The sequence below is a fragment of the Aulostomus chinensis genome, chromosome 11, assembly GCF_037954235.1.
Source record: "Aulostomus chinensis isolate RoL2024-O1b breed Wild chromosome 11, RoL_Achi_v1.0, whole genome shotgun sequence".
Lineage (NCBI taxonomy): Eukaryota > Metazoa > Chordata > Actinopteri > Syngnathiformes > Aulostomidae > Aulostomus > Aulostomus chinensis.
The window spans coordinates 21,399,364-21,976,079 of record NC_141330.1 but is presented as its reverse complement, the minus strand read 5'-3'; the positions used below and the strand labels follow the sequence as shown (position 1 = coordinate 21,976,079).

The 576,716-nt window shown below is 42.2% G+C and overlaps 6 protein-coding genes and 2 long non-coding RNA genes across 23 annotated transcripts; 4 read left to right on the top strand and 4 right to left on the bottom strand.

Annotated features, from left to right (window-relative positions):
• Positions 1 to 7,161: 7,161 nt before the first annotated feature.
• Positions 7,162 to 10,832, bottom strand: LOC147253779 (C-C chemokine receptor type 4-like). Of its 3 annotated transcripts, XM_086219073.1 has the most exons (3): positions 10,614 to 10,832; positions 8,460 to 8,624; positions 7,162 to 8,388 (listed from the first exon to the last, which is right to left on the bottom strand). In XM_086219073.1, the coding sequence occupies exons 1-3, from the start codon at positions 10,630 to 10,632 to the stop codon at positions 7,490 to 7,492; spliced, it is 1,083 nt and encodes a 360-aa protein (XP_086075199.1). In that variant the 5' UTR covers positions 10,633 to 10,832; the 3' UTR covers positions 7,162 to 7,489. The 3 variants fall into 3 exon arrangements, with proteins under 3 accessions (XP_086075199.1, XP_086075200.1, XP_086075198.1); XM_086219074.1 differs by lacking the exon at positions 8,460 to 8,624; XM_086219072.1 differs by lacking the exon at positions 10,614 to 10,832 and having other exon boundaries at positions 8,460 to 9,914.
• An 11,074-nt stretch (positions 10,833 to 21,906) lies between these two features.
• Positions 21,907 to 24,147, bottom strand: LOC147253778 (uncharacterized). Its single transcript, XR_015118435.1, has 3 exons — positions 23,839 to 24,147; positions 23,491 to 23,575; positions 21,907 to 23,056 (listed from the first exon to the last, which is right to left on the bottom strand). It is a non-coding gene; the product is annotated as an uncharacterized LOC147253778 (long non-coding RNA).
• A 3,124-nt stretch (positions 24,148 to 27,271) lies between these two features.
• Positions 27,272 to 114,354, top strand: cobl (cordon-bleu WH2 repeat protein). Of its 4 annotated transcripts, XM_086219068.1 has the most exons (20): positions 27,272 to 27,375; positions 27,814 to 27,933; positions 28,218 to 28,323; positions 53,975 to 54,169; positions 62,102 to 62,312; positions 62,719 to 62,757; positions 64,766 to 64,994; positions 67,756 to 67,844; positions 68,004 to 68,075; positions 78,805 to 78,978; positions 92,131 to 92,211; positions 92,349 to 92,922; positions 100,881 to 101,217; positions 102,294 to 102,409; positions 103,458 to 103,610; positions 103,798 to 105,353; positions 105,426 to 105,653; positions 110,958 to 111,074; positions 112,025 to 112,324; positions 113,027 to 114,354. In XM_086219068.1, exons 3-20 carry the CDS (start codon positions 28,283 to 28,285, stop codon positions 113,108 to 113,110), a joined length of 4,596 nt encoding a protein of 1,531 aa, XP_086075194.1. In that variant the 5' UTR covers positions 27,272 to 27,375; positions 27,814 to 27,933; positions 28,218 to 28,282; the 3' UTR covers positions 113,111 to 114,354. The 4 variants fall into 4 exon arrangements, with proteins under 4 accessions (XP_086075194.1, XP_086075195.1, XP_086075197.1 ...); XM_086219069.1 differs by lacking the exon at positions 62,719 to 62,757 and having other exon boundaries at positions 27,273 to 27,375; XM_086219071.1 differs by lacking the exons at positions 62,719 to 62,757; positions 92,131 to 92,211 and having other exon boundaries at positions 27,331 to 27,375.
• Positions 83,066 to 84,173, bottom strand: LOC147253777 (uncharacterized). The gene is made up of 3 exons (XR_015118596.1): positions 84,007 to 84,173; positions 83,615 to 83,770; positions 83,066 to 83,279 (listed from the first exon to the last, which is right to left on the bottom strand). It is a non-coding gene; the product is annotated as an uncharacterized LOC147253777 (long non-coding RNA).
• A 2,299-nt stretch (positions 114,355 to 116,653) lies between the features above and the next one.
• Positions 116,654 to 216,469, top strand: grb10b (growth factor receptor-bound protein 10b). Of its 6 annotated transcripts, none has more exons than XM_086219067.1 (17): positions 116,654 to 116,890; positions 133,633 to 133,761; positions 148,594 to 148,687; positions 167,449 to 167,734; positions 172,668 to 172,812; positions 192,820 to 192,976; positions 197,339 to 197,454; positions 199,858 to 199,932; positions 201,239 to 201,376; positions 201,589 to 201,699; positions 201,852 to 201,950; positions 209,599 to 209,676; positions 209,800 to 209,916; positions 210,321 to 210,387; positions 210,510 to 210,597; positions 210,706 to 210,799; positions 212,180 to 216,469. In XM_086219067.1, the coding sequence occupies exons 2-17, from the start codon at positions 133,711 to 133,713 to the stop codon at positions 212,324 to 212,326; spliced, it is 1,863 nt and encodes a 620-aa protein (XP_086075193.1). In that variant the 5' UTR covers positions 116,654 to 116,890; positions 133,633 to 133,710; the 3' UTR covers positions 212,327 to 216,469. The 6 variants fall into 6 exon arrangements, with proteins under 6 accessions (XP_086075193.1, XP_086075189.1, XP_086075191.1 ...); XM_086219063.1 differs by having other exon boundaries at positions 199,831 to 199,932; XM_086219065.1 differs by having other exon boundaries at positions 148,591 to 148,687.
• A 2,614-nt stretch (positions 216,470 to 219,083) lies between these two features.
• Positions 219,084 to 252,302, top strand: ddc (dopa decarboxylase). 2 transcript variants are annotated; one of them, XM_086219060.1, is made up of 14 exons: positions 219,084 to 219,205; positions 228,316 to 228,520; positions 235,241 to 235,354; positions 235,474 to 235,593; positions 241,518 to 241,652; positions 242,492 to 242,635; positions 243,099 to 243,165; positions 243,401 to 243,495; positions 244,871 to 244,938; positions 245,590 to 245,666; positions 246,724 to 246,743; positions 246,830 to 246,928; positions 250,730 to 250,831; positions 250,923 to 252,302. In XM_086219060.1, the coding sequence occupies exons 2-14, from the start codon at positions 228,320 to 228,322 to the stop codon at positions 251,109 to 251,111; spliced, it is 1,431 nt and encodes a 476-aa protein (XP_086075186.1). In that variant the 5' UTR covers positions 219,084 to 219,205; positions 228,316 to 228,319; the 3' UTR covers positions 251,112 to 252,302. The 2 variants fall into 2 exon arrangements, with proteins under 2 accessions (XP_086075186.1, XP_086075185.1); XM_086219059.1 differs by having other exon boundaries at positions 228,313 to 228,520; positions 250,923 to 252,301.
• A 14,523-nt stretch (positions 252,303 to 266,825) lies between these two features.
• Positions 266,826 to 277,824, top strand: entpd3 (ectonucleoside triphosphate diphosphohydrolase 3). 2 transcript variants are annotated; one of them, XM_086217387.1, is made up of 10 exons: positions 266,826 to 266,942; positions 270,675 to 270,811; positions 271,165 to 271,282; positions 271,501 to 271,660; positions 271,784 to 271,943; positions 273,260 to 273,487; positions 273,993 to 274,256; positions 274,343 to 274,453; positions 275,243 to 275,380; positions 276,333 to 277,824. In XM_086217387.1, exons 2-10 carry the CDS (start codon positions 270,677 to 270,679, stop codon positions 276,519 to 276,521), a joined length of 1,503 nt encoding a protein of 500 aa, XP_086073513.1. In that variant the 5' UTR covers positions 266,826 to 266,942; positions 270,675 to 270,676; the 3' UTR covers positions 276,522 to 277,824. The 2 variants fall into 2 exon arrangements, with proteins under 2 accessions (XP_086073513.1, XP_086073514.1); XM_086217388.1 differs by lacking the exons at positions 266,826 to 266,942; positions 270,675 to 270,811 and adding an exon at positions 270,940 to 271,059.
• A 4,281-nt stretch (positions 277,825 to 282,105) lies between these two features.
• On the bottom strand, positions 282,106 to 510,709 carry LOC147253772 (RNA-binding motif, single-stranded-interacting protein 3-like). Of its 4 annotated transcripts, XM_086219055.1 has the most exons (17): positions 510,462 to 510,709; positions 509,428 to 509,627; positions 453,813 to 453,973; positions 425,674 to 425,732; positions 398,883 to 398,974; positions 365,424 to 365,549; positions 363,386 to 363,543; positions 345,637 to 345,716; positions 320,847 to 320,953; positions 304,325 to 304,368; positions 299,185 to 299,281; positions 297,087 to 297,137; positions 288,568 to 288,684; positions 288,106 to 288,192; positions 287,332 to 287,450; positions 286,544 to 286,626; positions 282,106 to 284,370 (listed from the first exon to the last, which is right to left on the bottom strand). In XM_086219055.1, the coding sequence occupies exons 2-16, from the start codon at positions 509,500 to 509,502 to the stop codon at positions 286,551 to 286,553; spliced, it is 1,449 nt and encodes a 482-aa protein (XP_086075181.1). In that variant the 5' UTR covers positions 509,503 to 509,627; positions 510,462 to 510,709; the 3' UTR covers positions 282,106 to 284,370; positions 286,544 to 286,550. The 4 variants fall into 4 exon arrangements, with proteins under 4 accessions (XP_086075181.1, XP_086075182.1, XP_086075183.1 ...); XM_086219056.1 differs by lacking the exon at positions 286,544 to 286,626 and having other exon boundaries at positions 509,428 to 510,709; XM_086219057.1 differs by lacking the exon at positions 365,424 to 365,549 and having other exon boundaries at positions 509,428 to 510,709.
• Between the last annotated feature and the right edge of the window lie 66,007 nt (positions 510,710 to 576,716).

Genomic DNA, 576,716 nt, shown 5'->3' with positions numbered 1-576,716 from the left:
CAGTCAGCAGAGTCTCCCAGTACATCCTCATGCACTCCCCGAAGCCCTAAATGTCTACGATGTCATTAAAATTGGGGGGTCCAGCCCCTCAAGGCCTAGTGACTCATGAGATGTGATGTGTTGGGACAGAGAGGTGATGAGAGGGGCTGAGGAATGGGCCGGACCTGCAGGGGGCCACCTTCCAGACTGGCCCCACTGACCACCAAGTCACCACTGCAACCAGCTGACAGGGAGTCTAGCCCACCTGGTCCAGGGGTCAAATTGGAGCACCAAGGGGCACTGTCTGGAGATCCGGGCAGAGGGTCTACCACCGCGCAGTGCGAGGGCAGGGAGGGCCCAGGCCCCCGGTGCACAGCGGAACGCCCAGCCAGCAGCCCATGGTCAGGGCCCCCAGTTCGATCAGCATCAAGGAGGTCAGCCCCCATCCGTCAGATGTCCCCCAGCATCCTCCCATTGTCCGGGAGTGGCGGCAGTCCAGGACATCGCGCCAGGGCCCAGCCCCGGGGCCAGGGCCCGCCAAGGACGGGCCGAGTTTAGCAAACCCCTCCCAAATGTGGATGCGACCCCCCGGGGGAGCGGCAGGGTCCCAGGCCAGCAAGTCCCAGGTACCAAAAAATCCACCTCTACCTCCCTCACCACCCCCTTACCTCCCTCCCCCTCCCTCTCCAACCCCCACCTTTCCTTCCCAACCCTCCTCCCAGCGCCCGGGGGCAAACATGCCCCAGCCCAGACCCCACCAGTGCCCGGGCGAGCACAGCCCCCCCACCGCGGGACCCCGTCGGGGGACTGGCGCGGATCCCCGGCACCAGGGCCCAGGGCTCTGTTTATGTCTTTGATTGTAATGCTCCCATTACATTGATCTGGCTGTGTTTAGACCGTGAAGTCTGCACTCCTTGTCACATTCACCATCCCATGGGGCTAGGTGCACTGAGTTACTGTGTGTGTGTGTGTGTGTGTGTGTGTGTGTGTGTGTGTGTGTGTGTGTGTGTGCGCGCGCGCGCGTGTTTGTGTCTCTCTATCTGCCTGTCTGTCAAACATCTCTAATAAGATTTTGTTTTGTTTTTTTTCTCTCTTTTCTCCATATCTAGAGCCTGTATGCTGACTGTGGAGATTCTATTGCCAGAGGTCCTTCTTCCCCACTCTTGTTTGAGGATGAAAGTTCCACAGAGAGTGAACCTCACTTCAATGATGAACCTAATGACAGTGAAACATCACCAAATACCGGTAACATTATTCCTGATAACTTGCATGACAGTCTTGGATCCATTATTGGAAGTAAAGAAGAATATTTCCTTTTATTTGAAGATAGCCCTGATGAGTCAGTAAATGCTGAAACACAATTTGGAGAAGTTAGTCATGATCAATTTCCTCTGGAAAATGAAGGCATCCTTTACACTGGTTCACGACTAACCCAAGCTCAGAGTTTTTTACTTATACTTTCATTTGTTTTGAGACACGGACTAACAGGCATGGCTCTGTCTGATCTCCTAGATTTGATCAATATTCACTGTCCAGAAAACACAAAGTTAACCTCAAAGCATTTGTTCTTAAAAGAGCTTAAGCCGGTAGAAGGTCACATACAATGTCAGATATATTGTCCAAACTGTGAGTACTACATCGGTGACCAGGATAGTGAAGGACAATGGGTTGTATGCAACACAACATGGAATAAAAACGCCTCGCTAAAGAACGGAAACTTCTTTATATATTTACCAATCCAAAAAAAGTTGGAACATCTTCTTCAAAAGGAAGATATTGCACATTGTCTTAAGTCAAGAGATGGCACATGCAATTCTGAAATTTATGAAGATATTGGAAGTGGTAAAATGTACCATAATCTGAACAAAATTGGAGGCCTGCTTGACTGTACTCATGGGTACTCCTTAACGCTTAACTGTGATGGGGTGCCTGTATTGAAATCATCACTCTATGGTATTTGGCCATTATATGGTATTGTAAACGAGCTTTCTTATGCTGTGCGCAAAGAAAATGTTCTACTTTTTGGCTTGTGGTTTGGTGATAAAAAGCCAAATGTTAATTCATTTTTAAAGCCATTCACTTTAGAGTGTCAGACGTTGTCAACTGTGGGTTTTAACATAAAAAGAAACAGCATTTTGGAGCCATGTAGAGTTGTGGCAGCTCTTATGATGTGTGATTTGGTAGCTAGGCCCATACTTCAAACATGACCCAGTTTAATGGTCAGTATGGATGCAGCCTCTGTTTACATCCCGGTGAACAAATTGAAAAGGTCACGGCACTGTCAGGGTATATCCAAACAAAGACGTTCCAAAGAGGGACCACGCTTCAACCATAAGTGATGCAAGAGAGGCTTTACTTACAAAAAAATCTGTGAGGGGTGTTAAAGGGCCTACATGTCTGATGAAGATTCCACACTTTGACATCATATCTGGCATGCCTCCTGACCATATGCATAATATACATCTTGGTGTGGTTCGCCAAATGGCAAGCGTGTGGCTGGACAGGGATAACCATGAGAAGCCATACTACATTGGGAATAGAGTGAATGAACTTGTTGAACAGCTCTTGCTTATTAAACCTCCTTGCAATATCACGAGTGCCCCGATCTCTTCAGCAAAGGAAGTTTTGGAAGGCTAGTGAATGGCAGAACTGGTTACTGTTTTATAGTATATTTGTACTTAAAGGAATTCTGCCCCAGGTGTTCTACCAGCACTGACTAGTCCTTGTCACATTTATGTTCTTACTTTGCAAGGACACTACAACAACAGAGAATGGGAAAAAATGTGAAGAACTTGTTGAATGTTTTGTCAAACAATTTGAAACACTGTATGGAAAGACACATGTATCATTTAATGTCCATTTATGTCTTCATTTGCCAGAGTCTGTCAGAATTGGGGACCATTATGGACTCATTCGGGGTATATTTTTAAATTGTTTAACGGTGAAATACTGAAAATGTTTCATGGCACTCAATGTGTTCCTTTACAAATATTGAAACAATTCACATATAGACAAGTATTGCCTCTTCTGAGTAATGATGCAATGAGAAAAGCTGTTCCTGAATGCATCCAGCTATTTAATAACTTGACTGGCCGTAAAAGACTAAAGCAGTTTGAAAGTGTAGGTGATCAACTCGTTACCCTTGGTTTGCATTATTAACTTTCTGGTGAAGAGTCACTGGTCACGAGGGAGCAACTTTCAGTCACCACAGATACAGTTGTGACAATATTCAGCCGACTTCGAGTCAAAGGGGAGCTGTATTACTCACAGGAGCTCACAAGAGTTGTGAAAAGGAACAGCTTCACTGTGCTGTTGCAGAATGGACACATTGTCACTGTATACTATTACATTGTAGTAGGGCAACATGGTGACAGAAAATGTAGTTGGTCTGAAAAGGGAATTCCGGGGCAGGAAACAGATATTTGATGTGACACTGTTCAAAAGAAAATGTATGCTAATTGATCTGCCACAGCATGCAAGCCTCTATGCATGTATACCTCCAAGATCCAGTGTGGAGGATTGAAAATGTAAAGGGCAAATAACATTTCAATTGTCAAGGAAACAGGATAATAATCTCTGAATAGTTATTTTAATCTTTTTATATAGTAAATGTAAAAGGATGAATGTGGTCTTTAAATAAATAAAAATATAAAACTGTTATTTGTGTAATACAGATTCTTTGGTCTTCACTGTATTTTATTTACAAGGTAGTAGCAATGCCTATGTATGGTCCTTGTATATACTATGGTTGTTTATTGGGAAAGTAGAAAAGGTAAGAAAATTAAATCATAATTCATATATATGGTAGAATATATATATGAATATATGGCACTTTATATGTATCCATAAATGGCACTTTATACATATCCATATATTTTGCCATGTATATATGACACAATATATATGCATATATGGTATTATATATTTATCTATATAAGGCACTATATAGATATCCATATATTGTACCATATATGTCCATATATGGCACAATATAAATATAAATATATGGTACTATATATATTGATATATGGCACAATATATATATATATATATCCATATATGGTACATGCATATATTGCTGTATATTGGAGCATATAAGACAAACTATATATGTTAACATATACCGTAAATTCTGGACTATAAGCCGCGACTTTTTTTGACGCTTCATGCCCTGCGGCTTATACTCCGGTGCGTCTTATACAAGGATTTTACCTCCACCCTGGGGTGTGGCGGGCAGCGGCAGCGGGAAGTAATTCCCTATTGTTCCTGATGGTAGCTCCAAGTACCGTACTTAGGGAAATTCCTGGCCAAATGTTATGGTAATTTCTCTAAGTACCGTCCATTCCATGCCGCGGTGCAGTGTAAAAAGAGCATCACACGATATTTTCAGTCATTTGTACTCACCCTCAAGATGGAGAGCAGAACAAGGAATGCTTATGATGCAGCTTTCAAGTTGAAGGCAATCAATCTGGCGGTTAAAGATGGAAATAGAGCTGCAGCACGTAAGTTTGGCATAAACAAATCGATGGTGAGACGCTGGAGGTGGCAACATGACGAACTGACCCAATGCAAAAAGACTACAAAAGCTTTCAGAGGTCATAATAGCAGATGGCCCGAACTTGAAAACGCTCTGACAATACATGAAAACACGCATATATAAAATATATATATGAATATATGAAACACATGAACCATGAATATGTTTTAAGTCCCTGTCCATCTTTCCTGATGGAGGCGAAAAAACCTGGCGGCTGTTGGATCCAGGAAAAACTCCTCCATTGGCCCCCTCCTGCTGGACGGCTCACCACAACAGATGGGTCAGACACAGAATATATTGATAAACATGGTAATATGACTACTTACTGCAAAAGTCACTCTGGATATTATGAGAATACTTTTCAAAACATCAAAATATAATCATAATGTATGCATACACAGAAAACTGTAAGGATTATAAAATTAAAATCAAAAAATAAATGACAAAAAATTACGCTACCACACTGTTCGTTCCCCCCAATGCCCATTCCCAAGTGCCCCAGTAGGGGCACTCATTCAAGCTCACATATCAACCCAGGGCCAACAGAACCCTCCACTTCCTCCAATACCATTTTTGGTGGCCAAACATCTCCAAGGTTACCAGGGAGTTTGTGGCGACCTGCTCTGTCTGTGCACGAGAAAAGGCCTCCCATCAGCCTCTTGCTGGTCTGCTGTGCCCCTCCCCATTCCCAGGTTCCCCTGGTCTCACATCGCCTTAGAATTTGTCACTGATTTACCCCCTTGAAGGTAACACTGTCATTCTTACCATCATTGATTGTTTCTCCAGGTCAGTTCATTATGTGCTTTTCCCCAAGTTAGCCTCTGCCCTTGAAACCACCAGCCTCCTCACTAACCATGTTTTTAAGCTTCACGGAATCCTGGTAGACATTGTTTCAGATCTTGGTCCTCAGATCTCGTCTCAAGTATGGAAGGAATTCTGCAAGGTGGTGGGTGCAGCAACCAGTCTCTCCTCAGGCTACCATCCCCAGACCAACAGCCAGGGAGAATGGGCCAATCAGGATCTGGAGGCTGCCTTTTGCTGTGTTGCCACTCACCACACTGTCTCTTGGAGCTTATTCCTCCCCTAGGTGGAATACACCCATAATTTCCTCACCTGCTCCTGTTGTTGTTTTTCAACCCTCCTTTTCCCTGATCAGGAGGTGGAGGTGGCAATGCTGGTAGTGGAGGATCATCTCCAGAGGGACCGGTAGGTCTGGAGGACCGTCAAGGGGCTCTCACCCGCTCCACGGAGAAGAATAAGTGTTTGGCCGATATGCACTACTCCCCAAGCCCCTGAATACTGGGTTGGACAGAAGGTCTGGCTCTCCTCCTGTGATCGTCCCCTGCAGACAGAGTCACGTAAACTCGCCCACTGGTTTGTGGGGCTTTTTACCATTTCCAAGATCATAAATTCTTCCTCTGTCCTTCTAACCCTCCTGACCTTCATGAATGTCCACCCAATCTCCCATGTTTACCTTCTCAGCCTGTCTCCTCCAGCGATCTCAGCCTTCCGTCCATTCCCCCCTCTGCCACCCTGCCTTCACAGTGACTAGGGTGTTGGATGTCAGGCCCCAGGGCCGGGGCTACCAATACCTTATAGAGTGGGAAGGATACACCCTTGAGTAGTGGTTGTGGATCTCCTGGGTACTAATTCTGGACCCGGTGCTCCTCAGGGACTTCTACAGGTCCAATCCTGATAAACCCAGGTGGCCGCCAGGAGGCATCCATTGAGGAGGGGGTACTGTGACAGGACGGCACACTCACTCACTGGTACATCTGAAGCGTGCATGCAATCTACTCTCTCTGAGTGAATGAATATTTACAAAATAGAGACAGTATGATATACAAACATTTCTCCCGTGCCTCAATGCCTCATCAGTGCAACAACTTGCATTTGCAACAAAAGCTTGATAAACGTACTCTGTTGTGTCTGTTCAGTTCTTGATTTTTGGTACAAACTTCAGCACAGAGCCACAGTATGCTCGGCTTGAATGTCCACGTTTGTCTTTCGCACTGCAGTGGCGTTTTCTGCTGGTTCAAACTTGGCATGCACTAACCAGGAAATGCATGTCTCTTTGTTCTGGTCCAAATGAATAGGGGTTGCTTATTCTCTATTATGTAAAATGGAAACAATTCCTTTGTTAAATATCTTGCAGCAGCTGTTGGGAACTCGACTCATCTGTGCTGCCATGCTTGTAATTTACACCTTTTGCAAAAGCTGCAACAACAACTTGCAAGGTGCATTTGCTGTGCTGGTTTGACACAATTTAGCAGTGTCGGAGGGATGATTAGTCCGCAGCATTAATGTTGTTATGTTACTGTAAACATTATTGGTTTCATGTCAAACATGACTCTAAATGGCAGACTAAATTACATAATATTCTCTAATAGGTGGCAGTATAATCAACGTCAGTGTGTTTCAGTTCTTGTAACTCTCAGTTACAGTATTACAAAATGTAAAACTTGAAAGAACCCAAACTGTTTTTGTATCCACTGAATTGGTGTCCTAAGAGATGAAAAAATATAAATTTAACAAGGTAAAATTTTAATAATTCTTTTATTAGAAATTATAGGTTACTAGAAAAAAACAAATCATAATATTAAGAAAAAATGCAGAGCAAATGTGAATTATGACGAACATCAGCAACAGAAAATGTTTGCATTTCAAAACAAGAATATATGACAGTTTTCTGTATTAACATCTATGAGCAATACATAGAGAAACTTCCAATAGCAGTGCTATAACCTTGTTTAGCCTACAACATGGAGAATTATAGGTTATTCAAATTCATTTTGCCTCTTTTGTTTATAAAGGTATATTTTCCATGAAACATGTCTATTCACCAATTTGTATGCATATTTAGACAAACAGAAGCAGTTAATACACATGTCATCTGTGGAATAGGAAAGTCAAAAATGAAGCACATCTTTAAATGTGAAACAGTTCGCCTCCCAGAGAAACAACATTTGAAACCTACATTACAAAAGTGGCTTCAGAGGACCTGGAATTAAAAGAAGTTTTCCTGCCTGAGCTATCCAATATCTCCCGAGAGACCAGGTTAATTCCAGGTACACATTTCTTCAGCAAACATAAGGCGCGCTTCTTAAACTTTTCTCCCACAAAGGCATATATGATTGGGTTCAGGCAGCAGTGGGTGTGTGCAAGAGTCTCAGTCACAGCTAATGTCAACTTCAGATGTTTGAGGAAGTTGCAATCACCCTCTAGTTTACCTTGAGAGTAGAGAAACTCCAACAGAAGGGAAATGTTATACGGGGCCCATAATAACAAAAAAACAACCACTATGGAGATGATGAGCTTGACAGTACGGTGCTTCTTTGCACTCCTCAGCCTCACCAAGATGGGGATGACCCGGGAGTAGCAAAATACCATTACCATTAGGGGAATTGCAAGACCCAAAATATTAATTGCAAAGAGGTTGTATACCTTCCAGGCATCACTCCAAGGGGTGTAAACACAACCCAGCCCCTGAGGCTCATTTGTCACCGTAGAGAAGACAAAAGTCGGGAGGGAGACACACAAGCTCAGCATCCAGACTAGCACAGTGAAAACAACACCTGTTCTTGCTGTGTAATATTGTGCCACCTTGTGATTGTGCATGATGACCACATAACGGTCAATTGTCATAACAACCATGAAGAAGATGCTGCTGAAGAAGCCAGTGCTGCTGGCGCCTCCACTGAGATGGCACAGAAAGACTCCCAGGGTCCATTCTCTGGCCACTGTGTAGTGGGTGAAGAATGGCAACATGAGGATGAAGAGCAAGTCAGAGAGAGCCAGATTGAACAGGCAAATATCAGTCAAGTTGGTTTGGTTGCGATGTTTCACCAGGACACACACCACCAAGCCATTCCCTTTGAGGATGTGAAAAAAATGTATCCATGATTTGTCACTGAGATTTGTGGGTGAATAATCAGACACTTACCGATGAAGCCAAAAATGAAAACCAAAGAGTAGAAAACAGTGATGAACACCCTCCCAAATTCAATAATTTCACCACTGTAACAAGGATGAACACTTCCATTTTCACTGTAGTAAAATGAAAAATCCAAATAATCCACGGTGGTCATCGTGTTCTTTGCTTCGTAATCTGCACACAGAGATTTTGATTTCATGTTTTCAATTCTTTTGATTTCCTTTTCCTTCATTTCCTTTTCATTTCCACCGTTCTTTTTCATTTCCATTGCACTGAATACAGAAACCTCATGGGCAGATCACGCCTAAGTTTAGACATACATAACCACATCTTCCTGCATAGTTCCCTCAAGATGAGAACACTATATAATGTTTATTATTTCTGTCAGAGTGTTGTAGGAAGAAATAATAAGTGTAGAAAAAGTAAGTTAAAAGATATGGAAAGCCTTTACAAAAATTTAAAAAGTATAATAAAAACAGAAACAGTTGACACTTTAGCTCATTATAGTAATAGTAGTATAATAGTTAACCGATGAATATTTTGAACATCACTTAAGAGACATTAACTAGTTAAGTTTGCATTTTTCCATGACGTACTTATCTATTTAATCATTTAGTCATTAATTTGTTCATTTGATACTGCTACTACTCATACTTATACAAAGAGGCAGCAGACCTATATCACTTTGTCCTCCTTCCTGTCCTTGTCTATCTGCTTCTCTCTTTCTCTGACCATGCTAATCTGTCAATTTCTGTCCATTTCTGTCTCTGTCCCTCTCAGAACAGTGTCTCCCTGTTTTTGTCCCTCTCTTTCTTGCGCTCTTTCATCCCAACTGGTCAAACCAGATGGCTGTGCATATAGAGCCTGGGATGTCAGTAAAGAGCCTCAGTCTGTTTAACATTTCACCCTGTTAAAAGGTAATTTTGCATTACCAATGTTGCACAATTGATATATCATGTGTAATAATGGGTATCTTTAAACACTGACTGATTTAAAGAGTGTGATTCTAGGTCGATATTTGTAACATGTGACAACACTGTGATTTGGTGCAATTTAAATAACATGGAATTTGTTTGTTTGTTTTCATTTATCTGTTTTATTTGTGGGACTAGTTATTTGTGCACATGTATCATCATATCAGCATTATGCATAAATTTGAATATGTCGAAATCTGCACAGCTTCAAAATTTACTCTAATAAAATGTAAACTGTAAAAAACAGCCACTAGTTAATTCCTTGGGACTAATTACCCCACAGCATGCAAATGAAGCAGTTATTGTATAACAGCAGAGTGGATCCTGATTGGTTGTCAGTTTTTATTTTGAAATTGAGATCAAATAGGAAGACTTAAATGTTTCCTCCCCACCTCCATATGGTGACTGGTTAAGTGTTCTGTCTTGAAACTTTAAATAGTGGACCTCAGACGTTGAACTTTAGAAAATAACTCTCACTAATTAACTGATATTTAAGATTTCATCAGTTTAAATAGTGAATGAAAATATCTAAGAGACCAAACAAGTGAAAGAAAGTAAGTCTGTTATCATTAAAGCCCATTGGTGTCCCCTGCTGGTTTCCACCGCTAATATACAACTTGGTTGAATTTAATTATTGTGTGCTCATGAACATACATATATATATATATATATATATATATATATATATATATATATATATATATATATATATATATATATATATATATATATATACAGTATATAAATAAAAATTAAAGAGATGGCCTTTTGAAAAGAACAACTAGTTGACAACGCTGTTGTCAAGATAAGTCATATTAATTGTCCATAAATGTATGCCAATTATACAATCAAGAGATTGTCCATATTATATATAAAGCTATAGTGAGTCTTTGAGTTGGTAACTAAAGTCTTCTAGATATGAATTTCTCTGTCATTACCAATTGAATTATTGTTTACTTATGATTTATGCAAAATATGGATATTTTTCAAAATTGTAATGACCATGCAATATTTTGGATGTTTAAAAAATATGTTATTTGACAAAGATACACCTACAAAGGAATGGTAAGGTATGTCTGGATTTGAATATTAAACTGGTATGAATTAAGAGCGCCTTCATGAGCATCTCTTACAAATATTTTTTCAACTAGCTAATGAACATATCTAAATGGGTTAAAGATGTATTCACCTGCCATAGTGATAGTCATCGCTGTCTTTTTCTGTCAGATGTCTCCTTTGCTTTCTGTCCAGCGCTCTAAAGATGAGATATCTGTCTTGAAAGTTTCTTGGGTGAGCAGTTCTGTCTTAAGTTTAGATCAGCAGGAGAAGTGCACGTGTTTCCTGTACACCCCAAGTGTGACTTTAAGATTCTTATCAAGGGCCCACAGCTGAAAATGCTTGCTTGATATGTAGAGGAGTTCAACAAAAAATAACGGAAGTACCAACATATCAAAGCAAACCATCTTCTATGCAAATAACTGTTTTTGGAATAGATTCACATACAAAGAAAATGTTTAAATTTTGTGGTATGGGTCTTGAAGTTGTTTTTCCCCTAAATTCATATGCACCAAATGCAAATAGAGCAGTAGAAGTGCTGTAGATGTACAAACTATCAGGAAGTGGAAAAAAGTCAGCTGTTATGATAATGGGTCCATTCTTTTCTTCTTTATGTGGCAAGGCGAGCGGTGGGGAACAGTTGCTGACAACGCCACCCAGGGGCTTTCACCCCAGGATATAAACAAAAACTTCAAAATGACAAGGCTTTCATTTGAACAAAGGCACACAGTTTGAAATACCACAGGACGGGACCGTGATTTCCAATTATAAAAATACTTTTATTAGAAAAATAGTTTAAAATGAGCAACAGACTAAATGAATACCAATGGATATAATAAGGAGTGCAAGAGGAATTATCGAAAGGAAAAGGGGACAGGGCTGGGGCTTACCACAACAGCGGTAATGAAAAGGGGAGGGATCCAAAAAAACTACACTGCACCCGTGACACAGCAAACCAAAAAAACCTGAATAAGGAACCACCACCAGGGGGACCGCTGCCACTCTGGGCCCTCAACACCTGTCAAAGAAAAGAAAAGAACACCATTAAAAACATGAAATCAAGGCAACCCTCACACACGCTACCCCAATGTAGATCATCTGGCTAAATGATTGTTCTGTTTGTCCCTTACTAGCTGCTGTATTTGTAGTTCTGTTCACAGCCAGCCAATCAGAATGCTTGTGTTCAGTCTGTCGGGAAGTGAACTCGCAAGATGTTGATCTTATTCACCTGGTCTGCTCTGCATTGTCAAAACTTAATAAATACTGCAGTTCCGCCCAAAGCTGGTGTGATCCTTGACTCACACACATCAGAGCAAGCTTCTACATGGTGTCAGAATACACTACGAACTCCTCGCCCATGAGTACTTTGTTCCGCTGGTCAACTATTTTTCTGTGCTGGCGCTAGCAGGAGATACGCTAGCCGAACGTAATTGCGGATGGATTTCGCAGACCCGACCCCTTTGTTTTTTACGAGAATGTCGCAGGGAATTGGTGAATTTATGAGCGGGAATACGATATTTTTATCGCCGCGGCGCACTCCGACAAGCCTGCTAAGACAAGGGCCTACATTCTCCTCAACCCTGCCGGGCCAGAAGCTATTGAACGAGAGCGTTCATTTGTCTACGCAGCTGAGGTGCGCGGACCCGGGGATGACGGAACTGTTGTCACCCCAGCGGAGTCGAGGGAGGATCCGGACTGCCTGAAAAGGAAGTTTAGTGAAGTTTGCAATCCACAAAACAATAAAACAATGGAAAGACACAAGTTTCATTCAAGAAACCAGAAACAAGGTGAGAGCATCGAGTCATTCATCACTGATTTGAGAATCAGAGCTAAAAGTTGCCACTTTGGAGACTTGACTGAGGAGCTTATCTGTGACCGCATGGTGTGTGGCATTATCAGTGACTCTTTAAGAAAATCTCTGTTGAGAGATAGTGAGCTAACACTCGTCAAAGCCATCTCAATTTGTCGCATTCATGAGATGACGGAGGAAAATAGCAAAACGCTAGCCACACAAGCTACCAATGTTAATGCAGTAAAGCCAGTTCCAAGCAGAAACACCAGTCAAAATCACAATCATTCTCCCAAGCCATCACAAAATGCAAGAACTGTGGAAACAGCCACGCAGCTAAGCGGGAGAAGTGTCCAGCATACGGACAACAATGCCATAATTGCAAAAAGCTAAACCACTACAAAAAGTGCTGCAGGTCTAAATCACAAAGCCAAAGCAACTCACAGTGGAAAAGTCACAGACAGTCTGTGCATGAAGTGACAGTGGATCAGGCCATAACATCTGGAGATGACACATTTTATGTGGATGGTGTCGAGGCTGACAGTTGTGTTGACAGTGTCGAGTCCCAAACCAATGAGCAGGATGAAGCCTTTGTAAAAATCCACATAAATGGCAAACCCACTGAAATGAAAGTCGACACAGGAGCCAAATGCAATGTGATGTCACAAGAGACTTTTAAACAAGTGACTAATGGTGAGCAACTCATAAAGCCAAAGAAAGCCACAAACCTTGTTGCTTATGGTGGCACCAGGATTGAAACCGAGGGCACTGTTACACTGTCATGTTTTTTAAAGGAGCAATGCCACCAATTATCCTTTTTCATAGTGGACAGAGAGGTGCAACCACTGCTAGGATTTCGGGCTTGTGTGAACATGGGAATCATCAAAATGAGTCCCGACGTCCATCAGGTCACCATGGAGAATAACACAAACTTCAGCACACAAATCCTCACACAGTACAGCGACCTGTTTGATGATGAACTTGGCGAACTCCCTGTTACGTACTCTATGAAGGTGGATCCCAGCATAGAGCCTGTGGTGCGGCCAGCGCACCGCGTCCCAGTTGCAATGCAAGGTAAAGTCAAAACCGAACATGAACGCATGCAAAGAATAGGTGTCATAACACCAGTCACAGAGCCTACAGACTGGGTATCTTCCATGGTGGCTGCACACAAGAAAGACAAGTCAGAAATAAGACTCTGTATAAACCCGAAAGACCTCAACACAGCATTGAAGAGGCCCCACCATCCGATGCGCAGTGTTGAAGAGGTGGCAGCAAAGATGTCAGGGGCAACACTGTTCTCTGTGCTGGATGCGAAAAACTCATTCTGGCAGATACGTCTTGATGAAAAATCCTCCATGTTGACGACATTCAGCACCCCGTTTGAGCGTTACAGATTCCTACGAATGCCTTTCGGCATCAACTCTGCAAGTGAGGTGTTTCAACGCTTGATGGGACAGCTGTTTGCTGGCTACCCATGCTCAGTCATTGTTGATGATATCATTGTTGGAGGCCGTGGAGCAGCCGAACATGATGCCAACTTAAAGAGAGTGCTTGAGCGGGTGAGAGAAGTCAACCTCAAATTAAATCCAGCCAAGTGCAAATTTCGCCTGGACCAAGTAGGCTATGTCGGCCACATCTTCACAAGCCAAGGCCTGAAAGCTGACCCTACCAAAACCGCAGCAATCACTGAAATGCCGGTCCCCACAGATGTCGCTTCACTACAACACTTTCTTGGTATGGTAAACTACCTTGGCAAGTACATTCCAAACTTTAGTGACATCGCAGCACCACTGAGGAACCTGACTCGTAAAGAGACTGCATGGTGCTGGTTTCAACAACATCAGGATGCATTCGACCGCCTGAAATCATGCTTGTCAAACCCACCTGTACTGGCATACTACGATGTCAAGGAGCCAGTCACGCTGACTTGTGATGCATCATGCTATGGACTCGGAGCTGCTTGTATGCAAAACGGTAGACCAGTAGCATTCGCATCACGCACCCTCACAGACACAGAGACGCGATACGCTCAAATAGAGAAGGAGCTTCTGGCTGTCGTGTTTGCTTGCACAAAGTTTAAAGACTACGTATATGGAAAGCCCACAATCGTGGAAACCGACCACCAACCTCTGGTAACCATCCTGAAAAAACCCATTCACACTGCCCCTGCCCGTCTCTAGAGAATGTTGCTTCGACTGCAAAGCTACGACATCAGTCTGGTGTACAAGAGAGGCAAACACATGTACCTGGCAGATACTCTGTCAAGAGCGCCAAACACACGAGCCTCGCAATGCCCTGCTGAAAACGACGCTTTTGAAGTTATGTCGGTGAGTTACATCTCCACTGCCCGCCTGGAAGAGCTGAGAAAGCACACAGCAGAGGATGAGGTGCTACAAACCCTCAGTGCAGTTATTCAAAAAGGTTGGCCCACGAGAGAAAACCAGCTTCAGCCTGCTGTCAAGCCCTTCTTTCCTTACAGGGATGAGCTAACAGTAGAGGAAGGGATTGTTATGAAAGGCCATAAGACAGTCATCCCCCACTCTTTGCAGCGAGAGTACATTAACATTGTTCACAAAGGCCGCCCAGATATTGAAGCAACCAAGCGCAGAGCTAGAAACATAATTTTCTGGTCAACAATGTCACATGACATCACAGAGGTGTTGCTCTCATGTGCAGCATGCAACAGCACCAAGTCTCATCAGCAAAAAGAACCTCTTCATCTCCACCCAGTCCCAGACCTTCCATGGTCCACAGTAGCCACAGACATTTTTGAGTGGCGTGGCAAACACTACCAAGTGCTAGTGGATTCATACTCTGGATGGTTTGAAATTGACCTTCTCCATGGCATAACTTCATCAGCTGTGATCTCCAAATTAAAGAGACACTTCTCGGTTCATGGCACCCCACACACCCTCATCTCTGATAATGCCAGGCAGTACACCAGCCAGCATTTCAAAAATTTTGCTAAACAATGGGACTTTGTCCACACCACCAGCAGCCCTGAGTTCCCCCAGTCAAATGGGCTCGCAGAGAGAGCGGTCCGCAGCGCCAAGCAGTTGATGGAGAAATCACACAGGGATGGGACAGATGTCTTCCTAAATCTCCTGAACCTCAGAAACATTCCCCGTGATCCAACATTGGGCTCCCCTGCTGAACGCCTGATGTCACGACAAACGCGCGCAGCCATCCCAGTGAGCACCAAACTACTGGAACCTGCCCCATGGGTTGCTCAACAAATCAGTGCCCAGCTCCTCAACAAAAGACTCACGTTAAAGCGCCACTACGATAAGTCCAGTCGCTCACTACAACCTCTGACAAAGGGACAAGTGGTACGCCTGCAGACCCCCAAAGGCTACGACCAGCTTGGATCTGTGAAAGAGACAAGCAAAGAGCCACGTTCCTACATCGTCCTGTCAAATGGGAGGACATTCCTAAGGAATCGCCGCCACATCCTTCCTGTTTCAGAGCCACCACCGCCACAGCTCCACGCACAGGACCTGGATTCCCACGACACTGGCCCCTCCACAATGAACAGTGCTTCCCCCTCTCCACAAACACCCCGGCCTAATGCCACACAGTCACCACACCAGTCCCCCCTCCAGCCAGTGCCCGCAGCTCACCCTCCCCTTGAGAAGAGCAACACACAATATCACATGCTCAGGTCGCATCTGCCGGCCAAATCCAAAATATATATGAAAAAAGAATGAGAGAGAATGTGGACTGTAATAAACTAACAGAGTAGTTTATAACGAGGTTTAAGTTCAGAAAAAGTGATGTTCACTTGATATTTGCACAATGTTCTAAGTTTATGCACTTACACATCAGAGTAACATATTCACCTACCTTGATTCAGTGTTAGGTTTAAGTCTTACCAGGGAAATTATTACATGGTTGTTTTATGACTGTTTAGAAACAATATGCTTAGTAGAAATGTTTTGAATTGATATTCACTCAATGCGGTGTTTTGTATGGGAAGTGCAAGCTAGAGGGAAAGGATGTAGATCATCTGGCTAAATGATTGTTCTGTTTGTCCCTTACTAGCTGCCGTATTTGTAGTTCTGTTCACAGCCAGCCAATCAGAATGCTTGTGTTCAGTCTGTCGGGAAGTGAACTCGCAAGATGTCGATCGTATTCACCTGGTCTGCTCTGCATTGTCAAAACTTAATAAATACTGCAGTTCCGCCCGCAGCTGGTGTGATCCTTGACTCACACACATCAGAGCAAGCTTCTACACCCAAATAACCCAACAGAAACTATTTTAAATCCAAATGATCAAAATGGGGAGCAAAAGACAATAATAATAATAATAATAATAATAATAAAAAAGGTTCTAAACAATAAATCAGATGTAACCCACAAAAACTTAACAGTAATAATTCAAAGAAAGAAATAACAAAAAGAAAAGGAATAAACTCAAATAATTAAGAAAATGTCTGCCCCTCTAATTAAAACCAGTCTCCAAGAGGGATGGCTCAGCGCCGATGAGGGTCGGGATGCCCTCTCATGTTGAGGCTCTTATAAAGGCCTTAGTGCACGGCTTTAACCGCCGTTACTGGGAGCAGAGCCTGTTATGAGCCGAATCAGCAAGAATCCAGAATGAAGAAGAGGAGAAGAGAAGAAGAACCAAAACAGCAGCGAGGCTCACAGCGGCAATTGATGGCCGTGCACTGCAAAATAAACAAGTTAACCTAATTAAAATGTGGATGAAGGGCATTACAGAATAACAAAAGCTAAGAATAAACATTTCCTACCAGAGAGCAGAATCCTGGCGTCAGACGAGGCAGGAGGAGGAAGCCCGCAGCCCAGACTACACAAACGATGGCCGGGAGAGGATAATCAGAACACCACAGATCATCGGCAGCTTGATATGAAAGGCAGACAACTACGCGTCTTACCCACAGAAAGCGTACCACGCACACACCGGCCTAAGGGAGACAGCCCAGCTCCCGGTAACACCACACCGCTGGACGGAGCAAAACCGGAGTAAACACGGGGCCCATGACACTGAATAATCGAGCAGAGCAAGCATGCATACCTTTGTTTATAACCTGATCTGCTGACCAGCAAGACGCCACCACGCACGGCTGTCGGCTCCGTAAAGGAGGGAGAGTAAGCGGAAAGGACAGAGAAGGGTCGGACCAGGTCTATTTTTAGGTGACCACTCACTAATTGTCTGCCACGCTGCCCCTCATGGTGGGGAGTGTAGCGCTATCCTGCCACATTTATACATTTAATTAATATGTTGCTGCTTTGATGAAGTCAAATATTACTTCAGTGCCCAAGAAAATGACAGCTGATTTACAGAAATTATATAAAAAGCTACTGATGTCATGTATTTAGTCTTTAACTGTTTTTTTTTTTGTCCTTGATTTTTGTCTGAATACTTAAACACAAAGTCATTATTGACACACTGGGCCATTTTTATGCAAACTAAAGCATGGTGCAAACTGGCGCTTGGTCAAGTGTAAGCGTCATCCCAAGTTATCAGCCAGTACATGTCAAGTTTTCAAGCCTTTTAACTGTCAGATGAACTTGCACCCATCTGTACCAACAGGGGCTGAATGATGTTAATGAGGTGGCCTCATGGCGCAATGTTTCATTGCTACTTTGGAACTCCAGAAAACGTTTGTGTCATACACCAAGAAGAGGCTGGTCTTGTGTGAAGTGTTATTTCAGTTCATTGTGACCTTTGACCTTCAAGATGTTTTAAGCTGATCTGTCACTCCCATTGGGAAATTTTGACAGACTAGCACAGTGAAAACAACACCTGTTCTTGCTGTGTAATATTGTGCCACCTTGTGATTGTGCATGATGACCACATAACGGTCAATTGTCATAACAACCATGAAGAAGATGCTGCTGAAGAAGCCAGTGCTGCTGGCGCCTCCACTGAGATGGCACAGAAAGACTTCCAGGGTCCATTCTCTGGCCACTGTGTAGTGGGTGAAGAATGGCAACATGAGGATGAAGGGCAAGTCAGAGAGAGCTAGATTGAACAGGCAAATATCAGTCAAGTTGGTTTGGTTGCGATGTTTCACCAGGACACACACCACCAAGCCATTCCCTTTGAGGATGTGAAAAAAATGTATCCATGATTTGTCACTTTGAGATTTGTGGGTGAATAATCAGACACTTACCGATGAAGCCAAAAATGAAAACCAAAGAGCAGAAAACAGTGATGAACACCCTCCCAAATTCAATAATTTCACCACTGTAACAAGGATGAACACTTCCATTTTCACTGTAGTAAAATGAAAAATCCAAATAATCTACGGTGGTCATCGGGTTCTTTGCTTCGTAATCTGCACACAGAGATTTTGATTTCATGTTTTCATTTCTTTTGATTTCCTTTTCCTTCATTTTCCTTTTCATTTCCACCGTTCTCTTTCACTCCCATTGGGAAATTTTGACAAAATGTCTGAAGATATTCCTGAGATATCAAAAATCACACCCTTTTACATGTAGCTTGACCTTAAAATGTGTGATATGTGTGTGTGTGTGTTCATGTGTGTGTGCATGCGTGTGTGTGTGTGTGTGTGTGCTTGAAACCTCTGTTGGGACATGCACACGTTGGTCATTAACAGCAGTTAGCTTGCTTATTGCTATCATTAATATATTTTAGCATGTTAATGTAGCCCCTTACTCCCCAAAACTATAAGGGCAGGGCCCTAGGTTCTTTTGAACTGTCCTTTAATTTTATATTAATTTGGGTTTCTAATTTTCTCCCTTAACAGTACCACAAACCTTATGTATGCAAATCTCTACCTATTAATAATAGGCCCAACACAAATGTCTGGGTGTGCGTAAATGTTTACTTAAAAAAAAAAAGAAATGAAAATAAACACCTTGCTTATAACAAGTATTTCACTTACAATAATACCTCAAAATATAACCGTTCTTTCAAATATTAATGCACACAACCTTTGTTAATTGAAAATAAATGCACATTTATGTCCTTTTGCACAATAAACATTCAACACAAAATGCCGGCAATAATAAAACAAATAAACTATAGTCCAAAAAAAAACCTTGTTGCAGGCCTGATATCCACAGAAAAAAAAGGGGTCCTTTTACTCCATTATTCAAAGGGAAAGAAAGTACTCACAATCCGGGGATGAGTGCCTCACGTGTCGGTGGTCGGTGGAAAAGAAGGAAAAACCGATCCCGCGTGGTCGTCTGAAGGTTAGCTGTGCCTCGTGGCTCAACCTGCTCCCTCTTTAGCAGATTCGCCCTTACTCTTCGATCGGTGGTGGGCTAGGCTAGGATGCTAGTTGTGCTAGCTAGCGGCTCGCCTTACTGCAGTGAGCTGGCTCGGCTCCCAAAAGTCCGTGCTGACTTTTGCCTACGTTCACCAGACCTTTTGATACACATCCGCACGATTTTTATATACCAATAAATAAAATTATATTATAATCCATCCATTTTCTATACTGCTACCGTTAAAGGTTGCGAGGGAGGCTGCAGCCAATCCCAGCTGACACTGGACGAGAGCAGGGGTACACCCTGGACGGGTTGCCAGTCCATCACAATGCCACCAGGAGCAATTAGGGGCTCAGTATCTTGCTCAACGATACCTCGATGTGGCCACTGGGTGAGTGAGGATTGAACCAGTGACCCTTCGGTTGCGAGACGGCCACACTTTCTCTGAGCCATGCCACCCCCTCTGATATTATAATGAAATAGGATGATAAATTATAATCATCAATGATTACATTAACCTGTAAAATGAATTTGTTCAATAGAAATTAAATAGGTGGATACAATTAATTTAAAAGCCAGCCTTTGAGTTTGCTTTTAGAAATATCTAAACTTTCTGCTGCCCTAAATTTCATGGAGGTGTGAAAAAGCAGTGCAGTACTTTTAATCCATCATTTGGCAAAATTAATAATTTTATTAGATCAAAGCTCACTGTAAATCCCCAAATTTTCAAAATCTTTTGTAACTTTTCAGATTAAGTAAACTTTTCCCATTCACAAAATCTTGTGTTATGTTTTAACTATCAGCACAAGCCATTTTCAAATCTTAACACGCTTTCTAAGAGAATTCTACCTCTGAGCCCTACTACAAAAATACAAACACGGAATGTAGCATTGTAATCTGGCCTCAGCTTTTTTAACCAAACCTTCATTTGTTCCTAATTATTCATCAAATTCAACTTTTCAAGCCAGCATTTCAGTCTCACCTCAGCTTTTCCAGCTTTCAAACTTGAATCAATCACACTGTAATTTCTTCAGACTTTCAGATACTTATTCTTACATACCCTATTTGGACCACATCTTTTTGGACAGTTTTATTGCTGATAGCTGTGGTTTGCAATTAGCCTCAGGCTAAAAACTTACTATCTCTGCATTCTGGAGTAATAATAAATCTAATTCTTAGCTGCTCTTTTGTCTGGGATTCACAGGAAGAAATGACTTGTCTTGTATACATACACTACTAAATGTTGTTTTTAGACTTTGTCGTCATCTTCCGCTTATTCCTTACTAGTAAGGTTCGCGGGGGGGCTGGACTCTATCCCAGCATCTACGGGCGAGAGGCGGGGTTCACCCTGGACAGGTTGCCAGTCCATCGCAGGGCCAACATATAGAGACGAACAACCATTCACACTCACAATCATACCTACGGTCAATTTAGAGAATCCAATCAGCCTAGTCCCCAAATTGCATGTCTTTGGACGGTGGGAGGAAGCCAGAGTACCCGGAGAGAACCCACGCAGGCACGGGGAGAACATGCAAACTCCACACAGAAAGATCCCACACCCGAGCCGGGACTCGAACCCGGAACCTTCTTGCTGTGAGGCCACAGTGCTAAGCACTGCACCACCGTGCGTTTTTAGACTTAATTTTTAAAATTTTATTTATTCATAATGTGAAATATTCTGTTTCCCTTTAGCTTTGTGCTATGAACATTGACAAGCAACAAGTGATTCCATGGGGCAAAGTGAGGGCAGCTGGTGCAAAGGCATGGAGAGAGAAGGAAGAAATGGGCAGTATTGCTCAGAAGTAGAGTGGCTGTTTAGCAAGTACAACATCGCTGGTTCAAACCTCACTTCCCCCTTCTGACAATATCAAAGTGTCCTTGAGCAGGATAATGAACCCATAATTGCTCCTGATGAGTAGTGTGGCATCTTGCATGCAGCTTCCACCATCAGTGTGTGTGAATGGGTGAGGGACACGACACTGTAAAGCGCTTACAGTGCCATTAAGGTAGAAAGGTGCTATACAAAAATGAGTCCATTTACCATGAGTATACCATTTACCATTTATGAGATGGTGCAAACAATTGGAGGCAAAATTGACAAAAAAGCTATAGCAGGGCCTGTAATGAGCCTTTGTCCCATTGAGCCATTATGACCTTTGTCCAGATGGATTGACTGGCCTGTATGCATGTGAGTACACATGTATTCCTAGACTTTAACTAAATTTTATGTATCTGCATGCAAAAACATAAAGCTAAGGTCTCATGATTTTTTCTTTTACTAGCAGAGAATAGTGGGTACCTCGTGCTAATTCAAATGATGGTTTGTTTGTTGTTTTACATTGTTTGAGTTTTTCAAGAATGTATATTTTCATTTTGTATCGATGTATCATCCTTTGCTGGTTAGATTTCAGGTTATATGGTGATGTGAAGTTTAGCCTAAAAAGCCAATGGTTTAAAAATGTGTGCCAAAGTGTTACACACAGGGTCAAGAGGGAAACACAGATGCAACTTATACGAACGAAGGGACTCCCCACTCTTCCCAGTTCCAGATAATACAGCATAATTTTTTGAAAGTTCAAAAATAGGACTTTATGTGGAATTCTCAAATCAAGCAACATAAAACATGTATGCCCTGAGCTTCCCTGGTATGACATAAAGGACAAACAAAAGACATTCAGCTGAAGTCAGTTATTGGCTCCTGTAAGTAAGAGACAACGGGTAAAAAAAAAAAAAAAGGATTCTCACTCCTGTTAACAGAACCATACACACTATCTACACTGATTATCAAACTAATTTAACACTTCTTACACTGATTGAGACACTGATTACTCAGAAAACACAAATATATCCCTATAAATATTCTCAGCTAAACCATAAATCTACACACAGTTAAACTGGCAGTGCTGTCAAAGATGTGATTCAGCTGTTGCCTTTAAAATCTGCAGGCCCCTCAGGTGACAAATGATGTGGAACTAGGCAGAACTGGACCAGAACACACAGACACAGACAAACACACCACACATTCCCAGGTACACACACAGAGAAGAAAAACAGAAACCCATAACACCGTAATAATCCCCTATCAATATATAGACCAATCTGAAAAAATTGTATTAGTAATTCTTCGACTTGCTTATGAGGCAACTGGCCACTTGACAGGTGAGTGAGGCACCCAACAGATGGGTCCATAGTGCCCTCTTGTGGTCATCATTTGACCTACTTTTTCACAATTGCCTCTAAACCCCATTCTCTGAAACAAATTCTCAGTGGTTTATACTTCTTTTAATCAAACACTCATTTGGCCAAATACTGTTCAAGAACTTAGACACATTTTGCAAAACTCAGTCACTCTTTTTTGCAAACCTTAAACATATTCTCAGTCACTTCAACACATCTCATGCTGTGATACACTTGTGTTGCTAAATGGTAAACACTGGCAGCAAAGTGTGAACATAACTCCAATTTAGCTGCCATCATTTACATACAATGACTCAAAATTGAGCACACGTTTCTGGTGCGGGATCAGACCAATTGGGCAAGATAAAAGGCTGCTCAGAGTGGACAGGTGGCACATGTGCATCCATCTACAATAAACAGAAACATACATAGGTAAAGGAGGAAGAGTTCGTGTGAGAGGTGGAGGATCGGGAGGAAGGGTACAAGGAAGAGGCAGAGGAAGACAAAGAATAATCATTGATGATGACATCTGGGCAACTTTTCAGAGAAAAGAATTAGGAATTTTTTTCTTGCTGTACAACATTTGACAAACTATACTGTAATGTTCATTATAATACTGTTTACTGGTGATATTTTGTTCAAAGTAGTTTTTCAATTGCATAAATACAAAAATCTAAAGTAGTACACAATGATCAAAACATTACACCCAAGGAGCAAAACGTCGGCCAAGATTTGCACCATTATAAGCATGATGCCATATCCTTAGAGGAGAAGGAAGTAGAAGAAGAGGAAGACCCCAAACTGGAGAACCAGCTCAAAGGAGATGAGGAGCAAACCTAACTCATGAAATACCAGCAACACTTGTTGACCATGTCCAGAACCATGGGTTGACACTGAGGGAAACTGGATTTCGTGTTCAGCCAAATCTGAGCAGATTCACAGTGGCATCTCATTAGGACATTCAGACAACAGCTTATGGTATTGTATGCACCATATCAGCAGTCTTGATACTACTTTCTGTGACATTTCAATTCTTTCTTTCTCTATCTTTCTGTCACTGTGCGGGGAAGGAGGCCGCACAGAGACAGGAGCAAAGTTTAACTTAGACTTTATTAAACAAAGAATAACTATGGGGTGTGAATCTAAACAAGTGCAATGACTACGTGAAGATAATTATGTGGAAATGTACCAGCGGGATGTTTGATGCAAGCGAGGCCTGTGGAGGAGCTTGGGGAGGGTCGAGGGCGAACGGGAGGACCAGGCCTGAGGGACACGAGAGGCGAGGGAATCCTTGAGAGAGTGGTGGGGGGGCTGGAGAGCGGGTCGGGTCCGTGGGAACGAGAAGGCAGAGTGCAGGGCTTGGGGAGGCAGCAGGTCCGTGAAGCGGAGTGGTAGCAGAGCGTGGGGCTCGGGGAATGTAGTCGGATCCAGAAAGAGAGAGCGCCGGGAGGGTTACTCACCGAAGGCTTACGTTCTGGCGCCGGCACGTAGGACGGCATTCTCATCAGCGTCAGGTGGGCTGATTATAGACTGACAGCAGCCGCGCTGGAGTGCGGCCGTGGCTGACGGAGAACGCGCCGGAGAGCACACGCGGGGGCGCGCCCGAGCCGTGACACTTTCTCTACATAGGATTGAGGGTCAACAACAAGAAGGAGGAATGGCGCCCATATTTACTCAAGAACAGGAGAGGGGAATCATAAACATGGTTCTGGCCACCAGTGCCATCAGGCTCCAAGAGATCCAAGCTAATATCATTGGTGACAATGCCATTTTTAACAATGTACAATAAGTATCTCTGTCAGCACTGGCACATATCCTGAAAAAGCATCAAGTTGCAATGAAGCAACTTTAGCAAGTGCCTTTTGAGCAGAATATTGTGAGGATCAAAGGGCTGTAGGATCAATGCTGAACTACAAAATTTTTGTCTTTCACTGTAATTCAGAGAGTTTTGGAGATGGATGTTGGTGAAATCCATCTCAAATTTATATTCATAGATCAGGTAGGGTTCAACCTAACCAAGGCAAGGAGAAGAGGAAGAGACATCATTGACCACAGGGCCATCATCGATGTCCTGGAGCAGCATGGTACATCATGCTTTGCACTGCCATTGCACAGAATGGGGTCTTCCTCCGTTATTTCCAGCTGGGTCTTTACAACACAGCTCACATCCTAATATTTCTGGACCGTTTGCACAACATCGTTGGAGCACTAGACTAAGCTCACAGATACATCATCTAGGACAATGTATCATTTCACTGTGCAGTTTTGGTCCGAAACTGGTTTCAAGATCAGCCACAGTTCACAGTGCTATTCCTTCCCCCATCGACTCCATTTCTCAACCAGATCAAAGAGTTCTTCTTGGCATGGCAGTGGAAGGTGTACAACCTCCAGTCCCAGGGTTGGGTAGAAATCAAAAATAAAGAAATAAACATTTGACATATATCAGTCAGTGAGTAATGAATGAACATAATGTAAGTTTCACTTTTTTGAAGGGAATTACTGAAATAAATCAACTTTTTCATGTTATTCTAATTATATGACCAGCACCTGTATATAGAGTACCCTTGAGCAGCAAGACGGTTCCGGGTTCGAGCCCTGGCTCAGGCACAGGATCTTTCTGTGTGGAGTTTGCATGTTCTCCCTGTGCCTGTGTGGGTTCTCTCCAGGTACTCCGGCTTCCTCCCAAAATCCAAAGACATGCAAGAGGGGACAAGGCTATTTGGATACTCTAACCTGACCTTTGGAATGGCTGTGAGTGTGAATGGTTGTCTGTCTATATGCATTGGCCCTGCAATGGACATGCAACCCATCCAGTGTGTACCCTGCCTCATCCCCAAAAGCTGCTGGGATTGTTATTGATTGTTTTCAAATGACAAACACAAACCACCATATGAAAAGACATTCATAAATGTCGTTGTCATCCTCCTCCTCCCCCCACCTGACTGTCCTCAGCCACTTCCACCAGCTCTTCTGGGGGAATCCCAAGGCATCCAGGAGGCATCCTTACCAACCTTACCTCAACTGATTCCTCTCGCCATGGAGGAGCAGCTGCTCTACTCTGAGTCCCTCCGGAACAACCGAGCTTCACACCCTATCTCTGTGGGAGAGCCCAGCCACCCTTTGGAGGAAACTCATTTTAGGAGCTTGTATCCGCGCTGTTATTCTTTCGGTCATTGCCCAGAGCTCGTGACCATAGGTGTGGACTGGAACGTAGATTGATCCGTAAATCAAGAGCTTTGCCTTAACACTGATGTGTTCAGTGTAAAACACGATGAATGGAATACACTTCTTTTCCATTCATCATAATGACTTAGGCCTTTTTTCTCTTCAATGTTAAACTTACTATAGACAGTACATATGTAAGTGTGTTGTAAAATATTTTAGAATATTGTTTTTATACTCAGAACACACAAATACACACTAACAAATACATTTTATTTTCCCACAAAATAATGTACACAGTGTACATCCCAACTAACATATAGTTGGACAAACAGTGATGTACATACAAAACAATAGAAGAATTTATTGTATATAGTTACAGTAAAAAAAAAATTTAAAAAATCCAACCCCCCCCCCTCCACTGCATCCTCTCTCCTGTTTCGGTCTGGCCAAAGCACCTCATCCACATCACAAGCAATTTTTTCCCCTGGCCAAGCAGTGGGAGAATATATTGCCTAGCTTGGCGAATCAAGCCATGAAAAGCATAAAATTTTATCTCCACATGAATCTTCCATAGCTTGGAGAGGGGGCAAATGCATTTGTGGATTTTGGTCATACACTTTCTTTTTCCTGGCAGAAAAACATCCTCAATAGGATTGAGGTTGTCAACCAAAGAGGCTCAGATCTCATCAGAGATTCAAAGTCGATAGTCTTCCTCATCCTCCCCATCCTCCTCCCCTTACTCTCACTCCTCTGGCTCTGACTCTGCCTCGGTTTCCAATGTTGGCATCCATTGCTCCAAAACATGAGATCAGCTGTTGCCCCTTTATGGTAAAGCTCTGCTTGCTAATTGTAAAACTGTGTGATGGGTGTTTGCCCATGTGATGAGTCGTGTGCATAGTAGAGCAATTAACTGTAGAATTTTAAATGACAGTGTGTTCCTTGTGAAAGCAAGATATTTTCTTCATGATAACTGTGCCAAATGCAGAGAAGTTTGTGTAGTGTTTTAAAAAATAGGTGTGTTTAAGACTGCAATTTGAGTGTAAAACAGGAATTGTGCTTGTAGTTTAGCAGAATTAGTTCAGGGGGTTAGTCCATGATTAACATGTAGTGGTCATTGTGTCTCAAGTACCAGGATTTGTGTGTTACTGTAACTGTAAAACCATGAGGCATGGTGGTGCAGTGGTTAGCGCTGTCGCCTCATAGCAAGAAGATTCCGGGTTCAAGCCCTGACTCAGGCACAGGATCTATCTGTAGGATCTTCCTCCTACAGTCCACAGACAAGTAAAAGGGGACTAGACTAATTGGATACCCTAAATTGACCATAGGCGTGGCTGTGAGTGTGAATGGTTGTCTGTCTATATGTGTTGGCTCTAGGATGGACTGGCAACCCGAAAGCTACTGCTGGGACAGGCTCCAGCCTCGACTCTTAACAGGATAAGCGGAAGAAAATGTCTGGATGGATGGATGGATGGATCCGCAACCCTAATCAGGATAATAAGAAAGAAGTAGAAAATGGATGGATGGGTGGATGTAAAACCGTGCCATCGTTCTCCACCAAGCGGTCAGTAAACCCTCTCTGAGTATGATTGACGTGTGATCTGCTAATTCGGGCGTGATGTCAAATTTCATAGACATAGCTGTCAGTACAGGAAATTGCGTTGCCGCAGTCCAAATAAAATAATCGAGTTCCTTAGTTTTTAAAAAAAAATCTTTTTCGAAGTCATACAAAGTGCTTAAAAGTACGTTGTGCACGTCAGCTACATACAACGTATCAAAAATGAGAAGTACGCTAAAAACTAAGACTTCCTGACTGAGAGTGATCCGACACAATGAAATAGCTGTCATCACCTCTCAACTGATCATTGTAGATTTCCTTTTAGTTGGAAATATTAACGCAAGCCATGTATTAATCCAAAAATAATCCAAAAGGCCGAGATGAAAAGAAAACATTTGCTGTTCGATGTTTTCTAATACCAGCTTTTATTTTGAAAAATCACAGGAAGTGGTGTTCAACTGATTAATTCGGCTTGTTGCTGACGAGAGTGTAACAATCGGGTACACGAGTGTTAAATCAAGTGGATTTGTCAAGTACATAAATTCACGAATAAACTACGACCAGGTAAGTCTACCTTAAACTAAATCATCTAGACGGTAAACCATCGAATATAGCGAGTTATGTGTCCTAGTTACATCCAAGGACATTTTGCGGTCTTTGTGTTATAGGTTAACGTTACTGGACCTTTGCGCCCTCACTTGTTCCACTTGTTATTGAAAAAAACAAAGCAGTCATTTTCCTCGTAGAAACAAAGAGTTTTATTCATGTAGGTTTGTTCTAAAATATGATGGTAGCCACAGTACTTTAGTAATTCATAGTTTATAATGCTAACCCCCATGTGATTGCAGTAGTTAATGGAGACCCAACGCAGTGGATTTTGAGAGCCCAGCCCGTGAAAACCGCTATCTGTTATATGTTGGATAAAATGACCGAGTCTTCCAAAACGACTTCAGGGTAAGTCAGTCTGAACTTCGTGGCTTTCATGCTGATAACAGAACGAATACGTGTTTTTTCGGGTTTTTTTTTTTTTTGTCCTCTACGGTTCAGGTAGACGACTTTATTAGGTAAGTTTTTAATTACTTTGGAATTGCGCAAAGTTAACACTGCACTTCCCTGCTTCTATTCTGTTGTTTTGGCTTTTATGTTCAACCATTTAAAGTTTTATATCCGATTTAGATGATAACAGAGCTTCGTTTCATTTCTGGGTACTAAATATGAAATTTCTCCTGTCTTTTTGTGGTTCAATTGTAAAATTTATTGGAAACTACAGGGTATCACGTTCTTTTCATTGTGTGTAAGGTTCCCATTAATACGTAATAATGTAGAATGCTGCTATTTTTTGTCAATGTAGCAACTGGGCATTATTACCGTTGCAAACTCCTGACTGACTATTCAGTGTGGTCTGAGTTCAACCTTGCACCCAAACTGTATTTAGTTTTAATATGAGCTCTTCAGAAGACAGAGAGTTCCAGCAGCCTGCCAGCGTTCACTGCCAAGTCTTTTCTTCCTCACAAACAATAAACAGGAGCACCCAGAAAGCCATAGTTCAGTGTAATAGAAGGGAGAAAGGGATAAGGCCTTTTGCTGAATGGGGGGGATAATAACAGCAAATTCGGTGTCATTTACATTGTTTTGTTTGGGTCATTACGGCATCGGCAGAATCTTACTGTTGCCACTGTAATAGACATTTGGACACAGTGGGAAAAGCATAGTTTCCCTCTTGAAAGTGTTGGAGACAACACATGTTTCTCATCCTCAGTAGCCATATTAATAATTGCTTGTTTTCCTTTCATTTTGAACTGTAAATTCATGTTGGGGTTAATATCTTTGTGCGTGGCCAGATAAGTCACTGTAATTATCTGGATAAAGTGTAATTAAGGGTTTAGATGTGCGTCCTGTGTAATATTGGACGCTCGCACCTTATATCCACATCTTATATATCTTATATGAAGTCCTCAGGGTCCTTAACCAACTCAGCCTGTTACACAGATGCACTTGAGATGTAAAATCAAATGCTTTGTCAGCAGTATGATGAGGTGACTTTAGGTGTGGTCTTTCTCTCCACTGCTTCTTTCAATGAAAGTCTTTGACTGTAATACCCCTTTCACACTGAAACAAACCTGTCTGTGTGGGTTTTTGTGCCCGTGTTTGCTCACCATTAGGGCGCATTCAGACTTCCAGCAGACGCGGGTCTGAGCTCCCACTGCTGTATGCCTGTGTTTTTCCTCTCTTGTATGTCATTGCGCTGACATCATCATTACACATAAAAGTGAACACTGCAAGGTAAAAAAACAACAGCATGGACTTCGTCGAGTGGAATATTAGCATTGTCACAGATGGTGAGCAGCTCGCGGACTTCACGATCTTGCCAATGCGCTGCCATGATTGATAAAAAAGATGTGCAAGTTCGCTATAGTTATATATAAGTTGTTTATAAACACAGCCATGTTTGCGCAGTTCACGTTAGGGTTCCCAGATTGGTGGGAGTTCCCAAGCATGATGTTGATTAATTCATGAAAGATCATACATATGTAAATTGTAAGAAAAAAAGGAGTGAAATCGCTGCCTTTCAGAGCGTTTCGAAGACTGATCTTATAGCAGAGTGCCCAAACTTTAGTGAGCAGCTCTCAGGGCAGCCCAGCCCAGCCCAGCCCAGTCCAACCCAATTTTTTTTTTTTTCTGGAGCTTCCACGACAACAGCCTGACAAGTGGAACAGTGACAAAATCAGAATGCGACAGGAAGGTAGATCTACGTCAACAGGTCATATCACGGGAAACTTGAGACAACGCTGGGTGCCTTTTTCACTCTGCAGGTGAGCCGAGCAAAGTCGAGGCAAGACGCTGAACACCTGGGTCACTTGGAGGGTTGGTGGACGCAAGTCACACTTTCAGATTCCCCAGATGCTCGAGGTGCAGTGTGAAAGGGGCTGTAATGAAAGAGGTTTCACTCAAGAACCTTTTTAACTAAACTACAAAGTCAACTGCTTACTGTTTCAGCACTTCTTTGTCTGGTCATCATGTGATATTTACATTTGTTAAAAGCACCATGACAACTGCTCTTGTGTTGTGATCTGCTATTTGTCATCCCACTAGATAACTCAGTGTTTATGAAAGAACTCATTGAAATGATAATGAGGGAGATGGCTTTTCTTTTTTGAGAGAATTGGTTGTACTGTCATTGGACTCTGAGTAGTATGGGAGTGTGCATGTGAATGCTGGTGAAAAACGTTTCCCTGAATTGTGCTATAATTTGGAGTTTTTTAAGCCTGTAATTAGGCATAGACATAAAAAGTTGCTTTCTCCGTTCCCTGACAGAATGAATGCTTTTATTCAGTTGTGCAAAGATCACCTCAAATCTGGCGAAAAATTGTAGTTGTGTGCTTCCTTCCTTCCTTTCTATTTCATCCTCTTATCCATCTTCATGTATTTTTGGCTCATGATTACGAGCCAAAAATACATGGACATGATTTTGCTTGGCGGCACGGTGGTGCAGTGGTTAGCACTGTCGCCTCACAGCAAGAAGGTTCCGGATTCAAGCCCTGGCTCAGGCACGGAATTTTTCTGTGTGGAGTTTGCATGTTGTCCCTGTGCCTGCGTGGGTTCTCTCTGGGTACTCCGGCTTCCTCTCACAGTCCAAAGACATGCAAATGGGGACTAGGCTAATTGGATACTGTAAATTGACCGTAGGTATGACTGAGTGTGAATGGTTGTCTGTCTATATGTGTTGGCCCTGCGATGGACTGGTGACCTGTCCAGGGTGAACCCTGCCTGTCGCCTGAAAGCTGCTGGGATAGGCTCCAGTCCCCCCGTGACCCTTAACAGGATAAGCGGAAGAAAATGAATGGATGGATGGCTGGATAATGTTGCTTTTCATTTAAATTTTGTTCTTTTTGAATTGGAATATCTTTTATGTTTGTTGCATTCAACAAAATAGTTTCAGCCCTCACCTAAAGTCTGCACATGGTCATCTTAGTTGGCATACAGGTATGTGTTCCATGATATAGATGTTATTTACTTTGTTTATTTAATCTATCTCTGTTTATTTAATATCACTTAATTTTTAATCTTTCAGAGATAGATTTGGGAGGTAGAAGCTTAAATGAATTCTGAGTTTATGGCATGCTTCAGCAGCCACTTTTACTTGTGTATTTGATCTTCAACACTTCTTACGAGACTGTAAAGCATTTAATAGACCTTTTCTGTGTGACAGTTGTGTATGACAACAAAACCTTGTGAGTTAACTTTGATAACATCCCTGAGCACTCAGTGATGAACACGACCCACATTGTTGCCTTGACAAACCAATTTGTTGTCACTCTATGGCCACTCAAGCTCTTTGGATTTTTCACCTGTAGATTTGGGCTAAAAGTCTTGGAAGTTAAAAGAATAACACCGCTAATAACCTTCATTGCCAGGGTTTGATCTGCCTCACTTTTGATAGGGACAGATTTTATTTTTAAATGCATCAGTGGTAGCTTTGTTTTTCAAGTCTATTCAATTTAAAACAACCACTTCAAGAGTGGGTGGGCAGATATGATGGATGAATACGTATGGCATTACACATAACTGTATCTATTCTCAGGAAAAAAGCCCAGAGATAATTACTGGCGACAAAATGTCTTGCCTCAATGCACATGCTAGACACTTGTGAGCGTTGTATATGGAGAGTGATCCCTATCAAACTCCGCTTGAAGTGTGAATGCTCATCATTCCAATGAATAGGGTTTGAATGTCATCCGCTAGGCCACTGAATGTCTCTCTGCCAGTTGATACAGTTTCCTAAAATACTCTCTGTGATACACAAATTATTTTAAGAGGATGTCATCCCCTCTGAGCTATTTCTGCTCCTGCTGGGAGACTTTGAGGCAGATGCAGACACAAGCTTTCCCCCCATCACATTCATCACAAAACCAACTGTGTAGAACTGTAAGAATCCATGTATCATTCGTTTAGTTGTTTTTCAAAATAAAACAAACAAAAAAAGACTTATTTACCCAATATTTGTTCCCAAAATCAATATAAAAAATAATTTCCTCCTTAACTAAGGCCTGCCCCCCTTGGTTACTGTTGCTAAGTCTGTCAAGCTTTAAGAGCTGGCATGATGCTCTTATTGTTGCTAACTGCACTCCTTGTATAATTTTTGGGAAAACAAAAAAGCAATTTCAGACAGAAGGGCCAGCAATATGTATTTTAATGGATATGTCTTAAAGTTGATGAAAGTAAATACTTCTTTGCAGCAGACAAATATGTGCCGTTTAATCATTTAGGGATTCAGTTGCATTTGATGATGTCCACATAGCTTTATCTACAGCCTCCAATTTCAAGAGTTTGATTTGGTTTTGGAAAAGGAAAAAACATACATCTCCTTGCAGTCGCTCTGAGGAAAAAGTTTCACCATTAGAAGAGCCCCAGGCACAAGTTGGACTTAAGGCAAGGCAAGTCAAGGCAATTTTATTTGTAGAGCCCGTTTTCACAAACAGTTTGTCTCAAAGGGCTTCACATGGCATCATAACAACATCCTCTGCCCTTAGACCCTCACATCGACTGAGGAAAAACTCCATAGAAAATCCTTTTAACAGGGAAAAATCTGAGAAGCCTCAGGGTGAGCAACAGAGGAGGGATCCCTCACCCAGGACGGACAGACGTGCAATAGATGTTGTTACAGACAAGAAAACAGTTTACAATACAAAATGTGGGAAACATGGAAATGTTAATAACAGTTGAAGAAGGAAGCTTCTGGAAGGGGAGGCAGGGAGAGCAAGCCAGCTTGATGGGGGACTGGATGGGAGACTGGTTCATGGAAGGGGAGCGCAGGCCGGTGTAATAGTAGGGAATAAAAGGGGTGGGTGGGGGGGCAATGCAGGCGGCGGTTGGAGCTCTGGTGGATCTGTGGAAACACAGAGAGACTGTGAGACACCAAGGCCAAACTACAAAGTGCAACAAGTAATGGTAATGACAGTTCCAAAAATGTGCGGGAAGGAGTGGAGGAGAGAGGGGGAGAGAGGAGAGGAGAGGAGAGGAGGGAAGGGCTCCATGTAACCTGATGTGTCCCCAGCAGTCTAAACCTATAGCAGCATAGCTATCAATGGTTCAGAGCTACCTGAACCAGTCCTAACTGAAGGCTCTGTCATAAAGGAAGGTCTTAAGCCGTGACTTAAACGTAGTTAAAGTGTCTGCCTCTCTGACCCATGGAGAGAGCTGGTTCCACAGTAAAGGAGCCGGTACCTGAAGGCTCTACCTCCCAGTCTGTTTTTAGAGATACTGGGAATCACTAAAAGACCTGCATTGTGGGAGCGGAGTGCTCTGGTGGGACAGTAGGGACTAATGAGTTCTTTTAAATAGGATGGAGCTTTATCATTGAGAGCCTTATAAGTCAGCAGAAGGATTTTGAAGTCGATTCTAGATCCGACAGGAAGCCAATGGAGAGAAGCTAAAGTGGGAGAGATGTGTTCTCTCTTCTTAACTCCCGTCAAAACCCTCGCTGCAGCGTTCTGGACCAGCTGGAGACTCTTTAGATAAAGAGTTTTTAGGACATCCTGACAAGAGAGAGTTGCAGTGGTCCAGCCAAGAAGTGACAAATGCATGAACCAGTTTCTCAGCATCACTCTGGGAAAGGATATTCCTAATCTTAGCGATACTTCGCAGATGGAAGAAGGCGGTCCTAGGCGGTACTTAACCAGCTAAAAGTCAACAAAACCAGTTAGAGAATGAAGAAATCTGACACTTTTGCAACGGAGGTAACATAGCACGCCCATGAAAGTGTTGAATCGCTGTCCAAGCCTGTCTTGTCTGTGAATGGTCTTTACTAGCAAAGGGTACATTGGGCCTTTGTTTTGTGGTATCTGCATTTTCGTCCTCACTTGTATACTCTTTCATGGAGTTTGCACCTTCTTATTTATGAATTATTGTGTGTTTTATTGTTTCTGTCTTTGTGGTTGTTGAAAAATAACACTGAAATAATTGTACAGTTTTGAATGACTCTACTTTAGTTGATGTTTAAGTACACTGAAAAAATTCCCGAACAACACATGATTAAGCAGTCATTTTCTAACATCTCCTGTCAACTTTTAGCATGACTTAATGTGATCAATCAATCAATCGACCAATCAATCAATCAATCAATCAATCAATCAGACAACCTTTATTAGTCCCTTGTGGGAAATTCCAATTACACACCCAATTGCCTGATACAACTAACACAATGACCACAATTATTGAATGAATGTAATAATGGCACACATCAGAATTATACAAGCACATACACATTTGATTGAGTATGTATGCTAAACATGAGCAGTCCGTTGTCACAATTGAGGCAGAGTCACCCTTCTAAATTCTCAATTTCTACCACTCCCTCCATTAATCATTTATCCAGAGGGCCTCACCATCAGTTAGTTGCTGGCCCTGTCTCTGCTTGGGCTCTATCAGAAAAAGGCAGCACTTGGCTGCCAGTGGGCCGCAATTGAGCTGTAATTGAGCTGCCTTTGGCGCAGTTTGTATTATAAAACAACCATGGAAAGTGTCACCGACATCATCGTACACAAACATGCATGTGTACAGTTGAGGCAATTTGTCAATATATAAATGCCATCACTCCTAAGCTCCTCCAATAACTATGTGGATGAAATGCTACATGAATGTATATGTTAAATTCACCAGATTTAACTATGGTTCAAACAATCAAAAATTAGACAAGTTACAAAAACATTTGAGGATATACAAGATAAACAGGCATAATCATCTGAACTGTTTCTGTTTTGTACTGTTTGAACTGTACGATAAGGTGGCTTCCTACTTTGATTGTAAAAAGTTGCTACATGCCTCTGTCATTCATCAACAGTTGAAAGGAGAGGGTGGGATGTTGCTTTGAGTTGAGTCCATTCTTTCCAGATGAAACAACTGGAGTGTGGGCAATGATTACTGAGCATATCACTATACATCCTGGACATAAAACTTTCAAATAACTATGAGAAGTCCAAGCAACCCAATTATTCCTAATGAATAATTAATTAACTATAATTAATTATAATTAATTAATTATAATTAATTATTGCACTTTTTTGGCTTTCTGCTGCGGAAAGTACATAGTTACAAGCTCTCCTTCCTGCCTATGTCCATCACGCTTCTAAACGAAGCTGCTGCTTAAATTTGTTTTTTTTCCAAAATAATCCAAAACAAAGAGCAGGAAGTGATGCCTTGCTATGCTATACAAGTAGTGCTACAGCATTAAAGGTAGTAACTTGTTATATGTTTAATTTAAACTAGTTAGTCCAAGATCCTGATTGGCACTTTTAGATTGTAATATTAGAGTTTATACAGCCCCAAGTGGGCCCCAAGGTGTGCCATACTGTCACACAGTCTCTTATCAAAACCATTTCTTGTATGGGGTACTGGACCTGGAGGAATTTGGGGATGCCTCTGATATCCCTTTGTTATTGAAAATGATGACAGGATGTTACAAAACAAGAAGGGCTTTGTTGTGCCAACTCAACCAGATCAAGAGATTAATTCAGAGATGTGACAATTAGTCCAGCTGAAGAAAGGCTTTCAGCCTGTGAGGCCTAACACCCCTTTTCAAAGCCTGAATTCGAGTGACCACATGTTCTTGAACAAAGGGTCATAAAGGATAATAAAAAGGGTGATTACTCTTGCCTCTGACCCCCCCCCCCCCAAAGAACCTGTGAGTCAGCTTGACCCGAAGTTGCCTGTCAAAATGCTATTGGCTGAGAGCTAGTACCATCCCACGGGAAGTGACATCATCTGTCTCACACATAAAAACTTCAGCACGGAGAAGATTCATTCTCTTCGGTGGTTTTCTACTCTTTGGAAGTTTCATTCTCTTCGGTGAGGTCCAGTCTTTGGTTCTCTTCAAGCCCTTTGGTTTGCTTCAACCTCCCTTGTTCTCTTCGGACCTCGAGCTGGCAGTGCAGCGACGGCAGAGACTCCGCAAAGGACACCTCTCGCCTGTTCACTCGTCCAGAGAAGCCACCGTTGAGCCACACAATCCCCGTGAACAGGTCCCTGGTGAAAGAAAGCTCATCCCAGCTTCTTCACCCTTTCCACCAGTAACTCCAGCAGACCCTGCAAGCTGCCCCGCCGCTGCTCTGCTGCCCTCCGAATCGAGCCGAACCTCGTTCTGGAACATGGAGATCAAATCCCTTACCGCTCCACCGGACCAAGTAAGGATTCCTTTAACTAGGCATTTTCTGGGCAGAGAAATAGCTTAGTTTGTGTTTGTATAATGTCTATGAATGTTCTGTTTATGTGACGGAAGTCCTGTAATTAGTAGATATTGCATAGCAGTATACGTTATTTATTGACGTTAGTTATTAATAACCGTGGCATCTCAAGAAGGTGTTACCAGTTATTAATACTGCACAAGTGTGTTAACACACATACTTGGGTTTACCTTTGTCCTTTTCTCGCTCTCTCTCTCTCTCTCTCTCTCTCTCTTCTGCTAAGCGCTCCGCTTAGTTATTAACATTCCACAAGTTCTTCCTCCACGGTGCTAACTCGCGGCTAGCTAGCCTCAGCTAACTAGCCTAGCTGCTAGCCCTGCTGCGACGCTAACTGGTTGCTAGGCCAACAGACTCCCCCCTCCCCTTCCTTACTCTCTCTTCCATATACACACACACACACACACACACACACACACATATTGTCACTTGTGTCTTTTGGTTAGATAACCGTTACACAACGTGTTGCTGATTGATTGATGCACTGTGTTAATAAATATATTTTTATTATAAGAGAGAAGTCGTAGTGTCTTTTGTGTACACAACTTGTGGTCACGTGTCTAAGCAATAGCCAGTGCTTGGATCTCATCCGTCAACATCAGAGCTGTCCCTAGGTAGTTAATGTCACAGAATATTGACTGTTTAGTAGATAAACTCTGTTCAAGACTGATAACTTTCACAAGTTTGGTCGTATTTTAGTTTCCCTGAAGTCATCAGGGTGGTGCCCCGAATAATTAATATTTAATATTAATTAGTAATTTATTTAATAATCGATAATTATATCCATAATTATCTATTATCATTATTTTTGACCAATTCGCTCTTCAGCGCACAACAGCTTTTATATTCTGTAACAACATCTACTGCACGTCTGTCCGTCCTGGCTGAGGGATCCCTCCTCTATTGCTCACCCTGAGGTTTCTCAGATTTTTCCCTGTTAAAAGGGTTTTCTATGGAGTTTTTCCTCAGTTGATGTGAGGGTCGAAGGGCAGAGGATGTTGTTATGATGCCATGTGAAGCCCTTGGAGACAAACTGTTTGTGAAAACGGGCTATACAAATAAAATTGCCTTGCCTTGCCTATTCTTCTGAAACTGATGCAGAAAACTAACATTGGAGTCAGATGAGAGTGGCAGTTTTGACCTGGTTTCTCCTGTTAAAAAAAAGATGTGTGAAAATTGTACATTGTGGTTCTCAGGACGATAGAGGAGAAAAGGTTTTTGGAGAATTTCAGTCCCTCTGTTCAAGAAGCAATATTCACCACCACTAGGCTAAAATTAATCCCTAACAAATTATGCCTTTCAAGAGTCACTTTCATCTTTACGATAGGGTGTTTTTGAACCCCAAGACTGTTAATAAAAGCATCAGGCATATGGTGAATTAGGAGGCTCTATATGTTTCTTGAGAGTATTCTCAGGTATTTGTGACTGATTCCAGAAATGTTTGCTTGTGCTTTTTCTTTATTTCTTGCTTTTTGTTTCTGGTTATTGCTGTTTCTCAATCTATATGTTACATACCCTTTGTGTGCATGCATTCAAAACCCACAGCTGCTATTAAGGTGAGGTCTGTACTCTTGTGTTGTGAATTGGTGTAAATATAGGTTTCCATGGAGACACCATGATACCCAAGGGTTGTTCAGACAACAGGTGTGAGTGTGTTTATTACTAAGGGAGGGGCTGAGTACTATGTGTGTCATTTATCCTGAGGCCAATGCAAAGGAGTAAAATTCAAGTCTGTTCACAGACAAGTGTGCCCTTGGCTCTCCAGAATAGACACATACTTGTCGATATATGCTCATACTGCTGTGTCGGTTTGTTCTTGAGGTGGGAAAAACATGTTTTAAACTTATGCTCAAGTTTTGATTTTGAAATATCTTTTTAGACTCCTTCAGGAATTTGACAGAATAAACCATGATACATTTTGTTTTTAAGAATTTATTTAGTTTATATACATTGAATCAATCTAATTTTCAGGATGCTCCTATCCTGGTATTGTGCATTGGATATGATCCTGTGTGCACATACTTGCACTCACACAATGATAACATTATAGCAGCAGGAGATAACCTGCAGAGGAGATTCATTTGGACATTTTTTTAAGAAAAGGTGAAGATATAAAAAATACAGCAGTTTGAAAACTGCTCTGCTAGTTAAGAGTGGCTAAAACTATCTGCTTTAACACAAGCAATTTGATAAAACATTTAAAGAAGCACTCAAATTTGTTTCTATTGCTAATGATAGCAGTTTGAGACAGCAACTTCTCAGCAAATGCTGGGGAAATGAGAAAGAATGTCCATAGACGATTGGTGGGCAGCAAAAGTAGCAGAGATTCTTACCCAGTAAAAATGCTCTTGATGACCAGCCACGGTCAATTGTTGATAATAAAGCATTCCAACGTCTTCTCAGTGTGCTGAAGCCGAGGTATGAGCTTCCCATCCATCACAACATCACAAACCACCCAACCCCAGCTGCACAACTTTGTGAAAAAGACTATTGGAAGTCTATGTTAAGATATTACGCTTATCAGCTCCACCATTGCTACTACTATCAGCTCAGTGTCTTGCATTAATTTAACTGCATAGTGGGTAAAGAGTGGAGTGGAGAGTTGTCCTCTAGGGTACGGTTTCAGGGTTCACACTCTAGCCAAATCATCACAGGTACATTTAATGATATGTGTCAAACATAGGGTATCTTTCATTTAATTTCCAAGATGGCAGCATGAGGGCATTGCGAGGCCCAAAGTCTGTCAGTTTTGCAATTTTGCAGTAATTTTTCTGTTCATCTCAGGTCTGTCCATACAGAACAGCTTCACACAAACATCATACACCCAACAGGAACTTTTGGACCTCGGATTACACCTTCTTGACAATGTTATCACCAATCTCCTATTCATTCCTGAGACCGCCAGAACCCCCAAGGCTATGCACTCTAACTGGCCAGGCAGAAGTGCACACAGGTGGTGCGAGACCATAAACAAAGGCAGGGGAAGCGCTGAGGGATAAGATCTAAGCTAAGGCTAACATCTGACTCCTTTTACCCAGCATTTTCCTCGCTAATGTGCGGTCTTTGGTGAACAAAATGGATGAGTTATGGCTTTGCATCACCCATCACAAGAGATTTATGGACTTTAATGTCATGATTTTCATGGAAACAGTAGAATATCGGAAAATACTATCGAGCTAGCCAGACGTCACACACTCTGGGCAGACAGAACAGCAGAGGACTCTGGTAAGACCAGGGGAGGAGGGCTGTGCATTAATATTAACAAAGCCTGGTGTACAGACTGTCATTTTTAGAAGACAATGCTCAGCTAACCTCAAGTTTCTCATGGTTAGGTGTAGACCTTTCTATCTGCCAAGGGAGCTCAGCTCTAACATTGTAACTGCAGGCTACATCCCCTGGGGTGTTGATGCCAAAGCTGCTATGAACAAACTTAAAACAGCCATCAGCAAACAGACTGCTCACCCAGAGGCTGCATTTATAGTTGCAGGTGATTTTAATCACTCAAACTTGAAGTCAGTGCTCCCTAAATTCCTAAATTTCACTAGCAACACAAGAGGAAATAGAACTTTGGATCACGTCTACACAACATTGCAGGAGCATACACCTCGACCCCCCCTCCCCTACCTGGGTCAGACCACTTCTTTTTGTTCGTCATCCCCAAATACTCCCCACTCATCCAGTGTGTCCAGACTCTGTACTTAACGATAAGTTCCATCATGCAGACTGGAGTGAGTATGCTTCTCGGTCATCAGTGGCTCTCAAACAGATATTAACACCTTCACTTCTTCTGTGCTGGACCTCATCAACGCTACCATCGACAACGTTAGAACATGGGATAAGATCACCATGTACCCAAATTAGAATCAATGGATGAACAAGGAGATTGGGCTCCTGTTGGAGTCCCGCAACACCACCTTCAGATCAGGTGATTCACAGGCACATTCAGGGCAAACATGGGGAGGGGCTTCACCAACAGCAAGCACTGCTACAGGCTGAAGACAGAGGAACACTTCTTCAACTCTGACCCCAGACGCATGTGGCAGGGCATCCAGGCCATCAGCGATTATAAACCCAGCAACTCCACCCTAATAACCACAGATGTCTCCTTCCTGAACGAGCTCAATCACCTCTGTGCTCGTTTCACAACAACTGGGTGACACAGACCACGACCAGACTTCCTACAGTCGACTAGTCTCTCTTACTCACCTCCACAGACAGACTGAGCCAGATCAACGCACAAAAGGCTGCTGGTCCAGACAGCATCCTTGGGCGGGTGCTTAGAGCATGTGCAGAGCAGATCACTGGGGTTTTTACACTTGCAACCTGTCCCTCACCTAAGCAGCTGTGCCAGCATGCTTAAAGTCACCTCCATTGTTCCTGTGCTGAAACACTCCAGCCCGACGTGCCTGAATGACGATCGCCCTGTGGCACTCACACTCATCATTATGATGAGCTTTGAACGACTAGTCCTGGCTCATCTTAAGAACTGCCTCCCACCCATCCTGGACCCACACCAGTTTACCTACCGCAGCAATAGGAGTACAGAAGATGCAGTCTCCACTGCGCTGCACTCTATGCTTACACATCTGGACAATAATGACACATACGCACAAATGCTGTTCATTGATTTCAGCTCAGCACTCAACACTGTCATCCCCTCCAAGTTGAACACTAAACTTGGAGTCCTGAGCTTCAACATCTCCATACATCACTGAATAATGGACTTTCACAGTCCATAAGGCCTTCAGCAGTTGGAAAAAACTGCCCAATGCGTCACTAGCTCCACACTTCTAGCCGTTAAGGACATCCAGAGGAAATACTGTCTATGTCATGCTCTCGGCATTCTGAAAGACTCCTCCCACCTTGCCCACAGACTGTTTGTCCTCCTGCCCTCCAGTGGGCGCTTCAGGATCCTCCGGACCAAAACCAGCAGACTGAAGAACACCTTTTTCCCCAGAGCCGTCTCGCTCCTGAACTCTACCCCCCGAACTCTGATACTATTCTGAACTGTACCTCCCGCTGACCTGGAACATCAACTCATACCTGGAATTCCACCCACTTCTTCTGATAATACACTTCTATTATCCACTGTATATTTGTTCACTGCACAAATCTATATACATTGTTCATATCACTTCAATAAGTTATCTACTTTAAACTCCTGGGACCCTGGGGTCACATATGGGGACATACTTCTTTGGCTTCCCTAAACCAAACAAAATAATTTAGCTCTACTCCAAGACCTCCTGTCCTCAGGGGAGGACTGGTGCATCCATCTTGTGGTGAATATTTTACCCAAACAACTCATGCTGCACTCACAAAATGGCGGAGATGTCATCCAAATGCTTTTATGGAAGCTCCCTGACTAAACGTCACCAAGGTACGGGTAATGGTAGAATTGGATGGTTGAAACCTGTTTATTTATGTTGATAAGCATCTAAACTTCAAAATGAAACCATGTTTTGAGAAATATTTGCAATAGGTAAAAGCTGAGAGGTTTGTAAACTTGCAGTACTCGTATGAGGACGCAAGGTCTCAACTTGTAGTTAGCTTGTATTGTTAGCTACGACAATGCTAAACAGGAAGTACTCGCATGAGGACTGGGGGACTTAATTCTTGCAAAACAAAGAATTATCAAATTACTAGCAGTAGATGTCTAATTACAGTTTCAGGGTTCTCAAAATGTGAGCGAATGCTCAATGCCATTGCTGACGGCAACTCTGATCTGGGGGACCTATCAGATGGTGAGGATTCTCAAAACACAGGAGATCCTGTCCCACCAGAGAGGGAGAATTCCGAGAAAGAAGATGCTGCTCAGCAGAGCAGTGACGGTGAATCTTCTCCCGGTGAAAGTAGTGGTCAGAAGAGCAGTGACGAAGATTTTGAGCTGCCAAGATCTGTGTCCAGAGGATGGGGACGTAGAGCCAGAGCACGTGGGAGAGGACAGAGGAGGCCAGGAACAAGTGGATGAGGGCGTGGTGGACGTGGACGGAAACGTCCACGGCGTGAAAGTGATGAGGATGGGCCAGGACCAAGAAATGATGGCACTCAGCCAGGAGTGGAACAAGGAGATGGAGAAACTGAAAGTGATGAAGATTATGCTCCCTCTGAGACACCAGAAGAGGATGAGATGGAGTCTGCTGAAAGTGAGCCACAAGACAGTCCACCACCCAGCACCCCTGGACGTCAAGACGTCTGGACAAATGCGGGATTTACTCCCAACTTAGTCAAGTTTGCAGCTCAAGATGATGATGATGGAATTGGGGAAGAGGAGCGAGAAGACTGGCAACCGCTGGACTATATGGAGCAATACATCGATACAGAGTTGATGAAAGTCTTGGCTGACAAGTCAAACGCTGAGTACCTAAAAAGAACCGGAAAAAATCTCAACACCTCCCCTGATGAGCTCTATCATTTCTTTTGTGCCTCAATTTTTATGTCTTGTGTGCCTTACCCACATGTGCGAATGTACTGGTCCAATGCTTTCAAAGTCACCATCATTAATGACAAAATGACATGTGACAGATTCTTCAAACTCAGGCAAAATTTGAAGGCGGTCTTTGATAATGACATTTCCGAAGAGGAGAGAAAAGCCAATGCATTCTGGAAGGTGAGGCCTTTCATGGTTCGCATTCTCAATGGCTGCTTACGTCAGAATCGACATGAGAGTGTGTCCATCGATGAGCAGATGATCCCATTCACAGGTGCTTGTCCATATCGACAGTATGTGCCACTAAAGCCCAATCCAGTTGGCCTGAAGAACTTTGTGGTGGCTTCACCGAATGGAATCATACTTGACTTTGATGTCTATCAAGGGGCACCTGCACTGGCTGCTCAGGTCCAGGACTCTAAAGGCCTGGGTTTGGGAAGCTTGGTTGTTGAACGTCTTGCTAAAACTCTGCCTGCTGGTACAAAAGTCTACTGTGATCGGTTCTTCACAAGTGTGAAAACCCTGGATCGTATGCTGGAGAAGAAGATGTACGTCACTGGTACAGTAATGAAGAACCGGATCAGAGCAGCTGCAAAGAAGCTACCAAGTGACAAAACCATGAAACGACAGGGAAGAGGCACCACTGCATATGTTACCAGGAAAGACGGGAAGGCATGTCTCCTGAAGTGGTATGACAACAAACAAGTCATGATGCTTTCCACTGTCCATGCTAAAGAGGCACAAGACACCTGCCGGCGATGGTGCAAAAAGGAGGGGCGGTATATACCTGTCATACGACGAGCATAGTGCGAGAGTACAATGCCAAGATGGGTGGAGTAGACCTGAATGACAGGATAATAAGCTACCACCGAATGAAGACCCGAACCAGGAAGTGGCCACTTCGAATGACCATGCACTTCACTGATCTCGCCTTAGCCAATAGCTGGCTTTTGTATCGCAAAGACCAACGTCAACGCCGAGTACCAGAAAAGCGAATCATGCAGTTCCTTGAGTTCCGCATGGAAGTGGCTAGAGCATACTTAGCCAAGCAGGGCTGCGATGAAGTCCAACAGGAGCAGGAAGGTGATGAACCACACACGGACCGTCGCTTCACTCCACTTACCCCCGTTTCAGTCCACATTGCCTCTGCTGGACATCTTCCGGAGTTGGTCGACCTGAAGAATCCAATGCCTTGCAGAATAAAGGAGTACACTGGGAAGTCCCGTGTCCGGTGTGTCACTTGCAACGTGTACCTTTGCTTGCAAACTAGCCGCAACTGTTATGCAGCATTCCACTCCAAGCAAAAAACTGTGGCTGAGTCAAAAGAATCAACATGAGGAATCAATACCATGTTCAGAAGTACAAATGGCTAAGAAGTAGAATACACACTTGAGTGTGGGGACTGTGAAAGTGTTCAGAAGAGTAACAAAGTGTTCAAATGAAAGACTGATCAGTTCAAATGAATACACACTGGAGTGTGGGGATTGTTGTAGTGTTCAAAATTAAAATAACATTGTCAAAATAAGTTGCAGAGAACAAAATCTATTCAAAATTTATACCAGATTTGTCCAAAAAAATATGCACTGAAAGATCTCTGAGCACGTGCAATGTTTTTTCTTTGTTTTTTGTGTGATACCGTCTGAATAACAAACGTTTATTTGCACTTTTTTGATTGCACTTTTTGCTCTTATGTTTTGTTAGTTTGACAAATAAATTGTTCTTTGTTGCCACACCATGGTTTTATCATTGTGTATATTTTGTCCACTTTCGTAAAATGAATTCCTAACGTCCTCATATGAGTACATCACTTTTTAAGAAAACTACAACAGGTATATTAATAATACTTATTTTTTACACTTCTTCGGTTCTAATAATCCCAAACAACTAGAAGGAATCAAAAATGCATCACTCAATTTTGTTGGGGTCTCAGGAGGTTAAATTCATGTTAGATGTGGTTTGTTTAACAAGAGTTTTGTTCGACTAAGGGGTGGCGCAGTGGTTATCACTGTCGCCTCACAACACAAAGCTTCCGGGTTTGAGCCCGGCTGGGGTACTGGGTCTTACTGTGTGGATTTTGCCTGCGTGGGTTCTCTCTGGGTACTCGGGCTTCCTCCCACATTCCAAAGACAAGCAAGTGGGGACTAGGCTAAATTAATACTCTAAATTGACCGTGAGTGTGATTGTCTGTCTTTATATGTTGTGTGATGTCTTGAGAGGTGGGGAGCTTTTCACCTTGAGTTTCAGGAGGTGTGAGTGCAGGGGAAGAAGACAGAGACGTTGTTTCCTTTCTTCAATTTAAATTATATTCTTCCTTTAGAAAAATGAGTTAACACAAACTGTTCGTACAGAAGAGGCAAAAGCAGCAAAAACCCAGGTGTCCAAATCCAAACACTTCTAATCGGCTGACTGCTCCTCTCTCTAACACAAAGCACTGTCTTCCTTGTCTCTTTGCAGTCTCTCTCAGGGCCACCAGCTCATTACTTTCAGCTGGGCAGCAGCTGCCCTGCTGCAGGTAATGAGCTCTGGGGTTTGTACTTTTTAATGGCAGCCATGATGGGTTGTAGTCCTTGTTGCAGCCACCGAGAGGGAATATATCTCCCCTCTATGATGCTACCTCTCATGACATCACAGTTGGCTTTGCGATGGATTGGCAACCTGTCCAGGGTGTACACTGCATCTCGCCCGAAGGCTGCTAGGATAGGCTCTAGCCCCCCAACCTATAACAGTATAAGTGGTTGAAAAAAAATGGCTGGATGGATGAACTGAAAGAGCCAAGTATTTCTGCAGGGAACATGCTTTCTCTAGGGCTGTAATCAACCAAAGAAATTCTTGGTCGACTGAAGCCCTCAAATTTTGACTAAAAATTTACTAATTTTATAAATGGAAAATATACTGTGTCAACTATTAGCAACCTGTTGAGGAATATTTAGACAATTGTCTGTCATGTTATAATAATTGACTGACACGATCATTTCTCTCTGTACGTGTCCTGCACACAGAGAGAGACTGAACAGAGGAGCTCAGCATCGTGGCTGAGACACAAATAAAGACTCAACTTAAAACTTCACTCTTAAACACAAAAGGCGAGTCCACTGTAAGAATTTTTACAATTAAAACTGTTAAGGAGTGTAGGAAAGGACCCACTTGCAGGCTACAGTTCACAATCCAAGAAGTTTAATGAACAGCCAAAAAGGTACAAGAACGGCAGGCAAAGGGACAGGCAAGATTCAGGCATCACAGGCAGTCAGGGGAAAGGTGTCCAAGGCAATTTCCAGAGGGCAGGTCAAAAAACAGGCAGAAGTCAGAACACGGAGATATTTTAACTGTCTCAAAAACTAACAATGCTGAATCAGTCAGGGAAAATACTGGCACGATCTGGCAAGGATTAAACAGAGCCCTGGGCTTAAATACCCACAAGAAATAATTAAAGCAAAACAGGTGTGCTTTCAAAAATGGCAGGAAACTGAACAAAGGACTGGGCGGGGCACAGCCACAACACAGCAGCACATGTGGGCTGGTCAAAACAAAGAACACATGATGCAGAATCAAAATAAAAGCACATCTTGCGGGGAACTTAGAACAAAGCACAACAGAACACTAACACCCCCTCCCCCTTCAAAGGGACGCCTCCTGGCGTCTAAATGGGGTGAGCCTTAAGAAAGTTCCGAACAAGGCTATGATCCATAATGTTCCGGGAAGGAATCCAGCATCTCTCTTATGGACCATAGCCCTCCCAGTCAACTAGGAACTGGAGGCCACGGCCACGGCGACGAACATCCAGGATCTGGCGAACCGTGAAAGTCTCAGAGCCGTCAATGACACGTGGTGGGGGTGGGGGTGGGGGTTTAGGGGCAGGGCAGAGCTGGTTGCAGACGACAGGCTTGATCCTGGAAACATGAAATGTTGGGTGATGCGGCGGAGGGTGGGGGGGAGCTTGAGACGAACAGCAGAGGGACCAATGATCCTCTGAATGGGGAGAGGACCAATGAACCTGGGGGCAAGTCTCCAAGACTCTACCTGGAGCGGAATGTCCTGGGCAGAAAGCCAGACCCGCTGACCCTCACGATAAACAGGAGCCCTTGAGCGGTGACGGTCAGCTTGCTGCCTCACCCTAGAGGATGACCGCCTCAGAGCCAATCGGGTCCTCCTCCATGTCTGGTGGCAACGGCGGATGAAGGCCCTGGCAGAGGGTACTTCGACCTCTGCCTCCTGATCCGGAAACAAGGGGGGCTGGTAACCGAGACAACACTCAATGGGAGCGAAGCCTGTGGAGGCAGATGGGAGAGAGTTAATGGAATACTCCACCCAGGGACAGTCACGGCTCCATGAGGACTGTCTCTCAGATGTCATGCACCACAGGGTTGCCTCCAGGTGTTGGTTGGCCCTCTCCGTTTGACCTTTACTCTGGGTATGGAAGCCTGAAAGAGGCACCAATGAGTGAGCAGAAAGCCTTCCAGAGGCTAGAGGTGAATTGTTGGTCACGGTCAGAAACAATATCCAGGGGCAAACCATGGTACTTCAAGACATGTACAAAGGTAAGGGTGGCAGTCTCCTTGGCAGATGGGAGCTTAGGTAGTGGGATGAGGTGGACAGATTTAGAGAAGCGGTCCACCACTGTGAGGATAGTGTTGTTACTGTCTGAGATGGGAAGGCCAGTGACAAAGTCCAGTGCAATGTGGGACTAGGGCCTCCTGGGGGATGGGGAAAGGTTGCAGAAGTCCGGCTGGAGGTTGAGTAGAAGTCTTACTCTGAGCGCAAATGGAGCAGGCAGAGACGAAAGCGTAGGCATCCTTCAACATCGTAGGCCACCAGAACCTCCTCCTGATGAAGGCGAGGGTCCGCCGAGCTCCAGGATGGCAAGAGAGACGGGAGGAATGCCCCCACTGCAGGACCTGGGAACGGAGGCATTGAGGGACAAACAAATGTTTAGCAGGACATTGCCTGGGAATGACACTGTTGGCTTGGGCGGCGCGAACCTTGGCCTCAATATCCCACTACAATGCCCCGACAAAACAGTGGTCTGGGAGGCTATTACTGGGTTCCTTGGAGACATCAGATGAAGGAAAATTGTGTGACAGAGCATCTGGTTTCCCATTCTTGGAGCCAGGGCGGAAGGACAGAGTGAAGTTGAACCGAGAGAAGAAGAGAGACCAGCGGGCTTGGCAAGAGTTGAGGCGTTTGGCAGAACGAATGTACTCAAGATTCTTGTGGTCGGTCCACACCAAGAACGGCACAGCAGATCCCTCAAGCCAGTGTCGCCATTCCTCCAGAGCCAGTTTGACTGCCAGCAATTCACGATCGCCAATGTCGTAATTGCGCTCTAATGGGGAGAGATGGCGAGAAAAAAAGCACAAGGGTGTACCTTTCCATCCTTAGCTGACTCCTGGGACAGGACGGCGCCAACACCCACATCGGATGCGTCCACCTCCACAATGAACTGCCAGCCGGGGTCAGGTTGTTCGAGAATGGGGGCTGAGGTGAACCTTCTTTCAAGGTTGTGGAAGGCCTTGGAAGCTGCAGGAGACCAGGAAAACTTAACAAGGGTAGAGGTAAGGGCAGTGAGTGGGGCGGCCAGTGTACTATAGTTCCTTATGAACCGTCAATAAAAATTAGCAAACCCCAGGAACCGCTGCAGCTCTCGACGGGTAGTGGGTTGAGGCCACTCCAAAATGGCCTTGACCTTAGCCTGATCCATCTCCATCTTTCTAGCAGACACAACACATCCTAGGAATGAGACTGTTGGGCAGTGGAACTCACTTTTCAGCTTTAACATCGAGATGGTTCTCTAGGAGTTGCTGGAGAACCTGGTGGACGTGACAGACATGATCTGAAGGGTTACAGGAGAAAAGTAAAATGTCATCTAAATAAACAAGAACAAACTTGTTTATCATATCCCTCAGGACATCATTCACCAGGGCTTGAAAAACTGCTGGAGCATTGGTCAGACCGAACGGCATAACGAGATACTCATAGTGGCCAGTTGGGGTGTTAAATGCTGTCTTCCATTCGTCTCCCTCCCTTATCCTGACCAGGTGATAGGCATTGCGCAAGTCTAGTTTGGAGAAAATGGTTGAACCATGCAGAAGTTTGAAGGCAGAAGACATGAGGGGCAAGGGATATCGATCCTTGACTGTAATTTCATTGAGGCCCCGGTAATTGATGCATGGGCGTAGAGAACCATCCTTCTTGGCAACAAAGAAGAAGCCTGCACCTGCTGGTGAAGATGAGGGGCGGATGATGCCTGCTGCCATTGACTCCTGGATGTATTTCTCCATAGCCTCCATCTCAGGTTTGGAAAGGGAGTACAGCCTGCCTCTAGGTGGCACCCTCCCAGGTAGGAGATTGACGGAGCAATCGTATGGTCGGTGAGGAGGCAAGGCAACTGCCCAGGACTTACTGAAAACATCCTTGAGGTCCATATAGCAAGCAGGAACTGCTGTCAGATCAGGGAACTCCTCTGGGGAGTCTCCAGACAACAAGGCAGGAACAAAGGCTTGATGAAGGCAACAAGACAGGCAGGAAGGACTCCAACCCATGATCCTGTTATTGACCTAGTCGATCTGTGGGTCATGCTTGATTAGCCAGGGATGACCCAGGACTACAGGGGCATGGGGAGAGTCAATTAAAAGAAACTGGATCAACTCACGGTGATTACCAGAAACCAGTAAGGACACAGGGGCTGAGACATGGGTGACTCTTCCCAGCTTCTTGCCGTTCAGGGCATTGGCCACTAGGGGGAATTTGAGGGATAGTGCTGATATGCGCCACTGTGCAGCCAGGGACACATCAATGAAGCTGTTATCTGCCCCTGAATCAATGAGGGCGCCAGTCCGGTGTTGTTGACCATGGCACTCCAGGGTCACAGGAAAAAGGGTTGAGGAGGAATTCAAAAGTAGTTGCGCTCACAAATACTCCTCACCTTATTGATGAGCTTCGCCTTTTGCTGGGCATGAGGCGTAGTGGCCTGCCCCCCACAGTAAAGGCAACTGTCAGAGCTGAACCTCCGCTGTTTCTCTGTAGCTGAGATGTGGTAGCGGTTTATCTGCATGGGTTCGGGGCCCACAGTTGTATGTGCAGATGGGAACCGTGGGGAGGGCGAGGGTTGTTGAGTGGAGGTGGAGTCTTGGGTCAGGCAGAGAGGCCACCTGGAGTTCCTCCACTTGCGGCGCTGCTACAGCCGAAAGTCGATACGAATGGCTAGATCCACGAGTGTGTCCAGACCAGTAGGTGGCTCCTGCGTGATTAGTTCATCTTTAGTTTGATCAGAGAGACCATTAAAAAATACATCAAAAAGGGCTTTGGTATTCCAACCACTAGAGGCCGCAAGAGTGCGGAATTCAATGGCGTAGTCGGAAACTGACCGGTGACCTTGCCTGGCATGTAGCATCTCCCGTGCTGCCTCTCTGCCTTGCTTAGATCAATCAAAAACCTTTTTCATCTCGGCTGAGAAGGCTGCAAAGGTGTTGCAGAAGACTTCCCTGGCATCCAAGACTGCGGTCTCCCACTCTCGTGCTCGGCCTGAAAGCTGGGTGATCACATAAGCCACCTTAGCTTGCTCTGTAGGGAAAGCAGATGGTTGCAGCTGAAATATCAGATCACATTGGGACAGGAAGGAACAGCAAGTTCCTGGCTTGCCAGAGAAGTGCTCCAGGGGAGGCAGACGGGGGCTCTGAGACTGGGTTAGCTGGGGCCGGTGGCTGAGAAGATGGAGGAGGTGGTGTAAGAGACAGTTGGAGCTGTTTTACCTGTGCAGTGAGGTCAGTAAAAGCAGTAGACAAGGTTCTAATGGACTTTCCAAGTTCATCAAGGTGGCTTTGTTGTCTGCTCAGTAACACTCCATGGTCACACACACACCGTGGTCAGCCATGTCTCTATGAAGATCATTATGCTGCACTCCAAGTACTACCGCTGGAGCTCGACTGTCTTGTTGGGAAGAGCTCCTACATTCCCCATGATGATGGACAGGAGAACGGGCCTGTAGTGTCTCCTCCTGGCCTGACGATTCACTCCAGCATGCAGCGACGTCTCCTTCTCCTAAGTTCTCGAGGGACATTGTGCAGTTGTGCCGGCCTCACTACGGCGAGTCAAAGCACTAGCAGCTGATCCCAGGTGTAAAGAATGGGACCCATGGCTGCACGCAGGGCCCATGATCACAATCGTTCACAGTGTGAGAAAAGGGTAAAAGACCACTGAAAAATGCAGTGACCTTAGCCCTCATGACACACACTGGATAACTCAGTAAATAAATAAATAAATAAATAAGGTAATTAAAGAAGTGTTGGAAGTTTTGAGAAAAGGTCATAAAGACCGAAAAAGCAGGAGCTACTGCTACAGACAGCCAGTCCCAGGTTGCCATCTTGGTTGTATCAAACAAACCTTACACATATGCTTTTTAGTGTGTATGGTCTGTATCACACACTTTTCCAACCTCTTTCCTCTATAAGACCAGTGTGCTGTTACTGTGGACAATGCATTATAGACAACTATATTAGACAATATGGCTTGCTTGAGTCAATGCACACTGATCAAGGCCAAAAGATTAATTCAGACCTGCATTTTTGCAGCTTGTGTAGAATCATCAAAACATGCACATTGCTGCATCATACTCAGTCAGATGGCATGGTAGAAAGACTGAGCAAGACACTTGAGAGATTGACTGGCCAAATACAAAGTGATGGTGACTTGGACCAGTTTTTGCCATAAATGGAACTTGCCCACAGGTTGTGTGTATTCAACTGCCAGATTTTCCCTTCCTTGTTTATAGGAGAGATACAAACTTGCCACTGGACATCATGTGACAGTGCAGACCAGTAGGGACCACTTCCATGCCAGGTACACCTGAAGTGTATGCCTAGGAAACGTGCAAACTTGTCACTTGCTTTCATTAATGCAGACTATAACTTTGTTGTGTTTGCTGCCCAACAAAATGAATGTACAAGCTTGCTCCCAGAGGGAAGGTCCTGTTGTTGGTCCAGAAATAGATAATCAGAGATGGACATCCCAGCATCACCTATGAGATCACAGATCTTTGGAGTGTCTGTTCTTGGACAGGAAATTTTCCCCACAATAGAAGAAAGCCTACAAAGGCACTTTGCCAAACTGCCTGTGTTTGCTGTAAAACTAATCAGGCCTGTTTACTCCTCTGGAGCTGGGCACAGCCTTTGCTTCAGCCCCCTCCCTTACTGCATTGTCAGGAATGTATGTGTATCTTAATGTCATTTACACATTTGTAGGGTCACAGGCTTCCCCCTCTTGATTTTAGATATTTTTAATAATAATAATAACTAATAATAATAATACAACATTTTATTTAAGGTCTGATCTGATTAAGGGCACTCATGGTCACCTTACATCAGATATAGTGAATTTTTGGACAGAAAATAGACCCTATTTTGATTATGTACCAATTATGTGCCAAAAGGATTATGTTTACCATGATCATAAAATCTAATAATCCCAAACTGTACTGCACATAGTGTATAGGGATACATTTGTATGCACAATATTATAACCTAACCGGAAGGGTTGTTTGAATTGAGGAAATTTTACTTAAAGCAATGGACTGCTGTCATCCTTAATTAGTTACCATATTATTATTATGTTTTGATTATAAGAAGCCATCTATGTCAAACTGGAGCTACCATCCCTGACCAGAGGAGGTGGCCTTCATCATTACTTGTCACCCACCTACAATACAGTCCTGAGCACTGACTAGAGGGAAATTGACACCCATTCACACTTGGATTCCCCTGGTCCTACAACCCACATGAATACTTACTGGGTCCACAACTCATATGTAACATCAACAATTCTGAAACCAAAAGCTCACATGCTCTTTAGAAGGTTACATTCACACAGGGTCTAAAACCCTGCAACTCCCCACAAGTGATTTAGAACTGAAGAAGCCTTTTGGACTAGTAGTGGAACATCTTCAAGGAAACTGAAACAATCTATTTGATTACGACACAGCTCTTAAGAGAGACCATGACTCGGATTACTGGGAATCTTCACTGATGTTATGTCACTTTAATCAAAGCTAACAGATGTAATTGATGATAGTGAAAGAAATACATCCTTTTTAATGCTGTTTAAATATTCAAAAGGTCCATTCATAACCCTCAATGATGTGTATGTGTGTGTGTGTGTGATAGAGAGAGAGAGAGAGAGAGAGAGAGAAACTGCCCCATTTGCCAGAGCTTTGTTTCCTGATTTTTGAAACACTTTTTCTCATAAAGTTGTTTGCTGAAAGAAAGTTATGTGATCAAAGAGCTGAAGATTATAAGAGTAGAATATATTAATTTTATATGCTCATTCTATTGTAAAACATGAAAAAAAAACTTTGAAAATTAAAAAGTATTAAAAAGGTAGAAGTCTGACAAATGCACCTGTTTAATGTCCTCAGCTGAAAGAATAAAGGAGTTGCGAGAGCCAAGGAAAGACCTATAAGAATAAAAGTAAAGTTTGACATTAATAACAAATGATGTTTATAATTGTTGTTTTAACATTTATTCATTTGTTCAGCAATAATGTAACTGCTTTCTCTCTTTTTGCTTAAGTCCATTTTTCCGATTGTGATCTTACTTTATATTAAAAAAACGTTTAAACCAAAACTTCAACATTGTAAAACACTATGAGTGAAAATCTAAAGTTAAAATAAAAGTTTTTTCATGAATTGATTTTACACAACATACTGCACAAAATATAAATGAGTGATGCCTATGCAAAGTGTCTTCAATTTTTTCTTAATGGGAGGAAAATTATCTGCTGCTAAAATCTTGAATTGGTCCTTATTAAATTAAACACAAATGAAACACATTATACACAATGCACAATGACAGATTGGCCTTTTCAAATATAATTATAGTATTGTGTATTTTTTTGTCAACATACTGCATTATACTCATGTCCTGAAAATGTATTTCTATGCAACTTTTTGCAGGAGGAGAATGAAGGCACGTGCCCCACCTCCACCGCAGGTGCCTCAACCAGCTCCACGTCGCATCTTTAGAAACATGGGACCTGATCAGGGAAGGACTTTAGGCATGGACACCAAAGAGAACATGCTGAGGGCAACTGTAGATTTACAGCTAACGTTACCAGAAGGATACCAGACATATATCACTGAGGATGGACGGTGAGAGGACTTTTACCCCAAGGGTATCACACTCTTTCCACATGATGTGTCACATGATTACATTGCAACGGGCTAGTAATTTCTACTTATCAAATTGTCTGCTATGTTTTCTTTGGCTGCAGAATGTTGCAATTACTTGACGTTACAGGGTTACCCTCAGAAAAGTTATTAGGCAAGTACAGTGGCAAGTATCATTTGAGGAGAGCTGCCCAACTGTGGCCAAGTGTCTTTCTGAAGGGTGCCCATCACAGGCCAGCGTCAAACTGATGGCGGGGCCCCATAGAAAACTGATTCAGGGATGGAATTTTTGAATTGAGAATTTAGAAGAGGCATTGTACCATAGGGCCCTACATTTACCTAGTGCTATGAAATCATGTGTTGTTGAAAGACATTTATTCAACACAATTACACATCAACTAAAGAAGAGTTACAAAACTGCCTTGTTGAGGATTTTTTTTTGTTTTCAATAATCATAAAATAAATACAATAATATCAAGTTTTTGCACTAAAAACTTGATTTAAGTCCTTATGGCTACTGAATCTTAAATAATGCCTTGTAATGCCTGTCACATTTAACAGTAATAATACATTAAAATAAATGATAACGTGTTGACTAGCTTGAAAATCAAACAAGAGATCCAAACTGATGAATTTAAGCAGTCCCTCCAGAAAACATATTCATGCAATTGCATAATTCAATGCATAATGATGCCAATGCCAAAGATTGCACATTTATGCGGGGGCTATTTTTATTTTTATTTTTTTTCACACGGTGCACTTTTATTGCATCAATTGTCGATTTCCATGCAAAATGCGCAAAATATGTGGTGCTTGCATGATTTCATAATTCCTGCATTTCCTTTGCAAAAAAAATCACACATATATCCACAGAAAGTTAAAAAAATGTTCTGTTTACTTCACACAAGAGTAACCTCCTGTTGCCTTTGGAATGTTGTGAAGTGACGCCGTCTGAAAGCTGCAAACCCCATGAAGAAGACATGTTGAAGTCTACAAATCAGTGTCATTAAAAACAAATCAGTGTCATTAAAAAATAAAATAAGCTTGGAACTTTTTTGACTCATGAACGTTTTGTAAGTTTTAGCCATGTGTTTATTTAGGTCTGAAATAAAAAAAAGATTAGAACTTAATTATTCCCAGCACTTTCTGTGACTTTGTGAGTATGTTTGCTTATCATAGGAAGTCATTAGAAATGACTGTTTACATTAAGGTAGTAGCCGAGAACAGAGTGTCGAGGGAATCACTTTTTTTCCCTTCCCGATTCATGCAAGTTCCCGCAACTTTTGTAAATTCACACAACTTTTGCAAATTCATGGTATTTCGTCGTCGTCCTCCGCTTCATCCGGTGGGTCGCGGGGGCTGCAGCCTCAGCAAGGAAGCCCAGACTGCCCTCTCCCCAGCCACTTCAACCAGCTCTTCCAGGGGAATCCCGAGGCGTTCCCAGCAGACAGATATAATCCCTCCAGCGTGTCCTGGGTAGGCCCCAGGGCCTCCTCCCAGTTGGGCACACCTGGAAAAACCTCCCGAGGGAAGCATCCTGGAGGCATCCTCACCAGTTGCCCGAACCACCTCAACTGACTCCTCTCGACATGGAGGAGCAGCGGCACTGCTCTGAGCCCCTGCCGAATGGCTGAGCTTCTCACCCTATCTCTAAGGGAGTACCCAGCCACCCTGCAGGGGAAACTCATTTCGGCCGCTTGTATTCACGATCTCGTTCTTTCAGTCATTACCCAAAGCTCATGACCATAGGTGAGGGTTGGAACGTAGATTGACCGGTAAATGGAGAGCCTCGCCTTCTGGCTAAGCTCCCTCTTCACCACAACAGACTGGTTTAGCACCTGCATCACTGCGGATGCCGCCCCAATCCACCTGTCAATCTCCCGCTCCATCCTACCCTCACTCGTGAACAAGACCCCGAGATACTTAAACTCGTCCACCTGAGGTAAGACCTCCCCGTCGACCTGGAGTGGGCAAACCACCCTTTTCCGGCTGAGGACCATGGCCTCAGATTTGGAGGTGCTGATTCTCATCCCAGCTGCTAGGTGTCCCCAACAAACCCTCACTACTCGTTTGGGCCTGTCGGGTCTGCGCGGCGTCTTCCCCTGCCAACTGATCCAACTCACCACCAGATGGTGATCAGCTGACAGCTCAGCTCCTCTCTTCACCCAAGTGTCCAGAACATGCGGTCGCTGGTCAAATGATACGACTATAAAATCGATCATAGACCTGCAACCTAGGATGTCCTGGTGCCAAGTGCACCAGTGGGCATCATTATGTTCAAACATGGTGTTCGTTATGGACAAACTGCGACTTGCACAGAAGTCCAATAACTGAACACCACTCGGGTTCAGGTCGGGCCTGCCGTTCCTCCCAATCACGCCCTTCCAGGTAACGCTGTCATTGCCAACATGAGTGTTGAAGTACCCCAGTAGGACAATGGAGTCCCCAGCCAGGGCACCATCCAGTACCCTTCCTAAGGACTCCAAAAAGGTTGGGTACTCCGAACTGGTGTTCGGCACATACGGGCAGACTTACGTCAGGACCCGTTCCCCGACCCAAAGGCGCAGGGAAGCAACCCTTTCGTCCACCGGAGTAAACCCCAACGTACAGGCAGAGAGTCTCGGGGCAACCAAAAAGCCCACCCCCGCCCTCCGCCTCTCACCTGGAGCAACTGCAGCAAAAGAGAAAGTACAACCCCTCTATGTGTCGAGGTGAGGCCGACTATATCTAGCCAGTTTCGCTCAACCGCTCGGGCTAGGCCCGGCCGGGCCCCACGAGCCAAGGCCCGGCCACCAGGCACTCGCCTTCGAGCCCCTAACCCAGGACTGGCTCCAGGGCGGGGCCCCGGTGCCCCTCTGGGCAGGGTACACATAGCACTTGTTCATTTTTCCATGAGGGGTCTGTTGAACTGTTCTTTGTCTGGCCCTTCGCCGAGGACCAGTCTGCCTTGGGTGACCCTACCAGGGGCAAAATGCCCCCGGCAGCATAGCTCCTAGGGTCACTAGGGCACTCAAACTCCTCCACCATGATAAGGTGACGGTTCCTACAATTCTACAATTTCATTTAGCAGACGCTTTTGACCAAAGCGACGTACAACACAAGCAAGAATTCAGACTTAAGGAAAAACCCACAGTAAGGGCAAAAGTGCTTCAGTTGTGATTTGGTCACAGGTATTGCCATCTAGTGGCAGAAGAAGTGTCGCCCCCCCCCCCCCCCCGCACCTTCCTCCTTTTTTTTTTTTTGGACAAACATACAACATCACACAACACAGTTAGTGCTACATAATCACTAAGTGCTGGGTCTTGGACCCTCTGACTTATTCTACCCCACAGGACAAAGAGGAGAAGAAACAGGTTAAGTGCCTAGGTGTTTCTGAACAATTGAGTCTTCAATTGTCTTTTAAAAGTAGAAAGGGACTCAGCAGAACGCACAGAGTTCGGTAGTTCGTTCCACCATTTGGGAACAACAGAAGGGAAGAGTCTGGCTAGAGATTTAGAGCAGCGCTGGGCTGGAAGCACCAGGCGTCTTTTGCATGCAGAGCGTAGTGGGCAAGAAGGAGAGTAGACCTGGATCAAGGATTCCAGGTAGGCTGGAGCCGTTCTTGTGATTGTTTTGTGAGCCAAGACAAGTGCCTTGAATTTGATTCTAGCTGCCACTGGAAGCCAGTGAAGAGAAACCAGCAGCGGAATGACATGTGCCCTTTTGGGCTGGTTGAAGACCAGATGTGCTGCTGCATTCTGGATCATCTGCAGAGGCTTGAATGAGCATGCAGGGAGGCCTGCCAGAAGAGAGTTGCAGTAGTCAATGCATTGAGATGACAAGAGCCTGAACCAGAAGCTGTGTGGTCTGTTGGGTCAGGAAGGGTCTGATCTTCCTGATGTTGTAGAGGGCACAACGGCAAGACCGAGAAACTGAGGTCACATTAACCTTAAAGGTCAGCCGGTCATCAATCATGACACCCAGGTTTCTGGCTGAGTTTGTGGGCGCTAGTAGGCTCGAGTCAAGTTGGACACTGATCTGAGGCTGAACAGATGGACAAGCTGGAAAGACCATAAGTTCAGTCTTAGACGGATTCAGTTGAAGGTGGCGTTCCTTCATTCATGTGGAGATATCAGCCAGACACGCTGATATACGATCTGAGACCGTTCTGTCATCAGGTGGAAAAGAGAGGAAAAGCTGAGTGTCATCAGCATAACAGTGGTAGGAGAAGCCATGGGAGCGGATCACTGCACCAAGTGAGGTGGTGTACAGAGAGAGAGAGAAGGGGACCGAGCACTGACCCCTGAGGAACCCCAGCCGATAGGCCATGTGACCTAGACACCTTTCCTCGCCATGACACTCTGAAGGATCTGCCTGTGAGGTAGGACTTGAACCACAACAAGGCAGAACCAGATATGCCGAGCTCAGAGAGTGTGGAGAGGAGAATCTGATGGTTCACCGTGTCGAAGGCAGTAGACAGGTCCAGCAGAAGTAGGACAGAGCATTGACCAGCAGCTCGAGCTCGTCTCGGTGACTCAGTGACTGACAGGAGTGCAGTCTCAGTGGAGTGGTCACACCTGAAGCCAGACTGAAAAGAGTCAAGTAGGTTGTTGTTCCGCAGATGTTCAGAGACCTGGTTAAATACTGAGCGCTCCAGTATTTTTGACAGGAATGGCAGAAGTGATACTGGCCTGTAGTTTTCAACCTTGGCGGGGTTGAGATTAGGCTTTTTGAGCAGTGGGGTGACACGGGCCTGCTTAAAAGTAGCAGGAAAAATGCCAGTTTCCAGGGAGGAATTGACAATGTGTGTGACTGCAGGTTTGATAGTGGGCAAAATGGTCTGCAGGATGCTGGTGGGTATTGGATCGAGAGGACAAGTTTTAGGTTTTGAGCTCGGGAGAAGTCTGGAGACCTCATCCTCACTCAGAGAAGCAAAGGAGAAGAGTGAAGCAGCAGTGGCAGGTTGGTGCTGACTGGACTGGTCAGGCCCAGAGAACTGATTGCTGATTGCAGCAACCTTTTCAGTAAAAAAAGGAGGCAAACATGTCTGAAGTCAGTGCAGTGGAAGGCTGAGCAACTGGAGGAGAAAGCAAGGAGTTAAACGCCATAAACAGTTTTCTGGAATCAGAAGTGGCACAGATCTTTTTCTGATAGAAGGCTTTCTTAGTGGACTGTAAGCATGAGGTGAAGGAAGCAAGTTTCTGTTTGTATAAGGACAAGTCAGTGGGTTTTGGGAATTTACGCCACTTTCTTTCTGCTGCCCTGAGTCCAGCTCTTTGTTCTCTTACAACTTCAGAGAGCCGTGGACTTGGTTGTTTTTCCTTGGCTGGTTTGGACACCAAGGTGCAGAGTTTGTCCAGAGAGGATGCCAGAGAGGAACAGAGTGTTTCTGTAGCCTCATTCACAGAAAGTTAGGAGAAGTGCGAGTGGTCGGGCATGACGGAGTTCACCTCATCAGACAGCTGTGCTGCTGTGAGGGACTTCAGGTTTCTGCGGAAGGAAACCGTCTGTGTGGGTGTCTGCAATTGCGGAAAGGCAGCCGCAACTTTGACCAAGAAATGGTCTGACAGGTGGAGTGGGGTAACTGTCACATCTGTTATGGAGCAGTTACGAGTCAGCACCAAGTCAAGGACTTTACCAGCTTTGTGGGTGGGAGGAGAAGGAGCTAGTATGAGTGCAAAGGAGGAGATGAGTGCCGGAAAGTCATTTGCCAGAATTCTGTCAAGGTGAATGTTCATGTCTCCCATGACAATCAGTGGTGTGCCATCATCAGGGATGTCAGAGAGTAAAATGTCCATCTCAGAGACAAAGCCATCCAGATTACCCCCTGGTGGGCGGTACACAACCAGAACATATGCTTTGATGGGAGCAGTGACACTTAAAGCATGATATTCAAATGTTGTCTCGCTGCTCGACGGGCGTAGTGCAGAAAAAGACCAGTTCTCAGGAATGAGCATGCCAGCACCGCCTCCTCGTCCAGTAGAGCGAGGGGTGTGACTTAGTGTGGCGGACTCAGAGAGTGCTGAATGTCTGAGAGTTTCATCAGTGAACTGATGAATTCTGTCTTATTGACTGCGGACTGACAGTTCCAAAGACCAAACGTGACCAAGTGTGGGCTGGGACCACTTTCTGGGAGTGCGGACAGGTTTTGCGGATTGCACTTGCGGTAGACTGTGCGTTTTTTTCCGATTGCCAACAATGACCGGGATGTGTGTAAGACACATTGTGCGTTAGACTTAAGTCAGACAGGTGGCAGCAATAGTCGGTGTCCTAGCTCGGTGGACTCGCGCAGGTACAGTCGCAGGTCTTTACCTTTTGTGGTAAGTCTGTGCCGTTAGATACCTGACCACAGTCACAGCTGTTTCCAGCTTGACTAATTGCGCCCGGCTGAACCGCCCCTGTTTGATTTCACTTGGGAAGCAAGCAATAGAGGGTGTGACCCGCGTCAGCTCACCTCACCTATTGTTGCAGAGTTCCTGCCATTTCATCACATAAAATTGAAACATCCTGCATATTCCACCACATTTTTTAAAGAAAATGTGCCGCATAAGCAAGGATTTTTGCCCACAGCAATCACAAAATATCTCCTATTTTTTCTGGAAGGACTGTTGAAGGTCAAAGGGAAAAAGAAATTGTCCTCTCCTTCATGAGCACTCTGGCTGAAAAAATACACTCTGGGTAGGTGTAAGCAAGCAGAGGAATATTGCTCCCATGTTGCATTAAAGTTAAACTATCAAGTCTCTGGTCAGATCAGTGCTCACAGTGTTTACCTCTGCTCCAAGAAATACTCAGCTGCTATAACACTAGAGACGATGTGTAAGATGACAGTATAATCATTATTATAGCTGTGGCTCAGCTGACGTGGTTAACTTGTTGGATTCCGAGTGTTCATTACCTGCAGGCTTGCAGTCCTCTCTGGTATTTTTCCATCTGAAAAACTGTCTGAAGTTTGGGTTTTTTTTGCTTTTCCCCCATTAAATATCCTGTTTTGTTACATGAGGTTGTAAATGTAATGTTAGCGTGGTAGTTGGGAGGGGTTTGAGTTGTAGATTCCAGGTATCGAAAAAGAAAACTGATTGCAGACCTGCTGTGCTTCTGTGTTGACCAAATGATGACGCTATTAAGCTTTCTAAATATATATTTTTCCTGACACGAACTGCCCCACTGTTACTGGAGTCTAAAAACTTCTTGAAAATATGAATAAAAAACTATGCTTGGCCCAGTGGGGGACAAGTCAAGCCTGGTGGCTTGCCATGCCTGTAATACACTGGGGGAAACCATGCCTTATTTATTTATATTCTTATTTTAGCTGTTGCTTGTCTCATTCTATTTGGTGGGCTTCAATGTCAATATGAACATAAACAGTAGGAAATCTGTTTGTTTCTACTTGGTTCTGTTTGGGTTACTGTGCCAGGGGGGCCTTATCGAAGGGTCTCACTCCAAGTCTCAGCGTAAGCATTCTCGAGAGTGCGCAGTGGAAGACTGAGCTGTTAATGCTCCCTGCCACTTATGAGCTTTTCTCCTTTGGGGCAGAAAATCAGACATGCCTCCCTGGTACTAAACATCAAGGCATGTTTTAAAGAACCACAGACCAACTTGGAGCCAGCGAATGTCTCTGAACTACTTCTCTAGAGAGAATAGCTAGATAAAGGTTTTAATGTTTAGACTCATCAAAAATATGTTTTAAAATCATACTCTTACGGCTTGATGCTCCAATCTAATAAGAGGATCAGTCCAAAGTGTGCCTGTTTATTTGTATGAAATAAGCAAGACTGACTTTGTAACCTCATCCTCTCTCCATCTTCTCTCCCCATGTGGTTTTCTATTCTTAACCCCCCCCCACACACACACACACATCTTTTCCCTCTCTTTCACTTTCTCTCTCCCTCCTTCTGTCTTTTCCCTTCTCTCCCTCTCTCTTTGTCCCTGTCTTAGTAAGGCACTGATGGACCTGCTTGTTGAGCTGTGTAGCCGCTATCATCTAAGTCCAGCCCTGCACACCCTGGAACTTTTGTCACCTGAGGGCCATCCTTTGAGGTTCAAGCCCAATGGGCTGCTGGGCTCCCTTAATGTGGCCTGTGTTCTTATCAAGGAGAAAGTCTGTGAGGAGAAAGTTGTGCGCAGACCAGCACCGAAAGTGCCAGAGGTAAAATATTTGAGGCTGTCATGGGAGTAATCTGGATGTTTTTTTTTGTCTCGTGCCTTTATGTTTTTGGATTTTAAGCATGTGATATTATATTTAAAATGTGATGGAATTAGGTTTGTTTTACTCAACATGATTTCTTTTCTGTTTTGATAATAGAATTTTAACCAAATAGATGAATTGTAACAATACTCATAATTACAATTCAAAAACTGAAACTTTGCGGTTACCCCAGTTTTGTTGTGTTCTGTTTGAAGAGTTGCAGATGACTGCTCGCCATTGAAAGAGTTTTTTTCTTCATATGATACATTTGTGCTGGTGTTTGTGCTTTAAGCCTAGCCCCTTACCATAAAGTCCTGTTAAATATATAGTCCTCATCTCTCTACCTTTTACCTCTGACCACTGGCAGCAGCCAAGGCCAGTGAAACCTGTAAGGGCCTGTGTTAAGGTAAGAAATTAATTTAGCATGATTAGAGGGTCATTTCTAAGACTTTTTCCAGTCTACATGTCCCTTTTTGTCCCTTGTTATTCCTCTCAATCATGTTGTCATTAGTTTTTACAGCTCACTAACCTATTTGAACTCATTAGTCTCCTTCTCTTTCCCCTTTTCTCTGCTTCTCCTCTACACTCCTCCTACAGTTTGAATATTTGATGATTGCCGTACCTTTAGTTACCATGCATTATTTCTCTGAGTCTCAGGGCTCACTGGCCGCTCCCTCTCCATGTGACCCCCCTTTCCAGCCTTAGGCCAAAGGCTGACACTATTCCACTCGGCTCCTGTCAGTCACTCCTCTCTGTTCTTTCAGACTGTCATTAAACCACATAATATAACGTTACAGTACGATAGGCTGTACACATAATTATGGTTGATTAGGTAAGCCTTGCAATGTAACTGGACAAGAGACATTTTGCCTCAATTTAGCAATACTTTTGGAAGCTTTTCTTTGTGAGATGTTGAATTATGCAGATGATAAAGATGATAAAATTAATTTTACTTCTAGAATGGAGTACAATTTATCATCCTTTGTGTGGACTCAAGAGTAGCTGTTACCTAGAGTAAGGATAATTTGGATCATAATAAACCATAAACTACACTGTAAAGATAATAGTTAAGCCATTCAGGCAGCAGTAATCTAATGTATAGACCTCCAATGACAATAGCTCAGAATTTTTTATTTGAGCAATAAAAGGTGACTTTGATGTAAAGAAACTTTCGATTGATCCAATCACTTTGCAGCCTAACTTTGATGCATAGTATGTACATTAACCACCATGTCCAAATATAGCAGCTCTTTCTGTTTTCTATTTGCTAATGTATGAAAAATTCAAACTAATAGCTGGACTGGCAGCATATTTTTACATATACTTGTCTTACCCCAAAAAACACATTGCATTTTGAAACCTACAAACACCATCTAATACAATCAACTTAGACATACAAAGACCAAATCTCCTAACCAGAATTTAGTGAAAAATTCACGGTTTTAGAATTTATGCCTCCAAAAGATGAAAACAAAACTTATGCAACTTAGTAGTTTCCTATCTTCATCTTTCCTTTTAATTATAATAGAGAATACTAGTTAATTCAGGCTTTAGATTCCAAGTGTTTCTATTTCCATAGAGGCTTATTCCAACCACAGTAATATAGACTGCTGATCAGAGCGCAAAGTGTGTCTGTTTTTCATAAAAGAACTCTATGAAGGAATCCATCCATTCATCCATTTTCTATACCGCTTACCTGTTAATGTTCACGGGGGCCTGGAGCCTATCCCAGCTGGCATTGGGAGAGAGAAGGGGTACACCCTGGATGGATCACCAGTCCATCACAGGGCCATCAGGAGCAATTGGGGGTTCAGTATCTTGCTCAAGGATACTTTGACATGGTCACCGGTGGAAGTGAGGATTGAACCAGCAACCCTTGGTTGCTAGACAGCCACCCTACCTGCAACCATGCAGACAATGAAGGAATGTGGGATATAAAAAAAAACTATAATCATGTCTCGTGTCCTGTATGCATGCAGAAATCATTTCTAGATAACTAAATGTAAGGAGCATTTCTGTCAGAACATAAAGTCTCGCTGCAAGTTACTCATTACTTAAGTGTCTGTATGTATGTATGTAGTATCTGTTTCTTCTCTTGGTGTTCCACTCCTCACAATATATTCTGCTGTATATCTCGTCTCTTTTGGTCTGTAAAGAAGTCAAACACAAAATTTAAAAAAAAAAAAAATTCAGTGAACCTGTACTGTGCTATACTGAGGTGTTGGCATGCTGTCATGTGTGTTAGTTCAGTCAGTAAGCTTCCGCTATGGACAAACTCTTTTTCTTTGCCTCTCAAAGGGAGCAATGGAGGACACTTGCTGTCTGTAGTGTTGTACTGTGCCCACAGAAATTAATCCTTTAATGCCTGTGGATTTAACATTGATATCTTCAATATTCTAACCTCTGTGTATTAGAAAACAATCCGTTTGATGGTGAACTACCATGGCAGCCAGAAGGCAGTTGTACGGGTCGACCCATTGGTACCACTTGAGGCTCAGATACCAGTAATCTGTGAAAAGTGTGAGTTTGACTCTACTCGTGTCGTGCTTCTGAACGACAACGTCAGTCGCCACAAGCTACCGCTGGACAAAAACTTAGTACAGCTGGGGATCAAGGAGCTGTACGTATTCGATCAGAGTTTGGGTAAGGCTTTGGAATACTGTTTCATTCACATTTAAATAATGTTAGGCTAATTAATGGAATTTTGACATAACAGCGCTCAAGGGCAACACAAAAAAATACACGAATGGTGTCTGCAATCGTATGTATTTATGTGTTTCATCAATTCATTTAAAATCCATCCGAAACTTGGTACTGGCTAAGATAACCAATTATATTAGATTGTCATGTACAAAAACTACCAAATTATACGTGATTTTTTTTGGTCTGTTTTTTCAGTTCAGCAAGAAGTTCTGCAGTTTTGTTTCTCAATATTATTATAAAATTGTTGTATTATTTTTTCACTAAACCCTTCATTAATTTACAAAAAAATAAAAGGCAGTCATCTGTTTCCATTTGTAAATAGCAGTAGCTACAAAACACTCAAAAAGACACAAATATACATAGTTTAAAAAGAAAGGATAAACCATTTTTATATTTTTTATGCATTTTATCAAAAGGAAGATGCTATTTGGTTATGCCACCGTTTATCACTTTGGATGTTGACTTAAGCTCCAAAAACTGTGGCTTCTTGAATAGTTCACATTTACAGATAAGCTCCTGATCAAAATCTTAAGACCAGTTAAAAAAATTGCGTGAATTTGCATTGTGCACTGTTGCATCTTAGGAAGGTTCTAAGTAGAGCTTCAAAATGCACAAAGAAGAAATGGGAACAAGAGACCAAAAGTTGTGAGCAGGCAATTTATTGAAAACAACAATTTAACTGAAATAGGCTGTTCATCAGCTGATCAAAATTTGAAAACCACAGCCTTTAAAAGCCAACATCTGTGCAAAAATTTGGATTCATGTCATTGTCAGATGTCATTTCCTGTCAAGTAATCACACTGTAAAGATCTCTTGATGGCAAAGGCAAAAAAGCTCACTGTCTTTGAACTTGGTAGGATTGTTGAGCCGCATAAAGAAGGCCTCTCACAACGTGCCATCACTGCTGAGGTTGGATGCAGTAAGAACATTATGGAACAAAAAAATCTCACCAGCGCTGAGCCGGATGATCCAAATGGCTGTCCTTCCGGACACGGGACGATCCTCATCCCAAATTAAGGCCGTTACTGGTGCTGATCGCAGCCCAATAACCATCAGATGGCATCTGTGAAGGAAGGGCTTTAAAAACAAAAAACTTCTTCAAAGGCCTCATCTCCTTCAACGCCACAAAATTGACCATTTGGACATTGCAAGGGAGCACCTACATGGGACATTCAAAGATGGAAGAACTTTTTATATTCTGACGAGAAAAAATTTAACCTTGATGGCCCTGATGGCTTCCAACGTTACTGGCTTGACAAGGAGATGCAACCTGAGATGTTTTCTACGTTGCACAGTGGAGGAGGCCCCATCATGATCTGGGCTGATTTTTATTTCAATGGAATAATGGAGCTCCAGGTTGTGCAGGGGCATCTAACAGCAGCTGGCTATGTGGAGATGCTGCAGTGGGCATCCCACATGACTGAAGGCCCTCGTCTGTGTGGTAATAACTGAGTTTTTCAGCAGGACAACGCTGCAATTCACAATGATAGTCTGACCAATAATTTTTTTCTGTAGAATAATATCACTGTTTTGGATCATCCTGCTTGTTCCCCTGATCTAAATCCAATTGAGAACATTTGGGGATGGATGGCAAGGGAAGTTTACAAAAATGAACATCAGTTCCAAACAGTACATGCCCTTCATGAAGCCATCTTCACCACTTGGAGCAACATTCCTACTAGCCTTTTTCAAACATTTGCATCAAGCATGCCAAAAAGAATTTTTGAAGTGATCAACAATAATGGTGGAGTTACTCATTACTGAGTCAGTTTTTGACACTTTAATTTCTGTTTTAGGAGGTTTTCAGGTCTTTTTTAGCTGTAGTCTTAAATTTCTGATCATCTGATGAACAGCCTATTTCAGTTAAATTGTTGTTTTCAATAAATTGCCTGCTCAAAACTTTTGGTCTCTTGTCCCATTTCTTCTTTTCTACTTAGAACCTTCTTAAGATCCAACAGTGCAAAATGTAAATTCTTGCAATTTTTTTTACTGGTCTCCAGTCCTCCAGTCTAAAATGGCTTCCATCCCTACTTCAAACTGCTCAAGTATTAGCCTTGAAAAGACTCATCCGTCAAAATGTTGCTGGTTTCAGCTAAATCTATATAGCTGTTAAACCTAGATGCTTGCTCATAAACTTCATAAAATTTTTTTTACTGTGTTGACCTCGCGTGTTTGCTAATTAGTTATCTGAAATCCTATGTGGATTTAATGTCAATGTGATGTTGGTACTCACTTGTATCCCCTATGTGCTACTTTTTAACAGTATCTGACAAACATTTTAAAGGATTTATATTAACCTGCCTCTGCCTTTTGACAAAACTAAATAACTTGATAGTATCGTTCAGTTATTTTTTGTTGGCTATTTTTTCCCTCCCTTTCTATGGTAAGCCACAGGAAAATAAAACCTCTAGTGCATTCTGCGGAGCAATCTTTGTAGAAAGTAGTATTAGGACTAATTTTGTTGAATCAAACTGATTTGGCTTACTTATGAAGGTGCACTATAAATTCACAGTATTTTTCAGTTAAACCATTCATTTCTAACTTGTTTAATTAAACACGGTATCAATTGCCAGCGACGTTTACTTAATTCTTTATCGACATTTTATTAATGTAGTACTCGTTTCTTTGCACTTGATTAAATATACTGACATGATCATGTCCAACTTATCTTGTTCTCCATCCTTTTTTTTTATTGTTCTAGACCTCATCTCCTCCAGCACAACTCGTCTGGCCAGTGTGGAGAGCAAAGGTGTGCTGAGACATTTCCAGTTCAGCAAGAGGAAATCCAAGGTGACATTTCTGATCCAAGCAAATTTCACTGTAACATTGTTGTGTTTGCAGATGTAAGTTCATTTATAAATGAACTTAAAGAGATTCATGCAATTCAAACTTAGTCACATCGACAGTCTAGATCAATTGCTGCATTTTAGCTATGCTTTCTGTTTGCAGAGAGAGCCAACATCTTTGGACATGGATAATTCCACTGAAACAGTAAACCAAAATACAGACGCACACTCCAACGTAAGTCTTGCTAACATATGTGATAGCGTTTTGATGAGCTTAGTCTGCAATAAATGTTTTGTTTTGGAAATATATGAAATTTTGGTCAATTTGAAGCTGATCTCTGAGACTGTGTAGCGTTTGTTAAACAGTGTAAATAACAAGTAACAATTGCTTAAAAACTGCTTTCCAAACCAGTCCTTGTGATTGAACACGATTATTTTACTGTAGATTAATACAACCATGCCATCATTTTGTATTTTGAATTTATCTGACATTTTAGACATTTGATTTGAAATAACTGATCATTTCATCTTCATCAAATAATCTTTTCATGAGTCAGTAGTTTGAATAAACAGCAAGTTAAATGTGTAAGAGACACGGTTCCATCAGCAAAGTCAAGGAAAGTTGTTTAATGGGCGTTGTCATGCTCCCTGGTGTCCTGAGGTGGGCAGCAACTATCTGCAAAAAGTTACTCAGCACATTGTGGGGATTTTGATCAGTTGGAATTCATGGTGGAGTGTCTCTTTTCTTTCCTCGCTCATAACAACTGAATATATAGACTACAGAGCTCATGCACTCCAAATACTCAGCAGCTTTTTTATTTAGTGATGGATTTAGAAATGTCCATTTCAAAATAGAAAATTCTCCCTAAAACCACATTAGTGCTTGTGTGTGTAGCACTAGTGTGGTTTTAGGGAGATTTTTTTTTCCATGTTAAACCTCACATACACTTCGATGATGCATTAACCACGTCTCTACATGTTATGCCCATAACTCAATCCCAATAATTTGATTTTGAACCCATGAATTTGTGTTCAGCAGCAGCCATCTGTGTCTCATCTCAGATCAGATTGCTCCTCAATGCTAAAGTAAGGCTTGCTTGAGTTTTAGTGACAAGGCTACAGAGATTTGCTATATAAACCAGCATAGTGAATATTTGTAGTTTTAGGTTTTTGTCGTCTTTGCAAGTGTTTTTCAGGTAATGCTGAATTCCAATTAGTGTGTATTTCTCTTTTTTTGCCGTTTTGACAGATTTCAGATTGTTTACTTACAAGAAAAAGTACCAGAGAACAAGTGATCAAGATAGACAATTTCTGTGAATCTTTCACAATAAAATACTTTTGGTGAGGTGAACATGATGTTTTTGTAGGGGCCCAAATGGAGCTTGGTGTATAGCCCACCTCCCTCTTTCCTTGCCCTTACCTCCTGTCGTGAACATAACACAGGATGAGTAGGACTCAAATGCAGGACACAGATCGGTGAGATCAGACAAGTAGGGTTTATTACAGGCAGAGGTCAGTACATGAAAGATCAATAAACACAGGCAGAGGTATCCAAAAAAGCGAGAGGTAAAAGACGTGGTTAAAAAACCAAGCAAAGATCAAACACGACAAGGTTGTGACTGTGTGGCAACGACGATGGCTATGAGAAACAGTGTTGGAACATGAGTGTGATACATCAATGAACTGGCAACTAGACAAGAAACAAAGGGGGAATATATGCAGGACTAATAGGGAGTGATGAGCCACAGGTGCGGGAAACACAATCAAGGATCAGGTGCACACAGAAAGGTAGGGTGCAGGGCAGGCAGGAAACTGAAACAGAGACAGACGTGAGATCACAAAATAAAACAGGAAGACAAGACATGAAACATGAGGGAAACAATGAAACACTTCACAGACAGAGGGACATGACACCTCCGCCATATCACCGTTGAAGGTGGTGTACCTTCAACGACTGTCAAGTTGGCAGTTGAGATTGATATTTTAAATCTTCTATCATTTTTTTTTTACTTTAAGTTATGCTTCTTTCTTGTATTAATTGACTCAGGTTTTTTTTGTTTTGCTAATTTGCTTCTGAAAAATCTGTTTGTTTTTGAATTTCAGATGCAATAGCCATACTAATACAGTGTGATAAAGCAAACATAAAATCTTATGGTGGACAGCAGGGAGGAATTGGGCAGGAATTTTCACTGTACAGTATATACAGTATTTATTATGGCCTTGTACATGCTTTGATATATCCTCAGCACTTATATTTTTGCAGTTGTCATAAGGTGAAAAATCACAGCCATCAACATATTTTACCATCGCTTCCCTCTGCAAGATGTTGCAAACCTTGGATCCAATTAATCCTGATGTCCTGAACTTAATGTTCTTTTTTGCTTTACTTTTATGCTGTATCCAGCCATTGTCTGAACACATCAATTAATCTGCGTTTGAATAGTTTTCTTTTCTTGGTTCATGGGAGCATGAGGCCTGGTGTGGTTCCCCCAGTGTGCCACAACTAGTTTGTACCAAGCTTAGCCATGGGGAGGTTCTGGTTTTCACAAGCACATTGGGCTTCCTTTGATCTGATATCGAAAATCTTTTTTTTCCCCAATGCTTCAGCCATTCTTTGAAAGCATTGTTTCTCTTTCAACTTGGTGAACTAAGCACTGCAGTAGCTTACAAACGCTGTTAGGACTCTGGTCCATAGAAACACGCATTTGATTGCATGTGTCCAGACAACTGATGTTTTCAGATGAAGAGGGAAATGTAGTTCCTTCTCTCAGATAAATTCCAATTACTGTTCCGTCTTAGAATAAACATGTAGGTTGTCAGTTAGCAACAACAACAACAACAACAATAATGACAACAACAACATTGAATTATCATGAGCCTTGACAGAACTTTGTTGGCAAAATAAGATTTTTAGGCAGTTTTAACTTTTTGCCAACAATTCTTCTTCACTCCCATGCAATATTTGAATGAGCTTGAAAAAAAACAATGATTTTTTGACTTTGATTTTTTTCATTTTGATGATGACATGACATGACTGAACAATCCACACAATTGACTCTGTGTAGTTATGACTTTACGTAAATCTCATTGGTTATTTGCACCTGACAATTTGCTCAGCTCTTCTTATACAAAGAATGCTGCAAGTTTTCAAATACTTTTTGTGTTTAATGATGATGATCATGTAGATCCTGAGGCAAACAGAATTGGGTCAATCATTTTTAGAGTGTTGTGTAACCTTTTAAGCAAATTTGTCTGCCTCTTTATGTCTCTGTTTTCTGAGTTATTGTCAGTAGACAATATTACCTCAAATATACAGTGCATAAAAATGTTATTAGACCATCGACCAGTGTAAGCTTTATGCCACAGCTGCCCTTAATTAACAGCTCTTGTAATTATTTAAATCATTTTTTTAATGTTTCTGTAATGGTTAATACACCAGTATTTCGAAGCTCTTTAACTATAATGATATTTTAAAGATAAAACATAATTATTATAGTTACCCATGAATTTTAAAATTTTTACTGTTTTACAAAAGAAACCAAAAAATAAAGTAAAGCACATTATCATTTCTTTAATATGATGCCAAATCATAGTTTTTTGGTTGCATTCCTGAACAAAAAAGTACTTTTAGTGGTTTAATATCATGTTTAATTAAATTCTGACCTGTCAGAGAAGCTAACCAACACAGCAGGAAAAAAACAAATCAACCGACCGGACAATTAATAAAGAAGAAAGACCAAAGGGATACATACCTCCGACAATGAAAACAGCACCATGCTATCTAGCAAAGAAGCTAGGGGACCCAGAGATGAACTGCTGTGTGAATTCTATTCCATCTCCAAAGACCTTGGTGATTTCAAAAGCGACATACACACAACTATCTCCGAGCTTAACCATAAGCTAGCAGAAATGGGAATGACACTTCAAGCTCAAGGCTGGGCTATAGCAGAGGCAGAGGAGCGCATTTCCAAAGCTGAAACTAGCAGCTCCGTAACCAAAAAGACCCTGCCCTGTCAGCTAAAAGAACAACACAAACTGAGGCAAAAGGTGACCGATCTGGAAAGCAGGTCCAGAAGAAACAATATTCGGATCTTTGGTGTACCTGAGGATGCCAAGGGCGACTTGCTGATAAAGTTTGTGGAAACTTTACTGATCACAGAGCTTGCCTTACCTGAAGGTATTTCTCAAAATCCAGCATGCTCACAGAGCTTTGGCTCAGAAGCCAGGAGGTGATGCTACCCCATGGATCATTGTCATAAATTTCCTTCAGTCTGATGTCAAAGAAACTGTCCTCAAGCTTGCTTGGAAAGTTAAAGTCCTCATTAACAACAAGCAGGTTTTTCTCGACCACGACTACGCTTACAAGATAGAGACGCAAAGCTCACGGAGGAATTAAAAAAGCACTGAAAGAGCAGGGTTCAGATTCATGAGAATCTGCATCCATAGGAGCACAGGCCCATGGACCTATGAGGATGCACAGGCAGCTGCACTGGAGCTGAAGGCGTGGAGGATTCCCATAACCATTGCCAGAGAGGAGCCTGGTTCCAGCATGGAGGAGCGCGTACAGAAGCGTTCCAATGGCAACAGTCAGACACAGGAAGCACAGCAAGACGAATGGAGACAGGACGAATGGAGTGAGAGATAAGCTTCAGGAGTTCAGGAGGGCATTCAAACGCAATGTAAAAGCAAGTAAACGGTTGGTGTCCATATTGTTAAAATGACTGAATACATCTGACAACAAGGTAACTGCCTGTGTTACTTCACCCTCTCATTTATGATATAAGGTGCTGACTGAGCAGGCAAGCACTATGACTTTAGGTTGGAGTCATCAAGAGTTTGAGAGATGTACATGCTGCACAGTCCACCATTAAGGAGGGCTCCAACTTGGGGGGCTTTCTGACAGGGACTTCAAAGGGAGAACAGTCTCTCTTCTCTGGGAAGTCTACACTTCTGTTCTAATGTCCTTCAGTTTGTATTATTGCTCTATGTTACAAGCAACAAGAAACAAACATTCCAAACACCCAAAATAACTAAGAAAATTAACTTGATGATGTTACACATAGAACTAATTGATGTCTGGAGACAGCTGAATCCATTAACCAGGGACTATACCTTCTTCTCATTTCCATACAACATATTAAAAAATTGATTTATTTCTACTGTTTGGTACAGATCTCAGTAAATTGCAACACTGCAATATTGGAACAATAGATATTTCTGATCACTGCCCATTATATTTATCCCTAACAACTACATACAGACAGAAACCTACTCATGGGAGGTTTAACTCCAGCATAGTCAAGTCAAGTCAATTTCATGTGTATAGCACCAAATCACAACAAAATTTATCTCATGACACAAGTAGAGCAGGTCTAGTACCACACTCCTTCAGTGAACTTACACCCAGCAATTCTCCATGAGCAAGCACATCCTGCAACAGCAGCGATGAAAACCGTCCTTTTAAACATGCAGAAACATCAAGCAGATCCAGGATTAATGGGTATGGCCATCTGCTTTGACCAGTCGGGGGGGAAAGAGAGCAGGAGTACGGGGCAGAGACAAAGACAGATAATGGATAAAGACAGATATACAGAAAGAAAGAGATCAAGAAGGAGAGAAAGGGAAGACACTGATGGACAGACAGGGATGTGAGCAGGTGATGCTCAGGGTGGCAGCTTGAGCCTCTTCAGGCCTGTAGCCTCATCCAGTAGCACCCAGGATCTGGCATGTGGGGAGCCCAAAGGCTCCAGAGAAGAACACAAGTTAGTAATATGTATGAGTATGATTTATGCATAACACATACAGGAGGACAGAGAGGAAGGAGGAGGAGGTAAAGCTCAGTGCACCATGGGACATTCCCCAGCAGTCAAAGCCAAGAGCAGCATTTCTAAGGGCTAGCCTAAGAGAGACCTAACCATGAGCTTTATCAAAAAGGAAGGTCTTAAGTCTGCTGTCTGCATGCCAGACCGAAACTGGGAGACTGTCCCAAAAGAGTGGAGCCTGATAACTGAAGGCTCCCATTCTACTTGTAGAAATTCTAGGGACCACGTTACCCTGCATTCTAGGGTTCTACTTGGATAATAGGGGACTATGAGCTCTGTCAAATAAGAAGGTGCCTGATTGTTGAGGACTTTGTATGTTAGAAGAAGAATTTTTAATTCTATTCTGAATTTGACAGGGAGCCAATGCAGAGAAGCCAGTACAGGAGAGACATGGTCTCTCCTACTAGTTCTAATCAACATATAGGCAGCAATGTTTTGGACCAGCTTGAGAGTCTTTAGTGACTTATTAGTACAGTCTGATAGGAGGGACTTGTTACATAGATGAAAGAATGCAGTCCTGGGGATTTGTTTGATGTGGGAGTTAAAGGACAGATCCTGATCAAAGATAACCCTTACTTTACTTACAATAGTGCTGGGGGCCAGGGTGATGCCATCCAGGGTACCTATCTCATTAGATAGTGTGTTTCTAAGGTGTTTTGGTCCCAACACAATAACTTCAGTTTTGTCAGAGTTTAATAAAAGAAAATTAAGGGTCATCCATGTTTTTGTCCTTCAGACAGTCAACAGTCAGTTTAGTCAACTGATTTGTTTCATGTGGATGCGTTGATAAGTACAGCTGCACATTGCCTGTATAACAGTGAAAATTAAATTACGAAAACAACAGGCAGATAACACAATATATAAGATAAGAGACCCTGAGTCTAAGGAAATCCACCATCAAATGAAGGACATTACACTGTAAAAAGAAAAATGTAAAAAAAAAAACAGTAAATGACAAAAACTGTAAAATGAAGGTAAAATGTCGTAATTCAATTGAAGTGCAAACATTAAATTTACAGAAGATTTCATTCAGAGTTCTGCAGAAAAATACCATTAGAAATACCTGATTTTTCCTGAATTATTAAGATCAAACATCCTCAATGAACCAATTTTTTAAAAATGTATAATCTATACAGTTTATTATAGGCCATTTCCAGTCCTAATCCCTTTTTTCCCTGAAATCACATCACTTATGATCATTTCATCTCACATCATCCATATAACCAACTGCAGCATGTGGACGTTTATATTCAGTTTGTTCAAGAATCTATCATTTTTTTCAATGTTACTGATGAACACCGAACATAATTAAACATTGTTCAGTGGTTGTAAGTTACATTAATTTTCCTCTCCATCATTGATTTCAAAATTGTTTTAAAAAGATAATTTTAACCAAATTCAGACTTACCACAGCGTAGTTCATTTCCTGGTCAGCAAGCACCGTACCAAAGTCTATCTGACCGTATGGTTACTCTCATCCAGATGCATCATGTGACTTACTGACCTGGAAATGAACTACACTGATGTCAGGGTAAGTCTGATTTTGGTTAAAATTATCTTTCGAAATCAATTTTTTTTTAACAATGGAGAGAATAATGAAACTTGCAACCACAGAACAATTTTTTAATATGTCCAGTTTACATATGTTAACACTGACAAATTGAAGATTCTTGAACCAAACATAGACTGTATAAAATGTGGACAAAGCACCCGTGATGTCACCTATTGGTTTGGGGAGTCTGACTTTGAGGGCGACGCGGTGGTGCAGTGGTTAGCACCATTGCCTCACAGCTAGAAGTTTCCAGGTTTGAGTCCCGGCTCGGGCACGGGCTCTTTCTGTGTGGAGTTTGCATGTTCTCCCTGTTCCGGCATTGGTTCGCTCTGGGTATTCCAGCTTCCTCCCACAGTCCAAAGACATGTAAATGGGGACTAGGCTAATTGGATACTCTAAATTGACCGTAGGTATGACTGTGAGTGTGAATGGTTGTCTGTCTATATATGTTGGCCCTGTAATGGACTGGTGACCTGTCCTGTCCCCGCCTCTCCCTCAAAAGCCTCTGGGATAGGCTCCAGCCCCCCCGCAACCCTCAACAGGTAGCAGAAGAAAATGGATGGAGTCTGACTTTGAAGATCATGGGTGTGTACTGTCCATATTTGGAGAAGAGGCCAAGAACCCGCCCAGTAGCAAAGACCTAGCTGCCACTGAAATCTCTGAGTCCTGTCAATCAACATAACCATGCACCAATTTTAAGCCTTAACATTGTGGAGAATTGCTCACTTCTGGTCCCAGCCCCTAGTCGTAGCCGAGAAACTTCAGTTTTTGAACACGGAAGTGAGCTTCGCTGATAAAACCCACAACACCCTGCCTGGAACCAAACTGAATCTAAATGTCCACATGCTGCAATTGGGTGAATGGATGGTATGAGATGAACTGATCATAGGTGATGTACTTTCAGAGACAAACAGGGAGTAGGACTGGAAATTGCCTTTAAGTAAAATCAAAACATACCATAAAAAGTCAAAGAAGACAGATGTGACATTGCATCATAGTAGATAAAGGAGAGTCTTCCTCTGCATTGCCAGATATCAGCTGGACCATAAGTGCATCGAGAGGGAAAATGGAAAAAAGGCACAATAAGATTCACTGAACCTTACTGTAGGATTTCATTTTTTTAACCATTTCTTTAAAACAACCATAAAGGAATATTTCACTTTAAATGAAAATCCACTGTAATAGTAAATGCAGATTCAGACAGTTTGCATAAAATCAAACTAGTTTAAAAGGAGAATTTCGTTTTTTTGCAACCTAGACCTTATTTCTATCATTAAATACGCTCATATACTCACTCAGAAAAGTTTAGTGTAATGGATTTCAAATATGATGTGAAATTAAATGATACATTTTCATGTTTAAAGTTTGACAATTTATTGTAAGATTGTTCAGTTGAAGGGTGGGGGAAAAGCATCATGGAGAGATTTCATTTTGTGTTGCTTATTTGATATCAGGTCAGCATGCTGCCGCTTTTCCTCCACTTCTAAACTCTATGTGCTGCTGCGGCCAAAATTGAGATCACAAAGGGAAAGTGAGCTGACATTACATTACATAGATGACATTAAATGTACATTCTCTATTATATTTTTCCATTTCCTTTCTCTTAACTCTTAACATGAAAAAAATATTGTTTCACTCCACAAACATCATATGTGTTATCCAACACATATAATGATGAGGACCAGAAAATAATTGTTTCTGTCCCATAGAAAGCCATTCAGATTTTCCAAGCCCAGAGGTCCCATGGAGTCTGCAGGAAGGGGGTGACATACCAGCTCTATACGCATATGATGTTGTCAATTACATCTCCAAGCTGTTACCTTGAAATATTGAATATGCTTCTGATAAATTGACTTTTATCTTGTATATGTGTGAAGTTCACTTCATGTTAAGTGACGGAGTGCCAGCCTGACTCCATTGTGTGATATTCCAGTTTTTTGTTAGTTCTTTTGTTCTCTGATTAGCTAAAAATAAGAATTTGGCAAGTAGATGTAACTTAAATTACTCCAGGTAGATTAGTGTACCACCGAGTTGTGCTGATGCAGCTCAAGCACAAACCACTTCAAGCAGATGTCATTCTAAACAGACGTCATTTCAAAAGAAGGCGCGCACAATTGTGATTGGTCTGTTACGTTTACTGATATCTACATCAACCAATTATTCTAAAAGAACCATTGAATGAAAGCCAATAGCAGAGGTATTGAAAATATATCAATGAATGTAAAAGTAATGTAAAATGTAAAAGTTCACAAAATATCAAACTAATGAGATTAACCTTAAAATTACTGATAAAAATGTTATATTGTTAGTATGTAGTGTGTAAACCTTTGTATCATAAAACCATCCACATTAAATCAATTCATGGTCTCAGACAAATAAGGACAGATATAAAGTGTTCTCACAGTGCCAAATAAGACGTAGGAAACAAACGTTAACTGAAGCAGATGTTAGACTCCTCAAGTTTTAAACTACTAGAGACAGAAGGAAGACTTCTTCTGATCTTCAGGTAGAGATGAATGCTTCTAGATCTTAGTCTGAGTAAGTCTTCAGAATGACACCTGACAGACAAGGTTTAAAGGGACTTATAGCTGCTAAGAAGCATTTATTGAGGCTTGTAAACATTCAGAAATGCCTCCAATTTGCCAGAGAGCACAAACACTGGACTGTTGATGACTAAAAGATACTCTGGATGGGCAAGTCCAAGTTTGAACCCTTCAGTCAACATTGCCAAGTTTATGTCCCCAGTAAAGGTGGAGCACGTTTTGATGCCAGGTGTATTGCACCCACGGTGAAACACGGTGGAGATTCCATTATGGTATTTGGTTCCATTTGTGGAAATGCCACATGGGGTAAATTAGTGAACATTGACGGTATCATGAATAAGGACGTCTACCACAGCATTTTGGCCCCAAGTAGAATCCCTTCTGGACTGAATCTGATTGGTCTTGGGTTCATATACCAATAAAATAATGACTCTAAGCATACCTTAAAGCTGTGCATAGACTATTTGACCAAGAAAAACAAATCTGGAGTATGGGAACAGGATGGACTGGCCAAGTCAAAATCCAGGTTTGAATCCTGTTGATCAAGTTTGGTAGTTTTTTAGTAGTTTCAAAGATTGAGCGCAAAAAAGTTGAATCTAAAACAAATCTGTGGGAACAGCTAGAAACCATTTGGAATTTGATAACAATAGAGACTGTCAAAAAGTACATACAAATAATTCCAGTAAGAATGCAAGCTGTTATAAAGGCCAAAGGAGGCCGTATAAAATATTAAGTTTTTTGGTTATGTGTAAAAAGGACTATTTAGTTGTTTCAGTTTATTATTTGCCAAATAAATAAATAAATAACAATAGCATTTTTTGTGTTAAATAAGATATGGAAAGTTTTTTCAGATGTTTATTTTTTTCTTGTTTTTATGAAAGGTGAGCGAATAAATTTGTTAAGCACTGTATGTGTTCATGCAGCTTGTGATTTCATATTCAGAAATGATAACAATCCTGTATGTTGGAAGCACACATTGCTTCAATAATATGTTCACGTTTGCCGAGATACCCATTTGATGTTACCCCCTTTTTATTCTGCTCCCAGGGTCTATCCACAGTCCCCAGCATAGAAGATCAACCCAGTACCTTGGGCCAGTCTCAGTCAGTCATGAATGTCTCCAGGGTCTCTGACAGGTTGGATGCCAAGAAGAGGAGAGCTCCAGCACCCCCGGGGGCTGTGTCATCCATTGTGGAGCACAATAGCTTAGCGAGCTATCAGGTGAGGAGAGAAAATTGATAATATGATAAATGCTCGGGCAAAAATACTTTTATAAATCAAGAGCTTGTCACATAGAAGACTTTCACATATTTGTAATGATATTGTAGAATTTCAAGAATGACACTGCCTGTGTATTTTCATCTTAATAGTTGTTTGACCCCTTGAGGTCATTGGATTGAGGAACTTCTTTACAATTTCAACAGTTGATACAAATTTAAATAATGGATTGGCCTGAGATTCTGATGCTTAGGGTCAGAGTGACCCATATCATTTATATTAGAGTGACAGCACATTGCAGGGCAAATACTTTATGGTGTTCCATCATAGAAATGCGCCATGGTTGGGCCACGCCACACCTCATTAACATACTTAAGCACCTCTTTTTGCAGGTGGAACACAAGTTCATTTGCTAGTTAAACTGCGAGGGCCCTTGCCGTGAAAATGTCATATACACCGCCTTGAAACCAGTAATGATGCTTGAGCTTGACCCAGGGCCAGCTTGTGCCATGCTCATAGATAACTTAAATAGGGCCTTAAGATTCTGAAGGTGCTGCAAATACAATAATAAGCTCTTTGTGAGTGAAAATGTTATGTAGTTTAGCTAAGCAGCAGTGACCTCAACTGATAAAGTGGCAAAATGCAGGACATTGGTGCATTCAAATCAGTTTATTTTAGAATTACCAGGGGACCACACTATTTTAACATGATTTGAAAAGACATAATGGATTTTGGCAACAATACATGGATAAAGAGGAATAGAAAGATGTTTTGACTTGAAGTGAAAGGCTATGGTTTTAATTGTGACATCCTTCATGCTTATTGATGTCATTACTGTGGCTGCTGTTATGCACCCACAGCAGTTTCAAGGGGTTATACTGACTGAGTGATAAGCAGTTGAAAATTGTCTTGGTTTTTCCCTGCTGTCTTTTCAATTCTGCCATTATTTATGTTTGGAGAACCTTCTAGAACCTTAAAGTAGAACCACAAGATAGTAAATAGGCCTGAGCAGTTCTAATTAGGACTATTCAGAGCATGAAGAAGAATTGAACGAGGCGCTGTTCCTCTTATGTGGGTGTTCTCTGAATAGTGCCTTTTAGGTCATACCATTGTTGAAAAAATGCCACAAATAATTATTTATCTGATTATTGGATTAGTTAAACTTTTAACAAAGTATGTTTTCCCCTCACAGACATGAAATCCAAAACATTATTGGGCATTTATTTGTAATTTATTGACACAATTTATCGGTGTTTCTTTGTCCAGTACAGACAATTTAAAAGTTAGAGCTTTATTTATTTTAAATCCTCACAATTTGACTATCATAGAAGGTGGCGACAACGTTTTCTGACATTGGCCCTCATACTTTATAAACAAATATGCATTACATTCAGATTTAAATTGGCTTACATATTTTTCTGATTCTTTACTCTATTTTCACATAATTTAAATTTATATAGAATGTATTCTGGAATAATGATCCTTGCACCAGCTCATGATGCCAGAGGCCAGATACCTGTCGTGACTGACAGTTTCACAGGATACTCAGTCAACACTCACCCTTACTCAAAACTATTTTTCCTCCATATGGATTCAGTAAATCCCTCTTTTCTATCTTAGATGATTGTTATATGAAGGATATTTAGAAATGTATTCCTCACTCAAATTGAGATGATTTTGCACAGCATGAAGATTGTAAAACCCCGAAAGGCACATTTCAATTTCTGCTTTTGGGCTTTATTGAAAAAAATATTTATTGGTATTATTATGTGTTGTGCCACAACTTTGCAATAATGTGTACATCAATTATTTATAATTGTAACAATGGACTCTGTAAATTTAGACATCACATTTACCGTATCTTCTTTATTTCTGTGGAATTCCATTCATGAAGCCCAATTTAAGTGATATATGGCGTCAGGCAGTTGGCAGATGGTACGTGTGTTTGGGGCGTATTCAGCTCTATCATGGTATTTAAAGGGTTTGTAATCAGAGTACAAGCTGGAGCAAAAAGGTAGAAATTAGACAGCTAATTATTCAAAGGTGTGTTTCAAGCGTGTCATCCCTCAAACGAGTCAGAGTGCCTTGTACCATTACCTATATAAAGCTCATGTTGGACCAAGACTTGGTGTGTTGCTATTTCCATGGTGCAGGCTTTTCAGCTTAGGAGAAGGGAGTACTTATGGAGGTATTATTATACTTTTACTATTTGCAAATACGTATCTCAATCCGTGTGTGTGTACTCAGATTAGTGTGTGTATATTTTGTCATTTGTGTGTGCATATCTCAATTTGTACGTACAGATTCTTTTTACACACACACACAAATCAGTCAGGGGCTCTCAGTTGGCTGTCTGTGCACATGTGACTTTTGGTACGCTTCTGCCACGGCAGATGTGTTAATGCATGCAGTGGAAGAGTTGTCTGTGCAACGAGTTGTTTGAGGTTTCCTTTGCCCAGAGCTCAGGCTCACAGGCTCAGGCTGCCAAATAGGCGCGTAGCTCATTTTGCGGTTCAATAAATCAAAGGCAAAAACTTTTTCATTACACAATAGGCAGCTCTATCAAACTTTAGTAAGGTAGACAATAACGTAAAACACAGTTTTCGTCCAAAACAACACGTCATTTATTTACATGGACAAATAAAATTTGTCCCTGTGAGCATTCTGCTGTCGGTCAAGTGTCCAAGGACATCTACAAAGTGCAAAACTGAAACTGGATACAAAGATAAATGTTAATGTCTTCACTGGCTTAGCCTATTTGCCATTATGTTTAATAATGCTTAATAGCTTCACTCTTATTGCACCTGGCAGTACATCTAAGACCTCGCTATCAACATACTACACCTGGTAATTATTGAAAAGCTCTGTTGGCCCATTTTTGATAAATTTTTTGGGGGGAAAAAATTCAATAGCTTCATTTTCATTGAGCCTACTGCTTCCAAATCCACTCCCTGTCAACTCACTACACCTGATAATAATAGAGAGAAAATCACCAGAGGTGGGCACATTTCGTAAACACAAAACAAAAAGGTACAAATGAGGACATCTGGTACTTTTTATGTACATTACTGTGGTTAGATAAAGCTGCCTATTGTGTAATGAAAATCTTTTGCCTATGATTTATTGAACCAAAAAAACGAGCTACGCACTGATTAAGGCAGCCTGAGCCTGTGAGCCTGAGCTCAGGGAAAAGGACAAGCACAGACAACTCGCGGCACAGACAACTCTCTTGCAACATGCATTTACAGATTTGGCGCGGCAGAAGCGTACCAAAAGTGACATGTGCACAAACAGCTAACTGAGAGCTCCCGACTGATTAGTGTGTTTAAAATAAGCGTGTTTTTGTATTCAGATTTGTGTAAAAATAATCTGTACATGTAAATCTGATAACACGCACACACAAACCCTAACCCAAATAATAAAAGGTACAATAATACATCCATAAGTACTTCTAATCTGAAGAAACAGACGTCCCAGTGCATAGGGTGAAGTCATGCACACACATCTTATATTTATGTACAGGAGCAGCAGGCATCCACTGAAGCCATCGGAGGTGTAGCAGGCCAAGGAGGATGTGTTGTGTTTCCACACATTGCAATGTTGCACATCTGCTCATGATAGATGCGACCTTTACATAGCACTTCATTAATAATGCCTTGGATCAAAGACCAGCCTCCTCAAGGTCTATTGTGCAAATGTTTTCTGGTGTTATGAAATAGCAATGCACCATGGTTGCACCTGATCATGCCTCCTTAACATATGTAAGCATTTGTCGTTTTTTAAAATAGGGCCCCTGGTGTGTGCAACCATTGTAATGTTATAACCCATGCCCATGGTGCACCTCTGCATGTCTCTCTGGAAGTCATTTCCTTCGATGTCCTGCATATTTTAAGTAAAGAGGAGAAACAGGAAACATTTTAATTTTTCATTCATTCATTTCATTTTTGTCCACTCAAGCTACATTTGTGCATCAAGTTGTTTTATGGGTATTATGCGATCCAAGGTGTGCTTTGACTCCATACTGGGATCTATCAGACACCCTAAGCGACAGGAACAAAACATTTCACCACATTGACTTTAACAGGTAAGGCAGCACTAGAGGCATCACCACATTACACTGTAACAGAACTGGAAATGATTTTTACACACAAACACTAGACACTTCTATCAGATGTAAAACACCCACTATGGCAAATACACTAACTTACCATATACTCATGGATAAGATGTCCATCATCCACAACAAGGTAGAGGCAAAGTGCCCTGAGGACTGCTGCTCTTCTTGAGTGAATATCACTTGTAGCCTGTGTGAAGAGATCCCACTGATTATAAACATTAGCAGACACTTTAATAATGACAAAAATATTTGGAATTGTAAACTTTTGGTTCTATTGTAAATCACCTTTTTCATTTGATTACAAAGTAATAGTGATGTGTGGTTATGCAATATGTGAGATGTACAGTAGTTTATGTTCACTCTCCCACATGAGAAAACAGGGCTGATTTTGCTACCATAACATTTCACCATCATTTCTTTGGAAATGTGTCTAACAGTAATAATCCAAGCTGAAACCAAAATGGGTTTCACAAACTGTACACATATGACAAATTTTAAACAATATAAAATGAATATAGTTACCTCTTGTAAGATCTGCAGATGTTTGGCTAGTTTCTGTCCAGTGACACCTCCCTTCTTCTGGAAAATGGCTATCATCTGCTGCTGATGACTGTCCAGCTGTTCCATGAAGGTTGTCTGAAGTGGATGTGTTGTAATTCGCTGAAATTCAGCATTTATCTGTTACACATAAAAGACAGTGGAAGAAGACAAAGAGCACTGTGTTTAGTGATCTATGTAATGGTGACCCAAGACCTCACCATCAACTGAGGTTGTTTTCATGGCATAACCAAGTGTTTACCATGTTTTAGTCAACTACCTGAAAACCATTAAGAAAAATACTATTCTTTACATATATACGCACACAAATATGTACAATAAAAAAATGGCACACATGGAAGCAAACTTGAATTTACCTCATCAATATGGAAAAGTGCAGGCCACCTCAAACTCTCCAGCACCTGGACTTCCATGCACCACCTCTTTTCTTTGGTAGGAGAACATTTTTGACATCTTCTCTCTTACATTTGATGCCGTTTCTTTGTCTGACATCATTCAAAAATCCAATTCTCAAGTGTTCCAGACTTTCATCTGTTTCACCAGTGGGATAAGAAGGACAGTAGTTGACCTCCGCCTTTTTAGCTTTCTTTTCATTTTTGGCAGGAAAGCATTTGTCTCTTGATTTGTTTTTCAACGCATTAACAGTCACTTCAGGACATCCAATGTTACGCATCTTTGTCCGGTAATTAGCCATTTTGTATTTCAGACTAATCATCCAGCCGTAGTATCTGGTGGCAGATGGCTCTCGCAGACAGGGACATTTTTTTTGATGAGTGCCTCTGCAACATCATCTATCTGGTGATTTTGTGTATACGCTGTGTACTGGAAAATTTCTTCAGCTAGCTTGTTTAAGATGTCAGACTTCCGCCCTGGTGTAGTCTTCAGAACTGCGTCAGTTTCTCTGTATGTCTCATTTCCCTGCTGAAGCTGCATCTCCAAATCATATGGAAAGAGAGGAATGATGAAGTCACGGGGCCATGCAGACGCTCTCAGCTCACTGTCAGAATGGGACTGAATGATGGTGGAATCACAGTCAGATGAGGACAATGAGGACGCACTGTGAGATGTGTGAAAGCTTGATGGACTTCCAGATAGTCCAGAAGTGCTTGGAGAGTTCAGCCTCGAAGTGGGACTCGTATCCAGATCATTTTGCACGTACACAAGCTTAACTGTTCCTCTGTCTTGAATGTCTTGCGTCGATGTAATATTCATGAACTCATTATTGAAGTCAGGATCCATGAACTGAATGCGAAAGTCTCTTTCAATTCCAAATGCATCCCGAATTGTATTGTGGAAGTCCACTAAAGTCTTTGGCTTTCCTGAGTGGAGATCAAGTCTTCTGAAGTCATCCTCCTCAACGATGACTCTCAGCTTCACAGGCTCTGCCATTCTTTAATCTAAATGTGAAACAGAAAAATACACTAATATTAAAAAAAATGAAACAAATAAACAGAAAACACATAAGCACAACATGATTTAGTGTGATCTAACCTTGTATATGTATGAATCTTTTAAGTGTCACAATTCAACGGCCTCCAATCCTGTAATCTGCCAAGGGGTACTGGTCCACGAGGGCACCAAGTTGAATGAGGGAGACTTGTGAGGTTGGACATAGCTCAAATGCCCTGAAATGCTCCCTATACCAAGCACTAAACTCTTTAACAATGAAACTCCAGTTTCCCTCCAAAACAACCATCTGGACAATTTATTGTCTGGGAGGCCCCCAGTCGAGCCACAAACAACGATAATGCCCTCTCTGTATGTCACTCCATTGACAGAGGCAGTCTTAGTGAGCTGAATGTGCACAATATCAGGGTATTTCAGTTTCAAAACTTTCTGTACATCCTGATGCAAAATGTCAACAGACACAGTTGAGACATCAGTTCATGGTAGCATATTACTTGGAGTCCAATGCAACCAAAAAGTGTAGCTTGACCATATCAGCTGTTTCACCGCTAGGGATAAGAGTATGTTTCTGAAGCAGCGTGTGTGACGGACAACCTAGCCTGCATCTGTGATCACAGATTCTTTCCTCAAGGAAAGCAAGTGATTGCGCAGTAGGGCCTGGCGCAACAACTAAATCCACAATATACTTCAGGTCCAAAATGACCTGCCAGGCTGGCTCATTTGGGGGCACTAACTGTCCAACCAAAAATGGAAGGAAACATAAGAGACCCCAGTTTTCATGAGCTTTTCCTCCAATGGTTTTGTTCAGCATGAAAGTCTTGGGAATCGTATGTGGACGATTACTCTTATCTGCCCATTTGTAAGGAAATTTCAGAATGGACTCATTGAGAGTGGCCAGTGTGAAATATTTTTCGGACATTAAATGATTCAGACAATGTGCCAATTCAACTTGTACTATGCCTTCGAAGATATCATGTGCAACATCTGGGGGGTAGCCAGTGCAAACATTGAAATGAGAAAGATGTGCCGAGAGAACACACTGACTTTGAACACCATAACATGGTTTCACATTGCCCTGTGCTGAATTAACATGCACTTCATGTGTGTCTTTGCTTCTGAGAGTAAACACACCTGAACTCACTTCTTTCTGCTGAATTTCAACCTTCTGGGCCAGACAGAAACAGCAAATATATTCACCTACAAAATTCTCTGTAAATCCAGCAATTCCATGTGCTCCCAAGTTATCGGCTATGACACACTGTACAGTGCCTTTTACAAAATCTCCAAGCTGTGCAATAAAAATACCTTGATTTTCTAAAGTCACAAGATTCCTCAACAAGGGCTCTAGCACTTTTTCATAATCATAACTCCTCACATCTTCAGACCTGCACAGTAAAGCCAAATGAATAGAAGACAATGAGGAATGGAACCAGGCAATAAGTTGCTGAGAGTCCAATAAACATCACAGATTTTATGTTCTTACGAGATGTGCCGATCGGATTACAAATTTTAAAATCATCCACATACAAATTTAGTAAGACTCTCAAATGGCCTTCTGATAAAAAAGGTTTTTCTTTAAAGAACAAACCATCTCAGTAAGACCTGTATATCAGTTCTGTTCCTTTTTCCTCTGATGTAAGACTACTGTCCAAGACTTTATTAAGATTGTGACAGTCTGTGAAAAGCTGGTGTAGAAGTTTTAATACTGGAACATATTGCAGAGTTCTTTTGTATTTTTCATCCAATATATATTCTACGGGATCTACAACTTTGAAATTGTTCCTATAGTATTTTTTGCGCTTAAATGATGTTGCCAAAGGACATCCTTTACCAATTGACTTGTATACAGGATTAGATATACAGAGAGTGGATGCAAGTTCTTTAATGACAGACTGATCAACTTGCAGGCTGTAACTGTTAGTGTGTCCTGTGTGACATTTATTGTACTACACAGAGATGCTGTACTCAACAAATACTGAAGTTCTTCGAGCAATTCATCAATTGCAGCACTTGGCACATGAAAAATATTTTCAAGTTTTAACAATAATGCACCAAGTTTTGTTCAGTTATATCTGTCTGATCTGATGTATTCAAATCAACATCATCAGATTGACTGTTGTCACAGCATTCCTCATTGTCTGAACCACCAGGCTCTGCAGTTTCAATTTCAGAGAGTCCATGGACTACGCCATCCTTAAAATCTACAAAGCTGTGCTTCTGACTTTGGTGAGACTTGAATGTGCTATATATATTGGATTTGTATTCACAGCCTTTAAAGATACAATTGACTGTCTCATTGTTTCTTAGATGACGGGTTATATGTGCAAAATAATCACACTCAGTTCCAAGTTCACTAAAACCACACAAACTTGTGCTTTATGGCATTGCTATGGTTCCTTGACAAGTGTGTTGAAAATGAATTCCAAGTCTTCAAAATACATGGACAATCAGGATGTATGCACTTAATATGATGGCCACTGCCAAAATGACTGTCTTTGTCTATAATGTTGAAGAAGTTCTGAGTGTCTTTACACTGCCACATAAATTAGACTAACAAATATAGAAAAGTAGACAAAAGGACAAAATCAAAAATTAAACACTTTGATTATACAGACAAAAAAAAAAAAATCACATAGCACATGCAATTCAAGCTACCCTGTATGTGTATATGCAATAATGACTACATCTTATGGTAACTTGATATAATTAACCCTTAAATTCACAACATTCTTAGCTTGTTCCATCCTTTTCTGATGACCACAGAGTGACCTTGTAAAATACACCACACACTTATACTTTATGTATCCTAGGCACAACTGGTAGATTTATTATGAAATTAATGTTAAATTTAAACTGATGTTATATCACTTCTGTCCGGACACGACAGAAAGGAGGACCCAGATACAGGATAGCGGTAAAGGAACAAGCTTTATTGGTGGATCACCAGAGTCAGAGGAGCAGGCTATGTAAATTAAGGTCAAATTAAAGGTCATCCTTTTTGTCGCATTTGTCTGTGTGTCTGTCGGCAAGATTATGCAAAATATGTGAGGTATTGCAAACTTGGGGTATGGTGTGGGCCAAACAAGTATGCAGTATATTTTGGAGCGGAGTTGTCAGGGTGCCATCTGGTGCCAACACTCATGTTGCATTTTTTTACGTCCTACAATTCTATAGTTTCATTTGGCTGAAGCTTTTGTAAAAAGCGACATACAACACAAGCAAGAATTTAGACTGGAAGAAAGCCTTGGTTAGTGGGACGAAGTGCTTCAGGTTTGATTGGGTGCAGGTGCTTCTATCTAGTGGCAGTTTTTTTTTTTTTCTTAATATGATTTAACCACAACTGATCACAACCAATAATTCAACATCAACATTATCTTTCAACATTCAACACAATCAATATTCAACATCCTGATGGACTTTTCCTGGTGGGTTGACCAGATCCATATCCTATTTGGCCAGAAATACCTAAAGAACTTGGTTTTGAGTTACTCTTAAGACAGTGAGCGACCAGGGTGTACCCCGCCTCTTGCCTGAAGACATCTGATGTACAGTATGCTGCCTTTGCATGATGTATAGCACCATAATATACAGTATGTGTTCTTTAGTGCCCTCTAATGGATACAGGAAGTCATATTTTCACTGCAGTGCAGCATTAACCAGGAGATTTCAAATATATCAGGTTTTGCCTCACTCTTGCTATACATTCCCACACTGCAACATGTACTGTATGGATGAACAAGGGCTCTGAGCATAAAAGTGTCACGGGTTGAACTCTTGATGTGTAAAAAAAAGGAAGCAAATTTATTGTATGTTTGCATCAGTCTCAAACTCCTTGTGTGTATTGACCTAGACATTGGTGGATATAGTATATGAAAAACAAGTTCAATAGTGATTATAGTTTAAAATAGTTGTTCCTCAATTTATCAACAAAGGCAACATTAAGATAACTAAATACACCACCCCACTCCAACATTTTGAGTTTGCATTTATTGCAGACAAACTACTTTTTTTCCGCAACTACTACCCCTGTTATTTTTAGTTCTCCAAACTCTGACCTGTGCTTATAAGACAATGACTGTAAATGTAGGAATAATATTTAACTCTTCAATAGTGGGTTAGCAGGACAATGTAGATGACAATGGAACTGGGTCAACCATGTGTCTTCTTATCCTTAGCTAGCCTCTTCTTACCTACCCCTTACCACACACGCATTTTTAACAATACAAAAACAACAAGAAAATCAACATGCATGCACACCCACACTTAACAGACACACACAGCCACTCGAACACACACTGGCTGACTCCCAGCCTACTGTTAAGATGTTTTTGACCTTAGTGCCCTTTCAGTGTTGAAACTTCATCCTCTATTATTATCTCTAAAATGCACATGCATACGCATAGATGTGCGCATACACATGCAGATATGAATGTTCTCATGCATGCTGGCATGCACAAGCATACACATTTAAACTGTACACCCCTCTTTGACACACTCACACATACATACTTCATTTCACATTCCACATTAGTGCTGTAATGTTGCCCTGTTAGAAAGCCCCTCACCCATCAAGAGTGCTTCAAAACAAGTGATGAATGGTCACGCCACCAGGTTGAAACCTCCATGGGTGGTCCTATCTGATCAACATGCTTCAACTTGGGGCCCTTCGCCTCTCAAGCCATGGAGTGGAAAATTTGATGGACACACCAGACTGTCCTGGCATGGCCTTCTGTGCACTTTTGCATAAAGATGCATTCCCTTTCACAGATATCCAGGCTCTTAGGTTGGGCTGTTTCTTCATAGCTCTTAAATATATATGAAGAGGAGACAATGAAGAAGCATACTATTATATCATAACTGCTTGTTCAGAAAGTGATGTGAGAGAATATTATAAAATACTTTTCTTTACTGAACTCATCACTCAGTTCCACAACTTAGCATTGAATTCATGTAATACCATTGTTGTTTGCAACATGAATTCATATGACTGCATTTAAATTGACAGGAGTTGATCCACTTTGATTGTCCTTTGATTTGTGGTAACTTTAACCAAATAGATTACATTTCTATACTGTGGCTAGAAATTTCTGCAGAGACCAGAGTTGTCAAAACAACTCACATTCTTTAACCATGTCGAAGTAGATCTATGGACTCAACTTATTTAATTAAGTAAAAGTGGAGACAGTACAGACTGAATTAAAATGTGCTCTAGTTTAATAGTAAAAGTAGATATATGAAAATATTTCTACCAGTCATTCGTGCTCAAACGTATTTGAACCTCATATTATTTCATATATTATACCATTTCAAGGCTATTAAAACCTTGAAAAAATAAAACAAAACAAGGTACCTAATGTAATGAACATAAAATTCTTAACAATGTGCAAATCAGTTCTTCAATGCCAGCAACAGAATTCCAAATATATACAAGAATACAAGAATACATTCAGTCTAATGAAGCCTTAAATTGCGGGGATTTAGGTTCATGATTGTTCTGCTAGATACAGCAGGCAGTTGTCTTCTATATGCAGTACTGTCCATTTTTGTTTCAATCTGTCTTGATGTTTATACACACAGTTCTTATTCTGCGAACTTTTCTTTTAAGTTCAGGTATGGAAAAACGTAACTGCAAAGTCTGCAAAGAACACATAAACACAGTGTCTCCCTTGGCATGTTACACAGAGAATGTAACTTTGTGTGACCTTTGATGTGATATGTTATATTGTCTTGACTTGTAGAATTGTTTGCCTCAGTCTTGAACAATCTTAAATACACGCCAAGTTCCCAGCCATGGTTCCAGTAAGCCCATGAGAGCAGCATTTACTTAACTCTGTATCCTTTAACAATCCTCTAATCCACACACCTATGTAGCTCAGCCTGAGATATTAGATGTATTGGTCCTTCTCCTGTGAGTGTCTTTGCATTTGTGTGCAAGTTTGTATATGCTAACATTGCCACCTAGAAAAGACTGTAGGCTATATGTTGAGGCCACTGCTCTCTCCCTTAGCTGCAGGCTTATGTTTCACTTTGCAGGGAACACATGCACAAACATGCTTGCACACATGCATGCACACCTTCCACACACCCACACATCCATCTTCATAGGAAAGTCAGTCATCCATTTCAGTTTCAACTTTGACCCACATTCACTGGTATGTCTGTATTTATGTATGTATGAAATCCAGGGAGACAGAGAGAGACAGAGAGAAAGCAGGTGACTGAGCAGTTTCATTTCCACAGAATGCCATGCAGCAAGTTCATTGAGTTCAAATCTGTGAATACTGTTTGCCTGCAACAACTCAAGATGGCCTGAGTCTCTGTCTTGTCCTGATGCATGATGCAACACTACAAGCAGCTCCAAGCATGTTTCAGTAGAGTTTTAGATTGAGGAGTGAATGCAGCTGTTTTCAGTGGACATAGGCATGATTTCAGGAGTGAATGCAGCATGGGAAATGGAGTTTCGTGGGAGGAAATCAATGCTGTTGAAACCTGCCTAGCACTTTAAATTGATTCGTAGAAAACTGACTTCACAGAAACAACAAGCAATTTGGACAAGGGAGTGAAGGGTCTCGTCTCTCTATGGAATGAAGTTTCCCACTTGTTACATTGATGAATCATAGTTCTACACTACTTTTCCTTGCTATTCTTTCCTCTGTCCTTGTTTCTGTAAAGATCTTGTTTCTGTCTAAGAGAAATCTCCTGAAAACCAGTATGAACTTATAGCTTTTTATGAAACAACTGAATGAACATCAATATTATGAAAACCCACTGACAGTTTACTGTTGTGCCAGTTGTTGTCATGGAGCCAAATGTCAGGGGATACCAGAATACTTGACATGGAAGCTTTGAATGTTTTTCTGAAGAAAAACATAATTTTACATGTAACTCTTAGTTCACCCCAGAGGTTAATAATGATTCACCATTAAAATTAATTCAGCAAGTCAGTATAAATGTAGCCATTTCCTTGAATAATGAGGATAAAAAGCACGGTAAATAATAGTACAAAGTAATAATGCATAATATAACTGCTTAAAATTAATTGTATCACTTACAGTCATCACATGTCTTGTTAGATAATTCAAAAGGAATGTTGGCACTTTGATGGATTGGAAGACACAGATGCCTGCCAGAACTCCACTCGATTTAATTACTCGGTAAAACTCTACTGCAGTTCTTACAGATTGAATTTGCAGGCTGATTTATATTTAGACCACACACATACACTCACAAGGTGTCATATTAAATTACTTACTTCTGTCTATCTCCTTTTCTTTCACTTGTTTTCTATCAGATTTGCCGTGGTTCAGACAGCCAGGAAAGGAAAAGAAAGGCTCCAGCCCCTCCCCCCACCCCAGCCTCAATCACACCAGGCCCTGATGATACCACCACATCTGCTGCTCCCAACCCTGATAGTCATGTAACTCAATCAGCCAGAGTCTCTGCTAATACTGCTATAACTCAAATATTGAAACCAACCCCCCTGAAAATAGCAGTACAACCTCCAAATGTCCCCACTTCTGCCCAAACTCCTAGCTCCCCGACTCCAAGCAGCAGCACCACTGACAGCCTTGCTGTTCAGGATTCCTGCTCTGAACTTAGCCACAACCTTGACTACTCAGATCTTGATTCAGATGAGACCATGTCCCGATGTAATACTCTCACCAGTAGCACAGGGAGTGAGTCTGCACAGGTCAAGCCCACAACCAAAAGCTCTCGCAGCAGAATGGAGGAATCAGAAAAGGTCGTCCATGTGGCTGCTGAATTAAAACCAGAGACAACGTCAGCTACCGTGTTGAGGTCGGAGACTGAGTTGGCCCTCAACCTGAAACGGGACGAAGTTGAGAACAACAGAAACAGTGCAATGGGTAAATATCTTTCAAATATCTTGATTAAAATCTCAATGGAACAGTATACCAAAAATTAAAAAAAAAAAAACTTTATTAAGCACAAATGCAACAATGAATGAAAATAAAATTCTTGACAGTGGTGAAGTGTGAAAAACTGTTTTACTTTGGGGGGAGGTCAGAAAAACAGATTTAAAGCCACAGCAAATTAAAAAGATATTTTCTTTCATTCCTTTTCCTCCTCTTTCTTTAGGTCATGGTTCCGTTGAAATATTTCCTTTTAGTTCTCTTTGTTCTTTTTCATTTTAGGGGTGAATGGAGAATGTTTAGGTTTTGATTTGCAACCAGATGCTTAGCAGTAGGTATGCTCAACCTGGTCAACTTTGTCTTTTCTATTTTCCTTTTTTTAATGGCATGTTTTATTTTTCTCTCAGTTGGTAGGCTTCCTATCTTGGACCAAACCGCCCTTTTTCAAATTACATACAAAGACACCACAGAGGGGGACTTGTTTCATTTTCAGACAGCTGAGACTGCTAAGAATATTTATAGTTTGAAATCACCATAGGCAATAACACTATAATGAGAACCTATCATTTGTTTTTTATATTATTATACCATATTTCATTCCATGTTTACTGTACTATTATTGAAGCTGTTTCAGCCAGCTGGGATATCATATAGAGCCCACAAAAGATGTATGTTCAGAAATTTTGTGTGTGTGTTGACTAATGATCAACTGTGATGACGAATGACAATGACTAATGATATGATCATCATAATGGCAGTCTTAAAAAGGGAGACTGTCAGGAGTTGCCCATAGAGCTTTTCTACCAGGTAGAAAAGGACTACATGTCTGCCCCATCAAGCTGAGCTATCACACCATTGATCACATATCAACATTTGACACATTAACTTTTAAGACTGATAACCTGGTGAAAGACTGGGTTTGTGCGTGTGCGTGTACGTGTGCGTGTGCCCGTGTGTGTGTCCATGCAGGCGTGTGCCCATGTGTGTGGGCATGGAAGCGCATCATGCCTCAAGTGCAGCAACTAGTGGAGCTTGATTTCATCGTAGTTCGTGAGACAATACAGTCCTTGTCTCTCGCCTACTTATCAGTCCCTTTGTCTTTTCATTTTTCTTCCCCCCGTCACCACTCTCTCTCTCATATGCACATACAACAACTCCTCAATTCTGACAAACAGATCCATCACAGGAACAGGATCTACTTGAACTCGAGCTGGCCTTGTATTGATCTTTACATAATAGGTTTTTCTTTGTTGCAAAGTGAGATTGCAACAGAGCACTGTTGCTGTCTGGCCGAGGTAGAGATGATACAAATGTAGATCTCAGAAAAGCAGTGAGACTACCATGGAGTTCAGCGAAAGGAGCATTGGAAGGTTTTGGTAGTGGTATGATTGGGTAGTGTGGCAGACACAAAGGAACATGAGGGGTTTAAGATGAAAAGGATGATAAGCAGAAGAGGAAAGAAAGACAGGATTAAGAATGAGGAGGTTGACAAATTAGATTTGATTGAACAGACAGGATGATGATTATTATTAAGTATGTAGACACACTTTTCTCTTTCTCGCTGTCTTCCCTGGTGCTGCTCCTGATACTGCAACTCTCTTGCTTTTCGCTTAGACACTTTAGTCCCTGGGAGTAACCCCAGCATATAGTCGAGATGTGTATTTTTAGTTTAATTGTTTAACTTTATTTTTATTCATTATTGCAACCTTAAAAGCACATTTTTTTATACATGAACAGAGGATATGTTGCAGCGTATGAATAGCTGGTGTCAGGGCAACTCCACCTTGCACATACAGTACAAGGTGATGCCCTCATTCTTGTATAGACAAACACAGAATGTACATAGTATATTGATCAGGTTTCACTGTGCTGACATCAGTAATTCTGAAATTTACTGTGACCTGTAAGACATATGTTAGGTTTTACTTTGCTTGTGTATGTGCATAGCTTATGATTGTGGAGTTTATCATCTTGGGTCTGTGCTGTTTCCCTACCTTCCCAATGCTGACAATAAACATAAGATAGCACACTGACAGCTCCTGCTGACTAAAACATTACACACCAATGCGTTATAGGCCTTATAAGAAGGACTAGCTAAGTAGCCATATTTCTAGAGAGCTTCGGTACAGAAATTGTGCTGTCCGGCTCTAAACTCCCTGTATGTTATCTGGATGGATATTGTCCCATGAATCAATACACATTTCACCTGGGTCCTGTTCTTTGTGTGGCACTTAACACATCTGAATGTTCCTTTCTCATAGCCTTTTTGTGCATTTGCAGAACAATTTCTTTTTCATAAAGTAAAGGTGATATTCTACCTAAAAAGGGAAATTCAACAGGCGGTGCAGTGGTTAGCACTGTTCCCTCACACCAAGAAGGTTTGGGTTCAAGCCCTGGCTTGGGCACAGGATTTTTCTGTGTGGAGTTTACAAAGCTGAACAAACACCTTTTCAAATATAATAGCACATAAAATCTGCTTGCTTTAGAAGTATACCTTGAAATAGAGAAGTTAGAACATATTATACTTTGATCCCTAATATTAACATTAAGGTGAAGGTTGACAATGAAATTTGAAGCATGTGACATGACATTACAATATTACCTGCAGCTATTCCAGCTACCTGTAACTGACATAGCAGATGTGAACCATAACACTAGCAGATAACAACCATATTGTTGCTACAGTGATCGTCTCACAGACCTTTATGATTTGACAAGTGATAGGATGTATAGAAACAAAAAAGTAACCAATTTCTTGTTGCTGTCACTTTTCTTCTCAAATATGTTCTCTGCATACCTTTGTTATTAAGATGTAAACTGTAATTATAAACAAACATTTCCTAAGTGTTGCAAGAAAATACAGCAGCCAAGACATTGCTTGAACAGATTAAAATAAAAATAGCGAGGATGCCTTCATGCAGGTTTTCTTTAATCCCTTCAGTATTAGTAGTCTCATGCCTACATAAGATACTTGTAGCCATGATGTTTGTGTCACTTACCCATTTTTACAACACCTCACTATCACTCCCTGACTGGTATGCATGCTGTATCTTCTCCAGGTGCCACTGATCAACCAGTGCCACCCAAACCCCACCTTGCCCCCCACCAGTCCTGGAGTCACAGCAGCTTTCTCAACCCTATACTCTGTCCATTCCTCCCCTGTTGTCCCCTTCCATTGAGCCACGAGATAGAAGCACCTTACAGAAAACTTTAGAGAAAGAGAGGGGGAGCACCCCATTGTAGGTGCCAAATAGACTGCCTCTCTTTGAGCTTCACTCTTCATCTTTCTTATGTTTCACATGATCTCCTGAATTTTAAATTCCATCTCCTTCTCTCCCTCTCAAAAATTTGAAGTTACCCAACTATAGTTTAGTGTCAAACTAGTTTGCGCGCATGCATACATATGTGAATATTACCCTCTGTCTTTACATGCTTTCTGTTTCTCTGTCAGCACCCAGTGCTGCCATGTTGAAAAGGATATAGGGTTCCTGTTAAGTCAAGGAGCTTCATATCTCTAAGTGTCAACTTGTAATCCCTGTAATTTCCTCTGGGTCTAAAGGATCAGGGCTAAGGTCAACACCAATCAACTGGAGCACCTTTTATATTGCATTTGTATAATACGTAAAGGTATATCACATTTATAATAGAAAGGAATACTGACTCAAACATAGGCCACCTGTTGTCAGATCCAAAGATAAGGTCCCTCTTCTGATCTGATATTGACATGGTTTCTGAGTGATCCGATCACAAGAGGACAGTTCTACCGACAGATGCAAACACACTCAGGAAGCGATGACCACATTCATGGTTAGTCTGAGCCACATGGCAGTGAAACACAATGTCTCCTGTGATACACTGGTCGGGTTTCCACCAATGTATTTTGATGCATATTTTGAGGTATTGTATCAGAGAATGTAAATGACAGAATTTGGAAACTTTTTTGCAAAGACATTTTTTGCTTGTCTTTTTTCAAAAAAGATAAATGCCCAGAATGTGAGATGGATTGTTGTAAATCCCTATTTCAAATAAATTCTAACGTAACAAATCTGTACGAAACATGACTGACCAGTTGTTTCTGTTATGACCATCATCTTCATGGATACTCCCAGTCTTTGCCTTCATCTCCAGACTGCATGCATAGCTTGACAATTCAATCAATACACATTGATAGAAAAACTTCACAATCAAATACTTTCCTCAATTTAAACACAAACATCTACTCAATCACATGCCAACACAAACTTATTATTATACAACTGCTGATAATTTATACAAGCTCCTTGACTTACATTGGGATTTTGCCCAACATTGATTTGTTTGGCACATACTGAGGGTTAGACCCAGTCTGTATTATTTTTTTCCCCCTTTTCCTCTTTAATTTCAAACCATTGCTGGTCCCACTGTTCTCTTTCATCATCCAAGGAAATGGTCCAAAAGAGGATTATATAGTACTTCCTCAAATAGAATGAAACCTCAGTGATCTGAATGAATAGATGTTGGTCGTCTCATTCCAAAGCAAATACACACATTGATAGTGTGTTTGTGGGATACTATACCAGCTTTTAATTGTTACAGTCTACTGTAGGTATATATGCTAAATATCTGCTAAATATGCCTGCAGCAATGTATTTGATCTTTGCTAATAGAACTAATTAAGATAAATATAGAGCTAGAAGTGGTTTCTCAGGAAGCATGCAGAGAGACATCCTCAACAATCAGGTACCTTGATATATGACAGAGCTCATAGTCCCCTATTATCCAGCTCAAACCCTTTGCTCCCAGGATGCAGGGTTACTTGTGGTTCCTAGAGTCTCTAAAAGTAGAATGGGAGTCAGAGCCTTCAGCTATCAGGCTCCCCCTCCTGTGGAACCGTCTCCCAGTTTCGGTCCAGGATGCAGGCACCCTCTCTACGTTTAAGAGCAGACTTAAGACCTTCCATTTTGATCAGGCTTATAGTTAGGTCTGGCTTAAGCTAGCCCTTAGATATGCTGCTATAGGCTTAGACTGCTTGGGGATCTCCCATGGTGCACTGGGCTTCTCTCTCCTCCTCTCTTTCCTCTCTGTCCTCCTGTTGGTGTTTGTTGTCCTCAATTTCTCTCTTTAATTCAGAGTTGTCCACTGGATTGTCCAAGTCTAGATTTCATGACTTTATGAATTATCTAAAATTGTATCTGTTCTTTTCTTTATTCCCTGCCCCACACCCTTTTTGTAGTGTACTGCTGTGGTCCTGTGCATCTGGGCTCCAAACATAGCTGACATCTCTCTGGCTTGACCTTCTCTTCATCACCAATCAATTTTCTTCAGTCCCCTTTGCTTTTTCCTCACTCTTCTGCCTGCTGCTGGACACTCCTCACCTCCTCCTATAGTCCCATAGTTTTTAGAAAATTTCCTCTGTTGTGTTTGTGGTCATGGTTTCATTTCTAGTTTCATTTATACTTTCTTATTTCTGGTTCTGGCTTCCACTTAGGCCCAATTCTATCCTGCTTCTAGTAATTCATGGATCACAAGTGGATAGTTTCCAAGTACAGATTTGAACACACCCATGACACATTGAGATCAGTTCGCTCCTCCTACATCCGGAGGTGGTCTTGTCCACATGTGGTCATACTCTTTAAGTACCAGTCATTAATGGGTTTACATGTACAATCACAGGTGAAGATGTAATTAAATTGAATTGTTTTTTGTGGCCACACTGATGATAACTCCCTTGACTATTCCTTGTCTTAGACAGTGCGCAGTGGTATGGCATATGGCATATGTGTGGAACACCAGCCCAATTTGGGTCTTTCGAAGTGTACACATGCTCAAGTAATTCAATTCCAACTGTATTATCTAGGTATATTAGTCTGACTTTTTAAAGTACAACTTCCCGTCAGACTAACATGTTCATGTTTTTAAAAAAATCCAGATTCAATGGGGTAACTCAACAATTTGATTTTTTTCTCACATCATGTAAACATACAGATGTGAACAACAATGTTTCCACATTTAAGGACACAGCAAAAGAAAAACATTACATTATTTTGCGCTATCAATCAGCCAATAGTTGGTAACAGAATATCAGCAGATCAGTATTTAGTCAGCATATGTTGTTTTCTGTGCTGTGTGTTCAGAATTGGTTTGGAAACCATGAGATGTGAATGATGCTGCCTTTGGCTGTAATATGGAAAGGCTGGGGGCTCTGTCAATGTTAGGCTGCTTTTAAGAGTGGTTGCTCATATGTTACAGTATGAAGACAGGTGTTTCAAATATAAGAAGACAGGCTACTTGGAAACCACAATTTAATTGATATTTTTTGTTATTATTAAGGCATAAAATATCATGAATTTCTTAAAGATTGTTTTTAATCCTCTTTTTATGGTGACATCGTAAGTGCCGAGATATGTATTTTCTAGGTTATAAGCATGTAAATAGTCTTGATTGAGTGTAAAAAAAAAGAGAAAACTGGCCTTAACAGGAACAAAACAAAATTCTGTAATTTGTTTATGATTGCAACCACTATTTTAAGGACTTTTATGAAATAAATGGACTGTGTGCTGTTTTTATTGTTGTTGTGTTTGGTTTGCTAAACCTGCTACCGCTGTCAGTACAAAACATAATTTTCTATAGTACATAAATGAATTGTAGTGTGTAATCATTTTTCATTTAAGTCAATTTTTGTGATTTGGCTTCTAAATAGTGTTGAGTCATACTTAAAACTATAGCCGAGTCATCCTTGGGGGAAAATAACCATCCAATTACCTTAAAAAGCAATTTGAAAAAAATGTTTTAAAACAATTTTGTCCAATAAACAGCTGAGAACTCTGTCAGAAGGTTTTTTTTGGTTTTGAATTATGTGTGGACTACCACTCATTTAATTGTCACAGTATTGACTTGCTTAGAAATGGAAACACTGTTTTGGTTGCAAAAAGAAAATGCACCTAAGTAATATTGTGTTGGAAGCTGTGGAGGTTTACTTCTGTGTTTGTGTTTGCAAGTATATAAATTTATAACGTCATGACAGTGAATATGTGGATTGTGTGTGCGTGTGTGTGTGTGTGTGTGTGTGTGTGTGTGTGTGTGTGTGTGTGTGTGTGTGTGTGTGGCATGGCTAAACTATTGCTGGGAAAGAGTTGGGAGGACAGCCCTGTGAGTCATTGCCACATCTTCTGGAACTGACTGTTCCCTCCATGTCATTAAGCCTGGGACCAAAATGACACACATACAGACTCACATAAAATGAGACGAATAGAAGCCCAATGCATGCTTACACTCACTGAAACTTGGTATTAAAAAACAAGGTTTCTCAGTGTTCAACTCATTTTACTGAATTCTTGTTGAGTGTGCCGTGAATGCTGGCCAGGCTGCTTAAAAGCTAACAAGAGTTCAATGAGATCAGTGACAGACTAAATAAGTTCTCCAAAACCCACTGGACTGACCAGAGCATGACTGTATTAAAGAAATGAGAGGGTATGAAGCAATACTATATTTCACTGGACCCTAAAACAGTACTGTCAAAATCTAATTAAAAGGGTTTGTTTACAGTAAGTCTACCCACACATCATTAAAGCTGTTTTATCGAGCCACATGTGGCTTTGCTCAAGGCTTATGTTTGTATATTTGGCTTGTGTTTTCTGGTTTTTGGTTTCAAAATGAATGTTGAAACTAACGTCAATACTTCCTCTGTTTTCTCTCTCTACCTGCATCTTTTGCTCTTCATCCTTAATCTGCATCCTGTGTTTCTTTTCAAACATGGTTGCTTGTGTTGTTTGTTTTATTGGTGTCACAGGCCTTTTTTAAGGTTTGAAGCGTTGAGAAAGTGTATGGTTTTCAAGTGTTTGTATTCATGACTGCTTCACTATCGAGGCATTTACACATTGACTGTTTTGATCATGAGTCCTTCGGTTCCTCCAATAAAACCTTAGATCATTACCTTTTGAAGGGCAGTAAGATCTTTTTCTGTCCTCCTCCAGCCTGGCTCCACTCAGTGCAGTGGTCTAACAACCATAGCCAGACCCCAGAAGCAGAACAGGGTATAACGCCTGAGGAGGAGACTCTGTCTTTGAGCAGCAGCAGCAATAGCAGTGGCAGCAGCCTGCCTGACCAAGGTTGCGCTGCTTCCGAAGGCACAGCAGAGGAAGACGACTCAGGCATAGTCAACTCCCCTTCTGACAACCAACCCAAAGCCCCAGATGGGAATTTGTTTCTTAATAGAAGTAATGGAATGGATGGAGTGAGAATGCCAGGACCAGCACAGAACAGTACCACTGACAGTGACGACGGATGTGCCACCTGGGGGTCAAAAGACAGGTAGAGGATGTCACGGAAAGCAGTTTGATGATGTGTGGAAGGTCTCTCCAGACTACCATTTCTTTGTATAGCCCCTTAACAAGCATATATATATATATATAGAGAGAGAGAGAGAGAGAGAGAGAGAGAGAGAGATACATATCTATAGATATATATATATAGATACTACTAACTGTTTAACTGACACATGCATGAAAATTATTAATGGGCTTTTGGTGATAAGTTTTACACCCATGTTTTTACCCATTCCTGTACCTGCGCAGTTTTTATTGGTGCCAGCAGCAATAAGTCACCAACACCAACACCCACCAAGTATGCTACCTGAGTTGTAGCTAAAGCTGGCTCACTTAACCTGTAATGCCGCATTTTAATAGTTATGGTTCTGGGTGCTTATTCAAAGTCCTTTGTAGCAAATGAATGCTGCCCTGAATCACTTTCTGTCTTTGAAGTGTCTGTGCTAAGTGCTTGGTAATATTTTCATTCAAGGGATGCTGGATCAGTAATCTCACTCAGACATGTTATGCATTCAAGGCCTGGCCTGATGTTGCTGTCTTTTCATTGTTCCAGGAAAGCACTATAAACATGGTTTCTCAGAACTGTTGAGGAAAAAAAGGGACAATCTAAATCTCATAGAAGACAGATTTTATTTGGTTTGGCCTTCTTATTTTCATTTGTTAAGGCTGATATTCCAGTAACTCACAAGAATTTATAGTTAATCCCTTGAGGAGAGAAAAAGGAAGTTTGAATTATGGTTATAATATCCTTACAGTTGTGTTTAAAGAAAGAAAAGAACATGTTCCAATCAAAAGAGAATAAACTACTAAATGATATTTAGAACAAACACATATATTGTCTTTCCTATACTGTCAAAATGCAGTCACTCTTTAGTTAAGGCTAATTAATAACGGAAATGGTGCTAGATGACTTTGTAAATGTTAACTGAAATAAATAAAATACAAATCATGGAGTCATGGGATGTGCTGTGTTATGGCTGACACCATACCCTCATTTCACTTTGCATGTACTGTTATGGAGTGTATGCAGATGTCTTTTGACACTTTATGTTCCATTTTCAGGCATGCTGACATCAAGCCACACAAGTCAGACAAGTTCAAGGACTGCTACAAGGAGAACCCAAATTTCACAGCAGGGTTCCATCCCACTCCGGCAAATTTTGAAGCTACCATTGCAAGTGAGGGGGAGGGCCGTAGGCCATGGTCTAGTTATATTCCTGAAATTGGTATTTTATTTAATTCATTTAGAGCACAAAAATTAAGGCCTTTAGACAGAGGGAATCAATTTGCAGATTGTAACAAAGATCTAACCTGTTGATCACCATAACACCAGAGCAGCTCTAAACATCTGTTGCACACCTAAAATGGTTCTGTAAATCAACTCAACACTGATATAAAATGGGATTGGAACTTGCTGCATTACTGCATGCAATATTTCATGATCATATCAAGCTGACAGAGCTTTTAGTTGGTAACCATGGATAATAGTGCCAGGGCAGGGATGATGTATTTTGGGGATCAACCAAGAAGCTGTCATCACCATGGGTTCCCTTGACTGAAAGCCTATGGATTATTTTTAGACTGGGTTTTGGATTATCGCAGAAGAGAAGCTTTGTGGCAAACAAACATTTATGAAACTAACCTACACCTAGATCTTATTACCTATTTCTTATTATCTATCTTTTTTAGCAAGTTTATTTTTCTCTTCTCATCACACAAAGACATGATCCTCCAGGCATTTAAAATGACAGAATTCAGTTCAAGTTGAGCATTCCAGCAGTTTTATTTATTATTGCGATCAGATACTGACTGCATCATTAGTTTGGGTCAACCTTTCCTACAATTGGGTGATTACCCCCAAGAATTACATGATGCTTTCATTTCTGAACATGCACCTTCCCTACAGTTCACCCATGCCCCCCAGGCGGGCACTTCCAAGTATGAGAGCTTCTAGTTTCTAAAGATAATTTTCACAATTGAACATCACTTTTATGGTTTCTGACATTTAAAAAAAAACACTAAAATGTTCAAATATTTTGATCTTGTGTTAAACAATGAACCTATTTCATTTAATTCAATACCCATTAACGTTGAGACAACAGGGTGACCTTCAACAATGCTTATTTAAAACTGAGTTCTGAGTTTTAACACTTATCCCTGCATTACTCTATGCCCTCTAAATATGGTGTAAATGTTTCAAAATTATAAATTTCCTAATTCATATAGATGCAGCCTCACCAAAGGGGACATCCCTCATGTCCAAGGATGTTAATGTGGTGCCAATGTCTGTCATGTATGTGCCAGTCACAGCCATCGATGAAGTGCTGGAGGAGTATGAGACAAAGTTATTCACCAGAATGGAGTCATCATACAGCAAAGGTAGGGAGAACAGTTTGGCATATCACAAAAAACTGAGAATTGAGTGCTTTTAGTGGTTTGTTGCAAATGTTTTCCTTTATTTTACATTTATCAGATTCAATATAGCTCAATATCATCAATGATAAATATGATACAAAATATAAATACAAATATTAAATTGACATTTTCTTAACCCATTTTATCACAGGTCCAAACAATGATGCAGAGCCACAGAACGAAAACAACAATGCCTGTGTGGTAGCAAATAGTAATTCAAGTGGGAGCAAAAATACCAAGAATCTGTCTCAACCTGAGCAGCAAAGGATGTCACTGGAAAACAAATGCATTCATGATGAAAAGGAAGGAAAAACACTCGAGATAGAAATTAAAAAGATGACTGTCTCTGACACTAAAAAAGAGGACAAACAGATAATGTCACTTGTGAAATCTAACATTAAGGCACAGAGACACAGCAAAATCAAACCTGATCCTGCAAAGAGTGATGAGAGTAAGCATGTTGTCCCACCAATGAGTGAGAGATTGGTATCTTCAGAGAGAGATGAGACACAAAAGGTTTTCCAAAACAGTTTCAGCAGCACTAACCCATCACATTGTAAAATGTCTCACAATGTCACGTTTCGCTGTGGTATGAAAACATTCACCGTGGTTCCTTGCAAACCCTCCATTATGCAAGCTGCTTCAGGAAAGTCAGCTGTTGCATTAACTGCAGGTGTCATTAAGATAGATGAGCAAGGAAATATACTGAAATCAGGTATCAACCTCAACAAAGCTGGTAGTTCATCAGAGTCAGGGATTCATTGCAGTGAAGAATTTCTACTGATGGAAAAAGCCAAAGATTTTGGGAGGTCAAATGAAAGACAAGAAAGCGCTGTTCCTCACAGTAAAGGTTGGATAGACATTGAAGGTACAAAGGAGCTGAAAACAACCCACACAGCCAGCTCAGAGAACACATTGAACTTGAAGGCCCTGAAAACTTTTAGTACACTGAATAATCCTGCAGAAAAAGGCAAGCCTGAAGAGACAGTTCAAAAATATGTTCAAAAACCAGGGAAATATGTCAAAGTAGCAAGAGAGGAACAGGTAGAAGTAGAGAGTAAGATATCTGTGTCTAAAAATGTTCAACAGCCAAGTACTAGATCTGCCATCTCCCCTCCACCCTTTCAAGACCTAAAGAAAGATCTGCCCTTCCTTAAACCACCCAGACGAACCTCAAGCCAGTATGTTGCCTCTGCTATCAATAAATACACCCCGAAGACCTCAGCTAAACCTAGCTCCATGCCTTCTATCCCCAAGGCCTCTGCCTCTTTACAAACATTGAATAACAGTTTCCACAGGATATGTCAGACGATAGAAGTGAATCCCCGCCAATCCTCCCAGACTTCTTTGTTAGGTAATAAGGAGAACAGATCAGAGTCCAACCCCCCTGATCATAAGAAGTCTATGAGCTACCCTGACAACAGGTCAGAGATTCAAAGAGATTCTGAAGAAGCAAAAGAGGGCAAGGGGCAATTTGGAAATTGTGTTGGATTCACCAAAGGAAATTCTAACACACCAGAAAGGGCTACAACCCAGAATAAACACATTCTGTATGGTAACCCCGCCCAAATAAACATGACTAATGGTGTCAGAGATATGAAATCTATTCAGGGCAGTAGCACCAACCTGTCACAGAGCAGTCCTCCTTTCCAATCATCTGACAAATCTTGCGCAGATATCAAGACTGAATTGCAAGGTCAAAAAAGTGTAAGTATAGCATATATTTATACATACTAATATATATTACAGTATACTAATTTATTTGCATCTTGTCTTCAGAATGTAAGTGACATGCCCAAGACAGTCACACATCTAACACCTGAAGAAAAACCTTCACTTAGTGTGACAGATCGTGGTGTGCTCCCTGGGCCTCTGTCAGTGACAGTATTTGGACCAGTGAAGAAGTTCCGGCCTGTGTCCTGCAGATCTGTGGAGAAAGAGACGTCCCTTCATGGCAACCTGATGGAGGCAATCCAGACAGGCAAAGGCAGGAACCAGCTCAAGAAGGTGAGATCACAATAAATCCTGAGGCCTGATGGATGCAAGGATGACAGGGGCAGAGTTGAGTCAAGTCAAGTCAGGTCACTTTTATTTGTATAGCACCAAATCACAATAAAGTTATCTCATGACATTTTACGAGTAGAGCAGGTCTAGTACCAGACTCCTTCAATGAATTTACACCCAACAATTCTCCAGGAGTAAGCATAGCGCCTGCAACGGCGGTGACAAAAACCGTCCTTTGAACAGGCAGGAACTTTTAGCAGATCTTGGGGGGGAAGAGAGAAGGAGGGCGGGGCTGAGACAAAGACATATAATGGAGAAAGACAAATATACAGAAGGAAAAAGAGGGACAGAGAAAGGGATGTGAACAGGTGGTGCTTACGGGTGGCCGTTTGAGCCTCTTCAGGTCTGTAGACTCCTCCAGCAGCACCTGGGATCTGGGAAGTGGGGTAGCCGGAAGGCTCAGAATCAGAATCAGAAAAAGCTTTATTGGCACGATTTTACACATATGAGGAATTTATTGTGGTGCTGTTGGTGCATGCAATCCAATCCTCCGGAGAAGAAGACGAGTTAGTAACACATATGAGTATGATTTATGTATAACACATATAGGGGGACAGAGAGGAAAGAGAGGAGGAGAGAGAAGCCCAGTGCACCATGGGAGATCCCCCAGCAGTCTAAGTAGCATATCTATCAACTATAAGCCTGATCAAAAAAGGAAGGTCTTAAGTCTGCTGTTAAAGGTAGAGAGGGTGTTTGCATTCCGGACCGAAACTAGGAGACGGTTCCACAGGAGGGGAGCTTGACAGCTCTGGCTCCCATTCCACTTTTAGAAATTCTTGGAACCACCAGTAACCCTACATCCTGGGAGCGAAGGGTTCTAGCTGGATAATAGGGGACTATGAGCTCTGTCAAATACGAAGGTACCTGATTGTTGAGGACTTGGTATGTTAGAAGAAGAATTTTGAATTCTATTCTGAATTTGACAGGAAGCCAATGCAGAGAAGCCAGTACAGGAGAGACATGGTCTCCTCTACCAGTTCTCGTCAACAAGCGGGCAGCTTGTTTTGGACCAGCTGGAGAGTCTTTAGTGACTTATTGGTGCAGCCTGATAGAAGGGAATTGCAGCAATCCAGCCTTGGAGTGACAAAACCATGGACTAGTTTTTCTGCATCTTTTTGAGACAGGATGTGTGTGATCTTAGCAATGTTATGTAAATGAAAGAAAGCAGTCCTAGAGATTTGCTTAATGTGAGTGTTAAAGGACAGATCCTGATCAAAGAGAACTTCTAGGTTCCTTACGGTTATCCAGGGTACCTATGTTATTATATAGTGTGTTTCTAAGATGTTTTGGGCCCAGCACAATAACCTCAGAGTTAGAAAAAGGAAATTATGGGTCATCCAAGTTTTTATTTCCTTTAGACAGGCCTCCAGTTTAGTCAGCTGATTTGTTTCCTGTTGATGCATTGATAAGTACAGCTGTGTGTCGTCTGCACAGCAATGAAAATTAATCGAGAGTTCCCTTATAATGTGACCTAGAGGTAGCAGGTATAGGGTGAAGAGGACTGGTCCAAGCACAGAGCCTTGTGGAACACCATACCTTACTGTAGTGGTTTCAGAGGGATTATCATTAGTTAGTATCCATTGTCGTCTTCCGCTTATTCCTTACTAGTAAGGGTCGCGGGGGGCTGGAGCCTATCCCAGCATCTCCAGGCGAGAGGCGGGGTTCACCCTGGACAGGTCGCCAGTCCATCGCAGGGCCAACATACAGAGACAAACAACCATTCACACTCACATTCATACCTACGGTCAATTTAGAGAATCCAATCATCCTCGTCCCCAAATTGCATGTCTTTGGACGGTGGGAGGATGCCGCAGTACCCGGAGAGAGCCCACGCAGGCACGGGGAGAACATGCAAACTCCACACAGAAAGATCCCGCGCGGAACCTTCTTGCGGTGAGGCCACAGTGCTAACCACTGCACCACCGTGCAGTCCCATTCGTTAGTGTCGACCTCGTAAATATGACCTAAACCAGTTTAGTGTGGTTCCTTCAATGCTAATGACATGTTCAATTCTCTGTAATAGGATGTGATGGTCAATGGTATAAAAAGCTGCCCTGAGATCTAATAAGACCAGCACAGAGACCAGTCTCTCATCTGATGCCAGTAAGAGGTCATTGGTAACTTTGACGAGTGCTATTTCAGTACTATGATGAACCCTGAAACCTGACTGGAAATCCTCTAATAAGCTGTTGCTGTGTAGAAAGTCACAGGGCTGTTTAGCAACTGCTTTCTCCAGAATTTTGGAGAGAAAAGGAAGGTTTGATATTGGTCTGTAGTTGGCCAAAACTTCTGGATCCAGGGTTGTTGTTGTTTTGTTTTTTTTGGAAGGGGTTTAATTACTGCTCCTTTAAAGGACTGTGGGACATAACAAGATAACAGTGACACATTGATCATATCTAAGAGAGAGGAGATACCAAGGGGTAGAGAGTCTTTAAGCAGCTTAGTTGGGATGGGGTCTCGAAGACAGATGGATGATTTAGAGGAGGCCTTTTTTGTACTAAGCTCATGAAGGCTAATGGGAGAAAAAGTATCAGAGTGTATGCCTGGTCCTGAAGCTGCATCTGAGGTTTCTGGGGTTATGAGTGCTGTGTTGTCAGCTGATGGTGGAGGAGATGAATTTTCTCTTTAATAAGTAGAATTTTGTCATGAAGGAAGTCCATGAAATCTTTGCTGCCCAGGGACACAGGAACACTTGGTTCAATAGAGCTGTGGCTCTCTGTCAGTCTGGCTACAGTACTGAAGAGGAACCTGGGGTTGTTCTTGTGTTCCTCGATTATTGCTGAGTTTTAGCCTGCTCTAGTTTAATGAAGGGCTTTCTTATAGCATATAAGGCTATCTGCCAGACTATATGGTACTCCTCCAGTTGGAGGAGTGCCATATTCTCTCCAATTTCTGAGTTTTTTTGTTTAAGCTGTCTGGTGTCGCAATTGTACCAAGGTGCTTGTTTCCTTGGATTTATAGTTCTCTTTTTTAGTGGGGCAATAGAGTCCAAAGTTGTTTGAAAGGTGCCTGCTGCACTATCGATAAAATGATCAATTTGGAAGGGACTAAGGTTGACAACAGTGTCCTCTGTTATAATGGGACTTGACTTTGAATTTAGTGCTGATGGAATCGCTTCCCTAAATCTAGCTATGGCTTGATCAGACAAACATCTGGAAACTCCAGTTTTCCTGAGTGGAGTGTAGGGGATTATTACAAATTTGAAAGTAATTAATTGATGGTCAGATAAAAGTGCGTTCTGTGGAAATACAACTAGATGTTCAGCTTCAATTCCATGTGTTAGGACAAGGTCAAGGGTGTGGTTGTGACAGTGAGTGGGTTCATGTCCAGACTGATGGAAACCAATTAAGTCTAGAAGAGACATAAATGCAGTACCCAGACTGTCGTTATCAACATCCACATGAATGTTGAAGTCACCTACAATAATGACTTTATCTGTTTTGAGAACTAAACTGGATATAAACTGAGAATTCAGTTACGAATTCAGAGTAAGGACCAGGAGGGCGGTACACAATAATAAATAAAAGCGGCAGTAGATTTTTCCAGGCTGGATGAGACAAACTGAGAATCAGGTTTTCAAATGATTTAAAACTTATTTGGGGCTTGGGATTTATTACTAAACCTTTGTCAAAAATGGCAGCAACTCCGCCTCCTCACCCAGAGCCTTGAGGAATATGAGTGTTAATGTGACTGGGAGGAGTGGATTCTTTTGGATTAACATACTCATCAACACGCTGCCAGGTTTCAGTGAGACAGTGCAGGTCAATACAATTGTCAGATATTAATTCATTCACTAATTCAGTTTTTGGCATCAGAGATTTATTATTTAATTGTACACATCTAATTTTGATATTCTCTTTGAGATAATTCAGTGGTTGTGTTAATTTTGATTAGGTTATTCTGATCGAGTCCTCTTCAAGTAGAATTGGAGGACAGACACAGTTTTGGGTGGGTAACTGCCCTAATGGACGCGCAGAGAAGCGTGTGAGATGTCAGCTCTGCTTCCTGGTCTGAACTCTGGGTTGTCAGGGTTTTGGTTCTATAATAAACTGGGCCACATTTCCAGAAATGAGAGCAGCTCCGTCCAACGTGGGAATGCCATCTCTCCTAATCGGACCAGGTCTCCTCCAGAAAGTTTTCCAATTATTTATGAAGCCCACTTGGTTTGCTGGACACCACCTGGACAGCTAAACATGTCAACGCTGGTCCGATTAGGCAGGGGTCCAGAGAACACTACGGAGTCCGACATCGTCTTTGCAAATGTACACACTGACTCAGTATTAATTTATGTGACCTCCAACTGGCGTAATCGGATGTCATAACCACCGACATCAATCATGATTTTATCATATTTACCTGTACTTTCAGCCAACAGTTTTAAATTTGACTCAGTGTCGCCCGCTCTGGCCCCTGGAATGCACTTGATGATTGCTGGTGTAGCAAATTTCATGTTTCTCAGAATGGAACTTCCAGTTACCAGTGTTGTTTACTTGGCGGATGTGTCGCTGAGTGCGGAAACGTATTGGAAACCTGAAGTGGCGGTTGGTCACTCACATTCGGCTTCTGCTTTGGACGATGGTTCGGAGAGTCACCCAGCTGCCCTCGTTTCCTGGCTGTTTGGGAGTTGGGAGCGCTAGTGGGGACTAAGCTAGGAGCTAAGCTAAGGCGACTGGCTAGCTCTTGCGGCTGATTGTTTGGATCCATTGATGTGGAGTCGCCACAGGTCCAATTCAACCTCACTAAGCCTCACCTCCAACGCTACAAAAAAAAAAAATCTAATCTAAAAACTAATCAGTATCACTAAAGGAGGCTGAGGAGTAACTAAACATGCAGCACACTGAGGAGGAGAGCGAGAGGGAGAAGCCATCGTTAGCTCAGAGTCGAGAGTTTACAAGACAGATGGTCTTTTAAACTTTGGCCAAATAAAGCAATTAGGTATGTCATTTTGGCAGGTAATTAGTCAATAAAATAAAGAATTAGCAGGGATGATCACACTTTAGCTTGCGCAACAAAGCAAGGCACTACGTTCAGTAACACACAAACAGGAAGTGAGGCCATACTCTTACCGCAACGCAGGTAGATGGAGGGCTCAGAGTATGAAGGATGACAGTCAGACAAGAACTGCCTGTTTGTATTTACTTATTGATGAGTGTACACTTTATTTTGAGCTCAAACACTTTTCCGTTATGCATTGGCAAAAATTTGAGGAAGGGATTTGGTTTTTACTTGTTCTGATATCCTTATCAGATATCCACATCTGGGCCCAGCAGCATGAAGAAAGCGTCTCACTTTGAGGAGGAGAATGAGAGATCTGCTCTACTTGCTGCCATCAGAGCCCAGAGCAATTGTGGAAGGCTGCGCAAGGTATAATAACTTCCAGGGTGGTAACCAATTTGAACTATTCTCCTGCTATTTGATCAGTTAGTTGAAGATTATTCATGTTTTATCAAAGCTCTATGTCACATCTGCCAGTTCAAACGTCCTCCATTTCTTATGCACGAGGATGCAGCAGGCCCCTGCCCCATGAAAACCACTATAGTCAAAGTTCAGCAGCAAAGCAGGTGTGAAATAAATAATATAATATTTTTGTAAATGTGGCTCATAAGTTGAACGCTTGTTACTACTGACAGTAGACCATGCTGCAAGAACATCTTTGGTTGGTGTGGGTTTACAGCCAGGATGGAGAGCCCCATGAGCAGCCATATAGAATGAGGCTGGGGGCTCTGTTTAACCATTTAAGTCGCAGGAATGCTGATTTGCATGGATGATTACTAACACGAGTTATGCCCACAATCGGCCCAATAGCAATGACTGCTCCTTTAAAAGTGGAAAATAATTGATTAGTCTCAGAAAGCTATTAGATCAAACTCAGCTGACTGCTAAACCAACCAAACAGCCAGTCAGGCAAATGCGAATAAACCACCCAATCAGCCTGCTCTATGTCTGTTAGGTGGTTGGTTGGTGGGGAGATTAAACTGAGTCCCAAAAATTCACAGTATATTTGTTTCTGATTGTGTTTCTGCATTTATTGAAAGCTTGGAAATCGACTTTCATTGTCATTTTTTTTTTTTACTTATTACTACCAAACTGGTATTTATTTTATTTTGATATTATGCTGCACACATTGCTATCATTTTTAACACAAAAATTGTGCTGTAGAAGCCAAAGGCCCACTTGGCATGAGAGCTGCAGTGATTACTGGCTACTCCTCAGAACAACCTTTGATTTTCAGTGTAAATAAAAGAAACATGCATTCATATATCTATAGTTACCATTGTCATTCTCTTTTCATTCTCATTCTCTTCTTTTCTAAGACCAAATGTGAGGCTGCTGATGAGCTGCAAAAGTTCAGAATGGCAACATTTGAGGAGGAAAGAAGCACAGACCTTCCTGCCCCAGCCTCTCATTCCTCTCTGACATGCATTTCACCTGTGTGTAATGCCTCACCACAACCTACAGTTGCACCTCCCCTTCCTCCTTCCCCTGTATTACCCCAAACTAAGCCTGGTCCAGTGGCACATCCAAGCGCTAACACCCTGACAAGCCCTGCCTTGACCAGGGAGGCAATGCTGGAGGCTATCCGTTCTGGGTCAGCTGCTCAAAAGCTAAAAAAGGTACGACTACTGCATTTGTTTACGATATGTTGTGCAAGTTGTTGCAAAATTTCTCAACCGAACGCTACTTTAATGAAAATACCATGATGAGAGTAATGCTTTACCAGTGTGCGCTTGCGCACACACAGGCACACTTGTAAGCACACTCACAAGCACGCACACAAACACACACATCCCACTGGATCAAATTACATCTGAGGGCATCTGTTCTGTCTGCAGAACAAGAAAAACACATAAAGTTCTGAAGAAATGGAAAATAAAACAAAGAAAGCACAAGTAAATTAAAATTATCCTTGGAACAGCAGGGGAAAGACTGTTGAAGGACAAAGCTACATAATTTCACCCAGAGAGATTTCTTTATCAAAGACGAAAGGAAGTAAAAAGAGATGGAACAGACAAGAAAGTTTGAGACATCAAAAGAACAAAACATAGGATTTGAACCAGTGTCCTTGTTCTCCCCCTCACATTTTTGGTCTGGTTTGCTGTTAGACAGAAAACAGCTCTGCTGTGGAGCAGCTGCTGGAAAGCTGACTTGCAAATGTAACACATGCAAAGATTTGTTGGGCGTCCATATTGCACTGATGTAGCAGCATCCTTTGTTACATTACTCAGTTACATAATCATCTGCATGTAAACCACAAGGTGCAATAATGAATATTAATGAGTACTACAAACATGGTATGATGTGTCTCTGTTAATTAGGGTGCAGTGCCCATGAGGACGATCCAAGTGAACGGCAGAATGGGAACAGTCCAAGCAGCATCCTCAACACTCCCTCAATTGTAGAAGGGGAGACCACTGCAGCGAGAGACCAAATTATATTCCCTTTTAAATTTTTTGGTCTGTTTTTTTCATTCCTTGCTTTATGAGACACATTTTAAAAACTGGATTGGGGGAATTTTCCAAATTTTGACATGAATAATGAAGCAAGCAATATGTAAAAAGAAAGGTCTCCACTTGCTATCTAGATAAACCCATAATCCAGATTAGTTTTACAACTGTGGTTACCAGTCCAGGACTTGATGCTTATACTGATTCAAATTTTTTTAAAGGGACATAATTATGCTTATTCTCCACTTTTAAGAATGTCCTCATACATTTGGAATGTAACCGTGTTTCAGAAGCCTTACCTGATAAAGATGACGGGTTTGGAATTGTAATATCCCATCTCTTAGCTAGTCTCAATACAACTATTCCTCTGTCTGTACATACCTTGCCATCTGTACATGAGTTGTTTTTACTGGAAGGGTGTAGAGAATGTGTGCCAATGAATGCTTAATGTAGGGTTATGCTATGTTTTTATATCATATTCCTTTGTTCAGATAATTTTCTTATGGGCTTGTAATATACTGTTATACAAATTATAGACATGGTGCAATAAAGTTGAGTTTTATTCCAAATTTTAACTACTTAATAATATAATATAATAAATGTGATAATAATAATAATGAGACTAACAAAGAGATTCAGCTATATAATGGCTTTGTAACACAAGCCAGTATTTGTAGTAGGACTGTAGTTGCTTTTAATGATATCCTACATTATATATTAAATTTACTGTATGAAGTACGTCTGATGACAAATTTAGAGAGCATAGACCGCTACCATCAAATGGTTAATTACTACTGATGCTTGGTCTGTGTTTAATCATTTTTAGAGGGAAATGCTGAATGATAAATCTTCCATATTTGGTTGAAAATGTCTGCTGTCAAATGAGATTCAAGAGTTGAATTCCTTTTATTTTTATGTCTAACATTTAAAGCCTTTTTTTTTTTTTTTTACTGTTGCATATTTTATGAAGAGTATGGAAGTCTATGTTCCATTTTTCTTTGACTAAATTTGGCTCTTTCTTTCTATCATAGCCCTTACCATATTGTAGTATTGTGAATTCTTTAAAGGAAGGGAAGATCATTAATATGACAGACTTGATTCAAATCTTAATTACTGAGCTAAGTTTTGTAATTTCTATCTTGTTCATTTTGGGAAGGTTGCACAGTTATATTGTCTGCTTGATCTTGAAGTCAATAAATAATTTTGCAATCAAGATTTTGTAGCATTGTTTGTATACTATGTATGTATTACGTATGTATGTATGTATGTATTATGTACTACTTTTCCCGGCAGCAGTTCATGCCCCGACTCATCGCTATATGGCTTCACTAAATGACTCACAGAGAACCTGAAAATAACCTGCATTTGCTGATTTATGAAACTCAAGTCATTGTGCTGCTCTTCCCTCCCCAAGATGAGTGACTTTAGAAGCAAAGTGGTTGTATTTGGTAAAGAAAGCATTATATGGCAAAGGATATATTTTCAATATAAGGTTTAACAGTTACATTGAGCCTCTGAGTGGCAAAGATATAAATTGGTCTATGCTTCGATTAGTTAGTGGCCATAAAATATAACCTCTTCCCACAATTTAATCTACTAGAATACATTATATTTTGTGGCCAATAATTAATCAAACAATGTAAGCGTGTTATTTCATGGCCAGGAAATGATTCAAATTGTGTGAACAACTCCCATTTCTAAGCCACAAATTATTCCAATTGTTAGAACAAGTTACATCTTGTTAATCAAATTGTGGGTAAGGGTTACATTTCTAGGCCACAAATGTATAAAATTGCGAGTAAGGGTTACATCTCTTAGTGGTAAATGTGTCAAATAGTGGGTAATTGTTATATTTCTTGGCCACAAATGTATCAAATTGTGGGAACAGGTTATATCTTGTGGCCACGAATTAATGAAAGTCTCGTAATAAATGACATTTTGCAGTGACAAATCAGATTGTAAGAACAAGTCACATGTCAGTGTAATAAATGCATCAGATTGTGGGAACAAGGTTTGTCTTGTGGCCACAACTGAAGGTAAACCAGGGAACAAGTTAAATTTTATGGTGTCAAATTACTCTAAATATAGGAACATAAGTTATATCTTGTATAAACAAATTCCAAGGTGGGAAGGACTTACTGTATATTTTTGGCCCACAAATTAATTAAATAGTGGGAAAACCATATCTTTTGGCCACAATACTTATGTTCTCTCTCTTTCTCTCTGTAGCCACTCTGGGTCTCTGTAGTTTCCATCCTGTTAGAATAGTGTGTTGACTAACATGTAACAGAGTGAAGTTCTCATTATTCACTATCTTCTCAGGTGTGGTAAACAAATCCAAAGGTTCATGTTGGCTGCGTTGACCAGAGGCAGTAAGGTCAAAGAGCAGGTTCATAAGAAGGGTCAAAATTCAGGATCAATCTATAACCATTTACACATCCCTAAAGGGTGCATAGGGGTGAGTTCGAGTGACATTTTGGTTGGGAGCATGTTTGAGCTTTAGCTTTATCTGAATCTGAGTCATTTTACCCAACATAAACAATTTCTGAATCAGGAACAAACAATATTTCACCACATAAGACAACAGAACTAAAATAATTTTGTCTTGGCTTTGGTATTGCTTTCACAAACATTGTTGGTTTCGTTGTATTTGTTGCCACAACAGATGAATGACAGCCTAAGGCAGGAATTAAAGGGTCCTTTCATGTCCCTGTGTTAGCTTTCAAAGTTTAGGTGAAGTCTGGTGTTTTGTGCTGTCTTTTCATAGCTGGTACTGAATATTAACTGTTTTCATAACTGGAAGGTGAGTAATTAGTAAATGAACCATTTTGAATTCACTCTTACTAAAAGCATGTCTGTCTGCCTGTGAGATACATTCTTGAAAGGGATTCACCAGGTGCCTCCGCTCACATAACAGCTCTCTTAGTCTTGACTGCCATAGCTATGTGCAATTAACACATTGACACTGACGTTCAGCAGCAAGCATTTAGATTTACTTCTTTTTGTATCTGATCAATCAATAGGATCAAGAGGCCTGTTTGATGACTGAATATCCGATGTGGAGTGATCTCAGTGTGAGCCTCAGAGGAGAAGGAGGCTTTTCCCCACTGTGGCACCCTAAATATTACTGGCATCATTTATAAGTTAGGCTGTGATGTGCAAACGCTCTGCTTGTGTGTATGTGTGTGTTTGTGTTTGTGTTTGTGTGTGCGTACGTGTATATCAAAACACAATGTTATGTTAGATCTGAACTTGCACGTGAGAGAGATTTTGTTTTCCTTTATTTTATGCTGAAATAAATGATTTGCCACTTGTTTCAACAGCTCCAGATCTTAGAGTCAGGTTTACCTCTCTCTTGACTCGACCTGATAAGGACATCGCCTCAAAAGAAGAAAAACTGAATCTGTGGATCCGCCCTTGGATTCCTACAAGGCTTTGAACGCCGCATTAATCGCCCCTCGTTTGTGGGCGTGGTCAATACTAAATGGGAGGGGTTATTTGCATGCGCGTGTGTATGTGTGTGTGACCGTATGTCCACTCTGGCCGCATGAGATAAACTACATGCGATGTTCACGGCTCTCTACTCTACTGTTTTCGCCAACTGAGTCTCTATCCAGTCCGGGAATGTTGACCGGTAGTACGACCTGAAGCGACGCTCGCCCCATCACCTCCACACCGCCACCCGCCGTGTGTGCGCTTCTTGTCCCAGACGGTTACAGCCTGCCTGGTTGTGAGGTGAGTACATATTACTTGAGGAGGCGATTCTTCTTCCGATTGAGGTGGGATATACTTTCAACAGAGAGTTGTCATTATATAATAAAAGCTAAAAGTGCTGTTGTGGTAATGCGGGGGGCCATTCATTCAACTTTCAAAACAAGTATGTGTCGGCGTGGGCTGTTGTCGCTTCTGTGCCCACGCTAGTGTTCATGCACAAAAAAACGGGGAATTAGTGGGCACTTTCTTCACCCTTGTCAGCGTTTAATGTGGTTCCCGTCCCTCTTCGGGAGCAGCATTTTGACCCCTTCCTGCCTTCCTTCACTCCTTCCTTCCGTGTTTACAGTTGCGTAACAGTAGTAACTTGGAGCCGACTCATTCTTCTTCTGCCTGGAAGCTCCCAAGCTCTCCGCACTGCGCCCCCTTTACTTAGGGACTTTCTTCTCCTGGCTGCATTTGCTTTTGAGGTGCATACACAAGCTTTTTCCAAGGGTAGTCCCGCGGCAATTTTGCCCGATGGGAGTTCCTGGGACTCACAGGAGTCTTTCGGTAGATGCCTGGTGGGTTCCCAGTACAGGAGGAACGGTTGAATTGAATTAAGTTCTACAATATAGAGGGGTAGGAAATTGTACAGTAGTACTAGAATTGTTGTAATTTGAAAAAAAATAACATATAGCTGATAGATAATTTACTCATAGGCTCATTTGAGGACAATCTCTTTTGTGAGAAGAGTGAACTTTTGAGAAAACTTACAAACCAAGTCAAATTATTACCAGATAAACCATCAAGGTTCACATGGCCATGAAGAACACAGTTCAGTACTTTGAGTATAGCAATTTCCAGTCCTTGAAAAGTAATGGAAATTTGCTTCAGAGATACCTAAATGTTACAGACTAGATGTATGTCAGTGTAGAGAAAAAAAAATTTTTTGGTAATATTTATGTTTTATCAAACCATGTAGCTCGTCATTATTTAAATCAGATATACAGTTGTTTCATTGAATGTAGGTCTTGAAAAATGCCCAAAGATCATGAAAATTTACTTTTATAATCCCGATCATGTCAGCATATTAATGAAAATGAGATGGTTTAGGCGACTATTCAGGGGTATTGTGGCTCAGAGGTAGAGTGGCCGTCTAGCAACTGAAGGGTCACTGGTTTGATCCTCACTTCCCTTGATGTCCACGTAGAAGTATTCTTGAGCAAGATACTGAGCCCATAATTGCTCCTGCTGGCCCTGCGACAGAATGGCGACCCGTCCAATGTCAGTCGAGACAGGCTCCAGCCCCTGAGACCCTTAATAGATAAGCAATATAAAAAATGGATGGATAGATAGATGGATGGATGGAGACAGCTACTAATACAAAGTATCACCACATTATTTGAAATAAAAGCAGTAGGACCACTTTTATCAGTGTTTTATGCCAAATTATGCTCTGTTGTGCTGTTTCTGGTCTCCTCACCAAATATATTATTCTATATTGTGCTGTTTCTTTGGGATATTTGTTGTCATATACTTTAAAATGAAAAGGTCACAATCAGGTAAATTGGAAAGTAAATGGTGCTCACTAATAGACCTAAAAGTGGGGCAAGAGTGTGTGTGATCATTAACTAATCTCTCTTTGTGCAAATGTATCAACAAAGCAGCTCTTTTTTGCTTCATAAAGGTTGTGCAAAAAAATTGCCTAACCATCAAAAATGTATGATTCTTGGAAATAGAATAATGTTCGGTGTGGGTTTCAAAGGCAGATCATTGCTGATCAGAGTCACACTGGGACTGTGGACTGGTTGGTAGTGTAACTCCGATTGCAAGGTTTACCTAAGAATAATACAACCCAAAACAGTCCCTTTACTTAGGGGTCAGGAATGAAAGTGAGTTCTTAAATATACAGTGGGACAAGTGGAACAGTAGGTTGTCATTCAGGTTGGGGGAGTTGTATGTAGCTAACCAGGCTTTATGAAAGATTGAGTAGGGTTTTAGTACATATAGTAGTCTGACATCCAACACCTATTGGATTATTATTGTGTGGCTCATAATTCTTCACAACCCAGCAATTTACACTCCGGTACTACACATGTAGTCCACTTGAACAGTACAATTATTGGTGACTTCTTAAACAAACCATTATTTTGTCTTTTCAAACATCTGATCCTTTGGACTCTACTATTCATGACCGATGAGGATGTCTCCATTTTTAGCCAGCCTTTCTTTCATTTAATTATGTTGTGGTTACATCCCTGTGCACATGGCAACTGCTCGAGCTGCAGTCCTCCCCCCCAGCGTCAGTCCTGCTACTTTAAGTCTGTGCTCACTAAGCACAGGCATGACAGGGCATGAACTTTGAGAGGCTACAGGCTGCCAAAAGGCTGCTGACAGCACACATTGCACATAATTTTACTGAGAGGGTATACTCAACTTGGTGGATGACTTGAAATTCCTGAACGTTGTCTTTTGATGAGGAGCTTTCAAGACTCAAGTTGGTTCTGCTGCCAATATGATTATTTTATTAAAATACTGTGCTTGGCAGTACTTACCCCAACAATTAATTGTGCAGCCTGCCATTTAAACATTTTTTGGCCAAGAGATGAGAAGCAGTGTTCCCCTTGTTTATACACATTCCCTTTAAGTTGCCAACCAAGGAAGAAGTGGCAAAGATATCCTATTAGCTGGTGTTGGTGGTATAAGAGCTTGCGGCCGTGCTCTAGGCAGCATTCCATTGGGTCTTGCGTCAGCCAGCAGTCATTCAGCACTGGTTAGTCTGGGCTTATACACTGTTAATACCCCCTCCCTGATGTCATGACACCATTAACCCAAGCCTGCTGGGGGACCACAGCACAGTTTATGTCAGTCAACTGACTGGATCTAAAAGCAGAGCCACTTCACTCTGTACTCAACTGCTCAGCTTGGCTGAATGTGACCACAAGATAATCCAGTGATGTCAGGGCTGTTTGTTTTTGGGCTAAAGGATTCTTTTTCGACCCTGTGCATAACTGGGTATCATTTCCACATTGCAATTCTTCTATTTACTATGTTTAAATAGTCAGAGTTAGTTCCAGTGATTTTGACTGTGGTCCTCTTGAAATGAACAGTTACTTAGTAGTACCCATACTGATAATACAATAGATAGTGATCAGTGTTTAGGCTGATGTTAGTGTACTCTGATTTTTTTTTTTAACTACAAATGCAATGCATTAGTTATGAAAGTTAAGTAATCAGTTATTTATTTAATTTTTCAAATTAGTAATCCCTGTTCTCATATACGCTCCCTGTTTTGGTTTTACTAGGTGGTACCTGCGCTAAGGTCAGTGGCAGTGGGCATTTATTAGTTTTAGAGATATTATAGATATTGATATATAGAAAAATACATATTTTATTCAGAGATTTTGTTGTATTTGACATACTATCCTTTTACCACTCAAATTCAATGTTTTATTTTCATAAAAGTCCTTCTAGGGAGTGGCAGTGAAAATCTGCAGTCTGGAAACACTATAATACTTGCATTAGATGCTGTTTTCAGCATGTCTTTGTATACTGTATCTGCCCCTGTTGAATAAACCATCAATGAATGATAAATGTGCAGCTCCGATATTCATATAGACAGAGAAAATGTTGTATAAGTATTTAAATTATTCAAATCTGACTCTCAAGCTCTGACCTTATTTTGATCATGCATTCATGTATTTGGTCATAAATACTTGCATTTTTTTACCCAATGGTTTTATAGTATTATTCCCTGACTCAGAAGTGATTAGGGCTTAGAGTAGTGTACTTTGTTACTTAGGAATTGGACTTGTGCTTAGTCTTTGTTAATATGATTTTTTTCCTAAACCAGCAAACTTTATTGGCATTCCTAAGTAAGTCAAATAAATCCTTTTCCCCTTTCCCTTCCAGTGGTCCCATAGAAGACTTTTGTCAGTACAAGGTAACATTTTGACTTACAAGGTGGCTCTATATTTGTTTTTTATTGTGTTGTGATGGTTTTAAAGAAGGTCTGTGCTGCCAGGAGTTGAAAGGTAGGGCCCTGGGACCATCATTGACGTCGACTTGTGCAAAACTGCTCCGAAACCTCGTCCTTTCATTTTAGCCCATTGCATAAGACCAGCTCTCTCAAGCAGTCCTGAAATCTTCAACCAATTAGGCACTATCCACATTCCCAAAAGGTCTTTCTCTCATAGATTGGTGCTATTCAGTCTCCCTCGGCTTGACATCAGGGCCCTCTCTTATGGCCTCGCTTTACGCTGCTGCTCTCAAATAATGAAAGCTGCCAATTAATGACTAATCAGCATGTGCAACAAGCACATCCAGTGAAGAGTGACGACCATCTAATCTGCTGATTAAAACAGAAGACAGAGATGCTCTGTTCAACACTTTCTCTCCCCATCATTCAGTGTAGAATTGCTGAAGATGCAAGCCCACACACACACCGACCCTAACAACTTCATTCCATGAAAGATGATCAAATGATTTAGAAACAAAACTTCAATCAGAAATAGTTTGTGACCAATAAGCCATTTACTAGTTGAATGAAGACATGATTCTGCGTGGGATTTGTTTGATGATTCAACTTGACTATTTTTATTATGATGTTTACATTTTTTCACTACAGACATCAAGGCAGGTGGCAATGAGAACCTTCAGCCCGCAAATACAATATAGCAGAGTGAGTGTTGAAGCTATTAATTCATGTGTCTGTGCAGTACTCTAGGAGGTCTCACAGTATATTAAAGGGATGGTTCACTTATTTTGATAGGGGGCTGTATGAGACACTTAGGCCTAGTCAGTGTCTAGTCTAACCTGCTGTAGATAATGGTCAGCTCGTCATCTGTCTTGAGAATCAATGTGATGCTGGTGTGAGTAGCAGCACAAATGCATCTTGTAGCCACTAACAAGTCAATACATCTTAAAAAAAGTGTGTCCCTTTAAGTGCCTGCTACACTTTAAATTAATTTTTGGCTTTTGGCAAAATTTTGGCTTGTGAAATCTTGTTTTTGAGTCCAGTGCTGTCCATGACACAAATTTGCAGATCTGTGACAAAAATAACAATGAATTCATACATGATCTGAGAGTTGCATATAATTTAAACAATTTTCCTCATATTCTTGTGTATAACATTCATTGCTGGTTGTTATTTTGATAAGTTTTGTCCTCATTTTCAAGTGCATGTGAAGAGCCTGTGGAGGAAAAGACATCAGCGTCTTCGGTTGAAAAGTTGTTTTAAATCTGAACACAACACTGACATTTAATGTGACCCTTCATTGGTATTAGCAGTAATTTGAAAAGTACAACTACCTCAAAACACCAGTGCTGTGGAGTTTCTGTGTTACTCCACTGTTGTGTAATTCTGGAATGCTATGAAAAGCCGTTTTCTGGTGTGGCATTATGAGATTTTTTTTTTCTAAAAAGAGCCAATAAGATCAATGAGAAGTGGACCAAAATACTGAAGTTGCAATTTGTCAGATGAAACATGCTCTGTATAGTTAAGAGAAGCACTTATCAATTTACAAATTTACGTTGTTCCACTGTTAATACCACTACATGAGTTCTCAGTACTCATGGGTCGAACAGCACTCATTTTCAAACATAGCTTTTATTTTATTCTGAACTACACATTTGTTGCGGCTCATGACTTAATTCAAATATGAGGCAGAGTCATAACTTCTGCCAAACTGATTTTGGTGGTTTTGGTAGGACCTCATTTTTAAATTCAGACTTAATTCGAGCTCACTTGTCAAATTTTGTAACTCTTCTCTTGCACCCTTGTAACGCTACCACAGAATCGATCCCCTGACTGACACGTTGTATTTAAAAAGGACTGCAGTATGCAAAAAAGCCTGTGTTGTCGTTCCCACTACAGAAGTGCCTCAGTACCAGGACCCCTTTTGCCATGACGACACACATGGCTAGATGTGTCTTCCTTGCTGTATGCAGGGTTACTGTAGGGTTTTAAGAAGCTTGAATTTTAGCTAAAATGTGTATTTTGTAATGTCTGAAAAATCTAGAGGATTAGAGGGTGACATATTTTGCAGTAACTTGACTGTGTCATGTCAAATATGTTTCAGGACATTTTCTGGACTATGTGATAAATAGCCTATATCGGTTCCCCCCCAAGAAATACTTATGGAAATGGAAAAAAACATGGGACCAACAGTCTCCAATTTTGTTGATTTTTATCAGAGAACTCCCTGGTAGGCAATTGCACGCCTAGCAACTTAGTCTTTGGTGGGGATGAAGGTAGGCCTTACACTTTATTGGAAGTGGTCTTCAAATGTTCTTAAAAAGACAAATTTAACCTCATGAAACCATTTAAGAACCCTGAATATGGTGAGGCAGATTTTTTAAAACACGTCATCTGAATGAGCAAGGCAGTTGGATGGTGCAATCATAAGACAGTAATTCTTTATACCTCAGGGGAGCATAGCAGATAAAACACCTTGTCCTCTGACACTTTGTAACTCTTAGAGGCATAAAAAGCAACCTTTAGTCCTTGTGACACATAAGTAGCTTAGAATAACTACAAACTCCTATGTGTGCCTCACTTTTTTTTCATCCCCACCGGCTCAGGCTGCCCCACAAATCTGTGCTTGCCACTTCACAAGGTTGGGGTGTGCTGTATTGCACATGTTATTCTCTTAGTACCCTATATGGAAAGAATGTGTTCGCTCACATTCCAAAGATGACTGAGCAGAGCTGGACTACCAAGTGTTCAGCTGGCAGTTAAGTTGAATAAGATTAACACATTTTACAACTCTATACACAAGGAGAGGAGTTGACACAGCTGCACAGCTGAGCCCAAGCTGTATAGTTTCTATTATTGAAGCATAATGAAGCAGAACCTCCAATGTGGGAAAGGTTTTCAAATCAGTTAGAAAGTGACCAGAAAGGCTGTTTTCATGGTTGATTTATTAAAGTAATTGCTTTCATACTGTTGGAACATATTTCTGTCCAGACTAGTCTGATTTGACATCATATTTTTAAGCCAATAGTGCTGGAACATAGGGCTGAGCAAGTAATCGTTTTAAATCAAAATCATGATTTGAGACATTGTATTAAGCCAATCGCAAGGCTGGGATTATTCTCGGTAGTAATTACACAGTGCAGTTTGTCTGCCCGAGAGTTTTTCTTTGTGTGACAGACAGGCATGCAAACCAATTCAAGTGTGTCCTCCTTGTGTGTCAGCCATTGCTGTTGAATCAAAAGTGACTCAAGGCCACGGCTTATATGCCCACCATCAACAATGTGCTAAGCTCTGCTGAATCTGGCAGAAACAGAAGAAGATACGACACCATGGATACCCAAATGGTGGCTCACCATTTCCTTGCTTCCTTAATGAAGCTCCAGGGCTCTGCCACCTGGCTGCAGCATGCAGGAAGAGAGAAGAGATGAGGGGGACACAAACCCAAGAAAACTGCTCAAAATTAGACAATTACACAGTGAAAAAAACAGCACTGTCAGCCTATCAGCCACAGGGACTACTTAGGAGGTCTTCTGGTACATAGTTACATGTGGGTTACCCAGATTTAGGAAGCTAGAGGAGCCCAATGTGCATACAGATATGTATGGTTAATCAGGTAGATACCTGTATGCACTGAGATTGTGCCTATTTTAAAGTGCAAATCTAAATTCTACATTCTACAAAGCTACACTTTGCCTGTTAGCATTTTCAACATTTTTTTCTTATGTTTACTGTCTTTATCCAAGAAAATTATCATCTTTTTCTGAAGACTTAATTATAAATTCTCATCCTTGCATTAGAATATATAGAAAAGAGTTTGCTGGTATATGATAATGTATTACATTTAAAAAAAAATATTGCAATTGCCACTTTTTTCTAAAATCTGGAATTTTATTTTTTTCCCCCAAATCATTTACCCCTACTAGAACAGGATCTATCATTCATGATAGTGAATGTGTGAAAAGAACTTCTGCAAACATCTGTGCTATGATATGGTTGTGGATGCCGTGTTAGAAATTATGTCCCAATTACATAAGGTATAGGTTATATGTAAGACATTGAATGCAGCGCAGACATGTACAAGTGACAAGCAGGTAGACTGAGATTAGACAGACAGGTAGACAAAGAATCAAGCAGGAAACTAAAAAATGCACACTGAACACACAGACAGGTTGTAAATAAAAAAAACAGACCAGTAGAAATGAGCCCTAAATTGAAAAGGTATGTTTGGCAGTCTGGATCATAAGACACTTGTAGACTGCCTGGACCAGTATGGCCAGCACTAGTGTTTGTCAGTGATTAGCTGAGGTTGAGGAACCACAGGTCGAAGCAGCAGATTGAACGTGACATTGAAGCCAGATTTTAATGCACTTGTTTGGCTGCCAGTGTAAAGTTCTGCATGCCTGAAGTCTGAGGACTACATGCAACTCAGAGGAGTACACAAAACTAAATTGATCGATATATTGAAAGGATTTTAATCTTTGTTCATTCTTAGGTTCATTAGGAATGAACAGTCTAAAGTCTCTGTTTTAGTAAGTTTTCCAGTCAGTGTTTGATTCGACTCAGTAGTAGGTATAATTGGTTTAATTGGTCTGAAGATGGGGAAAATTTAATGGCTTGTGTTTAAAAAAGAAGAAGATAAAGTTGCAACTTTAATAAGCTAACAATAACAATAATAGACAATATAAAAAAAATTATCATTTGCATAGATATTTATCCATACAAAGTTTGCCTAAAAGTTTCACTTTGGCACATTCTTTCACACTGGCACTTTGCACTGTCAGGGCATTTTCATTATATGATATATTTTTATGCATTGTGTTGGTTGCAAACTTAACCCTACAGCCTTTAAAGTCTTAACATTCATCTTTGGTTGAGTGATCTGGTTAGCCCTGACCATGGATCTGATCCATCACCCTGCAAAAGAGGAGCTCTGTTCAAGGAAATGTTTCTATGGTTTCAATTAGGCTGTACTTAAAATAGCTCAGGTTTGTGGCGATCCCAGACCTCTCCCTTGGCCTCCCTTCAGGGCTTAGCACCCTGAGATGTTAAAGCTGGACCTTTTGTGATGTAAGCACATATCAGCACATTAACCCCCCAGGTTGACTAAGCATGTAAGTCACCAGTATGTGTTCCACTACAGATTCAGATTTGTTTTTTAAGAAACATGGGAGGGTCAAGGTCTCTGAAGGTTATTTTCCTAATTTCATCTTTTTTTTCCATCCCCAATTTATGTACCATTGAGAGGTTAAATTAAAAGTGAAAAGTGAAAAGACTAGGAAAACAAATACCAAGTGAATAGTTTTTCTGGCTTATTGAATCAAGTGTGGTGTTGTGTGTAATCATGTTAGTGATATGTGTTTCACAAGATGATTTCCACCAATCAACTAAAAATTTAAACAAGACTCTGTGAAACATAGTGTATAGTAAGGCTTGATGCAGCGTTAGAAAGACAAAATGTGAAATTATTGCACAGATACACTTATAAAAGGGTTCATTAGGTGTATGTTCATCTGTTTTCTTAAGTGGTTCAGTAATATTGGTCTCTGAAGAAAACTGAAGCAGCACAACTCATAACATGGTTAAGTTAGATTTTTTTAAATGCAATTGTAAGAGCAGAAAATGTCACTAATATTTTCAGGTCTTTGATTTGTGTATTATAGTTGTCTCATAATACAAATTCCCCTGCTCGCTACCTACAGCAGACAACAGGTCCTCCAGAGTCAGATTAGAGTGAGTGTCTTCTAGAGTCAGATGAATTGAATTATTAATATCATTACGTCAGCTGAGAAGGTATTATGTGGTGATGTGTTCAAAGGAGTATAAGGTTATATATCAGGTTAGCCCTTTCACCTGGCTGCAAACCTGCATCCCAAAGCATATGAAGCCATTATAATCACCACTCTGCTACAGGGTTGGTCTCGCTTTGGAGCGGTAAATTACAGTCGCCAGTTCTGCATGTTTCAGTGTTTAAGGTTGTAGAGTTCAGTGGATGTAAATCTTAACAGAAAAACAACATCCCACATTTTGGAGTGACTATGGTGTAAAAAAAAAAAAGTGGTTGAGCAACTCTTCTTGCTGCTATATGGCCCCTGGTGAATTGGGGAGGAGACTACACCATTGAAGCTGCGAAGGTGCATTTAAACTCTGGCGTCAACTAGAGGTTTTCTATCATTTTCATAATTGTTGAGAGGTTTTTTTATTAATTTCACAGGACATCAAATACATTCAGTGGGAAGTTTCAACACATGACTGGACTGAAATGCCAATTTACATAAATATAACTGTTTGAAATTTTCAGTTTTGAATGCACATGTGTAAAACTTAGTGATTCAAACCAATTACCGTAGGTGCAGATGTTGTCACTACAGGACTAGCTAGCTAGCTAATGGCAACAGAAGCATGATGAACTTGATAGGACAGCACAAGTTTTTTTGTTGTTGTAACCTTTTAATTCTGAATCTCACCAATGTGCCAGCAACACAGCGTAAAGCCAACACTCAATGAGCTTTCACTTTACCATAAATTTGTGTTTCAAAAACAAGTTAGCAGCCTAGACAAAAGACACCTTCACTCTGCTGCTGACGATGAAGTGCATTCAGGTGGAAAACCTTACGACATATTTTTAGAAGGTACCAAAGCATGCTCTTTGTGTATAATCTGTAAAATAAAAGTTTTAATAGAGTCACAAATTGGCCTACATGTTTGTAAATTCGACATACAGTATGTAAGGCCAAAGTAGTTGATATACCTGGCCGGCCAATGATGATACAGACAGCAAGAAACCAACTGCAAACTTGCAGGACAGAACTAATCCATACATTAAACATGTAGATTGTAGATTTCACACACACAGTGTTGTCCAGAAGCTGGAAGCATTAACTATTTTGAAATCCGTCATTTTCAGTGTACTTACATAAAAACAGAAACTCGCGGTGGGGGGGAGGGGACTGGATTCTTAGATGTATTGCAATGTGGACCTGGCATTGATTCATAAATCTAAATCATCTATATTTTGAATTGCTAATTAAATTACATGAGCGGAATAAAAGTGGCGCAGCTGTAGCGAATGAAACAGGGTTGCTGAAGGGGCAGCACTGTGGATGTCGTGTCGTGTGGTTGTAACTTCCCCTCTTCTCCTCATTCCACCAGTTTAGAGTGCCTTTAAAGTTGCTAATTTTATCATTGAAAATGAACAACAAACAATCAGCTGGGTTTGGTGCCAACCAGCTACCGGGGCCCAGCTTGCAGCTAAGAGTACTCCTCATCCTTGCCTCCAACATAGCAGAAAATGACTTTAAACACAATGTGAATAATAGTGAAGGATAGCTAAGGAATTCAGGGAACATTTGCAAATTATAAGTTTACTGAATAGCAATTGCCTGTGTGATGGGGCACGTACAATTTGTGACCTTGCCCTAAGATGACTTAATTCCAGGTCTACTGTAGTTGTATTTTAAAGTGGCCCTGTTGCGTGTTGAGAGAAACAATGTAGTAAATCTATGATTTTCCTTCTAAATTTACAACATCACTTTAGTTTGCTGTAATAAAAAGATAATATGGCTAGAGATTCCCAGCCTAACAAGATGCGTCTAATCAAGATTCATCAATAATTGTTTTTGAATCAGTCCCCTGAATGATAATCAAAACTATTTGTCAGGTGCCAGAAGATTCACATCCTTAAAAGAAACATGACACATTTAAGTATAATGCTGGCCTTTTCGTAAAGACTGGGTTTGATTTTATTTTGTTTATAAATGAGAAAATACTGAATGATGTGCTGAAAATGACTAAATAGCCTTAGAATATCAGACAGATATATGCAAAATGGAAATTAGTTCCTCAAGTTCAGGCCAGGATTTATGATTCTTGAGAGGCATTGTTAGGCTTCCTGTTTTTGAAGTTTTTCTCTCCCTCATGCAAAAAAATCCCTTTAATTAATCCAGTTGCAGTCACCTCACTGCTGGGTACAGCAACCACACCCCAAAGTCCCTCATTCTAGTGCAGTGACACTGCCTCGATAATTGCACTGTCAAGATGTTGAAGTTTCCATATGCCGTTCAAGTGGAACAAATCAAATCAAAGGGTCCCCAGAGGCTCTAATCCTGCATGAGAATGGCTTTGATCGTGTCAGGGAGCAATTAAGCAGAGGTGCGTGGTTGTTTGGTCAATATATCAGTCAATGGGAGTCACTGTTGCATGTATCAGTACTTTTGAAACTTGGGTTACTCTGTATTTTAATACTACATGGAATGCTTGAGCCTTTTACAATATAATCCATATAATCATGCACACTCTAAGTAGATTGAATAGTTTGTGAATTTTACTATTTTGATCACTTAAGTGAAAACGACTTCTGGCTTTCTTGCTCGATTCCTGAGCTCAGGAATATAAGAAGCACACCATTCAGCTCCGGCTAATCAGCAAGTCTGTTGCGCCTAATGAAGAGTTGCTTGGGGAATTGAGGCTGAAAATTTTACTTTTTGTTTTTGTTGTAAAGTGTGTATGTCTGTAAATGTGTAAATGATGAGCTGCCCTTGCATTCCAGCTGGCTAGGCCACGCACATGGAAAGACACACACACACACACACACACACACACACACACACACACACACACACACACTGCACGCAATCCCCATTCAGTGCTCCTATCAATCATCTTGCAAAAGGGGTTGTTTACAATGAATTCATGGTCTAGTCATTTTTTAAAGCAATTTTGTTTATACAAAGAAACCTGACAACTTTGTAATTTCCAGTCAGCTGCTCAGGATAATTTATGAAATAGAGATATCTACAGAATTCCTTTTTATTCTTGAATGTTGCAAAAGTGTATTGCTTTCACCTTAGAAAAATTCAGCTCCTTGTTTTTCGGAATTAACCAGTTAATTTTTTATTTAAAAATATAAGCTCCTGTGTTGTTTTACCATATAATCCATTTAATCACGCACACTTGAAGCTGATTGAATAGTTAATGAGATACTTTTAATGAGATACTTTTAAAAATGCTGCCCTGTTTTTCATCTTGATTTAATGAGATAATTTAAAATGACATGGTGAAATGAATTTATAATCTGATACAGCATAATTTATTTATAACATCTAACTACTTCTTTAGACACCTTACGTTTTAATTTAATTGACCAAGCCCATAGCCAAGTTGTTCCTCCTAGTCTTGGGGACGAATATATTTTGCAAAATGTATGTCATTAATTCAGAATAATAAATAGGCCTGCGTTTATTCTTTTTTTTTTCTAATAAAAACGCATCTTGTTAATTTAGGAAAAAACTGAACTAATAAGATGAGTTTTTATTTTAAAAAAAAATTCTTTTGGCTAAATGTGATACACTTAACCCTTAGAGCCCGATCGGCCCGCCAGCGGGCCCAAAAACGCTGGATGTACTTGGGCACTATAAAAATGTACTGAAATTTGACGGCAATGTTTACTTTCAATTCTCGATCAAATTTTGGACTCTAATGCTCACAAAACAGGGTCGGGTGTCTGTTTTAGTGCATACGTTACCTTTTTATTGTGAGTTCAATCTGTTTCGGTACGAACTTGGGACATTTAAATTTTGCGACCACTGCGGAATCAAAGTTGAATAGTGTCGCGTAGACTTCTTCTTTACGGCAGTGTTTGTAGTCTTTGGAAAGGGGAGAAGCTACTGAATCGATTGACACCTACCATTCCAAGAACTACAAATCCCAGCTACGTAAAACTTCGAGCATAAAACCTGCGCAAACTATGCGCTCTCGCCGTCTTTTAAGCGCAGCGCCCATGGAAAAAAAACCTTTTAACACCAAGAGGGACATGGCTGACATCCTCTTTGAGATACAGCGGGGGTCCGACGTTGACATAGAGGATTCGTCGGACTCCGACAGCAGCAATGACGCCGGATCTGTGGAGGAGGCTCTGTTTACGAGTTGCGTGGACCCCGTTTACGAGTGAGTACCGGTATTTGCATTTATCTATAAGGCTCAGTGTTGTGTAAATTGTGTGAATTTTTATTTTCATGGAAAACCAAACCCCCCAGTTTGTCATAAACCTGTAAACACAGTAGTAAACACTAGTAGTAGTAGGAGGAGGAGTAAACACAGTAGTAGTAGCAGTAAACACAGTAGTAAGCTTGGCAATTCAATAGTATTGAGTATTATTTTACCATATTTGTTTATTTTTGGCTAACTTTGTTTTCAGATATTGCATTGTATCTGTAAATACAAATGTAAACAAATGATAGTAGAGGTCATGGCTCCATATTTACACACCTTTTCCGTCCTTTGAAATGTACAAATGTTTTTTTTTTTTCTGCATAGTAATTTTTCACCATTTTCTTAGCCTCCAAGAAGAAGGGAGTGAGGAGTGTCCAGGTCCATCGGGGGTTTTCACACCTCCAGCCCTCCCTGCACCAGTCCCCCCCCCCACCCCCACCCTTGCCTGCAAGAGAGGTGTCACCGCTTATATCAAGGTATGTGTACAGATCAATTGTGTAGTTTTGGTCTCTAAAATGAATAATACACTCTTTACTGCTTCAATTTTGTATTTATATGTCTTATTCTATGTAGAAATTTATGTGAATCATCAGTCTTCTAAATATGTTGCTTTCAACATCTGTACTCCCTCTTTCATGCAGCAGCGAGGAGGGAGAAGAAGTTCCAAAAGAACTGCAGCTGGAAAGCCGTTCCATCCCCTTATTGCAGATTGTAAATAGTTCAATTTGTTGCACTCCTTACTTAGGTTTCATTTGCTCTAATTGTGTTTGCTGTGTTTCGTATTGTTATATATTGTTTTTTTTATTTTATATTTGTTGCACTCTTACTTTGTTTTACATTGTTTGCACAGAATTGTTGTTTGTTTCTATGTTTGCACTTTTCTGAAAATAAATATACTCCCTGTGGAGCCAAAAAAGTAGAAGTTCCTGTTATTTTTCATTATTCTGTATTGCATATAGACATATAATTGCAGAATGTAAAATAAAAAATGATGAGGCACAAGGTAAATTTAATATCCAAAAGCTCCACTAGTTAGTAGTAGACGACTAAAATTAAAATGTATTAAATTTGGAGCCTTACCTTACCTGCCTTACCTTTTCCGCTGGAGAGGTAGAAAATAATCCATTTGGCACAAAAGTGTGCCAAATTATGCCAAACTGAGTTCTCGCCTGGGTGTATCCTTACAAAATCCTTGATGTAGGCTTCACTGTTCGCCCAAATTCTATCAACTTTGGTAAATTTGTGGTCAAGGAGTGGATGAAGCTAATCAGTGGTTTCTGGGTGCATGAAATCATTGCTAGCATAGTGTTTTCCTCTGTCAAAAAATAAAATATTTTGGCGAGAGTAAAAAAACGTAGTTTTTCCTCTGGTTTATTCCAATTTACTCAGGCTTAATGACAGATACAACACTTCTGACACTTGGAACACATTCTCTGAAGTCCCTAGATGTCCAAGGACACCAAGAACATGCATATAACCTTTAGTAAAGTGTAGTAATTACACATTTACTATGGGTATGTCTTTTTAGGCTTTTTTTCCTGAAAATATGCTGTGAGTGGAAGAGGTTAAGATTGCCACAACAAGACCATGTCATTTTAGCCTTTCTGAATTCAGTTTTATCACAGACAATGGAGAGATTACAGGAAACGGTAGACTGTGCTGGTGCCATGGTGGACACACATGCACATGTGGGCCGCAAGGACAGCCTGCTCCCGACCACTAATGCAAACATGAGATAATATTAGCTTCAATTAAAATGGCAGGTCATATTTGTGAAATACCAGTAGGGGGTCATGAACTGCTGTGTATAAGACCATCATAGTTGTGGGCCTGAGCTGCTTGGCTCAAAATACACCCTGAGGTCTAACTCAGGACCTGGAGAGGTGCCCACTGTGTATTTTTGGGTTAGTGTTTATAGGTGTTTGTTCAGTGGCAATAGTGCCAAGAGGGTTAATAGAAAACCCACTTTAAGAAGTTCAAATATTCCATGTTGAATTTATGTTCTTTTTTACCTGGGGAACGCCGGGGTGAGGCCGAGGATTCATTGAATAGAACACTGTAATGTCCCAAGAGGAAGCTAGTAATTATTGCTTAATGTCTAAAGCGGTTTTGTAAGCTTCCAAAAAGCATGTAGATTAAATAAGAGAGCGTAGCAAGATGATCCATAGTCAAAACAGTCCAATAAATCAGGCAGGCGTTTCTGTCTGTAATAGAGACCATCACCCTACAGGGTTCAGTTCATAGTGATTTTTAATTCTGCAGTGTAGTGCAAAGCTATATCAGATTTTCTTCTCATTCACACTGTGGTTATACTGTATATTCTGAGCATCTGTCCTCAATAAATCACTGCAGGGCTTGGCTCACATTTTTGATGTTCAAAGACTTAGTTCTGCTGTGAAATCTTTCCCTGATGGTGGGAGAAAAGTAAGCATTTTCAGTTCTTTATCTTATTTTTGAATGGTGCTGCAAATTGACCAAATATGAAGTCTTTGCTCTCTAGTGCAAAGCAGCTTTTTCAGAGTTGGTTATAAACCAAACTTGTTTACATTGGTGTTTCTGTACATACTTCCTGAGTTTTGATTTGTGACCAACTGCTCTTCCTCCCTTGTTGCTTGTTGATGTTGATTGTAACTCTGGGCCTATGTGGGTTAAGAAGTGCTCTGTGCTTATCTGTGTTCTCAGAACTAAGATGCTGTCTTCCCTTCCCCCAATCCTCCTCCTCTCCTTTCCTCATCCTTCCTCTTTTGGACCTTCTCACCCTCCCCCTTCTTCCTTTGGAGTTTTCCACTAAGCTGTATTTGTTTGCTCTCTTCCTTTGCAGGTTCTGCTCTGTCCATCTTTAATTGAAAGTGATCCAATCAAGCAAATTGTACGGAAAAACTGAACACAAGCACAAAGCATGGCTGTGGCCGGATGTCCAGATTATTTCCTGCATCATCCAAATTATCAGGTAAATGGCAGCCAGACTGATGTGGACTCACAGCACATTAAGAGATTAAATAAAACTAAAATACTTCATTGAAATTCTAATTTTTTCAGAGTTACAAATTTGCCAGTATTCCCATTTAACAGTGTTCAGTATTGAACCATTTCAAGGGAGTGGCTTCAAAATTGTAAGGCTCAGAACAATGAATCTGATACCTGTAGAGATTTAAAGAGGCATGATACAATAAACTGTTTATATTAACTATTATTTGTTTATACACAACAGCAATATGCATTTGCATTCTTTTTGTTCCATGTATAAAATCATAAATGCAAATGTTTGTTGTATTTATCATAACTGTCTACTCCAACAAAAGCCAATGGAGACTTGCACACCCAAAATTAGGGTCGTGTCATAAAATCAATTTTGCAATGCATTATGATATTTCATTTCACACTATTATATTAATATTTCAGCTCCTCCTATTGATACATTAAGAAAAGAAATGCTCCTACTGTAGATGTCACCATGCAGCTAGTTGCCTGTTATCACCTTCACTCACCCAGCACTATTTCAGTCAAAAGCTCGGCCACTGTTGAAAGCCAGTGTTTGGGTACACTGTTTTTTATTTTATTTTTAAGACAGAGGGTAATGAGAATGATGAAACAATGTATGTGATATATACTACCTAGGTGGTAAAAGTAAGCTCTATTTAAATTATGTTAAGTACATCAAATCATATCATATCACATATCAGTTTGCTTTTCATTCATTCTTTAGACATGACAACAATAATGAAAGCAAGGAAAAACACAATTTCATTGAACTTGATATCAAAAGGATGATTGGAAAAGTTGAGAGTAAGAGAACCCTGAGAGATTTTGTCTCTGCAACACAACTATTACACACAACTTTGACATTTTAGCACTTGCAATGACCATTATTTCAATCTAGAATAAAAAATTCTGGGTTATTTACTTGCATTTCTGCTGTAACCGAAAACCACATGGGTTTGGTGTTAAGATTATTCAAATAGAAATATAATAAACAATCCAAGAAACACACAAACAACTGTAGATTTCTTATTCAGTCATGCTTCCCCAGGCTTCAACAGATTTGTTTACCCCTTGATTTCATTTACAATAAATGTAATAAATTGGTACGTGTTCACTGCCTGTAGTTATACTTTGCCCTGACTAGTGTAGCCTGACAGGAAACAAAATGTAATTCCTTGACAGCTTGAACATGTACACTCATAAAGCTGAAAATGGCCTGTCTGGTACATTTTTTTTTATATCTAAAACCTTCTGGACATAAAGCTGTAGCCTCTGTTTGATGCATTCATTCCTCAGAGCAAAGGGCTGGTCAACATTTTTTTTTTTTTTTTGCCAGTAGCTCCATTAGCCTGGTCAGAGGCTAGTCTGTTATCTGCTCATCATCTGGGTCATAGCTTTATCTCTGATCCTTGCCCTTGGAGCAAGAGGACAGAGAGTTCCCCCTGCCAGATTTCCACAGTTTAGTGGCAGGAACCAAAAATCTGCATGAGACATGTGTCTGTGACTGTGGTTGAATGCTTGTTGTTAACTATAATCTAGGAGTATGTGTGCGTATTAATTAATCCACATTATGAAGCATATATTGTATAGCAAAACTGTTTCAGGACCCTCTGAGATTTAAGTGATGGAAGCTCTTCTTCGCATTCACATTCTTTTTACCCTCAGAGACAAGCCCCCATAAAGCTTAACTGCCTTTCAGTTAAAAAGAAAACTGATCTCCAGTGTGTTCAGTAAGCATAATCAATAAATGGCGCAGACTTACTCTTATCCAGCTACACACGTGGACAAACTTGTTGGTAGAAAGAAAAACCCACAATGGTCACTGAAATAACTTGAAACTGACAAAAGTAATAATAAATAAAAAATTTACTGAGATAGGTGATTTTACAAGGAACAATGATTTGAACAGTGAGTTGGAGACTAGCTGGATCAGTCATTTCAATAGCAATAGGAAAAGTGCCCAAAAACATCTCTTTACAAACTCTCAACATCGTATGGTTTAATCTATTTATTCCTTATTGGCCTTATGCAAAATAATTCACTAACTAGTTTTATTCTTATGACAAGTTAAATTTCCTCTATTAATTGGCGTGAAGGAAGTCCTCCAAGCTTTCATTGACACTCCCTAATAACAAGATGTAACAGATTTTTGTAGCTAGGGTCGGACCTCTTTTATGTAGGCAAATCTGCTTGAATTGAAGCAGCAGTTTTAACTCAAGTAGTCCAACATTTAGAATAATACACACAATTACCGTATGTTCCAGACTATAGAGCGCACCTCAATATAAGCCGCACCCACTAAGTTTTTTTTTTAAATTGGAAATGTACATAATATAAGCCGCACTGGGCTACAAGCCGCTGATATCTAGATTGTGAAAGATTGGATAGACAGATAGATTTACTGGTACACAGAAAGATTTCTTACTTGTTTATTTACATAACCGAACTGATTAGTTTCCGAATGGTGCCTGTAACGCAGCAGTAAAAGTGCTGATCAAACAAAACAGAAAATTTGCTCACTGAACCCACTTAACACACGTTTTTTTTCTTCATGCGCACTGGAACCATTAAAGTCGCTTCATCAACCCTGAACCCAGAAACCACCTGTCACTGTTCATCTTCCTCCTGCGCACTGAAACCACTGAAGTTATCTTCCTCAGTGTCGGAGTTGAACAGCCTCAGAAGAGCTTCGTCACATACCTTTTCTTTGTCTATGTCAGTGTTGCTCTCCGTGTCGCTGTCATCATATTACATAAGAGGAATAAGGCCCTTGGCAATTGTAAATGCAAACAATAAAGGCTACTTTACACACGTGGGTTCTAGACGCGAAGGAACATTTATTGATTGAAAAAACTCTACGTGTGCTCTCTGCTTGACTCATTGAAATGGCCCATCATTTCCCTGGACTTTACGAGTGACTGGCAAAAAGACGAATATTTCACATCTATTCTGTGTGATCATTGTGTCTTGACAGCATGAGCACTGAGGGAGAGGCGACTATAAACAAACAAGGACACGTTGGCGTGTGGTGTTAAACTTATAGGCTATAATCGCCTCGGGTGTTGTTTATTGACAAACCAGGAGCCGCCCCACGGGCTGAGACACGTTAGGAGATTAATTATTCCCACAAAGTAATGATAACCGTAAGGGTCTCCTATTATTATTTTGCGTCTGGCTCCAGCTCTAAAGCGGCCGGTCGTGTCAATTATAATGTAGCAGTGAGCCATCATTAAATAGCCTAACCCGTGTTGAAGCTGTGAAAAGTTTAATCTCAACAGACAAACTGCAGGTTTTCCTCCCTTATACTTGCTACAGCCTACCTATGTCATATTTTTATTTAATTAACCAAGGGACTTCAGGTCATCTTCACTCACATCTTTTTATTTTTTCATCTTTTTTTTTGTCGTGAGTGATGCTAGTCACATCTTGCAAAGCCGAATGCTTGATGTGACTAGACAATTAGGTTGGTGAAATGTCAACTCTGGGCCTGCATGTTATCACTAATATTGATCAAGGCTGTAGTATTTTTAAAACTTCATCCTAAAGGGCTTTGAAACTTCGACTGACACTGCCTTACCTTTTCTGCTGGAGCAGCCACCGGAGCAGTCGTCTGTTTCTTCTCTGTGTCTGTGGCACTGCATGTAGAGGCTTCAGTGTTTATTGAAATCAGTGTTTATTGATTGGCTGTCACTGGCTCACTTGTGCCAAGTAGCCAATCAGTGAGGGATGTGGGCGGGACATTGTTACAAAACCAAGAGAGTGATGACCTGTGGCAGAGACGGCTGCATCAGAGCCGAAGGAGCGCTTTTTTAAATACATTAATTAATTTTATCGGTTATCAGTGAAAAAAACGGCCGATGCCAATGATCGCAAAAATGCCGAATATCGGCTGATATTATCGGCCACGCCGATAATTGGTGGATCCCTACTTCAAAGAGCTCATTGCTGTGCAGATGTTTGTGGAGCTGCTCCAGGGCAACCTTCTCGAGGATTTTGGAGATGTAGGGATATAGGCCTTTAGTTGGCTGATCCATCTGGGTCAAGAGAAGGTTTTTTTAAGTAAAGGGTTAATGACAGCCACCATAAAGGCCTGTGGCACGTAACCTGTGACAAGGGAAAGACTGTTTTGGTTCAATATAGAAGTGTTGACGAAGGGGAAGGCATCCTTAAGTAGTCTTGTCAGGATGGGATCCAGCAGACAAGTGGCTGACTTGGAGGAAGTAACTGCAGAAGTTAAGTCTGACAGGTCGATGGGGGAGAAGCTATCCAAGTATGCACCAAGTCTGGGAGGTGCTTCTATGGGTACTGTAATCTGTGCTCCATTACTGGCAATCTTTGATCTGATATTCACAATCTTTTCAGAAAAGAAAGTTAGTAAGTCATTACTGCTGAGAGTTGGGGGAATTCATGGCTCAACAGCACTATGGTTCTTGGTTAGCCTGGCCACAGTGTTGAAGAGGAACCTGGGGTTGTTCTTATTCTTTTCTATTAGTGATGAGTACCTGCGTTGCGGTAAGCGCGGTTCCTGTTTGTGCATTGCTGAACGTTGTGCTTTGCTTTGTTGCGCTAGCTAAAGGGTGATCATCCCTGCAAATTCCTTATTTGCTGACTAATTACCTGCCCAAACTGCATATCTATTTGCTTTATTTGGCCGAAGTTTGCCACATGTTCAGTTACTCCTCAGCCTCCTTTAATGATACGGATAAGTGCGTTAAATGTAGTTTGTTTGTGCCGTTGGAGGCGAGGCTTAGTGAGGTTGAATTGGATCTGCGGTGGCTCCGCACCGATGCATCCAAACATAAGCCGCTAGAGCTAGCCAGTCCCAGTTAGCTGGTGTGGACCGTCTTAGCTTAGCCCAGACAACCGCTCCCGAGCAGCCGGGAAACCAGGGCAGCTGGGTGACTGTCCGAAGGAAGCATCGTCCAAAGCAGAAGCCTGCTGTCAGTGACCAACCATTCACGTCTCCAAATAGGTCCTCCCCACTTGGCGACACACCCACGGAGAAAACAACTCTGGTAATTGGAAGTTCCATTTTGAGAAACGTGAAATTAGCGACACCGGCAACCATAGTCAAGTGCATTCCAGGGGCCAGAGTGGGCGACATCGAGTCAAATTTAAAACTGCTGGCTAAAAGTAAACGTAAATATGGTAAAATCGTTATTCCCGTCGGCAGTAATGACATCCGACTACGCCAGTCAGAGGTCACAAAAATGTAATATTGAGTCGGTGTGTACATTTGCGAAGACGATGTCGGACTCCGTAGTGTTCTCTGGTCCCCTGCCTAACCGGACCAGCAACGACATGCTTAGCTGCATATCATCATTCAACCGCTGGCTGTCGAGGTGGTGTCCAGCAAACCAAGTGGGCTTCATAGATAATTGGAAAACTTTCTGGGGGAGACCAGGGGCCTCATGTATCAACGCAGTTTACGCAAGAAAAATTTGCGTATGCCAGGAGGCTGGAGGGATGGACACCGATCCCGGTCGGGTAGCCGTCCTCGCATGCCAGAATTTCATTTCCACAATGTGAATGGGTAAGAAGCTACTACACGATTCATGAAGCCATATTAATTTATTCTGTCCACTAAACGTTCCAGAACATTTATCAGGCGGTCGATCCGCTCTTTGATCCCCGTTATTCCCCTAATAATGTCCTCCTGTGACTGCAGGACCACCTGTGTGAGGACCCTCCCACTGGGTCCGGGTGGGCTGGAGGACCGTCCGCCGCTTTTTGGCCTGGTGCTGGTGCTGGGGCAGGGGGACGGGCTGGCCTGAATGCCACTGGTCCTGGCGGATGAATCTGAGCTGGCGGACGGGCTGCAGGGGTGCTGCATGCCAGCGGCATGGCTGAGGGATCAATTTCTGTTAAACATTAAACATACTGGTTTATTTAAATGGCTGATTCTGTGTATTTGTTGCATTTACATCTGTGGCAAAGCATGTGGAAATGTTGCGTAAAAAATGGAGTTGCCACCTACCCTCCAGGCTCTGGGAGTCAGCGTGGATGGCGACGACAATCCCCCCCACAGAGGTGCTGCCCATGACTGCTGCCACCCGCTGCTCAAATTCTGTCAGGTGCCCCTCTTCCTGACCCCCACCTGTCTGGCCCGCATTCCTCTAGAGGGCAGCTGTACACCGCTTGCCCTCCACCTTGAGGACCTTTTAGTGCCATTTTCCATATTGTTATTTAAATTTAGATGTGAGTCAATTGATTATTGTAGTTATTGCATTTAGTGATTGCACAGTGTTGAATTTAGTCATACATTTAGCTTGCATTGTTTAGGAAGTTAGAATTGCAGACATGCATTAGAAATAGAGATAGAAAATCTTTCAGAGCACTAGCAGTAGTGCAAGCTTATGACATAGTGATGCTCACGCAGGTTTAGTGAGGAAAACTGTGCTTTGTATCACTTTGATCGTTCAGGAAAGGACAGCGTGAACACTTTTCTACCGTCGTCATAAAACCTCAAACACGCATAGCGACTCGTTCTTTGCGTTATTAGAAGTGGTTAAGATGTATGAACTTGATGATAAAAAACACTGGTGATTAGAACTTTCACCCTTAACTAGAAGACTTTAGCCAATAACAGGTCCTACCACTGTTTTTTCATCAGCCACTCGTCAGAATTGTGCAGCAGATCCTCCCGCTCCCTGAAATGTCGCTCCTTTCTTATTGCACCGTTTGCCATGTTTTTTTGCCATGTTTGCCAGCAGCGTGAGTGCTGCCATTGTTGAAAGTTGCACTTTCAGCACAATCGTGAAGGCTCTCTTATAGCCGCCTAAGTAATGCCAACAGGTGTTTGTGTTTGTGTTGAAGGATTTTTTGTCCTGGATGGTTGTCAAATAATGTCAGTTACCAAACACCACCACAGGGTGTCGCCAATGGACCAAAGTGCAGTTTATGCAAGAATCGGCTTTCCGCCAACTTCTGCGGCACCTCCGGAGTGGGCGTGAAACAGCGCAAGAATCGACAAACTTTTCGCATTGATACATCTGAACACGAGCGTTGATCCTGGCGTACGCAAGTTTTTCTTGCGTAAATCACGTATTACATGAGGACCCTGGTCTGATTAGGAGGGACGGCATTCATCCCACGTTGGAAGGAGCTGCTCTCATTTCCAGAAATATGGCCCAGTTTATAACAGAACCAAAACCCTGACAACCCAGAATGCAGACCAGGAAGCAGAGCTGCCATCTTACACGCTTCTCTGCGAGTCCATTAGGGCAGTTACCCACCCAAAACTACATAGAGACTGTGTCTGTCCCCCGACCACGTCAGTTTACTCATTCCAATTCTACTTGTAGAGGAGTCAATCAGAAAAACCTATCAAAATTAACACAACCTCTAAATTAACTAAAAAAAAATCTAAAAATTAGATGTGGACTATGAAATATCAGATCTCTGATGCTGAAAACTGAATTGGTAATAAATGAATTGATATCTGAAAATTGTATTGACCTGCTCTGTCTCACTGAAATCTGGCTGCGTGTTGATGAGTATGTTATTCTAAATGAATCCACTCCTCCCAGTCACATTAACACTCATATTCCTCGAGGCTCTAGCCGAGGAGGTGGAGTTGCTGCCATTTTTGACAGACGTTTATTATTAAATCCCAAACCCAAAATAAGTTTCAATTTATTTGAAAGCCTGATTCTTAGTTTGTCTCATCCAGCCTGGAAAACTCCACAGACACTTTTATTTATTCTTGTGTACCGCCCTCCTGGTCCTTACTCTGAATTCTTATCTGAATTCTCAGTTTACATACGCAGTTTAGTTCTCAAATCAGATAAAGTAATTATTGTAGGTGACTTCAACATTCATGTGGATGTTGATAACGACAGTCTGGGTGCTGCATTTCTCTCTCTTCTAGACTTAATTGGTTTCCATCAGTCTGTTCATGAACCGACTCACTGTCACAAACACACCCTTGACCTCGTCCTAACATATGGAATTGAAGCAGAACATCTAGTACACTTGTATTTCCACAGAACGCGCTTTTACCAGACCATCGATTAATCACTTTTGAATTTGCATTAATCAACTACACTCCTCTCAGGAACACTGTGGTTTCCAGATGTTTGTCTGATCAGGCTGTAGCTAGATTTAAGGAAGCGATTCCATTGGTGCTAAATTCAGTGTCATGTCCCATTGTTACAGAGGATACTGTTGTCCTCCATAGTCCCTCCCAAATCGATCATTTTATCAATAGTGCAACAGGCAGCTGAAGAACAACTTTGGACTCAATTGCCCCATTAAAAAAGAAATCTATAAATCCAAGGAAACAAGCACCTTGGTACAATTCAGAAACCAGACACCTTAAACAAAAAATATGGCCGCTTTTGATACCATTGACCACCATATCCTTCTACGGAGACTGGAACATGTCATTGGCATTAAAAGAACTGCACTAACCTGGTTTAGGTCATATTTACTAGGTCGATCTCAGTTCGTACGAACTAATGATAACCCCTCTGAAACCACTGTAGTCCAGTGTTGTTTTTGGCAGGCATTTTAGATTTAGTTTTAGTCTTAGTCTTTTGGACTAAATGCTTCTTACTTTTAATCACATTTTAGTCATTTCTATCCTTGATAGTTTTAGTTTAGTTTTAGTCGACGAAAACTCAAAGGTTTTAGTCAAACATCAAAGATACCTATAAATAAAGATATGTGTAAGTACTTAATAGGCCAATACAGGTATTAGAAGGAAGCACAATGAAACTGATCTACTTTTAAAGGTGAGCTTTTCCCCTCTTTTTCTTTCTCTACCTTTTACTTTTAGTATTTTGTTGCAGATGCAGATAACACACTGGCACACAATATGAGTATTGTATCACAATAAAATATGATTAAACAAGAAATAAAAGCACACTTGACTTCCATATAAATGACCATATGTCCTACATTTTGGCTTTAGCTGCTATTATTGGTTAGAGCATCCACGTGTGTTGCTGAGACAGGGAACAGCAACAGGTCTGAAGACTACCGTGTTTCCCAGTCCCACAAACATGGGTCAAAGCATTTCACTTGCCACCTGTCCACAAATGGACAGGGGTTTTATTCATAACATGCTAAATTAATAGACGGGCTGGTTTAAACGAGCCAACATTAGCGGTGTCCCTGACAGCCCCATTCATTCTAGCTTTAGCATGTAGCACTAGGAAGCGGTCTCTGCACCACGGGGGAGGTGTAACCACCACCACCACCGCAAAACTTTAGGCTTAATACAAAAAAGAACATGCATCACAGGGCTGGCCTAACATAGACTGAAGCTATGCTTTAATCATCCCTCTTTTTACGATCACCCGACACCGCTGCTGCTGCCATGGTGTGTCCCGTTCGCTGCAGACAGGCCCAGACTCGTCTCTGTGTGTGCATGTGTGTGCGCGTGAGAGAGGCTTTTACTGCGTGTGTGCTGATGATGGGAGCGTGACCATTAGGACCAACAGCTTCAGCTGGCTCCAGGCTGATGTTTGAGCTCTTGATTGACATTGCACGCATGTTATACTTGGCGGAAAAAAACCCTGCATGTTTTGAAACTTTGATCGTCCACCCGCTAACAATTTAGTCTCGTCTCGTTCTCGTCAGACGAAAATGTATACAATTTCATCACATTTTAGTCTTTACAGGGCTATGGTGACGTTCGTCTTAGTCTCATTTTCGTCATGGAAAAAAGGGGTCTGACGTCGACGTTTTCATCCAGCGTGATGAAAACAACACTGCTGTAGTCAGTTATGGTGTTCCACAAGGCTCTGTGCTTGGACCAATCCTCTTCACCCTTTATCTGCTTCCTCTCGGTCACATTATGAGGAAACACTCAATTAATTTTCACTGTTATGCTGACGACACACAGCTGTACTTATCAATGCATCCACATGAAATAAATCAGCTGACTAAACTGGAGGCCTGTCTGAAGGAGATAAAAACTTGGATGACCTATAATTTCCTTCTATTCAACTCTGATAAAACTGAAGTCATTGTCCTGGGCCCAAAACATCTTGGAGACACCCTATCTAATGAGATAGGTACCCTGGAAGGTATTACCTTGGCCCCCAGCACGACCGTAAGGAACCTAGGCGTTCTCTTTGATCAGGATCTGTCCTTGCATGCCCACATTAAGCAAATTTCTAGGACTGCTGTCTTTCATTTAAGAAACATTGCTAGGATCAGACACATCCTGTCTCAAAAGGATGCAGAAAAACTAGTCCATGCCTTTGTCACTTCCAGGCTGGATTACTGCAATTCCCTCCTATCAGGCTGCACCAGTAGGTCCCTAAAGACTCTCCAGCTGGTCCAAAATGCTGCTGCCCGCGTATTGATGAGAACTAGTAGAAGAGACCATGTCTCTCCTGTACTGGCTTCTCTGCATTGGCTCCCTGTCAAATTTAGAATAGAATTCAAAATTCTCCTTCTAACATACAAAGTCCTCAACAGTCAGGCTCCTTCATACCTGACAGAGCTCATAGTCCCCCATTTCCCAGCCAGAACCCTTCACTTCCAGGATGCAGGGTTACTTACGGTTCAGAGAATTTCTAAAAGTAGAATGGGAGCCAGAGCCTTCAGCTATCAGGCTCCCCTCCTGTGGAACCGTCTCCTAGTTTCGGTCCGGAATGCAGACACGCTCTCGACCTTTAAGAGCAGACTTAAGACCTTCCTTTTTGATCAGGCTTATAGTTGGGCTGCTTAGGCTGGCCCTTAGATATGCTGCTATAGGCTTAGACTGCCGGGGATCTCCCATGGTACACTGGGCTTCTCTCTACTCCTCTCTGTCCTCCTATATTTGTCATACATAAATCATACTCATACGTATTACTAACTTGTCTTCTTCCCCAGAGCCTTTGGGCTCCCTGCTTCCCACATCCCGGGTGCTGCTGTAGGAGGCTTCAGACCTGAAGAGGCTCAAGCTGCCACCCGTAACTTCACCTGCTCACGTCCCCATCTGTCCATCAGTCTCTTCCTTTTATCGCTCTCTTTATCTCTGTCCCACTCTTTCCTTCTGCATATCTGTCTTCCTCCATTATCTGTCTTTGTCTCTGCCCCGCTCTCCTGCTCTCTTTCCCCCCAACCGGTCAAAGCAGAAGGCCGTCCCCATTGAGCCTGGGTCTGCTCGACGTTCCTGCCTGTTAAAAGGAAGGTTTTCGTCGCCGCTGTTGCAGGATGTGCTTGCTCATGGAGAATTGTTGGGTGTAAATTCATTGACGGAGTGTGGTACTAGACCTGCTCTACCTGTTAAGTGTCATGAGATAACTTTTGTTGTGATTTGGCGCTGTATAAATAAAGTTGACTTGACTTGACTTGACTTAAGTGCCTTTAGCATTACGGAGTTCTTTTTTATATATTAGTAAACTATCCTTCCAGGCTTGATGGTCTTCCTCATTGGGGTGAGTGGCTGGAGGAGAGAGTAGGGAGTTTAATGCCGTAAACAGTTTTCTTGTGTGAGAAGCAGCACATATCTTGATCTGATAAAATGCTTGCTGTACAGACTATAGGTAGGAAGTGAAGGATGCAAGTTTTTGTGGGTAGCAGGACAAATCAGTGGGTTCTTGGGATTTATGCCACTTTCTTTCTGCTGCCCTAAATCTTGCTCTTTGTTCTCTCAGAACTTCATAGTGCCATGGGATTTGTGGAATTTTCTTGGCTGGTTTAGACACCAGGGGGCAGAGTTTGTCCAGAGAGGATGCCAGAGAGGAACAGAGTGTAATTATTGGTACGTTGATAGACAGTGAAGAGAAATGTGTGTTGTATTTTTCATCTTGTTTGAAGCCCAACTTCCAGACCCTTTTATTTGTTGTCCACTTTCAGTGCCTCAATCTGTTCTCTGGCTTGCCTCTGACCCTGTTTAAAAAGCAGAACCCTAAACCCATTGGGGTCCTTCATAAAAATGAAAGGGTGCCAATGTGCTCCTTGTGAAAATTCAGCTTGCCCTTAGTCCTCCTTTTACTGCTCTTCGAGAACTTCTTAAAGCAATGTGAGTTTGCTCTTTCGTGTATCCATGTGAGCTTTTGTGACTCTGTATGAAAGAAACAGAGAATTAATTTGAGAAAATGCAAGAGCCAGGATCAAAGAACAACATCACAAAGTGGGCTTTATCATGGTTATCTCATTTAGGCTCTCCTTTGGAGTGTCTCAGACTTACAGGCTTGAGTAACCCTGGCAGATCAGTGGCATGGCTTGAAATTATACTAAAAAGAAAGTATCTTTTGGATTAATTTGCAAAGTTAAACTTCTGTCAGTTCTCAATAGAATCATCAACAGATGTCAAGGTTTTGTTTTTGAGTTGTCACGTTCCACAAAAGTGAACAAGGTATGCTTTAGAAATCTGTAAGTACCCTGGCATGTGTATCTGCGTGTGTGTGTTCACTAATTTTCACCCAGACAGCCATCATTGCTGATTTGATGACTGGGTAGGGATATGTCACAGTTTACCCTTAGTCCTCTTTCTACCGCTCTTTGAGAATTTCTCTGAGCGACCTTGGAGCCCAAGACAATGTGTTATGATTATGGGTTTTGCTATGTCGAGGAACAAGTGGTGTGATGCTCATTTCATTCTTATTCTTTCAATTCCAAAAGTATATCCTTCTCTTTAAGTTCATATTGGTCTTTTCTAAAGATAACTGGAGCACAAGACAAATATAGAATAATACAAGCTAAAGACAGGATGCGTTTGGGTTGATTGATATAGAGGAGGGGTTGGGTGGTGCTGGTGATGCCATACACAGGCATTATATGTCCAGTTAAGTTTGAACATTAGCACAGACACAACAAAGGAGTTGATTTTCAAAAATGACGTAACTTAATCTAGCTAGAAAAATAAATGGATGAATGTCAGTTGATATATTTTCTAATATTTCCACCATTCCTGTATTTTGAAGAATGGAGACATCAGCATAGTATGCTGCTTCAAGCTTAACTCACAGTGAGTCGTTTCTCTTTGAACCACTCATTAAGTCTTGTTGCTGTCAGTGAAGTTATTTAAAGTGCCAAAGAAAGTTTACTTGAAGACAATTTAACATGAAATCAATCCAAACCCTTTCAAGTGTACTTGGAAATTTCGCTATTGTTTAATGGTATGAGGCAAAGTAGGAAAGTGACTAGCTGTTTAAACAGTGATATAGCTTATACCATCAAATTATAAGAACGTACATAACATTTTTGCATTGAAATTACCTTTATTAGTGGTCTGGGCCTCTGCCTTTCAATGAAATCCAGGCCAGGTAATCACACGTAGCAGACTTAAGGTTAAACAGTTGGGAAGCAGGATTGTCATCTTGGTGACCAGATTCCATCAAACCAAAGTTGTTTTTTTCCTTTTCACACAAAGAATGTATTTGTGTTGGACATTTTGGGGTGTTTTTGGAATATATTAAACTGGTAAATATGCATTTTTGTAGGAAACCATCACGCATGATGATGGTACCAGGCCTTTGGTAAGTTTCTAGAGGGAATCTTAACAATAAAAAATTTTTTTTTTCACCTAAACCTATGAACCATAAAACTATTTGTGACCTTGTATCTAGTAACATCAGCTGTTTAAAGGCACACCACTGTAACCTTTATTTAACAATTAAAGCAGCTGTTTTCAGTATGGTTTAACGTAACTCGCTAAATTTTTAGCCAGTTTGCCTGAATGTTACATTTTAACCAATTCAAGTCGATTTCAGAAGGGTATATTAGGTTTAAGAGAGTTTCTGCAGTAGCAGATGGGACTCATAGAGAGAGAATGAGCATGCTGAATTTTTTTAGCACTAGTGGTTAGTCAGATCAGGTGCTCTGTATAGTCCCACACTGAACAGAACACCTGATAACAGTGTTGTGTTTGAAAGCGGCAATGAAATCTAGAAGATATATGGAAAAGATCAACGCAAAAAATTGGACTGGGTAACCTCTAACCAGCAACCACACCTGCTTCTATTGTTGCATTAGAGGAGGCCGTAGTGATTTAATTTTTGATACCTATCCAGGACGTTTTCTTCCCTCTTCTGCTGTGAGGCCCTGCACAGGATCCCAGTCTGCTTCAACTCATGCATACAATAGGAAACCCACAGATTGTACAATCCAATCAAGTCTTGCAAAGCACAGAATACTTGTATAGTTTCTACCTGCCCCAACCAAAGATTCAAAAGTTCAGACAATTTTTTTACTAGTAGTGGCTGCATATTTTGTTATTTGTTTCATAATATACTGTAAGTGTGTATTTTAGATCAGTGATACGAGAAGGGTTAGTGATTATTATGCTGTTGGGAAAAATGTGTTGATTTATTCCAACACATAACAGTATCTGCCTCCTTTTTGCAGAAACAAATGCCATATATTGATATATTTGTGCTCCACAACAACCTCAACACTGAACGCTATATATTGATTTGTCTTGTTGCTTTAGTTTTTTTTTTTTGAAACAGTCTTATTTTAACTGCATAGCTCATGTGCGAAAAGTTTCCACTGCAGCTAAAACAACTTCTCTCGATGCTCTGCATTCTCTTCTTATACTCTCTAAATTACCTATTACTAGATATATGTTTGTGGATGTCAAAGTAAGAGATCTTTTAGGGAGTCTTTTGTGACTTTTCACAAACCATCATGGGCCCAAGAAAACTGGCACTGCAGTAGCTTTTATAGATAGAAATTACTGTAATTTTATATAGAATACACAAACCAATTGACTTGTAAACTTGATTCTAAATACATTACTTGCGTCAAACATGACACTTTTTTGATGCAACAGTTATGTTCTTCTATAACTAAAAAAAAACCCTACAATTACTTATATCATTTCCTTTTTCTCTGATTGTCTCACCATCAGCAGGACAACATAGACCGGTCTTCCAATCATAGACAACCTAACCTCATTGGGCCCAGCTTCCAGCAGTCAACCAATCGGAATTCACCTAACAATCAAGGTTTGTCTTCAACTGTGTGTGTGTGTGTGTGTGTGTGTGTGTGTGTGTGTTTTTGAAAATGTTCTTTTGAAAAAAAAAATAGGCGTTCATATAGAGTATTGATAGAAACCTGCTGCTCATTGACCTCTGCTGGACCGGGGGTGGGTAGAAGGGGATAATATATATTTGGGTCTCTTCCGCTGTAAACATTTCAGCAGTTCAAAGGGTAATCTGCATGGACACAGGGTGCCATTGTAATTATGCCGTTCATCTAAATGTGCCATACAGGGTTCATCCATGACAATCGGAGCATGAGATTTAAGCACAATATTGGCTCAGCATGGGAGGTAAGGCAGGAGAGTCTATGAGGACTCAACAAGTGAATTAGAACACTTGGCCATGGCATGGGAAATAAATGGAGCAGAAATTGCTTTGTCATTTTTCAGGATGGGCTGGGGTGGAGGGAAATCAGGGGAACCGGGGAGACAAATGAATGGAAAAAACTTTGAACTAAGGAACATTTGGTTTGCAATTATTTGGATGCTGTAGGTGATGTTAGAGCCTGATTTATGAAATCTGATTCAGTTATTCATTTAAATTTTGTCATATCACCTCTTCTACTGTTTTTTGGGGAATTGTTATGTACTGGATTCTTCATAGGGTGGCACGGTGGTGCAGAGGTTAGCACTGTCACCTCACAGCAAGAAGGTTCTGGGTTTGGGGCTCGCCTCGAGCATGGGATCTTTCTGTGTGGAGTCTGCATGTTCTCCCTGTGGCTGCGTGGGTTCTCTCCTGGTACTCCGGCTTCCTCCAACGGTCCCAAGACATGCAAATGGGGACTAGGCTATTTGGATACTCTAAATTGACTGTAAGCGTGGCTGTGAGTGTGAAAGGTTGTCCGTCTATATGTGTTGGCCCTGCAATGGGCTGGCGACCCGTGTACCCAAGGTGTACCCTGCCTCTCGCCTGGAGGCTGCTGGGATAGGGTTGCAGCCCCCCTGCAACCCTTAACAGGATAAGCGGTAGAAAATGGATGGATGGATGGATGGATAGATGCATTCTTCATTATGGCCAGCAGCAACCACATGGTTTATGTGCTGCTTAATTGTATTTTACGCTCATAATTTGAAGTGCCTCTTGACACCTGTGCATTTCTCCTGTTATCAGTGGGAATATAATCCTTGCTGATTTAATTACATGTTTTCCTGTGATCCTTCTCTTTCATTCTTATAGATCTTTAATAGAGCCAAGCCACTTGCTGTGTTTGCTAAGAAAGCCAGGAGGCTCATAAACCTGTTAATAATGAGGGGAACACTGCGGCTTTGTTCGAGTTATTTCATATAGTTGGAATGAAATGCTCTTGAGCAGCTTATTTGGGTATGTGCAAACCAGTATTTGATCAATAATCGTACTTGTTTAATTTAGATTTTTAAACAGTTAGTCCTTGTCCTAAAAAGTAGAAGAATAACTGGAGACATTCTGAGTACTGGCGTGATATGTATATGAGTCACCTAAGTAATGTCATAGGCTTTCACTGTGTTTTCTCCTCTGTGCTGTTAATTTCACCTTTATTTAATCAGGGATAAAATCCCATTTCGATAAAGCATCTCTTTTGCAAGTGAGCCCTGGCCAAGGTAGCTGCATAAAATTAACAAAGTTAGGACAGACAGAATACTAATAACATAATTGGGACAGACAGGATAATTTTACATCTAAGCTATATGCAAGCGTGCCTCAGATTTAGCCAATTTTTAGGCTTGTGCATTAAATATCCCCAGACTATGGGATCCCCATATAAAATTTTAATACAAACTAGGTAGCTATCAGTCATGAGGTTTGGATACATGGAGAATGTAAGGCAACATATCCCATCAATAGTAACAATGCAGTGCAGTCATCTGACAGTGTGGTTCTGGAGGGGTTCAGTGCCTGCAGTGCAAAGTTCTCACCTCTAGTGTCACATCCATTCTAGTAATGTCTTTGTGGAGGGAGAGTGACATGTCATGGGCACACATGCATTGGCATGGACCATGCAGGCACACATATGAGTCTACACTTTGGCGGTGTTGGTGGTGGTAGTGGGGTGGAGTTTAAGGAAGTTTGCGTTGTTTGCTGATTAAGATGTGATGGGAAGGAGTTTGCTGGTATCTTACAGCAGTCTAACTCACTCACTATCCCAACAGTTCCTATGTTGGCCTGTTTTCCTGCTTAGTAGGTAAGCACACAATCACACTTGTCTATATACCTATCTATATACAAATGCATGACATAAGCATGGTCAACAGAGCAAAATGTGGTAGCATTTACTCAATAATATTGTAAGATGATGAGTTTACTCACATACCAGCTGTTCTTTGACGTTTTACTTTCTTGGACACAGCAGTGGTTTGAGTAAATCTGTTCTAGGTGTGCGACGTTTCAGTCAGCCTGTAGTTTGGGTTGTCCTGCTTTTTGGGGGGGGGGGGGGGGGTCATGGTTTTGGTCCGTTTTTTTCACATGTTAAGTAGGAGAAAAATGTCCCCAGCAAATGACAGCAAAAGCAGAAACACTCTTGTAAATCAATAGATTATATATTTATTTTCTCATGCACTCATTGTAATTAGCTCTTGTTTTTTAGTTACACAGTCTATATTTTAATTTTTAAACTGCCCCATAATTCCATCTCTGATGTAACCCGGAAGCCAAGCAACGACATTTCGTTGCCAAAATCTCACTGCTGTGTTTTTCTGTGCAATGACAATAAAGAAAATCTTAGTCTAAGATAACATACAGTTTTTTTTGTTTTGCTGTTGTTTATTGTTGTTGCACTAGTGCCTCTCTCCACCTCTCCTGAGTGATATGTGTTTGTGTTTAACTTATCTTTTGTTTCCTTGTTCAACACAAAAATTGCAGTTCACATGAGAAAAGGGTCATGTACATTCTATTTAGCAGCTTTTTATCTGCTCTAATACCCTATGACTTTAAGGCTATCTGAGTAAGCTCATTATGAAAAGACTTAGATTTATGACTAAATTGACCCAATGAAGGCACTTGGTGAAAAGTCATAGGATAACCAGCATGATTGCTTTCGGACAGTCCATATACAACAGTTGCTGGAACATTTTGTTTGAAACCACAGATGCTTTCATGCAGCAGTCAGGTGGTCACCAAGACTTATATCAGGTTTCATGGCAATTTCTCCCATAGAGCTATTTCAGTGTGAGCTGACTGATAAATATTTTCATTCCCAGTAAGGAGAAAATATCTTTTTTTAAGTTTAAAGCTAAAATAAGACAACTCATTCTTCCTAAGCTTCTGAAGCCCTGTCTTGTGGTCACCCACATCCTGTGTGACAGTCCCTTAGAAACGTGTCTGTCTCTGTCTGCCTCTTTGCTCTGACCTCTCCCCTGTCTTCTGTTTGTCTCCGTTTTCCCTCCCATGCCTCTCCTTTTTCCCCTTTCCCCTCCCACACTCTCCCTCCCCATCAGGAAGCTTGTGCCTCAGTGGTGTGTGCTATTGTACACCCCATTGCCACACTTTACAGTTTCGACTTGCTCCGTCAATTCTCCCACTGATCCCCTTGAATGGAAACCCCTCTGTTGGGCTTGAATTCACAGCCTGTTTATATGTGTTTGTTCAATTGAGATATATATATTGACAACAAATCTCTGTTTTAAAGGAGTGTTGGCCCTCTTTTATGCTATAGCATGAACAAATAATGTGTGGACTACATTCCTAGAGAGACAAAGAGCCATATGGATCCGCCATCAATACAATGGTATTGTTTTGGCTGTCTCGTTCCCTAATTACCCAAAATATTTCTAACAGCTTTTATGCAGATTCCTACCAGACTTAACTAGTTTTACAGTTAATTTTGCATTTAATGTGTTTTAGACAATAGATGGAGCTTGAACTATTTTTACCCCTAATTTAACCAGTTATAAGTTCTTAGAAGAGAAGGGGGGGGGGTGTCAGAGGAGTAAATGAACACATTCATGGGATACATGAGAACAATGATGACAGTGTTATTGTTTGAGTGACAGATGGAACATTCATCAACAGCAACATACATGCACAACCTTATGGAAATTAAATGAAATGATACCTGATAGTGTTGAAATCAGATGCAATATATGGTTATGCCTGAAATTATTCCTACCCCTGCCAAATTTTGACTTTTACTTTTATTTAACAAGCAAGTTTTTGGCTGATTGGAAATGACAGAGTTGTCTCCCAGAAGATAATGAGACGATGTACAAGAGCTATCATTGTGGAAAAAATTATTTCTCAGCTTTAGTTACATTTGAACAAAAAGTGTCATGTCCAAAATTATTCCTGCCCTTTGCAAACTGTCACTGTCTTTGGGGAATTCCAAAGTTCTATACCATTCCAAATAGTTCAAGCTTTTTTAAAGCATCCTAATTACCTTGATTGATTGGGAACAGCTGTTTTCATCAACTCAACAGGTGAAAAAAAGCAGCTCTCTGTAGTTGGTTTGTTGACAGTCATGGCTAAGACAGAGGAGCTCACTGAGGACTTGTGGCTACACAGTGTGGCTGCTCACAAGTCAGGAAAGGTCTATAAGGTCATAACTCAATTTCTTCAAGTTCCAGTCGCTACTTTGCAAAGTATTTTTAGAAAATACAAGATGTTCTGCACAGTGGAAAATCGCAGAGGACATGATCGGAAGCCAAAAGTGACACGTGTGCTGGTCAGGAGGATAGTGAGAGAGGTGAAAATGAATGCAAGAATCACCACTAAGGCCATCCTAGTGAATTTGGGCTCTGCTGGTGGCAATGTCTCAAGGCAAACAGTCCAATGGACTAAGGCTGCAACCAACAACTATTTTAATAGTCGACTAGTCACCGACTATTTAAACGATTAGTCGACTAATCGGATAATTATTAATTTTTTCTTAAATTTTGCATGAAGTTGATTTAATTATGTGGCAAATGATAATAAACACAAGAAAGATGGGTTCAATGAAAAATACATCTTTTATTGAACATACTGCAGATTTGTACAAAAAATAAATAAAAATGTCCGATCTAAAACCAATTAGGCCCAGTGTTCGGACTGCCTGCATTTAATTTCAAATACGTTTGTCAGGCACAGTCTGGCATAACGCTCAAGCTCTCTTTTATAGCGAAAATACGCTTATAAAATGTACAGTGTATGTCATAAAAACCGTATTGGCTTGAATGTTACTTGAATCTCACCGAGGCGAGTCAGACTCCGTTTCGTTCAACTGCCCAACGTGCTTTCTCTTTAAATGTTCGTGCATCACCGAGGTACTGCCATGATACGCAAGGTCTGCTTAGCAAATTGTGCAAGTAGTCTTTTTATACGCCGTATCCAGGCTAAAATGCTCCCAAACTTTTGGTACGGGTACCTGATGTTGACGCCGCCATTTCTGTATGTCACCGCTCAGAGACAGAGACGCTATTGCGCATGAGTGACTCTCGGCAGAGATTATAATCAAGTGAGATGTTGGAAAAACGCGTCTGGCAACAATTGTCTATCGATTTTTGTCGACAACGTCGACTAATCGTTGCAGCCCTACAATGGACACAGACCAAGGAGGATGCCACTCCAAATAAGGCACACAAAATCATTTCTATTTCATAGCTTAATGGTGCGTTACTCCTAAAAGTAGGGCCCGACCAATATCTGATTTTTTGGGGCAGATTTTGATATTAGGGAATCGATATATCTGCTGAGTAAATCTTTTACATTTTTCGTATAAAAACAGACAAAGTACCTGCTTTGGATAGCTTAAATATAACACTTGTTACATCCATCCATCCATCGTCGTCTTCCGCTTATTCCTTACTAGTAAGGGTCGTGGGGGGGCTGGAGCCTATCCCAGCATCTATGGGCGAGAGGCGGGGTACACCCTGGACTGGTCACCAGTCCATCGCAGGGCCAACATACAGAGACGAACAACCATTCACACTCACATTCATACCTACGGTCAATTTAGAGAATTCAATCAGCCCAGTCCCCAAATTGCATGTCTTTGGACGGTGGGAGGAAGCCGGAGTACCAGAGAGAATCCACGCAGGCACGGGGAGAACATGCAGACTCCACACAGAAAGATCCCGCGCCCAAGCCGGGACTCGAACCCAGAACCTTCTTGCTGTGAGGTGACAGCGCTAACCACTGCACCACCGTGCAGCCCACTTGTTACAAAGATTTAAATTTAAGAGCAACACCCAATATCATCCCAGTAAACATAAAGAAGTCTCTCTGACAGGGTCAACGTTTACAAATACATTTATTGAAGAGGTTTGTATATCTGTAGGTAATAGGCAGGTGGATAAACGGTGTCATAAAAGTCTCTCGTAAAACATGATTGAAATGTGCCTCTTGGGTGTGCTCAATGTGCATTCACATTTTTTTCCTCCATGAAGTCATAACTTGGACCAGAAACGCTTTTTCCTCCTCAACACCATAAGTTCGTCCATGCGCTGCTGAAAATGAATGCAGCCCACAACAGTTCTTGCACGGCGATGAAGCATTATCCGAATTTGCTCCGGTCTTATCTAGTGTGGTAGCATGCTGCTGCCTGAGTGAGCAAAATATTACTTTGAAATAGTGTATTGTTACACTTACAATATTCATGGTGCCATGACTGACGCTGTTAAGTAGTTTAGCAAGGTAGCTAATATTTAATCTAGGTTGTCCTAACTTTCTTTAGCTTGCAAACATATGTCACGCTCAAGTGCTAATATCAGTGAAGCGTGACGGACACAATGAGGCACATCATGGGAAATGGGAAACTTATTAAGGTATTCTTTTATTTCACAAACTAGTTATTATAAACTTACCATTGAGGCAAACTTATCTTTTTTAGTCTAGTGTGCCCTGTTGGCTTTTCAGTACCATACACTGCCGTACACTCCTTCACTGTCACTCTGTGGCAGGGGTGTCCAAACTGGTAAATGGTAAATGGACTCAATTTTATATAGCGCTTTTCTACCTTAGCGGTACTCAAAGTGCTTTACAGTGTCGTCTCATTTACCCATTCACACACACACACTCACACACTGATGGAGGAGGCTGCCATGCAAGGCGCCAACCTACTCATCAGGAGCAATTATGGGTTCAGTATCTTGCTCAAGGACACTTTGACATGGTCACTGGGGTCGGGGATCGAACCAGCGACCCTTTGGTCGCTAGACGGCCACTCGATCCCTGAGCCATGCTGCCCACAGTCCAGTAAGTGCCGTGTGGCTGCAGGTTTTCATTCCAACCCAGCAAAAGCAACACCTGATTCTACTTAAATCAACTAAGCTGTGTCCACACAGCTCATTTGTTGGATCAGGTGTTGCTTTTGCTGGGTTGGAATGAAAACCTGCAGCCACACGGCACTTACTGGACCAGTTTGGACACCCCTTCTCTGTGGGGTTGCTGTGGGGTATGACATGAAAGGAGTTGGAGTGCCCTCTACTGGATACAAAAGGACATACTTTCTAAGAAAAACAACATATTAACGACAATTATGACTGAAAATTAATTTTTAAAATCAGAGTTTATTAATTAATCATGTGTATCTGATCAGTACTGACTGAAGCCCAGGTATCTGCATTGGTTTCAGAACTGAAAAAGTTGGATCAGTACACCCCTAGTCAAAGGTCAAGATAGGTGTGACATCAAAAATCACAATTATGGCCATAATGCAATGATGCAGATGCTATTTCATTTCACACAAGTGTCTGACATGGCATGATGATATAATGACAAGAGAGAAGAACCCAGGTCAACTAAATTGCGATCTTATTTCTACCGTAATGTGTTACTGACGTGGTACTTGGTTTGTGTTTGCTTTTACATGACTGGCTGCAGGTGTAATATGCCTCTAAGAACTCAAGACAGGCCCCTCTCTCCGACGCTGTGCTCTAGACTATGTGGCTGTAGGTTGTGTAGCGGACATGCCACTGAATATTTTTTCCCTTGATTGACTAATTGACGTAATTTTAAAATGTCCTTTGATAATTGAGTTGTTATTGTGTATTGCTCCCTTTTATCCCGGTGTACATTATGGTGGCTTGAAGGTCATACTTTAACAAACTTCTCTTAGGGGCTTCATCTAATTTCTTCAAATATGGTCAGTATAAACAAGAACCCCGGGTCATGTTGATTTGCTAAGCTTTTGATTTCACATCATAGTGTTTCGGTGTGGCAGCATGGTGAATTTTAACAATTCGCCATTAAAACTGAAACTCTTATAATGCCACCCCACACTGGTACATCTGGTTCAAACTTTTCATGTTTGATATACATTCCTCCCTAAAGACATCTAAGTATCAGTATCGACACTCAGTTGTAGCGCTACCTAGGGGCAACAGGATATTACTTACAAGCTGAGGCCATGGCATGGTGGCAAAGATTAATATTTGCAGAAACACAGGAATCTGTTGTAAATTCACTCCAGATGCTCACATGTTTATGAAACTTTTCATACATGTCGTGCAAGCTGTTTTATTACATATTTTTGAGTTTGGTGCATATCGGTGAAAATGCCTCAATGGCACTGCAAGATATTTTGAAAATTTTTTTCCCACCCCTGTACATCTACATGCATAAAATTCAGTGGACATGTGAAACATAACAAAGACCGACTAAAAACACTATTGAAGCCTTGACCTTGACTGCCATTTTGAATTACTTCACTCATTATGCTTTAACAAGCTCCTCCTGGGGGCTTTTCCTCATTCTGTGCACATTTTAATCATAGAAGGCAACAAATATTGATGCTTCGCCCTGACACTCAAAGCTGTAATAATTTTGCTCCACAAGATCATATCTTCATGAAACTGTATAAACATCAAAATTGCAGTCTGCTGTTTTCACTTGGTGCACAGCAAGAGAATGTAAGTGAGTACAAATTAACATTACATGATGATGATAATGATGAAAAATAAAACTTTTATAACTCCTCCCTACATGGTTGGATCTGGTTCAACTTCTTCCTTAACACATCTATGCTCCTGAGAGCGACCCTTTCTTTCACAGATGTTTGTAGAAGCAGTCTTCTTGCCTTGTTGCTCGATTTTGTACACCTGTGGCCATGGAAGTGATTTGAACACCGAATTTCAATTATTTGGATGGGTGAGTGAATACTTGTGGCGATATAGTGTATATCTCCAATAACATCAGAGGAACAAAACCACAAGGATTCTGAATGATAGAACACAATGTCTGTCCCCCCAATTTCATAGAACTGTAGGTACATAAGTAACTTTATTTTTATTTCATCCTTTTGAGCATGTTAAGCACTGCATGACTCATAGCACATAAGTCCTCCAGAGGCACCCCATGCATGGTCGCCGAGGATGTAGAGACTGCCATCCAATTTGAGGTGCAACTATACTTTGGCTGAGGATGACCACTTCTTTTGTATGCGAGGGGGACATTCACTATCCAGTGACTGATGCTGTTTGGAGAGAGAGAGCAAAACCTCTCTTAAGACCACCAAGGCAGAGGAACAGCTGTTCTGATTGTCTTATGCTTGTGGTCACAGTTACATAGGTTCTTAAAGCCCACACAACAGTCTTAATCTGTCCTCCCCTCCGGGAGGGTGGGGGGCAACTGAACTATGCCAGGTGGTTAGGTCAGTTAAGGTTCCATGATGACTGATTTTTTGGGAGAAGAGCCGCATTCGGTCACAGAGGGATCCCTGAGACATCTGAGTACCCTCTCAGCCATGAGTCTCTCACAGACAGAGCATGTAGCTCCCCAACACACTTGGCCGAGGTGATGGCAAGGAGAAAAGAAATTTTAGCTGACATCCATTTTAGTTCTGCCTACTTCAGGGGCCCAAGGGGAGGCAGAAATGAAGCATCCATGCCGGAGCTCTCTTTGCTAGTGGAGGTCATAACCTTAAGGCCCCCTTTGGAAAAAGGGACACAAGTCTCCCTACTGTGTTGTTATTGACTTGAGCAAGTTGAGAGGAAATAGCTGCCACATATACTCTCAAAGGAGCAGGGGACCATCTGCTGTCCAAGAGTGACTGTAGCACCTCCATAATTTTTGGAACTACACAGTGCATGGGATCCTCACCCCTATCTAAGCATCATACAGAGAACAGTTGCTACCTGTTCTTACTATACTTTACTTACTTACTATACTGCATCCAGAAGAAGGTGACCTGGCATTCAGTAGAGTATATCGGACAGTGTTTTGAACACTGTCATCAGCTTGTCGGGCCACACATAGCTGCAGATGATGAGGGTTGGTGTGCCAAATCTGGCCCCTAACTGAAACAGCCCCTGTTAGGGAGGGGCCTTGGTGAACTGCAGCAGAGAAAACCATGTCCCCCCTGGCCTGAAGGGGGCTACCAACAGCAGCCTGTGGCCTCACTGGAGGACCCTCTGCAGTATTGGAAGGAGCAGTGGTAAAGCATAATGAAGACCCTCTTGCCAATCATGAGAGAGAGCATGTCAAGGAGAGCAAGAGGGGGCAATGGGTTGACTTTTCTGTGGCAAAGTGATCCACCTCTGCCCTACTGAAGATGTCCCAGATGAACAACTCTGGATGAAGCCACCGTTCCCCTGGTGGAGACTTGCAAAAGGAGAGGAAGTCTGCCACCTGGTTCCAGGCATATACATTGCCCTCAGGCTGGCCAGGCAGCAAGCCACCCACAACAGAATTTGGTGGGACAGCCGTGCAGACTAAGTGCCCCCTGGAGTTTTATTTGAGAGGGAGTTGAGACATAGTCCGGCCATACAAGCATATGTCACCGTCTCAGGAATGGAAGAAAACATTTCAGTGCCATGTGCATGGCCCTTAGCTCCAGCACATTGAACACTCAGAACATTGATATGTTCTGAGCAGTCCCAAGCAAGCCACAGCCCCCAAGCTGTCCAGTTCTGCCACACTGCACCCCACCCCACCCTGAGTGGGAGGCATCTGTTGTGATGTCTCCTGGGGGGATACAATGAAGCCCATGGACATGCCCGGAAGAAAAAAATGACCCCTTTTTAAATGGAGCCAGAGGAAGGAGGCAACACTGTAACATCTTGAGTTTCCTGTGTCAGTGCCATTTATCGTCCAAGTGGAATCAGTTCAGCTACCTCTGAAGGGGATGCAGCAGCAGCAGCAACCCTAAGAAACCACAATGGAGTGAGCTGTCATAAACTGGACAAAGCACCACCACCTGCCTCCCCCAAAGTGGAAAAGGATGCAGATGATATTGTCCATGGGCTGAGGCAAGGGACAAGCCTTTATGGCACCCTTGTCAAGCGTCACCCCTAGAAAAATTGTACTGTGAATGAACAAGGCACCTCTTTGACAAAATTCACCCTGAGATCCAGCTGTGAGGGGAGAAGTGCCATGTCCTATCAAATCACATCAAACTTTATTTATAGAGCACCTTTCATACATAAAAGAAATGCAACTCAAAGTGCTTTACATTAAAAGAAATAAAGGTAAATAAACATCCATGACCCCCCCCCCCCGCCCTCATTCATGCACGCAGATACACACCCTTGGACACACAGCATATTACACAAATGCATACAACCCGGGTAAAACCCCCACCCCTACCCCCCACCCCTTACTCATCTACCCTTGAGGAATACTGAAATATAAAGTGTGGCTGGGCACTGACACACCAGTTAAGGAGACACCATCATATGGGAGCCATCCCCACCGAGAACCACCCAAGCCCACGACCACAGGGCACACCGCCACAGAGGCCCGCCCAGCCTGGACAGACCGGGGGCCAAACCAAGGTTATACAGCCTTGGAGTAGGGCCCACCAACTATCCAGGCCAGGGGGAACCCGCAGCACGGCACCCCTCAGGCAGTCCAGACAAGACTCTTGGTGTGGAGGGCCCCCATGAGGAGAACACTGGAGCTGAAAAAGTAAATAAATAAATAAAAATTAAAGGACTGCACAAATACATGTTAATATAAAAGAATAAGAACATAAAGAAAATTAAGACAATAAGATACCTAAGTAATCATAAATAAATAATCGCAAATTAAAACAATCGTAAATTAAAACAAGTAACTCAGTTAAAAACTAAGTTAAAAAGATATGTTTTGAGTTTGCCCTTAAAAGAATCAATAGATTCAGCGGCCCTGAGGTCCTCCGGCAGGGTGTTCCACAGGTGTGGGCCATAATAATGGAATGAGGCTTCAACGAATGTTTTTGTTCTGACATTGGGAACAGCTAAAAGACCAGCACCAGAGGACCTCAGGGTCCTTTAGGGCCGATAGGGTAAAAGCAGGTCAGAAAGATAAGAAGGCCCAAAGCCATTAAAACACTTGAAAACAAGTAAGAGAACCTTAAAATCGATCCTGAAGCGCACAAGGAGCCAATGCAGCGATTCTAAAACTGGTGTAATGTGCTCCCGCCTTCTGGTCTTCATCTCAGCACACGAGCAGCTGAGTTCTGGAGCAGTTGGAGCTGGGTAATGCTCTTTTTAGGGAGACCAGAAAGCAGGGCATTGCAGTAATCTAACCTGCTAGAAATAAAAGCATGCATTAGCACATCTGTGCTGGCCAGAGAGAGAAATGGGTGAACTCTGGCTATATTCTTAAGGTGATGGAAACCTATCTTTGTAATATTTCTGATGTGTGGAATAAAATCAAGCTCAGAGTCAAGAAGGACGCCCAGATTTTTCACGCACTTGAAGGCTTAAAACCACTTAGTTTTGGTAGAAGTTTCTCTCTCTTGCCTTCAGAACCAATAACTAAAACCTCTGTTTTGTCCTGGTTGAGCTGTAAAAAGTTCTCTGCCATCCATGATTTTATATCTAATATACAGTTTAAGAGGGAATCAATTGGCTGTGTGTGTCATCAGCCTAGCTGTGAAACCTGATGCCATGCCTCCTGATGATGTCCCCAGGGGGAAGCATGTACAAATTAAAAAGTAATGGACCTAAAATTGAACCTTGGGGTACCCCACATTTAATTTCATGGGTTCTGGAGGAACACGTATCCAAACTTACAAAGAACCGACAATCTGTGAGGTAGGAATAAAACCAGGTAAGAACAGTACCAGAGAGGCCCACCAGGTTTCTGAGTCTTTTTAACAAGATGTGGTGATCTACTGTATGAAAGGCAGCACTCAGATCCAGGACTGATAATTTCTGAGAGTCCATGTTACACATGAGATCATTGACAATCTTCACGAGGGCTGTCTCGGTACTGTGGTTACTCCTAAAGCCAGATTGACATTGTTCTAAAATGTTGTTTCTGTTTAAAAAGTCATTTAACTGGATGTGGACCAGTTTTTCTACAATTTTACTTAGAAATGGTAGGTTGGATACTGGTCTGTAGTTATTAAAAGTATCCAAATTGCTCTTCTTCAGAAGGGGCCTCACAACTGCCGTTTTGAAGGCAGCGGGGAAGACCCCTGTCTGGAGAGAGCAATTCGCAATTTTTAAAAGTGAGATTAAAAAACACGCAAAAATGGTCGGACACAGCCAAGTCGTCAACAGAGGACACACCAGTGGAAAGGCCATGTGATATGACCAGGTCCAGGGTGTGTCCTCTGTTGTGAGTAGGCTGTGTGACGTGCTACTTAAAATCCATGCAGTTTAAGATATTTAAAAATTCAGTTGTTGTGGGATCTGAATTGTCATCTATATGGATGTTAAAATCACCAGTTATTAAAACCTAATTAAAAGTGGAGTGTATAATCAATACAAGTTTGGAAAATTCACTGATAAAAGAGGGATGGTGCTTGGGTGGTCTATAAATAGTCATACATAAAATCGGAGGACTGCTAAAAACAAAGGCATGGTGTTCAAATGAAGTGTAGTTGTTGAAAGAAATGTCCTTTGATATAAAAGTGTTAGTGAAAATTATCGCAGTCCCCCCGCCTCTTCTACTACTCCTGTATGAAAATAAAAAACTAAAATTTGGTGGGGCAGCCTCAGTGAGAACAGCTGGTGCATCAGTGCGAGCCATGTTTCAGTTAAAAATCAGCAGTCTAAATTATTATCTAAAATCAAGTCATTGATGATAAAAGACTTGTTGGATAGAGAGCAAACATTAAAAAGTTCCATGTTGAGGGTTGCAGGTGGGCAGGTTGATGAGAAGTCCTTGTTGATTGTGTTGACATGGATTATGTTGTGACCAAGGGGCAAGGAGATGTGATGGGACAGTGGATATGAGGTGGTCTGTTGTTTGTGATAATTTGAATGGTTGAAGGTTGTGGAGTGGAGATGGAAGCAGAAGAGGGAATGGACTTGTGATGTCAGTCTGTATGAGAGGGGAGATGTGTGGAGAGGTGAGAGGGTAGTGTAGTGAATCCTTTGTTATTGAGGTGGAAGTTGTCTCTCCAGAATAAGTCTGTGTTTCCAGAAGGCATCAAAGTTATTGATAAAACCATACCTACAAGCTGTACAGAAGTCTGACAACCACTCATTGGCACTGAACAGGCAGCTAAAAATTTCTGAGCCTCAACTAAGAGACGGAATTAGTCCAGAAAATATACAGTTCTTTCCCAGGGACTTGACCATGTTGGCCAGCTGTTCATAATTACCACGGAGCTTTGCTGATTGTCTGCACCTGAGGTCATTCACCCCGCAGTGAACAACGACTGTGTGGGCAGACGGGTGACGGTCAACAATTGTGCGGATGTGATTGTGTATATCCAGAATTTTTTGCGCCAGGGAAGGAGTATGTGATGCCATCTGGGAGAGCGCCAGATCTTACCATGGAGTACCCGACGAGGATGTATTGTGGAGGTGGGAAGCGGACAGCGGGAGCAGGGTCCGCACAACCGGTGTCAGCAGCAACAGGTCCCAGCTGGCTGCTCTGCTGTTTCGCAGCGAAACAGATAGCCGTCTGCTTGGAACCAGCGTGGGGTGGAGGGACAGCCCTCCGAGGGAGGCCCATGGTGGAAGAAGGGACGGGAGCCGAGATGGTCGTCGCAGCGGCTGTCGCCGTAGGTTCCATGGCAGTGGCCCGAAGAACGGGGCAGTGTCTGACGCGACAGGAGCCGCAGGCAGAGGCAGGGAGGTCACTGATGAGGCCGCAGCCGCAGTCGAGAGGCCGGTGTTGTGGATGGGCCCGGGCATCGGCGCATCATCGGGGTGAACGGCAACATCGGATGACAGCGTGGAGAAGCGGTTTGTAAGGTTGAGAGGTGGGGGGGAGGCAGTCCATGAAGTTCGGCTCCTACCTCCGCACACCACCTCCGACCAGAGGGTCCATGAGCAGGAGGTGGAGGAGGAGGATGGCCCGTGGCAGGGTGAGGCAGGGTCCCACAGGATTGTGTCTCCTGCTGATGGTGAGTTCAAGGCGTGTATTATTTCCGACTGTGTGGTTGCCGTGGCTATTTAGTCAGTTAGGAGCAGGTTTTTCTGTCTGAGCTTGTCTATGAGCTGCTTAATCTACGCCCGAAGTTTCAAAATGACCGTTCGGGACTTTTGACAGCTCTGGCAGGGTATAGCTGCATTAGTGCTAACGCTAGCACTGGCGCACAGCATCTTCGGACGGCAGCTTTCAGCGTTGGTTAGAGCAGTAAACAGATTTACAGAAACCTGCTGGCTGCTGGCCTGGCAGGTGGTTGGGGCCTGGCCTGCTGGAGGCTGGCTGTGGGCCTCGCCAGCTGGCGGGTGTTGGGGCCTGGCCTGCTGCAGGCTGGCTGTGGGCCTCGCTGGCTGGCGAGTGTTGGGGCCTGGTTTGCTGCAGGCTGACTGTGGGCCTCGCCGGCTGGCAGGTGCTGGGGACTGGCATGCTGGGGGCTGGCTGCATGGCTTGCCGGCTGGAGTGGTTGCTTGCTGCTCGCTCTCTGGGTTCTGGGTCTCTTGCACCATGCACGTGTCAAGAGCAGCCGACCCAAATGACAGGAACCATGCACAGTTCTCCAGCAGTCTCGGTGATAGGCGACTCTGCCAGCCACATCTGGCGGCAAGCCTGGATGAGAGTTGACATCAGCAACCCCAGTTCTCTGGACAAGCCCGCAGAGATGCATCACCAAAATTGTGGATGAAAGTGCCAGAGTAGCCTCCTGCAAAGATGCTGAAAGAGCAACCATCAGATGTGACAAAGAATTTGCTTATGCAGCTAACTGTGTGCTGCTGTCTCATAGGCTTTAGAGAGCAGATCATCAGTAACCCAACACTGATGTGATGAAACCTCACGTCCGGCCTCAGAGCCTCATCGGGCGAGACAATGAGAGCAGCTATAGTCTGCTCAATCCCTGGCAAGTGGCCCAAGCCAAACTGGGCGGCATCCTGCATGGCCGCCAGGTCCTGGCCATCGGATGTTGAATGAGAGATGGCTTTAGTATCCCTCCAGCATGCATGCAACTATCTCAAATATTCATCTGATGCAGGCCCAATCAATATAGCAGGGGGTGGACCATGGAAACACCAGGACTGTTAGCCAAAGAATGGGAGCTCACCTCAGAGGTGTGGGAGGCTACATCCTGAGCGACCACATCTATACACTTAATGTTGCTGATGGAGGGCACATCATCATTCTGATCCAACATGGCCCCAGGAGGAGGGGGAGCACCCACACCCCCTGCACCAGTCCCAGACTGGAGGGCTTGGGAAAGGGACTTTATCTGAGGCAAGGTTTGACTCCTTGGCCTTTTTCTTGAGGAGGCACCCTCAATCTCAGCAGCCCAAATTTTAGATCCACTAGACTCTGCTGGCCACAGGACACAGTCCGATCATTGTTCCACCTCAGCCAGTCTAACTACCTGAGGCTTGAAGCTGCAGTTCATGCATGGATCTTCCGAAAGACCTACCCTTAGATGCCTTGAGCCAAGGCACGAGGGACACATATCATGGCCATCTTCAGGCTGCAGAGAAGCAATACAGGCTGAATAATAGTGGCTCTCAAACATGGTGAGAACAAGGCAAAAGTCAAAACAGAGATAAAAGATAGGAGGAGAGACCACACAAATTTCTCTAGCAGGTGCTGCAACTCAGTGGAAACATGTCGGCTGTTAAGGGTAATAAGGGTAATATCAGACATCTATATTGGGAGTGGGAGCGAGAGCGAGTTTACCTTCTTGCAACAAATATCGGCGATTGCTATAATGTGACTGATAATGATGCACAAATCTTATGCATGAAGGCTGGGTGTGACACTTTAAACAAGCAGCCCTGCCAACCCTCACATAGGCCGATCTTAGTGTGGTTTACAAGGATATTAATTTTCTCTTAATAGGTTTAGGGTAGGTTGAGGATATGGTGTGATATTGGTTAAGTCTTGGTTTTGAATTTGGCTTACTTACCCTCACCTATATAATTTTGATTTTTCTGTCCTAAAAAAAAAAAAACTTGCTCCCTTGTCTTGCTCTATCCTCAGCCTTACTTATGGCCTTGTATGCACTCAGTGTCCTATGGTATGTAGCTCTTTAGCTCTTTCCATCTATAAGTAGCTGCTCCAGCTTACCTGTCACTATTAATACCTACAGATTAACCATCTCTGATTCACAAGCACCTGTGATACAGCTACCGGACACGTTTTTAGAAAAAGCTGCTCATAAAGACCAGATATTTTACCAGATAATTATAACCATCAATACTGGAGGCAAATATGTGCATATTGACTTGCATTTATCACTTGCTGTTTGATTCCTAAATCAAACAAATGTTCCTCTGTGAGGCTATTTATTAAGCAGTATGACCATAGATTGGTACGATTCGAACACTGCACAGGTGTCAGCTGTCCTGCATCCTCCACTGTTAGGATGTAATATGTTATACTACTTCTTCTGATGGATAACAATGTGTGGAGGGCAAAAACAAATAAAAAAATGTAAATCAATGAAATTGAGGTAAATTACATACAAATGTGTAGTAATGGCTGTATATTCTTTATCCTGCTGTATAAGAAAATGATCTTAAGCCAGATGTCATCACAAAAGCCTTTTCTTATTGCGCTCCACTAAAAATAAATTTGTGTTCTAATGTCATTTTTCTTCAAATGTAGCTTCAGAGACCCTGCCACCTACACTTGGATCTTGTCTCCCCCTAGTGGTTAACTTACATGCTGCACTGAAGACAGACAACGATGAATTCATGATCAATATGTGTTTTTCTGAATAAAGAATAATTAATCTTAGAGTCACCATAGCAGATTTTTATGTAGAAAGAAAAGGGTCATGTGCCCAATTAAATCAGAAGATAAAACTTGTATAATAAGACAAGGCAATTAACTAATCACCAACTCCCAACTTTGATAAAATAAACTCCTGGAGTTACTCATGAATTTAAATTTGAGTTTTCACAAGGACTCTGTGAAAAGACTATTTATCTGGGAATAATTTCACATCTTGCTTTAAAAGACCTTCAAAAGCTGAATATTTCATACATGCAATGGATTCTGATCAGATACTTACAATCTGATGGATTTACCATAAACCCTGCTGGTGAGAGTTGAAAAAGGTTACAGACATGCTGTCAGGCAAGCTGGTGCATGTACCTGTTATCCTGGTGATTGGCCTACAGGGTTTGTGTGTGCGCTGTCATTTATTATTCGTCCAGTGTTGTTCTTTTCTATTGTGATATTATTTAGAAATAATGGTGAGTTTAAAAGACGTCAGATCCTGGCCTTAGTCAAATGAAAGAGAAACTGAAATAGAAATGGGAAAGACCTGACAATATCAAGGGATTCATCTTCTTTTTTTATTCTTCATGTCTCAATTATTTTAAACTAAAGTAACAGCCTGTCAGGCTTGCACCTGATTTTATTATTGTTTTTGCATTGTGTTTTTTATTTAAAGTTTAACTTTCTATCCAAATTAATTGAACGCCTTTGTACTCTGCACTGTTTTCCACCAATTTTGTAACTTCAACTTTTGTTTCTGTTCCTGCCAGAGGACGATGTGGATTTAGAGGCCCTTGTGAATGATATGAACTCTTCACTTGAAAGCCTCTACTCCACATGCAGTGGCCAGCAGACAGAGGCCACACCTCTACTGCATAACGGACAGATTCCCTCCTCACACCAACACCATCATCACGTGCAACATAACCAGCTGCGGCAGGGTCAGCATGTGTTAAGTCACCTTTCCCCAGAGCCTCCTTCCTTTTCCTCCTCTGCCACAGACTCAACCCAAACAAGCTTACGGCGGTCAGAACCCGTGCACATACTTGCTGTCAGGTGAGAGAAATCAGTCTGTCAAGTTTCTTGAATTAATTACTAAATAAGTACAGGTGTAATATGTATCTATGTGTGTATTTATATTATATATATATATATATATATATATATATATATATATATATATATATTATATATAATATAATATATAATATATATATATATATATATATTATATATAATATAATATATAATATATATATATTATATATAATATAATATATAATATATATATCATATATGATATATAATATATATATTATATAATATATATATATTATATATAATATATATATAATATATATTATATATATATTATATATATTAGACCTGTCAGTCGATTAAAAAAAATAATCAGATTAATCGCATGGTTATCCATGTTAACTCACAATTAATAAACATATTTTTCATCTGCTCTAAATCTACCTTTAACTGATATTTTTCATTTTTTTTAATTAATCAACACAACAACAACAACAACATGGGAGTAGGCAAATAGTTACTTTCTGCAAATGTAGCATGTGTTGGAGTGTTGGAGCAATGTACTTTCCAGAAGTACAAACAAAACAAAAGATCCATCCATCCATCCATTGTCTTCCGCTTGTTCCTATTAAGGGTCGAGGGGGGGGGGGGCTGGAGCCTATCCCAACGGCTACGGGTGACAGGTGTGGTTCACCCTGGACAGGTCGCCAGTCCATGGCAGGGCCAACACATAGACAGACAACCATTCACACTCACAGTCATACCTACGGCCAATTTAGATTATCAATCAGCCTCGTCCCCAATTGCATATCTTTGGACGGTGGGAAGAAGCCGGAGTACCTGGAGAGAACCCACGCAGGCACAGGGAGAACATGCAAACTCCACACAGAAAGACCCCGTGCCAGAGCCGGGACTCGAACCTGGAACCTTCTTGCTGTGAGGTGACAGCGCTAACCACTGCACACACACACACACATACACACACACACACATATATATATATACAGTGGGGAGAACAAGTATTTGATGCAATGCTGATTTTTCAGGTTTTCCCACTTGCAAAGCTTGTAGAGGTCTGTAATTTTTATCACGGGTACTCTTCAATTGTCAGTGATGGAATCTAAAACAAAAATCCAGAAAATCACATTGTATGATTTTTAAGTAATTAATTTGTAATTTATTGCATGACATAAGTATTTGATACATCAGAAAAACAGAACTTAATATTTGGTACAGAAACCTGTGTTTGCAATTACAGAGATCAGATGTTTCCTGTAGTTCTTGATAAGGTTTGCACACACTGCAGCAGGGATTTTGGCCCACTCCTCCTTACAGATCTTCTCCAGAGCCTTCAGGTTTTGGGGCTGTCGCTGGGCAATACAGACCTTCAGCTCCCTCCAAAGATTTTCTATTGGGTTCAGGTCTGGAGACTGGCTGGGCCACTCCAGGACCCTGAGATGCTTCCTATGGAGCCACTCCTTAGTTGCCCTGGCTGTGTGTTTCGGGTCGTTGTCATGCTGGAAGACTCAGCCACGACATATCTTCAATGCTCTTACTGAGGAAAGGAGGTTGTTGGCCAAGATCTCACGATACATGGCCCCATCCATCCTCCCATCAATACAGTGCAGTCATCCTGTCCCCGTTGCAGAAAAGCATCCCCAAAGAATGATGTTTCCACCTCCATGCTTCAGAGTTGCGATGGTGTTCTTGGGGTTATACTCATCCTTCTTCTTCCTCCAAACATGACGAGTGGAGTTTAGACCAAAAAGCTCTACTTTTGTCTCATCAGACCACATGACCTTCTCCCATTCCTCCACTGGATCATCCAGATGGTCATTGGCAAAACTTCAGATGGGCCTTGACATGCGCTGGCTTGAGCAGGGGGACCTTGAGTGCACTGCAGGATTTTAATTCATGACGGCGTAGTGTGTTACTGATGGTTTTGTTGACCACCGAGACTGTGGTCCCAGCTCTCTTCAGGTCAATGACCAGGTCCTGCTGTGTAGTTCTGGGCTCATCCTTCACCTTCCTCATGACAGTGTTGTTTTTGGCAGGCATTTTAGATTTAGTTTTAGTCTTAGTCTTTTGGACTAAATGCTTCTTAGTTTTAGTCACATTTTAGTCATTTCTATCCTTGATAGTTTTAGGCTAGTTTTAGTCGACGAAAACTCAAAAGGTTTTCGTCAAATATCAAAGATACCTATAAATAAAAGATATGTGTATGATTAAACAAAAAATAAAAGCACACTTGACTTCCATATGAATGACCATATGTCCCTACATATTGGCTTTAGCTGCTATTATTGGTTAAAGCATCCACGTGTGTTGCTTACGATAGGGAACAGCAACAGGTCTGAAGACTACCATGTTTCCCAGTCTCACAAACATGGGTCAAAGCATTTCACTTGCCACCTGTCCACAAATGGACAGGGGTTTTATTCATAACATGCTAAATTAATAGACGGGCTGGTTTAAACGAGCCAACATTAGCGGGGTCCCTGACAGCCCCATTCATTCTAGCTTTAGCATGTAGCACTAGGAAGTGGTCTCTGCACCACGGGGGAGGTGTAACCACCACCACCACAAAACTTTAGGCTTAATACAAAAAAGGAAATGCATCACAGGGCTAGCCTAACATAGACTAAAGCTATGCTTTAATCATCCCCGCTGCTGCTGCCATGGTGTGTGTCTCGTTCGCTGCAGACAGGCCCAGACTTGTCTGTATGTGCATGTGTGCGCGTAGAGAGAGAGGCTTTTAGTACTGATGATGGGGGCGTGACCATTAGGACCAACAGCTACAGCTGGCTCCATTCTGATGCTTGAGCTCTTGATTGACATTGCACGCATGTTATACTTGGTGGAAAAAAAATAAACGCATGTTTTGAAACTTTGATCATCCACCCACTGACAATTTAGTCCCGTCTCGTTCTCGTCAGATGAAAATGTATACAATTTCGTCACATTTTAGTCTTTACAGGGCTATGGTGACATTCGTCTTAGTCTCATATTCGTCATGGAAAGAAGGGGTCTGACGTCGTCATTTTCGTTTTCGTCCAGCGTGACGAAAAAAACACTACCTCATGATCATTGATACTCCACGAGGTGAGATCTTGCATGGCGCCCCTGGCTGAGGGAGATTGACCGTCATCTTGAACTTCTTCCATTTTCTAATAATTGCACCAACAGTTGTTGCCTTCTCACCAAGCTGTTTGCCTATTTTCCTATAGCCCATCCCAACCTTGTGCAGGTCTACAATTTTATCCCTGATGTCCTTACACAGCTCTCTGGTCTTGGCCGTTGTTGAGAGTTTGGAGTTTGGTGATTGAGTGTGTGGACAGGTGTCTTTTATACAGGTAATGAGTTCAAACAGGTGCAGCTAATACAGATAATGAGTAGAGAAGAGGAGGTCTTATTAAAGAAGAACTAACAGGTCTGTGAGAGCCATAATTCTTACTGGTTTATATGTGATCAAATACTTATGTCATGCAATAAAATGCAAATTAATTATTTAAAAATCATACAATGTGATTTTCTGGATTTTTGTTTTAGATTCCATCACTTACAGTTGAAGAGTACCTGCAATAAAAATTACAGACCTCTACAAGCTTTGCAAGTGGGAAAACCTGAAAAATCACCAGTGTATCAAATACTTGTTCTCCCTACTGTATGTGTGTGTGTATATGTATATGTGTATATATACACATATATATGCATTATGTATATAAGTGTATGTGTGTCTGTGTAAAGACATGTACACACACCTTGATCAGGTACCAGAATATTCTGTCTTGTGGGTTATTCCTCTCCTTCTTCCTCTCGTTCTTTCACATACATGCATGTTTCTCTTGATCCCTTTCACACACATACATCTTTGTACTTATATCTTTGTGAGGACTTTTATTGACGTAATGCATTCCCTAGCCCCTTACCCTAAACCTAACTGTCTCAACTGACTACCTGACCCTAACCTTGACCCGAAACCTAACCAGAATCTAACGCTAACCTCGACCCTTAAACCAAGTATTGACCTTTAAATCGCCCTTTGAAGATGTGAGGGCTGGCTGAAATGTCCTCATTTTCCAAAAAAGTCCTCACTCTGTTGGTTAAATACGCATTGTAGTCTTCAATAGGTAGCAAGTACAAGACCACACACACACACTCACACACACACACGCTTACGGCCCTGAAGTACTTATCGCTGACCTCTGGATAACCCTGTTCAGAAGCTCAGATGGGACAACATCAAAAGGCCATTTCCCTTTGGAACTCACTGAGTTCCACTGAGAAATTGAGTTTTTCTCGACAGACAAGGAGAAATGTACAACTCTGTAAAATTGTCACCTAATGGTCCAGTTTTTTACAGGATACTGCTCTTGAACTTGTGTGGTATGTACCTGGAGGAAGTCAGATGGTACCTAGCTGTGATGGCACATACTGCCACATGCCATTTCAGAGGCAGACATAAATCTCCTTCTGTTTTTATATACTGGGACAATGACAGAGTTTGTTTAGCAACTGCAGCTCTGCATATAAACAGTACGACTGTTGACCTGAATCAGAAATGGAGCTTTTCCATATATTTGACACTACTCTGCTGAAGGAACTAAATTTCCCAGGGTGCACCAGCAGCTGCAACCCAGCTGCTCATTACCTGACCACTGTCATCGATTTGGAGCACCTGAGAAGGAATTGAGATCCTCAGGCATTAAGACAAACAGACTTAAGTGAGAAGTGACAAGTTAACTCATGATTTCAGTCCAAAGATGCCAATGGTTTTCAACCTAATTTACTGTACTGACCAATCAACTGATAGAGCCAACCGATCACAAAACAAAAGGGTGAAAAAAAATATTGATTGAGCTGGAAATTTGTGTTGTCTTTGTGTCCTTTGGAGTTGAACAAGAGGAGGACTTGACACTGACTGTTACTATGTCCTGCTTCCATGGTCCAGGCGGTTACAGGAGGAGGAGCAGCAGCTGAGGACATCTTCTCTCCCAGCAATCCCCAACCCCTTCCCTGAGCTCTGCAGCCCAGTGAGCTCTCCCATCCTCAGTCCTGGGTCCCTACCTCCCGGAGAACCTTCCACTGGCAAATCGGTAAGCTAAATTCTCACAAATACAGTACAGCAACGTCAGTTTGTTATGACCTCATCTCGTTTCAAAAATTCAGTTTAATTCTGCCAGAGGGCTTTGATGTGAAATTCAACCAATGTTGTTGTGTGGTTGCATTGGATACAAAACTCCATCAACATATGCCCTTTCAGATACTTTTGGAAAACAGGTTATAAGACATTTCCAATAAAACGTAGGGAATTTTGACTTACTAATATTTTGACAATGAAATTAACCATTTTTCTTGTTTTGAAGGATGCAGAACATTATAAATGAGTTGCACTTACTGTTCCACTGTGTGTTGGACACATTTAGGAATTTTCCTGTCCTATATGTGCTCCATGTTTGGCTCATCTGAAGCATGTTGATTGCTTACATGTGTTACTATTGCTTTTTACAGAGCATGTGCGCTCTTCAAAGGGTAGGAGGCCTTGTTGGAAAATGACTTGATGGAGGAGACTGTATGTGTCATCCTTGTAATCCATTTACCATGTCAAATTAAGACCCAAGACATCGAGGCCTATCTGGGCTCAGTCAAGCAAACAAAGGCAGAAAAGTATTTAGTGGTAAGAAATTTTGAAAAAAGGAAGGAAGCAGTGAAGTTGGTGGTGGTGTGTGCGCTTGAGCATGTGTGTATATATACTTGGATGTGTACTTGGTAGCTGTTTTGAAGTTGTGTGTTTGAAGTGCCGCTTGCTGTGACATTAAAACACTAAATGTAAGACTTGAAACTTTAAATTTTATTGTAGCTCGAGGTCATTGCGAGTGACAAAGTTATTTCCCTGTGGGAATGCTGTAAGCTTAGAATTCAACAAGTTCAACTCTACACGGTGAAGCTTGGTTCATAGGGTGAATAGGTCAAAAATGAATTTCTCAAGTTAGAGCTTGGGAGTTTTGAATTACTAACTGTGTCATAACTGGCTCCATATAAGTAAAGAGGCTGTTCTTAAACCAGTTTCAGAATGATTGTCCTGCTCTGGATGTTGTTCATGTTTTGATTCTCAGCCAGCCTATTAAGAAGGCTGTGTAGAGGAGGAAATGGAGTGGGGGATTGGAGGAGGTAAATGGGCACTGTGCATTATCAAACAGGATGAATTAGTCCCCTGCTTTTACAGTAATTGTCACGAGACAAGGGCGAGGAATAGACCCAAATGCAGATGGACAGGAAAAGGGAGTTTAACCTAAAGTATTTAATTCCAAAAAAAGGCAGAGTACAAACAAGTGACTCAAAGTAGCAAATTAGGAGCAAATACAAAGTACAATAAAAAGGGGTCAGCAGGCCAAAGTCCTGGACGCAGTTCAAAGCATCAACTAAACTCAAAACTCACACGGCAGAGAGAGGAACACGGGAGATGAACACAGAGATGGGAGACTTGAGACACACAGCGACGACAAGAACGACAAACAGCACAGTGAACCTGACAGCAGCACATGGACAATGAAGACAAACATCCAACATTGACTGACAAACAATGGACCGACGCGGGCAAAGGGAAACAGAGGTTAAATACACTGGGAAAATGAGACACAGTTGGTGCAATCACACAGGTGAGACACATGAGGTAATCACAGGAAGAAAGACCACTACAAAATAAAACAGGAAACAAGAGACAGGGATTGTGACAGTACCCCCCCCCCCCCCAAGGGCTGGCTCCCAGACAGCCCAACCAAACAAAGGACAGGGTGGGTGGAGGGAGGCCTGGAGGCAGGACAGGGCAAGACAACACAAGAACCAACAACAATGACTTCTCAGCCCCTGGGCTTGATACCAGTCTTCAAGATGCCATGAAGTCCTCGGGGAGCGACGTCGGATGGGGCCACAGGAAGAGCCAACAGGAGTGGCGGCGGTCTGGACAGGAGTAAAGTCCGCCAGGACAGGAGTGGCGCCAGCCAGGGCGCTCGGCAGTTGAAGCAGGAGTAGCGCCCACCAGGACCCTCCGCGCCGGGGCAGGAATGGCACTGGCAGGGAACCTCGACGGCAAAGCAGGAGTTGCGCCAGCGAAGACCCTTGACGGCAAAGCAGGAGTTGCGCCAGCGAAGACCCTTGACGGCAAAGCAGGAGTTGCGCCAGCGAAGACCCTTGACGGCAAAGCAGGAGTTGCGCCAGCGAAGACCCTTGATGGCAAAGCAGGAGTTGCGCCCACCAGGACCCTCGCGCTGTGACAGGATTGGCGCCGGCCAGGATTGGCGCCAGCCAGGACCCTTGGTGGTGAAGCAGTCGTGGCGTCCGCCGACACAGGAGTGATGCCCGCCAGGACCCCAGGCACTGGAACAGGAGTGGCTCCACCAGGGCCCGTGGCATCGGAACAGGAGCGGCATCCACTGGGACTGGGATGATACCCGCCCGGACTCTTGGTGCCAGAACAGCAGTGGCACCAGCCAGGACACCCAGCAACAAAGCAGCAGTGGCGTCCGCCAGGACAGAAGTGGTGCCCGCCAGGAACCTCAGCAGCAAGGCAAGAGTGGCGTCCAGCAGGAGAAGAATGATGCCCCGCCAGGTCCCTTGGAAGCATCCACTGGGACCCCCGACGCTGGAACAGGTTGGAGACTGGGAGCCACAGGCTCAGACACCCCAGAATTTGAGGATCAGCGTCCTCGCCTCCTCCTTCTTGCAGCTCTGACCTCCACTGCAGAACTAAATGCTGCCTCCCTCAATGCCGGAACAGGAGTGGCATCCACTGGGACCCCCAATGCCAGAACATGAGTGGCATCCGAAGGTGGCTGCAGCTTGACAGGAGAGGGGACTGGCCGTGACTGCAGTTGAGCAAGAGGGTGGCCAACCGGCTCTTTGCTTGTAGGCTGGGAGTTTCTGGCTGTCCCGGGCAGGCCCGAGCTGCCCTGAGGGCTCACGGCACCAAGCGAGGACTCTCCCCGGGCCAGCCAGGTGCCTGTGTGGTCCTCTGCAGGTGACTCTCGTTCTGCTGTCTTCTTGGCCATCAGAAAAGCATACTTGAAGAAAGTCACCATGGGTGGCGGGGGGCTCGTCTGCTGGGTCTTTTTTGGTCGGTCCATTCTGTCACGAGATGAGGGTGAGGGCGAGACCCAATTGCAGACGGACAGGCAAAGGGAGTTCAACCTAAAGTATTTAATTCAAAAAAAGTCAAAGTACAAACAAGGGACTCAAAGTAACAAATTAGGAGCAAATACAAAGTATAATAAAAAGAGGTCAATAGGCCTAAGTCCTGGACTTGGTTCAAAGTATCAACTAAACTCAAAACTCGCACGGGAGAGAGAGGAACACAGGGTGGGAAACAGGAGATGAACACAGAGATGGGAGAGTTGAGACTTGCGGCACACAGCGACGACAAGAACGACAAACAGCACAGTGAACCTGACAGCAGCACATTGACAATGAAGACAAACATCCGACAATGACTAACAAACAATGGACCGACGCGGGCAAAGGGAAACACAGAGGTTAAATACACTGGGAAAATGAGACACAGGTGGTGCAATCACACAGGTGAGACACATGAGGTAATCACAGGAGGGAGCACAGGAAGAAAGAACACCACTACAAAATAAAACAGGAAACAAGACAGGGATTGTGATGTAATTGGACAATGAAAGTGCGGGTTGGCTGTTTGTAAAGCTGAGTAAGGTCCACTCCAACCCTGTCTCTGACCAGTGATTTAGCTTTTACACATGGTGCAATCATAACATCTTGTCATGTAAGTGCTTCAATGCAGCACTACTCACCATCACTTCAGAATAATTTCTCCTTGTCATTCTGAAATGTGCACATACCTAATTCACCCCAAGGTGTCCTGCTTTTTGCTCCTCTCTCTCTACTGCTCAAGGGAGCCCCATGCTTCCTCTTTCACGTGTGGAGTTTTTGGCATGTTTTCACCTGTAAGCAAGGAGTTTCAACACAGGGATGTAGCCAATGGGAAGTCCCCCTTTTTCCCCTCCCCCTTGAAAAAAGGCATCCCAACTGACCAGAGAACACTCTTGTGCAGTGACCAGGATACACACCCTTCACCCATCATCTCAACACAGACACAGCCAATTGTGCCTTTTGTGCACCAAGCTGAAGGCACCATGGAACTGAAGCTATAGCCCCAGTGTTGGTTTATGCAGTGCAGTAATCTACCTGGGTGCCTTTATATTTTCTTTAAACTCAGAATTCAAGTGCAGAAAACTCATATGTTTCCAATAGCAATTGCAATAAATGTGCTCATAGCCTTACCATTCCTGCAATGGGAAACTGTATATATGTGGAAAAACAAAACTTTTGCTGGTTTTGTTTTGCAGAGACCAGACTGAGAGCTGTCAAAACTTCAGTTCCGTGTGTGTGTGTGTGTGTGTGTGCGTGTGTTTTGTGGAGTTCTGTAAACTCTGCAGTGCATAGGCAGTGTTTGATTTGTCTAGTGTTGATGGCAATGGAAAGTATGTCTTATTTTATTTGTTCTTAAATGGACTTTCAATTCTGCACCTTTCACCATAAAAAGTCTCCTGCAGATTTGTCCCATGTGTGTTCTTTAATCTTTCTTTGTTAGTCTGTCTCTAGCTATGCCCTCCAAACTTTAAGTCCAGTTCGCCAGCCTGCTGTTGAGAAGTTTTTCTGTATAGTTTAATGAATTTTCTGACCTCTGGGTACTCTTTGACGGACTCACTCTATGGCCTTTGTGCCGAAACCCGTGAGGAAGCAGCACGGGGCTGTCAGGAATGACTGGGCGAGCTGTTTGCTGTGGCCGTATGATTCCCAATTACCTCACTTCCCTGCACTCTTTTCTCCCTCCTGTCTCCTACAGTTTGTCAACTCCAATCCCTCCTCTCTCTGCTTTGTCTCTCTTGTGGTGCAGTCTTCTGTTTATTTTGTCCATGCGATGCTACAAAATTCTCTACTGGGAGACTGTATATCAAACATACAAAAAAGTTTGTTTCAAGGGAATCATCCATTACATTGTTAAGGCCCAATTGGATTTAACAGTTTTTATATTTAGAGCTAAATTGTGGTCAATGACTTCCAACAAAGAAGCTAACAACTTGTACCAGCACGTGAGCTCATATGCTAATTAAAAGTTTGCCTGATATGGCTTGCTAACAAAATAATTATTTTAATGGAGTCCAGAACTACTCTTTTTCCACATATAGCATCACATAAGAACCATTTGAAATTTGAAGGCATTGCAGTTCGCCAGGATATCTTTTTTTTTTTTTTTTTTTTTCTTATGTCCCTAAGTATCTGTACTCTGCAGTGCAATAGAGTGCTTTTACTCTTAATTTGGACACTGTGTTCCAAGAGCAGACCCATTTATTCTAGTGTGGGAATGCTGATTTGATCTCTGGGTTGCCAGATTCTGTTGGATTTACTGTACTTGGACTGAATGTCCTGTAGCTCACTGTGCTCTCTGGTATGGCAGGATCTCCACGCCCTCTCCCTCCCTGCCTCTGGGGTCTGTGTCTCATTATCTTTTTAATTCTCTGTCTATCTCTCTGTATCTTGAACTGCATGTCAGTGTTTAGCTTTGTATCTGCCACATGCAATTCTTTGTCATCCATCCCCCCTTTTCCCTCCCTGCCTTACTTATATTAACTATATTGAAAATCCCTATTGATCTCAAAGTGGGCCAAAGTTCTGCATAGTGTGTCCAGTAGTTTAGTTGACTTAATGAATGCTTACTCACAAATGATGAAGAAAGGGGCCTAAAATAGAGCTTTGTGAAAGAGAAGTAGTGGCGTTGGGGGCTGGCACCAGCTGCTGTTACTCAGTGAAAATATTGTAACTGTCTCTGTTGTAGTTTTTGCTTTCATGTCTCAATAGCATTTGGAAGTGGTTACAGCATTTAAATATTATACAGGTTGAGTGCCAAAACTAAAACAAAGACACAACAGAGATTAGTGCCACATGTCAAGATAAAGATGTAATTTTAGCTCTGATTTTGTCTCCCCAGTTTCTGCTGAGACTATATTTGGGGTTAGCTTTTGGCTAACATTGTCAGTGTGTGGTGAGGAGCTAGTGAGCTAGCATTAGCACAGTTGGGTTTTCATCAATGTGGCTGTTGAGAACAACTTTTTAATAGTCAATCAAACAACAGATAATGAAATTTGCAAAACCAAACCGTGCGTCAATAGAGGGAACATTCTGGAATACAGCTCATTTTAAATGAATATATAAGTACTGATTAGCTGCAAAAAAATGAACTCTGAAAATCTTATTAAACTTAAACAATATTTAATCAGCCTTCCTAAACAATTTGTAACGTATTGAAAATGTGAAGTATCCATTCTAGTTTCAAACTGGAAATATCCACAATTTAAATGATGGGCATCAGTCCATCCCTCTGCTCATTCTCTTAGCACCAAAGCATGGCATTCCCGTGCTGCCTCCTTCCTGTTGGAAGCGTTGGAAGTAGTCCAGCTCAAACAGCAGATTTTTCCACCGTAAATGCAACAGCAGAATGGAATGTAGTTAATGCCCACACTGTTGGCCTCATGGTGTGGGAAGGTCTATGGGTGTTTGTGAGGAGTTTTAGTATTTTGTGTGTATGCTTACTTTCCTAATGTAGGTATGTTTGTCTTCACTGTCTTTACAAGCAAGTTGTGTGTGTGTGTGTGTGTGTGTATGTGTGTGTGTGTGTTCTGCTTTTCATGTAGGCACTGATGTGTTCTGCAGGCCACACTATACAGAGTTCAGAAGTGACACAGTGCCAGAAATCTGTTGGCTCACTCCTCCAGCAGCAAGTTTGCTTTAAATGGATCTTAAAGTGAAACATGGAACACACACACTGACACAGAGACACTTTCTGTATTGAATAATCAGCCTTAGTCATTTTTAGTTAGTTTGCAGTATGCAGTTTGTACTGGTAATCCCACCTGGATTGTTTGTCTTGGATTGTTTGTAATTGCTGTGGACATGAATAATACACTCAGACTGGATTTTTTGATGAGTGTGTGTGTGTGTTTGATGCATCTTGTAGCTGGTCTTTGAGTGCAAGACACATACAGACACACATTTTCATGTTATCTGACGCTCTTTGTGGAAGAGGTAAAGGGAGTATTCAGGCAGTACAGTAAGCCTTTGTGAGCATTCATGCCCCTGCTCTCTCCTTCACTCTCCAGCATAAATTCTCTCTCTCTCTCTCTCCCTCTCTCTCTCTCTCTCTCTCTCTCTCTCGCTCTCTCTCTCTCTCTCTCTCTCTCTCTCTCTCTCTCTCTCTCTCTCTCACACACACACACACACATATGTATACATAAATGTACTGAGTAAATTTGCATCATTCAGCACTGCAAAATACAAATTGTTTGGCTTCAGTTGAACAAATGCTACCTGGAGGAGTGCCAGGCAGGTTATGGTTAAGTCTGAAGCATCTCATATGTCAGGGCAATATTTATCCCCACTGCTAAATGGAAACATGCTTCGACATGCTAGCTAAACCTGCCACTGCCAGAGTCTTCACTGTACACACATATTTATAGCCTGTTAAAAGTATGAGTAATGGCACATTTAAATAAATATGACTTCAGAACTGGCCTTGAACAAAGTCATTATCAAGATCTTTTGGCTCATATGTAAAGATTGCATGTTTATGTGGAAATTCTTAAATAAATATTACCAACTCCACGGTAAACATATTTTTTTTCTGTGAACTAAATATCGTCACAAGAAATTTCTTGAATATTAAGAAAATCTTAGGACAGCTTAGTTTATGGCCATCTCTTAGAGAACCATCTAAATTATGCAAACTGTTTGACTCACACTACATTAATTTCCAAGCTATCTGTAAAAAAAAAAAAAAAAGAAAAGGTCTGTCACTGCAGCCATTAAGCCATCTGCAGCACACATCCACAGTCTGCTCTGCAGCACAAAACTGCATTTGAAGAACACCATATGATAGTCTTGAAATAGTCTAAGTTCTACCTGCTGTAGCTTGTACTTGCACCATCACTGCAGAAATAGCATCAGCATCACTTTGCAGAAATTAAAAGATTTTGCAGTTTCTTCCTGGCAGAATGGAACACTGATGCCATGTGGAAGCCTTGACAGGACTTCTGTATTCTAGAGATGTTCCATTGCAGTGAATTTTAGGTATGGACATCAAAAAATGGATCGTAGGGAGGATTATCTGAGAAAATTTGACAGAATTGTCAACATCCTTTATAACCTTTATTTCTCAGCCTATGAAACAGGCAGAAATACTAATGAAAAACAAAACAAGCTTTTATCTTTGTCTGCTTCACAAAAATGACTTCCCTTTCCCTTACTCTTCCCTAAATGTGTTTATCCATCAATAAACAACACCTAAAATGAACTGGAACTAAGTCTTATAGAGAAAACAATCCATTTGTTGCACTAGATCTTAACAGTCTAGATCTGGCTAGCATTAAAATGTTATAAGTGTTCAAGTTTTTGGTTAAATATTAATTGCCAGATTATGGTTGATAAGTAGTCCTGTTACAATCATTACAGAAATAACTGATTATAAGATTTAAAAAAAAATGTAAGTGCACCACCTTGATGGACAATGAATAATTAATTTGTCTGTTTTGTCCATCCTTCACTCTGTGTCTCAGGGTAAGATTAGAAGCCACAACTTTCACCCAGCTACTGTAATAGGGCTAGATCTAATGGGAGTCCTTGACAGTTTTTTTTTCACTGCTCTGGCTCTGGCTTGTAGAGCATCACAGTCTCCTGAGGATGTTTGAGCATGTATTTAAGGTTGCAAATTTAAGCAAATAAAATCGGCTTTTTGTTTCTGTTTTTCATATCTATGAACACAGGTGTATACACTCTACAGGCGTGTATGTCTTTGTGTATTCGTCTAAAAGAGTAATGTGTTGCAGCCTGTAGGCATTTAATCTGACCAAAGCTGAGCTGTTGGAGCCATGTAGGTCATGGAGACTGCATTTCATCCCATCTCTATGTCTCTGTCTGTTCTCGCTGTCTCTCTATTAGGAAAAGTGGGATGGCTCAGATTTCTGGAGATACTGCTGTGAAAAAGAAGAAATGGAGCAAAGGGATTGAAAGGATGATAACTGACAATGAGAGAGTATCTAAAAGCCACAATAATTTAATTAATCAGTGCTTCTTATCACATACAGTCTTTTATGTAATTGCTGTTACTGCATTAAACATAAATCATCCACCACAAGAATTCTGTTGGAATTATATTTGTTTGGTCATTACATATGTTAAAGTACAATTGTAAACAAATCAAGGAGGAAGATCTTATCGTGTTTAAGTATAGAAATTTAAAAGGGCTAACAAATAGAGAACAGCGCAAGTGATGTTCTTCAGTTTTCAAAGTCTTGATAACCCATCAGAGGAATTAGGAGACAAAGACAAGAGGACTAGGTGACACCTAGTATATGTCTTGACGCATGATCAGAGAGCTGAAATATGGAGAAGATTGCTCCATAGATAAGTTTTTAATTTGGTTCATAATGTCCATTCCTGGGTTATATGTTCATTTGTTCAATTCAGTGTTTCAATAATATTACTCTCTGAAGAGTACTATAGCAGCAAAACAGATAACATGGTTAAGCTAGAGATGTTTTAAATGCATTTTTAAGAGCAAAAGTTGTCACATCTGTTTTTGGATGTTAGATTTGTGTATTAAAGTTAACTTAACATTTTTTCTCAAAGAATAGTTAGCCTTTAAAGATAACTTTTTGTAATAAATTACAATATTAATGTTAAACCCCCTCAGGATAAGGTGAGCAGGAAGAGAGAAGTATGGGATGAGAAATGGCACTAAACCTGCATAGCTGACCTACTGGGGTCTGAGTGGGAGGCAGTGCGTGATTCTACGGGAGCAGCTGAGTGTCTTTGAGAATCTTTGCTGTGCACCAGCAAACACACTAGTTTGATACAGGAAACTGTGGTGGCTTGTTCACTTAAAGCAAATTCCCCACCTCCATGGGACTCTTTCTTCCTAATACAGGAAAAGCTCCCTCATGTATTTGTCTTCATTTCTGGCAACAGTAGAAGTCTTGAAGGGCATCCACCGCACAAGATGAGTGTGCAACCTGTCGCGTTCGTGAGTCTGATAAATGGAAATTCTTAATATTATAACGTTGGCTGAGGGGTATCACATGCAAAGGACTTATACCTCAGATAGGCCCCATCACGTGGCTTTTTACCAGCATCCCACGGCAGGTGAAGCCACTATAATCCCACTCAGCTCAGGTTTGGTCTCTTGGAAGTGGTAAATTATTCACCAATTCTGCTTGTTACATTATGTCAGCTCATTGAGTCAAGTTAATGTAAACTCAACGGTAAAAGAAAAACATTATCCCACACTTTGAAGTGACTTTAGTGTAAGACAAATGTGAATGAGCAACTGTTTTTCTTGCTGCTGAATGTAGGAGAATACTGTAGATGCTGTGTGCAAGCATTCAAACTTTTTCAGTCTGTCAGACACCGACCACAGCCATTATAGGGCTTGCCGCGCCTGATGTTGAGCCAAAAAGCCAGCTCAAACAGCTGGCATTTTGTGTCATTCTGTAATCTTTTTGTCTGTTATTGTTTGAGAGCGATTATTGCCTTTAGATAGAATATCACCTCTGTCATCCATTGTTTGCCCACTCCCAATTCCACCCTCTGCCCTCCCGCAGTAATTGGACAATTGATCCAATCAGCAGTGGTCATTGGGGATAGGGTTCCCTAGGGTTTTCTGGCAACCATTCCTTGTGCTCAATGATGTCCCCCATTTTATTTCCTGGTTGTTAAATATTTGGCTTGGTTCAGGTATTTCTCTCAGCTGGATGTCACAGTGAATAGCTTTGATGTGCCATAACAAGTGTATGCATACAATTTCAGTTAATTCAAAAAGTGTAGGAGCAAAGCTGCTTGAGTTGTGCTTTTTATGTTCGTATGTTTTATCAGTTTTGTTCGTACTCTGTATTAAATGAGCTCTGAGGTTAGATCATCACCAGCACTTGTGTTTTAGCATTTGTATTGCACACATTTCCATCCTAGTGTGATTTGTTTGGTTGATACCGAAACTTTATTTTCTGGCCAAATAGCCTTACTTATAGCATGTAAGTGCCACTAAATAGCATTAAGAAACCATACTGTATATAAACATTTTATCAGCTGTAACACAGTTGTAGGCATATACATGATAAGGGCATTTGTAAATATTCAAAACTTTTCCTACAAAGACATTTTATATTATCTACTATATATCATGACAAGTTATGGAAGCATACAGAGGTTTGTTGTTCGGTTTATAAATTCATTGAAAGTTATCTGTTTGCAGCTGCATTTAAGAGTGCAATAAACTGCACATTTAGTGTGCATATTTATTTATACGGCAGCACAGTGGTGCAGTGGTTAGCACTGTCTCCTCACAGCAAGAAGGTTCTGGCTTCAAGCCCCGGCTCAAGCACAGGGTCTTTCCGTGTGGAGTTTGCATGTTCTCCCTGTGCCTATGTGGGTTCTTTCCGGGCTATCAGGCCTCCTCCCACAGTCCAAAGACATCAAGAGGGGACTAGGTTAATCAGATACTCTAAATTGACTGTAGGCGTGGCTGTGAGAGCGAATGGTTCTCTTTCTATATGTGTTGGTCCTGTGATGGACTGGTGACCCATCCAGGGTGTACTCCACCTCTCACCCGAAGACATCTGGAATAGGCTCCAGACCCCCGCAACCCTTTACTGGAGAAGAGGAAAATGGGTGGGATGAATGGATGGATTTATTTATACTTTCACAAGCCAAGTATTGGGGACTAATGTACTTTTTAACTGAAAGATATATTACAATTAGTTGACTTCCCAATGTGTCACATTTTCTTATTCCATAGATTTAATATTTATGTATTTGATATCAATTTTCACTTGTCCGAATGTTCTGCCTGAATTTGTACCATCTGACCTGCAGTGCTAATTTAATTTGACCTGCCTGAGACCCAGAATCTTTCAGCGTTCAACTCTCTGTGTGCCTGAGGTGGTGTTGAGACCTTATTGTTGACAGACTGAGAGGCTCTGTGGGATTACCAACATTATAGATAGATACATAGATATAAAGATATATCTATATTTATAAATAGAGGGAGATATAAATATCTATATATCTATATTTATATATATATATATATATGTATGTATATACAGTATATTTGTGTATATACAGTTGTGTATATATGTATGTGTGTACTGTATATATGTATGTGTATGTGTGCGTAATTAACAAATTATATATATATATATATATATATATATATATATATATATATATACATATGTATATATACATATATACATGTGTGTATATATACATATATACATGTGTGTATATATACATATATATACATGTGTGTGTATATATACATATATATACATGTGTGTGTATATATACATATATATATATATATATATACATGTGTGTATATATACATATATATATATACATGTGTGTATATATACATATATATATACATGTGTGTATATATACATATATATATACATGTGTGTATATATACATATATATACATGTGTGTATATATACATATATATACATGTGTGTATATATACATATATATATATATACATGTGTGTATATATACATATATATATATATACATGTGTGTATATATACATATATATATATACATGTGTGTATATATACATATATATATATACATGTGTGTGTATATACATATATATACATGTGTGTATATATACATATATACACACGGACTGTATATGTATGTGTGTGTGTGTGTGTATATATATATATATACACACACACACAGACAGTAAATGTGTGTATATGTATGTAGACATCTGATGTATGTCAGCACCATTGCCAAGATGCTACCCAGGCACGGTACATGGCTTTGTATTGTAAATGAGCAGTGTGCGGTGTGAAGCTTTCCCAATAACGCTCCCACAAACACACACGATGCTGCCGCTTCCTTGCCTTTTTTAAAAATTCCTGACCACTAAATCCCTTTCTGCCTGCATTTGCTTCATTGAGCCCAGATAGACCTGGGTCTTAATTTGACACGGTAATTGGATGACAAGGGACAGTTCACCATCTTTTCTTCATGAGTCAGCAGTTTTCTTGGCGAGTGCCTCCCACTCCTGCTGACTACAGGCCCTCAATGGGGACGGCCAATTGTCCTGTGCCCATTCAGGTTTTTGTTTCTCCATCTCATCATCCGGACATCAGTTTCTAGGGGCGTCCCAGACCACACACAGCAGCACATTACAGTTAGAGGGTCTCTATAGAGGTTACTCGTTAATGGGAATATGGAGCTGGGGTGGATTGTGTGAGCCAAATCAGCCTATCAAAGACTACAGTTCTTTTTTGTTTGTAAAGACAAAGATAGAGCGACTATAGCTAAATGTTGGAGTTCTTGGCAAGACTGATGGTCTGCTTAAAGTTTGCGACACCCCTTGTGGGTCATCGTGCGGAAGAGTGAAATGGATAAAAGTCAGGTTGATGCCCTCTTTTTTTTTGTTAATTATACCTTGGATTAAACCAGAACTATACTTTTTTTCAATCATACAACCCAGTTTTCCACGAGGATAATTCATTTTCTGTAATTTAATGACCCTTAATGTCATAATTACATCAAAAATAATTATATTATCATGCCTAATCAATTATAGACAATTGCATTTTTAAATCCCCAGTTAATTGGTTTAAGGCCTCCAGCATATGAAGTATTAGCCCTCCACCCCAGAATGCAGAAAGTCAACCTATTTTTGTTCTAAATATGCATATGACTTGTATTGAACAGAGCAGGCATCAGAGCATATTGTCAACCAGTTGACTGTTGACCTATAAATGGTGGTTGTAAAAAAATGGGGTTTTCTTGGTTCTGGGAAGGCTGCATTCAAGTGACCATGAAGGTCGTCCATTGAGATGTTGTGGTCATGGTTGGGTAAGGTTCACTAAAAGCAGGGGTGTCCAAACTGATCCAGTACAACACCTGATTCTACTTAAATCCACTAAGCTGTGTCCACACAGCTCATTTGTTGGATCAGGTGTTGCTTTTGGTCAGTTGAAATGAATACCTGCAGCCACACGGCCCTTACTGGACCAGTTTGGACACCCCTGACTTAAAGGCTGTGGTTAAGTTTAGTGTGGACCAGTCACAGAGAATACAAAATTGCACACAGCCTGAAGTCTCTATTAAAGACAAGACAGTCATCATAATCTTGAGTCTAACATTAGAAGACAACATTCTGACATTCTCAAAAATGTATATTCCTTAGATCACAGGTGTCAAACTGATCCAGTAAAGGGCCGTGTGGCTGCAGGTTTTCATTCCAACATCATTTCATCACAACATCCTCCATATGTAATGGATCCTTGTGTGTGTGTGTGTGTGTGTGTGTGTGTGAAAGCTCGTATGCCTAATGGTCATAGCCTTTTAGAATTGTAATCCACAATTGTTACTCCTATATGAGGTAATGGGTTGTAATGTGTATGCAATAACAGCAGAAGTATTTTTAGAACAGCAGCCATATCACAAAGCCTGCAGTGATAGATGTGTGTAAGCTGTTTTGGCGTGCACACACACTTGTGTACATACTTCACTTTGCACAAAACACATTCTCATACAGTCCAGTTTACCTACTCTTTGTCTCTTTGTGCCTGTCCAGTTTCAGTCCAGCTATCTATCTGCAAAGAGGATTATGTATGTTGTCATGCATGTAAACACAAGTAAGTGCATCATATATGCAACACTTGTCTGTATGTGTCTGCATGCATAAAAGGCAGATGAAGGTAAGTAAACTGTCTGTGTTGCATGACTTACTTTCAACAGGGGATTTTCTACCCATCGAAAGGTGGTAGTCACCAGCATAATTATTTTAGCAGTTATGCTAGACTGACATTCTTTAAATGAGGAACCAACAGGGTTCTATCCTTGATTCCACCTCTTTTTTGCAGTTGTACTTATTCAAGCTTGATTTATACTTCTTTATTGAATTTGCATAAGTGCATGTAGCTTCATACCCTATGTCATAGTCTGAATTGTGGAAATATAACTATGTGACACATAGATACTATCATTGTGCACTTTCAACAATGGCTGCTGAAATGAAACAGATAGTTTTGGAGTTTGAATTAAAAGTTGGGCAGTCTCATTTATTGAAATATATATAAAAGAGCATATGATGCATAGGTTATAGCAGCAATTTGACGCACCACTGTTAAGCAAGCTAACAGCTGTGAATGGTCTGTTTGTCACACTTTACTTTTTCTAAACTATATTCTTCTTTCAATGCTTTGTGCTGATTTTAATAATTTTGTGTACTTGTATGGTCTTATATTCAGGGATTTTTGATCCACATCCACACCTGTCACCATCCAGTTCATTCACCGACTGGATTGTAGGATGTGTTTATATAAGGAGGTGGGTGTTCATTCTGAAACTGTTTGACCTGATGAAGATGCACTGATTGAAATACTGTCCAATAAAGTTTTGTGGCTTGGAATTAGTTTGCAAGCTTTTTCTCTCCTTTTTCTAGAAGATAATTTGATGGCTTTGCACCTCTGTGACATGCGTATAACATTTTCCACCAATGATCTGCTGAGTAACACAACACATCCTCCTGTGATTTACAAGATCGTTTCTACTCCATCTCCTGTTCTGGTCTGAGCTCTTTAAGAGTTTCACACTGGCCATAGAACTTGAGTGAATCCACTGTGCTATATGACTTCTATTGAGCAGAGCAGGCATCAGAGCATATTGTCAACCAGTTGACTGTTGACTTATAAATGGTGGTTGTAAAAATGGGGTGTTCTTGGTTGTATTCTATAGTCTCGAAGGGGTATGATAGATATTTTGTCATAGGGATTATCATTCTTCAAATGGTAAGAAAAGATGTAAAATCACCCCTGTGTTGCTAATTATTATTTTTGATTAATTCTTAGTCAATATAAGATTGGGATGATTATGGCACTTAACTTTGTCTATAAATTGGTATTTCAGCTTTCATCATACAAGTTTCTTGGGGGTTTTTCTTCTGGCTGACTAAATGTGACGTAGATGAGGGTGTGTGAGTGTGAATGCAGTGCCAGTGAGGGGTGGTTGGGAGAAACAGCTGTGTTAGCTAGATTTGTCTTAACAGTAGGAAGCATTTATTGTACACATTTTGCTGTTTTGTTTCATCAGAAAGTCTCTCGTCTGCTTAACACTCAGTTTCCCCTCACTTCCCCTGCATAGTAACCCCCCCCCCCCCCCCCCCCCCAGGTCTTCACTCCACATTTTCCTGCTCCACCTTGCTGAAGTTTGTCACTATGATTAAGTTGTATCTCTTCCTGGAATACCCCCCACATGCGCATGCATGCACTCGCACTCGCACTGCCTTCCCCTGAAAAGGAAAGTGGGGAAAAGGAATAAGTTGCATCAAGGTCTTGTCTCTCTTAGACAGGGTATGTAAAGGCTTTTGTCCGTCTGTTGCTGTTTTAGTTATCTGTACATGTCTGTATGTGGACGTGTGGTGCACGAGCCTGTGTGCATTTCAGTATATGTGCGTGCAAAAGTCCACGTTTTTTGTTCTTTGGTGACTGAGAAAGAATGCTGGCATGATGCTTGCCAAAAGGGGCGGAGGAGAAGTTTGGAGTGCTCAAATGCTGCTCCAGGTTTGTTTCATTTCATTTGCTCCATAATGAGGCTTGTAACTGCTGTGAGAGTCAGAGAGATCTGTCTGGTGAGTTCAAAGTTATGCCACAGGGAGGGAGAGTGGGACGCAGGAAGGAGGGGAGGGAGAGCAAACATGAGGAAAAGAAGCTGAGGAACATCCAACATGCCCTTACTTAAACATTTTTGAACATTTTTTGGAGGCAAAATTTTTTTCACTACTTCCCTTTTTCATTTCTTCCTCTTGCTCCCCTCTCTGCCCCACACCCTTCTCAAATTAATTCTCTTGCTCCTGAAAAGAAACTGAAGGGAAGCACTTGAAAGTGGTCTGAAAAAGTTTGTGTGTGTGTGTGTGTGTGTGTGTGTGTGTGTGTGTGTGTGTGTGTGTGTGTGTGTGTGTGTGTGTGTGTGTGTGTGTGTGTGTTTGCATTCGCCTGGCTCTGTGTGGGAATGATTACATCAGCCTGCTGGAGCCTTATGATTGGTTGGTGAGTGTGTGGTTTGATTCAGTGTGCTTCAGAGCCCATGGCTGAGGCTGTAACCCTTTGTGAGGGGGAGGGAGGGAGAGAGAGAAAGACAGATAGTTGTCAGACTCAACCAGCACTGGAAGTACTTTAGTGTACCTGACATCTGATTGCTGACTGGCTCTGTTTCTGGCAAGTGAGCTGTGCAGATACTGGCTTTAGGTCGCTCATGTTATTTTAAGTGTTTGTTTTTGACACAGCTGGCAGCCTAGAAAGGGTGAAGGAAGGTTTGTGACAGGTAGCACAGCTGTCAGCTGTCAGCATTGAAATTTCTCGTTCTTTCTCTCTGGAGGAGAGAGGCGACGGCTGGGTTTTTTTTGTTTTAGTGTCTCTGTGGTGGTGTGTGAGTGTGTATGAGTGGAGAGCCAGGCTCACTCCAAAAATGCCTTCGTGTACCCCAGACTGCTGCCTATTGCAGGCAGTGGAGGTAAGACCGCTCTTTCTCTGTCTCCTATGTCTCCTTGTGTCGTCTTTCTTTGCTGCTTTCTCCCTTTGAGATTTTAATTCTCTTTGAAGTATTGCAACACCTTGAAGTTATGCTTTGCGCAAGGTGAGAAATGGAATGTATAAATACCTAGAAGATGGAAAACGGTCTTTTTCAAGATGTGAGTAATGAGAAACTGGTCAAATATGTCAGCAAATTTGAATAACTGAGGCTCCATTGCATTTGACCATTTTGGATGGATCGAGAGCTTCCGGCCTGGTCTGTGCAATCATCAATGTCTTCAAAGACAAAGGAAGATACTAGGAAGTATTAGCTGTTTAATGATCTTGGTGTGCATATTTTCTGCTAAGGCTTAGTAAAAAGGATCCCTCTGCAGGGTAAGTGGGATTCCATAGATCTCTTTGGATTCATTAGGTGTGCATCCATTGAATTTTACTGTATGGTGGAAGTCAGTGGATACTAAATTTAAGATTTACCTCAGAGGGTATGTTCCCTGGATTTGTTTTGGGGTCTCAAGGGAGAATAGTAGAAGTGAATTCCTACCTGGAGTGTCAGAATCCTATGTGAATACAGGGTAATGAACAATTTAGATTTGCATGAATTCAGATGGATTACTGACCATCTGTTCAGCACTGAATTTTGGATACATACTATATAATCGTTCAACTATCTATTGGTACATTACTTTTACTTATTCCTTAGTATGTTTGAGTAAGTATTTTTAGTGGAAACACTAAGAAAACTTGTCATTTGTGGTTTGGAAAAAAAATCACCAATTATACAAAAAAAAAGATTTTCATTATGAAATTCAATATCTATATTGTCTAAAGATCTCTGAAAAGACTGTAAGATTTCTGTTATCTTACAAATTTAGTGCAAGCCACACAGCGCGACATGGATCTCAAAACTTGGGTAAGACATCAATGCAGACTGTACAATTCTACCACCTCCTTCATCACAGGCTACAATGCCATCAGCATCATTTCCTACCATATTCCTACTGTTTTGGTAGTAGAAGTATGTCATAGCAGTGGTCACAGAGTGATCTTGGGTTTCTGACACTGTTAGAATTTTGTTCTAGATTATCTTCTGTTGGAAGACTGTGATAACAGCCTTCTTTTACCCCATCACAGTGCAATATAGGACCACCATTTTTGAGCCATGACCAGAGAGATATTGCCATATTTTGTCATCTTTCATCTGAGATGGCCTAAAATTGCACAGCGTATACCTGATTTTAATCTTAACTGTATTTCAACATATTGAGTTATGGGACTATGGAACCAAACACTATCCTGCTAAACTGTAATCTATGCTCACTCAGTGTGTCCTCTCAAGAGCAATTGTCTTACATCTCACATTTAATTTGCTCACATACTATACCAACAAGTTGCTTTAAGAAATGCTTTTCTGTTATTTCTTACACCACAATTTATACATATTTTTTTTCTATTTCTACATGGTCGATCATGTTCAATAATTACAGATGGGGGACTAAATAATAAACTGACTCAGAGCAGGATGTACTTCCTGAGGAGGCTGAGAGCCTTCAACATCTGCAGGAGGCTCCTGTGGATGTTCTATCAGTCTGTGGTCTTCAGCATCCTGTCCTATGCTGTGGTGTGCTGGGGGGGGGGGGGGGGGGGGGAGTGTGATCAGGCGGGCCAGCTCAGTGGTCGGGATGAAGCTGGACCCTCTGGCAACAGTAGCAGAGAGGAGAACTCTGGACAAACTGCTGGACAATGTCAGCCACCCTCTGCACACTGTCACCACCAGCCAGAGAAGCCTGTTCAGCCAGAGGCTGCTCCTCCCCAAGTGCAGGACCAACAGACTGAAGAACTCCTTCATCCCCCGAGCCATCAAACTGTTAAAGTCCTCTCTGGAGGGGGGAGGGCCAACCGAGGGACTGTAGGAGAGGGCTGAGCACCAATAACCTGCCCAGATAACAACCAGACACTCATGTGCAATTCAAGAGAATGAATATTATTGTGATTATTATATTATATCATCATCATTATTGTTATTACTGCTGCTATTATTACTATTATTATATTATATTATCATCATATCATATTATATCATCATTATTATTGTTATAATAATAATTAATATTATAATTATTATTATTCCTGTTACTATGCACATATACAAAATTACATTCAGGTACACACAGGCACACGTGCGCACACACACACACACATATATATATATTTATTGTCTTTCTTTTCTTTTCTTTTCTATTTTTTCTGTACAGTTCTATTCATGTCTATTCTTTAACCTTTATGGTAACAGTGCTGTGACTGTGTAGGAGACTGCAATTTCAGTGGCGGAACGTCCAAAAGGGATCAATAAAGTAATCCGTCTGTCTGTCTGTAAAGCTCCAAGACAAGTGCAGATTTTTCCACTCTTGAATTGAGCTCCTTAAATAAAATATTTGTATATTATAACCAAAAAAAAATCTTTTTCCTCCATGCAGATTGTGAAGATCTTCAGTGAAGATGGCATGGGTAAAGTTGTGAAGATCCCAGTTGATATGACAGCCAGGGACCTTTGCCAGCTCCTGGTTTATAAAAGCCATTGTGTGGATGACAATAGTTGGGCACTTGTTGAACACCACCCGCTGCTAGGGTTAGGTGAGTGGCAAAGCCCTTCAGGCTTCTCGGTCTCTGTCTCTGTCTCTCGCTCTCTGTCTCTTTCTCTCTCTCTCTCTCTCTCTCTCTCCCCCCCTCCCCCTTATGGACTGAGACCTGCAGTCCTCGCAGTGACAGTCACAGGTGCATTTTCAGTCATGCATGCATGGTCACATAGCTGGGCAGACAAGCAGGTCAGTCACATTTTCTCATGTAGGCATGTATTCAAGCATGAGTGCATGGGCATACTAGCATATGACAAATTGGCATATCATGTCCAGTGATCTGATATAATGCATCAGTGTAAAATTTTGCAGTGCAGAAGAGCTAAGAAAATGTTATAATATGAAAGACATTTGGCACACACAGAGCTTTCTACATTGAGAAACATGTCAGTGAAATGTATTGATGGAGATGGATTGCACATAAAGTCAGAGCTGCTGTCCTAATGAATTGCTAACAATACAGATTAACAATGGAACATAGAGGAAATGGAGACATGAAAACTGTGTGTATTGTATTAGTATGACGAGATGGAGTTGCTGCTTAATGACAGATGTAAACTTGGAATGTATGAGGTCATAATCTGGATCTGTGGAAACACAGAGAGACTGCAAGACACCAAGGCCAAACTACAAAGCGCAACAAGTGCGAGTTTGTAAAAAGACATTTTAGGCAGTTTTACTGTTGTTAGTAGAAGGTTACAAATAACTAAATATACTTCACTGGCTCCTTTTGAATTATGGAGTCATAAGTGAAAGCAGGAAGAATTATATTTTTGTGAGATCAAGACACTTAATCACACAGTTTGGGTGAAGTATTGCTTTGAGAAAAATAACATGAAGCTAAAGGATGAGATGCGATATTTGAAGGTTAAGAATAAGGAGATGGCGCTGATGATGGTGGTAACAAAAGCTCTGCTGTCTAGTGCTCCTCTCAGTATCAGCCAGTGTGATGTTATTGATCCATTGCTATAAGTGTTATGGCAGAGAGGTGGTGGAGATGAGTGATTGGTCGCCCAGGTCCTCAAATTGGGAGTGAGAGTGAACGGTCATTATTTGACCACCTGAGCATCATAGTTTTTAACCCAAAACGAGGCAAAATGAGGTACCGTTTTGACACAACTGGAGTCTAAAACTTCACAAGACAACTAAGATTCTCCATTTTCTGTACAAGGAGCTTTGCATCTCTGTAAGCATGGATTTGTGTTCGAATTGGCAGCATAATGGTTAAATTTGGAGATCTCTGGCCAGTTGAACATTAGAAAGCCCAGCACCCTGCTGAAGAGAGGGTGATTATGAAGCACTTGTGGAAAACAAGTTGAGCCTCATCACTGATGGCTGTACACTTAACAGATGTGGGTGAGATTGGGATGTAGTTTTATGTAGAATAGGATGCCAGACAGTTAAGTGTAGAGAGAGAAAAAAAACACACACAGAAATATTTTTTTCTCCTGTCCAGCTGATATCTTTGTGTTCACATATTCTGCCAAGGGTTTAAAACATCCACACATAGACCCTCAATATCATGTGAGAGAAACTATATTGCATTATTCAACTATATTGCATTATTCAAGGTCCTAAATCTCTCGAATCAAATATGTCACCATTCATCATGATCTAATTATGTTTCTGATAAGTGCAGCCAGCTCGATGCTGCAAATAGATATTTAAATTGCTTTGTTGTGAGTGATATTATGTTTTTGCTCACATTCAGGTCTGGTAGAACTTTCCTGCAACTCTTAGGTCAAGAGAAACTAATATTTTAATAATTTAATCCAAATATTCAAGTAGTGGGGCTGAAATGCAGTAAATAGTATTTATTGTACACACTTCACATATTAAATATTTAAAATATTTTAAATCTTTTAATAGTGATTGTGTGGGTTCAGTGTGTTTATTTGCCTCATTATAGCTGGACTTTTCAAAGCTCCAGTCTGTCAGTCATAAACTGTATGGTCATCTCCTGGCCAGGGCCTCCATCGCAGCCTTTTAAAGTCATAAAGTTATGAAATTTGGCTCACTGACTGGGGACAGTCCCCTTACCCTTTGTTTATTGGTGAAGTACTCTGTGCTACCAATGGGTCAGCGTTGAGGATATGATGATACATGTAACCTTTGATCCTTGGGCTTGATATTCAGTAAATTTGGTACCACTGTGTTCCTTAGATTAAGTGAGAGTTTATCTTTGGACCACTCTGATTTATTATCACCAAACTTGGCAGATGGATTCGGGTGCCTTCTTGAGGATGTGCAAAAAATAGTGTGCTATTTGACACCTGAGGGGCTCTGCAGGAAACAGAAACACACATCTCACACCAAATCCAAAAGTCACCTTTTGGCTGTTGTCAGACCAAATTAGGTGCTGTTGTCATTGTATGGCCATGTGGACATATCACTAAATGGCCTATTTTTGTGACTTATGTCATGTACTGTATGCCAGCTGCCATTAAACAAAAAATGGAAGCCCTCGACATGGAAACTTTCCTCCATTTCCTCTCTTTGAACTCAAAACAAATGGACACAAATGAAAGGCATGTGATTGCTATTGCTGTTTGCAGCAGAGACTGCAGTTAAAGGACAGCGATCAGTCTCTCTTCATCTGTTGCTCAGGAACCAGCAGAGGGCATCTTTCAAGCTGATCTCTGCCTTACATGATTAGCGCCTGCAGCATGACATCAGGACTCTGGACCCTCATTTAATGAGATTTAGAGATTTATACTCAAATCTTTTAATGGCAATTAAAATCCTGTCTTACTCCAAGGTTTTCATGAACACACAAACACTTCTCCTGCTGCTTGCCTCTTCAGAATAACCAGAGCCAGCTATTCATCTGATTGACTGTAAAACATATTCAGATGTGTTTGATTTGAAAACGGTCTGGTGCGTGTCTTGGTCGCATAGCAACCACATGCGTATTTGAGCAGTAATCCACGCGTGTTGCCCTGCCTCTGCTGGACCTTACAGTGAGCAAAGCACATACTGTGTCTTGTGTAGGGTGGGGTCTGTGCTGCTATTAAACCTGATTTCACGTATTTCTTCATCATGCTGGATGAGAACACTGACAGCAAAGACACAGTAACTTGTAAGGCTGTTGGAATTTACAGAGCCATGTCTGGTGTAATGTAAAATATAAATCACCTGGACCTCTGACCTCAGCCACAGAGGGACACACTCTCAATGAGAATAAAAGAAAAAGAAAAGAAAAAAGAAAAAAACATTCTTGTATACATGGATAAAACAGTATTTTGCTTTGAGGTGGGAATGTGTGAAAATAAACAGGAAGATACTGCAATAGAGACAGTGCTAGCGGAACTGATCCTGCTTCAAAATGAGTGGCGCTTTTTTTCTGTAATCCTTCAGAAAAGGGTACCATTTTACTTTATGACTCTCTCCTTTATAAAGCATGAAAAAGTGGTGGTAAGTATGTTATTAAGTGTGTTGTTGAATTCATAAGCCACTAATTAACAGTTGTAAATGACTTCTAATCTAATATCCCATATCTCAACCTGGGGTCACTTTTTGGCAAGGTGAAGATATACTACATTGCTATCCATCTATGAAGCAAGATCTGATTGCCTTATTTAACCTAGTTGGAGAGAATTGGACAGGAATGGCATGGCTCAGAGGTAGAGTGGCCGTATAGCAACCAAAGGGTTGCTGGTTAGATCCTAAGTTCCCCTGGTGACCATGTCGAAGAATATGTGAGCAAGATACTGAGCCCTGAATTGCTCCTGACGATGGACTGGCGACCTGTCCAGGGTGAACCCTGCCTCTTGCCTAATGTCAGTTGGGATAGGCTCCAGCACCCCGCCCTCCCCCCGATAAGTGGTATAGAAAATGGATGGATAAAATTGTAGTAGTATAAGCATACGTTCATCCTGCTAAATAGTGGCCCTGCTGTGATGCTGGAAACTATCTTATAAGCCATTTACAACTGATTTAATGGTTTTTGAAGATTTTACTATGCAAGTAATAATGCATTTACAACAATTTATTAATCCTTTTATAAGGGAAGACTTATTGCAAAGCCGTACTTGAAAAGATTTTCACAGTTAAAAGTAAGTACAATTCCATTTTGACATTGTGTTACCATTTTTTCTTCAAGGTTTTCTACTTGCTCAGCCTATCTATTCCACTCTAATGTGATATATAATATGTTGGCAGTTTATTTACTTTTTTGTGTATTCAAGAAAAGTTTATATCAAAAAGTGTTCTGTTAATTGAATGTATTGTTGAAAAGAATCAATCTTTTGATATGCGTTCCATTGAAGGAAATGTTAGAATTTGCTTGAGCATAGTTTAGAGAAAATATATTGAAATGGCTTTGATAATAAAAAGAATGATTGCTTTCATTTCTTCTCAGAGCGTTGCCTAGAAGACCACGAGCTGGTGGTTCAGGTCCAGGCCTCCATGAACAGCGACAGTAGATTCCTCTTTAGGAAGAACTATGCCAAATATGAATTCTTCAGGAATCCCCTGGTAACTGATTTCTTGCTTACATAATGTCATTCCTGACATCCTCTTTTTGTAAGGTGTTATACCTTTTAGGTTGTTAAAAAAAAAAGGCAAATCTGTTATGTATATACTTACGCGTATCCCTTCACACATTCCAAGTCTCTATACTCAGATACATAACTGGATCCCTCTGCACCCTGTCTTGGCCACAGATTTCCTATCCACAGATGGCATGGAGATGTGACATATCCTTACACGTCACAGTGACACATTCAATACACCCTTCAGTGTGGGGAAATAAAATGTATTTGGTGGGTGCAGTTTCCATCCTTGTTTGAAGAAAGTAGTCCATGTGGACATGTATAGACATAGGTACTGTTTACAAATCCATACATGTAGGGATTGTAGAGATGAAGGTACATTTATGGTACACATAGACTCAAGAGTACAGATGTATTATTTTTACCTGACTAAGGGGGTCTCTGTACCTGTTGGATTTTGTTCCTACACTGCTCAGAAAAATAAAGGGAACAGTAAAATAACACATCCTATATCTGAATGAAAGAAATATTCTTTTTGAACACTTTGTTCTTTACATCGTTGAATGTGCTGACAACAAAATCACACAAAAATTATCAATGGAAATCAAATTTAATAACCCATGGAGGTCTTGATTTGGAGTCAAACTCAAAATGAAAGTGGAAAAACACTCTACAGGCTGATCCAACTTTGATGTAATGTCCTTAAAACAAGTCAAAATGAGGCTCAGTAGTGTATGTGGCCTCCACATGCCTGTATGACGTCCCTACCATGCCTGGGCATGCTCCTAATGAGGTGGCGGATGCTCTCCTGAGGGATCTCCTCCCAGACCTGGACTAAAGCATCCGCCAAATCCTGGACAGTCTGTGGTGCAACGTGGCGTTGGTGGATGGAGCGAGACATGACGTCCCAGATGTGCTCAGGTCAGGGAAACAGGCGGGCCAGTCCATAGCATCAATGCCTTTGTCTTGCAGGAACTGCTGACACACTCCAGCCACATGAGGTCTAGCATTGTCTTGCATTAGGAGGAACCCAGGGCCAACCACACCAGTATATGGTCTCACAATGGGTCTGAGGATCTCATCTCGGTACCTAATGGCAGTCAGGCTACCACTTACGAGCACATGGAAGGCTGTGCGGCCCCCCAAAGAAATACCACACTACACCATTACTGACCCACTGCCAAACCGGTCATGCTGGAGGATGTTACAGGCAGCAGAATGTTCTCCACGGTGTCTCCAGACTCTGTCACGTCTGTCACATGTGCTCCGTGTGAACCTGCTTTCATCTGTGAAGAGCACAGGGCGTCAGTGGCGAATTTGCCAATCTTGGTGTTCTCTGGCAAATGCCAAACATCCTACACGGTGTTAGGCTGTAAGCATAACCCCTACCTGTGGACGTCAGGCCCTCATACCACCCTCATAGAGTCTGTTTCTGACCATTTGAGCAGACACATGCACATTTGTGGCCTGCTGGAAGTCATTTTGCAGGGCTCTGGCAGTGCTCCTCCTGGTCCGCCTTATACAAAGGCGAAGGTAGCGGTCCTGCTGCTGGGTTGTTGCCCTCCTACGGCCTCCTCCACGTCTCCTGATGTACTGGCCTGTCTCCATGTAGAGTCTCCATGCTCTGGACACTACGCTGACCGACACAGCAAACCTTCTTGCCACAGCTCGCATTGCTGTGCCATCCTGGATGAGCTGCACAACCTGAACCACTTGTGTGGGTTGTAGACTCTGTCTCATACTACCATTAGAGTAAAAGCACCGTCAGCATTCAAAAGTGACCAAAACATCAGCCAGAAAGCATAGGAATTGAGAAGTGGTCTGTGGTCACCACCTGCAGAACCACTCCTTTATTGGGGGTGTCTTGCTAATTGCCTATATAATATATATAATTGTTGTCTTTTCCATTTGCACAACAGCATGTGAAACTGATTGTCAATCAGTGTTGCTTCCTAAGTGGACAGTTTGGTTTCACAGAAGTGTGACTGACTTGGAGTTACATTGTGTTGTTTAAGTGTTCCCTTTATTTTTTGAGCAGTGTCCTTATTTTTGGTGTCTGCATTATTATTTAGAGGGAAACTGTTAAAGGTTAGGAAAAGAATTTTTTTTTTAAAAGTTGAACCTGAAACATCTATTTGATGAGTGTTTCGTGCAGTCAGATTTTTTTACTCTAACTACCTGTTTTCTTTGGAGATCAAATGAAAGGCTCAAAATGTCCCCTTTCATTTTGTGTTTCAATGAAATATTATGACAGTTGATGGCACTAATGAGATTTGTGTCATGTTTCTTTTTCGGTCACAAATTCCTACCCTGTAATTATTGTAACAGTGGCCCATATTCTCTGTCTGTCTTTTTTTAGTCACCCTCCACCTTTTTCTTCCACCAGACATTTTTCCCAGAGCATATGGTTGCATGGTGCCAGGAAACCAATCGTACAATTCCACCATCTCAGCTCCTGCAGGTACAATACACACATCCACCAAGGTCATCTCTCTGACCTGCACAAAGCTTAGTTTACAACAGAGTCAACACCTGCTTTTCAGTGTACAGTCAAGCTGAATCATCTTACCACTGACCCTTTGACACTATATCTTGTCAGAGCCTGCAATAATAACTCCTGTTGATCCCCTGTTGAATGTTCTGGCACACACAATGCTGGCTCCCCACGTGTGATCAGTGGAATTACATTATCAGAAATAGAACACATTTGCACATTTCACATTTGAAGGAGAGACATGTTCTTGAGGAGACCAGACTAAAACAGTCTTGAGATTTTTAAGAATCTTTGTCTTGATAGATGGAGGGTTTACATGCTGTCCGTCTCTCTCCTGTATCATATAATGGACCTGTCAGGGGCTAGTGGAATCCATCCCTTCATCCGTGCTACTCAGAGAGCTTGTAACCCTTCATTTAATTATATAGTCACTCTGCTTTGTGCTGCTCTATGTGGAGGAGTCAATAAATGAGCTGTGATGTGGCAAAACAGACTTGTGTCAGGAACCCAGAGTGTTTGACCTCCTCTAAACATAAGAACTTTCAACCCCACCGTCAACTCCAAAAGAAGCTTTTTGAATGAATGTAGCATGTTTGAAAGGTCCATGTATGAGGTCCATTGTAGGAATTTTCCAAAATACTGACAAAACTCTAGTGCTTCTAGAACAGGTTGCCTACCAGCCAGAGGTCACAGATTCCAAATTCCCTTTCAACCCTATTTATGTACCATATTTATCTTTTGGAAACTTCTTGTCATGGTATTATCTTTATTCCCCATTTTTCATAGTATTTATATATGAACACTTTAAGCACCCTTTGAATTTTGGAAACTTCTTGTCATGGTATTATCTTTATTCCCCATTTTTCATAGTATTTATGTATGAACACTTTAAGCACCCTTTGAATTTTCAGACAGTGGCACAATTACTGTCCTTACTTTTTGTGATCCTGGGGACAGCAAGAAGCACATTTTTAAATGTTTGCTGTTGAAGTGAAGTGTGGGTTCGATTAGCTACAGTGACAGGGCATAACTCATAAATTTGCTGGTTACTACTGTGGTGCATAAAGATCACAAGTTGCATGAAGACCTGATCACACTGTGTTCTTTGACTAGAAAGCAGTCCCTGCCTGAGATTCATCTACTTATGGTGTCTGTCTTAAGTATCTGACTGTGACAGCTGGTTTCAGATGTGTTCCAACTATCTGTCTCTAGGAAGAAGAGGCTCTCAATGCTGACTAAATCTCTGAGTGAATAAGGCTGTTCTTCCTTTCAGAACTTTCTAGCAACCAGTAGCTGTCCGGAGATTCAGGGGTATCTGTATGTGAAGGAGGTGGGTAGAAAGTCATGGAAAAAAGTTTACATGTTCTTGCGGCGCTCAGGACTCTACTGTTCAACAAAAGGAACCTCAAAGGTAACTCAATGTTAATCATCTTCAATTGATTGAATGTGGTGTAATTCTTTACTATGTATTTACAGACAATAATTTATCACTGATAACACAGTAAATAATTCAGATAAAACAAAATTGCCATTAAGGAATACCTTTAAAGGTACCCCAGTCTGCATCTGTGTATCTTCAGGATGTTTTTTTTCTCCCAGCCTCTTACTTATTTTTGTCTCAAGGAGCCTAGACATCTACAGTTACTAGCAGACCTTGAAGACAGCAACATCTTCACTGTCCTCACAGGCAAAAAGCAGCATGGTGCCCCCACAGACTATGAGTTCTGCATCAAGGTGAGGCTCATTTCATTCAGTTCCCTTACGAAGAGTTAGTTTATTCATAGTATAGCTTAATTGAATTAGGTATGTCAAGTTATTATTCATGTTGAGAGCTGATATCATGATTTTCAATCCTTTTTGAGCTCTGATGTTATGTTCATCTGCAGCCCAATAAATGCAGAGGGGAGTTAAAGGACTTGAGGATTCTGTGTGCTGAAGATGAACAGGGCAGGACCTGTTGGTTGACAGCCTTTCGACTTTTTAAGGTAGGTATGAGAACACACGCAACTTTGGTGGGGAAGTCCAGCATTTATTTAACTTAGCAGGGGTCAAAAGCACCTTGATGAGACATTTATTCTAGGTCCCTAAAAGGGTAATTTCACAATCTTGTTTTTTGGTTGTTGCTTTTTTTTACATTTTTTATTTGCAAACAAATAACAAGATATGCATAGGAGTAAAGTGCAATATGACTAATACAAGCAAGAAATAACAAGAAATGAAAAAAGAAGACCATACCGAGACAAAAACAAAACACAAACAACAACAAAAAAAACAGTGATAATGATAAAATAGCAAAAAGGCAAGCAGAAAGAGTTGAAAAAAAATGAGACAGGAGTAGGGGGTATCAGTCACAACTGTTCAAAATGTGTGGTAAGGAATACTGTCATTTGAGTGTGTGGATGAGTAAAATGTATGTGGTTAAGGGGCCGGAAATGTAGGGCTCTGAGAAGAAGAGGGGTCCAGGTTGCTTCAAAACAATGAGTTTGGTCTTAGAGAGCAGCTGAGAGCTTTTCCATGGAAATGTATTCTGTGAGGATGTTTAACCAGTATGATGTGCTGAGTCTTGTTTTCCAGTTCCTGAGTATGGTCATTTTGGCAGTGGTTAAGGCTATAAGTATTGTTCTGGTATTACTGGTGCTGGGTTAATTACTGTGAGGTCTCCAAGTAAACAGAGTGAGGGGGATATTGGAAGACTGCGTTCTGACATTTTTTCAGTGACCCCCTTCCCAGAAAGTTTGTATTGGGGACAGAGCCACATGGCATGATAGTAGGTGTCTACAGTGTTTAATGTATATCATGAGCAAATGTCTGTGTCTATGAGTCACATTTTATGTATTCTTTGTGCAGCGAGGTGAGTTCTGAGGATGACTTTATACTGTATTAGATGTGTATTTGTATTTTTTGACATTGTGAAGATGTTTCGTCAGATTTGTGACCAGTAATCGGCAATGGGACTGACCAGTACGTCATTTTCCTATTTTTGTATGGGAAGTAATATGTTTGTGTCTTGGTTTAGTAATAGTCTGTATAATTTGGATCATATTTTCTTTGTGTTTTTAATCTCATGATTCTTCTGTCGGTACTGGAGGTTGTAGGTTGTTGTTAGTTATATTGATTTTAGCTTTGAGAAGGGATTTTAATTGAAAATAGTGAAGATACAGGTCAGTCCCAATGCCGCAGGTGTGAATGAGATTTTCAAGTGAGATTCATTTATCATTATGGAAGATGTGGTGTAAGTGCGTGATTCCTTTCTCTTTCCAAGTGACAAAATCTAGGAGTGAGTTTTTCTGTGGGAAGTCTGGGTTATTCCAAATAGGGGTGCGTTTTCAGGGGGTTAAAGTGGATTTGAAGAGCTTGTTGATTTTCCACCAAGCTGTCAGAGTTGTAGAAATTACTATGTAATCCATTTATAAATATATTGTTACTGGTTGGTGAGAAAAAAAAAATTTAAATTTTGCCTGCCTGCTGTTTTACTTTTTTGTAATGTTGCGAGTTTGATCCTTGGTTTCTTATTTTTCCAATAGAATTTGTTTTTGATATAATCCAGTGATTGAAACCAGTTGATAGTAGGTTGGGATCATTGTAAAAAAGATAACTGATTTTGGGTAATATTGACATTTTGACTGCTGCTATTCTACCCGTTAGAGAGAGTGGCAAGTTCATCCAACAGTTGAGATCGTCCTCATTGGTTTTGAGTAGTGGAGTGAAGTTTAATTAGAACAACTCTGACAGCTTGGCAGAAATGTTTATACCCAATGTTACCAACAGATAAGGGAGGGGTGCATGTGAGGATGCAGCCATCTAGTCCCCCCACTCGATGGCAGGATGGTAGATTTTGTCCAATTAATGAGTAATCTGATATTTTTGAGAACTGATTAATGAGGTTTGTGACTTCTTGCAATGAATTGGATGTGGGTTGGAGGTACAATAAAATGTCATCTGCATATAAGCTAATCTTGTGATGGTAAAAGGAAACACGGATGCCTTGGATATGATTCTGGTGTATTGCATTTGCTAAAGGCTCAATGAATATGGCAAAAAGTGACAGAGAGAGTGGGCATCCCTGTCTTGTTCCTCTATGTAGAATGAATGGCTTTGATATTATTCCATTGGTGATGACAGTGGCCATGGGTGAAGAGTATAGTGTTTTGATCCAGTGTATGAAGGATTCTCCAAAACCAAATTTTTGTAGTGTTGAACAAAGAAATGTGTGTCAAAACCTTTTTCAGTATCCAGGGAGGTGATAATGGTTTTGATGATGTTAGATCCAGAAATGTTTATCAGGTTAAAAATTCTGCGCATGTTATATATGAGGGATTATTTTTTCGATGCGGATGGTCAGGGCTTTGCTTATTATTTTAACGTCTGTGTTGATTGATGATAGAGGCCGGTAACTGGAGCATTGAGTCGGATCTTGTCTGGCTTTAGCAGTAATGAGAGGAGAGCAGTATTTATGTTTTGGGGAATTTTGGAGTTGTGTTTGATTTCCTGGCACATTTTCATAAATAGTGGTGAAATGGTGTTCCAGTAATGTTTGAAGAATTCAGCAAGTAGGCTTTATTGTTTGGCATTTGGATGAGTGCCTTAAAGTATTCATCTTGCATGAGTGGTTTGTCCAGGATATTCGGTTGGTCTATTGTTATTTTGGCAAGATTGACAGTGTCTAAAAATGAATCAATTTCTGATATATCTGGTTCATGACCATTGATGTATAGTTTACTGTAAAATGATTGAAAAGCGTTGTTCATGTCTTGGGCTGAGAACATTGGCCTCCCTGCTGAATCCCTCACTACGGATATTATGAATGTTTCCTCTTAATCTTTCTATTATAAATTGAGGGTTTTTTTATGAAGTATTTTGTCTAGTTTTAATTTAATTCTTCTTAGGTCATTGTGGATGGCTTCTGAATGGTTATTTGCATGAGTTGTTCAGCTGTTCAAGTTTTCTCTCTTGTTCATTTTCAATCTCCATGACTTTATTTCTTCTTATGAGTATGATATTATTTTTCCTCTCATTAATGCTTTTACTGTTTCCCACAGAGCTGTTGGTGAGGTGTCTGGAGAATCGTTTATATCAATCAGGAATGCCCACTCTCTTTAGAAATAAATGTCAAAATCAGTATCTGTAAGGATCTGTTTAGTGGAAAGAATGGTTGATTGGTGTTCGCGGAAAAAGATACAGTGGTGTGGTCACTTATTACAATGGGATGGATATTTGTATCAGAGATGGTGGATATGATGGTGCTGCTAATGAGAAAGAAATCTATGCGTGAGAAGGTTTTGTGAATGTGAGAGTGATAGGAGTATTACCTGGATGTTAGGTTGTGTAATTGCCAAATGTCTCCAAGACCAAACTCATTCATATGTTGTTTTATTATTTCAGATGAAGTCCATGGTTTGAAGGTGCTTGGGATGTTTGATCTGTCGAGTGTTTGGTCTGTAACTTCTCCGATAATTAAAGGTGAATCGGGCATGTTATTGAATGAGGAGAAGAATGTGTGCAAAAAAACAGGGGGATCATCATTGTTGGGACCGTAGACATTTGCAATTATGTAATGTTCACTGAAGAGAGAGGCATGGATAATAATGTAGCGTCCCTCTGGTCCAGAGTTATTATTGTTGAATTTATATTGAGTGGAATAGTTTTGTGAATTAAAATTGAGACCCCTCTTTTTTTAGAGTTGTGTGTGGCTGAATAAATTTGGTTGTATTGTGAGGTGTTTAGTTTATGTTGTTAAGATGGGCAGAGGTGGGTCCCTTGTAATGACAAAGATCTGCTTGCAGTTTGACAAAGTGGATAAGGACCTTCGTCCTTTTAGCCTGTGAGCCTATGCCCCAAATATTCCAGCTAACTCACTTCCATCCATCCATTTTCTACTGCTTATCCTGTTAAGGGTGAGAGGCGGGGTTCACCCTGGATCCATCCAATCCATTGCAGAGTCAACACATATAGACAGACAACCATTCACACTCACAGCCACGCCTTAGGTCAATTTAGAGTACCGTAAATTCTGGACTATAAGCCGCGACTTTTTTTTTACGCTTAATGCCCCGCAGCTTATGCTCTGGTGCGTCTTATACGAGGATTTTACCTTCACCCTGGGGTGTGGCGGGCAGCGGCAGCGGGCAGTAATTCCCTATTGTTCCTGATGGTATCTCCAAGTACCGTACTTAGGGAAATTCCTCGCCAAATGTTATGGTAATTTCTCTAAGTACTGTACTTGGAGCGTCCAGTCCATGCCGCGGTGCAGTGTAAAAAGAGCATCACACTATATTTTCAGTCATTTGTACTCACCCTCAAGACGGAGAGCAGAAGAAGGAATGCTTATGATGCAGCTTTCAAGTTAAAGGCAATCAATCTGGCGGTGGCAGATGGAAATAGAGCTGCAGCACGTAAGTTTGGCATAAACGAATCGATGGTGAGAAGCTGGAGGCGGCAACATGACGAATTCACCCAATGCAAAAAGAAGACAAAAGCTTTCAGAGGTCATAATAGCAGATGGCCTGGACTTGAAAATGCTCTGGAAGACTGGGTCAACACGCGAGAACGGGCGGCCGCGGTGTTTCCGCCGTGCACCGCGGCTTATTTACCGGTGCGGCTTATACGTGTACAAAGTTGATTTTTTTCCCTAAAATAAGCATCTGCGGCTTATATAACGGTGCGCTCTATCGTCCGGAATTTACGGTATTCAATTAACTTAGTCCCCAATTGCATGTCTTTGGACTGTGGGAGGAAGCCGGAGTACCAGGAGAGAACCCACACAGGCAATAGGGAAGCTAACAAATTTGATTTTACATATTTCTTTTTCTGAATTAAGTCAAAAAAGGACGATTCACACTTGAGTGATACTGATACTGATCCTTGTTTACTTAATATTTCATTGTTATCCTGAGTGACATAAAAATGAACAGAAATATATTGGATATACATACACCCAGACAGACAGACAGACATGCAAAAGACAGACGGACAGACAGACAAAAAGAAAACAAAGACAAACACCCGGTGAGACACGCAGACTGACAGACATGGGGACTGACAATAGACAGATACAGAAACAGACTGACAGGTAAAGAAAAAAGGTGCACATGGGGGGGGGGGCAAATTATGTTTGTGTGAGGTCATGTTTAGCGGAGGTGGTCATTGTTCAGCCAGGTGGTCACGTTATGGTATTGGTAAAGTTTCCCATCTACGTGCAGTTTGTCCACAGATATAACGCCGCATTTTCCTTCCTGGATGAGACGTACGTGATTGATTACAGGATTTTTTTGTCTGTCCTGTATTTCCCTCGGGAATGGTCGTTTTATCCAAAGCTAGTGCCTTTCAGTTCTTTGCTCAGAGTTTTAACAAATTCTTTGTCCTTGAAATGTTCAAATTTAGCCACGATGGGTCCCAGTCTGGTGCTGTCCATCTTGAGATTGCCGATCCAGTGAACGCAATGGAAGGTGATCCATTTGTTTTGTTCGGATGGCAGTTTGAGGTGTGTTTGCATGAAGTCCATGAGTGTTTTTTCGGTATTTTCCTGTGTGTTTTCTGGTATGCCTGAAAACACCAGGTTATCTCGCATGCTGCAGCTTTGGAGACCCTGTATTGTTTCTCTCATTTCTTTGTTTTCTTTGGTGACTTGTGAGAGGGGCTGCACGGTGGTGCAGTGGTTAGCACTGTGGCCTCACAGGAAGAAGGTTCCGGGTTTGAGTCCCGGCTCGGGCGCAGGATCTTTCTGTGTGGAGTTTGCATGTTCTCCCCATGCCTGCGTGGGTTCTCTCCGGGTACTCCAGCTTCCCCCCACCGTCCAAAGACATGCAATTTGGGGACTAGGCTGATTGGATTCTCTAAATTGACCGTAGGTATGAATGTGAGTGTGAATGGTTGTTCTGTATGTTGGCCCTGCAATGGACTGGCGACCTGTCCAGGGTGAACCCCGCCTCTCGCCCGTAGATGCTGGGATAGGCTCCAGCCCCCCCACGACCCTTACTAGTAAGGAATAAGCGGAAGACGACGATGGACGATGGACTTGTGAGAGCTGAGTTTCAAGGGTTTTCACATAGGTTTCGAGAGCTTTATTGGATTTGAGGAGAGTCGTGATTTGTTCCTGACTGAATTCCAGGCTTTCTGTCAGTCTTTGTGTAGCAGTTCAATGAGGTTAATGTGTGCATCAAGTCAAGAGAATGTGGTGTTTATGTTTGCAAAGAGCAGGCCAACCTGATTGCTGTCGGAGGGAAGATCTTCTTCTTCTTTACTGCTTGGCACTGGGGGTTTCCATGGCGCAAAGCCTGTCGAAACACTTGTCGATGCAGTCCTAAACAGTTCCAGCGTATGGACATTTAAAAACTTGGTAGAAGTAATCCAAAATGTTTGTTAAGCCGGCAGGTTCAGGCCGCCATCATGTTGCCGTAAACCCACCGCTTCTGTCGTCGCAATGTTTTTACCATCCACTCAGTCAGTCAACATGGTCAGTGAAATAGTGAGATCTACTTGGCCCTCATTTACAAAAGTTTGCAGCAAAGCTGACTACAAATGGCGTACAGAAAAAACATAGAATTTGTGTGCACATAGTAATGTCCTAATTCATAAAACTGGCCACACATGTTCACTCGACTGACATGTCTACTTGGAAATGTGCACACTTCCTGCCCTCGACATTCAAAGGGTCAGTGTAAAGCAGTTTATGGATTATGAATGAATGAGAGGACCCAGCTGATCAGGGATTCCTCACAGTGGATCACAGCACCAACAGCTGACAGCTTCACACCTTAATGTAACAGCATTAATCAGTTGTGTCCCCATATTATTGAAAAACTGAAGTATGTATGTATGAGAGATAAATTTTTTACATTTAGACTGTGTTGTGGTGAATGTTGCTGTATTGTGATAATGGGGATGTGGAGTGTCATCGTAGTAAGAGCTATTAACTGGGTTTATTTACACACTTAGCTCATATAGGCTACACAGTCCATGAGTGTGTAGTGATAGGTGTGTGGTGACTGCTATAGAGTGTCCGGTGTGCCCTTAGCATCTGACAGTTCGTGTTCACTGTAGGGATTATGACACAGGAAAACTACATGAAAACAAAAATTATACTCTTTAATGCCAAAGATAAGAGATTAGAACATACTATTAAAACTACTGAAGATCTGTTCTGTGTTTATTAGGTATGGTTCTGATGATTTCATACAGAGAACACCTCTGCGCCAGTTAAAAATAAGGCGAGCCAGAGCTGGTGGAGCGGACTGTTATTAATTTGATATTTTATATATCATTTCCAATTCACCAGTGTTCAGCGATTCACCATATAGTTCACTTCAGGTGCATGGTTCAAGCACATTACATATTTGAATATGATAGCATAGATCAATTTTGTAAGAGGTGTCATTGTACAATGTGTCATCTATTCACAACCTCACCATCAGTGTTGCCAGTTTCCTTCAGGTCCAAAATGTTTGACAGCATAGGTCAAAGCTTCCATGGAGGGGCACACATTTTTCCGTCAAGTTTGTTTTTTATAAATCCCAAAGTTTGCCTTGAAAGTGGCGTATGCAATCTTCTGTTTGTATGCAACATTTTTAATGAAAATGTGATAATGACCAGAACTTTATGGTGTTTGTTGAGCCATTTTTTTTCTGTCCTTCTCAGTACGGGATTATATTGTACCAGAATTACAAGATTCCTCAACAAAGAAAAACCCTGCTTTCCCACTTCTCTGCTCCTGTGGTATGTTTCAGACTTCAGGCTCTTTAAAAATGTCCTCCATGAACTACTTCAGTTCACTTCAAGGGCTGTCTTGAAAACATTGTTACTTGTGTTTCACTGTCTTATGTTTTTGCCTCACCCTAGCGAAGTGTATCGGAAAACTCCCTTGTGGCAATGGATTTCTCTGGGAGAATTGGCAGAGTGATTGACAACCCTGTGGAAGCTCAGAGTGCTGCCATGGAGGAGGGACATGCATGGAGGGTTAGTTGGTTTTCATACATGCTTATGATCTCTATAGATGGCACTACTTATTTTCTGTCTTCATTCTAATCAGTGTTTGGGTGGGCTCAGTTGGCACTATTTGCTCATGTTCTGTCAAGATTTTATCTACAAAATGTTGGGGACAACTTTTTTCCTCATTTAGGTTTAAAAATCTTATACAATAGAGCAGCAGTCATGAGCATGTCTATCTTGATAAACTGGTTGACTTTTTTTCAGCTCGAGCGAACTTGACAGTTTGTTGTGTAAGGCTACATAAATTGTCCCAGCACAAACACAAATGTGGCCTTTAAGTAGAGAAGTGAGAAAACATACAAACAAAGAAGTGTTGTCTAATCTGGATCATGAATTGCTACTTTTTTGTCTGTATTTGCCATCTCTCTCAGAAGAGGAGTCAACGAATGAACATATTGGGCTCCCACAGTCCACTCCATCATTCCTCACTAAGCTCAGGTAAATGCAAAGATATTGAGGCACCAGCCAAGTCCTTGAAGTACCTGATCTTTGACTTGCTTTGTCTATCTCGCATCATTATGTATCATCAGTGAAATTTTCTTTTGAAATTTCCTCCATAGTCATCCACATAGCTCAGCTCTGGTTTCATGGAAGGATAACCAGAGAAGAGTCACATCGCATCATCCACCAGCAGGGACAAGTTGACGGGTAATTTAACTGGAGCTTCTAAAAACCTGTAGAACTATTTCAGATACGGTGTTTCATCTTCACTTTACCTCCTGTCAGTTGAATACTTTTCTTTCTCTGTGTGCACAGCTTATTCCTGCTGCGAGTCAGTCAAAGTAATCCCAAGGCTTTTGTGCTTACACTGTGCCATCACCAGAAAATCAAACATTTCCAGATTATACCGGTAGGCATTTATGAATTTTTAAAAATCTTGGATGCAACTGAAATTAGTTGTCTTTTCCTTGCAGATCTGCCGAGGTGGTCCTTTCTGTCTGTCTGCCTGTCAGCAGACTCATGCAAAAAGTGTTAGGACAATTTTCACCAAACTTGGTGTAGAGGTGTAGAATAGGCCAAGAAGAGTCAATTAAATTTAGGGGCAGGTTTGTTAGGCCACAACTTGGTGGCAAATGCCATGTTTTTCATGTTTGTTTTATGATCCATCTCAGATTTGGTCCATAACACCTTAAGAACGTGGTGATTAATTATTATGAAGACTGTTAGTTCTTAAACAGCATAACCATGGCAAGGTGGCTACTTTTGATATTTTGCCACAGAGGAGGAAACTGTAGTAACCGGACTCCACATGGTCTACAAACTTCAATTTGATGACGGTCTAAGCCTGAAAACCTCTACAGGCTGAAGTCGAGCCCTAGTCATGGCACCACCTGATGTTTGCAGGAAGTAAGCCTGATGTGTTGTCCTCACATGTTTGACAGCAACATCATCCCTGTGATTCACTGGTACTTCTTCACTATCTTCAGCCATTTGTCATGGTGTGACAAATGGCAAAGGCAAAGTCAGGATTAGGGAGGAACAGAATGGATCCTACATGGCCTTGAAGCTCGTAGTCAGGATTGATCAGCAAGTTATTCTGTCTACCTGGCTATTTTGACTGAATCTTGTAAATAGTTTTACCATGAATCAATTCTTTCAATTGACCCTTTAAAAGTCAGCTGTTAATAAGTGGGAACTATTGGCCAAGTTGTAGGTAATATACACATCAAGTGTACATCAGGGTCCAGCTCATGAAGATCATTAGGTTTCCAGAGAACTGTTGTCATTGTGGCTGGGATTCCTCCAAGGGCTTTTTACCACAGCATGTGGTGATATGTCCATATTAGCCTGCTCCTCAGTGCAAAATCTGAATATCCAAACAGAATCAGGTGTCATTAACAACCTCATATAGCCACAGCTGTGCGTGGGGCTGAAACAGCTGCTCATCACTGCTTGCGTGACATTGTGATCTGCTCGCCTTGGCAGGCATGTGCACCCTCATTGCCCTCTAGTTATATTACAGTATAAATGTGTGTTGTAATTTTGATGTTGCCAACCCAAAGCCTCTGTGTGTGTGTGTGTGTGTGTGTGTGAGTGCGTGCGTGCGTGCGTGCGTGCGTGCATGCGTGCGTGCGTGCGTGCGTATTAGAGAGAGAGAAAGATCAGTGCTAGCAAAACAAGATATGTACAAGCATTATTCTAAGCTTTCAAAGTTCTTATGTTGTGTTCTTCTTTTTTTTTCTCTGAACATGTGACGTCTCCCTGCCCCCCCACTGATTCACTCTTACAGTGTGAAGAGGACGGCCAAGCCTTCCTCAGCCTTGACGATGGTGCCACAAAATTCACCGACCTGATACAGCTGGTGGAGTTCTATCAACTCAATAGAGGAGTGCTGCCTTGTAAACTCAGACATCCATGCACCGTTGTGGCCTTATGACATCATCGGATCATTACCTTTTTCATTTGACCTGACTGCCTAAAACAAAACAAGAATTTTTCTGTCAGTTGAATGAAGCTGGTGAATTGACAGAAGTTTTCTCATGTTGAGTCCATCATATACTGCTGATATCTTGTTTTTGGGGTTTTTTTTCGCATGGATAGTTGGACGCATGGTTTGCTTGCAGTGGCCGAGAAGAGAGAGGATGAAAAAAAAATAACATTGCCGTTTATGTCAGTGCTGTCACAATATTTTCCTTGCCACCCATAGACCTCAGTAACCTCAACCCAGTGACCCTCCAAGGTTTTTGTTTTGTTTTGTTTTTTTAATCACAGCACAAAACCTTTTCACGTGGTCAGTCAACAAGACCATTGCATCTTGATGTGGACCAATTTGCTCTCATTCAAATTTGTATTCACACTTCACTGTCTACAGTCTAATAAGAGGCTGTTGTCAGATAGTTGATTGTCACTTTTGCTTTGCACTCATCAAACTGGGAGTGGCCTTCGAGGGGGCATCCGCTGTTCCATAACTTCACTGTGAGATGGTGCCAACATCCTCTTGTGTCAATGGCATTTTAGGACATGACCAGTCAAATGATGCAATTTGGAGGCACCACAATGCATGGACTTGTGAGAACAGTGGATAAAAGAAAAATTTGGGAGTATGTTTTTTTTAATCAGCAGAGTGTGTGTCACCTCATCTCTTTTAGAGGCATTCATGGTAATCAATGTTTAATGTAAATATTTTATTTATGTAAGCCCAATTCTGAAATTTTTAACTCTTTACTACCCATATAAGCTACAATCCTGGGCTTGGTGTTCTATTGCACACTTTCCCTTAAAACTTCCACAAAAATGCATTTTTAATTCAGGGTGAAATAAAGTTAATATAATATTGTAGTACTTTGATAGTTTTGGTTATTGCAGTAATGACATGAGAACACAGGCAATGCGCAATTAGCAAGTACATTTATATTGTGCTGCAATTGGGTGAACCATTTACACATCAGCAGTTATTTCTGATAAAGAAGCACAGTGGAGAGAATCATTCAGGGTAGGTTAATCACTAGTATTTCACTCAGGAGCTTGATCCACAGTGACAGGAAGCTCACCCCAGGGATGTATTATATTGTGTTGGTTCGCAATTCTGTTCCCCCAGCCTTCACTTCTTCATGTTGGAATATGGATTAATGTGCACTGACTCCACATCAAAAGAAGACATGCATTATACTCTGTATAAAGCAGACATTTTTCAGCTAGAGGTAAGCCCACTGGAAACCAGACTTTGCACTAGTTAGTACATGAGTAAATGCACTAACTTGCCAATTATGCACATCATGAGTATTTTTATCAGTTGGAGAGGGATATCAATTGAGGATTGTGCATAACCATCATTCATATGAAAAGGACATAGAATATTTGGAACACCTGGATTATAATGCAGTTTATTTTTTATTTTATTTTTCCAGGTGCAACTAATATGTTTGTATCTGAGTGTATAAGAAAGAAATTACATCTGGGTCTGATTTTTCTGTTAAGTTTCCTGTGTGACAAGTATTTTGTATGTTTTAACAATGATAATGACACCCCCAGCCTGAGAAAGGTCCTACTTTCTAGGGAGGTTAGTTCAGTAGTTCTGACTTGGCCTGCCTTTTGACCAAGATCAGTGCATATCATTTGTCTACCGTGAGTAAAAGATTTTTATCTACTAAAAAAAACCTGCTTCAGTAAAAGAAAAGTGTTTTAGTGCATTAGTGGAGGAAGGTTACAACACCAGATTCACCCGCGGCTGCTTCAAGATAACCAGGATCCAATTTCTCTTGTTTCTGATTGACCATGTTTGGATAAATAAAACAAAAATGGTTAAACTTGACGAGAAGACAGTCACAGCTATTTCTAAGTCAGGAAGGTTGTCAGTCCATATCAGTTTGACTCTGTTAACATTTTCGCTCATTTGTCATCCCAATGAATCACTGTCTCTCATTACAAACAGCAGTTCTCATTTTTTGGTTTCTCCATGACTATTTGTGATTTCTAAAAACAAAAGAATTTTTTTTAAAAATCATGCTCGAAAGTTGTACTTAGTCCAAGCTTGGAAATAGCTCTGTTTAGGCATTGAGATATTTACGAATCTGTCTGTACTTCACCGAAATACAACGTCAACGGACATCTTTTATGTAACCTGCAGGTTGTCTTGCAGATGCAGTACAGCCACACAGCATTGACACTCTGTGCATGGTCACCATTATTTATCGAAAATGCGATGAATCATTTTTAAAGTGTTGTTTCGGCTAAATGTATTTATATGTCTGGATATGACTGATTACTTGAAAATCTTGTTCTTTTTCCTCAGTACTGTTCTGTACAATTTCAAATGTCGTTACCATGAAATGATTCACCCTTGTGATTTATTATTGTGAATATTGTTATGCATCTATTGATATATTTCCTTTTACTTTTTTAGGTTAAAAAAAACCCACTTCATCGCATAAGAAGTTATGTTGTAAAGCCCACTGGCACCTCAAGTGTTAATGTGATCCAGTAGACAGCAGGTGGAACATTGCGAAATTCAAAAACAAAAAAGCCTGTTTGCCCAAACCATTCAAAACTAAATGAACAATTCAGTTCCCTAATTACAACCCTATCAGATCCATAAAAGTCTTAAGATGTTTTAAATTGTAACTTTTTCTGGTAAGAGGGCTCCTGTTTTCTAAGCTCGTGATAGTCTTGTGACTGAAATCAGAAAAAGAACATGAACAATACTCTTGAGGTACATGCTTTGGGAAACAGGGTCAAGAAAACTTTTGACAAGTTTAATCTATTCAGTGAAAATCTTTTGATGATTACAGTAGGTTGCATTTAACACTAATTTTTTTCCCCTTTAATGCTGCAATGAAGGTTGCCATGTTCCATTTAACTCAAGCTCTACCTTTCGACAGAGTGTCAGACCTAAAGTTGGATTTAATTAATTTGCATGAATGCAGAACGTGATTTAAATTTCTGTCAATGATAATTGGAGGAGCCCTTAGTGTTGGGATGCATAAATACCTTTATTAGTCTTGGCTGGAAGTCCTCTTAAACCATTGAGATGTCAATGAATTGTTGATAGTAGCTAGTAAACCCCTGGGACGACCACACTTAAACTGTCACAGTTACATATTTGTATGGCAAAACGTATATTGTAGCAAAGTAAAGAGGGTTAAGTAGCTTTTTAAGGTTTAGTGTGTTTGTATATAGCTTTACATAAAAAAAAAAATTGTCATTGGAGTCAGAGGGTGGATTTGCTCAAATCAGAAAAATTCATTTAGTGAAGATGTGGAAGAAAAATTAAAATAAGCCAATTTGGATGTTTCACTTTTTTTTTTTTTACTGAAATTGATGTAGGTTGTTTGCTCAGGGTTGACTTTGCGCATGTTCGATACCACTGGTCCATCAGAGCTTCATCTAAAAGCTGGTGATGGATTTACCAATATTTTATAATTTCATAAAGCCAAGAGCTGTGAAAACAGACTTTTCTTGCTCGTGCAGGAAAATCATGTTAGTTCCTCAATGTACAAAGAGTTGTTAGCACTGTTTTTAGGCCTTTATTTTAGTTACATAAACTGATTTAAAACCTTGTCAGTCAACAACAAAGTCATCTAGTCAATCATCAACCAGAACTGCAGCAACTGCAACCAAATCAATTTTTGTTAGAAAGATTTATAATCCATGATCACTGGTTTCTTCATATGGTGTGATAATCCCAGAAACACTCATTATTAAATAAGTCAGCTGTGGTAGCACAGTAACCTCCAACGCCAGATAGAACCTCTGGTTTCCCCCATCTCTACACAAAGCACACCTAATATCTGAAAGTCCAACCAAGCTACCACTCAGGGTGGATACTTGCGCCTGGTCCAGACTTGGTTGATAAAGGTTGCTTAAATAATTACTTGCTGAATACAACTGGAAAAGAAACATCTCAATTTATTTGGAGATGAAAGCAAATTGGCCACAATCCTGTGAAGACATACTGATAAGTTATGTGCTTTTTCATAGCATTTTTACAATGCAAGATTCCATGGCTGAATGAGTAAAGTATAGCGCTCTGTTTCTCTCTCATATATTATGTATTTATGTGTGTATGTGTGTGTGTGTGTGTGTGTATATATATATATATATATATCTATATATATATATATATATATATATATATATATATATATATATATATATATATATCTATATCACATACACACACACACATATATATGTGTATATATATATGTATATATATATATATATATATATATATATATATATATATATATATATATTGCGTGTGTATAACTAAGTATTTCAGGGAATGCAAATAAGAAAACAGTAACTTATCTCTTTCTTTGTAAGAGAGAGCTCCTGTATTCATAATGTGCTTTGCTTCAATTTGTAAATAGTTGAATGGTTTATAAATCTTAATTGTAACCTTTTCAGGTATTTTTGTACAAATAAGGGACTGATATATTCTGTTTATTGTAATTAGAATAAACCATTAATACATTGATTAAAAAAAATGTCTTTGTTGATGAAAAAATCCTTTGCATCAACTGTTATGTGTATTTATGATATTTAAGGGTTGCCAGATTCTGATAAAAAATGTATTCAATTTTCCAAGGAAATGAAAAATCAAGGTAATTTATATTAAATTGATATGATGCAATCCTCAATAACAGTGGTAATCTTTTCCCCATTTTTTCCTCTAGATGGTGCAATACTACAACAAATTTAAAAGATGGTAATGTCCTATCAAAACATTCTAATTCCCTGTAATTTATGGGCGATCACTTACAAAAGCCAGTGTGTGCAGTAAATCAGTTAGTTGTGACACATGAATGTTTTAAACCGGAGCTGCTGTGAGATCCTATATTAACACTGCACTTGACCAACCAAAAATTACACCTTTGATACCATTTCGGTTCTAGTGTGTCACACCCTTTGGATTATGGGTCATGCAAACGTAGTTAGGTTTTAAGGCTTAATTTTTTTTCTCGGGTTAAGAAAAAGCTTAAAGATTAACATGTCTGAAACTTTACAGTCAAGCCTTCTAAATGACTTTTTTTTTAACAACATACTACCTTGTTTGTTGTCACTTTGTCCCTTGGAACTTCACTTTAGGTGTTACAGAGAAAAATTAAACTTCATTGTACATATCAACGCTCATGATATTTTAAATCAAATTCATGGGAAATGTTTTCTGCAGGCCAGGTTAAAAAAATGGCTACATACATCCCATATCAAAAATTTGAAGATAGCAGCTTTCTCAGAGTGTAGTTTGGGGATGTCAGTGGTCCTTGAGGGTCTTCCACATGGTCATTAAATAATTAATCCTTGCTTTCATTCATTAGCTTGTGCAAGACTTCTGAATATGGTATCACTGAATTGACTTTTAAATATAATTTTTGTTCCTTATATATACATTTTACACAAAAAAAAATACTTTAAGAAGAATCTCTTGAAGTGGGGGTCCACAGGTTATCCAGTCAACTTGGGGTTCCAAAGCATGAAAAATTTGGAGAACCTCAAGCAAACAACATGACACTTGATATTCATAATAAGGATCAAGTGTCTCTTGATTTTTCATAAGTAAAATACACTAAATGATGGAAGCTAAGTTGGAGCAGTAGGATGGTGAAGACAGATGCACCTTTCAAGACAAGACAAATACATAAAAGTTTGTATTGAATTCAGAGACAACAAATACGGCAAGAAAACAATCCCTAGACAAATAGCAATAACGTTGTAGAACATTGTGCTCGACATACCCAAAACTCACTTCCCCACAAAAAAAACAATCTACAGGAACAACAAACAGAAGAAAGTTCAGCAGCAGTAGGGTGAGGACAGACTGTTTCAAGACAAGACAAACATGCAAAAGATGTGTGGGCCATCATTATCACTGAGAGCTTGAAAGAGGAGAAACAGCTCGTGACATGCCCCACAATCAACAGTCTTCTAGACAAGGACATTCACACAAGGAGGAGACAAAAAAAAACAGAATATTCCTGAGGAAGAATATTCAATAACATATCTACAACCTTAAATGCTGGAACTTAACATTGTGGTCAGCTTGCCTTGGAATGTGTGTGCACTGTCAGTGCCCTCTAGTTACATTAGAGTATAAATGTGTGTTGTAATTTTGATGTTGCCAATCAGAGCCTGTGTGTGTGGGTGGGTGGTATTTTAGGAGGAGATACAACTTAGTCATAGTGACAAACTTCAGCAAGGTGGAGCAGGTAAATGCTGCCCTTAAATCCAGAACTAGGGGAGTTTGGATCAATGTCAGATCCCGCTGCAAGCCCACAACACAAATTAAAAGTGTTCATCCTGAATCAGCAGTCTTCTTCATGTTACTGTTTGTGCCAGAAAAATCAGACAGGCAGTTGGTCAAATGTCAACAACTGTTTAATTAATTTTAGAAGACAGATAGGCCACAAACCATCTGGGACTCAATACAACTTGAGATCCTGCCGAGGAGATAATATTTCAATAACTGTTTTGCCTTGATGTCATGCACATTGTGTATTGTATGAGTAAATGTATTAGTACATTTATTATGTGTAGTTCAAAGGTAGGGTTGTCATTGCTTCAGGATCTCCATGTGATTCAGTCCAGCGTTTGCTGTCAGCTCTGTTCCCATTGGCTGGCTAACTGAAGGTTGGGGTGGGGGTGGATATTGGCAAGATAAAAGGAGCAAATGTCTCTTGTCTTGCTTACACATGCACACACACACACACACACATACACACACACATCGTGCCTGGCTTTCTATCTGTTTGTGAACACTACAGAAGAGGAAAAAAGCACTGTGCATTCACTGCCTCTGGAGTACTTACCTGAAAATGTGAGTGTATATACACACACACACACGTGCATGCATACACATGTCTAATCCTATTTCAGATGAGGATAAGGATAATGGCTCTGTGCCTCAAGAAGAGAAAGGGGAAAAACACTTGTTGAAAGATAATTCACAAGTGCTAGGCAATGGACTGTTCACTTGTTACTGTGTACCATTTGAATAGGAAGTATGGCAGTTATTTGTATGAGTATATGGTCTAAGTCCTCCATTGTTGTTGTATATTGCAACAGGTTTAGCCTTTCATGTTCCTGGTTTGCTGTTGAAAAATACCATCATAAATGCTACAGAAAGATCCCCAAGATCTGCTGATATTTTATATTGGTTTATGCTAGTGCCTTCTTTCACACCTAGTTACAAGAAAACCCATTTGTGCATACAAATGAATCATGTACTTCTTTTCATGTGCGTGTATGAAGCAGGTATTCATCATGTTTTTAGGATCTAAGTCTGCTTACACAATCGCACACCACTGCACATAATCAGTCGTGTAGATTTATGTGCAAGGATAGTCTGTCTCAAAGATGTAGGTTGGCTGCCAATATCAGATGCCATTTTTCTTCCGTTTTGGTATCTGTGGGTAAACCATTGTAACAGGGCATCATTGCCGCATTCAGGCATTAGACTGGTATGATGAAGAAATACAACCAAGCTGTGCCACATGAAATAGAATGTTTATTTCATCAGTTAGACCTGTCTTGATAATGCGAGACTAAGCGTTAAGGTTATAGTTCGGATAAAGCTATTTTAGTCAATATAATGTATTGCAATTATGCCTAGGCTTCTAGCCACTCCCCTGCACTGCCTGATTTCTCCACTCACTTGTACATCTGGCTATTTCCAGTCATCCCCAGCTGTGTACTGACCCATTCCCTTTTGTTCCCTGTCAATTTATTTCTCAGTATTTGTTTTCCAGCATACTTCCTTTGTTCCTGCCTGAATTGTTTTTTGTTTGTTTGTTTGTTTTTGGCCTTTGCAGAGGCTCCCTCTTAACAATCTGAAATAGTGAAATTAAATTCAGTCGCGTTCCGATTCATAGCCTTGGCAGTATGACCTGAAGTAGGCTCTTTGGATTTGGATCCTGGATTCTAAAGATCCAAGGAGCTGCAATCCAATCACACTGAAGCAGCATCTGCTTTCATCACTGCTTAGAGATTACTTAAAGAAAACATTGAGTCGACAGAAGTGTAATCTTTTCCATTCTCTGATTCAATTGTCTGGAGGGGACACAGGACATTAACCTTCTAGATAACTGCCACACTCAACTAAGACTTGATATAAGTCAGTCCTCGCTTTCCCCAGCACTCTCTTTAACAAGACCAACTGATTCTCCCACATCACCCTTTGACTGGTTTCAGTTAAATTGACTTAAATCAAGCACAGGACTCAGCACCTGAAAGCTAAACTTGAAGTAAAAAATGCAAATTGCCTACTGAGAATCAGCAAGAGTATTTGATCCTGATGTGACCTCCCAAGCCAGGAGGTCATGTGCCAGTTTGGTCCATTCAATTGGTCAGAGGCTTCATGTGAGATCTTGTTTGAGGAAACTTGCCTAGCCTTTCACTTCTTGCTGTCTGCCTCGCATATTCTGGCTTTGGTGTCCAGCAGGAGTGTGTCAGGTCAACACCTACTTGGTCTGGTTACATCAGAAGATATCATAGACCAAGTTTAGGTGGTCTGATGTCATTTCCTCTGCCTTTTTCCAGATGCTGGATTGAGTGATACCACTTATATGACACCCATATATATATATATATATATATATATGACTTATAATAATATCCTTTGCTGGAGGTAACGGTGCCTGGTTGTTTTTCTTCCAGGAACACATGAAATTTTGAATTCAAACTTTGAATTCTCTGTTCTTTAGTTACTGCTGGGAGATTATCTTTTATTTCTGCTTCAGTGTTGCAGAGGACATCTCTTTTTGGGAGGTGCTTCTTTAGTGTGCACAGCACCACAAAACTAGGCCAGCCTTCGATAGGTACTTCTCTTTCTCTGAGCAGTGACCGTATTACACTGCAGACTTCTTACTATAAGGTGTAACAAAAGAAAATTTTTCATAGCATAAGCAAGCTGATAAAGCCTATTGCTCCTTCTTTCATCACTCTTCTTGAACTGCCACACCCTTGAACCTCTGCCAATGAGGGGGCCTTCAGTGGCAGCCAGGGTCATCTTTCTTGCTACCTCTCTTCTTGGGAAGCAATGAGCATAAGTCACAAACCATAGCATCACATATTTGCTCTCCTTCACTCACCTTGTTCCCAGAACATAGTTGCCCCAATGGTATTCAGTCAAGACTTTCTTCCTTGTACGTGCAGTGTCACAGTAAGTTTTGCAATGTAACTGAACATTCCTTCCACCATCAGACCTTCATAGATGATGCTGCACAGTTTCCCGGATTTAAAAAACAAACAAACAATGTCATCGCCAGATTATCACAGTGACCATCTGGATCAGGTCCTGGCAGTTAGTGCACAGCTTGCTTTGTCCCAGCAAATACATCATAAAGAGGGACATAACTGGGTGCTGTACTATTTGTATCAGGTTGATGTAGAATGGCTTTTAAGGCCTTTTAGCAGTGCCAAAATTTAACGCAGCTGTCCAGAACCCCATGCAGCAATACAGAAGCCACACACTGGTGAGCAGAACAAATTCTGTATGACTCACTGCATATAGAGCAGTACGTTAATGGTACTGTTGGTGGCATTGTCAGCCTCCCATGTTCTTCAGGTGCTACGTTCAAGTTCTCTTTTTCGTCCCAGAAAATTAGAAATGGCAATGGGCTTCTCTGGTTCTGAGCAAAGATGGGGCAAATTGCTTGCAAAGGACTTCATGACCACCCTAATTCCCACTTTTACAACCATGCAGAGTATCAGGCTTCCAATTAGCAGCCTGAACACTGTCAGCAAATAGGGCAACAGCTCATAGAACAGTTCCCCTATCCATCCCTCTTCCATGTCAGCACCTTCCTCAAAGACTTTGGCTGTTTCTTTCACCAAGGTTATGCTTGCTTGTGTCAGGTGCATCATGCTTCCTCTACCCATAGCCACACTGTATTCAGTATTGTGCTGGGGAAACACAGGTACCGTTTGTGTAGAGATGATTAGGGCCCCAAACATCAGAGCCCTGCACTTTTTCCTCTCCAAAGAGGCTCTTACTGAAAGCATGTCCCTTAGCAAGCCACAGTGTTAAGTAAGCCATGTGTGATATTGTCAGATTCCCAATCAATCTGCCTTCTGTTCATTATGCTATGTTCAAGCACAGCCTTGCCGCATTCCACGTCTGGTGGGATTGCACTCATACAGCTTCCATCTAGCTTCCACAATGTCTTCTGTTCATACATAGGGTATTCGTCATCATAGAATTGTTAAGACCAGCTCTTCCCTCCATGTACTATTATGCAGTTTCCTTGGCCAGACTGACAGTGAAAGTAGTGTTAGCATCATCACAGATCATCCTCCATGGTCTGGGACTGATCACCACTCCTGGTTAACTGAAAGGCGTTATCGAAAGATCTCTGTCCTGGGAGTGCATATGGTGATAAATTTATATTTGACCCAGTATTTGTTGCTCATACTCAGACAGGGCAACACTAACTTTTCTTCTGCATATTTTCCAAATCCCCACTAGGTTCTACTTCTGTCTCAAATCACACTGCAATTTTCAGTTGGTGGGCCTGCAGTGGCTTACTCTGTTGGTGGCAGGTAGTTTTGTGCCGCTGCAGGGTGTCCCTTCACCCTTTCCAGGTTCTTGTTGGTCAATTACTAATACCATTCCTTTGACAATCTTCTGGAGAGTGTATTTTCCCCCTGTCTGAAGAGTCATGTTTTTTTTTTGCATACAAGTTTATGTGTGTGTGTGTGTGTGTGGGGGGGGGGGGGCATGGATGATGCAGTGGTTAGCACTGTCGCCCCGACTCGAGCACGGCCTTTCTGTGTGGAGTTTGCATGTTCTCCCAGTGCCTAGGCTGGTTCTCTCCAGGCACTCCGGCTTCCTCCCACAATCCAAAGACATGCAGGAGGGGTCCTGGCTGTTGTCTGTGCTTATGTGACGAACAGCAGTTCAGACTACCGGCCCTTTTTGGAGTACTTGGGAGGGGTGCTGGATGGTGCCCCGACTGGGTGCTCCATTGTCCTAGTTTTTTGCTTGCTCCTCTTCCTCCAACTACTGCAGATGCTTTCCTGCTTGCTCTTTTGTTCTTAACATTTCCATGTTTTCCACATTTTGTATTGTAAACTGTTTTCTTGTCTGTAACAACATCTACTGCACGTCTGTCCATCCTGGGTGAGGGATCCCTCCTCTGTTGCTCACCCTGAGGTTTCTCAGATTTTTCCCTGTTAAAAGGGTTTTTAATGGAATTTTTCCTCAGTCGATGTGAGGGTCTAAGGGCAGAGGATGTTGTTATGATGCCATGTGAAGCCCTTTGAGACAAACTGTTTGTGAAAACGAGCTATACAAATAAAATTGCCTTGCCTTGCCTTGCCTTGCCTCTTTTCTTTTTTCTTTTTTTTTCCACTTTTTCTTTTTCTTTTTGTTGTTGTTGTTGTTTTGCCTAAAACAACTCCTTACACCAAAAGACTCCACTTTGGATTACCTTGGATTACTTTTCATTTAAATTGTCAACGAATACTTTCCAATCCTGGACCCAGAATGCCTGCAACATCAGAAAAATGTGCCAGCTGCAAAGACTGTGAGACACTGGCTGATAAGGTAAAGCAACTTGAACACACTACATGGGATACATGAATGTGAGCAAACGACTGACTCAGTAGCAGCTTCTATATTTGCAGAAGATATGAATGAACTGACACAAGTACCTGGTGTCACATCTCATGCTGGACATGCTACTGCAGACCTAGCTACTACTCGTCCCTGGATCTGTCCTAATGTAACTGAGATAGCAGCAGAGGGTCCAAAATCTAGAATCAATAACAGTGTCTCATACTGAAACAGCACCGGAGCCAGACCAAAAGCATCAACTCCGAAGCTGGTCGGATGTTGTGTGTCGCCGAGGCAAAACCAGTAAGAAAACATACTATAATAGACCCTCTACACTCAATCATCTGGCTGAGCTCTCTCTGCACAATAGGTATGATCCTCTAAATCTGCCTGAACTGGATAACTGGCCTGAACTACAGGAGGTCAATTGTACCTCAAACACACAAGTCAATCAAAGACACAGAGAGAGCCCCAAAAGAACAGCCAAGCCGAAGGTCAGGAGAAACAAGACAAGTGAAAGAAACTCCACCCCAAGACATGATCAGCCAGACACCCTCTTAATTGGAGACTCTATCACCAGGCAATTCAGAATGCAAAGGACAGAAAATCTAACTGTGGATGACACAACAGTGAAGGAGCTAAAATCGATACTCCCCACCATCATATCCACACATCCCAGCAACATGAACATTATAATCCATGCTGGGTCTTTTGACATTCTGCGGATGAAAACTGGCTCTGAGATTAAAAAAAAAGACTTTTCCCAGCTACTTGAAAAAAATGAATGACTCTCCATCACAAAACATCTTCATCTCAGGCCCCATTCCACCTCTGGGAAAGGGAATAGAGTCTTTCAGCCAGCTCCTAGCCCTAAAATCCTGGCTGACCTCAGCGTGTTTCACCACCAAGTTTATTGACAACTTCAAAATCTTCTGGAACTGCAGCGACCGCTTCAAACGAGATGGGATCCATCCTAACATCACGAAGTGCAGACTGCTCGCCGCCATCCTATGTCACGCCCTCAAGAACAACGGCATGATGATAACCACCAAGGACAACAGCGAGAGCAGGGAGGCAGTCATTATCTCCCCACCAACACACGACTCTCGAGCCATAGTCATCCAGAAAATGCAAAGGATGTCAGGATGAAAGGTGCTCTGCAACGCCCGACAACAGCACTTATCTGAGTTGATTAGCACCAATGTCAACAACCCACGAACTCTGTTTGCTGTGGTTGATAAACTTACAAACCCCCCTCAACAAATAAATCCAGAATTTCTCTCCATAGCGAAATGCAATGAATTTGTTAACTTTTTCTCTGACAAAATCAAAACCATTAGACACAACATCAATGCCACACAGTCAAACATGGTGATTTTCCTGTCTGCTAGACCTAATCCTTCAACTGTTTTGTCAGAGTTTAATCTGATTGACTCAAAAGTATTGGAAGACACTGTCCGTCATTTAAGATCAACAATATGCACTCTGGACGTAATGCCATCTGACTTTCTAAAAACTGTTCTTCCCTCAATGGAAGCTGATTTACTGCAAAAAGTAAACAATTCACTGTCATCAGGTGTCTTTCCAGAGATGCTAAAAAGAGCTGCCGTTAAACCGCTTCTAAAAATGAGAAATCAAGATGCCTTAATTCTGAATAATTACAGACCAGTCTCAAACCTCCCTTTTCTTGCCAAGATCATTGAGAGAGTTGTATTTAATCAGCTTAATGACTTTCTGGGCAGGGTAGGCGTTCTGGACAAATTTCAATCAGGTTTTCAACCTCACCACAGCACTGAAACGGCCCTGGTTAAGGTGTTAAACGACATAAGACTGAATACAGACTCTGGCCGTGTATCTATTTTGGTTTTATTAGATCTTAGTGCTGCGTTTGACACTGTTGATCATGGATTCCTGCTGCACAGGTTAGAAAACTGGGTTGGACTCTCAGGAACGGTCCTCAAGTGGTTCAGATCTTACTTAGAAGACAGGATGTATCTTGTTACAATCGCATCTATAAATCTAAAGAACTGGCAATGACTAGTGGCGTCCCCCAGGGGTCCATATTAGGCCCCATTCTGTTCAATTTGTACATGTTGCCTTTGAGTCAGATTATAAAACAGTTTAACATTGACTACCACATTTACAGTATGCTGATGACACACAGCTTTATGTATCTGTGTCGCCAGGGGAATTAAGTTCAGTTGAGTCACTATATAAGTGTTTGGAGCAAATTAAAAATTGGATGAGCCACAATTTCCTTCAACTTAACCTAGATAAAACAGAGATTATTTTTTCAGAAATAAAGAAAAAAGGACCACCATCGCAGAGTATCTTGAGACATGGGCTCTGAATACAACAAACCAAGTCCGTAACCTTGGTGTTGTAATAGACTCAGATCTGACCTTTGACAGTCACATCAAAGCAGTCACCAGTACTGCTTTTTATCACCTCAAAAACATAAATAGAATTAAATCTTTTATCACCTAAAAACACCAAGAGATGCTCATCCAAGCATTTGCATCCAGCAGATTGGACTATTGTAATGGTCTGCTAACAAGCCTTCCTAAAAAGAGCATTAAGCAGCTACAACCGATCCAAAATGCTGCTGCTAGGGTTCTAACTCGTACCAAAAGAACAGAACACATCACACCAGTTTTGAAGACTTTACACAGCTTCCAGTGAGCTAAATAATAGACTTCAAAGTATTACTGTTAGTATACAAATCATTAAAGGGGTTAGCTCCCAATTACCTATGTGACATGTTTAGAACATATAAACCTTGTAGAAATCTTAGATCTGTGAACTCAGGACAACTGGTGCTTAGCAGAGTGACAAATAAACATGGTGAAGCAGCATTTAGTTTAGTTGCAAATCATTGGAACAAACTACCAATGGAGGAAAAACTTTCACCAAGTGTGGATATCTTCAAAACCAGGCTGAAAACTTTCCTTTTCTTATATGCCTATTCATTGTCTGCACTGCCTTTCTCTCTTTTCTTTTCTCTTCATTTCATTTGATTTTACACTAATGTTTTTCTTTTTCCTTCCTGTATTTTAATCTATTCATGTAAAGCACATTGAATTGCCCTGTGTATGAAATGCGCTATACAAATAAGTTTGCCTTGCCTTGCCTTGCCTTACTGGGGGACTTCAATGCTCATGTGGGGAATGACAACATGACCTTGAGGGGCGTGATTGGGAGGAATAGCAGGCCCGGCCTGAACCTGAGTGGTGTTCAGTTGTTGGACTTCTGTGCGAGTTGCAGTTTGTCCATAACTAACACCACGTTTGAATGCAAGGATTTTAATCCATTCACATGGCACCAGGACATCCTACATCATAGGTCTATGATCAATTTTGTAGTCAATCATCTAATCTGCAGCTGTATGTTCTGGACACTCGGGTGAAGACAGGAGCCCATCTGTAAACTGATCACCATCTGGTGGTGAGTTAGATCAGGTGGCAGGGGAAGCCACCTCACAGACCTGGTAGGCCCAAACGAGTAGTTAGGGTTTGCTGGGAATGCCTGGCAAAAGACCCTGTCAAGATGATCTTCAACTCCCACCTCCGACAGAGCTTTGGCCACATCCTGAATTGACCCTGTCCCATTCTGCCATAGTCTAGTTGACTTTAGTGAGCTGTGGCCGCAAGGTTGCTGGGGCTGGTCTGGAGCTCGGCCATTTGGGAGGAACTCAGAGTAGAGCTGCTCCTCCATGTCAAGAGGAGTAAGTTGAGGTGGTTCAGGCATCTGGTGAGGATGTCTCCCTCAGGAGGTTTTCCGGGCATGTCCAACTGGTAGGAGGAATTGGGGCTGACGTAGGACATGCTGGAGGTATTATATCTCTTGGCTGGCCTGGGAATCCCTCAGGATTCCCCTGGAAGAGCTGGTGGAAGCGGCTGGGGAGAGGATGAGCTGGGCTTCTTTGCTGAGGCTGCTGCCCCCATGACCCGGACCCGGATAAGCAGAGGACAACAAATGAACGAACAAATGAACAAACAAACAATTCAGCATATAACACACATTTAAACATTAATCTACACTCACATCTGGTCAAAGTCCCACCCACTTCCGGGTGTGCCTTGCCCATTTGGGGATACCATTATGGATACACATAATTTTCTGAAGTTTTACAGGTACAGTTTAGATCATTTCATATACTATAAAGGAGCATATAACTATGGGTCAGATTCCATCAAAGAGTACAAAAGAAATATGGCCTCATGTTTAATCATACATAATATTTCTGGCTGTACATACAGCTTCAGAATTGTAACCACATATCGTGGAATCAGTGCATTTTAAATATTATTATAAATGAATGAAATGACTTTAGAGACATTTGATCAGTTATTGTTTCTTTTTCATTTCAGTAGCAACATGGATGCAGCAGAGTTTCGGCGCAGAGGGAAAGAGATGGTTGACTATGTGGCTGACTATCTGGAGAACATGGAGCAGCGACCTGTCTATCCAGATGTGGAACCAGGGTACCTTCGTTCTTTAATACCCACTGAGGCTCCACTTGAGCCAGAGGCCTACGAGGGTATAATGAAAGATGTGGAAAGCGTCATCATGCCTGGGGTGAATTGAGTTTATTCTTTTACTGGTTTGTTGATATACAGACTATTCTTAATGCCTCAGTAATGTGTTCTGAATATGTACAGCAATTCAATTAGTCTTGGAATATCATACAGATGGTGACATTTGTGGACTTGTCTCAGCTTTTAAACATATAACCAGCAGCAGTTCAGTTTATTCCATGCTAAATTTATATAATCCCATGCCAATTTACTTTGGATGATCCATCCATCAATTCCATTTTCTTTTGCTTATTCCTATTAAGGGTCGCGGGGGCTGGATCCTATCCCAGCAGCTACGGGCGAGAGGTGGGGTTCACCCTGGACACGTCGCCAGTCCATCGCAGGGCCAACACATATAGACAAACAACCATTCACACTCACAGTCATACCTATGATCAATTTAGAGAATCCAATTAGCCAAGTCCCCAGTTGCATGTCTTTGGACGGCGGGAAGAAGCCGGAGTACCTGGAGAGAACCCGCGCAGGCATGGGGAGAACATGCAAACTCCACACGGAAAGATCCCATGCCCGAGCCGGGACTCAAACCTGGAACCTTCTTGCTGTGAGGCGACAGTGCTAACCACTGCACCACCGTGCAGCCTAGTTTGGATGAAACAGAATTAAATTTGTGTGATATTACTAAAAATTTTAGCATCGCTAAATGTTCGGTCAAAATTGGAATCTCCTGTTCCTAGTGGTGGCACAGGACACAGACCTTTGCTTTGAGGTCATGATTCTGGTGTGAAATACACCAAAACCACAAATGGGCACTTGCATGCTTATACAGAGCTAATGCTAATTAGCATGCTCACATGAATGCGATATTCTCTCTGTGCCTGCGTGGGTTCTCTCCAGGTACGCCGGCTTCTTCCCACCGTCCAAAGACATGCAATTGGGGACTAGGCTAATTGGAAACTTTAAATTGACCGTAGGTATGACTGTGAGTGTGAATGTTTGTCTGAATATATATGGTGGCCCTGCGATGGACTGGAAACCTGTTCAGGGTGTACCCCGCCTCTTGCCCAAAAGCTGCTGAGATAGGCTCCAGCCCCCCCAGCGACCCTTAATCAGGATAAGTGGAAGAAATGGAAGGATGGATGGATCATCCGCATTTTGTGCATGTAGGTAAAACTCATATAAGGGGCCCTTTTTTTTCAGGAGGAGGCATCATCAAGGCATTTCTTGAGAATCCTTCCAGAGACCAATGAAATATCAAAATTTTTACTCGATTGGATTCAACCTAAAAAAATATTGAGTTTTTGATTATTTAATGCCTCCAAATAGGCCATTCAGTCAGGGGAAAAATAATAAGAAGAATCCTTTGAAAAACAAGAGGGCTTTCGTACTGTGCTTGGGCCATAACAAGACATTATAAAGCATTATGTAAATCCATACTTAAACCACAACATTCTTGAGATATTATATCTGAAATAATATAAAATATATTGTCACTTTCTTAAAATAATTGCCCAAGTCATTTTTTGACAATTTTTTTTCCCCTAAAACAGTGCAAGGCAAGGCAAAGAAATGTTTTTGTATAGCCCATTTTTACAAACAGTTTGTCTCAAAGGGCTTTACATGGCATCATACAACATCCTCTGCCCTTACACCCTCATATTGACTGGGGAAAAACTCCACAGAAAACTCTTTTAACAGGGAGAACTCAGAGAAACCTCAGGGTGAGCAACAGAGGAGGGATCCCTCACCCAGGACGTACAGACGTGCAATAGATGTTATGGACAAGAAAACAGTTTATAATACAGAATGTGGAAAACATGGAAATGTTAATAACAAAAGAGCAAGCAGGAAAGCATCTGCAGTAGTTGGAGGAAGAGGAGCAAGCAAAAAACTAGGATAATGGAGCACAACAGGTAATGATAATGACAGTTTAAAAAAATTGGCGGAGAGGAGAGGAGAAAAGAGGAGGGGAGAGAAGCGGAGAGGAGAGGGCTCCATGTAACCAATGTGTCCCCCAGCAGTCTAAGCCTCTAGCAACATAGCTATAAAATGGTTCAGAGCTACCTGAACCAGCCCTAACTGTAAGCTCTGTTATAGAGGAAGGTCTTGAGCCTAGACTTAAATATAGTTAGTGTCTGCCTCTCTGACCCATGGAGAGAGCTGGTTTCACAGTGAAGGAGCCCGGTAACTGAAGGCTCTACCTCCCAGTCTGTTTTTAGAGGTACTGGGAGTCACTAACAGACCTGCATTCTGGGAGCGGAGTGCTCTGGTAGGACAGTAAGGACTAATGAGTTCTTTCAGATAGGATGGACCTTTATCATTGAGAGCCTTATAAGTCAGCAGAAGGATTTTGAAGTCTATTCTAAATCCCACAGGAAGCCAGTGGAGAGCAGCTAAAGTGGGAGATGTGTTCTCTTTTCCTAACTCCAGTCAAAACCCTCACTGCAGCGTTCTGGACTAGCTGGAGACTCTTTGCCACTGTGGAGCAGAGTTTTTCAGATATCCTGACAGGAGAGAGTTGCAGTAGTCCAGCCTGGAAGTGATAAATGGATGCACCAGTTTGTCAGTATCACTCTTGGAGTGAAGTCAAGTCAATTTTATTTATATAGTGCCAAATCACAACAAAAGTTATCTCATGACACTTTACAGGTAGAGCAGGTCTAGTACCACACTCCTTCAATGAATCTACACCCAACAATTCTCCATTAGCAAGCACATCCTGCAACAGCAGTGACGAAAACCTTCCTTTTAACGGGCAGGAACGTCGAGCAGATCCAGGATCAATGGGGACGGCCTTCTTCTTTGACTGGTTGGGGGGGGAGAGAGCAGGAGAGCGGGGCAGAGACAAAAGACAGATAATTGAGGAAGACAGATATGCAGAAGGAAAGAGTGGGACAGAGATAAAGAGAGCGATAAAGGGAAGAGACTGATGGACAGACAGGGACGTGAGCAGGTGGAGCTACGGGTGGCAGCTTGAGCCTCTTCAGGTCTGCAGCCTCCTCCAGCAGCACCCAGGATGTGGGAAGCAGGGAGCCCAAAGGCTCCAGGGAAGAAGACAAGTTAGTAATATGTATGAGTATGATTTATGTATGACACATATTGGAGGACAGAGAGGGAAGAGAGGAGGAGAGAGAAGCCCAGTGCACCATGGGAGATCCCCCAGCAGCCTAAGCCTATAGCAGCATATCTAAGGGCCAGCCTAAGCAGCCCAAACTATAAGCCTGATCAAAAAGGAAGGTCTTTAGTCTGCTCTTGAAGGTTGAGAGGGTGCTTGCATCCTGGACCGAAACTGGGAGACGGTTCCACAGGAGGGGAGCCTGATAGCTGAAGGCTCTGGCTCCCATTCTACTTTTAGAAATTCTCTGAGCCATAAGTAAAGTTTTTAAGTAAAGGGTTAATGACAGCCACCTTGAAGGCCTGTGGCACGTAACCTGTAACTAGGGAAAGACTGATTTGGTTCAATATAGAAGTGTTGACGAAAGGGAAGGCATCCTTAAGTAGTCTTGTTGGGACGGGATCCAGTAGACAAGTGGCTGACTCGGAGGAAGTAATTGCAGAAGTTAAGTCTGACAGGTCGGTGGGGGAGAAGCTATCCAAGCATGCACCAAGTCTGGGAGGTGCTTCTATGGGTACTGTAATCTGTGCACCATTACTGGCAATCTTTGTTTAATATTCACATCTTTTCGGTAAAGAAAGATAGGAAGTCGTTACTGCTGAGAGTTCGTAGATGCATGGCTCAACAGCACTATGGCTCTTAGCCTGGCCACAGTTTTGAAGAGGAACCTTGGGTTATTCTTATTCTTTTCTATTAGTGATGAGTAGTAAGCACTTCTAGCATTATGGAGTTCTTTTTTTACATTCTTTTTTTTTCAACTATCCTTCCAGGCTTGAAGGTCTTCTTCATGCTTGCTGGAATGTGTCTTCCTTTCCAGCTGTCTGGTCTTCTGTTTCAAAGTGCACAGGTTTGGGCTGTACCAGGGAGCTATTCTTTTCTGGTTGATAACCTTCTTTTTCAGGGGAGCTACAGTATCAAGTGTTCCAAGGAGAGCTGCTGCAGTGCTATCCACAAGATAGTCTACCTGCGTGGGGGTGAAATCAGCATAACTGCCCATTATATTGTTACAAGATGTGGCAGCAAGCTCTGCTGGAATAAGCTCTTTAAATCTAGAAACAGCAGTGTCAGATAAACATCTACTGAAGAAGGATTTTTTCCCAGGTAGGGTATAATTTGTTAAAGTAAATTCAAATGTGATTAAGGAGTGATCAGACAAGACAGGGTTTTGAGGAAGAACTGTGATGTGGTCAGCTTCTATTCCATATGTAAGTGCGAAATCAAGGATATGATTAAAAGTGTGAGTGGGTTTTTTTTTACCCTCTGAGTGAAGCCGACTGAATCCAAAAGTGACTTAAACGCAGTGGCCAGACAATCATCATTGACGTCCACATGAATGTTAAATTCACTCACTGTCACTGGGTGGGAAAAGCTGACAGTAAGGGTTTCAAATGAATTATATGAACTATTAGGTCGAGTGTTAATAAGCAAATTTGAGTGATAAATTGCAGCCACTCCTCCTCCTCTGCCAGTGTTACAAGGTACATGGCAATTAACATAACTAGGAGGGGGAGATTCATTTATACAAAAATATTCATCTTGCTATAAATTACTCCTCCAGATTTGGGTTTAGGTTTGTACAGCCTCGAGGCAGACACAGTTTCTATAGGCTGGGTGGGTGACAACATGAAGGAACCAGCAGAGGGGCGTGTTAAACTGCGGCTCTGCCTGCCGGTCTGAACTCTGGGTGCTTGTCAGGGATTAGTATGGCTAATAAATTGCCCTATGTTCCTAGATAAGAGAGATTCACCATCCAAAGTAGGATGGACGCCATCTCTCCGGATCAGACCAGGCTTTCCCCAGAAGGAGGTCCAATTGTCTATATAAGCCCCTTTGTTATCTAAGCAACACCTAGACATCCAGCGATGGAATGAATGCATGCGGCTAAACATGTCGTCATACACTAAATTGGGCAGCGGGCCAGAGAAAACTACGGACTCCGACATTGTTGTGGCGTAGTTGAAACACCAAAGCCAAGTTAACTTTAGTTCATTCCAACTGATGAGGCCGGGTATCATTAGTGCCGACATGTATTACAGTCTTACTGTATTTAATCTTACATTTTGCCAGCTGTTTGACTGTGTGTTCACACCAAACGCGAATTTGCGCGAACAATTTCTATACAAAGTCTATGCAAACATGTGAATGATGCGAATTTTCAGTCGGGCGGTGTGAATGATTAGCCTCAACATCGCCCGCTCTGGCCCCTGGGATGCATTTATCCTCGCTTGAGTCTCTAACTTCACATTCCGGAAAACAGACAGCTTCACAGCGGGGCTGCGATCAACAGAGCCAACATGTTGAGTTTTATTTTCAGCGGGTGTGTCGCAGAGCGGGGAAGAGCAGTTGGAAACCTGAAGGGGTTGGTGGGCAAGGTGGGCAAACACGGGCATATTGTGTCTAGGTTTCCCTTGTGATGTCACCCAGCGGGACTGGCTGCTCTGGAGCTGTGGGGGAATTGCTAGCGGTGGCTAGGCTTGGTGGCTCTGCACCAGCTAAGGTGGACTGAGAAGCCCCTGAAGCTAAGGGACTGGTGCTAGCCTCCATGGTGCGGAGCTTTTACTACAACTCACCAAGTCTCGTGTCCAGGACTACAAGCAAACTAGACTTATTACACGTACGATTATCACTAAAGGAGGCAGAAGAGTAACTAAACACCTGAGACATGGTGCAGGAGAGGGAGGGAGAGTCGGAAAGAGAGCGAGCAGCCATAGTTAGGTATGCTAATGTAAGCTAGTGGACCAAATTATCAAATTGAACGGGGAATTACAGAGAAAAGCCCTGTTCAATACTGAAGTGACAGAAATGTGTGTATTACACCAAAATGGGGTATACAGTGGTGCTTAAAGCGATTAAATTAGCACAACATTTGATGGAGGATTGAGAATCTAACACAAGTTCTACAGGCACAGGCAGGAAATGACGTAAGGCTCACCGTAAATCTTGAGGAGGCTTAAGATAGGCCACAACAACTCCTTAAGATGTTTTGTCTCCAGTTTTTTGTGCTTTCTGAAAAACTGAAAAATTGACTTAGGTGGTTATTTTAAGAAGGTGATGATATTTATTCTACTCCTAGTGACAATAAGAATGGAGGATAAGGGTTTCTGACAAAATAGTTGATGTGGCTGAGTGTGAAGCTGCAAGGATCAGGATCAGCACCTCCAAATCTGAGGCCATGGTTTGGTTCTGAGCAGGAAAACGGTGAATTTTCCACTTCAGGTAGGGAATAAGTTCTTATCCCAAAGAAAGTAGTTTAATTATCTCAGGGTACTGTTCTCAAATGGGGGAAACTATGGATGGACCATTGACTCAGAGAGCGGTTTCTATGCCAGATCATTGTTATGAAAAGAGAGGTGAGCCAGAATGGAAAGCTCCCAATCTATTGGTCAGTCCTCGTTCCTACTCTCAACTGTGGTGATAAAATATGGGTCATGACCAAAAATATGAGATTGTGAGTCCAAGCGACCGAAATGGTTTTCATCCTAAGGGTGGCTGGTGTCTCTCTCCTTTTGGGGATATGGTGAGAGCTTCAGTCATCCTTGAGGGACTTGGAGTAGAGCTGCTCCTTTTCACTGAAAAGGGAACATTAAATACATGATGTGGAAAAAGGTCTTCTTTGATTTCAGATTGAGTATGTTTTGTCTGCTGCAGGTCACCCACTGGCACAGCCCATACTTTTATGCCTACTTTCCTGCAGCTTCTTCTTACCCTGCCTTGTTGGCTGACATGCTGTGTGGAGCCATTGGCTGTATTGGATTCTCCTGGGTAATAAATACTTAGTTGCATTTCTGTATTCTCAAGTGGGCTGTATCTTAAATTCCAATTTCTTTGAAAATCTTGAACATTTGAGATTAATGCTTACATTTTTTGGTGTGTGTTTTCAGGCTGCAAGCCCAGCCTGTACAGAGCTGGAGACAGTGATGTTGGATTGGCTGGGGAAGATGCTGCAACTACCTGAATGTTTCATAGCCGGAACAAATGGCTACGGAGGGGGTGTTATCCAGGCAAGTTTGTTTTTGTGTATTCACTCACGTTAATCAGTCCAAAAATTATGCCAGTATGTTTGTTTTTCCTATAAGAATTATACACATCTCTGTTCCCAAATGTCCAAGGAGTCATGTCAACCACTCTCTACTTTCCTAGTTTGAAACATGATGAAGCCACTTGAGTGGTGCAGGAACGAATACAGAAAATGTGGATTTAAATCAGCATTGCTGAAGATCTAGTCCTCTGCTCTCCAAATCAAATAGGATTTTTGGATGGGTTTTGGGGTAAAAATCTGAATATAAGATAAGAGGTTCACTTTCTATATTTTTATTTTTAATGTGTGGTCTAATGAAGTTAAACACATAAATAAGTACTGCACCCATGAAGTGTTTTTATTTTCAAAAGGGCATTTGAGAGCAGAAGAAACTTGAAGCTACTAAGGCAAAGTCAAATGTCTTCATTGTACTGTATTTTTGTGCATACAACATAGCTTTGTACTTTAACTTTGTGCTTATCTTTGTACTTCTAACGACTGCATTTACTCTTCCAAAATCATAGATGTGGTTTTCTCGTGCGGAGATTAGTATGTGTAACGAGACATAGAAGTCTAATAGAGTTTTGTACACCAAAAAGCTTATTTTCTGCAATGATAAAAAAATTAAATACTGTTAAAACTCTCTGGCTTTTGGCTTAAGGAGCCCATTGTGATGTTAGCTTCCAGGTTGGCCTACAAACATGCAGTACATCATTCCCAGGGTATTCTAGGTGCTTAAATGTAGCCTATACTAAGACTATCTCGTTGAGTATCTCGTTGACGTCCTCCGCTTTCCCGGTTGGTGCGTGTCGTGGGGGCAGCAGCCTCAGCAAGGAAACCCAGACTGTCCTCTCCGCAGCCACTTCCACCAGCTCTTCCAGGGGAATCCGGAGGCATTCCCAGGCCAGCTGAGAGATATAATCCCTCCAGCATGTCCAGGGTCGGCCTCGAGGCCTCCCCCCAGTTGGACATGCCTGGAAAACCTACTGAAGGACACGTCCAGGAAGCATCCTCACCAGATGCCTGAACGGCCTCAACTGACTTCTTTCGACATGGAGGAGCAGCGGCTCTACTCTGAGTACTTCCTGAATGACTGAGCTCCTCACCCTATCTCTAAGGGAGAGCCTAGCCACCCTGTGGAGTAAACTCATTTCGGCTTGCTAGTATTCACAATCTTGTTCTTTTCGCTCATTACCCAAAGCTCAAGACCATAGGTGAGGGTTTGAATGTAGATTGACCGGTAAATCAAGTGCCTCGCCTTTTGGCTAAGCTCCCTGTTTACCACAACGGACTGGTTTAGCACCCACATCACTGCAGATGCCGCCCCAATCTGCCTGTCAATCTCCCACTCCATCCTACCCTCACTCCTGAACAAGACCCTGAGATACCTAAACTCCTCCACCTGAGGCAGGACCTCCCCCCCGACCTGGAGTGGGGACCATGGCATCAGACTTGGAGGTGCTGATTCTCATCCCAGCTTTTTCACGTCCGGCTGCGAACTGTTCTAGCAAAAGCTGGAGGTTGTTGGCTAAGAGGACCACATCATCCGCAAAAGAGATGATGTCAAAGAGATGACATCCGCCCACCACCAAACTCAACCCCCTCCACCACCCGGCTGCGCCTATAAATTCTGTCCATAAAAGTTATGAACAGAATCGGTGACAAAGGGCAGCCTTGGTGGTGTCTAACCCTCACTGGGAACAAGTCCAACTTACTGCAGACAATTCGAAACAGACTCTCACACCTCCGCTAGAAAGACTGGACGGCCCTTGGTAAGGGGCCTTCCACCCCTGGGTGTTCCTGGGAACATGGCCATAAGCCTTCTCCAAATCCACAAAACACATGTGGACTGGTTGGGCAAACTCCCATGCCCCCTCCAGCACCCTAGTGAGGATGAAGAGCTGATCCACGGTTCCGCGGCCAGGACGAAAATCGCATTGCTCCTCCTTGATCTGAGGTTTGACTATCAACCTGACCCTCCTCTCCAGTACCCTGGCGTAGATATTTCCAGGGAGGCTGAAGAGTGTCATCCCCCGATAGTTGAAACACACCCTCTGGTCCCCTTTCTTAAAGATGGAGACCACCACCCCGGTCTGCCACTCCAAAGGCACCGCCCCCCATGTCCAAAAAAATGTTGCAGAGGGGTGTGAACCAAGACAGCACCACAACATCCAGAGCCTTGAGATACCCAGGGCAGATCTCATCCACCCCCAGAACTCTGCCACCGTGGAGTTGCTTAAGTGCCTCGGAGACTTTTGCCCTGGAGATTGGACGACCCCCCTCCTCCCCAGGACTTCCCCAACTCTGTTTCCTCCATGGAATATGTTGGTGGGATTGAGGAGTTCCAAGTTCAAGGTATTCCTTCCACCATCCAATTATCTCCCCAGTTGACGTCAGCAGCCTCCCGTCCCCACTGTAAACAGTGTGGGCAAGTTGCCGCCTTCCCCTCGAGGTGACAGATGGTTTACCAGAACCTTTTCAGAGCTGACTGTCAGTCATTCTCCATGGCCTCACTTTGCCTTGGCAACCACCATGGCCACACACCGCTTGGCTTGCTGGTACCGGTACTGCCTCTGGAGACCCACAGACCAGCCATGCCCTCTAAGCTTCCTTCTTCAGCCTGACGGCTCCCCTCACCTCTGGTGTCCACCAGTGGGTTTGGGGATTACCGCCGCGACCGGCCCCAGCAGTCTAACGGCCGCAGCTCACAACAGCCGCCTCAACAATGGCAGACCAGAATATGGTCCATTCAGACTCAATGCCCCCCACTGCCACTGGTATACGGTCAAAGCTCTGCTGGAGGTGGGAGTAGAAGATCATCCTGACAGGTTCTTCCACCAGGCATTCCCAACAAACCCTCACTTCTCGTTTGGGCCTACCAGGTCTACGCTGCATCTTCCCCTGCCACCTGATCCAACTCATCACCAAATGGTGATCAGTTGACAGCTCAGCTTCGCTCTTCACCCGAGTGTCCAGAACATGTGGTCTCAGCTCAGATGATACAGCTATAAAATTGATCTTAGACGTATGACCTAGGATGTCCTGGTGCCACGTGCACGATGGACATCCTTATGTTTGAACATGGTGTCAGTTATGGACAAACTGCAACTTGCACAGAAGTCTGCATTAGAAGAACTGCACACCACTCTGGTTCAGGCTGCACGGTAGTGCAGTGGTTAGCACTGTCGCCTCACAGCAAGAAGGTTCAGGGTTTGAGTCCCGGCTCGGGCACGGGATCTTTCTGTGTGGAGTTTGCATGTTCTCCCCGTTCTCTCCCGGTACTCCGGCTTCCTCCCAAAGTTCAAAGACATGCAATTGGGGATGGCTAGACTAGGCTAATTGGATACTGTAGGTGTGGCTGTGAGTGTGAATGGTTGTCTATATGTGTTGGATAGACTGGCGAGGGTGTACCCCGCCTCTCACCCGTAGCTGCTGAGATAGGCTCCAGTCCCCCCGCGACCCTTAATAGGAATAAGGGAAATGGATGGATAGATGGACTCTGGTTCAGGTCGTTCTCTCTGCCGTTCCTCTCAATCACGCCCTTCCAGGTCAGCCTGTAATTGCCCATATGAGCACTGAAGTCCCCCAGCAGGACAATGGAGTCCCTTGTCATCCAGCACCCTTCCAAGGGACTCCAAAAAGGGGGGGATAATGGGGGGTGCATAAGCGCAGACAAGAGTCAGGACCCATCCTCCAACCAGGAGGCGCAGGGAAGCAACCCTTTCATCCACGGGGGTAAACCCCAACATACAGGCAGAGAGTCTGGGGGCTATTAAAAACCCCAGCCCTCCGCCTCTCAACCAGAACAACCAGAGAGTCCAACCCCTATCAAGGACTTAAGTTACGGACCAGGAGCTGTGTGTCGAGGTGAGGCCGGCTATATCTAGCTGGTAATGCTCAACCTGTTCCACCATGTCCCAAAAGCCAGCTTCCATGTCTGGGGATCAGACAGCCAAGACCCCGCTTTGGTCTGCGGCCCAAACCAATATTCAATATTCTTAATCTATTTTGCAGTTCACAAAGGTGATAATACATCCTCACTGCTGAGTCAGTGCTTCCATTTATGTTTATCTGAAAATCTGTCCTTTATTGATTTGTCCTCCCATTCTTTTCCTGGTTCACATCAGCTGAAAATTTGCAGGAAATTGCCTTTTAATGTGTCATCCACAGGCAGACTGAGATGATGGCAACGGCGCTTTAATTGTATTGAGCTGCGAGAGGCTAAGCATTATTTTTGTTTTATTGTGACAGAGACTGGTTGCTACAGCAGAGGATGCAATCCATATATATATATTTTGTCTTGTCCATGGTGTGTAGTGGAGCATGAGCGTGCACTCGAATGACGGATCATTTCATGCCTCTTCTATTATGACCACCTGTGTGTGTGTGTGTGTGTGTGTGTGTGTGTGTGTGTGTGTGTGTCCGATTGACCGTGTTTTTGTTTCTGTCTTGCCACTCTCCTTTTTAAGTGCAGCTTACCAGCTCACTATGGCAACAAATGGCCCTCCTCTCACTGTTGCAGGTTTAATGAGTGTTGTGACTGCACATCGCCAGCCTATCATTATAAACCTTACATCAGCACACAGGGATGCTTTCTAAAATACCTTCTAGTGACGAAGTGCCCTTCTTCTTAACACTGTGGAACCTCGGGGTCTGTTATTATGTGGTGAACTGTCTGCACAGCATATAGTGGCCTAATCTCTTCAACTTTTTAATCACAGTCTTGACTGAGTTGATTGGAAATTCTAAACCTAATGTTTCACTGTTTGAAGTGTGCAAATGGTAACTGTGGAAGCAAAGGGTGACTAGCCACCCAATGCTAAAAAAAAAAAAACGTCTTGAAATGGTCCCTGACATAAAAATAGGAATTTACCATTTTTGACCACTAGGTTTTTGATTCCCTCGCAGTAATGCCCTTAGACGATTCAGAATGCATGTTTCACTTAATAATGTAGCCTCAACCATTTTTTACAGTATGAGGCTGACAGGATGTTGAGCCATGAACAAGTTGCTAAATATAGTGATTTTCTCCTCTAAAAAGTCACTGATGATAAATGTCATGATATCTGTCATATTGACTTAATGAGCTGTTCTGTGTTTGTGTATGTTAATACACCATGAGAAAAGGGTTGCTGAATCACTAAAAAAAAGAAGAAGTTTATTTTAGTCACATAACAGACAATGCAGATAAATTAGTTGAAATCAAAATGAAGACCATATCTAAAAATGGATGTTTTGTAACCAGCTTGTGTACTCTTTGACTGAAATGTCAACATGTAGGGTAGGATAGTTTCTCATTCTGAGTTTTGCTTTGGGCACTTTGGTGCTCAGGTTGTTCCATAGATTGCGAAGGTGGTGAAATGTGCTGCAAGGAGGAGCAGACGTGTGCACTGTGTTGCTAAAATCACTTCCTGTATCCACTAGATGGTGCCAGACAACACACGATTACTATATATTCTGATGCTGTTCACCACCTGAAGACAACAGTGCAATTTTGGTGTAAATCAAGTGATGTTTGTTACAACAAGCTTACTTCCTGTAATCAAGAGGTGGCACTATTACTTCACTTCAGTTTATAGATGTGTTCAAGCCAGAACTCTATGACCATATGGATTCAAGTTACAATGGTTTCTTTTTCTATTACAAAATACCAAAACTGTTTAAAAAAAAACCTCAGCCGTCCCAGTAATTTATCAAATTTGAAGTTTTTCGGACTAAAATTGAGATCAATCTGTCGACCCACTAGGAGGGCTACATCAAAAGTCAAGAAAAACACTGAGACTAACAACTAATGTGTTCTCAGCCCATTCTGCATCCCTCCTTCATGTTTGGTTTAAATAAAGCCGGTGCAGAATTCAAATGAATAACTGCATATTGTTTTACAGTGTCCCTCTAATTGTCTGACAGGGCACAGCCAGTGAAGCAACCCTGATGTCCTTACTTGCTGCCCGCTGTAAAGCTGTCCGTCAGGTCCAGGCCATCAGTCCAACCAGATCAGAGGTTGAGATCCTCTCGAAACTGGTGGCATACACATCTGAGCAAGTAATCACATTATAGTACCTCCTTTATTATTAAAAACATTTCAGTCTAATGTCATATTTACATGTAAAGCAGACGAAGCTAGAACACTTCAGTTATAACCTATGATAATGACTTGAAACAAATGAAAAAACATACCTTTCTGTAAAATGATTAAGCATTTAAAAAGGCAGCCATTGCCACAATATTTGACAATAACCCTGAGTGTGGAGAAACCTATGCCAGCTCAACGTTATATAAAGTTCATGTTAGAAATAGTCAACCTAGCAAATCATGTTATTGAATGGCCATTGTAAAAAAAAAAAAAAAAAAAACTGCAATTTTTGCAAATACATTTTTCTCCTGTAATTAGTGTCATCCAGCAAATTATTAAGGTTAGTGATTGAATGAGACAGGCGGTCATTCAGGCAGTAGCTGCAGCAAATTAGATTAAATACCAGGCAGGATGATGTGATTGGGTTAGCGAGTCACCCGAGGGCCACATAGACCTTTAGAGTGACACAGTTCGCTATTCTCCTCTGGTTTAAGAATAATTCTCAAGGGTGTGCATCCCCAAAGTACAAATGCATTTTTTTTCTAACTAATTTATGCTGATGTTGTGCTGATGGAGTAAAATATGGATTTATCTTATAAATGAATTACTTGATCAATCAAATTTTGAAAACAATTGTATTAAATCTAAATTTGGGGAATTTGCATTCGGTATATATAATAGTCTTTGAAACAATATGTAACATAAAAGCTCCTGTTCTCTATAGTAAAGTTTGATACGGAGATTGAGAGGTTTTGCTATTCAATTGTCCTGTAATAACAAAGGCTTGAATATTTTTCTCCCTGTTGAGGCTCATTCCTCAGTGGAGCGTGCTGGTATGATTGGAGGGGTGATGATGAGGAAGGTCCCTACAGATAGCACTTATGCTGTCACAGGGGATGCACTGATGGAGATAATAGAAAAGGACAAAGCAGCAGGACTCATTCCATTTTATGTAAGAAAGAATCAATGTATGTGTGTATGTACTGTATGTATGTATGTATGTATGTATGTATGTATGTATCTATCTATCTATCTATCTATCTATCTATCTATCTCAGAATGAACATGTAAACAGACACACAGTGCTGCTCTAAACACACATCTATCCCTGAATAGCCCTAATGTAACTTGTAAGCAGAAACACAACCACTGAGAGTCATAATGACACAATCTGTGAAGCATCTCCTGCTTCTGTTATTAATGATATTACTTTGATAGAACATGGTGCACATCTGTCTGGTTGAGGAACTCTCCACATATCTATAACTCTCAATCAGAGAACAATATTCAAAACGGAAAAGTCACGCTAAATAATATTTTTAGATGCAAAGTGATATACATTTAATTACTAAACAGATTTAAAACCAATATGTTAAGTGGTCATGATTGTTTTCAAGCACATTTGTATGTTTTAGTTCTGTGCAACTCTCGGCACCACTCCATCATGTGCATTTGATCACACCACTGAGCTGGGGCCTATATGTAAGTCACAGCAGCACTCACTGCTCCATTGTATTTTGTATTAACTTTCAAAAAACACACAATCTTTAATTTGTGACTAGCTTTAATTGAAATAACATAGTCTTGATGTGTTATAAGAAATCCATATCAGTAGTCGTGTATGTTAGGGACTATATGTTTTAGCACAGCATCACTTGGAGGAAATGATTCATGTACTTGTTGTCGCTTGATATGACCTATTTCTGATATGTTCCAGGCAATGATGAAAATATGTGGATGCACATTGATGCAGCATATGCTGGAAGTGCATTCATCTGCCCTGAATTCAGGCATTTGTTGAATGGCATTGAGGTTAGTATTTTCAGTGCTTCTTAGTAAAATGTCAACAATTATTTTGTTCAAAGAACTCTCCAAGATTTGAATCTCGATCATGCACAATAATGGCACGATCGTGGAGGAGGGGTAAATATTTGAGGCGTGCACCCTTCTACATGGATATATTTAAGTGCTGAATGACAACCTGTTTCGGCTATACAGCATGTGAACTCATAATATCTATGAAAGTAAACTGGATACTGATTATTTTCAGCTGCTTCATTTCTGTTTGAAAATGGCTCAACGGTAATGTCAAGTAGAAAGCATGCAAGAGCGAGTAATATGCTGAGCAATCAGCATATACCGGTAATCATCAATCTGCCTTTTGAGGCTGTCAAAGCAGCTGCTGCTCCCTGGGCTGTACAAACCAGAGATAAGGACAGAGCAATTTCCTGAGGCAGCATAAGACCTTTATATATCACTGTTTATGAGAAACATGCGTTACAACAACAGCAGGAGACAGACAACAGACTTGACTGTAAAAGGACCAGCTGTCACATGCTTTGATTTATAACAGAATAAATAAACTGCACTTGTAGCATTTAACTTAGAAACATTAAAGAGGAAGGGGAAGGAGAGTGTGGCATACTGGTTGATAAATGAGCAGGCCACCAGTCTTCTTTGAATCAGTCAGGATGGCAACTGGCAACTTGAGTCTGTCATCATTGTCTCCCCTCACTGTGTTATTGCATTGGTGGAGATAGACAACAGGATATTACAAAAGATAGCCAACAAATAGATGAGAGCAGATTATGAAATATTTGTCTCACTTTGATAAATGCTCAGAGGAAAGGGTCATTTTCTGTGTGCCTTTTTTGCCTTTCAAATAAATTGAGCCTGCTTTAGCCTGGACAGTACTGCTGGTGCAAAGGTGGTCCCTACATCAAAAATGCTAAATTAAATATGGAATATGTTTTTGCAAAGTTAGATTTAGAATGAAATCAATATAGTTTATCTCTCCTAACTCCAACCCAATGACTCAACTGATCACTTATGTTTGGGTTACTTAGTCATCAGTTAACGATGAACTACCATAACTACTAATCATTTACAAGTGACTATTATGGTAACTATATGGGACACAGCCAAGATGGATAGAAAAACTAGGGATGTTGGGGTGGGGTTAGGGATACATGTTTAGAATAGGGGTCACATTAATATTTGATTAATTATGCTGAATTAATGCTTATTCAGTGCTCATATATAAAACTAACCAATAACTAACCATTATTAATATTGCCTTATTATAAAGTTATATTTTTGTATTAGGAACATTTTTCATATCTCATCACTGTAAATTGTCTGCAGAGATATCAAACAATCACATTTTAAATTTTATATCTTTGAATAGTTTGCTGACTCTTTCAACTTCAACCCACACAAATGGCTTTTGATCAACTTTGACTGCTCTGCCATGTGGTAAGCTGTTTCACTCGCCAATCATTTAACTGAATCCACTCATCCAATTATTTTTAAGTAATGTTATTGGTGAGGGTATGACAGTTAACCAATTGCTAACAGTTTTTTCCTTTGCCTGAATATTTAGCAATGGACCTCAGTGTTAAGTGATATCACGAAAGTGATATCCATCTTCACCTCAATCATTAGCCCTGTGAAAATAGAACCACGCCTTCCATCTGCTGCTTCTGTCAGCAGCAAACAAACCAGACATCCTGTGTGCTACATGGAAATAGAGATGTCTGAAAATGCGAACAACCCATCACGTAGGAGTATACTAACATGCAATAAAATGGTTTACTTTGCAGTGTTTATTGTGTGACTATGAGTCCTCCTTTGGGCCTCCATTAGTAGGGATAATGAATTTATTGAATAATAATGAATGATAATGAATTGAAATACACAGTTGCCATCATCTAAGATGTGTTTTACTAGTTAAAGTCACTAACATTTGAGAAAACCTTGGATGATTTTGAGCAAAACATTCAAGAACAAAATCATTGAATGCAAATGAGTCATGATTTTTTTTCAAAATGTGATTTCAATAGTTTTTTTTTAATTAAATGATCCAGTAATATTTGTTGTACAGAATGTTGATCTGCAATTAAACAGGGTGAAGAAGAGAGCAGACCTTATTGGAGCTTTCAAGATGGAACCACTTTACTTGAGACATGAAAACCAGGAGTCAGGTAAAATCATTTCACTTCAGTAATTTGATAAATGGATCTAGATTGTTAAACAAATACTGTTTTTGCTGCTGACACTTTGAGGAAGCCATACAACTAGAAAGATTTTATCAAACCAAAAAGAGCACACTTGCCGTTCAACAATATATGTTGAAGCATTTTCAAACGCAGTGCAGTGTTTCCTAATCCAGATTACCACGGATGAGAATTTCAGTGTGTCACAATCTGATAGGCATGATTACATTCCTGTGTCTGTGTTTGCAACCTGAGTTTCAGAACTTTAAATTGAAGATGTTTTGAAAGTCCAGTTGTTTGTCTGGTTCTAAGAGGACTGTCCAGACTGGCATGTTGTTGTTAAATTTAGTGCAGTAAAGTATTATATTAACATAAGATTGGGGAATAAAATAGCAAAAATGTGTGGAAGTGTAAAAGGGTGTGAACCTTAGCTTCTGTGAGACATGCTAAAAAATTTCACTTACTTTAATACGCATCAAATCAAATAATGCATCCTGTTATTACCATGCAATGTCTTTCAAAAACTGCTTAAACCACTGGATTGAAATTAGAATTACATTTAAAATAATATTAGTGACCAAATTGTTCTGGTTATATGATTTAAGTCTGTATGTGATTCCTCCAAGGCTGCAGATGGGCTCACTTCTGCACTGTAATTTGTCAGATGAATGAGCAGACAGAGAGAAAGACAATCTGCTAACTCCCACCAGCCACCACATTTATGCACCTCACAAAGGCCTTCTTTGCTATAGTCCGGACCTTCAATCTAATTAGCGGTTATTAGCATCAGCTAACGTTGGTCTCTTTTCTGAGCCATCGTTAGCCAGTGATCTGACAGTGCTGTGATCAGTCAGAACTCAGTGAGTAGGCACAACGACAGCAACACCTGGACAATGGAGGACAATATAACTGCATCTATGCTGTAATTCAGTGCAATCAAATGAATGAATGGCTCTTTGCTGCACATCACATATGATCATTAAATCTATTAGTACTAAGAAAGAAGGAATTATTTATCTTCATAATAATTACATTTTTCTTTAAGGTCTGGTCACGGATTACAGGGTAAGAGGAAAATATTTTGCACATTGAAATGGTAAACAGCTGATGTTGAAACTACATTTATACCCCCACCCTCCTCCTTCCTACAGCATTGGCAGATTCCACTAGGAAGACGATTTCGCTCACTAAAAATGTGGTTTGTCTTCCGCATGTATGGGCTCAGCGGACTCCAGGCTCATATACGCAAGGTACATGACCAAAGGTCTTCCCTACTGCACATACACATACAACTACCTTTACATGCACAGTACCAAAGCCCTCATAAACAATATCCAGTACTTCATCATTGCAATGCTTAAAACCATCTGGACAGAGGTTAAATATTTAGCTGATTTATGTACATATATTATTCCAAAAATATTCCCTCATATAATTTAAAAAACTTTCCAACTGCATATCACTAAAGTAATTATTACTGGGCTGGACTAAAGCTATAAAAATTGATTAATATTTAGCCTAAATTTTGTCTTTTTGATACACACTTCCACTTTACTTGTTGCTACCTGCACTGAGTGTGTGTGCGTGTGTGCGTGTGTGTGTGCGTGTGTGTAAATGAGACCACATTAGTGTATAGTTGACTCATTTAATAGTATACTCACATGATATTATCAAATGTTACAAACTTAGAAATAATACAAGTAACTTGACTAAATAAATCTTCACTACATCACCTGGTCCATGAACATGATTTCTATTAAGGGGAAATATACTTCTGACATACTTTCATATAATTTTGTATCATTCTTATGAGTCATCCATTATATGTGTAGTTCAATGACATTAAACATTTCACATGTTAAAATTCTCAAACTCAAAACACAGTTGCTCTCCTCAGGGTATTTTTTCTTCTGTTACACAGATTTTGTGATGTGTAATTTATTTATTGTATTACAATATATGGATGACTATACATTTCCGGTTGTACCTTTGTTACCGACTGCCAAGTATTGTGTGAGTATCATACAGTGCGTTACTCTGGTTCCCTTCCTTATTAGCAATTTTGGTTCTGTAACATGGAAGACTTCTTCCTGATGTCCTCTATATTGTGTCCATGGAAAGAGAAGTAGCTGCAGCCATTACACTATACTGAGTGTGTGGAAAATAGATTTCTGTGGAGTCATGAGAGCGTTTTCAATGCTTCTGTGTCTTGGAAAGCTGATTTCTTGCTGAATGTTTCCTTTTGGCAATTGAAATAAAGAGCATTAGCTACTCTGTATGAGCAAACAAATAACCATTGCAATGGTAAGCACAATGCTGACAGTGGTGAGCAGTATACTGATTCACATTTGCTACTCTTCAGTCTTTGAATCGCTCTCCTTCTCAATCACCAAGATAAAAACAAAACGTTCTGACAATTATATATGCCTGGCCTTTTTGGTAAATGCCATCCTCTCCCTCTGATGCCTCAGCCCTCTTAATCCTCCTTACCACTAAAATCCCGCCTTGTGTGCTGTTTCCATCAGTGTGTCCTGTCAGTCATGTATGTCTGGTCTGCTTCTTCTTTTCATGGCAGTGTTTTCCTACATTTCTCTAGCCTTTCCTTTTTTCCATCTCTCAAATCTCCTCATCTGTTTCTCTCACTGCTTCATCACTTCTTGTCTTTCTTTCCTACTCATCTTCCTCTTCCTTCCTCTAGTCTTCAATGTCAATCAAATAAACACATTATTCCTTCATTATCCTTTTTGAATGAAGCAGCAGAGGTAGAATTGATCCTGTAGCCAAGCCATGACTAACGACACGCTGTTCTAAATTGTAGCCACTGTGTGTTTCTTTTAGACTTATTGTAATAAATATGGAACTATTTGAGTTCAACTCATACAGATTTAACAAGTCTTTGTTCCCACTCTCTGATACGGAACATTTTTTTAAGCATGGGCTAGCTATGTTTTGACCCAAAGCAGAAAAACAATGTGTGAACTCTCAAAAATACTTGTGTTGCTACTGTAGGTGTAAATTAAACTGCTATTTGTATCTGTATTGTACAACCCCCAAACTATCTATATCTGATTTTGTACTCAGGGTTGTGTGTGTATGTGTGTGTGTGTGTGTGGGGGGGGGGGGGGGACACAAAACATGAAGTGTGTTGCTTAACAGGGAAGTTGCTACATTCATTGTTTATTTGAGAAATTATTTTACAAAGCCCTAGATTAAGGTTTAGTCCAGTGTTTGTGATCAGACATCTAAATTAACTACTTACAGAAAAGTCAGCTTGACCCTCTACCGCCAATGATTAAATGCTGTCTGTCTGGAATGTGGCTGATTGCGAGTTTAATGTTTATATTGCTCATTGTCATGAGTATATAAGTGTTTCAAAAACAATACATTTAAAATAAATTGAGAAAGAGCATGTGAGTGTGCATGGGCAAGTGTATGCCTGGATAGGACAGAAATTAAGGTGCGCGGGGGGGGGGGGGGCAAATGCTTATCAGAGAATGTTGTGGGACACAGTCACAGTGGTTACTTGGTTACTTGCTAGTAGTTACTTGGCCTCATCTACTGTATAATAATTGGCCCACTATGAAACTGTTTTGCCACAGTCACCCATCTATCAATCCATTATATAAACTTTTCTATGACTGTTTGCCCCGGGGGAGGACAGGCTGTTGCAGATACTCTCTGCGTGGATCAAATATACTTCAACTAATGTTACCAAAAGTGAATTGTAAGTACTTGATGTATTACCTCAGTATTTCTGGATCCCATATCAAAAATTCACTGTTAGTATGTGTCTAATAAATTATCTGGGGACTTGCTCTGGTCTTTTTTTTTTTTCAACATCCTGTTTACAGACATGCAGACCGTGGACCTGTAACCACAACATCTTAGGTGGAGGTCCAATTGCTGTTTTATTAGTATGTGTGTTTGTGTGTGTGTATGTTGTCTTTTAACTATATGTGTGGGATCTCAAAACTGAATCTGGCATACTTTGTGGGGCTAAAATGATGCAACGTGTGTGTGTGTGTGTGTGTGTGTTTGTGTGTGTGTGTGTGTGTGTGTGTGTGTGTGTGTGTGTGTGTGTGTGTGTGGTTGTATGCCTCAGCCACCGTCAGGAATAGTTTGTGTCATTTACAAAGGGGGTCAGGACAACCCCAGACTGGCAAATGAAGTGGAGTTGAAGTTAAATTTCAACTAGGACATTTTTAAAGATTAAAAAGGAGTAAAATGACATTTCCTGACAGCATATTTCTGTACATAAGAATAAATACAACAAAAAACTTCTCTTATAAAATGTGTTTGGGTTTTGGTTGGTTGAAATTGCTTATTTTTCACCCTTAGTAAATAGTTAAAGTATAATGGAGGAAATGGGCTGCACGGTGGTGCAGTGGTTAGCACTGTGGCCTCACAGCAAGAAGGTTCCGGGTTCGAGTACCGGCTCAGGCACGGGATCTCTCTGTGTGGAGTTTGCATGTTCTCCCCGTGTCTGTGTGGGTTCTCTCCGGGTACTCCGGCTTCCTCCCACAGTCCAAAAACATGCAATTGGGGACTAGGCTGATTGATACTCTAAATTCACCGTAGGTATGAATTTGAGTGTGAATGGTTGTTCGTGTTCGTCCGGCGACCTGTCCAGGGTGAACCCCGCCTCTCGCCCGTTGACGCTGGGATAGGCTTCAGCCCCCCCGCGACCCTTAATGTGTAGGAATAAGCGGAAGATGACGATGGATGGATGGATAATGGAGGAAATGCATAGGGAAAAAAGCCCTCAGAGCTGTAGAAAGAGCTGAAAGTATGATGCAGTACTGCCATCTAGTGACACTTCTCAGGTTTGATTTGTTGAACATTGTTTCTGACGAATAAAATAAATATGTAGAAAGGTCTCATTTTGCAAAAGTAACTACATTTATAAAGACAAGAGAAAAGTAAGATTAGTACAAATGTCTATTATTGACATGGATATATTAGTTGTTCATTATAAATTGCAAATTGTGTATATTTTTAGTGGAATTGTGGAAGGAATACATACAGTTATAATGGATCTGTTCTGTTTACAGCAAGTGGGTCTGGCCAAAGAGTTTGAAAGTCTGGTAAGAGCAGACAAAAGGTTTGACATCTGTGCTGAGGTCATCTTGGGACTCGTCTGCTTCAGGCTTAAGGTAACAATGTCAAACTAAATGAATATTATTGTATACAAAGACCCAATTGATTTGGGTAATAGTTTAAGGTTCCCTTACTTGGTCTGAACAGGGCTCCAATGAGCTGAACCAGAACTTGCTGAAAAAGATCACCAAGAGCAGAAAGATCCACCTGGTGCCTTGTCAGCTCTCTGGACGCTTCGTCCTGCGCTTTGCCATCTGCTCACGCATCACAGAGTCACGTCACATTCAGCAAGCGTGGCGGCACATTACGCAGCTGACCTTTGAACTTCTGCATTAATTGACAAATAGAATGAGAGGGGCCATTCATTTGATGCCTGAATAAGGGCCAAAGTTAAGACAAAGATTCTGAGATTAATGTTGCAGATATGAAATGTCATGATTGGAAATGAGCCCACTGTTTTGATGCTGACTTAAAATGAGCTAATGTCACTCTGACTTAGCTATTATCTCAGACTGCTTTATGATTGTGTTATTGTCCTTAACCCTTTGTACTCATCATTCTGTAGACCTGTCTACTGTCAACGCAGCTTCTCTGTAATCTGTGTAATTACGGTTTGAGGTGAATTCAAGCTCTTTTTTATTTAGTTTTGCAATGAATGTATTGCACATTGTGTCTGAATTTTTCCGTTATTGTGTGTAAGCAAATGTATATGGCTGCATGTAGAGTAACTTGGTTAAAGATGTTTCTACTGTATATGTCACGTAACACATGCTCAAGTGGAGGATTATAAGTCATTATATTTTTAGAGATATGTGAATCACCACTTTTACATTATTGATTTGGTTATATGAAGGACTTGACAGAGGACATGATACTGCATCCAATATTTTATATTCTTCTATTTATGGAGTAATTAGAAACAACAGTACTGTTTGATATTTTAGTGATGATTATGCCAATCAAAAGCAAATAACATTTTATTAATTTGATTATTGCTATTTATTATGTCATATTTATTCGTATATTTTGACAGAATTTGTGTTGATTCATATGTCAGCACATTGGGTGACTGTTTTCCAAAAGTTTATGACAAGTGAAGGGTTTTATTTTTACAGGAAATGTTCTTTAATCAATTTTTTTCATAATCAGGGAGTTCAAAGACCAAATGGACTAGAATGATCAACTCTCTCACTAGAACTGTTTATTGATTATAACACAGATTAGACATGTTCTGTTTCAAACAGAAATTGGACCAGAGGAATATGGCTTGAACTCAAAGCTTAACTAGAATAAGTTTACAAGCCCCAAATCAATATTTCATAGATATTTACAAGTTTGTGTCTTGTAGTATTTTGGATCCCTGTAATTCTCTTGCATTGATTTCTCATCATCTATGTTTATCTCTTTTTGTGTTGAATCATCACCATGTCTTGTCAAATTCTATAATTTGTGTTAACTGTAAACTGCTGCTAATAATCTGGGTGTTTCTTTTTTGGCTATGTTGTGCATGGCTCATCATTGAAATAAATCTGTCATCAGCATGGTTTTGGATCATTTTGAAAAAACAGAATTGCACATACCGGTATTTTTTTAATGGCTTCTAAAATACCAATGAAATAACAGGGGAATGAAACAGCAATAACCCAGATTAACGTGTCCTGTTGAGTACATTGTAGGCAGACTCAACACAGCTTTTGGAAATCTTAGAGGCAGCTGTAGGCCCAGATATATACCTGGATACCTTTTCTCCCATTGACCTTCACAAACTCAGTACAACACTTTTGTCCTCAAAACCATCTACCTGTCTCCTAGACCCCATCCCAACTAAGCTACTTAAAGACACTACCCAAGTTAGCGCCTCCTTCTTAAATATGATCAGTGTGTCAGTCTCAACTGGTCACGTTCCACAGTCCTTTAAAGCAGCGGGAATTGAAACCCGTTTCAAAATAATAACTGGATCCAGAAGTTTTGGCAAACTATCAACCGATATCAAATCTTCCTTTTCTCTTCAAAAATTCTTGAGAAACGAGTTGCTGAACAGCTGTGTGACTTCATTCACAGCAACAGCTTATGAAAGGATTTCCAGTCAGGTTTCAGGGTTCATCATAGCACAGAAACAGCAGTAGTCAAAGTTATCAATGACCCTCTATTGGTATCAGATGAGCGACTGGTCTCTGGGCTGGTCTTGTTAGATCTTAGTGCAGCTTTTGATACCATTGACGATCACATCCTATTACAGGGACTGGAACATGTCATTAGCATTCAAGGAACCTCACTGAACTGGTGTAGGTCATATTTATGAGATTGATCTCAGTTTGTACTTGTTAATGATGATACCTCTGAGAACACTACAGTCAGCTGTGGTGTCCCAAAATTCCATTAGGTCCCATCAGGAAACACTTTTCATTTTCACTGTTGTGCAGAAAATGCCGCGGCACTTATCTATACATAAGTGGAAGACTGTAGAAAAGAGATAAAAACATGGATGACCAACAATTTTCTTTTAGTAAACTCTGACAAAACTCAAGTTTTTGTGCAAAAACACATTAGAAATACCTTATCTAATGAGATACCCAAGCTTCCAGTACAACCATAAGGATCCTGGGAGTTCTCTTTGATTAGGATCTGTCCTTCAACTCCCACATGAAGCAAATCTCCAGGACTGCCCTCTTTCATCTATGTGACATAGCTAAGCTCAGACACATCCTGTCTCAAAATGATGCAGAAAAACTTGTCCATGCTTTTGTAACTTTCGGGCTAAATAACTTCAGTTCTCTCCTATCAGGCTTCACCAATAAATCCCTAAAGACTCTCTAGCTGGTCTGAATTGAAGTTGCCTGTATATTGACAAGAACTAATAGCAGAGACCATATTTCCCCTATGCTGGCTTCTTTGAATTGGTGCCCTGTCAAATTCAGAATAGAATTGAAAAATTCTCCTTTTAACAGACCTCAACCATCAGGCACCTTTATAGCTGACAGAGGTCATAGTCCCCTACTATCAAAACCCTTTGCTTCCAGGATGCAGGGTTACTTTTGGTCTCTAAAAGTAGAACGGGAGCCAGAGCCTTCAGCTATCAGGCTCATCAGCTCTGGAATCATCTCCATTTACAAATACTACAAATTTGTAAAGATAAAAGTTGTGCCAACTAATTTTGTTTTGTTCAGACTTTATTCGCGTTCATTCTTGAACATCACAGTAAAACTGTCAAAAACACCAGCCCTGTAGAATTAACATCTGTGCATGAAGCCTCTTTAGCATGAAATTAAGATCGTGGTTAATTATTAACACTTAGATGAGCATGAAACACTGACTTAAAAGCTTGTTCTTTATACATTTAAAACTGTAACACCAGAATAAAACAATGTCAGCACACAAAAACAAAATTTGAGACCTGACAACCCAGTTCTTGAGTGAAACTGTTAAAAACATAATGAACTGCAACTGACTGTCCCTGGCCAAGGTAGACAATAGTGCAATTTGGCACTAAAGAAGCAGGCTGACCCTGAGACCAGAGATAATTATCCTGATTTTCAAGTAGGAAAAAAGTATTGCAGCTGAACAATTGCATACTTTGGATATAAACACAAACTGGCCATGTTGTTAAAAATTTAGACTTTACAGAGAGCAGTGTTGTCATAAAAATAAAAAAAACCATTTGCCCTAAAGAACATGCATCACTTTCAATCCAATGCTTGCACAAGATGAAAAAAAAAAGCTTCTAAATCTTGAGCTTATGAGAGAAAGAGCTTGGTTTCCAAGCTTCTGACACATTGTGTGCAAGTGGGAGAAAGTTGACCTCAAAAGTGAATTCATGGTCTTTGGGAAATGCCATGCTCCTCCTGGAAATGTCACCTTAACGTGGTGGAGGAGTTTGAGTGCCCTAGTGACCCTAGGAGCTATGCTGTCAGGGGCGTTTTGCCCCTGGTAGGGTCACCCAAGGCAGACTGGTCCTCGGCGAATGGCCAGGCACAGAATGGTTCAACAGACCCCTGACAGAAGGAACACCGAGGAGTTTGTGTACCCAGCCCGGAGGGGCATGGGGGCCCTGCCCTGGCCTGGGGTAGGGGGCCTTGGCTGTCGGATCCCCTGGCATGGAAGCTGGATTTTGGGACATGGAATGTCACCTCTCTGGTGGGGAAGGAGCTGGAGTTGCTGGAAGAGGCTGAGCATTACCAGCTAGATATAGTCAGCCTCACCACGACACATAGTTTCATATCCAGAAACCAAGACCTTAAGAGGGGTTGGTCTCTCTCTTTCGCTGGAGTCGTTCTGGGTGAGAGGTGGGGGGCTGGGGTGGGATTTTTAAATGCCCCCAGGCTTTCTGCCTGTACGTTAGGGTTTACCCCGGTGGACGAAAGGGTTGCTTCCCTTCGCCTTCGGGTCGGGGAATGGGTCCTGACTGTGTTCTGTGCTTATGCGCCGAACATCAGTTTAGAGTACCCACCCTTTTTGGAGTCCTAGGGAAGGGTACTGGATGGTGTCCCGACTGGGGACTCCATTGTCCTACTGGGAGACTTCAACGCTCACGTAGGCAATGACAGCGTGTCATTGTCATTATTCAAATTTGTGATCATTTATACCTTTAAAATTTAGTGTTCATATTAATTTAATCAGCAGAAAAACTGAATCTGATCTAATAAAACTACTGATCACAGTTAAACATGCAATAAGTAGATGGATCGTCCATAATTGTCTAGTGAGGTCCTCTACCATGTCGACGTCGGTTGTGTCTGAGAAGACACCCTTGAAAAGAGCAGATAAAATTGGAGACTCTGGAGAGCGAGATTAGATGGATGAAAAAAGATAAAATCAAAAACATTATTACATGCAGAATGCTGTACATAAACATAACAGTGAACACATTCTTCTACCTTGTATTCAGGTGCATACATCCAAAACTTGAGACACATACAGAAAGCCTCCAGTATACTTTTCGTTCATCACAGATTAAAGCGTCCACTTTTTATCTAACTTTTTTGAGAGTTGTTCATTTATTGAATTAATTTATTCTCCCTATCTGTCTCAAGGTCCATACTCTTTTTAATGTGTTTAATTTATTGTAAGTTATTGTGTCTGTGATGCTAGGTGGGTGACGACAAATCAAGCTTCCACGTTTCCATCCGCTCATGACCGGTGGAAATGGCCTCCGTTACCACAGCTAGCTAGCTGTGTATGCTTGGTAATAAGGTGCGCAGCTAATGCGGCCAACTCGCCACTGTGACCGCATTGGCAAAATTGTTCACCCGGTCATAGAATTTAAAATGAGACCCACCACTCACAGTTAGCATCATCACAGAGCCATTGTAGCCAAAGTCTGGTTCAAGAAACACTCACCTTTATACCGCAGCAGGGAAAATGCCTGGCATCATGAAGGGCACCATGGCTGGCAGGCTTGGCAAATTGAGATTAGTTGAGCAGGAAGCTGCCTCTCGTTGTGCTGCTGATATTAAGTGTTTTTCTGTTGTCTTATATGTTATCTTTTAATAATACTTTGAACTCATGTATACTTAAAAGTCAAGCATACATATGATATAGGTTTACGTGGATCTAAAGACAAATATTCTTGGAATGTGCTTCCATATAATCTTTATCATATGTGAGTATTTCTTTGTTGTGGAAATGGCCCCAATTACTCTGATTACTCAGGAAGAGCTGTGACGCCCCCTTGTAAAACACCTTTAACTACTTCCTGAGGTTCAGGAGTTTAATTAAGGTTACATATAGCAATGTACATTGACTAACAAAATACGTTGTTGGATCATTTTCTCCTTCTTTGGGAACAGCCACAGAAACATCTTAATAACAGCTGCACTTGCGCATAGAGCAGCATCAAGCCACCACCAGGGGTCACAAGGCCAAACTTAAAACAAACAAACATATACAGTACATATACAGTATTATGTAGTGAGATGTGAGAACTTCACACAATAAACTTATAAAAGTTAATTGAACTAAAAATGTTTTTTCATGTTTCCAAAACTACAAAACATTTTTAGTTCAACCACTGTAAAGTTTAGCCTTGGGCAAACAAATTTAAGTTATCGTTTTAACAGTGTAGTATTTATATCAGTATTCTCAGTACTGTACTAGAATTAACATCAGCATTGTTTTTGCTAGCACACAATTGCTCATACTATGCTGAAATTGATTGTTTGAGAAACCTGTAGATGTGATTATTGGTAGCTAGATGTTTTTGTTTTCAGTCTTTCTCCTTCAAGCCTGTTCATGCCCCTGTTCTTCATTCTCTACCCCTTTCTCTCTCTTTGTCTCTGTAGCTCTGTGTCCTCCTCTGTATGTCTTTTTTCATTATCTGTCTTTGTCTCTGCCCTGCTTTCTGCCCCTCCCAACTGCTCAAAGTAAGTCCATTGAGTTGGATCTGCTCACTGTTCCTGCCTGTTAAAAGTAAGATTTTTGTCATCGCTGTTGCAGGATGGGCTTGCTCATGGAGAATTGTTGGGTATAAATTAATTGAGGTAGTGTAGTGCTGGGCCTACTCTCCTTGCGAAGTGTTATAAGATAACTTTTGTTGTGATTTGGCACTAAACAAATGAAACTGACTGGACTTGACAATTGTTTAACCAAAGGAGGGCATTCAAAAGGAAACAAGAAATACAAAGTATTAGATGATCATGAATCTGAGCCTTTTTTTTCAACTTTATGTTTCTAGTGTACTCTGAGGTTACAATTAAAAACCTGCTTTTTTTTCCTTATATACTGATGCATTATTCACTAATGAAATTAAATCAGGGAATATATTAAAAAATTAGCTGGGTGTTGTCTTCGATGTTATAGCTCTCATCAAGTGTGTTGAAAAAATGTGTGAAATCAGCAGCCGAACACACAGTTCTTCTTCAATGCCCAATTGTGCACATGGTTTCTGCAACAGAGCCATCCACCAGAAATGGTGAGAGCACAGGAGAGTTTTGGCTTGTCAGGGAGCTATGGCTTCTCCATAATTGTTTGAGATTCATTTCAAGCTAACACTGCCAGCCTGCATGACATCACAGAATGTTGTGCCCAAGTTGAATTGTGTATACCATGTGCTAGCATATATGCAATAAATCGGATTCTCAGCACAGGGCACCTCATTGCATGTCTTATGTGTAGAGGCCTTTAAGCTGCATTTCATCACTTTTTTCACCTTTGAGAACCAAACCCTAACCAATTGATGCCTAATCCTAACCTAACCTCAATTTGGACCTTAACTTTACCCCAAAAACTCATTTATAATATTGTGCCTCGTTACGACTGGTCCAGGGGTCTGGATAAGGTTAGTTTATACCAGAAAAGGTCTCCTGTAGATAATAAAAACTAAGCACACAGATGCACAGATGCACAGGCACACAGAAACAGACCATAATTAAACTAATCCTTGAGGACAAAAGGCCAGTGCTCTGTAACTACAGATGGAGATTCAGTACTGGAGGTTAATTGCTGGCCACGATCATTGGTCAACACTATTGACAGACTCATTCATTGACTTCAAAAGACATACTGAGGTTCCTAACGTCCTCAACAATCAGGCACCTTCATATTTGGCAGAGCTCATAGTCTCCTATTATCCAGCAAGAACCCTTCACTCCCAGGATGTAGGTTAACTTGTGGACCAAGAGTTTCTACAGGTAGAATGGGAGCCAGAGCCTTCAGCTATCAGGCTTTCCTCCTTTGGGGCCATCTCCCAGTTTCAGTCCGGGATACAGACACCCTCTCTATGTTTAAGAGCAGACTTAAACAGACTTCCATTTTGATCAAGCTTATAGTTAGGGCTAGACTGCTGGAGGCTCTCCCATGGTGCACTGGGCTTCTCTCTCCTCCTGTATTTTCTCTCTGTCCTCCTCTATTTGTTTGCATAAATCATACTCATATATGTTATTAACTCATCTTCTTCTCTAGGGCCTTTGGGTTCCCTACATCCAAGATCCAAGGTGCTGCTTGAGGAGGCTACAGACCAGAAGAGGCTCAAGCTGCCACCTGTAGCATCACCTGCTCACATCTCCGTCTGTCCATCATTCTCTTCTCCTTTGCCTCCATCTATATCTCTGTCTTGCTCTTTCCTTCTGTATATTTGTCTTCCCCCACTATCTGTCTTTGTCTCTGCCCCGCTCTCCTGCTCTCTTTCCCACCAAGCTCCCCCAAGTGCTGTTCCCATTGAGCTTGGATCTGCTCGACGTTCGTGCCTGTTAAAAGGAAGGTTTTCGTCGCTGCTGTTGCAGGATGTGCTTGCTCATGGAGAATTGTTGGGTGTAAATTTATTGAAGGAGTGTGGTGCTGGATCTACTCTACTTTTAAAGTGTCATGAGATAACTTTTGTTGTGATTTGGCGCAAGTTTTACTAATAAAACTGACCTGACGTGACTTTAATGCAACTTTATATTTTTGTATAAGTGTAGCGATAGAGACCAAAGAACTTGTCAATGTCAATTTTATCTGTCCATTTTATTACAGCTGGTTTAGGAAAATCTAAACATTAAAGGGCATATTTACTGTCCTTTAAATGAAATTCATTCTGGAATGATGAGTCACTTGGGATAAATTCATGCTAAAAGTGAAATGGAGGAAATACCTCTGCAACTCTGTAGTGAAGTCAAATATACCCTGTTGGAATCCCTAAAACCAAAGCGTTAATAGAAATATATGTTCAACTCATTAAGGGTATATTAAGGCTTTAACTTATGCATAATTTGGAGCAAGACGGTTGGGGATGTAGCCACTAACTGTCTGCACATGAGCCAGTTTTCATTAGAGCAGAGTATGAATTTGATCTGGGGAGCAGCAGAAGTACTGCTGACTGTCTGCCTTCCACCCAGTTATTGCCATTCCCTTACTATCTCCTACACCTCAGGGAATAAAACCCCATCTCACTAAGTCAGATATATCCCTAGCAACAACATTTCATATTATACAATGATCATTTTAAATGTCACTAAAGCTTTATTCACTCATTGGACTGTATTAGCTGTCCAGTGAGGTATAGAATTCTAAGTGTCTCTGCATATAAACAGGATAAGCTCAGTTTGTATTTTACTTCAATATACTAACGCTATACTAAAGGATTGATGTTACAGCTCTCTGAAGCATCAACATTTTAGGCTGCCTCCTATTCTGATGCACAGTTTTCAAGAGAGTCCAGCAGCAGTATCAAATTTTTGGTTGCCACGGAAAATTGTAAAAACTAAAGAAAGGATTTTCTTGCCATATCTTGGTTTGAAAGTACTGATCAGATTTTGCAACCTTGAAAACTGGTAAGAGTCTCCAAAGAGCCCAAATTACCAGAGTTGGCAAAAGCTTCCTCCTCCAAACCATCAAGATCCTGAACAGTCACAGAATCCCACCTTCTGATGATTGCTGAATTTTACTATTTGATACTGTTAATGATGATACACATTTTTATTCATGTTGATGGGCCTCTTTGTGTTTTTTTTAGAGATGTTCTTTTTATGGTATCTATTTAATGTTTTGCCTGTGTGTCATGTGGTACAAAGAAGAATGTTACAAATATCATTTGATATCCATGTCAGATGTGGCAGGGCAGTGCAACTTGTGGGTCTAGTCTTTAGTCTCTAGTTGAAAAGAAAAAACAAGATGCAGAAGGAGGGTGATTCTGGGATGCCAGCTAGGGACACTGTAGTTCCAGTCATCAAAAAGTCAGTGAAAGGAGGAGCCCCTTTTCTTTTCCCTTCTGATGTTGACATCACATTCGGTGTATTTGCAAGCATAAAAAATGACTTTACATAACATTAGTCAACTCCTTCATGCAAAATAAAAAATATCATCACATTTCACTTTCAATTAATATCTTGGGAGGTACATGTTTGTACTAGTCAGTGCAGACTAATACAACAGGTCGTAATAGGACAGGTTTTGGTGACAGATACTCATAACTGTTCAAAAACAAAGAACTACAGAAAGATTCATGCAGCTATAAACAGGCCCTCATGCCCCTGTGCATGTTACAAGTGGTTGTTTTATAGAGGAAGATGGTGGTGAATTTTTCATGAAGAGGCAGTCTAATGAGTGCACTGATACAAAGCGATTGTCACATCCTGTAATATTGATGTAAATCAACTGTCTTTTACATGAGGCTTACTATGTTCGACCACTGGGAAGGGATATGATTTAAGTTCAGGTGGTAGATGTCTTCAGGCTTCAGGGAAATTTATAAGAGTCCAAAAATCAAAATTGTCCACTCATCAAGTTGATTAGGGATCGTAGGATGAAGCAAGTTATCTGGTACTGATATTGGGGTTTAAGGAGGTTGAGTAACAAACGAGTAACAGAATGTCAGTCTCTATGCTCTGGTGTTTATTTTTCAAAGAAGGGAATGTTGTGTCTATTTCCAACAACATTGTCTGATAGGCAACCAGCCTGTAAGTCACACAAAAAGCAGTTGCTCTACATTATAGGGCGGTCAGCATGAAGTCAGTGGCAGTAAACTCAATTTAAGGCTGTTCTATAAATTGTCAATTTAGACTTCTATTCAAAAAACACTGGTCTACAGTTTATACTGAGGCTTTTTAAAATATTTTTCAGATCCTGTTAAGGGTCGCGGGGGATGGGGGTGTGTGGCTGGAGCCTAATCCCAGCGGCTACAGGTGAGAGGCAGGGTACACCCTGGACAGGTTGCCAGTCAGTCGCAGGGCCAACAAATAGAGACAAACAACCATTCACTCTCACATTCATACCTACAGTCAATTTAGAGTATCAATCAGCCTAATCCCAAATTGCATGTCTATGGATGGTGTAGCTGGAGAACTTGGAGAGAACCCACGCAAGCATGGGGAGAACATGCAGAATCCACACAGAAAGATCCGATGCCCGAGCTAGGACTCGAACCCAGAACCTTCTTGCTGTGAAGCGCCAGCACTAACCACTGACCAAGCCCTGGTATTTTCTTGAGACCAGTGACATGTTAATATCATGAATACCAGTCTTGTTTCCTGTTTTGTCATGTCCTGTCTTCCTGTGTTCCCTCCTGTGATTATCTCATGTGTCTCACCAGTTTGATTGCACCACCTGCGTCTCGTTTGCCCTTGTGTATTTAACCTCTGTGTTTCCCTTTGCCTGTGTTGGGTCATTGCCCTGTGCCCTGGGCCCTGGGCCCTGTGCCCTGTGCCCTGTGCCCTGTGCCCTGTGCCCTGTGCCCTGTGCCCTGTGCCCTGTGCCTCTTGTGATTTTTTTTGTATGTGTGCAGTCTCCAGTTTCCCCCCTCGTTTTCCTCACTTCAATATGTAAGTTTTGGCCGATGCTTTGTTGTGTGTCCAGGACTTAGGCCTGATTAACTCCTTTGTTTGTACTTCTTTTTTTAAAAATTAATACCCCTTTTTGAGCACTCCCTGTCCCCGTCTGCTATTGGGTCAATTCCTTGCCCTCCAGCACACCACCTCGTGACAGTTAATCCACTTCCAGTTTTAAGTCCCACCCATTTTCTGACTAAGCCCCATTCTCTCCTCTCCAGACACAGATTATTTTAATGGTTGTACAGATACAGATAATGGTGTACTTGCCCTACCCAGTGATGCTTTATAACAAAAACACAGTCTTCATGAACTCATCACCAAGTTATTGACGTGTTTCTGACCAATTTTCAGAGGAATCTAGTTGATTCACTGTAATGAGTACATCAGTGTGTGGGGAAAAAACAAAACCATTTCCTGTTACTCAAATTTTTTCTTTCCTCTCTCTCACAAATTTAATCTTTTTCTTTTTTGTCCCTTCTACTCTCCTTCAGCAAGTCTGGTGAAAATTGGTATAGTTTTTAGCTTAACTAACCTAAACCTCTGAGGATGTACAGAAATGATCTGTATACAGCATTGATTCAACACGTGATGTCAGCACCACTGTTTACAGTACTCGTGGTGCATCTTCCTCCAGGCATCTAATGTTTTAAGCTATTGCTTGCCTGAGTGATTTTTTTTTCACTTGGGAGACATCAACTGGGAAAACATTACAATCCATCAGCCATCAGTGTGTAAATGAATTTCAGAACCGCAGATATCACATTGCATAGTCAGGATTTAATGTCTCATGTAAAAGTGGTCACTGGTGTTAACACTTAAACTTCTATTAGGATAACAGTGTCCTTTTTGATAAGTCAATACTTTCCTAATGAGTATTCTTACACAGTTTTAATATACGAGCTGTCTGGAATTAAGTGTCATCCCATATCTTAATACCAGTGACAGTGGAAATTATTTTCTAGACATGCGTTGAAGACAGTTTTCTACAGTGGTGACTGTTGGGAAAGAGAGCCTGTTGGGTCAGAGAGTGATGGTGGTGGTAGGGGGGCACCAGCCCACACATTAAAAACCCACACATTAGAGAATACCATAGCATGGCTGTAGTATTGAAACATGTATGTTCAGTGCTTAGCTGTATCTACCATATCAATTTTTTTTATGTAAGAAGCATCAAAACTCAAAAATATCAATCCTGTAACTTACGATGTGATGGCATTTCATTATTAATACAGTTACAGTGCAACAGTTTTTTGCACTAGCATCATGACAATGAACTACACTTACATTCAGTGACATATGGTCACAAAACAAGTTTTCATAAACCACTTTGCTATGATAACGGAATACATCCAATAAATCACATAACATTTACATTGTTGTTGAGTTTGAGTGTTGAAGTGAAAAAAAAGGACTTTGGCAAATGTTGACCACGGGGGAAAGTGGGAGAACAAACAGGGGAAGAGCAAGGAGTCAATTGTGAGTGAGATGGGAGCAGACACATCAATCCCCATTATCAGTCATTGTGCAAACTGAGGTATTTGAATAGTCAAGTTCTGGGTCTTTCTGTGGATTTGAAGTGCCTAGGTACTGTAATTGATGTGGCTGCTACATGCCCACAACATTTCCTTCCAGGACTACAGCAGAGATTTATAGAGGTGTTTAGTGGATTTTGAAAGCACAGAGATGGAGGTACAATTAGTGAAGACTTTTTCCGGGCAGGTCCAGATCACAGCAGACTGCTGGCAGTCTGACTGTGTAGCTGGTCATGATGTGAGGCTGATGGGATTTGGTTGGTACTCTGTTGTTAGGAAAACTTTTCAATCCATGATCAGAAAAAAAATCCCTTTTATCTGGTGAGATGATGGCATGATTCAGAAAAGAATCAATTAAACCGAATATCATATTATTGATTAAAATACTTTTGGCAGTAAGAGAACAGCTGAGCTTGTCATTGGAATATTTGATCCAATTCATCTCTTGGTTGAGACTATTATTATTTCATAAAAGTATAAAAATAAGGTGGTCACATTTTTACACATCCTTTTTAATAAGCCATAAGACATACTTTTTTATAATTTTAATTTGAATAATGTTATTTCCTCTACTGAGGAGGTTATTTTTTCAATGGCTTATTTTTTGGCTGTGAGTAGGATTATCAACAACTCTAACATTGCTTTTCACCAAACTTGGTGAAGGACTGTAGGTACAGGGCCAAGGAAGAACCCATTCACATTTGGGGGAGGTTAGTCATAGCACCACCTTGCAAAAGTAATAGTATGTATTCTTTTTTTACACTTTGATGAACTGCCCCTTGATGAGGTTCATCTCAAATTTGGGCATAGAATCATTTGAACTTGATGTTGGGTTACTGTGAAGACTGTGAATTTCGATTTAGTAGGATTATCGTGGGGAGGTAGCAAATTTTTTTTATATTTTACCATTGAAGAAGAAACTGGTTTGACAAGACTCCACATCATTAAATCTTTGCTGAACATCACACAATTCATGAGAAGTCCAGCCTGGTTACAAGAAATGAGCCCGATGTAACAAACTTAATATGATTTACACTGCACTGTTTTGCCTTCAACAGAGTATAATATACAATATCGTATCATATTTTCTGGTGCCACCTAATGGACACAGGAAATGATAGTTTTTTTTCCACAGTACCCAGGGTAGCCAGATCCTTCATGCAAAATCAAAATATTATCACATCTCGCCTCTGTCTTGATTTACAAAATTGCCAGACACTACCTACTTCTTTAGAATCATGTTTTCAATTCAAAAGCATTGAAGGGATTTCCCTAATTTGCTGGCTGTTAAAAGTGCAGGGCAAACTTCCTTTGCCATGTTCCATGTCCTGCATCCTCTAAATACATATGAACACTGATTACAGGAGGGATAATTAGCTTAGTTAGTATAAAAAGAGAAATGATGTCTGTAGAGGAATTTTATATATATATATATATATATATATATATATATATATATATATATATATATATATAATATTTTAACCAGAGAATTGTCTTTTTAATTTTTTTGTACCTTGAGTGCGATGAAAATAAAGCATTCTGATTCTGAAGACGAGAGCAGTGAGCAATATGTGGAAGTTGCATCCGAGAGGACTGGCATGGATTAAGTTAAAATGATCTTTTTCAGTGCAAATCTAATTGTCAACATACTATCTTTCCAGTTCATTCCGGCCAATGGGTTTCAGGTCTCATGTTCAGCTGCTAAAAATATTCCATCCTCCTTTCACACTGAATCTGACTATCATTCACTTTGACAAGCTTCATCAGTGTCTTCTGTATAATTGGATAAAGACCACCAACATGCTGCAGGATAGTGAAGGTTCTCTCTCATCTTGCTATGTGGTAGCAAGGAGCCAGGGAGCAGGACTGGCTATGTTGTGTGAATGTGAAATTATGATCCACTTAGCTCAGGCTGAATGTGTCTGTCTTGAGCCTTCTAGTCCCCAAGGCTCCATTCTCAAGGTTGATAATACAAGGTTTTATAATAAAAAACAAAACAAAACAGAGCTGTTTTCTCCAAGCCAAAGCTGACATACTCAGGCCATTTCCCCAGACAGTGTCCCACTTAGCCACAGAGGACATTGGGCTATTGATTCCTAAGCCTGAGTAGTATCCCCTGTGACTGGTAATCGACATGTTAAATTGTTGTGGTGACGGCTTATGGTTTGGAAAAGTCTCTTTCAAATTCACAACTTCCTCGTTGCTTTTTGTGGTGATAAAAAAAAGAATCCCACCCTCTTGCACTGGTAATATTTTTTGCATGTAAACAAACTAAAAGTGAAGAAAACAATGAAATGATCACATGAGTATGTGAGTGGCCTTGTGCCTAAATGAAATCAACGAATGAATACGTGTGTCAGAATAAATCTGATGATAATTTGAATTAGTTGGTTTTGATATTTATCTTTTGAGAGATGATATGGGGGTGTTTCCCAGGATGGACTGGATGTTTCTCTTCTCCTCCCTCTACTTTTTTTTAACGTTAATTTTTGATAAATTAATGTTACTGACTTGATGCCCCCCCCCCCCCAAGTCTTTATGATTACACAAGAGGCAAATTCCAGAGTGCTGCCACAGATACTTCAGGGCAATCTGTATGTCACATCCGGCATAATGTACAATGTCAGAACATGTGATTTGACATGCAATTACACCCATGCAAGAGAAAATCAACAAGACAAAATAAATTAGATGTCATCAGAATTGCCGCCCTAAAATCTTAAAACTAATAATAATACCAATCCAATCCCAACAAAAATATAACATCAATAATAATAAAATAATAATAATAATAATAATAAGAAGAAGAAGAACACAATAGTAATAGAATGAAATAATAAAAAGTCAAACTGATAATTGATGACTTCTGCCTTCTCTTTGGCTGTGAAAACTTAATTTACAGGAAAACCCATGCTTGATTGTCAGGAGGTTGATTGTTAGGAGGTTGATCCTGTTTTTCAGCATCCATAGTCCTTGAAGCCTGTCAGATAAGAGTTGACTTTGTGATGATAGCCCATGCAGCAGACACTCAGCTACAAAGCACTATATTGTATTGATTACATCAATTACCTTCACAGCCACTCCCCTTCTCTTTTCTCACATTGTTCCATGCATCTGTGTTGAATCACAAGATGCACACCTGCATTTTTCACTGTTTCTGGCTGCATTAGTGTGGTGGGAGTGGTGAAAACTGGAGTTTAGATACAATGCTCCTCCCTCTCCCCCACTCTCTTTAATGTTGGGGTTCACAACTCCAGTTCAGCTGGGCCAGTCACTCTCGAAGGCTCTCTCACTCGCAGCAGTGGTGGCTCTTGTCTTCTGCTGTTTTCTTCACTTCTTCCTCAGGGCCATCTCACTCCCAACACCCCTGCAACTTAGACCAGCTGTTCAAGGTAAGAGATGACTACTCCTCCTCTCTCCGTAATATGAATTTAAATGTGTGAACACTTTATGAGATTAACTCCCACTGACAAATATGTTTGATTGTGAAGGAGGATAAACTGTCTTGTTTGATTAAATTTGCTGTGGTGTTTGCTTTGTGCATCTAACCCTCCGCGGGAACAGCTCCAATGGGCAATACAACACCATGTGCAAATATGTGATGAGTTATTTGACTCCGAGCTCCACATGGTTGTCTTTACATGGATACTCTGGGTGTTGTCAGTGTTGAAGCTTGAATGCTTGTCATACTCTTGTCCTCGACCTCATGTAAACTTAAACTTTATTTGTTTATCTTTTGCATGGACTGAGATGTTTCTGCATAAATAAAGGACATAGCAGCCCAACTCACAATTTAATAGTTTAATGCCTTTCAACTAGTATACCCAAATGAAGGCTCTGTGTGTTACATCAAGTGAATCTAAAAGTGTTTACAGTGAAAGAGTGTAAATGAATAATGGAACCTGCAGCTGAAGCTTGGTATCTTATTGAAACAGCCATTTTTGCACATGGGTACATCAGTGAAATCGTGACAGGGTGAAGTAGAATATGCAAACTCCAAGAGGAGCAATATCTAGTAAAGCCCAAGTGAGTCTTGTGTTGCTCAAGAAATATTCCTTCATGCAGATTGTAGTCTACAGACTTATAAAAGAAACATGATCTTTGCTTGGTAGAGCATCAAGGTCTATTTTTGCATCAGCTGTTGTTCCACCCAAGGTTTTTAGTCATAAAATTAAAAAAAATGAAAACTTGAAAGCTTGAAAAGTTAGACTCTTACCCATGTTTCGCACACCAGTGTAAACATGACTGTTACACAGTCTCACTTAATTCTGTTGCTGATGGAGTATCAAAACATGTTTTTTGTGTGTATATATATATATATATATATATATATATATATACAACCTGAGGCTGAGATAACGCTATAATGCACACAGACACAAACTTGTAATTACAATGCTGAGACCACTTATGACTAACTGGAAATACTGCATCGTGGTATTTTCAGCAGGAGATGAATAAAGACTATTTACCATCTCATTTTTCACGACGATGAAACATATTAAATTCCCATCACTTCAATGGAATATATAGCATGACCTTAATTTTACAGAAAAGGACGAGACTAAATTATTTGTAGATTTAAATATAGATGACCTCCATATACTGTTCTTTACATTCCAATACTACATTACAAATACAAGGCATGAACAGAATGCAAGGAGTAGGTACTATTACCATGATCAATATTGTGACAATGTACTGCTACTATGACTAACTACTGTTACTACTGCTACTACGAGTACTACTACTAAAGAATCTACAAACACTGTTGGAAGAAATGTGCTAATTCATTCACATAAACAGGTCAACTTGACTTTGCTTTTCTATATTACATTAAAAAGTCCTGGTACAGTCTTGAAAGCTGTAGCTTAGCTATTGTTCCCATTGAATCCAACATCTGGCATGAAACTGTTGTCAATCACTGAGTACACTCTGGTAACTCAAGCAGACACATTCTGACATGCTGTGTTTATGAATGAGACTTTCTGCAATCATGAAAGGTGGGGTAAATATTCTGAGGGATGCTATAATCTTGCGCAATCTGATTCTCCCTTGACATCTTAACTAGTTCAGAGAAATGAATGATATATTGATTTTAATGGGTACTGAACCAGTAAGGTTACTGCACTTTAGTTTAATTACATCTGCAGTTTATATAAACTGAAACGTTTGAAATTTTGAGCCAAAACTTGCAAGGTTTCCATAAGACATAATCCATTCTTTGAAAGATTCAAAGGTTGGAATTGAGAGAGGAGAAGCTTTCTGTTATTTATGAAAAGACTACACACACAATAATTCAAAATTGTATACACAAAAAATTAAAGCTGCAAGCAGCGTTGTTAGGGCCTGAGCCCCCGCGCGGCCTACAGCCGCGTCCTTGACACCGGCCCCAATCCAACGGTGTAATCGGCAAATCCCTAGGCCTTGTAGTTTAGGAGATAGGAGCCTCAGTGCGCTGCACAGTGGGAGTGCAGAGCTGAGAGCCGGCCCTTTAAGAGCCCCTCCCTTCTCTGCTTGCTCTCTGCCATCTCTGTCAGAGCTGAGAGCAGAGGAGGATTTGGCAGTTTTACTGACAAACACAGTCATAACTCTGCATATGTTGGTCAAAAGTGTAATGTAAAGACATCAGTTCGTAGAGTTTTTTCTCAGGAATTCAATGGTGTGTTTTCTGAAGGTGTGAGTGTTTTAGTTTAGAAGCTACAAGTGTTTGTTTGAGAGTATGTACATGAGGGCAGAGAAGCTCCAATTGTGGTTTCCATGACTACAGTAAACAAATCTCTGCCATCTCTGTCAGAGCTGAGAGCAGAGCTGCCAGCTGGCCCATTAAGAACCCCTCCCCCGCTGCACTTTCTTTGATCTGTGCTAGAGTGGAGAGAGTGGAGGATTAAGAGAAATGTAGTGTGTAAAAGCTGAATAACTCGGCCTACGTTGGTTGAAAGTAACACAAAATACCATATTTTTGTAGGGATTTTTGTCAGGAATACAGTGATATGTTTTTAAAAGCTGTGCGATGTATGGTATAGACGTGAGAAGCATTTGTTCGAGAGTATGTACCATGAGAGGACACGGCCTCCCCATTGACTTCCATTGTAAGCGTGAAACGTGTCTCCCCCACTTTGAGGGCTTATAAAATCCAAACCGAGCGCATAGTATATTAGCCTTTAAAGATTTTTGAAGAGCACAGTTGGGAGAGTAATGTGTGAAAGTTTGGAAGCCCTGGCATTTACGGTTTAGGAGGAGATCGATTTTGTTGGGGGAGTAAAAAAAGTCCTGATTTTGACAGTTTTGTCCAATTTGTGGACATTCTGTTGGAGATAGGTCAGGGGTCAGAGTGTAAGAATTGTTCGTCTTGATGAGACGAGTCCAACGGTGTTGGTCCCATGTTTGTGGGAGTTTTGTGTGAGGAGTTATAGCGCGCGAAATTAAAAAAAATTATGTTTTTTTTGTGTGGCTCCCTAGGTGGCGCTATAGACTTTTGTGGCGTTTTTGTTTTTGATTAGTGAATGTTGAGACATACCGAATGATTGTGCCGAATTTCAGCGAATTTCATGCATGTTCAGGGGGTCAAATTAGATTATGCGCGTTATGCGCATTATGCGCATATAGCGCGCACTCATTGAGAGCAAGAACAGTATAATACCAGGTTTTGAATGGGTGTGTATGTGAAAACTGGCTCCGGGCCGTCTGGCCCAGTTGCCTCATGGGTGTTGGGGGGGCCTGGGACACTGTTTAGTGTGTGTTTTTAGTGTTTTTAGTGCTGCTAATGTGTTGCTCTGCCGAGCAAACATAATAGGGTCTTCGCCAGAAGTACCTTCTGGCTCAGGCCCTAAATATGGGCTTATGTCATTTTCTGTCTACAATAAAATAAATGTGTAAGCTAATTCTGACACCTAATATTAATCTGTTTTTTTGTCTTTTACTTTTAATGTGTGTTAAATCTGATGTGATATTCCCTTGTCAATTAATACATGCCATACAGCATTTTGTTCTGCTAAAAAGGTCAATAAAGTGTATTATTTACTGCTTGTCATCGCTTTCTTAAATGCTCCATGTCATCATCTTGTTTATGAAGATTCTTTTAGCAAGAAATGCATTTTCTCTTTCTATGTCTTCCCTACAAGAAATGATGCCCAAGCGACAAATGGGCTACAAGTGCCACATTGCAGGAGTGGTGTTTCTCCTGTTGGTTAGTATTGCTGCGCTGATCACTGTCGCCGTCATTCAAGATACCTGGAAGTCTAAAACATATAGCTTAGAGGTGAGCATGTGAGCACACAGGTAAACATGTCAACACCCCTGCTCATTGGCTATTGATCTTCTTAATCTGAACCTTTAAAAGAAATGCTCAAGACATATCGAAGCAGAGAGAAACGTGTACTACTTCAACTCTCACACATCTGCCATTGGTAATGTGATGATTTCCATATGTTGGGGTCAAGGAAACTGGTTTCCTCTAATTTTGCTGAGGAGTGGTGGCCCTGATGGGACGCTTATAAGAAGTTTTTGGTGGGGGCTGCAGCCATCTCTCTGTCTCTGTCTAACAGCTTACTTTAGGAGCGTAATCAAACAGACCAAATTAGTTAACAGTCGCTCTCATTTTCTCTTTGGCAGTATGGTATAGTGATAGACTCAGGTTCATCTCGGTCCAATGTGTATCTGTACGAATGGCCAGGGGAGAAGGAGAATGAAACAGGAGTGGTCGTGGAGGTAATGAACTGCAGAGTTGCTGGTGAGTCTATATTTCCACCACGAGAGGAGTGAACGCAATTGAATTAGAGCATTAATGAAGATATATCAAAAACTAAAACACCCACAGAACATTTTTGAAATTTGAGACAAACTTCAAATGAATTTCTTTAGCTAACGACATTGTAAACACTTATAGTGAAAACTAAATGTTTTGTAGCAATATTAGAACATGATTGTAGCTTGGCCTTGTCCGCGCAGGTGATGGGATCTCAGAAATGAAAACTGACCCTCTGAAAGATGCTGCATCATGGCAAGGCTTCAAAGATTGTTTAATCAATATCACCAAGGCAATTCCGGTGGAAAAACACAAGACCACCCCTCTCTTTCTGGGAGCTACTGCAGGAATGCGATTATTACAGTAAGGAAATATGGGGACAAACCAGCTGTTTAGGTCGTAAAAATGGTAGCTCCTGGTTCTAGGGCTGTTTGGTATGTTTGGTATGCACCTCTGATCCTACTTGTTTATATACCTTGTTATCAGCAAAAAGGATGAAAAGAGGTCCAATGAAATCCTGGAAAGTCTCAGAGAATACCTGAGTTCTCTGCCCTTCAACTTCCAAAATGCATCCATAATTACTGGTCAGGAAGAAGGACTGTATGGGTGGATTACTGTCAACTACCTCATGGGAAACTTTGTACAGGTAAGATGAGAAATTAACTATAAAGTAAATGTCTGTTTGTGTTTCAACATAGTCATGCTTCTATCAATGTATTTTGATGTGTATTTTGAAGTGTAACATTTGAAAAGGCCAATGGAGTGAGGTACTGCGGTTTCATCATGTCCACCAACATGGGGTAGTAGGTTGAGTTCCCCAGAACAGCAGAGAAGGTCGAGAAAGGACCGGGACAGCTTGGTTGGGGGAACTGGGACATACAATGGGGGGACGGGTAAAAAATAAATTAAAAACTGCATCGTGGGGGGCTGGAGCCTATCCCAACAGTCTTCAGGCGTGAGGCAGGGTTCACCCTGGATAGGTCCATCCATTGCAGGGCCAACACATATACAGTCAATTTAGAGTATTCAATTAGAATAGTCCCCCCCCATGCATGTCTTTGGGCTGTCGGAGGAAGCCGGAGTACCCGGAAAGAACCCACGCAGGCACAGGGAGAATATGCAACTCCTCACAGAAATACCCGGTGCCCAAGCTGGGGCTCGAACCTGGAACCTTCTTGCTGTGAGGCGACAGTGCTAACCACTGCGCTACCGTGCCGCCCTTTTAAAAGAAATTAATTTTGGTAAAAAAAAAAAATTATTATTGTCAATTGTTGAAGTGTTCTCTTCCTTTCTAAAAAGAAGACTTAGTATACAAAATGGGAGATGGAAGCCCTTTTCTTGATAACTTGTGCCAATATTAACATGCTTACAGTTGCTAACTACTAATGCACTTAGAGAGCACACACCTCTAGAACTGATCTACAGAGCTGTCTGTGTCAAATTTCCTGTGATTTCAAATTAAATATATTAAATATCTATATCCATTTTTTTTATGTGTGAAAATTTACACGTTATGACTCACTGTTTGACTGACTTTGTTTGAGTATATCATGTGATAAATAAGAGTCTGGTCCCATCATTGGAATCACCACGAGGCAAGATTACAGCTCTTTACTCAAAGTATATATAAAAATCTATTTGTGATCAGGAATGATAGGATGGATTGATGCTAGTCATTTTCAGTTTAAGTGATTTCCAAGGAAAAATTTTCATTTTGAGGCAAATTTTCTCAATCCCTCCAGTAGTTCTCCAAAGCAAATATATCAATCTGATAGAGAAGCAAGAAAAAAGGTCAGGGGATCAGCAAAATCTTGTAACCATGATTGTACAAATGTTTGTGGCCATCCATTTTGTATAATGAGATATATTTTATAAACATTAACTGAAGAACACCTTACACTGCTCCACAATTATGATCAAGATATGGTTACTATACTAATTACTTTTCTAAAATATTTGCAGAAAAGCCTGTGGAATACCTACATTCGCCCAGAGGGAGCTAAGACTGTGGGTTCCATGGACCTTGGTGGAGCATCAACACAGATTGCCTTTGCTGTTCAGGATGATCTCCAGGGGCCTGACTATATGGATGTCAAACTGTACGGCTACCCTTATAAGGTCTACACTCACAGTTACCTCTGCTATGGCAAGAATGAGGCTGAGAAGAGAGTTCTAGACAAAGTCATTCAGGTACACTTTTTTATTTTGTTTTTTGTGACATATGTCTTGATTCAGACAAAACTCCCAAGTAGTCACAGTAATCGCAACGTTTGATATGATGAACCAAGTTTATAAATGGGTTTAAGAGTTTTGCATTTGTGTGTGTTTTTGCATACATGTGCAGGCAATAATCCAAACTTGATGGCTTGTGAAGAATTCATGAGGGAACACATCTTCTCATGAAGCGCTTACAGGCACAGAGAAAGCAGTCACAGATGCATTATGTTATTAAGAATATTGATTGCACTTTCATCAAGCTGGCAGAAAGGTTTTTCTGGTAATGTTACAATGTTTCAGAAACATGAGATGAACTGCATGCTGTGAGAGTACAGTGTCCATCATGTCTTGAGAGTGTTCCTGCTACAAAAAGCAATATGCTCCAAACTCTTTCCTCATCCTCCCATGTGTCTTTCTATCTCAATGGTCCTATTTTCCATTTCCTTTCTCATCCTCCATTCCATCCTCTTCATTCCAGGAGTCCTTGAACCCAGCCTACGTGTATAACCCCTGCTACCCAGATGGCTTCAACATCACTGTAAAGTACTCATCCGTTTATGACACAGAATGCACAAAGATCCCAAAGAACTACAACCCAGATCAAGATCTATTCTTGGTGGGAACGGCCAACTCAGACAAATGTGAGGACATAGTGAAATCCATATTCGATTTCAAGACTTGTTACTCAGCCCAGTGTTCCTTCAATGGGGTCGAGCAGCCACCAGTCACTGGAGATTTTATGGTAACTCATAGTGCATATTACACAGGAGCAAACAGGCAGATGGCTATTGCTGATAACTTTGATATTGTTTCTTCTTTTCCTGACAGGCATATGCAGGATTCTTCTTTACTGCCAGGGCTCTGCTGATGAACGGCAAGACAGATCTTGATGAATTCAACCTTTCAGTTAGGAAACTCTGCCACACACATTGGACAGATGTAAGATTTTAAGTACATTTAAGTTTATTAGATTCTGGAAGGAAATAAGAAGTAAATTGAGAAAACAGATGGAATAGGGAGGTAACCATGTCAAGAAGAAAAGAGCCAACAACTCGATCCCTTTAGCCAGCTATGTGTCAGCATTTTCCTCTCATTCTGATTTACAGCTGGCAACTGCTCTCATAGAACGGAACTTGTCTTACTGAATAACAGCTTCATGCCCATGTAGAGTTGGCCAGTAAATTGTGATAGAAATTGTAAAAGAAGTGGATGTAGTCAGTCTACTGTTCCTCACTGGTTTATTGACTCCTAATGTTATTGTTCTTTTGGCATTCAGCTTGATGAAAAAGCTCATTTCCAAGAAGGAATGAAAAACTACTTAATGACTGCATTCATTTATTTTTATAGAATTTAGTTTGAGATTTTGAAAAGATGCCATTCACTTATTTATTTAATTTTACCTGAGAAAATTGATGTCACCCAAATGTTTGTTTGCTAAATATAAATATATGGTATTCTTGCCTATATTAATCCCATTTTTTTCCAGGAATGCTTAACTAAGCTAGTGGATACCATAAACTTCTGTGTTACAAAAATTATGCAACTTTTTCCTCCTTGATCTGTGTAAAGTTCCTCCAATCATAATTATCAGTCTTGATCTCTCAGGGTTTAGCCTTAGCCTGACCTGAAATGTTTCTCAACTCAATCTTGAAGTGCTATCTTGTTATTTGGAATCATTTTGTCCCAAATTACAGACTAAACCCTGACATTTATCTATTTTTCTTTCAGCTGAGAGCAGAAAAGACATGGATCTCTGACAGATATCTTAAGTCTTACTGCTATGCAGCTCACTACATCATCGCGTTGCTAGCGGATGGATACAAGTTTGACAGAGGGACATGGAAAAACATCAACTTTGAAAGAGAGGTTAGTTTAGAGATTTGTGATATTACACTATTACACACACACACATACAATACACTCATCTATATCTATATCTATATCTATCTATCTATCTATATCTATATCTATCTATATATATATATATATATATATATATATATATATATATATATGGAGATATAGATGCATAAATTACAGTATGTATGTCAACTGAAGGTGAAAATAGCATTTTTTACTCTTCCTTCTCCACTTACTTCTTTTAATTTTTATATATTGATGAGTCAAGTTCTTCATTCTCTGTCATTCCAGAAACAAGTAATGTTCATGTAAAAAAGAAAATATGAGACTATATTAATGGCATGTTGATGGGAGATGACTTGCTTGAGCTGACCCACAATACATCAAACACATCTTTAATGGGACCACCAATTGGAAACTGATCTTCAGCATTCTAACAGCTGTGAAAGGCAGGCAATGTGCTTGATCAGGACACCCTGAGGCTATGGAACATTTTTTACAATGGAGCTCCTTCAACTCAAGGGGATTACCAGTCTGTGATGATTTTTTTTCTCCCCATTAATCATAAAGACCTATGAATCACTCATAAATAGCTCCAATTACAGCTGTTTTCAAGTTGCGTGTTACCCTTTTGACTGGCTCAGAAAAATGTTCCTCACAGTGTGCTGTGTACGTTGTTTGGCGCCTTTGGGTGTCTGGAGGTCTGGCAATTGATAGATCCTTTTAGAGCAAGTTTCAAAAGAGACATTTGGATTCTTCCTGGAAATGGTGCTCGGGCTATACTCCTCTTTTGCCCCTAAGGTATCATTTTATAATTTGACAGGGCTTTTAGAATCTGTAACTTCTCATCACTGCCAAAGTCATGAATCAGCAGTTTAGTAGTATGCTTTGGAAAAACAATGTGAACAGAACATAAATAACTTTGAGAAAATGTAACATTTCTTCTCTTCTCTTTTAGGTAAAGAAAACAAGCATAGGTTGGAGTTTGGGCTACATGCTGAGTAGCTCCAACATGATCCCATCTGAAGTAAAAGAGATTGTTCCAATGACAGATCCGGTCTTTGCTGGCCTTGTCTTTCTATTTTCAGCCCTAACAATTGTAACTGTGGTCTTCATTTTCATCATCCTCATTCGCACCTGCTACTGAAAAGAAGGCTAACAGGAAGGACATCTCTTTTAAACTGTCATAACTGTCCCACTGGTCAGAAATCTTTGCATTATCCCGGGTACTGACTTTCCAGAACCCTGTTATGAGCATGACTAAAACATAATAAATCACTGAGCTTTCTATCTGGGAGGACACTGGAAATTTACAAGATTAGAGTATTAAGCTGTTTATAGAAATTTCTGAAATTCACCTGGATCCACTGCAGCTGCTACTGAATTTTAACAAAGCCTGAATTTGAGGGAAACACAACTACCTTTGTGCTGAGGTTGTACATTATTTTGCCATTTTAATGCTAATTTTAAAGCCCTCTTAACAGTATTCCTTTTAAATGCTCATGGACGATGAGCCAAATACACTCTAAAAATAACCTGGAAATGCCAATCAGGTCATTCGTGGGTTACACCTACTGCCTTAAATGTCCAATTTAGTCTCATTTCTTATTTTTTTATTGATGACTTGTTGTTTATTTTCAACTATATTTTTCATTCTTATTTTTAGAATAGCTTCAATATCATTATTTATAAGCTTATTTCAAATGTGTTTACTTATGTGTAACAATTTATTTCTGACACAATCCACATATGCATCACTTATATGCTATCTCCAGCCCTGTGCAACACCACCTGAATGAAAAGTGCTATGTAATCAAAAAATTTTGCCCACTTGCTCAATTAAATAGTAAAATTTACTTAAAACAACACATGTACCATTTTAGGCTTTTGGGGTCATAGTGTTTCTGTGACTGTCTGGAGTGTACCACAGTACAGTAGTAGGAGCTGACACTGAAAACAAAGAGTATTTAGAGTTTTTATTTCAGCATTCATTCATTTTCAATTCTGACTTTTGGCAAAGTTTTGGAAAACTCAAGTAAAATCCAAAAATTGAAAATCCCTGATCATGCTGATTTCTTTGAGCTAGTTTGAGGTATAAAAAGCCATGAGGTCACAGTTAATTTTTGTCTCCACACAGGATCATACATTTTTGCATTGAAATACTTTTTTATTTGGATGTGTCATCTCAAAATGAGATCATGTATTGTTCTGCATGAGCACATATGCTTGTTTGAGCTGGTGAAGAGGAGACTCACCTACACTCTCAATTCCTGTAGTCTGAATGGCTGGCCTGCTCACTCTGGCTGTGGTCAACAATTTAGACTTTAAACATAGGCTTCTCCTTTATTGAATTCATAGCATAGGTAGTAGCATTTGAGCATGCATTCATTCAAGCCATTGTCATCAAATCCTCATGTAATATTAATAAAGATATTAAAATTAAAATTATTTAAATTTGTTGTATCTCCATTGTTAACTTGTATAGACAGGTCATGAATCCTTTTTTAACCTTTATACTCCTCATGATGGAAATTACTGTCTTCTAAACCTGACCCTCCCACTTCCTCTTTAAGAGTGACTCTGTAGATTACAGATTTGTTTTCAGAATGTCAGTTGACACCACAGCCTGTTTGCTTTGACCACATAGGCCATGAGTTTGATTACTTCACATCCTGTTTTTTCTCCATGCTGCATATAGTTTACAAAGGCTCACAATCACACACACATAATCATGTTCTAATTCTTAATTGATATGTACACTGTTGTAAAAGTTGGCTGCACGGTGGTGCAGTGGTTAGCACTGTGGCCTCACAGCAAGAAGTTTCCGGGTTCCAGTCCCAGCTCGGGCACAGGATCTTTCTGTGTGGAGTCTCCATGTTCTCCCCGTGCCTGCGTGGGTTCTCTCTGGTACTCCGACTTCCTCCCACAGTCCAAAGACATCAATTTGGGGACTAGGCTGATTGGATACTCTAAATTGACCATAGGTATGAATGTGAGTGTGAATGGTTGTTCGTCCCTGTATGTTGGCCCTGTGATGGACTGGCGACCTGTCCAGGGTGTACCCCGCCTCTCACCCGAAGATGTTGGGATAGGCTCCAGCCCCCCCGCGACCCTTACTAGTAAGGAATAAAGCGGAAGACGACGATGGATGGATATTTTTAATCACGCATTTAATAAACTTTTTTTATTGCCTTTTCAATAGTTGCTCACAAATCTATTTTAGTTTTCAGTTTGAAAAATTTTGCTCTCAATTTTTTTACTGCACTCAAATTTTTTTCTCTTTTTTTCTTCTCGTATAATACTGACACAAACCTCTCTCCATATTGCATTGGCCAATGGAAGTGATATCTCCTCATCAGTAGCTTGTTCTTTTGCAATGATAGCAATTCACTGGAGTTGATTCAAATGTCTCACATTTGTGCTGAACCTACCTCAAAATTTAGTGAATGTAATTCACCCAAGACCAGTCCATGTCTTCAGATGAAAATACCTGACTTGAAGAGACTACTGTAAAAGAATGCTTCATTCTTCCTCATGTTATACTCGGTTGTATAAGTTCAAAGACTGCCTTCTGTTGTCATGAAGCTTTTTTTGGACATATTTTGTCAGTCTTCATAGTGGAAAATTACTGTCTTCTCAACCTGACCCTCCTTCTCCTCTTTCAGTACCTTGTACAGTGTTTTTCAGAATGACAGCTGACAACCTGTTTGCCTCCACCGCACAGGCAGAGGGTTTGATTACTTTACATCCTGACATTCTCTCTGCTGCAGATAGTTTACACTTGATTCCAAATGTCACACATTCACACAAATATAATCATGATCATTTGATAATCGCTAATATACACAGCTGTGAAGTTGCCTGTTAACTGCCTTGACCTCATGATTAAACATTTAAACATCATAAAATTACAAATTAATCACACATTTTTCTGGCATCAGCTTTAATAGTAATTATTCTGCTGAATTCCATCAGGTATAAGGTACATATGGCCTGACTATATTTTGTCTCACCTGTTACCTACTGTACACTCCTGGTGTTGAAGTCCTCATCGCTCACTGGATTTTCTGCTTCATGATCCCACTGGTATGGCAATGCTGGTGATGCTTCAAGGCCTCGGTCTGATGCTGTTTCTTATGAGTATTTCATGTTCTGAGGAATGTGAGCTCAATTTTTCACAAAAACGGTTCATGCTTTTCTTTCTGTAGTAGTATAGAATTTACTGCACTGAATGCATCTGATGTATTTTCAAAATCGAGGTACTTTGCTGTTGTTGCTTTATTAACTGGTTTTATATTGTTTGTGAGCTTACTTAAAAAGCATAGGTATATAAGTACTAAACTCCTCTGGTTTTATGCAAAGGCAAAAAATTGCATAAGTATTGTTAGATGCATTTACATTCACAGAATGTAATTTGAAAAGACAATAATTTGAGTGTAGTTTTCTAACCAGAGGATCATATATGGGAATATCGCTTTTGTAAGAACAGTAGTATAGGAGTAGAGAATTCTGCTGTTTGTACAAGTCGTTGATGAAAGATTGTGTTTTCCTTAGAGATACCCTCCTGCCAGAAATAAGCTTCTTATAGTCAGCAGAATAACTAAAGTGATGTAGCTGAGCAAACTTGACATTTACATTCAACAAATTTCAACACCTACCTACTGGATATAATAACTGAATTGTTCGACAATTATGAATACCCCGTCTCATCATTCATCTTTTACCTTGCCTATAATCCCTCCTTTGATGAGTGATCAATAATTCCTTTTTTTCTGTTCAGATGACATTAAACACATTTCTATTCCAGCCAGTCAGCGGAGCAAGTTTATAAGCAATAAGCTACTCATTATTTCCAGGAAGTCAAAAAAAGTTAGTGATCAAGTCTTTCTGTATTAAACATGCATATGATGACTGAGCATTTCAAAGAAACATCATCAGAGAAACTCTCAGTGCAATTGGAGGACAAACAACCACGTTGACAGGAAAGGTCCAACTCTTGTCAAAAATTGTAACCGTAAAACCGTAACCAGCACCCAGCTTCACCAGACAAAGAGCAGCAACAATTCACTCCACCCTCTCATCCAGGCTTGGTTGGAAGTTATGTTGATCTGGACCCCTTTACAAAATGGAAAGGGGGACCTGATCACAGATGGCTCATTGTCAATGGAGATGGATCAGTTAAGTGTTTAATTTGTTCTGACATCCATTGTTTGGGTCTGCTCATGCATGAGCAGGTACATATTGATGCAAGGTTCTTTAATGGTAAAGGCTTGTTCAATTACATTTTCCTCACCCTTTTTGACAATCTCAATGCAGACTGATGTTATGCATGTCTACAGATCTTGTATTTTTAAATTAGATTTAAATATAGATAGATAGATAGATAGATAGATAGATAGATAGATAGATAGATAGATAGATAGATAGATAGAACTTTATTGATCCCACAATTTTTTTTCTAAAGACTGTAAATTCTAGATATCCATGAAGTAAACCTCTCTATACCTTCCCTCTATAATGGATTATTGTGTGTTGCTGTCCCTTAGGTTTAGTGATCAGTGGGAACAGAAACATGAGGTTAGCATTTGTTTTTTTAGATTGTTGTTGTTACAGCTTAAATGTAAAATATAAAACCTCCTGTACAGTTTATCTGATAACCCAATTGATAATGTACTTTTTTTTATTTGAACCAACCACACCTTAATGTAAGTAAAGTATATTTGATTTTTTTAAGTGCAATCCATTTTCATGCTTTTCTGAAGTTAGCTCAACTCATTGGATTTTACAGTGTGGGAGTTATCTTTGATCTAGATCCATCCTTAAATTCCCATGTAAAACAAATCCTTAGGACTGCCTTCATTTAATCAATATAGGGTTAGGGCTAATATCAGGCACATCTTCTCTCAAAAGGATGCAGAAATCTAGTCAATGCATTTGTTACTTCCAAGCTGGGTTACTGCATTTCCTTCCATCCGGCTGTACCAGCAAGTCCTTAAAAACCTTCCAACTTTTCAAAAATGGTGCCGCCGGCATATTGACAAGTGCTACAAGAAGATACACCTTTACTTGTTCTTGTCTTGGTATATCTCTCCCCGTACTGGCTTCTCAGCACTGGCTCCCTTGTCAATTTAGAATGAACTTCAAAATTTTACTTCTAACATACATTGCCCTAAAAAATCAGGCACCTTCTAATCTGACAGCGCTCATAGATCCCTATTATCAAGCTAGAACGCTACAATCATTGGATGAAGTTTTACTTGTGGTTCCTAGATTATCCAAAAGTAGAATGGGAGCCAGAGCCTTCAGTTATTTGGCTTCTCTGCTGTGGAACCATCTCTCAGTTTCAGTCTGGGATGCAGACACCCTCTTTACATTTAAGAGTAGACAAAAGACTTTTCTTTTTGCGAAAGCGTATAGTTAGGTGTGGCTGAGGCTAGCCCTTAGTAATGCTGTTATAGCAGCAAATTATCAGAAGTTTAAGCCAATTTATGGGTATTTACTCTTAATGTACCCTGTTACCTTAATCTCAGATCAAAATTCTCCAGCGAAATGGCTTTTGTCTGAAACTGCAGGTCTGCCCTGCCTGAGGCGCGCACGCACGCACACACACACGCACGCATGCACGCACACACACACAGAACATGTGCACCTGCTTTACAGTGGTGCCAGCATAATTTTTGCACGAGTACAGATTATTTAAAATATTTTTTTTTATTGAAAGGTTTGTCTAATTAAAAAAAAAAAAATCAAAGAGACATTTGAAACTACAGCAATATCCACTGGCTCTACTTACACTCTCAAATTACAATTTGAAACACAAGGAGGTCTTGAGACCAAGCAAATAAAAAAATAGCATCAGTTATTTCTGTTACATTTTCTTTTACACACCAATACAAAAAGATCTCATAAATATTACTTTAATTGTTGTTCTCTCTCTCTCTCTCTCTCTCTTTCTCTCTCTCCAGTAATTTCAACTTGACTTTTGGTTAAACCAACCACAACTAAAGCATGCCCACTTAGTTTCATTGGCAGAGTGTCAGGTAGGTGAGCTTCAAGGAAGGGATATCAGAGCTACCTTGGATATTGTTCTCTCAAATTTTATGGTATTTGCTCACTTTATGTGAGGGGACTTTTTTTGACCAGTAACTTCTTTCACTTTAAAAGAGTCACACAACTTGTGGATGCCTTTGTCATTAACAGTTAACACAAAACTGTTCATTCTGGCATGAAACTGCTGTTGCTCTAGAGATACAGCTTTTTTAACCCACCCAATATGAGATAACATCATTCGCCATTACCTAAAAGTATATAGCAGCTCACGTCATAGTCTGGTCTCAAAAGGACAAACAAAGACTAAAACAAAATTTTAACAAAGGATAATATACAGAAGCTTAATGATTTCATTCAACACTAATGCCCTTTCTGCTCACAGAGACCATTACCCTGCTCACATGCAGGTGGCTTGTGTTGGGTGAGACAGTGATATAAAACAGTAAACAGTGTCGACTGAGACACAATTCAAAATAATTTGATCTACAGGTACAGTGTTTTGGACTATTAGTGGGTGAAGCTGGTCAATGCAACCTGAGGAATAGGAAATTGAGTATTGGGTACACATTAATATTCCAGAGGATTCAATACTAGTAGAACCACCTGCTCACATCCTTGTCTGTCCATCAGTCTCTTCCCTTTCTCTCTCTCTTTACCTCTGTGCCTCTCTTTCCTTCTGTATGTCTGTTGTCCTTCATTAGCTGTCTTTGTCTCTGCCCTGCTCTCCTGCAACTTATTGTCAGTGAGCCACCAGCTTCATGGGTGTAACAGATGTTACAGCACTAGTTTATTTGGGTAAGTACCACGTTTGATTCAAAGCAAATTACCTGATTGAGGCAATTTTGTCCTCACAGATGAAATGATCACCCCAAAGACAGCATATCAAGCAAAAAAAAATTTTTTTTTTCAGGGATAACAGAATAAAGGAAACAGAACATAAGGAAGATCTCTTCACTACCTTGTGTCTTCATCTTTGGTATAAAATATGCCCTGTGTAGGCTGCATTCGTCCAACAGTTAAGAAAGACTTTGTCAACAGTTTTACTATAACTATTGCTTTTGCGTGTTTCAAAATCCAAGCTTTTTTCTGCTTTTCCTCAAAGCCAGAAATATTACCTTTTTTGCATCAGACAAGCAAAATTAACAGATCCAATGGAGAAACTACACTGCATCCGAAGAAAAAATAAACTGCATTTTGCAGGGAGTAGTGGACCTTTCCTATAATAAATAAATGTTTTTCTTAAAAACTACCATCAGCTGCACTGCACCACATAATTTACAGTCATCTTAAATAACCACATTATTTTTATCCTGTACAGACTTTAAGATTTATTCATACAAATCTCTCCAATAAAATCTTCTGTCAGCCAATCACTTAGTCCTTTGTAATTCAACACAATGATAACAGTTTCCTGGAGGTTTAGGGAAAACTAAGGCAATAACAATTTATGAAAACATTGATATTCTAGAAAACTACTCAAATGATGAAAAGGATGAAAATGATGTAGCTTAATATTTGAGGAAGACAACCTGTCTATTTTATAGACTTTGTTTCCTTACTTTTTATTCAAAAAGTCTGAAAATCTACCAGGACATTCAAAAGTTATTTTTTTCTGTACAGCTTGTTGGTTGAATTTCAGTTTATCTTCTCTTTGATGTTTGGAGGCAACGTTCCGTCTCATTATGAGAAGTTAGAAACTTAAAGTTGCAGGCTGCATTGTCCTCAAGTCCAGTAAATCCTATTTTGATATTGTCTGCCTTTGTCTTCGATCAGGTAAAAAGTTTAATCTTTTTTTAATTTGGTCTTTTATTTAATTCCTTGCACAGTGGAAGACCTCTCCCCTCAGTGTTGTCCATGTGACCTTACTTTGTTCCGGTTTCGCTTTGATTCTTGAGCCCCAGTGCAGTCCTTCTAAAGGCAGTGATGACTGTTACCAGTTTTGTTATCTGAGGAGGAGAGAAAAAAAGTCAGCTGTATGTAAAGAAAGAACTATTCGTTGTTGTTGTTTTATTTTTAAGAAAGCTGTGACATCTCTCCCTGATGATGCTTTCCAGCATTAAGGCCCCTGTATGTGGAATAGCTTGCTGGAGGACCTGAGGGCCGCAGAGAGTGTTCATATTTTAAAAATCAGGCTCAAGACCCACCTATTAATTCACATATTAGCCCTTTTCATGTTTATTTCCTTTTATAACAAAGTTAATCTTTTTACTTGTCGTATTTTTATTTATTTATTTATTTATTTTTAGTCTATGTAGTTTTATGTCTATATTCCTCATCTCATGGAGTTTTAAGTTCTTATTCAGTGTCGTTAGTGTTTCCTCAGCGGGGGCTGTCTGCACATGGGGATTGCCCCTGGCTGGGATGTCTCTGACTCATGGTGAACATCTGCTTGGCCCAGTGGAGGGTCTATGGCAGTTCTTCACAGCTGTTGGCCCCTCACTGACCTAGGTGGGCACCTGGTAGAGGCATCCTGGCCTTGGGCTGTGAGCAGCACCCAGTGTAGACGGCTTCCTGGGATGGTGTTTCCTGACATGGTTCCTCTGTAGTCAGCCACACATTTTACATTTCTCAGATCCCGCTATTTGTGTGTGTTTGTGTATGTGCATGTGTATGTGCATGTGTATGTGTATATGGGGGGTTGCTTTTAAACATTTTTAATGTCTGAACATTGCTTTATAAATAAAGTTTATAATTATCATTTTATCATTATTATTACTTAAGTCTTACTAAATACTAAATACTTTTGCATAATGTTGCAAAATACTATGCACTCTTTTGTTTGTGAAGAATGGGGAATGTGTTGGGCCAGTCAAGCACACAGTTTCAGTACACAGTGAAGTTAGAATCTGCCAGAACTACAGACAGTCAGGAGAGACAGTCTGTGGGTTTACAAGTTACAGTTACCTCTTAATATGATCTTTCAAAAGGCATGATCTGATAGAGGAGTCCGCTGCCACTGGCGATGACAACAGAAGCTGGCACTTAACTGAAGCAGTGGCTGTGACTGTGAACATGATTATTGGTAGGGCTACAGCTGCATTTCTATGAAGTCCACCACACTTCAATGTCATACTTGTTGTGAGAGATTCACGAAGAATGTATTTTTAGGGCCTGAGCCTGAAGGTACTTCAGGTGAAAACCCTATTATGTTTGCTTGGCAGAGCAACACATTAGCAGCACTAAAAACACCCACTAAACAGTGTCCCAGCCCCACCCAACACCCATGAGGCAGCTCGGCCAGACGGCCCGGAGCCGGTTTTCACATACACACCCATTCAAAACCTGGTCCTGGACTGTTCTTGCTGTCAATGAGCGCACACAATATGCATAGTGCGCATAAATTATTCTTTCTTCATTCCACACCAAGTAAATCCATAATTTGAACCCCTAGACATGTATGAAATTCGCTGAAATTTGGCACGCACGTCCGGTCTGGCAAAGAATTTTATATTTAAAAAAAATAATTGACAAAAACTCAATTGCCAAAAGCCAAAAAACTAAAAAAAAAATTAGAGCGCTATAAGTGCTTGCACTAATGTCCCACAGACATGGGACCAACACCATTGGACTCGTCTCATCAAGATGAAAAATTCATACACTCTGACCCCTCACCTATCTACAACAGAATGTCCACAAATTGGACAAAACTGTCAAAATGAGGACTTTTTTTTTAGTCCCTGAACAAACTCTATCTCCTCCTACAGCATTAATGCTATCACTTCCAAACTTTCACACATTAATCACACGACTCTGCTCTTCAAACATCTTTAAAAGTTTTTATATGAATTACTCAGTTTCCATACCATAGATTATTATCCATTATATTGTGATAGATTTGAAAAAGAGAACAACCTTTTGTTTTTATTTCAGCGGTTTCATTGTCTTTATAACTTATGTTGTTAAAGTTTCATGAGAGTCAGACTCTAAACTTTAAATTTGTGGTTCAAGGATGCATATCGTCGCTTTCTTAAAAAAAAATTGCCTATGCCTGCCTTTAAAGTTTTTAAGAAAATGCAAAAAATAGAGAAAAAACATGATAAGGAGTTGTTTTAGCCCAAAAAAACTGTCAAAAAAAATGACTTAGGCAATTACTTTGAGAAGGAAATAGGAAAATAGTACTTGAAATCTAGATGAGTCCTTCCACGGCTGAGACATCTGAGGAGCATGGCTGGGCAGTTTCAAGTGGTGAAATGTCTCCATAGCTAGCAACAAACCACAAAATTGTGACTTTGCACACCATTAATGAAATTTAAAGGTGAGAATTTAACAGCAGTGAAAGTGATTTTTATTGTAGAGGACTTTATTTTGGGTGATGATGTGAGTAAACTCAGCCGTACTGTCCCTGTGAGGTTTTCATCAACAGAGCAACATTCTAGCTATAGCAGCATTTAATACTGAAATCTTTCGCTAGAGCTCCAATGACTCTGAGTTCTTGCTATAATAAATAAAGAACCGAAGAGAGAGAGACAAAGAGAGAGAGAGAGAGTGAGAACGAGAATGAGAGAACAAGAGAGTAAGACAATCAGCAATGGATCCTAACTGGAATGTAAATATCAATGTTGCTGTTATGTATTGTGTCTCACGCTGTTAGCAGTCAGTTGTATAATTATTAAACCTTTTACACACACACACACACACATATGTGTGTGTGTGTGTGAATATATTAACATCGATTTATACAGCAGAAAAAAGATGGTGAAGAAGTCCTGCTGATACATCACTGCTGCTCCACTAGGACATTCACTGCTGTGCACTAACAAAAACCAAAATTTGCATTTATTCTCCTTTCTACTGTATCTACATTCAAAGGCAATATAAGTGCTGTTTTACAAAGTGCAATGGGGGAATGTTATGGTGATTCTGTGACATCTTTTCACAATCGAAAACAACACAAAGACTCCACTCACTTTGTATGCTGGTAAGGGTAGGGTATGGCATGATCCCCTGTATTGTCCACTGATAAAGGCCGGCTGGAATCCTGGGAGGAAGGGGCGGCTGTCTGTGGAGATGGTTCTACCACCATGCCCTAACACCAGAAACACAAAGAGACATGATTAGATCACTTATGCCATGACAAATTCACAGAGCGTCGGTGGTATTGATTCAAGGTGATGGATTCCACCATTTAATTTTTCTTTCATTTGAATAATTTACTGAAAGTTCTTGTGGTCAATTGGAAGTTAGCATAAATTATTGTCAATGATTATACAAACCCATCCATCCATTTTTTTCTGTGTATCCTGTTAAGGGTCGCGGGGGGGGGGGGGGGCTGGTGCCTATCCCAGCGGCTACAGGCGAGAGGCAGGGTTCACCCTGGACAGGTCGCCAGTCCATCGCAGGGCCAACACATAGAGACAGACAACCATTCACTCTCACATTCACACCTACAGTCAATTTAGAGTATCAATCAGCCTAGTCCCCATTTGCATGTCTTTGGACAGTGGGAAGAAGCCGGAGTACCTGGAGAGAACCCACGCAGACACGGGGAGAACATGCAAACTCCACACAGAAAGATCCCGTGCGCAAGCCGGGACTCGAACCACAAACCTTCTTGCTGTGAGGCAACAGTGCTGACCACTGCACCACCATGCTGCCCAGCCTACAAACTGAAGAACTAGAACTTGTTAAAATAAAAATACAGCATTGCTACATGAATATAATATGCACTCTTTTCTTCTTACCTCTACTGTGATGGTAGAGGCAGGCACTGCAGTGTACTGGGGAATATAGGTTCCTTGCATAGGAGCAGGTGCTGCAGCAGGCATGTACTGCAGGTGAGAAACGTGGGGCAAAGACAATCATAGCATAAAATTATGTCATTATTAAAACATTGGCACACATGATGTGTCCTCCAGAATTCCAGGATTAAAAGTAATTTTTGACACGTGACTGGAAGATTGTTGTAAGGCAGTAAGTACAGTACATGTCATTTGTTCTCAAGGTCATTACATATTAGAGTTGTACAATCACTATTTTGGATAGTTTGACCAGGCTGGAGAGAGCTCTTTAGACAAGCACAGTGTTGGCTATATAGTTAGATGATTTCAATCATAGCAGATCACCTATTATATTAAATACATACAAAGGTAAAGAAACACACGTGTATGCAGAGTAAGATGAATGAGGAAAAATGGGAGACTCACAGTGCCTGTAGTGCCCAGAGACAGGTGATTCATCTCCTGGGTGAGAGGGGCCATTATACTAGAGGGGTGAAGAGACAAACTGGGCTCTATGGCTGTACCTGGGGTGATCGCAGCACCCTGAAACAAGACACATGACCAGCGGAGTGCAGCACTGAGGTAAAAGGGCAACATATTTTTGGCAACAAGAGGCAGATAAATTAATAATAAATATGATAATCATGCAGTCTGACTAAACATGAACATGAATCATGAGAGGTGAGATATGCAGATCAGAAGACTAAAGTAGAAGAATGGACATTAAATGAAAGGAAGTGAGCATGAATAGAAAAACACTTACAAAGAAAGACTTGCAGGTAAACAGGGAGCTAGATAAGAAAAGATAGTCACAGTCTATGTACTGTATTTTACAGTGGAAAAATGCAGACACTTCAGATACAACATGTAACCTGATGGGATAAAATATACAACTAGATGAAACACATCTAGACTTCCAAGTCAAGTCTGACGACTGCATAACTTTGCACAATGCAGCTAATCAGCAGGCTGACTAGAACATGCTGCTGAAAAAAGTGGAATTGCTTATACAGTTAGTTTCTTTGAAGAGAGGAGCTTTGATGCAGCCTTTACACCTTGATATGCTGTGTTTTATTTCCCACGACAGCTCTGGTACAGACTCAACAGCTCTATGGGTTTAATCGGAGACTCTTCACACAGTGTACTGAGAAGCCTGGCAACCCTGCGGTAAGCAAGGTTCATTTGCAATGGTAGTATTGCTATGGCTGTGAAGAAAAATCAAAACAGCAGTTAATCATATTTTTTTGATGATAGTATATTGATATTTCAGTCCCTGGTATTGCTACTGTAATGTATTGCAGTATATCATTGTTAAAAACTGTAAGTCTGTGACCTCCAGTCCTCCCAGAACCAAGGAGGATGGGGACTGGAGCACCGCTCACTGTTCCTCCCACCTTACAAATAGAGGCCTGGATGAGGCCTTCCCTCCTTTTCTTTTGTCTGTGTGTGTTGGTGCTCACCTGAGTTTGCCATGCGTGTTTGAGTTTGTTTCATTGTGAGTAAACCCTCACAATATGCATTATGATGTTTAAGTTGTTGTTTAGTACATTAACATGCCCAAGTTAAGGAGTAATGTTTGGTTTATTTGTTTTATGGATACTGGTTCTAGCATATTGATTGAAAATATACACTGTATTTAATTTGCATGCATTAGGCATAATTTATTACTTTATTTTCTTTAGAACCGTGGCACTCAGTGACATCAACTGCTAAACACGCTGACAATAAACAACGATTTATCAACCATTTATCGAAGCTTCCACTTTCCTGGTGGTTTGTGGCTCCAGTTGAATCATAATATCAAACAATCATCACCCGAAAATATTATGGCAGCTATATTTCAGTGTGTTCAGTAATGGTTTACAAATGTGCAACTCTGCAAATTTTACTCTAATAACTTGGAATGAAAAATTTGAATAAAATATTTTTGACTCAATTTGTCCATTGAGATTTCAATATAATGTGTTGCACAATTCATTAGAATAACTAGGTGAATCTAAGCGAGTTGTATTTCAACTCTACTTGACATTTTCAGAAATTATTGAGACTACAATTGCAATGCAGTATGTCATGATAAAATCATATTGACCCATGTATTCTGACACTTAACATCATGAAATCTCTGCCAATCCCAAGAAATATGAATGACCCCTCAAGGCCCATTCACTCACTGATTGTTGGAAAAAGCATCAGGAACTGTTCGAAAAAGCATCAGGACCAGTTTGGGGATAAGTGGCTTCCACAAGGATGCTACGACACTTTCACACTTCCTCTGGAAAATGTGGGATGACCTGATCTACCTTCTAAGCTCATGCTGCCTCTAGGAATGAAGAGGGTTTTTGAAGTGTTCAATTCCACTTTCCATGAGCTTAGACAGCATCAGAAGATCAATGTTGGTATCGCTCCAGAGAGCAGTAGTACTTCTGGAACTGCAGAATGTTGGAAGGACACAAGAATTACATATCAGGTATTTTAGACAACAGCCCAGTTTAGTAGCAGTCATGTTAACAACTTTGTATCCATCCAGTTTTTTGTAGGGGTGATCATGACAACTCAAACTCACACAAGTTAACACACATGGAGCTGGAATTGCAGTGATATTAAGTTTTCCTCTTCTTCAGTTATAGTATGTTAAAATTATTCAGAATTCTGAATTTGCACAGATGCTCACACACACACACACACACACACACACACACACACACACACACACACACACACACACACACACACACACCGACTGTCAAAGCTGCTAGCAGTGGTGAGACTCGTCCTACTGACTTGCATCTCCATAGACCTGTTTGGACAACATGCCCACACACACTGTGGATGTCTCATTAAACTCCTCACCAATAAGCTTCCTACCTCATCTTCCTCACTATGCTAATTAATATATAAAGAAGTGCGTTGAAGTAATCTGGGAATTACATCAAGGCCCACAAACACAGTGCAGAAGGCACTTCAATGTGTGTGTGTGTGTGTGTGTGTGTGTGTGTGTGTAATTACTGCACAGTGAGGATGATGAGGTAAGAAGTTTATTAAGGAGGAGAGAAATGTGTGTGTTTGAATAGATTTTATAGGGTGCAGGCTTATATGTATTGATAATTGAGTAAATGCATTTACTCCATTATCTTGAGGAATAATATGTAGTCATATGTCACAGTGAAGCTATGTGTATTGACCAGTTGTATGCATAACCTTTGAATTTTAGTCCCACAGACTTGTTAAGATGTTAATAATGAACTGCTAAGTGATTAGCAGAGGTGTGCTTTGATACCTAGATCTGTCAATGAGTTCAAACCAGTAATCCAAGGTATGAGTCATTAAGTGAGGCACAGCAGGGAGGAGACACCAGTGAAGCCTTTGCTACCATAGGAACAGGATTAAGCTACTGTGTCTCTGAGTCACCCTCTCTGATAGCTTTAATTTGCAAAGCTCCTCTGTATCCAGAAAATACAATGAGTGGCCAACACTTTTGTTGTTTAACAGGGATTTGGACTATGCAGAGAGGAGACTAGGGATGCACATCCCAGACATGCGTTTGCAGCAGTTGTTTTCTCTTCTCTGTTCTTAATTCATTCCTTGTCCTGGACTGTTCTTGCTGTCAATGAGCGCGCGCAATATGAGCATAACGCGCATAATCTAATTTCACCCCCCGAACATGCTTGAAATTCGCTGAAATTCGGCACAATTGTCTGGTCTGGCTAAACATTCACTAATCAAAAAAAAAAAAAAAACCACCACAAAAGTCTATAGCGCCACCTAGGGAGCCACACAACTAAAAGATAATTTTTTATAATTTGGAGTGCTATAATAACTCCCCCCACGAATGTCCTAAAAACATGGGACCAACACGGTTGGACTCGTCTCATGTAGATGCAAAATTCATACAATATGACCCCTCACCTATCTACAACTGAATGTCCAAAAATTGCACAAAACTGTCAAAATCAGGACTTTTTTTTACTCCCCGAACAAAATCTATCTCCTCCTACGGCATTAATGGTATCGCTTCCAAACTTTCACACATTACTCTCCCAACTGTGCTGATTAAAAGTTATTAAAAGTTTTTATATGAATTTGGATTTTATAAGCCCTCAAAGTGGGGGACACACGTTTCACGCTGACAATGGACGCCCATGGGGAGACCGTCTCCTCTCAGGGTACATACTGTCAAACAGACGCTTCTCACATCTACACCATACATCCCACACCTTTTAAAAACACACCACTGCATTCCTGACAAATATCCCTACAAAAATATGGTATTATGTGTCACTTTTGACCAACGTATGCCGACTTATTCAGCTTTTACACACTACAATTCTGTTGTTCCTCCTCTCTCTCCACTCTAGCACAGATCAGAGACAGTGCAGTGGGGGAGGGGTTCTTAAAGGGCCAGCTCTCAGCTCTGCTCTCACTCTCTGCATCAGACTCAGGCTTCCAATTCAGATTCAGATTCAGATTCAGATGACTTTATTTATCCCGAGGGGCAATTAAAGTACGGTACAACTGAGCAGCATGACATTAAAAAACAACAGAAAAAAAACAGGGACATGACAGTGGGAATAAATAAGAGAATAAAAATAAGATTAAAGATACAAATAAAATAAATATACTACATACAGTATGTACACAATGTAAAATGAAGAGTAAGGTGACTGGAGTGAGTGAATAAAGTGCAGACAATGTAAACAGTGTAACAGTGAAGACAGGATATTGAGTAGTCCGGGCAGAGTATGTAGGTGTGTGTGTGTGTAGGGTGTTGGTGTGGGGAAGGTGTTAGCAGCTGGAGTTAAAGAAAAGAATGGCTTTGGGGACAAAGGTGGCTTTCCTCCTCTCAGTTCTGTAGGCCACACAGCAGAGGCGTCGCCCAGAGGGGAGCCATTCAAATGCAGAGTGGAGTATATGTGAGGGGTCTTTGATGATCTTGGCTGCCTGTCTCAGGGCCTGTTGGCTGTAAACGTGTGAAAGAGTTCTGACAGGCAGGCCGATGATTTTGGAGCACACTGATGCAGTGCGCTGCAGTCTGTTCCGGTTCTGGAGGCTGAGGGAGTGGAACCAGCAGGTTATGGAGGATGTGATGATGCTTTCCACAAAGGCGTAGTAAAAAGTCATCATTATGGGCGCGCTGACTCCAAAGGAATTGAGTTTCCTGAGGAGGAACAGTCTTTGGTGACACCTCCTGAGAATCTCCTCTGTGTTGGCAGAAAAGTTCAGGAGGTTGTCAAAGATTGTGCCCAGGTATTTGTACTCCTCGACCACCTCCACTGGCTTCCCGTGGATGGTGGTGATGACAGCAGAAGCCAGATCCCTCTGCATGCTGGAGAAGGTCACCACCATCTCTTTGGTCTTGCTGACGTTCAGTTCTAGTTTGGAGCTGTCACACCACTCTACAAACTCCTGAAGAGCGGCTCCATGATGTTGTGCTGGGCCTGACAGCAGTGACAGGAGAACTGTGTTGTCAGCATATTTCACCAGGTGGCAGTTGGGCTGTGTGGATCGGCAGTCATCTGTGTAGAGGATGAAGAGCAGGCGGGAGAGCACACAGCCCTGGGGGGAGCCAGTTGAGGTGAAGCGGAGGTCCGAAAGGGAGTTGTTGACCCGAACTTTCTGAGTCCTGTTGGTCAGAAAGTCCAGAATCCACAGTATAAGCTGGTCGTCCAGATGGAAGCAGGAGGAGAGTTTGGTGGCCAGGATGTGGGGCTGCAGTGTGTTAAATGCTGATGAGAAATCAGCGAACAGAAGTCTGGCAGAGGAGTTAGGAAGCTCCAGGTGCTTGTGGATGGAGTCCAAGATGAAGATTTTTGCATCCTCGACGCCTCTGCATGCGCGATAAGCAAACTGGAGTGGGTCCATCAGGGGGTCGGTTGCTCTGATGATGTGCTGTTTTATGATCTTCTCCATGGCCTTCATCACCAGGGAGGTGAGGGCCACGGGGCGGAGATCGTTCAGAGACTTAGGGTTGGTTTTTTTGGGGATGGGGATGACTGTGGAGTGTTTCCACAGCTGGGGAACTGTGTGACTGTCCATGGAGTGTTGAAATAGAGTCCGGAAAACACTGCCTAGTTGCCCACACAGTGCCTCAGGACTCTGCTGCTGATGTTGTTGGGGCCGGGTGAGCTCCTTTCCCTGGTCCTCCTGAGGGCTCTCACCACGTCCTCCGTCGGGACGGTGAGTGCGGAGCTGCCAGGTTTGAATGAAGATCTGGTCTCCTCAAGCTGGATGATGTTGTCCGACTCAAACCTTGTGTAGAATGAGTTGAGGTTGTCAGGGAGGGAGGAGGGGTCACTGCTCTCCACCTGGATGGCTCTGGGGGTGGTGATTGCAGTGTTCACAGAGGCCATGGTTTTGAGGCCCTGCCAGGCTGAGCGGAGGTCCCCTGTGGTGAATTTCTTTTCCACAGTGTTTTTGTACTCCAGCTTAGCAGTTTTTATGGCCCTCTTAACTTCCCTGTTGACCTCCTTTTTTTCCAGTGCGGAGCCGGTGAAGAAAATCCTCTTCTTCTTGTTAAGGATTTCCTTAAGCTCCTTGGTGATCCAGGGTTTGTTGTTGGGGTAGATGGTGACTGTTTTTGAGGGGATGATGCTATCCACACAGAAGGAGATGTACGATGTTACTGTGTCAACTTGGTCGTTGATGTCATCAGAGGGAGAAAGGAGGCTGTCCCAGTTAGTGGATTCGAAGCATCCTTGGAGAGTGGAGATACTTTCCGCTGTCCACTGCTTGATGTTCTTGGTGACCTTCTTCATCCTCTTGATGACTGGGGTGTAAGCAGGGGCCAGCAGGATGGTGTGGTGGTCTGCTGAGCCAAGAGGGGGGAGGGGGAGGGCTTTGAATGCATCTGGTACAGAACCATAGCATTTGTCCAGAGTCTTCCCCTGTCGGGTGCTGCATGTAATGTATTGCTGGAAACCTTTGAGTGACTTGTCAGGGGAGCAGTGGTTAAAGTCACCCAGTAGGAACTTGGGAGAGTCCGGTGATAATAGTTCTAGTTTGTGCAGAGTGTTGGTAAAGTGCTCTGTGGCTTTAGCTGCATCAGCTCTGGGGTGAATGTAAACCAGGATGAGGAAAATCTGTGGGAATTCCCTGGGGAGGTAGTAAGGGCACAGGGAAACAGCCAGGAGCTCAATGTCTGTGGTACACAGCTTCTCCCTCACAGTGACTGTAGAGCACCAGCTGTTGTTTACATACAGACACACGCCACCGCCATGTTGTTTTCCGGTGCGCTCACTGTCTCTGTCCAGACAAAGGGGTGGTGAAAAGCCGTCGCTGTGAAGCATGCCGTCGCCGTCGTTGTGGTTTAACCACGTCTCTGTAAAAGCCAGAACGGAGGCCGTTCTGAACTCGTGCTGGTGGTTGACGCAGGCTTGCAGCTCGTCCAGCTTTTTTTGCCATTCCTCAATGCATAGTGGCCTGTATCCTCCATCCCTATTTTGCAAACTTAAGTTTGCAGGCGTATGACTGTCTCAAATGGAAATAAAACACACAAAACAGACAAACTAAAACAATAAAAAATAGATAGAGCAAAAAAAAAAGAGGAACCCACACTTAAATCTACAGCATAATTCCATCCATCCATCGTTGTCTTCCGCTTATTCCTTGCTAGTTAGGGTCGCAGGGGGCTGGAGCCTATCCCAGTATCTACGGGCGAGAGGCGGGGTACGATTTGAGAGAATCCAATCAGCCTAGTTCCCGAATTGCATGTCTTTGGACAGTGGGAGGAAGCCGGAGAACCCATGCAGGCACGGGGAGAACATGCAAACTCCACACAGAAAAATCCCGCGCCCGAGCTGGGACTCGAACCCGGAACCTTCTTGCCGCGAGGCCACAGTGCTAACCACTGCACCACCATGCAGCCCCAGCATAATTCCATCAAGTGTAAATTATAAAATCTGCCACCATTACAATCTCTTTTTAAGTAAAGAATGCCTTGTATCATTAAATTAAATTAAAAAAAAACAAACAGAAAAAACACCCACGTTAACTTTTATCAACAAAACAGCTTGGCAGACAACTTGTTGCAGAGGACATGTCAAGGCTGTCAATGAAGCATTTGCTGGCTAAAATTCTTAAGGATACATCACCCACTTCCAGGGAAACAGAATATCAATTACTCAAGATGAAATATTTTACATTTACAAGCATGTGGAATGTATTGTTGGACAATTCGACCATATCTTAAGGCCACTTAAGCACAATTTCCTCCAGCACACCAGTGGGGCAGTGAGCAACTGGTGGAAAAATAAATGTAAATAATACATAACATGTGAATAGATCCTGATAATAATATCTTTAAGGGCTATTGTTCCTTGGTATAGGTCTCCCTTTTTGTAGAAGTCAAACATGATTATACTTGCAGTACCCTTTGAATCCAGCAAGTGGAAGCCTTTTAATGTGAATGCCAGAGTCAGAGTTCAGCTCTTACTGCTGGTAAAAGGAAGTCCTGGGTTGATTCAACAGAGTAGTTCTGCACTTGTTTGGGGTTGTTGCATTTATTATTTAACTTTTTGAAACATTGGTGATTGAATTTCTTAATAAAAGTGCAGTTATAACATATTTTTGAGATGATTTTTTTTTTTAAGTCAAAGTAAGAAGTAGGAATGTATAACAACTACAGGTTACTGAGATGAGAAATGAATTCTAGACATTATATGAGATGTGAGCTGCCTGTCATTTTGGCATTCATAATATCAACAGTTCATAATATTATACATACATTTATTCACAACCTTTTATTTTTCTTTAAATTTAGAGAGTTTCCTGTCAACCAGACCCAGAGACATACAATGAATGAATAGGATGGTATGCTCACTCAGACAGGAAGAAAAAAGGAATCAAATCTGAAAATGAGGAAATAAGAAGTAATAGCGAAAAGGATTCCTTTGGGAAAAAGATAACATGACCAGGAAAAAAAAGAGGAGAGACTGGTAAATTGAACTTACTGTAGGCTGCATAACATACTGTTGATGCGGCATCCAAGATGTGCTCTGGACCTGTGGCAGGGAGAGATGACAATACGATAAGAGAAGAGAAGGAAATAGAAAGAAGACAGAGAAGGAAGAAAGGAAATAAAGTAATTAAAGAAGGACAGGATGGCCATGAGAAGAATGCAGAAGGGAGGTCAGGATGAGAAGAAAGGAATGAAAAGATCAAAAAGACAATTGTTGTAAATGGGTAAGAAATGATGGAAGGGAGAAGATAAAGAGGGACAAAGGAAAGACAGAATGACAAATTGACCAAAGACAGGAAAAACCAAAGGGAAAAGAGAAAAAAAATTACTCATTAACTAAAGTCTTTACAAGCCTTTTTCAGAGCCTCAGTCCCTGTGGCATATGTCTTAAAGAATACTACAGTGGAAATGGAAGGTCTACTATACAGTATGTTATCGTCACCGCATTAAAATAATGGCCTAATTCATATTTTCAAGTTTTTGGGAAAACAGAAAAAAAACCTAGCCAAATGCAGAGCATATGATATTTATTAATCATTTCAAACAAAAAGGCCTTGGCAGTGGATGACTGTTGACATACATAGAACGTTGTGTGTCAATTATGTAACATTAAAGAATAAAGTGACTTAGGCCAATTTTCAAATGTCAGGTAAATCAAATTGGTCTGGAGGCATTCCCTTTCCTCACTTCTACAGGTCTTCTTTGCTGGATTTTTATTCAACTTAACCCATTTCCAACATCCAGTTTTGGCAACTTTTTGAAACCTGACTATTAATACCCTGTCCTTTAATACCATAAAGCAAATTCAAAAATTAAATAACTCTTACCTAAATTGAACAAATGTTAGGTAAATCAAACACTGAGGAGGCATGTCCCTCTCCTTACTTTTCCAGCTCTTCTTTGCTGGGTTTTTGTACCTATCCCAGTTCTATTCAGTTTATTCCCTGAATCTTCATTCTCGGTCATCTTGATTTGCCTAATTATGTGGCAAATTGTCAAAAAAGTGATGACATTTGACGGGCATCACATGTTTCATGAACTGATCCTGTTGCTTCTTGAAGCAGCTGCCATCATGAAAGCTTGTTAAATTCCCCAAGTCAGACATTTTATCCCAAAGAATCAAAAATGTCGACTTAGGCAAAATATAAAATGATCCTTTCAACTAAGGATTTAGGGAATTTTACCAGAGATGGCCAGCATGATCAAGAGATGATTTAGGCCAAAAACTAATTTTCATCAAAAACTCATTTAGGCCATTATTTTAATAGGGTGACGTTATGTTATATAATTTTTAGTGGATATGGAGACCACAGAGACCACAATACAGTTAAATAATTACTATTTCACTGTGAAGGTTCCATCATCAAAGACTGTCTTGGCCAGACAATACTGTACCACTTTCTTCTTATACAGCTACCTCTGGGTAGCCCTAACATGAAGAGAAACAAGTCCCTGAAGGTCTGTTTGTGTTATGTAGGCCTCTGCTATGGTAAGCACATATACTGAAGTTATATGTGTATCTTCACATACCTATGTGTCTATGGGGAGTTAAAGTAATACACAATAAGGTATTGTGCTGTCCTCACATTGACAGCCATGCTGGAGAAAAGTGTTATGTTTTGTTATATCTGTTTGGGACTATTTCACCTTAAATTGAAATTATAATGAAGGAACAATTTCACTTGGTGTGGCTTTTGGAGAATTAATTAATATAGAAAATGTCAAGTTTTAAACCAAAGAATTACAACAAGTCACCTGTATGCAAAATTATTAATTTAAGATTTGAAGATCAGATTGCATGAAAGGACATGTTGAAGCCAAAGTCACCACATTAGAAAATGGACCTTGAAGTATTGTGTTGGCTTACATATACAAGTTTTCCTAAAGTATCAAAGATTTGGAAAGAAATCAACATGAATGGAAACTTAAAAAATGTAGATTTATTCATTGAAACATATAGTATACTATCATGGACAGACAGACAGTTTCCATGCATTTTTCAAGATGTCACTGCCCATTTCTGGAGCATGGTAGAGCCTTTATTGGACTTCAGCAGGTGTGGTCTGGGTCAGTAAACTTCAGACACCCACCTGATATGTTGAAACAGGGGAAGCAGCAATGAAGGGTGTAATTGATGTCTGTGCAATCATCCGATTGGTGGAGATACTGTATGGTGTAGAGTAGAACCTATAGAAGAGAACAAAAAGGTGACCATCATCAGGACCACATTATGCATTCAAGAGAGATCATTTTGAACCAGGAGCATGTTTATTGAGACCTTACTGCAAAGAGAAGAAAAAGCCTCAAAGGTGAAAATTAGCCATTTTGTCAACCTACAGCTGATAAAATGCATCAGACATCTGCCATTAAAGCTAAAATGGATGCACAAACTATTGCAGCTTCAGTCTGCACTATACCTTCAAAGAGAGCGGAGAATGAGACTTGAAACTACAACAGTGGTGTGTGCATTATGTTACAATCGTCTGCTATACAAAATAATAAATGATATGTGTCAGTGGAAGAGATTTTTCAGTATTGCCCTTTGTTTCCTCCTACACGTATAGTATCAACTGGGAAGTGCTGTTTCTGGCACATGTGCATTTTAACTGTTTGCTTCTCTCCTTCTACCCTTGTTTGCACTTTTGATTTTGCTCCATCTCTTGTTATCTTTTCATTTCACTGTGAAAATCCTGTGGTGGTATAAACTTAACCTTGTGGTGCTTTATTTATCATGTGTAGCTAGAGAGGACATGTTTCATCTGGGAGGCCATGTTGCTGTGCCCAATCGATCACAAGGAGTCTGTTGATGGAAAAATGGAGGAAGAGGAGAGAAGCCCTTCTCTTCTAACTCAATCTAATGATTCTATAAAATTGTACTTGCCACAAATCATTTGTTGCCTGATTGAAAAAAAAATGGATTCATTAACTAAATGCTTTGTTGGCTCATTTTAAGTTACCTCTAACTTCTACAGACATACATCCATATAATTTTATGATTGTGGATTCAGATTTTATATATAAGGATAGGTATTTTTTTAGATTAATGATAACATGAGCACAGCTGGCTGGCTGTCATAAGCCATAAAAGACAGTACATTTCTTCTGGGGGGGTGGGGGGGGATATAGAATAAAGGCAGCCTGGGCAGTTGGCTGCGTTGTTTTGTTAAGGATGACGACGAAATTATTTCATTGATGCCCCTTTTTTCATGACCATAACGAGACAGTGACGAGATAAACATAGCTCTTCGATGACTAAAACATGGCAAGATGTGTGTGAATTTTTGTTTACGATACAAGAATGGATGTAATGTTAGTGGGCATCCGTCAGATGTTCAAAATGCATGATATTTCTGCTTACTGTGCATGGGATCTGTCAATTGAAATCCTAAAATGTATCAGCAATGCTGCTGCATCCTTCTTTGGTCACGACCACCACCTGGCATGCAGCGCACATTCTGCTCAACACACCTGTGGTCACTTGTCACAGACAGGTGCAGGATTTTTTTTTTTTAACTTAGCGACCGCAGGTAATAAGGGCTAATGGTGTTTATTCCCAGAGGAGATTGCTGTTGTGGTGACAAGGGAGCTTAGCAAAAAGGAAAAGGCTCTCAATTTACCGGTCACTCTACTTTCCAACCCTCATCTATGGTCATGAGCTTTGGGTAATGACCAGGGGTGAAAGTGGCTTAAAAGTCTTGCCGGAACTGTAAAAAAAATGGGCACGCCCAAAGGGTGTGCGCGCCGCCGACAAAGTTTTACGGTTTTTAATCGGTTTTGAGTGATTTTTATTCCCATTTTCGGGTGTCTTTTCCCCACACAACTGCAGCCCCCATAGCCTCACCCTTCCCGCGCTACCCCTGGAAATGCTTTGAAAACTGCTTTTTACAGTAATTGCCCACTACAGTGCTAACAACAGGGAACAGGCAGACATGCATACATGAAAAAACAGATCAATATCACTCAGGCAGCCAGCAGCTTCGTTCTTTGATTTTGCCCTCTGTTTGGTTTTCTTTCTTTTTTTTCTTGAAAGCAGATCACGTGTGGTTTTAACCAATCAAAACTAACAATGCTGGTAACGTCACCCATATGTCCGTCTGTCAGCCAATCAGAGCCGCCTCGCATGCGGCGACGCGCTCATGGGCACGACTCTGTGTCGAGGCGGTTTCACCAGTTTCACACTGAACGCGCAGCCTGCGCGGGGGAAGTCCATTCATTGTGCAGGAGGGTGACGTCACAAGAGGGCAAACCAAGCCCAGCAACTCGGTAGCGCTGCGCTTGCTTGCGCTCCACCCCGTGCAGCGCGTCGTGTCTGCCGCGTTTAACATGAAACCGCTTTCAGACGTGGTTTTTTTTTTATTTAACATGGGATTTGACTGCTCCCTTCTCCTACTTTTTTTTCCGGCCGTGAATATTTTACATGCTCACTTTCACCCGAGTGTGATCCTTGTCACTTTACTCCTGTCATCTCATTTGTAGCCAAACCTGTTGCTCTAGCCTTTTTGTTGCCTGTTCATCCATTGTGTTCTGCTTATTAAAAGTTTAAGTTCAACCTGCTCCATCTTCGTTCTCCGCATTTCAGTCCTGCTACACTATTACAACATGAGACTGCTATATATTTGGGACCCATTTAAAAAGAACATAGTTTGTGACTCAGAAGTCCCTTTCCTTAGACCCCCAAATAAGGTAATTTTGGACCACGTGGGGGCAGCAGTAAGACATTTTTGAATCACACTAATGCCACACCTTAGAAATTGATATGGTGATTATCTTCAGTAGTTTACTGACCAACACTGTCATTAATTTGGAGTCATATTTCTGTTCAACTAGTGTATGTCATTCCAGGTTTTCACTTTCCTTAACTTCTGTTCTTGAGGAAATTCCTGATTTGACCCAAAAAATCAGGGCAAACACAATAATTTAAGAGGTACAGAAGTAGCCTGAATGCAAGCAATTAAGCTACAGAGTCCAAGACAAAAGTTTGAAATCAAGAAGTATCATGCACTTGAATACAGACCCTATCTGTACGACTTGCATTAGAAATACTGTTACATTGTCACTGATGTATGCAAATGATACCAGGTTATTCAGTGTGGTCCTCTGATTGTGTTCATTGTATTTTTCATTATTGATGTGTATTGAGAGAGAAATAGCAGATAGAGGACAAGGTTATTGATGGTAATCTATCAGCCCAGAGCAGCATACTGTCAAAAACAACTCAAATTTGGCTGTTAAAATAAAAAACTCAACATGTAACTCCATAGAGAATATTACCATATTGAATTTAAAAAATGCCAATGGATCCCTGGTGAAATCTTGTCTCCCTGTCAGGGGTTTGCTGAAAAAAAGACCTATAAGTTATAACACACCTCACTGTCTCCAGGCAAAATATGTATGTGCATACTAATACATGTGTAGGCGTGGGCAGGAGAATAAGAAGAGGGTGGATACAAGGGAGTAAGAGAGGAAGGAGGAGGCAGAGGGAAAAAAAGGAAAAGACACTTGAAGTGAGTGATCAAAAAAACAAAGGATAGATTATGAGCCAAAAGCAGTTTGGTAAAAAGAGGAATTGTTTCCAATTAAAAGACTGGCGTCACAGCCGCCATTCTGCCATCCTCAAAGACCTGCAAACCTGTAATTGACTGGTACCCTTCCCTTCTCCTTGGCCTGACTTTTTCTGACCCAACGCAGTCCTCCCTTCTTATCAAAGCCCTTTCCTCCCTACTTTTGCACATCTCCAATTAACAGCATTAGCATTTCACAATCATGAAGTACCTTACTTAAAGGAGCTCCACTGACCTCAGAGGAGAGGTCAGAGAGAGTTTAAGCATGTAAATGCACAAATGCTTGCATATAAGTATGCATTTAGGCATGCAGTGGCACACAGGTATGCATGTGTACATGCGCGCGCGCACACACACACACACACACACACACACACACACACACACACACACACACACACACACACACATCACATCACATCAAAGATGACCAAAAGCAGTTGCTTGGAAACAACGAGGGAATCAGAAGACAGATATGTGTAGAAGGAGAGCAAAAGAAGTAATTGAAAGCATCCCATCAATCCATTTTCAATACCACTTATTTGTTAAAGGTCCCAGGGTCTAGAGCCTATCCCAGCTGACTTCAGGCGAGAGGCGAGGTACACCCTGGACGGGTCTCCAGGAAGCTGTCCATTGTGGACATTGTCAATCTAAAAGGAAAACTTTCCACCGACCCATTCTGCATTGTGCTGGTATCATACATCAAAGCAGGGCCAGCACGTATTGACAAACAACCATTCACACTCACAGCCACACTTACGGTCAATCTAGAATCACCAATCGACCTGACTTGCACGTCTTTGGACTGCTGGAGGAAACCAGAGTACCCAGAGAGAACCCCTGCAGGCAAAGGGAGAAAATGCAAACTCCACACAGAATAACCCTAGGCTCGAACCCTAAACCTTCTTGCTGCAGAGCAACAGTGCTAACCACTGCACCACTCTGCTGCTCTAATAATAATAACAATTGGAGGGAAATGAAAGCATATTAGGGTGAATAGTTACAGACTTCAAGAGAAAGAAAAGTATGAAGCAGAACAGGACACAGTATGATAAGTGAAAAAAAGGAAAAGTAGGGATATACAGTGGATGAGGACTGTGACAGAAAGGGGGCAAAGAGAAACAGAGCTGGAGGAAGCATCTCCTGGGATCACATCACCACTAGCATTCTTTGTAGACAGGACGTCTCAATTTTTTCCCTTGAAATAGGCAGACTCTTAGCTCTCTGCATTCATCCTGGATTCATCCTGTGCAGATAGCCTTGGCTGATGAAAGTATTACAGTGGCAATGCAATTCTGTCCTAATTTCCCTGTCAGCAATAAAAATCTACATGTTTAACAACTTGCATGCATGGGTGTGTGAATAAATACTCTGGCTGAGTGAGATGTGAGAATACCAGCAGGAATCAAACAGGGGAAGAGGGAGAGAGCATGTGTAAGAAAGTGTGCATATGTTTGGTCTGCTCATTTACATGCAAGTGTGCAGTTGAACTGCTGATGGTTGGCAAGAGCATGTATATCTGGGCAAGTGTACTTATCAGCTTTATGAGGGGTTATGTACAGGTGCCCAAGTTGAGACTTCTTTGCAAGGAAAGTGGACCAAAAATGATATTACAGACATCTGAAAGTGCAGACAAATTGTAAATCCAAAAGGAAAGCTTTCCACCTACCCGTTTTGCATTGTAGTGGGATCATACGTCAAAGTCATACCAGTCTAGAGAAGCAAATAGAGAGATTAAAGTGTAAAGGTTAAAAATGAATAATTTGTAAGTGACACACTGTTTGTGTAACTCAACAGGATTTTCCTACCAAATTAGCAACTGTCTCATTTAGATTTAGATTATTTTGTTAGGAGGGGCAAAAAGTGTTCAATCACACTGCTTCTGACATCGTTGTGAGATGATATTGGGAGACAGAAGTCCAATTGCATGCTCTTTGGCAAAATAAAAAAAATTACCACCTCATCATGGTAACGGCATGTTACTAAATCTCAGAGTCCTCTCAGTGATCCATCACCAAGTTCTCCAGCTGTTTGTGGCCAAATTTGATCAAATTTCCTTTTGCCACTAGTATTGCTAATCTGCCTCACAATTTAAGGATTTCTTCGTCATGACAATTCCGCACCTCCACCATGTTTTTAAAAATCAACCCCCTAGATTTTTTCTTCTTTTTCTGACAGACAGACAGGCAGACAACACAACGAGGAACAACATACGATTTCCAATTTCTTCTGCTTATCCTGTTAAGGGTCGCAGGATATGCGAGATGGAGCGTTTCCCAGCGGCTTTCCTGGATGGGTCACCAGTCCATCGCAGGGCCAACACATATAGACAGACAACCAGTCACGCCTACAGTCAATTTAGAGCATTCAGTTAACCTAGTCCCCATTTGCATGTCTTTGGACTGTGGGAGGAAGCTGGAGTACCCAGAGAGAATCCATGCAGGCACAGGGAGAACATGCAAACTCCACACACTCCGCCCGAGCCGGGACTTGAACTTGCAACCTTCTTGCTGTGAGACGACAGTGCTAACCACTGCACCACCATGCCGCCCCAACGTATGATTTCTCCTGTCTTAAATTAAACAAAAGCAGTGGTTTCACATGGTACTCCCAAGATTTTCTTAAATAAAAAATAATGGAGCCTGTTTTAGGAAAAACAGGCTATAAAAAAAGAATGGCCCCCTGAGGAGTACATACCAAGGCCGCACTGTTTTTCTTTCTCTCACCAATGCTGATGTTAAAAAAACACTGCTAAATTTTCCCCCTTGTTCTTCTTCTTCATCTGGAAACATGGATGGAGAGGGGTGGATGGGGGGGGGGACAATCATGCTTTAGCATGGTACAAGGTAACCAGGCCAAGTGTGCTCATAGTCAATATACTGTATATGGCTCCAAACAAGAAAAACTGGTCAAGAAGTGCACGTGGATCATTCAAGAATTGGAGAAATTCATTCACTGTATTTGCTTTAGTTGAAACTGTTGTTCTGCTTGTTCTTTCATTGACAAAATATATGTTTGTCAAATAAAGGAAAAAAACAAACAAAAAAATCCATGGATGTCAGAGTGAACATCCATTTCATTGTCTGACTGATGGAATAGACGAACACCAAAATGAATCAAAAATATTTTGTCACAAGCCAAAGACTTATAGTGTTGAAGTGACAAGAGTTCCTTGCTAGAATACACTGTTCACATTTTGAGAACTAGTTGAAAAGATTTAGATTACCATCTGATACCACAAAATATTGAGCTACAATATACAGATACACCTCAGCAGCATGGAGTGCTGCTCACACTTTGTAATTATCTCTAACTCAGGAAGAAGTGGTTCTGTAAAGGACGCAGCGATCCTGGGACCTGAACTACTCCTGCCACGTACCCATTGTCCCACGGCTTCCCTCGGAACCTGTCATTCCCATCCGACCGAGACCTCGCATCTGCAGCGGTGGGGTAAACCCGGATAACATTCGACTGTTGGAATACTCTTGTTGTGTGCAGCTCGCGACACACACCGAGGCGAAAGTGGCCCTTGTCAACAGCAGATCAGTGTTAAATAAGACGTTCATACTGAATGACTTATTCTCCCGTCATGATCTGGATCTATTATTTTTAACCGAGACCTGGATTTCTGCTGGAGTTGTTGAGTGCTCTGCCTTTGGTAAACTGTGCCCTACAAACTGCTCTTTCATTAGCACCCCAAGGCAGAGTGGACGTGGTGGTGGAGTAGCTCTTGTTTACAAAAACGTTTTAATAATCCAGCCGCTTTCCGTGAGGACTTATTCCACCTTTGAACTGCAATGTGTTACCATGGAATCAAAACGCAACCCACTGTTGAGTATGTTGATTTACAGACCTCCCAAACCAGATAAAGACTTCATTACAGAATTTTCATCTTTTTTATCTGATTTTGTGTCAATGTATGATCGTCTGTTGTTGCTGGGCGATTTCAATATCCACGTCTGCTGTCCGGATAAGCCCATGGTCAAGGAATTTTGTGACGTATTGGATGCGTTTGGATTCACCCAGCACATCGACCAAGCCACCCATATACTGGGTCATACTCTGGACCTTGTCCTATCCTATGGTTTTTCTGTTGAGAACATCACAGTTGACAATGCTACATTTTCTGATCATAAAGCCCATCTTTTTTAACATCAACATTGCTAATCCTGTTCAGATAGTCAAAGCTCTTGGACAATACTTCCGTCGCTTAAACCCTCAGGCTACAGCCCAGTTCACTGATTGTTTTTCAAGTAAAGATGTAGCCTCAGCTATGACTGCAGCTGCTGATGCCTCATGTAGCCCTGATGATTTAATTGTTTTATTTAACTCATCCTGCATAGAGATTTTGGATTCAGTGGCCCCTCTCAGATACAAACATCCCGATTTTAAACCTAAGGTGACGCTCGATGACCATACTCACTCACTCAGGCAGGCCTGCCGCAGAGCTGAAAGGAGATGTAAGACAGACCATCTTACTGTCTCCTTTCAAATTTTCAAATCTGCTTTGTCATCTTTTCAGGCTGCTGCCAAAGAAGCCAGAGCCAGACATTTTTCAGATATCATTAACCGGCATTCCAATAGACCTAAAATCCTGTTTAACACAATAAACTCCATCATTAACCCACCTCTTTCTCCAGCCCCCATTATAAATTCGGACGTCTGCGAGAACTTTCTTAATTTTTTCACTGAGAAAATTGAGAACATCAAAGCTTTGTTCCCTCCTTCTGCTCCATCTCCTCATACACCCCCACACCCCATAGCTACTTTCTGTCATTTCAACCCTGTCTCCATGGTCGATTTAAAGGACATTGTCCTCCACATGAAAACCACCTCGTCCCCTGGTGATGAGGTTCCATGTTCCCTTCAAAAGGAAGCCTTTGACGTCATAGGACCCTCCCTACAACTCATTGTAAACTCTTGTCTGTCATCTGGTACTGTCCCTGCTTGCCTCAAACATGCCGTTGTCCAGCCTCTACTGAAGAAACCCAACATAGACTCCAAATGTTTGAACAACTATAGGCCCATCTCGAAACTGCCTGTTATTTCTAAAGTGCTAGAAAAAGTAGTGTTGTCCCAGCTGTCCCCTTTCCTATCGCAACACGCCATCTTGGAGCCCTTACAATCAGGATTCAGGCCCTGTCACAGCACTGAAACTGCATCGCTGAAAATAACAAATGACTTGCTCCTCACACTCGACGCAGGTCAAAATGCAGTCCTGGTTCTGTTGGACCTCAGTGCAGCCTTTGACACCGTGGATCATGCTATCCTCCTCAACCGCCTGGAAGAGTGGGTGGGCATTAAAGGGACAGCACTACTCTGGTTCAAGTCATATCTCCAACATAGAACTTTCTCAGTCTCCATCGGTCATTCCTCATCTGCCTCTACCATTAACATCACAGGAGTCTGCCCAATCTCTCCTAGACTGTATAGAAGCCATTAAGCATCGGATGCCCAACAATTTCTTACAACTCAATAACAGCAAGACTGAGGTGGTAATTTTTGGATCCCCTAAATCAATACCCACAGTTACTGACAATCTCTCACCTCTCCTCCTTTGTTAAGCCCTCTGCCAGAAGCCTTGGGGTTATCTTTGAGTCTGACTTGTGTTTTAAAAAACAGATTAATACCGTCATAAAAAAAATTGTTACCACCAGTTGAGAGTGATCACCCAGCTCAAGTCCTCGCTGTCCTTTCAAGACCTGGAAACAGTTATCCATGCCTTCATAACATCTTGGCGGGATTACTGCAATGCCCTTTATTTTGGCCTCCCCCAGACCCAGCTTGCTCGCCTGCAATTGGTGCAGAATGCTGCTGCTAGGCTTTTAGCAGGCACCAAGAGGCAAGAACACATCACCCCTGTCCTCTCCTCTCTGCACTGGCTCCCTATCTGTTCTAGAATTCAATTTAAAATGCTCCTTTTGGTTTTTAAATCACTTCATGGCCAGGCCCCTATGTACATCTCTGACATGCTCCAGCATTACTCTGCACCCAGGTCCCTCAGATCTGCTGACAAAGGTCTCCTCCATGTTGCCTGATCCCGCCTCAAGCACAAAGGGGACTGTGCTTTTGCTGTGGCAGCTCCACGTCTCTGGAATGGTTTACCTCCTGACATCAGATCTGCTCCCACAATCACTACTTTTAAATCCAGACGAAAAACACATTTCTACACATCAGCATTCGGCTCTTAGTTCTTCTATTTTCTTCTATCTCTTTTATCTTGCCTTTTTGTATTGCACTTCATGTATACTTTTGTTGTGCCATGTTATCATGTTGCGCTATGTCCATGGCCTCCTGTGCTAATATGTGTGTCCTGCTTTGTTCTTCTCTATTGGAATGCTGTTATTTATTTTTTGCTTAACCATGTCTTGCTTTTAGCTAAATTTAGTTTTTTTTAGTCTTTTAGTTTAACACTGTACAGAACTTTGGCCAGTTCTCACTTTTTTTTAAATGTGCTATATAAATGAAACTTACTTACTTACTTACTAAGATAATGTACAGGGCTCAGGGTCGCAACAATATTCAGTGCAAATGATGGCATACCAGTGACATACCATTTGTATCATAATAAGAAAAGGTTGCGATAGAGTATTTCAGGTAGTCTTGTTTTTCTTTGTCCTTCAATGTCTGCATTAAATATTGGACTTTTTAAGTCAGGTGTTTATCATTGGGAGCTTTCTCTGATCTTTTTTTTCTCCCTCTCTTTTCATCTATGCAAATGAAGCAGACTGCATTGCTCTTGGTTGGGCTTTGAAAAATTCACTCACTTGACTACATCTTGGCAAAATCTCAAAAAAACTTGAAGTTACACTGATGTTTTTACATTCCTCTAAACTTGATTTTTTTCTCAATCTCTCCCTCTGTGACTGTTCCACTCTCCACTTCTCTTAGAATCCCTACACAAGTCATTCCTAGTTGTTCTATATTCCACACAGAGTTCTTATCCCCAAATTGGTAAATGATTTGAAAGTGTGCCCTAATGCTGAACTCTGCAATGTTTGGTTATTCCCCCAAACACTGTTTCTAGCCAAGGCCAAAAGAATATAAAATAACTGCAATAAAATAAGCAACAGAAACTGATGACATCTTTCTGAAAAAAACTCCACATCTCCTGGATTCATTCACGTTTAGCTGGTGGCACAGTGAGAAGGCTGCCTTTCCAATAATGGTCCAAGTGCTGGTCCAGCTCAGGATAAGCCTTTAAACCTTAAATTATCAATGTCTGTCTAGTGGTGCTGCCCCCCCCCCCCCCCCCCATGTCCAGGAGGGCTGCTTCTAGCACGCTGTGGTGCTGCCTGGTGGTTAGGCCCTTGGGCCTGGGTGCTTGCAGACAGTGGTTTTTGCCTGTTGTAGTGCTACTCAGTGCAGAGTGATGCGGGGGGCCAGGGATCTGGCATTGATTGCATTGGGGCAACCGCTGTCTATGGTGCTGTTGTGCCATTCCCTGGGCTTCTGTGGTCTTTCAGGGAGTACTACCCTCCTGGCTCCCAGCTACATCTCTCAGTGGACATGGGGCTAACACTGAGATGTCTAAACTTGTGACAACAAGGAGCAATAGGAAGTAACGCAAAAAACGAACAAACTAAAAACCAGCACAAGAGTACAACAGAATGTTAAAAATGAATTCACAAACTAAATGTTGCTTCAAGATGGCGGCGCGCACAGACGCAGCGGCTCGAGGCTCCCCAGTACCCTGCACCTTTCTGTGTTTTCTATGTCTTTTTTGTCTTCTCTGGATACACCCATCCAACAGTAACCCCATTTACAGCCACCAGGACCTGATAGGTATCGGATTTCGGGCAGAACCTGAAGTTACGAGCACCTTTTCATGGTCCCAAAACATCCCACTGGAGATAGCGAGACTGGCGGGAGCCCCTTGGATTGTTGTCAGGGCCGGCAAGCGCTGGAGGCAGCGAATGAAGAGGAAGCAGAAACGCGGATGACGGGCAGGCCTGCTAGTCCAGCTTAAGAAGCGACCACACAGACCTCCGCTACCATCTATCTTCCTCACCAGCGCCAGATCCCTCGTCAATAAGATGGATGAGCTACAGCCACAGATCACCGACAACTGCCTCACTCGCGAGTGTTGTCTACACCCGCAAATCCCAGACGCCTCAGTGGAGCTACCTGGCCGCACCATCCATCACCAAGACCAGTCTGGAGCCTCCGGCTCCGGGAAAAGCAAAGGAGGAGGACTGTGTGTTTATTTTCTTCAGGAGTGGTGCATAGACAACACAGTAATCGACACCTACTGCTCACCGGACCTGGAGGCCATGACAGTAAGATGCCGACGCTTTTACCTGCCACAGGAGCTAATGGTAGCCATTGTGACTGCGGTCTACATCCCCCTGATGCTAATGTTAGCCTAGCACTCGGCCATCTGCTGAACATGGAAAACAAACAACAGCAGGCTCACCCGGACGGCACCCACATCATCGCCGGGGACTTTAATAAAGCATGTCTTAAGACTGTTCTCCCCAGATTCCACCAGCATGTGCGCAACCAGGGGAGAAAACACACTAGATTGTGTTTATACAAATATTAAGCATGCCTACAGAGCGACCCCACCTCGGCCTATCAGACCACCTCTCCCTGCTCCTCTTCCCAGCCTACACCCCCCTCAGGAGGCGAACAACACCAGTTTATCAGACCATCAAAGCCTGGCCTGAAAACGCTCTCCTCCAGCTGCAAGACTGCTTTGCCTGCACTGAATGGAGCATTTTTGAAGACCAGGATCTGGACATATACACCAAGTCTATCCTCTTCTACATCAGGAGCTGTGTAGTAAATGTCACAGAGGAAAGACAAATCCGGGTCTTCCCCAACAGGAAGCCCTGAATGACAAATGAAGTCCAGACCCTGATCAGGGATCAGGAACTCAGCCCTCAGGACCAGGCTCTTTACAGCCAGAGCTGACCTGAGAAGGGGCATCAAACAGGCCAAGGTCTCCTACAAAAAGGAAATAGAGGGGTACCTAACGGACAATAACTCGCGTCAGATGTGGAATGGCATTCAGGCCCTGACCAACTACAGAGGCCACCCCCCTCCCACCTCCCCCAGCAGCAGCAGCAGCCTGGCAGAGGAGCTGAACAGCTTTTTTGCCTGGTTTGAGACCACCACCGGACACCTGCAGGCACTGCCCCCTCCCCCTGATTCCAGCAACCCACCTCTCTCCCTCTGGGAGCAGGAGGTGAGGAAAAATCTACGGGCAGTAAACCCCAGGAATGCTGCTGGTCCCAATGGTATCCCGGGGGCGGTGATTTAAGCATGTGCAGACCAACTAGCAGGGATCTTCACCAAACTTTTCAATCTCTCCCTGACACATGCCACCGTCCCCACATGTCTGAAGGCCCCCACCATCATCCCCATCCCCAAAAAAACCTGTCATAGACAGCCTGAATGACTACAGACCAATAGCCCTGACGTCTGTAATCATGAAGTGTTTTGAGCGATCAGTCTCTCAGCACATCAGAGACTGCCTCCCCCCCTCCCTCCCTCGACCCCCACCAGTTTGCTTACAGAGCAAACCGGTCCACAAAGGATGCCATCGCTCATATGCTTCACACAGCGCTGAGCCACCTGGAGACCGGGGAGAGCTATGTGAGGATGCTCTTCGTGGACTTCAGCTCAGCGTTCAATACCATCATCCCGGACATTCTCCATGACAAACTCCTGCAGCTCCGTATCCCCCTTCCCACCTGCAACTGGATTAAAAACTTCCTGTCAAGCCGCCCTCAGTCGGTGAGATTCGGCTCCTACAGTACCATTCCTCCACACTCTCACTCAGCACTGGATCCCCTCAAGGCTGCGTCCTGAGCCCTCTGCTGTTCTGACTCATCCGTGGTGAGGACAAGACAGTATACCGGGCCGAGGTAGAGAAACTGTCTCACTGGTGCTCAGACAACAACCTGACCCTGAACGTCCGTAAGACCAAAGAACTTATCATGGACTTCAGGAGAAACAGACAGGACCACACCCCCCTCCTCATAAATGGAGAACAGGTGGAAACTGTCACCACCTTCAGGTTTCTGGGCACCCACATCTCCTCTGACTGCTCCTGGACCTACAATGTCAGGGCCCTGGTGAAGATGGCTCAGCAGCAGCTGCACTTCCTGCGCATCCTCAGGAAGAACAGCCTGGACCCTAAACTGCTGCTAGGCTTCTACCACTCCTCTGTGGAGCACGTCCTGACCTACAGTCTAGGCGTGTGGTACGCTGGCTCCACAGAAAAGGATAAGAAGGCGGTGCAGAAGGTCATAAACACCGCCCAAAAAAATCATCGGTTGCCCTCTGCCCACCCTGGAACAAATCTCCTCATCCTACTGCCTCAGCAGAACCAAGGCCATCACAGCTGACCCTACCCAACCTGCCCACCCCCTGTTTGACCTGATGCCCTCGGGCAGGCGCTTCAGGTCAATTAAGTCCCGCACCAGCAGACTCACAAACAGTTTTTTTCCCCTGGGCCATCAGGACTGCCAACAGCTACAAACAGTTAAATGCACACACACAACTGTCTTGCCCCCCCCCCCCCCCATCAACAGCCATCAACTACCGCATCCCGTACTACATTTGTTCTCTGCACTTTGAAATTTCCTTTTTGCACCTTTTGCCTTTTTTAATTTACATCTTGTACATTTCTATCATTCTATTTTACTGTTCTTTACATTGTTTTGTTATTTATTGTATCTTTTCTTTGTACCTGTAATTTGTGGTGCATGGTGGCTCTGGGAGGCCACTCTTTTTAATGATTTTCACTGTACCCCCCTGTACAGCGACAATAAAAGTTGATTCTGACTCTGATTCTGATTCTAAAAGTCCATTTCTAAAAAAAAAAAAATGTATGTGCTCATGTCATCATTCAGCAGCCAGATTCATATATTATAAGGTGCAATGAGGCCCCACAAAGCACCTCCATTATCATCCGTGTTATCATCAGTCAGACAAGACAAGAGGACCTGGCTCCAACAAATGCCAAACCTTTGAAAAGGAACTGCTGTTCATCAAGATCATAAGATCTATGCCTCAAACAAGTGTGTGTGTGTGTGTGTGTGTGTGTGTGTGTGTGTGTGTGTGTGTAACAGTAATTTCCCTTTCGTGAAGCTCTGATGTCTCACCATCTTCTAACAAATAAAACAAAGAATGCATTTCTGTTTGCTCTTCAGCAACAATGCCATCCACACATATTGCAACATCCTTTTATTATTGCTGTGGCACACAGTTGTTTCAGCCAGTTTCATTTATTTCCACCCCACAGTTCTCTTTCTCATCCTCCATGTAATACAAATGTACAGAGACTGCACTCAGTGTGTGGGTGGCAAGAATATTATTCACTCCCTTGTTCTGAAAATTAAAGCTTTGTTATCAACTCTTGTAACTTTGGAATTTCCAACATTATGAAACAGTCAATCCATTTTAGTCTTCAATTTGTTTTTTTGTTCATGTGTCAGACTAGGAAGGGGAGGTTGCGCAAAATAAAGAACAATGTGGTGTTTAATATCTTTCAGAAGCCTATCTGAATTAAAAAAAAACCTTTATATGTGACAGCTTTTATATTGTCAGCATCATCTCTAATTCAGCTCACAGCCTGTTATGGGAAATGAAAGCTGATAATGACATAGCAGAGAGTCTGTCAAGCTTTTCAGGTCCCAAATCGGAGAAAAAGAAATTGATGTCTGAGGAAAAATCTTTTTTTTTTTAAATCAGACTTCTCAGGCTAATGAAAAAAATTTCCCTTTTGAGTTACTGTAATTTTTCCTGCAGTGCACTGCACTGACCAACTGTTTCAAACAAACCCACTCACACTTTTTATCAAATCCTTGATTAGTATTTACTTATGGAATAGAAGCTGACCACATCACAGTTCTTCCTCAAAACCCTGTCTTGTCTGATCACTCCTTAATCACATTTGAATTTACTTTAACAAATCATATCCTACCTGGGAATAGTAGATGTTTATCTTACACTGCTGTTTCTAGATTTAAAGAGCTTATCCCAGCAGAGCTTGCTGCCACATCTTGTAACAATATAATGGGCAGTTATGCTGATTTCACCCGCACGCAGGTAGACTATCTTGTGGATAGCACTGCAGCAGCACTCCTTGGGACACTTGATGCCATAGCTCCCCTGAAAAAGAAGGTCATCAAAAAGAAAAGAAAAAAAACTATAAAACAGAAGTCTGTAATGCTGGAAGCGCTTACTGTTCATCCCCAATAGAAACAAATTAGAAAAACCCCAGGTTCCTCTTCAACACTGTGGCCAGGCAAACCAAGAACCATAGCGCTGTTGAGCCATGCATGCCCCCAACTCTCAGCAGTAATGACTTCCAGTCAAAGATTGCCAGTAATTGAGCACAGATTACAGTACCCATAGAAGCACCTCCCAGACTTTGTGCTTACTTGGGCAGCTTCTCCACCATCGACCTGTCAGACTAAACTTCTGCAATGACTTCCTCCAAGTCAGACACTTGTCTGCTGGATCCCGTCCCGACAAGACTGCTTATGGATGCTTTCCCTTTAGTCAACACTTCGATATTGAACCAAATCAATCTTTCCCTAGTCACAGATTATGTGCCACAGGCCTTTAAGGTGACTGTCATTAACCTTCTCTTGACCCAGATGTATTAGCCAAATATAGGCCTATATCCAATCTCCCCTACATGTCCAAATCCTCAAGAAGGTTGTCCTGGAGCAGCTACATGAACATCTGCACAGGCTGATGCTGATTCTGTGACTGTTGATGATGCTTCTGACCGCGGGTGGCGGCAGCATGGCAGTGGTTGCTAGTACGTCTGCGCCTGCCGCCGCCGGTGAGGCGGTCGTTGCGGAGTCTGCACTCACAGATAAAGTGGTTGACTCTCGGGGTGCAAAAAGCAGACCAGACGCTCAGCCTGCAGAAAGTGGTGAAGCCTCTTCAGGTGTTCCTGAAACGGCCAGAGTGGCCCATAGCCAGGAAGCAACAGTCGAAACTGATGACATGGAGTATGAGTCAGAGTCCGACACCACCTCAGTTGGAGAATCCTCCCTCAGCACTGACCAGTACTCCCTGGAAGAGATCAACCAGTTCTTAGATGTCACATAAAAGGTCTGTAAAGGTGGGCGATTATTTTAGTGACACCAACAAGTTCGTCCAGTTGGTCACCGTTTGAAAGCGGACGTTTGGTTTTGATCTGCTAGATGAAAAGAAGCAGTTCCGATTAAAAAAACTCATCACTGCCTTAAGGACGGAACCAAGAGGGAAAAGTGTTAGAAGAACCTTGAAAAAAATGATGAAGCATCACACAGGGTTTTCCTCTTCCCACTGTTCTCTCCTCTCTTTATTGTTCCTCCTTCTCTCTCTTCTTAAGCAGTGGCTGAGAATAGGTTCACTCAACATTAATGGAGGGAGGGACAGACAGAGGAGGGCTTTAATTTCTGAAATCCTGACACTAAAAAGTTTGGATGTTTTGCGACTACAGGAGAGCCACACTCCACCCTCTGATCAGACAAACTGGGGGTTGTGGTGGGAGGGTCCATTCGCCCTCAGCCATGGCACTAACTTTAGTGCAGGGGTCGCAGTGCTTTTTAAACCTTCCGTTGGAGCTAACATTTTAATGTCAGAAGAGGTAATACAGGGTCATCCACTCATGGTCAGGGCAGAGATACAAGGATCAGTTTTTACCCTTTTTAACATTTATGCACCAAATCAGGGAATAGCACGGGGACACTTTTCAATCACTTAGACACCCAACTCACAAACTATAATCACGACCAGCTCATCATTGGGGGGATTTTAACTGTTCCACTAATTTCACCATGGACAGAACAAATGAAGATCATCCCCATCCACAATCAGTCCAGTTCCTCAGACATATCATCTTCACCTCAGATCTGTTGGACACAGAGGGTCAAGCATTCACACAGCAGACAGTACACATGGGTTTGGGTCAGCCTCCCATGAGGTGTTGGGGGTGTTTTGGGGGTCACTTATGGTGTTCCACAAGGCTCTGTGCTTGGACCAATCCTTTTCACCCTTTATCTGGTTCCTCTCGGTCATATTATTAGGAAACACTCAATTAATTTTCAGTGTTAGGCTGGCAACACACAGCTGTACTTATCAATGCATCCACATGAAATAAATCAGCTGACTAAACTGGAGGCCTGTCTAAAGGAGATAAAAACTTGGATGACCCTTAATTTCCTTTTATCAAACTCCAATAAAACTGAAGTCATTGTCCTGGGCCCAAAACATCTTAGAGACACCCTATCTAATGAGATAGGTACCCTGGAAGGTATTACCTTGGCCCTCAGCACAACCGTAAGGAACCTAGGAGTTCTCTTTGATCAGGATTTGTCCTTTCATGCCCACATTAAGCAAATTTCTAGGATTGCTTTCTTTCATTTACGAAACATTGCTAGTATCAGACACATCCTGTCTCAAAAGGATGCAGAAAAACTAGTCCATGCCTTTGTCACTTCCAGGCTGGATTACTGCAATTCCCTCCTATCAGGCTGCACCAGTAGGTCCCTAAAGACTCTCCAGCTGGTTCAAAATGCTGCTGCGCGCATGTTGACGAGAACTAGTAGAAGAGACCATGTCTCTCCTGTACTGGCTTCTCTGCATTGGCTCCCTGTCAAATTTAGAATAGAATTCAAAATTCTCCTTCTAACATACAAAGTCCTCAACAGTCAGGCACCTTCATATTAGACAGAGCTCATAGTCCCCTATTATCCAGCTAGAACCCTTTGCTCCCAGGATGCGGGGTTACTGGTGGTTCCTAGAGTTTCTAAAAGTAGAATGGGAGCCAGAGCCTTCAGCTATCAGGCTCCGCTCCTGTGGAACCGTCTCCTAGTTTCGGTCCGGGATGCAGGCATCCTCTCGACCTTTAAGAGCAGACTTAAGACCTTCCTTTTTGATCAGGCTTATAGTTGGGTTGCTTAGGCTGGCCCTTAGATATGCTGCTATAGGCTTAGGCTGCTGGGGGATCTCCCATGGTGCACTGGGCTTCTCTCGACTCCTCTCTGTCCTCCTATATTTGTCATACATAAATCATCCATCCATCCATCCATCGTCATCTTCCGCTTATTCTTACTAGTAAGGGTCGAGGGGGGCTGGAGCCTATCCCAGCATCTACGGGCTAGAGGCGGGGTTCACCCTGGACAGGTCACCAGTCCATTGCAGGGCCAACATACAGAGACGAACATCCATCCACACTCACATTCATACCTACGGTCAATTTAGAGTATCCAATCAGCCTAGTCCCCACATTGCATGTCTTTGGACGGTGGGAGGAAGCTAGAGTACCAGAGAGAACCCACGCAGGGGAGAACATGCAAACTCCACACAGAAAGATCCCGCGCCCGAGCCGGGACTCGAACCCGGAACCTTCTTGCTGTGAGGCCACAGTGCTAACCACTGCACCACCGTGCAGCCTATATAAATCATACTCATACATATTTCTAACTCACCTTCTTCTCTGGAGCCTTTTGGCTCCCCTCATCCCAGATCCCGGGTGCTGCTGGAGGAGGCTTCAGACCTGAAGAGGCTCAAGCTGCCACCCGTAGCTCCACCTGCTCACGTCCCTGTCTCTCCATCAGTCTCTTCCTTTTCTCTCTCTCTTTATCTCTGTCCCACTCTTTCCTTCTGCATAAATGTCTTCCTCCATTATCTGTCTTTGTCTCTGCCCCGCTCTCCTGCTCTCTTTCCCCCCAACCGGTCAAAGCAGAAGGCCGTCCCAATTGATCCTGGGTCTGCTCGACGTTCCCGCCTGTTAAAAGGAAGGTTTTCGTCGCTGCTGTTGCAGGATGTGCTTGCTGATGGAGAATTGTTGGGTGTAAATTCATTGAAAGAGCGTGGTTCTAGACCTGCTCTACCTGTAAAGTGTCATGAGATAACTTCTGTTGTGATTTGGCGCTATACGAATAAAATTGACTTGACTTGACTTAGGATTTTAAGAAAAAGAACTGGGATGGGGTGAAGGAGAAAGTGTGTGCTTGATTGTCTACATGGAAATAGCTGCATAACACAACAATAACAACTGGGGTACAGTTGTCATAAAGAGGAAGGACTCTGGTTGCCAATAACTTGGCTACTTCGATTATTTGGTACAAACTGACGACTCTGATACCACCCAGAGGCCTGATCGACAACATCCAGAGAGCCATCGTGGACTTTTTTCTGGTCCGGGAAGCACTAGATCAGAGCAGTGGCCCTCTACCTGCCAGTGGCTGAAGGAGGTCAAGGATGTCCAGTTAAGGATGGCCCCCTTAAGACTGCAGTTAGCCCAGATGCTGCTCTACTGCTGTGGTCCGAAATGGTGTGATACAGCGCGACTCCTGCTGAAGAGAGCAGGATGTCTTGGGTACAACCGGCACCTCTTCCTGTTAAAGTTAGATGATGTGGACATCACGGGGCTAACGCCGTTCTACACCTCCATGCTGCGATCCTCGCAGTTGTTTAACATAATAGGGGATCAGATGGTGCCACCTGGGTTCTGACTCTACAAGGAACCACTGTTCCATAACAGTTTAATCAGCACCCAAACCCTGCAGTCAGCCAGCCTTTGCTCCAACCTCCACAAGGCGGGATGCACCAAGCTGGTCCACCCAATGAGGTTGATGGCGACATCAGTGAACACTCTGAGGGACAGCAGCAGAATCACCTTGGCCCGACTGATCCTCAGAGTCCTGAAGAAGTCTGTGCTGCTCTTCACAGTTCTTCACGGTTCACTGTGAACAGCGGCTGGTGTGAATAGCGGCTGGTTTGAAAAGCGGAGCGAGGGCGAGGAGCACAGCTCCCGCTCTCTGTCCATCCCAGCTCTGGGTGAGTGGAAGGAAGGGGGGGCACATACTGACTCTTACCATCCCCTGCCTGGACTCCTTCAGGAGGGCTGAGAGGAAGGTCCCTCACCAGGCCTGTGTAAAAACTATTAATTTTAACAAGCTGTCAGATGTTAGTGAGTCAAGGTGGTCCGTTTTTTTGGCTCAGACGTTTCCCCAAAATGCAACTGGTGGTCCCTGTACAAGCTGCCCGTTGAAAAGCGGACAGCAGACCTCCAGTGGAAGATTATGCACGGGTCAATAGTTACAAACAGATAAATAGCACACCATGATCTGGAGCTGGGTAGGGGTGTGTTTTCTGTTTGGGGACAGAGACTTTAATCCACATTTTTGTTGTCCTCGTCTCGCGACAGTCTTTGTTTTATTGAGGGCTTTGTTTCAGGGGTTTGGGGAGGACTTTTCATTTCCTTTGTTTATTTTTGGACCCAGGTACAATGGCGGGAGGAAGTCCATCCAAACGGCAAAATTGGCCATTTGACTGACCCGGAGGAACCGTCTCCATAAATAAGGCTCTGTGGACCCAGCAACTATGCTGGGAGCCCTGCTAAAGGCTAGGCTATGGGTTTAACACTCTTTTTAATGGCTAACGGGCAATTTGGGGACTTTTGTGCGTATATGGGCCACTGGGGAACTTTTGTGCTCTTTGGGGGATGGTGAAGAGCTCCTAGTAAATATATAAATTGTAATTTTTGTTCTGTCCTCAATTGCTGAGGTAACTATGAGTTGATTTGGCTGGTGATGGAGAAATAAAGGGATTTTGAAAACCAAACCTCTCCCCTCCTCTCCTCTCTTCTCCTCTCCTCTCCGCACATTTTGAGCTGTCATTATCATTTGTATCTGTTGCACTTTGTAGTTTGGCCTTGGAGTCTTGCACTCTCTGTGTTTCCATAGATCCATTGGAGCTCTATCTCTCTGCATCAACCCCCGCCTGCATCGTCCCCCTACCCCCCTTTTCCCCCTGCTGTTCAACCGGCCTGCGCTCCCCTCCCATAAACCAGTCTGCCATCATTCTTTAGCTCTTGTTAACATTTCCACGTTTCCCACATTCTATATTATAAGCTGCAACAACATCTATTGCACGTCTGTCTGTCCTGGGTGAGGGATTCAACTTCGGTTGCTCACCCTGAGGTTTCTCAGATTTTTCCCTGTTAACAGGGTTTTCTATGGAGTTTTTTCCTCAGTTGAAGTGAGGGTCTAAGGGCAAAGGATTTTATGCAATAGTGTAAAGATTTTTTATATTTTGACTTTTTCACTTGTGATTTAAAACAAAGCACTATTGGTGGTATGGTTTTTTTTAAACAAAGCACCTATTTGTGGTACGGTTGTTTTGGTCATGGTTAACCTTATTTGATGATTAAATGCATTTTTAGGCCCCACCTCTCCGTCCTGTGTCCATAGTCGGCCATTCTGGGGATACTTGACCTGGGTTGGCCTCTTTTTCTGGCCTCCGTCAGCAAATTTGCAAAGCAATGGCTCTCCAGGGGCTATAGACAGCAAAACAGACAAGGGCAAACACAGAGAAGAAAACATTAATCTATTTATAGAAAAAGAGAAATATATTGCATTTGGTGAAGGGTTCCATTTCAAAAACTAAATGTAAAGACAAGATGCAGGGACTTAAACAAAAACATAATAAAATAGATGGGCATCTGAAGAGGGTACAACTTCACCAAAGCTAGTCATGCTTTCACATTTTGTTGAAAAAAATGATTTTGTTTTCATAAAATTTCCTGTAGTTGTGATTGTAATATCCTGTGATTTTTGGCTTGATGCCAATGAGAGCCCAAGTTGAAATGTCCCTGTGCAGTATCAAGAATGTAGTCTTCTCCTCTGTCAAGAATATAGTCTAGTCCTATGTCTGCAGGGGAAGAAAAAACACACGGCAAGAAGAACTGAGTAGCTAATTCACATTTTCTCACATTATGAGTTGAAGGACCACTGATTTACTATATCAGTCATCATTAATCAGACTCCAGAAGGAGACAGTAGGCAGACTGGATTGATTCAAGACTTTTGGCTACTGACAGTAAAGACTGAAAGTAAGGGGAGCTATTTCTAGTGTGAGGAGGGGAGACCTGTACCCTGAAATGCGAAACGCGAGTTTTTGGACCCGCGTTTGCTCGGCATTAGGGCGCATTCAAGCTTCCAGAAGACCCAGGTCTGAACTCCCGCTGCTCAGGCTCGCCTGTGTTTTTCTCTCTCGTACGTCATCGCGCTGACAACGTCATCATTTCACATAAACATGTGCCGGAACACTGAGAGGTAAACAAACAACAATGTGGATGTTGCAGAGTAGAACATTAGCATTGTTGTTGCATGCATTGCAATGTTGTCTCTTTTGCAAAGCATACAAACTCGGCACAGATTGGAAAATGTCCAAGTGCTAATACAGCGAAGGAGGATGGTGTTTTTGGCAAGTCTGGAAGGGAACCGAAGAAGCTACAGGCAAAGCCTGACAGGCGGGCACAGTGACAAAATCAGGATGCGACTGGAAGGTCGCCTGAAACCTGAGACGATGTGGGTTGCCTTTTTCACACTGCAGGCGAGCTGAGCCACTAAATACCCGGGTCGCTTGGCGAGTCGGGTGACGCGGGTCGAAATGCTGAGTCAACCCTTTCAGAGTGTGTTGACCCGCATTCTTGGTGCAGTGTGAAAGGGGCTCTGGTCTGTCCGGTAGGGAGTGAGGCTAGAAGTGAGGCAGCCATGTGTTACAGCCATGCCAACCTCTGGACACTGGATCTCGTCTCGTCTCGCAAGTTTGGTTAATATTTGAATGGGAAATGAGCCAGCTGCCACTGCTTCCTAGTTCGAAACAGTGCACACAGCATGCCATCCTATGTGGCAAAACGTCAAAAATCTCAAAAGTGGTCATTAATAAAGATCATCTTGTTTATCTCTTACTTGTCACAGAGCTGATTTGAAATGATAATCCTTTGCCTTTTGTTCAAGGGAACCTGTTACCTCCTGAGGGCTTAACTATGAGACGAAGGGAGAAAAACAAAAGAAAAAAGTTCTTAAGGAAGGAAAACAAGACAGACTGGTTACTCTGTGTAAAATAATAATTAATTATTCAAAAAAAAAAAACTAATGAAAAACCCTAACTGGAGATGCTGGTTGCAAACCAAAACAGACCAGACCTAACAACCATCATCAAACCAAAAAGTCCCACCACCCTGGGGGGGGAAATAAATTACAGGAATATCAGATGGAATAAATAAAGACGCCGTAAAGACCAGGGGGAAACCAAGACAAGTATATCAAACAACAGAATTAACCAAAAACACCACCAAACCTAGGGGAAAGCCAAGAAAGATACACCCTCTTTTCCACAGGAAGAGTAACAGTATGTCACAGACAATAAATGCAGTAATGCACAAGCAAACAGAGCAAGCCTCACACTTCCATTACTGTGGTCCACTGTTTCTCTCTCCCCCAGGCCACCACCTGACCTCCACTCTTTAACCATGATCAGCTGGTTACCTGTGTGGAACCAGCTGCCAATTGGAGAAGGGGCAATCACCTGGAAGAGGAGAGTGGAGTGAGAGAGACACAAAATCACACCAGAAAAACAACAACAGCACTAGGGCCATAACAGAACCCAACCCCAAGGTTGGTCGGCAAAAATATGCTACACCTGCAGAGCTTTGTTGGAGGAGGAGCAAGACAAATAACAAAAAGTCATCATAGTCAGTCATCATATCCTATATACAAGTGTAAACAACAACAAGAACTGCTGATGACACTCACCAAGATGTTTCTTCACCCACAAAACCTCATGACTCACAAAAGCCTATCATCTCCATAAGTGGTTCAGCCTCTCTTTGATCTAGTAGAAGCGTTTTACCTTATTCTGAGGTTATTAATGCTTTTAATATTCTGTATCAAGGCAACATAAGCATCACAGCTGTAAAGCGCTCTCAAGTACTCCCAGCCATGAATTATCAAGAGAACACCTTATTTTTTGAAGTTTGGAGACTTTGATGGATACAGGCTCTTACTTCCAGGAATTACTTTTTCTAACATGAAGTCAAGAATTTTGACTCCAATTTTAACTGGGCTATTCCTTCACCTGTACTACAACCTTTTACCTAGTTCCATGGTCATTGCAATGGTAGTTTTATGTACTACCACTCACATACATGAACAAACTAACCAACAGAAGTGGGTGAAAACCTCACCTCCTTGGTATAGGTATTTGACTAAACCTGAAAACCGCACTCAAGTGCTCTTCCAGTGCTAATCTGAATATCTCAAAAACAATGTGCAGCTCCTAACCACACTGCACTCATGGAAACAAAGCCACGGACTAATTGTCACAGCATGGCCAGTGTGGTTCAAACTCCAGTCTAAACAGTCATACTTAATACACAAAATGACTCCACACAGCTTGGCCACAGGCAATAGACTGCCATTGTGATTTATCAAAAGACAACAAGGCAAATTTCTGGACATGAGAAAGAAGAAAGCCTTTATTACAAACAGGATTAGTGACAAAATGTCCGCAAACTCTTAAGAATATAATAGGCTTCAGCCTATAACACCCTGCAGGCCTCTGAAAGAACAGAAAGTAGCTGGATTGGAACAGGATTATCCTGAAGAAAATGCAGCTTTGTTCTGTATCAATTTATACTTTATTTTAAAAGAATGTATTTCTTGTTTGAAGAATGAGTTCTTATGATTATGTACATATATTATACACAATATTACACAATATATCTATCTATCTATTTATCTATATATCTATATATAATATATAGATATAGATGATATAAACAATTGGATGGCTTTTCATTTACTGAAATCACAAGGTATGTCAATGTGTTATTAACTATATCTTTAAAGACAATATGAATAAACCAGCACTTATATCCTAATATATGGCAACAATTTTAAAAGGCAGAAAAACTGGATCCTCACAGCTGTGTGAAGACATGTTATCTAGCAGAGGCAATATCATATTGGTTATGATTCAAAAAGTGCAACTGCTAAATAAACAAAACAAATACTTGCAAGCAAAGTGTTTGTTTATTTCAGTAAAGTGAACATAGGAAGAGGTTATTGGAGGAGAGAACCATTCAGAGGTCAGGGTAAGATCAGGTTTTATGTGGAATGCCTGAGGCCTGGAGGGCTTTACCAAAAGTAAATAGAGGGACAGACGTGATTATTCTGTATTTACTGGAACACTCTCATGACATCACTTTTCCTTTATGTCTCTTGCTAACAGGCCATATACTCCATGGCCCCTGTTACCATCCCAAAGATTTTCTTCTGTCTCTCTTTCTAATTACTTTTGTCCATCACTAGTTTACAGTAAATTAACTTTTTTTTCATTTCTAAATACTTAATTGCTTGTTTATTTGGCCTTGAGTGTGATGAGGCCACTCAATTATGTTGCTGTGGGCACAGGCACATCTGCCCGAGCGATGCACGCTCTCCAGCATAGGTGACAAGCTGACAGGACCAGCACTGTACTGTACACTTGTTGTTAATTCACCAATTATCACCACACCCTAACAAGCCCGGCTCTGCAGTCTACTGTCTAAATTCACTCTACTACGTTGTTGTCCTTACATTGTATAGTTCTTGTGCATGTGTTTTTTTCCATGCATTTTTCTGATCTGACTTTCTATTTCCGAAGATTTTCTCAGATCCAGTCCCTGCAGTGCCACTCTTTGCCTGCGAACACATTCCGTTTTTTGGGAGTGTTGTTTTTCTTTTTCCTATCCAGTTTTTTTTTTTCACTCGCATCCAGAAATGAATGCCTCCCTAGGTACTACACCCTTTTCCCTGTTTTCTGTGTGGTTGCATTTGGGTCCGAACCAACAGAGAGTTAACAGAAGATCTGGCCACCATGGGAACCAGTGACCAGAGAGACCCAGTCACCAGAGCTGTCAATCACCCAGACGCTCCAAGCCCTCTGAGCCAAGGGGGCATTGCTTGCTGACTCAGTTCACCATCCTGCGACGATGGTGCACGACCTGACGGAGGAACAGAAGACCCAGTGTGGTTAGCTCCACCAACTTGCTCAACAGCATGTGACTCTCTTCAACTAGATGAACATGCTGATATCTCAGCTCATTGCGCTGGGTGCCACTGCTCCACCAGGCTCTGCACCAGCCCTTGTCTCCATGCCTCCACCCCAGGCTCCGCTTTTCACTGCTGCACTTGCCGAGGAAACATCACTGGCTAGCCCAAAGCCCTATGATTGAGGACTCATGGAGTACCATGGGATTATGCTACAGTGTGGGTTTGTCTTCAACCTACAGCCCAGCATGTTCTCCATCTTGCCACCAGCACACTGGTCCCTCTTATTTCCCTGACATGCCCTCTTCCACAGCCACCACAGGGGTGGAGTCTATAGAAGGTGGGGCGGACGCATCTGTCGGCTGCTGAGAGGGAACACCAGAAGAAAATGAGGCCTGTGTCTGTACTGTGGCCAGGAGGGTCACACCAGTGAGAGCAGTCCCAAGTTGCCAAAAGAGTTGGCTTATTGGATACCCAAGGATTTCAAGTGAGCCAAATTTCTCATTTCCCCACATTTCTTCCTCCTGTCAGGTTCCCAGTCCACCTTTCGTGGCAGGGGAAGACACTTGCGGTCAATGCCCTTGTTGATTCAGGTGCCGATGACAGTTTTATTGACATTCAGTTGCCAGTCACGCCCATGTTCCCCTTTTCATGTTAGACACTCCCATACCTGTTTTTGCTCTAGATCAGGGGTGTCAAACATACGGCCCGCGGGCTGGAACCGGCCCCCAAGGAGGTTCGATCAGGCCCGCAGGATAATTTGAAAGTGGAAAAAAATGCATAAAAGACATGGAATTAATATTTTTAATTCGCTGCAATTCATGGATTATCTGCTAAGGGGTGTACTGTTTCCATCAGAGTAGAAGACAAGGCGCATCACTGAGACGGACTGAAAACAGCAGACGGTATCAATGCGCCATCTGCTGCTTGTTACGACGTTGTTACTACCTTGGTCTCTACCTCTCCACTACACCCTCATTAGCCAAAATGTTGTTATCCAAACGGAGAAAAGTAGATAAGGAGTGTAGAATTTTCAAAGAAAAATGGACCACGTCCTATTTATTTACAGAGATGCACGGAAAACCTTTGTGCTTGGTGTGTTTGCAACAAGTTTCGGTATTGAAGGAATATAATATTCGACGCCACTACAAGACTCATCACAACGAAAAATATGACGGCTTGCAAGGACAACTGAGAAGAGATAAGATCAACGAATTGCTGGCGGGTTTGAGGAAACAGCAGTCAGCTTTCATCCAGAGCCGAGATGTCAGTGAGGCAGCGGTAAAAGCCAGCTACCTAACTGCTAGCAAAATAGCATTAGCATCGAAGCCGTATTCCGACGGTGACTTTATTAAACGATGCATGATGAAGGCGGCTGAACTTGTGTGTCCTGAGAAGCAACAAGCTTTTGCCAATATTAGCCTGACGAGGAATACTATAGCAGAGAGGATTTCGGAACTATTGGCAGATTTAGACAGTCAATTGAAACAGAGAGTCAAGTCATTTATTGCAATTTCCGTTGCAATTGACGAGAGCACTGACATCACAGCCCAACTGGCCATATTTATTCGAGGAGTTGATGAGACATTGACTGTTACTGAAGAGTTTCTTGAGTTGGTGCCAATGATGGACACCACAACAGCCGAGGACATTTTTGGCTCTGTCGTGGCTGCACTGGACAGAGTTGGAGTGGACTGGTCCCGCGCTGTCAGCCTGGCTACAGACGGCGCGCCATCCATAGTCGGAAAGAAAGCAGGTGTCGCGACAAAGTTCAAAGACAAAGTACAAGCCCTTAATGGAGGAGATCGTTTCTGGACATTTCACTGTATTTTGCACCAGGAGGCATTGTGTTGCAAGTCGCTGAAAATCGACCACGTGATGGAGGTGGTTGTTCGTACTGTAAATTTCATCCGGTCCAGAGGTCTGAACCATCTTTAGTTTGACAAACTTCTCAGCGACAGCAACATTACCCACAGCCTGCCATACCACACTGAAGTGAGATGGTTAAGCCGAGGCGCTGTGCTGAGGCATTACTTTGATCTACGAGAGGAAATCGGACAGTACATGGAGAAAAAAGGAAAACCGGTGTTGGAATTACAATCTCAGGAATGGCTACAGGACTTTGCATTTTTGGTTGATATTACTGAACACTTGAACAATCTGAACAAAATGTTGCAAGGCCGCAAAAAAGTTGTCACACAGTTTTCTGACAACATACATGCATTTAAGTTGAAGCTGACTTTGTGGGAGACTCAACTGGCAAATGGCAACCCTGCTCATTTCCCCTGTCTGTGAGATGTGTGTGTGTGACCAGACCTGATGCGGACGTGAAACGGTAAAAAGACAAGATTGCAGGACTACTGCAGGAGTTTGAGAAACGTTTTCAGGTATTTGGTGACCTTGAGACAGAATTTTCAGTTTTTCGCTCACCTTTCACAGTTAAAGCTTCTGATTTGCCGGTTGAAATTCAGCTAGAAATAATTGATTTGCAGTGTGATGCAGATTTGAAGGGCAAATTTGCCTCCGTAGGTCTGGACAAATTTTTATCAGTATCTACTACCAGGGTACCCCAGCCCTGGCTGCTAAAATTTTGTGCATGTTTGGGACAACCTACCTTTGTGAATAAATTTTCTCAGTGATGAATATCAATAAAACAAAAATGCGTTCAAGGCTCACAAACAAGCACTTAAATGACATTCTGAAAGTGACAGCTAGTCAGGACATGACACCTGGTGTTGATGCACTTGTACAGGCCAAAAGATGCCAAGTTTCAGGAACAAAAACAAGTCCAGACTAGACTAACACCTTTAAAATGCAGCCTTAGATACTGTTTGCATTGAAAGAATACAGCTCTGTGAAGATGAATCCTTACTGTGGTGATTAAAAAAATGTGCACTTTAATGTTAGTCAGCAGCTTCACAACAAAAGAGTGTGATGGAATTCTACTGTTCATACAACTCCATAAATTTTCAGTATGTGTTGTATGTGAATGTATGTTTCATGTAGTAAGTTTACAGATTTACAGGACTGGTGAACACTTTCTTCATTACACATTTAAAATCACTCTCCTTAGTTTGTAAGGTGTATGCAGGGATTAAATTTAGATTTTATATGCGTATGTGTAAGTGGTTTAAAAATTCCTTTCTTTAACAGTCTCATTTAATCTTAAAGTGCATTACTATATTTTTCAGTACCAATTAAAGTTTTGTGCCTTTGTACAAACAGTGGGATCAGTTGCAATGCATATATGTGAATGATGAAAGTAAATTGCACATTCGTCTAAGGAAATATGAGGTGTTTCATGAAATGTTTGTAAAAGGATAGTTCATTAAATTTCAATATTTTCCTAATGTTCTTGTGCTTCTTTACACCAAAACAAAGGAAAGACATGATATTTTGGTTATTTATAGCAGAGTATGGTATAATTTTAATGGTCCGGCCCACTTGACATCTCCCTAGGCCGTATGTGGCCCACGATGTGAAATGAGTTTGACACCCCTGCTCTAGATGCATGATATTGGCCCTATCACCCATCTTATGCATCCCCACCAACTGACTGTTTGTACTGAAGTCACTGTTTCCTATGCTCACTGCCTCCATGCCACCCATAGCACCTCCCGTCCTTCACCTGTCCCACCTGATCCAACTGACCTAGCCATGGTTCTCGGGGATGCTTTCAGTAAGGACCTTGGGTTTACAGCCTGTCCTTTCCTGAGAAGGCAGCACTGACATACAATACTGATTGCTTGGCAGAAGGTCTCATCTGTCTGTCTCAGCCCCTGGTGGCAGCGGGGATTTTTTTTGTCAAGAAGGCGGGGGGGGGGGGGGATCCTCGGCCCTGTATCGCTCACCGGGGTCTCACCAACATCATGGTCACCATCTTCATGAAGTTGGACCTCCGGAGCACGCACCATCTTGTATGGACAAGGGATTGAGATGAGTGGAAGACCGCCTTCAAGACAGAGGCCACTACAAGTAACCCATCATGCCCTTTGGCCTCACCAATGCCCCCGCTGCTTTTCAGGCCATGATGAATGATGTGCTCAGGGACATGTTGAACATCTTTGTAGTGGCGTACCTTGATGGCATCCTGAGGTTCTCCGGGAGCACAGAGGAGCACATCCAGCACGTTTACCAGGTCATCCAGTGACTCCTTGAGAACCGCCTCTTCATTATGACAAAGAAATGCACCTTCCACACCTCCTTTGTGGAGTTTCTGGGGTTCATCGTGGAAGATGTACAGCCCAAAACAAGGCCTCCCACCAGTCGTCCATAGCCCTCCTGTGTCCTCTCCCTGTTCCCAGTCACATATCACTGTGGACTGATCACTGATCTGCCCCCTTCCAGAGGAAACATGGTCATCTTCACCATGGTGGACTGGTTCTCTAAGGCAAATGGTGGCTCTCCCCAAACTCCCTTCCTCGGCGGGGACAGCGGAGCTCCTCATGCACCATGTGTGCTGTCTCCATGGACTCCCAGCCGACATCATCAGTGACAGTGGCCCTCAGTTCACCTCCCATGTCTGAAGGGCCCTCTGAAAACAGATCAGCGCCACCATCAGCCTCTCCTCAGAGTACCATCCCCAGACCAACGGCCAGGCAGAATGGGCAAACCAGAGCCTAAAGTCAGCCCTCTGTTGCACCTCAGTCCTCCATATCTCCTCCTGGATTAGGGACATGCCCTGGGTGAAGTACGCACATGACACTCAGGCAATTGTGGCCACCAGCCTCTCACCCTACTGGAGTCTGAGGTCACGGTCCCCTCTGTCCAGGCTCATCTCCAGTGGTTTCGTAGGAATGGAGGACACCCCACAATGCTCTCCAGAAGGCTAAAGCCAGTGCTTGCAAGGGAGCCAAAAGTTGCTGCACTCCTGCCCCGGAGTACAAGGTGGGTCAGCTGTTGTAACTCTCACCTTCGGACTTCCCGCTGTAACTGGCCACTCGGTTCCTGGATCCCTACCAGATCGAGTGGGTCATAAACCTAGAGAGAGTGCACCTCTAGCTCCCTCCTCAATGCATCCTGTCTTCCACGTGTCCAAGATCAATCCATACTCCGTGTCTTCCCTGACACCAACCGCCCCTGCTCCTGCACTTCTGCAGATGGTCGACGGGCATCCCCAGTGGTTTGTGCCATGGCTGCTGTAGGGTGCGCTGCTGTGGTTTACCTGGTTTACACACCTGGTTGATTTCTTTTTCACTCTACAGGTCCGGTCCATGCAGTGCCACTCTTTGCCTGCCGACGCACTTAATTTTTTGGGAGTGTTATTTTCATTTTTCCTGTCCAGTTTTGTTTTGTTTTTTCACCCACATCCAGTAATAAATGCCTTCATCAGCACTACACCCTTTCCCTGTTTCTTATGTGGTTGCGTTTGGGTCCAAACCAACAGAGAGCTAACCACTATACAAGCCAGGGTGTGCATGCACAGACATTAACATTTACATTTATGCTGCTATGGTGACCTAAACCCTGTGGTAACTCCAAAACTGTGAAACAATCTGCCTCAGCACGTCAGAGACGCCTCTTCTCTGTCTGTTTTTAAATGCCTACACAAAACATACTCCAAATATCATGAATTGGAAATGTAGTTTTCTTGTCATTTTAAGGCACATTTTTGTTCTTAAATTTTTGGATACTTGTAAATTTTCTTGTAAAATTTCAAGTAATTTTTCTGATAAATTTTCTGTGATTGTAATTGTAAAGTGAATTTCCTGGGAAAGAGGTGATTAGCAAATTAAACATACTATAGGTAGAGTAAGGTAGAGCGAATGAAAGACTGCTCCTACTGCTCAGATTCTTCTGCCTTTCTGGCAATCCATAGTTCCCTCACTCGACAACAGTACCCTAACATACTTTAGCTCCTTCACTTGGGGTAAGTACTTATTCCCTACCTGCAGTAGACAACCCACCTTTTTCCTGAATCATGCCCTCATATTTAGAGGTGCTGATCCTCATCCAAGCTGCTTCACACTCAGCTGATAACCAATCCAGTAGGAAGTGAAGGTCACTGATCAATGGTGCCACCAGGGCCATATCATCTGCAGAAAGCAGTGATAAATCCTTTCTATGATTACCAAACACAGGACTGGTGACAAGGCTAAGCCCTGGCAGATGCCAACCCCAACGTGTCTGACTTATTGCTGAGAACTCGGGGTATACTGGGTACTCTCAAACAACTCCTGCTTTTGGCATACAGACATTGGATGGCCTTGTGTAGGGTTCCCCCTAACCCCTTACTCCTGTAGCATTTTCCATAATGTCCCTCGAGGAACCCAGTTGTAGGCTTTTTCCAAATCCACAAAACACATGTAGACCAGATGGGGAAACTCCATGGCCTCCCACATTGTATTTGCCTACCTAAGGAAATTTATGTTGATTCGCCATCATACTCCAGCCATGCTGCTGCTGGTATTGAGGCCACATTAGGTTCAGGAGTTACTTGAAGTACTCCTTCTACAGCCCAACTAGTTCCTCAGTTGAGGTCAACAGTGTCCCATCTCTGCTGTACACAGCTTGGATGGTTCCCCACTTTCCCTCCTGATGGATGGTTTTACAGAATGATCTTGGTGCCATCCATTAGACCTTCTCCATAACTTCTCTGAACTCCTGCCACACCTGCTGCTTTGACTCAGTCAGGCCTGTCTAAAGGACATAAAAACATGGATGAGCCACAATTTCCTCTTACTAAATTCTAACAAAACTGAGGTTACTGTGCTAGGCTCAAACCACCATTGAAACACCTTATCTAATTAAATAGGTACCTCGGATGGTATTCACTTGGCTTCTAGCACCTCCATGAAGAATCTGGGAGTTATCCGTGGTCAGGGTTTCTCTTTTAACTTCTACATAATTAAAATTTCCAAGACTGCCTTCTTTTTTCTCCTGTCTCACAAGGACGCTGAAAAATGTCTAAGTATTTGTTAATTCTAGGCTGGATTAAAGCAGTTCCTCCTATCAGATTGTCAAATAAATCTCTAAAAATCCTCAAACTGGTAAAAAATGCTGCTGCTCATATATTGAGAAGAGAACTATGTAGTGCACTTGCCCCCTTTTCCTTCATCACACTCCTCAGGATGTCTGGAGTAAATCCCTTCAGAACACTCAACCTACAAAGATAAGCTGGAACTTTCTCTCTTTGGCCTTTAATAATGACAATTTACCCTTACATGAACCAAGAACTCCTACTTCCCCTTCTTTTTATGAAGTCAAGCCATTCGCAACTATCAAGATGGTGGTCATCCTTGATCATCAAGACTCTCATTCATCCTGACCAAGGAAGGGCTAGACAAAGGGGGGTCTCTCACCTCTCTGCAACCTCTAACCCCCCCCCCCCCACCCCCCACAGGGCTTAATAAATATTTGCCTTGTGAAAGAGACCCGTGATTATGAACTGGGGATGCACTGTCTGATCATGTGAAGATGCACCCTCTTTCTTGGGGTGTATGTGTGCTTAAACATTCCAGCATCCAATTGCTTACGTCAGTTGGAACATTGATGTGATTGAAGGGTTCTGTGTCACTGTTAAATGAAGTACAAGAGTGGGAATCTATCAACACCCACAGATGAAACCTGGACTCTGTATTAAGTGATTCCACCTTGTAACTGAAGTCTCTGTCACAGAATTCAGTCACACACACATATACACACACTCACACCCAAATACATTTACATAGTCATATACATATACACACACCTATGTGTATGGACATGATAAGAATATTTCACTATCTGTAGTTGTTAAGTTCCTTGATTTTCACTGGTATGTTCATGACTCTGACTTATCTAGATGATCCATCTGCAGGGCATGGAGTTGCTCTCTGCTTGACAGTTAATGCCCAAGAGGTATTCCAGACGGCAAAGTGTGCTGATTGGCCAACAGCCCCACACAGGTCAAAGGTTAACCCCCCAGGCGGACCAGTTTATTATAACATTCGTGACACCATTCAGCATTAAGTATGAGATGAGTTGGGTCTGGGTTTGGGGCTCTCCAGCGCTTCTTGCTTTGTGCAGGAGCTCCTAGAGCGGCGGTCCGTCTCTCCCCCTTTTCTTTTTCTATTCTGTTTAATGTTTGTTTTTTTTTAAACTTTACACAGAACTTCTTTTCTTTTCTTGCAACAACTTTTCCTTTAGTAAAGCTTTTTCGGTACATGGAGTTGAATGTGCATCTCATTTATGAGCTTGTGAACGCATCGTTCTGTGTAGCATTTAAATTCTTGATTTTCTATTTTTGTAACTCATCATCGATCGTGGCTCACGGTCACAATACTATTGACCTCCCATGAGCCTCGCTTTTCCATCCTGACTAGCGGAGAGAAGCCACCTTGTTCCTGAGAAGAGCATCGCCTCGAGCCAACCAGCAGCCTGACACCAGACGGTAGCGAACCAACGCGCTTCCCTTCTCCATCCAGCAAATCCCAGTGGGAGCCACAGTCATTGAGGCGGGGGCTTTGGAGGCCGTCTTCCCACCAGTTTCTTGGAGAGGTACCATATATTGACGGGAGCAATCCAGCTGAGAACGTAAGCCGGTTCCTTTGGCTTTGCAATAACAAAGATCAGCGCTGCATCTATTCAGGCCTCGATTGCTCTCTCTCTCTCTTTCTCTCTCACACACACAGCCAATTCCACCTGACTCCTTAGAGTCAGCTCAACGTCTGTTCAATAGTTTTTCTTTTGTTTGTAGGTCACTATCATTCATACCGCACACCTTTTTAATTGCTACCTTTGCCGTCCACTTCTCAGTCTCAGAGAAATCTTTTAACTCATGTTCGTTCCACCACATTTTGCCTTAATTGCTTTGCTTGAACTATTATTCTGTTTTACGTGTTTTCTTTTTGTTTTAAAATCTATATGTAAAAATTCTAAGAAGTGTCCCAACTTGTTTTTATATTTGTATGCAAGCCACTGATCCGCAAAGAACTCATTGATAAGCTATAACCTGAGACTGATGGTTTCTCATTGAACGAAATTAAATTACGAGTGGTGCCCCGAGCAAGAACTGTGTTAACATCCTAAAGATACATCATCATCATCAGTTTATCAAGTGGCTACAACCAGTAGAAGAGACTATATCTCTTCTGTACTGACCTCTCTGCAATGACTCAGATTCAAATTCAGAACAGAATTTAAAATTTATTCATACATAGAAAGTGCTCAGACACCTTCTTATCTGAGAGAAGTAATAGTTCCCTACTATACAGCTAGAAGCCTACACACACAGAATGGACAGTTACTTGTGGCTCATATAGTCTCTCAAAGTATAATGGGAGCCAGAGCCTTCAATTATTAGTCTCCTCTCCATAGAAACCCTCTCTCAGTTTTGGTCCAGACATCCTCTCTTGGTTGAAGAGTGGATTTAAGACTTTCCTTTTTGATTAAGTTTACAGTTTGGCCTGGCTTAGACTAACCTTTAGTTATGCTGCAAAATGTCGGCAACTCTCATTCTGTACTCTTTCCACCCATATGCATGTTACTAACTTGCCACCATCCCTGGAGTCTTTGTGCTTTCCTACTTCTCAGATCCAGAACTGATGCTACAACTGAAGGAAGCTGCATGGCTTGCAGCTTCCTTCCTTCCTGCAAATGGCTTTTCCTATTGAGCCTCGGTCTGTTGTTGTTCCTGCTTGTTAAAAGGAAGGTTTTCATCACCACTGTCACAAAATGTGGCCGCTCATGGAGAATTGTTGGGTATAAATTAATTGAGAGTGTGGTTCTAGCTGTAGGTGTAGCATATTTATTCCACTTACAGTTTAAATCTGGATACACAAACTTCCAAGTTGTTTTTCCTTTAAAATTGCTTTGCCCAATTACTCTATTTAGTATCTGAAAAGTAAAATAAAATCTGTTTGATCAAAAAATTTTGAACTATAGCTTTTAAATTAACAAAATAGAATGCAAACCACAGACGTACATTCTTTTCATGTTTTATTAAACTTGGGGCACAAAAATCTTGCATTTATATCATGTTGTCAAACAGAATAGGTCTGCAAAAATTAAAAAAAAATCAAAAAATCTAATTTGACTCTTGTGAATCAGGATAGAATTAAACTGTAACATCAGTGCCAATGCCATAAAACATACAATAGTTGCCAATAGGAATGGAACCAAACTGCGAGAGCAAACATGAACACATACCAATCATGATGGAATCCAATTGCAAAATCAGTGGCAATACATAAAACCTTGCATATCAAAAAGTGCCAACGTAAACATGGTATTTTAAAGGTGCAACATTACAAATAACCAAGCACTCATATCCACAGCATTGGTATAAATATTTAGAACCCTGTTTTAAACAGATAGTTTATTCTTCAAAGATTGAAGTTTGGCTTCAGCTCACCTCTGGCAAGGATGAGCATGACCTGTTGAATATAGTGGAAGGTCCTTTTCATGCACTCGGGGTAATCCAAGTGCAAGGCAGGTTGGCCAGCTCCTCCAATTACCACACTCCCTTCCAAGACAATACACACTGTGGACGCTGAGGATGTTCGTCAATAAAGAGGATTCCCACTCAATTTCAATGTACAATTCTTTGTCAGTCACATCCTAACAGAGAAGGAAACAGAAAAGGAGAGGATATTATGATGACAATAATGCTGTGTTGAACACCAAAAATTAATAAAGGAAAATAAAAATTTGATTTTGCTATAATTGAATCTGTGCATTACAAAAGCTCTTGAAAATCTGTAGGCTGAGAAGTAACTCAGCTAATGAAAATGTTTTTCACTGCTCTCACAATCCTAGGAGCTAGTGCTAACTTTAAATCAACAGAAACCATTAAATAATCACTCACCAAATGCTGGAGGCACGGGTCGTCTGGCAAGGCCCACTGATGGCTTGTTCGGTGACAAAAGTAGCAACACAATCCGTGGTAGAATAACAGCTGTCTCCACTACTTACAAACTACTCCTCACTATAAAAATTGTAAAGTTGTAAAATGTCTGTTGGACTCAACCGCAGTGAGTATGAAATAGGTAGACATCTATGCAGGAGATGTAACTTGCCGCCAAGCTTTCATGCCTTCAGGCTAGGCTACTAGTTATGCTGCATTCAACTGTCAGAATAATCAGAGAATGATTTTCAGACTGACAAAAATCACATGAACACACTGCATACATTTGTTTTGCTAATGTAATGTGTAACATGATATCAAAATAAATTGCTGCTCATGCAGTGACATAGATTAGTGAGTTATGTAGTTGCATAAATCCTGATAACAAGTCAATATTTTGGTGATTTTTGACATGTCCATGCATGTAGTGGTGTTCTTTGTTTGCCTTGTGTCTATGTTGTCTTGTGGCTACCTTGTTATTTTGAAATTTAACTCATCTCGTTTCTGGTAACTTCCCCTTCCCCCTGGTGCATTTCCTGCCAGTGGGATTGTTTTCCCTGCCCTGATTGTGTCCACCTGTTTCTCATCACCTCATGTGTATATGCAGTCTGCGTTTCCCTTTATGGGCGCTAGTTCATCTTGTCCTCCATGTCCAACTGTGCTATGCCGTTCCATGCCTCGTCAAGTTTGTATTTTTGTTTCATGCCTCATCCAAGTTTGTGTTTGTGTTGATACTTTGTCTAATCAGTGTTTCGTTCATGCCATGATCCTTACCTTATCTAACTTTGAGTTTCTTTGTTACTTTGTATAGTCAGGTTTTCTTCTGTAGAGTGATTTTGAGCTTCGGTTTTTAGGCTTTTTTCCCTCATGAGTGGTTTTGATTTTTACTTTGTTGTTAAACTTTGTTCATCTTGCACCTTGCCTGGGAGTCGTGCATTTGGTTTGGTTTCTCACCCAAGCTCAAATCGTGACAGATTTTAGGGATTGTAGAATACGAGTACAACAAAAAGTCTGGGACAAAATCACTGATATAAAGCTTGAAAACTACTTCTGCATAGTTGATAACAACATGAATCATCACCGGACAGCTGGCCATGTCTTGTTTAAATGTTTGTAGTATTAAAATATAAAACATCTGTGTAGAATCCATGTTGTTCCCAACCCATGACCACAATAAAGTTGAAAAATGACCTCCCCACATGGGAACTCTGAACCTTCCTACACAGTATGAATGCAGCACTAATCATGAAGATTCAAATTCTGTTGTGGTAGGAATTTAAGAGGCATGGTCATGACCAAAACTTAAAAAGTTCAACACATGTAACTTATTTATTCATGGCATTACTTTCAAATGTAAGTATATTCTACTTCTAATTAGTAGAATGCACTTACATTTGATAGCTCTACAATCAAACTTCAATTGTCTGTTGTAACTGAGTAGAAATAAAATCTGGGCTAAGTAGTTGACTTTATTCACTAAATTTTCATCAGAAACCCAAAACAGTAACAAGGAATTTGTTGGGGGACAGGTGCAAATACAATGCAGTGGTACAGTTAAAAACCCTAATCCTGACACAAGGCTGGTCAGTGACACATAATTACACCATCTTTTTCAGCCCCATTCCATTTTCCTCTCTATTCCCAAAGAACATGATATACAATTCATGAAAGTATTTGATAAATCCTGCATTAAATGGGGGCTTAATGCTTCATGATCATACCAGATACTTAAAGCTATATGTAGGCCTGAATTTTATTAAAGCTACAGCATGATAATTGATTAGCACTAAGATCTGGACTTGTTTCATTTGTGTCCTCCAGTGTTCTTCCCATTAGGGGAGGGCAGGACAATTAGTTAGGCTCTGTCTTTGACAGTGGGAGGGAAACACGAATGCAAATTTTGTGTCGCGTTGTTTGCGCGAATTTGACGCTGGACCAATTTAGCGTCCATTTGTGTCATTCGTGCGAATAAGCGAATTCGCTCACCTGCCCGAGTAGCGAATATTTCCAGCAACGTTTCTTTCCGCCATTTCACCATGAATATTCACAGAACTGTTGCGTTGTACCTGCCGTGGAAGGCAAAAATACGTCGGAAAAATAAACGCCATCATATGTGGGTTAACAACACCATCTAGAGGTGAGCTCAGCTCGGTGAATTTCACCGCTCGGTGAACCGAGCTCCTCCAGGGGCTCCATCTGGATAACCGCTGCTTCAAGCGGTATTTTCAGATGACGACTGGCCAGTTTGACGACCTGCTAGCTAGGATCAGTGACAGAATTTCACGAATGGACACCAATTTATCCAACTGGTTCTTGTAATTTTGACACGTAGTGTCATATAGCACTGGGTTTCCACACATAGCCCCAATCAACTTGTCCGCCATCTTGTCAGTCACAGTCAGTCAGTCACAGTCAGCCGTGATGTCGGGACATCCTCAACGCTGATTGGCTATCTTGACGCAAATTTTTCGGCAAAGTTCAATATTTTCAACTTGCGCGAATAGCAAATATTTCGCCTTGCAAATTCGCGCTGCCAGACTGAAAACTCGCCTCATTCACGCGTTTGCATAGATTTTGAATAGAGACTGTTCGCGCAAATGCACAAATTCGCTGTCGGTGTGAACGCACAGTAAGAGAGAGAGGATGAGTGAAAACGGAAAGGAAATATGTCTCTCATTCTTTTGTCTTCAAAATCTCATTGGAGAACTCCGCTATGATGTAAGATTAAGATTATTAAGGGTTTTATGAGTTACCTTTCTGAGTCATTCCAAGGTTTTCAGTACTACTAAGTTTGTTCACTTTTAAGTAGAGATTTAAGTATATAACCAAAGTAATTAGGGCCTGAGCCCGGAGGCACTCTGGGGCGAAGACCCTATGAAGTTTGCTCATTTATACTGCAATCCTTCGATGCTCCAGAGCAGGCTGACAAATACAGAGTTCAAAACATATAAAAGCACCGCCTACCAACCAACCATGTTTTGTGGATATATGGATGAATAAAGGACAAAAAAATGTCTATTCCCAATGATATATTTCTTTCTTGATTGTTTTGGGAATAATCACACACAGGGTGGTTGCTTGATGGGATGTATGTGTGTGTGCGTGTGTGTTCTTGCTTCATATTGAGGACTAGAATACATAAATGACCACAGACTGAGGACATTTCTGGTAAGTGAGGACATTTTAACCAGTCCTTACATCTTTAAAGCACTGTTTGTAGGTCCACTCTTGGTTTTAGGGTCAAGGTTAGGATTAGTTTCTGGTTAGGTTTAGGGTCAAGGTTAGGGTCAGGCAATCAGCTGAGATATAGGGGCTAAGGAATGCATTTCAGCAATGAAAGTCCTCACAAATATACAAGTACAAGCGTTTGTGTGTGTGTGTGTGTGTGTGCGTGTGTGTGTGTGTGTGTGTGTGTGTGTGTGCGTGTGTGTGTGTGTGTTTAAGTGTGAATACCACACTCTTTCTATCCTGGCTGATATATTGACTACCATGAGTAAGTAATATTTCATTCTCTAGCCTGCATCACAGCCTGCTAAAAGAAGTCAATTGGTCCACAACACTCAGACGTCTCCTGGTGTTTCTTTTCAAAGACAGCATCTAGATTAGGCCTTAAATTTCAACCTTTGCTTTATGCAGAAAGTGCTACATTATTGTGTGATTTTTGCAGATCAGTACTATATGTAATGTTAGGTTATCTTGAATAAAGGGAGTATAGAATAACTTATTTTTTGTTCCATGCATCTCCTACCAGCCTCAAATATGTTGATGCCTGCGATAAATTTTTATCAAGCAATTTTGCCAGCTATTAGGTGTAATACAACATTCTAATCCCAGGTGACCATCAAGTAATCACCGTCTAAGTATTTACCACTCACTGAAATTATTTAAGGTGGCATGGTGGTGCAGTGGTTAGCTTTGTCAGCTCACAGCAAAAACGTTCTGGGTTCAAGCTCTGGCCCAGGAGAAGTGTTAGAAAAGGGACGAATGGGGGATTTAAATTTCTGGTTTATTTTATTATTTATTTATCTATTGTTTTATGTTGTGCCTGTCTAATTTAAAATTAATTCGTAGTAGTTGGCTTTGTTGTAAGGATACTGCTTTGGTAAAGTTGAAAATTAGCTTTTTTGCCAAATCTGACACATTTACATTTTAGGTGTAACTAAAAATGTTAATTGATGTGCATTAAAGCTATCACAGCCAGCTATCACTTAAAGTTAAGTAAATGTCAATATTAAAAAATAGGTGAAACAAATCCTCTTTATTTTTACTTGATGTCAAAGCATCAACTGGAATCATTGAAAAAAAATAACTGTTTCAAAAAGCACATCAACACTGGTCTCCTCTATTCCATGCCACTGGCCTCCAGTCAGTGCCACTGGCCTCCACATTCTGTACATAAACACTAGTGATAAACTCCCATATTCCACAGATATCACACAAGAGGACTTTCTCAACATTGAACAAAACACTTGCAGTTTATTGGAAATGTTTTCAAAAGGTGGAGGCAAACTGTATGCAGTTTTAGATTATCTAACCCTGATACTCAAGCTTGTCCTAATCAGGAGCCACTATAACACAAAACAACCAAAAACAACAACAAAAAAATTATAAAAGCCACAGTTCAAAATCTTTCCTTCCTTCATTGAAAGTAATATGCATTGTTACAATGTAATTATTAAAATAAAAACCAAAAAAATATAGTGTATGAAATGTAATGTATTGTTACATCCTTCCCTTATATCCCTATATAGCTTCTGGTTCCAGGTCGCTGCTTGTGTGGACGACCGACCGGGGCTCAGAGCAGTTTTATTTGCCTTTTTTTCTCTTTTTCCGCCTTTGTGTTTTCTGTTTCTGGCACAAGTTAGCTCAGTAAGCTCCTGGAAGCCTGTGGAGTTCATGTGAGCTCGTTGGAACTTTCTTCCTTTCTATTTTCATTCTTTTTTATTCATTCCCGAATAACAACTGCTAACTTTTGGTTACACCACTGTTACCACCATATGTTTTTTGATGTCTGCTTTTTGTTTTTTATTTCTGCTTTGTGTTCCGTTTCAGGCTCACATCAGCTCACTAGCTCATTTACATCAGCTTTTTTCAGCTTGTGTGTTCTGTTTCTGATTTACGTTAGTTCACTAGCTCTTGGAAGTCTGGAATTCATGTGAGCTTATTGGAACTTACTTCCTTCAACTTTCACTCCTTTTTATTCATTCCTGTTCACTCTGCTTATGATAATACTAGCTGGCTCCACCACCAGTACTCCCATCTTGTTTGTTTACATCAGGATTTTTCTCTTTTTCTTGGCTTTGTGAATTCTGTTTCTGGCTCACGTCAGCTCACTAGCTTGTGGAAACAGTGGAGTTAATGTAAGTATGTTGGACCTTATTTCGTTTCAATTTACACTCACTTTTTTTCATTCCCGAGCACTGCTAACACTGGCCGACCAGTGCATACCCACACCTGCAACACCACCATAGGATCTTCTCCTGTGGAGACATCAATCTACACACGGGGATGCTGCAGTTCTTCTGCATCAGCTTGGCTCCAGCTCTGCTTGCCCTCACCTCACTGCCTGTGGAAATACGCAAACCCGGAGCTGTACACAGAACCATGAAGCAGAGGAGCCACAAGGGAACCAGACAGGGCAGGAAGAAGGGAGGTATCCAGGCAAGATAGAGGTATTGACACCTGGAAACAGTGGCCACTGTCAACGGTCATCCTGGGCAACCTCCGCTCGCTGCGGAAAAAAACAGATGAGCTCCAGGCAACGTTAACCACCTGCAAGAGTATAGGAACGCATGGATCTTGGCATTCACAGAGACTTGGCTCAACAAGGATGATGACAACAGCACGATGCACGCTGACAGATTCAGCTCTCCCATCAGACTGGACCATGACTGTGACATCACTGAGAAACCACAGGGCAGAGGTATGTGTTTCTATGTGAACCCCCGTTGGTGTTCCACTGTCCATGTGAGAGAGAAACTGTGCACTCTGGACATCGGGTTCTTGGCAGTCTCTCTTTGCCCCTTCTACATCTCCAGGGAGTTCCCCTAACTCTTCTTCATCCTGGTCTACATCCACCCCAGCACGAAGCCCACCTCAGCAACCGACCACATCAGAGCCACCCTGAACAAGCTGGAGCAACTATCCCCAGACCCCCCTGAATTAATTTCAGGGGACTTCAACCACTACCATCCTGAAAAATCCATGAAAGGCTTCACACAATACATCTCATGCATCACCCGCCTTGGGAAGACACCAAACAGATGCTATGGCTCCGTTCCCGATACCTGAGGGTCTGTCACCCTCCCCATGGGCTCCGCTGATCTCCACACTATCCTGCTCCTTCCTGCCTGTAGCCCGGTCATTAGGAGAGCAAAGAAGGTGACCAAGACCATCAAACAGTGGACCAGGGAGGGCATTACTGCTCTCCAGGAATGTCTGGATTCCGCTGACTGGAGCAACATCCTCTTATTCTCCAGTGACATTGATGAACTCCTGAATATGGATGTGGTCTCCTACTAAATCAACCTCTGCGAGGAGAACATCATCCCCTTAAAGTCATCTTTCCCAACAATAAACCCTTCTTCACTGGGTCTGAGATAGAGAAAAAGGAGATAACCAAGGAGGTCAAAAGAGCTATCAAGATCGCCAAGCTGAAAAACAAAAAGGTAGTGGAGGAGAAATTCACTCAAGTGAACATCCACACAGCTTGACAAGGTCTGTCACCACCACCAGTGATCCAGTCCACATCTCTGGCAGCAGCAGATATGCATCTCTCCGCAATGACCCCAACTCCTTCTACAACAGGTTTGAGAACAACAACAACAACTCCACCCAGCTCGCCAACACCAGATCTCACCTCAAGTCTGGTGCATCCCCCATCACATTCTACAAGGATGTTGTGAGGACCCTCAAGAGGACCAAGATGAACAGTGCACCCGGTGCCGACAACATCAGTGGCCAGGTCCTGAAACACTGTGCTGACCAACTTGGGTACATTTTCCAAAGCCTCCTCCAGACCTCCATGAACACTGGCACTGTCCCCAAGCCTTGTAAACACCCCCAACATCCTCCCCATCCCAAGAGGAACCCTCCCAAGACCCTGAACGACCTCCACCCAGTGGCCCTCACCTCCCACGTGATGAAAGCTATGGAGAGGGTCGTTAAACAGGGCATCCTCTCTTGGACAGGTTAACAGTTCGACCCTCTACAATTTGCAAACCAGGCAGGCAGAGGCGTCAACGATGCCAAAGCCTTCATCATCAACACCATTCATAAACACCTCAGTCAGGCTTCTGTTTGCAGACTTCTTCTCTGCTTTTAACACTCTGCAGACCAAGGAGATGGTGGTTCGTCTTCTCTGGAGGACAGGGGGAGCCTGCTGCAGCTGTCTCCACAACTATCCATGGGTAATCAGTGGAGACTGTGGGGGAGTACAAATACATCTCTATCTGGGGACCATCTTCGATGACTACCTGAGGTTCTCCTCCAATAAGGACATGATCCTGAAGAAGTGCCACCAGAGAATGTACCCACTGAGGAAACTGAACTCCTTCTCTGTCAGCTGCAAGATCTTTCTGACTTTCTTCTACACGTTCATCAAATCAGTCTTATCTTCTCAATGGTCTGCTGGTCCCACTCCATCAACCTGCGGGAGAAGAACCACTTACATAGTATTGTCAAGGTGTGTTCAAAGATAATTGGACTTCCCATTTACTCCCTGATGGCTGTGTATGAGCGGCAGGTTCATGGCATGGCTCCTCAGATCCTCAAGGACTCCAGCCCATGCAGGCTGAGATGTCGAGCTAGCAAGAGCCAGTGGAGGAGCTCCAACTTTGTCCCCCAGGCTGTCTTCTTCCTTTACTCTCTGAACTCTGACCCCGAGTACCTCCGCTTGCCACCTGCACTATATATATATATATATATATATATATATATATATATATATATATATATATATATATATATATATATATGTGTGTGTGTGTGTGTGTGTGTGTGTGTGTGTGTGTGTGTATGTGGGGGGGGTTGTCATTTATAGAATCATGATGATGAAACCCTTTATTGATTGGCCTATCAAATGTACATTTACTCAATTTTTGCTTAATCTACTTTTACATTATTAAATCAGCCTATTATCATCTTTTTGAAAGTAGTTTATACTTTAACTAATTGGTTTTCACATTATTGATTTCAAAGTCTGAATAATTAACACAGCTTCTGCTTTTGATAACCAGTAATTATAAACAGTGTAATTGCCATCCAGGTATATATGCATCTTTTACAATAAGATTATAGATGGTAGTGTATAGCTCAAGACACAAAATCATATTGTTGCTTATACTAAGCACAATTAAGCAATAACAGATTTTTTTATTTCATCCATTTATCCATTTTCTACAGCTTGTCCTGTTTAGGGTTGTGGGGGGCTGGAGCCTATCCCAGTTGCCTTCGGGCAAGAGGCAGGGTACACCCTGGACAGGTCACCAGTCCATCGCAGGACCAACACACATAGACTGACAGTCATTCACTCTCACAGCCACACCTATGGTTAATTTAGAGTATCAGATTAACCTAGTCCCCTCTTGCGTGTTTTTGGCCTGTGGGAGGAAGCTGGATTACTTGGAGAGAACCCACACAAGCACAGGGAGAACATGCAAACTCCACACAGAAAGATCCAATGCTTGAGCCCAGATCCTTCTTGCTGTGAGGCGACAGTGCTAACTACTGCAACACCATGCAGACATTTTTCATTTAATTCTTAGAATTTGACACAGTTTGCAAGCTTAAAAATTATTTGTGGCTAGTTAAATAACTGTATTTTATAACACTCAGATACATGTTGAAAAGTCACAAGTAATGCTTAATATTCAAGTTAAGGGGAGCCCTTTTACACGTTAGAGAATAGCCTATCAAAGTGTCATTTCACATCCCTATGCAGTAGCAACAGCTGCACCCCTGGCGATATTATCATTATCTTTTGCACTTTGTAGTTTGGCCTTGGTGTCTCCCACTCTCTCTGTGTTTACACAGATCCACCGGAGCTCCATCTCTCTGCGCAAACTGCCGCCTGCATCGCCCCCCTACCCCGCCTTTCCCCCTGCTGTTAAACCACCCTGCGCTCTCCTCCCATGATCCGGTCTCCCATCCAGTCCAGATCCTGACATTTATTATTGGGCAATGAGATGAGATGACTGAATTGATAGACTCATCGCAAGATAATGTCAGCACCAGGACCTAGTGAAAGCCTCGGCTTCTTTTAGACATGAAAAACTACCAAGACCACACAAAGCTATATTCTTGAGGATCCAGACCTACCTGTCATGCCTGGAGGGGTCTTCAGGAATTTCCCATTGAAATTTTGAATCACCACATCGCACTTTTCTGTTGACTCCATCCTGAGAAACAGTAAGAGAGAAACAAACTTAAGGAAAACAAGTCTGTTACAGGTCAAAATGAACAAACGTCCTATGGTTCTTAAACTGGATGCCATTTCAGCCATATGCGGATATGTATACATTCGGATATTTCAGGAATTAACCCTTCCCTGCCTGTTTATGCATGCAATGTTTGATGATGAATGCCCGGGCAAAATGTCCGAGGTAGGGCTGTGTATGTGTGAGTATTGTGTCTGAGTTTTTTCTATGGGCTTTCCTCTCTTTTGTCCCTGTTTAAAGTTTCTTTCTGCTTGATCTCTTGTGTGTCATGTCCTCTTTGTCTGCCCCTATTCAGCTCTACTCACCCAGTCACACCCAGTCATGACTAATTGCCCGCTTTGCTAGCTAAGCGTGTCTGAGAAAGAAACCTCTGAGGGGAAGTTTGTGTGTGTGTGTTTGTGCGTGTGTGTGTGCGTGTGTGTGTGCGTGTGTGTGTGTTGGTTTCCCTTCACACAGACAGTGACCCCGAAGGGAGACCTGACTGCACTCTAATCCTCAGCACACTCCATAGTGTAATTAAGAAAGTCACATCCAAACACACACTTTGGGCGTTTTTCCACCGGCTCACTTCGACTGTCAGGTGTGGTTGGGTCGGTACAGCTCAGTATGGGTGTGTTTCCACTAGCACTGGGTACCACGTCAGCGTGGTTGGACTCACCGGCCAAGAGTTCCCCGGCATTATTTGTGTGCGACACAACAACAACAAAGGATGACATGGAGGCAGCATTATGCCTGTTGCACGGTCAGTGATTTTTGCTTAAACGAAAAGTAAGGGATGACAGACAGGCAAGGCTGAAAGCAGCAAAACAGGACACCCAAGAAAAGTATAAAAGACTTTACGAAGTGTAGATAAATTTATTCATATATTTGCTTAAACTATAGATTAATCCATACATATACATTTGCTTAAACTGTAGTTAAATTCATATATACAGTATATATATATATATATATATATATATATATATATATATATATATATATATATATATATATATATATATATATATATAACATTGCTTAAAATAGAGTGCAGGAAACACAAGGCAGTGAAGCACAGACCAGATTGTATAAGAGTGGACACAGGTGAAAATGTCACAACAGGGAATAGCAGGAGTGTAGCTCATGGCTAGCATCACTCCCTCAAGCTAATTAGGTCAGAACAGAGTCCACAGAATTTTTACGGTAGCATGAAGTAGTGGGAGTCAGAAGTAGATAAGAGCAAGGTCATGAATCAGGGAAAAGAGAGAGAGAGATGAGCAAGCATATAAAGGCATAGAAGAAGAATGTGGTGGTGGACTACTACAGAATAATGGTGACAAACCACAGAAGGACAAGACAGAGCATAACGCAGCTGACAAACCCGCCCCTACGAAAAAGAAAAGCAGATCGACAGTAGAACCCTGACTGTTTTTAAACCCCCGACTGAGACCTGAGCCCCCTAAAAAGTGTGCATAGCCCAGTACTGACGAAAGATGAATGTCAGTCAGAAAACTACAGACAAGAACAGGAGTAGAATATCACTCGCCTCACTCCAGAGGATGGGATCCCAGAGAGATGCTACCTGACAGACCTCCACTGACACCAACACCACGTGATAAAGATTACAAACCTATGCCAGGAAAACTAAAATGTGACATTGTTTTCGAGCGCGAAGACTCTGATGATGACGTGCCAACACGAAAAAGCCGTCCACCCAGTAGAGCACCCAGTAGACCAGGAAGCCGTTCTGCTGGCCCTGTGTCTGATCACACATGCAGTTAATCTACAGGCGGGAGTAGCAAACCAACGACGTTCTCTATGCCGCTGATACAACAAGCGGGGGATGGGGAAGTGATATACAAACCGTGGCCACTCGCCGACAGAGGCACATTGGTTAGACGCCTCCCCAGTTTATGGGATGAGGCTGCAGGACCCTGGCTGACATAGTTACACTCCCTGACAGCGGGGACCACACTCTCCATAGGGGACATGAGAGCCCTGGTAGGAGCATGTACTTCAGTATCACGTGTACAGATATCGGTACACGGTTCTACATCAGGGATTCTCTGTCTCACCTGGCCTTTTCAATCGTGCAATACATGAACATTTATCTAAAACCCTCCACCTCCCGCCAGGTTGCATGTTACTACAGTATGTAGATGATCTTCTCATTGCCGCACCCACTGAATCTGAGTGTCTGCAAGCCATCCAGGCATGCCTGAAATCCCTAGCCTTAGGAGGCTTTAAAGCGTCAAAATCCAATTTACAATGTTCGCGCTACCAAGTAACATTTTTGGGAAGATTAGTCGCCGGCAACGCCACTTCCATTTCTGCAGAGCATCGTAACACCATTCTGAGATATCCCAAGCCTCAAACAGTTCGTGACATGATGTCATTTCTGGGCCTTACAGGCTACAGCCGTCATCATATTAGCGACTACACCCACAAGACAACCCCGCTTCGCTGGCTAGTTAACGAACAAGGACTGAAGAATAGATTTAATCCCTTGGTGTGGACACCAGAAGCAGAGGACTCATTTGTTCGAGTGAAACAAGAACTAGCAACGGCAGCCGCTCTTACGGCACCAAATTACTCTCAGACTTTTTACCTTGATGTTTCTGAAAAAGGCAACACCATGAATGGTGTTCTTTTCCAGAAAACAGGGGGAGGTAGGCGAGCAGTGTTAAAGTATTGAGTGTAGCATTAGACACAGTCGAAACCACCAAACAACCACCTTGCGTAAGACACGCAGCAGGATTGACTAAATTACTACACAAAAGCGAACATCTCATAGCAGGACACCCATGTACAATCTTGACCTCTCATGGAGTTGTGGGGTTGGTATCCTCGGAGGCATTCACCCTGACAGGAACAAGACAGTACAGAATAGAGAAAGCTCTGTTGGCACCTAATTTGACCTACACCCACGAGGGGATAAATATGGCAGATCACATGACAGAAGGGGAACCGCATGAGTGCGCCCCGAGAGCCATACAAGACTCGAAGCTGAGAGAGGACCTGACGGCAACACCTAATCATGACGCCACATGCACGTTGTTTTCTGACGGATGTTGTTTTTGAAAACATGATGGTTCACTCTCTGCAGCATGGGCGGTAGTGAAACTATCTGCAGATGGAACCTATGAAACCCTCGCAACAGGGCAAGTGATAGATGGCCCCTCAGCACAGAGGCAGAAATTGTGGGACTCACTGAGGCATGCAAATTAGGGAAGGGACAGAGAGTGAACATGTACACGGACTCAGCATATGCAGTTAACGCAACACGTGCAACTCCCAGAATGGAGAAGGGGAGGCTATTGCACCTCTACAGGTACACCAATCAGACATGAGTCCATGATGAGAGAATTAGAGGAAGCACTCATGCTCCCGGAAATGGTTGCAGTAGTGAAGTGCAAGGGACATGATACAAGCAAAACTATAGTGGCTAAGGAAAATCAAGCTGCAGATGTGGCTGCAAAGCAAGCAGCAGGGTATTCCCTGACATACCAAATGGTGACAACAGAGACCAACATGACCGACCTAAAACCCAGATGGACTGTGACTGAGTTACAAGACAAAGCCGCACCAGAGGAGAAGTCAATGTGGTTGGGTAGAGGAGCCAGGAAAAGTATAGACAAAATGTAAAGACAGGAAAATGGTCAGGAATGATTAAGAGTGTTCTCTCTGGCATCTTGGTTGCATTTGCATTATTGATTATTTTTGGTTGTTGTTGTATCCCACTAATCAGATCTATGTGTGAGTGTGTCATTTCAGCAGCAGTGGAGAAGAAAGTTAATATGCAGAATGGGCCTTCTCCAGCATACCAGATGCTGTCCACCACTGAACCCTCAGCTCCTCCCCTGGATGAGTATGGACCTGAGCTCGTCTGGTCGTACTGATCAATGGTGGTAAACGAAGTAAACGCAACCCCGACGGAAAATCATCCAGCAAGGACATCAAGTGGCCAAAAAGAGGGGAAGCCAATTACTTGCCTAACCTACCTGAAAAACATAATGAAGCCAGCCTTGAAAATGCCAGGAAGGTCCTTATTGAGGAAGTGAAGAAAAGACACCCTGATGCCACTTTAGTCTCAAGAATGATGGATGAAACATTCTCACTGCGCAGAAGGGAGATTGTGATGCAAGAGCCAGCTGTAAGGAGGATGATTGAACGATGGCCAGCGCTCTTCATGGAGAGACAGGTAAGCTGCTTCTTTGTTTCGGCCTGCGTTCCCCCATAAAGATTCCAACAGATCAAATGCAAAAGGTGAATATAGGTATAATGTTTCCTAACTAATCATGTACAGTAATCATGATGTGTATATTGACTAAATTAATTGTGATTATGTTTTTTGCCATGATCAAACAGCTCTAATTCACTCCAGTCTCATACATCAATATGCTCTCTTTCTACTTTTACTGTCTGTTTTTCAGGTCTTTGCCGAGTTTAATTGCATCGCCAGCAAAAATCTTGAAGGAGACTTCTATGAAGCTCTTGACAAGCACACACCACGCTTCATTGATCTTTTCAAGGCCAAAAACGGAACTATGAGACGAAAAGTGACAGACTTCATGCACCTCGTCAATTGGACGGTAAGGATTCTATTGTGTTTTTTTACACATTTTAAGTTATTTACACTCAAGCATAATGGATGGCAGCAGTGAACCTTAAGCCTTTTTCACGCACTTTGCGTATCACTCAAGTGTCGTCACCATTGGGTATTCACACTGCCTGCCTATCTTCTGTGTTACTGCTATGACTAGCACATGAGATAGAAACAGCACATGCACCTGAAACCTTGTGCTGTTTACCAATTATCTAGATCTCAAGACCTTCAAGAATATCAAAATCATCATCACTATTGTCTAACCTTCTTCTATTTTCTATGTTCTCTCAAGAGGACTGCCACACCTTTCTAGCACTTTTTGAGAACAAGGCGGTAGGTGTAAGATCTAACATTCCTTCCTCCTCCCGTCATGTTTCTCTCCTATCTCTCTTAAGGAGTGAGAGATGAGGTCAGCTTCATGAAAATGTCCCAAACTCATTTTGATGTTCTTCCTACTTCCATGCTGAAAGAGGTTGTCTCCACAGGGGGTCCGCATTCAGAGGTTTTTTCTGACTTGAATGAGACTTGTATGACAGGTGGCGGAGGTGCTGTGGAACTCCTGTCTCACTACCATTTTTCTTCTCAGTAGCTACTTCTTTTTTTCTTCTTTTTTTTTCTTGATGGCTCAGACAACATTAGAGTCGCAGGAATTTGATGAATCCACCCAATTGTACCATTTTCTGTTGGGTACTTAAAACCTAAAGCTCTATCTCTAATACAAACCTGCAGTGTTAGAGGAAATACAGAACACAACACATATTTCCCTAAACCCTTGAAATGCTACAAAGGTCTTAACTTGTATCTGTTCTCTTTGTAATTTCAGTCGCCTGATGTTACAGCACTTCGGACAGTTGTCCTTAAAGGCCTGCCAGTTATCCTCAGTGAGGACTCCACTGAAGTTTACAGGACTTGCCTCGTAAGTAAAAGAAACACTGATATCAATTTATTGACAAATCATGTTTATTATGTATTTCATAGCATTGTAAAATATTTTGATTAGAATTATTTTCGCCAACAAAGTTTAAAAATTCCCTTTGATTAAACAGTGCATAATGTCTTTAAAATGAGCTCAACTTTACATTCAGCAGTAAAGCAGCATACAGACAATATACACTCATTTTGCTGATATTACTTGCATGCCTAAACTTTCACAAGTTTTTGAATGCAGTGCTGTAGGGAAGTGTTTTCACAATGTGATATTAGTACTTTTACTAAAGTAAAGGATCAAAATACTTTTTCCACCACTGTTCATAATGTGTTCCCAAAGTATCAAATCCAAATAATCTAAATCAAATAACTAAAAAAGGTCAGTCAGGACATCCCTATTGATCTCATAAATGATCAGAACCATCATAAATGAGCTTGCAGGACACAGCGAAAGAAGAGGAACTCGCTGCAGTCACAGTTGGGGTGCTGAATGTGATTGAAGATGCTCAGCAGCAGGGTCCAAATGCAGCGCACCTCCAGCCCATCTCCACTGCCATCATACTTGAGGGAGGTACCGTCATGGACAATGTCCGAGACTTTCCCCAGGCAGTCTGCCTTCTGTTTGGGCTCATGTACGCACTTCGCTTGGACTACCCAAAATCCATGGAAAACACATTTAAATTCATTCAAGCAGTCATGCTTGGGCTGGGAAACAAAACCCTACCTCCAAAATTGACGACTCTGCAGAACAAACTAATGGCATAGGCCATTTTAAATAGCTGAGTATAATGTACGGTATGTCTTTGTACTGTACAGATTTTGCAGGTTTTAAGGGGACGTTTACTGTTCCAAGAAATATAATGTTGATAGTGTTTGTAAGACAGTGATGTATTTTATGTTATCTTATCACTGCTGCGCATTTTATACCATGGAAAAATGTTGATTGTACTTCCAAGTAAACAAAGAGTTAATCAGAAAGGAGGGACATGGGTAGGTCAGAGGGCAAAGAGGCAGGGAGGTGCAGAGGGAGAAAGGGAGGTAGGTGAGAAAGGAAGGAAGTTAGGTAGGGAAGAAGAAAGGTGAAGAGGTAGGTAGGGAGGGAGGGAGGAAGGAAGGTGATGAAGGTAGGTAGGGAGGGAAGAAGGAAGTTGAGGTAGGTAGGGAGGGAGGAAGGAAAGTGAAGAGGGAGGGAGGGAGGAAGGAAGGTGATGAGGTAGGTTGGGAGGGAAGAAGGAAGGTGAAGAAGTAGGAAGGGAGGGAAGAAGGAAGGTGAAGAGCTAGGTAGGGAGGGAGGAAGGAGGGTGAAGAGGTAGGTAGGGAGGGAGGAAGGAGGGTGAAGAGGTAGGTAGTGAGGGAGGAAGGAGGGTGCAGAGGTAGGTAGGGAGGAAGGAAGGTGAAGAGGTAGGTAGGGCGGGAAGAAGGAAGGTGAAGAGGTACGGAGGGAGGGAAGAAGGAAGGTGAAGAGGTTGGAAGGGAAGGAGGAGGGTGAAGTGGCAGGTAGCGAGATGGAGAGAGGAAGGAAGGGATGTAGGAAGAAAGGGATGTAGATGGTGGGCCTGGAGGGAGTGGGGTGTTTACTGGAGGGACAGTTTTTGCCCTTCATTAATGTGCATTTTTTCTCCCCACAAAAGTGGAGCATGTTCCCAGAGTCACAAATGCAATGCTGAGCATTAATATAAATGTTAATTGTACTAAGTTAATACACTGAGTGTTCTCCATTCATTGTTTTTTTTTTTTTTGGGGGGGGGGTGGCTCATTACAGTAATAATAATCTGTTTTTGTTTTTTGTTTTGTTTTTTAAATGAGCCTGTATCATAATTTCTGTAGTAGAATTCATACGTCAAGAAAATTAAGTTAAATTGACCTGAATATGATGTATGAGTAAAAGTGAAGATAATTAAGCTTTCACAATACATGAATATTAAGTGAAATTTACGAAAACAGATAAATAAATAAACTTTTCTTAACTCTGTTGATTTAAGTATTGCAAACTCAGAATAAATAAGTTACTGCTATTTAATTCATTTAAGTTGAGTACTGCCAACTCAATGTATATAAGTTAATGTAATCTAATTTATTTAAGTTAATTTGAGTACTGCAAACTCTATATAAGTTAATGTAATCTAGTTTAATTAAGTTCATTTGAGTTCTGCAAACTCACAATAAATAAGTTAATTAAATCTAATTTATCTAAGTTAAATGAAATAATTTTTTTAAGGCAACGACTTTGCATAATTTTTTAAAGTAAAGTCAACTTATTATATTTTACAGTGTAGTAGTGCTCAAAAGGGGGAAATGTAGATATATTTATTCATATATTTGCTTAAACTATAGATTAATCCATACACATATATTTGCTTAAATAAATAAAAAATATAAATATTTATACATATATTTGTTTAAAATAGAGTGTGGGGATTCCTCCCCCATAAACTCCCTGCCTTCCTGCTCCCTCTGCTGCATGAAGAGTGGGCGTGGGTCCGGTAGCTGCACACCTGAGAGAAATCACTTCATCACCTACCTACAAAACCGGCTTGTGGAGGCTTCACCCTTGCCAGTGGATTCCACATCTTCTGTGGTTTGTTGGCCCTCTAAGGAGCTTCCTACAAATTACGCTAAGCAAGCTTGATCTCCTTCTTGGAGTATTCTGGCCTTGGCCATTAAAGTATTTATGGTGTTGTTGCCCACTTGTTCATCGGCTCTCTGCCTTTTTTTCTCTTCGCAGTGCCTCCACGAGCCCACACCACGCCGGCCCTCCTCACAACCGTTCGCCTTACAGATTCCACCTTGTCTAATAAATCCCTTTCTATTGCACCTTCAACCCGCCTCCGATTTAAGCTTTTGGGTCCTCCACTACAACCCCGGTTTCATACCGTCACAGTAATCCACTGGCCCAACGAAATGGATCCAGCGAAATCGGACAAGCTATCAGAGGCCATCTACAACCAAGGAGCCCTGTTGGGACAGCACAAAGGCATGCTACGTAGCGTAGCCGGCTTCCTGGATGAACCCTCTCGTCAGGTGGTTCAACTCCACACTCGGCTCAGTGAACTTTCACTACAGCTCCCTTCAACTTCCCCTGTGAGTACTCCTGCTGCCTCAGATCCTGCTTCTCTCTCTCATACCCCCCAACCGTGTAGAGAACCTTTTGTGTCTCCACCAGAGCCTTACACTGGGGATTTCGGGTCCTGTGGGCAATTCCTCTTTAACTGCGAGTTAGTGTTTAGGCTACAGCCCTCCAGTTATTTGTCTGATGAGGCAAAGATAGCGTATATGGTCAATCTGCTCAGGGGTAATGCAGCTAAATGGGCCACTGCTCTTTGGGAGGGGGGCTCGCCCGTGTTGAGTTCTTTTTCTCAATTTAAGTCCCATTTTCGCAAGGTGTTTGACCACCCCGTTCAGGGGCAGGAGGCTGCGAAACGTTTGTTGTCCCTCAATCAGGGTTCACAAATGGTAGCCTCATATTCAGTACGGTTCCAGATTCTAGCCTATGAGTGTGGGTGGGATAACCAGGCTCTCAAGGCCATCTTTCTGAAGGGACTGTCTGAGCTGGAGTTTCCACACTCTTCACTAGAACTGAAGAAGCCTCTCGGATGAGAGGTGAAACGTCTTCAAGATAAACTTACGTCCAGTTGACCAGATTTTACTTCGCTTCGATCTACGATGACCTGGATGAATGAGAACCTACACAGACGTCTGAGAGTCTGAAAGATGAACTGGCAACTCGGGATGAACCTACCTCTCTCGAGGATCTAATATCACTAAGCATTAGGCTAGATAATAGGTTAAGAGAGAGGGCCAGAGAGAGAGCAGCGAGTCATGGCAGGAGGGCTCCCTCTGCTGGCCGGTTTCACTCCCCCGAGAGGCTTCATTCTGCCCCATCCTCTCCCTTTCCTCGGATGCCCCCTGCTGTCTCTGAGGAACCCATGCAGCTCAGAAAGACTCAGCTGAGTTCCAAGGAGAGACTGCGATGCAACCATAAGAGAGGAGACAACCCCGGTCCAACATGCTCTCATTCGCCAAAAGAGCGGACTCATCACGAGAGGAGAGTTTAGTGGTGAGTCAGACCTCTTCTTCCGGTAACTCTCCATCCAGAATCTCTCTGTTTCGGACTCTGGGGCAGATGATAATTTTGTTCACGACGGTTTCATCAAGGAACATAATATCCCCCTAGAGCCATTGCCACACCCAAAGAGAGTTAATGCTCTTGATGGACGTCTCATTTCCCTGGTCACACACCAAACTATACCCCTCACACTTATCCTTTCTGGTAATCACCGTGAACAAATTCATTTTTTTGTAATTCCCTCACCTCATTCCCCTCTGGTCCTTGGTCTCCCCTGGCTAAGACAGCACAATCCCCACATTAACTGGTCTAATTCCACCATTATAAACTGAAGCACGAGTTGTCATTCATTATGTCTTCAGTCAGCCATTCCCAGCTCCAGGCCCTCTAGCATCATCCCAACTCCTCCTGACTTATCCAATGTCCCTCAAACCTATCATGACCTGGCTCCTGTGTTCAGTAAAGACTTGGCACGCTCCCTACCCCCCCACCGACCCTATGATTGTGCCATCAATCTCCTCCTGGGTGCTCCTCTTCCCTCCAGTCGTCTGTACAACCTGTCACGTCCTGAGAAGGAGGCGATGGAGACTTATTTAAAGGAGTCCCTCGCCGCTGGCCTGATCCGTCCCTCGTCATCCCCTGTTGGTGCGGGATTCTTTTTTGTTAAGAAGGACAACTCTCTCAGGCCATGCATTGATTTCCGTGGTCTCAACGAGATCACCATCAAGGACAAGTCCCCACTTCCATTAATTGATCCCTCGTTTGAACCATTCTGCCATGCACAGGTTTTCACTAAGTTGGACCTCCGCAACGCATACCACCTTATCAGAATTCAGGAGGGAGACGAGTGGAAGACAGCCTTCAACACACCCCCGGGGCACTTTGAGTACTTAGTAATGCTATTTGGGCTCACTAATGCCCCAGCTGTCTTCCAGAGCCTGATGAATGACATCCTGAGAGACATGCTGCACAGGTTTGTCTTTGTCTACCTGGGTGACATTCTCATTTGTTTCCGCACCTGCAAGGAACATGAACAACATGTTCGCCTGGTCATTCAGTGCCTTATGGAGAATCGCCTTTTCATTAAGCCAGAGAAGTGCGACTTCCATTCCCCCTCGGTAAGCTTCCTTGGCTACATCATTGAGGCTGGCCGACTTCGCCCTGACCCTCGGAAGATTCAGGCCGTGGCTGAGTGGCCCACCCCCACATCCTGAAAGGAGCTTCAACGCTTCCTGGGTTTTGCCAATTTCTATCAGCGGTTCATCAGGGACTACAGCAAAGTGGCCTCCCCTCTCAATAGTCTCACCTCCATCAACACACCCTTTGTCTGGACCAAGGAGGCAGACGACGCCTTCGGCAAACTGAAGGAGCTGTTCACCAAGGCGCCTGTCCTCCTACACCCTAACCCCTCCTTGCAGTTCGTGGTGGAAGTGGATGCTTCTGAGACAGGAGTGGGAGCTGTCCTGTCCCAACGCAGCCCCCAGACCCAAAAGCTGCATCCCTGCGCCTTCTTTTCCCGCTGTCTTTCTCAAGCTGAGAGAAACTACGACGTGGGCAACCGGGAGCTGCTGGCTGTGGTGTGGGCTCTTCAAGAGTGGAGGCACTGGCTCGAAGGATCTGAAGTCCCCTTCCTCATTTGGACTGACCATAAGAACCTTTCCTATCTCCGCTCAGCGAGACGATTAAACCCCCGCCAGGCTAGGTGGGCTCTTTCTCAGCCGGTTCAATTTCACCCTTTCTTACCGTCCCGGATCCAAGAACACAAAACCAGATGCCCTCTCCAGGGTATTTTCTTCCCCCTTGGCGTGCACAGAGCCAGCACCTATTGTCCCCCCCTCTTGTATCCTTGGAGCGGCAAGATGAGAGGTTGAGAGAGCGGTTAAAGAGGCCCAAAAGGAGCAGCCTGATCCAGGTTCGGGGCCTCCTAATCGGCTATATGTGCCTGAGTCCACCCGCTCTCAGGTTCTACAGTGGGGTCACTCATCGAAGCTCACGTGTCATCCTGGAGCAAATAGGACTCTCCATTTCCTCCAGCAGAACTTTTGGTGGCCAAACATGGCCCGGGACACTCGTGAGTTTGTGGCTGCCTGCTCAGTTTGTGCCAGAGGGAAGGCTTCCCACAAGTCCCCTGCTGGTTTGCTGCGCCCCTTGCCCATCCCAAACCGCCCTTGGTCTCACATCGCTGCAGACTTCATCACTGGTCTCCCCCCCCTCGCAAGGTAACTCAGAGAATCGGTCAACAATTGTTAGTATGACTAAGATGGTCCATTACGTTCCCCTGACTAAGCTCCCCTCTGCTTTGGAAACGGCTAACCTACTGGTGTCGCACGTTTTTAAACTTCATGGCATTCCCAGTGACATCGTTTCAGATCGTGGTCCCCAGTTCTCATCACGAGTCAGGAAGGAGTTCTGCAAAGCGGTGGCCGCTGCAGCCAGCCTGTCATCTGGCTTCCATCCCCAGACCAACGGCAAACGGAGCAGGCAAACCAGGACTTGGAGAGCGCTCTCCGCTGTGTGGCGGCTCATCCTGCTTCCTGGAGTGAACACCTAACTTGGATTGAGTATGCCCACAACTCCCTTTCATGTTCGGCCACAGGTATGTCCCCATTTATGGCCTGTAACGGCTATCAGCCCCCCCTTTTCCCAGATCAGGAGGCTGATATAGCTGTGCCATCAGTGAAGGAGCACCTTCAGCGCATCAAGGAGGTCTGGAGGAATGTTAGGGCGGCCCTCACACGATCTGCTGAACGAAACAAGTGTCTGGCAGACAAACATCACTGTACAGCTCCAGATTACAAGCCAGGACAGATGGTGTGGCTCTCGTCCCGTGACCTTCCCCTGCAGGTGGAGTCGAATAAGCTGGCCCCTCGGTACGTCGGTCCTTTCCCTGTGGAGAAGATCATAAATCCCACAGCAGTAACGCTGAGGTTGCCAGCTTCTCTCAGGATCCACCCCACCTTCCATGTGTCTCTCCTGAAGCCAGTTGCCACCAGTGAGCTCAGCCCTCCGGCCGAGCCCCCTCCGGCCGAGCCCCCTCCACCCCCCCCTACTCGTTGATGACCACCCAGCCTTCTCTGTCTCCAGAATTCTGGATGTCAGGCGTAGGGGGTGGGGATTCCAATACCTGGTCGACTGGGAGGGTTATGGTCCAGAGGAATGCTCCTGGGTTTCCCGTAAGCTCATCCTGGGCAAGTCCCTCCTCCGTGACTTCTACAGGTTACACCCTACCAAGCCTGGGCAGACGTCGGGACACGTCCGTCGAGGGGGGGGGGGTATTGTGGGGATTCCTCCCCCATAAACTCCCTGCCTTCCTGCTCCCTCTGCTGCATGAGGAGTGGGCGTGGTTCCGGTAGCTGCACACCTGAGAGAAATCATTTCATCACCTACCTACAAAACCGGCTCGTGGAGGCTTCACCCTTGCCAGTGGATTCCACGTCTTCTGTGGTTTGTTGGCCCTCTAAGGAGCTTCCTACAAATTACGCTAAGCAAGCTTGATCTCCTTCTTGGAGTATTCTGGCCTTGGCCATTAAAGTATTTATGGTGTTGTTGCCCACTTGTTCATCGGCTCTTTGCCTTTTTTTCTCTTCGCAGTGCCTCCACGAGCCCACACCACGCCGGCCCTCCTCACAACCGTTCGCCTTACAGATTCCACGCCTCCGATTAAGCTTTTGGGTCCTCCACTACAACCCCCGGTTTCATACCGTCAGAGTGCAGGAAACACAAGGCAGTGAAGCACAGACCAGATTGTATAAGAGTGGACACAGGTGAAAAGGTCACAACAGGGAATAGCAGGAGTGTAGCTCATGGCTAGCATCACTCCCTCAAGCTAATTAGGTCAGAACAGAGTCCACAGAATTTTTACGGTAGCATGAAGTGGTGGGAGTCAGAAGTAGATAAGAGCAAGGTCATGAATCAGGGAAAAGAGAGGTTTTGATCTTCACAGATGCAACAAGTATATGATGGGAACAGATGGGGCTGGCACGCGGTCAGACAGAAGATTCTGCAAAATAACATGAAGATCAAAAATACACACTTGCACGCAGAAGCGATCACATAAGCACCTCCTTGTAACACATAAAACTGGAGAGAGAGTTAGATTGTTGGACTTCTTGCCCCAACGCCAGGGACAACGCATCTGCGTATGCTGACTCCAGGATAAGGGAAGATGATCTCCAGAGCTCTGTATTCTTTCCTGTTAATCAGAATAAATTCTTTTGAACGAACTAGAAGGTGTCCTCTCCAGATTTTGAACAGCGCAATATATACTCTGTGGGTCCTTCTGATTGATTAATGATGACTTGTTGAAAAATTCCTACACAAGTGATCGACAAGTATTCATCAGAGGCTAAGATGATACGAAGTAGAGGATGTAAACGGGTAAGTTACCCAATCAGCGCACGTCGTCACATTTTAGTCCCCATTCGGCTTGCTTGGAACCCCAATGGAGCAGGGATCAAAATGGTAATGGTTAGGACCGTGTTGTGGCCAGTGGGGAAAAAAAACGACCCTTCTCCACCTGACCCGAGCTAAAGTGAGCCAGTGGAAATGCACCCTTGGTGACAGGGTCAGAGGCATAGAGATTTTGGAGTTCTATTATTAAAACTAAATAATGGTAATAATAAAACTAATAATAAATTTTATTTATAGGTGGCTTTCAGAAACTCAAGGTCACTGCACAATTACTATATAAAAACATGAAATCAAAAACACACAAGAGATACACATGAAATAAAAACAGGTTAAAATACAATGTGACTCTGACAGAGAATGTACTCCTAAACAGATGGGTTTTGAGTGTGGATTTGAAAAGTAGAAGTGAGGTGATATCTCTGAGCTCAGGTGGTACTGAGTTCCAGAGCTGAGGAGCAGAATGGCTGAAAGCTCTGCTCCCCATGGTAGTGAGACAGGCAGAGGGGATGATCAGATGGATGGAGGAGGAAGATCTGAGGGTACGTGAAGAAGTGGCAACAAGGAGGAGGTCGGAGAGATATGGAGGTGCGAGATTGTGAATGGCCTTAAATGTTAACAGGAGGATTTTGAAATCAATGCGAAACTTGACTGGGAACCAGTTGAAGTTTATCGAGAAATGTGTGAGTGAGACCAAAAAGGAGGGAATTACAGTAGTCCAGGCAAGAAGTGACAAGGCTATGAACAAAGATAACAGTGGTATGGGGGTAAAGTCAAAGTGAACTTTGGTGTCAATCTTGCCATGTAACAGGCATTACGTAAGGGAGGGGCAAAGGCGATTCATGTTACATAGGTGGAAGTATGCAGACCGGGTCAGGTTATTGATGTGGGATTGGAAAGATAAAATACTCTTGAAGATGACACCCAGATTCTTGACCTGAGGGGAGGGGGAAACAAAGCGATTGTCAAGAGAGAAGCTGTCAGTTTTTCAAGTGTTGATTTAGTACCAATGAGGAGATAGTGGGGTGCCTGAACACTCAGTTATTTCAAATTGATGATAAAGTTTGGTTTTTGCCTCTAAATTAAGGTAAAGGGTCTATAGAACAATTTTGGTCGGAGACCAAGATTAAAAATTGTTATCGAGGGGGCGCTGCAAAATACAAAAACTGCTATAATTTTTGATTGGATTGTCCAATTTGTTAGCCCATTTTTCAAAATGGACACAACTGAATCTATGAATTTTTTGATACAAAAGTCATAATATTTCCACACAGTTGCAATAGAACATTATTTTTATTGCTATGTGTTTACATCACATTTTAGTCCCCACTTGGCTAACTTGGAACCCCAGGGGAGCAGGGACCAAACAGTAACAGTTAGTACCATGTTGGGGCCAGTGGAAACATGCCCTAATTGTTTACAGATGGACAGTTTCCAGATGACAAGGATGTCTACATCACTGCTGATTATCACGTCCACCATGTTGGAAGCATTCCTCTAATGGATCAATGCAACCATGAGGAAGCTGACACTCATGTCCTTGTACATCTTCGCCATGCCCTCCAAACAGAATCACTTGGGATGGTGCATACTGGAGACACAGATGTTGTTGTAATCCTACTAAGTAATTTCCATCATATCAAGGCTTTGAATGTGGCTGCAGAAATCTGGATCTCCTTCAAAGCTTGAAAGACCACAAGAATGATCCCACTGAACTCTCTTCCCACAAACCTAGGCACAGCAACATGCAAAGCCATGGCTCTCTTCCATGCATTCACTGGATCAGACAGCACATCTTCCTCAAAGTTCAAGGGTAAACGATCCTGCTACAAGTTACTGCATGAAGTCCCAGACCTGACAGAGGAGTTTGCAAATATCATTGACACTCCATTCCGAACTTCATCAATGCTGAAAGAAGTCGCACTAAGCTTCATTGGTAGGCTATACTCACATGAGTAAAATGATGTGGATCTCATTCAAATGAGATTGTTCTCACAGAAGATTAGGGATGTGGAAAGAATTCCCCCAACAATGGATGCTTTGGATCAACATTTCAGAAGGAGTTTCTTCCAAGCAAGCATCTGGAGTCAGGCATGTATGCACCTGTATACATTTAAACTGTAAACAGTTGCAATGATGGTGGGAGTAGGTCCAGACAGTTGACATACAGTGGATTCAAAGGAGTTGAAGGAGGGGACAGACACCGGCGAGACTCCCCACTTCTCGCGGTAAATTATCGCGAGACCTCCTCCTCAAGCCACGAGGTTGACAGATGTGAACAAACCCCGGAGGTGTGGATTCAATGAGTTGGGAAATGTCACTGGGTTGTTGCCATGTCTCGGTTAAACAAAGAAAATCGAACCTACGGTAAGTGAAGAGATCCTGGACAAATGCCCTTTGCTTGTGAGCAACCGGATGTCACTTTTGGCAGCAGTTTTAGTGGACAGAGCTAGGTTGGCTCGCACATTGTGGTCAACAACCCGACCGGTGCTGCATGGATGGCGGCGAGAATTGGACAAGATGGACTTTATTGTTGTCAAGTTGTCAATTTGGTCTTTCCAACGGGAATCACGGTGGACATATCTCTGGCGGGGAAGGAAGACAGTGTAGGAATGGAGGTGAAGTACAGCCAGCGGGGGCACAGACAGGTGGAAATGCAGTTGGAGAAGCTAAGCAATAGAGTACAGGAGCAGACCTGTCACAGGTTGGAGACCAGACTACAGGAGGGCAAACATGGCCCAGATGAATATCCTGCTGGTCAACATCATAGACTAGGACCTGAGGCACTTCAGATGTAAAGGTGCAACCAAATGAGGCTCGATAGCCAAAACAGGACAGGTAGGATATTAGTTCATACACACGCAGGAGTGTCAATTAAACCATGGCCAAAATATGTGAGGAATAAATCTCCCAGATGAGAGCAATTGCATAGTCAATTTAAAACAAGTTTAGGGTTAAAAAGTTACCGGTGAGCAGCGGCAACAAGTCGCACCAACGTTCACTCAACCGGAAGCTGATAATAAATACTCTAACTATTCTATTATTTGTTATCATTAATCTAAATCATGGCGTTAAAATGACAATTACGCTTTTTCGGCCAATATATAATCCTACTCTGTTCTATCCATCCATCCAATTATTCCTGTTAAGTGTTGCGGGGGGGCTGGAGCCTATCCCAGCAGCTATGGGCGAGAGGCGGGGTTCACCCTGGACAGGTTGCCAGTCCATCGCAGGGCCAACACATATAAACAGACAACCATTCACACTCCCATTCATACCTATGGTCAATTTAGAGTATCCAAGTAGCCTAATTAGCCTAATCCCCAATTGCATGTCGTTGGACGGTGGGAAGAAGCCATACAGGCACAGGGAGAACATGCAAACTCCACACAGAAAGATCCCGTAACTGAGCCGGGACTCGAACCCGGAACCTTCTTGCTGTGAGGCGACAATGCTCCACTGCACCACGTGCCGCCTCCGACTTTGTTTTTAGAATAATTATGAGTGTCATCGACATCTGATATGTAAAATCACTTCAGTAATAGAAAATTTAAACCTTGCTTTTGGTGACTACAAGATGTCTGCAGTGATTTATGACAAAACACTGACATATTTGTAAGTGACTGTTCCCTCTCTACAGACCTGGCAAAGCCAACTCCTCTGCTCAGTCCATTGGCATCCCTCAGAATCCTTGTGGAAATGACATGGCCGAATGGCTTCAGCATGTTCTCAAGCTCTTGCTCATCTATGGACACTGGTAGGTTGGAGATGTACAGGTTGGTGGGGTCCTGTTCTTGTTGCTATGATGAGAGAAGACGGGAAGAGTGCATAAGTTTACATTTCAACAATAACTGTGGTAACAAAACAATTTATCCTACAAATTTTAATGACATAACATATTTGTTGATTGCCTCCATAAAGAACAAAAGCTGAAATGCACTGATGAGATTAATTGGGATGTTTTGGTGGATCCTCTCTTCAATAGAATAACATTGAGTAAGAGACTGTACTTTTGTGGCGCAAAACAGCTCCTCAATATGCTCAATGTGTGATGCAGAATAAAATAGTTTCCAGTCACCTCTAAAAGCTAATTTTGCAACACTGTATGCATTTGATGATATGGCAGAGGCATGCAGGTTACTTATCACCATACTGATGACAAGATTGTCACCTATAAAAATATCGGTGAATTTAATTAACAACTTACTAAGTAATTGGCAAATTTGACTTTAAAAGAAATTACACATATATGTATATATATATATATATATATATATATATATATATATATATATATATATATATACATATATACACACACACACACATATATATATATGTATGTGTGTGTATGTATATATATATATGTGTGTGTGTGTGTGTGTGTGTGTGTGTGTGTGTGTATGAACTGTTCAGAGGAGACTACGCGAATCAAGCCTTTATGGACTAACAGCTCCTAGGAAACCACAACTAAGTGATAAGTAGAAGAGATTTGGTTTGGCCAAGAAACACAAGGAAAGGACATTAAGACGAGAGGAAATCTGTGCTTTGGTCTGATGAGTCCAAATTTAAAATCTTTGGTTTCTGTTTGTGCGACACAGAAAAGTTAACAGATGGTCTCTCCAGGGGTTGGCGTGGCTCAGAGGTTGAATTGCCATCTAGCAACTGAAAACCAAAGGGTTGCTGGTTCGATCTGCACACATCTCCGTGACCATGTAGAAATGTCCTTGAGCAAGATACTGAGACCCGAATTGCTTCTGATGGCGCTGCGACAGACTGGTGACCTGCCTCTTTGCACAGTATGTCTGCTTGAATAGCAACCCCCACGCCCCAAACACACCTCCAGGCTGTGTAATGACCTGCCTCCTCAGTCATCTGACCTAAACCCAATTGAGATGGTTTGGGATGAGATAGACCACAGAGTGAAGACAAAAGGGCCAACAGAATTGTATTCATTTTGAAACGGATAAATTGTGTATCTTCTGTGTTATTGGCATAATAAACTGTAAAAGTTGGAAATTATTTTGGCGAATGGGAACATGTAAATATAAAACAACAGATGAATCTGTTGTTCTGTTAAATATGTGGAATTCCACATATTCACTAAGAAATGTGTCATTATAAACAGTGACTACCCCAGACATGAACGATTTTAAGCGGAGATTTATTGTCTTCCATGCTGAAATTCCTCCATGAAGCAACTCTGTTCTTCTTGTTACTTCCAAGTCATTTTAAAACGAATCTGAAAACCACAGATTTCCTTTCCTTGTGGTCAATGAGGATATATGTTCATTTCATCGAAAGACAACATTTATTCAACAAAATTTCTCAGAATTTTGCAAAATTTCAAGCATATTGGGTTGGCATGTTTGTTCTTACATTTTCTATGCAGTTTACATTTTACTTAACGGGGCATCATGACCTCTCTATCACTCCTCCAGATGCTGTTTGTAATGCTATTCCACTGCCTGCCTGAAAATTGCTTGCAGTACTGTTTTTATGAGTTTGTGCCTTTTAGTGTACCTTTTACTCAAGTCAAGACAATTTTATAGCTCTGAATCACAACAAAAGTTATCTCATGACACTTTACAAGTAGATCAGGGGCCTCATGTATCAATACTTGTGTCGATCTCATGCTAAAAACCTGCGGTGGCAAGAATAGAGAGAGTGGCGTACGCACCCAAAAATTTGGATGTATCAATATGTGTGAGCACCAGAATCCACGCACGTTTCCTTGATACATCCCAATCAGCGTGGAATTGAGCGCAGATGTCGGAGTGACCGGGCCCTCCCCTGTTATGCCCACCTATAAATACACAAATTTATTTAAATAGGGTCTCCGCTGTCGGCACTCACAATATAATGTCAAAGAAAAAGAGGTTCACGGCATGGAGCTGGAGGTGCTGGTCGGGAAGGTGGAGGAGAGACAGCAGATTCTGTTTGGCAGCCTGTCCAGTGGTGTCAGGATAAACAATGAACGTTATGAGTGGGATAAGAAGTGAGAGGGTGAACGCAGTGGGTTCGGAGCAACGCACCCCCGCTGAGATTAAAACAAAGAGGTGGGACCTGTTATTGGCTAAAGTTCCCTTCTAATCACCAGTGTTGTTTATCATCATGTTCATACATCTTAACCTCTTCTAATGATGAAAAGAACACGTCGCAATGCGTTTTTGAGGTTTTATGACGACGGTAGAAAAGTGTTGGCTCCTCCTTTACTGAACGATCAAAGTGATACAAAGTACAATTTTCCTCACTTAACCTGTGCGAGCATCACTACGTCATCAGCTTGCACCACTGCTGCCGCTCTGAAAGATTTCCTCTCTATTTCTAATGCATGTCTGCAATTCCAATTTCCAAAAAAATGCAAGCTAAATTCATTAAGACTAAATTCAACACTGCTCAATCACTAAATGCAATAACTACAATTATCAATTGGCTTAAATCTAGATTTAAATAACAATATGGAAAACAGGACCTCAAGGCGGAGGTCAAGCAGCGTACAGCTGCCCTCCGGAGGAGTGCAGGCCAGACAGGTGAGGGTCAGGGAGAGGGGGACCTGACGGAATTTGAGCAGCTGGTGGCGGCAGTCACGGGCAGCACCTCTGTGGGGGGATTGTCGCCGCCACCCACGCTGACTCCGAGAGCCTGGAGGGTAAGTCGCAACTCCATTTCTTCCGCAACATTTCCACATGCTTTGCCACAGATGTAAAGGCAACAAACACACAGAATAAGCCATTTAAATAAACCAATATGTTTAATAGAAATTGATCCGTCAGCCATGCCGCTGACGTACACCACCCCCGCCGGCTCCCGCGCCAGCCCGTCCACTGGCTCAGAGTCATCTGCCAGGAACAGCGGCATTCGGGCCAGCCCGGCTCCCGGCCCCAGCAGCAGTACCAGGCCGACGAGCGGCAGACGGTCCTCCAGCCCACCCGGACCCAGCGGCGCATCCCCCGGCCCACATGGATCCAGAGGGAGGTTCCTTACACAGGCGGGCCTGCAGTCGCAGAAGGACCTAACGGGGATCAATGAGCGGCTCGACTGCCTGATAAATGTTCTGGAATGTTTAGTGGACAAAATAAATCAATCTGGCTTCATGAATCGTGTAATCGCTTCTTACCCATTCACACTGTGGAAATGAAATTCATGAATATAAGGACGGCTGCCTGGCCGGGATCGGCGTTCATCCCTCCAGCCTCTGCGCATCGACGATCTGCACATTGGAGTGGAAACCCTTACGATGAACATAAGCTTTTTCCTCATGGGATGGCGCTTTTATGGCAACATAGTTGCATTGTGCAGTTATTAGAGAATTAGACATTAGAGAATCCGGCTATTGCTCAAATTGTGCTTTAATATTGACCTTTTCAACTACACCGTAAGGGAATTTAATGTTCCTGCGGGAGAGGCGGATGATCAGGTCCACCATCCAGGGCATGGCCCGGCTGAGGGTTGACTGGCTCACCCTGGACCGGTCCGCCATCTCACGCTGGAAGGCTTTTTGTGCTGATGTACAGTATGTGCGGTTATCAAATAATGTCCGACACCATACACCGCCACACGGTGGCCCAATGGACCAAAGTGCAGTCAACACAAGATTCAGCTTTCCACCAACTTCTACGGCAGCTCCGGAGTTGGCGTGAAACAACGCAAGAATCGACAAACTTTTCTCGTTGATACATCTGAACGTGAGCGTCGATCCTTGCGTACGCAAGTTTTTCTTGCGTAAACCTCGTTGATACATGAGGCCCCAGGTCTAGTACCACACTCCTTCAATGAATTTACACCTGTCACGACCCGGCTCAAAGATCGTGACATTAAAGGAAGGAGACGCGGATTCGACGTGAAAAACTAATTTATTATTAACAAAACGCAAAGATCAACACAAGACAAACCATAACGTACAATGAAGTGTGGTTACCAGTAGCGTCAGTGGTGAGTGCGAGTGGGTGCATGAGTGTAAAGGAGGTGTATACGTGTGCGATGTGATGGATGCAGAGAACTTAACAAAGCAAAAAACAAAGAACGCAACCATCGCTCCAATGTGGGCCAGGAGGAGTGAGCGAGAGAGAGCGTGGCCGGGTTGGCCATCTGCCTGTCCCCCTGAGCATGTCGGTGAGGGGTGCCAAAATTGTGGGGAAATTCCTGCAGAAACCTCAGTAATAACCCACAAGGCCAAAGAAACGCATCAGCTCCTTCTTTGAAGTCGGAACGGGATATCTCGACACGGCCTTGACCTTCGCACCCACCGGACGCACCTCACCCTGCCCAACCATTCTGCCAATTTAGGTCACAGTTGCCCATTGCGAACTCACACTTTGCAAGGTTAACCATGAGCCTAGCCTCGGCTAACCGGGTGAACAGCTCACGGACGCGGTCCACATGAGTTTCCCAGGTGTCAGAAAACACCACGACATCATCTAAATATACGGCACACCCCTCCATATCACCCACCACACGGTTCATCAAGCGTTGGAACGGAGCGGGGGGCGTTCCGCAGCCCAAACGGCATCACTGTGTATGAGTATAAACCTGCCGCAGTAATTAACACGGCAATCTCCTGCGCTCGTGGGGAAAGGGGAATTTGAGGTCAAACTTGCTAACACATTTTGCAGTGCCAACCTGGTCAACGCAGTCATCCATCCTGGGAAGGGGAAAGGAGTCCGGCTTAGTCACCGAGTTCACCTTCCTAAAATCAGAGCAAAACCGCAGGGTGTTATCGGACTTTGGTACGAGCTGGCACGGAGAGGACCAGCTAGATGAGCAAGCAGAGGTGTCAAGTAACAAAGTATTTTTACTTTTGTTACATAAAGTATTTTTTAACGTACTTTGTACTTTCCTGAGTATTTTTTTGGCAAAGTAGTTTTTACTTTTATCCGCTACATTTTAACACAAGTATCTGTACTTTTTACTCACTACTTTTTCAAAAGTACTACTCACTTTTTCAAACAGGCTCGTTACTTTAGTTTCAATGATTGACAACGATCCAAATAATGTAATATAATGATAATAATAATAATAATCCAACACAGAAAAAGCCGCAGTGGCTCGTTCCTGCGCCAATCATAGGAAGCATTACTCATGGTCTCTCCTACAGTCCGGCCTGTGATTGGCTCTCGGTCAACATTGTGCGATTTCATTGGCTATAAACCCGAAAAAACAATACAAGCCACCACACACGTGTAAGCAACACAGCAAGCTGCAGATGATAGGCATTTTTCCATGACAGCCTCATGAGTGACACAGAGGAGAGTGATAATAACCACGCGGTGGTCAGCGACGTAAACTCGACACAGACTGACGAGCCAGATGAAGCCAATATTCCAGGTCCAGCTCACCCATGGCCGTATCTAAAGGAAATGTTTTCCTTTCTCGGATCAAAGAACAGTTCTCTCAGAATGAACTGTAACCTGTGCAAGCCAAGGATCAAAGAGCTCCTGGTTTACAAGAATTTGTCGTCAAACCTGAAAAAGCACGTCGAGGTAAGTAACTGAGCTAAATTAACGTTATGTTACGTTCCATGCTATTGATGCTGTGTAGTGTTTAATGCCATTCCAGGCTGCTATGGTTTTCAACATTTAAAGGTCCTGTATTTATTTGGCAATTGAGCCACGGACCCACCGTGGTCCTTGAATGAGACCCAAAACTTTTGTGTTTTCCTCTGACCAAGTGTTTGACTGTACTTGCATTTCTGTCTACTTCTGTCTCAAGGATAAGCTTCAAAAGGTCCGCAGATCCTCCAGGTACTGTAGGCCTTTGGTTGATGCTCTTCAAGCAGCACTTCAAAACCGTTTTGGACTGATGGATTTTTCTTACAATAGCAATGTAACTCTTGTTATCGTGAAAACAGTCATTTACTAGTTCTCTTGTATTGCACAGAAAATTCAGTAATTATCAAAACATTTCAGCATGAAGATATTGTCTAATTTCATGATCTATAAATCTAGGTATTAACAATGGTGTTTATGGGGAAGCTAACCCTTTTGTTTTATAATTCCATAGGCCTTGACTACATCAGAAGCCATCTGAAGGATCAACCCATGGTGCGCACAGGTGACACTTCCCAGTCTTCAGACAAGGCTGACTTCTTTTACCCCCTCAAACAGGCCAGTGCACATGACAACACCAAGCAGCTAGAGTCCTACCTTGCCAACCCAAACAACACAGTGCACGTCCTCAAATCTTACCCAGCAGTGTGCAACTTGTCTCTCAATCTCAACACACCACTACCTGCTTCAGCTGCATGTGAGAGGCTTTTTAGCACTGCAGGGATGATTTTCTGCACAAAAAGGGCACGCATTGGGTCAAATAACTTTGGGAACCAGCTTCTGCTAAGGATTAATTAAACATTTCGGGGGCATTAAGGGGAAAGTGTGTCTGTTAAGTGAGAGCAGCAGATTAGAATCGGTTCAATGTGTTTTAGGCTGGCTGAGACGATTAGACTTCGGCAAGTGTGCCAGCAGCCCCCCTAGGTTGCAGAGAGTCTCGGAATTTCTCAGCCAGCTGTGCATGCAGCCAGCGTTCCCCTCGACCAATGGCCAGGGAGGAGGCGCCCCTGACATGGAACCAGTCACACAAATTGGCCGCACCCCTGGACCCAGTCCTGCCACCACCGGGACCACCCCAGAGTCGCGCGCATGGTAGGGCTTCAAAAGGTTGACGTGGCACAGCTGGGTCTGTGCTGCGGTTTCGAAATAATGTAATTCTGGTCAGAGATCTTCTCCAGCACCGTGTGCGGGCCGGAGAACTTTGCCTGAAATGGAGAGGCGACCAAGCGAAGCAGGGCCAAAACCTGGTCACCCGGGCTAAAGACACGATGCTCTGCCATACGATCATACAGTCCCTTCATTTTACCCTGGGCGGAGGCCAACTTACTTCTCGCCAACTCACCAGCAGCATAGAGCCTTGTCTGAATCGATTCACATAATCAAGTAAGTTCTCAGGAGGCTCAGAGTCCCTCCAGCCACTAGACACAGCAGCTAACGGGCCCCTCACCGTGTGCGAGAAAACAAGTTAATTTGGGCTAAACCCAGTTTTCTCCTGTGTGGCCTCTCTCGCTGCCAGCATCAACCATGGCAGACACTCCTCCCAGTGCCTACCCAGCTCTGTGCAATAGGCACGTAGGGCTGACTTCAGCGTCTGATGGAAGCGCTCCAAGACCCCTGGCTTTGAGCGTGGTAGGCAGAGCTCTGATTGTGCTGTATATGGAGCTGCTTTAAGACCTGAGAAAACAGGCGGGAAGAGAAATTAGAACCCTGATCCGACTGCACGACCCTTGGGATACCAAACACGGAGATGAACTGGGAAAGGGCCCGAACAACAGCCCGGGTCGTAACAGTACACAGAGGATAAGCAGCTGGGTAGCGGGTACTCTTACACATCACCGTCAAAAGGTACGATGCCCCTGACTTTCAGCGGGGCAGGGGGCCCTCACAATCCACGAGCAGGTGTTCGAAGGGCTGACTGATGGCCGGGATGGGACATAATAGCACCGGTTTTAAAGTCTGATTTGGCTTATCAGTCAACTGACAGGTATGACAGGTCTTAACAAAGGAAGCCACATCCTTGTTCAACTGAGGCCAGAAGAAATGTCTCAGCAACCGGTCGTATGTTTTCTTTACCCCAGCGTGACCTGACTCGCCATGGGCTACCTTAAGCACCGACTGCCTGAGAGCCATCGGCACAACAATCTGCCACACAGGGTTGCCTGGAGAGCTCCCGTCGTGCCGCATCCACTTCCTGACCAGCAGTGAATCCTCCAAGAAATACCCACACACACAGTCACCGCGCTCACTCTTGGGCCAGACCTTCTCAAACAACCCCATCAAGGACGGGTCCCCCTGCTGCTGTGCCACCAGATCACTGACCCTGGAAAATCAGCCAAGGGAACAGAGAACTTTTCTGAAATCTCTGCCCCATCGACCTGGCCACCTGCGCTAGCCTTGGCCATGGTCTGTCTCAACGCACAGGCGGAAAACACCTCCAGGAAGTCACGCTCAACTTCATCTGGTACTGACCTCACCAGTGGTATGGATGCCACGGCCAGCGGGGGAACATCAGGCCACACCCGGGCGCCAACCAGTTTGTTTCCCAGGACAACGGACACCCCTGGGATCGGCAATGCCGGTCGCACGGCCAGTTTAGCAAGGCCCTGGAACAGGTCACACTCAAACCACACTTTGTGCTGTGGAACCCACAAAACATTTAGGTCCATCCCCCTAACGGGTACAGAACAGCCCGTGTCCGTCTTCTCCGAGAGTGGCAGAACCCCAGCCTGGATGAATGAGTCAATCACCCCCGTGTCTCTCAACACCGTCACTGAAATTTTCTGGTCACTCCCCGACAAAGAAACAAAACCGTCAACAATGAACGGCTTGTAAGCCGCCAACTCAGGGGGACAAGAACCCGCTTCCCGCAGGGGAACACTGGACACCGCTGTATGTGCTGGGGAAACCGGCACAGCAAGGCCAGCCCTCTTCGGCGTCCCCAACACCGCATTCTTGGGTCTGCCATGAAGCACCGGACAGTCCAGCTTCCAATGTCCCTGTTTTTGGCAGTAATGGCAGGTTGTTTTTGGGTCGCCCCCACTGTTCACAGGCTTACCGGGGCCAGCTACCAGTTGAGATTTATCTCGCTGACCAGAAGAATCCGCACCACCCTGGCCACCATGGCCCCCCAGCGGGAACTCCCCCAAACCGCCCCTGTGGGTTAACATGTAAATCATTCGCCAGAGCGGCAGCCTCTGTCGCAGTCTCTGCCTTCTGTTCAGTGATATACGTCACCACCCGCATAGGAACAGAGTTTTTAAATTGCTCCAAGACCACAAGGTTACAAAACCCGTCAAAGTCGCTCACGTTGGAAGCGGAGCACCAGCGGTTAAAATGACACGTCAGCTCACATGCAAACTCCAAGTGACTCTGCTCATTACTGCGCTTCCACGATCTGAAGCACAGCCGGTAAGCCTCGAGAACCAGTTCGTAGGCTTTGAGGACCGCCAACTTCACCGATGCTTAACTGCGGGAGTCCGCATCACTCAGTGATGAATACGCCTCCTGGGTTTTGCCCGTCAACACACACTGCAGCATCAGCGTGCGCGCCTAATCAAACCAGTTGTGCGCCTTGGCCAACCGCTCAAAAAGCGAAAAGAAAAGCTCCGGGTCATGCTCTGAATATTTTGGCAAAAGCCGCAGGTTGCCCAGCACATCAAAATCATCTGGAGACCCGACAAGGTGACCGGATTACCTAGGGCTAGCCTCAGTGGCAAGGAGCTTACCCTCGCCAACCAGCGGCAGTCCCACCCGCTCAAACTCCAGCCTGGCCTGCTCGCCCTGCTGGCGCAACCTGTCCTTTTTGAGCTTGAACTTCTTGTGTTCTAACTGCAGTAGGAGAAGCTCCTTCTGCTGCTCGAAAGACAAACTCGATGCCAACGGGATCAACTTAGTCAACGGCGACTCAACTTCTGGCAGATCACCCTTCTCCTGCAAACTTGCTCTTAACACGGCCTTCACTCGCTGTTTCTGGCCCCGATCATCGACGTCAACCTCGTAATGCTCCGCAATCCTGCTGCACAGCTGCTCCTTAGTGAACAAGTCAAGCAAGTCCTCCGAGGGGCAAGCAAAAAAAGTGGTCTACCGACACCATCTTACCACGAACGTGCGAACGAAGCGCACAAGTGATGCCCCAACCGGTACACGAACAGCCGCAGCGCAAGTGAGCAAGCAAACCCCCCTAGCTCACTGTCTAGTGCCTTGCCGTGTCTACCTACCTAAACTCAACCCTGGTCTTTGTGCAGGTACAGGTGGCAGGTAATTACGCACAGTAAACCAGCGGACGAGTAGAGCAACCAGAACCTGGCGACACATTCGGACCCATGGACGTGCTCCCAAGCATGTAGCTCCAACCACTTTCTCCGCAACACTGAAAGAAAACAACAACCAGGCGAAACCCAAAGGAGCAACGCTTCTATGCCTGACAGGGGAACACTCGCTCTCCACAAAAGCAAACACAGCCCACACTAGGAACATTCACGTACGTATCGCTGAGCCGTCACACCCGCAAACAGGAATCCATGCCTACCACCAACGACGCAGCTACTGCTGGCACTGCGGCCACCATAGCTCGAGTGACGTCACAACCAAAACGCAGAGCGCCGAACACCGCTTGACCACCCGGCAGGACAGACAAACGAGCCGCAACCAAAAGAATTACAAAGATCCCAGACAAGCCCCCATATATGTCACGACCCGGCTCAGAGATCATGACATTAAAGGAGGGAGACGTGGATTTGGCGTGAAAAACTAGTTTATTATTAACAAAATGCAAAGATCAACACACGACAAACCATAGCATACAATGAAGTGTGGTTATCAGTAGCGTCAGTGGTGAGTACGAGTGAGTGCATGAGTGTAAATGGGGTGTATATGTGTGGGGTGTGATGGATGCAGAGAACTAAACAAAATAAAACACAAAGAATGCAATCATCACATGGGCCAGGAGTGAGCGAGAGAGAGCGTGGCCAGGTTGGCCGTCCGCCTTATAGCTGGGAGACACCGGGCCCAGGTGCTCCCAACCAGCTTAATTAGTCAGCAGCTCTGCCCATAAAGCTCCAACCTGGAAAAGGAAGGAAGTCACATAACCGATGCCACGCCCCATGCCCGTGACCTTGGGGATGTGACACACCCAACAATTCTCCATGAGCAAGCACATCCTGCAGCAGTGGCGACGAAAACCTTCCTTTTAACAGGCAGGAACGTCGAGCAGATCCAGACTCAATGGGGACAGCCTTCTGTTTTGACCGGTTGGGGGGAAAGAGAGCAGGAGAGCGTACAAAGACAGATAATGGAGGAAGACAGATATACAGAAGGAAAGAGAGGGACAGAGACAAAGCGAGAGAGAGAGAGAGAGAGAGAGAAGAGACTGGGCAAGTGGGGCTATGGGTGGTAGCTGGAGCCGCTTCAGGTCTGCAGCCTCCTCCAGCACTACCCGGGATCTGGGATGTGGGGGACCCGAAGGCTCCGGAAAAGAAGACGAGTTAGTGACACATATGAGTATGATTTATATATGACACATATCGGAGGGCAGAGAGGAAAGAGAGGAGGAGAGAGAAGCCCAGTGCACCATGGGAGATCCCCCGGGAGTCTAAGCCTACAGCGGAATATCTAAGGGCCAGCCTAACCCAGCCCTAACTATAAGCCTGATCAAAAAGGAAGATGTTAAGTCTGCTCTTAAAGCTAGAGAGGGTGTCTGCATCTAGAACTGAAACTGGGAGACGGTTCCACAGGAGGGGAGCCTGATAGGCTGAAAAAAGGCTCTGGCTCCTATTCTACTTTTTGAATCTCTAGGGACCACAAGTAACCCTGCGTCCTGGGAGCGAAGGGTTCTAGCTGGGTAATAAGGGACTGTGAGCTTTGTCAAATATGAAGATGCCTGATTTTTGAGGACTTTGTATGTTAGAGGGAGAATTTTGAATTCTGTTGTTTTATATTGTCTCAGTCCTAGAAAACTAAGAGTGAAATTGGAACAAAATCAAAATGGGCATAGAGTGGCTCATATTCCACTTAGCTAAACAATTTCTAAACACATTAAGTTATAAAGCAGATTTATTTGCAGAAGCGCTTCTGGGACATGAACTTAAGTGCTTTGGAGTGTCCACATATAAACAAACTCTGCCTGACTGACAGATGCGGCTTTCAGACAGTTACATCTCAGTGATCCCACACTCTACATGTTGCTAATGACTCACCTCAGTCTCTGTCCAATCTCCCCTCAAGCTCTCTGTCTCTCTGTTGCTCTCCTACTCTCTTTCTCTCTCTGTAACATCTGTCATGAGCCAGAAACAGCTTCAGCACAACACCAAATATCCTGCTGCTAACAAACTCTACAGCCTGCCTGCCAGCCAGTCAGCTTGTGTTTTCAATCCAATGGAACCACACTGCTGTATAATTGTAGCAGATCTCTCATTATGCTACTTCATGGTTACCCTGAAATACAACAACTCCTGCGAAGAGCTAGAGGGTATGAAGGGCAAAGCAGTTGGGATTTTCCTGTGAAAAGACTAGACCCATATGGAGGGATGCATATGGCCTGATGCTTGTGATTCGTTTCTAGCAACATGAATAGTGACCCTATCTCATATCACTACCAATTAAAACTGGTCACTGGTCACTGGTATCCGGTATCCATCTCTATTGAAAATCCTGAATGACACTGATGTTACTTCATGATGTGTTAAGACAGTTAAGGGTTGGGTTCTGGGAAAAAAGACAAAAAAAACCTTGCAGGTCTTTTTTTGTTGTTGTTTTGATAGGCTAATGTAAACATTGTTGTAACAACATTGTCACCCACTGCAAAGTCCTGGGTTTGTTTGTTACCAACCACCCCAGCCGGCTCTTGATGCCAATTCTGTGTTAAACAACAGTAACTATCATCAATCACATGATATTTTTGAACTATAGAAATTGTCCAAAAAAAAAGCATATTCACTGATTTACATTAATTTACAGTAATTTCCTATTACCATATTACTGGAGTCATGGTAATGGTGATGGTGCCGGTACTATGTATTTGTGTTGAAATAAGATTTAACCTAAGTCACTGTACATGACATGCATGCAGGCATGCTCCCTCATTATATAGGTCCAAACATTATATATCAAATTCATTTGGTTATTTTGTTGATGTTTAATAGTATGTACAGTATGTTTTATGGCTAATACTTTGCTCAGGAAAACCTCACACATAATTACATGAAATGACCCCGAACTCTTAACACCCCACTATGGTGATGGCACGCCTGAGTCAGTGCAGTCTGAAACTTAACAGGTGTTTTCACTACCTAAACATAACTTTGCAAATTTTATCATTTCAAGGAGTCGTTGTCAGTGCATGATGATGATGATGAAATAAAGTTCACTGCAACACATACATTTTTGAGGCAGATCTGGGTGTGGACGTGTCTGAAGAGGTGTAGTAAGAGGGGATGGAGATGATCCATGTAAGTTCCACTCATTCAATTAATGCCATATTGTAGGTGATACACTTTAAAGTAATGCATAGACTACACTATTCCAAAGTGAGGATGAACGTAATGTGTTTGTATTTAACTGATGTTTGTGATAGATGTGACCTCTCAAAAGGCAAAACTTTTTGTTTGTGATGTAAAACTGTCCCTTTGTGGCAGGAGACTTACTTGGTATGAGTTGAAAATTGAACCTGACACCCTGGTTGCCCAGTTTGGTTATAGTAAAACTTATCTAGTGCTGCCACATGTTGTCCAGCAGATGCTTCTGCCAAGTCAAGTCAAGTAAGTTCTATTTGTACAGCACCAAATCACAACAAAATTTATCTGATGACACTTTACAAGTAGAGTAGGTCCAGGACCACACTCCAATTAATTTACACCCAACAATTCTCCAGTAACAAGCACATCTTGCAACAGCAGCGACAAAAACCTCTCTTTTAACAGGCACAAACATCAAGCAGATCCAGGCTCAATGGGAATGGACTTCTGCTTTGGCCGTTTGGGGGGAAAGAGAGCAGAAAAGTGGGGAAGAGACAAAGGCAGCTAATGAAAAAGACAGATAGATAAGGAAAGATAGGGACTGAGATAAAGTGAGAGAAAGGAGGGAGAGAATTACAGACAGTGACTAGAACAGGCTGTAAGGAGAAAGCCAAGCAGAGAGAGAGAGAGAGTCATAGGGCTCAGCAAACAATAAGAACAACTATTTACTGATTATAACATCTACAGGGTACTCAAGCAATCAGTTTCAGCATGATATGAGCCATTATATGAATTATATGAACAAATACAATACAAACAATGCTGATGTTAATGCTGGTACAGTACTGAGAATACTAATATGAATACCACTAGAACGAATACTAATACATCTGATGCTAATGGTGGCAGCTTTAGTCTCTTCAGGTCCACAGCCTCCTCCAGCAGCAGCATTAATTTTTGCTCATTAGGACCAGTGGTCTCAGTAAGGGCTAGGGGTCCAGATAAGGTTCTTTTTTTTGTTTTCTAACAGAAAGGTTCCCCAGGAGGTCAAAAAAATCATCATCATCATCATCATCATCATCATTGCATAGAGCATGTTTCTTTAAAGCATCTGCCCCTCAACTGTGTGTATTTTGTGTAAGTGTTGTTTATGTGCTTCATTGCTTGATGAAATAAGTGCATATGAATACATGCATTTTTAATGGCCAATAAAAGCTCAGGCAAGATTTCCATTTCTTCTGGGTCTCAGGAATTTCCAATGAACACCCTGGCACACTAAGTCATGTTAAATTTGCACAAAACCCTTCCAGTTTTTCTTCTTCACTTTTTATTAATTCAGCTTACTTTTCCATGGCTGACACTTTAATTCTCTCCCTTTTAACATAAACTAACCTTCTAAAGAAGGAGACTTGGGTTTTAAAACTGTGACAAGTCTCTTAATCCTTCTCTTTGACACATTTGTCTAAGAAGGGGTCATTTTGAGAATGCTGCATCCAAAGATAGTTTTAATATCCAAAATCCCTGACAACGTGCAAATTTGAAAGGTCCCATATTATTTTCTTTTCAGACAAGCTCCTATGGTCTCTGAGGTGCCCACAATATCCCCTTTAAAGTTTATAGTTAAAAAAAACTCTGATTATGTGTTCCGGTATCCCCATATTCCCTCTGTTCTCCTCTTTGTGAAAGTGCTGCTTCGGAAACCTTTAAGGCAAATGAGTTGTGACTGGCTATGCCAATCTAACGAGGTGCATGTGGCCTCTCTGCAGCCATATTTCCCTTATGTTTACAACTGGCGATGATGAAGATAGCCGACACCAGTTGAGCAGTGGTTCAAGCATTTGTGGGTAATCCTGAGCCTGCCCTAGATACAGAGACTGACTCGGATGAAGTTGAAGAGTCTCAAAGCAAGCAAAAGTCAACGATAATGTCATACATTTTTGGCAGGTCTTTTTTTTTCTGAACATTGGTATTACAAACATCTCTGGAGATAATTAGACTAACGCTATTGTTAGCTAATATTAGCCAAGGCAGCTCACTAAAACCACCATTTTCATGACATTCACATGATAATTTATACTGTTAGCTATAGTACATAAATTATGTGATTATGATGCAAATGCTAATTTGAAGCAAAGTTATAAAGTAAAAGCGGCTATGATTATTTGGCCCGTTAGCCGGTGACATTTGCTTGGCGGCCTGGTCTCCTTAACATGTGGCGCCCGGTCTGCCTCTTATGTCTTGAGAAACACAGTGTTGTGCAACAGCCGAGGTCTGCCTCGGCCGACAGATTATCACACTCTGCCGCGGGCGGCTGTGGCATGACAGGCCCGGACTGGCCATCAGGAGCACGGTGGTCTGGCATGCTAAATGTCTTGCTGGGGAGACAGCAGCTTAAACTTTTTTTGAAGTGTTGTGAATAGCGTGCTGGGACAATATCTGCGTGTGACCAATAGAAACAAGACAGGCAGGCAGAATAGGAACGGAAGAACATGCTGCTTGAAAACACTGTTGTAACTTAAAAGTACAACTGCTGACAGTGGAGATGGATGGAGAAAAAAGGAAAGGTGGAGCAGAGAGAGAGGAGGACAGAAAGAGAGAGAGATGCTGCAGGAGATGCTGCTAAATGCAGCAAAATTAACATGTGTTTTTTTAACAAGAGAGCATCAGGTAAGCCAGTGATTAAAACGAAAAGAAAAGCTAGCTAAAGTTACTGATGCTGCATCAGCAAGAAAAACAGCCTAATGAATCTGTGTATCATTCGTTCATTTGTTTTTCAAAATAAAACCAAAACTAGAAAAACAAAATGACTCTTTTTTTCAATATTTGTTTCCAGACCCAAAACGGCAAAAGGGATAACGAAGATTTTTCCGATTTCCGATTTTGTGCACAATTGAAAAATGAACAAAACGGATAACAGACGATTGTCCAATTTGCATAGTTAGATTTTACGCAAGCCATGTGACCAGGAAGTGAACTTTACTTGGAAACGAGAGAGAACAGCGACAACCATTATCGCATCATGGCACGGTCTGTGCATTAAACATGAGCACAAACATGTATGTTCTGTTTAGGGAGGGGAAAAGGGTGACACTGAGGCCAGAAGACATGATCACCGAGAAAATCAGTGTCATTTTTCAGGTAAGTCACGTCAATGGCCGAGCGCTGGTGTTGGTTGGTGATGGTATAAAATACATTCAGGCAGTAGAATAAAGAATGTGTAAAGTATAAATAATAGTCTTCAAGATGGCTTATTTTTCACAAGTCATTTAAGCAGAGCACATTAATCACGAAGATGCCTATTCTCATCTTCATTTTCTTCTCCATGCACTCTTCTTCCTGTCCTAGCAAACCCTTACTCTTATTTTCTCTCTTATCCATTTAACTTCTCCATCCTTTTCCCTCCACGCACACACAAACACATGGATACACACACTCCATGGTGGCTAGTGCTGGGTTAATGGGATTGGCGTGCGGCTGGTGGTTGTGTGCAAATTACATGTAATTCAATTGGTATCACTCACTGTCTCCCCCTTCTCATTTCCTCTCTCCCACTCCTCTTATTTCTAGCTCTCTTATTTTGGTTGAAACACTTTTCTACTTTCATGTTGACTGCCATCAAATTATATCAATAATATCACTAAAACTTAGGGGTGGTCTTTCCCACAATTAAAGAAATCTCAATAACAGAAAAAATAGGGACAAAATATAAAACATTTAAAAACAAACATTTGTAAATATGCACCAAGAGATGATTTGCAATCATCTCTTTTTAGAACTTATTCTCTAAAAAGCATTCTGCTCTTTTCACAAAAGAATGTAAATCACACCCAATCAAGCATTTATTTTCTAGTCTAGGTCATTTAAAGTGGGATTAAATCTGCAAATGATATCCCACAAACAGGGACACTACAAAACTTAACTAATATGACATGTAACCAAAATCATCCATCTGTGACTGTCTGGAACTATCAAAGAATTTTGCAGTGGTTACTAGTTGTAAATATTTGAGTTTAACAGTCAAATCCAGTATCTATGTTTAACAATCCTTTACTATTATCCAACTATCCCGCAGCACACCTCCTGTAAAAGTGCATTTTTCAAGCTCTGAAGTTTTGGCCTCAGAATACCTACACCCAGGTTAAGCATCACCCTCTGAATAAGTCAAAGGTGTTCTTAAGGTTTTTTTTTGTTTTGTTTTGTTTTTTTTGGATAATCCAGATGAAGGCTGCTCACTGCTCACTGTCTTCACAGTCAAGACACCGACATGAGTCTGTGTGAAATCTGTGATGGCATCTGAATCCTGTGGATATATCATCTCCAAAGAAAACTGGGAGACATCGTAGGACAGCAGTCCTCATGGCTCTGACATCATGGGTCCTATCATTGGGGAAAAGAAGTTAAACTAAGGAAAAGAATTTTCTGAAGAAATGCCATCATTTTTTTTCAAATTAAGTGATTGAAAGGTGTGTGTGTGTGTGTGTGTGTGTGTGTGTGTGTGTGTGTGTGTGTGTGTATGTGTGTGTCTGTCTGTCCGTCTGTCTGTCTGTGTCTGTGTGTATGGATAAGGAAACATATCAAAATTTATCAGAAAGAAAGAACTTGTACAATTTCCTGTCCTTACACAAGATTAATGAGAAGAAAACGTTTCAAACGTGGGCAATGATCTCTGAAAGTGTCTTGCCCACAATTCTCTTTTTAGATTTGAAGATCTCAAGGAAACAGAGTATGGCAGTCCAAGGACTCAAAGAAGTCTTGCTCAAGATGTTTACTTGCCACTCTTGTGAATTCAGCAAAAACCTTAAAAGACAAAATAGAATTTTTAGTCAGTATGGACCAGTATATTGATAGCTCCTGTGTAGCCTAATTACACCACACATTCCTATCTTTCAGTGTGACACAATAGTTTTGCATTTTGTACATCAAATTAACATTATATCTTAATGGGAGTGGTGGCCGCTTGTGTCAAGCGCAGCATGCATATCGTTTGCATTCTATAATAACCATAACTAGTTTTTTAGTTGCATCAAATTAGCATTTAACACTAGTTAAAAGTGTGGGCAGAGCTCTCATGGTTGTAGCTAATGTAACTATCATGTGAATGACATGTGCTTCAGCTAGCTACATTGGCTGCTGTTAGCTAACATTAGCATTGGCCTGCCAAGAGTTTTAGCTGAAAAGTATTCAGAAATAAAATTGTCCTGCCAAAATTCATTTGTAGTTAATGTAGTCAAAGCTGAGAAATAAATACTTATTGAAGTTGAATAACTTACCTAGAGACTCAGAAAATGCTCTGTTTTTTCAGGGATTCTAGTCAACAAGGTGTTGGGAAACCTCCTGTAAAGTCCATCTGTGCATGTGCATAATTGAGCTCTTCATTCACTCATAGATCACAAGTTCAGTTTACTGAAGTGAACCTAGTTTGATACCTCTTTCAGGCTAAATGAGTACATTACTCAAATTACAGTTCATAGTTCACAGTTCACAATCTTTATTTGTCCCTGTGAGTTAAGTCAACAGGATAGTGAGAAATAATTATTGTACACTAAATTTATTTAAGTAAGCATGGCTATTACCTTTGAAAGTGAAAATAAAGCATAAACACTCAAACGAACAGTGTGAAAGATCGTGGCTTTAGGAAAGTGACAATCAGAAAAAGTGAGAGATTATGCGAGAGATGAAAGAGATATGTGTTTTCTCCTTTCATTTGTTAATTCTCTCATGCAAATACAGAATGAGCACTCAGGGTATGAAGCTAACAAACATACTGGATATATCAGTAGACCAAGCTGAATGAAAATCAGGTATCTGGGTACCATCAGAAGCACACACAAGACAGAAAAAGATAGAAAGATAAAGGGACAGGTTGAGTTAACATCACAAGTGGTGTGACCCAAGGGTTTAATCATGGATGATAATCATGGAATATAGTTTGCTCTAGAGGAAGCATTGCACCCCCCAGACACACACACACACACACACACACACACACACACACACACACACACACACACACACACAAACACACACACACACACATAAAAATACAATTAGGCAGCAGGGTGGCGGCAGGTTGTCAGAGGAGGAGAGCAAACCAGGAGCAAGCCAGGAGGAGAAAGGAGATTAAAAACAGAAAGCAGGGAAGAGACAAAGTGGATGTGGGAGGAAGGGGGAAGGAGGTGTTATGTGTCACTGCCAGTGTTGCCATCTCTCTAATTACCATAAAGGCTGTGGTCCTCTGCAACTGTTATTACAGTATGCACACCACACACATACACGCACACATACATTTACTTAAGACAGTGGCAATACTTGCTTGTATTATTAAAAGGAAAATGTGCAAAGGTCCATGAGGATGACTGACATATATTTTGCTCATCAGAAGGGAAAAAAACTTATGTAGTCTATAGTCTTTGTTGCAAGGATGAAACTTTAAACTCATATCCATCCATCTATTGTCTACCGCTTATCCTGTTAAGGGTCGTGGGGGGGCTGAAGCCTATCCCAGCAGCCTTCGGGCAAGAGGCAGGGTTCACCCTGGATGGGTCGCCAGTCCATCGCAGGGCCAACACTTATTGACAGACAACCATTCACAATCACAGCCATGCCTACGGTCAATTTAGATTATCCAATTAGCTAGTCCCCTCTTGATGTCTTTGGACTGTGGGAGGAAGCCTCCCTGACTACGGTAGCCATAATTAACCAATATTGATCCATATATAAGGTGCATCGGATTATAACGTGCACTGTCAGTTTTTGAGAAAATCAAAGGCTTTTAGGTGCGCCTTATCGTGCGGAAAATACGGTAAATAAAAAAAACTCCCTGCCTCAGCCCTGAGGCACGGGCGGCTGTGTTAGTGCATTTATGGTTGTTTTGGTTGATGATACAATATTACTTTCTGGCTCAGTCCATTGAATCCCCTCTCCCCTCTCTCTCTGCCCATCTGTCTGCACCGGTCTGATCACATGCACGAAATGTACCCACGGTGCGCTCACTCATCAACCCCGCGAAGAAAAAACAAAAACAAAAAAAAAAAACAAGCAGCATAGCGGCACACATGAAGCGGACTCTTCTGGATTTTTTTGAGAAAAAAAATGTTGCAGAGGAGACAAATGCGGTAGCTGGAGGTGGGTTAGGCGATGAGGAAGGTGGAGAAGAACCGAGGAGATTCTCCGATTTCAAGAGTGAAGAGAATAGTGATGGTTTGGCGAAAGCGATGGCAGGTAAAAGGAAAAAGTACGCTTTTCAGCCAAAATGGTTGGCGCAGTTCCTGTGGTTACGATATGAAGGACAAGCCATGGCGTGTGTTGCTGGCAGAACACAATTTGTTATGTCTATGCAGCAGTAAAAAGTTAAACAAAAAGAAGACAATGCTCTTTAAGTATATGAGTTACACCTGTGAAATAATGCTGCTGTCGCTTGAAGTTAAGTTGAATTGAATAAATGATGCACAGTTAGTTTAGGTAATGTTTTCTATGCAGCAGTAAAAAGTTATACAAATGGAAGGCAATGAAATTGCACGTTAAAATATTTTGCAAATATCAAGTTTGGGTCATTGTCAATCTTTACATCAAGGCAAAACAATGGTATGCAAATTAACACAACTATAATCATGATAAGGTTATATATCGATACCACGCTATACGAAGAAAAAGGTGGCGCTACCTAATTTGTGGTGGCGCTACCAACTGAAAAGGTAGGTGGCACCAGTGCTACCTGTGAAAAAGTTAGTCTGGAGCCCTGGGTATAGTGTTTCTGTCAATGTGAAACACACAATGGAGACAAATATGAGGAAACTGTTGGGGATGGCTATATTCAAGCAACTCATATTTTGACTCAATTCTGATTTGATTCAATATTGATCAATAAAATTCAATATTGCTCCAATAATGATGGTAGATGACAGAAATATCCATAAATGTGAAGTTGTTTTCATTCTCATTTGTATACAAACAACCACCACCATGCATTCAGACTTGTCTTACACTGCCTGGATTGACCCTTGCTCCTGGCTCCATTTTCAGAAACAGAGCTGGTACCCATGATATACAGTATAACTGTAAGTATTTAGTCATCACATTTTGCACCTGTGTTGTGCAATTGATATGCGTACCCAAACAATTTTTGATCAGTGTTTTGCATTTTGTATGAACCGAACCACAATTGTAAATAGTGTACTGACCAATTGCATTCATGATGTGGAGTTTTAGGAACAGTTAAGATAATGAGGTTAGAGTTCCATGAAATTAATCAAAGCAATTGAGAAAAACTGTATTAGCAATCAAATATAATGCAGTGAGTACTGAACTACACTGATATAAAGCAGTTAAGTCAAGAGAAACTTCTGTGGTGCCCTTAACCTCTAGAAAATGAGCAACCCACATCATCCAAGTTCAAGGTTGGACTCACAGTTGAGCACTGGTCATTCATTTGCTCACAAAAATTATTAAGTTCAGCTGAGAAGAACAGAGAAAATCAAAATAGGGCCCTTTGGTATTTAAATAAATGAAATGAAATTAACAGAGTCCAAAAGACAGAAAGAAAAAGAGTAGTGTCCTTGTTCCGTGTCCAGGTGTGTGTTTATGTGCGCGTTTCATCCTGCTACTTCAGCTGGGTTTATTGGGAAATGTCTTATCTCGCTCTTGTCAATGGATGGAGTCAATCAGCATCAGAGTGGATCCATCTCAGTCGATCAAGTTCCCTGGCTCGCCACTGATCCACAAGGGCTTAGACTGATCTAGTTCAGTGTCTGATTCCATCAGGGGGGAAAGAAAACAGTCTGCATACATGATGCAGGAACAAAATAAATCAAATGCTGATTAACACTCTGGAATCTAACTCTCTCTTCATATGATTCTCAGATACAGAACATACAAAAACCAACATTTTACAGAATTAGTCATTGTGAATTATTTTTTCAACATCTCTTATTTATTTTTTTAACAAACTTTTAATCAGTATTTCTCCTTTTTTAATTAACACAACATCATGATTGACAACAACAAAACAACCTGACAATACACACGATAAACATTATTGTCACCACCAATAGTACGGTTACAACACGGCATTTTAGCATTAGCACTCACATATAACACATAACAGACAGTAACATCACCCGCTACTAAACAGCGCTACTCGCAGTTAGCCATAGCTCGTGGCTTGCGATCTTTTTTAATGTATCTTACTCAACTTTTCACAACGTTAAACAAGAATACAACGGTTCAACAACTCTGACTGGTTTAATAGGAGTCCAACAAGGTTTATTTACATCTAAAACTACTCCTTGCGCTGTTCAGCTCAGTTACATCTGCATGTCCTCTCGCTCCGTCAGTGCATGATCAGCAAAAAGCAGAATGCTGCCAAAGACGGCACTATGGGCTCTAGTGATGAGGCGCCCTCATGTGGTTGGAGTGATTACAACCCATTAAATCACTTGAATGGGCTTCGTACCCATGTGGGTTACACCCTTCCCTCCTGAATCTGCATGAGTCCCTTCATTAACTGGGCTCTGTTTCCCTTAGGGGCTATTATAGCTGCTGATACTATCTATTGCTTGGGTAACATTCAGTAAAACATTTTGAGCAAACGATAGTAAGGGTTTCCCCAACCCAATGTAGTAAAAGTGGTCAGGGGGTTGTCATGGCCTTTCTGACCTCCGTACTTAGTCAGTTATGTTGGCTTCACTTTCAGTTTCTTTGTCAAATATTTGAGCGTGCTTTGAATCAGCTTCTGGTTGAACCTCCACAAGTTTGTTCTCATCATTTTCTTTTGTCATAGCCAGTTCATCTATCATATCCGATTCGTTTGTCACATCCGGTTCATTTGTCATGTCTAGTTCGTTTGTCAAATCCGGTTTGTCATATCCTTTTGCCATCTCAAGGGGTGTCTGAACAGATCTGGCAGGAGAACTACTGCTATTAAGACCATCCCGAGGCTGGGAGGTCAAGGAACTTGATGGCATGATCGGCAAGCAGTCATTCTCTGGGTTTGCATCAGGTTGCGGCCTTTTCAGAAACTCACACACCTGAATGAATCTTTCTTCAAGAGCAAAAGAGGATTGGGCAGGGTAGATGAAAGAATCATCCTCAGTTTCCGAGAGTTCCTGAAGTAACTGGGGATGACTTTGTCTGGTTCTTGGCTTGAAGACTTTCGGTCTGACTGTTTTGGCTTCCTCTGTTTCAGAGAGGTCACCACAAGGAAGGAGTAGGTCCCTATGTAGAGTTCTGATGGGACCATCTCCATTGCTGGGTTGTACTTTGTACACAGGTATGTCACCTATCTTTTCCAGAACCTTGTACATAGTGGATTCCCACTTTTCCGCAAGCTTGTGTTTACCCCGGAACCTCCAATTTTTCACAAGCATCCGATCCCCTTCCTCTAATGTCAGCTCTTGTACTGTCTAGTCAAATCAGCGTTTGTTCCGATCAGCCACCTTTTGTGAGTTCCTGGTGGTGATTTGATAACTCTCTTCAAGACGTGCTTTCAGATTCTTCACATGCTGAGAAAGGGATTTGGGAGAGCCATCTCTCACATTTAAGCCAAAGATGATTTCAACAGGCAATCGAGGTTGGCGCCCAAACATCAGTTCGTATGGCCTGAAACCTGTGGCATCGTTGTTGGTGCAATTATAGGCATGAGTGAGTAGCTTTACAAAATCTCGCCAGTGACTTTTATCTTTGTCCTTTAGGGTTCCTAACATGCCTAACAGGGTTCGATTAAACCTCTTTACGGGGTTTCCTTGTGGGTCATAGGGCAATGTGTGCACCTTCGTGATGACTGCGAGGGTGCAGAGTTCTTTGATGAGTTGGGACTCAAAATCCCTGCCCTGATCACGTAGCAACTGCTCAGGTAATCCGTGATGCATGAGGAACTGCTCCCAAAGGGTTTTGGCGTCTGTTGCAGCTTTTTGGTCCTTTGTTGGTATGGCAACAGCACAACGAGTAAAATGATCTGTGATGACCAAAATATCTTTGATGTTGCCACTGTCAAGTTCAAGGGATAAGTAGTTAATGCACAGCAGTGCCATGGGGCGAGTGGTATGGATGTGCACCAGAGGCACTGACTTCTCTGGTTGCGCCTTCCTTCTGACACAGCGCCCACATGACTTGATTTTGGTCTCTACCTAACGAGCCATTTTTTGCCAAAAGAATCTTGACCTAACCAGATCCAGAGTTCTTTCCAACCCCATATGCCCCCATATGGTCATGTAAGGACTTAAGGATGTCAGCTCGAAGAAGCTTTGGAGTAACAAACTGGTAAGTGACATCATCACCTGAATGACGTGTTCGGTACAATAGACCATTTTTCATCTCCAACTTTTCCTTCCCTTATGCAAAAGCTTGAGCTCCAAGGAATCTGGACTAAGGTTGACCTCATCTCCTCCGTCCAAGACTTAGACAACCGGCCCAATGACAGGATCAGTTCTTTGATGCTCTTGGAGTTCTTGTGGACTGTAGGTAGGTATGGTGGAACAACCTAACATGTCATCATTTTCATAAGGAACCACATCCAGATGTATAGCGAGGGATTCCACCAGATAGATGGAAGCAAGATAGTTGTTTGCCTCGCTTTGAAGATGGTGAAGATGGTACAAAAACAGCAACTGTATCTGGAGGCAATTCTCAATGGTCAGGAGATGTAGAAAGATGGTGTGAAGTGTATCGTTTGATTCACTCCTTCTCTTCAAGGGATGCATGGTCGTCAGCCATACTCTCATGTGGCTGTCGAGAAAGGCGATCAGTGTCCTGTTTACCCTTCCCGGCACAGTATTTAATGTTAAAGTCAAACGTAGAGTGGACAGTGAGCCGATGATAACTGGCTGCATCCAGTTTTGCTGACTTCAGAACAAATGTCAGAGGATTATTGTCAGTTATGACAGTGAATGTGTTCCTGAAGAGGTAATCGTAAAATTTCTCTACGATTGACCATTTGAGGGCTAGAAATTCAAGCTTGTGGGCAGGGTATCACTTTTCGCTGGATGAAAGACCCCTGCTCGCATAAGCAATGACTCGCATTTTGCCATCCTGTTCTTGGTATAGGGAAGCCCCTAAACCGGAAGTGCTGGCGTCGGTGTGGAGGACATAAGGCAATGTTGGGTCAGCAAACCCCAGAACAGGTGCAGATGTCAGTTTTTCGATGATCAAGTCAAAAGCCTTTTGGCAATCAGATGTCCATTGCTCATTAATGGGCTCTTTGGAATTGAAGTACCCCCAAGGGCTTGATGTCTTTTGGCCCTTTCAATAAGGTGGGTAACCACCTGTGAGATCATTTAAGGGTTTTACTATTTTAGAATAGTCTCTAATGAAGCGGCAGTAATAACCCGCAAAGCCCAAAAAGGACTTGAGCTCACCGAGGGTCTGAGGCTTGAGGGCACTGACTTTGTCAGGGTCAGTCTCAACTCCTCTGCTTGAAACAATGTGACCTAGATACCGTACCGAACGTTGAAAGAAATGGCATTTCTTTGATGAGAGTTTCAGGCCATTTTCTCTGCAATAGCAGTGTGTTGGAACTTCACCTCACTGCTGACAACTTCAATAACCCTCTCAATCTTGCCATACTCTGCCAAGTAAAAGAATACTTTGTTATCAACCTCACTACCCATTACACCACTAACCAACAATGAATTAGGCACTAACATTTTCAGATGCAAATGTCTCCATGTTTTGTTTAGTTTTTTACGACAGCTTTATCAATATGATATCAATGTTAAGGCCATTTTCTCTCAGCTGCTGGAGAACGTGTTTGATGCTACTCCATCAGGGTGTATTGGGAAATGTCTTATCTCTCTCTTGTGAATAGATGGAGTCAGTCAGCATCGGACTGGATCCATCTCCATTGATCAAGTTCCCTGGCTCACCACTGAACCACAAGGACTCAGAATCATCTTGCTCGATGTCTGATTCCGTCGGGGGGGGGGGGGGGCAGTCTGTTTCTGCATCATGTATGCAATTGCTGATTAACACTCTGGAATGTAACTCTCTCTTCATATGATTCTCAGATACAGAACATACAAAACACCAATATTTTACAGAATTAGTCATTGTGAATTATTTTTTCAACATCTCTTATTTATTTTTTTAACAAACTTTTAATCAGTATTTCTCTTTTTTTAATTAACACAACATCATGATTGACAACAATAAAACAACCTGACAATACGCACGATAAACATTATTGTCACCACCAATAGTACGGTAACAACACGGCATTTTAGCATTAGCACTCACATATAACACATAACAGACAGTAACATCACCCGCTACTAAACAGCGCTACTCGCAGTTAGCCATAGCTCGTGGCTTGCGATCTTTTTTAATGTAACTCACTCAACTTTTCACAACGTAAAACAAGAATACAACGGTTCAACAACTCTGACTGGTTTAATAGGCATGTTTAGGCACTCACCGGAGTCCAACAAGGTTTTTTTTTACATCTAAAACCACTCCTCCTGCTGTTAGGCTCAGTCTCATCTGTGTGTCTTCTCATTGGGTCAGTGCATGATCAGAAAAAGGCAGTATTCTGCCATCTACGGCACTATGGGCTCTGGTGATGAGATGCCCTCATGTGGTGGAAGTGTGTGCAACCCCTTAAATCACTTGAATGGGCTTAGTACCCAGTGGTGCAGTGGTTAGCACTGTCGCCTCACAGCAAGAAGGTTCCGGGTTTGAGTCCCGGCTCGGGCACGGGCTATTTCAGTGTGGAGTTTGCATGTTCTCCCTGTGCCTGTGTGGGTTCTCTCCGGGGACTCTGGCTTCTGGGTTGGGACTCGGCGAGAGCAGTCGCACTCCTCTTCTCTCCTCCTCTTCTTTTCTGTCTGACTATCATTCTTTGTCTCAACTCCTATCCAACGCAGCTGTGAGCTCTCTACCTAAAAACTAATCATGGAATTGATCAGCTGGTCTCTCAACGCTATTGACACCATATTTTCGACAAGGAAATCAGGACCGGAGGAACCTGCCTGTCCGCATGGAACCGACCCTGCGGGCTACGTTCTCGATTCCTGGGGGAGATGGCGTACCGCGTGCTTGACGCCTCTCTCCGTGGAGGACATCGAGGACCTCTACTTATTTGGGTTCATGGTTGTGGGGCTTCTCCTCCTCGGACTTGGAGGTGCCCTCACATACCGCAAAATTGGCAAGACGACGGCTGCCACCAGATCTGGACCTCCACAACTGACCGTCATTTACAACGCAATTATTGAGGCTGGCAAAGCGGGGCAACAACAGACTCTTGAACTGAAACAACAGACTCTTGAACTGAAACGCAGGATGGAAACCATCTCGGAGCAGTTGGCCGCTTTGTGAAGAGGAGAGTGATGTTGAAGACCAGAAAATTTTTAACTTACAATTTGGATTGGACTGAAAGAGAAGATGGATTGGAATGTGTGCTCCTCTGCCCTAACCCAAACACAGAAACCTTATCGGCTACTGAAGGTCATCTGCCCACTGTTTATCCTCCAGGAGAACTCCTTCTGCCTTGGTGACGCAAATGGCACGTACTATCCCCCCCCTCCCCCGTGTGTTCCTGACCCCCGCCTCTGCCCTCTCCACCTCCCTTGGGGTGGCAGCGCCTGCTGGCTGCAGCCTGCCCCGCCCGGGCTTGGCTGGCGCGGCTCTTGCTGCGACGCCTCACTCTCACTTGCCTCCATTGGGTCAACGGACTGCTCAAGTTTAGCGTACATACACAACAAATGTATATGTGCTGTTGTTAAATTTCTGAAGTGTACCATTATTACTTTCAATCTGTAATAATTGTGACGGCTTGTGATACTTGTATCAGGCTTTGAGTTGTGATCTTTAATTGCCCCTCGGGGATAAATAAAGTTTTCTGAATCTGAATCTTCTTCCCACCGTCCAAAGACGTGCAACTGGGGACTAGGCTGATTGAATACTCTAAATTGACTGTAGGTGTGAAAGCCCTGCGATGGACTGGCGACCTGTCCAGGCTGTACCCCAACTCTCGCCCATAGCCGCTGGGATAGACTCTCCCGTGACCCTTAACAGGATAAGCGGAAGAAAATGGATGGATGGATGGATGGATCACCTCTTCTTGTGTTATAAGCGCTCCATCTTTCCCAGAGGGCATCGCATTTGCTCTTTTGTCGTCTAAGATTAAAAACCATTAGTTCCATAGTTTGGATGTCTTTAATTTCTGGCTTCCCACTGACTAACAGAGGGCAGTTCTGTGTCGAGCCATCTTCTTGTCATGGTTTTTTCGCTCACAGCCATGAAGACTTTTAGGAGGTATTTGTCCTTTTTGGTAACAATATATTACCTAGGTAGAATGATAGAGAGGTGAAAATGTGTGTAAAAGTACACTGCAAGACTTCTCTAAAGATACTGTAGACTCCTTATCAGAAGGGTTTATGGATCGTACAGGTCCAGAACATGTGTGTATGGTCTGCCATACTGTGTCCACATCCTCTTCAGCATGCAGGTTGTAATCCTGCCTGTTTAAACTTTTGCTTTGGTGTTATCAAAATCTGACACAATTTTTCCAGGAAAAATTCCTCCAAAATTGAGTAGTGATTTGTGTATGAATTATATTTGTCCAGTTTTCAGAAGTTATTACAGTTCCCAATTTTTTTCCCCATTTTGCCTTAATATAGATTGCTGAGTGGCCTCTTATTTCAACAATATGTCTGTATAGTTCGCCAATGATCTTTCTGGACAGTTTTGCGCTATAGGCTTTGATAAACATTTTGGTAATACCTGATATATTTTCCTGTATAGATTTTTTAATGTTCTTATTAAAGTAGTGCTGGCATTGCTGATACCTTTAGAAATCATGCCAATCAAGGCTGTCTCTATCCAATATCGAAGTCTACGAATTCCTGTTTTTCAAGTAGGAACACAATGTGCAGAATTGCCTTCTCGCCCATTGAGTGAAGCCTTCATCATTCATACCTGGTTTGAAATCCGGGTCATGAGTTGGCCAAATTAAAATTCTAAATTTCTTTTCACCAGGCTAGATCAGATTTCAATGGAGAATCTAACCCACTGACTCTGGATATGATGTTGACTTGCCACCATTGGGCATCCTCTTAAACTCTTTATGTGCCTGTTTGACAGAGATAGCTCCACATTTTTTTCCATTTTGTGAAGTAGTCTTTATTGCACCAGAGCAGCAGTGGTCTCATTTGTGCCACAAAATACAAATCTTTGAGTCTTGGCAAACCCATCCCCCCACTCCCACTTCATTTTGGCAGTTGTAAAGTTTTATACCTCACCCTGTGGGTCTTGCCATTCCAGATTAATTGAGATATCACCTCATCCCATTCTCTAAATTGACTCTCAGGGACACAGATGAGTAAAGAGTGAAACAGATAAAGAAATCTGGGTAAAATATTTGTTTTTATTGTCATAATTCTGTTGCCCAGATGCAGGGACAGGAAGGCCCTTCTGTCTAGATCTTCCTTTATCTGTGAAGTGTTACTTAGTTTTCAAAAAATAACTGTGGTATATCCTTTGTTAACTTAACACCAAAGTATTTAATAGAGTCCTAGCTGAACTTGTACTTTTTTAAAAAATCTAATGATGGAGCAAAATTGAATGTCTGGGCTTGTGTTGTTATCAACATTAAGGGTGTAACCTGACAGGGTTCCATACACCCACATTTCTGTGCATCTGCGTCGATAGCATGGCTCCAATTTCTCCCTGTTTTACATATTTGATAGTGTGGAGGGTCCTCCTTATATTGTCCTGAGTTTGTCTACATTCAGTAAACCCAGTTTGATCTTCATCAGTCAGGAAAGGTATCACTTCTTCCATTTTGGTTAAAATAGCTGCATCCAGTATAATTTAGAATCTTGATTTAAATCATTTCAGGGAGATCACACCTTATCAATTTCTTTTACTTTTATTAATTTTTCATTTTGCAATCTCCCAAAGGAGGGCAGGTCCAATTGACTCAGGAACTCCTCCACAATATCAGGTTCAAATAATAATAATAATAATAATAATACATTTTATTTATAAGGCGCCTTTCAAGGCACTCAAGGTCGCTGTACAACAGTTTAAAATAGATAAATAAATAAAATAAAACATGCACGATTTAAAAGAACAACAACAGAAGTCCCTTGGAGAGCACAAGAGAGGGCATTCAGCCATATGCCTGTCTAAAAAGGTGAGTTTTGAGATGATTTTTGAAGGTGTCAATGGAGTCAATGTTTCTGATGTCAGGAGGGAGGGAGTTCCAGAGGCGAGGGGCAGAGCAACTGAAGGCTCTAGCCCCCATGGAGGTTCGACGGAAGGAGGGGACATTGAGGCTGATGGAGGAGGAAGACCTGAGAGACGGGGTGGGAATGTTGGTGTGGAGATGGTCTGACAGGTATGAAGGCGCGAGGTTTTGAATGTATGGAGGAGGATCTTGTAGTCAATGCGGTGTTTTTTGGGAAGCCAGTGGAGTTGATGTAGAACGGGGGTGATGTGACTGATGACAGGGGTTCTGGTGATGATTCGGGCAGCTGCGTTCTGGACCAATTGAAGCTTATGGAGGAGTTTGTGTGGGAGACCAAAAAGAAGTGAGTTACAATAATCCAGACGGGAGGTGACGAGAGAGTGGACCAGGATTGCAGCGCTGTTGGGAGTGAGAGATGGGCGGAGACGGTTGATATTCCGGAGGTGGAAGTAGGCGGACCGGATGGTGTTGTTGATGTGGGTATGGAATGATAAGGTGGAGTCGAGGACGACACCCAGACTCTTAACCTGAGGGGAAGGGGAAACGGAGGTGTTGTCAATGGTGAGGGTGAAACTGGGATGCTTGTTGAGTGTGGATTTGGAGGAAATGAGGACTACTTCTGTTTTATCACTGTTAAGTTTGAGGAAGTTTGAGGTGAACCAGGATTTGCTTTCCTGTAAACAGGCACAGAGGGAGGAGGGTGGGAGGGTGGAGGAGGGTGGTTAGGTATATAATGTAGTGTAATAGCCCCTGTTTCCTTCATCACATTCCTCAGGATGTCTGGAGTAACCCCTTCTCCTTGACACTTAATTCTGAAAGAGGAACAGAACAAACCTCTCTTGACCTTTCTAACAATAATTTAACCACTTGTATAACCATGAACATTTGCTTCACCCTTATCAAGAAGGTACAGTACCAGCCAATTAGTCGTCATCCCCTGTTCATCTTGACCCAAGAACTCGTAATTCCAGTCAGAAAGGTATGCCAAGAGGTGGGGGTTCTCACTTCCCTATAACTTTCACCCCCACAAGGTGCCATAAACCTTCGTCTGGTGGGAAAAACCAAGTACAGTTAACTGAAGAAGAGTTGCAGACCATGATAAAACTGTCATCTCTCCCTGAGTGTATGTGTTTAAACATTCCAATGTTCTAACTGTTCAAGTCTGTAAGGATGTTCGTGTGGTTGAAGGGTTCTGTGTCCCAGTTAAATGAAGTTCTGTGTATTGAGTAATGTCCCCTCATAACTTAAGTCTCCATTCACAGAATCCCTCACTTAACACACACACACACACAAATATACATACACACATACACACATTCGAACCTAAAAACACTCACATAGTCACACACATATATATATTCTTGTATATAAACATAATGTTTAGGATGTTTCACTATGTGTAGTTGTCAAACTTTATTCGCCTCTTCATGTCATTAAGTCTCTGAGCCATCTTATTTCTCTAAGTGATCTATCCGTATGTTGTATAATTGCTTTTCATTCAATCAGTTCAATACATTGATATCTGAGAAGCATTGAAGATGGTAAAGTGTGCTAATTGGCCAGCAACCCCACACAGGTCAAAGGTCAATCCTCTGAGGCGGACCAGTTTATTACTGTAATAATCGGGACATCGCACTTTGCACGCACCTTCTTGCTCCTACTCTTTGCGCAAACCCCTAGAGCCGTCTCCTTTTTTATGACCATCTACTCACTCATGAGTTAGTCTTTGTTCTTGCAACAAACTCTTTGATACATTTTTAATAATTCCTTTGGTAGTAATGTTTTGAGTTGAACGTACCTATCTTCCACCTAAATTCATGAAGGCATTGTTCAATGTAACACCTCCAATATTGATTTTTTTCCTATTTCATAATTCGTCACCGATTGCAGCTCACAGTTGTTATTCCATTGACCTCTTGAATCTCCATCCTGACCAGCGGAGAGAAGCCACCGTGCACCTGACAAGAGCATCGTTGTTGAGCCAGCAAGCAGCCTGAAACCCGATGGTAGAAGAATCAACGCGCTTCCCTTCTCCATCGAGCGAATCCCAGCGGGAGTCATGGTTGTCGAGGCGAAGGCTTTGGAGGCCGTCCTCCCACCAGTTTGTTGGAGAGACATACATCGATGGGAGCAACCCAGCTGAGAACGTAAATCCCGTTCCGTTGGTTTTCGCGCTGTCAAAATAATAAAGGTCAGTGCTGCAGCTATTCAGACCTTGATTGCTCTCTCTAACTGCCAAACTCCGCCTGACTCCTTAGATATCTGAGCTGAGGCAGTTGTGTCATCAGTTGAAGATAGGAAAAGCTGAGTGGTAGTAGAAGCCATGTGAGCAGAGTTTCCAACGTAACTATATTAATGCCACAGCATGCCTCCATGTACAGTCCCCTTACATAATAAGTGGAGTGTAGCCAAGCTAAGAAAGGTTTTAGATTCATATTAATAATAAACTGATAACCACCAATGATAATAACATTATTTATATTAAACATTTAGAAACAATCAATCCATCAGTCTTTATTTATATAGTGCCAAATCACAGCAAAAGCCATCTCAAGGCACTTTACATAAAGAGCAGGTAAAGAACTTTACTCTTTACTTCAGATGAAGGAGACCCAACATTCCCACGAGTAAGCACTCGGTGATGGTACAAAAGGGGGGCTTGAGAAGGGGGGGGGGGGGGAGAAACATAAGCTCATAAAGCCCTTTGACAGACAAAATAAAAGTTGGAACCTCAGGAACAGCAATATATAAACTTTCAATAATAAGTAGTACTGTGATAGCAACAAAGAAAATGGTTTTAAGATGAGAAGTGGCAGAAGAGGGGCCTGTCCCATAAAGGAGGAGGAGTACCTTCTGGCTCAGGCCCTAATAATAAAAGGACACAAGACAAAACAAGGGCAGTACGGTGGTGCAGTGGTTAGCACTGTCGCCTCACAGCAAGAAGGTTCCAGTTCAAGTCCCGGCTCAGGGACAGGATATTTCTGTGTGGAGTTTGCATGTTCTCCCTGTGCCTGCGTGGGTTCTGTCCGGTACTCCGGCTTCCTCCCACAGTCCAAAGACATGCATATGGGGACTATGCTAATTGGGTACTCTAAATTGACCATAGGTATGACTGTGAGTGTGAATGGTTGTCTGTCTATATGTGTTGGCCTTGCGATGGTCTGGTGAACCCCACCTCTCACCCAAAAGCCGCTGGGATAGGCTCCACTCCCCCCATGACCCTTAACAGGATAAGCGGAAAAAATGGACGGAAGACAAAACAATGTATTTGTAACACTACCGTGTAGAGGTCTTTTTTCCTTAAGAACAGTTTAACACATCAACACGGCTCTTCCAAATGCCGCCCCAAGCTGTAAGAAGCATAATAAGAGATGGAAGTCTAGTGAAAAACGGTTTAATAGAGCAACGCAAATGTGGTTCAGAGGCTTGCTGCTATTTAATTCAATGGGATGCTCGGAGTGCCTTAAGACTGGTCCATTTTAATTGCACGATCTCTCATTTATAAAAAGAAGTGTGCAGCAATACATCTTTAATGAATCTGAAAAGAAGGCATACAACAGACAATTCAGTGTCTATCTGTCTCTCTCTCTCTCACACACACACACACACACACACACACACACACACACACACAGAAAGATGTGTGTTGTGCTTGGACAAGTTTCAGCTGAGCTTTGTTGTACACAACTCTTCTACCGAAACACACCCACCCACACACGCACGCACGCACACGTGCGCGCACACACACACATACACACACACAAAAAGATGTGTGTTGTGCTTGGACATGTTTCAGCTGAGCTTTGTTGTACACAACTCTCCTACCGAAACACACACACACACACACACACACACACACACACACACACACACACACACACAAAACACAAACAGGTTTGCACAGCTACCCTTATTAGGGTGTTCCATATATGTGGATAGCCCAGCCCATCCCAAACAAATTGATGCCTAACCATAACACTAACCCAACCTCAACTCAAACATTAACCATGAGCTCATACATGTTGTACCCATGAAGACTAGAGGTCCTGATATGGTTAGTTTTTTTATACCACAGAAGGTTGCCAATAGGTAATAAAACAAGTACACACATGCATGCATGTATGCACATGCGTACACACACACTTTTAATATAACCTGCATGCTCACCTTGATAGAAGACAGGCTGGCACAGAAGAGAACTAACCCACCCTCTTTCATGTGCTCTCTCTATAACACACTGAATTCCATGTAGATGCATATGCAATTAAAAGAGCAAACTGGAAAGATTATTTGTATTGGTTGGAAATCCATGAAAAAATGTGGGGAAGGCACTAGCTTAGCCATGTGTTCTCTTGAAATTTGATCAATCATCTCATCTTGGTCATAGGCCTTAATCAATAAATGTATCATGTACTCAATCAGGGGATGGTATGGCTCAGAGGTAGTGTCCATCTAAGAACCAAAGTGTTGTTGGTTCGATCCTCACCTCCCCCGGTGACCATATCGAAGTATCTTTGAGCAAGATACTGAACCCTTAATTGCTCCTGATGGCCCTGTGATGGACTGGCAACCCACCCAGGGTGTACCCCGCCTCTCACTCAATGTCAGATATCAGCTGGGATAGGCTCCAGCCCCCCCCCCCCCCCCGTAAACCTTAACAGATAAGTAGTATAGAAATTGGATGGATGGATGTACTCAATAATCTCATCAGTGATTTGATTAAAGCTATCAGTCTCACCTCAAGCAATGTGACAGTGATAAATCCAGTGATCATTTTCTAAGGGTGACTATTACATTATTGCCATCAGTGTTACAAGTATAATTATATTTACTGTGTTCATCATCGTGGCATAGCCAGCTTCATGGTCTTTAAACAGATAACTGCAGCATCGAAGAAAGCAAAACGTTGCAAAATATACAAGTGATACAGATGAGAGAGTGAAGGCTGGAGGGGAGCTTACCTTCGCCATCTGTGCCTGAACTCCACTGGCTTTGAGCGAGGCCACAGCCTTCTGAGCAGCTGCAGGGTTGTCAAAGTCTACAAAACCATAGCCTGCGCACGCGAGCACACACACACACACACACACACACACACACACACACACACACACACACACACACACAAAGATGACAGATGTCACAAATAAAAAAAAGAGGATAGTGAGAAAGAGGATGGGAAACAAAACAAAGAACAAGGATCTCAGATTAAGTTGCTCCAACACTTCATAAATCTGATAACTGTACCAAAAACAATTGCAGTCACATGTTTTATCACAGCAGCTTGTCCCCTGGGATTTCTTTTCAGCTGGTAACAAGCATTGGTCATAACTGAAGTCACACTTTAAAATCTCATCGCACATTCAGTCAAACAGAAATCTATGTGGAACAAACTGTAAATCACTTTTCAGTGATTCCACACAAAATTCATTCATACCCTTTTCAAACTGAAAAACATGTATCAACACGAGTTTTTAAACCTGTTGTGAGGGCTGCATGCCTGTGTTTTTCTCTCTGTCATCGCGCTGACAACGTCATCATTACACATAAACATGCGCTGAAAAACTGAGAGGTAAACAAATAACAACATGGATGTCGGCGATGTTGTATTGCAATGTTGTCACTTTTGCAAAGCATACAAACTAGGCGCAGATTGGAAAATGTCCGAGCGCTAATGCAGCGAAGGAGAATGAAGTTTTTGGCTATTCCGGAAGGGAGCCGAAGCTACAAGCGAAGCCTGACAGGTGGCACAGTGACAAAATCAGGATGCAACAGGAAGGTCGCGTGAAACCTGAGACTACGTGGGTTGCCTTTTTCAGACAAGCTGAGCCGAGCCTAGCCGCTAAACACCCGGGGTGCTTGGCGAGTCGGTTGACGTGGGTCGAAATGCTGAATCAACCCATTCAGAGTGCCCAAAAACAAGTGTTGACCCGTGTTTTTGGTGCGGTGTAAAACAGGCTTCAGTGACCAGTTTCCAGAAGTCCACAAACTGCAAAACACTATACTTTTGCAGAATATTCCTCAAATGCTAACATATTTTGTTCCAAAACAGGTACAAAGACAATCAAAGGAGAATTGTGGGGGGAAAAAAGTGCATTTCTGCTCATGCCACATTTAAATGTACAGAATGAATAATGACAATAAAATGACACAGGTGTTGCACTTCACAGCTGAAAACCTACCTAGTTGACCCATGTTTGGCCCCATTAGCAATCAGATGAAAGGGATGGCTTCTGAATCGTGTGTGGAGATATTTCTCCTGAAGCCTACAAGGGCTGGAGCAGATGAGTGAATGAATATGTTGTACATGGTTTTTGAGATTTTGTGTCTTCTTTTTATTGTATCCCTGGTTTTGTGATTCTTGATTTTTATCTGTCTTAAACTTTTAGTTTTCACAAGTACTGTAAATCACTATGCAAAGATAGACAATTTTATCAAAATTAATTGCTGCATTGCTGATTTAGTCTTGTTACACTATGCAATACACAATAATTTAGTAAAGTCAATAAAAATGTAAAAATCTTATTCTATACTTATATAAATTATATAAATACTATATAAATTAATCTGAAAAAATCTTTCTTACTTTAAAGACAAAATGTCTTATGTAATGCTCTTTATTGATTTTGTAGTTTGTAGTTCAGTGTGCTAATGGCAGCGCTTCCTAAGTGGGTCTTGTTGCCAGTGTTGTGGATGAATGAGCTTTGTTTTATTTACATATGTGATATGTTTTGTTGGTGAGAAAGAGTTTTGGAGTTGAGATGAACTATTTAGCTTAGATGCATGTTGGCAATGCAGACTATGTGAAAAGTTTTAATAAAGTTGTCAGTATTGACCAATGCTTGTTAGCAATTAAAAAAAGAACTGTAAATGTACTATAGCACAAAACATAAACAGAGTCAATCTCATAAGCAGTTCTTGAAAACATGTTCATAATTCAAGGGAGCATCACAGGTAAATATCCGTTAGAATCATTAGAATATATATATTTTTACTACTCCACTGTTTTTTAACCAAGGAGGCACGTTGGTGCAGTGGTTAGCCCTTTCAACTCACAGCAAGAAGGTTCTGGGTTCAAGCCCCAGCTTAGGCATGAGATCTTTATGTAAGGAGTTTGCATGTTCTCCCTGTGCCTGTGTGGGATCTCTCTAGGTACTCTGGCTTCCTCCCGCAGTCCAAAGACATGGAAGTGGGGAATAAGCTAACTGAATGTTTGTCTCTTTATGTGTTGACCCTGCAATGGACTGGCGACCTGTCCAGGGTGAAACCTGTGTACTGTGTAAACCCTAACCCTCTCGCCCAAAGGCTGCTGGGACAATAAATTCTACAAAAGGTCTTACGTATAAAATACCTGGTGACAGGCCTTCTCCACATCAGTGGAGAAGGCCTGTCACCAGGTAAGGTTCCATTAAGAGTGTGTACAATTTTATACGTAAGACCTTTTGTAGAATTTATTGTCTGTTCTTCCTCTTTGTCAAAAGTGACCACTTTTAAGCATTTGTTTCTGAGGATTCTGAGCTATGAATGATGACAACAAAGTGTCTCCATCCATGTACACTCTATCAATGGCCTGGATTGTCCATTGCGTCCTGCTCTATTTTCAGGAACAGAGTAAGCTGGTACCCTTGATTTATGCTTGCATTGGACTGAAATTTTGCCATTGTCTGAGTTTAAGTAGATATCGTTAAAGACTTTGACAAGAGCAGTCTCGGTGCTGTGGTGCGGTCAAAACCCTGACTGGAAAACATCAAAACAGTTGTTTAGAGCTAAGAAGTTGTTAAGCTGTTGAAAGCTGCTTTTCCAATGATTTTGCTTAAAAACGGGAGGTTTGATTTAGGCCTATAATTGTTCATTACTGAGGTGTCTAGATTGCTCTTTTTTAAGAGCGGCTTTATGACGGCAGTTTTCAGGGCGTATGGAAAGACACCTGAGAGAAGTGACATGTTGACAATCTGCAGAAGATCTGGGGCCAAGCAACTAGAAACTGTTTTTAAGAGGCCTGTTGGCAGAATATCAAGGCAGCAGGTGGAGGATTTCAGATTTAGTATAATGTTCTCCAGGGTTTTAATGTTGATCGGATTGAATTGTATCATGCTACTGGGGTTAGTCCGCAGGGACAACATATAACCTGTACCGGATATTGAGGCACTGACTGTTTGTCTAATTTTCTGGATTTTATTAGTAAAGAAGGAGGCAAATTCATTACATGCCCTGGTGGACAGAAGTTCAGAGGCTGTTGATACTGGAGGGTTTGTTAGCCTATCGACTGTAGCAAATAAGGCACGCGCATTATTTTTGTTTTTGGTGATGATGTCAGAGAAGAAGGATCGCCTTGCGTTTCTCAGTTCTAGGTTAAAGATACGAAGTCTCTCTTTAAAGATCTGATAGTGAACCTGAAGACTTGTCTTTTGCCACCTGCGTTCAGCTTTCTGACACTGTCTTTTTTCAACTCTGACCAGCGTGGCATTTCTCCATGGAGATCTTTTCTTACCAGAGACCATCTTCACCTTGTTGGGCGCAATGGCATCCATCACATTTGTAATTCTAGAACTAAAATTTTCTACAAGCTCATTGACCGAGAGCCGTGAGAGAGCAGGCAGAGGAGTAAAATTCTTATTAAAAACTTCACTGGTGTTGTCAGTGATAAGCCGCTTGGTAATTACCTCTGTCTGAGTAGTAGTGTGCACAGAAATAGCACTCTCAAAAAACACACAGGAGTGATCAGAGATAGCAACATCAGTAACCATAACTTAAGGTATGTTCAGGCCCTTGGAAATAATTAAGTCTAGAGTGTGACCTCTGTTATGTGTGGGCTCTGTTACATGATGGGTCAAACCATAGTTATCAAGAAGACAGCACAATTCTCTTGTGCCTCTGTCCTGGGGATTGTCAACATGAATGTTAAAATCACCAAAAATCACTACACAGTCAAAGTCAATACAAATTATAGACAGCAGTTCAGTAAAGTCATCAAAAAAGTTCACACAGTATTTAGGAGGTCTGCAGACGTTAAGGAATATTGCTTTGATAGCAGAATTCAACTGAAGGGCCACATATTCGAAGGAGGCAAAACTACCATAATACATCCGCTTACATTGCATTGAGTCCTTGAATAATATAGCTACTCCCCCTCCTATTTTATGCTTCCTCGTTTCACTCATAAAACTGAAGTTGGGGGGGTTGACTCAATAAGAACGGTTGCACTGTTGTCTTGTTCTAACCAGGTTTCATTTAAAAACATTAAGTTAAGATTGTGCGATGATAAAGTTGTTGATTAAGAATGTTTTTCCAGCTACAGATCTGACATTTAAAAGAGCTGAATGTAGTGTGCTAGAGAAATTATCTGTACTATTTTTCATGATAGGCTGACGAGGGATGGAGGCTAAATTTGATAAGTTCTTAACCAGACTGTTTGTGAAAATGGGCTTTACAAATAAAATTGCCTTGCTTTGCCTTAGTTGGGTACCTTCTGTTTCTAGGCAGATTAGTGTTTCTATTACTTATCAAGACTGGGATTGATGACGTTACCACATCAGGCCGCAGGCTATCCAGGGAAAAGATAAAACTGTGATTATCCTTGCCTGGACCCAAAACATATCAGCAAGAGCTTGTTGAGAACATGGTGACAAAGCTTGTTGTATATAATGTCCACACATATATTATGTAAATTCCTTATACTGGGATATATAAAGAGTTTGAACTGGCATTGACAAGCTTCACTAATGTCTAAATACATTATGTGATGCACAAAATCCTATCTTGAACTCTTTTATGCTTCACAACAGTTCACCTGTCGAAATGGTGACCTGGTGACCAACATTCTCATTCTACAGCTAGATAATATAGCTGGCAAAAGTGAAACTAGGTGATCTGCTAATGATGCATTCAGGGGATGTGTGTAAATCTGGCTACTAACCCTGGGTTACATGAGGATAAGCATAATTGAGCTGTTCTGGACAGATACATGTGCCACAATGATGAGTGTCAGCTCATGCATCTTGCTGCTGAGCCGTGTGGTGTTGTTCAGGAAGATGTTGGGTACCGCAAACTGCCACCTGCATTTTGCCTCTGGTATGCTAATCCATGGCAACCCAGCTGGCCGAGCAATCTAGCAGGCAGGATGTGTGTGCTGTAATAGTTGCTGGTGAGTTCCAGTGCACCACATAATGTCCCAGTTTTTACCAAGTCTTGCATGTATGTCAAGTCACCAATCAACAAAAGAACAAAAAAAAACAATAGAACCACATTGAGGAGAGCAAAGCCACTGTATCTGTGCATGATGCTATCTTGCATCTGCCAAAGTTTTACTTTTGGCCAAAGAGGCACAGGCAGTGAGTAACTGAGAATTGGGCCACATTAAACTCTGTGTATGGTAATTCTCTGTGGTTGTGCACAATTTCATATGGATTTGGACACCCACAGAAGAAATATGTGTCCTTGAATAGATGAATAGAGAGCAGAGATTTCTTTATTTTATATTAAGATTACCAGATTCGTATGCACACATTTGGAAAGAACTGTGGGTTCCAAGAAACAGTTGGTTGAAGATTCTTATACACACCTGAAACAGAGTGAAAATGTACCTAGATGTTCTACAAATATCGCACTGCAACTGACCAGACAATCACTAATTTTCCTGCATGGTAATGTGCCAGTGGTCGTGTACCAATGGACCAGCTCACTTTCTCAAGACAAAAATTTAATAGCCACAGTTTTTCTACTTGTTGTGGCATATTTATTTTCTTCTTTTGTATAAGTTTAAATTGACCTTATTTGTAGTCTGTAAGGGACCTGTACATCTGCTGCATTTATACAGCTGTGCTTGTGTTTTTCATATGCTAATAACAGTGCTGGCTTAATGGCAGTGTTTCATTCAGCGTTGCTGTCATGGTGGGTAAATCTGCTTAATAGTCTTCCTCACCAGGGGAATTAATAATTACAGGGATTCATATCATTTATTGGTGTAAGGTTGGCATCATTGTGTTTATCTGTACTCTATCAAATTACACAAGAAGCAGCATGAGTCAAAAGGTCTGAATACACCACTCTCTTCTTTCTGAAATACACCCTCCTTTACTGGGTCTTGTGATTCGAGTTGAAAATTAAATGGAGACAAAAGACCAAACACACTTTGTATAGGAAAGTTTGTGTTTTAGGGTTAAGGTATATACAAACAAATTAAGATAACCTGTGACAGAATAGTTTCACCATTTGTATGGGAGGGAGCCTAATAAAAGAAAGATGTTGATGCACATGAATTAAACCATTTAGAGGAAAATAATAATGAAGCCTTGAAATTCGCACTGTAATTCTGAGTGGCTGCATGCAAGCCCAATAAAACAATTATTGGGCCATCCTTCAAAAGTCTCGCTCATTATGATCATCGGCGTAAACAGTTAAAAAGTGAATACACAAACCCTTCTCACTTTCTCTTTCACAGAGAAAGAGGAAGTGTATCCACAAAATCATCTGTTCTTGTCTGTCTTTTAGGAGTATAGAAGCATGCTCTATTTTGATAAGCAGATGATTTTTTTTCAAAGGCTTTCACAGCAAGCTCTACCCTGCACACACCCAAATATTTATGCTGTTGTTAATGAGATCCTTATAGTTTTGCCAAAATATGTCAAAAAACAAACACACTGTACATTTTCACTGCACACATACAATGTATTGAGCACACAATTGCAACTTAGACATATATTAACACATATTATGCAAGCCCATGAATATATACAAGCATGGCTGCACACAGACAAGTGTTTGTAATCTTTTGTATTTGATCTGTATTTATATAATTATCCATCCATCGTCATCTACCGCTTATTCCTTACTAGTAAGGGTCGCGGGGGGTGGAGCCTATCCCAGCATCAACGGGCGAGAGGCGGGGTTCACCCTGGACAGGTCACCAGTCCATCACAGGGCCAATACATATAGACAAACAACCATTCACACTCACATTCACACCTACGGTCAATTTATAGTATCAATCAGCCTCGTCCCCAAATTGCATGTCTTTGGACGGTGGGAGGAAGCCGGAGTACCAGAGAGAACCCACGCAGGCAAGGGGAGAACATGCAAACTCCTCTATATAATTATTTCCCACACCTAAATGTAACCAAGTGTTAAAACACACACACACACACACACACGACTCCCGTACTCAAACGTAGCTGCGTTGGCTGAGTAGCCTCAGCAGCCAATCAGAGGCTACGTAAGCCACATGCAGATTCACGCTGTAGAACCGAAACCGAGGCGCGAAGCTCCATCGTTCCCCCTTCAAACAAGTACATTTCATTTCAAGGAACTCTTGAAACAACCTTATCCCTTATTTTTTAATTTTGTTGAAGGGCCCCGCGGACAATTTATTTTTTTATTATTTTTTTGTGTGCACACTACTTTTGTTTTACTCTAATTGGTTGGGTTATTTAATACTCAAATTGTAAACAATATATGAGTATTTACTCAAAAGTTTATTCTTGTGTCCGTCTCCCTATTGTTGCTCTACAGTTTGGCTCCTTGCGAATTTAGCTTCTTCTGATTCAGGTCCAAGTTATTATTAGTTAGTATTTTATTATACTGTAATTCACCTTTCTTAATTGTAAAGTTGGTTAGTCATTGAGAGGGCATACACTGTTCATAAGTAGCCTGGTGAAACATTTTCATTCCAGATTACTTTGAATAAATCTTATACAATCCAGCTCATCAAATGATAAACCAGGGAAATGATAGAAGAGCTTCTGGTGAGCACACACATCTGATTGCAGACCGCATTTGCATGAAACACAAAACATTTGGAGCACAGAATGTCCACATTTATGAAACAGTGCACACACATACTTTGCTTTTATATATCACAGTCTCAGATGTATCACCGCGAAAAGTTCGTCGATTCTTGCGCTGCTTCATGCCAACTCTAGAAGTGCAGTAGAAGTTGGCGGAAAGCCGATTCTTGCATTAACTCCACTTTGGTCCGTTGGCGACACCCTGTGGTGGTGTTTGGTAACTGACATTATTTGATAACCGCACATACATCAGGCACAAAAAAGCCTTCCAGTGGGAGATAGCAGACCGTTCCGGGGTGAGTCAGTCGACCCTCAGCCGGGCCATGCCCTGGGTGGTGGACCTGATCATTGAACTGGCCGATATTAATTTGCAGCAATAGATGGATTCTCTATGTAATCGGAGCCACTGACTGCTCTCAGGTTGCCATAAAATCGCCGTCCCACGAGGAAAACGCTTACATTCATCATAAGGGTTTCCACTCCATCAATGTGCAGATCATTGATGCGCAGAGGCTGGAGGGATGGACGCCGATCCCGGCCGGGCAGCCGTCCTCCCACGCCAGAATTTCATTTCCACAATGTGAATGGGTAAGAAGATACGACACGATTCATGAAGCCACATTAATTTATTTTGTCCACGAAACGTTCCAGAATATTTTTCAGCCGGTCGAGCCGCTCATTGATCCCTGTTATGTCCTCCTGCGACTGCGGGACCGCCTGTGTAAGGACGGGCTGGCCCGAATGCCGCTGGTCCTTGCGGATGACTGAGCCGGCGGACGGGCTGGCGCGCGCTGATTCTGTGTATTTGTTGCCTTTACATCTGTGGCAAAGCATGTGGAAATGTTGCTAAGAAATGGAGTTGCCACCTACCCTCCAGGCTCTCGGAGTCAGCGTGGGTGGCGGCGACCCCCCCCCCCCCCCCACACACACACACACACGCACACACAGAGGTGCTACCCATGACTGCCGCCACACGCTGCCCAAATTCCGTCAGGTTCCCCTCTCCCTGACCCTCACCTGTCTGGCCCGCACTCCTCCGGAGGGCAGCTGTATGCTGCTTGACCTCCCCCTTGAGGTCCTGTTTTCCATATTGTTATTTAAATCTAGATTTAAGCCAATTGATAATTGTAGTTATTGCATTTAGTGATTGAGCAGTGTTGAATTTAGTCTTAATGAATTTAGCTTGCATTGTTTAGGAAGTTAGAATTGCAGACATGCATTAGAAATAGAGAGGAAATCTTTCAGAGCGGCAGCAGTGGTGCAAGCTGATGACGTAGTGATGCTCGCGCAGGTTAAGTGAGGAAAATTGTGCTTTGTATCACTTTGATCGTTCAGTAAAGGAGGAGCCAACACTTTTCTACCGTCGTCATAAAACCTCAAAAACGCATTGCGACGTGTTCTTTTCATCATTAGAAGAGGTTAAGATGTATGAACATGATGATAAACAACACTGGTGATTAGAAGGGAACTTTAGCCAATAACAGGTCCCACCTCTTTGTTTTAATCTCAGCGGGGGTGCGTTGCTCCGAACCCACTGCGTTCACCCTCTCACTTCTTATCCCACTCATAACGTTCATTGTTTATCCTGACACCACTGGACAGGCTGCCAAACAAAATCTGCTGTCGCGCCTCCACCTCCCCGACCAGCACCTCCAGCTCGCACGGCGTGAACCCCTTTTTCTTTGACATTGTTTTGGGAGTGCGGACAGCAGAGACCCTATTTAAATGACTTTGCGTATTTATAGGTGGGCGTAACGGGGGCGGGACCAGTCCTCCGACATCTGCGCTCAATTCCACGCTGATTGGGATGTATCAAGGAAACGTGCTTGGATTCTGGCGCTCGCACATATTGATACATCCAGATTTTTTTGCATACGCAACTTTCGCGATTCTTGCAACTGCAGTTTTTTCGTATGAGATCCGGCCCCAGCACCAGCAGCGGGCCGACAAGCGGCGGACGGTCCTCCAGCCCACCCGGACCCGGACCCGGACGGCGCAGGAGGACATCAGGGGAATAACAGTGATCAATGAGCGGCTCGACCGTCTGAAAAATGTTCTGGAACGTTTAGTGGACAAAATAAGTTAATCCGGCTTCATGAATCGTGTCGTATCTTCTTACCCATTCACATTGTGGAAATGAAATTCTGGTGTGCTTGGACGGCTGCCTGGCCGGGATCAGCGTCCATCCCTCCAGCCTGTGCGCGTCTCAAATGATCTGTGCATTGATGGAGTGGAAACCCTTACGATGAACGTAAGCGTATTCCTCATGGGACGGCGCTTTTATGGCAACATGAGTGCAGTCAATGGCTCCGATTACATAGAGAATCCATCTATTGCTGCAAATTGTGCTTTAATATTGGCCTGTTCAACCGCACCGTAAGGGAATTTAATGTGCCTGCGGGAGAGGCGAATGATCAGGTCCAGCACCAAGGCATGGACCGGCTGAGGGTCGACTAGCTCACCTCGGAACGGTCCACCATCTCTCGCTGGAAGGAGCCAGTGGCCAAGAAGCCGAGCGTGCTCAGCACCAGTGTCGGCACTGGCACTGCTCGGCTCCTGGCGGCTCTGCGCTGGAACGCGCAATCCTCACAAATTTGCAGGAGGATGGCCTGCAGTAGCCGGAACACGCTCCTCAGCCACTTGTCAGAATTTTGGAACGAGTCCTCCTGCTCCCTGAAATGTTGCTCCCGTCTTATAGCACCGTTTGCCATGTCCTCCAACAGCGCAAGTGCTGCCATTGTTGAAAGTTGCACATTCAGCACAATCGTGAAGACTCTTTTATAGCTGCTTAAGTAATGTCATCAGGTGTTTGTGTTGAAGGCTTTTTTGTGCCGGATGTATGTGCGGTTGTCAAATAATGTCACTTACCAAACACCACCACAGGGTGTCGCCAACGTACCAAAGTGCAGTTAACGCAAGAATCGGCTACGGCACCTCCGGAGTGGGCGTGAAACAGAGCAAGACACAACGAACTTTTCGCATTGATACATCTGAACGTGAGCGTCGATCAAGCAAGTTATTCTTGCGTAAACCGCGTTGATACATGAGGCCCCAGCCCCAGTTTCTAATCTGGATCAATCTTCCCTTTTGGCTCAGAATATCCTTTCTTTATGGTTGGCTTCGATAGAAAAAAAAAGCGCTGTGAGATTTCATTAATAAACTTGAGCAAGATTGTTTGCCAAAATAATTTGGTATCTTTTTTAAAGTCTGTGTAGGTTCTCATTCATCCAGGTCATCGTAGATGACCTGGAAAGAATGATATGAATGAATGAATGAATAAATAGGTGAAAGGAAATGTCGCAGTCCACCTCCTCTGTTCAAAGGAGGAAAGCCACTCCTTCCAGGACGATCATGTCCAAATCCTCGACAGAGAGGACAGATGGTTTGAAAGAGGAGTTAAAGAAGCCATCCACGTCAGGATAGAGAAACCATCTTTGAACAGAGGAGGTGGACTGCGACATTTCCTTTCACCTATTTACAACCAAGTCCTTTCAAAACTTCCCCAAAGAGCTCAGCTGAAAGACCCATGTGGAACGGCTGATGCCAGCACAGCCCATTAGCATCTGAGTGGTCAGTGAAACTCCCTAACGACCACCCCTGAAACTCCCTGACACCGCACAACGACTGTCGTTTGGGGAGGCCAGGTGAGTCTCGGGAGGGTCGTTTCCACCACAATAGCACTGACCACTCCCACATAGGTTTATAAGCTGGAGTTTCCACACTCTTCACTAGAACTGCAGAAGCCTCTCGGATGAGAGGTGAAACGTCTTCAAGATAAACTTACGTCCAGTTGACCAGATTTTACTTCGCTTCGATCTATCTTTTTTAAACTGAATGGAAAGGTAGGTTTTGAAGTAGAAAAGATTAGGAACCCTTGGTTTAGAATATTTGGGAATAAATAATTACAGCTGCAAATTTCACAATGTTTCTCTCACTATTAAGTGGGTATAATGATTACAGTGCATTATATTTTGTTTGTATTAGTACAGTAGTGGTCATGGCACAGTGGTGCAGTGGTTGTCACTGTTGCCTCACAGCAAGAATGTCCTGGGTTCGAGCCCTGGCTTGGGCACAGGATCTTTCTGTGTGGTGTTTGACCGTAGGTGTGGCTGTGAGTGCGAATGGTTGTCTGTCTGTATGTGTTGGCCCTGTGATGGACGTGCGACCTGTCCAGAGTAAACCCCGCCTCATGACCGAAGGCTGCTGGTTCAGGCTCCACCCGGCGACCCTTAACAGGATAAGGCCTTAGAATATTAGTGTAACATAAACGGATAATAAAGTAATGATCTCTAAATAAAATATTAAGCATTAAGAATGTTGGCACATAATTGAGCTTAAATGTTTATTGTCCTTGTATCTGAGGATATCTGGGAGTGTTTTACACTCCAAGCACTCCTTCACCAGAATAAAAAAAAGTTCACACCAATCACCCAACACTATGCATTCTTCTCAAGGCATGACAGCTGGAGACATTTTTCTGCATGGGCTCATCTTCACTGAATTGCCGAATGTCCTAATGTGATAGAAAATCAGCCTTGAAAATATAGTTCCCATTTGCCTGTATTCTGTTCAAGGAGAGGTCTATGTGTTATGGAATTGTATTTGCCCCTCAGGTCAATTATAAGGGACACAACAAACCTCGTGAGCTTTAAGTGATCCTCTGTTCTGCTCAAGCACACTTCAGCTGGGAGAAGATGCTTGCCTTCAAAGCTGATAAACAGTTTTCCATCACCATGCTTTTGGCAACATAGTATATTTATGTCACCAAATCATTTTCCATAAACTAAAATCTAGTCTTTTTTTTAAACTCAGATAAGAATGTTTCTCATGGCAGCCTGATAAATTCCCGAGAAGAGAGTCATGAAAACATCTCTCAATTATATAACACTTGTCATTTGTGTCCTTTCCCTCCCATCTGTGGCCTTATGATGACACAGAGATGAAAATTCATCCTGCTTAGTTGGGCCTGACAAACATTCCACTCTTGAATGAATGAAAAAAAAAATACACAGCACATACACACATGAATGCACACACAGATGGAAATGCAGATAAACATACACACTGGCGCATGCACATGCCAAATTCCCATCTAATTTCCTGAGTGCCCGGAGTTCTGGCCTTGGGCCATTCGAATGGGCAAGCTATGAAGCAAAGGAGGAGCGGAGGGAGGCCGTTAATCGGAAGGAGAGGGTGACACAGAGAGAGAGAGAGAGAGAGAGAGAGAGAGAGAGAGAGAGAGAGAGAGAGAGAGAAAGAGTTAGAGGATGAATAAGAGGAGCAATGGGGGACAGATAGGAGACTCGGGAAGTTGGGGCACTTGTCTTTGGGAAATGGAAATCCTTTACAATCCAAAGTGGTTTCCTCTCCCTTCCTTCCTCAATCCTGAGCTCTATGCCCTGTCCCACTGAGCTCCCACAGTGCTGTTTTAACACTGAACATGCTACAAAGCTGATGACTTTGTAAACCACAAAACAAAAATTCTGCTTGCTTAGTTCACCAAATGGACAATTGATCACAGTCACTCACTTGATAGTAGTTTATCATAGAGCGGCTGCCATTTATGACCACACACTTAACACAAAGACGCTTCAAAGCTAGGAAATGTTTGAGTTTGCTGAAGGCTTAAATGGTTTTTCAGTTGAAGTAAAAACATGATAAATTGGAGCCCAAGTTTTCCCACAGCTGACTGCACTGGGGAATACTCCATTTATTTACCTCTTTCTGTCTAGGTCTCTCATACTCTTGCTTCCTTTCTGCAAAATCTTCCTGAAAAGATGAGGCTGCCTGCTAAATCATCAGTTTCAAAAGGTATCCTTCCTGTTCTGCCAGACCGGGGTTGTTTTTACCCAGTACCTCCTTCCATCAATCCCTTCCTTTCCAAGTCTTTGGGCCAATTTGTACTCTTAGTCACGCCAAGCACTTATCTTGTTCCAACTGAATGCCTTTGCAATCAAACCAATACTTACCCGGTTATAAGTCATTCTCATTGCCAACTGATAATGAAACTTCTTTCTGTGAGTTAACAACAGGCTGAGAGACGTATCAAGTCAACTCGAAGTAGTAAAATTGCTGCTGTAGCGGTTTTATTTTTACATTTTGACATATTAAGATATGTGGTTAAAACAAGCTCAGGATATTTCAATGTTTTGTTCAATGACATAAAATATGTTTGTGAACAGTTGACCCTCCTTGCGGTGGAGGTGGCATGGAATGAACAGAAAGAGTCCGGTACAGCAGTTCCTTCCAAGAAGACCATTTTATTCCCAGGCAAACAGGTGTACGACCAGATGTGACAGAGGTTCAACCATTCCCCGGGCAGATGGAAACTGGCGCCTTATATACCCGCTTGAATACAACACCCCCCCTATCCATTCTGACCGTGGTCTCTCCCGGAACATTTATCCGGTGACGGTACCCGCCCGGAATCTTTTGAACGCGGACACAACAGAAAGGTGAGTGGCACAATCCAACACTGGCACCCTATTGCACTCTACCCTGTGGAGCTTTGACACCCCGAAACCTCCTTCCACTGCTCGACGCCTCCAATCCTCATCGTCACATCTCTCTGCCGACAGGTGGAGCGATACCCCCGCCTGAGGACCACCGCCACCAAGGCACGGTTATATAGATAAATAAATATACATAATCAATAAATAAAGATGCCGCAAGCTGGATAGGGAGCCGTGTGCAAATCCGCTCTGTAATTTACTGTGCAACACTCAATAAAGTGCCGATCTTAAAGTGCGTGTGCCATTATTAAAGTGCTGTGCTAATTGTGAAGTACTGTTAAAACAACCCCCGTGCAACCTTCATACATTATTATCTTAACGAAGGACTCGTCGTTACACTCCTCCCCCCCTCTCCAAGGTGGGCAAGGCTCACTCTTCTGACATCCTGGACAGACAGTCCGCCACCACATTGGACCCCCCAGGTTTGTAGTGGACTGAGAAGTCATAGGGCTGCAGGGCGAGGTACCATCCAGCAATCCGCGTGTTGGCATCCTTCATCCTGTTCAGCCACTGGAGGGCGCGATGATCCGTCTCCACCACGAAGTGGCGCCCCAGCAGATAGTAGCGAAGGGATTCAACAGCCCACTTCACCCCAAGGCACTCCTTCTCCACTGTTGAGTACCGCTTCTCCCGGTCAAGCAGCTTCCGGCTCAGGAACACCAGCGGCCTCCGCTCTCCATCGAACTCCTGCAGGAGAACTGCTCCCAGACCCACCTCAGATGCATCCGTCTGCAGAATGAAAGGCCTGCCAAAATCTGGACAATGAAGCACAGGCTCGGTGCAGATGGCAGTCTTGAGGTCTCGAAACGCCCCACCGCTCTCCACTGTCCACTGCAACCGGTTGGGGGCAGACTTTCTCGTGAGAGCGTCCAACACCCCAGCTCTGTCGGCAAACTGGGGCACAAACTTGCGGTACCACCCAACCAAACCCAGGAAACTCTTTAGCTTCCTCTTTGTGGTGGGGACAGGGAAAGTCCGTATCGCCTCCATCTTGCCCACTTGCGGCTTGACCTGGCCGAACCCGATGACAAAACCCAGATACTCCACCTCCCGGCGGGGCACCGCACACTTACGAGGATTGATCGTCAGGCCGGCCAGCCTGATGCGCTGCAGCACCTCCCGCAAGTGGGTCACATGCTCCTCCCAGGACCGGCTGTACACCACCACATCATCGAGGTAGGCTGCACCAAAGTCTGAAACGTCCCTCAGCACATAGTGCATCAGTCTCTGGAAAGTTGCTGGCGCTCCCTGGAGGCCAAATGGCATCACCCTGAACTGATACATACCAAAAGGTGTCCTGAAAGCTGTCAGTTCCTTCGCCTCTGGTGCCAACGCCAACTGCCAATACCCTTTACTGAGATCCAGGGTCGTGATGTACTGCGACGCCCCCACCCTTTCTAGCAGGTCATCAATCCTGGGCATGGGGTATGGGTCAAAGTTAGAAATGGAATTTAAGTACCGAAAGTCAATGCAGAACCTCAACGACCCATCCTTCTTGGGCACCAGCACCACCGGGCTACACCATTCACTGCTGGAAACCTCGATGATGCCCATCTCTAACATCAACTGGACCTCCCTCTTCAGGGAAAGTACCAACCGCTCAGGGATCCGGTAACTTTTTTGTCGAACCGGAGCATCCTCCTTCAGGCGGATGTTGTGCTGGACCAGTGATGTAAACCCTGGGGTCTCGCGAAACAGATCTGGGTCCAGGAGAGGCATAATGGCAGCCTGTTGGAAGACTGACAAATGTGACAGGTCGACTGTAGCTGGCTCAGCGGGCTCTGTGGGGAGGAACTTCTCAGTCACCTCCTCATCCTCCACTGCCCGCACAAACAGCTGCTGGGAAACTGGCCCTTGGCGTACCTGGAACTCTTTCAACAGGTTACCATGGAAAACCTGGCGCTTCTTGACCCTTTCAGGCATGTGAAGCTCATAGGTCAGCTTACTCACCCGCCTGGTGATCTCATAAGGTCCATGCCACTTGGTGAGCAACTTGTTGTCACTCGTGGGCAGCAGCAGCAGGACCTTCTGGCCAGGGCTGAAGATCCTGTCCCTCGCCTTCTGATCATACCAGGTCTTTTGATGCTGCTGGGCCGATTCAACATTATCCCGTGCCAGCGCTGCCATTGCCTCCAGTCTCTCTCTCATCTTTAAAACGTAGGAAACCACATCATCCCGGTCCGGCTTGGGATTTTCCCAATAGTCCTTTAACAAATCCAACGGCCCCCGTGGCTGACGTCCATACAACAGCTCGCATGGAGAAAAGCCAGTTGAAGCCTGCGGAACCTCCCTGTATGCAAACAAGAGGTATGGCAACCACTGGTCCCAGTCAGTACCTGAATCAGAGACAAACTTCCGCAGCATACTCTTTAAGGTTTGGTTGTACCTCTCCACCAACCCGTCCGTCTGGGGATGATAAGGCATGGTCTTAATCCCTTTCACCCCCAGCAACCGGTACACCTGCTGCAGAAGCTTGGACAAAAAGTTAGTGCCACAGTCTGTCAGAATGTCTCTAGGCACCCCCACTCGGGAGAATAGTTGCAGGAGACAGTTAGCAATCTGCTTTGCTTTTATTGACCGCAGTGGGAATGCCTCTGGGTACCGTGTTGCATAGTCACATATGACCAAAATGTATCTATTTCCTGCTGAACTCTTTTCCAGGGGCCCAACAATGTCCATACCTATCCTCTCGAACGGTGTCTCAATTATAGGCAAGGGTTGTAAGGGGGCACGCACCACCTGCTTTCCTGAGGTCAGCTGACACGTCTCACAGGAAGAGCAAAACTGGTGGACCTGTGAATACATTCCTGGCCACACAAAACGGGTACTGATTCGGTACAAAGTCTTCTGGAAAGCCATGTGGCCAGCCCAAGGTACTGAGTGCCCCAGCTCCATAACTGCATGGCGAAACTGCTGAGGTAATGCTAGAGCCTCACTCATGCCCTTCCTCTGGTAGAGGATCCCCCCTTTAATTATATAACTTGAGTCCTCCAGACAGTCTGTCTGGCCCCGTCTGACCCCTTCGACCTCTGATACCTTACCAAACCAAGATGTCAATGTCGCATCGTCTTTTTGGAGTGACCCTACATCTTGGGGGACATCAAAGTTATACAGGTTATCCGGCTTGGGCACCTCCTCTGCCCCTATGCTGTGTCGACCTGCAAACTTTTCCCTCCTCCTTTGGCACTTGGACTTTCTAGTCTTGCCTGGCTGGACATCGAGCTCCTCACCAAAAAACGGCAGCTCCCCCAAGTCTCCCCGGGCACTCTGGGCCCTCGTCACCACATGACATCGAGTGGCATGTTCAACCCCCAATGCTGACTCTGTTACCAGTGCTGGCTCGGCGATCTGCATGGGTTGGTCTACAGTGTTCTGGACCAGGTCCAGGAGCGTGGGAACATCATTGCCCAGAATTACTGGGTAGGGGAGGGTTGGTGCCAAAGCCACCGACAAAAGAAAAGTCTGCCCGCCCACTGTGATATAAACTTCCGTCGAGGGGTAAGTGTGCTTATCACCATGTATGCAGCTCAGAGTGGTCCCTTCACCATGCCACCCTTCATCTGATATGAGATCAGCTAGCACAATAGATTGAAAACATCCTGTATCTAGCAGAGCTTCTACACATATGCCATTAACTAGACAGGGAACAGCACGGTTTTTGATCTTAACAATTTCGGTAGAAGTCTGTCTAGGTACGGTACACAACAGAGTGGGCTCTGTTCTTAATGCCGGGCAGAAGTTCTGAGTGTGACCCAGACCATTGCAATTGTAGCACCTAATCTCCTGTCGAGAAGAACGGGCAGGAACATTTCTGGTTTGCTGTGAGTTCTGGAAAACGGGTTGCTTACCCCTCGCTATGGACCTGTTTTGACCCTGACCACCCTGTTCACCCCCAGTGGTCCTACTTGGGAGAGAATAGGTGGGTTCTCGGCCGAAGTGGGCAGCCTTATTGCCCTTCCTGGCTGCAGTGAAGACCTCTGCAAGATGGGCTGCTTCTTCTGCAGATGTGACATCCCGTTCACGGATCCAGACCTCCAACTCTGGATTGACCATCCTGAGGAACTGTTCGAGAATTATCTGCTCAGATATCTCCTTGATGGTAGATTTTTCCGGCTTGACCCATCGGGCAAACAGATCCTTCAGTCGAGTGTAGAGCTCCCGCGGCGTCTCCCCAGGTTCGATCTTCAACGACCGGAAGCAACGGCGGTAAGTTTCTGCTGTAATTTCATACCTCGTAAGGATGGCTTTCTTCACCTCCTCATAGTCCTCAGAATGGTCAAAGTCCATCAGCACAAAAGCACTGCGGGCCTTCCCTGTCAGTAGGGGAACCAAACGAACAGCCCACTCCTCTTTGGGCCATCGACACGCCCGTGCCATCCTCTCAAATGTAGTGAGGAAGTGTTCAATGTCATCAGCAGGGGTCAAAGGGAGCGGTTTGAGCTCCCTCACTGGTCCAAAGCTGCGCTGGCCTTGACTGTGCCCCTCCTTCACATCGTTTTCTTCGCTCAAAGCGCCCTCCTTGTGCTCTTCCTGCTCCTCATTGGCTGGCATGTTTGAGTGGAGTACCTGTGCTCGACCCTCTTGAATCTCACTGACCTGGCGTTGCATCTGTTGGAACTGATGTAGCATGCTCCTCCATCTTCGTTAGGGCTCTTCGTTACAATGTTTATAAAAATCACACTATACCACACTTTTGGGAAAACAATACTATGGAGTTTGTCACAGACAGTAAATGTCATCACATCAAAGAGAGAAGCAAGTGTCCTTGAAATCAGCTTTGGTTAGGTTATAGTATAACATCAGCTTTTTACTTAAAGCAGTTGCAATCAGGCTGAAGAAATCTCAAATGTGGAATTCATTTGTGAAGATTACGTTGCCCAATAAAACACATAAGTTTCATAAACTCTCATTTACCACAGTGTCTATTTTCAGAAAAAATCCAAAACCTTATGCAAAATTTCTTCGGCTTGGGTCGAGGGAACCCATGGCAATGCTATGTTCTGGGCAGACCAGAAAAGTATGTCTTTGCAGCACTCTATAATGTTCATTGAGAAGAGGATGCAGTTTCATAAAGTATAAAACCACACACAAGATGAATGTGTTTGAAGGATTAATGCTTGTTTTTGTCAGACCTAAAGTGTATCTCTGAATTACAACTTATTACAAACAAAAAAGAAGTTATGAATGTCATTAAATGATTAACAAAACTAAAAGACTTAATTTTTTAGTTTTGCATCAGATCTATACAGACATTATACTTCTGCACTGGTGAGACTGCAAGTACGCAACCAGAATGCTACAGAGAGCTGTGGAGAGCAGTCTTTCCACCATCTCGGACCTCTACACCTCATGATGCTAGGGGAGAGCCCTTCGCATCATGAAGGACTCCACCCATCCCGCCCCCAGTCTGTTTCTGCCTCTTCCCTCTGGCAGGCAGCTGAGAAGCATCCAAAGCAAGACCACCAGGCTCAGAAACAGTTTCTTTCCTGCAGCTGTCAGACTGTTGAACTCGAGCCATGCTCTCCCAACCCAGCCTCATGTCAAAACGTGAAAAGGCTACGTTTGTCCACGGTGCAAAACGTATCAGTTCTACGATAAAGGCCTCAAAATTGTGAAATGTGTACGTTTTTTTCCCTATTCTTTTCTATTGGAACGCTGGTAGGTCATGTGACTCTTTCATGCGGGCCTCTCAAAACAAAAACACGGCGGCCGCTCCTGTCATTTTCGGAGGAAAGTGCCTTATTCCAAGATAGTTTTGATTTAAAAAAGCATTTTAAGGACATTTCTAGCGAGAAATATACATTTTTTTTCATAATATTCGCTCAGTTCTTTGATTTGTTCGTTATTACGATGAATCTTTCACCTTTCGGAAGAAGGTTGTTAAAGTGTCACGTTTTCTGCAGTTGTTATGGTTAAAACCACGGAAACCTAAATGGCGTTTATGTTATTGTATTTTGCCGTTACATTGCGTCGTTATCTGAGTTGATAGTATATTTGTGGGATTGTTGACTAATAAAAATAATATGAAACATATTGACCCAGGAATTACCATCAAAATATAAAATAGCTACGCTTGTTTGTTGTTGTTTGTGTGATTGTTTACTATAGCTGTTCAATAAAAATAATATGAAAGTGCGCCAGGAATTCCATATATTCGCTTCTGTGGAAGTTGCCTCCCCTTCTTCCGTGAGAAAATCCGGAAGTTATCGCTCACTCCGAGGAAAAAACACAAACATTTTTAATACTTTATCATTTGATTAATAAGACAATCAACAAATTAATTTAATTTCTGGATGTTTATTCTACCTACAAAGTACATTTGTAACCATTATAGATCTACCAATCAGCATCAAGAATATAAACAATGATTCAAACTAATGGCGCGGTCTGCTGACGTCACATCCGTCACAGAGGCTAACTCCTGCACTCAGAGGTGGCCTTTTAGTTCAATCATTTCACGCTTAATTACAGATTTGTTATTGAGTGGAACAAACCACACTTATGTCTGGGTTCATCAAGGATATAATTAAAGAAATCCAAACTATTTGGCAAGTTAAATGTATCCTAACTGTTCTTCATATATTATGCTGGTAATGTCACGTCATTTCTTTTCGAATGTATTTTTTTTTTTCGTTCTGATATGTGTATTTTTACTGCTCCAAACAGAAAAAACAGATCATCAATGTCACTCAATGATGTATTCACCTTGTAGGTTCTCACTGGCAGAGACACTCTCTCCCTGTAACTCATTCTCATCAATGAGTTGCTCTGAGTCTGAATCTTCCGTGGGTCTAGTTTTGCTAACTTTTTCTCTTGCTTCTGCAACTCTGTCACATTTTCACTTAAACATGTCACTTATTTTACGTTGCATTGTGCCAAAGCAGGTAGCCAGCCGCCTAGCTCTATGATTTCGCCCTCTGTTTTATTTTCTCTTTTTTTTCATTCCATGAAAGCAGAACACGTGTCGTTTTAACCAATCAAAACTAACAATGCTGGTAACGTGACCCACATGTCCGTCTGTCAGCCAATCAGAACCGCCTCTCATGCGGAGATGCGCTCATGGGCACGACTCCGTGTCAAAGCGGTTTCACACTGAACGCGCAAGGCGCAGGCTGCGCGGGGGAAGTCCATTCATTGTGTATGTGGGCGCGCTGTGATGTCACATGAGCGCAAACTAAGCCCAGCAACTCGATAGCGCTGCACGTGCTTGTGCCCCACCCCGCGCAGCACGCCGCGTCTGCCGCATTCAGAGTGAAACCGCCTTCAGAAGTCGTTTTCTTTATTTAATATGGGATTTTGACTGCTCCCTTCTCCTACTTTTTTTAATGGAACACCGTTCCAGCCGTGAATATTTTATACAATTTTTACCTTTTGTAATACCAGCTGCATATACCATAAGGACAAAAGACCATTATATAGAAGGGTGAGGACGTAGGAATCCATGAATGCATTAAAAAATGAGTTATACAACAGAATTGGGATCCGATATATAATGAAAAAGATACAAATATAGCATATGATACATTTTTAAGTGTATTTAAGACACTACGACAAAAATTGTCCAATTAAACACTATATAACTCATAAATACATGGATAATCAATGGATGTCGAAGCATTGCAGAATGTGTGCAAAAAGAAAAATACATTATATAGAGAATTCATAAAGCATAGAACCAAAGAGATGGAAGATAAATATAAGAAGTATAAAAACAAGCTAACTAATATCATGAGGAACTGTAAGAAGGATTATTATAATAACTTAATAGATAATAACAAGAATAATATAAAAAGTATATGGAATAATCTAAACAGTATAATTAGAAATAAATCTAGACATATGAATTATCCACAGGATTTTACAGAAAATGATACAATTATAAACAATATGAATGAGGTAGCTAATAGATTAAATCATTATTTTGTAAATATTGGACCTAAATTAGCTAAAGAAATTCAAGAACCAGGGAAAGATAATGCTAACTTAATAGACAGAAATCCACACTCTATTTTTCTTAAACCTGTTGATGAAAAAGAGATAACAGACAATGCAAACATGTGCAAAACTAGACATCCACTGATTACAACGACATAGATATGAAAACAGTAAAAAAAAAAAAAGTCATTAATGGGATTTCCAAACCGTTAACTCACATATTTAACTTATCACTACAAACTGGTCAATTTCCCAACAGTATGAAAGTGGCTAAAGTCATTCCTCTGTACAAATTTGGTGACAAACATCTCTTCACAAACTACAGGCCTGTATCTGTTCTTCCACAGTTTTCAAAAATTCTAGAAAAAGTTTTTAACAGTAGATTGGATAATTTCATCGAAAAACATAAATTACTTTCGGACGATCAATATGGATTCCGAAGTAACAGGTCAACATCACTAGCATTAATTGAATTAATAGAGCAAAAACACCAACGCCATAGACAAAAAGAATTACGCAGTCAGGGGTATTCATTGATCTTAAGAAAGCATTTGATACAATAAACCATGAAATACTAATAAACAAACTAGAACAATATGGGATCAGGAGTATAGCATTAAAATGGATCAGCAGTTATCTAAACAACAGGAGGCAGTTTGTGAAGATGGGAGGAAGCCAGTCCAGATGGATGGACATTGTATGCAGTGTGCCACAAGGATCAGTACTAGGACCAAAACTATTCATCATCTACATAGATTTTAAAGTGATTCTAACTTTCAATTTCTCTTTCCCTCTGTAAAGCACAATGAATTGCCCTGTGTATGAATATATAAATAAATAAATTCGCCTTGCCTTGCCCACATCAACGACACATGTAAAATATCACAACTACTAAAATCCATTTTATTTCCAGATGACACTAATATTTCAGGAGCAGGTGAGAATCTGCAGCAGCTTTTGGAAATGGTAACATCAGAATTCACGAAAATAAAATCTTGGTTTGACAAAAACAAGTTATCTTTAAATATAAAGAAGACAAAAATCATTATATTTGGCAACAGGAAGATTGATAATAGGGCAGCGATACAGATAGAGGGGATTGATGTTGAAAGAGTACATGAAATCAAATGTCTAGGGGTGACAATAAATGACAAAATCTGCTAGAAATCTCACATAAAATACATCAGTACTAAAATAGCAAGAAGCATCTCAATAATGGCAAAAGCCAGGCACTTCCTATATAGCAAATCACTCCACACTGTACTGTTCACTAGTTTCACCTTGCTTAAATTACTGCATAGTGGTCTGGGGCAATACATACAAAGGTACTTTGGAACCCTTATTCATTCTTCAAAAAAGAGCCATCAGAATTATGCATAATGCCGGTTATCTTGAACACACCAATCCATTATTCATTAAGTCCAAAACAATAAAATTGCTCGATATTGCAGAATTAATGACTGCACAAATAATGTACAAAGCCAGAAATAACTCATTACCAGGACAATGACAGATAATGTTTCAGGAAAGACAGGGGAGGTATGAACTAAGGGAACCTACACATTTTAAAATACAGACATGTAGAACCAAAAGTAAAAAATTTTGCATATCGAACAGTGGAGTGAGGCTATGGAACGGTCTGAGCGAGGAGCTGAAACAATGTCCAGCCATCTACAAATTAAAAAACAAATGCAGAGAAATGATTTTTGCCAGATACAGGGAAGAGGAGACATGAGGTAGTGATTGTGTGGGTATTCATTTATAGTGTGCGTATATTATATGTGTGTATATATATATATTGTGTGTGTGTGTGTGTGTGTGTGTGTGTGTGTGCGTGTGAATATAGGTTTGCGTACATGATGTACATGTATGTGCATGTATGTATGTATAGGTGCAGGTACTTAAGTATGTATGTGTGCAGGTGTGTATGTGTGCATGCATGTGTGTTTATGTAAATATATGTGTGTGTATGTACGTGTGTGTATATATGTGTGTGTGTGTGTATGTATGTATGTATATGTGTGTGTAAGTGTGTATATATATATATATATATATATATATATATATATATATATATATATATATATATATATTTGTAATAGCTATATTTACTAGAAAATATGGTGGTATGATAGTTATATGAGTGAGTTTGTGTATGTATATATGATAATTATATTATTATGGGACTGTCATGTATATGTGCATATATGTATATGGTATTACGTACATATACGTAAATGGCGTTTATGTTATTGTATGTTATTCATACGTCTAGTAGTATAATAATATAAAATAATGATTATTGTGTATTATAGTGTATTATTGTGTGATTCAATATATCATATTACAACATACATCTTATTACAATATGTGCATTTGTATATGATTGTTATATTACTTGTTTGATTGTAATGTATATAATGGATTTTTTATACTATTTATAAGGTTCATAGTTAGTATTAATTGGGAAATGCAGTATACATAGTATTAATACATAGTAATAGCATGGTATTATAGTATATAAAGACGGGGTTTATAACATAATTATATTGTAGTAGTGTGTATAATATTTATAATGCTCAGGTATAATATTGTAATAATGTGTATAATATTTATAATGCTCAGGTATAATATTGTAATATAAGTGCTGTAATATTTTTATATTTGTAATAATGTAATAATAGGTATAAATTTTGATGGTGTATAGCTTGCTGATTTTTCTTTTTATTCAAGTAAGATTGAAATAGAGACAAGGGGTAGGACTACATAAGTTTTTTACTTCTTCCTACTCCCTTTCAGGCATGAAAATGTATTTCTTGTGATCTTATTTAAGGACTGTTTACTTTTTTTCTTCTTTTGTTTCTTTCTGATGTTTTGTGTAAATTGTTTTGTGCTTTTACTTATTATTATGCTCGAAATAAAGATTGCAATCAATCAATCAAAATCAAAGGCAGGCATTTCAACATCATTTCACAGCCATCATTATGCAAGGCCAAAGCTGGTTCTAAAATAATGGAGTTATGTCTACTTATTAGAAAGAACCCAAATAAACAAATGAATAAAAAGGGTTTTGAGGAAGCTTGAGTCATGTTTGGTTTTCTGATCATGACGTAAAGCAGGCTGTTATTAGAGCAAGTTTTGCGAAGCATATTCACATCACTAGTATTAGTATCAGGCGGCATGGTGGTAGAGTGGTTACCACTATTGCCTCACAGCAAGAAGGTTCTGGGTTTGAGTCCCGGCTCGGGCACAGGATCTTTCTGTGTGGAGTTTGCATGTTCTCCCTGTTCATGTGTGGGTTCTCTCTGTGTGCTATGGCTTCTTCCTTCCCCATGCTAGTGGGGACTAGGCTAATTGAATACTCTAAATTGACCGTAGGTTTTCCGTTAGGATAGGCTCCAGCCCCCTTGCGACCCTTAATAGGAACAAGCGGAAGCCAGTGAATGGATGGATGGTATTAGTATCAATCAGACTGTTTTTCCTGACTCTCTTACTATTTCAACTGATACATTGAGTATACTACATTTGTGGTTGTATGTCAGAATGCTTGCAAGTACAGCCCAGGCAGTCTGGAGCAGCAGTCACAGTGAAAACATGCTTGTGAGTATCCTTAAAGGTTAACTACAATCATATTTATTAATGCTTTCTTCAAACCAATAATTAAGCAGACATCAAAGGAGCTTCATACAAAACATTAGAAAACACAATTTGAAACATTGATACTATATGGTGTTTTCTATTTTGTTTTGGCTACCAGTGTGAATGTGTTGATTTCAAAAACTGCTTTGTGTTGACGATAACTTGGGTGCAATTCTAGAATCACCAGATGTAAAATAAAATCAAGGCATAATCAAGCAGTAGGCGGCATGGTGGTGCAGTGGTTAGCACTGTGGCCTCACAGCAAAAAGGTTCCGGGTTCCAGTCCCAGCTCGGGCACAGGATCTTTCTGTGTGGAGTTTGCATGTTCTCCCTGTGCCTGTGTGGGTTCTTTCCAGGTACTCCGGCTTCTTCCCACCGTCCAAAGACATGCAATTGGGGACTAGGCTCATTGAATACTCTAAATTGACCGTAGGTATGAATGTTAGTGTGAATGGTTGTCTGTCTCCATGTGTTGGCCCTGCGATGGACAGATGACCTGTCCAGGGTGTACCCCGCCCCTCGCCTGTAGCAGCTGGGATAGGCTCCACCCCCCCCCGTGACCCTTAACAGGAATAAGTGGAAGAAAATGGATGAATGGATGGAATCAAGCAGTTCAATAGATGAACATGGTACATGGCCAAACACATCTCATTGGGCAACTACAGAGTGTTGAAGTCGTGGGTTTTAGTATGACCCTATGCAGCCCTTTGACACATTTTAGCCTGTAAATACCTTTGGGTAGCATTTGGGAATTAATTATCCAAGGGAAACTACTATGGATAGCTTAATGTCTAGTGAGAATTTTTTAAGTAAGTTCAAACAACAAAAATCTGATCTCAAAACTGGAGCTTTATGTGCCAAAGAAGACACACTGGATGGTCACTCACCTTTGCACTGACTGGTGTTTTTGTCCAGGATGGCCTTTGTTGACACAATTTTCCCATATCTGCAATAGCAAAAACAATATTCCGATTAGCCGTTGAATCAATTCAGTTGTTTTCAGTATTTGAAGCAATACTGTTTTTTTTTTTTAAGTCATTGTCATCCTCCACTTATCTGGGTCCAGGTCGCAGCGGCAGCAGTCTCAGCAAGGAAATTTAGACCACCCTCTTTCAAACCACTTCCACCAGCTATTCTGGGGGAATCCCAAGGCGTTCCCAGGCCAGCCAAGAGATATAATCCCTCCAGCATGTCCTGGGTCGGCCCTGAGGCTTCCTCCTGTTTGGACATGACGGAGCCGTCCAGGAGGCATCCTCCCCAGATGCTTGAACCACCTCAACTGACTCCTCTTGACATGGAAGAGCAGTGGCTCTACTCTGAGTCCCTCCCAAATGTCCAAGCTTCTCACCCTATCTCTAACGGAGAGCCCAGCCACCCTGCAGAGGAAACTCATTTTGGCCACTTGTATTCATGATGTCTGCCTTTGGTCATCACTGCGGACGCTGCCCCAATCCACCTGTCAACCTCCTGCTCCATCCTACCCCCTATCATGAACAAGATCCTGCGAACTGCCACGGCAGGAGCTGGAGGTTGTTGTTTGATGTAGCTAAGAGGACCGCATCGTCCACATAAAGCAGAGACGACATCGTCCAAACTCAACGCCCTCCACCACCCAGCTGCGCCTAGATATTCTGCCCATAAACGTTAAGAACAGAACCAGAACAAAGGGCAACCTTGGCAGAGTCCAACCATCACATGAACAAGTCAGACTTACTGCCGGCAACACGAACAAGGCTCTCACTCTTTTGGTAAAGAGACTGAATGACCCTTTATAGGGGGCCATTCACCCCATACTCCTGGAGTACCCCCCCCCCCCACACACACACACACACACAGGATGCTGCTGGGAACATGGTCATAAGCCTAAAGTACAAATGGACTGATTGGGCAAACACTCATGCCCCTTCCAGGACCCTACGGAGGGTAAAGAGCTGATCTATGGTTCCACAGCTGGGATGAAAACCACATTGCTCCACCTCAATCTGAGGTGCGACTATTGTCCTGACCCCCCTCTCCAGTACCCTGGGGAGGCTGAAGAGTGTGATCCCCGATCGATGGGGACCTCACAACCTCTTGTCCCCTTTCTTAGAGCTGGGGACCACCGGTCTGCCACTCCAAAGGCACTGCCTGCAATGTCCATGCAATGTTGCAGAAACGTGTCAACCACAGCAGCCCTACAACATCCAGAGCCTGGCGATACCCATGGTGGAGCTCTGCCACCGCAGAGTTGTTTCACTGCCTTAGCGACTTCTACCCCTAAGTATTCAGGGGAATTTTAATATAGCAGGGTGGCTCAAGTGTACGAAAATATCAGGCTGTCATGGTTGTTCCCAAACTTACTGAAGCAACCCTGTGTAGCAGAGGGGAGTATGTGTGACAGAGGAAGTGACATCATTAATCACATTGGGGAAGGAGGAAGTGGAGATGAATTAGGCTCCACCTGTGAGCTAAAAAAGGAGGGAAATTAGAACAAAGGAGGCAGTGAAGGGAGAGTGAAGGTCCAATCTACAGAGGAAGTGAGAGCAAGAGGAAAAGGGAGGAAAATAAGAGTGGAAAGCTGTGTAAACTCATAGAACAGTGAACAGCTCTGGAGGTGGACCACAGAACCCAAAAAGCGGTGGAATCCCAGGAGCAGGTGGACCATTCCTGCTTGGACGGCCCTGGTCATTTCTGGGTTGGAGAACTTCCTTTACACTGGAACTTTCCAGATAAGTTTTTCCCCTTTTTACTTCAATCTCTCCTGGCTTCACCCTGTCGGACCACAGAACCCCTCCCGCTCTGACAAACCCCCTCACTCTCCTAGATCAGGAGTGCACACTTCCTTCTGGCCTTACCTAAAGGAACCGGATTCTCTCCATCCCCCCCCCCCCACACACACACACACACACACCTGCACAACCTGACCCCCCCCCCTTCCCTCCTCCTGTCATACTACTGCATACCTTGACTTTTGCGGGGTATAAATAGAGACTTTAAATTAATAACCCGTATCTTTATGTTGAGTTATTGGTCTGATTTTTTTTAACCGACTGTTGATATTTTGTGTTATGCATTATGATGATGTTTTTCTGATTGACTGCCTTATTTGAACGATGTTTTGCGGGTGATGGACTATAAAGAACTTTGTGCGGCCTTAATTCCAGACGTCGTTGATTTTTTCTTATATACTTGAATGGTGTATTTGATTTAAGTGGAATTTTGTAGATTGAATGGACTGCCGGGTTTCCTCTCCCTCTGAATTATAGTTTGAAATAGTAGATGACAGTTGAGTGGTGTATTCTCCTGTCTGGCGCCCAACCTCCATTTCCTGTTGGGAGAGGTAGTTCAATGCTACACCTGAAACATTAAACTTCTTGCCTTGTAGTCTACCCCCTCTACCTCATCAGAAGGTCAAATCCTGTAATATTTTGCCGCGTGTAAGTTGGCTACAAAAAGGAAACAAACATAAAGTAACTCTATTACGTTATATGACAGTGTTGGTCATGGTTTTGGCATTTCATTCAGCTTCACAAGCCATCTCGTATTACTCATGGCAACTGACGAACTTCAGTCCAGGCACTAGCTACTTTTGGCCCTAGTGAATTGGCTAGGCTAGCACCACCAACAATAATCCTAAATGTGTCAGATACTGTACAAGAAGCACCAGAGCAGATTGTTTCTTAAGTTGGGACTGTCTTCACCTGCTGTACTGTGTCCACGGCTGCTGGTATGAGTATTGGGTGATATTCTGAGACCATTTATGCACATTTGACTTGTTAGGCAAAATAATTTATGTTTAAGGGCCATCTCAAACTTTTTCAGCCCCGCGATTACTTAACCTAACAAAAGAAATCTAACAAACCACTTAACTTTCATTGGCATGCTATCTAAATCATGCAGTGTTTGTTTTATTTAGTGTGGGAGACTGATGGGATCCTTGTAAAACATATGAGCATGCAACTGCATTAGCATTGAAGAAATAGAATCCCAAATTGTTATTTCATAAATCATTTTATAAGATATTTAACAAAGTTGGATTCCAAGAGTTGGTTCTCTGATCCTAGTTCTGTCTCCAAAAAATGATATCGTTATGGATCACAGTCTTGTCAGTAGGGTCATACCTCACTCTTTCTACAATTCTACAATTTCATTTAGCAGACGCTTTTGTCCAAAGCGACATACAACACAAGCAAGAATTTAGACTTAATTAAGGAGAAGTCCAAAGGAAGCGCAGAAGTGCTTCAGTTGTGATTTGGTCACAGATACTGCCATCTAGTGGCAGAAGAAGTGTCGCCCCCCCCCTTTTTTTTTTTGACAGACATACAACATCACACAACACAGTTAGTGCTACCTAATCACGAAGTGCTGGGTCTTGGACCCTCTGACTTATTCTACCCCAAAGAGGAGAAGAGTCAGGTTAAGTGCCTAGGTGTTCTCTGAACAATTGAGTCTTCAATTGTCTCTTAAAAGTAGAAAGGGACTCAGCAGAACGCACAGAGTTCGGTAGTTCGTTCCACCATTTGGGAACAACAGAAGAGAAGAGTCTGGCTAGGGATTTGGAGCAGCGCTGGGCTGGAAGCACCAGGCGTCTTTCAGTAGACTACTACAGTAGTCAATGCGTGAGATGACGTGAGCCTGAACCAGAATCTGTGTGGTCTGTTGGGTCAGGAAGGGTCTGATCTTCCTGATGTTGTAGAGGGCATAACGGCAAGACCGAGAAACTGAGGCCACATGAACCTTAAAGGTCAGCTGGTCATCAATCATGACACCCAGGTTTCTGGCTGAGTTTGTGGGCGCAAGTAGGCTCGAGTCAAGTTGGACACTGACCTGAGGCTGAACAGATGGACAAGCTGGAAAGACCATAAGTTCAGTCTTAGAGAGATTCAGTTGAAGGTGGCGTTCCTTCATCATGTGGAGATATCAGCCAGACACGCTGATATACGCTCTGAGACCGTTCTGTCATCAGGTGGAAAAGAGAGGAAAAGCTGAGTGTCGTCAGCATAACAGTGGTAGGAGAAGCCATGGAAGCGGATCATTGCACCAAGTGAGGTGGTGTACAGAGAGAAGAGAAGGGGACCAAGCACTGACCCCTGAGGAACCCCAGTCGATAGGCCATGTGACCTAGACACCTTTCCTCGCCATGACACTCTGAAGGATCTGCCTGTGAGGTAGGACTTGAACCACAACAAGGCAGAACCAGATATGCCGAGCTCAGAGAGTGTGGAGAGGAGAATGTGATGGTTCACCATGTCGAAGGCAGCAGACAGGTCCAGCAGAAGTAGGACAGAGCACTGACCAGCAGCTCGAGCTCGTCTCAGTGACTCAGTGACTGACAGGAGTGCAGTCTCAGTGGAGTGGTCACACCTGAAGCCAGACTGAAAAGAGACAAGTAGGTTGTTGTTCCACAGATGTTCAGAGACCTGGTTAAATACTGAGCGCTCCAGTATTTTTGACAGGAATGGCAGAAGTGATACTGGCCTGTAGTTTTCAACCTTGGCGGGGTTGAGATTAGGCTTTTTGAGCAGTGGGGTGACACGGGCCTGCTTAAAAGTACAATGTGTGTGACTGCAGGTTTGATAGTGGGCAAAATGGTCTGCAGGATGCTGGTGCGTATTGGATCGAGAGGACAAGTTGTAGGTTTTGAGCTCAGGAGAAGTCTGGAGACTTCATCTTCGCTCAGGGGAGCAAAGGAGAAGAGTGAAGCAGCAGTGGCAGGTTGGTGCTGACTGGACTGGTCAGGCTCAGAGAACTGGTTGCTGATTGCAGCAACCTTTTCAGAAAAAAAGGAGGCAAACATGTCTGAAGTCAGCGCAGTGGAAGGCTGAGCAACTGGAGGAGAAAGCAAGGAGTTAAATGCCATAAACAGTTTTCTGGAATCAGAAGTGGCACAGATCTTGTTCTGATAGAAGGCTTTCTTAGCGGACTGTAAGCATGAGGTGAAGGAAGCAAGTTTCTGTTTGTACCCTGTCAACTTTTAATGTCAATTCCACTGCCTTTTTCTTTGTCTTCATCCCTCATTTCACCCTCCCTCGCACCTCAATTCCCTCTCTAGTCTGATAAAGTAGTTAATAATGTTACTTATCAGCTCAGACTTTCATGGTGTGTCCCAAATCGCATACTTCCATACTACATACTTAAAATTTGGAGTATACTTAACTCAAAATGGAAAAAAGTATGGATAGTATTTGAAAATTAAGTATGTAAAAGTGCCCGGATGATATACTCAAATCAGTAGAGATTTTGAGTATGTGACTGTGGACTGTGGCCGCACTTGCTTTATCGATAAAAATGGCGGCAGACAGCTGTGGTGAGAGTCGGACAACACTGACTTGTATAGAGGCATCTTCACATTAAATAACAGGGACAAGTTTCAAATTCTGTGTGGACATGGGTTTGAAAAAATAAAATGATTTGTCACCAAAATGTTTTGCTAAATAGATCACACAAATAAACTATACATACCATTGCATCTTCAGCCAATAGAAAGAGGACAATGCGTTGTAAGCGCTGATTGTGGCGTAACAATGCGCGGTGACCATTCATTTAGCTTTTTTACTGCTTCAAAAATTGACAAACAAGTGCAGGCAAACGGTGGTGGTAATTAGCTGATGCTGATGTGGTGCTAGCCAGTCACAAATCGGCGTAGAAGAAGAAGACATCACGTTTTCATTTCCAGTGAGTGCATCGTGTGGCAGTATGAGATTTGGGACAGTACTGCACCCTCGAAACTCGCGCTCCATGCGATTGAGTACATAGTATGCTTAGTATACTCAATTTGAAAATTTGAAGTATGCAGTATGGAAGTATGGGATTTGGGACACACCATCAGTCTTCCTGAAATGTGAAAAGAGAAAGAGACAGAAAACGGATATGGGGGAGTATATATGTGGGAAGGACATGGGGCACAGAGAGGAAAAAAAGGGGAGAAGAGAAATGGAGGAGAGGTGAGGAGAGGACAGAGACCAAGAGCTTACATAGATGAGATCAGACTGGATCACTGGATGATGGTCCCGTGTGATGGAGAGAAAAAGAGAGAGACAATCAGGAGGGAGACTGAAATTACAGTGAAACAAGGGAGAGGATGGAAGACAACAAAAGGAAAGGGGCAAACTCAGAAGAATTAGAAATAATTGTGGTGAGGGAGAGGATTCAAAAGATAAAATTAGATGCTGAAGCCAAAAAGGAAACAACGCTGGGGAGTGATACGGAGATGGTAAGAGGTGTTTAATAAAGAAGAGATCATTTAGCTGTCACCACCAGAAGAGCTTCTGTCAGCCAACTGAGCCTGTCAGTGGGAAGAAAGAGAGAGAAAATTGCTCACCTGACAGCCTCAAATCAAATTCTATCAGGACAAGATACTTTGGAAATAAAGGCTTTAAAAAGGCTTCTATCACACATAACATGGTAGCTGAGTAGCTTAGGATGATGAAGTTGGTTGAGAGAAAGTCATTGCTTTCTCTGAGTCAAACATCAAAAATTTAAACAATGCTAAATTTTCACACATTTTCTAGAATTCAAGATATTTTTGGGGTATTCACAAATACAGGGCTCCTGACAGACTGAAATCAAATGTAATGTTTGTCAGGTACTTTTGGTGAAATTTTGGTTGTGATTAGTCCAGTGAATGTAGGTGTGATAATATGGAGGAGCAATATCCCAGACATAAGGGCAAAAACAAACACTAATGACAAGATAAGATAAGATGAACACACTCCTGAAAGTCCCCCCTCTCACTCTCTCTCTCTCTCTCTCTCTCTCTCTCTCTCACTCACAGACACGCACACGCACACACGCACGCACACACACACACACACACACACACACACACACACACAGCATACCTTGCCCTTCTGCAGATCAAGACTGCTGTATTTCAGCTCTGCCCTGGAGGTGTTCTGGAGAAACAGGGTGAAAAATGGGGGCCAATAAAAGTTTCATTAGAGACGCAGTCAGTGTGCCAAGTGTCCAGTAACATTTAGGAAAGGTCAACCATGGGGGGTGTTACGCTCCAGTCTAGGGGTTCTGGAGCATAACATGATTTGGACCCATCTTCCCCGTGTCCCAAGTAGCCACAACTAACAAATTTTCATGAGCACGGATAATGAAGGTGGTTTATTCACAAATTGTCTATTTACAATATATACAATGGTAATAATGAAAAGCGAGCACTTGGGCTTCAGGTGGACCGAGGCTGAAAACAACAAACAAAAGGGTCTTATCTATACACAAAATACCTTACCTACCTGTGTACTCAAACAAAAAGACAATCTGCTTACCTCTCTCTAACTAACCAAAAAAAATCAGGAGAAAACTTGTTAAAACAAAAACGGCAGTCCACCCTTACTGCTCACACACACACAAGAGCTCAATCTAATAATATATTGTGACTTATCACACATAATGTGGCCAGTTGGAAGATGAGGAGGATAGGTGAGGTGTCTGCCTGATGTCTCTCTCTCCTGTATGAGCCATCTTGCTTCTTTTATACTTGGCTGGCTCTGATTGGTTCTGACCTCCAGCCTATCATGACCCAGGCTTCACACTTGTCCACCAATCTTGGTTCTGTGATGGTGCATCTTCATCTGCATACAGAGACACACGCACACACACACACCCACTCCACACTCATAACAGGAGGTTGCCAGCAGTCTCAGGCTTGGCTTTCCATATATCTCAGGGTCTCTCCTGCTACTGACTGACATACAGACATAAGAAGACACAAAGCACACACAAACAATTGCACCCCCCTCCTCCATTCACACACACATGCACAAACACACACATGCACACACACACACACACACACACACACACACACACACACACACACACACACACCAATCCATTCATGGTTTCAATGAAGAATTGAAGGAGTTACTGCCACGTAAATCCTTAGGCAAATCCACTCCATTTCATCTGTTGTGTTTGCAGGCACATTGTTACTGTTGCTGTAGTTACACCTCCACACTACTAGGAGTCTGTGTGGGACAGTGGACCAAGAAGAGATGGAGGTGGATGGTAATGCAAAGAACAAGAAGGAGAGAAGACATAAGAAGGGGCGGGAGGACATTAAGTGTATGCTGACTGTTCTCTGTTCTGAAGAGCAATAAAGTATCAGCTGTTCATTGTCTCCTAAGTCTGACTCACTGACATAACAAATTGGTCATGAGGATGAGCGCTTCTGTACAAAGTCCACTGCCCTTCCTTTCTCATGTTGGTGAATGGACGATACCATTGGACGCAGTTGCACTCAGATGACGTGGAACGCATTGTTGCCCTCACATCCCACACCCGATCAGCTGCTGAAAGGAAGTACTCCACAATAGAAAAGGAGGCCCTCACGACCCCCACATAGATTCACACCCAGAACTGATCACCAAGCTCTCACCACTCTACTCAATACCAGAGGTATGAACAGCACTGGCGTGAGAGAGGCGTGGTCAGCTAGACAGATGTGTTTCCAGTATGACATGCAGTACCGTTATGGTAGTCAGAACATCATGGCAGCTTTCCTCTCACATGTTCCTCTCAACGACTCCAGTATTGCTGCAGATCCTGAACGGGACTTGGTCACAGTGGTAGCCGGGAACTCACCTCAACTGACTGCACTGCCGCTTGCAGATTTCAAAGCTAAATTTAAGGATTGTTCTGAGCTCTTACAACTACGACATGTCATCCATTCAGGGTGGCCCAAGGTGAAAAAGTCACTTCCTGCCAAAATTGAGCCATAATTCCTGGTACATCATGAGCTTACAGTTGAGTCACAGCTGATCTTCCGTGTACACCGCCTGGTGTACCCAAGACTGCTTAAGAGAGAACAATACACCTGGCTCCCGAAGGACACCAGAGCCTGGCTCACACTAAACAGCACCTCAGAGAACTGTACTGGTGGCCATGCATGGACGATCTTGTCCACATGGTTCTATCTTCATGTGCAAACTGTCAAGCTTGTGACAAGACAGCCAAAACATCCCCCACCCCATTACAACCTGTTGAATTTCCCAGTGGTCCATTTCAACAAGTAGCTGTTGACATTGTAGGTCCATTTGAACATTTAGCCTATGACTGCAGATTTGCCATTACCCTCACTGACTACTTCAGCAAGTGGCCTGAAGTTACCTTCACTCCCACAGTGACCACAGCCACAGTCATGACATTTCTGGCTTCTGTCTTTGCACATGAAGGTAACTTGTGTATCATCACAACGGATAATGGGCCGCAGTTTACGTCTTCTGCTTTCATTGATTTTCTGCAGGAATGAGGCATCAAACACATCAGAACAAGCATGTTCCACACTCAGGCCAATGGGTGTGTTGAACGCTTTAATAGGGCGCTAAAAGACAACATTCAAATAGCAAAAGCAAACCAAAGAACCCTGGAAGCCTGTGGTTACTGAGATGCTTCACAGCTATTGTGCAACGGTCCATGCCACAACTGGTGAGTCTCCATTCCAGCTCCTATGAGGGAGACCACTGCGGAAAAACTAAATGTCCTGCAGCTTCCCAAGGAAAAAGGACAGTATGAACATGTCAGAGGTCTGTTACAACAGGCCAAGAGCAGCAATATACAGATGCCAAAAGGGGTGCTCGCCCTCCCAAAGTTAGGGTTGGTGCAGCAGTCAGACTGACACAGAACAGAAAAATCGCAGCCCAACAGACACCAAAACTGTGCTTCAGAGACAGAGACAACCACCAGCTTTGACTAAAGACTATGTAATGAGGTAGACCTGAGTCCAACAGAAGACAAATGAAGTCAAGTCAAGTCAATTTTATTTGTGTATCGCCAAATCACAACAAAAGTTATCTCATGACACTTTACAAGTAAAGCAGGTCGAGTACCTCACTCCTTCAATGAATTTACACCCAACAATTCTCCATCAGCAAGCACATCCTGCAACAGCGGCAACAAAAACCTTTCTTTTAACAGACAGGAACGTCGAGCAGATCCAGGCTTAATGGGGTCGGCCTTCTGCTTCGACCAGTTGGGGGGGAAAGAGAGCAGGAGAGCAGGGCAGAGACAAAGACAGATAATGGAGGAAGACAGATATGCAGAAGGAAAGAGTGGGACAGAGATAAAGAGAGAGAGAAAGGGAAGAGACTGATGGACAGACAGGGACGTGAGCAGGTGGAGCTATGGGTGGTAGCTTGAGCCTCTTCAGGTCTGCAGGCTCCTCCAGCAGCACCCAGGATCTGGGATGAGAGGAGCCCGAAGGCTCCGGAGAAGAAGGCGAGTTAGTAATACGTATGAGTATGATTTATATATGACACATATAGGAGGAGAGAGAGGGAAGAGAGGAGGAGAGAGAAGCCCAGTGCACCATGGGAGATCCCCCAGCAGCCTAAGCCTATAACAGCATATCTAAGGGCCAGCCTAAGCAGCCCTAACTATGAGCCTGATCAAAATGGAAGGTCTTTAGTCTGCTCTTAAAGTTCGAGAGGGTGTCTGCATCCTGGACCGAAACTGGGAGACAGTTCCACAGGAGGGGAGCCTGATAGCTTAAGGCTCTGACTCCCATCTACTTTTAGAAACTCTAGGAAAAACTCCTGGGAGCAAAGGGTTCTACATAGCTGGATAATAGGGGACTATGAGCTCTGTCAGGTATGAAGGAGCCTGACTGTTGAGGACTTTGTATGTTAGAAGGAGAATTTTGAATTCTATTCTAAATTTGACAGGGAGCCAATGCAGAGAAGCCAGTACAGGAGAAACATGGTCTCTTCTACAAGTTCTCGTCAACACGCGGGCAGCAGCATTTTGGACCAGCTGGAGAGTCTTTAGGGACCTACTGGTGCAGCCTGATAGGAGGGAGTTGCAGTAATCCAGCCTGGAAGTGACAAAGGCATGGACTAGTTTTTCTGCATCTTTTTGAGACAGGATGTGTCTGATCTTAGCAATGTTTCGTAAATTAAAGAAAGCAGTCCTAGAAAGAATATGAAGAAGAATATTTAACAGATGTATCCTTGGGAAAACAAACAACAATAGCTAGGTGAACTTGAGTTCATGACATAATGTGAATTTCATTTATTACAGTATTTCCTGCAGTCTTTATGTTTTGTAGAGAAACTCAGTTAAAAGTATTGATATATTTATTTGGTAAGACCAAGGGTAAATAGTTTGGATGATTTAAGAAGAAATCGCAGGATGATATATTTTCTATTTTGCTACGACTACTGATATTGTTATTGTTCTGCCTAAAAGAGTACTTGATAATAGCATTTGCCTGTTTCAGAAGTGCAATAATTGCCATTTCTAAACTTTACTTGGAGAGTAAATGGTTTCAGTTACATAAATACCTACAAGCTTGATCTTTGAGACACATGTTACCTGGTAATGTTATGTGTATCTGATGAAGTGTTTACTACTGCTTGTGCTAATTTAGTTTGAATATGAGTAATTTCCTTGGGTAACAGGATAGATGTTGTGTTTTCAGACACATTGGTACTGTTGCTGTAGTTACGCCTCCACACTACTAGGAGTCTGTGTGGAACAGTGGACTGAGAAGAGATGGAGGAGGATGGTAATGTGAAGAAGAAGAAAGTGAGAAAATGGAGCGGGAAGACATTAAGTGTATGCTGACTGTTAGCTGTTTTGAAGCGCAAAAAGAATCAACTGTTCATTGTCTCCTGAGCCTGACTCACTGCCATAACACCAACATCCTCATTTTCCCCCTCCATTTCCATTGTGCCTCTGCCCCCCCCCCCCCACACACACACACACACACACTCCTTTGTCTCAATGCCACTTCCCAGAGTGTCAGTGAAAAGTGCTGTTGTCAGCTAACATTCCCAATCACTCCCCGGCCAGCCAAACTATGGACACACTTTTAACATCTGGTGAAAGGACAGATTGTGAGTGGAATCTCAAGTGTAGTGCTATCTATCTATCTATCTATCTATCTATCTATCTATCTATCTATCTATCTATCTATCTATCTATCTATCTATCTATCTATCCTCAGTCAGCCTGTCTGTTATGAGGGCACCAGTGTTATTTATTTGTTTGCGGTGAGGAGTCAGAGGTTGTATGAGGACAGAAATGGTTTAAAAGCCAGAAGAAATCTGAGAGGAAGGTTGTAAAACATTGAATGAGGTCACAGCCCCTCATTGACCATCAATAGCTGAAATAGAGCAGTTGAAACCATGCTTTTAAACCTATTGAATGACTCATGGAAATTTGAAAAGCTTCATACCAATCTTCTTGAGGTAGCAGCTGATTAATCGGAATCGTCAGCGCCACAGAAATATGTTCCTGTCCTGAAATGTATTGCTTAATAATTCAAGAACATATTCTATCTTTAATTTGTTGTCATGAGCAAAACTTTTGGGGCAAGAATTATTTTTAGCAACATTGGTTTTCAGTTTTTTCAAATACTGTTAAAATAGCAGCTATCATTTTTTTCTGTCTCACAACTCTCAAAGTTGAATAGAGGAAAAAAGGATATCACTCACATTGCAAGTGTGTGGGGTTTACACATGAAAAAAATCTGTAATATCTTCTCAAAATCTTCAATCAAGCAAAAAACAGCTTTTTATGTTTTCCCCACCTGTATTTTTTGAATACTTGCTCCCTGTTCTTAATTGGATCTGACCCTGATCTTTCTCACTCCATATGCCTAAAGGCACCAAGTAGTAGCCATAGAAGAAAGAGAGAACACCAATTCAAAGCTATCTTTTGCCGGTGCCAATGAAATGGTAGTAAGGTAGTAAACAACGACACTATGTCAATATTTTCTGAGATATCAGGAAGTCCATTGTGATTGGTGGAGAAATTCCAGTAGCACACAGTACAGTTGGCCTTATACAAATGATGTGCACACTCCAGCCATTCATGTTTCCTTTCCCAGTCTGTATTTAATGTATTGATCTCTTTTGCTATGCTACTGGCAAGCTCTCAGACGAATTAGCCATTTTTGAATCTTGTGTCTGGAGAAGGGGGCAGGGCACAGGCATATGATAACAACACCAATGGCGCTTCCTGTTTGTCATGTCAAGCACCTCTTCTGACCACATTTAAAATAAAGAATGGCAGTATAGAGCCACAAGATTTCCCCATCATATTAATTACTCTTGACATTGATTCTTAAAAATACAGAACAAATTGTGTCTCTTATTGGATGCTTATTTTAGTGTCGAGATTAAGGGACAATTCCAAATTTGATGCTTAGTAACGCTCCTTTAGTCTGAAATCCATGTTTATGACAAAACTTTAAATGTCAGACAAAATGAAACAAGGGCGGCACAGTGTTGCAGTGGTTAGCACTGTCGCCTCACAGCAAGAAGGTTCCGGGTTCGAGCCCCAGCTCGAGCATGTTTAATATGTCCTGTCTTTATTGGATCTCAAGATATGAAACTACTTATAGGGAATTAATTTCAACTTTCAAAGCACAGAACTCCCTCAGTCCTCCTACTGTGTTTGTCTCTTTAAGTTCAGCTGGCAGAGGAAGGGAAATTGTGGTAAATGCAAGAGACAGCTGTAACAGATGTCCAATAAGCAGACAGAAACCAACTCATGAGTAAATCCATGCATACACACCAACATAACATGCACAAATTGTAAACACACAGAAGGTACCCATATGCAGTATGGTGTGTGTGTGTGTGTGTGTGTGTGTGTGTGTGTGTGTGTGTGTGTGTGTGTGTGTGTGTGTGAGTGTGTGTGTGTGCGTGTCTGTGAGAGAGAGAGAGAGAGAGTGAAAGGGGGGACTTTCAAGAGTGTGTTCATCTTATCTTGTGTGTGTGTGTGTGTGTGTGTGTGTGTGGTGGGGCCTGGTTCATCAAATAATAAGCATCCACGGATGGATGAAAATTCAAAAAGGAAAGAAAACAGATCCAGTGCTGAGTGCCTGCTGAAAACGCCATTAACACATTGCACACAGCATGAACACAGTTTTTTCAAACTACTATTGCTACTATCAACAAGTTCATATTGACATTCCATCCAAGGTTTAGATGGTGGAAAACTGTCAATTGTTTGCTTTTTATTTTTTGTTTTGTGTATGTTTGCATGTGTTTGTGTGAGTATTAGTGTGGATAACATTAATTGGAAAAAGCCAATCAACTTGTTTTCCTATATTCTCACACAGACACTAATTGTAGCAAACAGAAACAAACCTATGGAAATTACCTTTTAAAAATTACAGTGTTCCTAATGAATTTTGCTGTATTAAATCAACTGTATCATTGATACAACATGGTATAAAAGTTTGCTCCAAATGTTACAAGCAAAAAAATAAATCACTGCAGAGAAAGAGTTATGGGTATACAAAGGGTACAAAGGAGAGTGTGGACCTGCGTTTCGTGACAGTTATGTTGGATAGCGTCTTTTTTGGGAGCGTGTGTATATATACGCATACAACTCTAAAGTACAAGACAAATGAACCTGCTAATGTCTCTATTAGTTCATGGAGGTTTGCAGTGGAGCACTACAGATCAAGTTTTTTTTTTTTTTCTATGGGCTCTATCTTATTCCTTGTGCAAAGTATCTGCACTTAGGATAAAATTAGTTTGGGTAAACACAACATTTTGCCGTCCAGTGCCTCTGTACTTTTTTTCAGTAGCTGAAAAGCAGCAATGTAAGTGAAAACTATGGCTTTTGGAGAATGATCTGAATAGTGAATACAGACTGAGATGCAGGGAGGAGACAAGCCCCTCCTCTCCCTCCTGTTACATCCTGTCCAGAAGGGCAATAGTTCACTTGGATCAAGTGAAATATTTGAATTATCATGCCACATTTTCTTTTGCTTGGTTTGAACACAGCTTTATGGTGATGAAAAACACAATGAGCAATGACTTTTTTTTCGAGGCATATTAAATCCTCCTGCACCAACAGCAGGACTAGTATCCAGGTCCGCCCCTCCGCTGTGCCACTGTGTCTTGCCCATGTGCCTTCATCAATTCAAGCGTGTGTCTTGGCATGCACACTGCACATCAACGTGCAGTAAACCAATCAGAAAGTCCGCTCATCACCCAAGTGGCAGGTCAGTGACACAAACCTTGTCATTGTGAGGTGGAATTGAAGGAGGAAACGCATGAGACAGTTAGGGATGTAGATGAATCTCCTGTTTAATGACCAGGCGAAAAGTCTTGAATTCTTGTATTTTTAGGCTTGTTTCTTTTATTATCTCAGACTCAAACACTACAGCATATCAGCTGCCATGTTGACTAATTTGTTAAATACCCTCTGACAGGTCTGATCCAATCCTGCAGACCTATTAAAAATATTCTTCTTTGTATTCTTATTCTTCTTATCAACAACCAGTGTTGGGCACATTACGTTGAAAAAGTGATGAATTATCATTACTAGTTACTTCTCCCAAAAAGTAACTGAGTTAGTAACTGAGTTACTCCACTATGAAAGTAACTAGTTACCAGGGAAAGTAACTGTTGTGTTACTGTTTTTCTTTTAAGTTTAAAAATGTCAAAGAATTCGGATTTTTTTTTTTTTCAGAAAAACCCAGCTTTGGCTGATTGGACGACATGGCTCCTGTCCTTCTTTGTTAGCTGAGCTCTCGTTAACAGCACCTGGCTTGCTATCATCATTCACGGTGTCAACTGGGGTTTTGGCCACTCGTTTAGTAGAAGCGTGTGCTGTTGAGAGGTGCTTCATTAAATTGGAGTTGCTAACATTGGATGTTGACAGCCTCAACACTTAACATGTACATTTTTACCTTTAACCTCCATAAAGTTTAGGTAGTGCCTATATTTCCATCTTGGAAACGCTGTCTCTCCCCGCGACACCGTACTCGCCCTCTCTTATAGTTTGTGTGTGTGTGTGTGTGCTGGGTTTGTGTGTAAACACCCACCCACCTGATGTCTCTGGTTGGCTTGACATGAACTCTTACTCTATCTTAGCCAATCATCATTACTTAGGCGGATATCTCTCCCCTCCCCTCCCCCCTCACCAAAGGAGAAAAAAACAAATGCATTTGCAGCTCCTGTGTCTGTGTTAGCCGAGTCAGTAACGCATAGTAATGGCGTGTTGGGAACGGTAACAGCGTTGTAATGATAGAGAAAGTAATTAGTTAGATTACCCGTTACTGACAAAAGTAACGCCGTCAGTAATGTCATTATTCCCATCACTGTTAACAATAATAATAATAATAAAGATTTTTTTCTGCTTATTCCTATTAAGGGAACGTGCAAAGTCCACAAAGAAAGACCTTGTGTCAGAGCCAGGAACCGAACCTGCAACCTTCTTGCTGAGAGGCAACAGTGCTCACCACTCCACCACTGTGCAATGAAGAGTAATAATAATAATAATAAAAATAATTCCTTTATCTATCATTAGTGATGATAATGTTAGACACACACAAGGTGTGTACATGCTGTTCATTTAAATATTTGCACTTTACTTCTTAAAGGAAATACTTATGATGAACATTTACTAATCCAGTGGAAAAAAGTCGACTAAATTGAATTAATTCAAAGTGTAGGGGGAATGTTTATATGAAGGCAACACTGTGGTGCAGTGGTTAGCACTGTGGCCTCACAACAAGAAGGTTCCGGGTTTGAGTCCTGTCTTGGGCACAGGATCTTTCTGTGTGGAGTTTGCATGTTCTCCCCGTGCCTGTGTGGGTTCTCTCTGGGTACTCCGGCTTCTTCCCACCGTCCAAGGACATGTAATTGGGAACTAGGCTAACTGGACACTCTAAATTAACCATAGGTATGAATGTGAGTGTGAATGGTTGTCTGTCTATATATGTTGGCCCTGTGATGGACTGGTGACCTGTCCAGGGTGAATCCCGCCTCGCCTGTAGCAGCTGGGATAGGCTCCAGCACCAACAGGAATAAGCGGAAGAAAATGGATGGATTGATGGAATTTTTATATGTTTTTGTCAGCCAAATATGCCGTATCTTGGCCATTTCCCCCTGCACCTGTGTTTAGACCACACTGAAAAAACGGGAAATGAGGGGTTGTTGAATGTTTAAGTAAATATTTAGTGTATAAAATATAACTGGTTCATGTTCCTTCTCTAAACATGTATAAATCATAAAGAACTATTATGTGAACAATCTTCGAGATAAATTTATGTTAAGAATAAATAAAACCGTTAGGTTTCATTTGAAGCTCCGCCCACTCTGAATTCATGTTACCGCGACTGGAACCGCCATCTTTCCTTTTCCTCCCTGCTGGGCCCAAAGGAGAGCTCCTCATCTGGTTGTTGGAAGAATTAAAAAGATTTTAGGACCTGTTTGCAAGGTAAAATGGCTAAATCTTTTTGAAATGGTTCGGAGTTCGAGTGAACCACGCTATGTCTAGCTTCATACTCTATATGGAATAATAAGCTAATCTCCTGTTAGCAGGAAGGCTGGCTAGTGTTAGCATTGTTAATTAACTGTGGCATGTAATTGATGTGTGTCGTTTGTTATGTCTGTTAGGAAATAAATGTGGTCCGCACCGGACCCCACTCGCGGGCCGGGTCCGGTACGGACGGGTCGGGTCGGGTCGGTCAGGTTCGATATTTCCTGTCCCTGTCCTCGGGCCTCCAGCCGCCTTTTTTTTTTTTTGCTGCGAAAATACATGCAGGAATTTCTGAAATAGATCATAAATGTGGGTCGGGTCGGTTTCCATATCCTCGGGGCTCCTGAGGCCTTTTTTGTTTTTTAGCACTGCCAAATAAATAATAAATAAATGCCGTCCGGACCGGACCCCCGAGTCCTCACGGGTCGGGTCAAGTCCGAGACCGGGTCGGGTCGGGTCGGGTCCGGTCAGGTCCGGTCCGATATTTCCTGTCCCTATCCTCGGAGCTCTTGAGGCCGTTTTTTTCGCGGCTAAAATGCATGCAGGAATTAAAACACTGCTGAGAGAGTGGGGCAGAGAAAAAAAGAAAGATGTCGCCCACTTAAAGCACTGATTGTGACTTAATATGACGTGTAACATTGCTTCAAGGAAGAAAGCATGCCTTTTTTTTTTATTAAAACAATGTAAATATAACAGTGTATTTTGTGTATAGGTGGGTGTTTCGTTACTCTGCACAGCAGTTGTCTCTAAAGGCTCTGTAGTAAGGGTGAGTATCTAGATCCTTTTATTTATAATTTTAGTGAATTAAATTTTGCTTTTATAACTTTCCAAATGAATTGTGTTATTTGCACATGCAAATATGATGCAGGAGGAAATAAAGCTTATTATTCAGTTGTAGATACTTCACCAAGTGTTAATCTTTCACATATGTTTAAGTAATGTACTTGAAAGGTTTTTGATAAGCTGTCTGTTCAATATGAATAGGCTATTTGACATTGAAAACCCTAACAATATTGTTCTGGGACCTCACTGGTCCCCATGTGAAACAAAATAGGAAATAATTACTAATTACCTCTTGCTTCTTACCACAGATTTTGTGTGCATTTAAATATCATCTTTCTCTCTCTCTCTCTCTCTCCCTCTCTCTCTCTTTGTGGTGTGTATTGGGTATTAGGTAATCTGCCACCTGGCTTTACCTCATCTTTGCCATCATTTTTCCTGGCAATACTTTGCAAAAGCGTTGATGTGAAAAGATACAGCTATGAAAAAGTGTTAGAACCACTTCTGCAGGATCTAAAAACTCTGGAGAACTATGGTGTGTATATCCCATTGTTAGGAAAAACTCTTAGAGGTACAGTACAGTGCGTTATAGCAGATAACTTGGGGGCGCATGCAATTGCAGGCCTAACTGAAAGTTTTTCAGGCAATTACTTCTGTCGGTATTGCCTTGGAAAGGGTTGTGACATCAGGTCTAACTGTGTTGCATCTGGTGCTTTTGACCTTAGAACTAAAGAGACATATGCGGCACATGCAAAAGCAGCTCTTGAGGGTAATTCTCATAGCTTTGGCGTGAAAAGTGTGTATTAACGAAAACTTTGCCTCATTTTCACATTGTTTCTGGCTTTCCTCCTGATGTTGCTCACGACTTGCTTGAGGGTATTGTTCCAGTTGAGATTGCTCGTTGCTTGTCGTTAATGATATCAAAGAAGTTGTTTACGTTGGATGAGCTCAGTAAAGCTATACTGGCATTCCCCTACAAATGGTCAGACAAAACAAACAAACCTCTTGTTGTGCAAAAGACTCAATTGGCTCAAAAAACTATAGGAGGAAATGCACATGAAAATTTGGCCTTGATTAGACTTCTCCCATTTCTGATTGGTGCTCAAGTGCCAGAAGATGAACCAGCTTGGCTTCTTTTGATGGATTTGAAAGATCTTGTTGAGTTAGTTGTTGCCCCTGATCATACTGATGAATCTATGTCATATCTTGAGGTTAAGATACTTGATCACAGACAGAAATATGAGGTGCTTTTTCCAGATGTTAGGATTCTACCAAAGCAGCATTTTCTTGAGCACTACCCCCACCTCATAAGATGTTTTGGCCCTCTAGTCCAACTTTGGACTATGCATTTTGAATCAAATGGCTTCTTCAAGCAGATTGTGAAGCATACAAGTTGCTATAGGAACATACCTCTGACTTTGGCATCGAAACATCAATTTATGATTGCTTTCCATATCAATTCCCCATCATATGGAAAACAAAGCCTTGATGTCTCTGGTGTGTCTACTGTACCAGTTGATGTACTGAGAGAGGAAGTGGTTGAATCTGTACGGTCAAAATACCCAAATATGTTTGACGTGTGTCTTGCCCGTACTGCATCAAAAGATGGACTTACCTATAGTAAAGGTATGGTAGTCGCCTATGGATCAGTAAGTGGATTACCCGAGTTCGCTGAAATCATTCAGATGTGTATTGTGAATGGGGACTTGTTCCTTATCGTGAAGTTACTGTGTGGGTGGTACAGGGACCACTACAGAGCCTTTGAACTTACCTCATCACCATCAAAAGAACTGAAGTTTGTGGCAGTGGATGAACTTACTGACAATTATGTCTGTTATATAAAAAAAAAAAAAGGGGAGGGGGGCGACACTTCTTCTGCCACTAGATGGCAGTACCTGTGACCAAATCACAACTGAAGCACTTTTGCGCTTCCTATGGACTTTTCCTTAATTAGGTCTAAATTCTTGCTTGTGTTGTACGTCGCTTTGGACAAAAGCATCTGCTAAATGAAATTGTAGAATTGTAGAATTATCCTTTGGCTGACTATATGATCGGATTGAGTCGTATGGTAACCTTAAAAAGGCACATCATTGTAAAAGGTCAGTTAATACCCAAACAAAGTTGTAAATTCTGTGTAGGTTTTTGTCATGTGGTGATATGGTAAAAGCATGCAGGTGCAATGGACCGTGTATATTAAAGGTAGAGTATGTGATTTTTTGGTATTAGATTACTTCCAGAATATATGCTGCCCATTCCCAAATGTTGTCTCTTTCATGAGATAACATTCCATCAATTTGTAAGTATTCATTATGACTGGGAAAACTGTACTTTTCATTGATAAAAAGATGGATCTTCTCCAAGTCTGCCATTCTGAATTTCCAGTAATAGACATTGTTAGCTGCAAAAAATACTGTACTTTGGTGAGACCAGTAAATATTTGTTTATTATTTAGTAAATATTCTTGAAAAGACCAAATTTGGGAATGGGCAGCATAGTTACAATGAGCAACATAGTTGAAGTGCCTACTCTGGCCACAATCCTACATACTCTGCCTTTAATGTAGATGTCACTAAAAAAAAGTTAATTTGAATTTATGGATTGACCCAAATCATTTCTTGACATGTCAAGTTTTGTAAGTAGCTTGACATGTCAGTCCGTGCCTGTTTTTTTATTGCATGCCTGCATTTGGGTTCCCTTCCTGAAAATCTGTAACAGTTTGACTATTACTGCAATGTAATCATGTTATTTTGCTATTCTTCCTCACAGAACAAGACGAATAGAAGGATGAGCTCCCCAGCCTTTCTAAGAATAATTCTGAGTGACAACAGCAGCCAGAGATTGACTTTTCAAAATGGACTGCCGGGATCTGTTGATGGACTTGTTTGTGAGGTCCAAAGACAATGTGGCCTCACCACCTCTTTCAGACTCCAGTTTATGGATTGTCTCTTTGGAAATTACTTCATGAATCTCACCTCAATGGAGGAAGTGCAGGATAGAGGAACTATCAGAGTAATTCCTGTGGCAAACGCTTCACTTCCAGAGTGTGCCTATAGTTCTTCCACCTCAGCTATGGCTAGTGCTCGTGAAGAATGTTCTGCTTCATCTAGCGGGAGTGTCGACACTGACATACTCTCCTCACCTGAATCAGACTCATCCTGTTCAAGGCCAGTTTGGCCCAGTATCTTTTGTGTTCCTCAGTTTACCTACGATGCAGAGTTGAAACTACAGCATGGCAATGCAGCTTACAGAGAGGGGGGGACCCCTTTTATTCCTGATCGGAAACTGAGATCAAGCATTCTGGAAGGACTGATACAAGAGGTAGTTCAATACAAAATGTATGTGTCAGACAAGCAATGGAATGAAGTTGGGCAGGCCCTCATTACCAGACATCCCTGCCTCACAGAAAAAGGCTCAGTCTCTGGATATGCAGGATGGAAGATGAGCTTGAAAAATAAACTGGCTATATACAGGACGCATTTGAGAAAGCTTGGATGCCGTGAGGTGATGGTGAACTCAATCAAGAACAAACCAGGAGGCAGAGCAAATGCTGCCTTTGGAATAAAAAAAACCAAAGCGGTCAGAAGTGAACTACTGTCCCCCATATCCTATCAGAGAGTCTTGAGCAACTGAGAGTGGAACTTCTTTCAGATTTTAAGAGAAGAAACAACAGAGAGACCGTGAGAAGTAAAATAGATAAGACATTTGCATCCAGGAGATATGAAGTACGTGACACACCAATGATAAAGGACTTCCTGGCAAGATGGCCAGCGCTCTTTGAAGTAGATGAGGTATGTCCTTTTGAAATTTGCATAGAGCAGTTGTACAATTCTACAATTTCATTTAGCAGACGCTTTTGTCCAAAGCGACGTACAACACAAGCAAGAATTTAGACTTAATTAAGGAAAAGTCCATAGGAAGCGCAAAAGTGCTTCAGTTGTGTTGTGTTGTATATGAATTAAAATCTGTAGTGCAATGGAAACTAAAAAAAATGTGCATTCTTTTTTTTAGTCCTTGTTGGTGTTCATATTATTGCTACATGTCACATCAGTTCATGTTTATCATGATTTTGTGTCTCTTTTGTGTCTCTTCAGATAAATGCAGAATTCAAACGAATCACCACGATGCCCTTGCAGTCCAGATTTCTGTCTCAACTGGATATACAGTCAGAGAAGCTGTTGAAGCTATTCAACAATAGAGGAGGACAGATTGGCAAGCGTCTACAAAGCATTTTGACTTGCATGACTGAAGTAAGAGAATTTGAGAATTTTGAGATTGTGCTGATTGGTGTTCACATTGAGTTTGAACAAGGAATTTTTTTTCCAAACATTTTTTTTCTTCCTTGATATAGGATGATGTTGATGGAAGGCGGGAATGCATTCTCAAGGCCTTGTGTGTGTACCTCAACGAGGACCCAGATTGTCTACTTTGGGAGTTTGTGGTGAGTACATGCAGGTTCAATCCCAAACCACCCCCTACACACTCGCCCTCCACCGTGAGTGTCCCTCCAGATAAAGTCACACTTGCTGCTGTGGAGGGCGCTTGAATTGAAGTGGAAGGGCATAATAAAGACGGGCAGGTATAGGATGCGCGACTCACTCCACCGGAAAACGAAAGCACTCATCACCATGGCAACAGACGGACGCAGGCTTGAGCGCTACGGCACAGGTTACGAGATTTATAAGTGATTCCACGAGTTTTTCAACCCCACGGTTTGACTTTCCAAGCAAAGAAATGAAGCCATGTGAATTTTGTTGCTAACTGTGATAAATATCACACACAAAAATTCATTTCGATTGAAGTATTTTTATTTATTGCTCCTTTGCGGCTTCACGCTGCAGTGGCAGTGACGTGCCACTGCAGCGGAAAAATTTCTGGCTGAACAAATAATGTGAATTAATTGATGATAATGTTACACATATTTTTGGCATATTTCAATTTTGGGTGTTATGGTACTGTTTTGATTCCCACCTGTGCGTAATTAATTGCCTGCCCGTATATCCGCCCGTGAAATTCCAGAACAATTAAAACCCGTCCGTTTCAGTAAATACTGTTCAGGCAACAATTTTGTTCCCATTCTGGTGTAGGACTCTGCTGGGCATGTGCGGAACTCACATTTCTATGCTGTTTCCGAGCTCGTTTTGCCTTTGCACTTCCTGCAAAAGCCGCCGTGAGTGAGCACCGATGCAGACTCGCTACATGAGGGCTGATGGGTCCACTCGCCTTCTGCCCTATGTGATTTGGGACGGCCCTTAACATGGCGGAGCCTCCGTGGGCACGCACAAACGGGCGAGTGTGTAGTGAGAGTGTGTCAGGGGCTTTCTCCGTCTTTCTTGTCACTTAGTGCTTTCCCTTACATTGCACACTACCCTCTCTTTCCAACGAACTGTTCTGTTCTTTGTTGTTTGATCCTGTTCTTCTTCTTTTACTGTTCCCTCAGCAGGCAGAAGACGAAATCCACATCCAAGAAGCCATTGATGAGATGACAGTGGGAATCTGTGTTGTGAAACATGAGGCCACCAGCAGACCAGACGACATCAGGATTGTCTTGGAAGGACTGCAGGTACTGCAGGAACTGGACAGCGTTGCATTGGCTGTGGCCATGTTGTTCGGCTTGATGTATGTGATCTACCTGAACTACCCTGATGATCTGAAGTACTCTTTTGAAGTGTTCCAGAAAATTGTAATGGAGCTGGAAAGCACCGTGCTTTCTAAGAAAGTTCAGGTTCTGAAAAACAGACTCTGTGAATGAGCAGTTGCAACAGGTTTATCTGGACACATGCAGCAGTTTAGGCATTTTTCATGGACCATTTCTGCAGTTCTCTGTTACCTTTGAAACTACTGTGTCAGTGTACATGTTTTTATTTTTTTTACCTTCCAAAACAAGTTGGCCCTGATTTCCAAGCTAATGTGTGGGGTTGTGGTGTGACTCTTTTCGTCTTGAATAGAGTAGCACAAGTTCTTACAAAGCTGCCTTTTCACGGCCTGGATATCTGCACAGGTACCATGTTTTTGTTTTTGTTTTTTTTCCAAAACAAGTTGCCAGATGTTTTAATTTCAAATCTAAAAAAGCTCAAGCTGAGGATTGTTTGATTTCTGATTTCCAAGCTATTATCAGGAGTTTGTGGTGTTTGACTGTTTTTGTTTTGAGAGTAGCAAAGGCTGGAATCTGGACAGCTTTGCATTGGCTGTAGCCATGTTGTTAGACTTGCAATTAACATAAAGTTCCCTGATGGTCTGAAATGATGCAGAAAATTTGATGGAGCTTAAAAGCAGAAGTTCTCACAAAGCTGTATGCTGTACCTTGCCTATAACACTTGTGCAAACATTTGCATTTTGAAATCGAAAAAAGTGAAACACTGTGGCAAACTCGTTGCATTCATGTTTAAAAAATGCAAACATAGTTGATGCTTGTAAGAATTGGTAATCTTTATTTATGTTAAATATAATTAAATAACTATATAAATAATTTTGGTTAATCAAGAAGCAATTATGTATTGCAAATGTAAAAAAATCATGTTAGTTTTGCAAAGCAGAATCATGTATATTATACATAAAATAATATTAGGAGATTTACATGTACAAATCATGTTTGTTCTATAAAGTAGAATCATGTACATTGTACATAAATTAATAATAGGAGATTTACATGTAAAAATCATGTTTGTTCTGTAAAGGAAAATCATGTTCAAATGACATGAATACATTATTTTCACAAAACATGATCATAACATGTGCAACCGATGTACATGATTTTTTTATGTATATCTGAAAGACTTTTTTTTTCAGTGCAGAGTACAGAATGTCCAAAACACAACTGCTTTTAACAACATTGAGCTGCATTTGATCAAGAAAGCAGGTTGCCAGAGTAAACTTCCATTGCCTCCCTTCAGCTTCATACTTCCTGCCCTTTCAGCAAATAGACCTGGTGCAGTTCTGCTACCTCACAAAGGAAATAACAATTGCACTGGAGCATCATCATGTCAGCACAGGGTGAAAGCTAGAATGCACACAAACATACATGCACACATATCTCCAAAATCCCTAAACACAAGTTTTTTGTGTTTTTCTTCTCCCCACGGTTGTGTGTATTAGTCAAGTATCAGTTGAACATATTTACTATCAAAATAAGATGTAAATATTTAAATCAACAGACAGTGTGCACTCTGTACAGTATGTGTGTAAAATTATCCCAACGATCAGAAATAGAAATCATTGTAAACATACATCTTAATGCATCTGCCAAGGGGCACAGGATAAGATCAGAACACGCAGACACAGACACACGTGTCCAAAATATCCCCCAAAATAACCACCCATCCCTGGGGATTGTGGATTAGTAAAATGTCCCTCGTAAATGTTTTCTATTAGAAGCAAAGCTTAAATATTCAAATAAATAGCGTGCACAAACACGTGTATATTATCATTATCAGTAATAATATAATTATGATTATAATAATCATAGATCACATCAAGATGCACAAGCTGTTACATCTGATGACGAGATAGATTAGTCTCCTGGATCTTAAACTGTCCTTCACAGTTTCCTCCTTCACTTCCACTTCATGCTGGCACAGTTTGTGTTAGACAGTCGGAGATTCTTCTTTCCTCTATTGAACACATCTTATCAAACTCTTCAAGGCACTCTACTTATACTTGTTTCATTATACTGAAACAGGTACTCACAGGTATTATAAATATGAACTGAGAACAAAGGACACATCCTGTCTGATACTCAAATTATGCTGCATTTGTTATCCATTCAGTTACATTGACAACTGTGAATATGTTGTGTCAAGATTCCCAAAATGATGCAAAGCATCTCTTTCTCACTTAACTCATACGAAAACAATTTTGAAATGCTTCCCTTTTCTGCTGGGATACCTGTCAAATCACTGGATGTGACTTAGAATCACCTCACCTGCACACACACATCCACACACAAACACACGCATACATGCATGCACGCACACACACACACGTGTATGTAACTGTTGTTAAATCTCCTTCTGTGCTGTGTTGTGAATTATGGACCGACACTCTCTTCAAACTTAGACCGAACTTTATTGCCTGTATTCCATATAAAAATGCGCTGGTCAGTCTACATGGGCACAGTAATGCTGCACAGCTCTATGGAAAAGTTAGCAAAAATTAGCTTAGCTGAGGAGCTAAGGCAGACAACTCCAAACACTGACAGAATTCAAACAACTTGACACATTAAAGTGAGGGCAATGTCGTCGCCACCTTCTTACATGTTGTCAGACATAGTATTATTATAGCTGTGTCTTTAAATGACGTTATTTTAGCAGTGCTTTATTTTACGCTGTGCTTCATGTAACCTACAATGGCAGCAATCTCTCATACTGGCACTGTGCTGACGTCACAGTCAATATTTATATGGTGAGACCCGCCAACCAGTGAAGATTCACAATACCTGAACAAACTAAAATATGATTGGTTGTGCTTGTGGCAAGTGGAATCATCCACAAAACTCTGTTACACACACACACACACACACACACACACACACACACACACACACACACACACACATTTGAATCACAGAACCAGAAGTCAAAGGGCCCGAAATCACCAGCCAGACAAAATTTGTGTGTGTGTGTGTGTGTGTCCATGTAATGCTTAGCTGTTCTTTATTCTAAAATTAGTTGTTGAGATCATTTCAAGTCATTATGTACTGAATATTTATCTTTTAGCTGAATATGTTACTATTACATTTCATATTTTGTAATGAGCAAACAAGTCAGTGTCTGTGACTGTTTTGGTCCATACAGGATAAAGTGACTAAATTGTGCATAGTCAGCTGTTGGACAAATTTATGATGTCTATTAATTTAGATAATTGTTTACATTATTTATTAAAGGAACATTTTTAGATAACTAAAATAACCTGCACCACTATGTCTTTTTAAAGGTTAATTCAAGTGTACAAACATTTCCATTTTTTAAGCAAAAAAAACAGAGAGCCAACAGTCTGTTTGTAGCCAGTATGATGGGACACTTAAGAGCAACAACTATTCATAGCAGTTTATCAGAGAGGGTAATTGGACGTTTACAATACAAACTGCATGTGACAAGTGACACTGCAAAAGCACAACAGAAAAGCAATAAAAGCACTGAAAAGAACCCTGAACAACTTAATATCTGACAAATGTGCCAAAGTGAAACATACATAAATTGCATTAAAATGTCTCAAGTGCTCCAGATATATTTATTTAGTATCAAACATCTAAGGTTTCACTTCATTTGTAATATTTCTTTTTACTTCCACAAACACTGGAAAAGCCCATTGAAAATATTTTTTTTTCATTTTCTTGTAATGAAGGATAAACAAATAAGAAACTTGAGCAAATCTGGGCCAATAATTATTTGCAGACTAACAGATACCAATAAATTACAACATACTAGTATTCCTAAAATTGACCTTTTAAGATTCTTGTCTATTATCAAGCTCAAGTGTATATGTATGGAGTTTGGAGCAAATTAGTTGAAATAATTAAAAAAAAAAAAGTCAGAATTTGCTCCTACTCTTTGGCCCTAATCTTATTATAAAAGAGTTCACTGTAATGTCCAAAATGGTTTAAAATTCTGCTGGTCAGAAAGTAGATTTATCTAGGCTCAACTGCAACACAATTATTCAGTGTAAAAGGGAGAGAACTAGCGGGCTGTGTGATATTTCAGTTTTAACGAACAAGAAATGTCTAAAATGTTAGGAAATCTGTGAACTGGATGAGATCATTGCTTAATGTGCATGTGTCCTTGTGTTTGTCTGTCAATGACCCAATGGCAATGAAACGGATGGGTTAGGCCCTGCTCGGATGTGATTTTCCACTGAGGAAGTTGGAGGAACACAGAGGTCAAGAGCAAACTGTTGATACTAATAAGAAATTGCTGTTTGGGACAAAACTAATTACCACATGTTGAGCAGGAATTAAGTGAACAGAGGTGCACCAAAGGATGCCGTTTCAGTCAACTTCAGGATCAGGGTAAGTAGAACAATGTAGAACAGAACTCACGGCTGACAGAGTTTGATGAGATCCTGGTCAGTGGTGGCTGGTGGCAGGCCTCGAATATACAGGTTGGTCTTACTTAGTTGCTCCACTAACCGTCCTCCCTGACCTCCTCCTCCTGTGGTGCCAGGACTGGGTGGAGCCATGGGTGGAGGAGCATAGGACTGCTGCAGACAGACAAGTGAAGAAGTCACTTTACTTCACAGCAATACCAGCATTTAGAGTTCAGCATGTGTTATCTGCCCATCAGGTCATATAGAATATTCCATAATCTTTTAATATAATGCTTTGCATTATAATCACATTTTCACAATGGATTCTTCATCCTTTCATTAAACTTGGTTACATGGTTTCTTAGCTTACAGTAAACCTTCTTGTCAGACTCAGAATTAGAATTGCTTGCCATTTGTTTTGCTTGATCACTTTGTAATATACACACCTTCAGTTCCTTGTCCAAAGTCACCTAACATTTCTGATGGTTTTCTTTTTCAGAGGTGCATGTTTCTTCATTATAAATACAAATTATTTATTAAAATATTCAACAGCATCATCTGGATCATGTTATCAATATAATGTCCCAAGTTGTATTTCTAACGTTTTCTATAAAATGATCTTCACTGAAATATTTGATCTCTAAAACAATAGTTTTGAGGTTTTTGAACCTTTGTTTTCCTCACTACTGCCACCAGATTGTGATTGCTACATTCTATTGGCACTGACGTTATTGTAGAGCTCTGCTGAGTTGGTAAATATATTATCCAAATAGGTTGATGTTTAGGATCCCATCTCTTTGTAATCACATTCTAGTTGGTTAAGTTAATATCTGTGTTAATCCACATGCCTCTGTGTTAGTGAGAAATTTATTTTTTTCTGGACAGTGTAATGAGTTCCAATCAATGTTGAGATTTCCTAGGAGATGTATTTCATTTGCATAATTACATACTTTATCTATCATGTTACAAAATTCATCAAAGTTATACAGATTTGAAGTAGCTTGCCTATAACAACATTCGAATGGTTTCAAATGTGGGATGTGTGCTTGAAGCCACAACGCCTCTATCTCTGTTGACATCAGGTCCACTCTTACTTTCATCAGCATATGATCTCTTATGTAAATAGCAACCCCACCTCCATTTGCATTTCTGTCTTTTCTGTATATATTATATATTATATTCCTTCTTTAATTAATACAGAGTTTTCAAACATGACTAAAGATAAGACTCTGATATTGCTAAGACATGTATATTGCCTTCTGATAATAGAGGCAACATATATTTATATGAGCCATCCTCAATATTAAAGGATTGTGAATGTTGAATTCCACTCAGCTACCCAGGTTAGGGTTGTTATGCATGTCTACATTTATTGACTCATGCATCTTAGAGCTCCTACCTCTACAACAGTCAAGTCAAGTCAATTTTATTTGTGTAGCGCCAAACCACAACAAAAGTTATCAAATGACACTTTACAAGTAGAGCAGGTCTAGTACCACACTCCTTCAATGAATTTACACCCAACAATTCTCCATGAGCAAGCACATCCTGCAACAGCGGCGATGAAAACCTTCCTTTTGTCAGGCAGGAACATCAAGCATATCAAGGCTCAATGGGGACGGCCTTCTGTTTTGACCAGTTGGGGGTAAAGAAAGCCGGACTCCAAGGTCCAAACATACAGAGACACAAAAACCCAGTAACAAATATAACTCACATCTCGACCTAAATTTATCCACAAAAAAAAAAACTTGACACCCTCAAAGTCTGATTTATCTGCAATCATTGTGAACAGTTGCAATCCAGTCCTGACCCCTCAGAGGACCCTATTTATGCAGTTTATGCAGCCAGGTGGTTGGCGGATGGCGGATTTTGGTATTTAGCATGCACGCATAATCAGTGCGCAAATCATGGCAAACCCGGTGCACTGTAAAAAGAGGCAGTTACTCATAAGTGTGTTCCCAGCATGATGTCAATCAAACCAGTCTCCTGAAAATCTCTTTAAAGCTTTAAAGCACTTGGATGCCACTATTTCAGGGGTATACACATTCCAACTCAGGAACAGTGAACAGCTTTTCATTTAAAGAAACAGACCTCCTTGTGCTCCAGGTCAAGGCCCAGGTCAAGGCTCAAGTTTTATAACTATATACGGAAGCATCAGGCATCCACCGAAGCGATCTTAGGTGAAGCAGTCCTGGGAGGAGGTAGTGGCCAATGTTTCCATGTTTTCAGGCATCAATATAAGCATATTACAATTCCACCTCTGACTGATACGTCCTTTAAATAGCACTTCACACATAAATTGATTAACCAAAGACCAGCCCCTTCTTTGACAATGGTGCAATTGTTTTCTGGTGTCCTAAATAGGATAGGAATTTGCCACAGTTGCGCCAGACCACACTTCATTAACATACCTAAGCACCTACTAGCACAGATGGAGTGGAAGTTAATTTTGCTGCTAAAAGGGCAGGGGCATTTGCCATGAAAACATAATTTGCACTGTTTGAAACTAGTAATGACACTTGCCCTTGACTGAGCACCAGCTTGTGCCATGCCTAGAATAGGACCCATTCGTCCCAAGATACGAGAGAGAAGAAAATTAAAAACAAAATTACTGAGAATCAACATAGAATCATGCATGCACCTGCAGATTCTGCCTTTTAAGAAAGCACTGCAACTTTACAGGGTCACCAATGAAGTTATGGTCATGCCATTTGGATATTTTTAATGTAGCCAGATAAATTAAGTTGGCAAGAAAACCCACCTGGGGAGCCTTATCCATGGAAGCATAACAGGATTTGCATCAGATTCTTGATACAAGCTTGATCCGTATATCTAAGACACACAAAAATAAGCACTCTTGAAATGTGTGACGGGTCACATGATCTCCACTTGGGGGTCTTTTAGTGTAGGTAACCACGGTGGTAGCTGAGTGTTGAGATATTGTATCACATTAAGGCTTTCTTTACCATGGAATTTCTTCTGCTAGGGCCAATAAGCTTCACTGACTTTGCTTCTACTGTAATGAATAATCTTGACACTGAATCAGATGTGCGCTCTGCGTAGTCTGTGTGTTTACTGTGTGGGCAATACGGAATGAAAAGGTGTCGTCTGTGAGCAATGACCCATCTGACTCCATGGCATCAAAGGGCTGCTCAAGGCTTGTGAATCTCTCCTTGGAGATAGTCTTGGCTTTTGAAAAACATTTCTCCAGTGCAGTGTCAGTCAGCTCATCCAGTCTTTTGGTCAATTCCATTGTTTGCTCTGAGGCACATTGAATACCGTAAATTGACTGTAGGTATGACTGTGAGAGTGAATGGTTATCTGCCACCGTCCCATGCACGAGGAGGTTACTCAGAAAACGAGGAGAACATCAGCTGGGCCCGTATGAAGTTCAAACCATCTAAGTCACAGAGCATCTCAGTGGTGAAGGGAGTGCTTACTGACTTACAGTTCTTCATCGGTGACGACCCAATCCCCACTATATTTGAGCAGCCAGTCAAAAGCCTTGGAAGACTATACGATGCAAGCCTGAAAGACAAAGACCAGGTGAAGCAACTCCATATTGACATCAAAGAGGGCCTACAGGCGATTGACAAAACCCAACTCCCTGGGAAGATAAAGGTCTGGTGCTTCCAGTTTGGTCTGCTACCCCAGGTGTTGTGGCCCCTGGCAGTCTATGAGGTGCCCATCTCAACGGTGGAGAAGCTAGAGAGGCAAGTCACGGTCCACGTCAAGAAGTGGCTTGGAGTCCCGCGCTGCCTCACAACCATAAGCCTCTACGGAGACAGCGTGCTCAAACTACCCCTCACGAGCCTGGCAGAGGAGTTCAAGTGCGCCAAAACATGCCTGCAGATGACCTTGAACGAATCCAAAGACCTGGTGATCAGAGAAAACGCACCGACGCTGGCCACTGGGCGCAAGTGGAGACCGGCAAGAGCAGTGGAGGAGGCAACAGCCGCTCTTCGACATGCTGACATCGTAGGGAACGTCCAGCAAGGAAGAGGAGGCCTGGGACGAACAACTAGCCTGGAGGAACGCCACTGCTCCAGTGCGGAGGAAGATGGTAGTGGAGGAAGTGCGGCGTCAGGAGGAGATGGCCAGATGGGCCAAGGCAGTCGCCCTTGGCAAACAGGGACTGTGGACACGGTGGGAGAGTGTTGAAAAGAGGAGGTTGAGCTGGAAGGACGTTTGGGCCATGGAAGCAAGGAGTCTGAGCTTCGCCATCAGGGCCACATATGACGTTCTCCCAACACCAACTAATCGGCACCAGTGGTTTGGTGAAGATCCTGGGTGCGTCCTGTGCTCCACGCCAGCCTCCTTCCGGCATATACTCACCGGGTGCAAAACCAGCCTGACTCAAGGACGTTACACTTGGCACCATAACCAAGTCCTAAAGACCCTTGCCGCTACACTGGAGGAAAAACGAGCCGGCACCAACGCCCTAGTGCTGCCAACGCCTAATACCTTAACACCATGGGCAACGGCCTTTGTCCGTGAAGGGGCTACAGCTACCAGGAGCAACTCAACTCCATCAGAGAGAAGCCAGCTGTCCCCTGCACGTGACTGGAAAATGCTGGCAGACATTGGCGGTCAGCTGGTGTTCCCCTCAGAGATTGCCACCACGACCTTGAGGCCTGACCTGGTGCTCTGGTCTCCCTCCATAAAGAAGGTGTACATAATTGAACTTACCGTACCCTGGGAGGATTCCATGGAGGAGGCTTATGAGCGGAAGCATCTGCGGTATGCCGACTTAGCCGCCGAAGCAAGGCAACGTGGCTGGAACATGGAAGTCCGTCCGGTGGAGGTTGGGTGTAGAGGGTTTGTGGGAACATCCACCACAAAACTGCTGAGGGACTTGGGAGTTAAGGGCAAGAACCTGCGGGCAGCCGTCAAGGTGGCATCGGAGGCCGCAGAAAGAAGCAGCCAGTGGCTGTGGCTGAAGAGGAGCGACCCCAGCTGGGCCGCCAAGTAGTCGGACAGAAGGTATGCGGTCAGCTTAGGCCTGACTCAGGGAACAGGACGCCCCTGCCATGCATAGTCCCCTGAGATGTCCGCCACTTGTCAACAAGGTGACTCTCATGACTAATTGGGCTTGGGACGCAAGCTGAGGTCTGATCACCCTACAGCTGGCCGCCCCTGGGGAGGGTGTATAGTGTAAAGGGCCGAAACACCCCGTGACCCAGGGGAACACTGCTAATGATGCGTACCCGTAAATTCTCCTGAATTCTCCATCAAGTTTATCGTCCACCAACAGTTATTTGCATGTGCTCGCACAGGAAATCTACATCTCATCTTGTGTTTTCTGGAATCTGTTTATATGTGTTGGCCCTGCAATGGACTGCGACCTGTCCAGGATGAACCCCGCCTCTCGCCTGAAAGCCACTGGGATAGGCTCCAGCCCCCCTGCGACCCTTAACAGGATAAGCAGAAGAAGATGGATGAATGTATCGGTTCAATTTAAAAGGTGGAAAGAGCGGCACAGTGGTTAGCACCATCAGCTCAGAAGGTTCCAGGTTCGAGCCCCGGTTCATGTATGGGATCATACTAGAACTCAAACATAATACCCTACATACTACCCTACTTGGATGCTTCATGCAGCAGCTTTCTGAACATCCATCCATCCATTTTCTATACCTCTTATCTGTTAAGGGTTGGGGGGGGGGGGGCTGGAGCTTATCCCAGCTGACATTGGGCGAGAGGTGGGGTACAGCCCTGGATGGGTCTCAAGTCTGTTGCAGGGCCATCAGGAGCCATTAGGTGCTCAGTATCTTGCTCAAGGATACTTCAACATGGTCATGGGGGGAAGTGAAGATGGCTGGAGTCAATTGTGTGTTGAAGTTGAAAGTAGAAATGTAAGCTGTGTTAGTGATGGAGTTGTGAATGGTAAGCTCCCGTGGAGGTGTATTGTTTTGTCTGTAATTCGCAATAGCAGCAATTATGTTGCTGAAACTCTTAAACTCACAATGAATTAAAATCAGATTGAGTCTCAGGATGAATCTTAGTTGACGTTTCTGTCTAGTATCATGTTACTGGTGCACAAATCGACTGGCAACCTTTACCCCTCCACTCACACACACACGCACACACATGCACACATACACACACACACGCGCGCACACACACATATACACCACTTGATTACTTTCTATCAGCTTGAACTGCTCACTTAAGCGGAAGAAAATGGATGGAACTCATAGGTTCAAAGTTGACACCCACCCCTTCCTATTTGCTGCCTTAGGCACATTAAGTTACGTGTAGAGGAAGTAAACAAGCCTGATGGTTCAAAAAGCTGGTGGAATGAAACCTTTTCTTCCAGCTGCCTTGATGTCTGAGCAAAACAAACAAGAAGTCATCTTCTTTACTGATGAAAACTCTTCAAGAACCTGACAACCTTCTTTGAGATGTTCAACATGATGACAAGTGAGCGAGGTAGAACAGGAAAGGTCGGTACACTATGTTTGCTGGTGTATGGTGTATGGCATGCATAAGCTAACATAAATGTTTCAAATGATTTTCTAACTTCTATTCACTATTCAATAATTATTACATTTTTTAGCATAAGAATATTATTAATAACATGTTTTCATCACTGTATTATATTCCCACTGAAAAATAAACTTTTCAATAAAATGCCAAAAGCGGAACAAAAGAAATCAAACCTTTCTCAATTGTATATGTGTGTCACTATTCAATAATGATTAAATTTTTTTAGCATAAGAATATCCACAACATGTTTTCCTCACTGTATAGAATTTATATGATATATAAAAATGTGGCATGGTGGTGCAGTGCTTAGCACTGCCGTCTGGACCCCACTTTGAAAACCACTGAGCGAGAGAGCATGTCTGAGCTTGTGTATGCCAGTGATTGAGCCAGTGTTTGTGATAATGACAGGTTGTCAACACATGGCAGCATGAAGCTGGGGTTAGCTGTGATATTAATCAATTACCTGCACTTCCCTAAAATGGTACATCATTCCTATTAAACACACACAGACCAGACAGAGCAATAAAAGGAGATGGTGCCTGTGGATCAGTGTCATTTACAAGCCATCATCTTGCACTAACAACCCAAATTAGCATTTACATCGTAATCAGTCTTTGCCAATGATGACTGAGCCTTTTGTCCATTCATTTGCATCCACATGATCAGTGAGGCCTCCAAAAAGGTTTTCAAACCAGAACTAAAGAAAAAATGGTTCTATGTATCTATCATCTTTGTGAACAAAAGAAAATCTGAGTGTCTAGTCTATGAGAGTGAGAGAATGATATTGGACAGCTACTTCCAAGTTGAGCAACTAAACACTTTAGCTGCTTCTACAGAAGATGAGGGACTACTGAGAGCCCTCAAGTCCAAAATGTCAGCCTTGGCCAGGCCGTTGGGTGTTTCAGCGCAGGGGGCCCTGGTCAAGTCGAGTTTCATAAACTTCACCCAGATGGATGCGCCCTCCCGCTTCTTCTTTGGGCTGGAGACTAAGAATGGACAAAGGAAGATCCTTCATTCCTTATGAATGGGCAGCAGCACCAAAATCTCAGATCCGTCTGAGATCAGGAAGGATGCTGCCAGTTTCTACAGAAACCTCTATAAGAGTGAGTGGTCGAGTAATCCAGATGTGCACAGCAGCTTCCTCAGTCGTTTTGCTCAGGTCAGTGAGGCTGACAACACAGAGTTGGCAGCAGAGGTGACCCTGCAGGAGCTTCATGCTGCCACTATGAGCCAGCAGAATGGCAGAGCTCCAGGGATTGACGTCTCCCCACCGAGTTCTATATGTCCTTCTGGAACGTGATCGGCAAAGACCTGTTATAAGTGGTCAGAGACAGCCTGAAAATGGGAAGACTGCCCCTGAGCTGTCGGAGAGCCGTCATCACTCTGCTGCCGAAGAAGGGACACCCACAAGAAATAAGGAACTGCAGGCCTGTGTCCCTGCTGTGTACAGATAACAAAATCCTGTCCAAAGCTCTTGCCACTAGACTGCGAGAGGTGATGGCGTCCATCATCCACCCTGACCAGACCTACTGCGTGCCCAACAGGTACATTAGTGACAACGTAGGGTTGCTCTCTCTCGGGAATATTCTATTCTATTGCCATTGAGCCCCTTTTAAACAATCTCACAGGTGTTTGCTTTCCTTACTGTTCCACGTCTGTTAAGCTGTCTGCTTATGCTGATGATCTTATTGTTTTAACAATCTCTCAACAAGACATCAACGTTTTAACGGACGCTATCGGTGACTTTGGTGTGCTCTCGTGCTCTCCTAGTTCCTCTGGCCAGCAGGGGCGCTGCTTTCCAGCTACAGTTTTTGCAGCGACTCCTGACGGGACCAGAGGACACTGTGTGGAGACCTCTGTCCCGCTGCATCCTGCAGCGTTTTAACGGCCTGGGTCAAGATTTTAAATAATTTTTAATGAACAATTTAAGCATGAGTGCATCTCGTTTACCCTTTTTTTTTTATAAAAGTGTTTTTAAGGTCTGGAGCCTGCTGGCCAGAGAGAGGAGGAGACAGGCAGACTCTGCCTATTGGCTTTAGTGAGAGATGGTTCTGTGGGGGACCAGGCTGGACCTTCCCAGCTGGGCAAGAGAAGCGACTATCGGGAGGATGGTCAGGGCTAGAGTGGTCACGCTGGGGCAGGTGGTGGCGCTGGCTGGCCCACAAATGGATAACCCCTTGGAACTTGCTGCCCGACTGGGACTCACCTCCCTGAGGACTATCCAGTGACTGCTGGACCACTGGAGGTCCAGACTCCCTGAACCCGACTGCTGGCTCCTGACCTCTCTGGCCTACACAGAGACGCAGGATGAACCATTTTCTGCCATTTTCCTGGCTGCAGATTTTAAAGACTGTTCAGGCCCCCTGCTTGGAGAGGCCACACCTGCACCGTTGGCAGGAACATCCGGAAATTTTTTTTACAAGATGTTGGCTAAGACCATGAACCGGCAAAAATTGCACCAGAGGGCTGACATGCTGTGGAGGAGCTACCTGGCCCTACGTGCTACCTGCCAGCCCCAGTGGAGGGCACTGTATAAACCACCACTCTCAAAGAGACACGCTGACCTCCACTGGAGGGTCCTGCATGCCATCGTCCCCGTCAACTCCTTTGCGTCCAAGCTCAACAAGGCAGTGGAGGATAAGTGCCCCTTCTGCCAGCAGAGAGAGAGACAATTTTCCACTGCTTTTATGAGTGCCAGCATCTTTTTCCTCTGCATGTTTTTTTTTTAAAGGGTGTCTCTGCCTGGTGTGGGGAATTTTTTAACAAACAGTCTTTTATCCTTGGTTTTAGATACACACGCCAAAAAAAGGACAAGGGCCAGCTTTTAAACTTTATTTTGGGGCCAAGATGGCAGCGTACCTGAGCAAGATGAAAAAAGTGGAAGACGGTGAGGAGGTGGAGCTTGTGACCCTGTGCATCAATATGATCAAGTCCAGGCTCCTCATTGATTTTAACTTTCACAGAGCAAGTGGAGATCTGGATTCCTTCCAGCAGGTCTAGGGGTTCCAGCAGGTTCTCTGCTTCGTTACGGAGGACACCCTAGTGTTTGGAGATGCACTGTTGTGATTGGATTATTTATTTTATTTTATTTATCTGTTTTGGTTATTAGTCTTTTTCTCTGTTGTTATGATAAAAATTTGAATAGTGTGTAAGAGCGGGAATAAAATGTTTTTCAAAATTCTAATTTTCTATCTCACTCTCTCTCTCTCTCTCTCTCTCTCTCTCTCACACACACACACACACACACACACATACACACACACACACACACACACACACAAGATCAAAAGCCTTGGACAAAAGACCTCTTTTAGCGAATTTGTGCAGCTGTCAAGGTTGGGCAGATATTGAGCTGTGTATGTAATGTATCAGAAACAGTGTTTAGGAAATCTGTTGAAACATTAAACTCTCTCTCTCTCTCTCTCTCTCTCTCTTTTCCCCTCTTGTCCTTGCATTTCCACATATTTAGTCCATATTTTTTCCTTCCTCACTCCCTGCCTCCTCTTGTATCCCTGTTTCTTTTTCTTGAAGGATTACTTTACAGTTAGCATGTATATGGACTGAATGCTGCCTCTCAGCTACTATTGTTGACACACTTAGTTCAGTGGAGCAGCTCTCACAGTGGGGAGAGGCATTGGTACAAACTGTCAGACAAACCAAATACAGTCACCAGGTTTTTGAAGATTTCATGCCCGGTTGAGACTGTGAACATTAATACTGCATGGTGTCATACTGTACATGAACGTAATGTGTCTTCCTGATGAGTATAGTACAGTGAATATGTGACTAGACAGAATTACATGGAGGTTGACCACAGAGGAAAGAAACTGACCTTTTTTTTTTGTAGGACACCATAACAAATGTATGAACCACAAATAAAACACAATGCAATACAACACACGATACAATGCAATTCAATATTATTGTCTGCATGTATCTGCAAGGCTGACTGTATGCTTGGACTGGCCAGGATCAAATCAGCTACAGGAGCCCAACCGGTGAACTCTGCACCTCACCACTGTTTCATTCAAGCTTAAGTTAATACACAGTGCACACACCCAGATGCCAGCAACAACACTAAATAGTCTATAAACAGCCCTCTTCTGTCCCCCAGGAGTTCTTCAATTGTAAAATTGTAGTTCATGATTATGTGGGTTTCATTCAAATAATCAGCATTACTTTTTTAAACGGTAAGACCATATGTTTCTCTCAAGCTAAAAGTTGATCTCGGGAGTTACATCTGGACCCCTCCTATAAAAAGGGCAATTATGTATATAGTGCTCTGAAGTACTACAAAATCAATCAAATAATGATGTAACACAACCACAAGCCAAATTGAATCAGAAGTATCTAGTCACATGCAACATCCAATATTTTCTGCTGTGAAACACTGTAAATTGTCATCTTCTTTTAAATATGCTATTCTTGAGTTTATTGACAACAAGAACCAATCAAGAGCAACATTACTGTTGGTGGCAGAAAAGCAGTTAGACCTTAGATCTGGATGGTCTGATAATTTTCTACTCTGTTAATCTGCCTCCTGTTTTATTCATTTTAACAAAACTTCACCGGTGATATAGTCTTCCTTGTACATTTAAAATGATGAAGTGCATATTTGCTCACTGCTGTTAAGTGTTTGTGTCTAGACATTTACATCAATTCTCTGCTGTGGCAGTCCATTGTAGAAGAATGGCTGAATGACTCACAAAGTGACAGAGTGAATGTACATAGGGGGCAGAACAGTGAACACACAGACAGGAAGTCCCAGAAATGGGGTGAACTTTAGTTGAAATGTAGGAAAGAAGGGATATGGAAATGGATGGGAGGGAGTGCAGTGGAGTAAAGGATAGAGAGGGTGAATGAAGAGAGTTGAGAAAGAGGGAATAAGTAGAAAGAGGATGGGTCATATGAGAAAGGGTAACATTTGAGAGGGCTGTTCCAGCCTCTTCTGATGCTTCCTGAAACAAAGAGGAAAGAATGCAGGCTATTTTTGGGTCCAGCACTGAGATTCTCTCTAACTCTCTGTGTCTGTAAATACAGCAGCAGAGGGGTTTAACAGACAGGGTTCCCACTATACCATCCCTATTTGGAGATTAAAAAGGCAACTAAATTAAACCCACAGTCTTGACTACTGCTTCATTCTGAAAACTTGAAAAAACAAAAATATAATCTTTTCAAGGCTGCATGGTGATGGTTAGCACTGTGGCCTCACAGCAAGAAGGTTCCGGGTTCGAGTCCCGGCTTGGGCACGGGATCTTTCTGTGTGGAGTTTGCATGTTCTCCCCGTGTCTGCGTGGGTTCTCTCTGGTACTCCGGCTTCTTCCCACCGTCCAAAGACATCAATTTGGGGACTAGGCTGATTGAATACTCTAAATTGACCGTAGGTATGAATGTGAGTGTGAATGGTTGTTTGTCTCTCTATGTAGGCCCTGCGATGGACTAGCGACCTGTCCAGGGTGTACCCCGCCTCTCGCCCGTTGACTCTGGGATAGGCTCCAGCCCCCCCGCGACCCTTAATGTGTAGGAATAAGCGGAAGATGACGATGGATGGATAATCTTTTCAGAAACTTACACAAATAAATTGTCACAGTGGTATCTTGGTTGATTGGAGGATGTAGTTTAAAACTCTGAAATCAAATAAAGTATAATGGCAAATTTCTATGGACTAAAGGGTGTGTGAGTGCTGCAGCAGTCAATTATTGTGTACAGGGATTAGTAGTCAAGTCAGTTGTATAGCACCAAATCACAACAAAAGTTATCTCATGACACTTAACAAGTAAAGCAGGTCTTGTGCCACATTCCTTTAATAAATTTACACACAACAATTCTCCATGAGCAAGCACATCCTGCAACAGCCGTGACAAAAAAACTTTCCTTGTAGCTGGCAGGAACGTCTAGCAGCACAGCAACATACATAAGGTGAGGAAGTGCAAGGAAGTCTATACCTCCCAGGGTTAGCAGCAGTTGCTTTGTAAAGTGCATGATAGAAGTAGTAGTGCAGTAGAGGTAGTAGTGCAGAAGAAGTGGTGAGAGCACAATGCCCTGTGGAGAGCCTGTAAAGGTGGTAAGGAAGTCAGACAGGTTGTTGTTGATCCAGACTCTCTGTGTTTAGTAGGAAGTTCAGGATCCAGAGAATGAGTTGGTCGTCCAGGTTGAAATTTAGGTGGAGCCTCTCTGCCAGGATGTGTGGTTGCAGACCCTTAGGCACGGAGAACAGAGCCATAGCATCTGTCCAGTGTCTTCCCACACCGAGCCAGAATAACAGAGGATAGGCCGACGTAACAAGCCAGATGGCGGCTCCACCGGTGTTAGCAAGAGCAGAGTGGACGGAAATGAATAAAAAGGAGTGAAAGTTGTTGTAAGTTCCCACAGGCTCACATGAACTTCACAAAAAGCTTCTAGGAGCTAGTGAGCTGACGTGAGCCTGAGACAGGAAAACAAAGCTGAAATAAAGAGAAGAAGCCGACCTAAACAAATAAGATGGCTGCTCTCATGTTGGAGCCTGCCAGCGTTAGCGTTAGCAACTGTGAACTGGATTGAATAAAAAAAAGAGTGAAAGTAGAAAGGCTGTAAGTTCCAATGAAACTCACCTGAAATCCACGGGCTATGCAGGAGGTTAGTGAGCTTCCTGCGGCGGAAACAGAACAAATAAGGGCAAAATAAGAAGGAAAAGGCATCTGAGCCCCAGCCGGTTGTCCACATGAGCAGCAACCCAGAACCGGAAGAGAAAGAGGGGAGTATGCTAATTGGATACTCCAATTAATTGATTGTAGGTGTGGCTGTGAGTGTGAATGGTTGTATTATGTTTTGGCCCTGCGATGGACTGGCGACCCATCCAGGGTGAACCCCGCCTGTTGCCCAAAGCCCTAACCCTAACCCTAACCCCCCCCCCCCCCGTGACCCTTAACAGAAAATGGATGGATGGATGAAAGTACAGCAGATCCAGGCTCAGTAGGAATGACCATCTGCTTTGACTTGTTGGGGGGAAAGAGAGCAGGACAGCAGGGCAGAAACATAGGCAAACAATGGAGAAAAACAGATGCGGAAGGAAAGAGACAGACAGCGCTAGAGAGAGAAAGGAAAGAGAATGATGGACAGATGGGACATGAGCTGGAGATGCTAAGAGTGGCAGCTTGAGCCTCTTCAGGTCTGTAGCCTCCTCCGGCAGCACCTTGGATCTGGTATGTGGGGAAGCCCAAAGGCTCCAGAGAAGAAGACGTGTTATTAACACAAATGAGTATGATACATGTATAACACATTCAGGAGGAAAGAGAGGAGGAGAGAGAAGCTCAGTGCACCATGGGACATCCCCAGGCAGTCTAAGCCCCTAAGCAGCCCTAACTATAAGCTTTATCAAAAAGGAAGGTCTTAAGTCTGCTCTTAAACATAGATAGCGTGTCTGCATCCCGGACTGAAACTGGGAGATGGCTCCACTGAAGGGGAGCCTGATAGCTGAGGGCTCTGGCTCCTACTCTACTTTTAAAAGGATTTTTAGTAGCCCTCTTGGAAACAGGCCTGATGATATCTAATACAGAATGCATGTATCAATTTGAGGAATGTGTAGGCTCGAGTATACAGCCAATGATTAGTGCCGGAGTAAATGATATGTCAAGAGAATTCCCACCTGTGGTTCATTTAATATGATTATTTCAAATCCAATGAGCAGCACAGACAACTGAGCTCAGTTCATTCCAGGGGAAGAATTTTCAGTTATACCATTCGTCAATCCATAAAATGCAGTGATGTCCATCCATCCATCGTCATCTTCCGCTTATTCCTACACATTAAGGGGGCTGGAGCCTATCCCAGCGTCAACGGGCGAGAGGCGGGGTACACCCTGGACAGGTCGCCAGTCCATCGCAGGGCCAACATAGAGAGACAAACAACCATTCACACTCACATTCATACCTACGGTCAATTTAGAGTATTCAATCAGCCTAGTCCCCAATTGCATGTTTTTGGACTGTGGGAGGAAGCCAGAGTACCCAGAGAGAACCCACGCAGTCACGGGGAGAACATGCAAACTCCACACAGAAAGATCCCGTGCCCAAGCCGGGACTCGAACCCGGAGCCTTCTTGCTGTGAGGCCACAGTGCTAACAACTGCACCACCGTGCAGCCCAAAATGCAGTGATGTTTACATAATAATTACTCATAAGAGTATTGTAAACATAATCTTAATCATAAGCGTAAAGGCAATCTTATCGTGCCTGAATGTTTCATCAAGTTAAACTAGTCCATGCATGAGGATTTGTGCGTCACAACTAAACAAAGAGTTGAGGAAATGTGCACGTTTTGATATTTTGGACCATGGACCTATGTTTACAATATAGGCGTAGTCTTTGGCAAAAAGGCAAATAAACAGTGTAATGTTTGGAGTCATGACACCTTATTCTGGGTGATTGTAGACAGCTCTGGAGTTCTTTGCAGACTTTTCAAAAGTCTTGACTTTTTCTAACCCATTGATGTTTTTTTTATAAAAAAAAAATTATGGATTGCATCCAAACAAAATTACAGCACAGCAAATATGATAAAAAAAATCAAAGTATTGAGTGATAATATCAAAACAAATACTTTAGGATATGACAGACCAGAGGGAGTCAATGAATGAAACACAACGAATGCCACATGGTAAGGAGATTCATAGACTTGGACAGATGGATGGATATTAGTTTATTGTAAAATATTGACAATCATCTTTTATGCCCGCTAAGAGTCAATAGCAGAAGAATGTCAGAAATACATGAAAGGTTTTTGAGATTCAGGTTACTTGTCAGAATATTTCTCAGGAAACATACGAGATGGACCACAATATTTTACATGGGTAGATTCAGCTACCTCCTCAGGATCATTTGTGTGGGCGTGGCAAATTTAGGTTAATTGAAATTTTCAGGATTTGCAGGTACATTTTACTAGGGTGTCTTCAGGTCTCATCAGCCTGAGGTCAATCAAACTTGGAGGAAAGATCAGTTTAATGAGTAAGATGGTGGTGGTGCATGAGTAAGTGAGGTTCAGCATCTCTCCTGACAGGCAATCTTGCAAATTAGTGCTTTTTTAACTGCTCCCTAATAGATAATTTGCTCAGAACAGCACTGCTTTAAAATTTTACAGAAGGCAAGAGCTCTTGACTTTGGACTATGCAACTCAAACAGTTCTATCACCAATCTGCGATTCATCCCAGAGATCTCCAGAACACTTGAGGCTGCTCACTCTATCCAGCCTGGTGGAAGGGCTCACAGATGACGTAGAGCCCGTAAACAAAGGTATGGAAATTGTGGGGGACTAGGAGCTAAACTAAAACTAACACTGTAACGGCTCACTTTCCTCAGCATTTTCCTTGATAATGCCTGAACTCTGGCAAAGAAAATGGATGTACAATGACTCTGCATCACGAACAGTAAACAGGTTATTGACTCTAACGTCATGATTTTTACAGAGATATGGCTTAATAGCAGTTTTCCAAACAGTGCTACTGATGAAGCAGGATGCCACACACTGTGCAGACAGGACTGCAGATGACTCCAGACCAGAGCAGAGGTCTGTGCATTTATGTAAACAAAGCTTGGTGCATAAACTCTGTTGTTGCTAAGAGATATTGCCAACCTAATGTGGAGTTTCTCATGGGTAACTGTAGACCTTACTTTTTCTTCCATGAGAACAGTTACAGTTAGAGCTGTATGCACAACACTGGATTTTGATGCTTAGCTTCCAGTTAAAGAATTTCACGCAGCCATTAGCAAACAGCACATATCACATCCAAAGAATGCCTCTATTGTTGTGGGTGATTTTAATCACTCAGACTTGAAGATGACCCTCCCCAGATTCCATTGGCATGTTTCCACACTCAAGGAATCAAGACCCTGGACCATGTTTACTACAGCATAGTTAAAGCTTACAAACCTATAACCCTCCCCCATACAGGACAATCAGGCCACCTTTCTTTGTTTCCCTATCCCTAAGCACTCACTAATTAACCCCCAATCCTATGATATTTCCTTCTGACATTTTAAACTTATTTTGCTTTAAGAAGAACAACCATGAGCCGGTAACCAAGGCAGAACTGACTACTGATCACCAACCCCTAACACTATTCCCCATTTATGTCAGAGCAGGAGCAGGATCAATGTACGTTAAGCCGCAAGCCATGATTGCATCTCTGGAAGTGTGCTCAGAGCGTGTGCTGGGAGCTGGCAGGGTTCCTGATGGATTTCTTCAATCTGTCCTTTGCCTATGCTGTTGTGCTATATATATATATATATATATATATATATATATATATATATATATATATGAGTGGCCCCTCAGGACAAGCTGGTCAGTGAATGTCTTAGACAGCTGAAACCCAATGAGAGTGAGGAGAGGGAGAGGAGCAGACACGGCAACTGAGGAAGTGGCTGATATCAAGAAAACCTACCAATGGCTGGAACATGCTAGACTGAAAGACAGCACAGAGGAAATCATCATGGCAGCAAAAAAAGAGCCATAGAGGCCAAGGTCTACCACACTAGATCAGACCCAAGGTGCAGTCTGTGTCAGGATGTTCCTGAGACGTCCAACACATGGTAGCAGGGAAAAGATACTACTGTAGCTGCAAAAGCACACATGGAGAGGCACAACTAAGTGGAGGTGATAGTGTACAAAAAAAGCTGTACCCAGTATGGACAAGAAGTACCCAAACCCCAATGGGACATACCACCAAAAGAGGTTGAGAACAACAGGGCTAAGGTGCTGTGTGACTTCAGTTTCCAGACTGACAAAACAGCAACTGGCAAATTAACTGGACATAGTAGTGGTGGACAAAGAGCAGAATGTGGTGATACCTATATATATCTATATATCTATATCTATCTATCTATCTATCTATCTATCTATCTATCTATCTATCTATCTATATATATATATATATATATACACACGCGCATTAGGGACATTTATTTTTATTTATATATATATAGATATAGATATAGATATAGATATAGATATAGATAGATAGATAGATATAGATATATAGATATATAGATAGATAGATATATAGATAGATATATATATGTCCCTAATGTGCGTGTGTATAAATGTCCTCTACCAGAGGCCTGGGTTATAAAGAGGTTTGTACAGAGGTTTTCTTTTTATTTGCATATATAGAGAAATAAAAGAAAAGCTCTGCACAAACCTCTTATTATGCATATTAATGCAAATAAAATGTTATTTTATTCAAGTAAGTTGTCTTTCCTTCTCCTCTCATTTGCCCACTGGTCAATGCTGCAACTCTGGAGTGATGAGAAGTGGCAGATGAGGTTTTTGAATTGGCTGGTTTTACAGAGACCTATATGAAAGAGTAAAGTATTAATTCTTCAGTAGTTCCCCTGAAATTTTTAAAAGAGGTACTGTTATGCACTGAAGCTCTACTAGTAGTAGCTCTGGTTCTTTGTCACTGCTAACGAACTGCAATGCAATGCAATGGTTATCTGCTTTTAAACGGAACTGTACCTTCCTACATGCAGCTTATCATCCAGAAGCGATTCTATTGCCCTTTATTTCATAGTCTTCCTGTTGCATTCTGATAATCTCATCCTGCCCCGCATGCACCTCTTGATGTTCTTGTCAAACATTTTGCTTCTCTCCACCTCCTTTTAGAATTCCTCCTGTTCCTTCCTCCACTTGTCTTTTATCCTCAGAGTTCACAACCACTCCCTTCCTCAGTTGCTGCCTCATTTACCCATTCAATCAATTTTTTTCCTCTCATTTTGTCTCTTTTTCTTGCCTTCCTCTTCATCCTATAAATCATTCTCCTTTCCTCCAAAATTGTGCAGGAGATTAAAATATGAGGAAACAATCAAGCCGAGCCTTATTAGCATATGAACAGGCGGCCAACAGGCAATTGCAGCTGCAACAACAGGGCCTTGGAAATACACCGCAAATCTTTTTTTAATAACAGGAATGACTTTTTTACCATATTTTGCAGAATGAGAAAGAACAAACCTCGACTAGGCATTTCAGGCAGTCAAATTACCATTTCAATATGAAAGGCCATAAGAATTAGACAGAATGCTTATAAATCAGCATGTGAACATGTGTGATGGGGGGTTTTCTCTTTTCTTTCAGCTAGTGATATATGATAAATTTCACAGTGGTACAGCACAGAAGCTGTGTTTAAAGTGATACGTCACTCAAGTGTATTTTTTCCTCAGTACCTAAAAAAAGCAGCTTGAGCCTCACTTCTGTACTGTAGCTCCTGAGAGCAGAAAGAAACAGCCATGTATATTCAACTTGAAGCAAATGGGGGCCTACAGCTACCATCTACAAACAACAGGGAAACTCTCCAAAAATGTCAGTTTATCTTTGCTGTTGTGATGAACAAATGTGAATGAATTGGTTCAACTGAAGACACCAATTGGTCAACCAAACCAAAAGCGTTAAAGTTAAAGATGCTTTTAGCTAAAATCAAAGTGTTTGTGGCTAGAGAGCTTATAAAAGAGGTTTTTTTTTCCCCTGCAAGCAAAAACATCTTCATGAGCTCAAGACATCTATCTGTGAAAACGTATTGTGTAAAGTAGTGCTTATGATATCCATTTTAGTCAGTACAATCTTAACCAATAAACAGTCTCTCCAGTAAATGTATTAAGATCTGATGTGGGAAAAGTGGATGAGCTGTAAACTTGTTTATATGTAATTAATTATTATTGACAGTTCAAGTGATAGATGGTCTTTATCACGTGTACTTGTGTGCAGGGCAAAGGACGAAATCAAATGATATCCAAATATAACTATTAAACCTAATGGCTGTAGTCAGATGAAACAACATACCGTATTTTCCGCACTATAAGGCGCACCCTCAATGAATGGCCTATTTTAAAACTTTTTTTCATATATAGGGCGCACCGCATTATAAGGCGCATAAAATCTAAACGGCTGTAGTGGCTGGGGTTGCATTATGCATCCACTAGATGGAGCTGCGCTAAAGGGAACGTCAACAAAACAGTCAGATAAGTCAGTCGGTCAAACTTTATTCGTAGAGTACAAACCAACGTTCTGACAACTCCGTTCACTCCCAAAACAAGATAGTGCATTCACAAACGGGGAGGGGAACTTTTCTCTGATTCAGTAAACACATAAAAGAAACAGTCAGTAAATCAAACGCTAGTGCAATCACAATATAGTAACTCTCGAAATAGTGCAAATAACAATATCTAAATAACTCAACGTTGTGCAAACGTTAATGTCCATATTCACAATATCTCCCAAGCCTCGTTCAGTTGTAAACACGTGAAAGAAACACGTAAAGCTCACTCTTTCAGTTCATTCCTCATCCACGAATCCATCGAATTCTTCCTCTTCAGTGTCCGAGTTGAACAGTTGGGCGAGTACGGCATCCAACGTGCCCGGTTCCGTCTCGTCAAAGTCGTCATTATCCGATTCAGTGTTGCCGTTGTTGTCTGGCAGTTCAGTGACGATACCGTTTTTACCGCCGTTACTTCGGCGACGCCCCTGACTACGGTAGCCATAATGAACCAATATTGATCCACACAAAAGGCACATCGGATTATAAGGCGCACTGTCGGTTTTTGAGAAAATTCAAGGTTTTTGGGTGCGCCTTATAGTGCGGAAAATACGGTACTTTAACATGGGACCACGAATTTCAAAAACTACAACCTTTATTTGAATAAACCCAATTTTTCTTGTGCCTAAAACTAAAGGTGCAATAGACTTCAATTTTATGAAAACAATTATATTGCGGTGGTGAATTAATTATCAGGAGGTCAGAAGTTGTAACATTTCAAGTGAAAGTTAATGTTTGGTAATAACAATGGTCAATGCAGGGCAGTACGGTGGTGCAGTGGTCAGCACTGTCACCTCACAGCAAGAAGCTTCTGGGTTTGAGCCCTGGTTCGAGTACAAGATCCCTCTCTGTGAGTCTGTATGTTCTCCCTGTGCCTGCGTGGGTTCTCTCTGGTACTCCAGCTTCCTCCCACAGTCCAAAGATGTGCAAGTTAGGTTAATCAATGACTCTAAATTGATCATAGGTGTGACTTTTAGTGTGAATGGTTGTGTGTCTATATGTGTTGGCCCTGCAACTGACTAGTGATCTGTCCAGGGAGTAACCTGCCTAAGCTGGGAAAGGTTCCTGCCGTAAAGCCGTAACTTTCGTGGGTGTAAACATCTGACGTTTCATACAGCATGAAGTAATGTACAAAGTATATATCGGAAGAATATTTACCCCTGTGACACAGACTGACAAACCTCATAATGTTCCCAGGCAAACCTCCAAACCTGTGGTCACAGACCTGGTGACACTTTCTTCATAAGTTTTTCAACTAGCTGGTGACCTGTTTCTTCATTCAGCAATAGCTAGGTCAACCAAGCTCCTCTGTGACCTTTTCATATAACAAGCCATCCTTCACAGTCCCCGTGAGGCGGTTATCCACGGTCCTCTCGGCAGTGATGGTTAGCAGCTCCCTAATCTCAGTGGCTCTCCAGTTGCTCATCTTGCTGAAGTGACGATATGTCGGAAGAATATTTAGCTCCGTGACAGTCTGTAAGTTTCAGAACAGCAATTTGCTGCTCTGGCTGCCAGCAGCATCAGTGTTGACATTATCAGAGGTGTTTGATGCGGGAGAACCGGCAAGCGCTATAATTGTGAGTTTGTGTCATCATCAACACCTCTGCTCACCTCACACCTAGCCGACACATTGACGGCTTGGGTTTACATAGCAGTGGAGGGAGCAATAAGTATGCCCTCAGAGGAGGAATATTTCCAGGCCAAAATTGACCCCCAATTTGCCACACTCTGTCTGAAACCTTGGTCCAAGCAGCAAAATAGACGGGCAAATTAGCGGATTGCTGTCCAGTGTGAGAGTGCCTATTATCTTTTATCTCTGCCAGGATCTCCTACCTGAGCCCTCACCAGCCACTCAACACCTCGATCACCCTTCACCTCAGCAAGTTGCACTCGTGGTGATTCTGAATCTTGCACTGACCGCTTGCAGTGATTACCTCCCAGATAGCTGATATACTCTCTGAGTTTAGAAACTGTAGACTCTGTGCTGTCAAGCATGGATGCCAGAGTCTGAAATCATTATCAGATGTGTGATCTGCTATTTGTTTACTCATAAAAGGTAAAATCAGCTAAAATTTTAGCTGATACACAGTGTTTTCTCCTTCTATAGACATGCAGGTTGATATATACTTCAGGTGCTGATATATAATTAAACATAATTCTTTTCTTAAAAGACAATACCTGGCTGCTTCGGGAATGTGTTGCAAATCCAGTAGTGGAGCTGATGTGAGTTACTTCCTGATTATCAGTGATAATGATAGATGATATGCACTTTCTGCTCTATTGGCAGGTGCAGTCTGCTCTGTCTTAAGAAATATAATATCAGTGATGATATAATTCAGGGAACTGATGATGTTCAAAGTGTTTTTTGCACATATGAAACTGCATGGATAATGCTGGGTTTACAAGTGGAAGTGAAGCAATGCACTGCTTCATCTACGCACAGCAGTACCGAATGTAGTAACAAGGTTCAATGGGCTTCTTTCCTTCAAATCAACCAGATCTGATTTAAATACACTTATCTTTCCCTGGTCTGATTTAAGGGCTCAGACCATTCATTATTACTCTGCTTCTTCCTTCACTCTTTCCCTTCGTTCTACCTCTGTCTCTCTCTGCTTTAATTAAATTCCTTCATCAATTCTGAGAACGCAGAGATCAGAGTGTAAGGGCATGTTGAGTGCCATCCAAGCCTGCTGACTGAGATCAGATATCCGGAGGGAAAAATCCATAATGGGGGTTTGGAACAAAGATAGAACTTGGTCAAATGGTTATAGTTTTGTTTATTTGTTTGTTTGTTTTTCTCTCAGGTGTAGGACTAAACAGAACTACCGTATGTAGGAAATTTGTGGAAGAAAGCTAGCCAGACAGGTAAAGTAACAGGCAATCTGATTTTACACTCAGGGTAGACATTCGGAAATGCATGTGTGCTCCTGCTGAAATGAAACCAATAATTTATGATCTGAGGAGTGTCTTCCAATTGTGTTTTAAAAAAGTCAAACTCCCCCACAAAATATACTTGGATTGTGATGAGCCACTGGACCAGTCTGATAAAAGGATGCTGCACCCTTTTCCACAGTACATTCATTATGATGAATTCTAAAGGAATTTTTTTTCTGCTGTTCAACACTTTCAGGCCTCTACAACGTAGTTCTGGCTTTAATTACCAAACGTTATTGAGATGCTGTCTGTTCTTGAATTGATTTAAAAGATTTTTGAAATTACCTGGAAAAAGTTAAAAATATCTATCAGCTGACATGTTTTTGCAATTGAGCACAGGCAAAAAAGGGCAACGCAGCCACGCATGACAATTTGGTATATTTATTCCTCTGGACAATTTAGCCCAACATTTTACACAGGCATAAATATACCAAATTCTTCAGTAAAACTATCTAGGAATGGAAATATCACTGTGCACAGATGCAAGGTAGGGAGAGGAGATGAAATGAAATCTCTCTGAAATAAGATTTATTGATGGATAACATTCTGTTTCTCAACTTTCTTTCCTTTACTGTGGCCTTGAGAGAGGGTGAAAGTTTAGATGTTAATTCGCAGGTTTGTGAACACTTAAACTATACAACCTTGCTTATTTTACATTTTAATCTGGAATGGAGAAGAGAAAATATCGAAATAAAATCCATCAATGAATATTTAGAGGTTGAACAAAGACAACAAGATGAAGTGGTAAATAGTAACTAAAAAAGGTTCTGAAGAGAATACAAAGAGAAGCTGGGGGAATAATGACGCTGTGAAGGAAAGGAGGCCATTTCGACACAAGCAGATATGGAGGTTTTAGAGGGCAGGAGAGAACAAGGGAAAAGCAGAGGAGGCTTGAAAGGCCACTAGAGAGGTCAATTCTGCTGTTAATAATTTATTTTTTAAAAATCATTCTGAGGCTTTAATTGGATCTGAGACTTAATCCTGAAACACTCACACACCCAGGGAGCCTCTTAACAGCCATGCTCCTGCTAAATTGGCTGTAGTATAGCAGTGCAACACCAAGGTCTCGCGAGGTATAATACCACCAGCCAAAACAGTTAACATAGGCTGGCCAACCTGGTTTCATCATTCTGGGCATGACACTTATCAATGTCTACGTATCTCAAACGCCCTTTCATACTCTCACAAAAGTTGTTCTTTTGATGATTTAGGCTTGGTTTACTCACGGAAATACTGGGTTGTGAATCGAATTAGCTGACTATTGGAATCACAACAGACTGAGACCTTTATTACATAACCATTATGAAAAGCCCTTTTTCTGGTTTCAAAGCGGGACAAATGTTTAAAGTATAAATGTATACTGCTATATATATATATATATATATATATATATATATATATATATATATATATATATATACACACACGTATATATGTTCAGGCTCGCTTTCACCCCTGTATATACAGGAGTGAAAGCGAGCCGGAACAAGCGTTTCGGTAAAATATTCATGGCCGGAACGGAGTTCTGTTAAAAAAAGGAGGAGAAGGGAGCTGTCAAAATCCCATATTAAATAAAGAAAACAAGTCTGAAGGCGGTTTCACGCCAAACGCGGCAGACGCAGCACGCTGCGCGGGGTGGGGCGCAAGCACGCGCAGCGCTACTGAGTTGCTGGGCTTGGTTTGCGCTCATGTGACGTCACAGCACGCCCACCGACACAATGAATGGACTCCCCCCGCGCAGCCTGCGCCTTGTGCGTTCAGTGTGAAACCGCCTTGACACAGCGTCGTGCCCATGAGCGCATCTCCGCATCGAAGGCGGTTCTGGTTGGCTGATGGACGGACATGTGGGTCACATTACCAGCTGTGTTAGTTTTGATTGGTTAAAACTACACGTGTTCTGCTTTCATGGAATGAACTAAAGAGAAAGAAAACAAAACAGAGGGCAAAATCAAAGAACGAAGCTGCTGGCTACCTGAGTGATATTGATCTGTTTTTTCATGTATGCATGTCTGCCTGTTCCCTGTTGTTAGCACTGTAGTGGGCAATTACTGTAAAAAGCAGTTTTCAAAGCATTTCCAGGGGTAGCGCGGGAAGGGTGGGGCTATGGGGGCTGTAGTTGTGTGGGGAATACACACCCGAAAACAGGAATAAAAATCACCCCAAAAAGCCGTAAAACTTTGTTGGCGGCGCGCGCCCTTTGGGCGTTTTTTTTTTTTTACTGTTCTGGCAAGACTTTTAGGTCACTTTCACCCCTGTGTGTATATATATATATATATATATATATATATATATATATATATATATATATATACACATATACACATATATATTAGATATAAACAACTCTGATGTGTGTATGAGATCAGAATGAGTGCCATCCATTATTCAGCCACTTTATGAGTCCTGTACACAACACCTTCTGTTGCACATTGATTGTATTAAAAAAAATGTCCTGCTTGTATAAACAACAGGAAGCCTTTCACAGTAAACTGCTGTCGCTGCAGTGAGACTCTACCTGAATCAGTTTCCTCCGAGTTAATTCAAATTTTTCTTTTCAATCTGATAGTTTGACTATTCAACATCTGCACTGTAGCATGCCACTTGCCAGCAGTCATGGTCATTCATGGTCCAAATGTCCAGTTGCAAATAGTAAGTTTTATTTAGAAGAAAAAGATCCCAGATTACAGCTTTACGGTGGTGCAGTGGTTAGCACTGTAGCCTCACAGCAAAAAGGTTCCGGGTTTGAGCTCCGGCTTGGGCATAGGAACTTTCTGTGTGGAGTCTCCATGTTCTCCCTGTACCTGTGTGGGTTCTCTCTGGTACTCCAGCTTCTTCCCACCGTCCAAAGACATGCAATTGGGGACTAGGCTGATTGATACTCTAAATTGACCGTAGGTATGACTGTGAGCGTGAATGGTTGTTTGTCTCTCTATGTTGGCCCTATGATGGACTGGCGACCTGTCCAGGGTGTACCCCGCCTCTCGCCCGTAGATGCTGGGATAGGCTCCAGCCCCCCCGCGACCCTTACTTGTAAGGAATAAGCGGAAGACAATGGATGGATCCCAGATTAAAGGATTATACAATTGCTTTACTCACTTGAGTTTGATTTTAAGCATCTTACAGGTGATAGTGTAAGTCAGAGCTCAATTTAAATTATCATAATCGATTTAGGGGTTCACAGCTCATCACCTCACACATCAGCAGAGTAGTAGAAATAAGCACTACTGCACTCAGCTGGTCCAAGGGGAAACCCTGCTATCGTATCATATTGTCTGTCATATTGTCTGTCTGTTATGGCGGCATGGCTCGGGGGCCATGCCGAAGTGTCCTTGAGCAAGATACTGAACCCATAATTGCTCCTGATGAGTAGGTTGGTGCCTTGCATGGCAGCCTCCACCATCAGTGTGTGAGTGTGTGTGTGAATGAGATGACATTGCAAAACGCTTTGAGTGCTGCTAAGGTAGAAAAGCGCTATATAAAATTGAGTCCATTTACCAGATGCCAAGTTTACATTTTTGTAAAAAATGGAAACATTCCAAAGTTCCTTTTTATCTATGAATCAGCACATTGTGACAACTTCCATCAGCAAGTTTTCAAAAGCTCTATCTTTTCTCCTCTCGAATGTGATCAACATTCATTTCCTGCCATAGGTCATGTAACCACAGCAGACCTATCACAAGTTTACGCCGCACCTATGCAAATGTTTCTTTTTTCTGCAATGGCCAAACACTAAAAAAATATACCCTTTTCTCTGGGCAAATTGCATATTTCTACAGGTAAACATGGAAACCCCTCATAATTTCTCATCTTGAATAATCCTACAGGCTTTATAGGGCTTTACTTTCTTTACTACTATACAATGCACTTGACATAAATCATTGGAGTTAAACGTGTGTCACTTATTTACGGTAATGATCTTGCACTTGCACCCCTACTTAGAAAAAGAAAAAAAAAACCAATCTAGCTTGGCAGTTGATGTGGAGTTAAATATATGGAGAATTACTTGTTTTTCTTTGTTTGTTTTTTAGAATTGATGATTGACAGCTTGAGGTTGTTGAGGTTAACTATTGTGATGCATCATAATCTGATTTATTGTGATTTTCTTCTCCAACTTGACAATGAAATTTTTAAGTGAGTGATAAACCTCTTGCTGCAGTCCAAAATCACCCAGACATCAAAGTTATCAGTCGTGATCCTGGCAACATGAGAATACATAGTTTCTCCAAAATCCTATTGTACCAAAAAATGTCACATTAGCTGCAAAAGGGATTACCCTCCTTGAAAGGAAAGGAGGGAGGGAGCCACTGAAGGGTGCTGGAGAAATAGAGGGGGGAGAGGAAAGAAATCTGTACATATATGTGAGCAACTGGTGGTGGCAGAAGGTAAACCTAGTGATTATAAGCTGGCTCTTAAATTAACAGTATTAAAAATGGTATCCACATATTCTTCAGGACCATATCACATCATAGAGTGGTGCACGAATAAGACCTAAACCCCAGAGATTAGTCTCGTTCTTTTGTCTCATAGTTGGCAGGGTTTTAATTAAAAGACTGAAATAAATGTCTGTTGTTAAAACAAGTTAAGGACATCTCCATGTTTTGTTCCACAGCATAAAATCTGTCAGTAACACTGAACTGTCTGAAATTTCAAAGCTTTTAAGTGACATAAAATGGACAGTTGCAAACCACTAATTGCACAATACAGAGATTGTGTCAAATATTAAATGTCATTACATTGAAAATAGAGGCATAAACCCCATTGTGGTGACATGGAAGTCCTGTATCTAGTGTAGCACTTTTAAAAACATCACAGGCTCAGATACTGGAGCAGACTTTTTACAATACATACATAGAAAATCAACATTTTTCTATGTTTTATAATTTATGTCTATATCTTCTATGTGTTTTGTCTAATTGGTGCTGAGACAAATCAAAGCCTGTCTCCCCTCCACCCTGGACCCGCATCAGTTTGCATACCGGTCAAACAGATCCACTGAAGACATGATAGCCACAGCCCTCCACTCTGCACTGAGCCACCTGGAGAAATGAGGAAGCTATGCCAGGATGCTCTTCGTAGACTACAGCTCAGCCTTCAATACAATATTACTGGACATTCTAATACCCAAGCTAGCTGACCTGGGGCTCCCACCATCCACCTGTTCCTGGATCAAAGACTTCCTGGTCAACAGACCCCAGCATGTGAAGCTAGGCCCCCACCTATCTCTCAGCACCGGCTTACCCCAGGGGTGTGTGCTGAGTCCATTGCTCTACTCACTCTACACGCATGACTGCAGACCCACTGACCCTGAGAACATCATCGTCAAATTTGCGGACGACACGACAGTGGTGGGCATGATCACAGGGGGGGAACGAGGCAGCCAGTGGTGTGCAGGCAACAACCTGGCGCTGAACATCTCAAAAACGAAGGAACTCATCCTGGACTTACGACGGAACAGAACCCCCCTTGCACCCATTTACATCAATGGGGAAAGCGTGGAGCGAGTAGAGACCTTCAAATTCCTCGGGGTCCACATCTCTGCCGACCTCTCCTAGACAGCCAACATGTCAGCACTGATTAAGAAGGCCCCGCTGCGACTCCACTTCCTGAGGGTGCTCAGGACACCAACCTGCAGGTGACCTTCTACCGCTCAACCACTGAGAGCCTGCTGACGTACGCTGTGTCAGTGTGGCACTCCAGGTGCACTGAAGCTGACAGGAAGAGTCTGCAGAGAGTGACCAACACAGCGCAAAAGATCATCGGATGCCCCCTGCCTGACCTAACCACCATCTACACCTCACGCAGCCTTAACAAAGCCAAGAACATCAACAAGGACAGCACTCATCCCGCATTCCACCTATTCAACCTGTTGCCCTCTGGCAGGTGCTACAGGTCCATCCCAGCAAAGACAAACAGACTCAGGGACAGCTTCTTTCCCAAAGCTGTCACCATGCTCAACGCAAGCTTGCACAAAGGAACTGAAGTGCCTTCGCACAATTACCGGCACTATCTTTTCTTTTCCACCACCAAATCTACCAGCCTCCTACACAAAACCAGCTCAGGATGAAGACTGAACTGTATAAGTACCTCTATATGTTTTGCACTGTCACCAGGACTGTTCTGCCATGTTTGCACTGCAAATGCTATGTCACCTCAATCTGTTGATGACACAGCCACCTTGATCTGGTACTATAATGTGCCTGTGCACCTAGATGCACCACAGCACCACTTAAAGCTGCTATCCACTCCCACATGTATCCACAGTGGGACTTGCACAAGCCTGTTTACAGTTGTACAGTCTATTTATATGTCTTATATGTATAAGTATATGTCCTTATGTCTTTGCAGAGTCTATGTACAATTATGTCAGTATTAGTCCTATAGTAGGTATAGTAGTGTAAATACGGGTCTATGTATATTTTTTATTTATATGTGCACATCCTAAGGAGCAGCGTTGCATCTCACTGTACCTGGTATAATGACAATAAAGGCATTCTATTCTATTCTATTCTATTCTATTAATGGTTGCTGTATTGCATTTGGAATTCAGAGCTGCTGTCATGTTGGCCAGGATTTCTTTGAGAAAGAGATCCTGGAATCTCAATATGACCACTTGGTTAAATGAAAATGAAAAGAAGTAAATACATTTATGACTTGACATATTTGTCTATTCACATTTAACATGAATAGGCATGACATGAAAGCATCATGATAATGAGCACGTGTATGAGGACCACCCAGTCATGCATTAACCAGCCCAATACAATGATGGAATTACATTTGATACTTTAACCTGGCATACAAACATGCAGGTCATATTAAACATATTAAAAAAGCTATCATTTCTAACACACAAATGATAGCCCAGCATCCACCTGAACACCTAGAGCTGGCACATTTCACTCCTATCAGTGACAAAACAGTCGAAGAGATTATTTCAGGTCTGAGTTCATCTACATGCTGCCTTGATGAGTTACCCACTAGATTTCTAAAGACTGTGCTGAGCAGCCTGTTACCAAAAGTTACTCATTTAGTTAACATTTCACTAGAGACTGGAACATTTCCAAGGGCCCTGAAAACTGAGGTCATTAAGCCTCTTTTAAAGAAGAGCAGTCTTGATGAAAACTACTCTGTTCAGTCGTGCATACAACAGCTGAAAGTATTTTATCTGCACTCTTCTCCTTTTCTTCTCCTTTTCTTTAAATCAATGATTCTATTTATGTTTTATGATTTTATCTGCCTTTTTGTGATTTTAAGATTTTTCTGCAACTGTAAAGCACTTTGAGTTGCCATGTGTATGAATTGTGCTCTACAAATAAACTTGCCTTGCCTTGCCAGGTCAAGTCATGTTGGAAGTACTTCCAATAAAAATCCCAACTCCTTCTCAATATTCCCATTTGCCTTTCTTTCTCTTTTTGTTCTACTAGACCAGTTAATCTCCTCTTGATTTGCCTCTGCTAATGAATTATGTACACAAACACACATCCTTGTGTTCAGAGGAATTTACATTTGCTAATGTTAACTTTCTGAGGAATCCAAAGCCCTGGATCAAATATCTTATTATCCAACTGTACACTTAACCTTATTGATGATTTTCACTCTAATATTTTACTATTTAAGTGACTTTGAGCTAGGCTGGCCAATGAGACCACCAGCTTGTTGTTGTTGTTGTAGGAAATCCTTAGCCTCTCCTTGTGTCTTTGGGACACATTTTCCTCTCAACCTGTGTCAGCTCATTTCCTTTTTTTGTGTGCATTTTTCAATCACACCGCTGTTCAGCTGGACATCCCTCTGTCTGACTGACAGTTGTACCAGATTGTATGTCTCACAGTGACTGTCTTTCAGTTCCATTGCAATATTTACAATTTTATTCTTAAATTCTTACATATTTATTCAAGTGAGATTTTAAAAAAGAGATGATGAGGTTGCTGTTGCATCCAAAATCTCTAATAATGTATTACAAAGAGAAGGGAAATTATTTAAATTTGCTGAGTAAGCATGATCAGAGTTAAAACAGCTGAGTCGAAGAATCACTAAGAGACCGCTGGGCTCGACAAATTTGCCATGGATCCCAAGTGTGAAGAGAATATGAACACAGACTTATCAAAATTTATTCAGAATTTCTCTCCTCAACAACCAAAAATGGGCCTTTCTGATATGAATTCCTTAAAATGAATAAAACAGACATGTTTTTCTTTCAACCATTTCACATGGACTTAAGTTATTTGATATGATTTGTCTAAGACATGTCCAGTTATTGGACTTCTGTGCAAGCCACAGTTTGTCCATAACGAACACCGTGTTTGAACATAAGGATGCCCACGTGGCACCAGGACATCCTAGGTCGCAGGTCTATGATGGATTTTATAGTCGTATCATTTGACCTGCGAGAGGAGCTGAGCTGTCAACTGATCACCATCTGGTGGTGAGTTGGATCAGGTGGCAGGGGAAGACGCTGCGCAGACCAAGCAGGCCCAAACGAGTAGTGAGGGTTTGTTGGGAATGCCTGGCGGAAGAACCAGTCAGAACGATCTTCAACTCCCACCTCCGGCAGAGCTTTGACTACATCCGGCGGTGGGGGACATTGAGTCCGAATGGGCCATGTTCCGCTCTGCCATTGTCAAGGCGGCTGCTGTGAGCTGTGGCCGTAAGGCTGCTGGGGCCGGTCGCGGCGGTAATCCTCGAACCCGCTGGTGGACGCCAGAGTTGAGGGGAGCCGTCAGACTGAAAAAGGAGGCTTACAGGGCTGGCCTGTGGGTCTCCAGAGGCAGCCGACTGGTACCGGCAGGCCAAGCGGTGTGCAGCCATGGCGGTCGCCAAGGCAAAAACTCGGGCGTGGGAGGAGTTCGGTGAGGCCATGGAGAATGACTATTGGTCGGCTCCGAAAAGTTTCTGGCAAACCGTCTGTCGCCTCAGGGGGTGAAGGCGGCAACTTGCCCACACTGTTTACAGTGGGGATGGGAGGCTGCTGATGTCAACTGGGGAGATAATTGGGCGGTGGAAGGAGTACTTTGAGGAACTCCTCAATCCCACCAACATGTACTCCACGGAGGAGACAGAGTTTGGGGAGTGCTTGGGGGGGGGGGGTTCGTCCAATCTCCGGGGCAGAAGTCGCCGAGGCAGTTAAGCAACTTTGCAGTGGCAGAGCTCCGGGGGTGGATGAGATCCGCCCTGGGTATCTCAAGGCTCTGGATGTTGTGGGGCTGTCCTGGTTGACATGTCTCTGCAACATTGCGTGGACATCGGGGGCGGTGCCTTTGGAGTGGCAGACCGGGGTGGTGGTCCCCGTCTTTAAGAAAGGGGACCAGAGGGTGTGTTCCAACTATCGGGGATCACACTCCTCAGCCTCCCTGGTAAGATCTATGCCAGGGTACTGGAGAGGAGGGTCAGGGCAATAGTCGAACCTCAGATTGAGGAGGAGCAGTGTGGTTTTCGTCACGGCCGTGGAGCCGTGGATCAGCTCTTCACCCTCGCTATGGTGCTGGAGGGGGCATGGGAGTCTGCCCAACCAGTCCACATGTGTTTTGTGGATCTGGAGAAGGCTTACGACCGTGTTCCCAGGAGCACCCTGTGGGGGTACTCCCAGAGTATGGGGTGGATGGCCCTTTACAAAGGGCTATTCAGTTGTTCTACCGGAGAAGCGAGAGTCTGGTCCGCGTTGCCGGCAGTAAGTCGGACTTGTTCCCACTGAGGATTGGACTCCGCCAAGGCTGCCCTTTGTCACCAGTTCTGTTCATAACCTTTATAGACACAATTTCTAGGCGCAGCCGGGTGGTGGAGGGGGTCGTCTCTGCTGTTTGCAGATAACGTAGTCCTCTTAGTGCCATCGGGCCACGACCTCCAGCTCTTGCTGGGACAGTTTGCAGCCGCATGCAAAGTGGCTGGGATTAGAATCAGCACCTCCAAGTCTGAGGCCATGGTCCTCAGCCGGAAAAGGGTGGTTTGCCCACTCCAGGTCGGGGGGGAGGTCCTACCTCAGATGGAGGAGTTTAAGTTTCTCAGGGTCTTGTTCACGAGTGAGGGTAGGATGGAGCAGGAGATTGACAGGCGGATTGGGGCGGCGTCCGCAGTGATGTGGGTGCTAAACCAGTCCATTGTGGTGAAGAGGGAGCTTAGCCAGAAGGCTAAGATTTGATTTACCAGTCAATCTACATTCCAACCCTCACCTATGGTCATGAGCTTTGGGTACTGACTGAAAGAGCGAGATCGCGAATACAAGCGGCCGAAATTAGTTACCTCTGCAGGGTGGCTGGGCTCTCCCTTAGAGACAGGGTGAGAAGCTCAGTCATTTGGGAGGGGCTCAGAGTAGAGCCGCTGCTCCTCCATGTCGAGAGGAGTCAGTTGAGGTGGTTCTGGTGAGGATGCCCCCCCGGGCGCCTCCCTCGGGAGGTGTTCCAGGCATGCCCAACCGGGAGGAGGCCGACCCAGGACACGCTGGAGGGATTATATCTCTCGGCTGGCCTGGGAATGCCTCGGGATTCCCCCGGAAAAGCTGGTTGAAGTGGCTGGGGAGAGGACAGTCTGGGCTTCCTTGCTGAGGCTGCTGCCCCCGCGACCCGGACCCACCGGATAAAGCAAAGCACGACGACGTCCAGATAAATTCTGCTGAATGTTATATCTTGCTAATGGCTTCTTAAAGTCTCCAGGATCCAAGACAATCAACAGTTTGATATATATCACCTCCAAAATTTTATAATTTGTTCCTTGTAACGTTATCCCATCCAAATCCATCCATTAGTTTTAGAAGTGTCCTGACTAACAACAAACAGGCACTTACTGGTGACCACATTACCTCTGGATGGATGGAAAAACACTCTGGATGCAGCTTTTTTAGTGTAAATTAGTGAAGGCTGCTGTTCCTACGGTCCCAACAGCTTCCTGCTTTTTCACTTATTTTAATAGTTCTTCATGTGCTCTTCTGGCCCCCTTCTCTCCCTCTAACTGCTTTATCTGTGTCTTTACCCCTTACTCTCTCCCCACATTATATCCTCCACTTCTCCTCTCCTTTTATGCTTTAACTTTTTGACCTAGCATCCTCTCTGGATGTAAAATCCACCAGACACACCCCCTTCAGATGATAACCAGCATCTCATGTGCCTGCTCTGCACTTTCATGTCCTGTGAAAGGAATCCCTAAGTAGAAATGATCACAATTCAATTACTCTCAAGGTCCCACCAAGATTTGAACTTGGATCGCTTGATTCAGAGTCCAGAGTAGAGGAAGACTGCTATGGTTTTTTCAGGGCTGATTATTAGTAGTCAAGGAGGCCGATAACCGATATTTGGAGCCGATATTCATTTGCAGTAAAAGTGAATATATTGTCGTCAAAATTTTGAGCAAATTATTACAAACAAAAAGTGTGGGAAGCTCCTAGGCTCAGCAGCATGTCTTATAAAGTCAAATGAAAACTTAAAACAAATGAGCAAACATCACCTGAAGTACCTTCAGGCTCAGGCCCTAATAAATAGCTGTGTGTGAGCACTGTGCATGCACAGCCTTCACTGCTGATTGGCTGTTACCTGGTGGCTGTATGTGTAACCACTCAGATGGTGCTGTGGATTGGGCAATGCTGGAGACAGAGTAGTGACTGCAGACAGAGAGGCATGACTGCATCAGAGCCAAAATAACCCACTTTTAAATTGATCTCCTACCGGCCATCGGATTTGTAAAATAAATGCCGATGCTGATATGCTTCAAAATGCATGTCCCTCGTCCAGAGACATGCAAAGGGGGACTAGGTGAATTGGATACTCTAATTATACCCTAGGTTTGGCTGTGAGATGGTATATCTATGTGTGCATTCCCTGCAATGGACTGGCAACCCTTCCAAGGTAAATGGACTCAATTTTATACACCGCTTTTCTACCATAGCGCCACTCAAAGCGCTTTACAGAGTCATCTCATTCACCCATTCACACACACTCACACACTGATGGTGAAGGCTGCCATGCAAGGTGCCACCCTATGCATCAGAAACAATTATGGGTTCAGTATCTTGCTCAAAGATACTTTGACATGCTGTTCGATGATCGAACCAGCAACGCTTCAGTTGCTAGACGGCCACTCTACCCTTGAGCCATGCCACCCATGAAGGGTGTATCCTGCCTCTTGCCCAATGGCAGCTGGGATAGGCTCCAGCCCCCTCACAACGCTTAACAGGATAAGCGGTAGAGAATGGATGGATGGAGGGAAAGACTGAGAAAAGATTATAATGTAGGTATAAAATTGGTTCTGTATCTGCATGTGTGCTAGGCTGGAAGCATTTGCAATCCATCCATCAAAGATTCCATGAAGGAAACATTGAAATATCATAGCTCCTCTAGGCACCAATGAATCACTAAACAGAATAACCATAGGAAATTAAGAATAAGAAAAAAGGAGGTTACTTAAAACAAGACAGATAGTTTTGGAAATATAAAGGAGCTTAGTTCAAGAGTGCTGAAATGAGTCGCTTACCCTGAGTCATGGTTCCACACTAAAGAAGTCCAAATGACAGCAGGAACCTAGACCATAAATATGTAGAGTGCAAGTGGTAAAGTCAAAGCTTTAAGAAGAACAACTGCTTTATTTATTTATTTACTTTATTTATTACTTTATTTATTCTAGAACTGTAATTCTACAACTGCTTTATTTATTTTAGCCTCTACACTGATGCCTCATTGTAAGCATCACACAGAGAATATCTTCCAATGTAGATTTTAAACATAATAGGGTCTTCGCCTGAAGTACCTTCTGGCTCAGGCCCTAATTAACTTGACAACTGTACTATCCATAGCCGATGAATGCACACATCAGCTATCTGAATATTTGCAAAGAAAGACCCCAACATATATGCACATTGAGGAACCTCCACCAAGGCTCTTAATTATTTATACAGGAAGTTGAATCACTGAAACATCGAGACCACTTCTTTACTGCATGAGCCTCCCATGGTTCAGCACAAATGCATAGTGCTTTAATTGTAAGCTGAGAGCAGTGTCAAGTAAAGTAAATTTTATTTGTATGGCACCAAATCATAACTAAATTATCTCATGACACTTTAGAGGTAGAGTAGGTCTAGAACCACACTCCTTCAATGAATTTACACCCAACAATTTTCCATGAGCAGGCACATCAGGCAAAAGCAGCGATGAAAACCTTCCTTTTAACAGGCAGGAACGTCGAGCAGATCCAGGCTTAATGGGGACGGCCCTCTGCTTTGATCGGCTGGAAAAATAGAGCAGGAGAGCGGGGCAGAGACAAAGACAGATAATGGAAGAAGACAGATATACAGAAGGAAAGAGAGGGACAGAGATAAAGAGAGAGAGAAAGGGAAGAGACTGATGGACAGACGAGGACATGAGCAGGTAGTGCAATGGGTGGCCACTTTAGCCTCTTCAGGTCTGTGGCCTCCTCAAGCACCACCCAGACAGACCAGAGAAGCCCAGTGTACAATGGGACATTCCCCGGCAGTCTAAGCCCCTAAGCAGTCCTAACTATACCCTGATCAACAAGGAAGGTCTTACGTCTGCTCTTAAACGTAGAGAGGGTGTCTGCCTCCCGGACTGCAACTGGGAGACGGTTCCACAGGAGGGGAGCCTGATAGCTGAATGCTCTGGCTCCCATTCTACTTTTAGAAGTGCAGTGAACGACCCAATGAAAATATCAAAGTAAATGATCTGCCACTTATTTTCCTCCCACTGCGTTTTGATCATTAGGTACATCCTGTATTATGAGTCTTATCAGTCTTATACTGAATTCCATTCAACACGGTGCTGGCAATAACACTGACACATAGAGCTCATTAGGGGTCTGGGGCGCACGCTTCCCCCATCTGTCCAATCATCTAAAGAAGGCACAAGTGCAGCACCTACGAAACATACCCTCATCTGGCTTCCTGTCTGCATACATAGCAAATTTTGTCTGGACAGAGCCCCGACCAAGTCAGTCATTAGACAATATAGGGAACTGAACCAGCCATCCTTGTGTTAATAGGCAACATAATAATTTGTAACACAGAGCCTTTCAGTAGACTGACAGAAAGAATCTGTGTGATACAGATAGCACCACTGCAAAACAATGTAAATGTAATGTAAATACAATAGGTAAATCAGATATTTATAAATATCTTTAATGGAAAGAATAAAAATGACAGAGCAGATAACACAGTGTGCTGCAGATGTCAATCTGGGATGTCCTGGAGCACACCAGCATGCTTAAGCACTCGAGCAGGCTTCCACACAAATCAAGCACTGTTCTGACTGTACCTTGCTGTTGCCAAAAAAAATGGCTTATTCTATGATGTTTTTAGTTTTGTTATTAATAAAGCCCGAATGACCTGAGTTCCTAGCAGGATGCTATGGCTGCTTTAACCTTGAGTGAGAGCAATGAATTACCAGTTAAATACACTGTTAAAATTAACAGTTATGTTGTCTATTGGAGTTATATCCAGCACACTTTGAATATTTAAATTCACTATAAAGGTTTTTTTTTCTCCTCTCAAATGTATGTCTCCTACATACAGAGACTGACATGAAAACACAGATCTGTAAGCAACTTAGCCAATGCGTTGTTATTGTTGGAAAATACCTTGGCTTTAAACAGTTGTGTCAGGGTGGGGGAATATGAATATGAAATGATTCGGCCTCCTACTAATTCAAACTACAAAGTTATATAAAAGAAATAAGAATGACCCAGGCTGCACGGTTGTACAGTTGTTAGCACTGTGGCCTCACAGCAAGAAGGTTCCGGGTTTGAGTCCCGGCTCGGGCACGGGATCAATCTGTGTGGAGTTTGCATGTTCTCCCTGTACCTGTGTGGGTTCTCTCCAGGTACTCTGGCCTCTTCCCACAGTCCAAAGACATGCAATTCAGGACTAGGCTAATTGAATACTCTATATTGACCGTAGGCGTGACTGTGAGTGCAAATGTTTGTTTGTGTCTACATGCGATAGACTGGCGACCTGTCCAGGGTGTACCCTGCCTCTTGCCGTAGCCGCTGGGATAGGCTCCAGCCCCCCCCCCCCCCCCGTGACCCTTAATAGGAATAAGTGGAAGAAAATCGATGGATGGATGAAAGAATGACCAAACCCAGCTGTAATACTGTAATCTATTTTCCTCGACTTATGTATAATGAATCTGGGACATTGACACATTCTCATTCCAAGTCATCAGATACAGAAGCTTTTTCACACCTCTTAGTGTCTGATACCAGTACGTTTTTGTTGAGAAAAGGGAAATAAGATGAGATCAATGTATAAGGAGAAAGTATGCGTAGGAAGGAGGTGACTGTGGTTGAGTGAGTCAACAAAACATCCATGTTTTTTCCATTTTCCCACTGGCATTTCACATTTTCAACTGCAGGTCAACAGTGTAATCATAACCGTCAAGGGGTTACAGCTTATTCCAAAACCACTTTAAAAAGTTGTCATACGAATATGCTTTTGAGCAACCATCTGGCCACAGTTAATCAAAGGGCGCCATGTTAACATTTCATGTTACTCAGGAAAGAACATCCATCGATCCATCAACAACTTGCACTGCCAAAGGAAAGACTGGGACTTAAGAGAAGGGGACAGGGGCAGGCTAGCAGGCTAGCAAACATGCATTATTGACAGAAGTAGATTCTCCCTGAAGTTCTAAAATGAATGGAAAAAATATGTTTTGGGATCAGAGATAGACATGAGCAAAGTTTGCTTACATTAGTTTGGTATAGACAGATATATATCAACAATTAATAAATCCTGTCATGTTAAAAGTCAGATTCAGTCAGTCTTTGCGCATTCATTGATTGTCCAGCTTGGCATTCATGAACCACATGTCAGATTCAAGTTAATATGTTTGACAACTTGACCCAGTAATGGGCAATCAAATGATTTGTTCAAAATCTTCAAAAAATTGTTTTTCTCATTTTCACTGAACACAATTAAAAGGATGTTTCTGATTTACTGAGGTGACTCATTCAAAGTAAGTCTTAGCTCTGTAGATAAGATCTTGGTACATATTTTAGAAACTCCCACCAGAAAAAACACCAAATCTGTGCACTATATGTCAACTTTTTCACTACTTTCACCATCTGACAACACTTTTTGGTTCTGCTTTTTTTTGTAATGTAAAACATTAATTGCATGCACTGCACTGTAGTAAAAGCATTGCTATGAAGTAATACAGTCACGACCCTCGCTATGGATATGTCATATAACTCAAATTAAAGTAGCCACTCTCCCATGTTATCTTCATTCAAACAAGGTATCCTCCAAGCCAGCTAATCCAGCTAATTGTGAACCTACCACTATTCCAAATTAGCTCTTCCCAGTCGTAATATAAACCATGCACAGCAATCAACATCGCCCACATATGAGAACAGTGATTTGCGTTCACAATGTTGTTGTAGTTGCATCAGGGGCTCTGCTTATCTACTGTCTTATTGTACAGCTGCACCAATATTAGCAGACGAATCACTGCATCCAAGACTTACGCAAACAAACCCTGCTATTCCTAACTCTGTCCGAATCCTTACACAAGTATTAGTCTCCCTCTCTCTCTCTCTCTCTCTCTCTCTCTCTCTGTCTCTCTCTCTCTCTCTCTCTCACACACACACACACACACACACACACACACACACATTCTGCCATTCAAAGCCAAAATTTCTTCATACCTCTCCATCATAAGTGACCTCTCTTCCTCCACCTCCTTCAGTAGTTTACACCACATCAATGACAGATCTCATCAAACAAAATAGTTAGAGAGACGCATCTGCATTTATGCCTCAGTTAAATATGGTCACAATGAGTCCCTGACCACCTCCAAATATGGTTTGGCTGAATCCATTATGATCTGTCCTCTTTGCATTTTGGGTGCATTACACCTTTTCATGTGATCAAGTGTTATCAGATTGCAATCCGACCACAAAAAAATGTATTTCGATGGCCGATGTAAAGGGGGTCTTTGTGTCTCAGGTACAAGCACATCTGATGTTCCCATTAAACATGGAAAAATGAGTCACATAAATATTATGTAATGCATCAAAATATACTTACAAACCTATGCTCTCATGCAGCATGACGCTTAACAGGTTTGGTTATTGCCCAGGCTGTAATTTGGTACCAAAGAGAATAACTGTTAACTGAGCAAAAGTACAAAAAGTACATTGGCAGTCATGATGGACTCTCTCTGATTTCTTTATACTGCTGTTGTCAGCAAGTCCTCATACCCTAAGGACAACACAAATAAGTTTTGGTTATGAATTGGCCACTATTAGTAGTTGGTCAAGGTTAATGAAAACAAGCTGATGATTAAATTAGAGGAGAAAACAAACCATTATCTATGGGGTGGAAGAGCCAATTACCGGTAACCACTTGACAATCATCTGGATAGGGTTATTTTATGCAGCTAAACACTAATGACTCTTGTGAAATTGTTTCTTCCTGTGAGGTTGGAACCCCAAAGTTGTTGGCATACAGGAAGGACAGTATATCTTTAACTTTAAGACAACCAACATATTTCCACACACAGGGATATATAAAGAGCTTACCTTCAAGTGTCATTAGTGACCATTCACTATGGATGTGCTCCCTGCAATCAGAAACAGCTTATGTTTGGACTGACTTAGCATGCTTGAGAGCATGAACACGCACGCACACAAACACACACACACACACACACACACACACACACACACAAACACACACACACGCGCGCACACACACACACACACATAGACAGCACTGATAAAAGCATGCAAGCTCTGAAAAGTAATTTGATTGGGCCTAACAAAGGGAGTGTTTTCCCTGAATAATCCCTGGTTGGGAGGACAGCAGGGGTTCTATGTCCGAGTGTTTTGTGTGTGTATGTGTGTGTGTGTGTGTGTGTGAGAGAGAGAGTGAGAGAGAGAGAGAGAGCGAGAGAGAGAGAGAGAGAGAGAGAGAGAGAGAGAGTTCAAGCCCAGCTATGAGGTTTTTATTCAGGATTTTGTGGGGAATAGGAGATGTTTGGCCCAGACAGCAACCTCTGGCTCAGGACAAGTGTGTGTCTGTAATTAAGCTAAACTGTCTGAAAGTGCAAATACTGTGGCGGCTTTATGGACTTTAAGTTGAATTTCTTTGTATATTCCTCCCAGATGCAGGGAGAAAGAGTGCAGAGACCTTGCTCCAGAGATTCTATGCGTTGGGGATGGCCAACTGTACTGTTAGACATAACAAAGTTCTCCAGTGTGCTCGCAGCAAAAGCGGTTCAACTGCGCATACCTACTGATCATTGTTGTAGGATAAGCAGCCATTTTGAAGAGGAGTATAACTGATTTGTGGTATGATAGCACCTTTAATTAGACTTGGAGAAGACAGATTTCATGTGTTTGAGTCCAGCTCTAATACTCATAGATGCACAAATAGACCCGACACTGTTTATTTTGTGAAATTAGCAATATTGCAAAGGTCACATTTGACTTAATAAACACATGAATTAGACCAACAAAGAAAGTTATTATGTATGTGATTATAAAGCATTGCCATGACAAAGAGTGTTACTGCTCCATTACAACATTATAAACATGTTAAAAATCAGTTAAAATGATCAGTTATGTTTTCTGCCATAATTAAAATAATAATTATAGGAGAGTCAAATTTGTCAGCTGCCAAGGCAATTGCTTTTGGTCACTGCTGTGTGAAATGAAATGTATACATAACATATACAATATGTACTCACGCAGCCTCATATTTACACAACCTGCTACAGTTTCCCATCTGCTGTACATTAACTGCCAGTGATAAACAAGTTCATCGCATCATATCCACCGATAATGACAGACATTTCTGAATGCCTTTCCTGCCATTAAATATGGTTTAGGATCATATTTTTGGAGAATGTTTAATGGGAATATGTGAAATGTAAAGAATTAAGAAAGAGGATGTATAAATGAAAAAAGTGCCAGAATGTTTTAAATATAACAGAATGAGTCAGTTTACAACACACTACTGCACTGCCTGAGGATCAGAAGTCATCATAAATTAAATGAGGCGAAAAATGACATGGGAAAAGAGACAAAGAGAGACAGAAAGAAGTCACTAAATACTACAAGGAACTAAGGAACAAAATATGGGGAACATCCCCCAAGCCATTCTTTCAATTATCTTCATGGTCCCTGATGTAGGGATCACATGTTCACCAATGCACAAACCCTCACACCCCACCCTCTCACTCTCCCACCAGAGTATATACATAATTAATGAAAGAGAAGAACAGACATACACTATAATGATACTAATATTTACATCATGCATTAAATGCACAGAATGGATGCTATTTACATGCTATGATTTTTTTTCCTCACCATAAAAGGACACAATACATGTACATATTTCCTCCGATTGGAGAGACATTTTTAAGCCCTCTTAGTTTCAGTTGTTACTCCCTGTGAGTAAAATTCACTTTAAGCACCATTTGACAAAAGATCTGCCTCCTCTCTGGAATATTTGCTCCAGGACGATATCAATGTATATTCTGTCAAAAAGTGTTTGGGACTATTGCAGCCCACAGCAATTCTCATGATGTATCTGTTTGAGGTAGCTGGCTTTGATAGGACCTTTTAGAATCCATCAGACAAAAGGTCACAACAAAGTGGCCAACCATTAAAAATGTAGCAGCAACATAATTCCTTGTTCCTACCTACAACTTCTGTTTCCTTCACTTCATATCACCTTTAATTTCCCTTCAGATCTCACTTTTTTGTTCAGTTGGAATTCTTTTTTCACTACAACAATCTGTTCCCTTTTTTGATATATTTTTCCTCCTTCATAACCCCCTTTTTTCTTCTCATATCCCTCTTTCTCTCTTCCCCTTCCACTTAATTTCTGTTACAAAACTGACAGGGATTAGCCTCCCTCACAACCCTCCATGTCAACCTGATGCAGATTTTTTACTCCATTTAAAATTGGAGAGGCACTGGTTATTGTTCACTACTGTACTGGGACGAGAATAGACCTGCCCACACAGAATAATAAACAGACATATATTGGTGGCGAGGCGAGTCCCTTTTAGGCATTAAAAAAACATTCAGGCCTGGCAAACTGAACAGATGGTAGCAGAGGGGGAGAGCGGGAGAGCCTGGAACACAGTGGGAGAGAGGTAACCTTATAGCCAGGAAAGGAGGGAGCGAGGGAGGTTTTCGAGTTGGACATTAGAAGAAAGCAGCATAAGAACATTCTCTCCCCCCTACACTTGGCATAAGATGCTATCAAGAGCAGCACTGAGATACAACCAATAACTCTGTAACTCTGAAGTCTTACTGTCTTACTGTCAGAGATGGTTGTAAAACTACCGTACAACTGACAAAGGCAGATGTGTGAGGAGAAACAGAATGCATGCTGGGCTATAAACCTTAAACACTTTGTGTTCATATACACTTTTTTTAGTTTCTGCATGTGTGTATGATCTGTGCTGCCTAATTTATGGTGGCTTTATCTTGTCAGTTTTAGATGAGGAACAGATATCTGGGGGAAACAAGCAAGGAAGGAAGTAATGTGAAAGGGTAGACAGCATGAAAAAATTGACTTAATAAGCTTACCAAAATATTTGTGTCACTCATACATGTTTCCTGTGTGTGTTCCTCTTTCTCATTTCTCTAGCATTTAATAGAGAGTAACTGCATGTGAAAGACTCATTTCGAAAGGGTAAAATATTCTATTTAGATGTGCAAGCGCGTCCATGTGCATTTACTTTAATATCAGTTGAATGCTGTTCCACATGACCCTAACTGAAGCTGCTTGTACGGCACTGCAATTGATAATTTGACTTTTTGCTTTTACCTCTTGCATGATTATGATCAGTGATGGTCATGATGCATGATTATCATCAAAGATCCACACTTTCAATAATCAGGAGATTAATAGAAATGTGAACTTTATTCACAGCATGCGATTTGATCAGCCTGGCCTAATAAAAAGGTATATGAATAATATGCACTTTCCTCAGTGTGTTATCATTAACAATTTGTCGATATCATTTTACACTTCTGATGCTCTGTAGAAGGGTGGCACAGTGGTGCGGTGTTTAGCACTGTTGTCTCACAGCAGGAAGCTTCCGGGTCCGAGCCCCAGCTCTCTCTGTGTGGAATTAGCATGTTCTCCCTGTGCCTGCGTGGGTTCACTCCGGGTACTCTGACTTCTTCCCACAGTCCAAAGACATGCATGAGGGGACTAGGCTGATTGGATACTCTACTGACCATAGGTGTGACTGTGACAGCAAACAGTTGTCTATTGGCCCTGCAATGCACTGGTTACCTATCCAGGGCGTTCCCCACCTCTTGCTCCAGGCTCCATAATGGATGGATGGATTCTCCAGACATCACTTTGAAAATTCTTAGACAAAAGAGAGCCAGATGTTTGGTGAAAAAGAATTGTGCTGGACCTAATCAACTTGTAGAGTTTCACAAGATAACTTTTTGTTGGGATTTGCCACCATACAAATAAAACTGACTTGACTTTGGTTTTTGCCATGATTATGGCATATTTCCACTGGTCTTCTCCACCAGAAAGGAAGAGACATTGAGCCATGGCTCAGAGCGGAGGAAAAAGAAAACTCGATTGGGAAAACTGTGTGTTTCAGGTTAAATGGGAAGCAGAACATCTGTTCACAGAATTTAAGGGCAAACCTAAGTGTTTAGTCTGCTTAAAGACCCTGGATGGTGATTTGTATGTTTTGTTTTCATGCGAGCCCTTTGCACTGGGAAAAAAAAAAAAAATCACAGTAAGTGGTTATTTTTTGTTTGCTTCAAACCTTTTGTATTCCTATTTATCAAAGAAGAGTAAAACTTTTATACATGCATTTGAGCATGAAAATGTTAAGTTACTGCACTGTCAGTTGGGTGAATAAACATAATATACTAACATGTAAAATGGCAGTTTTATCATATCTGGTTAAGTGTGAGGTCTTATGTGGCCCTCTGGTAATGCTGACAAAAAAATGTGTCCCCCTCCATCATTTTATTTGCCCACCCCTGATTTAGTGTAAGACTTCAGCCACTGTTTATGATTTATTTTTATTTTAAATCAAACCATGATCTTTTCCAAATTCTAACCAACCGAGTGTTTTGTGTGCCAAGCCTTAACCAGTACGTAGCCCTGATGCTGTCAAAATGACCCCAAAAAGACACAAATTCCACTGAAAATACAATATTCAATACAATGCAGTCCATGCATGATCACAGTCAACATGAATCTTACAGTACATCCAAAACTGAATTGGTAACAGGACTGATCAAGCAGAATGATGAGGCAGTGCTTCCTTTAAAAAGTAAATGTATTTTCTATTAATGCACTGCCTATTTCTCATATAGATGTGACAGTCTGTACATAAAGGGGTGCTTATGGTTGTTGCATAGGGCAGGGATTCCCAAAGTGTGGTGCATGCACCCCCAGGGGTGCGTGAGCTGCCACCAGGGGGTGTGCGAGATGAAAAATGTAATTGTAGTATGGTGAAATATTACACAATTACAGTGTTGTTTTTTGAAGTGAGATTTTTCCATACAATAAAAACATGAACAATACAAATTTCCTTTGTATTCACTTTTATTTTAAATTAAAAAAACTATAATTTATTAGTTTTTGATAGAAACATAGAAGAAGGGAGCTGCTGTCTTCTTCTACTCACTGCTGTCTTAGAATATGCGTGCCAACTCGTTTCATTCATTTCTTCAAAAATGATTAACTGGCTGAAATCGGGTAAACTGTCAAGTGGGACATCGCATGACAAAGTTGCAAGTCAAGAAGTCAAGCTTAAACTGTCTCCCATTGCACCAAACTTTGGAGAGCTTTGTGCCAAGATGCAAGCCCACCCGTCGCATTAATATGGGTAAGTATTTGTCGGTATTGATATTATTGCTACAATTATAGACCTACTGGGAATACTAACACATTTTCCTACCTGTCTCCCCCCCAACCCTCCCACCCTCTCTCCCGCTCTCCCTCTCTCTCTCTCTCACTGCAGGCTGAGCTACTTTTGCGCTGCACCTGCAGATGGATCTACCCTCTTTTAATTCATTTTATATTTCTGAGCCTATGCTCTCTGTTACTTAATTATGTTATGGATTGTTTTCAATTTTATTTTGTGATAAAACAAAGGGGATAGGGGGTGCACCAACCCAGTTGGGATGTAGAAGCATAGGGGATAATAAAAGATTAAAAATAATTGTGTACCCTTGAGTTAACCTCGCCTTCTTTCAATAGGTCCATTTGCGGTCTCTTGAAAACCCTTTTCAGGAATCAAATTTACATTTGAGGGACCGTTCTTGAAAGGGGATCCTGGAGGTACAGAGGTGCTCTTGACTAGTACCTCTATTTCGAGGATAAACTGTTTTGATATTGTATGTTGTGCCATCTCTTCAAAATGAGAGTATATGAAATATTAAATTACATGCGTAAAAATAAAAATATGTTAACATGAAATGCCAGTTGTCCTTTAAATTCTATGATATCATGTTGATACTGTATGTCGATGCAAGTTCACACTATAGGGAAATATGGAATTAAATCAAACCACGTGTGGGGACAAAAAAGCCATTTTCTTCTTCCAAAAGTAGTTTTTGTCCTGGCAATCAAATTTACTTCATGAATGTCAGACAAGATTCTAAGTATTTAAAAAACAGGATGTAACAAGATGGAAAAAAAAGTGTTGTGTCATCAGTGCTACTTATTATGTAGAAATACTTCAACTAAGACATATTAGATTTGTTGTTGTAAAACAGTAACATCAACAAGCATGTGACACAATAAGATGTTGTGAACTTTCATTTGGTCCAGTTAAGGAATTCACAGACCATATTTCCTTACAGATAGAAGGAAAATACTTTCAACAGCAACAATGGGCATAAAAAATATGCCAGCTGAAACCAGCTCACAGAGGCACTTGAGCAAATCTTAAACTTTGACTGTATCTAAGACTGAATGGAGCTATAACATGCATGAGTAATGGCCCTCAGCTATACTCTTGTTATTTTTTAACAAATCAATGCAAACAGATACAATTTCACTTGAGGATTATGTCCTTTGTCTGATCCTCCTCAAACCACCTTTTAGCCACGATTAAGGGTCATAAGAGAGTGTGTTGTGCCTCCCCACCACCACCTAATGTTCAATAGCTGAACCTATGGCCCATTACAGAGACAGAGCAAGAGCACTTCTTTGCTTAATAGCCTCATGTTTACATGCACTTAGTCATCCAGCTAAGCATTGTTCATTTAGCCATTCCATAAGCCTTTGTGTGGAACATGTGCGTGTTTAAAGATTACTTTAGTAAGACAGAGACGATAGAGCACAAACATGAACATGCATGATTGATTTCCACACAAAATCTTGACTCTCTGGAATAAAGATTAATAAGAGACCATCTACATCTCCAATCAGAACAGCAGGTAAAAATGGCAGGAGAACCAGAGAGAGAGAGAGAGAGAGAGAGAGAGAGAGAGAGAGAGAGCATACAATAAATACTACCAGTAAATCTTTGTCTGCTTTTGTCCATTTTACACAGCGCAGGCTTGAAACACCTGCACAACTACACACACACACACACACAAACACACACACCATACTCAGCTGAGAAGGAGAGCATTAGGGTAGGAAAGATCCAATTTGGTTTGACCTTGACAGCAGAGGGAGGTGGGGGGCAACGGGAGAGAAAAGAGTGAAATGATGGTGCGATAGTGTAGACTGGCTGCCTGTTGCAGACACTTGGGAGAAATGAAATGACCTTGAACTGACGGAGGGAGCAAGAAATAATAAGTGTTACACCCTGACATGTACTCAAAACGACATGAGAGACCAGTAATCAAACATACAAGTATGTTAGAATACAATCATGTGCAATAAACCTACAAATGACTCTTTGGATGTCCTTGGGTCTACTGACTACTGGCTCCAAAGAGTTGTGTTTTTTTCAAGAATTTCATTGAAATGACAAAAGGTGGAGGAGTTTAAGTCTCAAGAATCTTATTCATTTAATCACAGGATCTTATTCATTTAATCTCAGGATCTTATTCATGAATGAGGGTAGGATGGTAGGATGGTGTGCGAGATTGACAGGCAGATTGGAGCGGCATCAACAGTAATGTGGGTGCTAAACCAGTCTGTTGTGGTAAAGGGGGAGCTTAGCCAAAAGACCAAGCTCTCGATTTCCTGGTCAATCTATGTTTCAACCCTCACCTTTGGTCATCAGCTTTGGGTAATGACCGTAAGAACAAGATTGCGAGTACCAAAATGAGTTTCCTCCGCAGGGTGGCTGGGCTTTCCCTTATACCCCTTTCACACTGATAGTGCGTGTCAACGCGGGTTTTTTGTATTCGCATGTGCTTGCCATTAGGGCGCTTTCAAGCTTCCAGCAGACGCGGGTCTGAGCTCCTGCTGTGAGGGTTGCGTTGCCTGTTTTTCCCACTCGTACGTCATCGTGCTGGTAACGTCATCATTACACTTAAAAGTGCGCCGTGGCTCAAAATGATGTTCCTATAAATCACCGTGTCCCATGCTGTTCCAGAAATCTTGTGACGATCTTGCCAGTGCACTGCCACAATTGATATAAAAGATGTGAAGATTGCTATAAAAGATGTTTATAAACACGGTCGCACTTGCGCAGTTCACGTTAGGCTTCCTGGTTGGTGGGAGTTCCGAAGCACAGATTAATTCACATAAGATCATACACCTGTAAATTGTTTGAAAAAAAGGAGCGAAATAGAGTCTCAGGGACATCAACAGTAAGACTGACATCTTTGCAGAGGCCAAAACTTTGAGAGATGAGTGAGCAGCTCTCGCAGCCCAACCCAACCCAACTCAACTTTTTTTTTTTTCGGAGCTTCCACAATGACGGCCTGACAGGCGGTACAGTGACAAAATCAGATTGCGAAGGAGGGTCGCGTGAAACCTGGGACAATTCGGGTTGCCTTTTTCACACTGCAGGCTAGCCGAGATGAGCCGAGCCGCTAAACATCTGGGTTGCTGGCAAGTCAGTCGACACGGGTTGAAATGCTGAGTCAACCCTTTCAGAGTGCCCAAACACCCGTGTTCACGTTTTTGGTGCAGTGTGTAAGGGGCTTTAGATATAGAGAAGCTTGGTCATTGGAGAGGGACTCAAGGTAGAGCAGCTGCACCTCCATGTTGAAGACTTGCGTGCAGCCTGTTGCAGTTGCTCCTGCTTCACTTAAATATCCTATTCACTAGTGTAAAACATGTAAATGTAAATATGTACAAATATACCTCATCTTCTTGATTTTCTATTTTTTCTTTTTTATATATTGTTTGTATTACTATTTTTTAGATTGTGTATTATTTCTATTTATCTTATTTAATCTATATCGTCGCTAAGTTGCTTCCTCCTTATTTATCTTTACTGTGAATTGCAGCACTGCAATCCAACTATTTCCCGCAAGGGATTCATAAAGGATTTCTGATTCTGATTCTGAGAGAAGTCAGTTGAGGTGGTTCGGGCATCTGGTGAGCACGCTTCCCTCGGGAGGTGTTTCAGGCATGTTCGACCAGGAGGAGGCTTTGGGGCCGACCCAGGACACACTGGAGGGATTATATCTCTGCCTGGCCAGGGAACACCTTGGGATTCCCCTGGAGGAGCTGGTGGAAGTGGCTGGGGAGAGGACAGTGTGTGCTTCCTTGCTGAGGCTGCTGCCCCCGCAACCCAGACCCGGATAAGCAGAGGACGACAACAACGACGATGAAATGACACAATCACAAACAGTTTATTCTTGTAATATGTAGCATTAATGTGAAAATATTGCAAAAAGCCACACACTGATTTAGTTTAGTTTTGGCACTGATTGTTAAAAACAAGACATTATCATGAGGACATTCTGTTGATAAGTTGAGATGGAATAAATATCTAAACAGTTTTGGGGTTTTTTTCAAAAAGACAAATACCATCTCTTAAGTATCTTTTATTTAAGACAAAATTGAGAGTGATTTTCATTATTAAAAGGAAATAAAGACTGATTTTCAGTATTAAGTTGCTGACGTGGATTTACTCTTTGAGATTATCATTAGAATCAGTGTTGTTTTTGGCAGGCATTTTAGATTTAGTTTTAGTCTTAGTCTTTTGGACTAAATGCTTCTTAGTTTTCGTCACATTTGAGTCATTTCTATCCTTGATAGTTTTAGTCAACGAAAACTCAAAGGTTTTAGTCAAATATCAAAGATACCTATAAATAAAAGATATATGTTTAAGTACTTAATAGGCCAATACAGGTATTAGAATGAAGCACACTGAGACTGATCTACTTTTAAAGGTGAGCTTTTCCCCTCTTTTTCTTTTTCTACCTTTTACTTTTATTATTTTGTTGCAGATGCAGACAACACACTGGCACACAATATGAGTATTGTATCACAATAAAATATGATTAAACAAAAAATAAAAGCACACTTGACTTCCATATAAATGACCATATATCCTACATTTTGGCTTTAGCTGCAATTATTGGTTAGAGCATCCATGTGTGTTGCTTAGATAGGGAACAGCAACAGGTCTGAAGACTACCGTGGTTCCCAGTCCCACAAACACGGGTCAAAGCATTTCACTTGCCACCCGTCCACAAATGGACAGGGGTTTTATTCATAACATGCTAAATTAATAGAAGGCCTGGTTTAAACGAGTCAACATTAGCGGGGTCCCTGGCAGCCCCGTTCATTCTAGCTTTAGCATGTAGCACTAGGAAGCGGTCTCTGCACCACGGGGAGGTGGAACCACCACCACCACCACCACAACAAAACTTCAGGCTTAATACAAAACAGAACATGCATCACAGGGCTGGCCTAACATAGACTAAAGCTATGCTTTAATCATCCCTCTTTTTACGACCACCCGACACCGCTGCTGCTGCCATGGTGTGTGTCTCGTTCGCTGCAGACAGGCCCAGACTCGTCTCTGTGTGTGCACGTGTGTGTGTGTGCGCGAGAGAGGCTTTTACTGTGTGCTGATGATGGGGGCGTGACCATTAGGACCAACAGCTTCGGCTGGCTCCATGCTGATGTTTGAGCTCTTGATTGACATTGCACGCATGTTATACTTGGCGGAAAAAACGCATGTTTGAAACTTTGATCATCCACCCACTAACAATTTAGTCCCGTCTCGTTCTCGTCAGACGAAAATGTATACAATTTCGTCACATTTTAGTCTTTACAGGGCTATGGTGACATTCGTCTTAGTCTCATTTTCGTCATGGAAAAAAGGGGTCTGACGTCGACATTTTCGTTTTCGTCCAGCATGACGAAAACAACACTGATTAGAATTGCTGTTAATTAAAACCAACTCACAGATGTGCATTCATAAACCATTTACAGCATCTGTTGCTTCGTCTTGAGTACAATCTTTAAAAAATATGTCAGTTTCCTGATGTGAATGTTTGCTTCAACATCTGCAAATGTATCTTTTGGTTACTTGGAAAAATGGTGTCTAAATTGCAGCCAGTGAGTTGCTACTAGACAAATGCTACAGTAAACACGTTTTAATTTTGGCTTTAGAAAATATTTGAGTTAGTGTATATTAATTATATATTGAAAGATGAATAATTCACAGATTTACTGAGTTGATCTCAGACTTCTTACATATATCAGCCAATAAAGAGATCACTTACTAAATCAGTATCAATCCTTTTCTATTTAAAGTCCATCTCCCTTCATGTGTACAGTCACATTATTCACAACTGTAGTCAATGAGGCATGTGAATGTTAACAGGAGTGCCAAAGGAGGTTTTGTTTCGGTTTGGTTACATTTGTGTTTACACATTGTATTGGACCCCAACACCCTCCTACAGTCCAAAGACATCAAGAGAGGCAATCACGAGGCTGATTGATACTCTAAATTGACCGTAGGTGTGACTGTGAGTGTGAATGGTTGTCTGTCTATGTGTGTTGGTCCTGAGATGGACTGGTGACCTGTCCAGGGTGAACCGCGCCTCTCGCCCGAAAGCTGCTGGGATAGGCTCCACCTCCCCGTGACCCTTAACACGATAAGCAGTTTTAAATGGATGAATTGGGTAGTTGATGTATGTTTCCTGATATTTATAGAGGTTTTCCTTTCTCTGGTGCTTGGTATTGTCATTTATATATAATTTTCTAATATTTTGCTGTGGCTTTTCTGTGTCTTGTTCAACCAGTCACTATGTGTTACCTATCATAACATAGCCTATGCCAGTGGTTCTCAAACCAAGTACAAAATACTACCATCATTACTTATTGTAACTTTTATTAAAAAAATACAGTAACATAGTGATGCTATTCACTTATATATAGCAAAGGTGAGAAACAGGGCCACACTGGCTTGGATAAAGTGAGTGAGAGGCCACACATCAAAAAAGTAAAAGGAAACATAGAAAACAAATCCTGGAGTATGTTATGAATTTGTAGTTTTTTTCAACTGTATGAGTCAGTATGGTGAACTCTGAGGTTACGATGATGCACAATGAAACACTGAATTATGTTATAAATATGTGAATAAGTGACTAGGCAGTGTCTGATGTCAGTGCTGTCATCCAGCGTGATGGAGAAATGTGTGAAATCTGCGGAAAAGCAAACATCTGGAACCTCTGTTGGAATCACCTTTAATAGCAGTACAGATTCAGCACACAAGACGCAGTGGGTGCTGCGCTTGCTGCAGGTTCAGGTGTTGTGTTGAATACAGTTTCCCCACTGAAATGTGTTTCCACTGTGTTTTCCCTTCATCCTTTCCCCTGTCTGAACAGCAAAGGAAACCCGCATTTTCAGAGTAATCAAGCCTGACACACACAGGACTGTATAGCTTTCCTCTGAAAATGGGTAACATAACTTGTGTTTGTTGCATTTTGTATATCTTTATCAACACAACCAAATTATATCAATACTGTATATAGCAAAAGAAAAGAATTTTAAAAAATAGTAATCGAACACTATACATGTGAGAGAGTTCTCGTTTTAATTATTGTAGACTTTTGGAAGTAGAGTGCACTCATTCTTACGATTATGATTTCATAGGCGACATACACAATTGCCGAACATTGTTTTCTGTTAAGAGGCACGGTGGTGCAGTGGTTAGCACTGCTGCCTCAAAGCAAGAAGGTTCCAGGCCCGACACGTGTGTGCCTTTCTGTGTGGAGTTTGCATATTCTCCCTGTGCCTTTTGGTACTCTGAACCTTCTTCCACAGTCCAGAGACATGCAAATGGGGACTAGGCTGACTGATACTCTAAATTGACCGTAGGTTTGGCTGTGAGTGTGAATGGCTTCCTGTCTATATGTGTTGGCCCTGCAATGGACTGGTGACCATTCCAGGGTGAACCCCACCTCTCTCACTTCCCGAAAGCTGCTGGGATAGGCTCCAGCCCCCCCCCCCCTCCCCCAACCTGAACAGGATAAGCAGAGCGAAGAAAATGGATGGATGGATGTTTTCTGTTACCCTCTTTCCATGTAAACCAATACAGTCCTGATATATGTGTTTATCTCTTAAAAAATACATTCTATATTTTGGGGGTAAGGCAAACACAGGCTTTCTTTTCCTCTCAAACAGGGACAGGGTTGCAAGTGAAACACAGATGCGGTAACTGTATTCGACAGGCGCAGACACGATGACACAATCCCTGCTGATGATTGCAGACTGCCACTACTGCTCACTGATGTCTTTTAATTTACACTTGAGTGTATTTTTCTGTTTGATGATGATAATGAAGGCATTGCCTGGTGATGAATATAGCATAGTCAAAAACTAATAAAGGCTTTTTCTTTACTACATCAGAGCCTATTACATGTTTAAAGTACCCCAGTCCTCTGTCATTTTTATTATATGAAAAACATTTTTTTTAATCCTGACAAAACAGTTTTCATTGGCATTTGTGAATTACAAGGGACAGTAATGAACTCACTCTATTTTGAGTCTGCTAAAAGATTTCTTTCTGACTTTCTTTAAAATTGGTAGAAAGGTAGAATTTATGACATTTTCATGAATTTATGGGACATATTCTGGCTTTTCATTAAAAAAAAATAACAGGCCAGATAATATTCATGTATGTGTATGATTTAATGTGGATTTTGATGAAATCTAATTGAGGAATTCTGAACTCTTTGACTTCCCTTCTGGTAAACTGGAAAATGAAACATCCAGTTGCGGTAAGTGGGTCTTTCAGTGTGACAATTTTATATTGTACCTAATTCAGTTGTAATTTTGTTTTATTTGTGCATGAGCAGTAACTATGTAATAACAAAATGTTTCAATTTTGAGAAAAAAATACATAAAAAACATTGTACAAACTTTTACTTCGATCATTCTGTATAATATTTCAGTACACAGACCTTTGTCAGTTAAAAGTATATAAAAGATACCCCTCAAATTGCACCTGTTGAGGACAACATGTGTGACTTTTTTGCTTAATATTCATGGTTGACCTTCATCTCCTACAAACCTGAACAGTCAAGCAAGTCTACAAATGTCTGTGCCCTTCTTAGAAGTAAAGGAAAAACAAACCAAATATTGCTGCAAGTAATCCAACTTAATTGAATTAGTTTTAATTATAACATGTTTTCTATGTAACTGTCTGAAATGGCAACAGGTAAGATGAAGATGTCATTGTAAGATGACAAGGAATTAAATAAATTGGACCATAATCTGGTCCATCCATCGTCTCCTGTTAAGGGTCGGGGGGCTGGAGCCTATCCCAGTGTCAACGGGCAAGAGGTGGGGTTCACCCTGGACAGGTCACCAGTCCATCACAGGGCCAACACATTGAGACAGACAACCATTCACACTCACAGTCACACCTACAGTCAATTTAGAGTATCAATCAGCCTAGTCCCCTCTTGATGTCTTTGGACTGTGGGAGGAAGCTGGAGTACCAGAGAGAACCCACGCAGGAACAGGGAGAACATGGAGACTCACACAGAAAGATCCTGTGCCCGAGCAGGGACTCAAAACCGAAACTTTCTTGCTGTGAGTAAAACAGTGCTAACCACTGCACCACCGTGCAGCCTCATAATCTGGTGGTGAAAAATAAAACAAAATTAATACTAGGAGATCTGTCACTATTATTGCAACAATATCAACAGCAGTATTTTTTAAAGGTTTAAATATGTTTTAACTGAAGCGCTACCCCTTCCTTACCTTTTCTTCCCACACTCTGTCCACTTAGTAGCATGATCTCTATACTTATAGCATCCCACGACTTCATTTTTATCTTTGCTTCTCTCTTGCCTGCCTGACATCCAACAAACCTGCCAACTCCTCACACTTACAATCACACAACAGAGGAAACAAATAATTCACACTACACAAAGAGAAGTGAGGTGATGTGATACAGGACCAATCGGTCTGGCCTTGGTAATTCATTTTCCTCATCTTGTAGTAGGAGACTTGTTGTGTATCTATGTATGCGTAGCAAGTGGTAATAAGAATAAAGGAACAATGTCAGTTTGAGTCAAATGCTACCTCCTCTAGGTTGTTGCCGAACTAGATCAGGTTCCATTAATCACATCTACAATGAGCTATCATGGGTGAGTAGGGGGTGTGAATGGTTGTGGACAGGAGCAACAGACAGAGGGGTGGTGATGATATTGCAAAGAGGGAGAGGGACAATTTAGAAGCGAAAACAAGGGCGGAGGTGAGGGTGGGCCACATGCCCTGAACTTGAACTTGAGCTGGTGGGGTCGGAGAGGGGAGGTTGCGGCTAAGGGGTGGAGGGGAGGGGAGGAATGGAGGAAAAAGGGAAAACCCAGCTGAGTGACAACAATATCCCTTCATTGAAAGACAGCTGGGGGTGGGGACATGTGCCTGTTCATGTTCACCTCATGACACATTTTCAACTTCCAGTGTGCTTATTTTCATACAGCTTCAGCCAAAGATACAATCTGAGTTCATCCTAGTTTTGGTATGGTCTCTTTAAACACAACATATGCTGAGACCAGATCCCTTTTTCGGATCCTGGTCAATAAACAAACGTAAAATCAGGAAAAAATGAATTGTAAACCAAACAATTGCAAAACTGGAATTTTGTCTGGATCTAGTAATGGCTGGAAAAAAAGGTTTGAAGTAGTTATAGATGGAGTTTGTTAAAACAAAGGTTGTTGCATCATTGGGAGGCAGTTAACAGATGAAACACTTGTCTGGGTTTGCATTAGCATGTAATTTGCCTTTGAGGCAGAGGGTTTAAATAGGTCAACACTGCTAACCATCCTACCTTTGTCTGGAGATAGTGGGGGTAGTAGTAGGTGTAGTGGGGGTACATTTGCTGCTGCTCCAAATGTTTTCCCATGTAGCTAGAATCCAACTGAAGATCCTTGAGGCTGAAGATAGATACTTGCAGGTGCAGTACGCTCCCTCTGAAGCTCTGGGCTGGATCCTTCCGATGAGTTGAGGTGACAAAATGCTTTTGCCTGGCTGGTGGATGCGTGATAAATATACAAAGAAGGGTTGGATGGAAGGACCGTTGATGCTGAGGATTTTAGTCCATCCACTTGTCTTGGAGTTCACAACCTCTCAAAAGCAGATATCAGAGGAGCAGCAAAAAAGGGGTTGGACGGTGGGGAAAGAATGATATGAGAGGATAGAAAGAGGTTACTCAGAAAAATGTAAATGTATTGAACAGCAGGACAGAGAAAGGGTTAAAAAGGGGAAAGAATAAGAGTGGGGAGGAGGAGGAGGAGGAGGAGGAGGAGGAGGAGGAGGGAGAAATGGATAGGATCCGGTTACTGGTTTCCTGCAGTCCCCGCTCTAAAAATCACACACACGCTCATCCCGCTTCTCTGCTGCCCTGAACATGCCCTTAAATCTGCTTTCCAGCGTCTTTTTCTTCTCGCTCCCCGTCTCCTTTGCTTCCTGTTTATGTCTTCCCTGTCTTATTCTTCTTCCCTCTCTTTCTCTCTCTCACACACACCAGACAGGACCCCGATGCCACCGGGAGCTCAACTGTATCCCAAAGAATGCACACTGTCCTCTGCTCTATCCTTGAAAGAAAGAGGTTTCAGCGATAAGTCCACACATGGATGTGGGGCTAGAGAAGAAGGCAGGAGGAGGATGAGAGGAGGATGAGAGAGGGTGGTCTGGAACTGAAGCTGTGACTGCCTTTTTTCACTCTTTCAGTCTCCCTCCCTCTTTTGTTAAGCTCTGGGCATAGATAGGTAGATACTGGACCCCAGTGTGAAGGATGAGCAAAAGAAAAAGCATTGGTAACTCCTCTCGCTACGAAGCAGCCTTATCCAGATGCACACTCACACAGAGGAAAATCCGTTCTGCTCTACAAGGTGCCTCCTCCAACTCTGTTCTCTTTTCTTCTCTTCCCCACTGCAATCCCTCTCTTTCTTCACAAGCTCTCGCCCTGACAGCTTTCTTCCCACTGTGCCTGGCAGCCAGCACTGTCTGTGTCTGTTTGTGTGTGTGTGTGTGTTCGTGCGGCTGTGGTGGTGGTGATGGTGATAGTGATAGTGTGTGTGTGGTGAGTGTGAGACTGTGCATGTTACTGAGAGAAGTGTGTGTTTGTGTGGATGTTGCCATCTGCTTCATTCTGTGTGCTGAGGCATCGAGGGGCTTGGCTTCAGCGCAGCAATGCTCCTCCCTCCTTCTCTCTCTTCCTCTGTGCTTGTTGCTTGTCATGCAACCATAGAACAGTGGGAGTGGCTGGTCCTGCCTTCATTCATGTCTTGGAGTGTGTGCATCGGTGTGCTGAATAAAAACTGAGAGAGAGCGAGAGAGAGTGAGAGAGAGAGAGAGAGAGAAAGAGAGAGAGAGAGAAAGAGAGAGAGAGAGGGATGGGCTCTTCTTCTAGTTGCAAGGCGGAGCTGGGAAGGGAGTGTGAAAAGGGTAAAGGGTGAAAAGAGGATACACAAGGATTTGAATTTGGAAACAGAGAGGACCCCCTACTGGCTCTTTGTCTGTGCAGCAAAGGCATGTTTTCCATTATAAAAGCTGTATTTGGATTTATTAAATTGAGCTTAGGCAGTATGTTTTTAATGCCACTGAAATTAGTTACATTTTTACGCATTCATAAATCCATGCATGAACCCTCTGATGTGAATCTGAATGCTCAGTACACCTGGAGATGATCCATTCAGACATGCCCATGAAGGGCCTGACATAGAGAGAGTGTGTTTGGTTTAGCAGTTATGTGGCATGGTGACCTAGTGACACAGTGCTGCCTCTGATGTGATGTAACTAGGTTTAAGTAGTGCTCTTACATAAGCACAGTGAGCCATGCATGAAAATACTGCTCTGTCCTCTGACTGCAGCTGTTTTTTTCTGTGTGTGTGTGTGTGTGTGTGTGTGTGTGTGTGTGTGTGTGTGTGTGTGTGTGAGAGAGAGAGAGAGAGAGAGGGAGAGAGAGAGACTAATACTTGTGTGAGGATTCGGACAGACTTAGGAATAGCAGGATTTTTTTGCACAAGTCTTGAATGCAGTTAGTCTCCTGCTAATATTGGAATGCAATCCATATTGGCTGCCTGTGTGTGTGTGTGTGTGTGTGTGTGTGTGTGTGTGTGTGTGTGTGTGTGTGTGTGTGCGCGTGTGTGTGTGTGTGTGTGTGTGTTGTGTGTAACAGAGACAAGGGATCGTTGATAATGCAGGTTCACTGCTGTGGAAAAGTGAAGGAACACAGACAGCAAATATTATACAGTCCTTCTAAGGGCAGGGTGTTCTTTATTGTAAATATAGAAAATCTGGAATCTAAAATCAAATTGAGATCAAAGAGTTATACTCTGTGGACATGTCAAAACAATACATAGTTCCAAATGTCAAAGAAATCTAACAATGTCAAATAATGTAAAGGAGGGACCTGAATCTTTCTCAGATGTTAGGGTTTCCTCCTTGACACTTTCTTGGAAGTCAGCTTTGTAGTTTTTCCTGTAATCATGAAGAATGCAAAATATACTAACAACTCATTTTTTTCAGTTTTGGCATGGAATTCTGCTTGTTTTGGGCCCAGGAAACAGCACAGACAGTAATTCAACACTAACAATTCACAACATGTTAATTATATTGTGCCATTTGAAAAACTATAAGTATGGCTTGTTGCTTCCTGACTTCCAAGAAAGTGTCAAGGCAGAAACCCTAACAGAAATTAATGTGGATGACTTTTCCTTGAATTTGAACTTGGCATTTTGTATCATTGCATTAAAATCGTGGAATTGGATCATATAATTTGAAATTGGATTTATTGTTTGGAACAATATAACATAATAAACTGAGTTTATTTACTTGAAAATTTTATTTGAGCCTACTTCAACACTCAATTCAGTGTGTACTTAAACATTTTGTTCTCAAAATTCAATTTCAGCTTACTGAGACAGACTTTTGGTCCATGAGGACAAGTAATGAAGCACATATTCACAGAACTCCTTTTTGTGTTGGTTGCGATTCCTGTACTGTCTGTGGGGTGGATGGATATCCTTCTGAGATGAGCTGGTGCCACAAGCCATCTTTCAGTATGTCCTAGGGGCTGGATGCACAGGTTAAAAGAAAAACATTCAAATTCAGTTCATTTCATGTTTGGGTAGTGGGTTAGCCAGAGAATCACTACTAACAACCTTATTATCCTCAAAAACCATGTAATTGAATAATAGTGTTACCTGAGACTGCAACTGACCTAGTGTCATTTTCAATAATAAAGGATATTGCTCAAATCTTTTATCTTGTTTTACCTCAGCCATGGTATGTAAAGGCAGTATTTCCTTCATGAGAAAAAATTATATCAGATATCCTACTGTTACTTGCAAAGCCTTGCAAACTTCTATTACTACTCTCACAGATAACCTTGAATTTTTTCCCAATAGACAGCCAGTTACTTTTACATTTCTTTCAATAGAATGTTTAAAGGGATCAGCATCATCTGTCTTTCAGTCTTGATATTATTAGACTGATGCAGTGACCTGACAAGCACATTCACAAAGGCAGAAACTTTCCCCTTGCAGTTATGAATGAATGTTAATATCTGATACAAGGAAACACCTCACGGATGCGCTGGGACACATCATCAGTGATGTATCCTGGGGTCACTGGGTGTTTCGGGTCTCGCAACATCAGACACCCTCGCTCAGGCGACCCAGCCAGGGTTGATCAAGCCCCGACTTGCGTCCCAGCAGCAGTCCACGGTTGCCCTCTTTATCCACAGCCACCGGGTGGCCTTTTCTGCGGCCTCACTAGCGGATCTAATTGACTTCTTCTTTGCCACTCCTACAATTCCCAAGCAGCTCCTAGCAGCCAGGTGTTCCAGAGATCCCTCCTTTCTGTACTGATGGGTCGATATAGTTGTTCTCGAGGAGAAACTCTGTCAGTCTTAGTGAGACGATGCTGAAAAACACCTTCCCTTCAACACTCAGGAGAGAGATGGTACGAATGTGGATGTCTTTTGAGTTCTCCTCTTTGGGATTCATACTCCCTCAGCACGCCTCCACTGGTTGGCAACTTTCCCCCTCCTCCAAACTACCTTCAGGATCTTCCACAGGTGCCATAGAAGCTCCGGGCATAGCTTGTAGACCAGGTCGGGAATGCCACTGGGACCTGGAGAAGATGCCGAGCGGGCTGTCTTGGCGATCTCCTCAACCTCCTTCAGGCCTGGCTCCTTCAAGTTGAATTCTGTTGTTGGCGGGGCAGGGCTGATGAGAGCTGTGTTGGGTTCCAGTTCTTGCTCTCTTTGAGGATCGCTCACTGTCCTGAAGGAAGCGATTCACCTGCTCTATGGAGCACTGAAGCTGGCCTCTGCGCTTGTCCCCAAGGAGTTGTTTTGTGAAGCCAAAGGGGTTGGCAATGAAGGCTGCTCGCTTCCTAGCTGTCTCTTTTCCCCGTCTCCTGTGCCACTCTGCTCTGCGGAAGGTCATCAGTTTCTTCCACAGGATGTTTTTCAGCTCTGCTAACGGTTGCTTCTCCTCATCAGTAACAGTCTTGTACTGCTTCTTGAGAGTGCGAAGCTCTTGGCGCAGGTGATGTATCCTGGTGGCTCTACGGTTCATTGTGTAGGGTGTGGGCTTGGGCTCTCCTTTTTCGACCTGCCCGAATCTTTCGAAGGCATAGCTGAGGATGATGGTGGTCATTGTTCCGTGTCGGCTGTCAGCATCTCCTTTGGCTGTGTCTTGGATAATGTTGGACACATCCTTGTCAAACTGCATCCACTCATTCCTCTTGTTGGCTGAAGGCCACTTGATCCGCTGCTGCGGAATTACTTTCAATTAATCATTTGCATATTGTTTCACAACCTGACAATAAGAAGGACCCTGGGGATGACGGCAATGAAAATCCCAGTTGAATCAGGGGTCCATAATGTCACGGGAGGGGACCCACGACCAATCCTCCAAATCTACCAGGAATTGCATGCCCCTGTACGGAGTACACAGGCTCACCATCGGGGAGCTGGGGGGGCAGCGGGGAGCTGGCAGAGGGAGCGAGAAGGCTTTCCATGACTGGTTTCACCCAGCTCACATGGAAGGCCAGGTGGATCCTGGAGGACCTAGGGAGCTTGAGCTTCACTGAGGAGTCATTAATAACTCACAATGGGGTATTGTCCGATGAATCTGGGGGTGAACTTGCGGCAGGAGTTGTGAATGGAGAGATCCTTGGGAGAAAGCTAAATGTTGCCCGGGACAGTAGGCAGGCACTGAACAGTGTCGGTAGTCTGCCGTTTTCTTGTAAATACTATGAACTGACTATGAGCAGGTTCCGAAGAGCATCGTTTACCAGAGCCTGGAATACGGCTGGAGCGTTTGTCAATCTGAAAGGCATAATGAGGTATGTGTAGTGTCCCAGCTGGGGATTGAAAGCCGTTTTCCCTTCGTCCCCTGTCCTGATAAATACCAAGTCGTAGGCATTTTTTAGGTCCAGCTTGGTGAAGACTTAGTAGGTCGAAGGCTGAGGAGATGAAGGGAAGAGGATAGCAGTTCTTGACAGTTATGTTGTGAAGGTGGTTGTAGCATATGCAGGGACGGAGGCTCTTGTCTTTCTTCTCCACTAAGAAGAAGCCAGCTTCTCCTGGGGACGAAGAAGGACGGATAATTCCAGCCTTGAGGGAGCTCTGGATGTAATCCTCCATGGCCTCATTTTCAGGGGCAGGCAGAGAATATAGGCTGAGGCACCTGGGAGCAGATCAATGGCACAGTCATAGTTGCGATGTGGGGGCAGAGAGGACACCATGGTTTTGCTGAAAACCTCCTTGAGGTCGTGGTAACAGCTAGGGAACCCTTGATGGTCGGGATTGTAAGGGTGTGCATGTGGTCCAGTGATAGCTATGGCTTTGTGTGTGTGGCAGTGTTTTCCCCAGCCCATAATTTTACCTGCTTCCCAGCTTATGTGAGGGTTATGTTTGGTTAGCCATGGGTACCCTAGGATGAGGTGATGCACATGGGTGTTGTACAGGTGGAAGGTCATGGGGAACCTGAGTGTTATGGGGGAAGACTGATGGGTGACTGTGCTTCAGAGTCTGCCATCCAAGGCAGCGGCAGGCAGGGAGTCTGGGAGAAGCCTCAAGTGTTTTGGCTAGCTTATCGTCCACAAGGCTGGTGCCCCAGTGTCAGGGCAAAAGGCAAGGTCGATTGCCAGGGATCAGATGAGCACACAGGATCAGAGCAGAAACAGGTTGAAACCTCAGTCAGAGGGCAAGGTGAGTAGGCAGGAACAGGAACAGACCAGGTCAGTGAGGGGTGATCAGTCCGGACCACAGTGCTGGAGGGGCTTGCATAATGTGAAGACGATCAGGCAACTTGTGTGTGGAACTGGACCTTAAGTACCTGGGCTGATGACAGGGATGAGCTGCAAGTGTAATGGAGAGCACAGATGATTGGAGTTTGGCTGAGGTGGGAATGGCAGTGAAAAAACACTGGATGAGGAGCTGGAGATGTGACAGCAAGTTAATGCCATTTTTAATTTATTTTTCGTGAATATGTACATATATTTATTCTTCTCTGTTCTCCATGTCACATATCCATGTGGTTATGCTCCTTGCTCTATTTTAAGGTTAAATGTTTTATCCAATCAGAATTCAGCTTGCTTGTTGTAATATTGGGATTCCAATTACAAGGCCAGAATGTAGAACAAAATGCTGTTTACGTTAACAGACTAGCAGTACAGCTAATGCTATGCTAGTGTCATACATTTCAGTCGTCGCCATCTTGATTCTTTCTTACTCTTTACACACATTACGTCTCAACCTGGTCTCAACAGTATCTGCTTTACAACACTGCCACCTAGCGTTACAAAATAGCAATAATAAGTGAACGCAACACTTGTGTTGCTAGGCTGTATAGGCTATATGCCCGAGGCCCTCAGAATTGACAGTGCCCTCGTCTGGGCGCTAAGTGAACAGGCACATATTGTTAGTTGCGACAGCCAATCAGACCACGAGTTGGCGACAGTAAAGCCAGCTAGAAGGCCTCACATTGAACATGACATGTACACAACCTGTAATTGGATACACACTTGTGAGAGTCAGAGCAGAGGCAGTGCTATGCAGAATAACTAAGCTGCATCTGGAGACTGCTAGCTGACAAATCAAATACATTTTGCCTTTTTTTCACCCACAATGGCAGAAGGAGGAGACAATTTGGTTGCAGATATACTTGCAAGGCCATCATATAGATGGACCTTTCAAAAGAAGTTAGATCTTGTGAGAAGAGGTCGGCCAACCCCCGAGCTAGCTAACCTGGTCCTGCCAATTTCAGTCTAGCAACTACGAACAGCACCCCTGGCTCACAGCTTCTGAGGGGTGCTGCAAATAGTTCTCTGGGATTGCCTTTTGTTTGCAACCATTAGATCTAGTGTATGGAGCTACACTGGATTTGCGAACTTAAAATGTTTTACCACGGCAGCAACGAGACACCAACAGTGTTTGAACAGTGCTTTTAAAACACTTTGGAGACACCTGAGTGGATCTTCAGCTTAACAGATGTTTTTAATTTTAAGTTTTGACAGCAATACAGTGATAAGTTTTAATTGCTGACACAAGTTAGATTTTTTTAATTCTCTGGAAGATAGTGTTGTATAAAGTACCCAAAAGCCGTACTTGATTAAAAGTACCTTACTGGAAAATTACTAAAGTGAAAGTTGCCTGCTAGATTACTTGAGTAATAGTAGCAAGTATTTACTGTACTTGAGTATCAAAAGTACTGTTAATAAAATGCAATCAGAAATTTGAGAACATTTCTTTATTCCTGTTTAGTTTAATTTGCAAAGTGTCACACTTAAACACTCAAAATAATGGAGCTTCAATACCTCCCTACATAAACCCAACCATATACAAAAATCCTTACAGACCTGCTTGCATGCCTACCAACATTCATACAATATAAAATTCTTAATGAAATCTTGGTGCTCGAGGGTGATGCAAACAAACAACGTTATTGGTGAACTTAACATGACTGCAGTGCAACAGCACTTGAACTGTCTATCCAGTCATTACTGAACCCTGAAAAACTTTTTCAACCTCAAAAGAAGTTGGTTCTCAAAATGGTGCGAACTCAGTCTCACTCTTCTTGGGCTAAAGACCAGACCAGCAATGCTAAACAGCCTCTCATGCTGCTGAGGCAGGTAAAGGAGTGTTTAGCTTCAGAGACAGCTTGCACAAGGCTGAGAAGGACTTCAGTGATTCCATTCCATCTGATGATAAGGCCAAATATCCCTCCAGTTCTTTGGAGCCGTATGAGGTGACTGCAGTGAGGAAAAGTAGTCTTCCTCATCAGAAGAGCTTGGCTTGCCACCATCTGGCTGCAGGGGAGGTGCTTCAAGGTGTTCTGATGTAGTCGACTCCTCAATTGTGAGGATGAAAATATAATTTCTAACATGGTATCATAGTTTTGTGCAAAACAGTTTGGTTTCGGTCATGACAACTATGTTGCAGTGTGTATTCTATGTTTGATGTGTGAATCATTGTTCATGCTGAAAGACATTAAGTATGACAAGTCACTTATTTTTGGATGTTGCCTTTCCCATTCTGATGGCGGCATCATTATTTGTCCAAGAAGTTCTGAATTTTGGGAGAAGAATCGCAGCTGCAATTAACTTAGGGTCTTGTGTCCAAAGCAAGTGTTCAATCCCGCCTGTATCAGAAACAATTGCATTACCATGCAAGCTTCCTCCTATTAAGGAGCGCAATTAAACAAGCTCCTGTTTTGTGATATTCCTTTGGCTGTTTTGACACAGTAAGTGAAATGATACTGCCATCGAGTCTTACCTGTAGAGCATCCACTAGAGGCCTGCAGTATTTCACGGTCAGCTTGACTCAGTCAAGTTTAGCAGTCAGGTTGATTGTGGGTAGTAGCCACCCCATCTGGACATTTTCTTCTGCCTGCAAGATGTTGGTGGCCTGGGCAACTGGGCTCATGACAGCAGCATACTCTGCAAATTCAGCTGGATTGAACCTGTAATAAACACACCATTCAATAACGCTTCATAATCTGATGCAGAACACAGGATAAGTAACCAACTAAAATGGTAAGTGGAAGTAGGAATACAACTGTGATAGTTATTTTCAATAGGCTTTATTATTACGTGATTAATCCAGGTGTGTCCGACCTAAAAAAAAAGGGTCAGACACACCTGGGTTATTCAGTTTGTCCAATAATGTATGACAGGAAATATAAAAACTGGCTTAAGTTCAGGAAGTAGGGGAGCTGTGCATAAAGCCTATTATGAAAACAATGAAACTTTGAACTCTGTCCAGATTACTCTGATGGCCCCCTCTCCCTTGTCTTTGATGATCCTGAGTAGTCTCCACTGCCAGAAAGAAGGAATTCCACCTGGTAACATTTGGGCTGAGTAGCTGAAGCACACATCTGAACTGACGCTTAATGAATGAATGAATGAATGAGATGAAAGTCAACAAAAAAATGTGACCACTTGGAACTATCATCACTGATAAATATGTCTAACTCCAGCGTTATATTTTTACAGCTGATTAACATTCATGGCTAAATCATTAAATCTCCCTTCCAATCCATCCATAACTACCATTAAGTTACCCTGAACTGGATAACGTTCCCAACGTTGCTACTACTAATGTAACTAAGCTAGTAGCCATTAGCGTTAGCTAACTAACACTATGAAAAATACAGTAAGTTAACATTAACTAATAAAAATGAATGTTGCAGTTCACAGGATTAGTCTTTTATAACTTACCTCAACATGTTTCCTAAGATGGGATGGAGAGTTTTTGTAAGCCAATATCTCATTATTTTTAGGTAGGCACAGCAGACATTTCATCCGGTAGGAGGAATCTTTCAGTCCGATGTAGCGGAACATTCCCCGCAGGTATGGCCACGAGTGTTCATCGTCATCTTCGTCATCTTTGCTGGTTGTTTCAGCAGCAGGTTCAGGTTCAGGTTCAGTCACCTCCATCTCTGACATTTTAGGCTTCTCTGTCTTCCTCCTTCTCTCTCAAATAACATTAGAGTCCCAACTTGTCTGAGACTACTGACATGATAATGCAACCATTACCGTAATTTGAAATTTACCCACTGGCCGCTAATTTCATCTGCCACACAGCGGGGTAAACCAATGATAACGTCTTGCGGTCTGTATCTACAACATCATTGGCTATTAGTCCCACCACAACAAAACAAAGATTGTCCGTTGGCTATCACGTTCCTTCTTATTTTGTAACGAGCAACGAGGATGCTCAGGTAAATGTAACGGAGTAAAAGTATTGATTTCTTCGGAAAAAAAGTAAAAGTCGTCAGAAATAGAAGTAGTAAAGTAAAGTACAAATATAAAAAAATACTACTTAAGTAAAGTAACAAAGTATTTTTACTTCATTACCATACAAGGCAAGGCAAGGCAATTTTATTTGTATAGCCCGTTTTCACAAACAGTTTGTCTCAAAGGGCTTCACACGGCATCATAACAACATCCTCTGCCCTTAGACCCTCACATCGACTGAGGAAAAACTCCATAGAAAACCCTTTTAACAGGGAAAAATCTGAGAAACCTCAGGGTGAGCAATCGAGGAGGGATCCCTCACCCAGGACGGACAGACGTGCAGTAGATGTTACAGACAAGAATACAGTTTACAATGCAGAATGTGAGAAACACGGAAATGTTAATAACAGCTGAAGAAGGAAGCTTCTGGTAGGGGAGGCAGGGAGAGCAAGCCAGCTTGATGGGGGACTGGATGGCAGACTGGTTCATGGAAGGAATAATATACAACACTGGTTGTACACGATTAAGGCGATGCAACACCTAGTAGTGTAAGTGTGCTTCTGTATATGATTTCTTGAGCCGTGGTGTCATAAATTACGGCGTTATTAGGGGTATTTATTCATATCGGACTAAGCAGGACATCACTGAAGGCCTAGGTGTGAAATGCATGGCCCGCCACTGCTTTTGTGTATGACCCCATTTTTTATTCAAGACTTTGAGCCTTGGATCTTGTCTTGGTATGCATCTGCGAGTCCACTTGTGTGTGTGACAGTGGGGATGCTCTGCTGGTGACACTGTAGATGATTTATTTAAGATTGAAGGCACATTGCAGTGGACCATCATTTTATTTTTCAACAGCACAATGACCCCAAATACACCTCCAGACTGTGCAAGGTCTATTTGACCGAGAAAAAGAGGAATGAAGTGCTATGCCAGATCTGGCCACCACAGTCAACTGACCTACATCCAGTGAGATAGTTTGGGATGAGATGGACCGTAGAGTGAAGGCAAAAAGGCCAACAAGTGCTCAGCATCGCTTGGAAATCCTTCAAGACTGTTGGAAAACCAACCTCATGAAGCACATCAAGAGACTGATGTTGTCGTCCTCCGCTTATTCAGCTGGCCTGGGTCGCGGAGGCAGCAACCTCAGCAAGGAAGCCCAGACTGCCCTTTCCCCAGCCACTTCCACCAGCTCTTCTGGAGTAATCCTGAGGTGTTCCCAGGCCAGCTGAGAGATATAATCCCTCCAGCATGTCCTGGGTTGGCCCCGAGGCTTCCTCCCAGTTGGACATGCCAAGAACACCTCCCAAGGGAGCTGTACAGGGGCCTCATGTATCAATACTTGCGTGGATCTCATACTAAAAAAAACGGCGGTTGCAAGAATCCCGAAAGTTGCGCACGCAGAAAAAAATGTATCAATATGTGCGAGTGCCGAAATCCATGCATATTTCCTTAATGCTGTACATCCCAATCAGTGTGGATTTGAGTGCAGATGTCGGAGTGACCGGGCCCTCCCCCGTTACGCCCATCTATAAATACGCAAATTTATTTAAATAGGGTCTCTGCTGTCCACGCTCGCAAAACAATGTCAAAGAAAAAGAGGTTGACAGCGTGGAGCTGGAGGTGCTGGTCAGGGAGGTGGAGGAGAGACAGCAGATTTTGTTTGGCAGCCTGTCCAGTGGTGTCAGTACAAAAAAAAATAAAACATTGTGGGTGGGATAAGGTGTGCGAGAGGGTGAACGCGGTGGGTTCGGAGCAACTCACCCCAGCAGAGATTTTTAAAAAGGCTAAAGCTCCCTTCTAATCACCAGTGTTGTTTATCATCATGTTCATACATCTTAACCACTTTTAATGACGGAAAGAACGAGTCACTACACTACTACAATTTTTATTACGATGTAGAAAATGGTGTTCGCTCCGTCCTTTACTGAACGATCAAAGCACACAGTTTTCCTCACTAAACCTGCGCGAGCATAACTACGTCATAAGCTTGCACTACTGCTAGCTATCTGAAAGATTTCCTATCTCTATTTGTAATGCATGTCTGCAATTCTAACTTCCTAAACAATGCAAGCTAAACGGGCAAGCCCGTCCCCTAGCACCAGCACAAGGCCGACAAAAGGTGGACGATCCTCCTGCCCACCCGGACCCTGCAGTGCATCCTCCGGCCCACACGGATCCAGTGGGAAGGTCCTAACACAGGCGATCCTGCAGTCGCAGGAGGACATTATTAGGGGAATAACGGGGATCGCGCGCCTGATGTTCTGAAACGTTTAGTGGACAAAATAAATTAATCTGGCTTCATGAATTGTGTAATCGTTCCTTACCCATTCACATTGTGGAAAGGAAAATTTGGCATGCCAGAACGGCTGCCCGGCCGGGATCGGCGTCCATCCCTCCAGCCTCTGCGCATCGATGATCTGCACATTGATGGAGTGGAAACCCTTACTATGAATGTAAGCGTGTTCCTCATGGGACGGCGCTTTTATGGCAACATGAGTGCAGTCGATGGCTCCGATTACATAGAGAATCCGACTATTGCTGCAAATTGCACTTTAATATTGGGAAGGGAATATAATGTACCTGCGGGAGAGGCGGATGATCAGGTCCAGCACCAAGGGCATGGCCCGGCTGAGGGTTGGCTGGCTCACCCAGGAACAGTCCGCTATCTCCCACTGGAAGGAGTCAGTGGCCAAGAAGGCTAAGCACCAGTGTCAGCACTGCGACAGCTCGGCTCCTGGCGGTTCTGCGCTGGAGTGCATGTCAGGTCCCCCTCCCCCCACCCCCCAACCTGGAGTGGGCAGGCCACCCTTTTCCAGCTGAGGAACATGGCCTCAGACTTGGAGGTGCTGATTCTCATCCTAGCTGCTTGACATTGAGCTGTGAGAGAATGCCAAGAGTGTGCAAAGCAGTTGTCAAGGCAAAGGATGACTATTAAGAAGAATCTATAACATAAAACATGTTTTGAGTTATTTTACACTTTTTTCTGATTAGATAATTCCCTGTGTTCATTCATCATTTTCGATGCCTTCAGTAAGAATCTACAAAGTAAATAGTCATGAAAATAGAGAAACCATTAAATGAGAAGGTGTGTCCAAAATTTTGACTGGTAGCTTGTGTATATATCTTTCCTCTTGTGTTCAGGTTGGCACCAACCTGTTTCTAGGTTTTGAATGCATACAAAGTACTACATAAAGCTGTTTATTCTTCTAGAACCTCTTTTGAAACAAAGATTAAAAAAAGTTTTACTCAATTATAAAATGCTCTAAAAATTGATTGTTTTTGTGTGTATAGGATTTTAAAACAGTAACTGCCAAAGCTGAAATCATAAACACACACATTGTTGCCTCACAGCAAGAAGGTTCCAGGTTTGAGCCCTGACTTGAGCACGGGTTCTTTCTGTGTGGAGTTGGAATGTTATCCCTGTGCCTGTGTGGGCTGTCCACAGGTAGGCCTACTCATGCTTCCTCCCACAGTCCAAAGACATGCAAATGGGGACGAGGCTGGATGGATGGATGGATGGGTTGAAATGTTACATTTCCAAATATCTCAATGAGTGTCTGATAAAGGGTTATGGAGAGATGTAATAGTTGACAAACAACTAACAAACTGACAACTGGCACAAAATATCGGAAATCTTTCATGAACACAACAAAAAGCTGTTTTCAAATGGTACAGGAAAGGCCATGCTGTGACACAGGGATGAGTTTTTCCACACCCCTGACCAACAGATGCATAGCAAACACTCATCCAGAAGGATGGAGACTGAAAAGCCTTGCATCTTTGTTGTCATGATAACAATGTGGTTCATTTCAGAAAGCAGGTTTAGTGAAAACTCTGAGTTAGTTGACTGGAAGTTTATGGAGACTCTGGGTTTGTGGATTCATAAAGCTGGTTCAGGTTTACTTTGAGTCAGTTGCCATAGCAACATGCTCCTAGAACGCTGACAGGTTTCCTGCAACTTACTCTGAGTTTCTCTTCCTCTTTACCTGAAGTCTGCAGACTAACAGCAGTGGCAAACATAGCATGTACTTGTACATGTACATGGCATGTGTAATACATGTCTGAGAGGGAGGGCAACATATTACCAAGTGTGCTGTTAAAGCGTACGACCCCATTGCCCATGGGATGGTAAGCGGTAGTATGAGACTTGGCAACGCCAGACAGCTGCAGCAGCTCACACACCCATTGACTCTCAAAGCTGACACAAAGCTGACTCACAGAATACATAATCCCACAACAACAACCCTGAGTCTGTCCCACTGCTTCAGCATCGCCACTGACCTGATGGACATGCCATGTCTCTCTCGCCTAGAGGGATGTCTCCTGGGGACCACAAACAGCAAGACATTGGGTACAAACTTGCCAGCACCTTCCCAGCCAGGCCAGCCCATCCTTTTATCCTTTGCCCTGCAGTCAATACTTGGCAATGGCTAAGCATGATGATGGGATGAGCTCTTACCAATAACAAATAAATAAGATAAACAGTCTGACATAACAGAATAAATTGATAAAAAAAAAACATTTTATGCACTGCTCCTTTAAATTAGCTTCCCTAAAATATAAATTAGCGATGTTGAGCATAAAGAAGGGGCTGCATGGTGGTGCAGTGGTTAGCACTGTGGCCTCACAGCAAGAGGCTTCTGGGTTTGAGTCGCGGCTCGGGCGCGGGATCTTTCTGTGCGGAGTTTGCATGTTCTCCCCGTGCCTGCGTGGGTTCTCTCTGGTACTCCAGCTTCCTCCCAAAGACATGCAATTTGGGGACTAGGCTAATGGATACTCTAAACTGACCATAGGTATGAACGTGAATGTGAATCGTTGTTCGTCTCTGTGTGTTGGCCCTGCGATGGACTGGCGACCTGTCCAGGGTGAACCCCGCCTCTCGCCCGTAGATGCTGGGATAGGCTCCAGCCCCCCCGCGACCCTTACTAGTAAGGAATAAGCGGAAGACGACGATGGATGGATGGAGCATAAAGAAATAGAAATCTAAGTAGCATTATAATGTCATAAAAAAACATCAATTGAGTAATCAAATTACATTTTACATTTCATTTTCTTTCACACCAGAAACCCTGTTTTTAGTTTTCTTTTGTCCATAAAAATCCATCCATTTTCTTCTACTTAGGGTGTTAAGGGTCACGGGGGGCTGGGCCCTGGGGGAGGTGGCCCATGTTTGCTGTGGTTCCAAAGGGTAATTCATTTCGACAAATGACTGCCACATCTCTCAGCTTTTATAAACGAGCATTTTAAACACTATAGACAATTTAACCACTCCACTGAGCCCGGCTTGATGGAGATGGGTAGGGAGAGGGAGAGAACTGTTCAGTGACTAACAGGAGATATAATAAAAAGAGTAAGCACATTTACACTCATGATGCTCAACCAACATCATGCTGGTAGCTCTCTCAACACCACGCTTTTGCACACCACAAAAAATTATGATGCATGAAGAATTTCATTTCATCAGGCCTCATCAGAGGCCAATTATATATATATATATATATATATATATATATATATATATATATATATAATTATAAATATATATCATCACTGCCAATTATATGTAGCATCTTTGTATTACATCATGGTTCTACTCAAGATCCAAGCTTAATTTAACATCCAAAAGGAATGAAGCGCTTGCATTTACAGTGACCACACAATTTTCTTCCTCTTTTATGTCATTGCTGGCATTCTCAGATGCATATTCAGAAAACATAATGTGATGAATATAATTACTGTTCCCTGAAGGAGGGAATGAGGTACAACACATAGTAAGGGATATCACGCCCTTGCAAGCCCTGAAGACACCTCTATTCACACCTGTACGGCAGATGATCTGTGGTGATATATGTAAGCCCCGCCTGCACCACAGTCATCCCTCAGTTCAATAGCCCCTCTTCACCAAGCCTAGCTGTACAGCAGGGCAACCCACTGTTGTAACTCGTTCCTCTCCTTCAGAGAAAAGTAGTTATATTCATAACATTATGTAAAAAAGGTCCAGGAGGTGGTCAAAAGAGCAAGGGCAGCCTCAGCTCCAGGAGCCAGTTGTGCACCATACATCATCTACAAGAGATGTCCAGGACTCCTCCAGCGCCTTTGGAAAATCCTGAAAGTCATCTGGTGAAGAGGAAGAGTCACCAATCAGTGGAGATGTGCCAATGGAGTTTGGATTTCCAAGGTGGAAAACTCAAACAACATTGAGCAGTTTCGTTCTATCTTGCTACTCAGTGTAGAGGGCAAAGTGTTCTTTAGTATCTTGTCTCTGCGGCTGACACAGTTCGTCCTCCAGAACGATTACATGGACACATCAGTACAGATAGGCGGCATCCATAGAGTGCCAGGCTACTTGGAACATACAGGCGTTGTCACCCAGCTCATCTGTGAAGCCCGTGAGACAAGAGGCGATCTGGCTGTCCTGTGGTTGGACCTGACCAATGCCTTTGAGTTCATACCGCATGGCTTAGTCAAGATCACGCCGCAGAAACACCATGTGCCCATTACCATCTGCAACCTCATCCTGGACTACTACAACGACTTAAGGCTGAGAGTCTCTTCAGGGTCTGAATCATCCAGCTGGCACCGGCTAGAAAAGGGAATCATAACAGACTGCACTATTTCTGTTACCCTTTTTGCCCTTGCCATGAATATGGTTGTCAAATTGGCAGAGGTGGAATGCAGAGTTCCAAAGATGAAGTCTGGCTTGAGAAAAACACGATCAGGGCCTTCATGGATGATCTCACCATCACAACCGCCTCAGTGCCTGGAACCAGATGTATCCTTCAAGGTCTAGAAAAGCTCTTCATGTGGGCCAGGATGAGCTTCAAGCCCAGCAAGTCTAGATCTCTAGTGATGAAAAAGGGGCATGTTGAAGACCAGTTTCACTATACACACCAGCAGGAGTTACCATTCCATCCATCACAGACCAGCCAGTGAAGAGCCTGGGAAAAGTGTTTGACTCTAGCCTTATGACTCCAATTCCATCAAGAAGACCATCAAAGACCTTGAAGAGTGGCTCAGGAAGGTGGACAAATCTGGTATGCCTCGGAGATTTAGAGCCTGGATCTACCAACATGCCATCCTGCCAAGGATCCTGCTGACTTTTCTTGTAAATAGTATTAGTGTTGTCCTCGAATGTCAATTTGTTGTCTATTGTGGTCCCTAAGTACTTGTAGGACTCTACAAATTCTACATCATGTCCATCAATGACTGTACTCTCTGGAGAGGGATGTGAGTATCTAAATTCAATACAAGTCTTTTGTCTTTGAAACATTCAGAGTTAAAAATGAATCATGACACCATTCATGAAAAAATTGTCAAAAAATAATCAACCACAGGACCATGAGAGGTTGCAGTACTGTTTGGCAGGCTCAAAATGACAGTATAATCTGCAAATTTCAGTATATGATGGTTTTCAAATGTGCTGCAGCAGTTGTTAGGGTACAATATGTACAGCAGAGGAGAGAAGACAACACCTTGCGGTGAGCCAGTAGATGTGATAGATAAATCAGAAAATTGTTTGTTTGCTCTCACTCTCTTTGTTCTGCATGTCACAAAATCCAAAATCCAGCCAACAATGCTACCATCCAGACTGAAGTTGTTAATTAGTCTCTGGATCAGCAGATGATGCTGTATGGTATTAAAGGCGGAGGAAGAGTCAACGAATGGCAATCCAGCATGATTGTCAGAGCTCTCCAAGTGCTTGTAAATGTTAATCTAGCAGAGTTACAGTGGCATCCTGAACCCCCCTCCTGGCCCTATAAGCAAACTGCAGTGGATCAAGTTAATGTTTAGTCTGATTCAAAAGTTCAGCTTTAACCAGTTTTTCAAATGATTTCATGACTAGAGAGGTCAGGGATATGGGCCTGAAATCATTCAAAGATGCGGGATGTTTAATTTTGGCAGCAGGAACTATGGTGGCCTGTTTCCACATGATAGGAACCTTCTGCTGAGAGAATGACAGATTAAAGATCTAATTAAAAATCGGTCCTACTTGTTCAGCACAGGTTGAGAGCATTCATCCACTGATGTTGTCAGGGCCAGCACTTGTTCTGGTTTTACAGTGTTTAAAGGTTTTAACAATCTTATGCACATTGAAAGGAGGAGAAGTGGCCACTTGATTGGGTTCCATGACAGAGTTTTTAAGCGTAGTTATTTCTTTGCTAAAATCATACACATCAAATCTTGATTAAAATTTGTTTAGCGCCTGAGCTCGAACCAGGTCAGAGGTGAACCCATCTAAAGATATCCTTTTCTTTCCGTTATCAGTCAGCCCAACCATGGCCTTGATGCTGTCCCATGCTGAGCCCAAGTTGTTATTGCTCAGCTTGTCTTCAACTTTTTGTTTGTAACACAGTTTGGCTCTCTACATTTCCTGTTTAATTTCCTTTTGAACAGAACTAAGCTTAGAAAGTTTCCCCTGTTTAAAAGCCTGTATCTTTTTATTGCACAACACTTTAAGATGTCTGCTCGCCCATGGTTTAAAAGAAAGACTGTTAAATCCTACCCTAATAGTAATTACTATTAGGGTAGGATTTAACAGTCTTTCCAGGAATAACTGTGTTGCAGTAGGTTATCCAGGAGCTGACCACATCGGTGAGTTTGTTGATGTCACTAGAAGATTTGATGAACTCCTCCCAAGCTGTACTGGCCAGACAGCCCTGAAGAGTCATTTTGGCCTTTTCTGACCACACATTTATATGTTTTTGGTAGTTACTTTCCCCCTCTGAAAGCATGTAAGATACAATAAGGTGCACACAGTTGTGGTCAGCTGAACCCAGCGGGGGGCGTGGAACTGATTTATAGGCCTTTTTAATGGACCCATAACGCTTATCCAGGACTGTGCATTAGACAGGATAATGCAGGGGCAGGGGGATGCGAGACAGGTGTTGCCGTCTCATATGCTCCCGCACCCCGCCTCTCCTGCCGCACTACCTTGGTTTACGCAGCGGGGCTCTGTTGTCACCTTTCCTGGGACCAATGACTATTGCCTCCAAGTCAGGAAAGACCAGGGGCCTCATGTATCAAAGCGCTTTACTCAAGAAAAACTTGCATACGCCAGGATCGACGTTCACGTTCAGATGTATCAATGCGAAAAGTTTGTCGATTCTTGCGCTGTTTCATGCCAACTCTGGAGGTGCTGTAGAAGTTGGCGGAAAGCCCATTCTTGCGTTAACTGCACTTTGGTCCATTGGCGACACCCTGTGGCGGTGTTTGGTGACTGACATTATTTGATAACCGCGCAGACATCGGGCATGAAAAGCCTTCCAGCGGGAGATGGGGGAACTCAGCCGGGCCAGGCCCTGGGTAGTGGACCTGATCATCCGCCTCTCCCGCAGGCACATTAAATTCCCTTACGGTTGAACAGGTCAATATTAAAGCGCAATTTGCAGCAATAGCCGGATTCTCTAATGTCTAATTCTCTAATGACTGCACTCATGTTGCCATAAAAGCACTGTCCCATGAGGAATACGCTTACGGTCATCGTAAGGGTTTCCACTCCATCAATGTGCAGATCCTTGATGCACAGAGGCTGGAGGGATGGATGCCGATCCCAGCCGGGCAGCGCGTGAATTTCATTTCCACAGTGTGAATGGGTAAGAAGCGATTACACGATTCATGAAGCCAGATTAATTTATTTTGTCCACGAAACCTTCAAGAACATTTATCATGCGGTCGAGCTGCTCATTCATCCCCGTTATTTCCCTAATAATGTCCTCCTGAAGGACCGCCAATGTGAGGACCATCCCTCTGGATCCGTGTGGGCCAGAGGATGCGCCGCTGGGGCCGGGTTGGCTGGAGGACTGTCCGCCGCTTGTCGGCCTGGTGCTGGTGATGGGGCCGGGGGACAGGCTGGCCCGAATGCCGCTGGTCCTGGCGGATGACTCTGAGCCGGTGGACGGGCTGGCGCCGGAGCCGACAGGGGTGCTGCACGTCGGCAGCATGGCTGACGGATCAATTCCTATTGAACATATTGGTTTATTTAAAAGGCTGATTCTGTGTATTTTTGCCTTTACATCTGTGGCAAAGCATGTGGAAATGTTGCTTAAGAAATGGAGTTGCCACTTACCCTCCAGGCTCTCGGAGTCAGTGTGGGTGGCGGCGACAATCCCCCCACAGAGGTGCTGCCCATGACTGCCGCCACCCGCTGCTCAAATTCCATCAGGTGCCCCTCTCCCTGACCCCCACCTGTCTGGCCCGCACTCCTCCGGAGGGCAGCTGTACGCCGCTTGACCTCCACCTTGAGGTCCTGATGGTGCCATTTTCCATATTGTTATTTAAATTTAGATTTAAGCCAATTGATTATTGTAGTTATTGCATTTAGTGATTGCGTAGTGTTGAATTTAGTCATACGTTAGCTTGCATTGTTTAGGAAGTTAGAATTGCAGACATGCACAAGAAATAAAGAGGAAATCTTTCAGAGCGCTAGCAGTGGTGCAAGCTTATGACGTAGTGATGCTCACGCAAGTTTAGTGAGGAAAATTGTGCTTTGTATCACTTTGATCATTCAGTAAAGGAGGAGCCAATACTTTTCTACCGTCGTAATAAAAATTCAAACACGTAGCGACTCGTTCTTTCCATCATTAGAAGAGGTTAAGATGTATGAACATGATGATCAACAACACTGGTGTTTGGAAGGGAACCATGGGAGATCCCCCAGCAGCCTTAGCCTATAGCAGCATAGCTAAGGGCCAGCCTTAGCAGCCCTAACTATAAGCCTGATCAAAAAGGAAGGTTTTTACTCTGCTCTTAAAGGTCGAGAAGGTGTCTGCATCCCGGACCGAAACTGGGAGACGGTTCCACAGGAGGGGAGCCTGATAGCTGAAGGCTCTTGCTCCCATCTACTTTTAGAAACTCTAGGAACCACCAGTAACCCTGCATCCTGGGAGCGAAGGGTTCTAGAGGTCACTGTACCCTGGGAGGAGCGCATGGATGAAGCCCAAGAGTGAAAGTGTGCGAAGTACCAGGAGCAGGAGATGGACAACCTTCTGTGAGCATTTCGAGGTGGGATGTCAAGGCTTTGCAGGGCGGTCGTTATGCAGACTCTTAGCTAAGCTAGGGATCGTGGGCCTGGCTAAGAAGAGGGCCATCAAATCAACCATAAATGCTGCAGAGAGAACCACTAGTTGGCTCTGGCTAAAGAGGGAAGCCACATGGTCAACTGCTGCTGGGATGCAGGCCAGGAATTGATCACCCCTGGTCAGGTCACCTTGGCGAGGGTGTTTGATGTTTGAACAGAACCAAAACACCAGTTGACCCCAGGAAACATCACTGATGATGCATCCCAGCACGTCCAAAGAATGTTTTCAAGAAGCTGCTCCCTTTCAGTTGATTCACTTGGTACAACACATATAGTAGGGGACATGTATACATGCCCCACAGAGCAGCCACCGAACTGGAAACAAACCCCCAGCACTCTAGTGCATTACAGACCCAGAAGAAAGGACAGCATAAGCCACTGAATGGGCTGTCACGTACAGCCAATAAAACCGGACAAGTGTGCGGTGACGACCAACTGGCCCCAGCACAGATATCACCAACAGAAACCCCACAAAACAAGGCCCATGAGGCTGCCATGCCCCTGGTCGAATGCACCCTCAATCCTCGGGGCAATGGCAGACCTCTGCTGCTGTAAGCAAGGGAGATAGCCTCCACAGTCCAGTGGGAAAGCCGCTGCTTAGACAGAGCCTTGCCCTTAGCCAGATTAGAAAAGCAGACAAACAACTGGTCACATAAACGCACACCCTGGGTGTGGTCCATGTAAGTGCAAAGAGCATGCACTGGGCACAAGGAAAGCAACCTCCTCTGCTCACCAGATACAAACGGAAGGGGGCAGAAATTCAAGAGCTCAAAAGCCAATGAGCTATATAGGACACAAGGATAACCTTAGGCAAATACACAGTATTTGGGCACAATGTAACCTTAGAACAATCTGGAGTGAACTGGGCACAAGAGGGATGCACAGATAAAGCATGAAGGTTGACCACCCACTTCGCAGAAGACAAAGCAAGCAGCAGCGCAGTTTTGTATGAAGTATATTTCATACGTACAGACTCAACAGGCTCAAACAGGGGACCACAAAAAGCCTCAAGCACCAACGTCAAATCCCAAGAGTGAACTCTGCGTTTAAACGCAGGCCTCAACCTATGGACGCCCTTCAGGAAGCGCATGACCAGCAGGTGAGCACCTGGCGTCACACCATCAAAACCAATGAGACAAGCAGAAATATCCACCACATAGATCTTAATTGTAGAGAACGAGAGACCCTTATCCAGCAGCCCCTGAAGGAATGTCAAAACATCCACAATGGAGCACTGAAACAGGAGCACATTTTGGTCCTGACATCACTGCTCGAAAGCCCGCCATTTATAGGCATACAGGCCCCTTGTAGATGATGCCCTAGCACTCTGAATCATCCCCACCACATTTGGAGGCAGACCCTGAGCCATCAAATTGGACCTCTCAATAGGTAGGCATGCAGCTGCCACAGTTCTGGGTGTGGGTGAACCACCTCCATACCCGCCTGGGGGAGGAGGTCCCTGCAAAGCAGAAGCTGCCAGGCCCTTCAGCCAGCAGACTGGTTATCTTGGCTTACCATGACTTTGCCAGCCAACAAGGAGCCACCAGGATCAGGGAGAGCCCCTGCTAGCGCACCCTCTCCAGGACGGACAAAATCATTTTCACCGGAGGAAATGCATACAGCAGCATGTCGGGCCATGGGTGCGCAAGCTCATCCATCCCCAGTGAAGCACTTCTGTCTGTTATCGAATAGAACAGGGGGTAGTGGGTATTTGCTTTGGAGGCAAAAAATACACATCTGCCCTGCCGAAACTCCAATATCTGAGCCACCACCCTCGGATGCAATCTCCACTCCATCACAAGAGGACCCCCCTCTGGATAGAAGGTCCGGCCCCAGGTTCAGGCGACCTGGAACATGAGTGGCTCTGACGGACAGAAAATGAGCACTGCACCATAGCAACAGAGAGTGAGACAGGTTCAACAGGGGAAGGGAGCATGTCCCACCCTGCTTGTTTATATAGGAAATCACCATCGTATTGTCCGTCCTGACCCAAAAAAAAAAACACAGCCTGTGTCCCAACCGAAATCGAGCAAGGCAGCGGTGAAATGCCACCACCCTGCGCTCCAACAGACGTGCTTGGCCCAAAACAGAGCAGACATCCAACCTGAGGAAAGAAAACCGCTGACTCCCAACAAGAGCCCAATCATCCAGATAGGCTAATGTGCAAGCGCATCTCTCCTGGTTCTCTCTACCCAAGGTGGGACCGCGCATACGTGCCACCGAGGGAGGTGAACTGCCAGCCGACTTGACCTGCAGCACTGTGGGCAAGGGGTTGTCGCCCTCTGTTGAGCCGAATGGGAACAGCAATACTCGGCCGCCCTGGCTCCTTGGAACATTCACACAGAGAAAAACAGGCACCGCTTAAAAGGCAATTGTGTGTGAAGGAGGGTTGTGCTTGGGAGACTGTAAGAAGAGCACTCAGGACTGGAATCCTGAACAAAACATAAACGCGGCCTCTTTGGCGGCAACATGTGAGGGGCAGCAGCGTCTCCCGGCTGCTGAACCCCCTCTCGAGTCGACCCTGAAGCTAGGATGACTGCCCTCTTTTCCTCTGTGGCACTGAGCTCCTTTGGAGGATCGGTGGCAGACCTTCACTCCAAGCCGAGGGGTGTGGGTTCTGGCCGGGTGTGCTCTGCTTCACCAGCTGGGGCCCCAAGCTCGCGGGCGCCACAGTCTACTTCGGAGGTTAGTTGGCGTGGAGTGACTGTCCAAACAAACATTCAGCTGACACGGGCTTGTCCAGATAGACAGCCCTGTCCCTGTCTGGAACGTTGGAAATAGTCAGCCACAGATGCCTCTGCGCCACCACCGTGAAAACCCTCCCTGCCCCCAGCACTGCACAGCCGGACACTCAGAGGATGTAATCCGTGGCGACCCTGACCTCATTGAGGAGAAAGGACAGTGGGCTGTCAGGAGGCATATATGATCCCAGTTCCACCAGACACACTGCTTGGTATGTCTGGAGCATGGTGATGAAACTCGAGAACAGGCCATGATAAATCTTCTCCAGCTGCGATGCGGAGAACCTGCAGTGCTTGGAGGGGAGCATGGTGGAGCCGCCGACACTGTGGTTATGTTCGGGGGTCAGACATGCAGCCAGGGATGCCATCGTGGGCGGAAGGTTAACCAAACCTGCCTTTTCAGCTCCATCCAAATCCAAAAACTGTCCAGAGCCGGGCACCGTGGCGCGGGTAGATAGCGGGTTGTCCCATGTCGACGTGAGTTCTGTGACAAAATCCGGGAACATGGGCAGGCTGTTCTTAACTGAGTTCAGGAGGGAGGAAAAACCCTGCAAACTGCGACGGGTTCTGAGGAGAGGGCCAGTCCACTTCCAGCTGCACGGTGGTACAGCGAAAGGAAGGACTTGACGACCTGGTGAGCCGGCACAGCAGCGGCATCTGTCAAGTGTCTTCACCAGGCAGATGCATGCAATTTGAATGCATGTTTTACATATGCAAAACAATGTCTACATCATCTTATTCTCATTTCTTCAGCAACCGCATGTTGTTTTGGATTATTGCAAAATTTTACTGTTACACAGTAACAAAGTCCTTTAATTTTGTAACATTTGTCTTTTACAAGTAGTGTAATACATTGATGTTCTATAGTCGGTACTCACACAGTAATCATAATCTAACTATAAACTATAAAATGATCTCATGGCTCATGTGAGCATACTCTCACCTTTGTAACAATATGTGAGTGTATGTAAGATTTAATGATACATTGTTAACTGACAATTATGGGAGAGACAACTATTTGAGCTAATGCAGAAGTACCTTAACCAATAGTGTAACAAATTACTTTTTAATGGCATTTTACTGCATTATTTAGAAAACAGTAACAAGCAATGAATAATGACTTTGTTTTGGAGTAAACATCCCAACACTGATATGAAATTGATATATAATTGTATTGCATATAATGTGCAGGCAACCAGAAAAACACAAGTGATGAAAATGCAATACCTAGAACTCCTCCTCCATAGACTATATAAATTGGAAGGCTGTGAGGATATGCAGGAGTGGTTGTTTTGGATCATAAACAGTGAACTCCACAGAAATACAGGAAATTTACTCTAAATTGCTATTTTGTGACTGTCAAAGAAGAGAAACAGAGAACATCCACCAATGCAGGGCTGATGAGAAAATTACAAACTTTTTTTCACATTGTACATGACGGCAACACAATACCATGATTACAACAACAGAAACATCCTTCAAGCAAAACAACTGACAAAATCTACATGCAACCGATGCAACACACTGCACTTAAAGTTTCTTCATTGCTGGAATTGTGCTACAGAATTTTATGGACCACGAATAGGTTCACGCAGTCTCTGCTGAATGCCCTGTCCTGAAAACTAAGCTCAGTCACATTAAATTTGCTTAAGTTTGTTCCGTGTCAGACTTTTTTTTTTATAACTCAACAGCATTTAACATTCCTTTTTCTCCTCTCAGAATTTACAAGCCTCAAGAAGTACAAAAAGACACGCCGCAGCCACTCAGCACTCAGTTAGCTGAGCCATGTGAAAACCATTTTGTTTACCTCAAACACTATTGGGTTGCCAGACTATTAGCTCTGCTGTCCCAGAATGTTTTCTTTCCTCTGCCAGAGCAAGTTACATGACTTGGCTCGGAGTCTGTGTTTTCCCAGGTAGACACACATTACAGTGTGATATCAAACTTATGTGCTCATAGATCAGACCTACTTCAGACATAACAAAGGTTACAAAATGCAACATGTAATTGAGGTGGAGGAGTTTAATCTCGGGATGTTGATCATGATTGAGGGTAGGATGGAGCGGGACATTTACCGGTGGACTGGGGCAGCGACTGCAGTGATGTGGGCACTAAACCGGTCCGTTATGGTGAAGAGGGAGCTAAGCCACAAGGCGAAGCTCTCGACTTACCGGTCAATCTACGTTCCAACCCTTCCGAAATGAAAATGGCCAAAAGAATGAGATTGCGAATACAAGCGACCAAAATGAGTTTCCTCCACAGGATGGCTGGGCTCACTTTTAGAGATAGGGCGAGAAGCTTGGACATCTGGGAGGGACTCAGAATAGAGCTTCTTGTCCTCCATGTCAAAGGATCAGTTGAGGTGGTTGAGATGGTTCGGGCATGCCTCCTGGACCCCTCCCTCAGGAGATTTTTTTTTTGGGCATGTCCTACCTTGAGGAGGCTTCAGGCTGACCCAGGACATGCTGGAGGGATTATATCCCTCGGCTGGCCTGGGAGGGCTAAGAGACTCCCCTAGAAGAGCTGGTTGAAGTGGCTGGGGAGAGGGCGGTCTGGGTTTCCCTGCTGAGGCTGCTGCCCCTGTGACCCAGACCCAGATAAGTGGAGGATGAGGATAACATCTAATTGAGATTTATAGATTTGATTGATCTTTTTTCAATCTGTCCATAATTAGCCAGCGAGGGACCATTCAAGACCTTAATATCATTCATAGTATTCAAGATTGATATGCAAGACAATGTCAAGCTTTAAAACCTTCACACAAAATGTGTAATTTGCTTTTCAAGTACTTACTCACAAAGGTATCCCTATACCCCCACTCCAAGCTGGTACCACAAAATGGTGAATGAGTAGCTGACCATTCCTGGAGTCATTTGGCATGCTATGATGACACATTTTTATGTTTACTGCATGGTATGTAAAACCAACAGTGATTTATGACATAGTTACTCATTTATTTTTATTTTAACCCATACCTGATCTTTTCCTAACAACATTTTCAGCTCTTGGTTTTTAGCATTTATCTCATAATCACTAAGTGTGCGACAGATGCGGTAACCAGGTGCCAAAACCCTTTTCTACTATTGAGTGCTGCCAGTGTTTATGTAATAGTTCTGATGAAATCAAAATTAGTGTGCCATGACTTGCTGAGGAGACTTTCGCCACACAATAAAATTGTTCAAATATGAATGAAGATTCTGTTACTGCATGGCCTATTTCTCGCTTAAAATGTAATGAGAAACACACTTTGTTTGGTTGTAAAATTATATTTTCTGTATTTGGCTGCCATTATGGAAAAATTGTCACCAATGACAATAATGCAACGGTACATGACATGTGATCTCTTCAAAATGGATGTCTATGGCATGCAGAAAACAAAAAAAAAATGCAGATATACACATTAAATGTCCTTAAAAGTGACATGTTATTTATGCATAATTCCAAGTGATCACATTGCCCATTAACCACTGCAGCATTTTTTCTTGCTGACTCCAGCCAAACCTGAAGTGTTTTAGTTCAAGTGTTTGTTGTGTTTCTGGAATATTGAGTATATTGGCTAGATGAAGATGTGGATTATACTGGATGGTACATTTGAGAGTTTGTAAACTGACATTTTTGACAGTTTTGACATTCTTAGGGGTAGGTCTAACATGCTCTCACCCCTATTCGTCAAAGACTGACATTTGGTCATCTCCCCCTGATGTCCGCAGCTGAGGTTGCGGGTCCCCCCGCATCACATTGTTGTGTTTCTCACGTTCTCATCCATTTTAACCAGCAACACAGCACTCTGTCGTACAATTTTTTTTATTCTGTCTGCTCCAATTTGCTTAGCGTTACCTGGATGGCTAATCCCCTTTCCTCAAAATCCAAAAATGAGGGAATTTGCATTCAAATCTATCAGATTGCCCTCTCAGTTGTCAAGAAACACAGAGGGGGTACCCTCAATGTCAGCTGTGGACACCAAATGTCAGTGTAGGGTTGAGACCGCCATGGTAGGTCACATTAGTTTCATGCTTAATATGTGGTTGGTGTTTTCTGCATTCTTTAGTAACTGAAAGAAAAATTTGACTTTTTTTTATTTGTAACATTTCAAGCTCAAGCTCAACTACCAAGGAAGTCACTTAGCTGAGCCACAGTAATTTTCATGGCTGCAGTAAAAATCAAAAAATCTATTTCAGCCTGTCTCTTGTATCACACATACTAAATGATAAATGGTTTAATATAAAAAACTGAAAATTCAGTGTAAAACAATAAATAGCTATAAGCTGTTAGACAGACAGCAGGATATAACCTTCCAAGTCTCTCCCTGTGGTAGCTGACAGGCCAGTTACAAAACTCACACTGAGAAATCACTTCTACCATGGGCTGGCGTCCTGCTCCATTAAGCTCCACGTTTATCTCAATGGCTTTCATGTCTCACAGCAAAGGCTCCTACTTCATAGCTGGTGGCTTTCAACAGGAGAGTGGCAATTTCATTGTGGGAAGGGGGGTGTCACCATCTCCCTTGTTAATACAAAATATGTCATGCATTGCACTTTTTAACTTTGCAAGGAAAATCTGTGAAAACAATATTTTTGCTTTTTGGCTGACCCTGTTGCTGAATATAAAGACATTGTTCACTGGTGGCTGAGGCAGGGACCTAGCAACTGCAGTAAAACAAAAGCCATTAAGTTATAGTGTCTCTGTCGTGCTGTCACATTGAATCACACACTTTCAACATGCAAGGAGGAGAATGAAATTCCACTCAAATTTGGATATCAGATAGAAACAGTGAGCAGGACAAGCTTCACAAATGAAAGCATCTTTGATTCATGACATAATTTGGTGCTTTACAGTCTGTAAAATTAATACATTTTGGTATAGACAGTTAAAAGACTCAAAATTGATACTGGTTAAAAAAAATGAAAAAGACAGAATGTTTTGTTTCAAAAACAGACAGGTATACCAGATGTGTCTTAAGCTCAGTCTCACAAATATTAATAGGAGGTGAAATTTGGAGTGTGTATCTAGGACACTATCAATTTTGCATGGCATATGATGGAAAGTTCTTTGTATAATTAGATGTGCAGATTTTTTCCCTTCAGCCACTTCTGCCACATAAGCATGAAAAAATGATGTTCCTTTCCTTTTTATAATTATTAAGGTCCTTCAGGCTTATATATTATAATTAATTTTTCAAATTTCCAGTATAAATGTATGCGGAAGTTGTAGAAAATATTTATTAAAAGCCACCTCATTTTTTATTTGAATACTTTGTTAAAATCTGTTCTTTTCAGATATGAACATATCTGGGCGTATTTGCATTACTAAATCACTCATTTCAGCACATAAGCTCAGACAACAGTCAGGACCCATTCCCCGACCCGAATGCGCAGGGAAGCAACCCATTCTTCCACTGGGGTAAACCCCAACGTACACGCAGAGGATCTGGGGCCTATCAAAAACCCCACCCTGGTTCTCTGCCTCTCACCCAGAGCAACCCCAGCGAAGGAGAGAGTCCAACCCCTCTCAAGGATTTGGGTTCCGGACCCGGAGCTGTGTATGAGGTGACGCCGACTATATCTGCACAAAGATAGCCGACTTTCACTGCCAGACTAGAGAACACACTAGCCAGTGAATTTTAATTGAAAAATTATCTGGAGTTGACCTGAGACATCGTGATTGCAAAGGAGTTGTTATATGTGTCTGTTGATTGGTCTAATTAAATATTTTGTAATCAACACGGCAAAGGCAATTGCAAATTTAACTGCATAATATCTGATCTTTGAATATTTAAACAATGTGTTATGTATATACACTGTGGGCTTCGTCAATAAACCACATACTTTTTTTGCCTGACCATTACTGTGATTCAAACACTTCACCTGATTTATAAAAGGGACCAATTGGTAGCGACAATTCCCAGACCTCATGTGACATTTTGTTGAATTTAATTAAGTTTAAATTTTAGACAAAATAACTAAATGGGCTATGAATACTACTTCACATAATTTGTTAATTCAAGTCAATTTTCAGGTCACTTTTATTTCTATCATGCCAAATCAAAACAAACATTATCTCGTGACACTTTACAAGTAGAACAGGTCTAGCGCCACACTCCTTCAATTAATTAACACCCAACAATGAGAAAGCACACCCTGCAACAGAGGCAACAAAATCTTTCCTTTTAACAGGCAGGAATGTGGCTCAATGGGAACAGCCATCTGCTTTGATGGGTTTTGGGGAGTAAGGGGGCAGATTTAGAAAAGGAAAGAGAGGGACAGAGATAAAGAGCGAGAGAAAGCAGGGAGAGAATTACAGTGAATTACTTGAAAAGGCTGGAAGGAGGAAGACAAATGGAGATACAGACAGGGACGGGAGGCACAACAAACAATAACAACCACCTACCAATAGTAACATCAACAGATTACTCAAGCAATCAATTTTAGCATAATTTGAAACAAATATGTGCTAGCAAGTACAATACAAACACAATGCGGAGTTAATTAATGCTCGTCCAGTATTGAGAATACTTATTTGAACACTACTAGAACTAGTACTAATACTAATGATAAGGATGCTGGAAAAGAGGTCAAGTCAGTAACAAGAATGAATACAGGAGGATAGAGAGGAGGATAGAGAAGCCCAGTGAATCATGGGAGATCCGCTGGCAGTCCAAGCCTATAACAGCATATCATGTAACATGTCTAAGCAACTCTAACTAAAAGCTTTATCAAAAAGGAAGGTTTTGAGTGTACTCTTAAACATAGAGAGGGTGTCTGTGTCGTGGACCAAAACTATTCTATAGCCTGGAAGTTACAAATCCATGTACTAGTTTTCTGCATCTGCTTGAGATAGGATTTTTTTTATTTTAGCAAGGTTATTTAAATGAAAGAAGGCATTCATGGACATTTGCTTTATGTGGGAGTTGCAGGACAGATCCTGGTCAAGGATAACTCCCATATTCCTTATGTTAGTCCTGGAGGCCAGGTTACCTATTTCATTAGATAAGGTGTTTCTAAGGTGTATTGGGACCAGCACAATAACTTCAGAGTTGTCAGAATTTAGTAAGAGAAATTGTTGGTTATCCATATTTTTTCTGTCCTTTAGACAGGCCTCAAGATTAGTCAGCTGACTGGTTTCGTGTGGATGCATTTATAAGTACAGCTGCATCTCATTTTCCTGACAGTGAAAATTAATTGTTCCCTTACTAAGAGACCTAATGGAAGCAGATATAGAGTTAATTGTGTTTAAGTTAAAAAATATGTTCTTTGAAATTTGTATGGTATAACCTGAAAACATATGGACAACTGACAACACAAAATACAATCTGCACAAGCTGAACAAAAGAACACATTTAATCAATGGCACTTCAGTCAACACTGTGAAAGTCAGAGCAGGAGGACCCACAAAGCAGAGGCAGACAGATGAGGGGCAAGGGTCTAAGTCTGTTTATCAGAGCCAAAACCAGAAGATCAGTTGTCACAGGGTGAGGTATCAACATCACTAAGTTAAACATGAAGTCAAACTGAAACTGGGTCAAAATCTCAAAGGTCAAGCAATACAGAAGGAAATGCTGGATACGCTCACTGAAACGGACGAGAGGATCTGGCACAGAAGGGAGGGAGAGCACAACTTCACAAAAGGTGTGGGGAGACAATCACTGCATCTGAAATGCCATACTAAACACTAAATACTCAAAAAGTGTACTTAAGTTTGGCAAAATTTTGAGTAAATCTCAACAGTATGCATCAACTGGGACGTAATATTCTCTTCTACTCGACTGCACATGGCACTTCCTGCTGCAGTGTTGTTACCATGGGGCATTGGTGCATAACACCGCTGCATTGCATTGTGGAAAATTTCTGCTTGTCTAGTGTCCATCAATACACAATAAGACATTTCTGCTAGAATAAGTATGGATAGCACATACTATTGGGTACATACCAATGTTTCTGTTTTTGCATACTCTATAGGGTGGAAGTATGGAATTTTGGATGCAGCAGATGACACACAGATGAGAGACATCAAGGTAATTGCAAACAGGAAACTTTACAGGAGGAGGGCAATGAGACAGCTCACCAAAATAAAACAGGAAATAAACAACAGATAAGACAGAACAGAACCCAACACTAAACAAACCTAAAGCGTTCTGAAACACACTATACAAAGTCAGGACATTTTAACTCATCTAACGACAATGATGAACAGGGCTTGCATTTACCATGCACTGAAATGATTTAAAACCAGACTTATCAAGTTTGTGACAAATTAGCACAGCCAAAATTAACATAGCATTTTATTTAGGCTACCTACCTACCAACATAATATTGATCCCACCGAGATCAAGTCTGTATAAAATATTTCTCATTTATAATTTGAATTGCACTCTGAGAAATGATTTTGTAAAATTAAAACTACAGAGCACACTGCTGTTACCTAATCAGGTTTCAAGTTGTGATGTGAGGGGTCAACCACATGCCTTTGAAACCATCACAATGGCGGAAAATATTACCTCTGATGTGTTCCACTGAGGGCTGCACGGTGGTGCAGTGGTTAGCACTGTTGCCTCACAGCAAGAAGGTTCCAGGTTCGGACACAGGATCTTTCTGTGTGGAGTTTGCATGTTCTCCCTGTGCCTGTGTGGGTTCTCTCCGGGTACTCCAGCTTCTTCCCCCCGTCCAAAGACATGCAATTGGGGACTAGGCTGATTGGATACTCTAAATTGACCATAGGTGTGAATGGTTGTTTGTCTCTCTATGTTGGCCAAACTCAGAATGACTTAACTGGCTGAAGCGAGAAGATGTCATCGGACCCAGTCGTAAAAGCCACTGATTCGCTGAGGCTGCACACTCTCTGACAGTTGGTGGTGGTATGCACCTAAACGTTGCTTGCAATCCGCTTTTGAATTTACAGAAGCAGAAGAAGGCAGCACCTGTACTACCAGGAGCGATCAGACTTGAGCACAAACCTTCCAAACCGTTTTACCCTTTCAATCACTTAAAGGTAAGACATATAATGTTATTTACATGTCTCACCTAATTTATAGCCTGTTTGACTGAGCAAACTAGGACAGTTTGTTACTTTAAAAAAAAGCCGCTCGAAGGCGGGTCCAGACGCCATGTCTGAAGGCAGTTAGCTGAAGACTGAATGCAGTAACAGGTTAGCAGCTAACTTGTAAATGCATGGCGACTTTAGCCTTCAGCTAAATGCAGGTTAGCTAACCTGTAATTATTTTTAGAGGAAGTGCAGGAGAAAAACTCAGAGAAAGGAGAAAAGCCCCTTTCACACTGCAACAAAAACGCATGTCAATGCGGGCTTTTCGGCACTCTGAAAGGGTCGACTCGGCATTTCGACCCGCATCGATCGAGTCACCAAGTGACCCGGGAGTTTAGCAGCTCGGCTTGGCTCAGCTCGCCTGCAAAGATTAAAAATAACAGAAAAATATGTGCTTCATAGAACAGAAAAGTTAACATCTTCTGAGGTTAACTCTCAACTTCCAACACTTCTCTTAATTGTACTATGCACAAGGAATAGGAATACTGTCATTCATGTATTTACGTTCATAAATGTAAGTCAAATAGCCATTGACCTACCTCTGAAAGTATTATGTTCAGGATATATTTGATCCTGTCAGGGGACACCATGGTGCAGACTTCAGGAGAGAGGGCGTCTCAGCTGTCAAGGAAGTCTGACAGGTACTTCACAGTCCTGTCCAGCTGCATATCATCATCAAAGATGATTGGGACCCACCAATTTTAAAAGAAAAGTGGGGCTTCTCATCACTGGAAAGAATGGTCTGGAACATATGAATTATGGAAATAATCAAACCTCCATGCATGTAATATTAAGTTTATTCCTCTTGGACAGTGGTCCACAGTGGTGGTCTGAGCCTTGTCTCTAGTCAGCCTATTTCATCAGTTCCACTGACAGCAACAGAGCAGAATACCCCAATAGTGGCTTTCTTTCCACAGTGGACAAATAGGGCTTTGACACTCGAAACCATGAAACTTGCTTTACTCTCAAACTAACAAACTTAACTACTATGGTATCTGAAGAAGCTAGTACACAGTGTTTCCTTTGATAATGATAACAAAACACTTTATCTGGAGAGCACTTTTCCAAACATATTTGCAAAGACCCATGTTTCTACAATTTTGTATTGCTATTATGCATATTAGAAAAATGGCGTTCTTGGCTGAAAAGAATAATGCTTTACTCAAGAAACTAAGCATCTCTAATTCCCTTACTCTATAATTGGTTAATAGGTGATTAATATATAACATTACTTTATATCAAAAGGTGATACTTTTTAAACGGATCAGGTTAAGTGTTTCTCTGTAATTTGATAATTTTTTTGTCGCAAAAATGTTCCATAGGAATGGTAAATTTAGAGACTTACCTTTAGTTTTTCATCAACACCACTGTGGCCCACAATGAAGGTTACAAGCTCTTCATTTTTTTGCCGCCTGGCTTCAACAACTTCTGCTGCTTTGTCCTGAAGCGAGAGAAATACCAATTATTTTTCTACTAAAACCAAATTTCTCCATAAGTGAATGTCACCAGAGTTTGAAAGATAGTATAAGCAATAAGCTCAGCAAATCTGATCAACAGTAGTTATAGTTATAATTCTTGATTGTGAACCAATAGACATGAATGTTGTTATTTTATGTTGGAAAAAGGAGAGGAAATCAAAGGAAAAATAGTTGTAGAGGTCAAGACAGTCTGATGCCATAATTAGCGGTCCATGCTTACCCTGACCATGACAATGTGGCTGACATTACACTCAGCCTTAAGTTTCTTCCTCATAAATGTGTCATCAATGACAAATTCTCCCTTGCCAGGGTTAACGAGTTCTTCAAGGGCATCAAAAAATGCCAGCCTTTTTCAGTGCCTAGTTTGTGGAATGCCACAAAGTGATTTCTTGTTCCCAGATGGTACGTCACTGCAGCTGGCTCGTACCTTTGTGGATGATGGGAGTATAGTGGAAAAATGTGATGAACAGTCACAAATTAATTCAAACATAACAAAAATAAATAAATAAATAAATAAAACCAGCAACAATAAATTCTTCAAGTGTGACACAGTAAACTTTGAAGTCTTTGCAGTACTTACTTCCCACCAAGAATGGTCAGGTCGTAAAAACACAATACATTATGTTGATAAAATTATATATTTATTTCAAACATGAGGACTCAGATCACTTTCTGGTCCACTTCAGTGCTAATGGGATCTCAGTCCTATCTCTGTTGACACTTCTTCTCCCTTCTAGAGATCTCAGGCTTTGCATTGTTGGTACAGTAGTTTTTACTTGGAATAAAATGACTACAACATATAAAATAAACCAAATAAATGCAATGAAATTACAACTAACTAATCCACACACATAAGGAAGAGCAGACTAGATTGGACCAGCAAGCAGTAGTTGTAACATTGTTGCAAGCTGTCTGTCTCACTGAACAACACAAACGCAAGCTTTTCGTGTTCCAGAGATATTCTAAATATTAATTACAGTACTTTGATGTCATATATGACAACCTCAACCTCAGATAGTTTTAACAACAGTAGGCTACTAGGATAAATTTAATGTTACTTTACATTATTGTGTTATTTTCCACCACTGCAATTTAAGTTCAGTCTAGTTCACTTCAAGTGTTACATAGTGATATAACATTATGATGCAAGAGAGCCAACATCACATCTTAACTTACCTGATGATCAGGGCTCTGTGATTGGAAATCCTCCAGCTCCTGCTGCATGTCATTAATGACCTATGTGTTGACTTCACTGGTGGTTCTTTGCAGCCCTGTTGTTTCTGTGGTAGAAATTAAAAAAAAAAAAAAATTGGTATATCAAAATTTGCACCTCCAATTCTAGATGGATCAGATGAAGCTGTTGTCATCCATCTAGTGCATGGGTGCCAGATACAAGATACAAAGCATGCTTGTGTCTGATATGGTAGTAAAAAGAATTGACGACTCTGTACTCTTCGGAGCAACCACAAATTTAACGTTACACAGAAATCAGGATTGACTATGTGCAGTGTTAATATGGCTGAAGAGAGACTTCAGTGTTAAGGCAACAAACACAAAGGAAATCACACTCCTCCAACAGACCACTCCGTGCTCCAAAAAAATCCTTGCAAGGAGAGGCTGAAAGTAACTTTAACTGTTTTAGCCTTATTTTAAACTTCTCAAATGGCAAATTAAAGTCAACCACCACAAGTCCACAAATCTTACTAGTCCACTTCAAACCGCCAGAAATTAGACTAGAAATTTGTCCGAGCTATTTCTTTTAGCTGAGTTCTGCGGGAATAAGGCACATTGGTTTGGTCAATGCCAGATAAGGAAGTAGGAGCAAATCATTCTGAAAGACTCATTTTAATTTACATATTAATGCAAAACTACAAAACCAGTTAAACAATTAACTAATAATGTAAAATCCTGACATCCGCATGTTATTTATTTTAACTATCACTTTTTAAGACTTAGACTGATATGCTTCATGCTCACACGCGCCTCCCCTCACTGTAGTCATGTGGTGATGTCTGTGCCTGAACCCAGACCCAACGGTCAGCCATTTGAATTCCGGGAGAGAAGGGAAACTATTTTTTTTCCAATAAAGAGAAAAGGTAAAATAACTTTTTCCCCCCAAAAAAAGAAAGATTTTTACCAAAATTATAATGAACTGTCGAAAATCTATGTAATTTTCTTGGGAATGTTGGTTACATTATAGCAGTTACAGTCAAGGAAAGCTGCAGCCTAAGTCAGCTAAATTTAATATGTCTGTAACACAGAAGAAAATTATGAACGAAAACTGTGCTGCTGATGGTGTTCATTTAATGAAAATTATTATTATTATTATTATTATTATTATTATTATTACATAGCTCTTGTGCATGGCGATAATGTATCCTGAGGCTGGTTTATACCTGCCATGTGAAGAAGCAGAAAGTGCTGCACTGCAGCAGCATGTGAGTACACAGTATGCCACAGACCAGAGAGGAGGCGTAGCAAAACAGGAGAGGTTCCCGGTTAACATTATGTTTTTTGCCCCTCAGGAACAGAGGCAATTAAAGGGAAAACAAGATGGGGGAAATCATGGATGAGCTGGATAATGTTACATAATTAATTTTAAATTTGGTATGTCATGTTGTAGTCAGCACGGTGGTGCAGTAGTTAGCACTGTCACCTCACAGCAAGAAGGTTTGGGGTCCAAGGCTTGAGAATGGGATCTTTCTGTGTGGAGTGTGCATGTTCTCCCTGTGCCTGGGTGTGTTTTCTCCGGGTAGTCGAAAGATATGCAAATGGGGACTAATTGAATACTCTAAATTGACTGTGGTATGACTGTGAGTGTCTGTCTATATATGTTGGCCCTGCAATGGACTGGTGACCTGTCCAGGGTGAACCCTGCCTCTCACCTGAAAGCCGCTGGGATAGACTCCAGGTGAGAGGCTCCTGTGTTGTACGTCGCTTTGGACAAAAGCGTCTGCTAAATGAAATTGTAGAATTGTAGAATTGTAGCCGCCCCCCCCCCCCCCCCCCACCACCACCACCACCACCACCACCACCATCCTTAACAGCAGAAGAAAATGGATGGATGGATGGATGGTTTGTCATGTCTATGTAATGGGCGTCTTTTCTTTAATTATGTGCCGCCTGCACACCAATAATTATCCTCATCTGGTTAGTGGTGGTTTGTGTTCTTATTGTGAGAAGAATGGAGGACTCAATAATGGATACCCTCTGGTTATTTATTTTGTTCACCCTGTTAAGTTAAATACAAGTAAATGTGTGATTTTCTAAAGTTATGGATATTTTTATTCATAAACGGTTTGTTTATGGCTGTGCCTGTAGCTGCGAGGCCTTTCTCTACACCCTCAGTTGTGATGATTTGCAAAACCTTTTTCCTGGGCTGTAGCACTTTCTCACGAGGAAACAAGTGTGGGCTGTTATTAACCAGAGATAACGGGTTACCTACTTTGCTCTTAAAACACCCAGAGTAGTAAAAAAACATGTTGTACCCAAATGAGTTTGACTGATTAACTGTTGAAATTATTTTTCTTAATCTTGTTTTTTAACCCTAACCCAGGATCAGAAGCCCACCTTACCAGACAAAGCTGGCCCTGGTGACACAGGACCTGTGTCTTCACCTGGAGGAATGTCCCCAATCTGCCCCCAGGCATACACTGGTGAAGAAAAGCCCAAAGGAAACCATACAGCTTCTTAGTCCTCTAGAATATGTTGTCTACACAGACAGTGAGTTAGAGCAAGTTCGTCATCACTACTTTGAGATGGTCTCCACTGGCAGAGAGGGGGAATGTATCATGTCCAAAGAGCTGAGATGCAGGCTAGTGAGGAACTCTGTCACCAGCATAATTTCCATCTTGAGAGCAAGTCTGCAAGGAGAGGTGGCCCGATACCCTACCAGGCATGAAGTCACTCCAATGGCTAGGAGACTAGCCGAGTATTATCCCATGCTACGGGATGAAGACGAACCGCATGTAAGTGATTAAAATTTCTGTTACATTTCTTGTACTTATAATATGTTGTCCAGTGTGTATGCTTTTATTTTGACTGACATTAGTTTTACTTTTTTCTTTTGTCCTTTTAGCCACGGATGACCATTTTTAAGAATTTGAATGTGAAGTCCCCAAAAAAGAGGCAGGGGCCCACACCTGACAAGGGCCATTCAAAGAAAAGGCATCAAATTTACTTCTCAACAAGTGACAAGGTGGGAGAAGATTATGATGCAGACTCAAGTGACGGATCAACAATTATTTTGCAGCAACGATCTGGGAGAAGTTCTGAGGATATCCTCAGTACATATTCATGGAAAAATAATTTTGTTATAGTGATGGGCATGGAAGTTAGCAGTATTATGATAGTTTTGGATATCATGATATATTTCATATATTGATATTCTATATTTAAATTGTGATTGTTCCTTGATTTATTGTTAAGTGACATGATTTGTCACAGGGAGCATACATTAACAATACTGTGTGTGATGGGGGTTAAGGTGGTCTCCCTTATCAGTATATTTGTGTTTAACTGTTAACAATTAAATTTTAATTGTGGCAACAAACTGCCACGTTAAGTAATAACTAAAATAATCTGTCAGTTTTGATTTAATGTTGAACTTGCTGCTAAGAACCAATAGTGTCATTGATATGCACATGTCTGATGCTATTTACTGATAATTGTTCCCTGTTATAGTGGAGAGTAAGGATATTCTGGCAACCCAGGACAGATATTACAACACTCTGATGGCGATGTAAATGAAATCAAAACCAACCAAGATGTAGTCTCCCTACTCCTTGACCCTGAGTGTGAAGCATGAAGAGCCTTCATTGACTGCAATGCCTTGAAAGAAGAGGACTGGATGCATATCCATGTTTCAAGGAACTTCATCATGTATGCAAGTAACTTATCTTGCAATAACGGCAAAGGTATTAAACTTCACATGTATTAAAGGTGGCATCAGATCCTGGATAAGGGCAATGAGAAATTCACTGATGAATAAAGAAGACATGGGAAGAATTCTGTGCCAAGGTGCAATTTTATGGTGTTTGGAAGAAAGTGATGAATCCACCTATGAATGTCTGTGCAGCTGCTTCCTCAGACATGAGTGTAAATAGGATTGTGTGTGTTGCTAATGTATAATGCTAACAAAATAAATCCAGAGAATTGTCTATGACCTCACCTGATAATAGTCATGTTTAGGAAAGGTAATTGAACTAAAATTTTGATATGTTCTATTCTAGTGGAACAAGCCATAGAGCTGGTCAGGGCACTCCCAACACACTTTTCCTTCACAAGCTGCACCGTCTAATAAGATTGGACATGCCAGCGAGGCATTGCTTCATGTCCTTCAGGTGAGAATTGGTTCATATTTTGTAACCATGGACATTTAATATTTTGTCTGTGGAAGGGCTTTTACTTTGTACTTTAATCTTTAGTTTGCCTCAAATGATGCATTATCTCTGACAAGTACACAAAAATGTGTTGTGGCCCACACTTAAAACAGTGACTGAGGCAAGAGCCAGTCTTTCATAATTATTTTGGTGGCTCATATTTTGGCTTTTTCTTTAGGGCATATTTCTATCAGTGACCCTGAAATTTTAAAAAAGACAGCAGTTTGCTTTCATTACCACATGCAAGCTAGTATTGCTTCAGTCATAGATATTGTACATAATTGTAGGAGCCAGATTGGTCATGTTCTTTGTTCTGGAGTGTTATACCCATTTGTGTCGGTAGGTGGCGGTGTCTGTTCAGAATGTTGCCAGAATTCTATAAATGTAAGCGGTTTAAACAGCGCAGGTGCGCACTTTTGACAACTCATACGGTTTTTGACCGTGTCTGTGTGTGTTGTTTTAATGTCATGAAGATTGCCTCATTTAAAATGTAAATGTAAATATCACTGAAGTACTCCTCCAATAAATATTCCAGAATCTATGAATATACAAATATTCATTTCATGATCATTTCATTAGTTTTCATGCTGCACACAACATGTCTCCTACTTCACTATAAACTCCATTCTCAGTTTCCTGAAGGTTTTAAGATTCCACATCACATTTGTTTATGTTAAATACTACCAGGAGTGACTCTGATGTGACTAATCATGCTTCCAGGCCCATCCCTCAAAAACAGATGTTAAATGAACACAGAAACTTTCCATTTTCAGCAGATGTTTTGGTGGAAAAATTGATTGAAGATGGACACAATGTTTCTCCCGAAATGTTTCGAGTTCTGATGAGATGAGAAACAACACACACAAACTGTTGTTGAGTCTGAGCAATTCTTTAATCTTTCAAGAGGGAAATTTGATCAACACGCAACAAGCATGTGCTGAAGAATCCACAGAATACAGAAACACTTATACATTATATTTCCTTTTAAGGTTGTATGAACATGTAAACCTGCTGTCATAAAAAGTTGAAGTTGGACTCTTGTCAGCTTGTGCACCTGCTAAGCATGAAACTTCTGAAAAACAGGAATACAGAAACCCCATCGCTTCAAAACAGAAAAAAGGAAGTCTGACATTTGTTACAAGTTGGGTGTTTGTTAGGTATGCTTGTGTTTATGTTTCATGTTTTTTGTTGTTTTCCTCCTAACTCTGAGGGGGAGGTGTGGCCTAGCGGTGCAGCAGGCCCACTGCGCACCTGAGGCTCATCTCCCTCATTACTCTCCCTGCTCTTAAGCAGCGTGGCAGCATCACCTCGCTGCCAGATTGTCATGGTCCTTGCCTGACTCTCCAGCCAGCTTTCCCGTGTGTCTCTAGATCGCATGCCTTGTTAGTTGTTTCCTTGTATTTATCCACTTTGAGTTTGTAGCGTTGTTTTGGTTCTTGCATCGTTCCCGTAGTGGTTCCATCTTTAGTTCGTTTTTTTCCTTAGAATTAATGTGTTTTTTCCTACCCGCTCGACACGGCATAGTTGATTGTTTAGTTTAGGGCTGATTTTGTGTTTTAGTACTAGAAATTGTTTGCTTATTATTGGAGTTTGCTTTGGTTCCGAATAAATCTCTTGTCTGTTCACAGCTCCTTTTCTCTGTGCCTTGTGTTTGCCTATTTGGGTCCAACTAAAACCCTCGGACTAGTTGTCCTTGACAACATTAGATGCTTTCCAGACATACAACCTTCTCAAACTTTAATGTCACTTGACCACAAAGTTCAAACATAAGAAAACAAAATGTGATATTAAAAATTTTCCATTACAACATGAAAATAGCCCCCTGTCAAACTCTGCTCATACATCATTCTGCACTGTGAAAACCTGTAGGAACAAGAAGAAAAAAATAACTGAGTGGAGTGGGACTTCTAACAGTCAGACTATTTTCCTGTTCCTCCTGAAAGACTTTTTTTTTCCCTTTAGCTAACAGAAAATCCAACCATCCACCACCAGAAGAGACCTCTCTTTAGACTTCTTTTGCTCTTTGATGGGTCCAACTGTCTGGTTGCAATTGAAACCATTCCCATCACCACATTTGCCAAGGAAGAACTCAGTGAAGGTCTACTGTATCTGCACTCCAAAAAAAAATGTACTGAGTTTACTTAAAAAGGTACGTTTACTTTTTACATAGATCTTTTTAAGTTGCCCTAACTTCAGTGTTATTTTAGTAATCAGTACTAGTCCAGCATTACAAGGCCGACTTAAATAGCTACACGAATACACACCTGTATTAATTTGAATCTAATTGATTTTCTGTATATTCTGAATTTTCTCAAGTACAACAAAAAAATCAAGTACAATGACTCTGATTTTTATATTTGTCCAAGAGCTAAATCAAGTAGAGCTTACTTAAAATTAATGAATATTCCTTCAAAAGGTTCTCATCATTCAATTTAACTCGTTCTAACTTTATTTAGTAAATAGAGTCTACTCAGAAATGTCCATGCAAAAAGTAGACATACTGTACTTATTACAGGATATGCAACTCATTGTACTCAAGTTGGGGGAAATAACAAGAACCGCAATTCATAACTCAAACTGTTTAGTTTGTTCACATCTGTTAACTTGAATTGACATCCTCTTTCTTGATTAAGTGACTTCAAACCACTGTGTACCTCACAGAGGGAGAAGGACGGTTCAACATTTAGGCAAACTCATGAACTGTGCCTTTATGGCTGTGGATCCAAATTAAGTGCAAATATTACTCACAAGCGCCATCAAAAACGCTTAACATTCTGGGTCAGCTGACGAGAATATACTCTGCAATATTCCAGGTCTCCAGACATGCCAGTCAACCTCTAAGACTGGAATAACACGAGCAGCGACCATCTCAAATGCGAGCTAGATGATATTTAACCACGTAATCTTGGAAGAACAACTGGAACAGCAAGTCTATCACAGCACAAATGAAAGGTGTCAATGTTTTGATTTTCAGCGATGAGGTACAAAGGTTTTTTCCAGCAGCTTTTGCTTCAGAGATGTGACTTTTGGACTGCTTTTCTGATCATCTATTTTCAGGAATAACTTCTGAAATACCTCACAAGCGTACGTCAGCTCTCGTGGGTAGCTCAGATTGAGGGCATAGATGAGGCCCATCAGCAAAGCACAGGCCCTTGGTACATCCAACCCCTGCAGGATCTCTGTGCCCTCTATCATGATGGTCGCACTGGCTGGATCAGATGCTGTGCCGCCTTTGGTGACTAGGATCTTCATCACCTGACTGTCAAGATCTCCAATTTGGCCCTCAGAATCCTGAATGTAAGAATATCAGAAACAAATCCGTATTCATTGTCATTGAGCTGGCACGATCAACCCCCTAGCTACTCGGCTTGTTCACGAGAACCAACACTTCGGTACCAAGTCGATACTAAGATGTGACGGGACTGACTTTTCTAGAATACCCGAAGTACCGGTGGTACCGAGGAGCCAGATCTGGCCGCTTCTTTAGTGTTGTTTTTTGGCTGTAAATGAGCGATTATCTGGCAACCCTCCCACGGTGCTGATCACTAGGGCTGGGTATGGATTCAGAATTTCCAAATCGATTTGATTTTCCAAGGTCCGATTCAATTTATTTATTTAAACATGACCAAGTGACTGAGAACACAAAAAAATGAATGAATATAAATTAAATTAAAATAAATTACAAGATAGACAATGTAAATAAAGTATCTACAAAGATAACACACATAAACAGGACACTCACTTAGCTACAACTGTCTTACAGGTTTTGTGCAATAACACTACAGTGGTTGTGACACAATTGCATCAAAACAGAAACAACAACCATCTGTTCACTCAAATAAATGTAGGCAAATTAAAATAGTGCAAATAAGTCAGTTTTTTGGAACATGGTCTGTATATTTTAAACATACAATGCAAACTGAAAAACACCCTCAGACAAGTGGTGACATTACATCTTGTTTTTAAGGCATTCTGAACTTCCTGTTTGGGTTTGGTTTGTTTTTCATTAATACAAAAAAGAAAAGTGTTTACAAGTCTAAACAGGTCTGAATTACTCCTTAAAGTGTTTTCTTGACACACTAATGAAAAGGATCTTGTAAACTAATGAACAATAATCACAAACCAAAGTCCATAAAACTTCAAGACCTGTCATCACTTTTCTTACTTGTTGGAGAGAGTACGATTTTTCTGCATGAAAAGGAGTTGATCAACATGTTGAAGAGTAAGGCAGCTCCATTTTGCCGTGAAAACATCCCTGGAGGTGGAAAAAACCCGCTCGGATGGGACACTGGTACCAGGTACACAAAGGTACTGTTTTGCTTGGTGGGCCAATGGGGGATACTGCTTTGCATGTACTCTCCACCAGTTGAGAGGATTCTCAGAGAATGGAATGGGTGTTACTTCCCTGTATATTTTGATTTCATCCTGGGCCTTTTCAAATACAGCTTTCTGTGTTACCGTCTCTTTCCGCATGTAGGCTGACCCTAGGAGAGACATCAGTGCAGAGGATTCCTTTGGTCTTTTTGGTGGAGCAACATCTTCAATGGGATCAGGCACACCTTCCTCTGTTCCACCAAAAGCAGATATTTGCTATTTGAAAATAGCAATAAAATTATCTGGAAAGTCACTTGGAGCACAATTTGGAATACAATTTCTTAATATTAAAATAATAAAGACAAATTAAATTTGAGTTGAATACAGTAAAGTACAAAAACTGTAAGAAATAAGTTATTTTTGTGTCAGTAACTTACATAAGATGCCTCTGCCTGCTCCACAACAGAAGCTTCAGTCACCAGTCGGGAGAATGTGTGGTTCTGGCCCTCATCAGACAAGAAAGGCAGAGCCTTGAAACGAGGGTCTAATATTGAAGCAACATAGAGCCTGTCCTTCAAGGCGACGTTCCTTGAAAAGATAACATATATTTTAAACGCTTATATAATTTAATTGGAAATTAATGTGCATGAACGCACACGCATTCACAAACACACTTTTTAAGCATACCTTGAATTGAGGTTGTTGTATGCTGCTGTCTTGACCTCTTTGATGACTGTTGAATCCTGGGGGACACAGCGCATCTCGTCCAACAGAGTAGCTGCTTTCAGTGGCTGAAGGGCTTTAACCACATCCTCTGCTACTGTTATGTCCACTTCTGTCAAAGTGCAGAGATATTTCTCGTTTCTGCATACTTCAGATGACAGTAGAGCTGCTGAGATGGCTGGTTGCTTCTCGAGGAAACGGTCCAGCATCTCCAGTGAGCTATTCCAATGTGTCACCACGTCAATCACCATCTTGTGTACAGGAAGCTCCAGCACCCTTTGCTTCTCACTGAGGATGCAGCTAGCTGTAGAGCTACAATGAAAAAATGCAGCAATGCGTCTGACTCTGCCGAGCAAGCGTGCAACTGGAGGGACTTTCAGCGCAGTTTGCGAGGCTAAATTAAGAAGGTGTGCAAAGCAACCAATGTGCAATAAGCCCATAATTTCCGCAGCGCGGACAATATTTGCTGCATTGTCAGTTCCGACGGCTGGCACCTTGTTCCTAAGCTTCCACTCGCCTATCGCATTGAATAACAGTTTGCTGAGATTTCTCGCTGTGTGGCTGGTTTCCACGGCTCTGGTTTGAAGAACATGGCATGCGAGGACCCAGTCGTCGTTAATGTGGTGAGCAGTAATGGTCAGATATGAATCTGTTGCTCTTGACGTCCAACAGTCACAAGTCAATGCCACATTCGCTGCTGACTGAAGCGAAGTTTTGATGCTTTGTTTCAAGCTTGCGTACATGTTTGGGATGGTCACTTCACTTAGTTGTTTGAGAGTCGGCAAAACACAGCGCAGCTCCAAAGTTTTTATGAGACTTCGGAAACCGTCGTTTTCCACGACGCTGTAAGGTCGAATGTCTTTGCATATAAAAACTAAGACAGCCACGGTCATCTTCTGTGCGCGTTGCGAGTTTGCCGGTAATTTAGGGGCCAATACCTGCTCCAGGTTGCTTTGTTTGAGCTGTGTCAACTGTGTTTCTGCTGGGTGATGTCTTGTCAAGTGGTTGCGGCAATTTGTCGTATGCCCACAGTACTTTACTATCCCGTTGCATTGTTTGCATATTGCCAACCCCCCCCAAGACGTCGTTTTCTCCGTCCTTAAAACCAAAGTACACCCAAACATCGGCCATTAACCTCGCCAGGGGTGCCTTCAGTGCTGTGCTCCCTTCCACCATGTTTGCTTGACTGGCAGTAACATCTCGCAAGATCTTGTCCCTTTGAAAGCGGCGCTAAACGCTGATCACGCAAGACTGACAGAGTTGATACACAAGCTGTTCTCTGCGAGTTAAAAATCGATCTGTGGATTTTATGAATCAATATCAAACCATTAACAGGAAAATCGATTCAAATGGATTAAATTGATTTTTTAAAAACCCAGCCCTACTGATCACGCATCTGGGTCGTCAACTACAGCGACAGCTGCCCCTCAATTAACTGAAAAGTAAAATGCCACAAGTCGCAAATGGAAATACTTTGGATTCGAGGCTGATGAGGAGGGATTACTTATTGATCCGCAAAAACCGATATGCAAAAATTGGCGTCACCGTTCCACGGCGAGAGGGAGCAACACATCAAACTTGGCAAAGCGTTTAAAAGACAAATATCCAGATTTGTACAACGAATTCAAGGTGAGTGCATTTGAATTCATGTGTTATCATTGTTGATGAGCCCATCGTAAATGAGCAGCCTGGCAAAGTAACATGAACGTTATGTCCAGCCTCGTCTGTCCCGCATAATAGTTACATGACGTTGTCTGGCAGCTCATTTACTGAACCACCCCGAGATAATGCATGTTTGAGAGGGCTGGCATTGCTGTTTAGCCAATGTTCTGAGTTGTACCTTTTTTTAGGTTAGGATTGTGTGTGTGTGTGTGTGTGTGTGTGTGTGTGTGTGTGTGTGTGTGTGTGTGCATGCGGTTGTAATAAGTTAAACTACAGGGGATTTATTGTTTATTTTATTTTTTTTATTTTTGGTATAGAGTATTGTGGAATTTAAGTGGTAGTGGTATCGACTACTAAATTTCTGGTATCGTGACAAGCCTACTAGCTACCTATGTTTGTTTTTTTCTTTTTTTAACCAAAATGCCTATGGTATAACAGTGCTCTGGAGACAAGAAAAACTGTTTTACTGCATTTCCATTCAGGACATGCGCTTTGGTAAAACAAGTTACTATGTCCCTGTGAATCACCGATTGCAGAGCAGCAGGCAGCTGCCAAAAGAAACAAGAGGGAAGGCAGAGACATACTGGTGAGTGAATGACAGACAGCATGAAAGTAAAGTTCAATTTTGCTTCAATTTCATAACTTCAATTTCATTTCTAGACAGGAATGTCTAACGACCAATTTATCAGACAATTCAAGAACATCAATTTGCTGTGCTGTGTGTCCATGAGAAAGATGCTGCGGGAGGATTCCCTCCTATCCCCTCCCATTTTCCTAATCATTCCCCATACATCTTCCACCGGGGTTGTCCTCCCTATGCTACTACTTAACTGTCTCCAACTATCCCTCTTAGCCTGCCTAACCACCCTCCTCACCACTGCTTGTGCCCTCTTATAACTCACTAGACTATTCATGTTATGACTCCTCTTCAACTGCCTAAATGCCCTATTCCTTGCCCTCACTGCCTGACTACACTCCTCTGTCCACCACGGTACCATCTTCCTGTCTCCCCTCCCTCTACTCCTCGGTATACTTTCAGTTGCACCTACAATTATTGCTGATGTCAGCCTATCATTTACCTCATCTACACTCCCCTCCATATCTAGCTCAGCCACCTTCTCCTCCACCACTTCCTGAAACACCCCCCAATCAGCTTTACCAAACAGCCACCTCTCCACCCCCTCACCTGACACTACTTGCACCCTCTCTCCCACCAAACACAACACAGGATAATGACCCACTCCATATGTGTGTGTGTGTGTGTGTGTGTGTGTGTGTGTGTGTGTGTGTATATATAGATATATAGATATAGATATAGATATAGATATAGATATAGATATATCACCCTGACCCTCCTCTCTGGTACCCTGGTGTAGACCTCATCTATTATTTATAATACATTTTTGGTGTTATTTTGCACAAATTATTTGCATGGGTTTAGAAATCCGGACGGCACAGTGGTGCAGTGGTCAGCACTGTCGCCTCGTAGCAAGAAGGTTCCGGGTTCGAGTCCCGGCTCGGGCGCGGGATCTTTCTGTGTGGAGTCTGCATGTTCTCCCCGTGCCTGCGTGGGTTCTCTCTGGTACTCCAGCTTCCTCCCACAGTCCAAAGACATCAAGAGGGGACGAGGCTGATTGATACTCTAAATTGACTGTAGGTGTGACTGTGAGTGTGAATGGTTGTTTGTCTCTATGTGTTGGCCCTGTGACTGGTGACCTGTCTAGGGTGTACCCCGCCTCTCGCCCGTAGATGCTGGGATAGGCTCCAGCCCCCCCGCAACCCTTACTAGGAATAAGCGGAAGACAATGAATGAACGACGATATAAAAAATGTCAGAGGGAGAGTGGTGAGATAACTTATCAGGAAATTACTGTTAAGAGGGGGAATAGAGAAAGAATCTGCTCATTAGACGCAGAGAAATTGAGCTCATCCTCTTCAAATGGGGATCTTGTATACACTGTTAGAATCCCTCCAAAAGTTCCAGAGGTGAGGAGTGGAACAATAAGAAAGTACTGAAGGAAACAAGGGAACTGGAACAGGAACACATCACATGAACCCTGAAAACTGCAATTCTGTCTTGGCATATCAAGCATACGACACTCAAACGACATTTGTAACAAAATGTGTAATCGTCCACTCTTGGCTAAAACATGATGTTTAGTCAAACTTTTCAGTATTTTTTTCCCTAAATGAATCAACTCAAGGCATTTTGTCTGATCTAAATGTGGCCTCTCACCCGAAAGCTGCTGGGATAGGCTCCAGCCCTCCCCCCCCCCCCCCCCCCCATGGCTCATATTATGTACTGGCACCTCATTTTATTGTTGATGAAGTATGGTGTCGCAAAATGCCATTTTACAAAAATATGTAGCAGTGGTGCGTAGGCCTGAAGCAGCTGGAGAAGAGAAGGTGGGTTCTGTTCTTGTCTTTTAAAATACAAACAGGCAATGGGGGTGTTCTACTTGGACACACGGTGTGTGGATTATGCCAGCTTTAAAAAAATCTACTGGCAGTGAGTAGCGCTGGAGCAATCTTACATTACCGACTCCAAACTCTTTGAACAGGTCCTCTTCTTTCTCTCCGAGGTACACGACAAGGCACCGGATGGCTGCTTCTCTCCACATTTCAATTGTGTTGTGCTAAATGAAACAAGGGTAGTGTGGGGGTCAGGATAAAGTATTCAAATGAGGCTAATCTGCAGTATGTCAAACTGCCTATAGTGCATTCAGGCAAACTCTAAATATTTATCATACCTCAATAAGTAGGTCCTTAATTTTCCTGATCCTTGCTCCTGAAGCTCCTCCTCTTGATGAAACCACACCCATTAGTTTCTTGGTGCACTGATCAAGTTTGGCCATGAAAGTCGCCTCCAGGTTTACCATAGTTCTTCTTTTGAACTCATCATTTATCTGTGGAACTTAACATGAAGAAATTAGCGACAGTATTTCCAATAGCATTAATGGGGACCAAATTATTATAGTGGGTGGGTGAGTGAGTGAGTGAGTGAGTGAGTGAGTGAGTGAGCATTTGGAGAACATGTACAAGTCATCTTCAGCACATCGTCTTTAAAGTCTTGCAGTGTGTGAGGAGTGTGTTTTCTGCTTTTGTGGGAGCCAAATGTCCCATGGATATTGGTGCTAAAATCACAGTTTTTAAACACACATACCACAGTCTCGTATTTTTTCAAATGGTGACTGAGGTGGACAAACAACTCTCTCCGATGAGATTGCACTAGTGCTACAACACTGGCAAGTGAAGGAAAGAGTTTCTGACCTGACACCTTGCTGAGCTTCCAGGAGTGATTTCTTGATAAATGTGATCTCAGGCTTTATTTTCTGAATGAACAAAACCAGTGCTGGTGAATGCATGGCAGACTCACAACCCGTCTTTCAAAACAATGACACATTTAACAAAATGTAAATCTTATTAAAGTCATTTAAGTTTACATCATTGCATTTATATGACTAAAATTTCCACCTCCAGATTTTAAACAGGTAGACAAAATAAAATGAAGAATTTACTCACCACTTCGATTCCTCTCACGGAAACATCAGACCACCAATTGGGGGAAGAACACAGCTGCACATGTGAACTCTCTCTCTCTCTCTCTCTCTCTCTCTCTCTCTCTCTCTCTCTCTCTCTCTATATATATATATATATATATACAAACAATTTTTTTAAAGAAAAAATGCGGTACCCAGGTAACAGTGCTGTAACTGAGTTAGCAGTCACATGGTTTAACAAGCTAGGGGGAAGAGCACAGCTACAGATGTGAATGAATAATTCTTAATTTGCATATCCATCCATCGTCATCTTCCGCTTATTCCTACACATTAAGGGTCGCGGGGGGGCTGGAGCCTATCCCAGCGTCAACGGGCGAGAGGCGGGGTACACCCTGGACAGGTCGCCAGTCCATCGCAGGGCCAACATACAGAGACAAACAACCATTCACACTCACATTCATACCTACGGTCAATTTAGAGTATTCAATCAGCCTCGTCCCCAATTGCATGTTTTTGGACTGTGGGAGGAAGCCGGAGTACCCGGAGAGAACCCACGCAGACACGGGGAGAACATACAAACTCCACACAGAAAGATCCCGTGCCGGGACTCGAACCCGGAACCTTCTTGCTGTGAGGCCACAGTGCTAACCACTGCACCACCGTGCAGCCTAATTTGCATATATGTATTAAATTAAGTGTGTCAACAGATACTCTGACTTACTTTTTAGAGTGGGATGGCTTACTACTAAACCATCCATCTCACATATCCAAGGTGTGTGGCCACCCTCCTCTTTGTCATCCAGACAAAAATATTACATGATTCATACAGGTATTTTAAAATAGTGAGTGGGATTTGAAAAGGCTGTCATCAATAATGTCATTTTTTCAAACTAACTGAATAATATGATGTATGATGAAGTCGCTTCTCAGTATTTCTCAACTTCATAGTCTGTGCTGGCCCTTTCTATTTTTCAAGGCACTCTCTAATGTGTTTTTCCTTTCAGTAACACTTTTTTGTCAAAATTCTCCTGCATTTTGTCAAAGGTACATTACCTTTATTACCTTGGCCTCTTAATGATTAAAAAAAAAACAACTAAACAGTCCTGTGGGAAAATGCTGGTGTTGTTGAAGATCATGTATTTTCTGTTGAACAGTATACTGTAGAGAGTTGACAGTTGCTGACAGCTACTTGGTCACACTGTCACACAGTGGTGAGGTTGTTTTGTCCTGGGTTTGTTTTGTCCTGTCATTTCCTGTTTTATTTGGAAAATTAACTCCTCTAATTTCAGGTCCCTTGCCCTTCCTTATGTATCTGTCTGAAGTGTTTCCACCTGTGCCCCATTTCCCTCCATGTGTTTAAATAGTCATCAGCGTTAGCGTTCTTCTTGTCCTGTGCCAGAGTGTCTTCGTCGTTGACCTGCACCGAAGCCCTTGCCCCTGACCACAGTCTTATCCATTGTAACTGTTACAGTAAGCCGATTGAACCTCGAAAAGTAATTTTTTTTGTCAGTAATTTTTACAATTTTTCAGTGTCATAGCCCTTTCTTTTCCTCTTAATGAGCGATTTTTGGTTTGTACATTTCACAATCATTTAAGTTCATGGCTTTGTTTTTGGTGAGTTTGTTTGTCCTTTTTTTTCTAGCTAAGATTTCATAGCCATTTTGTTATCACTCTGCCTGAGGTCTCCAGAGTGGAATAAAGCCAATTGTTCACTCATTTCTCACCCTCTGGCCGTTTCTATAGCGGGGAATGGGTGCCCTCTTATGGTCTGCGGCTACCTTGCAGATGTTAGATTGCCGTTGGAGGGTCTGAGGAGCGTCTCACCAAGTCAATGCGGAGGGTACAGAGGACTCAGGATCTATGAAAGGCAAAAGAGAGGGCTGGGGCCTCATGTATCAATACTTGTGTGGATCTCATATTAAAAAACTGCGGTTGCAAGAATCGCGAAAGTTGTGTATGCACAAAAAAATCCGGATGTATCAATGGCTGCGTCCGAATTGCCTAGTAGGTCGGATCGTAGGTCGCAGAGTAGGTCGTAGGCTGTCTGAAACCAAAACTGGCGTGAGTAGCGACCTACTTCGCAACCTAAATTCCAGCCTAAACACGCTCACATTGTAGGTCGGTTCAGGTGCATCCTACGGAGCAACCTATGGCCCACAATGCACCGTGGACTTCTTCTTCATCCCCTAAAAACTTGTGGATGCGCAAGCTAAGTTTGTGCCACCAAGAGTCTCCCATTCTTATGAAACACCAACATTTATAGTCACTGTTGATGACTAAAGGCGTGTTCACATCAGACACGACGCGTGTGAGCACAACTTTACAGGTGCGTTAATGTGCTTAATAATAGAGAATGAATGATGGGTGGGGGCTGCACGTGGTGCAGTGGTTAGCACTGTGGCCTCACAGCAAGAAGGTTCCGGGTTCGAGTCCCAGCTCGGGCGCGGGATCTTTCTGTGTGGAGTTTGCATGTTCTCCCCGTGCCTGCGTGGATTCTCTCCGGGTACTCCAGCTTCCTCCCACCGTCCAAAGACATGCAATTGGGGACTAGGCTGATTGGATTCTCTAAATTGACCGTAGGTATGAATGTGAGTGTGAATGGTTGTTTGTCTCTGTATGTTGGCCCTGCGATGGACTGGCGACCTGTCCAGGGTGTACCCCGCCTCTCGCCCGTAGATGCTGGGATAGGCTCCAGCCCCCCCGCGACCCTTACTTGTAAGGATTGTAAGGAATAAGTGGAAGATGACGATGGATGGATGGAATGATGGGTGCGCTCAGAGTGGAGTGCAGTACGACAGTCAGGCCAGCAGGTGGGGCTTTCCTTGGTGCTGTCTACCTATTTGCGGTATCTGTGCTCTGCCAGCAGAGGTTGTGCTTCACCATCAATCTTCTCGGGTGTCTGAATGGAGCTGCTGTGTTTAGGCTGTAGGAGTAGGCTGTAGCGGTAGGATGTAGGTTGCCACTTGACAATTCGGACGCAGCCACTATGTGTGACCGCTGGAATCCACGCACGTTTCCTTGATACATCCCAATCAGCGTGGAATTGAGCGCCGATGTCGGAGTGACCGGGCCCACCCCCGTTACACCCATCTATAAATATGCAAATTCATTTAAATAGGGTCTCCGCTGTCGGTGCCCGCAAAACAATGTCAAGAAAAAGAGGTTCACGGCGTGGAGCTGGAGGTGCTGGTCGGGGAGGTGGAGGAGAGACAGAAGATTTTGTTTGGCAGCCTGTCCAGTGGTGTCAGGATAAACAATAAACGCTTTCAATCGGACGAGGCCCGTGATGACCATAGACAACATGGAAAAGGGAAAAACCAGTGGAGACAGACGGGCGGGTGTTGTGAGCGAACTCCACTCACACCACTTTCTGGGACCAGGGGCCTCATGTATCAACGTGGATTACATAAGAAAAATTTGCGTATGTCAGGATCGACGCTGACGTTCAGATGTATCAACGTGAAAAGTTTGTCGATTCTTGCGCTGTTTCACGGCAACTCCAGAGGTGCCGTAGAAGTTGGCGGAAAGCCGATTCTTGCGTTAACTGCACTTGGTCCGTTGGCGACACCGTGTTTGGTAACTGACATTATGTGATAACCGCACATACATTGGGCAAAAAAACCCATTAACACAACCCCAAACACCTGTTGGCATTACTTCAGCGGCTACAAAAGAGCCTTCACGATTGTGCTGAATGTGCAACAAATGGCAGCGCTTGCACTGTTGGAGGATGTGGCAAACAGTTTAAGCCGATTCTTGCGTGAACTGCACTTTGGTCTGTTGGCGACACCCTGTGGGAGATGGCGGACCGTTCTGGGGTGAGCCAGTCTACCCTCAGCCGGGCCATGCCCTGGGTGGTGGACCTGATCCTCCGCAGGTACATTAAATTCCCTTCCGGTGCCGTTGAACAGGTCAATATTAAAGCGCATTTTGCATTTCTATAATGACTGCACTCATGTTGCAATAAAAGCGCCATCCCATGAGGAATACGCTTACGTTCATTGTAAGGGTTTCCATTCCATCAATGTGCAGATCATCGATGCACAGAGGCTGGAGGGATGGACTGCGATCCGGGCCGGGCAGCCGTCCTCGCACGCCTGAATTTCATTTCCACAGTGTGAATGGGTAAGAAGCGATAACACAATTCATGTAACCATATTAATTTATTTTGTCCACGAAAAGTTCCAGAAGATTTATCAGGCGGTTGAGCCACTCATTGATCCCCGTTATGTGGGCTGGAGCACCGTCCGCCGCTTGTCGGCCTGGTGCTTGTGCTGGGGCCGGGCTGGCCCGAATGCCGCTGGTCCTGGCGGATGACTCTGAGCTGGCGGACGGGCTGGCGCGGGAGCCTGCAGGGGTGCTGCACATCGGCGGCATGGCTGACGGATCAATTTCTGTTAAACATACTGGTTTATTTAAATGGCTGATGGTGACGACGGCCCGTCACTGAGGAGACAGCAGCACAAGGCACTCAGTTACAAACCAGGTCACATTCCATATTCCCCTCTGCCATTGTGGTGAGTGCATGCACCACAATACAATCACAATCGACCATTTCCACCTTCCCTTACAGTCATTGAGTCAAGAAAACACACCACTACTGTTAAGGCAAAGTCAGGTTATTTATTCACTCACAATCCCTTAATTGTTTGCTGAGATTAAGTGCTGTCTCTCTCCTCCACAGTCACTGGGTCTGAACCAGAGCTGCTCAGAGGGGCGGGATTATATAGGCAACAGGAAGTAGCCGTCTGCGCTTCCTCTGCACAGGTGTGCAAATGGTGGGGCATACCATGTGGGAAGCCAAATAATTCGGCAATTAGTTGTCTTTTGTTTGTGGAGTTTATTTCTTTTGTATTACTGGTAGGGTTTTGTATGAGTTTGTTCTTGTTTGTAAGGTCTGTTGTAGATGGCCTATTATGTGTCGTTTCCCCTTTATTACGTACTTTTGTTATCTGCCAGGTCATTATGGTTTGGTCCAGAGGGAGGGACTTGGCACTGGCCACAAAGGCTCAGGTAGTTCAGTCTGGGGTAGCTGCAGGCCCGAGAAGGCATATGCCCAGCTATATTTCTTAAATCTAGTTTTTTTTTTTCCCCGCTTCTTTATTTTTTGGCTAACCTAGTTTTTTTTTCACACACTTTTTGTAAAATAAAACACCTTAATCTGCTTTACCGACTCCAGCCATTTTTTTTCTACATTGAAGAATCCACAATTCTTGTAACACTGATTCTGTGTATTTGTTGCATTTACATCTGTGGCAAAGCATGTGGAAATGTTGGCGGCGACAAGCCCCCCCCACCCCCCACAGAGGTGCTGCCCATGACTGCCGCCACCCACTGCTCAAATTCCATATATTTCTCGCTAGAAATGTCATCAGAATGCTTTATTAAATCAAAACTATCTTGGAACAAGGCACTTTCCTCCAAAAATGACAGGAGTGGCCACCATGTTTGTGTTTTGAGAGGCCTGCATGAAAGAGTCATATGACCTACCAGCGTTCCAATAGAAAAGAATAGGGGAAAAACGTACACATTTCACAATTTTTAGGCCTTTATCGTAGAACTGATACGTTTTGCACTGTAGACAAACAGAGCCTTTTCATGTTTTGACATGAGACTGGGTTGTTATGTGGCAGGTTTGTTGAAGCAGTAATTAACTGATAAATTAAGGAAGGTGCCCCCAGTCTCTCCTGGAGGTGTGAATTCGAATCCCTCTTCTGAGAAAGGACATTTTGTCCACATCCCTATGCATCCACCATGGAATATTCAAAACAAAGTTGAAAGTCAAGTCAAGTCAAGTCAATTTTATTTGTATAGCGCCAAATCACAACAAAAGTTATCTCACGACACTTTACAAGTAGAGCAGGTCTAGTACAACACTCCTTCAATGAATTAAAACCCAACAATTCTCCATGAGCAAGCACATCCTGCAACAGCGGCGACAAAAACCTTCCTTTTAACAGGCAGGAACGTTGAGCAGACCCAGGATCAGTGGGGACGGCCTTCTGCTTTGACCGGTTGGGGGGAAAGAGAGCGGGAGAGCGGGGCAGAGACAAAGACAGATAATGGAGGAAGACATTTATACAGAAGGAAAGAGTGGGATCGAGATAAAGAGAGAGAGAAAAGGAAGAGACTGATGGACAGACGGGGACGTGAGCAGGTGGAAACTGAGGTGACTGAGTGGGTCATCTGCCAAAGTGGGTTGAACTGGCAGCACGAGAGGCAAATGAGTTTCCCTGTGACCTTCAAATGTTGGATCAAAGTCTACTGTAGACGTGTGTTTTGTTCATAAACACATTTGTGTTACTCTTTCAATTCACATTTTGTCCGTTAACATCATGAGCAGAGTAGCCATCTCATCACATGACTAAAGTGTGGATTCTGTGTTGGTGGCAAAATATCCTGACATGCACCCACGCCCCTCACTAGTTTGCACACAGAAATGCATACTTTACTCGTTCAACGAGTTCCCCACATAGTTTTCAAAACTTACAGAGCTGAGAAATAATGTTGATGAAAACAAAATGCACACATTCTGATTGAGGCCAGAAAATTATAGTCCTCATAAAATATATTTTGGCATGTAGGGATAATGAACTTGAACATGTTGAAACAGCCAGATGAATTAATCCACCATCACAACAAGATATTTACCCATTATCACAAGATAGCATCATTACAAATTTAATTCCAAAAAAAAGATGGCTTTTCTTGGCCTGGACTTTGTAAAAATGCACTCATAAAATGGGAGCGTTGTAATTCTCAACTCAAGATGAAGGTTGAATTCTGACCCTCACGAGAACACAGCCTGCTAAGTCTCAGTCCACAAGATCACAGAAAGACATTCTGGCTTGTGACTGTCATCTTGACATGACAGCAGAAGACATGACTGAATGTAGAATTGGTGAGAGAACAAATATATAGAAAGAAAGAACACAACTAGTAACGTGAGAGCAAGTTGGGACCAGACAAAACTGAGAGCAAGTGGAAGACAATTCAGCACCAGCAGAGACTTTTAAAGCCCCATTATGAGTTCCTTTGTGAGGTATCTGGTCCAGTCCCAGCTCCAAAGATACTACAGCGCAAGCAATGAGGTGATGGACATGATCTGGGAGCCATCCGTCGTCCAGCATAGCAGCAACTACGGTGCCATGGAGGACATTGTCTGGAGACCAACTCCTGCCCCGAGCACCAATGCTGCAAGGCAAAATAATTATGGAGTGAACTGCTGCACCAGGCAGGCTAAGATCCGGAGGCCGACCCCTGCCCTTGAATTCTCCTACCACAGGAGAATTTGCCAAATGTTCTCAAAGACTGATCCCGATGCTCTGTGCAGGAAGCACAGAGCCAAACATTACACAAGAGCTCGGGCTGTTCCTTACGTCAAAAATTGTGGCACTGATGTGACGAAGGGTCACAGCTTCCTCTGCGAGGTACATCGGCGCACCATGAACAGCCGTGCCAGGGAGAGAAGGATCTGGAGCTCGACCCCTGCCCCTGAAATCTCCTACCACAGGAGAATTTGCCACCTGTTCTCAAAGATTGATCCTGATGCTCTGTGCAGGAAGCACAGAGCCAAACATTACACAAGAGCTCGGGCTGTTCCTTATATCAAGAACTGCGGCACTGATGTGACGAAGGGTCACAGCTTCCTCTGCCAGGTGCATCGTCGCACCATGAACTGCCGTGCCAGGCAGAGAAGGATCTGGAGGCCGACCCCTGCCCCAAGCAACAGTGCTGATGTTGAAGACAACTACTTCACCAAGCTTGGTAGGAAGTACCTTGGGTACTATGGTACCAGCGATAGGGTGATGGACATGATGTGGGAGCCATACCCTGCCCCAAGCAACATTATTTCACTGCACAATAATTATTTTGCAAGGCGTGCGTGAACTGCGGTGCCAGGCAGGCTAAGATCCGGAGGCCAACCCCTGCCCCTGAATTCCAATACTACCAGAGAATTTGCTACATGTTTTGAAGGATGGATCCTGATGCTCTGTGCAGGAAGCGCAGAGCCAAACACAAAAGCTTGGGCTGTTCCCCTTTGTAAAGAATTGTGGCACTGATGTGACGAAGGGCCACAGCTTCCTCTGTCGGGCACATCGTCCCACAATTCGGTTGGAGGACGATGGGGTCCTCTATTTGAAGTGATGCGGCACCGGAAGAAACCCTTCTGTCACCAATGCCAGGGAAGATGGAGTCCCGAAGAGGCCATATTTTGGAATCCTAAAGAAGATATTTGGTGGAGCCTGAGACAGCAAACATGCCACCCTTCATCAGAAGAACCACAGCACCAAAAGAAAACATCATGGCAGCCATGACAGGGAGGATCAGGGTGTCCTCCTCACCACCAACCTTAAACCTTAAAATGACCTTCACGAAGCTTTAGAGTGGAAAATGGTTTCAAAAAAACATTTTCCTTTTATTTTCATTTGTGCAATTGTTGAATTCATTTGAAATAAAAACTGACTTCTAGATTTAAATTGACTGTGACTCTCTTTTTGCATGCAAGCTGAAAGTTATGCCAATAAAAACCACAAGTATTTATTCTGATAACAGCTGTTCACTGGATGCTAATTTTGCTATGAACATTCAATGCAATGATTTTGACAAACCTTTGGCTAAAATGTATTCATGTGGTGGGAACAATCGATTCCAAATCCCAAAAAGCAGCTATTGGCTTTCCCCATAGTAGCCAGACATCGCTAGATGACATCATCAGTTAATTTGCATTATACTGAATATATATATAATGGACTTTATGTGGTAGATAAAGAATTCTCATCATTGGAGACAGACAAGTGTGTGAAAAACATCTTAAATATGTTTAGACTTACAAATGAACTTTTTCTTTTTGGTGGGGGGGGGGGGTGGACCCCGCATGTCATTAAGGACATGAACAGGGGAGCGGAGTAACGTGCTCACAAGACCTGAAAAAGTCAATATATTTGTCACTTCCTCTGGATGCAGAGGGGTGTACATCCACTGCTCTTGCTGCAGCTGAGAGGGACAGGCTGCTGCACAAGGACAGGGCCGCTGTGAGTGCTTTGGGACAGGGGAGGGGCCCAGAGCAGGATCCACTGCTCATTGAGAATAGGAAGAACAATATGTGCTTTTATGTTACAGTCTCTTAAAGTCTCCCATAACACCGGGAAAAAAAAGTTACTAGACATGTAGCTACTAGATTTTTTGCAGAAGAGTCACTCGAGGGGTCTGAAGGCGTGCTAAATATGGAGACAAACAGTGTTGGGAAAGTTCATTTTCTACATGTATGTTCAAAGTTCAGCTGACTGATTTAAAATGAACTAGTTCAGTTCAAAGTTCGGAATTCAAAATTGTGTACTAAGTTGACAGTTCAAAAAATGAACTCATTCAGTTCTTTTTTCCCATAAGTTCCTTTGCGCTATCTTTTTTTTTTTTAATTATTGCTCCAGCCCATGTGATACCACAGACAGCAATTATTTCATCAGTTCTAACAATGAAACAATGTGTCAGACTGCATCTTCATTTTCAATTTTGTGTGCCTTTGCATCCTTTATTTACTTGCACATCCCTTGAAAGGCAACCCAGGTGCTTCAGTTCAATATGCCGTTTCAGGTTTGTGGTGGATGTGACTGAAGCACGTATTTTCTTTTTGAAACCCGGCGGACAAAGTTTGCACAGAAATGTATGATTTTTCCCATCTTCCTCGACTTTGTCATAGAACTCGTTTAAATGACCATACCACGCATCCTTGCTGGTTTGTTGAGTCGAGTTTTGTCTTGTCCGTGAGCTGAAACTACATGCCGCTCCTGTCGCCTCCTCCATGCTGCTTTGTTTGATGACGCGTGCGGTGGTGCAACACTGGTGGCTGGCGTTGCCAGATTGGGTGTTTTTCCGTTATATATTAGGAGGTGTCTTAACACTTTTTTTCATTGCGTGCTTGATGTCTCAGTCAGAACAGCTGAGATGACAAACTGAATGTCTGGATTTCTTCCTGGATATCATCTGGGTCTCAGAAATTTTAATTTAAAAACAAAAAGGATTTAGTCTGATGGGAGTGAGGACTTGGAGACCAAAGGAAGAACCCCAAAGTCAGGACACTGAGATCAAAGTGAACGCTCTGATCTCAGAGGTTGGGGATATTTCACATCCCATGGCCCTCCAAATAAGAGCACTGTGTCACTGTCCTAAAATTTGAAAACATATTAGTTTGTGAATATTATATCCAGACGACCACTGTAGTCCCTCCTACATGATGAGTGCAGTTCATTGTCTCACCCATTCCATTTTTTGGCAGGTTCCATGATGTAATGATTGTGATGTTTAGTTAAAAACAGTAAATTAATGATGAGAGCAGACATGCCCTGTGCCCCTGATTCAGTTCCACCTAAGTCTCTGGATTAAACTCTGAAAACTAGTAAAAACTGGGAAAAATACCTACAGACATCTTCTCCAGCAGACCCAGCACCTGCTGCTATGCCTCGACTTCCTCCAGCTACCCAGGTCTTCTCTACCGCTGCTCAGGTTCCCGCTACCACAATACAACATAGGTCACTGATATGCACACTAATTCTTACACACTAATTTTTCACTTTTTAATTTTTTTTTTTTTTAACAATTCAATTCACTCCCCTACTCCAACTGCATTCTCTGTAGGGAGGGAGTGTGGCAGTGTTCATTGCTCACTGCCAACATAAATGGTGAAATTGAGAATTCTGTATCTGTCTTGTTTTTCAAATTGGTCGGTGCTGCCATGCATCATTGGAGGTTCTTTTTTCATGTATACATCTACTTGGTTCAGCACCACAACAAGCACTTTGTGTGTTGGGAAGCACATCCCAGCATTCCATCCATGACCAAAGCTGTCATATGGTGTCTTGAATAGGTCTAAAATTTCATTCAATAAGTCTTAAAAGAGGTCTTAAAGGTCTTAAATTTGACTCGTTGAAACTTGTAGGAACCCTGAAGTACTGATGCATATTTTAAAGGCCCCTATGAGACAGATTATTTGCACTTTTGTTGGGTTTTTGTGTTGAGTTGTGGTTTGCTGTGCGTGTGTCTGGTGCTTTATCTGTGCATTTTAAGCATATGAAGTCATGTTTACCCACTGTGAACATTGCAAAAAAGGTTTTATATTTTGGTTGTTTGTGTTCATATGTTAAATGCTATGCAAATATGTTAAATGGTATGGGAAGAATCTAACAAATATAATACTGTTCGGGGAAAAGTGACTATTTTGATATTGTCACATGATACTTTGAGTTAATTATTGCTATTAAGCAATTGTGATGTCATATTGCAATAGGAGTTCAGTTAAAGCAAATATTCTCTACAGATACAGACTCAAGTTAAACTTTGAAGTGATTTATCTTTAAGAATTCATGCTTTGAGATTGGAGAAAATGAAGGTATGTGTTCTGATCCTACTTATTGTAGGTCAGGTTTTTATGAGAGACCCTTGGACTTGGACTGGACCTGCCTAGATGTCGGAGCCAGAGTGACGTTGATGGCGAGCCGGACCCTGGAGGATCATCAGACCTACGACTGTGGGATTGAATCCTTTTTTCACTTTTACATATATTCACACACAGTAGGGTGGCGCGACATAGCTCTACCTGAAAGGTGCACATCCAGCAAAGTGGACTGCACAAGCAATAAAAATAGACTCAAGCTGCTGAAAAAACCAACAATTTTGAAATTTTAATTTGGTTAGTTATTTTACATACTTACACGGGCAAGGTTGTTTTGTATATTTCCTGTGTTCATACTGTCTTTCCACTCTAGTAAATAGGGAAGCAAACTGTCTCTTTCCTCTGTGTTTCTCTGCGCTCCACTCTCCCGTTTCTCTGCTCTCCATCCTCCTCTGTGTTTCTCTGTGCTCCACTCTCCTCTGTATGCCTCTGCTCCCCTTCCATCTCTGAATGACTCTCCTCTCCGTGCTCCACCTTACTTTCCCTAATCTCTCTTCCATCCTCCTCTGTGTTTCTCTGTGCTCCACTCTCCTCTGTATGCCTCTGCTTCCCTTCCATCTCTGAATGACTCTCCTCTCTGTGCTCCACCTTACTTTCCCTATTCTCTCTTCCATCCTCCTCGGTTTCATGTTTACTATCTTCCTCTTTGTCAATTTCTTTCTTTTTCTTTGCCAGAAATGCATCCAGTGTATTCTGTTTTAATCTCTTGGACATGTTTGCCCCGCTCTCTGTGACTTGTTTTCTGTGGAATGGGTATATTATAATTAATATGAGCTGAAAACTTGCTAGATGAACTGAACATTAATATCTAAAAGTGCGCCCTCTAACTTTCTAACCCATAGGTACATTCACTTACCAAATGATTTCTTGAAGTTGACATAGAAGGTACTCAGTAGGTCTACTGTTTTTTACTGTTTTAAAACTATTGGGTTTAATTTATAGCGGCTTTCGAAGAGCGCTATCATGCAAACGTATAAAAATAACTCCGATGTCGCCTGAACTGCACTATACAAAGCACGCGTCACGTGACTCGAGGTCCTGACTGAGGCGCGCTCTCAGCTGTGGATAAAAGTAAATAAACTGGCTTTGATCAGATGATTTGACAGGCCGAACTATATGTGCTATACTACATAGTGCCGAATTATATAAAAAAATATATGTATATTGTGGTCACCTAAGTGTAGATGGGCGGGGATTTGGTCTACAAAGTGCTTATAATAAAAGCACTGTCGTTTTTGAATGGGGTTTGGCCCGCTGCCAAACGTTCACGTGGAGCATTTGCGGGTACGCGCATCAGCTGATCAAACAGCTGTTCACTGCAACGCACACAGGCACAAACAGAACACAAAGCCCATGGATGTTTACCACAATTTACAATTTACAAGCACGTTTCACAGAGGTTTCAAGTTTTTATGAGTTTATGTTTTATTCAGTTGGGCATATTTGGCGAAAAAAAAAAAACTCGGAAAAAATAGGTGAGGTCCAGTCCTCGCTGACCTCATACCGAGCTAAGGCCATGCTCTTAACTTCCATTTCAGAATCCTGACCGCATATCTATCCCCTCACACACCCAATTCATTACATTCACCTCGAGTCAATGTTTCCTCTAAGCTGCGCGCCCGCGCAATCGCGCACCGCTGCACATTCTCAGCGCAAAAGAAAATCTACGCATAGACTTGGTGAGTAACAGGTGTCCAGCCAATGACACGATACGGTTCACTTTGGCTACGCAGCCAATCATAGCATTGACATACGCGCCATGGTACCGTGCAGGTTAGCTAGATAACAACAGTGCGGCAGAGATACCGGCGACGGTAGCTCAGCAGTTGAGTTGTAAACCCCCGAAAATATTATCAGTGAACTAATAGAAATTGCTGCTGTTATTGGATTCTTTTAATAAGCAGTGTACCTTGCTATGCTCCCAGGTGGTGAACAGGTGTGGCCTAAGCTTGCACAACTGATGTTGCTCACATTGGTCCTCAGTGTGCTCAGGGAGCTGGTGTGTATGCCCAGACACGTGAAAAATTACAGGGAACAATGCCTCAAGTCCTCAGGTTTCCAGCTCCCAAACCCTTACTCCTACCACTCAACCTTCACCAAAGACCGATCATAATAAGAATCCTTCTGTAGAAGAGGCCCCAAAGTTATAAGTTTTTTAAGATTATGTTTGGTTATTATCTGGTTAATATTTAGTCATTATATCCAATTTTCTGTGTATTCATTTATTTGTGTGTTATTGAAGTGAGCCCACCCACGTGATGTGTGTCGTTAAGTGACGTCAGTCAATGAGAGGAGAGGTGCGCTACAGTGAGCGGTGATCGACAGTGGGTGGCAAAATAAGTTAATAAAAGTATCTGTGCGTGAATAAGAGTTAGTCCATACATTTCATACATGTTTAATAAATTATTGGTGATGTTAAGAGCAGTTTTAACTGTCCCGTAATGTAGGAAGTTTTGTTTAAGTTCGATTTATCGCCGAAATTAAGTTAATGCTATTAGCCACAGGAAGTGGATTTTCAGAATAAGATCGTAGCCGGAAGTGCTGTTTGTGATGTATGCATTAGCCTTAGCTTTACATTCTAGAAATTCATTGTGATCATTTGATTACCTCTTTCAGTTTAATTATTTATGTTATTTCACATGTGGCCTTTTAATGTGGATACTGAGTTTTGTACTGATTTGTGTTTTTGTTATTCTTGATTTCTTTGTAGAAAAAAAACACAACACACACCACACAAACACCCAGTCATACTGTCACCCATGCTGCTGTTAAACCCAGATAAGAAGAAAGTAAAGACCGTTGATTGCAGCTGAGCCTCTCAGACTTTTATTCCCCTCATACTCTGTAAATGGCCTTAAGTTGTGTTCTGGCCGACACTCCTGCGTGAACCAATAGTAAACCTACAACCGGCACCCAGTTTCTCCCCTACACCTTTAACTCCAACTCAGTCTAATCTGTAGTCATTCATGTTGAGCCAATAACACAGATGCTTCAGCAATCAGCACTAAATTACTCACAGTTTAGGGATATGATAGCCAGAATTTTAAGAGAATTCAGCATTTGAAAGAGATGCAGCCAGCTAAAAGTACATTTGAAACCTTACTTTTGAAATGCACCTAACATCCTTTTAAAGATTAAATTTATGAATACATTAATTATTTGTGTTTGATAGGGAAAGACCAAACACACCTACAAAACTTGATATTTTATCCCAACATTTAGTCAGAATGTCAGAAATATTTAACTGTTGTTTTGATCCAGGCTACCACCCACGTTGTTACAAAAATAAATGGCCAGCCAGTCAAAAGGCTAGGCACAAATGATTGATGATGAATCATGATTTACCTTTACCTTTTTTTATTCTATGGAACTTGTTGCATTTCTGTCTATATGAGATGGCGCTTGACTCATGAAAAGGTGAAGTGTTAGGACACTTGTCACACAGTCAATGTTGCCCCCTGTCCCACAGGTACATGAAATTCCCTTACGGTGCGGTTGAACAGGCCAATATTACAGCTCAATTTGCAGCAATAGATGGATTCTCTCATGTAATCGGAGCCATTCACTGCACTCATGTTGCCATAAAAGCGCCGTCCCATGAGGTTTACGCTTACGTTCATCGTAAGGGTTTCCACTCCATCAATGTGCAGATAATCTGCAATGTGCAGAAGCTGGAGGGATGGACGCCGATCCTGGCCAGGCAGCCGTCCTCGCACGCAAGAATTTCATCTCCACAATGTGAATGGGTAAGAAGCAATTACACAATTCATGAAGCCAGATTAACTTATTTTGTCCATTAAACGTTCCAGAATATTTCTCAGGCAGTCGAGCCACTATTGATCCCCGTTATTTCCCTAATAATGTCCTCCTGTGACTGTAGGACCACCTGTGTGAGGACCCTTCGACTGGATCCGTGTGGGCCGGAGGATGCTCTGCTGGGTCCAGGTGGGCTGGAGGTCAATCCACTGCTTGTCGGTGTGGTGCTGGGGCCACGGGACGGGCTGGCCCAAATGCCGCTGGTCCTGGCAGATGACTCTGAGCCGACGGACAGGCTGGCGTGGGAGTCAGCAGGGATGCTGCATGTCAGCGGCATGGCTGACGGATCAGTTTCTGTTAAACATTAAACATATTGGTTTATTTAAAAGGCTGATTCTGTGTATTTGTTGCCTTTACATCTGTGGCAAAGCAGGTGGAAATGTTGTGTCCTCCAGCTGACCGACCCTTTTGCTGCCTGCTGACCCGATACCGGTGAGCGTGTTACGTCATTTCCTGCCTGTAATACTGTCGCTGTGTTGTTCGACTTTCTCAATCCTCCCTCAGGTGTACTGCTAACTTAATCGCTTTAAGCACCACTGTATACGACGTTTTGGTGTAATACATAGGTTTCTGTCACTTAACTCTTTAGCAGGACTTTGCTCTGAAATTCCTCGTTCTATTTGTTATATTTGCCACAGGTCCGCTAGCTCACCTTAGCACACTAGCTATGGCCGCTCTCTCTCTTTCCGCCTCTCCCCCCACCTCTCCCTCCCTCTCCTGCTCCATGTGCCAGATGTTTAGTTACTCCTCTGCCTCCTTTAGTGATAATGGTACGTGTAAAAAGTGTAGTTTGTTTGTAGTCCTGGAGGCGAGGCTTAGTGAGTTAGAGACTCGGCTCCGCACCATGGAAGCTAGCGCTAGTCCTTTACCTTCAGGAGCTGCTCAGTCCACCTTAGCGGGTGCGGAGCCACCTAGCCTAGCCACCGCTAGCAGCTCCCGAGCAGCCGGGAACTAGCCAGTCCCGCTGGGTGACATCAGGAGGGAAACCTAGACGCAGTAAGCCCGTGTTTGCCCACCAACCCCTTCATGTTTCCAACCGCTTTTCCCCACTCAGCGACACACCCGCTGAGAGTGAAACTCTTCATGTCGGCTCTGTTGCTCGCAGCCCTGCTGTGAAGCCGACATTAGTTATTGGCAGTTCTGTTCTTCGCAACGTGAAGGTAGAGACACCAGCGAGCATTAAGTGCATCCCAGGGGCCAGAGCGGGCGACCTTGAGGCTAATCTAAAGCTGCTGGCAAAACGTAAGGTTAAATACAGTAAGATTATAATACATGTCGGCGCTAATGACACCCGGCTTAGCCAGTCGAAATTAACTAAAGTTAACATGGCTTCGGTGTGCAACTACGCAAAAACAATGTCGGACTCCGTAATTTTCTCTGGCCCGCTGCCCAATTTAGCGAGTGACGACATGTTTAGCCGCATCCGTTCATTCCATCGCTGGCTGTCTAGGTGGTGCTTAGATAACAACGTGGCTTACATAGACAATTGGAGCTCCTTCTGGGGAAAGCCTGGTCTGATTCGGAGAGATGGCGTCCATCCTACTTTGGATGGTGCATCTCTCTGATCTAGGAACATAGGCCAATTTATTAGCAATACTAATCCCTGACAAGCAACCAGAGTTCAGACCAGCAGGCAGAGCTGCAGTTTAACACGCCCCTCTGCTGGTTCCTTCGTGTTGTCAC

Bases quoted from the DNA above. Each gene is read 5' to 3' on its own strand.
- grb10b (XM_086219062.1), top strand. From the start codon at position 133,711: ATGGCTGTGGCCGGATGTCCAGATTATTTCCTGCATCATCCAAATTAT. The intron at 201,951-209,598 runs GTAGGTATGAGA...TGTCCTTCTCAG, and splicing joins CAGCCTTTCGACTTTTTAAG to TACGGGATTATATTGTACCA. The intron at 210,598-210,705 runs GTAATTTAACTG...CTGTGTGCACAG, and splicing joins CAGCAGGGACAAGTTGACGG to CTTATTCCTGCTGCGAGTCA.
- ddc (XM_086219060.1), top strand. From the start codon at position 228,320: ATGGATGCAGCAGAGTTTCGGCGCAGAGGGAAAGAGATGGTTGACTAT. The intron at 243,166-243,400 runs GTAAGTCACAGC...GATATGTTCCAG, and splicing joins CACTGAGCTGGGGCCTATAT to GCAATGATGAAAATATGTGG. The intron at 244,939-245,589 runs GTAAGCTGTTTC...GCAATTAAACAG, and splicing joins TTTGACTGCTCTGCCATGTG to GGTGAAGAAGAGAGCAGACC.
- LOC147253779 (XM_086219072.1), bottom strand. From the start codon at position 8,718: ATGGAAATGAAAAAGAACGGTGGAAATGAAAAGGAAATGAAGGAAAAG. The intron at 8,389-8,459 runs GTAAGTGTCTGA...ACATCCTCAAAG, and splicing joins TTTCATTTTTGGCTTCATCG to GGAATGGCTTGGTGGTGTGT.
- entpd3 (XM_086217387.1), top strand. From the start codon at position 270,677: ATGATGCCCAAGCGACAAATGGGCTACAAGTGCCACATTGCAGGAGTG. The intron at 271,283-271,500 runs GTGAGTCTATAT...TTGTCCGCGCAG, and splicing joins AATGAACTGCAGAGTTGCTG to GTGATGGGATCTCAGAAATG. The intron at 274,257-274,342 runs GTAACTCATAGT...TTTTCCTGACAG, and splicing joins CAGTCACTGGAGATTTTATG to GCATATGCAGGATTCTTCTT.
- LOC147253772 (XM_086219055.1), bottom strand. From the start codon at position 509,502: ATGGGAAAACATTTGGAGCAGCAGCAAATGTACCCCCACTACACCTAC. The intron at 345,717-363,385 runs GTCTGTAGAGAG...ACTGTTTCTCAG, and splicing joins AGAGGAGTTGGCTTTGCCAG to GATGGAGTCAACAGAAAAGT. The intron at 320,954-345,636 runs GTAGGTCTGGAT...TGCTGTCTATAG, and splicing joins GACCCCTCCAGGCATGACAG to CCCCTGGAGAGCCATTGCTT.
- cobl (XM_086219068.1), top strand. From the start codon at position 28,283: ATGTTGGATAAAATGACCGAGTCTTCCAAAACGACTTCAGG. The intron at 64,995-67,755 runs GTAAGGCTTTGG...TTATTGTTCTAG, and splicing joins CGTATTCGATCAGAGTTTGG to ACCTCATCTCCTCCAGCACA. The intron at 92,923-100,880 runs GTAAATATCTTT...GTCCTCCTCCAG, and splicing joins CAACAGAAACAGTGCAATGG to CCTGGCTCCACTCAGTGCAG.